The sequence below is a fragment of the Callithrix jacchus genome, chromosome 12 (assembly GCF_049354715.1).
Source record: "Callithrix jacchus isolate 240 chromosome 12, calJac240_pri, whole genome shotgun sequence".
Lineage (NCBI taxonomy): Eukaryota > Metazoa > Chordata > Mammalia > Primates > Cebidae > Callithrix > Callithrix jacchus.
In genome coordinates, this window is record NC_133513.1 from 12,805,788 (window position 1) to 13,328,682 (window position 522,895).

At 46.5% G+C, this 522,895-nt stretch overlaps 11 protein-coding genes, 1 long non-coding RNA gene, 3 other non-coding genes and 9 pseudogenes across 101 annotated transcripts; 15 read left to right on the plus strand and 9 right to left on the minus strand.

The window, feature by feature from the left end:
* Nucleotides 1-593: 593 nt before the first annotated feature.
* On the minus strand, nucleotides 594-69,561 carry TEKT5 (tektin 5). The gene is made up of 7 exons (XM_035266907.3): nucleotides 68,941-69,561; nucleotides 64,474-64,557; nucleotides 63,794-63,864; nucleotides 56,492-56,635; nucleotides 51,371-51,593; nucleotides 11,639-11,793; nucleotides 594-907 (listed from the first exon to the last, which is right to left on the minus strand). The coding sequence occupies exons 1-7, from the start codon at nucleotides 69,502-69,504 to the stop codon at nucleotides 691-693; spliced, it is 1,458 nt and encodes a 485-aa protein (XP_035122798.2). The 5' UTR covers nucleotides 69,505-69,561; the 3' UTR covers nucleotides 594-690.
* Nucleotides 923-11,620, minus strand: LOC128929236 (large ribosomal subunit protein uL13 pseudogene; annotated as a pseudogene).
* On the plus strand, nucleotides 58,911-59,052 carry LOC118146637 (U4 spliceosomal RNA). Its single transcript, XR_004732476.2, has one exon. It is a non-coding gene; the product is annotated as a U4 spliceosomal RNA (small nuclear RNA).
* An 84-nt stretch (nucleotides 69,562-69,645) lies between the features above and the next one.
* LOC118146187 (uncharacterized) lies at nucleotides 69,646-82,564 on the plus strand. The gene is made up of 4 exons (XR_008475334.2): nucleotides 69,646-70,172; nucleotides 71,853-72,000; nucleotides 73,239-73,361; nucleotides 82,092-82,564. It is a non-coding gene; the product is annotated as an uncharacterized LOC118146187 (long non-coding RNA).
* Nucleotides 82,565-86,825: 4,261 nt separating this feature from the next.
* Nucleotides 86,826-103,266, plus strand: LOC108594050 (uncharacterized). 11 transcript variants are annotated; one of them, XM_078344640.1, is made up of 8 exons: nucleotides 86,826-87,443; nucleotides 92,536-92,628; nucleotides 94,488-94,592; nucleotides 94,754-94,882; nucleotides 96,860-96,921; nucleotides 97,447-97,613; nucleotides 99,057-99,127; nucleotides 101,175-103,266. In XM_078344640.1, exons 1-8 carry the CDS (start codon nucleotides 87,414-87,416, stop codon nucleotides 102,096-102,098), a joined length of 1,581 nt encoding a protein of 526 aa, XP_078200766.1. In that variant the 5' UTR covers nucleotides 86,826-87,413; the 3' UTR covers nucleotides 102,099-103,266. The 11 variants fall into 11 exon arrangements, with proteins under 11 accessions (XP_078200766.1, XP_078200767.1, XP_035122800.2 ...); XM_078344641.1 differs by having other exon boundaries at nucleotides 101,178-103,266; XM_035266909.3 differs by having other exon boundaries at nucleotides 97,447-97,541; nucleotides 99,054-99,127.
* On the plus strand, nucleotides 101,641-110,687 carry LOC144578579 (uncharacterized). Its single transcript, XM_078344652.1, has 3 exons — nucleotides 101,641-104,152; nucleotides 108,431-108,642; nucleotides 110,514-110,687. The coding sequence occupies exons 2-3, from the start codon at nucleotides 108,460-108,462 to the stop codon at nucleotides 110,685-110,687; spliced, it is 357 nt and encodes a 118-aa protein (XP_078200778.1). The 5' UTR covers nucleotides 101,641-104,152; nucleotides 108,431-108,459.
* A 748-nt stretch (nucleotides 110,688-111,435) lies between these two features.
* LOC103796577 (uncharacterized) lies at nucleotides 111,436-307,598 on the plus strand. Of its 22 annotated transcripts, XR_013524591.1 has the most exons (12): nucleotides 187,771-188,355; nucleotides 193,861-193,953; nucleotides 195,812-195,916; nucleotides 196,078-196,206; nucleotides 198,183-198,244; nucleotides 198,770-198,936; nucleotides 200,380-200,450; nucleotides 202,515-202,734; nucleotides 209,899-210,110; nucleotides 212,007-212,195; nucleotides 212,373-213,199; nucleotides 214,240-214,521. XR_013524591.1 is itself a non-coding variant. In XM_078344622.1 (11 exons), the coding sequence occupies exons 1-11, from the start codon at nucleotides 188,326-188,328 to the stop codon at nucleotides 302,224-302,226; spliced, it is 1,767 nt and encodes a 588-aa protein (XP_078200748.1). In that variant the 5' UTR covers nucleotides 187,771-188,325; the 3' UTR covers nucleotides 302,227-307,596. The 22 variants fall into 22 exon arrangements, 18 of the variants coding, with proteins under 18 accessions (XP_078200764.1, XP_078200765.1, XP_078200748.1 ...); XM_078344622.1 differs by lacking the exons at nucleotides 198,183-198,244; nucleotides 198,770-198,936; nucleotides 200,380-200,450; ... (3 more) ...; nucleotides 212,373-213,199; nucleotides 214,240-214,521 and adding exons at nucleotides 293,126-293,218; nucleotides 295,070-295,174; nucleotides 295,336-295,464; ... (2 more) ...; nucleotides 299,630-299,700; nucleotides 301,444-307,596; XM_078344624.1 differs by lacking the exons at nucleotides 198,183-198,244; nucleotides 198,770-198,936; nucleotides 200,380-200,450; ... (3 more) ...; nucleotides 212,373-213,199; nucleotides 214,240-214,521 and adding exons at nucleotides 293,126-293,218; nucleotides 295,070-295,174; nucleotides 295,336-295,464; ... (2 more) ...; nucleotides 299,627-299,700; nucleotides 301,444-307,596.
* LOC144576513 (ATP-binding cassette sub-family C member 6-like) lies at nucleotides 147,708-281,975 on the plus strand (annotated as a pseudogene). The gene is made up of 11 exons (XR_013524602.1): nucleotides 147,708-147,807; nucleotides 149,672-151,200; nucleotides 153,253-153,347; nucleotides 160,971-161,313; nucleotides 262,775-263,117; nucleotides 268,854-268,946; nucleotides 272,644-274,643; nucleotides 276,982-280,006; nucleotides 280,110-280,592; nucleotides 280,806-280,923; nucleotides 281,602-281,975. The product of XR_013524602.1 is annotated as an ATP-binding cassette sub-family C member 6-like (transcript).
* Nucleotides 151,194-174,495, minus strand: LOC144578577 (putative UDP-sugar transporter protein SLC35A4). Its single transcript, XM_078344650.1, has 4 exons — nucleotides 174,261-174,495; nucleotides 169,111-169,232; nucleotides 163,270-163,403; nucleotides 151,194-161,653 (listed from the first exon to the last, which is right to left on the minus strand). The coding sequence occupies exon 4, from the start codon at nucleotides 153,154-153,156 to the stop codon at nucleotides 152,620-152,622; it is 537 nt and encodes a 178-aa protein (XP_078200776.1). The 5' UTR covers nucleotides 153,157-161,653; nucleotides 163,270-163,403; nucleotides 169,111-169,232; nucleotides 174,261-174,495; the 3' UTR covers nucleotides 151,194-152,619.
* LOC100410574 (nucleoside diphosphate kinase A pseudogene) lies at nucleotides 160,579-174,495 on the minus strand (annotated as a pseudogene). Its single transcript, XR_013524600.1, has 4 exons — nucleotides 174,261-174,495; nucleotides 169,111-169,232; nucleotides 163,270-165,517; nucleotides 160,579-161,653 (listed from the first exon to the last, which is right to left on the minus strand). The product of XR_013524600.1 is annotated as a nucleoside diphosphate kinase A pseudogene (transcript).
* LOC144578825 (U6 spliceosomal RNA) lies at nucleotides 165,486-165,592 on the plus strand. The gene has a single exon (XR_013525259.1). It is a non-coding gene; the product is annotated as a U6 spliceosomal RNA (small nuclear RNA).
* Nucleotides 214,514-240,169, plus strand: LOC103791191 (uncharacterized). 9 transcript variants are annotated; one of them, XR_013524595.1, is made up of 8 exons: nucleotides 214,514-214,599; nucleotides 220,547-220,684; nucleotides 220,779-220,895; nucleotides 222,069-222,161; nucleotides 226,399-226,616; nucleotides 231,258-231,451; nucleotides 238,522-238,830; nucleotides 239,930-240,169. XR_013524595.1 is itself a non-coding variant. In XM_078344645.1 (7 exons), the coding sequence occupies exons 1-6, from the start codon at nucleotides 214,528-214,530 to the stop codon at nucleotides 231,445-231,447; spliced, it is 828 nt and encodes a 275-aa protein (XP_078200771.1). In that variant the 5' UTR covers nucleotides 214,514-214,527; the 3' UTR covers nucleotides 231,448-231,451; nucleotides 238,522-240,169. The 9 variants fall into 9 exon arrangements, 4 of the variants coding, with proteins under 4 accessions (XP_078200771.1, XP_078200773.1, XP_078200772.1 ...); XR_013524598.1 differs by lacking the exons at nucleotides 238,522-238,830; nucleotides 239,930-240,169 and adding exons at nucleotides 228,021-228,101; nucleotides 228,346-228,392 and having other exon boundaries at nucleotides 231,258-231,390; XR_013524596.1 differs by lacking the exons at nucleotides 238,522-238,830; nucleotides 239,930-240,169 and adding an exon at nucleotides 228,021-228,101 and having other exon boundaries at nucleotides 228,346-231,400.
* LOC128929239 (ATP-binding cassette sub-family C member 6-like) lies at nucleotides 249,228-281,975 on the plus strand (annotated as a pseudogene). The gene is made up of 12 exons (XR_013524603.1): nucleotides 249,228-249,327; nucleotides 251,191-252,719; nucleotides 254,772-254,866; nucleotides 255,349-255,649; nucleotides 262,775-263,117; nucleotides 272,644-272,691; nucleotides 274,557-274,643; nucleotides 276,982-277,079; nucleotides 278,642-280,006; nucleotides 280,110-280,592; nucleotides 280,806-280,923; nucleotides 281,602-281,975. The product of XR_013524603.1 is annotated as an ATP-binding cassette sub-family C member 6-like (transcript).
* LOC144578578 (putative UDP-sugar transporter protein SLC35A4) lies at nucleotides 252,713-254,780 on the minus strand. Its single transcript, XM_078344651.1, has one exon. The coding sequence runs from the start codon at nucleotides 254,673-254,675 to the stop codon at nucleotides 254,139-254,141; it is 537 nt and encodes a 178-aa protein (XP_078200777.1). The 5' UTR covers nucleotides 254,676-254,780; the 3' UTR covers nucleotides 252,713-254,138.
* On the minus strand, nucleotides 261,615-276,321 carry LOC144578576 (nucleoside diphosphate kinase A pseudogene; annotated as a pseudogene). The gene is made up of 4 exons (XR_013524601.1): nucleotides 276,202-276,321; nucleotides 270,938-271,059; nucleotides 267,159-267,305; nucleotides 261,615-263,445 (listed from the first exon to the last, which is right to left on the minus strand). The product of XR_013524601.1 is annotated as a nucleoside diphosphate kinase A pseudogene (transcript).
* LOC144578824 (U6 spliceosomal RNA) lies at nucleotides 267,274-267,380 on the plus strand. The gene has a single exon (XR_013525258.1). It is a non-coding gene; the product is annotated as a U6 spliceosomal RNA (small nuclear RNA).
* A 1,730-nt stretch (nucleotides 307,599-309,328) lies between the features above and the next one.
* Nucleotides 309,329-310,473, minus strand: LOC118146188 (tubulin beta chain-like; annotated as a pseudogene).
* Nucleotides 310,474-314,703: 4,230 nt separating this feature from the next.
* On the plus strand, nucleotides 314,704-336,718 carry LOC144578580 (transmembrane protein 238-like pseudogene; annotated as a pseudogene). Its single transcript, XR_013524610.1, has 3 exons — nucleotides 314,704-316,160; nucleotides 318,552-318,607; nucleotides 336,491-336,718. The product of XR_013524610.1 is annotated as a transmembrane protein 238-like pseudogene (transcript).
* LOC103796551 (NADH dehydrogenase [ubiquinone] 1 alpha subcomplex subunit 7 pseudogene) lies at nucleotides 332,695-333,051 on the minus strand (annotated as a pseudogene).
* Nucleotides 336,719-347,606: 10,888 nt separating the features above from the next.
* RRN3 (RNA polymerase I transcription factor RRN3) lies at nucleotides 347,607-384,479 on the plus strand. The gene is made up of 18 exons (XM_078344674.1): nucleotides 347,607-347,720; nucleotides 349,556-349,661; nucleotides 350,295-350,351; nucleotides 355,203-355,292; nucleotides 355,399-355,528; nucleotides 356,242-356,301; nucleotides 357,293-357,356; nucleotides 358,538-358,607; nucleotides 361,549-361,647; nucleotides 363,723-363,815; nucleotides 365,394-365,532; nucleotides 370,369-370,499; nucleotides 372,064-372,194; nucleotides 373,068-373,252; nucleotides 375,021-375,129; nucleotides 378,085-378,237; nucleotides 379,782-379,869; nucleotides 382,091-384,479. The coding sequence occupies exons 1-18, from the start codon at nucleotides 347,632-347,634 to the stop codon at nucleotides 382,250-382,252; spliced, it is 1,956 nt and encodes a 651-aa protein (XP_078200800.1). The 5' UTR covers nucleotides 347,607-347,631; the 3' UTR covers nucleotides 382,253-384,479.
* Nucleotides 384,480-388,479: 4,000 nt separating this feature from the next.
* Nucleotides 388,480-432,140, plus strand: NTAN1 (N-terminal asparagine amidase). 11 transcript variants are annotated; one of them, XM_078344682.1, is made up of 11 exons: nucleotides 388,480-388,639; nucleotides 398,633-398,735; nucleotides 398,812-398,877; nucleotides 399,181-399,289; nucleotides 402,543-402,616; nucleotides 405,631-405,684; nucleotides 406,166-406,219; nucleotides 407,179-407,276; nucleotides 408,494-408,607; nucleotides 424,757-424,907; nucleotides 430,902-432,140. In XM_078344682.1, the coding sequence occupies exons 1-11, from the start codon at nucleotides 388,559-388,561 to the stop codon at nucleotides 430,931-430,933; spliced, it is 936 nt and encodes a 311-aa protein (XP_078200808.1). In that variant the 5' UTR covers nucleotides 388,480-388,558; the 3' UTR covers nucleotides 430,934-432,140. The 11 variants fall into 11 exon arrangements, with proteins under 11 accessions (XP_078200808.1, XP_078200809.1, XP_078200815.1 ...); XM_078344683.1 differs by lacking the exon at nucleotides 430,902-432,140 and adding an exon at nucleotides 425,590-425,636; XM_078344689.1 differs by lacking the exons at nucleotides 424,757-424,907; nucleotides 430,902-432,140 and adding exons at nucleotides 391,704-391,819; nucleotides 408,960-409,302.
* PDXDC1 (pyridoxal dependent decarboxylase domain containing 1) lies at nucleotides 406,195-503,894 on the minus strand. Of its 30 annotated transcripts, none has more exons than XM_054242585.2 (27): nucleotides 503,471-503,894; nucleotides 493,940-494,077; nucleotides 460,722-460,795; nucleotides 460,148-460,210; nucleotides 457,048-457,128; nucleotides 455,624-455,689; nucleotides 454,518-454,664; nucleotides 444,586-444,775; nucleotides 437,541-437,609; nucleotides 436,325-436,403; nucleotides 431,548-431,632; nucleotides 430,598-430,646; nucleotides 430,345-430,446; nucleotides 428,771-428,896; nucleotides 425,231-425,281; nucleotides 421,787-421,850; nucleotides 418,998-419,086; nucleotides 417,576-417,681; nucleotides 416,564-416,686; nucleotides 415,312-415,483; nucleotides 414,185-414,303; nucleotides 413,790-413,911; nucleotides 412,775-412,867; nucleotides 412,597-412,693; nucleotides 411,606-411,710; nucleotides 410,901-411,133; nucleotides 406,195-406,387 (listed from the first exon to the last, which is right to left on the minus strand). In XM_054242585.2, exons 3-27 carry the CDS (start codon nucleotides 460,769-460,771, stop codon nucleotides 406,274-406,276), a joined length of 2,595 nt encoding a protein of 864 aa, XP_054098560.2. In that variant the 5' UTR covers nucleotides 460,772-460,795; nucleotides 493,940-494,077; nucleotides 503,471-503,894; the 3' UTR covers nucleotides 406,195-406,273. The 30 variants fall into 30 exon arrangements, with proteins under 30 accessions (XP_054098560.2, XP_054098561.2, XP_054098557.2 ...); XM_054242583.2 differs by having other exon boundaries at nucleotides 406,198-406,387; nucleotides 460,148-460,213; XM_054242586.2 differs by lacking the exon at nucleotides 493,940-494,077 and having other exon boundaries at nucleotides 503,471-503,520.
* On the plus strand, nucleotides 445,880-446,562 carry LOC144578581 (dynein light chain roadblock-type 1 pseudogene; annotated as a pseudogene). Its single transcript, XR_013524611.1, has one exon. The product of XR_013524611.1 is annotated as a dynein light chain roadblock-type 1 pseudogene (transcript).
* MPV17L (MPV17 mitochondrial inner membrane protein like) lies at nucleotides 503,673-519,512 on the plus strand. 3 transcript variants are annotated; one of them, XM_035266944.3, is made up of 5 exons: nucleotides 503,673-504,071; nucleotides 508,743-508,813; nucleotides 513,581-513,675; nucleotides 515,952-515,981; nucleotides 516,061-519,512. In XM_035266944.3, exons 1-5 carry the CDS (start codon nucleotides 503,762-503,764, stop codon nucleotides 516,062-516,064), a joined length of 510 nt encoding a protein of 169 aa, XP_035122835.1. In that variant the 5' UTR covers nucleotides 503,673-503,761; the 3' UTR covers nucleotides 516,065-519,512. The 3 variants fall into 3 exon arrangements, with proteins under 3 accessions (XP_035122835.1, XP_035122834.1, XP_035122836.1); XM_035266943.3 differs by lacking the exon at nucleotides 513,581-513,675; XM_035266945.3 differs by lacking the exons at nucleotides 508,743-508,813; nucleotides 513,581-513,675.
* The last annotated feature ends 3,383 nt before the right edge of the window (nucleotides 519,513-522,895 follow it).

Consider the following 522,895-nt stretch of genomic DNA (forward strand, 5'->3'; position numbering starts at 1 on the left):
ATTTTTGTTTTTGTTTTTCTCTGCCCCACACTGCTGACAATCTCCTGCACCTAGGACTGCCCTCGTTCAATAGATGAGGACCACAGGTTATAAGCCTCTTCGAGGCCACACAGCTCCTAAGCGACAGAGCTGGGCTCTAGATCTTGAGCTGCCATGACTAATCTTAAAACACCCTCATCTACACTGTGCTCCTAAGATGACAAACAGGTAACAGAGAAAAAGAGAGGGAGAAAGAAAGAAAGAAATGCAGAAAGGGCCGGGCGTGGTGGCTCACGCCTATAATCCCAGCACTTTGGGAGGCTGAGGTGGGTGGATCACGAGGTCAAGAGATCGAGACCGTCCTGGCCAACAAGGTGAAACCCTGTCTCTACTAAAAATACAAAAATTAGCTGGGCATGGTGGTGCGCGCCTGTAGTCCCAGCTACTCAGGAGGCTGAGGCAGGAGAACTGCTTGAACCCAGGAGGCGGAGGTTGCGGTGAGCGGAGATCATGCCATTGCACTCCAGCCTGGGTAACAAGAGTGAAACTCCGTCTCAAAAAAAAACAAAAAACAAAGAAATTCAGAGAACAAACAGATAGAAAAAGAGAGAAAGTTTGCCCCTTCCAAACAAAATACCATTTTATTTTGTTTCTCCACCTTTTCCAATTTTATGCCAGCATGGAGTGAGGCGCCAAGGGCAGGGGTGGTGCTCAGGTGTGGCCCACCAGGCGTGGGGTGCAGGGGAAAGTCTTACGCATGCCCATGCACTTCTCCTTGTCAATGCAGAGGGTGTTGGCCTTGATGGCGAGCTCATGCTCCAGCCGGCACTTGGTCATGACCAGTAGCTGCAGTGTGTCCTGTGTCTCCCGCAGCCGCAGCTTGAGGGTCTGCAGGGTATCATCGATGGTGAACACCTCATTCACCAGCCTGCAGTGAGGGCAGAGGAGAAGCTATGGTTATTCGTTTATTTATTTTGTTTATTTATTTATTTTTTATACAGAGTCTAGCTCTGTTGCCAGGCTGGAGTATTGTGGTGCAATCTCAGCTCATTGCAACCTCCATCTCCCAGGTTCACAATTCTCCTGCCTCAGCCTCCTGAGTAGCTGGGATTACAGGCACACGCCACCACACCCAGCTAATTTTTGTATTTTTAGTACAGATGGGATTTCACCATGTTGCCCAAGATGGTCTTGATCTCCTGACCTCATGATCCACCCACCTCGGCCTCCCAAAGTGTAGGATTACAGGCATGAGCCACTCCGCCTGACCTTTTTTTTGTTTAAAAGTAATTGATTTGATTCTGATTATAAAATACAGGTCAGGAGCATGGGCAATGCCTGTAACCCCTTGGTTATGTATCTTTCCCGTCTATGCTTCTATAAATACCCTTTGTACAATAGCAAGCTCACACTGTCCCCAATGGCTTGCATATTCTAACAGCTGCAGAGTATAGTATATGACCAGGTGGAAAGTTAAACAGACTCACCACTCACAAGGAAGGGCCCCTCCAACTTGTCTTCCGGCTCCCTTTTGCTAATAGTAACTGGTTGCTCTTCCTACTGATCACAGATAAATTATACCTACAGAATTCTCCGAGTGCTTTCAAGTAACCTCAGAAAGCAGTGACGAAGACCCTTTCCTTGCTCCCAGCTTCCTATGTCCCAGGCTGCCTGTGGCACCTCAACGCTGCTGCCTGCCCCTGGGTCCCGCACGTTCCTGATGATGGAGGAAGGGCAGGTCAGGCCAAGCATGAGGAAGTAAGAGTCTTTACTGGGCTCAGACCAGAGTCGGTGGGTCTTGAGGACCTCTGTGTATTTGTCGGTTTTCTTCTCCACGTCCTTCTCGGCCTGTTTCCATAGCCTCATGAGCTGTTTTTTCTTCTGGTCGTGGATCTTGGCTTTCTCCTTCCTCTTCTCCTCCAGGGTGGCTGTCACTGCCTGGAACTTCCGGCCAATCTCCTGAGCCAGGCGTCCCAGATAGGCCAACTTCCTTGTAGGCTTCAGTCACACGACCATGAGGGCAGTGGGAACCGCCATCTGCTTTTTCTTGTCGTAGGGCGGTGGGACGCCGTCAAACACCCCGAGGTGGTCCAGGGTGGCCCAGCCTCGACGGGTCTTGTGGGGCAGCACGCCTTGCACCGTCCGCCGGAAGATGCGGCTGGGGACCTCAGGAAGAGTTGGTGTTCATCCGCTTGTGGAGGAAAGCCAGCACTTCAACTTGTTTTTATAGAAATTGCCAGAAATATTGAGGCCCTCACAGCATAAGACCACTGCCTTCCAGCCCAGGAGTGCCTGCTTAGCCACGATGTCTACAGGCGGCCCAGGAGACGGCCGCGGCCGTGGAGCACCAGGACCCGCACCTCTGTCATCTTCGGCAGTCACCTGGGAAAGCTGTTTATTATTGTTTGAGACAGTCTCGCTCTGTCACCCAGACTGGAATGCAGTGGCATGATCTCAGCTCACTTCAGCCTCTGCCTCAGCCTCCTGAGTAGCTAGTATTACAGGCACACACCACAATGTTCAACTAATTTTTGTATTTTTTTGTTTTTTTTTTTGAGACGGAGTTTCGCTCCTTACCCAGGCTGGAGTGCAATGGCGCGACCTCGGCTCACCACAACCTCCACCTCCTGGGTTCAAGCAATTCTCCTGCCTCAGCCTCCCGAGTAGCTGGGATTACAGACACACACCACCATGCCCAGCTAATTTTTTGTATTTTTAGTAGAGACGGGGTTTCACCATGTTGATCAGGATAGTCTCGATCTCTTGACCTCGTGATCCACCTGCCTCGGCCTCCCAAAGTGCTGGAATTACAGGCGTGAGCCACCATGCCCGGCTAATTTTTGTATTTTTTTAGTACAGGCGGGCTTTCACCAAATTGGTGAGGCTGGTCTTGAACTCCTGACCTCAAGGAGTTCACCTGCCTTGACCTCCCAAAATGCTGGGATTATAAGCCTGAGTCACTGTGCCCAACCTGACACAGGTTATTCAGCTGTTCAAGTTAGATGCACTCACTGTGTACTGGGAACTGTGCCTGGCACTGAGAGACAGGCAAGGCTTAGCCCTCCAGGAGAAGGTAGAGGCAGAACAGGTAGACAAGGAAATACATGAGACAGCTGTCAAGGATAATGTACACAAAGTAAGAAATAAGGATGATAGAACAGGACAGGAAACCAATCTGGAGATTCCTCCGTGAGTTTGACATAGACTTACTATCCAGTCCAGCAGTTCTGCTCCTGGGTGTACACCCAAAAGAATGAAAAACAGGTGTTCAAACCAAAATGTGTACATCAGTGTTCACAGCAGCCCCATTCACAATAGCCAAAAGGTGGCAGCAGCTCAAATGTCCATGGATGGATGAGTGGATAAGCACAATGTAATCAAGCCACAAAATGGAATATTATTCAGCTATAATAAAAAAGAATGAAATACTAATACCTATTAGTGACAACATGGATGAACCTTGAAAACCATTATGCCGGGCCAGGCACGGTGGCTCACGCCTGTAATCCCAGCACTTTGGGACGCTGAGGTAGATGGATCACGAGGTCAGGAGTTCGAGACCAGCCTGGCCAACATGGTGAAACCATGTCTCTACTAAAAATACAAAAATTAGCTGGGCATGGCAGCGGTTGCCTATAGTGCTTGCTACTTGGGAGGTTAAGGCAGGACAATCACTTGAACCCAGGAGATGGAGGTTGCAGTGAACCAAGACTATGCCATTGTGCTCCAGCCTGGGCAACAGAGCAAGACTCCATCTCAAAAACAAAACAACAAAAAAACATTATGCTAAACAAAGGAAGCCAGACACACACACAAAAAAAAAACAAAAATTGCATGATTATATTCACATGAAACATCCAGAATACAGGCGAGGCGAAGTGGCTCTTGCCTCTAATCCCAGCACTTTGGGAGGCTGAGGAGGGTATATCATCTGAGGTTGGGAGTTCGAGACCAGCCTGACAAACATGGAGAAACCCTGTCTCTACTAAAAATACAAAAAATTAGCCAGGTGTGGTGGTACATGCCTGTAATCCCAGCTACTTGGGAGGCTGAGGCAGGAGAATCGCTTGAACCCAGGAGGCAGAGGTTGCAGTGAGCCAAGGTCACACCATTGCACTCCAGCCTGGGCAACAAGAGCAAAACTCCATCTCCAAAAATATATATATATATATATTAAAAGAAACATCCAGAATAGGCAAAGTCATACAGATCAAAAGTTACTGGTGACTTCCATGGGTCAGGGGGTGCAGAGAATGTAGAAGATTGCTTAATGGATACGGGTTTCCTTTTGGGGGGAGACCCTTAATCCTCTTAGGGTTCTAAGAGCCCTTCCCCCTAGACTTCTACAGTGTATTTCAATGGAAGTAAAGGCTGGCAGACCAGGGCGCCACCCTTAATCGCACTCCTGCAGATCACGGGCATGGTGTGGAGGAATCTTTCTGGAAGGCATTGTTTTTATTTAAACACTATCACACCCCCACCTAAGTCACATACCCCACACCTGCTTCATGGATCAAGACCCTTTCACGTGTAATTTCTGGAGTTGTAAGCCTTTAAAAGGGCAGGGATTTTCTTTGTTAGGGGAGCTCTGCTGTTAGGCAACTATGCTGTGGTCGCTGTTCCTGGCCGAATAAATCACCCCTTCCTTCCCAGTTCGGTGTTCAAGAGGTTTGTTTTGCGGCCTTTCCTGCTACAATAGAACTAGAGAGTGGTGAGGGTTGCATAACAGCGTGAATGTCCTAAATGTCACTGACGGTAAATTTTGTGCTACTCCTACTTTATCACACTTTTTTTTTAATAGACACAATAACAGGGCTAGCTTTGTCTCCTTTACTGTCCAGGGCACTGTCCCCAGCTGCTGAGTCAGTTTTGGCTGCTAAAGGCCCACAGATCCGCACTTGTCCAGAGAATTACGTTGCTTCGCCAATCACAGCTACCTCACCTGGGAAGAGAGTCCCTGCCGGTGGCCACAGACAATGGCTGGCTGACTCAGGTACAAAGGGTCTCAGGTGCAGACATCTGCGTGATGCAATTCACGGTCTGGAGCCCCTTGGAGAGTCAGCTAAGCTGGGCTGCCCCGTACTACTTCCCCACACCTCTCCTTCTGAGGCTTTGCTTTTCTAGAACTTTCTGAGGACTTTTTTTCTTTTTTCTTTTTGAGACAGAGTCTCACTCTGTCTAGGCCAGAGTGCCGTGGTGCAGTCATAGCTCACTGCAGCCTCAACTTCCTCAGCTCAAGCGTTCCTCCAGCCTCAGCCTCCCAAGTAGCTGGGACTAGAGGTGGTCAAAACTGCACTCGGCTAAGTTTATTTTTTGTGTAGAGATGAGGTTTCACCATGTTTCCCAGGAGGCCTTGAACTCCTGGGTTCAAGCAATCTGCCTAAGCCAGCCTCCCAAAATGCTGAGATTACATGTGTGAGCCACTGCACCTGGCCGATTTTAATTTTTTTTTTTTTTTTTTTTAGACAAGGTCTCCCTCTGTCACCCAGGCTGGAGTGCAGTGGTGCCATCATAGCATACTGCAACCTCAAACCTCTGGGTTCAAGAGATCCTCCTGTCTCAGCCTCCTGCACAGCTGAGGCTACAAGCATGCACCACCACACCTGGCTATTCAAAAAAAAAAAATTTATAGGGATGGGGTTTCTTCTTTTTTGCCTCCAGGTTAGTCTCAAACTCTTGGACTCAAGTGACCCTCCTCCCTCAGCCTCCCAGGCGAGGACTTGGAGCAGAGAAGAAAGATCAGACTGAGCTGGACATGCGAAAACCAAGAGAGAAAGTACACTGCAGCAGTGCCATGGAGCAGAACTTTCTGTGAAGATGGAAATGGTCTATATCTGCACCATCCAATATGGTACCCACCAGCCCCATGAGGCTAATGAATACTTGAATGTGGCCATGCAATTGAGACGTTAAATTTTTAATTGTATTACTTTAAAATTTAAATTTTGGCTGGGTGAAAATTACTCACACTTGTAATCCCAGAACTTTGGGAGGCTGAGGTGGGTAAATCACTTGAGGTCAGGGGTTTCAGACCAGCCCAGCCGACATGGCAAATGCCGTCTCTACTAAAAATAAAAAAAGTTAGCCGAGTGTTGTGCACACCTGTAATCTCAGCTACTTGGGGGACTGAGGCACAAGAATCGCTTGAACCCATGAGGCAGAGGTTGCAGTGAGCCCAGATCATGCCTCTGCACTCCATCCTGGGTGACAGAGCAAGACTGTCTCAAAACAAATAAATGAATAAATAAGGCCGGGCACGATGGCTCACATCTATAATCCCAGCACTTTGGAAGGCTGAGGCGGGTGGATCACAAGGTCAAGAGATCGAGACCATCCTGGTCAACATGGTGAAACCCCGTCTCTACTAAAAATACAAAAATTAGCTGTGCATGGTGGTGTATGCCTGTAATCCCAGCTACTTGGGAGGGTGAGGCAGGAGATTTGCTTGAACCCAGAAGGCGGAAGTTGTGGTGAGCCGAGATCGTGCCATTGCACTCCAGTCTGGGTAACAACAGTAAAACTCCATCTCAAAAAAAAAAAATAGAACAAATAAATAAATCAGCCAGGAACAGTGGCTCATGCCTGTAATTGCAGCACTTTGGGAGGCTGAGGCAGGGGAATCACTTGAGGTCAGGAGTTCAAGACCAGCCTGGCCAACATGACAAAACCATGTCTCTACAAAATTTAGCCAGGCATGGTAGCACATGCATATAATCCCAGCTACTAGGGAGACTGACGCAGGAGAATGGCTTGAACCAGGGAGGTGCAGGGTGCAGTGAGCCAAGATTACGCCAGTGCACTCTAGCCTAGGTGACAGAGATTCTGTCTCAAAAATAAATAAAATAAATAAATACATTTAATGAATTTAGTTTTAGATTATTTAAATAGCCACACATGGCTACTGAGTTGGACACTGAGTGCATTTTTAAAGAGAAAAGTCACTGGCATGGTGGCTCATGCCTGTAATCCCAGCACTTTGGGAGGCTGAGGCAGAGAGATCACTTGAGGTCAGGAGTTCGAGACCAACCTAGCCAACATGGTGAAACCCCATCTCTACTAAAACAAAAAACACAAAATTAGCCAGAAGTGGTGGCAAGTGCCTGTAATCCCATCTACTCAGGAGGCTGAGGCATGAAAATTGCCTGAACCAGGGAGGCAGAGGTTGCAGTGGGCCAAGATTGCACCACTGCACTCCAGCCTGGGCAATAGAGAAAAATTCAGTCTCAAAAAAAAAAAAACAGAAAAGCACATGCAAAATTAAGGGGCTCAGGTTTGTTCTCAGAGCCATGGGAAGCAATGGGGTGGGGGTAGGGAGTTTGAAACAAGAGAATGACATGCTGATTCAAGTTTCGGGATAACCTCTAGGCTGCTGTGTAAGATGAGATTGGAGGGGGGCAAGAGTAGAGGCAGGAGAAAGGTTAGGAGGTTACTATGGTATGGCACGGAGCAGATTGGACGGTGTTCCCCCGGAAGATATGTTCAGGTCCTAACCCCTGGTGCCTGTGATGCCGGTAGGAAGTAAGGTCTTTGCAGGTGTAATAAAGTTAAGGATCTTCAAACAAGTTCATCCTGGAGTTAGGGTGACGCCTAAATGCAATGACTGATCTTAGAAGGAGAGGGAGGTTTGAGACAACGGAGACAGGCAGGGGCGAAAGCCATGTTTTGATGGAGGCAGAGATGGGAGCAATGTGGCTACAAGCTGAGGGATACCAAGGACTGTTGACAGCCCCCAGAGCTGGGAGAGGGACAAGGAACAGCCTCTCTCAGAGCCTCCGGGAAGAGCAACCTTGATTTGTGACTTCTAGCCTCCAAAGCTGTAAGGGAATAAACTTGTGTTGTCTGTACCCCCCCAGTTTAGAGTAATTTGTGATAGGAGCCCTAGAAAATGAAGGCAGTAGGTGGACTGTGACAGTGGCTGGGTTGTGGGACTGTGCTGCAGGTCCCACCTCTGGGGAGAAGAGACAATGAAATTGTGCTCAGGACTGGAGGACATGAAGCTGGGCAAACTTCCCCATGGTAAACCTGGGCTAGAGGGAAGCAAAGAGAAGTGACAGAAGCAGCGTGGAAACTTCTACCAGCACTGTCCGATAGAACTTTCTAGACCAAGGGAGATGTTCTGTGCTATGCTGTCTGATACGGTAGACCCTAGCCACATGTGGATACTGAGCACTTGAAATGTGGTCAGTGTGAATAAGGAATTGAGATTTTAACTGTATTTAATTTTGGTTAAAATTCAATTTTTTTTTTTTTTTGGCAAGGTGTTGCTCTGTTGCCCAGGCTGGAGTACAGTGGCACGATTATAGCTTGTTGCAGCCTCCAACTTCTATGCCTAAGCAATCCCCCTGCTTCAGCCTCCGGAGTAGCTTGGACTACAGACACATGCCTGGTCTATTTTTATATTTTTTGTAGAGATGGGGTCTTGCTATGTTTTCTAGGCTTGTCTCGAACTCCTGGCCTCATGCAATCCTCCACCTCAGCCTCCCAAAAGCTTGGGTTACAGGCATGAACTGCCCCACCCAGCCTTTAAAGTTCAATTTTAAATGGACTTTCTTTCTGGGGGATGGGTATGGATGGGACCCCAGTGATTGGAGTAGGTCAGAAGAAAAGAGACCACTTGTAGAGGAAAAGGAAAAAGATGGCCCAAAGGCAGGAATGGAGGGGATGGGGGCACGGACAATCATGCACAAATGGGACAATTTAGCCACGGGAGAAGAAAGACAGCCTGAGTCTTTTGATCTCAGTTCCCAAGATAGCCATGCACACAAACCAAAACACAACATGCACAGATGCAGACACACACACAGCCCAGCTCCTGAACCAAACATGCGCCGCCCCCTTGCCCTCTGTCTGTCCTCCTTAGTGGTATGACTGTCAAACAGAAAGGCAGAGAGCTTGCCCCAAAGCAGTAAGTCCTCCAGGACATCTGGCAACTCCCCCCAGAAGCCCCTATTTTGTAGAAGTCCCCCGGGGGACTGGGCACAGTGGCTCATGCCTGTAATCCCAGCACTTTGGGAGGCTGAGGCAGGTTGATCACTTAAGGTCAGGAGTTCAAGACCAGCCTGGCCAACATAGTGAAACCCTGTCTCTACTAAAAAATACAAAAATTAGCCATGCATGGTGGTGCGCGCCTGTAATCCCAGCTACCTGGGAGGCTGAGGCAGAATTGCTTGAACCCAGGAGGCATAGCTTAAGTGAGCCGAGATCACGCCATTGCACTCCAGCCTAGGCAACAGAGTGAGACTCCAAAAAAAAAAAAAAAAAAAGAAGAAGTCCCATGGGGGAGGCAAAGGGATCACCCCAGGAGGTGCTGGGGCTCAGCCTGAGCATCTAAGAAGTAGAGGCAGGTGGAAGACAGATCAGCAGAGACCAGCCCCCACTCTCCTGCACCCAGGACCTAGACCCATCCAGCCCACTTCCAGGGCTGAAGACCTTACAAGCCAGCAGCAGGTCTGTTGGGTGTTGCTGTTGCCCAGGGTGGAGTGCAATGGTGCAATCATAGCTCACTGCAGCCTCCAACTCCTGGGCTTAAGCAATCCTTCCACCTCTGCCTCCCACATAGCTGGGAGTATAGGCACATGCCACCATGCCTGGCTAATTTTGTATTTTTTGTAGAGATGGGATCTTGCTGTGTTGTCCAGGCTGGTCTCAAACTCCTGGCCTCAAGTGATTCTCCTGCCTCATCCTCCCAAAGTGGTGGGAAACCGCGGGTCCTCAAGTTCAAAGCCTCGGATCACTTTGCCTGCCCCTCCACCCCCACCCCAACACATACCCTGCTTTTTCCATTTCCTAAATGGTTATCTAGGTGGTAACTGAGGCTGTGCAAAACTCATCACTTGGGAATCACCCAGTACTTTTTCTTGATTATCTGTCTCCTTCTCCTGACTCCTATCTCTTTTCTTGACATCTCTCCACTTCTAGGAGTGAGGTCTACACACCAGGATGTAGGGAGCAGCGTCCATCGCTACACCAAGACCCGCACTCCCTGCCCAGTGAAGCCCTGGCTTTAATGCTGTGTGACTGGGACAGCTTTTTCACCGTCTCTGGACCTCAATTTATCTTCCCATTTGACAAAAGTAGGAATAATTGACTCCCCAACTCCCCTAGGAGTAAGGCTAAAGGGGAAAGAACTCAAAATAAGCTCAAGGGATTGCAGTTAGACATCAGGGTGAACTTCCCTTTCTATAAGCTAGTGCTTAAATAATGTGCCCAAGGAAGCCTGAGGATAATCCTTTCCATCTTCTTCTCTTGGGGGTATCAACTCAGTGTCTTGTTGAAAGAGAAGTACTGCTATGAAACCAGGTGAGCACAGCCCTGGGCACAGTGAATGCAGAATAAGGTTTATGGAGTAAATGAGCTGCTGAAATGGGGCCAAACTCACACTCCTCCCACTCCACCAGAAGCCCTGTTAGTGCCCATGGGAGGAAGTTCCAAGGATGACCCTCAATGATCCCCACCTCTTGGTAGCATACCCTTGAGTGTGGGCTGGACCTAGTGATGTGCTTCTAAAGAAAAGTATGCAGAAAGAGTGATGGGCTGTCACTTCCATGGTTAGGTTATGAAAGACTGTGACATCCTTGCTGCCAGTACCGTCATTGTCCTTCTGGCTTGCATGCTTTGTTGGAGCAAGCCGCCATGCTGGAGAGACCCACAGGGCAAGGAAGTGAGGCTGGCTGCCAGACAACAGCCCGCAAAGAACTGACTGCTGCCAACAACCATGAAAGTGAGCTTGGATGTGGAACCTTCCCCAGTCTAGCCTCGTGATAAGACCACAGCCCCAGCCAACACCTTGACTGCAACCTGTGGAAGACCCTAACACATGGAACCTAGCAAGGAACCTAGCCCAATTCCTAACCCACAGAAATTGAGGAAACAGATATGGTTCTTTCAAGTCACGACCTCTTGGGGTAATTTATTACACAGCAATAGACAACTAAGATAATGCTTCTAGCATGGGGGAACGGAATGGTCAAGTGGTTTTCCCCAAGCCAGACAGGACATTTATGGGAAATAATCCTCATGTCTAATGACTTGTTCCCTCTTGGCCTGGCCATCATCCTATTATTATCCATGCCCTTCTGCCCCCTACAAACCTCCTTTCTGGGCTGGCATGAGCTTTTCACCCCATTTCCTCTGAGAAAGCCCTTTGTCTATAGATGCCAGCCTTTTTAGCACAGCAGGATGGGTGGGATCCATCAGTGAGGAGCTCATGAGGCTCTTCCAGGGCTTCATGGTGAGAACTTTACAAAGAGGGAGATGGGAAATGAGTGAGGAATGAGCCATGTGCCTCTTTCATGGGAGCCTGGAGAGAGAAGGTGAAGCCACCGCCCAGGAGGCTACCATCTCTTTGGCTTTCAAGGGAAAACAGGAAGGTTTCTAGAGCACAACAGAGTTACAAAACCACCCCTCGTTTAGGCAGGTGAGAAAACCACAGCGCACAAGGTGGGGCTCCCAGTGAAGAGGAAGCCATGCCGTGGTTCAGCCCGAGCTGCATCTCAGAACTCTACCCACACCCTGCAGTCTGTTGAGTTGTGGCACTGGATGTCCTAATTGTCTGTGGGTCCATTTATCAGACCCAGTGCACCTCGGAGCTCCAGAGACCCCCCTCCCGCTTCCTGGATTCCCAGGGGTTCTCCTACCTCCTCTGGCCTCCCTCACTTACTTGAACTGCGGGGTGTCCCTGCACAGCTCCATGTTGGGGCGCCAGGTCCGACACTCCAGCCTTGTCTGGGCCACCTTCAGCGGGCCCTCTTTGGCCATGATGGACCTTTCCAGCAGCATGATGGTGTTCTCAGCCTGGAAGATCTCCTGCAGTGTCTGTGGGGAACACACAGCAGTCACCACCCACCAGGCCCTCCTGACCTCCTCTGGCTGGGGGCCTGGATGGGGCTCAAGTCAACTAGGTCAGCCTCCAGCTAGACACTTAAGATAGCCCTTCCCCGGCCTTGAGCACCTGTGGGGAAGGGAGCTCACCCTTCCTAAGAAACCCTGAGAAGCTGCTTCAGGCACGACTAGTCACCAGGGCACTGTGGATGTGGAAGATGGCCCAGTACCATGGTAGTTTTTGTTCTGAATCTCCAAAAGCCATTAGAGTTGCCAGTCAGTATTCAGTAGGAAGAAAGCAAAGGAAGGGAGTGACGAAGAGGGAGAGAAGGAAGAAGGCAGGCCTTTCAGATTAACAGAGACTGTTCACAACAGGAGCCAGTCTTTAAGCCAGCTTCACTTCATTTGTATATAAGAATACATACATATGTATTCAAACAGATCCAGAGTTTACCTTCTTAGTAAGTACCTTCTTGGTTTTTTTTTTTTGTTTTTTTTTTTGAGGAGTCTTGCTCTGTCGCCCAGGTGCCCAGACTGGAGTGCAGTGGCACGATCTCGACTCACTGCAACCTCTGCCTCCCAGGTTCAAGTGATTCTCCTGCCTCAGCCTCCCAAGTAGCTGGGATTACGGGCATGTGCCACCACACCCAGCTAATTTTTTGTATTTTTAGTAGAGACGTAGTTTCACCATGTTAGCCAGGATGGTCTCTATCTCCTGACCTTGTGTGATCCACCCACCTCGGCCTCCCAAAGTGCTGGGATTACAGGCATGAACCACCGTGCCCGGCCAATAATTACCTTCTTAATTACTAAGAAGGTAAATTCTGGATCTGTATGTATTTTCCATTATTCTTATTATTAAGTACTTTGACATGGAGTCTTTCTCTGTCACCCAGGCTGGAGTGCAGTGGCATGATCTTGGCTAACTGCAAACTCTGCCTCCCAGGTTCAAGTGATTCTCCTGCCTCAGCCTCCCAAGTAGGTGGAATTACAGGTACTTGGTACCTTGCCTGGCAGATTTTTGTATTTTTAGTAGAGATGGGGTTTCACCATGTTGGCCAGGTTGGTCTCAAACTCCTGACCTCAAGTAATCTACTTGCCTCAGCCTCCCAAAGTGCTGGAATTATAGGCGTGAGCCACTACACCCAGCCCATTTTCTTTTTTTTAAACAAATCCAGAGTTTACCCTCTTAGTGACTAGATCAGTGAATAAAGAAGAAAGAAGGTGGTGGGGTGCCTTCTAGCCACCTGTTGATGGACATGTAGGTTGTTTCCACTTTGGGGCTATTACAATTAAGAGCTGCTATGAGCATTTGTATTCAAGTCTTTGGGCAGGTATATACTTTCATTTCTTTTGGGTAAATGCCTAAGGGTGGAATAGCTGGATCAAAGGATGGTTGATGTTTCACATTTTAAGAAACTGTCAAAGTTTTGCTCCCAGTTTCCAGTTTTCATTCCCACCAGCAGTATTCAAGAGTGCCAGTTGCTCCACACCTTCATCAGCACTTAGTGTGGTCAGTCTTTTTAATTTCAGCCATTCTTGTGGATATGAAATGGTATACTGTGGTTTTAATTTGCATTGTGCTTATCTCTTTGAAAAGTAGGTCTTCAGAGAAGCATGTGGATTAGCCCAGGAGGTACAGGTGGGCAGAGAGGGGGTGGAAGCTGAGGGGTGAGAATCACAGATGATATTAACCAGAAGAGGCTCCTATCCCCACACTCCTCCTATGGTCTACAAGCACCAGCCACTGAGGTGTTAGAGCCAAGAGGGGCCTGGTATTTCCAAGAGAAAGGAAAATATCACTTCTGATATCTCCCAATACATTTAGGTGATTATCAGCAGGCCCTAGAAGCCCCCAAACTCCCCCAGACCCCACCATGTTTGGAGTTGGGCATTAATATAACATGGAGGCCTGGTGTGTAATTGCAGCACTTTGGGAGGCTGAGGTGGGAGGATCACTTGAGTTCAGGAGTTTGAGACCAGGCTAGGCAACAGAGTGAGACCCCATCTCTACAAAAAATAGACAAAATTAACCAGGCATGGTGATGCATGCTTGTAGTCCCAGCTACATGGGAGGCTGAGGCAGGGGGATCGCTTGAGCATGGGAGGTCGAAGCTGCAGGGAATCAAGATCACACCACTGTACCCCAGCCCAGGTGATACAGTGAGACACTGTCTCAAAAATAAATAAATAGACTGGGTGGAGTGGCTCATGCCTGTAATCCCAGCACTTTGAGAGGCCAAGGCAGGCAAATCATGAGGTGATGAGTTCGAGACCAGCCTGGCCAACATGGTGAAACCTTGTCTCTACTAAAATACAAAAATGAGCTAGCTGTGTGTGGTAGTGCCTGCCTGTAATCCCAGCTACTCAGGAGGCTGAGGCAGGAGGAGAATCGCTTGAACCTGGGAGGTAGAGGCTACAGTGAGCTGGTATCTTGCCATTGCACTCCAGCCTGGGCGACAGAGTGAGACTCCACCTCAAAATAAATAAATAAATAAATAATCACACGAAAGGAGCAGAAAGGGATCCTGTCCGTTGACTGTCTCAACTGGAATTAAGCAAAGCCTTCACAACTTCTAGCACAAGACTAGCTCCAGAGAATAGTCATGGATTACAAAAATAAGCCAACAACAGGAAAGAAACCCAAGATAAAAACCGAGTTTAAAAACCACAGTAACAAGGCTGTATATACGGTGCATTCTACTTTAAAAGACACAACCACACACATCATATGCTCGAAAAGTATTAGCATACCTACTGTGTGTTAAAACGCACACTCTGAATGAAGAGACCCCCAAACAGGCTTTGTGTGAGCAACACGGCTGTTTATTCACCTGGGTGCAGGTGGGCTAGGACCAAAAAGGGCGTCAGCCAAGGGTGGTGGCATAGGAGTTGGTTTTATAGGTTGAAGGCCATCCGGAGGTGCTGGTCACGGGGGTCGCCATGCCCTCCATGCACAGTCAGACCTTACACTATGTACTCAGAAAAGTTAAAAATAAAATTTGCAGTGATTAAAAAAAAAAAAAGCTCTAGAAAAGCTCAGTTCAGGCCATTCCCTGAAGTCTCTCTTCCTAGAAAAAGCTAAGGGGCTGGCCACAGGCTGGCAGGGCCGAGAAATGACAGAGCTACTGATGTTCACCCAAACCAATCTGGATTGCCATGCCCCTGGCCAAACCTCTAGCTGTAGGAGTGCATGACACTCATCTTTTGTGTTCTGGAGCTTTGATATCTGAGGCCTTGTTGACTCTAGAGGCACTGCCCCTCCCAGGGTTAGCCAGTTCCTAGAGGTAAGCAGACAACTAACTCTGGAGCACACTCTTCAAAAGCAAAGCAACCAACCCAGAGCTCACAGTCCAACCACCAATCCTTTACTGTGCACTCCCTGTCCACCAGGCCACAGTACACCTGCTCTAATCACCCCAAGGCCAGGTACTATTCAACTAGGGACAGTCCCTATGCCCTGGAGCCCACTGAAAGGATCCTCATTAGCCGTTCCTAAGCCTCTTACTCTGCCCCACCCAGCCCTTCCCACAGAAACCATAACAAAAGCTCCGGCTCACATTTCTCCCCCTCCCTCCCTCCTTCCTGAGCCACCCCAATGCTCCCCATGTGGACCCCTGTGGTGTGGAATCCCTCCCACCACGGGAACTATTTTTTCCATGGTGATCATCTGCTGATCTGCTGCCCTTAGTCTGGCTTCTTTTACTTAGCCTATTGTAAGAATCATTCATATTATTGTGTCACTGGTCTGTTTCACTTTACTGTTCAATATTCCACTGTAGAAATAAACCAGGGACAGAAAGTTAAACACCACATGCTCTCACGCATATGCAGGAGCTAAGGTGTTGATCACAGAGAAGTAAACAATAGAATGGAAAACACTAGAGGCTGAGAAGGGGAAGGGAAAGCGTGGGGGATAGAGAGTTATTAAAGACCACAAAATTGGGCCGGGTGCAGTGGCTCATGCCTGTAATCCCAGCACTTTGGGAGGCTGAGGCAGGCGGCTCACCTGAGGTCAGAGGTTTGAGACCAACCTGGCCAACATGGCAAAGCCCTGTCTCTACTAAAAATACAAAACTTAGCTGCCTTTAATCTCAGCTACTCAGGAGTCTGAGGCAGGAGAATTCCTTGAATCCAGGAGGCAGGGGTTGCAGTGAGCCAAGATGGTGCCACTGCACTCCAGCCTGGGTGACGGAGCAAGACTCTGTCAAAAAACTAAAAATAAAAAAGATCACAAAATTCCAGTGTTTTATACCACTGTAGGATAACTATAACATAAATTCCAAATAGCTATAAGTAAAGCAGGAAAGGCCGCAAAACAAACCTCGAACTCGGAACTGGGAAGGAAGTGGTGACTTATTTGGCTGGGAGCATAGATGCCTAACAGCTGAGCTCCCAGCAAAGAAAATCCTTGCGCTTTTAAAGGCTTGCAAGTCCAGAAATTACACGCGAAAGGGTCTTGATCCATGGAGTAGGCGTGGGGTACAGGACTTAGGTGGGGCTTGAAACAATGCCTTTCGGAGGAAAGATTCCTCCACACCACGCCTGCCTCTACGGGAATGCGATTAAGGGTGGTGTACGTGGTCTACCAGCCTTTACTTCTCCTATGAAATGCAACGTAGAAGTCTAGGGGGAAGGGCTCTTAGAAGCTTAAGAGGATTAAGGGTCTCCTTCCTCAGAACGAAGATAGTGAATGTTCCCAACACAAGAAGTGATAGTTGAGATGAAAGAAATGCAAATTAACCCTGATCACTATACATGGTATGCATTGAAACATATGCACAATTACTGTGTCAATTTAAAAAATAAAGGCTGGGCGTGGTGTGTCATGCCTGTAGTCCCAGCACTTTGGGATACCAAGGCAGGAGACTCACTTGAGGCCAGGAGTTTGAGACCAGCATGGGCAACATAGTGAGACCCCATCTCTACAAAAAAAAATTATCTGGGCCTGGTAGCTCATGTCTATAGTCTTAGCTATGCAGAAGGCTGAAGTGAGATTGCTTGAGCCCATGAGTATGAGGTTCCAGGGAGCTGTGACTGCACCATTGTGCCGCAGGTGACAGAGCAACACCCCATACCTAAAAATTTCCACTAACACACTATGTTTTAAAACAATGAGGCCAGCTCTTCACATAATATTCATGGTATGGTCTGTGCTGTCCAACACGAGGCTGCGGGTGACACACGACTGTTAAGTATTTGAATGTGGCTACTCCAAATTGAGATGAGCTGTAAGCACATGATACGCGCCAGATTTAGAAGACTTGACACAAGAAAAATGTTATAAAATAATCTCTGTAGTAGTTTTTATATTGAACACATATAAAAATAATACCTTGGATATATTACATTACATAAAACATATTAAAATCAATTTCATGCCTGGCATGGTGGCTCACTCCTGTAATTCCAATACTTTGGGAGGCCGAGGCAGGTTGATCACCTGAGGTCAGGAGTCTGAGACCAGCCTGGCCTACATGGTGAAACCCCATCTCTATAAAAAATACAAAAAATTAGCTGGGCACAGTGGTGGGTGCCTGTAATCCCAGCTACTCAGGAGTCTGAGGCAGGAGAATCACGTGAACCTGGGAGGCGGAGGTTGTAGTGAGCTGAAATCGTACCATTGCACTCCAGCCTGGGCAACAAAAGCAAAACTCTGTCTCAAAAAATAAAATCAATTTTGCCTTTTTTACTTTTCCAAGCAGCTACTAGACACTTTAAAATTACAAAAGGGGCGGCTGGGTGCACTGGCGCATGCCTGTAATCCCAGCACTTTGGGAGGCCAAGGCGGGTGGATCATCTGACCTCGGCAGTTGGAGACCAGCCCAACCAACATGGAGAAACCCCGTCTCTACAAAATTAGAGATACGAAAAATACAAAATTAGCCAGGCGTGGTGGCAAATGTCTGTAATCCCAGCTATTTGGGAGGCTGAGGCAGGAGAACTGCTTGAACCTGGGAGGTGGAGGTTGCAGTGAGCTGAGATCACACCACTGCAATCCAGACTGGGCAACAAGAGTGAAACTCCGTCTCAAAAAATAAATAAATAAAATAACACAAAGGGCTTGCACTGTGCTTCTACTGGATGGCACTCATTGAGACCCTGTTGAGCACTTTAGAACTGATAAAGTCCTTTCCCATCTTTTACATCATTTGATACCCACAACAACCCAGTGGGAAAGTGAGTCCATCACTACTATTCCCATTGCACATATGAAGTCAACTGGGGCCCAGAGAGGGGCTGTCAACAGCTAAGTGCATCCTCAGAGGTGGACGTGAGGCTTGAAACCCTAAAGTCATTTTTCTTAAAGTAGCATCCACAGACCCCTACATCTGATTCTTCCAGAAGGGCTTATTATCTATGCAGATCCTTGTGCCTTACACACTTACTGCATCCAAATCTCACCTCCCCAGGTCCTTGTTTAAATGTTTCCTCCAAAGAGCGAGGCTCCCTGACCACTCTGTTCAAAATGGACAGCCACCTCCATCACGCCACCCCTCGAATGGTTTCCCCCTTCCTTCCTGTGTCTGTTTGTCCACATGGATTGATTTGTCTCCAGCCCTTATAGGCACCAGGAAATTGCTTCCTCTCTAGAACATAAACTCTCAGAAATCAGGGGCTGTGTTTTGTTCATGCTGTTTTCCCAACGGCTACAGCAGTGTGTGGTGTAGCATTAGGGTTACCAGTGAAACTATAGGACTCTCAGTTACATTTGAATTTCATATAAAGAACAAAGCAGTTTCTCATCGATGTTCTATAACGGACTGCCTAAATGTTTGTGTTCCCAAAATTCCTACGTTGAATGCTTAATCTGTCCTGGTGTGTTGGAGGTGGGGCCTTTGAGAGATGATTAGGTGATGAAGTGGAGCTCTCATGAAGGAGATTAGTACTTTATAAGAAGGGGCCAGAGAGCTACTTTGCTCTCTTTCTGCCATGTGAAGAAAAAACAGGAAGTCGGCTGTCTACAATCCGAAGAGGGCCCTCACCAGAACCCAATCACGCTGGCACCTTGACCTTGGACTTTTAGCCTCCAGAACCATGAGAAATAAATTGCATTGCTTACAGGCCACCTAGCCTATGGTACTTGGTTATAGCAGCATGAATGCTCAGAGGCAAAACCCCTGTTATTGCATGAAACATACTAATGTTAAAACATGATTTGTAGGCCACATGTAGTGGCTCACACCTATAATCCTAACACTTGGGGAGGCCAAGGTGGGAGCATTGCTTGAACCCAGGAGTTTGAGACCAGCCTGGGCAACATGGTGAAAACCCATCTCTACAAAAAATACAAACATTAGTCAGGCATGGTGGTATGTACCTGTGTTCCTAGCTACTTAGGAGGCTGAGGTGGGAGGATTGCCTGAGCCCAGGAGGTCAAGGCTGCAGTGAACCGTGATGCACCACTGCACTCCAGCCTGGGCAGCAGAGCAAGATCCTGTCTCAAAAATAATAATAATAATTTGGCCGGACACAGTGGCTCATGCCTATAATCCCAGCACTTTGGGATGCCAAGGCAGATGGATCATCTGAGGTCAGGAGCTCAAAACCAGCCTGGCTAACATGGTGAAACCCCATTTCTACTAAAAATACAAAAATTAGCCAGGGGTGGTGGCGGGGGCCTGTAATTCCAGCTACTGGGAGGCTGAGACAGGAAAATCGCTTGAACCCGGGAGGTGGAGGTTGCAGGGAGCCAAGATCGCAGCACTGCTCTCCAGACTGGGTAACAAGAGTGAAACTCTGTCTCAAAAAATAAATAAAATAAAATATATAATAAAATAATTTGTTAGCCGGCCATGGTGTCTCAGTGCCTGTAATCCCAGCACTTTGGGAGACTAAGGTAGGGGGATCCCTTGAGCCCAGGACTTTGAGACTAGCCTGGGAAACATAGCGAGACCCACCTCTCTACGAAAGAAATGAAAAACTGGCCAAGCATGTATGCACATCGATAGTCCCAACTACTTGGGAGACTGAGGTAGGATTGCTTGAGCCCAGGTCGAGGTTGCACTGAGCTGTGATCACAACACTGAGCTGTGATCACAACACTACACCACACTCCAGCCTGAGCAACAGAGTGAGACTCTGTCTAAAAAAAAAAAAAAAAAATTGTTGATCTGACATTCACGTTTAAATGGACATCCTGTATTTGTCTTTGCCAAATCTGGAAACCCTTCTTATGGTAGTAGCTCAATAAACATCAATGAATAAATGAATCACAGGGAGATCTGGAAGTCTAGATTTTTTTTTTCTTTTTCTTTTTTTTTGAGACGGAGTTTCGCTCTTGTTACCCAGGCTGGAGTGCAATGGCATAATCTCGGCTCACCGCAACCTCCACCTCCTGGGTTCAAGCAATTCTCCTGCCTCAGCCTCCTGAGTAGCTGGGATTACAGGAATGTGCCACCATGCCCAGCTAATTTTTTGTATTTTTAATAGAGACGGGGTTTCACCATGTTGACCAGGATGGTCTCCATCACTTGACCTCGTGATCCACGCGCCTCGGCCTCCCAAAGTGCTGGGATTACAGGCTTGAGCCACTACGCCCGGCTGGAAGTCTAGATTTTTAACCAGCTTCCCCCCAGTGACTCTTGTGCACACTCAAATTTGGGAACAATCTGCCCTAAAAATAATAGAGTCCCACCCATCTCAGATTCAAAGATACAGGAAAACTGATTACACAGTCAATTGCTCCTGAAGGGACTGCAAGTATAACACTCAGTCCCTGCTTTCAAGGATTTTACAATCACTTTGTGTTTTTCATTTCTCATAAGCTGTAAAACATTCACAACATGCACAAATCTTAACATACAAGGAATCACTATCTTAGTGAGGTTGGGTCCACACCCATGGGCACCAAGAAATTGCTTAAAACAGAATTTTTTCAAAGAATTAGGTCCTGGCTTCTCTATTAGATTAAGAAAAAAACAAGGAAAGATAGACAGCAGTTTGCTCCTTTAATAGGACAAAAGGATGCCGGTTTCCTACTGGTGGAGTCAAGACGGGAAGCTGGGTTACGGGAGGGCAGGGAGGCCCAGCCTCCTCCAGAGCCCACCTAGGAGGGAAGCCAGCCCCCGATCTGGTCCTCCGTGAGCCACAGTAACTCAGCCCACATGCTGGTTAAACATTATCCCATAAGAATGTTCTGTGCCCAGCGTGTGAGTGGCACATAAACACTCAATGGGGGAACACCTCTTGGAAACCCTGGGGATTTTCTTCAGAAACCTCCCCTTTGTGGGGGCAGTGGGTGGGATGAACAACCCTCAGAATGTACTCACTTCAGCCCAGCGCAGAAGAAAATAGAGCCTTATATAGATGAAAAATGCTTCTTGGTGCCACTCTGCCCAGTGTTTGCTCTGTCATGGAAAACAGCCCCTACCATCTAGGCATCCCTACTTGAAGAGCCTATTGTTGGGGTGGATGAGGGGACATTACTGAGGGTTCAGTGGGTGATAAGTTGCCAGTGGGCTGGGGGCGTGGCTCACACCTGTGGTCCCAGCACTTTGGGAGGCAGAGGCAGGCAGATCGCTTGAGCCCAGGAGTTTGATCGCCCTGGGTAGCACAGCGAGACCCTGTTTCTGCAAAAATTAAAAAAATAAGTTGGACATGGTAGTACACACCTGTAGTCCTAGCTATTCAGGAGCTGAGGCAGGAGGATGGCTTAAACCTGGGATGTCAAGGTTGCAGTGAGCTGTCATCATGCCACCACACCCCAGCCTGGGTGGCAGAGTGGGACCCTGTCTCAAAAATAAGCAAATAAACAAAAAGCAGCAGCTGCCGTGGTACTCATTGGCCGTGCCCTACCCTGAGCCCATCCAGGGCAGCTCCCAGGATGCTCCTCTCTACCAGTAGGGGTGGTTGCTAGAGAAATCTAAAGATGTCTCAGACCAGTGACCTGAGCCACCTTGTCTCTCTCTGTTCACTTTTTCCACTCCCTGGTCACCACGCTCAGGGCTCAGCCAGCCTGCGATGGGGACCTGAAACTTTATAGAAGGTCTGTCTCCTGGGTCTGGGGAAGGAAGGGCTAACACTCATCCATGCACTCAATCATTTCTTCATTCATTCATTCATAGTCATTGATTCACGTGTCCACACAATAGTTCATTGAGCACCTACGCAGTGCCAAGCACCGTTCTAGGCAGTGGAACCAGCTTAAGCAGAACAGCTGGAAAACCCTGTCATCGTGGAGTTGACATTCTAGTGGACTTCATACTCTGTTGTTTGCTTCCTTCTACAATAAACATTTGTCGAGCACATATAAATGCTCACTACAAGCAAGACGAACACTCACTTTCATCGTCAGAGGAACGCAAGTCCCTTCCATCTCCTGTTAAAAACATTTATTAGATGCCTTTGATGTATAGCACATGAGTGGGGGACAGTCCATAAAAAAGGCACCATTTTAGGTCTCCTGAAATTCCTGTGTAAGCAGAGGAACAAGGACAAAGCCACACATGACTCTTTTCCAAGGCCAAGTCCTGTACCAAGACATATTAATCATCTCATTGTAGGATCAAACCTATCCTATGCAGAAGGTTCTAGCAACATTCCTGGCTTTTATTTTTATTTTATTTATTATTTATTTTTTGAGACAGAGTCTCGCTGTGTTGCCCAGGATGGAATGCAGTGGCATGGTCTTGGCTCATTGCAACCTCTGCCTCCCAGGTTCAAGTGATTCTCCTGCCTCATCCTCCCAAGTAGCTGGATACAGGCATGCACTACAAAATCTGGCTACCTTTTGTATTTTTTTTTTTTTTTTTTAGTAGAGATGGGGTTTCACCATGTTGGCCAGGCTGGTCTCAAACTCCCAGCTTCAAGTAATCCACTCCTCTTGGCCTCCCAAAGTGCTGGGATTACAAGGATGAGCCACCACACCCTGCCTGCATTCCCTGGTTTTTAGATGAGAGAAATGAGACAGTTACCTCCTTGTCAATTCTTTTTCAAACCTTGCTGGCCGTTTCCAGGCGTGAGGCCACACATCGTGCCAGCCTGTCTTTGTCTCTCTAGCCCTTGGAAATCTTGTGTGGTTCACAAAGAGCAGCTTCAGCATCAAGCAGTTTCTGCAGGCCACAGCCTCAGACTGCATTTGAATGGCTGGCTCTGCTTTCCTTGTATTTACTTTCTAGCTACTCTCTACTTACAGTAAGTGCTGATGATTTTCCATTTATTGAAGTGACCTGAAGTTTCCCTTTCATTTTCATTATTTATTTATTTATTATTTATTTATTTGAGATGGAGTTTCGCTCTTGTTACCCAGGCTGGAGTGCAATGGCGCAATCTCGGCTCACCGCAACCTCCACCTCCTGGGTTCAAGCAATTCTCCTGCCTCAGCCTCCCAAGTAGCTGGGATTACAGGCACGCACCACCATGCCCAGCCAATTTTTTGTATTTTTAGTAGAGACGGGGTTTCACCATGTTGACCAAGATGGTCTCAATCTCTTGACCTCGTGATCCACCCGCCTCGGCCTCCCAAAGTACTGGGATTACAGGGGTGAGCCACTGCGCCCGGCCATTTTCATTTTTATTTTTTAGAGACAAGGTCTCTCTCTCTGTTGCCCAGGCTGGAGTACAATGGTATGATCATGGCTCACTGCAACCTTAAACTCCCAGGCTCAAGTGATCCTCCTGCCTCAGCCTCCTGAGTAGCTGGTACTACAGGTGCATGCTACCGCACCTGGCTAATTTTTTATTTTTATTTTGTTTGTAGAAATTGGATCTTACTATGTTGCTCAGGTTGGAGTGCAGTGGCATTGTCTTATCTCACTGCAGCCTAGAACTCCTGGGCTCAAGTGATTTTCCCAACTCAGCTTCCTATGTAGCTGGCACTACAAGTGTGTGCTACCATGCCTGGCTAATTTTTTGTAGAGATAGGATCTTGCTATATTGCCCAGGCTGGTCTTGAACTCCTAGCCTCGAGCCATCCTCTTGCCTCAGACTCCCAAAGTTCTGGGATTATAGGCATGAGCCACTACACCTGGCTGTGTCTCTTTTAAATATATATATATTTTTTGAGATGGAGTTTTGCTTTTGTTGCCCAGGCTGGAATGCAGTGGTGCGATCTTGGCTCGCTGCAACCTCTGCCTCTTGGGTTCAAGAGATTCTTCTGCCACAGCCTCCCGAGTAACTGGGATTACAGGCATGTGCCACCACGGGTAATTTTGTATTTTTAGTAGAGACGGGGTTCCGCCATGTTGGTCAGGCTGGTCTTGAACTCCCAACCTCAGGTACTCCGCCCACCTCAGTCTCACAAAGTGCTGAGATTAAAGGCATGAGCCACCGTGCCCGGCAATAATTTTTTTTTCCTTTTTCTTTTTAACACAGCATCTCTCTCTGTCACCCAGGCTGGAGTGCAATGGTACAACTTCACCTCACTGCAGCCTCAAACTCCCAGGCCTCAAGTGATCCTCCCACCCTAGCCTCCTAGGACTACAGACATACACCACCATACTCAGCTAGTTTTCTGTAGAGACCAGGTCTTGCCATGTTGCCCAGGCTGGTTTAAACTCTGGGGCTCAAGCAATCCTTCCACACCGGCCTCCTAAAGTGCTGGGATTACAAGTATGAGCCACCACAGTTGGCCTAGTTTTTGAAATTTTTAGGCGACTCAATTTAAATAGAAATACAAAGTCAGTAACAGTCTAGGTGGCACATGAATATGGTAAAACTGGGAACATGGCATTCCTGCACTTGGTACATAGATAATGCAGGTGAGAGAGAATGGAAGCACAGCTAGGAGGAGGACACTGAAGGGCAGGGACCAGGACCACTGTGGAGTCGGTTCCCTCCCCATACCCCTCCCAGGTTCAGACTAGAACTGACAGCTGCCTGTTTCTCCACCACACCCCACCCCGTTCTACCTTTTTTCTCCCACTGTTGTCTCTTCCCCCTCCGCTGCCATTTCCTTTTTATTTTTATTTTTATATTTTTTTGAGATGAAGTCTCATCTTGTTGCCCAAGCTGGAGTGCAGTGGTGCAATCCCAGCTCACCGCAACCTCTGTCTCCCGGGTTCAAGCGATTCTCCTGCCTCCAACTCCCAAGTAGCTGGGATAATAAGCATGTGCTACCAGATGCAGATAATTTTTGTGTTTTTAGTGGATTTCACCATGTTGGCCAAGCTAGTCTCAAACTCCTGACCTCAAGTGATCCGCCTGCCTTGGCTTCCCAAAGTGCTGAGATCACAGGCATGAGCCACGGCGCCCAGTCCCCCCTCCCATTTCTTGATGGGGCTTGCTTGCCGGTTTTCCAAAATTGGCTTCCCTAGAACCTATTGGCGACTCACACCCAAGGCAAATCTGCCCAGGTGCTACGTATGCACTCTGCCAAAAAACATGCTCCCTAATCTCTAGTCTAGCCCGTCACTCAAGGTCAGGGTCATCTTTATTAGAAGGGAGGAAAAAAGCCCACCCCCAGCAAGTAGCTCATGCCTGTAATTCAGCACTTTGGGAGGCCAAGGTGGGTGGATCACCTGAGGTCAGGAGTTCGCAACCAGCCTGGCCAACATGGTGACACCCTGTTTCCACTAAAAATACAAAAATTAGCCAGGCATGGTGGCACTTGCCTATAATCCCAGCTACTCAGGAGGCTGAGGCACAAGAATCTCTTGGCCCTGGGAGGCAGAGGTTGCAGTGAGCTGAGATGGGGCCATTGTACTCCAGCCTGGGTGACAGAATGAGGCTCCATCTTAGAAAAAAAAAAAAAAAAAAAAGCACTGGGGGTGATGGCTCACATCTGTAATCCCAGAAGTCTGGGAGGCTGAGGCAGGCAGATCACAAGTTCAGGAGATCAAGAACATCTTGGCCAGTATGGTGAAACCCTGTCTCCAATAAAAATCTAAAAATTAGCCAGGCGTGGTGGCATGTGCCTGTAATCCCAGTTACACAGGAAGCTGAGGCAGGAGAATTGTTTGAACTCAGGAGGCAGAGGTTGCAGTGAGCAGAGATGGTGCCACTGCACTCCAGCCTGGGTGACAAGAGGGAGACTCCATCTCAAATAAATAATTAAATAAATAATTTTAAAAGCTATACCCACTCTGTCTGGGAGGCAGCCCCTGCTTCTGTACCTCCAGAAACCCTGGGGCACCATGACAGCCTCCAGAAGTTTGAGGAATGGGATTCCCAATGCTCAAGAGGCAGATAGCTGTATGGGCTGGCCAGGGGCTGGGGCTGGAGACAGAGCAGCCTGAATTTTCATGCCCAAGAGGAAGCCCACGGGACCTTCATCCTGAGCTGGAGAAAGTTTAGTGACACGGTCTTTCTGCAGGGCAATCCAACACAGCAAGATCAAACAGGGAGCTGCCCCTCCATCTGGGATGCACTTCCCCAGGTACCCAAGTGGCTCATTCTCTCACCTCCTTCATTCTATAGCTAAAAAGCCAAGGCGGCCTTCCCTAACCACCCCAGTTTAAATTGCAGACCTAAAGCAGTCATCGCCCCCAATTGTCTGCTTCCCCGCTTCATTTTATCTCTAGCCCTTACCCCTGACATACTGTATGTTTTACTCATGAAATTGATTGTTAATTCCCATAACCAGAAAGCAAGGTTTTCCTCTGGGGAGGGGTTTTGGTTTGCTCTGCTCACTTCTGAATTCCCAATGCCTACATGGGATCAGTGTCTGGAACCCAGTAAATAGCAATGATGATTAGCATACTGCTGTTGTGTGCCAGGCACTCTTCCAAAGGCTTTGCATATATTAATCAATTAGTAGATACTCAGCGAACACTGGCTCCCTGGATGGATAAATATACACTGTGGGGTGTTTGATTAAGACAAGAGTACGTGGCCAGGTGCAGTGGCTCACACCTGTAATCCCAGCACTTCGAGAGGCCAAGATGAGAGGATCACCTGAGGTGTGGTCAGGGGTTTTAGACCAGCCTGACCAACATGGCAAAACCCCATCTCTACTAAAAACACAAAAACTTAGCCAGCTGTGATGGCGGGCACCTGTAATCCCAGCTACTCGGGAGGCTGAGGCAGGAGAATCATGTGAATCCAGGAAGCAGAAGTTGCAGTGAGGCAATATAGCACCACTGCACTCCATCCTGAGCAACAGAGCAAGACTCCATCTAAAAAAAAAAAGACAACAGGACAGGCACTAGCACCAGACTGTCCAAATCCCAGCTCCAGCACAGCCAAGCTCGGTGGCCTTGGGCCAGTGTCCTACCCTCTCTGAGCTTTCCACTACAGCAGGGATCATAATCATCTCTAGATGCTGGGGCGGAGGTGAGGCTTAGTGAGACAATCCAATAATGTGATCAGCACAGGGCCTGGGGGAAGGAGCTCTTGAAAACCTTAGCAAGTATGGAAACCCTTCACCACCCCGGCACACAGAGCTGGCAGACACAGACACCTTTCTGGTCACAGAGCAAAGGTGGCATGCCCAGCTCTTCCCACAGTGCATGCTTTTCTCCCACACATTCTGAAAAATGCCAAAGGAAATTCCTGCTCCTCTCCCCTGCCGTCCCACCCTCTCCAGGCCAGGTAGAACAATCTCTTATAGACACAGGCAGAGACACACACAGACAAAGACAGAGTTGGCATCTCTCTGCCCAGCCTTCAAGCTCTGAGGGGCTTCCCCAGAGTCCCCACTGCCGGCACCCTCCCCAGGGATGTTAACCTTCCTGTTCCCATGAAGCCGGAGAAATCTGGGAAAAAGAGGCTTCTGGGCACAGCCTGGTATATCCTAGTGGCTGGGCAAGGCTGCTAGGGATTGGCCCAGGGGGGGTCACCCCATGGGAGGAGTCCTGGCACCCAGCCTCTGGCAGCCAGCCCCGACTTCCCTGCCCAGCCCTGCCTGGGAGCTGGATCTCTGGTGGGAAGAGGGTGGTGGAGTAGAGGGCTAACCTCACTCCCTTTCCCGCCCAAGCTCTGTGCTCTGCATACAGCAGCCTGCCTGCCAGTGGAGATGAGGTGAAGCTGGGGAGGAGGAGTCCTAAGCCTCCCACATGCTGTATACTTGGGGACAGGTTACTTCATCTCCCTGAGCCTCTCTACAGTTGCACAGATGTAGGTTCAAATTATACCTCCTGCTGTGTGACCTTGCATGAATCACAACCTCTCTGTGCCTCATGCTATCTGCACTCAACATCAATTGAGCCCTTTCTAGCTGCCAGACACTGTGCAGAACACTTGCTCTTTTGTCTGTAAAAACTGGCTTAATAACAATAACCTGCCCAGCCAGGCATGGTGGCTCACGCCTGTAATCCCAACACTTTGGGAGGCCAAGGAGAGCAGATCACCTAAGTTAGGAGTTCGAGACCAGCCTAGCCAATGTGCTGAAACCTCGTCTCTACTAAAAATATAAAAGTTAGCCAGGCATGGTGGTGGGCGCCTGAGGCAGGAGAGCTGCTTGAACCCAGTGGGCAGAAGTTGCAGTAAGCCGAGACCGAGCCATTGCACTCCAGCCTGGGCAACAAGAGCAAAATTCCATCTCAAAACAACAACAACAAACTTGCCCACAAGGTGATTGTGAGGACTAAATAAAATTGTGTGTGTGTGTGCACGTGTGGTGGCGACTATTACTTTATTTTTCTGAGATAGGTTCTCACTTGCTGCCCAAGCTGAAGTGCAGTGGCACGATTATGGCTAACTGCAGCCTCAACCTCCCAGGCTCAAGGGATCCTCCCATTTCTTCAGCCTCCAGAGTTGCTGGAACTACAGGCACATGCTACCACATTCAGCTAATTTTTGTGTTTTTGGTAGAGATGGGGTTTTGCTGTGTTGGCCAGGCTGGCATCAAACTCCTGGGCTCAAGCATTCCACCCGCCTTGGCCTACCAAAGTGCTGGGATTACAGATGTGAGCCATCGCACCCTAGTGGTTAATTTTACATGTCAATCTGACTGGCTTAACTGGGTTAATTATATCTAATATATATATATATATATATATATATTTTTTTTTTAGACAGAGTCTCATTGTGTTGCCCAGGCTGGAATGCAGTGGCATAATCTTGGCTCACTGCAACCTCCTGTCCTGAGTTCAAGTGATTCTCCTGCCTTAGCCTCCCAGGTAGCTGGGATTACAGGTGTCTACCACCACACTCAGCTAATTTTTTAATTTTTAGTAGAGATGGGGTTTCACCATCTTGGCCAGGCTGGTATCGAACTCCTGACCTTATGATCCACCCACCCCAGTCTCCCGACATGCTGAGATTACAGAGGTGAGCCACTGCATCTGGTCAAAAAAGAACTTCTAATACATAGAACATGGATGAACCTTACAGATATTCTGTTGAGTGGAAGCAACCAAACACAAGGAAAGAGCATACTGCATGATTCCATTCACATGAATTTCAATACCAGGCAAACCTAATGGATGGTGATAGAAGAAAGAATGATGGTTCCCTTTGGGGAGGGGTATAGGCTGGGAGGGAGCAAAAGAGGGGCTCCTGGAACTACAAATGCCCTAGGCTTTGATCTGCGACAGGGTTTTCTAACCTCGTCACCTATTGACATTTAGGACCAGATTATTTATTTATTTATTTATTTGTGATTTATTTGCTAGCATGTCTATCTCTCCCCAAAGCTCTGACCTTCTGGGGGCCAGGCCATGTCTTCCTTGTCTCTGCATCCCCCAATTAGGACCCTTTTTTTTTTTTTATGGTGGGGTTTCACCATTATGGCCAGGCTGGTCTTGAACTCCTGACCTCAGGTGATCCACCCACCTCGGCCTCCCAAAGTGCTGGGATTACAGGCATGAACCACCGCGCCCAGCTATTTATTTATTTTTGAGACAGGGTCTACCCCGTCTCACTGTCGCCTAGTCTAGAGTGCAGTATCGCCATCTCAGCTCACTCTAATCTCTGCCTCCCAGGTTCACGCAATTCTCATACCTCAGCCTTTTGAGTAGCTGAGATTATAGATGCAGGCCACCACACCCAGCTAATTTTTCTATTTTTAGTAGAGATGGGGTTTCACCCTGTTGGTCAGCCTGGTCTCGAACGCCTGGCCTCAAGTGATCCCCCCCATCTTGGTCTACCCAAGTGCTAGGATTACAGATGTGAGCCATTGAGCCTGGTCTGGGACCAGATAATTCTGTGTGTGGCATCTGTCCTGTGCATTGAAGGATGTTTAGCAGCATCCCTGGCCTCTATCCACTTAATGCCAGTAGCATCCAGCCCCCAACTTATGACAACCACATTGCTAAATGTCCCCTGAGGGGCATAATCACCCCTGACTGAGAGCCACTGAGCTAGGTACTGGTTTCACATGTGCACACACATGTAAAAATCAAATTCAAGTTGTACACAGATTAATGCAGTCAAATATCACATGTACCTGATAAATATGTACAACTATTATGTCTCCCTGATAACGAAACATTTTTAAAGATTCGAAGATTCATGCAGTTGTGTTCTTTGCTGAGTTATACCTCACTTTCAAAAATAAAAAGTTTTAGTAAGGCAACTGCAGAGAAAACAAATCAATGTATTTACATTCCAAAGAAGAAAACAATGAAAGGCCTGTATGCTCATTACCAGTGTATGGGAGCATAAAGGTGAAAGGCAAATGGGTGAAGTTTGGGGAGGAAAGATTTACATAGGTACAGGGTTTTCTTTTGGAGTGATGAAAATCGAACTGGATAGAGGTGGTAGTTACCTTTTATGAATACTAAAAGGTGGTGAATTGTTCACTTTAAAGTAATTTATGTTATGTGAATTCTACCTTAATAAAGAAATAAACTCACTGGGCACAGTGGCTCATGCCTGTAATCCCAGCACTTTGAGAGGCTGAGGTGGGTGGACCATGAGGTCAGGAGTTCGATACCAGCCTGGCCAATATGGTGAAACCCAGTCTCTACTAAAAGTATAAAAATTAGCTGGGTGTAGTGGCGCACCTGTAATTCCAACTACTTGGGAGGCTGAGGCAGGAGAATCGCTTGAACTCAGGGGACGGGGGTTGCAGTGAGCCGAGATCGCACCACTGACTCCAGCCTGGGAGACAGAGCGAGACTCCATCTAAAAAATAAATAAATAAGCCCGAACCCAGGAGGCGGAGGTTGCGGTGAGCCGAGATCGCGCCATTGCACTCCAGCCTGGGTAACAAGAGCGAAACTCTGTCTCAAAAAAAAAAAAAAAAAGACAGTGTGGTAAAAATAAATAAGTAAAACTAAGGAAAAATCTCATTTTAGTCTTCACCACCCCCAAGACCTATTACTATTTTAATCTAAAAGGAATCCACCTTCAGAAGCATTTAACTCAATTCCCTGGACATCACAGGCAACACTCCGAGACGTTAGGCAGTGTGAAGAGGTCACAGCTAGAGAGAGGAAGATCACCAGGCCTCCAGTATGGGCTCCAACTTAATACCCCCAACCCCAGCCCAGCCCCCATCAACCCACTTATTCTAGTGTAAAGGGTCAAGATCGGGTTGCCTGTGTGATGGAAAAGAGCTCTCAGTCTTTTGAATGTGGCTCAGAAAGAAAGCCAGCCCAAGGCAGGGGGCAGGTGGCTCTTTGGGCAGAACAAAGGTTTTCATGTTAAGTAACTCCTCCCACCTCACCCCTACCTGATGACAAAATTCTGTGCAGGTCATCCTGGAGGTAGAAACCCTAGGCTGGAAGTCAGGAGGCCTAGGTTCCCATCTCGGCCCTAACAGAAACTAACTGTGGAGTCCAGACCCACACTCAGAACCTCTGACTGCTCTGAGCTTCTACCTCCTCATCCAAGAAATAAAGACTGGCCAGGTAATGTCCTCTATTAATTCCACCCTCTAACTCCCACACATGCCCAGAGCCACTTCCTTCAAAAGCCAGTCTGAGAATGTTATGAGCAGGAGTGCATGGCTGTGTGTGTGTTGTTTTTAATTTGTTTGAAGACAGAGTTTCATTCTATTGCCCAGGCTGGAATGCAGTGGCAAGATCTTGGCTCACTATAACCTCCACCTCCTGGGTTCAATCGATTCTCCTGCCTCAGCCTCCAGAGTAGCTGGAACTATAGGCCCATGCCACCACACGTGGCTAATTTTTGTATTTTTAGTAGAGATGGGGTTTCGCCATGTTGGCCAGGCTGGTCTCAACCTCCCAACCTCAAGTGATCCACCCACTGTAGCCACCCAAAGTGCTGGGACTCCAGGTGTGAGCCATCATGCCCAGCCATGTTTTGTTTTTAATTCTTCAAGTCCATCCCCTTTAAATTGCTACAAGTCCCAATACACAGCCTTAGGATCTCTGTTAAAACTACTCAACTTGGCCACTGTAGCACAAAAGCAGCTGCAGAAAAAGTGAGTCTGTATTAGGTTGGCTGTGCTCCAATAAAACTATTTACAAACAATAGTTAGGGGGGTGGGGATTTGGCCCTTGGGGCTTCCAGTTTGCAACCCTTGCTATAAGCCATCCCGGGGGAAATCATGGTTGTCAAAGCTGCCCATCCCATGCAAATCTGCTGCTCCTCTGGGGTTTCTGTGTTTGGAGAACAATTTCTCCAGTGCCTAGGTACTCAAAGTGTGGTCCATGGACCAGCAGCTTTGGACTTGAAGAGCTTGCTGGAAACCCAGGCCCCACCCCAGATCTCAGAACAGAATCTACATTTTTACAAACTCCGAAGCCATTCATATGCACTTTAATAAGTGAGGAAGAAGATCCTTAATCCTCTTAAGTTTATAAGAGCCCTTCCCCCTAGACTTCCACAGTGCATTTCAATAGGAGAAGTAAAGGCTGGCAGACCAGGGCGGGCGCCATCCTTATCCTTAATGGTACTTCTGCAGATCGCAGGCATGGTGTGGAGGAATCTTTCTGGAAGGTACTGTGTTTGCTTAAACATGATCAAACCCCCACCTAAGTCACATACCCCACGCCTACTTCATGGATCAAGACCTTTTCACATGTAATTTCTAGAGCTGTCAGTCTTTAAAGGCAAGGAGAGCTTGGGTGATAGGCACGTATGCCGCCGCAGCTCCCGGCCAAATAAATCACTTCCTTCCCGCTTTGGTGTTAGAGAGGTTTGCTTGCAGCCTTTCCAGAGATACGCAGATATGTCTGGCTGCCATTTGGAGGATGGACAGAGGGGCCAATCTGGACAAGAAGAGAGACAGGAGGGCTCATACGCAGGCAGTGTCAACAACTGCAGAAGAAATGAGGTCACCAGGGAATCCAAAAGGTGAAGTAGGAAGGACTTCAGAACTTACAGAATGTGCAAAGTGAGGAGAGGCCAGGGGTATTTGTATTCTAGCGTGCCCACCACACTGCAGTTCAGAGGGACCTTCTAGCAGAGAGGCTGCGGAACCACTAGCCACTGCCAAGCATATGGCTCTGGCAAATCACCAAACCTCTTTGAGCCTCAGTTTCCCCATGTGTATGAAGGAGATGATAATAGCACCTATCCCAGAAGGTGACTTCTAGGATGGATTTAGGTTACCCGTGTAATGTGTTCAGCACTGTGGCTAGCGCGAAGCAAGCCCTCCAGAGCCCTGGGTCCCTCAGCCTCCACACTGTCTATCCTACCATCTGCCTAGCCATCTACCTAACTGCTATCTTTTTCCTTTCTCTCTTTTAAAATTAAACCTTAATGCTAGCAGATGAGTGTTTCTTAGCCTCAGCACTATTGACATTTGAGGCTGGGTGATTCTCCAACAGTGGGGACTGTCCTGTGCACTGTGGGATATTTGGCAGTATCCCTAGCCTCTGCTCACTGGATGCCAATCACCACTAGCATGCACCCCCGTTTGTGACAACTAAATGTCTCCACACATTGTCAAATGCCCCTGGGGGAAATGGGTGGCAAAATCACCTTGCTTTCGAACTCCTGCTGTAGACGTTGATAGTTATCAACACCTATTCTTGTTATCATTAGGCTGGGTGGAGAACTGTCCCTATTAACCTGAAGCCCAGAATCTAGAACAGGACTTGTGGAGTCCTAATAAGTTAGCAACAAGGAGGGAGTCCCAGGGTGGGGAGAAAAATTGTTCTGAGAGATGGTTAACACAAACAATTCACTTGCACAGCATTCTGTTCCCAAATACTTTGTTCTGCACACAGCCCCAGCAGCACGATCCTGTAAACTTCCTTCCAGCTCCTGCCTCTTTGCAGACAGCGCCTTCTGTGCTGTGCTGCCCATTGCTTTCTTGCAACGAATCCTTGTACTTTCTCCAATACATCTGCCTTTCTTTACCCATGACTGTCTTGGTAGATTATTTACCATCCACAACACTGGCCCCAGCCAATTATACCCATGACAAAACCACCTGGAGTCAAATCTCAGCTCTGCCATTTCCTAGGTGGAATGGTTAGTGGTGGGGACTTAAGGCAAATCACTTTTTGTCACCAGTCCTCGGTTTCCTCATCTGTAAAATAGGTCTAATATTAACCCCTTCTTCATAAGCGGGAAAGATAAGCTCACCTAAATAAAGCACTCAGTAAGGCTAATATGTCTTTTTTGTTATAGTAAGTTATTTTCTTCTTTCTCCTTCTGCCTGCAGCAGGATGGAAAACTCAATTATGATCACCCACTCTCAACCCCTGTAGAGGAGAAGCTGGAAGCAAATCTCCACTCCACCCACCCTCCCACCCACTCACCCTCAACTCTGCACCCAGGATGTGGAAAGGGTTGAGGTCAGCACTGGAAATGGTCTCTGGCCATGCATGGAGTGTGAAAGGCTATCAGGTCTGCCTCAGATAAAACCAACCTCAGCTCAGTGGAAGAGTGTGCTGATATTCCTGCCTGGACTAGAAATCTACCCAACAGCTCTGAAAGCAGAGCTATGTTTGGCAGGGTTGTTTGCCATGTAAAACTATCTGCCTGTGTCTTGTGACAGTGGAGAAAGCCTCTAAGGCCAAGGAATTATTTTTGATGTGGAAGGAAAAAAATGGATTTAGCAGTTCCAGCCGGCTTTAGGATTCTGGATGTTTTGTGCAGCCTTGCAAATTTATTGTTTTCCAAACTGCATGAAGCCAAGGAGTTTCCAAGGAGATGCTTGGCTCAGTGCAGATCCCCAGCTTAGGAAGCGGGAGGCAGCTTGGAATTCTTTTTAATTTTTAAAATTATTTATTTATTTATTTATTTATTTCCATGGAATCCTTTTCTGGTCAAATGGTGGAAGAATTTCAAGTTCAGCCAAATTCAGGAACAAGGAGAGAGAGAAGAGAGACGCACCTCGGAGGGACCCAGCCAGGGATTCGGAACATGAACCCCCCAGAGCTGGGACTCTCAACCATCAGCACTCCTGACATTTGGGCCCGGATATGTCTCAGCTGTGGGGTCTGTCCTGTGCATTGGGGCAGAGGACTCCTGTGCACTTAGCACAGCATCTCTGGTTTCCACTCACTAGATATGAGTAGCATTCTCCGCCACCAACAGTTGCACTAACCAAAAATGCCTCCAGATATTGGCAAATGCCAATGGGGTGCAAATTCACCCTGGTCGGGAACTGCTGCTCCAGGAGACAAATGAGCAGGCTCTGCTCACAGCTGTTTTGGTCAAGTGGTGGCCCAGTTGCTTGCAGAAAATGTAAGGCCAGCACATGCATCAGCTGTTGAGAGGCTGTCTTAGGTCAGGGGTCCTGAAAGTCCCAAATGGGGTTAGAAACAGGTAGAAGCTTCCTTGCCTGAGAGACCAATGTGCTCTTTAAAAAATTCATGGTAATTCACCATCTCAGGCCTTTGAGGGTCTCCTTCTTAACACTTATTACCATTTTAAATTAATTGTGTGTTTGCTTATTTATTTTTTTTTTACTCTATTTCTCCATCTAGAAAATAAGCCCCCTGAGGGCAGGGATCTTGTCTGTTGTTCACTGTTGTATTCCCAGTGCCTAACTCAGTCTAGCACATAGGATGGGCTAAGTATGTATCTGCTGCAGGGAGACAAGGAAGAGGGAGGGAGGGAACAACAGCCATTTGTTACAAGTCTACACCTGGAAGATATACTGTGGGAAGTAAAAAGCTTCCTTTTTAAAATTTCCTTTCTTGTTAAAGAGTAAGTGTGCTAATAACTTTGTTAAGCCCTATCCTATGTAGCTGTTAGACATGCCATGCTTACAGGCACGTAGTGCATTCCTTGTCCTTGTACTTTAACCAAGATATCTGTGCTAAACGTGCTCACAGCCATGTCTCAGCTCTCCATTGCTTTTACCTGTTTTTAAAAGTTTGAACTCGTTAGCCAATCAGGTTTTAATTTAAACTGTAAAGTCTGGCTCCAGCCAATGAAGATCAAACACAGCAGTAAGAACAACCCCAAATGCACAAGAAATCAATGTGTGTGTTTTCCTTTGTTCATTGTACTCTCATGGCAGAATGGCTAGCAAGGGTACCCTTCCTGCAGTGCAGAAAGTAAAAATTGCGTTGCTAAAAAATCATTTGTCTCAGTGCCAATTTTTCTTTGCAGCACCAAGCATCTGTTTCAAACACATAGCTAGAGGGCCTGTCAAAACTGAGATCGCTGAACCCCACTTGCAGATTTTCTGATTCAGTGGTTCCCGGACGGAGCCTGAGAACGTGCATTTCTAACAAATTCCCAGGTAATGCTGATGCTGATGGTCCAAGGCCCACTGGTCTGAAGACCTAACTTTTGGTGTTCAGTCCTGGGCTATGCCTTAGAGTCATCTGGGGAGCTTTAAAAAAGAGAGGCCACACCCTAGCCAATTAAGTCAGAATCCCTAAAGGTGAGACCCAGGCTCTGAGAGATTCCAGGGTGGCACAAAGGCTGATTGCTGATCACCAGCACCTTCTCATTTGTTCCTCTCAGCTGGTAGGATTGTTCCTTTTTTTAAAAAAAACTAAGGTTTCACCATGTTGGCCAGGCTGGTCTTGAACTCCTGACCTCGGGTGATCTGCCTGCCTCGGCCTCCCAAAGTGCTGAGATTACAGGCATGAGCCACCATGCCCGGAGGATTGTTCCTTTCTTATGGATTGAGAAACAGATTCAGAAGGTTTAGCTACTCCCCCAAGACCCCTTAGTCATACCAAAATTCAAACCAGGTGCTAGGTTCTTTTACTTTGTCGTCCCTCCCACTTCAGCAGGTCAGAAAGCAGACCATAGCTTTGTACTGTTTCCACAGCTAATGCTCCTTGATCACTTACAAAGAAATGGGCACAGCTGCTATTATTCCCACAACTGCTTCTCATTTAACAGAGGAAAAAAACTGAGGCACAAATAGTCAGGGCAACCTAACTTTGATCACCCAGCCAGGAAGTGCTTGAGCCAGAATTGAGCCCAGCCCTCTGCACTGCACTGTGGGGCTCACCTGTGGGGATGCAGAAGGTAGAGATGGCTGGACCGAGGAAGAGGCCAGCAGATGTGAAAGCTGGGCGCAAAGGGGAGGCTGGCCAGCAGCTCCACGCCAGCAAGCAGACGAGGACGCAAAGGTGGACGAGTCATGACGGAAAAAATTAGAGGACTGCTGTGGCATAACAGTACCTCAGAGATGCCGCTGCAACCCTCTGCCTTGACCGGGCTGCACCTTATATTCTTCTCATCTCACCAGGAACCAATCCCAGTGATTGCTCTGCCCAGGGCTTCTAGGCAAAGCATGATTGGCTGTCACCATTTGAAGCCAGCCACAGGAGGAAGTACTAACGTCCCTGAGTATAGGTGGTGTTCACAAAATGAGCTCAAAACAACCTCATTGGTCCTGCCCTCTCCTGTGCTCGCTCTCCATCTTCTGTCTGGTCCCTCCAACTTTCTGCATCTGTCAGTTACCTCTCTGGCTCTGGACCTTGACTCCATTTTCCCGATTCCAGCAGCTCCTCTCCCATTTGGCATGGTGTTTCCATGAACTGATAACCAGTGATGCAGTCCCCCGTTCTGGCACGGCTCTCAGAATTTCCCACTTGATGTACCCAAGTTTTACGTTTCTCAATAAAGTAAAAAAAATCTCCATAAAAAAAGGAGTCCCAGGGATCCCTCATGGTGACTCTGTCTAGGCACACACCACCCACCTACCATGATGAGACCTGAGCCCACGTAACACTGTAAAGAGCTTTTGATTTGTGCTGGTGCTAAGGTGGGCAACAGGTAGAAACCTAACTATGCATATGGCCCTGCGCCTTTTCCCGAAAGCTACAGCCTGAGACAGCTGGAAACCCACAGATAGCAGGGCCTCTCAAAGCCATATTCACAGATAGCCCGGGACCTACAGGAAAGTAGTCTTAAACAGATCAGGAGGCTGGGCATGGTGGCTCAGGCCTGTAATCCCAGCACCTTGGAGAGGCTGAGGCTGGTGGACCTCGGAGTTCAAGACCAGCCTGGCCAACATGGTGAAACCTCGTCTCTACTAAAAATACAAAAATTAGCAAGACGTGGTGGTATGCACCTGTAATCCCAGCTACTCCGGAGCCTGAGGCAGGAGAATCGCTTGAACTCTGGAGGCAGAGGTTTCAGTGAGCTAAGATCGTGCCACTGCATTCCAGCCTGTGCAACAGAGGGAGACTCTGTCTCAAAAACAAAAGAAAAACAGATCAGGGGATGGCATTTAGGGGTGTGGATACCCTGAAGAACCACTGTGTTCACCAAGCCACAGGGAGTAGGTACAGTCCTATAACTACTCAGTTTTTATACACCCAGATTCGTCCTCTCTTCTGGAAACTTGTAGTTTATAAAAGGACAATCGGCCTCTTTAGGCAGCAGTCCATGAGTTCAGGACTCATGCCGATCTGAAGAATTCTGGAGGTCTTCTACCTCCTAAAACCCTCCCTCTTTGTCCTCAGTGGTACCTGGAATTTCTCAGCTTCAGCACTGCTGACATTTGGGGCCAATCGTTCTTTGCTGTGGGGAGCTGTCCTATGCCATGCAGGATGTTTAGCAGTATCCCTGGCAGCCACCCAGGAGATGCCAGCAGCACCCCCTCAACCAGCTGTAGCAACCAAAAATGCCTCTGAACATTTCGAATGTCCTCTAGGGGACACAACTGTCTTCGGCTGACAACCACTGCATTGAAGAATTACTCAGGCCACAGCCTCTAAGAAAACGCAGACTGCAGAGAGAGGGGAACGCCTGCACAGGAATGAACAGAGCCATTGATTACTGAGTGTCTGCATGGGCGGGTCATGCAGCTTCCCTTATGAAGCCAGGGATGGGGTGTTGTTCTGAAGCCAACACAAGGCATGAAAATTGTGTGTGGTCAAAAGTGTCCTTGAAATCTGGTCATCCCTGCATCAGGACACATGACTGTTTCCTTAGTTGAATACTCACGTGGGTAAGTTTCGTGAGTATGTTTTCCTAGAACATGGCAGTCACTTTCACGTCACAGTTGCCCGTATGAACTGTCTACACTGAGCAGGGGTAACTATTCTGCCAGGGATTCCAATGAAATGAACTAAACTTCATTCAGCTTAACGCTGCTTCCCTACTTTTTTATTTTTTTTTGAGACAGAGTCTCACTCTGTCACACAGGCTGGAGTGCAGTGGCACAATCTCAGCTCACTGCAAACTCGGCCTCCTGGACTCAAGCGATCCTCCCACTTCAGCATCCCAAGTAGCTGGGACTACAGGCACATGCCACCACGCCCAGCTAATTTTTTTTTTAATTTTTATTTTTAAAGACAGTGTTTCACCATGTTGGTCAGGCTGGTCTTGAACTCCTGACCTCAGGTGATCTGCCCACCTTGGCCTCCAAAGTGCTTGGATTACACGCGTGAGCCACCACGCCCGGCTGAGCTAATTTTTATATTTTTTTGTAGAGATGAGATCTCACTATGTTGCCCAGGCTGGTCTCAAACTCCTGGGCTCAAGTGATCCTCCTACCTCACCCTCCCAAAGTGCTGGGATTACAGGTGTGAGCCACAATGCCTGGCCTCCTTCCCTACATATCTTAGAGGTCTCTCCCATACACAGCGAACTGTAACCTAATTGGATGTGTGAACAGCCTGGAACCGACTCCTGTACAATCACAGAATTTCAGCCAATCGCAGGTGACCAACTGTTCAAATCATGTTCAGACAAGGCAAACAAACACTGAGCAGTAACCAATCTGGCTCTTTCTGTACCTGACTTCCATCTTCTTCTGTGCGTCCATTTCCTTTTTCTGTCTGTAAATATTATCTGACCACGCGGCAGCCTCTGGGTTGCTCTGAACCTATTCTGGTTCAGGGGGTTGCCCAATTCATGAACCATTCTTTGCTCAATTAAATTCTGTTAAATTTAATCGGCCTTAAGTTTTTCTTCTAACGTTCTCAAATTTCAGGTACTGGACAGCATTGTTTTATTTCCCAGATCCACATACCATCTACATAATCAATATTTTCCTTCAAATCAGCCTGTTTCAGCCTTTAATATATGTATTTGAAATAAAATCTTTAAATTATATCCACAAGTGGAAAGCCAGTATCATTTTCCACTAACAGAGGATACCATAACAATAGGGAAAATGGAAAAAATAAGTTAATAATTCTTTTTTTTTTTTTTTTTTTTTTTTAGAATGGAGACTTGCTCTGTCAGCCAGGCTGGAGTGCAGTGGCACAATCTCAGCTCACTGCAACCTCTGCCTCCCAGGTTCAAGTGATTCTCCTGCCTCAGCCTCCCAAGTAGCTGGAACTACAGGCATGTACCACCATGCCCAGCTAATTTTTGTATTTTTATTAGAGACAGGGTTTCGCCATATTGGCCAGGCTGATCTCAAACTCCTGACCTCAGGTGAGCTGCCTGCCTCAGTTTCCCAAAGTGCTGGGATTACAGGTGTGAGCCACCATGCCAGGCTGGAAAAAGAAGTTACTAATTCTATCTAGGTTCTATTGCTTTCCAATGCTTCTAAGCCTGAGGCCTGATGCCTCTGTTAGAAAGGAAGATGGGCAAAGGAAGGAGACGTGTTAAAGAGAGGTCAGCATCATGTTAAGTCTTGCTCCGCAACACCATCGGAAAAGAGAGAGACGTTCTCTCCAGGATGCAGTGGTGTTTCATGAGAAGGGTAGCACAGGGCCAGCTGCCGGCTCCACTTCCCCAGAGCTGGGCCGGTTTTAGAAACTAGCCATCAGTAGCTTGGCTGCAGGCCCCGGAGCTGGAAGGAATCGGTTGCAAAGCACAAAAGCATTTCCCACTGCACAATGGGTTCCAGACCTCCTTGGACAAACAGAGGGGTTGGCAGCAGGCACGCAAGGCCTCAGATCACCAGCAGGGGCCCTCACCCCTCAGACGCCAGGCCTTCCTGAGAAGGAGTGGTTTTGCTGATGCTAATCATGGCTGATTGGGAGTCAAAACCCCAAAGAAACTTCAGAATGAAAGCAAAGCCCTTCGTTAAAATTCATAGCCCTTCTCTGTTCTGTTCAAGCTCTTCCTAAACCTGGCTGTTTTGTTTATCTGCCTCTGAATTTCCTGTGATACATATTTTACTGTGTAGTAAAAATACAAAGAAAAGTTAGCTGGGCATGGTGGTGCATGCCTGTAATCCCAGCTACTTGGGAGGCTGAGGCAGGAGAATCACTTGAACCCGGGAGGCGGAGCTTGTAGTGAGCCAAGATCGTGCCATTGCACTCCAGCCTGGGTGATAAGAGTGTAACTCTGTCTCGAAAAAAAAACCAAAACACAAAAAACAGGTGAAGGGATCAGTAAATAGTGATCTCTCCATACAGTGTGTGCAGTGTGGTATACTCATCCAATACATACTTCTCAGCAATAAGAAGAAATCAGCTATGCAACTCAAAATAATTACATGGAGGGGAAGAAGCCAAAGTTTTAAAAAGAGTACCTGCAAGTATGTCTCAATTTATTTATTTACTTATTTGAGATGGAGTTTCGCTCTTGTTACCCAGGCTGGAGTGCAATGGCGCGATCTTCGCTCACTGCAACCTCCGCCTCCTGGGATCAGGCAATTCTCCTGCCTCAGCCTCCAGAGTAACTGGGATTACAGACACACGCCACCATGCCCAGCTAGTTTTTTTTTATATTTTTAGTAGAGACGGGGTTTCACCATGTTGACCAGGATGGTCTCGATCTCTTGACCTCGTGATCCACCCACCTCGGCCTCCCAAAGTGCTGGGATTACAGGCTTGAGCCACCGTGCCTGGCCGTATGTCTCCATTTATATACAATTCCAGAAAAATGCAAACAAATCTATAGTGACAGAAGACAGATCAGGGCTTACGTGGGAATTGGGAGGAGGAGCAGGAGACAGATATGACACAGGGCCAAAGGAACTCGTGGGGCAATACTTACGGTCACTGCCTTGATTGAAATTATGGCTTTGGCTGGGTGTGGTGGCTCACACCTATAATCCCAGAACTTTGGGAGGCTGAGGTGGGCGGATCCCAAGTCAAGACATGGAGACCATACTGGCCAACATGGTGAAAACCCGTCTCTACTAAAAATACAAAATTTAGCTGGATGTGCCTGTAGTCCCAGCTACTGGAGAGGCTGAGGCAAGAGAATTTCTTGAACCTGGGAGGTGGAGGTTGCAGTGAGCCAAGACTGCAACACTGCACTCCAGCCTAGGTGGCAGAGGAAGAATCCATGTCAAAAATAAATAAATAAATAAAAAGAAAATAAAGAAATGATGACTTCATGACTTACAGATGTCAAAACTTCTCAAACTGTACACTCAAACTATGTGCAACTATTTATGCATTAAATATAAATAAAACTGTTAAAAGAAAAATGTGAAGGTCAAACAATATGTGGGCCAAGTTCAACATCCTCTGATTCAAACCACTCAATCTACATTTACCCAGAAGTCACAGTGCACCAGGAATCATGTGAGGGGCTGGGGTTGCAGAAGGGAGGGGTGCTGAGGAATTCCATGAGACCAGCAGGGCACATCCAGCTGGGTCACGGTGAGACGGTGACCCTCAGGTACTGACAGGCATTTCCCAAACGGAGCCTGTCACCTGCTCTCCATGGCTAACCTCTTAAGGTTTCCTTTTTTTTTTTTTTGAGACTGAGTTTCGCTTTTGTTACCCAGACTGGAGTGCAATGGCACGATCTCCACTCACTGCAACCTCTGCCTTCTGGGTTCAAGCAATTCTCCTGCCTCAGCCTCCCGAGTAGCTGGGACTACAGGTGCGCACCACCATGCCCAGCTAATTTTTGTATTTTTGTAGAGACGGGGTTTCACCTTGTTGACCAGGATGGTCTCGACTCTTGACCTCATGATCTGCCCGCCTCGGCCTCCCAAAGTGCTGGGATTATAGGCATGAGCCACCGCGCCTGGCCCCTCTTAAGGTTTTCTAAAGAAGTTGAAGTGGCTGGGCACGGTAGCTCATGCCTGTAATCCCAGCACTTTGGGAGGCCGAGGCGGGCGGATCACCAGGTTGAAAGATCGAGACCATCCTGCACACCATGGTGAAATCTCGTCTCTACTAAAAATACAGAAATTGGCTGAGCGTGGTGGCATGTACTCGTGGTCCCAGCTACTTGGGAGGCTGAGGCAGAAGAATCACTTGAACCTGGGAGGCAGAGGTTGCAGCGAGCCAAGATCGTGCCATTGTACTCCAGCCTGGTGACAGAGCAAGACTCTGTCTCAAAAAAAAAAAATCTAAAGCAATTGAACTTTTTCTCTCTGCAACTCTAGTTGGATTGAATGCCCTCTGAACTAGTTGCCAGTTACCAATTGACCCTAAAATTGGAAAATATCTGAGAAGGGGCCAGGCACGATGGCTCATGACTGTAATGCCAGCACTTTGGGAATGTGAGGCAGGTGAATTATTTGAGGTCAGGCCATTAGCCTGGCCAACATGATGAAAACCCATCTCCTCTACTAAAAATAAAAAATTAGCTGGGCATAGTGGCACTTGCCTGTAGTCCCAGCTACTGGGGAGGCTGAGGCAGGAGAATCACTTGAACCTGGGAGCAGAGGTTGCAGTTAGCCAAGATTGCCTCTCTGCACTCCAGCCTAGGCAACAGAGGGAGACTTCATCTCTAAACAAAACAAAATGCAGAACCCAGACTCACTCGGACTTGCTCAATCTGAATCAGCTAAAATGCAAACTATTCAGATAGTTCAGGCTTGACCACACACACAGTAGTATTTGAAACACACAAGCCTACACTGCCATTTCCACAAGCCTGACTTTCCCTTACCATCCTCACACCACTCATAACACAACTAGCTTAAGCTTTACTTTAAATCAATTTATGTAAAAACAGCAACAACAACAACAAAACAAAATACTTTAATGCAGATACGTTTAAAACAAAACTCTTTATCACTACAAGTGGAAAATCACCATTATTTGCCATAATGAAATAAAAAAAACAATAAAAATGCAGGAAACAAGATAAAAGTCAAACCACATTATTTACAGCTCTGGCTGGATACTGTTGCCCGCCCAAAGTTCTTAGCTTGAGGCAGGCTCCTTCTTGTTTAAAAGGGCAGGCCAGGCCCAGTGGCTCACTTCTGTAATCCCCACACTTTGGGAGGCTGAGGTGGGAGGATCTTAAAACAGCTCACTGTGTTAAGAGCTCCAGAGATTGATTCATAGAGATTGATTCATTCATTTCTTGAACTCACTGGTCCAGGAGTTCAAGACCAGCCTGGGCAACATAGTGAGACCCCATCTCTAAAAGTAATTTAAAAAAAAATTAGCCAGGCTTGGTGGTGAGCACCCGTGGTCCCAGCTACTCGAGAGGCTGAGATGGGAGGACTGCCTGAGCCTGAGAAGCTGAGGCTGCAGTGAGACGTGATTACACCACTGCACTCCAGCCTGGGCAATAGAGAGAGATCCTGTCTCCAAAAAAAAAAAAAAAAAAATTTATAAAAGTGAGACTGGCAGGTGTTAAAAGAGGTAAGGAAGGCATTTTAGCATCCTTGAGATTATCAGAAGCAATGAAGAAGGAATAACCTTCTCATTGTATGATTCAATGATATTAATGCTACATCCATGTAGCACATCTAATAATTCACCTTCCAGGGTCAGCTTCCCACGACTTCAGAATAAGCATTTTCTCCACAGAAGAATCCCTGTCCCCACACATCCTGCCTCCAAAAGCCATATTTGTGCATCTTTTCCCCCACACATTAAGAGATCCCCCACTCAAATGCACATTCATTTAGGTAATTGCATGTTAGTGAGGGGTTGTTTTTCTGGAAGTTCCCAGGAACTTTGGGTCTCAGAGGCATCAGCACTCAAAGGCAGCAACCCACTCTGTGGCCACCAACTTCCAGAGAAGTCACCAGCTCCTCTGCTAGCAGTGGTCAGTATGACACAGTGATTCCCGGAGCCTCAAAATGCAAGGACGAGGCCCCAGGGCAAGTTACAAGACTTGGGGTGTGACCAAGATGACAGAACTCTAGGATCCCAGTGAGCAGAGGAGGCTGTCTGCACAGCCCCAGACCAGTCGGCATGAGGAGCTGTGTAGACCTGACCTTACATGTACATTCCTATGACCACTTAGGAAATAACTGCCTTGCAGCACAAGTGAGGACAGGTACTTGGAAGTTTCCAGAAATGCCTTTGGCCAAGGAGACTCAGGCTGAGCTCAACTAATAACAGTTACATTTTTAAAGACAGCATTTCAGGCTGGGCACAGTGGCTCACACCTGTAATCCCAGCACTTTGAAAGGCCAAGGCAGGTGGATCACCTGAGGTCAGGGGTTCAAGACCAGCCTGGTCAACATGGTCTCTATAAAAAACACAAAAATTAGTCAGGCATGGTGGCAGGCAGCTGTAATCCCAGCTACTCAGGAAGCTGAGGTGGGAGAATCACTTGAACCTAGAAGGCCGAGGTTGCAGTGAACCAAGATCTCGTCGCTGCACTCCAGACTGAGCGACGACGAGACTGCCTCAAAAAAAGAAGAGAGCATTTCAAATTTTCTAGCCAAAGTAAAACTGCTGAAAGGTGAAATGGTTATTATATATTCATCTTCATTGCACCAACTTCCTTTATTATTTTAGAAAAAAGTGTGAAATTTACCAATCAGAAAACAAATCCTTGCTCAGGAAAATGTCAGTAGCGCAGGGTTGGAGTTGGTGCATTTCAGATGGGCGCTAGTCTATTTGCAGAACAGCCGGTGATTACCTTTTATGACTATTAATAAAAATCCAGGAGGTTGCAAAAACCCTCTGGTGTGCGGTGATAAAGTTGTATAATAATTCAAAACTTCCCTGGGGGAATTTTTATTTTTATTTATTTATTTCAACTTCTTTTAATTTTAATTTTTTAGAGACTAGGTCTTGCTCTGTCACCCAGGCTGGAGTGCAGTGCCATGATCATAGCTCACTGCAGCATCGAACTCCTGGGCTCAAGGGATCCTCACTGGAGGAATTTTGAAAGAGAAAAGGTTTTGCCCTCCCCACCTCCACTCAAAAGATCATTTCTTTCTCCATCACTAGTTATATTAATACTCACTGAATAAACACTTTCTGAATAAAGAAAATGTGGTATAGACAGACAGTGGAATATTATTCTGCCTCAAAAAGGAAGAAAATTCTGACACATGCTACAACATGGGTGAATCTCAAAGACATGATGTCAAGTGAAATTAACCAGTCACAGAAGGACAACTACTGTATGATTCCGCTTATAGGAGGTCCATAGAGTAGTCAAATTTTCAGAGACAGAAAGTAGAATGGTTCCCTTTTACTGAGTGTTTATCATCCGTCAAGCACTGTTTTAAGAGCTCCAGAGATTAATTCATTAACACAGTAATGTTTCCATGTAGAAATTCTTATCCCTGTTTCACAGATGAAAAACCAGGTACTAACAGCCAACTAAAGGAACCTTCCCAAGTCATCCCCAGACCACAAACTTCAGGCAATGAAACATGACAACGAACTACATTTGATCCACCATATGAGATACCTCATTAAAAGAAAATGCAGAAGAACCAAAAGATGGAAGCCACCAAGTGTCCATAAATTGAAGAATGAATAAAGAAAATGTGGTATAGACAGACAGTGGAATATTATTCTGCCTCAAAAAGGAAGAAAATTCTGACACATGCTACAACATGGGTGAATCTCAAAGACATAATGTCAAGTGAAATTAACCAGTCACAGAAGGACAACTACTGTATGATTCCGCTTATAGGAGGTCCATAGAGTAGTCAAATTTTCAGAGACAGAAAGTAGAATGGAGGTTACCTGTATTTGTCTGTTCTCAAACTGCTAATAAACACATACCCAGGACTGGGAAATTTATAAAGAAAAAGAAATTTAATGGACTCACAGTTCCACATGGCTAGGGAGGGCGTCACAATCATGGTGGAATGTGGAGGAGGAGCAAAGGCAGGTCTAACATGGCAGCAGGCAGAAGAGCATGCGCAGGGGAACTCAATTTTATAAAACCGTCAGGTCTCGTGAGACTTATTTACTATCACCAGAGCAGCTTGGGAAAAACCTGCCCACCGGGTCCCTCCCACAAGATTATGAGAGCTACAACTCAAGATGAGAGTTGGGTGGGGACACAGCCAAACCATATCACCATAAATGTAGGGGGAGATGGAAAAGGCAAGTGTTGAATGGGTGCAGAGTTTCAGTTTGGGAAGGTGGGAAAGTTCTGGAGACGGACGGTGGCGATGGATGCAGAATGTGTGAATGTGCTTAATGCTACAGAACTGTATGCTTCAGAGCAGTTAAAATGCTAACTTTTATGTGATGTGTATTTTACCATAATAAAAATGTATTTTTGCATGAAAAAAGAAAAAGAGCCCAGTGCGGTCCGCGGTGGCTCATGTGCAATAGGATTGCACATGGCCTGTAATCCTAGCACTTTGGGAGGCTGATGTGGGTGGATCACCTGAGGTCAGGAGTTCAAGACCAGCCTGGCCATCATAGTGAAACCCCAACTTAAAAAAAAAAATTAAAAAGAAAAAAGAAAAAGAGACAGGAAAAGCATTCATTCATGCATGCATCATTCTTTAAAAAGCATCAGTACAAAGCTCAACATGGTAGGCCGGGCATGGTGGCTCACACCTGTAATTCCAGCACTTTCAGAGGCTGAGGCAGTTAGATCACATGAGCCCAGGGAGCTTAAGCCCAGAAGTTCAAGACCAGCCTGGGCAATGCAGAAAAACCCCATCTCTACAAAAAATACAAAAATTAGCCAGGGCGTGGTGAGGGGGCACCTATAATTCCAACTACTCAGGAGGCAGAGGCAAGAGAATCACTTGAACCAGGGAAGCAGAGGTTGCAGTGAGCCGAGATGGTGCCACTGCACTCCAGCCTGGGCTACAGAGCAAGATCGTCTCAAGAAAACCACCTCAACACTGTAGATTCCTTCCATTCATTGCACAAAGCGGTAAGGAGTGCCAGGCAGTTACTGAGCAGCAGGGGGGCAAGGTTAAATCAGGAGCAGTGCTCTGAAGATGTGCAGGCAAGTAAACCAACAAGTACAGTAAGATCACAGCCACTAGCACAGACATGGTGCCTGCACTTGTTCAGGTGTTGGACCTGCATTACCTCAAATAATCCTCATGGCAGTCATTTTTGGTTTTTGTTTTTTTTTTTTAAGACAGGGTCTTGTTCTGTCATCCAGGCTGGATGGAGTGCAGTGGTGCAGTCATAACTCACTGCAGCCTCCACCTCGCAGGCTCAAGCGATCCTCCTTGCCTCAGCCTCCTGTGATAGTCATTCTTATCCTCATTCTACAGACAAGAAGACTGAGGCTCATAGAAGTGAAGAAAGTTGTCTGAGGTTATAGAGGATGCATCACACCCATGCAGTCCGGCTCAGGGTCAGTGCTTCTAGCCAAAGGTATGAGATGGAAGAAGCAAGGAAAAGCACAGTCTCAGAACGCAGCGGCCACCCAGAGATGGTGAGTGCAAATAAGCTGTGGCGTTTAGGAAGGATTCCTGGAGGAAGCAACTTTTGAGCTAAGTTCCAGAGCAGGAGTTGTCAAAACTACAACCTGTGGACCAAATCCGCCACTGCTTAGTTGTGTGAGGTTTTATTGGAACACAGCCAAGCTCATTTGTGTACATCGTTGTTTTTCTGGTACAGGGGCAGAAACCATATGGCCTGCAAAGCTGAAAACAGTTATCATCTAGCCCTTGACAGAAAAAGTTTGTCAACCCTGTCCTAGAGGATTAATAGGAAAACAGTTCATGAAAGATAATGGGAAGGTGCACAGGCCAACCCAATGCTGTCTTTGCCTTCTCCAGGTAGCTCACCCTTTTCCATTCCTTCTTCCACTTGATGTCACCTCCACAGCACAGGCAGCCTTCCCCCTCCCTGGGCCTCTTCCAGAGCCTCCTAACCGCTCCATCCACTCTTTTTTTTTTTTTGAGACAGAGTCTCTCTCTGTCTCCCAGGCTGGAATGCAGTGGTGAGATCTCGGCTCGCTGCAACCTCCGCCTCCCAGGTTCAAACCATTCTCCTGCCTTAGCCTCCTGAGTAGCTGGGATTACAGGTGCACGCTACTGCTCCCAGCTAATTTTCTGTATTTTTAGTAGACACAGGGGTTTCACTATGTTCGCCAGGCTGGTTTCAAACTCCTGACCTCAAGTTACCCTTCCACCTCTGCCTTCCAACGTGCTGGGATTACAGGCGCCCACAACCAGGTGCAGCTAAATTTTTTAATTTTTAATAGAGATGGGGTTTCACATGTTGGGGATGGGGTTTAATTTTTAGTGAAGATGGAATTTCACTGGTCTCAAACTCCTGACCTCAAGTGATCCTCCCGCCTCTGCCTTCCAAATTGCTGGGATTACATTCGTGAGCCACCGTGTCCACTCCCTGCATCTGCTCTTAACCTCTGTATCCCTGCCATCCAGGCAGAAAAGAAATCAACAGAAGGATGAGTTTGGATCCGAACACTGTCATGCTTAACATCTTCAAAGGCTCTCCATTGTTCCTAGGTGGGACTCCAAAGCATTCACTCAGACCAGAATGACCTGAGCCTAGCCTGCCCCTTCCTCCAGCTTCGTCCCAACGCATCCTCTGCCCTTGCTGCTCTCTCGGGAATCCTCTTCCCACCACCTTTGATGGCTCATATCCCTATTGATCTGTTCTTGGTGTCAATGTCCTCTGCTTCTCTGCTCCACCTAGTATGGGTCCCATGAGAGCCTCTGGCTCACCCATCCTTGTTTCCTCCATATAAAAATGCTGCAATGATTTCATGGAAACTCCTGTTTTGAGGCTGGGCAGGGTGGCTCGTGTCCATAATCCTGGCACTTTAGGAGGCCAAAGTAGGAGGATTGCCGGAGCTCAGGAGTTTGAGACCAACCAGCCTAAGCAACATAGCGAAACCCTGTCTCTACAAAAAAAACTAAAAAGATTAGCCAGGCGTAGTGGCACACACATGTAGTCTCAGCTACTTGGGAGGCTGAGGTGGGAGGATTGCTTGAACCCAGGAGTTCAAGGCTGTAGTGAGTTGTGATTGCGCCACTGCACTCCAGGCTGGGCAACAGAGCAAGACCCTGTCTCAAAAAAAAAAAAAAAAAAAAAAAAGGAGAGAGAAAGAGAGAGAAGAAAATATAATTAAACTTTTTTTTTGGGTATCTTTTGGAGGACCAGACCAAAGGGTAGCAATTGTAGGTGGGCTGAATCTACCACTGTAATTTCCATCAAACCCTGCCTGTAGCCTACTAAGCCCCTCAACATAGAGGCACAATAAAAAAGGAGCACGGTTCCCTTTTTTTCGTTTTTTTTTGAGATAGGGTCTCACTCTTTCACCCAGACTGGAATGCAGTGGTGTGATCTTGTTCATTGCAACCTCTGCCTCCCAGGTTCAAGCAATTCTCCCACCTCAGCCTCCCAAGTAGCTGGGACTACAGGCCCGCACCACCACACCTGGCTAATTATTTTTAGTAGAGATGGGGTTTCACCATATTAGCCATCTGGTCTCAAGCTCCTGTCCCCAAGTGATATGCCCCCCTCAGGCTCCCACAGTGCTGGAACTACAGGCATGAGCCACTGTGCCTGGCCTTAAAATGAGGTAAAAGAGGTACTGTTCTGCAAATACAAGTTCAAGGCAAGTTCCCTCCGACCTGACTGTCACCCAAATCTTTCTGGGTCCAAACTTCACAGCCACCACTGTTCTTCAAGGAGAATGTCAAGTCCTGAGAGACCAGGGCCTAAGTTTATACGGCTCCTCATTTTATTCCTAGTGCCTAGCACAGCATCTGGCACCAAGTGGGAATCTAAATTTATGTTGAGCAGGGAGTATAAATTCCACGCAAAGAGGACTCCAAGAGCTAACCCGGAGCTGTGAAACAGCATGATGCAGAATGCCTAAAGGGCACACTGGTGTGGGCATAGCAGACAGATGACAGAATCGGACAATGCTGCAGACTCCTCAGATCCAAAGAGCACCTCACCCCTCAGCAGGGAAGCTTTAGACTGTTAAGGTGCTGTTGAGACCTCTGGAAGTCAAAGGTTACACTTCCAAAGATGCTGCTGTGGACGGAGAAGAGGTGCTGGAGCAGCAGAGACAATGGCCTGCAGGGCTCCATTCTCTGCACCCGTTGCACTCAGCCATGTGGGTTTTAGATGGAGAATAAGGGGTCCTGGCAGTGTCACAGTCTCTTGGGGACAGCCAGAAAAAGCTCCAGGCTCCATCCTCCAGTGAGCAACAGAGGATGTAACCTGGATGCTTAACTGCTTAAATCCCCCAGAAATCTGAGGCCTTGACTTCTTTTAGAATTAACAAGATCACAGATCTTGGCAGAGAGAGTACTGATTTGGCACCAGGGGCAGAGCCAGCTTGACCCAGATACCCCTCAGGCTCACAGGAGGAGGGCGAGGGCTTGGCAGAGAAGATAGGAGTCCTGGGAGGATCTGCTCACCTTCGCCAGCTGCACCTGCAGCTTATTCTTCACGTCTGTCACCTCGGAGATTCGGGCATTGAAGGCCAGGTTGGTGTCAGTGAACTGCCTCCACATCTGATCCGACAGGGTTTCAAAGAGGTGCTCCGCCTCCTCCCGCAGCCGGATGGAGTTGGCCCGCATGTTCTGAGAGTGCTTGATGTTGTCGTTACTGAACTTGGCCCAGGTCTCGGGCACGGAGATCCTGCGAAGGCACAGGGGAGAGTTGTAGCAGGCCTGGGAGACCTCAGAATCTGGCATTTCTCCACCTTGGCAGTCTCGGCCTTTGGGTAAGGATTATTTTGCGTCCTGCACAGTGTGGGATGTTCAGCAGCATCCCTGGCCTCTACCCACTAGATGGCAGTAGCTCCCTCACCATCCTGTCGTGACAACCAAAATATGGCTTCAGACATTGCCAAATGTCCCTTGGGGGAGGGGACAGTCACCCCATTGAGAACCACTGTCCTGATCTAATACCCTCATTTTACAGGGGAGGCAAGAGAACCCTAAAGAGAACAGCTGCTTGGCAGAAGGGCATCCAGTGAGTAGGTCAGTGAGAGGGGCTCCCTCGGACAGCCCTTTTCCCACACACCCACACCACCACCACCAGAAACATAACTCGGACAAGCCAAGAAGCAGGCACTGGGCACAGAGGTGGTTCAGGGTCCCTCCAAGTCTGCGGTGAGAATGTGGCCATACTCCTTTCACTGCCATTCATCCATGGAGTATTCCTTCAACTTCTATCACACGCCAACCAGGCACTTAGGAGAGAGCCGTGAATACGAATGGCAACATCCATGTTCTTGTGGCGATTAATTGCCAGAGGAGGGAGACTGACAGTGAACGAGGAGATATTTACATGTTGTGTTATGTGCCGGGGATTTAGAAACTGGAGGTCCGAGCCCACCATGCCTCTAATCCCAGCACGCTGGGAGGCCGAGGCAGGCAGATCAGTTGAGCCCAGGAGTTCAAGACCAGCCTGGGAAACATGGTGAAACTCCTATCTCTATAAAAAATACCCCCAAAATTAACTGGGTGTGGTGGTGCATGCCTGTGGCCCCAGCTACTTGGGGGGCTGAGGTGGGAGGATTGCTTGAGCCCAGGAGTTCGGGGCTGCTGTGAGTCATGATCACATCACTGCACTCCAGCCTAACAAGACCCTGATAAAAGCAGCAGCAGCAGGAGGATGAAGGAGACGGATGGAGTGGTGTCATCATGTGTTGTTCAGGGTTGTAAAAGGGAACAGAGGAATACTCAGAAGGGCAATGAGATGGTCAGGGATTCGCAAATTCATGAAGTGCTAAATGTGATGGTTGATGCCTGTAATCCCAGCACTTTGGGAGCTCGAGGCGGGCAGATCACTTGAAGTCAGGAGATCGAGACCAGCCTGGCCAACATGGTGAAATCCTGTCTCTACTACAAATACAAAAATTAGCCAGGCATGGTGGCACGTGCCTGTAATCTGAGCTACTTGGAAGGCTGAAGCAGGAGAATCGCTTGAACTGGGAGTCAGAGGTTGCAGTGAGCTGAGATCATGCCATTGCACTCCAGCCTGGGCAACAGAGCAAGACTGTCTCAAAAAAAAAAAAAGAAAAGAAAAAGAAAAGAAAATTCATGAAGCTCTCACCATCCCAGCTGTACAGGGCAAGAGAAAAGGAAGCAATAGGTGTTACAAGAGCCCCAGAAGAGGAGGGACCACGGTGGACCATAGTGTCTGGGAGGGAGGGAGCAGGAGAGGAAATCACAGCCTCTCCCCTCCCACTCCCTGTCTTCTCCTGATGCCCCTCCTCCTGGCTGAACCCATCTGGAAACCGAAGGACAGAAAGCCTGGGAGAGGAGATGTGCAGAGGACAGTCTGCTCTGCATGGCAGCTGGCGAGTGCATCTGGGGAGATCAGTGGACAGGTACACAGGCTACATTAGCAAAGGCAAAGGCAGGGAAGGCTTCTCAGAGGTGGTGACACACAAGGAACTCCTCAGTTTAGACAACATAAATTCTTCCCAGCTGAGCATGTAAATCCCTGCTACAAACAACCAATGGACCATGTAGGGTTTTCTCATCTGGGAAGGCTTTAAGGAAGGGCATGCATTTCTCTGAGCTGACTTCAGGTCCTGTGTAAACCAGACTAGGTAACTTCTCAAGGTCTTTTCTGGTCCAGGAAGTTTCCAGTTCTTAAAGAAAGTGGATTTTTATACTCAGGCAGCAGGGGGAAAAAACTGATCTCAAATTTCTGAAATAGAACTCTCTTTTCAGACATTTTAAAGCACACTTAGGTTGCATGGTGAATATACATTTTAAAATATCATATAGTGTGTGGGTGATTGTTTTGCCTGGCTTTTTGCAGGAGTTAAAAATCAAGCAATAAACAGGCATCATGGGCTTCTGGAGACAGGAGTGATGGTATGTCAGGTTCAGAGCTTTCATCCAACCAAGACCTGAGGCTCAGAGAGTGAAGCATCACTCCATCCCAGGACACTGAGGAAAGAGGAGAGGATAAGGACAGCAGAGAGAAACCCACAGATTTACTTTGAGTGTCTCTGAATGGGACACTGTCAATGTCATGAACAGCAACCTCTAAGCCTTTGCCCTCCGATGCAACAGACAGCTGAGCTCCCCAGAGAAAATAACCCACTTAACACATTCTCCCTGGGAAGGAATTTGCCAAAGACAGCCTGCCTTCTCAGCAGGCAGTGCACCTCAGTAGGGGGAAATACTTTCTGGAGTCTGAGTCCTCTAAACATGGAGATGATAGCAGGCTTTGCTGGGGAGGCAGGAAGGCACCATTGGTAAAACACACAGGCTCAGTATTCAATGTAGATTCAGAATCACAGCTGTGCCATTTTCTGTGTGAGCTTGAGCCTGTCGATTCACCTCTCTGACCTTGAGTTTCCTCATTGTAAAATGGGGATAATGATACCAACCCTCAGGGTTGCTGAGGGTTTAAATGTGAAGCCCTTATCATGGCACTGAGCAGAGTATGCGCCCGAAAAATATTTATTATTCACGAGATGTTGCATATGAAGCTTTCAGCATGATGTCTAACACATAGCAAACAGCAGGTAAAAGGTGTCTACTTCCATCATAATCGTCATCATCATTAATCCATGGTAACAAGAACTACAGTGAATAGAGATACTGCAGTTCGCAGCCACCAAATGTCCTCTTTAATCCACCCAGATATAGCCCTGCTTTAAGAAAATCCCAAATATGGGCTGGGCACAGTGGCTCACGCCTGTAATCCCAGCACTTTGGGAGGCCAAGGTGAGTGGATCACAAGGTCAGGAGATCAAGACCATCCTGGAAACACGGTGAAACCCCATCTCAACTAAAAATACAAAAATTAGCTGGGTGTGGTGGTGCATGCCTGTAATCCCAGCTACTTGGAGGCTGAGGCAGAATAATGGCTTGAACCAGGGAGATGGAGATTGCAGTGAGCCGAGATCTTGTCACCGCACTCCAGCCTGGCTACTGAGCAAGACTCTATCAAAAAAAGAAAGAGAAGAGAAGAGAGGAGAGGACAGGGGAGGAGAGGAGAGGAGAGGAGGGGAGAGGAGGGGAGGGGAAGGGAGGGGAGGGGAGGGGAGGGGAGGGGAGGGGAGGGGAGCCCAAATACAGAGCCCGAAGCTAGCACATCTGGGCAGCAATCAGTCATCACAAACAGCAGCTCTCCCTTCCAGATGGAGTCTCTAGATGGGGTACTTTAAATAGCAGTCCTCTCCTGGGTATGGAAATTGGAGGCTCCAGGGCTGCCAGGTCTCTGGAGAGGAATCTATTTTGGAAGACAGACCCTCTGGATTCCCTGCGCAGATGAGGGGGGCCAAGCCCCCTAAGTCTTGCTCACTTTGCCAGGGCCATGGGGGAAGAGCACCTTGTCAGGAAGAGGAGGAAAGTTCCCAAGAGTTGTCATTACCAGAAGTCCCAAAGGGTCACCTCCGCACCTAGACATTTGTTAAGATCCAGAAAGTGAGGCCAGGATTGAGCCAAGGAGACTGCCGAGGAACACCCTCCTTCTCTCTCCCCTTCCTCCCTTCCTGTGCTGCTTCTTTCCCTGACTTTCTCTTTTCACTCATTCTTTCTTTCAACAAAAATGTATTGCAAACCAACATGTGCCAAGCACAATTGTAGGTGCTAGGGATTTTTTTTTTTAAACGGAAGAAAGAGAAACCAAGATAGACCTCAACCTCTTCCTCATCCTCAGCATCTCTCAGACCTCAGAATACCAACTAGGAAGCATGTTTGCGTTCTGCATAAAATCCCACAATGCTGTGACATGCCCACGATCGTGACAGGCTCACAGAAGGTACCGCCTCATAGCTGTTGTGATGAGAAAATGAGGACACACAGTAAGCACTTGATAAATGTTGGCTGTTATTATTCTATAGTAGGCTCTGCGCTTGAAACTTCACACACATACCCTTTTCATACTCACAGCAGCCCTGGGAAGTGGGTACTATTTTTCTTCCAGTGGTATAGATTCAGAAATGGTCCAAAGAAATGAAGTCGCTTGCTCAGTGTTAGTGTAGAGGCTGGGATTAGAAGTCAGGCAGCCTGGCTCCAGATCCCACTCCGTGTCTCTCTTTGGCTGGTCTGGACCTCCTGGAACTCCTGGCCTCAAGTGATCCTCCTGCCTCGGCCTCCCAAGGGGCAAGAATTCATTCTTAAACCACCACTGGCACCAGCTGGCCTCCCTGCTGAGCTCATTGCTTGTTTTGGAAATTTTTTTGGTGAAACTGCTGAGCAGCAGTGGCTGTGCAACTCTCACTAAGCCAATGGCATGCTCCTTCTTCCTGAAATTTGGATCTTGAACAGTGGGGCAAGGATGGAAAGATCAAGGCATCCAGACCACACAGCTCCCACTGCCAGAACCTTTCCCTCCAGCCTTCTCCTTGAGATGGTGGCTCCCTGAGAGCCCTCCGGTAAATTCCATGTTGTCTTTAGTTAACCCAACTTGGATTCTGCCGCCTGCACTAGAGGACCCCCGTTCAACCACACCACTTCTCACTTAACTGGTACATGATGCCCCTTCGCCATTCATTGGCATGAGCAGAAACCCTCACTCCAGTTGGACATGCATGGGATGGGGAGGAGGAGTCCGATACTTACGTGCCATCAATTTTCTCCATGCCGTGGAAGAAGCTGATGCTGTCTGATGTATTTCTCAGGTTAAAGCACTTCTCGTCGATGAACTGGGCTGAGCTTTTGTCCTCCAGGTCCCTCTCCAGGGCATGCTGAGCATCTCGGTTATCCCTGCAGGGAGGAAGAAGTCATCTGTGTACTGTGCACCTGCCCAGAGTTCCCAGCCTGGGCCACACAGCAGGTGTGTGTTGTAAGCCTAGACCCCCCAGGAAGCCACCCAGTAGCTTTTCAGTCCTCTTCCCACCTCGATACCCCACCACATACCCAGAGGCCCCCCACTCTCCCACCTCCCCCAACTCCAAACAGATTTGGCCTTTATTCTTTTTTTTTTTTTTTCCGAGTCTCAATCTGTCCCAGGTTGGAGTGCAGTGGGGCAGTCATGGCTCACTGCAGTCTTGACCTCTCAGGCTCAAGTACTCCTCCCACCTCAGCCTCCTGAGTAGCTGGGACTAAAGGCATGTGCCACCAAGCCTGACTAACTTTTTAAATATTTTGTAGAGATCGTCTTGCTGTGTTGTGCAGGCTGGTCTTAAACTCCTAGGCTCAAGTGATCCTCCCTGCCTCAGTTTCCCAAAGTGTTGGGATCACAGGTGTGAGCCACCACACCTGGCCCCTGTCGTCCTTCAGAACAGGGATAGGTAAGCATCTACCGTAAAGGTTTGCATGGTAAATATTTTAGGCTTTGTGGGTCATATGGTGTCTGTTGTAACTACTCAACTATCCGTGAACACAGTGACAGATATGTAAAAATGAATGTGGCTTAATCTCAATAAAACTTTATTCACAAGAAGAGACAGAGGGCCAGATTTGTCCCTCCAGCTGTAGCTTGCTGGCCTAATTTAGAAGATATTAATCGATACTTTGGACAAAGTCTGATTAAAATCAAATCACTTCTTAAATCAATCATTGTGTCTGACCCTATGCTGGGCACTGAGGGATAAGACACGAATAAGATGACCCAGTCACTGCCTTCAAGTTGCTCACAAATTTGTGTGAACAAATAAAAAAAAAAAAATACAGAACAGAATGGCAAAGGCAGCCTGCAGGTTTGCAAATACAAAATAACACAGAGGAGGAAACCACTAACTGAGGGTGAGAGGGTGGTCAGGGAAGGCTGCCCGAGGAGGTATCTGAGCTGGGTTTTCACAATAAATAGGAGTAGACATTATGGGGGAATTGCTGCCGGGGAAATGAGAATTCCAAGCCAAGAACATTACACACACCAACGCAGAGAAGCTAGAAACACCAGATGTGTAGGGACCTCGAGATCAGGAACGGGTGGAATTAGGGGCTAGATGAGGATAGGGATTGGGTGGGGTCAGCGACTGGGCGGGGTCAGGGCTACGTGAAGACAGGGGTTGGTTGGGGTCAGGGGTTAGGTGGAGTCAGAGACTAGGTGAAGACAGGGATTGGGTGAGGTCAAGGGCTGGGCCGGGACAGGGGCTTGGTGAGGACAGGGATTGGGTAGGGTCAGGAACGAGGTGAAGACAGGGATTGGTTAGGGTCGGCGCTAGGCGGTGTCAGAGACTGGGCGGAGGTAAAGAGAGGACAAGGGACCAGGGCCAAGGCTTAAGCCCTGAGGGCTGGTTGGTATCTTGACTAAGAAGCTTAGACTTAAAGGTGACTGCCAAATTCCAGACGTTTGAGGACCACTTCCATGATTCTCACCAAGTACCAAACTCTGCTATGTACTTATTTTTCTTTTCAAAATCACTTTTAATTAATTAATTAATTAATTTTTGGAGGACGGAGTTTTCCTCTTGTTGCCCAGGCTGGAGTGCAGTGGCAAGATCTCAGCTCATTGCAATCTCTGCCTCCTGAGTTCAAGGGATTCTCCTACCTCCGCCTCCCTAGTAGCTGGGATTACAGGCGCCCGCCACCACTCCAGGCTAATTTTGTTGTTTTTGTTTTGCTTTTTGTTTTTTTTGAGACGGAGTCTTGCGCTGCACTCCAGTTCTGTCGCTGGAGTTCAGTGGGGTGATCTCAGCTCACTGCAACCTTCCCCCTCCCGGGTTCAAGCAATTCTTCTGCCTCAGCGTCCTGAGTAGCTGGGACTACAGGTGCACGTTGCCGCACACGCCTGATTTGTCGCATTTTAGTAGAGACGGGTTTCACGTGTTGCCCAGGCTGGTCGCGAACTCTGGAGCTCAGGCAATCCTCCCCCTGCTTTGGCCTCCCAAAGTGCTGGGATTAAAGGCACGAGCCACCGTGCCTGGTCTAATTTTTGTATTTTTTTAGTAGAGACGGGGTTTCACCATGTTGGCCAGACTGGTCTTGAACTCCTGATCTCAGGTGATCCTCCCACCTTGGCCTCCCAAAGTTCTGGCATTACAGGCGTGAGCCACTGCACCCTGCCTAAAATCACTTTTAAAATATAAATAAATGAAGCTTTGTGCAGTGGCAGTATCGTAGCCAATTAGGTTTATCTGAGGCACCATTACTGCTAATTGAAAACATTTCCCCAATACCCCGCCATGATGACTTGAAATATAGTTGGCACTGGCAATTTTTGACAGTCTCTATGGAGACTGAGTTATTTTAAAGTAAAAGAAAAAAGAAGACAAAAAATATAAATAAATGTATGTTAAAAGGAAAATTTACATTCCTGTCTTTAAAGTCAGTTGCTTTCATCTATCTTGGTCTCTATTCAAGCTATCCAAGCATCTCTCTCTCTCTTTTAGATAGTCTTGCTCTGTGGCCCAGGTTAGAGTGCAGTGGTGCGATCTTGGCTCACTGCAACCTCTGCCTACCGGGTTCAAGTGATTCTCCTGCCTCAGCCTCCCAAGCAGCTGGGATTAGAAACGTGCACCACCACACCCAGCTAATTTTGTGTTTTCAGTAGAGACAGGGTTTCTCCATTTTGGCCAGGCTGGTCTTGAACTCCTGACCGCAAGTGATCCACCCACTTCAGCCTCCCAAAGTGCTGGGATTACTGGCCTGAGCCGCGGTGCCTGGCCTCTTTTCTTCTTTTTCCATATCTGTCTCTCTCCATCTCTTTGCCTTTCTCTGTCTCTGTCTCATCTCTTAATTTAGCTTTCTGGCATATCTGATTCTGTGTCTCTCTGTCCCTCTGTCTCCTGACTCCCCATCTCTGTCTCTGTTTATCTCTCTATATCTCTGTCTCTTTTGATGTCAGTGCTCATCTCTCTCTGAGTGTCTCTCAGACTCTGGGACTGTCTCCATCTGTCTCAGTCTTCCTGGTTCTCCCAGCTCCCCACTGCCCTCTGGTGGCATCTTCTGGGGTTGCATAAGCAGCCTCTCGACCCCAGTCTCAGGATTCCTCCTCTGAGGTCCAGCTCCCCACTTTAAGTCTGGAAATTGTTCACTCTGCCGGCTCAAACTATCCCATTTCAAAAACATCAGCCCTCCTCTTCCCTGCAGTGCCATGGTTTGTCACGTGCCATGACAGTTACAAATGGAAAACCATTCTCTCTTGCCATAAATAGAAGATCACAAAATAGGTGGAAGAAAGAACAGAATAAAGAGCCCAGAAATAAATCCAGGCATTCACAGTCAATTGATTTTCAGCAAAGATGCCAAGAATGTACAATGGAGAAAGGACAGCTTCTTCAATAAATGGTATTGATACAAGTGGAAATGTACATGCTGAAGAATGAATTAGACCCTTATCTCAAACCATACACAAAAATTAACTCAAAATAGATTAAAGTTAGCCAGGCATGGTGGCACACAATGTAACCCCAGCTACTCAGGAGGCCGAGGCAGAAGAATCACTTGAACCTGGGAGACGGAGGTTACAGTGAGCTGAGGTTGCACCATTGCCTGCCAGCCTGGGTGACAGACTGAGATGCCATCTAAGAGAGAAAAAGATTGAAGACTGAAATATAACATCTGAAACTGTAAAACTACTAGAAGAAAACATAGGGGAACAGTTCCATGACATTGGCCTGGACAATGACCCCAATAGCACAGGAAATAAAGCAAAAATAGACTAACGGGATTACATCAAACTAAAAAGCTTCTGCACAGCCTACAAAACAATCAAGAGAGTAAAGAGACAACCTAAAAAATGGGAGGAAATATTTGCAAAGTATGCATCTGATAAGGGGTTACTATCCAAAATATATAAGGAACTCAGACAACTCAATAACAAAAAAAAAGCCCAGTTTTAAAATGGACAAAGTTATTGCAAAACAATTTATGATAGCCAAGATATGAAGTCAACCCAAGTGTCTCATAGCAGACAAATAGATAAAGAAAATGTGGTATGTATACACAAAGGAATACTACTCAGCCTTAATAAAGAAGGAAATCCTGTCATTTGTGACAACATGAATGAGCCTACAGGACATCATGTAAAGTGAAGTAAGTCAGGCACAGAAAGACAAGTATCTCATGATCTCACACACCTGAGTCTAAAACAACCGAACTTATAAAAGTACAGAGTAGAGGCTGGAGTGGGGGATGGGGGAGATGTTGGCCAGAGGGCACAAAATTTCAGTTCGTCAAGAGGAGTAAGTTCCAGAGATCTCCTGTACAACATGGTGACCATAGTTAATAACAGTGCACTGTGTTCTTGAAAATCACTGAGATTTGAAGTGTTCTCACTACAAAGAATAAGTATGTGAGATAATGCATGTGTTAATTAGTTCCAATTAGTTCAATGTTTTAAAATATACATGTAATTTCAAAACATCATGTTTTACATGATACAGCATATACCATTTTTGTCAATTAAAAATAAATAAATAATTTAAAAAATAAGTGCAAGAAAAATGCAGTAAGGGCTGGGTGCGGTGGCTCATGCCTGTAATCCCAGGACTTTGGGAGGCTGAGGCAGGTGGATCACAAGGTCACGAGTTTGAGACCAGCCTGGCCAACATGGTGAAACCCTGTCTCTACTGAAAATACAAAAATTAGCCAGATTTGGTGGCAGGCACCTGTAGTCCCAGCTACTCAGGAGGCTGAGGTAGGAGAATCGCTTGAACTCAGGAGGCGGAGGTTGCAGTGAGCAGATATCGCACCACTGTCCTCCAGCCTGGGTGACAGTGCAAGACTCCGTCTTGGGAAAGAAAAGAAAAGAAAAATGCAATAAAACAAAGACACTAGCCTGTTTCCAATTCTCCCTTTGTTAAAATTTGCCTGTTTGAATACAAGTATTTCAGCTGGGCACAGTGGCTCACACCTACAATCTCAGTACTTTGGGAGGCCGATGTGGGCCAATCACCCGAGGTCAGGAGTTTGAGACCAGCCTGGTCAACATGGTAAATCTCCGTCTCTACTAAAAATACAAAAACTAGCTGGGTGTGGTGGCATGGGCCTGTAATCCCAGCTACTCAGGAGGCTTAGGCAGGAGAATCGCTGGAATCCAGGAGGTGCATGTTGCAGTGAGCTGAGACCACCCCACTGCACTCCAGCTTGAGAGGCAGAGTGGGACTCCATCTCAAAAAAAAAAAAAAACAAAATGTTTAAGAAATTTTATTTACCGACTTGATTTTTATTTATTTTGTTTTATTTTTTAAGTTTTTTACGGGCACATAGTAGGTGTATATATTTATGGGGTACATGAATTTACCAGTACATAGTAGATGTATATATTTATGGGGTACATGAATTTACCAGTACATAGTAGATGTATATATTTATAGAGTACATGAGATACTTTGACATAGGCATGCAATTTGTAACAATCACATCAGGGTAACTGGGGTATCCATCCCCTCCAGCATTTACCATTTCTTTGTGTTACAAACATTCCCATTTTTACTTTTTTTTTTTTTTTTTAAGACAGTGTCACTCTGATGCCCAGGCTGGAGTACAGTGACATGATCTTAGCTCACTGTGACCTCCACCTTTTTGGTTCAAACAATTCTCTGCCTCAGCCTCCCAAATAGCTGGGATTACAAGCATTTGCCACCACGCCTGGCTAATTTTTGTTTCTTTAATAGAGGCAGGGTTTCACCATCTTGGCCAGGCTGGTCTTGATCTCTTGACCTTGTGAGCCATCCATCTCAGCCTCCCAAAGTGCTGGGATTACAAGTGTGAGCCACTGCACCTGGCTCCCTATACTCTTTTAGTTATTTTTAAATGTGCAATAAATTACTGTTGACTGTAGTCACCATGTTGTGCTTAAGGTTTTTTTAAGCGAATTAATTTGTAGACAAACTGTAGGTACCATAGTCCCGGTGATAAGGGGAATTGTGAGAAATTAGTCCAGTGGCACACAAATTATTGAACTTCAACTCTGTGTTTGTCCTTTCAGCCTTCACTTCTCCTGCTGTATCCGCATCTTCTCTGCACACCTCCACCCCGATGTCCTCCTGGGGCTCTCCAATGTGTCTGGCCATGACCGAGCTCTTTGCTCTAAGGGTAGCTTGTCTGCAATGTCTTTCCCCCTAACATACAGCTCTAACCCCTTTGGAGGGTCCAAAGGCTCCTGGAGGAGGAGATGACTTCTGGGGCACAGCCAACCAAGACGTATGCTCCCAGAGCTGACTTGGAAGCTGCCTGGCCCCTCTGCCTCCACCCCCTGCTGCCCATGTGCACCAGGCAGCCGGAGGAACAAGTCACTGCCTGGTTGCCAGCCTGTCCCATGCTGTCTGTGTGTCTGTGTCAAGAGTGAATGAAGTGGGAAAACCAGCAGAGCAGCGTGCCCTGAAAGAGTTAAAGATGAGTGCCAGCTGCAGGCGGAGGTGAGGCGGCTGCTTCCACAGGGAACTGGTGCCAAGGGCTTAGCTATGGGCCCCAAGCCCCATAAAACTCAGGCCTCCCTTTAATTGTGAGAGGGGTCCCCGGGCTTGTTAAGATACTGGTTACATAATCTTGTAAGAACAAAAAGCTGGTTTCTTTTGGAGACTCCTGGCTCGGTGTCTCCACCAGCTCCCTTGTGGAGGTGCCCAGCCCCTGGACTTGCTACCTAATATCACCCACCGTCTGCCATCTCCCAAGGCTCAGAGAACTCAAATGGGGAAGCCACAGGCTAAGAGGGGCCTCAGGGAAGCCAGGTGTCTCTTGCCAGGACTCTGGTTGCAAAGAAGGCAGTGAGGCACAGGCTTGTGAGAGCCAATTGTGCACATCTCAGTAACTTCATATTCGCAGCTGAAAATCAGCCATTGTGGTAGCATTTACACCACAGAAACTGGCAGGCCTGAGAGATCAGGACCCCTTTTTCCTAGAAAGCTGGTTGTTAAACATTTACCAGCACACCACTGACCAAAAGTGGGCCCGTCTGGCTTGTCCCCCAGAAACCTGGGAGTCCCAAAACAAACCCCAAGGAGAGGGAAGAGAAGGAAAAAAAAAAGCCCTTACCGCATCTGCATGTCAATTCTTTGAGCTAATTTTCTCATCTGTTCTTGGCAGCATTTTAGTAAATCTACTTCCTGAAATGAAAAATGTCAGAAAGAGCGGTGCCTCTTAGAACCTGACAGCCTTGTCTTTCCGGCCAGAGCCCTTACCTCTCCCCTCCCCTCCCACCGACCACCCTTGACCCCAGGAGGTGAAATGTCAGTGTGGAGCTTCTGCCTCAATCCACATGACCCCAGGTCCAGGTAGGAAGGGTTGATTGTGGAGGCTCCATTTTTTTTTTTGCCCTATTTTTTTATAGACTCCTAGAATTAAAAAAAAAATAGCACCTTCTATGTGCCAAGCACTCACTTATAGATTATTTTATCATTACATTAAATAATGCATATGAAGTAGTACAGCCTCTGACATACCGTAGGTGCTCAAGAAACACTGGCTTTCATTGTTGTTATTGGTGTATTATTACCATGTTCATTTTGGGGGATGAAAAGACTGAGGGTCAAATAACTCCATTTCTCCCCGTTCCTAAACTGCAAACTAGGACTCCACCCATGCTTTCTGAGCCCTAACTTTGCACAGGGTGACACGTATGGCTTCTGCTCCTGACAGGTAGCTCAGTGATCTCTCTGACCTGCTGGCCTTCCCACCTCCTTCACGGCACTGGGCAGACCCAGGAGATGCCTTACCCGAATGAGGTTTTTCTCCACATTGTCATGGACCAAATCAATCCCAATCCTCTTCTCTCGATGGTACAGACACTCCAAGGCCACCTGTGGGGAGCAAGGGAAACAGTATATTCTCCCTGCAGCTTTTGTAGACCCTGAACAGAAAGAGACTAGCATCCACCCCTGTCACAATCTGTTCTTTCCTCCCGGAAACCTGGCTGCTTCATGTGACCTCTTTACTGGGCATTAGATGGGCTTCTGCTTTTCCTTCTCCCATGATGAGAGCTGTGAGTTGCCCTATGACCAATGCATCCAGAGATGCAAGGCCCATGTAGAGAAAGCAGCGTAAAGTAGCGTCCCAAGGACCAATTTTGATTCCCATAACTGCATCAGCAGCCCCAAGCCTTCCCAAAAGACAATAATACATACAGTAAAATTTCATAATAGTTTCAGAGAAGATGGTGTTGGCTGCCAGCCTCCATGTAGTTTTTCTTCTGATTTCAGTCAGGGCTTAGCCACTTCTTATTGCGTGCATTTAGGCAAATTGCTTAACCTCTCTGGCTGCGTCCTCCTCTGCAGATGGGTGCCATATTGGTGCCTGTCTCATAGGTTCATTGTGCAGGTGAAGGTGGCTTGACAGGTGTCAATCACTGAGCACACTGTCTACAATTACCTGTGAATACTTGTGAAAACTCCTGTTTGTTGTGGTTGTTCATTTTGGGTTTTTTTGAGATGGAGTTTTGCTCTAATTGCCCAGGCTGGAGTAGAGTCATGATCTCAGCTCACCGCAAACTCCACCTTCTGGCTTCAGGCAATTCTCCTGCCCCAGTCTCCAGAGTACCTGGGATTACAGGCATACGCCACCACTCCTGGCTAATTCTGTACATTTAGTGGAGATGGAGTTTCTTCATGTTGGTCAGGCTGGTCTTGAACTCCCGACCTCAGATGATCCACCTGCAGGTAGGCCAAGGCCTACCAAAGTGCTGGGATTACAGGTGTGAGCCACCATGCCCAGCTGAAAACTCCTCTCCCAGTGGAGGGACAGTTTGGGGAGGTGGTCAGGACAACCCTGCCACACAGTCCTGGGCCTTACAACTCTCATGCAGACCTGAGCAGAGCAGAAGAGAGGACAGGAGAAGGGGCTTTTCAGGGGCTCTCTATGATAGGAAGCTGAGAAACAACAGTGATTGGCAAACCAGCCCGCGATGTCACAAAGGGCCCAGAGCAGAAGGAAGCAGGATGTCAAGGTCTGAATGTCAGGATGCAAATGTATCTGAGAACTCAGAAACTCACTGACCCTGAGAACTCAGAAACTCACTGACCCATGCCACAAGGATTTCCAGAGCCTCTTCTCGGAGTCATGCTCTGTTAAGGTGCTGGGGATAGTGCAATGAACCAGGCTGACAGTCCCCTAGGAGAACACAGGCTTTCATGCAACCTGTGTTTTGCTAGAGGAGAGAACACCCATGAGAAACTCAATCAGACTTGGCACAGTGCCTCCCTCATGCCTGTGATCTCCACACTTTGGGAAGCCAAGCTGGGAGGATCACTTGAGCCCGGGAGTTGGAGACCAGTCTGGGAAGCATAGTGAGACCCCATCTCTACAAATATTTAAACTTAGCCAGGGGTGGTGGTGCGTGACTGTAGTCCCAACTTCTTGGGAGGCTAAGGTGGGAGGATCCCTTGACTCCAGGAGGTCAAGCAGTGAGCCAAGATCATGCCACTGCACTCTAACCTGGGCAACAGAGCAAGACCCTGTCTCAAACAATAACAACGAAAAACCAGAACCTCAATCATTTCCAACTATGTGAAGGGCCAGGATGAAAATATTCAGGGTCATGTGAGTGGGTGAGGAGTAACCAGTGGAGTGGTTAGGGAGGAATTCTCTAAGGAGGAGAAGGACTGAGTCATGAGAAGCAGAGATGCAGAGCCGGGTAGGAATGCACCAGAAGGGAAAATAGCAGGTGCAAAGGCCCTGAGGTCAGCAGAGGAACAGACAGGAAGCCATTGGCACTGGAGTAGAGGAAGCGAGCCTAGAGCAATAGCAGGGACAGGGGTTATGGGGAGGGGAAGGAATTCGAGAATGAAGATGTTAATTTCTGGGAGGCCATCAAGGGAAATAGCAGCTGCTGTGAGGACAATGGATTAGAAGAGAGCAGGAATTGGGAGACCAGGAAGGAGGCGGAGGACATTGCGCAGGGAGAGGCTGTCTGGACTGTGGCAGCAGCCTGTGAAATAGAACTGAGATGTTGATGGTCCCCCTGCCGCCACGTGGCTGATCAGAGAAAGCCACATGTGACCAGGCAGAACCGGACTTTCCAGACAGGATGGGGGCATCAGAAGAGAGTCGGAGGGAGAGCAGTAGGTTGGGGATGCTGCAGTGGGGTTCTGAGAAGCAGCCTTGCCCATCCTCCTTCCCAGGGAGAATCCGGGGGTGGGGATAGGGAGACAGAGGACCTCTCTTCCTGCTCCCTGCATCCATGGGTTTGGAAATCCCAGAGTGGTGGAAACCTATGCTGTGTCTCCCAAAGGGATCCGGAGGCAGGTCTGTCCTACAGAAGCACCGGTAGCTGCAGGAGTCTTCCAGGCAAGAGGTCCTCAGTTCCCCACACACTCCAGTGAGCAGCCGGTCATCATCCTGTGTGGCCAAGGTCAGCTCCCGTAGGTGCTGCTGATTCCTTACCCAGTGTCCACTCAACCCCTCCCATGATTCTCTCCTGGATGCAGTGAGAAACATTCATTTATCCAGACCCCTTTGCAGCCAGAGAGCCCATGCAAGTGCTGGCAAACAGGCCAAAAATGGAAACACACGGCGGACCTTCTGGAAAAGATGTCCCCTGATAAAAAGTGACAGTGCCCCTTGATGCATCTGCTCTTTGTTCTACCCTTGCCTTCCTGCCTTGAATGAGAATGTCAAGAGGCCCCTGGCATGCAGGGACTTGCAATATAAAATATGAAACCTCCTAGGAAACTGTAGGGCGATATGCTGTGGGTGGCAGAGCAGAAAGAGGAGCCTGGGTCCCTTCTGGCACCAAGTGGAGGCTGCAGCTGCCTGATCTGTCTCCCTCTGGAATTTTCCTTATGACAGAAAAATAAATTCCTGTTTGGCTAAGCCACCATTGTGGCATATCTGCTACATGCAGCCAAAAGCAATCCTAACTGAGCAGGGAGCTGACTGGAGGCTGGGAGACCAAGGAAGTGTCAGGAATGTCCACATTTCGTTTTTTTGTTTGTTTTTGAGATGGAGTCTTGCTTTGTGGCACAGGTTGGAGTACAGTGGTGTGATCTCAGCTCACTGCCACCTCCGCCTCCTGGGTTCAAGTGATTTTCCTGCTTCAGCCTCCCAAGCAGCTGGGATTACAGGCATGTGCCACCATGCCCAGCTAACTTTTGTATTTTTAGTAGAAACGGGGTTTCATCACGTTGGCCAGGCTGGTCTCCAACTCCTGAACTCAAGTGTTCCTCCTCCCAAAGTGCCGGGTGTACAGGCATGAGCCACCATGCCCAGTCCACATTTAGATATTCACTCATTTATGCAACATGTATTTATTGAATGCCTATTCTGCCCTTCGCCCTGTCCTGGGCTGGGAATACACTGAAAATGTTAGTATCAACAACATCAGTCAGCACCGACATTGGTCACCGTGGACCCACACAGACACATAGGTGCCCTGCACTGAATAGCAATCTTGAATACATCAGTGACAAAGCAAGCAAAAATCTCCACCTTGATGGAGACTATCCTATTTCTAGTATTCAATCAAGTGTAGAGCATGTTAGAGGATATTAAGTATTATGGGGAAAAATGAAGCAGTTATGGGCTGGGTGCAGCAGCTCACGCCTGTAATCCCAGCACTCTGGGAGGCTGAGGTGGGTGGATCACTTGAGGCCAGGAGTTTGAGACCAGCCTGACCAACATAGTGAAACCCTGCCTTTACTAAAAATACAAGAATTAGCTGGGCATGATGGTGGGTAGGCACCCACCTTGGGAGGTGGGTAATCCCAGCTCCTTGGGAGGCTGAGGCATGAGAGTCGCTTAAACCCAGGAGGCGGAGGTCACAGTGAGCCAGGATCACACCACTGTACTCCAGCCTGGATGACAAAGCGAGACTCTGTGGAAAACATAAATGAAGTAGTTATTTGAAGTATGTGCTCTCAGGACCAGAACACACACATGCTCTTGCATGCACATGCATGTACACGCATGCTGAGGCATGCATAAGTGTGCACACAATATCTCCATGAAACCCCTGCAACTTTGATGTAGCCTCAGGGAGACAAGGAAATTCTATTCAGTCCAAGAAACCCTGATTTGACTGGGATGATCCTGGACCAACTGAAATTGTATTACTGATCATATATACGATGATGCAGCTCAACGTGATCTGCAAGGGGCCTGCCACCTTGATCTTCCGTTAAGGGATGTGGAATGAGCACACAGTATCCCCATCACATGGCTACAGTCCCATCCCTGCCCCTGTAACTCACCTGCAACGGGGAGTTCACCTCATCTGCCGCGCACTCCAGCCGCCTCTTGACCATCTCCAAGTTCTGGTTCTCAGTTAGAAGCCTGTCCAGCTCGTAGCTCAGCTCTGACTTCCAGAAGCCAATGTCTGACAGCCTCTGGCCCAGGTTCCGGGAGGTGCCCTCCTGCATCTGGTGTGTCAGCTGGTCCTTGTCCTGCAAGAGCCTCATGGAGTCGTCAGTCAGCCGGCTGGCCCAGAGCCGGGAGGCCTCAGCCCCACGCACCTGCAGCTGGTTGGACTGGTCCCAGTCGTGGGGGCTATAGCGAGAGAAGAGTGAGGAGCGGAGTGCGGGCAGGATGGTGGGCGGCCGCAGGGTGCTGGAGGTCTCGTCTGGGCAGGTCTGGACATTGGAGATCTTGTAGAAGAGGCTAGGCCTCCAGGAATTGAGGTAGCGGTACCCAGGCAGGTAGTAGGGCTGGTAGCACTCCTGGATCACTGGAGCCTGTACAGCCGGCAGCGAGGTCAAGCCACAGCGTTTCTTAGGGCCACAGTAACTGGCGGTTTGAGTGGTCCCAAGAAACTCCATTCTTACCTTGAGCCCCACTTGGGCAAAACTGTTCAAGGGGCCTAAGGCATCACCAGGAAAGAAGAAAGTGCTTCTCTTAGGGACTGGCAGAACCTCTATGACTCAGCACCAGTGTCATAAAGGCTGGAGAGAGGGACCTTTAGTGGGGACTTTGCTCACTTACAGGCCAGCTGGGGCCATCTTGTCCAACACAGCAAGACAGAAACAGACCGGGCGCGGTGGCTCACGCCTTTGGGAGGCCGAGGCGGGTGGATCACAAGGTCAAGAGATCGAGACCATCCTGGTCAACATGGTGAAACCCCGTCTCTACCAAAAATACAAACAATTAGTGGGCCTGGTGGCGTGTGCCTGTAATCCCAGTTACTCAGAAGGCTGAGGCAGGAGAATTGCCTGAACCCAGGAGGCAGAGGTTGCGGTAAACCAAGATCGCACCATTGCACTCCAGCCTGGGTAACAAGAACGAAACTCTGTCTCAAAAAAAAAAAGACAGAAACAGTAATCACCAAAGTGAATGTGAGTTTCACAATCCACAGATTCAGATGCAAGAAGTGACATTTTATCTTCCTATTACAACTGAATTGTATTCCTAGACCTGACTCGGCCCCATGAAAGGAAAATTAATGTAGTTCAGCCAGTGAATTCAATCATCACAGGCCAATTTGGTCAAAGTGAGTTGTTTTCTTTCTTTCTTTCCTTCCTTCCTTCCTTCCTTCCTTCCTTCCTTCCTTCCTTCCTTCCTTCCTTCCTCTTTCTTTCCTCTCCCTCTTTCTTTCTTTCTTTCTTTCTTTCTTTCTTTCTTTCTTTCTTTCTTTCTTTCTTTCTTTCTTCTTCTTTTCTTTCTTTCTTTCTTTCTTTTTCTCGCCAACATGCCATCAAAAGGGTCTACCTGAGGTGAGACTTGGTAGCTCAGACCTGTAATCTCAGCACTTCAGATTGCTCAAGTACAGGAGTTTGAGACTAGCCTGGGCAACATATTGAGACCCAATGTGTACAAAATAATGTAAAATGAGCTGGGCACAGTGGCTTATGACCGTGGGTGGTCCCAACTACTCTGGAGGCTAAGGCAGGAAGATCACTTGAGTCCAGGAAGTGGAGGCTCCAGTGAACTGTGATCGCACCACTGCACTCCAGCCTGGGTGACAGAGCAAGACTCTGTCACCAAGAAAAAAGAAAATCCATTGGTACCACGGAATACCACTCAGCAATACAACTCAAAACAGCATGAATGAATCTCAAATGTTAAGCTATGTGGAAGCAGCTAAGCTGTGTGGAAGCAGCTAGGAAATTGTGTAATAGTCCATTTGTATGACATTCTGGAAAAAGCAAATCCATATGGACAGAGGACAGATCAGTGGTTGCCAGGGGTTAGAGGTTGGGGGAAAGTTGTTGACTCCAAAGAAGCCCAAGAAAATTGGGAGGGGCGAGACAGTACGTTCCAGATCTAAATTATACTGATTACACATTTACCAAAACCCATAGAAGTTTCCACTGAAAAGAGCAAATTTGATTGTACATCAGTTATACTTCAAGAAACCCGATTTTTAAAAATAGAGGGAGGGATCTTGAGCTTCAGGAGGCAGAGACCATGTCTATTTTGCTCACCATTAAATTCCTGGCATTCAGTACACTATGGAATGAGTAAATGAATGGGTATCTAAAATGAGAGCTTTCTTGTTCCAGAAAAGTTTTACAACTCTATATTCTATAACAATTTTTTGTTTTCAGAGAGGCAGTATTGCTCTGTCGCCCAGGCTGGAGTGCAGTGGCATGATCATAGCTTACTACAGCCTGAAAGCCTTGGCTCAAGTGATCCTCCTGCCTCAGCCTCCCAAGTAGCTGGGACTACAGATGCATGCCATCATGCCTGGCTATTTTTATTTTATTTTTGTAGAGATAGGGTGTCTCACTATGTTGCCCAGCCTGGTCTCGAACTCCTGGCCTCAAGTGATCCTCCGGTCTTGGCCTCCAAAAGTGCTGGGATTACAGGCATGAACCCCCCTCCCCCCACCCAGCCTATAATAATATTTTAATTACACCAAGAAACTTTCCTCTTTCTTTGGCTGGTGATACTAGCAACAAAATGACAAGGTATAGAACAAGGGGAGGGCTTGATTTGTGGGCTTCTTTCTGCTGCTGAAATGGGAAAGAGATGAATCTTAACTCTCAAATGGTCTTTGTTAGTAGAGTACGATGTTCAATGGCAATTTTCCCCAATCGCCTAAAATCAGAAGTGGCTATGAGAGGGCCAAGGCAGAGAAAGTGAAGATAAATAACATTTAGTAAGCACCTTCCATGTTCTTGTGCTTTACATATACTAATTTATTTCATTTCCACCGCAAACCTTTAAGGAAGGTTCCACATTCACACCCACACCTTCCAGAGTGGGAATCAGAAAAGTAAGTGGGCTCTGGTTCTCTCAATGTCCACAACGCTTACCTCTCAGGATCTTCTAAGATGGGCCGTCACATAGAGGAGGGGCCTGCATACAGAAAGCAGGTAAGAAACAGACAAAAAAGATTGGGGTAATTTTTTAAGCACTAAATGGTTATGGTCAAGTATTTTTTTGGAGGGAATTGTGGGGGGAGGTGAGGTGAAAAAAAGGTTTTTTGTGTAACAACAAGAAGTATAAAGTGAAATTTAAGGTTTCTTCTCAGGCTTGGCTTCTTGTAGCCTCCCCAGATATAATTAATGTTACCAGATTTTTCCAGAGATAATTCATACATATGTAGTATACATGTAGATAAGGTAACACAGTGTATTAATAAAATATTTAAAATAATATCAAGTGTTAACACAGTGTTACTACACTATGATGTTAATAAAATATCTATGATATTTTATATTTATATAATGTAATAAAATATCTATGATATTTTATATTTATATAATAAAATATATTTTATTATATTTATGTTTAGTGATAACATACAGTGTTAGCACACTATGATATTAATGAAACATCTATGATACTTACAGTATCTAGTGTTAAAACACTATGATATTAATAAAATGTCTATGACATTTATAACATAAATGTTACCGTGTTGACACAATGACAATAACATTTTCATGGTGTTTATAAAACTAGTGTTAACACTATGATTTTAATAAAATACCCAGTGTTAACACACTATGACATTAGCACAGACAGGGTGTAAAACCACTGTGAATTGGCAGTAATATAGCGAAGATATTACGCACAACATCATGGGGTGTACGCCCACTGTGGTATTAGCAGTAACATAGTGAGGATATTATACAACACATCGCAGAGTGTACACCCACTGTGATACTAGAAGAAATATCTCCCACTAAATACTACAAATAGTATCAAAAATATACACCCAGAGTGTACACTCACTGTGATACTAGAAGAAATATCTCCCACTAAATACTACAAATAGTATCAAAAATATATGCCCAGAGTGTACACTCACTGTGGTATTTGGAGAAATATCTCCCCTTAGATATTGTGAATAATATCAAGTGAATGTTCACAAGCGCAGTGTAAACCCACAGTCATATTAGAAATAATATCTGCCCTTAGATATTACAAATAATATCACAGGGCGTTTCTTCTCTTTCCTAGTTTTTCTTACCTTCTCTCTTCTCCTTCCTTTGCTTCTAATATTGATATTACCATTCCTGCGGACTCATACACAAAGCAACCTCTACCTCTGAATCTCTCCTGGGTTACCACGTATAATTTTTTTTTTTTTTTTTTTTTTTTTGAGACGGAGTTTCGCTGCTGTTACCCAGACTGGAGTGCAATGGCACAATCTCGGCTCACCGCAACCTCTGCCTCCTGGGTTCAAGCAATTCTCCTGCCCCAGCCTCCCAAGTAGCTGGGATTACAGGTGCGTGCCACCATGCCCAGCTAATTTTTGTATTTTTAGTAGAGACGAGGTTTCACCTTGTTGACCAGGATGGTCTCTATCTCTTGACCTCATGATCCACCCGCCTCAGCCCCGCAAAGTGCTGGGATTATAGGCGTGAGCCACTGCGCCCGGCCTTACCACGTATAATTTGTCACCACATGCCATGACTGTTTTCTTCATAAGGTCCCTCACTCTGCACTCTTGAGTTCAGGCTGTAACTAGTGTGAGGATCGCTGCAATCAGCCCCATTCCTGCCCTTGACTGCAGCCCCTTTCTTTGTAAATTCATTATGCGTAAAGCCACTGAGTTTTCTAAAGCACTGCTTTCAACCTGAGAATATGAGCAAGCGCTTTTAAAGAGAATCAACATTTCCGTGTAAGACCTTTTAATTTTAAGGTGTTTTGAGGTAATCTGGACAGTTTTAATGCATAAGCCGTACAAAATAGCGTCATTTCTGACAGAATTTTAGAGTCAGCCATTAACCCGTCTCCTACTCTCCCCTAACCTTCCCAGCTTTCACTTCCGCTTTTCACAACACAGCGTAAGCATTTGAGGCAAACTGGTTGCTATTTCCTGACCTCCGAACAGCGGCACGTGGCTTTCCTCCTGCCATGTCTTTGTGTGTTCCAGCCAGCAGGCCAAGGTCTCCTGTAGCTTCTCGATCGTGCGGTGGAATCCAGGACACTTGCAGGACAGCTGCTTTTACTATTTCTGTTTTCCCTGACTGGTCTTCCTCTTTGAGCTTTTGAGGTTCTCTCTTTGGAATATTTTGTCGGCCCATACCCTCTTGTCTGTTTAATCAATGTCCATGGCTCTGAGAACTACTTCTCTATGTCTGTCTGCCAAGTCTTTCTCCTAAGCTCTCTGACTGCATTTCCAGCTGCTGCAGTGTCTTGGCAATGCAAACGGAGCATGCCCAAAGCTGAACTCCCTCCACTTCCCAAGCCAAACCGGATCCCCAAATCTGGACTCTTCTAGTTTTGTTAATAATACTATGAAATCTCCCAGTTCATTCTTCACACAGAAAATATAGTGGTCTTTTAAAATCATCTTTCTGCTTAAAATGGCTTCCCATCAAAGTTAGGAATAAACCCCTAACTTTCAAATCTGATTGTGAAATCATTTATATTCAGCCACATTAAAATCAGATTTATTATTTTAAAAGATAGAGACAGAGTTTTCACTTTGTTGCTAGGCTAGTTTTGAACTCCTGGGCTCAAGTGATCCTCCCACCTCAGCCTCGCATGTGGCTGGGACTACGGACACATGCCACAGGTCCCAGCCCAGGACCATGTTTTATATCATCTTACCATCTGTATAAAGTGTAGTAAATGCCTGGTTGATATGAAAGTAGGAGGTTCTAACACTACGTTACTCTAAGTATTAGATGTTATCAACTTAAGGGCTGAACCTGAGTAGACTATGCTGCTAGAGATTACGGTGTTCCCAAGTGGAGGTAAAATGATAATGTACAAAATTCTCCAAAACTGACATACTGAGGGCAGGTGAAGAAAAACCCGAGAAAGAACTGGTCACGATGTCATCTGCAATCTGTTGTAATGCTAGCAATCCAGTTGGTTGTGGCCTTTCATCCTCTGTTCTTGAATAAGACATTCCAAGTCTTCCCGAAAGGCCTGTAATCCACACGAAGACTGAGCATGCGCATCTCACTTGCAGCAGAATGGCCCAAACGTAACTTGCTCCAACACAATCAGTCCTCCCCCATCCCTCTTCTGAATAGCTTTTACCTCTACTATTTAAAAACAAATATAAAACACAAAATAATAAAATCAAATCATTGGAAGAAGCAGCAAGAAGTTTGCTTTTATGGAGGGAACCATTAGGCATTCTTAATGTCAAAGAAAATGAGATATAATATCTACACCAGATAAGACTCCTCTTGTTAATAGGCAACTCAAGCACCAAGAAACTGCTGCATAAAAAGGTGACCCACTCCTTGCTTGGCGAGGACAGAGTCCCCATGTGAATGGGGCACAACTTTGAATGCAGAGTGACTCAATGGCAAAAGTTTTCACTAAGACACACTAAATTGTGGTTTCCATTTGATGATTTCCATGGCAATTCCTTAGCTTCATACTCTGAAAGCAAATTAATAAGAGTTGAGTTCTAATTACTCTTTTGCAACACTGTGATAAATGACAGTTTTTAAATGGGACTTTGGGTTCCATATTCTGGAGTTCTGCTGTATCTTTTTGGGGGTGCAGCGGTGTGAGGTGCTGGCAGAAACAGTGTTTCTATAGATCAAAACCCTGAACAGTAAGAGAACACATTCCAGTAACCTTCGAGTTACCAACATAGTTCATCATCTGAAACTTCTCCCAATCCTTCACATCATAAATAATTGATTCTGACTTTCCATCACATCCAACAACACTTATTTATTAAATTTGTCATTTGTTCTCTTGGTCATGCCTATTTCATTTTAACGATGAAGGCTCTTGCAATATAAATCACTTAAGCCTTGCTCTTCCATTTGATATTAGTTAAATATGTAGCAGGATGCCCTGGCAGAAATTAGTTCAATTTTTCCCCCTTTGCCTAAGAAAGAGAAGGCAGAAAATTATTTTGGAATCGCCACCTCTACGAAGGGTAGGTATGAATTCCTGGGAGACAGGGTGAATCTCTAGAGGCTCCATCTATGAACGGTAAGTATGAATTGCTGGGAGAAGGGTGAATCTCTAGAGGCCCCATCTAAGTTCCCAGAGGTCTAGGGAATTTTTTTTTTTTTTGAGATGGAGTCTCGCTCTGTTGTCCAAGCTGGAGTGCAGTGGCGCAATCTCACCTCACTGCAACTACCATCTCCTAGGTTCAAGTGATTCTCCTATCTCAGCCTCCCAGGTAGCTGGGATTATAGTCATATGCCACCATGCCTGGCTAATTTTTCTATTTTTAGTAGAGATGGGGTTTCACCATGTTGGTCAGGTTGGTCTCAAACTCCTGCATCTCAAGTGATCCACCTCCCTCGGCTACCCAAAGTGGGGGGATTACAGGCGTGAGCCACCATGCCTGGCCAGGAAGTTTAAAAAATAAAATAAAATAATGGCATAGGAGCTTATGATGGTAAGGGGAAATGTGGTTCTAAGGCTATGAGGTGGTAGACGTAGGACCAGTCCTGACTCACTGTTCGCGGTGACCTTAGAACAATAGTTCAGAGGTGTCCATGATGTGACCTGAAGGAGCTGGGTGCTAATAGCTGTAATCTTGGGTGCTCATCCATAGGCACCATGAACATCCTAACTGAGCTTAGCACAGGAAGATCCTTCCCTATGCACCGTGGTGGACTGCACAAACATCTGGGAAAACAGTGAGCCGGGAGCTCCCGTTGGACAGTTTAAGACTGGTTTTCAACACTCTAGCATGGGGCAGGGAAGTACAGGGGCAGTGGTGGCTGAACAGACTCTGGTGTGTCTCCCTCACATGCGCATATACAGATGCATGGATACACACCCCACACCCATCTTGGATATGGAAGCCACTCACGAACCCACTAAAGTGTTTGGAAGAATTCAGAGAAAAGCAGAAATTCCAATAGGAAGGTGGTGTACTTTCTGCTAACAAGGCAAGTGGATATTTCAGTGATTAAGTTTTAAAAATACTAATTGTGGCTGGGCGCGGTGGCTCAAGCCTGTAATCCCAGCACTTTGGGAGGCTGAGGCGGGTGGATCATGAGGTCAAGAGATCGAGACCATCCTGGTCAACAAGGTGAAACCCCGTCTCTACTAAAAATACAAAAAATTAGCTGGGCACGGTGGCGCGTGCCTGTAATCCCAGCTGCTCAGGAGGCTGAGGCAGGAGAATTGCCTGAACCCAGGAGGCAGAGGTTGCGGTGAGGCGAGATCGTGCCATTTCACTCCAGCCTGGGTAACATGAGCAAAACTCCATCTCAAAAAAAAATACTAATTGTGACCACGTTTAAATCCTAAGTTCATGGAACAGTTTACACCAGTTAAATATGGCTTTTACTTTTACAAATTCAAGGCTTGTTAAGTGTAAATCATTCACACAATAAACATTCAAAACATCTAGTTCTATTGACTATATCTAGTTCATTTAAATATGTGATTTAAATCAGAATAACTGTCCTGTAAATATCCTCTACAAACACATAATACATACACCAGAAAACTCCATTAGGGAGTTTTGTTGTTCACCCAAGACCCTGTGAAGATAAAATGGCTGAGAGCTGTATACGAGATAGATGGAGGCCTCCATACAGATAAGTAACACAAGTATTTTACCAGGCTGAAGGCTAAAAGGAAAAACATCTTCCAGATATCCTCATTTATCTTTTTTTTTTTTTTTTTTTTTTTGGGGGGGGGAGGAAGGCAGGAAGGAAGGGAAGAAGGACGGTAGGGAGGAAGGAAGGGATGAAGGAAGGAAGGAAGGGAGGAAGCGGGGAGGGAGGGAAGGAGGGAGGGAAGGGAAGAAAGGAAATCAAGCAATGAAAGAGACATTGCCGACCTGGATCTAGAGGTTTACAAGTTGATTTCTTTTTTTTTGAGAGAAGGAAAGAAAAAAAAAAAATAAGTAAAGGAGAGGAAGAAAGAGGAAGAGAAAGAGGGAGAGTCAATGGAAATATTGCTTTATTTTGAAAAAAATTGGGTATTAACAATGGCCAATCAATGTTTCATTTAAACTAATGGGTAGGTGTGATGTGGTATTGACAAGAATGTATATTTTGTGTATTTGAAGTGGAGAGCTCTATGAATATTTATTAAGTTTACTTGTTCTGGATCTGAGTTCGAGTCCTTGATATCCTTATTAATTTTCTGTCTCATTGAATCTAAGTCTCCTATCTGGGTGTTAGGATCGTTAGCTCTTGTTGTCGCATTGATCCTTTTACCACTATATCTTTGTTGCTTTAAAATCTATTTTATCCGATACAAGAATTGCAACTCCTGCTTTTTATTTATTTATTATTTATTTTTGCTCTCCATTTGGTTGGTAAATCTTTCTCCATCCCTTTGTTTTGAGTCTTTGTGTATCCTTGCATGTAAAACAGGTCTGGATGTAACATGCCATTGGGTTTTGGCTGTGTCTTTTGATTGGGAATTTAGTCAATTTAAATTTAGGGTTACTGCCATTTGATGTTGACTGGCTGTTTTATCCATGTGTTGGTGTAAATTCTTCTTTATGTTGGTGCTCTTTACTTTTTGGTGTATTTTTAGAAAGGCTAATACTGGTTGTTTCTTTCTGTGTGTAATGCTTCTTTCAGAAGCTCTTGTAAAGCAGGCCTGGTGGTAATAAAATCTCTGAGTTCTTGCTTGTTCATAAAAGATTTTATTTTTCCTTCAGTTGTGAAGCTTAGTTTGGCTGGATATGAAATTCTGGGCTGAAGGTTCTGTTCTTTGAGGATGTTGAATATTGGCCCCCACTCTCTTCTGGCCTGTAGAGTTTCTGCCGAGAGATCTGCTGTAAGTCTGATAGGCTTGCCTTTGTGGGTTATCCGACCTTTCTCTCTGGCTGCCCTTAGTATCCTCTCCTTCGTTTCAACCCTGGTGAATCTAACGATTATGTGCCTTGGGGTTGCTCTTCTTGAGGAATATCTTTGTGGTGTTCTCTGTATTACCTGGGGTTGAATGTTGACCTGCTTTGCTAGTTTAGGAAAATTTTCCTGAATAATATCCTGAAGGGTATTTTCCAGCTTGGATTCATTCTCTCCATTGCATTCAGGTACACCTATCAAACGTAAATTTGGTCTTTTCACATAGTCCCACATTTCTTGGAGACTTTGCTCATTCCTTTTTATCCTTTTTTCTCTAATCTTTTCTTCACGTTTTATTTCATTAAGTTGGACTTTGACCTCTGATATCCCTTCTTCTGCTTGAACAATTCGAGTGTTTAAACCTGTGCATACTTCTCGGAGTTCCTGTATTGTATTCTTCAGTTCCATTAATTCACTCATACTCCGCTCTAAGTTGTCTATTCTCAATAGGATTTCATCAAGCCTTTTGTCAAAGTTCCTAGTTTCTTTACGTTGGGCTACAACATGTTCTTTTAACTCACCGAAGTTTGTTATTATCCATTCCTTGAAGAGTGATTCTGTCATCAGGAGGCGCTCGTTCTCCATCAAGCCTTGTTCCATTGTTGATGTGGAACTGTGATCATCTTTAGAGGGAGAGGCGTTCTGACTTTGAGCATTCTCAGCTTTTTTACGCTGGTTTCTTCCCGTCATTGTAAATTTATCCTCCTCTCGTCTTTGAAATTACCAACTTTCAGATTAGGTCTCTTGAGTGGACGTCCAGGTTGTTAGTTCCCAGGGCCAGAGCAGCGGCGTTAAAACTGATGGTGCTTTTCTGCCCAGGATTCTCCTGTCGGGCTTCCTTCTTGTTTCCGTAGTAGGCGACTCTGCCTTCCCGGGGCTCCAAACCTCGGTCAGAAGGGGAAGCGGTCCCGTTTACTCTGCTCCGAGAGCTGCCGCGCCGAGGTGCCGGCGGAACCGCTGCACCGACCACGAGAGTCGCGCTGGCGACCCGTGTGTTTCCACCACTGGGGGATCTTCTGCTCCGTGAGCGACCAGACTTTGTCTGAAAGTGTGGCGTCCTCTAGTTCTCCGCGCCTTCCCTGAGAGCTGCAATCCCGGGATGTTAGCGATCGGCCATCTTGGATCGTTCTCCCTCATTTATCTTTATATAAAGTACAGAAGACTTCTGGACACATGGCAATGGGCCAGTCTGCTCTTCTGAAACTCTACGTTCCCTTCAAAATTAAACTATTTAAACTTTTCTCAGTTCAAAGTAGTTATAACCAATATTCTTTGATTCAATTTTAAAAAACCAAATGAATGATACCTACTATGTGTATCACTCATTACATATATTACAGTAGCTTTCAAAAGTGGGCATTATCTATTTTATTAAATGTCCTGCACCCATATCCTTCCAGGAAAAATTTAAGGCAGCTTTCATAGATTAATAGCCTATAAAAATAAATATAGATAAGAAAAATAAAGCTGAAGAGAAAATAGGAATAAAGAGGATAGACAGAGCCAGGAATGAGCTTTAGATACAAAGTGAATGCCATAAAATTGTACGCATTTGCTAGAGATGGGACAAATTCTAGCTCAACTTTAGCCAACATGAATTAAGACAGCCTGCTCAGTGTACTGCTTTACAATGGTTTTAAGATTAAAAATCAACCAGGTGCTCAAGATAATCACAACTATTTATTAAACTGGTGAGAAATTTCTGCTGGGTGCGATGAGAAAGTTAAAAAAGAAAGGTTGAAAGCTTGTTCACGACACACAGCTAGTAAATGCCAGAGGCAAGGATATAGGTCCAATGCCCTTTTTACATTAATAAAAATGCTTCCTTCATTTCCATATATCCCACAACATGTGAGTGCCATTCAAACCTTTGGGATATCTATGGTGTCACAGAGGGATGTATAAACCCTTCTGAAATCAAATTAAGAGGAAAAATAAGAATGTCTCCTTTAAAGCTGATGAACAGCTTTTATGCAGTAGAGGTAAAGAAAACAGTTTTCTTTCTTTCTTTCTTTCTTTCTTTTTTTTTTTTTGAGTCGGAGTTTCACTGTTGTTACCCAGACTGGAATGCAATGGCATGATCTCGCCTCACCGCAGCCTCCGCCTTCTGGGTTCAAGCAGTTCTCCTGCCTCAGCCTCCCGAGTAGCTGGGACTACAGGCACGCACCACCATGCCCAGCTAATTTTTGTATTTTAGTAGAGACGGGGTTTCACCTTGTTGACCAGGATGGTCTCGATCTCTTGACCTCGTGATCCACCCCCCTCAGCCTCCCAAAGTGCTGGGATTCCAGGCTTAAGACACCGTGCCTGGCCAGAAAACAGTTTTCAAAGTGTATGAAATCCCCCCAGCCTTTTTGACAATTGACAGTGCTTCAACTGATAAGAAATCCTTCCAGTGCAAAAAAGGTTTAATATTGTGTCATGAACATTTATAACTCATTTGAACATGTCTCAAATGTCTCTGAAATATTGTTCAGAAAATTACCTGTCATAAAACAGTAAGTGTAAAAATTACTAATATAAGATTAATATTAAAAATTTACTAATGTAATTACTAATGTCAGCTGATTTTTAAAATTTATTAGTAAATTTATTGAGCTTCCATTAAAATATTAGAATAAAATTTTTATTTATCTTTGAGATGGATAATCATATTTTTACTAAAGTTCAATGTTAACAATCCCTTATAGTTAATCCATTTGCGTCTCACCACCACGAAGTCCTGTGATAGGCAATGAATGACTTGCTCTAGGTTACAAAGCTAGTAAGATTTGTAAAGATTCAAATCTGGAACCGTCACTTGGGCACAGGATCTTTTCCTAATTTTAATCAGATTTGGATTATGTCTCTGAAACCAAATACAACTAATAAAGTAGCAGGCATGTTGTGATCTGAACTGTTGAATAAACCTCTTGGGCTAGATTAGAGCATTAGATTGCCATGGTAGATAAAGCAAAAAAAATAGATATAGCAGCTGATTATGGTGATCCTGGAATCCCAGGCTAAGTACTTGCCCTCTTGCAGCTAAGAATTCATCAAAACATAATGAGAAAATTTAGAAACAGGGTGGTGAGGCCACATACTGGGCTTCTTAAATCAGATCAGCCAACAGTTCCCTGGAGTCTCCACTAGAGAAGAGCTGGGTTAGAAGATCAAACAACATATACACAAAACCACGGCGTAAACGGTATCTTCTTTCGCAGGTACAGAAGAGCATAGAAGAGGAGGTAGTGGTAGCTGTTAAATTTTGTGAAGATGAATAAATCAGAACGCCATCAGAACGACAGATTCAAGACCTTCAAAAACCAAAATACAGTCTAAGGAATTAAAATCTAAGCATAATGTACTTCAAATTAGCAATAAATATATAATTTCCAAAAAATAGTTGCCTACTACGTGCTAGGTTTTGTACTGCATGCTCTTATTTGTCACAACTGTGTGAGGCATTTTCCCCATCTTACCCACAGGGAAACTGAAGCTCAAGTTATATGAGCTTCCTGATGTCACATCACTAGTAGGTGATAGGCAGAGCAAAATTTGAACCCAGATCCAAAGCAAACACTTTTATAAAAAAACGTGTAAACAAAATGGGTAATGATGAGAAAATGTACTGACTCCTAACTTATGACAAAACGGCTCAGTACTCCAAAATTTCCACAGTCTGCTATGTAATTTTTTCGCTTTATCTGCCATTACTACCACCTGGTGCTTTAGTCTAGCCAATGAGGTTCATGCAGCCTTCTCTGATCACAACTTGCACTTCTCTATCCACGCTCGATCTATTTCGTCTAATGGAAGTATTGACTTCCGTTGTTCTTCTTCCTAATGAATTCTTTTTTTTTTTTTTTTTTTAAATTTGAGATGGAGTTTCGCTGTTGTTACCCAGACTGGAGTGCAATGGCACGATCTCGGCTCACCGCAACCTCCACCTTCTGGGTTCAAGCAATTTTCCTGCCTCACCCTCCTGAGTAACTGGGATTACAGGCACGCACCACCATGCCCAGCTAATTTTTGTATTTTTAGTAGAGACGGGGTTTCACCTCGTTGACCAGGATGGTCTCGATCTCTTGACCTCGTGATCCACCTGCCTCAGCCTCCCAAAGTGCTAGGTTTACAGGCGTGAGCCACCGCGCCTGGCCTGAGAGGTTTTGTTTGTTTGTTTTGGCCAATGCTGTCGTTTATTTTGTAGAATGGGAGTGTGGGGGTTATGGGGGTTAGCGGGGCGTGGGGGCCACGGTGGGGACACTGCTGCCTCAGCTGGTCAGTCCATTCTTCATGGCGGTGGGATCCCAGCCTCACCTCCGGCCCACCTCTGGGTGCGGGTGCTGGAGGGAGCCAGGGTGCTGCTCCTCAGGTCACCACGGATGCACGTGGACTGGGGCTGACCCGGTTATTGCCTGAGCACGACGGGGGCAGCTGGGAGTCTGTGGGCCAAATATTGCACGTATAAAACAATCCTCATCGGACTGCAGGCCACCTAGAGGGCAGGGGCGGGCAGGGCTCAACAGCTGGCTCCTCTGGGCCACTGGGCCGCCCCGTCCCTGTTTTACAGTTAGGGGAACTGAGGCACCAAGGTGAAGGGAGCCCCTTGCACGTGAGGTCACAGCTGGGGACAGGGGCAATGGGGGTGGGTATAGGGCGATGAATGGGGACAGCCAGGGGCTCGAATGGGCTGTCCCGCTGCCCAGCCGTTCAGTCTGACTAAGGCTGGCATATGTCTGGTCTATGGCTTCTGGGTGGGCTGGCTGCCAGGGCAGTGCAATGTCAGGGCTTTGGTCTGGATGACAGCCTCACCCCTTCCAATCTGGCCCTACAGGGCTGTTGGCGAGGGTCACAAGTTGGACAAGAGGCACGAGCCCACAAAGTCCTGGGGGTCCAGGCTGCCACCACACGCTTGGTAAGGCCGAGTCCCTGCAGTTCTGGCTGGGCACGGAGACGCTGGCAGCGGGCATGGGCCCCAGGCCTGGCATGGAGCTTCTGGCTGGACTGGAGGAGGTCATGGGGCCGAGCATGTCATGGCTCTTGTTCATATGGAATTGTTTGGGATATTTGTTTTTAATTTTTTTTTTTTTTAAACCACTCTGTCACCCAGGCTGGATTCAGTGGCACAATCTCGGCTCACTGCAACCTTCACCTCCCAGGTTCAAGTGATTCTCCTACCTCAGCCTCCTTAGCAGCTAGGGATTACAGGCACTTGCCACCATCCCTGGCTAATGATTTGTACTTAAGTAGACACAGGGTTTCACTATGTTGGCCCATCTGGTCTAGAACTCCTGACCTCAAGTGATCTGCCCGCCTTGGCCTCCCAAAGTGCTGAGACTATAGGCACGAGCTCCTGCTCCTGGTTCACTCTGTTTCTATTTAATTTTAATGTTTTAAGATTTGTTTTCTGTGAGGAAGCTTTTTAGCTTGATGTAATACTATTTATCAATTTTTGCTTCGGTTGCCTGTACTTTTGATGTCTTACTCAAAAAATCTTTGCCTAGGCCAGTGTTCTAAAGCATTTCCCCAATGTTTTCTTCTAGTAGTTTCGTAGATTCCTTTTTTGTTTTTCTTTAAGACAGAGGCTCACTCTGTTGCCCAGGCTGGAGTGCAGTGGCACGATCTCACCTCACTGCAACCTCCACCCCTCCAGGTTCAAGCGATTCTTCTGTCTCAGCTCCCTGAGTAGTTGGAATTACAGGCATGCACCACCACGCCCATCACTTTTGTATTTTTAGTAGAGATGGGGTTCTCCGTGTTGGTCAGGCTGGTCTCAACTCCCAACCTCAGGGCATCTGCCGGCCTTGGCCTCCCAAGTGCTGGGATTACAGACGTGAGCCACTGCACCTGGCCTAATTTTTGTATTTTTAGTAGAGACCGGGTTTTATCATGTTGGCCAGGATGCCCTTGAACGCCTGATCTCAGGTCATCCATCTGCCTCAACCTGGGCTGGGATTACAGGTGTGAGCCACCACACCCAGCCTGTAGTTTCTTAAATGTAAGTTTCTAATTAATTTTGATATGATTTTTATATATGGTGAAGCATAGGGGGCTAGTTTTATTCTTCACATGTAGATATCTCTCATTTTCCCAGCACCACTTACTCAAGACACCGTCTGTTCCCAAGGTATGTTCTTGGCACCTTGGTGAAGAACAAATTGGATGTAAATTCACGGATTCATTTCTGGCTTCTCTATTGTGTTCCACTGGCCCATGAAATCCTTCCTTTTTGACATTATAAAGTCCCCATTTTCCCATTTCCATCCTGCCAACCTTGCTGTGTTTGGGCCAAACAGGGCCAGTAGAACCCAGAACTTGATGTGGACTGGTGAGGCCAGAACACTGTTAGGGAAACCACAGTGTGAAACAGCTTGAGAAATAGAATCTATGCCAGATCCAACATTTCCTCACACTCATGATTGCACGACTGGGACACCTGAGCAGGAGGAACCAGAAGAGCACCCTCCTCACCTGTGTGCCCAGGTCCCCTTTGGGTCACCTAGGGCATGAGGCTGGAAGCAGGGGTGTCTGGGATAGGTGCAGGCTATGGTCGGGGCAGTGGGGCTGGTGGGTGCTGGGCAGTGGTGATGGTGGTAGTGAAAGGTCTAGGGCAGGGCAGAGATCAGGAGGAACAGCACTCCAGCAGGGTTCAGAGACAGGTGGGTAGGTCGGCAGACACAGGAGCAGGTGGCCTGGGACTCAGAGGAGCAGCTGGAGTTGGAGCAGAAGGGTTCTGTTTTCCTCCTCTGGGCGCTGCAAATAAACTCACTCTCTGAATCTTTGAACCCCTTCCTTCAATCCCAGCATGCACCTTTTTTTTTATTTAATTGAGACAGAGTCTTACTCTTGTAGCTCAGGCCGGAGTGCACTGGCATGATGTCAGCTCGTTGCTGCTTCCACCTCCCAGGTTCAAGCAATTCTTCTGCCTCAGCCTCCTGAGTAGCTGGAATTAATGGCGCACACCACCACGCCTGGCTAATTTTTGTATTTTTAGTAGAGACAGGGTTTTGCCAAGTTGGCCGGGCTGGTCTGGAACTCCCGACCTCAGGTCATCTGCCCACCTCGGCCTCCCACCGTGCCCAGCTGCAGCACGCACCTTCTTAAGGACAGTTTCTTTCTGGATTCTTTTTAAGCTTCTGATTTCTAATCCTTCCTAACTCAGCTCACGCCCCCCACACCCTGTCCTCCATTCTGCCTCACTTTCTCCTTTCCTGATTCCCACCATTTCCCACAATCAGTCCTGGCCTCAGATTCCCGCCCTTCAGGTTCCAGTGTTCCTTGGGTCCTCCCTCTCCCCTGATCGTCTCTGATTAGGGGTGGGGGTGTGAGGTGCAATTAAAGCCAGCCTTGACTGGAGTCCTGGGGCTGGATTCTGCACTGTGCTCCGCTGTGTCATTGCACCTTCTCGTTTCTGCTCTTTCTGCTGCTTCATCCTCTTCATGCTCTAACCCCCCCAGCGGATGCTGACCCTGCCCGTGGAGCGCACTCCTTCCCCCCTGCTGCTCCTCCAGCTCCATCTCTCCACCTTCGGCTCCTGGCCTTTCCTGGCCCAGGGGCCCGAGCTCTGAGTTCCAGACCTTTTCCGGGGCACTGTCCTGTTCCTCCTTGTCACCTCAGGGCAGTGGCCGTGGGCTCCTCCTCCAGCTGCTGCGGGCCTGGGCGAGCCGGGTCAGTGTCGCGGCGCCGACAGTGCAGTTCCCGCCCCGGGGTGGCAGCAGCAGGTGCAGTGCCCGCGGCACCCCATGGAGGCTGGTGTGGGCGCCGCCCGGAGGCTGGTGTGGGCGCCGCCTGGAGGTTGCTGTGGCGCCGCCTGGAGGTTGCTGTGGCGCTTGTTGGTGCCCAGCGCCCAGACTGAGTCTTCCCGGCTGCGTCGCTGCTGCCCCCTACCGGGGTGGCGGGGCCAGGGTTCCACGCGGCTTCATCTTGATTTGCCTTCGCTCCTCCCGGAAGTCAGCGGTGCCGCCCTCGAGGCTGCTGCTGCCCAGGTCGCCATATTCCCCGCGGGACCGGCTGGGCTCTGGCCTCAGGCCGCCCACCCCGCTCCAGCCGCCGCCGCCTCTGCCTCGCAGCTGCGAGAAGAGGAGATGGAGCGACCTCCAGGCACCGGGAGGCCGCGGCTCCCACAGCAACCGGCGGGACTGAGGAGAAAGACGCCAGGAAGCGGAAGGTTCTCGCCGGCCCGAGGGTCGCTTTGGGCTGCACCCCTTGGTTCCTGCCTGCGAGCAGCTGCTGGGACCCTCCCTGCCAAGTTGCTCCCCGAAAAGCTCCGGGGCTCTCGGGTCTGCAGGGAGGGACACTTTCCCCCACACTGTGAGTCTGCAAACTCGGAGCCGGGCGGACCGCGAGGTCAGGAGATTGAGACCAGCCTGGCTGACGCGGTGAAACCCGCCTCTACTAAAAATGCAAAAACCAGCCAGGCGTGGTGGCACACACCGGTGGTCCCAGCTACTCAGAAGGCTGAGGCCGGAGAATCGCTTGAACCCGGGAAGTGAAGGTTGCAGTGAGCCGAGGTCGCACCACTAAACTTCAGCCTCGGCGACAGAATGAGACTCCGTCTCAAAAAAAAGACACAGGTAAGGATGTGCACTCATAAGACAGTCATCTGTATTCTGCCCTGTGGTTTATGAGCTGTCGTGGCTCTGGAATAGTCTCTGTTACATAGACTCTGCCCAAACCAATCCGACCTTTAAAAAAAAAAAATTGAGAGGCAGAGGTAGGGAAAAATTTTTTTACCCCCAAAGACGGGATCTCACTCAGTCGCCCAGGCTGGAGTGCCGTGGCGCTATTACAGCTCGCTGCAGCTTCAGACCTGTGGGATTCCACCTTGGACCTGTCTCTGCCCCCTCAGTGGCTAGGACTTTAGGCATGCCCCACCACACCCGGCTCATTTTTAAAAATTATTTTTTGTAGAGATGAGGATCTTACCATGTGCCCAGGCTGGTCTCCAACTCCTGGAGTCGACAGGTTCTCTTGCCTCGGCCTCCCAGAGTGTGGGGATTATAGGCGTGAGCCACTGAACCTGGCCCAGACCTTTTCTTGTTAGAAGTCTGGACTTTGCTCCCGATTAAAAGGGACATTCCCACTCCTGTAATTCCCAGTCTCCTTTAACGGGACAGATAAAAATGTGTTTTTCTGATAACAGAACTTGAAAATATATGAAGCAAAAATGTGCAGGAAAGGAGACATAGACAGATTCACCATCATATTTGGGGATTCTAACACCCTAAAAATGTATTAAGGATATAAAAAATCTAAACACTGTCAACCAGCTTTTGCTAATTGACATAAATAGAATACTACCTTCAGTGACTATTAAAAATGCTCTTGGCCAGGCGCGGTGGCTCACACCTGTGATCCCAGCGCCTTGGGAGGCGGAGGCGGACGGATTGCTCAGGAGCTGGAGACCAGTCTGGCCAGTGTGGTGAAACCCCGTCTCTACTAAAGATACAAACAAATTAAGCAGGCATGGTGGCGTGCAATTGTAATCCCATCTGCTTGGGAGGCTGAGGCAAAGGGAGGTGGAGGTTGCAGTGAGCCGAGATTGCACCAGCTGGGCAACAGAGCGAGACTCCATCTGAAAAAAACAAAGTTTTTTTTTTGACTGCACAAGGAGTATTTGCCAAGAGAGACCTTGTACTGCGTCCAAAAATAAGTCTCTTGGCCGAGCACGGTGGCTCACACCTGTAATCCCAGCACTTTGGGAGGCTGAGGCAGGCGGATCACAAGGTCAGGAGACTGAGACCATCCTGGCCAACATGATGAAACCCCGTCTTTACCAAAAATACAAAAAGAAATTGCTGGGCATGGTGGTACATGCCTGTAGTCCCAGCTACTCAGGAGGCTGAGGCAGGACAATTGCTTGAACCCAGGAGGCGGAGATTTGCCACTGCACTATAGCCTGGGCGACAGTGAAAGATTCTGTCTCAAAGAAAAAAAAAGAAGTCTCTTAATACCAGCTGATGGAAATGTTATGGAGTATTCTGTTCTCTGACAATGCTGTAATTAAATTAGTAATCAATAATAATAAGAGAACTAGAAAATCTCCAAGTGCTTGGGAATTAAATAGCACAATTCTTTATTATCCATGTGTCAAAGATTAAATCACAAGCAATCTTAGAAAACATTTGAAGTGAATGATAACAAAAACACTGAAATTCATGGAATACATCTAAAGCAGCTATGGGGAAAAATCTTCATATTAAAGGCTTACTGTAAGAAAGAAGACAGTTTTAAAATCAACCAATCATCTAAACCAGGAGTTAATAGACTTTTTCTGTAAAGGTCCAGGTAGCAAATATTTGAGGCTTTGAAAGTCATATAAGTCTGTCACATATTCCCCCCAACCCCAACCATTTAAAAATATAAAAACCAGACTGGGTGCAGTGGCTCACATCTGTAATTCCAGCACTTTAGGAGGTTAAGGTGGATGGATTACTTGAGATCAGGTGTTTGAGACCAGCCTGACCAACGTAGTGAAACCCCATCTCTACTAAAAATACAAAAATTAGCTGGGCATGGTGTTGCGCACCTGTAGTCCCAGCTACTGGGGAGACTGAGGCAGGAGAATTGCTTGAACCCAGAAGGTGGAGGTTGCAGTGAGCCGAGATCGTGCCATTGCACTCCAGTCTGGGTAACAACAGCAAAACTCCATCTCAAAAAAGCAGAATAAATCAAACGGAATGAAAGAGGTAAAGATAATAGTCAATTAAATAAAAAAGGGGCCAGGCACAGTGGTGCATACCTTAGAGGCCAAGCTGGCAGATCGCTTGAGCTCAGAAGTTTGAGACCAGCCTAGGCAACATGGTGAAACCTTATTTCTTTTTCTTTATTTTTTTGAGATGGAGTCTTGCTCTGCCACCCAGGCTGGAGTGCAGTGGTGCGATCTTGGCTCACTGCAACCTCTGTCTCCTGGGTTCAAGCTATTCTCCTGCCTCAGCCTCCTGAGTAGCTGGGATTACAGGCCGGTGCCACCATGCCTGGCTAATTTTTGTATTTTTTTTTAGTAGAGACAGGGTTTCACTAGTGAAACCTTATTTCTACAAAACAAAAGCCTGGCATTGTGGTGCATGCCTGTAGTCCCACCGACTTTGGGGGCTGAGGCAGGAGAATTGCTTGAGCCTGGGAATTTGAAGCTTCAGTGAGCCGTGTTAATGCCACTGTGGTGTGGTCGTTGCTCACTGCAGCTTCCAAGTCCTGGGCTCAAGGGAGTGTGAGCTAGGACTGTAAGCAGGCCCTACCATGCCCGGCTAATTTTTATCTTTCTTTTGTTGAGGTGGGAGTTCTCAATTTGTTGTCCAGACTGGTCTCAAACCGGTGGCCACAAGAGAGCCATCGTGACCTCTCAAAGTGCTGAGATTACAGGTGTGAGCCACCATGCCTGGTGCAAAAATGGTTCTTTGAAATTGATAATCTCTAGTTAGTCAAGAATAAAAGGAGAGAAGAGAATTTGCCACTATGAGGAATAAAGAGAGGACATTTCTACAGATCCTGCAGACATTAAAATGGCATTATATATAACTTTATGCTGATACATTTGGCAGCTTAGAGGAAATAGGCAAATTCCTTCAAAGACACAAACTATCAAATCTCACAGGTTACTCAGGAAGAAAGGTAATCTGAATAGCCCTACATCTGTTAAAGAGAGTGAATTTATAGTTTAAAAACCTTCCCACAAGGAAGCGTTATATCTAGATGTCTTTACTGGTGAATTTCGGCAAATATTTAGGGAACAAATAGAAACAATTCTGTGCAAACTTTTGCTGAAAAATAAGAACACACTCCAATTCATTTTATTAGGCTAGCGTTATAAAATGTAGTTTAGCAGCCAGGCGAGCTCACGCCTGTAATCCCAGCACTTTGGGAGGGTGAAGCAGGCAGACCATGAGCTCAGGAGACCGAGAGCATCCTGTCTAACATGGTGAAACCCTGCTCTACTAAAAGTACAAAGAGTTAGCCAGGTGTGGTAGCATGTGCCTGTAGTCCCAGCTACTCAGGAGGCTGAGGTGGGAGAATTGCTTAAACCTGGCAGGCAGAGGTTGCAGTGAGCCAAGAGCATGCCACTGCACTTCAACCTAGGTGACGGAGCAAGGCTCTGTCTCAAAAAAAATGTGGCATCTTTTTTAAAATTTAATTTTTTAAATTTTAATTTAGCAATTTATGCAAATTGTAAGATGTCATAATCAAGTGGGGTTTGTATCAGGAATGCAAAATTTAATAATCAAAAATACATCTAATTTACAGACTAAAAAAAGAAAAGCCATATGATTCTTTCACTAGTTGCACAAAAAGTGTATGATAGAATTAAACATCCTTTTATGATTTTGTTAAAATCCTCATCAAATTGGGAAAGAAGTAAACTTTTTCAACCTGGTAAAGAAAATCTATGAAAAACCCATAGCTAACGGCTAAGATGAGGATCAGGGCAAGGATGTCTGCTGTCACCACTTTTAGTCCACATTTTACTGGCGATCCTAGCAAGTGTAAGGGAAAGGATATACCAGACATGCAGACTGGAAAGGAAGAGATACAGATGTTACAGACAACACTGATTGCAGAAAATCTTAAGGAATCTATATTGAAAAGCTATCACAATTAATAGGTGGGTTTAGCTAGGTTATAGGCTACATGGACAATATACAAAAATCAGTTTTATTTGTACATACGCATAAACAATTGGAAAATGGGAAAAAATGCCATATATAACAGCATCAAAAAACAGGAACTACTTCAGGCTAAATTTAACACAGTATGTATAAGACCTAGACACTTAAAGTTCAGAACATTGCTAAGATAAATAAGATCCAGTTATTTGGGAGACAGTTCTCCAGCTGCACCACCACTCTTACACATTAGTGGGACTTGTCACACCGGTGGGCTTTTCTTGAAGCCACCGTGTGGTCACTGCCCTTTGGATTTATTTGCGTTTGATGGCAGCTTATATTTAGCCCATTGGAAACTCAGGGTTTCTATTCTTCCTTCTGGGCTTTTCGTCTTTTCCCTCCTGGCTGCTGAAGCGATTGTGCCGAACAAGGTGAAAAGTCCACCTTCACAGGCAGTAAGATATATAGATAAGTGACACCATCACCCTGTTTCAGATGTTACCATGTCTAGGTGTGTTAGGGGTGATTTGAGACCACACAACCTTGTGCCACAAAGTGGAATTCCTGGGCCGGGGGAGGCATTTGATTGCCACGTTATGACCTTCTCAATGAGTGTAAAGGCAGTCTCGTTTCATTTTGGATTCTTTCTTCTGTTGATATCTTATAAGGGGACTTTGAATTTCCAAGCATATAATAATTTTTGGTTAGCTTTTAATCATTGACTTCTAACACAATTCTGTGACCAGAAACCTGCTGTGTGATTGGATTTTTCTGAAATATATTGAGATTTGCTTGATAAACAAACTAAGTCGGGTTAATTTTTGTAAATGTACCTCACATGCTTAAAACTAGCGTAGCTCCAACATCTGTTCCTGAGATACAGGATGATGGACGATGGCTGCACGGATGTGATGGAGGTGCTTTACCATTGGGACCTTCCGAATCCTTCTGATGTTTTGTTGCTTAGAATATGAATGGCTGAGAGGGGGCTGTAGAGCCTCCCAATCTGCTTGTGTGTAAGGTTCTTCCTGCCATCCTGCCATCATTTGTTTCTTATATTTTGCAGCCAAGACTGACCATGAGAAACCCTGGAAGCTCAGGAAGGAAGGAGCCACCCAGGAGCAGGGACAGGGAGCTGGCGGGGAAGACCAGAAATCAGGTCTGTGAAGGTTCCAGAGAGGACCTGTCCTTGGGAGTCATGTTTGGGGCTGAGATGGGGGAGGGGCATTGGAGGGCACAGGTGCTTCGTGGAATCTCCACTGTGAGGTAGCATGTTCCAGGGCCAGGGATTGGTGGAGAGGGAGTATAAAGCAGGAGGGTTGCTTAGGCAGCGCCCAAACAGGAGAAGTTTTGGTGGAAACCAGAGCCCTGGTCTCCGTCTAATTGCTCCTGAGCCTCCGGCTTTCTTACTTGATAGACTTTCTCCCTGACTTGTAGTTGAACCTCCCACTCGCACTTGAAGACTTAGTTTCAACCCGATCCTTTCCTAGACTCCTTTCTCCTCCCCCTCCTCCAGGTGCCCAACATCCCCCATTCCCCTCCCTCCCCTTTTTTCCCATCCCCCTCCCCAAGTCAGATCCTGCCCCATCCCCATCCCCTTCCCTCCCTCAACCCTAAGCCACCCCCACCTCTGTCCTGGCCGCCTCAGGGCGCCCTGAGAGGACCAGGACATGCGGGTGCCGTGGCTGCTCTTTTGGCTCCTCCTGCTGGGGTTTCCCAGCCATCAATCCACCCCTGTGAGTAGACGCTGGGCCCTCGGGGTTTCTTCCTTGTTATTGGGCTGTGTCACATGGCATATTACACAGTGCAGTCCTGTAATTTAGCGCTTTGAGGAGTTAAGGTGGGCAGATCACCTGAGTCCAGGAGTTCAAGCCTGGGCATCATAGCCAAACCCCTTCTCTACAAAAGATTCCAAAAATGACTAGTCGGATGCCTACTGCACTCTTGTCTCAAACAAAACCAAAACAAAGTGAAATGTCATTTGAGTTTCGTGTCATCTGGTTTGATGACTTTTAGGAACTTCTGTGTCATTCGTGTTTTCTGCTCTTGGGGGCTGCCTCTAGGGAGTCTTTGTCCAGTCAGTGTGATGGGAGCTGAGAAGCCTATCAAATGGAGAGGAAAGGGCTGCACCTGATGGGAGGTTTGCAATGCGGGAGTCACTGGGAGTGATGTGACCAGGATGTGAGTGAGGACTGTCCTTGGTTTTGTGAAATGTGTTTGGTGCAGATCATTGATTGACCCAAAGGAGAAAGGCTCTTAAAGTCCTTATGTTATTTAAATATAAAGAAATGACAGGCCTGGTGTGGTGGGTCACACCTGTAACTGGGAGGCTGAGGCTGGCGGATCAGTTGAGGTCAGGAGTTTCAGACCAGCCTGACCAACATGGTGAAATGCTGTCTCTACTAAAAATATAACAAATCCGTCAGGTGTGGTGGCAGGTGCCTATAATACCAGCTACTCAGGAGGCTTAGGCAGGAGAATGGTTTGAACCCAGGTGACGGAGGTTGCAGTGAGCCGAGATTGCACCACTGCACTCTAGTCTGGGCGACTGAGTGGGACACTGTCTCAAAAAAAAAATTTTTTTTTCTTTTTGTAATTTTTGTTTTCGTTTTTGTTTTTGTTTTTTTTTTTTTTTTTTTTTTGAGACAAAGTCTCCCTCTCGTCTCCCAGGCTGGAGTGCAATAGTGCAATATTGGCTCACTGCAACCTCTGCCTCCCTGGTTTCAGTGATTCTTCTTCCTCAGCCTCCTGAGTAGCTGGGATTCCAGGCACCCACCACCATACCTGACTATTTTTGTATGTTTGGTAGAGATGAGGTTTCACCATTTTGGCCATGCTGGTCTGGAACTCCTGACCTCAGGTGATCCCCTCGCCTCACTCTCCGAGAGTGCTGGGATTACAGGCATGAGCCACTGCGCCTGGCCTTTTTGTGATATTTTTTAGACCATCAGCTATTGTTAGTGTTAGTGTATTTTATGTGTGGCCTAAGACAAGTTTCCTCCTTTTAATATTGCCCAGGAAGCAAAAAATTTGGATATCCCTGCTTTACGTCAAGAAAAACAAAGACACTGTATCTTTAGAATGCCTAAACACACTACCAGCCATGCAAATAACATGAGACAGGTAACTTTCAATCTTTTTTGAAGCAGTGGAATCCCCTGGTGATATCTGAGGGGTGTCGTTACCTCTTGGAGGAGGTTGATGGTTTCTAAAGATTATTGTTTTTTGCTGAAATATTGTGCATGTCACTGACCTTTTCATGATTTCAACTGTTATTATTCCAGGCCATCAGTTTTCCACCTGATTATCTGTATCCTTGGCATGGCTTTCTTGGCGTTCTGTGGATGCTTTTAACTATTGTGTTTCTGGGAGTTTCTACCGTTGGCCTTTTCCTCCGAAAAATTACCTTCTGTGTGAGTATACTAATTTCCTGTAGAGATATACTTGTAATCACACATAAGAAGAAATTATTTAAAACAATTCATGGTTCTGGACTTCATTATGAATATTGGGTTTTACCAAAAACATCAGGGAAATGATTTATTAGCATAAGAATTATAAAAATATCTGCCATTTACATGATGAAAATTAAATAGATTGATGTTTGTTGAATAGAATGTCAACAGAGCTTTGGGTCAAAACTAAGTTTTCCTTTTTTTAACCTTTGTGATCTTTATCAGAAATGGAGTATGAAGTTTTGGCACTTTAAATAGGAAATTCTGTCTAAACTTTTCGCTTCATAATTCTATCATATGGCTGGAAGGAAAGCTTTCACTCTCCTCTCTAAAGATTCACTGCAGAAACTAACAACAGACAGCTTAACAGGAGAAGCTGTTTATACAACAGGCAGAAACATGGGAGCCAGCCGAGAAATGAGACTGCAGGAAGGGTCAGATGGTTGGTGCTTAAAGGGCACCCTCTTTTCAGGGGAGATGGAGATGGGGGCAGTTTAGAGGGGGAGTAAGTGATTTTTAGGGGAAATGAAAGAGCCCAAGGAACAAAGTTGGCCTGAGACAAAGTTCCTCTGAGATCATGGGGAAGAGGCGACAAACGGCAGGACGGCGAAGGGCAGAGCTGCCTCTCATGATGCAGAGAAAGCCCCAGAGAGTCTGTTGGAACTGCCCTTCAGAGAATCAATGAAGAGTGTGTCTGGGCAGTGTCATTTCAAATGACATCTTCAAAGTGCATGTTCCCGGTTGCAGGTGGAGAGGGATCAGTATGTCCAAAGTCTGTACTTGGTAGGAATTTGGCTGCTAAGTTGTGTCATCATTTGAGCCTTTTTGTCCATTGGGTAGAGTGAGCGCTTTATTTTCTCTTGCCTTTCATGACAGTAAAAACGTGGTTGTCTGGGGGCTGACCCTCCTCCTGAACAATGATCCAAGAAAAAAGCACTAATCCCACAATGCTTTTTATATTAGAGGGAAGAGGAAGTATGTTTTATTTTTACAACCTAGATAATTACCTGCCATTCGGGACTGCCTTTCTTTCTTTTTTTTTTTTTTTTAAATGGAGTCTAACTCTCTGGCCCAGATTGGAGTTCAGTGACACAATCTCAGGTAGCCTCTGCTTCCTAGGTTCCAGTGAGTCTCCTGCCCCAGCCTCCCAAGTAGCTGGAACTACAGGATGTACCACCATGCCTGGCTAATTTTTGTATTTTTCGTAGAGACAGGATTTCCCCATTTTTGCCAGGCTGGTCTTGAGCTCTAAACTCAGGTGATCCACCTGCCTCAGCCTCCCAAAGTGCTGGGATTACAGTTGCCAGTGACCACGCCTTGCTGCATCTAACAGTCTCTACCCCACTTAGTCCTGAACAGAGAATTGTCAATGTAAGTTGGGGGAAGTTTTCTCTTGTTTTTTTTGTTTTTTTAACAATCTGGCTCTGTCACCCAGCCTGGAGTATAATGGTGTGATCTTGACTCACTGCAACCTCTACCTCATGGGTTTAAGTGATTCTCCTGCCTCAGCCCCCAACGAGCGGCTGGAATGATGGGTGGTCACCACCACATGCAGCTAATTGTTGTATTGTTAGTAGGAATGGGGTTTTACCATGTTTGCCAGGCTGGTCTCAAACTCCCAATCTCAAGTGATCCACCGACCTCAGCCTCTCAAAGTGCTGGGATTACAAGCGTGAGCCACCACGCCTGAAGAGGGGATGTTTTTCAATGTACCACTTCTAATTTTAACTTAATTACCTGTGAGTTAAAATCAGAAAAATCAAATTTTACAAAGAACTTGAAAGATGTTCTTTCAGGCTGGGCGTGGTGGCTTTTTCAGGTCACCTCTTCTGCAAGAAATGCTCTTGACAACCGGGTAAGTTTTCTTTGTTTGTTTCCCGTGCTTTGGGGCATAGTCTGCCAGATGAGGACGTGGATGTATTTTTCTCCCCACAGCGCTGTGCTCAAGCCTTGGACAGGGAGCTGGCAGAGAGCAAGGCTGCCTACAAGCGGCACAGGTAGGTCATTGTAATAGATTTTTTTTCTTTTTGAGACTGAGTCTCTGTTGCTCAGGCTGGAGTGCAGTGGCAAAATCTCAGCCCACTGCAACCTCTACCTCCCGGGTTCAAGCAATTCTCTGCGTTAGGCTTCCGAGTAGATGGAATTAAAAGCACGTGCCACTCCGCCTGACTTTTTTGTATTTTTAGTAGAGACAGTTTCTCCATGTTGGTCAGGCTGGTCTCAAACTCCCGACCTCAGGTGATCTGCCCACCTCAGCCTCCCAAAGTGCTGGGATTGCAGGCATGAGCCACTGCACTCAGTTGTTATGGTCATTTTTAAGGATTTTTTTTTTTTTTTTTTTCAAGATGAAGCTTTGACTGAGGCGGGTGGATTACCTGAGGTCAGCAGTTCAAGACCAGCCTGGCCAACATGGTGAAACCCCGTCTCAACAACAACAACAAAAAAAGATGAAGCTTTGAATGTCTAGTAAAGAACGTGGTGTTTTAATTCTTCTTCAAGTCAGTTCTTTCTCTGTCTTCTAGATGGAGAATGAGGAAAAAGAAGAGAGTGCCAGGGAGACACATGAGTGAGGAGCCAGCCCAGAAACGCCTGTGCCTGAAGAACGCTTTCTGGCGAGGTGGGAGCTCCCGTGAAGGCAGCCGCTTAGTTTCCGCTGCAGGACCCACATGCCCTGCTTCTCCTTTTGGGGGTGAGGGCTCAGGTGGGGTCATTGTCATGTTTCCTGGAAACACTTCCAAGCACTTGTGAAGAGAACAGTTGTCTCGCTGGGGGGCACGACCCCATTTTTCTCAGGTACCCTAGCTGAATGGCTCTTGGCTGGACCCGTGTGAATGGTGGAGCTCAGGCCCCTCCACTGACTGTGGACTTTGCCCCCCACTGACGTCTTGGTTACTTTTAACTGTGAAGATGAGCCTACAAGGCAAATGGGCCAGCTCCCCCTCCCACCTTGAGTCAGTGTGAAGGCTTTGTTTTTCTTTTATTTGAGAAAAGTAACAACAATAGGATTTTAGAATGGGAGCTGGAAGTGCTGAGGAGAGCAGATATTTTCGCGCAGTGTCTTCATGGCTCAATAAAGCAGTACCTGAGATCTGCTTTAAGAAAAGAAGCCTTTATTTGCACTTTTTGGAACTTCCTTCGTTCTTTTTGCTCATTTAAATTGTTTATTGTGAACTAGATAACTCCTTTAGTAAGCTAAATTTCTATGTAATCTTACTCCTCTAACATTTGAAGTGTGACCCTCAAACTTTCCGGTTGATTTCTTTCTTTCTTTTCTTTCCTTTTCTTTTTGAAAACCTCACTCTGTCACCCAGGCTGAAGTGCAGTGGTGCAGTTTTTGCTCACTGCAACCTCCGCCTCCTAAGTTCAAGCAATTCTCCTGCCTCGGCGTCCCAAGTGGCTGGGATTACATGTGCCTGCCACCATGCCTGACAAATGTTTCTTTTTGTGTTTTTAGTAGAGACAGAGTTTCACCATGTTGGTCAGGCTTGTCTGTAACTCTTGACCTCAAGTGATCTGCCCACCTCAGCCTTCCAAAGTTCCGGGATTAGAAGTGTGAGCCACCTCACCCGACCCCCATTTAATTCCTACAGCGCTTACCTTTTCTCATGACTGTTAGTCTCTTTATGTTCATTTCTGTTCATAAATATTGGCAATGCCTGGTGAGATGTGGAAGTTGGATTCACTATGAATCCACGGGATTTTAAATGCCCCGACAGCTGAAGAAAAGGAGCAGTGCCGCTCCTGTCCTGGGCCTGTAGCTGTTCTTCCCATCCACGGCTGTTTCTATTTGAATTTGGAGTCAGTGCTCACATGATGGGTGATTTCCTCTGATGTGTACTGGGAACCCCTGATTTAAAGCTCATTTCCAGCTGGTTAGAGCCCGACTTGTCCACAGCCTGTTGAGAGTTAAGCAAACCCCTGGACCAGGACTCTGCAGTATCTTCCTCAAGGCTCAGGCCCAGAGGGCACCAGGGTCCTCTGATGCATCTGATCAGTTAACCCTGTGCCTCTGGTAAGGGACCTGAGTGTGGCAAAGAGAGTGAGATGGCAGCAAAAGGCATGGAGGGTTTCTTATTCTGCACAGAACATGCAAGCCAGATTTAGCTCCATTTCCTTCTCTTGCCCTTAGCAGATTCAGGACCTCATTCGGTTCCCATGAGGAACAGCAGCTGCGTCCCAAGTGAAATCACAGAGAAGACAAAGGTAAATGCTGGCGTCATTTTCACTCTGCCTGTATCAGGACACTGTAGTCTTTTCCTCCATCGTCCTCTCCTCGCCTGGCCTCTGCTCTATAGGTTCTGCGATACCTTTTCTGTCTGGAATTTTTAGAGCAAAATCTTTCCCATAAGCTTTCTGGCTTCTTCAGTCCCAGCTAGTCATCTTGGGTGGCACCTCCAGAAGCCATAAATGCTTAGGGACTGAGGGCTGAAGGGCTTTTACTGTTCTGTTTTCTGAAATAGCATGAGGAATGCCACTGACCTCCACTCTCGTAGTTCTCATGGCCCAGTGAATGCTGACTGATCTCTGTTACTCAAGGTGTTGTGGGGTCTATTTCTGATTGAAGTGGGGTTTTCTTTTATTTTGTTTGTTTTTATCTATAAGGTAGGTGAGTAACATTTGAAATATCTGCTGTATTCTCAGAAGTGATGAAAGTGAAAACTCATTAATCCAGCATTAATATGTGCTTTGTGCAATTCTGAATGCTCTTCGTCAAGGTCAATTCTGTAGTTCATCACAGTCCCATTCCTGTTGGTAACGGTGTTGTACAAAATCACCTTCACCCCCATTTGGTGGTGCCCCGATCTAACATCTAAGTGTCAGAGTTTCTGTATTTGTAGTAAAAAATATGCCTCGATTGTGAGTTAGTGAAAGTGAATGTAACTTGTTACCCACAGCGACAATTCCCAACCAAGGCCTTCCATGATGCGCAGCTCTGCTGGTTCTCGTTTGGCTTCTGTACCTTCAACAGCTGCCGTGAGATGACACGTGATGGGGACTGTACACTAGAAATTAAACACGTTTCTAAAACTTGCTTTTTTGAGAATTTCCACCTCATTTTTCCCTGGACAAAAGTATTATTTCTGTCATAATGCACTTAAAATTTGTATTACCTGGGAGTTAAAAGAAATCTTCTGGCCATGCCTAACTGACTTGTGTATGTCGGATTGCTCTGACAGAAAACCCTCTCCCAGTTTTCCTGCTTCTCTTCAAGAATCCACATTTCCCCAGAGCCATCTGTGCTCATGGGGGGGACCCACATAGTGAAGAAGACCCTTTGTCGAGAAGGGAATCAGAGGGAAAATGAGAGGGTCCTGCAGGCAGAGCTGGAATAGACTTCCACTCTGCCTCCTGCAAGCTCTGTGACACTGGGCACGTGTTCTTCTTCCTCGGGGAGGCTCTATTTACTTAGATTTGGAGCAGGGTAGTCACGCTGACTTGCAGAGTTCTGAGAATCAGAGACAGAACATAAAAGGCCTGGAGAACATTCTCCTAAAAGAAGCTGTAACACATGTGTGGACAATGGGCTCTTCATGCCTCTCTTTTTTTTTTTTTTTGAGACGGAGTTTCGCTCTTGTTACCCAGGCTGGAGTGCAATGGCGCAATCTCGGCTCACCGCAACCTCCGCCCCCTGGGTTCAGGCAATTCTCCTGCCTCAGCCTCCTGAGTAGCTGGGATTACAGGCACGCGCCACCATGCCCAGCTAATTTTTTGTAATTTTTAGTAGAGACGGGGTTTCACCATGTTGACCAGGATGGTCTTGATCTCTTGACCTCGTGATCCACCCGCCTTGGCCTCCCAAAGTGCTGGGATTACAGGCTTGAGCCACCGCGCCTGGCCCTTCATGCCTCTCTTACTCGCTATTTATCTGATGCCAAGAACATGCTCTGGTGATGGCGGTGAGGGAGGAATGAGGATGGACAGAGACACTCCTGTGTCTGAAACATGCTTCTTCCTTACTGCGCCATGACTCTGTCTTCCCTGGGGCAGGCCCCTAGCCTGCCTACATTTGCAGAGAGATGCAGTGGCATGCGGAGAAAACAGTTTGCCCCAACGACTCTTCTTCACTTCCCAGCTGTCAGTGGTACTTAGTGGAAGGGTGACTTCATGACACTGATGCTGCTGTTTTGAAACCTGGAGGATGGAAAGGTGCAAAAAACTATCAGCAGCAACATAAGTTGCAGCCTGTGTTGTTGGTGGTGGTTCTGTCTGTCAAATTAATACATGTGAAAACACTTCCTCCTTCTGCCAGCAGGTTAACATGGCTGCAGCACAGCGTCATCACTGCTCAGCATTGCCCTGCTCACCCTACCTCATGGCTGACCCTTCAGGACCACTGATGGCTTGCCCGTCACCTCCTCCATCTGGGTGTCATCTGGGAGCTCCACCATTCCCATCAGCTAAAGGTGTTCTGGGACCTCTGATAACTCCTCAACTCCAGTGTCCACTAGGACCTCTGCCAGCTTCGTCAGATGGTGAGTTTTCGAGACCACAGACACCTACACCCGCATGTCTTCTGGCTGCTTTACCACCTTCTTCAGCCAATGATTTTCTGAGCTTATACACAATTCCACCTGAGTGTCTATGCACACCTCTGCCAGCTTCGTCAGATGATGAGTTCTCGAGACCACAGACACCTACACCTGAATGTCTTCTGGCAGCTTTACCACCTTCTTCAGCCAATGATTTCCTCGGCTTATACACAATTCCACCTGAGTGTCTATGCACGCCTCTGCCAGCTTCGTCAGATGATGAGTTCTCGAGACCACAGACACCTACACCTGAATGTCTTCTGGCAGCTTTACCACCTTCTTCAGCCAATGATTTCCTCGGCTTATACACAATTCCACCTGAGTGTCTATGCACGCCTCTGCCAGCTTCGTCAGATGATGAGTTCTCGAGACCACAGACACCTACACCTGAATGTCTTCTGGCAGCTTTACCACCTTCTTCAGCCAATGATTTCCTCGGCTTATACACAATTCCACCTGAGTGTCTATGCACGCCTCTGCCAGCTTCGTCAGATGATGAGTTCTCGAGACCACAGACACCTACTCCTGAGTGTCTTCTAGCTTCTTTACCACCTTCTTCAGCCAATGATTTTCTCGGCTTATACACAATTCCACCTGAGTGTCTATGCACGCCTCTGCCAGCTTCGTCCGATGATGAGTTTTAGAGACTGCAGACACCTACAACCAAATGTCTTCTGGCTGCTTTACCACCTTCTTCAGCCAATGATTTTCTCGGCTTATACACAGTTCCACCCGAGTGTCTATGCACACCACTGCCACTGTCTACAGATGATGATCTTTGAAAACCACAGACAGCACCACTCAAGTGTCTTCTGGCACCTGTTCCACCTCTCCAGATGATAATCTTTGGAGACCACAGACACCACCACTCAAGTGTCTTCTGGCACCTGTACCACCTTCTCCAGATGATAATCTTTGGAGACCACAGACACCACCACTCAAGTGTCTTCTGGCACCTGTTCCACCTCTCCAGATGATACTTCAAGAACACAGACACCACCACTTGAGTGCCTTCCGGCATCTATACCACCTTCTCCAGATGATAATCTTTGGAGACCACAGACACCACCACTCAAGTGTCTTCTGGCACGTGTTCCACCTCTCCAGATGATGATACTTCAAGAACACAGACACCACCACTTGAGTGCCTTCCAGCATCTATACCACCTTCCCCGGATGATCATCTTTGAAAACCACAGACGCCACCACTCAACTCAAGTGTCTTCTGGCAACTCTACCACCTTCTCCGAATGATCATCTTCGGAGACCACAGACACCACCATTCAAGTGTCTTCTGGCATCTCTACCACCTTCTCCAGATGATCATCTTTGGAGACCACAGACGCCACCACTCAAGTGTCTTCTGGCATCTCTACCACCTCCTCCGGTTGATAATCTTTGGAGACCACAGACACCACCACTCAAGTGTCTTCTGGCATCTCTGCCATCTTCTCCAGATGATCATCTTTGGAGACCACAGACACCACCACTCAAGTGTCTTCTGGCATCTCTGCCATCTTCTCCAGATGATCATCTTTGGATACCACAGACATCACCACTCAAGTGTCTTCTGGCATCTCTGCCACCTTCTCCCGATGATCATCTTTGGATACCACAGACACCACCACTCAAGTGTCTTCTGGCATCTCTACCACCTTCTCTAGATGATCATCTTTGAAAATTACAGACGCCACCACTCAAGTGCGTTTTGGCATCTCTACCACCTCCTCCGGTTGATAATCTTTGGAGACCACAGACACCACCACTCAAGTGTCTTCTGGCTTCTCTACCACCTTTTTTAGATGATCATCTTTGAAAACCACAGACGCCACCACTCGAGTATCTTCCGATACCTCTACCGTCATCTCCAGCTGATTATTTTCTGAGACGACACACAGCTTCCATCCATTGTCTTCTGGGACCTCAACCACTTTCTCCAACTGAAAATTTTTGAGATTACAAGTAGCTCCACCATTTGAGTGTCCCCTTGGACCTCAGCTACCTATTTCAATAGAGTGTCTTCTGGTATCTCTTCACCTTCTTGATGATCTTCTGAGACCACAGACACCTCCACCTGAGTGTACTCTAGTTCCTCTCCCACCATCTTCAGCTGAAGATTTCGTAAGAAAATCTTCACGTGCACACCTCAACCTGAGTGTCCTCTGGTATCTCTACCACTCTCCAGCTGAAGATGTTCTGAGGCCTCGCACACCACCACTTGAGTGTTCTCTGATACCTCTGCCACCATCTCAAGCTGAAGACTTTCTGAGCCCACACACTCCTCCACCTGAGTGGAATCTGTTACCTTTACCATCTTCTACAGCTAATGACTTTCTGGCAGACCATAGGCAGCTCCACCACTTGAGCATTTTCTGGAACCTCAACTTCCTATTTCAGTCACGTGTCCTCTGGGACTTCAACCACCTACTTCACTCGAATGTCCTGTGCCACCTCAACCATCTTCTCCAAGTGCAGATTCTCTGAGACCACAGTCACTCCTTCAGTCATGTGCTCTCTGGTGTCTCCACCATCTTCTCCAGCTGGTGATCTTCTGAAACCACAGACACCTCCAGCAATTGAGTGTCCTCTGAGACTTCCTTTATGTCTTCCAACTATTTGTTTTGTGGGACCTCTAGCACCTCCTCCAGCTGTACCTCCTATGGGACTTTATCTACCTCATCCAGGTGTCTGTCCTGAGGTACCTCAACCACCTCATCCATCTAGTCTGTCATGTGGGACCCCATCCACCTCATCCACCTGTCTATCCTGGAGGACCCCATCCACCTCATCCAGATGTCTGTCCTGGGGGACCCCATCCACCTCATCCACCTGTCTGTCCTGGAGAGCCCCATCCACCTCATCCAGATGTCTGTTTTGGAAGACCCCATCTACCTCGTCCAGGTGTCTGTCCTGGAGGACTTTATCCACCTCATCAATCTATCTGTCCTGGGGGACCCCATCCACCTTATCTACCTGTCTGTCCTTGAGGACCCCATTCACCTCATCCACCTGTCTGTCCTGGAGAGCCCCATCCACCTCATCAATCTATCTGTCCTGGGGGACCCCATCCACCTCATCCACCTGTCTGTCCTGGAGAGCCCCATCCACCTCATCCATCTGTCTGTCCTGGGGGACCCCATCCACCTCATCCATCTCTCTGTCCTGGGGGGCCCTATCCACCTCATCCAGCTCTCTTTCCTGGGGGACTTCATCTTCTTCCTCCAGCAGTGTGGCCTCTGGGACCTCAGCCTACTGTTCCATTTAGTGGCTACTGGCACCTCGGCCACCTTCTCTACCTTGGTGGCCTCCCTTAGCTATCACCTTCACATGAGTCTCCTCTAGGACCTAAAGAATCTCCTCATGACCTCTCAGCCCTCAGCCACCTCCTTCCTAGGTTTTCTCTCGTACTTCGACCACCTCCTTCACTTGGCTGACCTGCTGTCTCAACCGACACTCAACCTTCACCTGAGTGTCCCCTTGGACTTTACCCCCTCCTCTAGTCATGCGGCCTCTGAGACCTCGACCAACACCTCTAAATGCACCACTTGATGTGATGATTTTAACGGTATAAAGTAATTTGTAAAAAAATTCATCTCTTCTTTTTTGAGTGAATAGAAAGAAATGGCACAGATGGTCCTGCAGGGCTTTGCAGTACAAGGTGACACTGGCTGAGATCCTGGTCACTTTTCTCAAGTTTCTGAGAGTACACAGTCGGTTGTAGTATTTCCTCATCATGAGTTTGGCAGCAGGTATCTCTTGTAGATAAAGACACATTTTGTGTTTTTTGTGGGGACAGTCTCACTGTGTCACCCAGGCTGGAGTGCAGTGGTGCAATCCTGGCTCAGTGCAGCCTCCGTCTCCAGGGTTCAGGTGATCCTCCCACCTTAGCCTTCAGAGCAGCAGCTGGGACTACAGTCACGCACCACCAAATTTGGCTTCTTTTTATTTTTTAAATTTTGAGATGGAGTCTCACTCTGTTGCCAGGCTGCAGTGCAGTGGCACCATCTTGGCTGACTGCAACCTCTGCCTCTTAGGTTCAAGCAGTTCTCCCACCTCTGCCTCCCAAGTAGCTGGGGCCACAGGTGCATGTCCCCATGCCCAACTAATTTTTTGTATTTGTAGCAGTGACAGCGTTTCACTATGTTGGCCAGGACAGTCTTGATTTACTGATCTCTTGATCTGCTCGCCTTGCCCTTTGAAAGTGCTGGGATTACACACATGAGCCACAGTGCCCAGCCTTCCTTTTTTTTTTTTTCTTTTTATGGAGATGGAGTCTCGCTTTGCCACCAGGCTGGAGTGCAGTGGTGAGATCTCAGATCTCAGCTCACTGCAGTCTCTGCCTCCCGGCTTCAAGTGATTCTTCTGCCTCAGCCTCCTGAGTAGCTGAGACTACAGGTGCATACCATCACACCTGGCTAATTTTTGTATTTTTAGTAGAGACAGGGTCTCATCATATTGGCCAGGCTGGTGTTGAATTCCTGACCTCAGGTGATCCACCCATGTCGGCCTCAGAAAGTGCTGGGATTACAGGTGTGAGCCACCATGCCTTCTCTCTCTCTCTCTCTCTCTCTCTTTCTCTCTCTCTCTCTCTCTCTCTCTCTCTCTCTCTCTGTCTCTCTCTCTCTCTCTCCTCTCCTCTCTGTTTTTAAAACTTTGTGTAGAGACTGTGTTTCACCATGTTTCCCAGGCTGGTCTCAAACTTCTGGACTCATGCCATCTGCCAACTGAGGCCTTCCAAAGTGCTGAGATTACAGGCTTAAGCCACCAGCCCAGCCAGAGATTGTGTATAGAAGCCAGAAATAGCAGTTCTGCAGGTGTGCATCAAACCTGGGCCACATGGCCGACTCTGTGAGGGATGAGACCCGTCCCTGACTTGCAGGGCGTCCTGTCTCCTCCAGCAGAGAGATCCACACTAAAGGGCACAGAGCTTGTGACCACCCACCCACAATGGAAGCACAAGTGAAGGGACCCGGGGTGCAAAAGAAAGAGACCAAATCTCCTGAGAACAAGCAGGAGGCTGTGAAAGAGAAGACTGGAGCTGGTTGGTTTTCCCTTGGGGGTCTGTGTAACTCAGGTGGAGCTGGAAGGCTCCTGGCTGGGCAAGCAGTGTGAGCAGGAGCATGGAGGCTGCATGAGGGCCCCATAGAGCTGCCGCGGGAGAGCTCAGAGGCCTGGTGTGCACAAGGAATTATGCCCCCAGCACTTCCTCAGTGCTCTACTGCCCTTAGTCCATTATCTCTAGGAATGATGATTCTTTCCCTGGGTGTGTGACGTCTCTGGATCAGGGTGAATGAATGCCTAGAGCTCTGGGAAATTTCACTTGGTTCTGTCAGGGGCCCTATCTCCCCTACTGTTTATGGTGCCGGGAGACTAACAGTGAGAATGTGTCTGGTTTAGTGGAGCTGCACCTTGGTGTTCAGAATCAGGTTGACTCTGGCAGAAAACTCAAAGCCCCCCAGCCTCCCACAGCAGTGGCCATTCTTTTCTGATTCTGATCCAGATGTTGAACTTGGGAGACAGTTACAACCTGGATCCCAATTCTGTCTGAAAGCAACAGAATAACATAAGCTATACTACTAGTGGGTGACTCTTGGCCCAGCCCAGTGTAATGAGACATAAATGAATGACCATGACCTCAGAAGCAAAAACAAAACAAAAAACAGAGCAACCAGTAGATGTTCTGGAGGGCCTGAGTTCGCCAGGTCTCAACTGTGATCTGTAAAGTGAAATGAGATCATCATCACCATGCAGGAAACATGAATGAAATAGAAAACTAACTGGAGACTCTAAACGTGTTTGGAAAGAGGCGCTACGTGTAAGTGGGGGCATGTTCTGCCTGGTGGGCTTCCCTGTCAGTCAAGGAATTGGGTGGGGACCTGGCTCTCCAGGGATCCATGCCTGCCTCTGTTCTTCTGTGGAGCCGTCTTCCCATTTCCTGTGGTACGGGGGCAACTGGGCAGGGACCAGGGTGCCCACTCTTGAGCGTCTCCCTGTTCTCAACTCAGTGCCACTTGCCTCCCCTCACTGTGTCATTGTCCCTGCATCTGAACGGGGGTGGGTGGCCTGCCCCTTTGATCAGCTTCCTTTTGTCTTTCATTTAGGTATCAGTTAAATTGTCACTTCCTCTTAGAAGTGTTTGCTGACCTCCGCCATTTTTATCAAATTCCTTCTTTATTATTTTTCTTCACAGGCCTCAGCATTTCTACCTGTGTTTCCTTTCTTTCTTTCTTTTTTTATTTAGAGACAGGGTCTCCTTCTCTTGCCCAAGCTGGAATGCAGTGGCACCCTCACGGCCACTGCAGCCTCCATCTCAGCCTCCCAGGTAGCTGGGAATATAGGCCAGCACCACCATCCCTGGCTAATTGTTGTATTTTTTTTTTTATTGATATAGGGTCTCATTTTGTTGTCCAGGCTGGTCTCAAACTCCCAGACTCAAGTGATCCTCCTGCCTTGGCCTCCCAAAATGCTGGGATTGCAGGCACAAGCCACTGCTTTCAGCCTTCCAGTGTTTTATTAGGAAAATACTGCAAACCTTCGGAAGAGCTGGATAGATGGACAGTGATCACCAGCATCCTCTCATACTCGGTTCTGCTATTAACAGTTTACCCCACTTGACTCATCGCCCCTCTCTCCACCTATCCAGCCTTACTTTTTTCCATGCAGTTCAAAGTAAGTTGTAGTCATTGATATATTTCACTTTAAATGTTTCAGCATGTGTTTCATTAAGCAGAGTGAAATGCGTGTATCTCCACAGTATGATTGGATGAGTTTCGACAGATGGATTCACCTGTGTGATCCATACCGCTGTCATAAGTCGCAGCACTGCAATGTCCTAGAAAGTTTCCTCATGCCTAGTCATTTCCAGTTTTGAGATTTTCCCGTCGCTGCTGTGATGAGACTCTGGGGACCTCTTGCTGCCTGCTAGAAGCTTCCTCTCTGCCCGCATACCAGACTCTCCTTTCTCTGTCTCTTGCAGGAGCCTTGAACCTGGACAGTCCATGGCTGATGGTCTCTGTAGCTCACAAGTTGTACTGGCCACACAGAGCTGTGTTCCAAGCTGTCCTGGAGCTGACGCTGGGCAAGGCCTGGACCCTAAAGGACCTGGTGGTCAGTGTGGCCTGCAGCAGTCAGGGTCCCACCAGGGAAGGCAAGATCGAGATCTATATTCCAGCTACCACCTACCTCCAGGTGAGCAGTGTTAAGCCCCCCACACTGCCTGGTTTCTGGCCACTGAGATCTTTTTCTGGTGAAGAGGCAGATAAAAGCTGAGGCCTGTGGGCCTATAGCAGCTCACAGATGTGTGAAGTTTGGCCCTCCCAGTCTCTACAGCTATGAGAGTTAGTTTTATTTCTCTCTCTCTCTTTCTTTCTTTCTCTTTTTCTTTTCTTTTCCTCTTCTCTTCTCTTTCTTTTCTTTTCTTTTTTCTGTGATGAGTTTTGCTCTTGTTGCTCAGGCTGGAGTGCATTGGTGTGATCTCGGCTCACCACAACCTCCACTTCCCGGGTTCAAGTGATTCTCCTGCCTCAGTCTCCTGAGTAGCTGGGATTACAGGCTTGCAGCACCACGCCTGGCTAATTTTGTATTTTTAGTAGAGATGGAGTTTCTCCGTGTTTGTCAGGCTGCTCTCAAACTCCTGACCTCAGGTGATCCTCCCGCCTTGGCTTCCCAAAGTGCCGGGATTATAGGTGTGAGCCACGACGCCCGGCCTCAGAGTTAGTTCTTAGGTGATGTAGGAAAAGTAGACTGAAAAAAGAAAATCAGATTTCCCATATCACTGCTTAGCAGCTGACGGGGAGAGAAATGAAATAGGAAAGAAAGTCGAACCGTACTTTGGAAACAGGTGGACAGACATTTGGCTTTTGCCAAAAAAACCAGAGTGGAAAATTCTAGGACATAAGTCGGTTTTATGCTGACTACTGACTATCAGAAAGTTGCTTCACTGCAGGCCTTTGGTGCAGAAGAAAGAATAGGTTTGGGAGGAAACCCTTGAGTGTCATCCGTAGGGCTGAGGGAGCCTGGTGCATGGACAGTCCCCCTGTACTGGGTGATGCATGGAGGTGGGGAAGGTCCAGGCCTGACGGGGCTCATCCGAGGGCAGCAGAGGGCCCTCTGAGGCCGGGCTGGGTGGCATCAGGGTGGAGTCAAGGGTGGTGGTAATCTTAAGGACCATGAGGTGGCCTCTGTGTACTGGAGGGTGCCAAGACAGGAGCTCAAGGTGCAGGCAACCAGCCAACTCCCATCCTTCACCCAACTGGAGGTCATGGCAGCCCAGCCCACGGTGGTGGCAGTGGAGGTACCAGCAAGTGATCAAATCCTGGAAATGTCGGATTTGCTGATGGATTGGCAGTGAGGAGAGAGTAACGAAAAGGAAATAAATAGCTTGGAGGTTTTGGCATCTGGTGGGATGGAAGCGCCATTGAAGGAAATGGGGAAGTTGGCTGTGGGGAACCAAGGGTCAGTGACATGAGACAAGGTGGTGCGAAGTTCTGGTACTGAGTTGGAGGCTCAGCCATGCCCAAACCCTGTCTTGTCCCTGCCACTTCTCCCTATGAGTCCCCTGAGTTGTATGAATGAGGGATGGCAGCCAGGAGGGCACCAACTACCGTGCAGGACTTGTGCCAAGTGGTGGCTGCAAGTGGCCTACCTCCCCAGACCCGAAACGAGCCAGGTCACACCCGGCTCTTCCTAGGACTCCCGAAGGCCACAGTGATGGTGCTGGGAGAGAAGGCCATTTGTCAGTGTGTGCCCTTCAGGGTACAGGCATGCTGGCTACTAGTAATAGCAGCCCAGCGAGATCAGATTCCCAAACTGAAGAGGAGAGAAGGAAGGTATATCTGCTCAGGGTTGGGGCAACAAGAGAAGTTTTGTTTTTTTTTTTCTTAAGACCCTGTAGAGAAAACTAGCCTCCATGTACCAGTCAGGTTAGGCCTCACAGAAATGGCATGAAGGGGTTTTGAGGCATGAGTAGGAGTTCACCAAGTAGGAAAGAGATGGAAGGGTATCCCAGGGGAAGGAAATAGGGTAATCAAAGGCCTTGGTCCTCCTCCCCCTGATTGCAGGTTTCCATGGTGATGGTCTTGGCACAGAGCCTCTTCCACAGCTGGAGCAAACTCGAGTCAGCCTGGAACACAGCAGTGGAGGGTGAGATCCATGCTGAGAACAGCTGGGGCCGTAAGATCCTGCACTGCTGGTTGAAAGGCCCCCAGCGGGAGCTCAACCTTACAGCAGCCTAGAGGCGTCTGGAGCAGGTGAGAACCTGGGAGGCCCGTGTAGTCAAGACACCAACCAGTCTCTCACCTGGCTGTCCTGCGTCTCACCTTGCTTGGGATAGAAAAGGGCTTTGTGCCACTAGCTTGGCCTCTGACCTTGGGCTTCCCTGAGCCTCTCTTTCTCTCTCTCTTTCCTTTTCCTTCTTTTCCTTTTAGATATTTTTTGACGGTCTGGTTCTGTTACCCCGGCTGGATTGCAGCGATGAAGTCATAGCTCACTGTAGCCTCCAACTTCTGGGCTCAAAGGATCCTCCCACATCAGCCTCCCAAGTAGTCAGAACTATAGGCACATACCACCCATGCCACTATGGCATTGAAGGGGTTTTGAGGGATGAATAGGAGTCCACCAAGTAGGAAGGAGATGAAAGGATATCCAAGGGGGAGGAAATCTCTGACTTTTTTTTAAGCACACATGAGGTATTGCTGTGTTGCCCAGGCTGGTCTTAAAGCCCTGGGATCAAGTGATCCTCCCATCTCAGCCTCCCAAAGTGTTGGGATTACCGGGATGAGCCACTGTGCTCAGACAAGCCTTAGTTTCTTGGTCTGCAAAGTGGACCCTGGTCACATTAGCACAGATTCAAGAGCAAAGCTGGGCTTCCTTTAGCTGAGAAGTCCAACTTCTTCTTTCCCCCTGGGCACCTAGGGAGGTCCAGCTGTGGTGCGAGCTGGTGGGATCCCGTGGTCTGATCAGGCTGGAGGCTGCAGTCCAGTTTAGCAGCTGTGATAGTCATTTCTGGGGGCGATCAGCAGGCTGTAGGGGGCTACACCTTGCCTCCCTGCAAGGCAGGTCTGCGGCTTGGTCCTGTTGGCCCATCTCTCCCTTCAGCCTGGGTCTTGTTGCAGCCGCGGAAGACCCAGGTGTCACTGATGGCTCTGGGGACCGCTGCCCATGGCCAGCCTTGGGGCCTGCAGTTGGAAGGCGAGCTGGAGGAGCTGAGGCGAGACAGGACATTGTACCAGAAATGGGGAACCTTGCGCTTTAGGTGTGTGTGCCCCTTCTCCTAGGCTGACACCCCTGCAAGTTTCCCCTTTTCAAGTATGGAGGGTCCCCGGGGGGGACAGGATGGGTAGAGCTACCTGGAGAAACCCTGCTGACCTGCTGGGCCCCAATGAAACTCAGATCCCAGAGAAGAGCCCCCTCCCCTGAAAGCTGCCACATCCCTATCCCCTCCATTAGTTGCCGAGGCGGGAGCAGAAGTTAGAGTCTTATCATCCTAGCCTGGGGCTGCTTGGAGAGTCTTCTCATTTCCTAGAGACAGAGCTCATTAAAAAGGCAGTTGCCTGTGTGCTGGGAACAGCATGAGATTGGAATGAGCAAAGCTATCTTGGACACCAGACTATGCATTGAGCAGCTGTGTGGTGTTAGATAAGTCACCGGTCTAAACAGCAGCAGTAATGACAAGGAATAGCAACATCATTTGCAGATTTCATTTGTGTTTTTGCCCCATTTACATTCATTGAGCACCTGTTATGTACCAAGTGCTCTTCTGGGCACGTGGAAAATGACAGAGAACTAGAAGGGCAGAAACCCTTGCTCTTGGGGAGCTTACATTTATTTCATGTATGCTACCTCTCATCCCGATCACTGTGTCCAATGAGTGTTATTTTAGCTGCATTTTACATATGGGGAAACTGAGGCACGGAGGTCAAGTCCTTTGCACAAGGTCACCCAGCTAGTGAAAGACCATGCCTGGATTTCAGCCCCAGTCTGTGTGACACCAGATGATGTGTGCCATCTATCCCCTTGGGTCTTTGCTGTCAAATGGTGACAGGGACCCCAGCCATGCCCACTTGGATGGCACAGTGAGATGGTGAAGAGTTCTGAATGACAAATTGTGAAAGCACAGGGCTTCCCTATGTCCTGGTGTTCTCTTCTCTGAGAGAGACTCCAAACTTGGCATGCCAGGTCAGTTTTGACAGGCCCAGCTCATGACAGGCCCAGGCTGAGACCGTGGGGCCCCGTTGTCCCCGACACTGCCAGCTGCTTTAGTGGCTTTGGCCTGTTTTTCCCTCTGCACACCAGGCACCCCTTGCCGCTGCCCATCCCGCAGAGCCTCGTCCTGCAGGGGACCTTCACGGCTGAGAAGCGACACCAGCGCTATTCCCTGGAGACAAGGGTTGTCTTGAACAGCCGAAAGGAAACCCTGCAGACTGTCGTCCTGGGCTACCAGGCCAGACACCCCTATGTGAGTGGGTCCGGCACAGCCAGGAAGGTGCCTGAGAGCAGGAAGGAGGCCCCAGCTGCCTCGTGACCTACCTGCATGCGTGTATACATGTATGTCATTGTCCCTCCCAGGTCTGTGCAGGTCTGACGCATCCATATGATGGCACAGCCATCCCCAGGAACACAGAGGGGTGCCTGGTTACTTGGAATCAGCACAAGGTGAGTGGAGGCCCCAGAGACCTTTGCACACCAGCCAGCCCTGGCTCAAGTTGCTGTCATCTCTCAATAGGATTAGAAACATGTTCTCTGGGCTGAGTGCGGTGGCTCATACCTGTTGTCTCAGCCACTCTGGAAGCTCAGGCAGGAGGATCTCAAAAGACCAGGAGTTAGAGCCATCTGGGCAACATATGGAAACCCCATTTCTCCAAAAAAAAAAAAAAAAAAAAGTTTTTTAATTAGCAACAGTGGTGTGCACTTGTAGTCCTAGCTACTCCGGAGGCTGAGGCAGGAGGATCAGTTAAGCCCAGGAGGTTGAGGCTTTAGTAAACTGTAATCATACCACTGCATTTCAGCCTGGGTCACAGAGCAAGACTCAGATACCCACCTTCCCCGAGAAGAGTTATCCACACTGGGCATGGTGGCTCACACCTCTAATCCAGCAGTTTGGGAGGCCAAGGCAGGCAGATCCCCTGAGGTCAGGAGTTTGAGACCAGCCTGGCCAACATGGTGAAAGCCTGTCTCTACTAAAGATCCAAAAACTAGCCGGGCATGGTGGTGGGCACCTGTAGTCCCAGCTACTCGGGAAGCTGAGGCAGGAAAATTGCTTGAATCCAGGAGGTAGAGGTGGCAGTGAGCCAAGATTGCACTACTGCTCTCCAGGCCAGACTGCCTCAAAACAAACAAACAAACAAAAGAAGTTTCTCCTGCCTGGGTTCTCTGTTTCATTTGGTCCTCCCTATGTGACTGTCAGAGGGATATTTTGTTTCCTTTTTTTTTTCATATGGAGTCTCACTGTCACCAGGCTGGAGTGCAATGGATCTCAGCTCACTGCAACCTCCAATTCCCAGGTCCAGGTGATTCTCCTGCCTCAGCCTCCCGAGTAGCTGGAACTACAGGCGTGTGCCACTACACCCAGCTAATTTATGTAATTTTAGTAGAGACGGGGATTTCACCATGATGGACACAAGGGGGGACCTTGTGATCCGCCCCCCTCAGCCTCCCAAAGTGCTGGGTTTATAGGCGTGAGCCACCCCACCAAGCTCAGAGGGATATTTTCTAAAGGCCAGCATAACTCTGCCACTCCCTTGCTCTCAAACCGTGACAGCGTCTCTTGGGATAAAGCCCCAGTCCTGTGCCCTCAGCCCCACTTCGTGGCCTGCATTCCCCTCATCCAGCCTCTTCACATTCCCTCGCCTGGCTCTTTCCTGCCTCAGGGCCTCTGCGTGTCCTGTGCCTGAAGCTGTCACCCTCTCCTTCACCTCCCTTCTACTCATGAGCTCCAGCATCCTCTCACATGACCCCCAGACCACCTCACACACACCTGCCTCAGCCTCCCAAGTGGCTGGGATTACAGATGTGCATTCCCATGCCTGGCTAGATTTTGTATTTTTCGTAGAGACAGCCTTACGCCCTGTTGGCCAGGTTGTCTTGAACTTGTGACGTCAAGTGATCTCCCCGCCTCGGCCTCCCAGCCAAAGTGCTGAGATTACCGCTGTGCCCAGCTTGCCCTATATCTTTTGCTTCTAGCACCAATTATACATTCCAGTTTCTTTCTTTCTTTTTTTCTTTAGACAAAGTCTTACTCTGTCACCCAGGCTGGAGTGCAGTGGCACAATCTTGCTCACTGTAGCCTTGACATCCTAGGCTCAAGCAATCCTCCCACCTCAGCCTCCCAAGTAGCTGGGACCACAGGCACATGCCACTGCCACCACCACACCTGCCTTTTTTAATGTTTTATTTTTAGTAGAGAGAGTCTTGCTATGTTGCCCAGGCTGGTCTTGAACTCCTGGACTCTAAGTGATCCTCCCATCTTGGCCTCGAAAGTGCTGGGATTACAGGTGTTAGCCACCATACCTGGCCCCAGTTCTGTTTTTGTGTGATTCATCAGTCACTGGTTCCTTTGTTACTCTGGAAAACTCGTGATCTCCACCAGTACTTTATTTACCGCTGTAGCTACAGGACTTGGTACACAGTAGGTGCTCAATGAAGAGTTGCTGCCGTGGTGCTATTTAACACCCACTGCATGCCAGGACCCAGAGTAGAGGTCACCAGACTTTTCAGGAAAGAACCCAGTAGTAACTAGTTCAGGCTTCACGGGCACACGGTTCAGGCCTTGTTGACTCAACTCTGCCATTGCAGTTCGAGAGAAGCGTGGACGGTACGTAATGAACACGTAATGAATGGGCGTGGCTGTGTCCTAACAGGACTTCACTTACTAAAACACACCACATTTGGACCAGGGGCCTTAGTTGCTGACCCCTGAGTTAGAGGGTCTTTTTTGAGACGGTATTGCTCTGTCACCCAGGCTGGAGTTCAGGGGCTCGATCATGGCTCACTCACTGCAGCTTTGACCTCCTGGCCTCAAGTGATCCTCCCACCTCAGCCTCCTGAGTAGCTGAGACCACAGGTGTGCACCACCACGCCCAGCTCATTTTAAAAATGTTTTGTAGAGATGGAGATCTCTCTCTGTTTCCCAAGCTGGTCTTGAATTCTCAGATTCAAGGGATCCTCCTTCCTTACCTTTCAAAGTGCTGGGATTAGGCCAGGCATGGTGGCTCATGCCTGTAATCCCAGCAATTTTGGAGGTTAATGAGGGTGGATCATTTGAGGTCAGGAGTTCAAGACCAGTCTGGCCAAAATGGTGAAACCCATCTCTACTAAAAACCTACAAAAATTGGCTGGGCATGGTGGCAGGTGCCTATAATCCTAGCTACTTGGGAGGCGGAAGCATGAGAATCACTTGAACCTAGGAGGCGGAGGTTGCAGTGAGTGGAGATCACACCACTTCACTACAGTCTAGGGGACAGAGAGAGACTTGGTCTCAAGAAATAAAAAAAGTGCTGTGGTTACAGATAAGAGTCACTGGGCCTGGATGAGGGTCTTGACATTTTGGCTCTTTAGGGGTGAAACTTGTTTTTGCCTGTGTGTCCTTGGCATATTATTTCATGTCTCTGGACCTCAGTTTCCTTGTCTGTAGAATGGGGGCAGTAGTGCTCATCTCTTATGCAGGGGCTGTGAAGATTACAATGGAGTATTGTAAAATGCCAACTACACCCCCCGTCCAAGGCTTCTTCCTGACACCTCTAGGAGGCGTCGATACTCTGGGCGATCACCACATTTTTCAGCAAGCATTTATGGAGCATGTGCTGTGTGCTAGGCCCCCAAGGAAGACAGTCATTGTTTCTCTCTCTCTGTTTGTTTGTTTGTTTGTTTGTTTGAAACAGAGTCTCCCTCTGTTGCCCGGCTGGAGTCTGGAGTGCAGTGATTAAATCTCAGCTCACTGCAACCCTCCACCTCCCGGGTTCCTGTGCAGACGCCTCCTGTCCCTTTTTTTTTTTTTTTTTTTTTTTAAACCAAATCTCCCTCTGTTGCCCAGGCTGGAGTGCAGCTGCGTGATCTCAGCTCACTGTAACCTCTGCCTCCTGGGTTCAAGTGATTCTCTTGCCTCAGCCTCCCGAGTAGCTGGGATTACAGGCACCTACCACCACACCCAGCTGATTTTTGTACTTTTAGTAGAGATGGGGTTTTTCCATTTTCGTGTGGATGATCGCAAGCTCCTGACCTCAGGTGATCCACCCGCCTCAGCCTCCCACAGTGCTGGGATGACAGGCGTGAGCCGCCTCACCTGGCTGTTTGTCTCTTGCAAGATGCACCCCAGCCCCTGGGAAGGAGGGTGAACCAAGCACGTGTTGCGCATTGAGACCCACCCTTCTGGGCCTCCCTTCACCATTAGTCAGATGAGGCTGTGTGTGAGAGTGAGAGTGTGTGTGTGTGTGTGTGTGTGTGTGTGTGTGTGTGTGTGTCCGTGTTTCCAGGGATGACGTAGTACAGTTCTTGGAGCTTTTAGGGGAAAGCGAATGGCAGGATGACAGCCTCAGACACCTGCAAAGTGCCTCCCGATAGTGTTTGCTGTTTCTTATGCCGGAGATTGCAGAGCCGGCACCGTGGGCCAAATTTGACCTGCAGATGGGTTTTGTTTGGTCTGCTTAGCATTTAAATTTTTTGAGGAAATTAATTGCTACATTTGAAAATCAGAAGATTTTGAGTGAAATCCAGATTTCTGCTGTTTCTAAGAAAAAAAAAAGTCAGAAGATGTGACTATACCAGGCTTCAAATCCCAGCTGACACCAACAGACAGAGTAAATGGCAATCCTTTCATTTCGTATAATTTGGCTCTCTGCTCTTTTTTTTATTATTATTATTTTTTGAGACGCAGTCTAGCTCTGACCCAGGCTGGAGTGCAGTGGCACAATCTTGGCTCACTGCCATCTCTGCCTCCTGGTTCAAGTGATTCTTCTGCCTCATTTTTCTGAGTAACTGAGACTACAGGCGCACATCACCACATTCAGTTAATTTTTGTATTTTTTAGTAGAGACGGTGTTTCACACGTTGGTCAGGATGGTCTCGATCTCTTGACCTTGTGACCCTCCCGCCTCAGCCTCCCAAAGTGCTGGGATTACAGGTGTGAGCCACCGCACCAGGCCTCTCTGCTCTTTTTAAAACTATGTCTACGCTGGGCGTGGTGGCTCACACCTGTAATATCAGCACTCTGTGAAGCTGAGGCAGGGAGATTATTTGAGGTCAGGAGTTCGAGAGCAACTTGACCAACATGGTGAAAACCCATCTGAACTAATACAAAAAAAAAAGCTGGGTGTGGTAGTATGCACCTGTTATCCCAGCTACTCAGGAGTCTGAGGCAGGAGAATCACTTGAACTCGGGAGGTGGAGTTTGCAGTGAGCCAAGGTCATGCCACTGCACTCCAGCCTGGGCGACAGAGTGAGACTGTCTCAAAAAACAAAACAAAGCCGCCGTGTGTGTTTAATGACAAACATTTTTCTCATTTCGCATTTCTCTCAGTCCTCTCGGACCCTTATTTCTCTTCCTCCATCTTGGTTCTAACGTGAAGCTGAGCATCCCTTTAAAGGTGCACAGCAACAATAAAGCTTCTTAGCAGGCAGTTTTAACTTCTCAGTCAGCACAGGTAGGAAAGATGGCAACGTGCTACTGTGTACTTGGCCTGTGGCAGAATCTGAATGGTTGTTGAGTGAATAAATTCAGCAGTTGTGTATTAGTTTGCTATGTTTGCCGTAAGAAACTGCTACAATCTTAGTGGCTTAAAGCATCACAGATTTATTTTACAGTTTTGGAGCTCAGAAGTCCAGATTGGATCTCACGTGGCTAAAATCAAGGTGTTAGTAGGGCTGTGTTCTTTTTGGAAGCTCCAGGGGAGAACCCATTTTCTTTCCTTTTCCAGCTTCTACAAGCTGCCTGCATGCCTTGGCTCATGGCCCCTTCCACCTTCAAAGCCAACAGCATGGTGTGTGACTCTGACCCTCCTGCCTCCCTCTCATAGGACCCTTGTGATTAATTTAGGGCCACCTGGATAATCTCCCCATCTCAAGATTCTCAGTCCAATCACATCGCGAAGTCTCTTTTGCCATGAAAGGTCCCATATTTATAGGTTTCAGTGATGAGGACATGGATGTCATCGTGGAATGCATGTTCTTCTGCCAGCTCCACAAAGAATTGTGCATTCTTTCACTCTAGCACAGCTTTGACCTTGGGGTTTCAGGCTGTAACTAGGGATTCTGCATTTGCCCAAATATTTATTGAGCACCTACTACACGCCAGGACCTGTGCTAAGTGTTAGGACTAGGGCAGTGAACAAAACAGACTACTCCCAGGGCACTCTCTTTGAAGAAGACACAGGTATTCACATTTGTCCCATCATGCCCACCCTGCCAGTCTTACCTGTGGGCATTGGAATTCACCATTCCCATGTACCCGTCCCCACTTCCTGCCCTATAGATGGAACACTATAGACTGCTCCGTATCCCATCAATCTTTGGACCACTTTCTTCTGACCTCTGGGTTCCCGGGGTGGCTTCTGCAGGCACGTAGAGATGGGACAGGACCTCTCTCAGTGCCTCTGGTTCTCACTCACCTAGGCTAAGAAAAGGGAGGTTGAGGCCACTTTGAAAGTCAAGCGGAAAGTTGTACTGCACTTAAAGGGTTTGCATCACGACAGATCTCAGCACGGGGAAAGCCGGCACAGCCTAGCCCTGGACTTGGCCCATTCCTTCCAGGTACAGGTACCCAGCTTGGGCAGACACTGGTTTGTGACCTCCACACAGAGCTTGGCTGTTAGAGAAGTAAAGGGTGTTGTCTGTTTCTTCCCAGCTGAGCTTCCCCCAGGCCCTGAGCTTGGATGGGGGCATCATCTTTAGACAGAGTCCTCCAGGAACGTTCAATTTTGGCGTGGATACTCGAGCTGCCATCAACCACGTCACATCCCAGGTGAGGAGGCTGAGTTCTGCTCCCTTGCGTAGGGAGGCAATTTTTAATAACCTTTAGTGAAGGTGCCCTGTATGGAATGTCTCAGGAGGTGGCAGGAGACATGAACCTGGGAAGCCAACAGCACAGCCCTTATTTTGGCAGTGTGTGTGTGATTAGTCAGGAGGCATTGACTATTATAAACTAATGTTTGCCTCCTTGTGAAAGGCCAGTATTCATGTCTCAGCTCAGCGAGGCTCTGCTCCATGCAGTCTCTCAGGATCCAGGCCTCCCCACCTTGTGGCTCTGTCCTAGATGACAGATGAAGAGAGAGACAGTGGAGAATTAGGCAGGAGGTTTTTATGGGCCAGACCTGTAAGTCGAAAGGTTGGTCATTCCTGCCTGGGTTCTCATCACATGACCCCACCTAGCTGCAAGGGAGGCTGGGAAATGTAGTTTTCGCTGTATGTCCTGGAAGAAACAAAACGCAGTTTGGTAAAGATATAGCAGCCATTGCAGGTATATTTACTCATTCATGGCTGTTCATTTGTTCATCCATGTATGTCTTCATGTCCATTCATTCAGCATGGATGAGTTGTGTCTCTGCCGTGTGCCAGGCTCTGTGATGTGCATTGGGGGGTGCAAGGGTGACTCTGTCCCCATCTCTGTTTCCATCTTTGAGGAGCTTTAAGTCTAGTGGGCTTTTAGTGTTAGATAAGTTCAAGTTCATCTCCCAGTTTCACTGTTAATGAGCTATGTAAGCTTGAGATACTGGACACCACTGGGCCTCAGTTTTGCTATCTGGGAAATGGGATGGTAACACCAACCCAGCAAAGCAGGGTTGGGGATTAAATGAGATGGTCATTGTGAACCTGGTAGCACAGTGCCTGTGTCATGGTCAGGGTCAAGGAGAAGGTGGCGTGGCTGTGGGGGGTGTGAACAGGCACCATGGCAGGGAATAGGGGGTCCCAGAGTGGTCTTCCCAGCGCCCCCATCCAGGGCTTCACTTCCGAAGCATCCTTTCTCTGGAGTGCAGCCTGAGTAAGATTTAGGGCTGAGGAACATTGAGGGAGGACAGACGTTTCTGACTTGAGCTCTGGGCATATTCTGGGATGCATTTGCCCAGCAGCCATCACCCGGGGTTCTGCATCTCCGTCTCTGTTCCTTGTGACCCTTTTCCAACACTTCCCGAAACAGGTCTCGGTCCAGCTGAACAGATCTGACTCCAACTTTGCGTTTTTCTTCCAACTCAGACATCCCCACAGACCAGCATTTCCTCCAGACTTCCAGGTATGGATGTTGCTCCCTAGGGGATGACCTTGACTTGCCTGCCAAGGGTTGTGTGTGAGCAGCCGGCCTGCTGGGCGGTGGATGGAAGGAAGGCAGGTTGGGGGCCCGAGGGAGGGAGGCCGCACTTGCAGCGTCATTCTTAGCCAAACGGCCTCTGCAGAACCAAGAACAGATGGCAGAGAGGTTTCCAAATCCATCATTTGGAAGTGATTGTCCAGGCAAGAAGGGTTTTAGCCTCCCGGGGGTGGGGATGAAGGATCATATTTCACTCTTGAAAATGGACAGAAACAGAATTTTCCTCCTAACTGTGCCCTCTATTGGGCTTGGGAGAAGCCGTGTAATGTTTCAGGAGGGTTTATTGACCCAGGGTATTTTGCACAGTGTGGAAATAAAGAGGTGGAGAAAGATATCCAGGTGGAAGCCCCCAGGGCCGGGGCCCTAGAGAGCCCTGTCCCCAACGAAGTTTGCGGCTTCGTTGAGCAGGGTGTGCGTGGTGTTTGCACAGGAATTAGGTGGTGGCTAATTCAGGGACATGGAGGTGCACATAGGAAATCCTGACAGGGATGAGGCCCTCAGGAGGTGTGGGGCAGACCACTAATTTGATATCAATAAAAAAAATTAATTACAGGTGGGGTCTCACTATGTTGCCCAGGTTGGTTGTAAACTCTTGGCCTCAAGCTGTTTTCCTGCTTCAGCCTTCCAAAGTGCTGAGATCACAGGCATGAGCCACTTTACCTAGCCTGAGAAATTTCAAGATAAATTTCTTTTGAGCCAGGATCTCACTGTTTCCTGGGCTGGAGTGCAGTGGCGTAATCACGGCTCACTTCAGCCTTGACCGCATGGGGTCAAGCGATCCTTCCACCTCAGTTTCCTGAGTAGCTGGGACCACAGGCATGTGCCACGACACCTGGCTAGTTTTTGTATTTTTTCTTTTTTTTTTTGGCAGAGACAGGGTCTCACTGTGTTGCCCAGGCTGGTCTTGAACTCCTGGCTTCATGTGATCCTCCTCCCTCAGTCTCCCAAGGTACTGGGATTACAGTCATGAGCCACTGCATTCAGCCCTGACAGCATTTTTCAAACACCTGCTGTGCATTCCCTGTGTGTTGGGTTTTAGGAAATTGAATGGAGCTGAAGAATGGCTCTGAATGGAGGAATCTGCTTATTCTGAGAGGCACGAGCTTTCACAGGTTGATGTCCCCGAAGTCAGGATATATCTATACAAGGACACAGGTCACCGTTTCACTAGCAACCTTTTGCTTTTGTGGCATTCCCTAAGATCACGGCCCATCTGAGCACTGCTGGCATCTTAGATCCGAGGAACCACCATCATATGAACCATTCATTCTAGGAGCTGACGTCTGTGGAGTGATTGCATGGCAGGCCCTGTTCTAAACCCTCCTTGTGGATTATCTTGTGAACAGCTCTTGATGCTGTTGTGTGGGGTGTGGAGCACTGTGGTACCATTTTGGGTGTATGGTTCTGAGACTTAGGTGGCGTGACTTGCCCAAGATGATGGAGCTCACGAGAGGAAGATTTTGGATGGGAACCCAGGCGTCTGGCTTCAGAGCTCATGCGATTCCCTGAACTCACTGGGGAGTGGGGGTGGGTTCCCCTGGAAGCATGGATGCTGGATCATCTAATGGGTTCAAAGATTATTATTATTATTTTTGAGGCAGTCTCACTCTGTCGCACAGGCTGGAGTGCAGTGGCCCAATCTTGGCTCACTGCAACCTCAGCCTCCCAGGTTGAAGCGATTCTCGTGCCTCAGTCTCCCAAGTAACTGGGATTACAAGCATATGCTACCATGCCTGGCTAATTTTTTGTGTTTTTAGTAGAGATGGGATTTTACCACGTTGGCCAGGCTGATCTTGAGCTCCTGTTGACCTCAGGTGATCCACCTGCCTCGGCCCCCAAAGTGCTGGGATTACAGGCGTGAACCACTGCACCTGGCTCAAAGATTAATTTTAGTTGTTTTTGTTTTGTTTTGTTTTTTAGATGGAGTCTGGCTCTGTCGCCCAGGCTGGACTGTGGTGGCACGATCTTGGCTCACTGCAACCTCTGCCTCCCAAGTTCAAGAGATTCTCCTGCCTTAGCCTCAGGAGTAGCTGGGATTACAGGCGTCCGCCACCACAACTAGCTAATTTTTGTATTTTTAGTAGAGACAGAGTTTGCCGTGTTGGCCAGGCTGGTCTCAAACTCCTGACCTCAGGTGATCTGCCTGCCTCAGCCTCCTAAAGTGCTGGGATTATAGGCATGTGCTAATGTGCCTGGCCATTTTATGTTAATTTTTAAGACGGGGTCTTGCTCTGTCACCCAGGCTGGAGTGCAGTGGCATGATCATGGCTCACTGCAGCGTCCACCTCCCAGACTCCAGCCATCCTTTCACCACAGCCTTCTGAGTAGCTGGGACTACAGGTGCACGCCACCACGCTCAGCTAGGGTTTTCGATTCTTGTAGAGATAGGGGGTCTTGCTCTGTTGCTCAGGCTGGTCTCAAACTCCTGGCCTCCAGCAGTCCTCCTGCCTTGGTCCCCAAAGTGCTGGGATCACAGGTGTGAGTCATCGTGCCCTGCCAGTCTATGGGTTTGACAGATGCATATAGAGTCATGGATCTGCCATTACAGCGTCATTCAGAGAAGTTTCTCTGCCCTAAATAATCCTCCGGGCTCTACCTTTTCATCCCTCCTACACTCCACCCGCCGGCAACCACTGCTCTTTTTACTCGCTGTGGTTCTGCCTTTTCCAGAATGTCACGGAGCTGGAATACGGTGTGCAGCCTTTTCAAATGGGCTTCTTCACTTGGTAATATACATTTAAGTTTCCTCAATGTCTTTTTTTTTTTTTTTTTCAGACAGTTTTGCTCTTTTTGCCCAGGCTGGAGTGCAATGGCATGATCTTGGCTCACTATAGCCTCTGCCCCCTGGGTTCAAGAGATTCTCCTGCCTCAGCCTCCTGAGTAGCTGGGATTACAGGCATGCACCACCATGCCTGACTAATTTTTGTATTTTCAGTAGAGGCAGGGTTTCTCCATGTTGGTCAGGCTGGTCTCGAACTCCTGACCTCAGGTGATCCTTCTCCCTTGGCCTCCCAAAGTGCTGGGATTACAGGTGTGAGTCACCATGCTTGGCCTCCTCTATGTCACTTTCAGCTTAATCGCTCATTTCATATTAGCACTGGATAATAGTCCATTGTGTGGATGTATCATATTTTATTTATCAGTTCATCTATGGAGGCACCAGGCATTCTTTTAAAAGCTTTCCAGGCTGGGCATGGTGGCTCACCCCTGTAATCCCAGCACTTTGGGAGGCCGAGACGGGCAGATCACCTGAGGTCAGGAGTTTGAGACCAGCCTGGGCAATAAAATAAACCAGACTCTACTAAAAATACAAAAAAAATTAGCTGGGCATTGAGGCAGGTGTCTGTAATCCCAGCTATTCAGGAGGCTGAGGCAGGAGAATCACTTGAACTTAGGAGGTGAAGATTGCAGTGAGCCGAGATTGCACCACTATACTCCAGTCTGGGTGACACAGTGAGACTCCATCTCAGAAAATTAAAAAAAAAAAAAAAAAATTGCAAGGCACAGACTGGATTGAGAACCACAGGGCTAAACCCACTTTGCAGATGGCGAGACTGAGGCCCAGATCAGGAAAGGGAGGGACTCAGGTCCTGAGGAGCTGGTAGAGCCTTGGGCCTCTCTGCTCGCACCCGCCACTGTTCCCCTCAATACCCTTGTTGGGCCCAGCCACGTGTTCACCCCAGCCTGACCACTCGGGTACTCAGATGCCATCCCCTTTGAACCCCAGAAATTCTGGGTCCTTTGGTTCCTGGCAGGCACTCTATAGGGCCTCCTTTTCTGTGGAGGAGTTGCAAAGATGTCCTCTGCTTCCCCCACCAGCCTCTTCAGGCACCGGCACAAGTTTTAGAGCTAGGCAGACTCAGGTGGCCTATGTGACCCTCTCAGAGCCTCAGTTTCTCCATTTCACAGTAAGAACTCCCATTTCACGTGTGGTGGAAAGGTCAAGATGAGACTGTACTCCTGAGCTGGGAGCTGGGGCTGGGGTGGGCTAGCTCCCCGTCCTCCCTCTGTCTGTTTCTCTTCCTGCTTGTGTGCTGTCTACCATGGTTGGTGGGTACTCAAAGCTGGAGTGGCCCAGAAGGGCTTCCTGGAGGAGGAGGCAGCCCTCCCCCACACCCAGGATCCCACAGACCCTCCCTGTCCTTCCCCTGCCTCCCTGCAGGTGCAGGCAGCTGCCGGGCACTACAGAGTGCGCAGCCTCAATGGGTCCCTATCTGTGCGAATGTCCAGCCGGGAGCTGGTTCTGCTGGAGGTCGACGCCAGCCAGGACACTCGGAGGAGCGGCCAGGGCTGGGGCGTGAGTGTCCTTCTCCACCAGGCTGTCTTCAGCGCCCCCAGGGCTGTTCGGCTGCAGCTGTCTGGAAAGATCACCCCAGCAAGGTAACGGTCTCTAGGTGGCCTGCGACGAGGCGGGGAGACCATAGAGGGCAAAAGGCACGTGTCTTGGGACATGGGAAGTCCTCACTCAGAGGCCCCTCTCTGTCCCTCTGAAACCACACCCAAGTCAGCCCCATCGGTGCCACTGAGGGCGGGCATCAAAAGCAGGTGGCATTCAGTTTTCCACTTTGACCCTTTCTTTCTTTTTTGTATTGTTATGAGAGCGTTGATTGTAGATGGCTTAAAGGATGATGTGTAAGGGCAGGGCACCATGGGTCACACCCCAGGGCTTTGGGAGGCTAAGGCAGGAGGACTGCTTGAGTTCAGGAGTTCCAGGGCAGCTTATGCAATACCACGAGACCCCATCTCCACAAAAAATTAAAAAATATATTAGCCAGATGTGGGGTGCACCTGTAGTCCCAGCTCCTCATGAGGCTGAGGTGGGAAGATTGTTTGAGCTCAGGAGTTCAAGAGCAGCCTGGACAACATAGTGAGACCCCATCTGTACAAAATATTTTTAAAAGCCAGATGTGGTGGCATGCACCTGTAATCCCAGCTACTTGGGAGGCTGAGATGAGAGGATTGCTTGAGCTTCGGAGTTGGAGGCTGCAGTGAGCTATGGTTGCACCATTGCAGTCCAGCCTGGGCGGCAGAGTGAAATGAGCCTGTTGCTAAAATAGCAATAATAGTAATAATGTAAAAATGAATGAAACAAAATCACTAGTGACCCAAAGAACGTGTGTCTCCCTCTGGTCTCACATCTGAGTATATATTTGCATATAGATGTGTCCAGTATGGTGGGGTCCAGGGTTGGCCACTTGGGTTCAGGTCCTGGCTCTGCCACTGCTGCCTCTGGGACCACTCTCCCTTCTGTGCCTCAGTTTCTCCCCCTGCTTCTTAGGGTGGATGAACTGAGCGCTGCATGTGAGTTCCATGCCAGGGCCAGTGGGCATGCTCAGTGGGTACCCTCTTTGCTGCAGGTGTCAAACGAAATGCCAGACTTCCCTGCTACTGTCCTCTGGGTGCTCAGACATGACGCCTGTGTGACCAGGGGCGGGGGGTCTTTTTCCCAGCAAGCAATTCTCTGGTGGACACTAACTGGTTGTCCTACAAATTAACTGAGTTCTGACCCTGGAGGTGGCATCAGCCCCCTCAGGTAAAGTGTGCAAGACTGCCCACAAGCTTAGACACCATTCCCCTCAGCCTTGCTAGTAGCCGGATCTACAGGCTCGCCACCACACCTGGCTGCATTTTTGTACCATTTTTGTAGGAACAGGATCTTACTATATTGCCCAGGCTGGTCTTGAACTCCTGGCCTGAAGCAGTTTTTCTGACTTAGCCTCCCAATGTGCCGGGACTACAGGCATGAGCCACATTTTATACATCATTACACATTATTACTTGTAGATTATTATGATTCTTCATGTTATCTACCATGACTGCTCCCATCACAATGGAAGAACCTAGGTTCAGCTCCCACTGTGCTTGGTGAGTGCTCGAGAGCTGGAGGGGATCAGGAGGGCTTCCTGGAGGAGGGGGTCCTTCCCCACACTCAGGTTCCTGTGGACCCTTTCTGTCTACCCTCTGCTTCTGGGCTCTCCCCTGCCTCCTGACCAGCTGGTTATAACTCAGAGGTCCCTATGACCTCCTCCCATCTTGTGTCTGATCATTTGCGAAAATGGCTCACAGAATTCAGGGAAACCTTTTATTTATATTTACTCATTGCTTATAGAGGCTATGATTGGAGAATGGCCGGATGGAAGAGACGCATAGGGCAAGGTATGGGGGAAGGGGTTCTGGGCTTCCCTGCCCTCTCTGGGCTCAGCATCCTCTGTGTGTTCAGCCCAGAAGCTCTCTGTGAGCCCCATGGTTCAGGGATTTCTATGGTGGTTTCATCATGTAGGCGTGACTGCCGAATAACTCAGTCTCCAGCCATTCTCCCCTTCTCAGAGGATTCAAGTTCCAAGCTCTAATCATGGCTTGGTCTTTCTGCTGACCACTCCAATCCAGGAAGCCGCCAAGAGTCACCTCATTAGAACCAAAGGTGCTCCTATCAACAAAAGGCATGTCCTACTTCCAAGGGATTAGGATCTCTGTGTCAAGGATTAGGGGCAGAGACTAAGGATATATTTCCTATTACATCACTATATTCTGCTATTTTGAGTACTGCATATTCTGGTACAAACTAGGTCTCCATTAAATATTTCCTCTGTGATCCGGGCGTGGTGGCTCAGGCCTGTAATCCCAGCACTTCGAGAGGCTGAGGCAGGCTGGTCACCGGAGGTCAGGAGTTTGAGACCAGCCTGATCAACATGGAGAGGCCCAGTCTCTACTAAAAATACAAAATTAGTCAAGTGTGATGGCGTGTGCCTGTAATCCCTGCTGCTTAGGAGGCTGAGGCAGGGGAATTGCTTGAATCCGGGAGGCAGAGGTTATAGTGAGCCGAGATCGTGCCATTGCATTTAAGCCTGAGCAAAAAGGGCAAAATTCTGTCTCAAAAAAACAAAAAAGTGTCCTTTGCAGTCCCAGGTTTGTTCCAGCTTTAGGGCATGGATTTAAGGAGACCCTTGTCCGTGAACGTGGCCCCAGATAACCTTGTCCTCAGAATTGCCACCACAGCTGTCTGTCCACCCACATGTCCACCTGTCCGTCCTTATCTCCAGTCTGAAAAGGATTTGAGGCACATTATTAAAATGTACCTTGTTCTAGGTCAGGAGTTGGCAGACTTTCAGTAAAAGGCCAGATGGTAAATATTTTCTGCTTTGCGGACTGTGTGGTCGCTGTTGCAACTACGCAACCCTGCCATTGAGGCACAAGAGTGTCACAGACCATTCATAAATAATGTGCGTGACTGTGATCCAATAAAACTTTATTTATAAAAACCAGTGGTGGGCCAGTTGGGGCCCACAAGCTATAGTTTGCCAGCCCTTGTTCTAGATTTTAAAAAGATACACAAGGAAGCTGGCAGAAGGGAAAAGAAAAATAGGAAGATGCTCAAAGTAATATCAGCAAACAAAATGGATGCCATGTGTTCCTCTGTGTTTTTTTAGAGCTCAACTGAAGATTTGGCTCTGAGTTTCCTAGCAGCCAATGCAAAGAGAGAAACCAAAAAGTAGTAGTATTTGCAGTGGCCCTCAGAAAGTGCACACACACACTCCACAGCTGTGCACCATGAAATGCACGGCTCATCTTGTTCCTAGTGGTGAAGCTCAAGGGAAATCTCTCTCATGGTGTCACGTAAGCAATTCACTGTGTGATGATAGGAACTGCGTCCCCTGCCACAGTTTTCCAGCCAGTTTAACATCAAGCTTCACAAGTCTGTTCCTTTCCTCACATCTGTCAATCACTCATTATGACCCAGGAGCAGGCACCTTGTATTCCAGTTGATTTAATTGTAAACAGCCCTGTGTATTGGGCACTGATAGCTGCTTGAGCTTTGGATATGTGACTCTCTGTCTACCTGTTTCCTCATCTGTATATTGGCGATCATAATATTCTCAAAACTCACAGGGCTTTTGTAAGGAGTCAGTGCGTCTAAAGTGTGCGGTGCGTGGCAGAGAGCGTGTTGGTTAGATATTGCTGCATAGTGAGCTACCCCAAAGCTTAGAGATTAAAGAACAACCATTTTGTGTGCTCACAATTCTGTGGGTCAGAAGTTTCCTCAAGGCTTAGGCAGTTCTGCTCTATGTGGCATCAGCAGGGGTCATTCTCTGAGACTCTTGGCTGACATCAGCCTTCAGACGAGTCAGTTACCAGCCAGCTGTGTGCATGGGCTGAGGACGGAGTGGCGGCTTCCTTCCCATGTGTGGCACCTTGGTGCTCTTCCACATGCAACCCCCCTCTCTCTTTTCAAGTGGCTGCTTGGGCTTCCTCACATCATGGCAGTCTCAGGTTGGTCAGACTTCCTACCAGGTGTCTGGGTTCCAAGAGGAAGTGTTCCTGTGGAAGGTGAAAGTTGCAGATCTTAGGGTTCTACGTTGAAAGTTCTACAGTGTCACTTATGCCACATTCTATTGACCAAAACACAGGTCACAAGGCTAGCCCTGATTCAAAGGGAGAGGAAATAGATCTCACATCTTAATGCAGGAGTGGCAAAGTCACATTGCAGGAGAGTGTGTGGGAAGGGGTGGCCATAGGTGGAAACACCCTCTGTCACACCTGGGTGAGTACCTGTCAGAATCAATATCAATTTCAGTTCAGGGCCAGGCACAGTGGCTTATGCCTATAGTCCCAGCATTTTGGGATACTGAGGCAGGTGGATCAACTGAGGTCAGGAGATCAAGACCAACCTGGACAATATGCTGAAACCCCGTCTCTACTAAAAATACAAAAATTATCCAGGTGTGGTGGCGGGGGCCTATAATCCCAGCTACTTGGAAGACTGAGACAGGAGAATCATTTGAGCCTCAGAGGTAGAAGTTGCAGTGAGCCGAGATCGTGCCACTGCACTCCAGCCTGGGTGAGAGTCTTCCCCGCCCTCCAAAAAATGCTTAATATCAGTATGTCCACTTTATTCCCCACTTCACATAAGAAGAAGCGGATGCTCAGAGAGCTTATATCCTTGTCCCAGGTTATCCTGCTATTTGGAACCCAGCTTTGCCTGACTACAAAGCCTGATCTTAACCCCCTTACTTCACCGTCTAGGATTTGGCTGTTTTCCAAGGCACTACTGGACCAGAACATGGCACAGCTGCTCCTCAAGGCATCTGAGGAAAGGAGGGGAGGCCAGGTCCTGACCTTACAGAGCCAAACCCGGCACACGGTGGCTGGCTGGGCAGCGATGCCCCGCCTCCTGACACTCGCAGGAAGGCTGAAGCAGAAGGAGACACTTTGAGAGGGTGAGGGCCTGGGGAACACCATGGGGCAGGGGCAAGCACTTTCTATGGAACTGCGAAGTAGATTCAGTCCACCCAAGCCCACTGATGTTCCAATTCCAGCATCTCACTGGTGTATACACAGTTTTAGATAAAGGGGCCTAGAGGATTCCCCTTTGTGAGAAATGAATATGCATTCTGACAAAGAAAATCTGCTAACTAAAAACCAAATAGGGTTCCTTATGCAGGACTTGTCAAAGCCTTTAAAATGCTAACAGACATTGTGTATCTCCAGGAGGGAGAGGTGGGTGCAGGGTTTCCAGGCATATTTTTTTAGAAAACTTTTTATTTTGATGTAACACTAGACTTGTAGAAAAGTTGCAAGAATAGTACAAAGAATCCCACAGCTCCTTTGCCCAGATTAATCAATTGCTAACATTTTACATTTCGTTGATTATTCTCATATTCATATTCTCTCTATATGTACATGTATGTCTACTCTGTTTATGATTTCATTCCTGACTTGTGTTTTCTTAGGGTGCAGACATGATAATTCTTTCTTTTTTTTATTTTATGAGAGCATTTTGCTCTTACCCACGAGGCTGGAGTGCAGAGGAGCGATCTCAGCTCACAGCAGCCTCTGCCTCTCAGGTTCAAGTGATTCTGCTGCCTCAGCCTCCCAAGCAGCTGTGATTACAGGAGCACAGCATCACATCTGGCTAATTTTTTTGTATTTTTAGTAGAGAATGGGGTTTCACCACGTTGGCCAGGCTGGTCTCAACCTCCTGAGCTGAAGTTCTGCCTCAGCTCCCAAGGTGCTGGGATTACAGGTGTGAGCCACCACGCCTGGCCAATACTGACATTTTGCAGGGTGCGAGGCAGTCATGTTGTGAAACAGCCTCCGTCTGGGTTTGAGAGATGCTTCCTGATGCCTGCATTCCAGGAAGCCTGTTGGTAGGACACCGCAGAAGTGAGGCAGCCTCCTGTCAGGTGGCACCTGCTGTCCATTTGTACAGCGTTGGTGACATTAGCTTGGATCTCTTGATTAAGGTGGGGTCTGCTAGGTTTCTTGGCTGTAAAGCTCTCAATTGTTTCCTTTGTAATTAATGAGTAATTGTGGTGAGATACTTGTAAGTATTCTGTGGTCTCATCGAATTGTGAACCTCCTAGGTTTAGCGTCCACTGATGATGCTGGTCTGAGTCTGTTACTGCTATGATGATTGCCAAATGGGGATTTTTCTAATTAAAAAAAGGATTTATTGCTTAGAGGCCAGGTGTGGTGGCTCATGACTGTAATCCCAGCACTTGAGGAGGCTGAGGCAGGAGGATCACCTGAGGCTAGGAGTTAAAGACCAGCCTGGCCAACATGGTGAAACCCTGTTGCTACTGAAAATACAAAAATTTGCCAGGCGCGGTGTTGTATGCCTGTAGTCTCAGCTGCTCAAGAGGCTGAGGCATGAGAATCACTTGAACAGGAGGCGGAGGTTGGAGTGGGCCAGGATTGTGCTACTGCCCTCCAGCCTGGGAGATCGAGTGAGTCTCTGTATTGCTCAGGGTAGAATGCTTTCCCTGCTCACTCCCTCTGCCTTTCCCTTCCCTTCTGTCCTAATCTGTCCTCGAAATGCTATAACATACCTGAGACTGGGTCATTTATAAAGACATTGGCTCATAGTTCTTCAGGCTGTACTGGAAGCATGGTGCATTTGCTTCTTGAGGTGGGGAGCTGGGGGGTGGGCTGCCAGCACGTCACAGGCCAGAGCAGGATTAAGAGAAAGAGGGGTGTGCCACTACACACGTTTAAACAACCAGATCTCACTGTCACAAGGACAGTCCCAAGGGGATGCTGCTAAACTGTTTCTGAGAAATCTGCTCCCACTGATCCAGCCGCCTTCCACCAGGCCCCGCCTCCGACCCTGGGGATTCCAATTCAACATGGGGTTGTTGGGGACATAGGTCCCAACTATATCACTGTCCCCCTTTCCTCCCTTCCTTAACCTCAGTACGGACTCATGGATTCCTGTTTTATTCTGTAATCCATAATGATCATGATTTATTTTAGTGCCCAGTTTTCCTAGATTTACCCCATGGGAGTCCCTGAAGGATGGCTCCTCTCCCTCCCACTCCCCCTCAGCATAGAGAAAAGTCCAACCGTACAGCAAACACCCATGTGCCCCCCACCTAACTACTATAATTGTTTGCATTTGCGTTATTTTCTTTATCCCCTATGCACTATCCACCTGTCAGAGGTGTGTAAACCAGAGCAACTCCATCTTGAATGGGAGCTGGGTAAAAAGAGGCTGAGAACTACTGGGCTGCATGTTATGTATAAATTTTCAGTGCCATAGAAGAACTAGCACTCGAATATAAATTTTCTCACCAAGGCAATTTACTTCTATGGAAGATTTGGCTCACAGATGGAGCAATAATGAGCACACACACGTGGTCAAGGGAGGGTAAGGGGTTTTTATTCCTGACGGAGGTCGCCCCTACTGCTATATCATTCTCCTATTGGCTAGGGTTAGACAGCACAGTCTAAGCTAATTCCAATTGGCTATTTTAAAGGGAACAGGGGTAGCAGCTAGAGTGGTGGAGTGGATAGTTTGGTAGGAAGGACGGTTACTGGACCGGTTAGAGCAGGTGACCAGGGGTGACTCAGGTCAGAGCAGGTGACCAGGGGAACAGATGTGAACTACTGATTAGAACGGGCAGGAAAGTTGTTTACTGAAACTAGAGGCAAGGGGGCAAAGAGGACCAGGACGTTAAACTTTAAACTGGAGCTGAACATACTGACACACTGATTGTTTGAGGAGAAGCCTGGAGTTCACTATGTCTAACATGCATTCCCAGAAGTTAAGGCATTCTGAATCCCAGGATGAGATAGAAGGTCGGCACAAGATACATTTCATAATGACCTTGCTGCTAAAACAGGTTGCAGTAAAGAAGCCGGCTAAATCCCACCAAAAACCAAGATGGTGACAAGAGTGTCCTCTGGTCGTCCTCGTTACTACACTCCCGTCAGCACCATGACAGTTTACAGATGCCATGGCAACATCAGGAAGTTACCCTATGTGGTCTAAAAAAAGGAGAGGTATGGGCCAGGGGCGGTGGCTCATGCCTGTAATCTCAGCACTTTGGGAGGCTGAGGTGGGTGTATCACCTGAGGTCAGGAGTTCAAGACCAGCCTGGCCAATATGGAGAGACCCCATCTCTACTAAAAATACAAAAAAATTAGGTGGCCGTGGTGTGGTGCATGCCTGTAGTCCCAAATACTCGGAAGGCTGAGGGAGGAGAATTGCTTAAACCTGGGAGGTGGAGGTTGCAGTGAGCTGAGATCACGCCACTGCACTCCAGCCTGGGCAGCATTAGATACAGTGAACTCCAAGTTTCTCTTCAAAGAATCAGTGTGTCAGTATGTTCAGGCCTCTTATTCTTTAATTCTCTACTTTAAAGTTTAACTTCCTTGTAGTTTCAGTAAACAACCTTTTCCACCAGTTCTAATCAGTAGTTCACATCTGTTCCCCGCCCCCTTCTCCATCCTGAGGTCATCCAGGCCACCTGTTCTCGTCTCCTGTCCTTGTCACCTGCTCTGAACTGTTCCATAAGCGTCTTTCCTGCCAAACTACCCACCCCACCACTCCGGCTCATACCCCTGCTCTCTTTAAAATAGCCGATCACAGTTAGCTTAGACTGAGCAGTCTAACCCTAGCCAATAGGAATGACACAGCAGTAGGGACTACCTGTGTCAGGAATAAGAACTCCTTCCTCTCCCTTGTCCAGCTGTGCTTGCCATTGACTGGGCGTGGTAGCTCACGCCTGTAATTACAGCACTTTGGGAAGCCGAGGTGGGCAGATCACGAGGTCAGGAATTTGAGACCATCTTGGCCAACTTGGTGAAACCCTGTCTTCTACTAAAAATACAAAAATTAGCTGGGCGTGGTTGTGGACACCTGTTTACTGAGGAAATTAATATTCGAGTGCTACTTTTGTGGCACCAAAAATTTACGCATAACAGCAACAAGAGCGAAACAATCTCAAATAAAATAAATAAAAAATACAAAGCGGTGGGCATGAATAACCCACCTTTTTTAGTGTATATAATCAAATAACCGTAAAAACAGGCAGCCTGCAGTCCTGAGGGCTGCTCTGTCTTGAGTAGTTATTATTCCTTTCTTAATAAATTTGCTTTTGCTTTGCACCGTGGACTCGCCCTGAATTCTTTCTTGCACGAGATCCAGGAAGCCTGTTTTGGGGTCTGCATCCAGACCCCTGTCCTGTAAAACATCCATCTGTGTTCTTACTGATGCTTTCCAGAGTAAGTTGTAGACATCAGAACACCTTACCTCTAAATGGATTAGCGGGCACATCACGAACTAAAGCTCAGTATTTTCTTACAGTCCCCCCGTCTCTTAATCTCCCTCCCTTACTTCCTTCCTCTGGTCACGTAAATTTATGCAATGAAACCTGCCAATCTCAGCTGGGAGCAGTGACTCAAACCTGTAATCCCAGCACTTTGGGAGGCTGAGAAGGGTGGATTGTTTGAGGCTAGGAGTTTGAGAACAACCTGGACAACATAAGCAGACTCTTTGATACCACAAAAATTTGGGAAATTAGCGGGATGTGGTGGCGCATGCCTGTAGTCCCAGCTACGTGGAGACTGGGGTGGGAGGATCGCTTGAGCCTGGAAGGTGGAGGTTGCAGCAAGCCATGATTGCGTCACTGCATTCCAGCCCGGCCACAGAGTGAAACCCTGTCTCAAAGAAATAACCATTTAAATGTCTAGTGGTCTCTCTTTGTGGCATTAATTTGCATTTTTTTGTTGATGAATGATGTTGATCATATTTTCGTGTATGTTATTTGTTCACGTAGCTTCCTTTGAGACAGGTCAGATCAATTTTTTCCCCATTTTAAAAGTTGTCTTTTATTGAGCTGTAAATACTCTTTATGTATTCTGGAATAGAATGTTTTCTTCCATTTGGATTTTTATGCCTTTTTTTTTTTTTTTGAGATGGGGCCTCGTTTTGTCACCCAGACTGAGGTGTGGTGGCACGATCATGCCTCACTGTAGCCTCAAACTCCTGGGCTCAAGCAATCCGCCTGCCTTAGCCTCCCAAGTAGCTGGGACTACAGGTGCATGCCAGCATACCCAGATAATTGTTTTTTAGAGGCATGGTCTCCATTTGTTGCCCAGGCTGGTCTGGAACGCCTGAGTTTAAACAGTCCTCTTACCTCCACCTCCCACAGTGCTGGGATTATAGGCATGAGCCACCATGCCTGGTCTGATATTTTTATGCCACTAAAGTTTTTTTTTTTTTTTCTTACTACAGTGGGTAAGAACTACAGTATAATATTGAATAAAAATGCTAACAGCAAAAATTCTCACCTTGTTCTTAGTCTTACAAGGAAAATGTTCAAAATTTCCGCAAATAATTTTCATGTTTTCTATTGGTTTTGCATAGATGTTCTTTATCAGATTGCAGAGTTTTGTTTGTTTTTTAGAGACAGTCCTGCTCTTCTCCCAGGCTGGATGGTGCAATCTCAGCTCACTGTAACCTGCAACCTCCACCTCCTGAGTTCAAGTGATTCTCCTGCTTTAGCCTCCCAAGTAGCTGGAATTACAGGCACCCGCCACCACACCTGGCTAATTTTTGTAGTCTTACTAGAGACAGAATTTCACCATGTTGGCCAGGCTGGTCTCAAACTCCTGGCCTCAAGTGATCTGCCTGCCTCAGCCCCTCAAAGTGCTGGGATTATAGGCATGAGCCACCATGCCTGGCCAGTTTTTATTATTCTTAAGAATGGGTGTGGAATGTAGTCAGATGCCTTTTCTGAATCTAGTCCATATTCACATGGTTTTCCACTTTCATTTTGTTAGTAGAGTGAGTTAAATTGGTCTTCAGTGTGAAACCAACCTTGCTTTAGCGGGATTCCCTCCATTGTTTCATAAGCATTTTTCTTTCTATATGTAATTGAATTTGGTTTCCTAATACTTTGTTAAGAAAGTTGGTATTCGTGGGCTGGGCACTGCGGCTCACGCCTGTAATCCTAGCACTTGGGGGGTCCGAGGCAGGCGGATCTTGAGGTCAGGAGATTGAGACTGTCCTGGCCAACATGGTGAAACTTCATCTCTAGTAGAAATATGAAAATTAGCTGGGCGTGGTGGTGGGTGCCTATAGTCCCAGCTACTCCAGAGGCTGAGGCAAGAGAATCGCTTGAACCTGGGAGGCGGAGGTTGCAGTGAGCTGAGATCGCACCACTGCACTCCATCCTGGCAGCAGAGCGGGACTCCGTCTCAGAAAAGAAAAAAAAAAATTGGTATCTGTGTTCACAGCACTATTGCGTTGTAATTTTCCTTTTTTGCAAAGCTCTTGTCAGGTTTGGTATGAGGTTTATGCTGATTTCATAAACCAAGTTGATGATTCTGTTCTTTTTCTTTTCTGAAAGCGTTTGTATGAGATTGGTGGTGATGGTCCCTACATGTCTGATGGACTCTACCAGTGAAGACCTCTGGAGGTTCTCTGTGGGATTTGTTTGGAGAACATATAAATCCAGAGCTATTCGGGTTTTCTCTATTACTTTGCAGATTAGCATGCTTGATTTTCAGAGTATCCTGTGCGGGAGCTGCCATAATTTGATGGATTTCACAAATGTGCTGCCATTTCTTTTTCTTTTGAGTAGGAGTATCGCTCTTTCACCCAGTCTGGAGCGCAGTAGTGCGATCTCAGCTCACCGCAACCTTCACCTCCTGGGTCCAAGCGATTCTCCTGCCTCAGCCTCCTAAGTAGCTGGGACTACAAGTGTGCGCCACCACGCCCAGCTAATTTTTGTATTTTAATAGAGATGGGGTTTCACCGTGTTGGCCAAGCTAGTCTCATTTTCTTTACCTCATGATCCACCCACCTTGGCCTCCTGAAGTGTTGGGATTACAGGCATGAGCCACCACGCCCAGCCTACAAATGTGACATTTCTGACATGAGTTACAAGTGTGACATCATGAATCTAGCCTCTTCCTACCCTGAAATTCTTTTCCCTCCTCTCCAAAGCAGCTCGGTTCCCTGAGCCGCCCCCTGCTCTGTTCTCCTCTCCCATCCTCTGCAGGCACCCTCAGAGTCACTGCTGACTCAGCTGTGCTGGGTTTCCTCCTGCGGGACAAGCATGAGAAGGCAGGGAACGGCACTAGCGTGCGCAGCGTGACCTGTGTCCTCACCCAGAACAGCAGCCAGGCCTTGCCTGCAGAGCTCCAGCTGAAGGGCCAGCTGCAGGCCCAGAGGAGGAACCTGAGGGCCCAGGCCAGCATCTGGGTCCAGGCGGCCAGCCTGGCTCTAGGTGGAGCTTGCTCCTGGGGCCCTAGGCACAGCCAGCTTGGAGGTGGCCTGACGCAAAATATCAGCACGCTGAGTGATGCAGGTAGGATGAGTGGTCCAGGCAGAACAGCTTCTTCCTCCAAGACTCCCAAGTCCTGGGGCCAAGGGAGGGGGGATAAATGAGATTCCAGCACCCTAACTCACATTCCAGCTTCGTTTCTTTCCCCTACTGGCTTTCCCTGCACATCTGTCACTTCTTCCCCGGGCTATGATTCAGCCAGAACACGCAGGTTCAGGACACTCGATGTTACAGTATTGGCATGCTTCAGATGAGATGGTGATGGCAGGTGCCACCAAGCCCCTCCTCTCTCCCTCCTTCTCCTCTCCTTTCTCTCTCCCTCCCTCTCCTCCTCCTCCCTCTCCCCTGTCATCTCCCCTCTCCTTCCCCCCTCCTCTTTCCCTCCCCCTCCCCACTCCTTCCTTCCCTGTCTTCCCCCCTTCTCCCCTGCTCCTCTCTCTTTTCTCCCTTCCTCTCCCCTTCTCTTCCTCCCTGCCTCTCCTCCCTCCCTCTCCCCACCCTGTTCCACTCCCTCCCTCCCTCTCCACCTGCCTCTTCCTCCACCTGCCTCTTCCAGACTGCCTCCTCCCACCTGCCTCCCTCCGCCTGGCTTCCCCCTGCCTGCCTCCCCCAGTCTGGCCTCCTAACCCCAACCCGTTCCCTGGGAAAGCTGGTGCAGTGTAGATGCCTGGTCCAGGACCCCAATGATGCCCTCTGGGACAGCGGCTATGAAATAGTCCCAACAGCCCCTGCGTGGGCTTCTCAGAGATGTTCCCTCCAGGCCTGGAGGGGCCGGGTGCAGCAGTGAGGGGAGGACACACCATCTCTCTGAGATTTGGGCCCTGTCCTCAGGAGCTGGAAATCCTAAGGGGACACGGGTTCCACTGCTTGCTACGTTTGGTGACTGTGCTGTGAGGTTGGACTAGATGAAATCTCCACTTCTGTGAAATGTGGACAATTTCGTATGGTCTAACCTGGTGTATTGCGGGCAGTGAGACCTGGAGCTGGGGGGCTCAGGGGACCCTCCAGAGAGCAGCTGGGCTGGCCAGGCCCCCGTCATGTTCCCACCGGACTCAATGGGGTGGAGTGGGCTGAGTGGTCTCTGGGGCTCTGGCCATCCCTGCCCACTGGCCTCTTTCCCCAGGACTCCCCTCTAAGGCAGAGGAACTTTTTTTCTCACCCATGTGTCTTCCAACTGCTCAGCATGCCTGGCACTGTGGAATGCGAGGGGTCAGCTAGATGCTACCCTTGGCCTAGAGGGCCTGACCCCCGAGTCCCCGAGCTGCCAGCTCCATGCTAGCTTCCATCATATCCACAACGTGCCCACCCTAAAGCACTGGGGCCTGCCCTTCTCCATAGATGGCTACAGGTACTTCCAGGTGAGGAGGGGGCTGTGCCTGGGCCACAGAGGGGACAGTGGGTCCCAGGGACACCCAACAGCTTTGCTTCTGCCCAGAGTGTGGGACGCAATCTGGCAGCCGGGCTGATGGTGAACTTGGATGGTGAGAATCTCCACGCAGCCCTGGAGAGGAAGGCAGAGGGCAGCTGCCAGGGGCTGGTGCTGGGGCTGCACCATGGCCTCTCGGGGCTACAGGACACACTGCCCTCCCAGCTAGAGGTGAGTGGCTCTGTGCCGACATGTCTTCTGGCAGCTTTACCACCTTCTTCAGCCAATGATTTTCTGAGCCCATACACAATTCCACCTGAGTGTCTACGCACACCTCTGCCAGCTTCTTCAGATTATGAGTTTTTGAGACCACAGACACCTACACCCGAATGTCTTCTGGCACCTTTACCACCTTCTTCAGCCAATGATTTTCTGAGCCCATACACAACTCCACCTGAGTGTCTATTCACACCTCTGCCAGCTTCTACAGATGATGAGTTTTCAAGACCACAGACACCTACAGATGAGCATCTTTTATTACCTCTACCACCTTTAGCCAATGATTTTCTGAGTCTATACGCACCTCCAGTCGAATGTCTACAGACACCTCTACCACTGTCTACAGATGATGATCTTTGAAAACCACGACAGCACCACTCGAGTGTCTTCTGGCACCTGTTCCACCTCTCCAGATGATGATACTTCAAGAACACAGACACCACCACTTGAGTGCCTTCTGGCATCGGTACCACCTTCTCCGGATGATAATCTTTGAAAATCACAGACACCACCACTCAAGTGTCTTCTGGCATCTCTACCACCTTCTCCAGATGACAATCTTTGGAGACCACAGACACCACCACTCAAGTGTCTTCTGCCATCTCTACCACCTTCTCTAGATGATTATCTTTGAAAACCACAGATGCCACCACCCGAGTATCTTCTGATACCTCTACCATCGTCTCCAGCTGATGATTTTCTGAGACGACACACAGCTTCCATCCAGTGTCCTCTGGGACCTCAACCACTTTCTCCAACTGAAAATTTTTGAGATTACAGGTAGTTCCACCATTTGAGTGTCCCCTTGGACCTCAGCCACTTATTTCAATAGAGTGTCTTCTGGTATCTCTTGATGATCTTCTGAGACCACAGACACCTCCACCTGAGTGTACTCTAGTACCTCTCCCACCATCTTCAGCTGAAGATTTTATAAGAAGATCACCTGCACACCTCACCGTGAGTGTCCTCTGGTATCTCTACCACTCTCCAGCTGAAGATGTTCTGAGGCCTCGCACACCTCCACTTGAGTGTTCTCTGATACCTCTGCCACCATCTCAAGCTGAAGACTTTCTGAGCCCACACACTCCTCCACCCGAGTGGAATCTGTTACCTTTACCATCTTCTACAGCTAATGACTTTCTGGCAGACCACAGGCAGCTCCACCACTTGAGCATTTTCTGGAACCTCAACTTCCTATTTCAGTCACGTGTCCTCTGGGACTTCAACCACCTACTTCACTCGAATGTCCTGTGCCACCTCAACCATCTTCTCCAAGTGAAGATTCTCTGAGACCACAGTCACCTCCTTCAGTCAAGTGCTCTCTGGTATCTCCACCATCTTCTCCAGCTGGTGATCTTCTGAAACCACAGACACCTCCAGCAATTGAGTGTCCTCTGAGACTTCCTTTATGTCTTCCAACTATTTGTTTTGTGGGACCTCTAGCACCTCCTCCAGCTGCACCTCCTATGGGACTTTATCTACCTCATCCAGGTGTCTGTCCTGAGGTACCTCAACCACCTCATCCATCTAGTCTGTCATGTGGGACCCCATCCACCTCATCCACCTGTGTATCCTGGAGGACCCCATCCACCTCATCCAGATGTCTGTCCTTAGGTACCTCAACCACCTCATCCATCTAGTCTGTCATGTGGGACCCCATCCACCTCATCCACCTGTGTATCCTGGAGGACCCCATCCACCTCATCCAGATGTCTGTCCTGGGGGACCCCATCCACCTGTCTATCCTGGAGGACCCCATCCACCTCATCCAGATGTCTGTCCTGGGGGACCCCATCCACCTCATCAATCTGTCTGTCCTGGAGGACCCCATCCGCCTCATCCACCTGTCTGTCCTGGAGAGCCCCATCCACCTCATCCACCTGTCTGTCCTGGAGGTCCCCATCCACCTCATTCACCTGTCTGTCCTGGGGGACCCCATCCACCTCATCCATCTCTCTGTCCTGGGGGACCCCATCCACCTCATCCATCTCTCTGTCCTGGGGGACCCCATCCACCTCATCAATCTGTCTGTCTGGAGGACCCCATCCACCTCATCCACCTGTCTGTCCTGGAGAGCCCCATCCACCTCATCCACCTGTCTGTCCTGGAGGTCCCCATCCACCTCATTCACCTGTCTGTCCTGGGGGACCCCATCCACCTCATCCATCTCTCTGTCCTGGGGGACCCCATCCACCTCATCCACCTCTCTTTCCTGGGGGACTTCATCTTCTTCCTCCAGCAGTGTGGCCTTTGGGACCTCAGCCTACTGTTCCATTTTGTGGCCACTGGCACCTCGGCCACCTTCTCTACCTTGGTGGCCTCCCTTAGCTGTCACCTTCATGTGAGTCTCCTCTAGGACCTAAAGAATCTCCTCATGACCTCTCAGCCCTCAGCCACCTCCTTCCTAGGTTTTCTCTCGTACTTCGACCACCTCCTTCACTTGGCTGACCTGCTGTCTCAACCGACACTCAACCTTCACCTGACTGTCCCCTCGGAATTCACCCCCTCCTCTAGTCATGCGGCCTCTGAGACCTCAACCAACACCTCTAAATGCACCACTTGATGTGTTTATTTGAACGGTATAAAGTAATTTGTAAAAAATTCATCTCTTCTTTTTTGAGTGAATAGAAAGAAACGGCACAGATGGTCCTGCAGGGCTTTGCAGTACAAGGTGACACTGGCTGAGATCCTGGTCACTTTTCTCAGGTTTCTGAGAGTACACAGTCGGTTGCAGTATTTCCTCATTATGAGTTTGGCAGCAGGTATCTCTTGTAGATAAAGACAGATTTTGTATTTTTGTGGGGACAGTCTCACTGTGTCACCCAGGCTGGAGTGCAGTGGTGCAATCCTGGCTCAGTGTAACCTCCGTCTCCAGGGTTCAGGTGATCCTCCCACCATAGCCTTCAGAGCAGCAGCTGGGACTACAGTCACGCACCACCACCTTTGGCTTCTTTTTATTTTTTAAATTTTGAGATGAAGTCTCACTCTGTTGCCAGGCTGCAGTGCAGTGGCACCATCTTGGCTGACTGCAACCTCTGCCTCTTAGGTTCAAGCAGTTCTCCTGCCTCTGCCTCCCAAGTAGCTGGGGCCACAGGTGCATGTCCCCAATGTCCAACTAATTTTTTGTATTTGTAGCAGTGACAGTGTTTCACCATGTTGGCCAGGACAGTCTTGATCTACTGATCTCTTGATGTGCTCGCCTTTGCTCTGAAAGTGCTGGGATTACACACATGAGCCACAGTGCCCAGCCTTTCTTTTCTTTTCTTTTCTTTTTTTTTGAGATGGAGTCTCGCTTTGCCACCCAGGCTGGAGTGCAGTGGTGAGATCTCAGATCTCAGCTCACTGCAGTCTCTGCCTCCCGGATTCAAGTGATTCTTCTGCCTCAGCCTCCTGAGTAGCTGAGACTACAGGTGCATACCATCACACCTGGCTAATTTTTGTATTTTTAGTAGAGACAGGGTTTCACCATATTGGCCAGGCTGGTCTTGAATTCCTGACCTCAGGTGATCCACCCACCTTGGCCTCCCAAAGTGCTGGGGTTACAGGTATGAGCCACCATGCCTTCTCTCTCTCTCTCTCTCTCTCTCTCTCTCTCTCTCTCTCTCTCTCTCTCTCTCTCTCTCTCTCTCTCTCTTAACTTTCTGTAGAGACTGTGTTTCACCATGTTGCCCAGACTGGTCTCAAACTTCTGGACTCATGCCATCTGCCAACTGAGGCCTTCCAAAGTGCTGAGACTACAGGCTTGAGCCACCAGCCCAGCCAGAGATTGTGTATAGAAGCCAGAAATAGCAGTTCTGCGGGTGTGCATCAAACCTGGGCCACATGGCCGTCTCTGTTAGGGATGAGACCCGTCCCTGATTGCAGGGCGTCCTGTCTCCTCCAGCAGAGAGATCCACACTAAAGGGCACAGAGATTGTGACCACCCACCCACAGTGGAAGCATAAGTGAAGGGACCCAGGGTGCAAAAGAAGGAGACCGAATCTCCTGGGAACAAGCAGGAGGCTGTGAATGAGAAGGCTGGAGCTGGTTGATTTTCACTTAGGGGTCTGTGTAACTCAGGTGGAGCTGTAAGGGTCCTAGCTGGGCAAGCAGTATGAGCAGGAGCATGGAGGCTGCATGCGGGCCCCATAGAGCTGCCGCGGGAGAGCTCAGATGGCCAGGTGTGCACAGGGAATTATTCCCCCAGCACTTGCTCATTGCCCCACTGCCCTTAGTCCATTATCTGTAGGAATGATGAGTCTTTCCCTGGGTGTGTGAAGTCTCTGGATCAGGGTGAATGAATGACTAGAGCTCTGGGAAATTTCACTTGGTTCTGTCAGGGGCCCTGTCTGCCCTACTGTTTGTGGTGCCGGGAGACTAACAGTGAGGATGGGTCTGGTTTAGTGGAGCTGCGCCTTGGTCTTCGGAATCAGGTCGACTCTGGCAGGAAACTCAAAGCCAATCCTGAGCTGTTCTGGCGTCATCTTCTCCCCAGCAACCTCTCTCTCCCCCTGCGACTCCCAGCTTTGCCTCTCCCAACCTTGGCATGTAGAATCCTCCCCCTTTGCTGTGTTCCTGCTGCCTGAGCCCAGACACCAATTCTCAGTGGGGCTCAGAGCCCCAGCTTTCTCAGAAATGAGCTGGGACTGATGTGGTTATGAGGTCATGGTGAGGACAAGGAGACCAAGCCCACAAGGAAAGCATCTTGCAACATAGCTGCTAAAAGGGAGAAGCTCCTCCCTCCCACTGGTTACATGAGAACATTCCCACTCAAGATCAGCATGAGATGGTCATTGAAATTTATTGACGTTGGGGTGTAACAGCTCAGGCCCTGGGATTTCCAATCTCTGTTTCAAAAGATAAGGGATAGCCACTGTCTCAAAGATTAAAATTCAGATTCTTATGAGATGAAGAGATTATAGGAATGCAGTGAAACTCTGAGATCTGCATCTGTGATCTGTGGATAATTATTCTTCATGACATACAGACACATATGCAGCCACACACAGAAGTGTTCAGTAGGGGCACAGGTATTTTATAGAAGACAAAATGTATATTGGACAAAAAAGATCACATGGAAATCAAAACAATTTTTTTTTTACTATAAAAATGCCTTAATAACAGTGTGTGTACAGCATGGGACATGGACAGGGAAAACCAAGTGCACACACAGAGGCACAGGTCAGATGACAGACTGGAAGTGGTATGATCTTAGTTCACAGCAACGTGCATCTCCCAGCTTCAAGTGATTCTCCAGCCTCAGCCTCCTGAGTAGCTGGGGTAATAAACCACAAGGCCGGGCTATTTTTTGTGTTTTTAGTAGAGACAGGGGTTTTTCACTATGTTGACCAGACTGGTCTCCAACTCCCTACCTCAAGTGCTGGGATTGCAGGTGTGAGCCACCTTGCCCAGCCTCTCCTTCTTTTAAAGAAATTGATTGGATAATAACATAGTCCTTAGAAGGAATTCTCTCTTACATTTCATATTAATGTTTCTCCTCTCAAATTAGGCTGCTAGCTTAAGTGCCCAGGCTACAAAGCTTGTTTCATTCTCATGCACAAATAATATACACACAGTGCCCCAGTATTTTTCCATGCCCTGACCTCAAATGCCATGTACGTGAGCTTGACTGTGTTGCCATGTGCCCCCCAAAACCAGGGTGTGTACATTCTTTGTGATATTAGGAGTAATATCATCCTCTCACCTCGTGGATATTACAAACAATATCACAAGGCGGGTGTACTGCAATACTGGAAGTAATCATATCCTCTTTCCCCCTAAATATTATGACCCATATTACAGTGGAGTTTATACCCCCTGCCATATTGGAAGTTGTATCATCCTTTCCCACACTGGATAGGATGAAAAATATCAGAGGGGAGTGTGCACCCCTTCCATATGCAGAGTAACGTCATCCTGTCCTCTGCTGGATATGATGAACAATATCACAGGGGGTTGTACACACAGGGTGTTTACGATATTGGGAAAAATGTCCTGTCATCCCCTGCATATTACAATTTCCCAGGAGGGTGTATGCCCTCTGCAATGTGGCAAGTGATGCCATCCTCTTGCCCCGTGAATATTATGAACAATATCGCAGAGGTGTGAACACGATATGGGAAGTAACATGGTTTTCTCCCTCCTGGATATTATGAACAATATTGCAGGGGGTGTACACCATATCACAATATGGGTGTATATTCCCATATTGCAGGGGTGTACACCCCCTGTGATATGAAAAGTAACATCATTCCCCCCCAATATTATGAACAATATCGCAGAGGGGTGTACACGTTCTGTGATATGAGAAGTAACATTATTCTCTTTCCCCCACCGGATATTAAGAACAATATCGCAGGAGGGCATACACCCCTGCAGTGTGTGGGGAACATCATCCTCTTTCCCCCTGGATATTATGAACAATGTTGCAGGGAGCTGTCCACAATCTGCGCTATTCGGACTAACATTATCCTCTCCCCACCGAATGTTACAAACAGTATCACAGGTTTGTCCACCCCTGCCATATGGGGAGTAACATCATCCTCTCCCCTCCTGGATGTTATGAACAATACCGAAGGAGGGTGTACACCGCCCGTGATATGGGTAGTAAGGTGATCCTCTTTTCCCTGGATGTTGTGGACAGTATCACAGGGGTGTGTACCCCCTGCGATATGGGGGTAATAGCCTCTCCCCGCCCCGCCGGATGTTACAAACAATATTGTAGGGGGGTGTACACCCACTGTAATATGAAAAGCAATATCCTCTCCCACCATGGATATTATGAACAATATCACAAGGTTGTGTACATGCCCTGCGATATTGAGGAAAATGTCATAGTCTCTCTCCTTGGACATAAGGAACAATATCACAAGAAATTGTACACCCCTGCAATATTGGGAGGAACATCATCCTCTCCTTCCCTGGATATCATGAACAATATCACGGGGGGATGTACACTTTCTGTGATAGTAGAAGGAATATTATCCTCTCCCACCGATGTAATGAACAGTATCACAGGGAGATGTATGCCCAATGCGATATTGGAAAATGTATCCTCTCCTCCACTTAATGTTAAGAACAATATCACAGAGAATGTGGACATTATCTGCGATGTTAGGTGGGATATCATCCTCTCTCCCTGCCCCCGGATATTATGAACAATATCACAGAAGGGTGCACAGATTCTGTGATATGGGGAAGAATATCATCCTCTCCCCCCACCCCGATATCATGAATAATATCACAAGGAGGTGTACACCCCTTGCCATATTGGGAGGAATATCTCCTCCCCCTCTAAATATTACCAACAGTCTCACAGGGAAACGTGCGCTCCCTGCAATGCTGGGAGGAATATCATCCTCTCCTTCTTTGGATATTATGAACAATTTCACAGGGAAATGTGTATTCCTGAGATACTGAGAGGAGTATCATCATCTCCCCTCCTGGATATTATGAAGACTATCACAGGTGGGTGTACACCTTCTGCAATATTGGGAGTAGAATCATCCTCTCCCCTTGAATATTACAAAAATGTCACAGAGGGTGTACACACAAAGTGCTTACAATATTGGGAATAATACCCCTTCTTGATGGTAGGAGCAATGTCATAGGGGTGGACACTCTTAAGATTGACAGTCATGTTATCCTGTCCCTGCATGGATATCATGAACAATATCACAGGAGGGTGCCCATTTCCTGAAATATTGGAAGGAATATTACCCTCTCCCACCTGGATATTACGAACAATATCACAGGGCATTGTTCTCCCTCCCCCCCCCCGTGATATTGGGAAAAATGTTATCCTCTCCCCCCACTGGATATTATGAATATCGCTGGGGGTGTACATCTCCTGCAGTATTGGGAGGAATATCATCCTCTCCCTTCCTGGATATTATGAACAGGATCCAAGAAGGGTGTGCACTCCCTGCGATATTGGGAGGAATATCATCTCCTCCTCCCCTCAGTATTATGAACAATATCACTTGGGGGTGTACACTCCCTGTGACATTGGGAGGAATATTGTACTCTCCGTCCCTGAATACAACAAACAGTATCACAGTGGGGTGTACATGCCCTGCGATGTTGGGAGGAATAGCATCTTCCCTCCCGCTGGATATTATGAACAAGATCACAGACCTTTGAGTTCTCTCATCAGGAGAAACTGGAATTGCTGGGTCCAAAGTATTTGGGAAGTTTGGAGTGATTCTTGTTGCTGGGGGAAGAGGGAACTAAGGAAGTGTCACTGAACCTTCAGGGGTTCCGGGATCCCCCACCCAGGTGCCTGTACCAGCTCCCCAAGCGCGCCTCCCTCCTGCCCCTACCTGTTTTCTTTTTCTTTTTTTTCTTTTTTTTTGAGACGGAGTTTCGCTCTTGTTACCCAGGCTGGAGTGCAATGGCGCGATCTCGGCTCACTGCAACCTCCGCCTCCTGGGTTCAGGCAATTCTTCTGCCTCAGCCTCCTGAGTGGCTGGGATTACAGGCACGCGCCACCATGCCCAGCTAATTTTTTGTATTTTTAGTAGAGATGGGGTTTCACCATGTTGACCAGGATGGTCTCGATCTCTTGACCTCGTGATCCACCCGCCTCGGCCTCCCAAAGTGCTGGGATTACAGGCTTGAGCCACCGCGCCGGCCTCCCTACCTGTTTTCACCCCTTGTGGCTCCACCCTCGCCGGGCAGCTGGACCTTGCCCGGGGTCTTCTGATCTCCGAGCTCCAATTTCAGCCGGAACTGCCCCGCCCCGCCCCTTCCCTGGCAAGAGCACAGCGGAGAACTCTGCTGGGACACTGACCTACAGACCGACGCTGGGACCCAGGACAACTGAGGCGCCGATGGCCGCGCCTGGCGAGCCCTGTGTGGGGCAGGAGGTGAGTGCCCCCGCACATCGTGCCCCATTCTCCTTTTCCAGGCTTGGTTTGGGTGCAGATCTCTGGGGATGCGATACTGGGGAGAGGAGACACCCCCAAATTCCTGGACCCGGAAGCGAGGAGACTTACTCTAGCCCCCTAACTGCACGGGTTGGACCCCTTTCACCAAGCCGGCCCCCGATACTCCAGCTCTGTTTAAAGGGCCACCAGACCGCCCAGCTTCTAGGGGCTTTGAAACTTATTTACGTAAAGCTAGTTGGTCACCCATGCTCTTCTACCCCCAGAGAGCACTTACCCCGCTGGTTTATTTTCCCATTGCTCTTAGCAAAGGATTCCAGGGAGTGGAGTTCATGGGAGGGTGGGGGTGGGGGTTGCAAACTCCCAGCATTCTGAGGGCCATGGAGGTGAAGCAATAGGCTGGTATGAATTGAGGGATCCTCTGTGCCTAGCCTTGTGCCCAACATGGTGCCACACTGCTGTGAACTTTGCTGCTGCTAATTCATTTAATACAACTCATATACGTAGAGTCTCATCCCCCTTTTGCAGGGAAGGAAACTGAGGCACAGAGGTTAAAGTTTGCACAGCCAGTGGGTTGTGAAACCAGGGAGAATAAAAAGACAGCAGAGAGAGAAGTAAAGAGGCCACGTCCACTAAACTTCAAATGTCCTCTAAGGTTAGATAGGACCAGCAGAACTGCTGAGATAAAAACAACAGATGGCCAGACGCGGTGGCTCACGCCTGTAATCCCAGCACTTTGGGAGGCCGAGGCGCGTGGATCACGAGTCAAGAGATGGAGACCATCCTGGTCAACATGGTGAAACCCCGCCTCTACTAAAAATACAAAAAATTAGCTGGGCATGGTGGCACGTGCCTGTAATCCCAGCTACTCAGGAGGCTGAAGCAGGAGAATTAGCTGAACCCAGGAGGCGAAGGTTTCGGTGAGCCAAGATTGCACCATTGCACTTTAGCCTGGGTAACAAGGGCGAAACTTCGTCTCAAAAAAAAAAAAAAAAAACAGATGAAGCTGGGCATGGTGGCTCATTGCCTGTAATCCCAGCATCTAGGAGGCTGAGTCAGGAGGATTGCTTGAGGCCCAGAGTTCCAGACCAGTGTGGGCAACGTAGTTAGACTACTATCTCTACAAAACATTAAAAAAAAATTAGCCAGGCCAGGTGAAGGGGTTTATGCCTGTAATCCCAGCACTCTGGAGGCCAAGGTGGGGGGACTGATTGAGCCCAGGAGTTCAAAGCTTTAGTGAGCTTTGATTGTGCCACTGCAGCCTGGGCAGTGGAGTGAGACTTTGTCTCTAAAACATTAATTAAATTATAATAAAAATAAATCACATCAGGATCAGCAGTCGGACAAACTTTGGGGTCAGATAAGCCTGGGTCAGAGTCAGCTCTGCTACTTCCCATTCATGTGGCCCTGAGGGAGGCAGTTCCCCTCTTGGTGCCTCAGTCTGCTGGTCTCTGAAATGGGGACAGTATGGCCTATGTCCTAGAGTTGTTATAAGGATTAACTGACAGTCCATGGAATAATTAGGGACCCCAGGGCTCCTAGACCCCAGAGCCCAGCTCCCTGGGTTCAAATCCCAGCCCTTCCACTTCTCAGCTAGGTAAAGTCAGCCAAGCTACTCAACCACTCTGGTCCTCAGCTTCTTCATCTGCAAATCAGTATGATAACTGCATCTACCTAGGGTTGATGTCAGGATGAAAGGAGTTGAGAATTATTAGGTATTCCAAAGAGTGCTTGGTACATTTCTGTGTAAATGTTAGAGATTCGAAAAGTCACCAGGCCCCCTGGGCAGGTGAGCTGGGTACCCCTGCCCTCTACATTCTTAAGAGTCCTCCTGGTGTTCCCTCAGGTCTGGAACCAGACAGAGCCTGAACCTGCTGCCACCAGTGTGCTGAGCCTGTGCTTCCTGAGAACAGCAGGAGTGTGGGTGCCACTCATGTACCTCTGGATATTATGAACAATATCACAGGAGGGTGCACATTTCCTGAAATATTGGGTCCTCGGCCCCATCTACCTCCTCTTCATCCACCACCATGGCCGGGGCTACCTCCAGATGTCCCCACTCTTCAAAGCCAAGGTGGTACCTGCCTTCCCTTGGAGCCTGGAACCAGGCAATGGTGGGGGAAGCACGGGACAGGCTGGAACCTGGTGGAGTCCTAAAGTAGACTCTTCCTATCAGGCTGTAGGAGTGACTCTGTTAATCAAACAGAGCAATATTAGAGAGGCGTCAGAGGTCAGCTCGGTGGGACATAGTTCTCCCAAACAGATTTTATAATTCCAAAAATCCATGCTTGCACCAACACACACACACGTTCCCATGTTCCCAGTTGATAACTACCATAACCTGGCATTTTCCAAAACGTACCATGTAGACTCTCGGATCCACAAGGTAATTTTAGGACCACATTAGGATGAGCCTTTGAAAAGTCATGCATTGCTTTTTCTGTTTCCCCACTGGCTGTGTTATAGAACAGTTTTGTAAGTGATACGTATTTATTTCAGAGTGCTGTGTAAGCACTGGCATTCCAGGTGTGAGCCTTTCTGCTCATCCATCCTCTTCTCCTCCATTCTTATAGGCTCTGAAGAATGTTCTTCAGAGTTCATTCCTTCTTCTGCCATTGTGGTAATGTTTGCATCATCACCCACCACCAACCCAGGGTTGGCAAACGGAAGGAGCCGAGCATCGCATAGTACTTGAGGCTTTGCAGCCAGGCAGGCTTCCTTCCAAACTCAGCTCTGCCACTGCAGCGTGAGCGCAGCAGTCACAACCATAGACAACACTCATAACTGTGTTTCTTTCTTACTTTTTTTTTTTTTTTTTGAGATGGAGTTTCACTCTTGTCACCCAGACTGGAATACACTGTGTGATCTTGGCTCACTGCAACCTCTACCTCATGGGTTTAAGTGATTCTCCTGCCTCAGTCCCCACCCACCCCTCACCTACCCACACCACGAGCAGCTGGAACTACAGGTGGTCACCACCACACCCAGCTAATTTTTGTGTTTTTTGTACAAATGGGGTTTTACCATGTTTGCCAGGCTGGTCTCAAGTTCCCAATCTCAAGTGATCCACCCACCATGGCCTCCCAAAGAGTTGGGATTCCAAGTGTGAGCCACCAGGCCCAGGGAGGGGATGGTTTTTAATGTACCACTTTTTAAGTATTCCATTAGGGACAGTTCAGTTGACATCTTTGCGCCTTCTCATCTTGCTCCTTGTCATCTAGTCACCTATTCTATTATGTACATGTTTGTTTCTATTTTATTTGCAGAAATCAGAAAAAATCAAATTCTACAAAGAACTTGAAAGATGTTCTTTCAGGCTAGGCATGGTGGCTTTTTCAGGTCACCTCTTCTGCAAGAAAGGCTCTTGGCAACTGGGTAAGTTTTGTTTGTTTTTCTTGCTTTTGGGTATAGTCTAACAGGTGAGGAGTTGGATGTATTTTTCTCCCTACAGTTCTGTGCTTAAGCCTTGGCAGAGAGCAAGGCTGCCTACAAGCTACACAGGTAGGTCATTGTGTTGGATTATTTTTTCTTTCTGAGCCAGAGTCTCACTCTGTCACTCAGGCTGGAGTGCAGTGCTGTAGTCTCAGCTCACTGCAACCTCCACCTCCTGGGTTTAAGCAATCCTCCGCCTCAGGCTCCTGAGTAGCTGGGATTACAAGCATGTGAAGCTATGTCTGATTAATTATGTATTTTTAGTAGAGACAGACTTTCTCCATGTTGGTCAGGCTGGTCTCGAACTCCTGACCTTAGGTGATTCACCCACCTCAGCCTCCCAAAGTGCTGGAATTGCAGGCATGAGCCATGTGCCCTGTTGTGGTGATGGTCTTTTGTGTGTGTGTGTGTGTGGTTGTAGGAAGCACCCTACAGCCTAGAACACTTTAGTAAGACCTTATTGCTTATGCAGTTAAAAAGACACTGATTGAGCTACAGGTTTCCTGTACTCTGTCCCAGGTCACTCTGTGCAGGGCTTCCCCAGGTTCTTTGGAGCTGGGAGACTGCTAGGTAGCAGCAGGCCCCAGAGTGGGAAGTGTGGTACCTCCCAGGAGCCTCAGAGTGGGTAGCGGGCTTCAAGACGGCCCTCAGGGTGAGCAGAGAGGTCAGGAGTATAGGCTTAAGCCAGGGCCTAGGGGCTACATTCCCTAAGATGAATCAGGCCTAGCTCTCTCAGGAGTTTCCAGAACAAAGGCTAGGTGTGGGGAGTGCACTGTGGAGAGGACAGGAGGCATGTCTCTAGGCATTGCTGGAACTAGGGGAAGACTGTCAGAATGGTTGGGGTAATGTTTGTCTAATCTGTGGCAACTGGGCCTTTCTGCATGAAAGTGGGAGGCTGAGTGTCCTTTATGGAAGAGTCAGGCACCAAGGCTAGGCTGGAGTAGCCAGCTCCAGTGGCTCTACTGGGGTGACCAAAGTAGGCAAGGAAAGCCACATGTTGCCCACACCCCACTTTCATCAACTGTGTTCATGCAGAATGAGGCAGTGAGCTGCCCAACAGGGATGGGGTCATTTCTCAGGCCTAGGTATTGATGTTATCTTAATTCTTTAGTCTGGAAAAACTCAGTTGGGGATGGGAGATGGTAAGCATTTCCTTAACCAAACCCACTCTTTGAGTCTCCTGGTGGTATCCCTTCATCGACCGATCTCCAGGGAATAACCTGGCTGCTCACACTTCTCCAGATTTTCCCAAAGGCACTTGTTACAGGGCTGCTGAGGGGAGGGGGAGGGGTGCCTGGGAGCGGGGTCTGGTGGTGGTACCCAATCTACAGGGTCCAGAGTCAGGGTGGAAGTAGTCAGGGACTAGCGGCTGCCATAGTACAGGTGCACGGTCAGGCCAGTGAGCAATATGGCCAGGAAGAAGGTGGCTGTGAACTGCAGCCACAGCAGGACTGCTGAGAGCTCGGCGTTGACCACCAGTGAGCAGGCCACCACAAAGAGGCGCGCCATGCTGCTGCCGTGCATCATGACAGCAAACACGAGCAGTCCATTTAGCACCTGGCTCAGCACCACGAGTGCTGCCCATCCTAAGAAACCTTCCAGGAGGCCTGGGCCGGGGCCGCCACCAGCATGCAGACCTAGATTCAGGAGCACACCAAAAGTGTAGAGGAAGAGGTTCTGAAGTGCCAAGGGCAGCCGCTGTCGCTTCATGAGCAGCTCTGTGTACACTGAAGATGAGCTGGAGATGAGGCAGTACAGGATGAGAAGCAGCACGCCCAGTGGAGTGATATGCAGGGGCATGGGGCTGGCAGCAGCTGCTGGAGGGGGACTGGGAAGGGTCTTCCCAGAAACTTGAAGGCCCCCTGCTGCATAGCAGGCTCCCGCAGCCATGATAGTCATTTTTAAGGATGTTTTTGTGTTAACCTGAAACTTTGAGTGTCTAGTAAAGAACGTGGTGTTTTAATTCTTCAAGTCAGTTCTTTCTCTGTCTTCTAGATGGAAAATGAGGAAAAAGAAGAGAGTGCCAGGGAGACACATGAGTGAGGAGCCAGCCCAGAAACGCCTGTGCCTGAAGAACGCTTTCTGGTGAGGTAGGGGCTCCCGTGAAGGCAGCTGCTTAGTTTCTGCTGCACGATCCACATGCCCTGCTTCTCCTTTTGGGGGTGAGGGCTCAGGTGGGGTCATTGGAAACAGTTCCTGGAAACAGTTTTCCTGGAAACAGTTCCAAGCACTTGTGAAGAGAACAGTTGTCCCGCTGGGGGGCACGACCCCATTTTTCTCAGGTGCCCTAGCTGATGGCTCTTGGCTGGTCCCGTGTGAATGGTGGAGCTCAGGCCCCTCCACTGACTGTGGACTTTGCCACCCCGACGTCTTGGTTACTTTTAACTGCAAAGATGAGCCTACAAGGCAAATGGGCCAGCTCCCCCTCCCACCTTGAGTCAGTGGTGGCACCTCCACCGCCTTCTCCAGCTGGTGATCTGAAACCACAGACACCTCCACCAACTGAGTGTCCTCTGCGATCTCATACATATTCTCTATTAGAGTCATGTGGAGCCTCTTTTACCTCTTTCAGCTGTTCGGTTTGTGGAACCTGCATCACCTGCTTCAGCCACATCTCTCGTGTTACTTTATCAACCTCATCCAGCTCTCTGTGCTAAGGTACCTGAACCACCTCATCCTGCTGTTTGTCCAGGGGGACCCCATAAAACTTAATCAGGTGTCTGTCCTGTGGAACCCTGTCTACCCCATCCAGGTGTCTGTTGTGGGGGACTACAACCGACTCATCCTGCCATCTGTCCAGGGGGACCCCATACAACTTATTCAGATTATGTCCTGTGGAACCCCATCCAGCTCATCCAGCCATCTGTTCTGAGGTACCTCAACCACCTCATCGTGCTGTCTGGGGGAACCCAATACAACTTATTTAGGTGTCTGCCCTTTTCAGCCTCATCCACCTCATTCATGTGTCTGTCCTGAGGAACTTCAACCACCTCATCCTGCTGTCTGTCCAGGGAGACCCCATAAAACTCATTCAGCTGTCTATCCTGCAGAACCCCATGCACCTTGTTCAGGTGTCTCCCCTGGGGGTCCCATCTACCATGTCCCTGTATCTGTCCTGGGGCACTTCATCTTCTTTCTCTAGTTGTGAGGCCTCTGGGACCTCAGCCTTGTCAACTAAGTGGCCTATTGAACCTCAGCCTACTTCTCTATCTTAGTGGCTTCCATTCCCTTAGCTATCATCTTCACACGAGTGACTTCTGGAACCGCAGCCACCTTCTCTACCATAGTGGCCTCTGTTCCCTTAGCTATCATCTTCACATGAGTGGCTTCTGGAACCTCAGACACCTTCTCTACCATAGTGGCCTCTGATACCTTAGCTATCATCTTCATGAGTGGCTTCTGGAACCTCAGGCACATTTCCCAAGTTAGAGGCCTCTGTTCCCTTAGCTATCATATTCAATGAGTGGCTTTTGGAACCTCAGCCACCTTCTCTACCTAAGTGGCCTCTTTTCCCTTAGCTATCATCTTCACAAGTGGCTTCTGGAACCTCAGCCACCTTCTCTGCCTTAGTGGCCACTGTTACCTTAGCTGTCATCTTCACGAGTGGCCTCTGGATCCTCAGCCACCTTCTCTGCCATAGTGACCTCTGTTACCTTAGCTATCATCTTCATGAGTGGCTTCTGGATCACCAGTTACCTTCATCATCTGAGTGGCCTCTATTCCCCTTGCTGTCATCTTCACATGAGTGGCTTCTGGAACCTCAGCCACCTTCTATACCTTAGTGGCCTCTGTTCCCTTAGTTGTCATCTTCATGAGTGGCTTCTGGAACCACAGCCACCTTCTCTACCTTAGCGGCCTCTGTTCCCTTACCCATCATCTTCACACGAGTGGCTTCTGAAACCTCAACCACCTTCTGTACCTTAGTGGGCTCTGTTACCTTAGGTACCATCTTCACGAGTGGCTTCTGGAACCACAGCCACCTTTTCTACCATAGTGGCCTCTGATACCTTAGCTATCATCTTCAATGAGTGGCTTCTGGAATCTCAGGCACATTTCCCAAGTTAGTGGCCTCTGTTCCCTTAGCTATCATCTTCAATAAGTGGCTTCTGGAACCTCAAGCACATTTCCCAAGTTAGTGGCCTCTGTTCCCTTAGCTATCATCTTCACATGAGTGGCTTCAGGAACCTCAGACACCTTCTCTACCTAAGTGGCCTCTGTTCCCTAACCTATCATCTTCACAAGTGGCTTCAGGAACCTCAGCCACCTTCTCTGCCTTAGTGGCCACTGTTACCTTAGCTGTCATCTTCATGAGTGGCCTCTGTATCCTCAGCCACCTTCTCTGCCTTAGTGGAATCTATTACCTTAGCTATCATCTTCATGAGTGGCTTCTGGAACCTCAGTCACATTTCCCAAGTTAGTGGCCTCTGTTTCCTTAGCTATCATCTTCAATGAGTGGCTTTTGGAACCTCAGCCACCTTCTCTACCTAAGTGGCTTCTGTTCTCTTACCCATAATCTTCACACGAGTGGCTTCTGCAACCTCAGTCTCCTTCCTCAATTTAGTGGCCTTTATTCCCCTTGCTATCATCTTCATGAGTGGCTTCTGAAACCTCAGCCACCTTCTGTACCTTAGTGGCCTCTGTTCCCTTAGCTATCACCTTCACATGAGTGGCTGCTAATACCTCAACCACCTTCTGTACCTTAGTGGCCTCTGTTCCCTTAGCCATCACCTTCACATGAGTGGCATCTGGAACCTCAGCCACCATCTCCACCTTAGTGGCCTCTATTCCCTTAGCTATCATCTTCAATGAGTAGCTTTTGGAACCTCAGCCACCTTCTCTGCCTTAGTGGCATCTGTTGCCTTAACTATCATCTTCACGAGTGGCTTCTGGAACCTCAGCTACCTTCTCTGCCTTAGTGGCCACTGTTACCTTAGCTGTCATCTTCACGAGTGGCCTCTGGATCCTCAGCCACCTTCTCTGCCATAGTGACTTCTGTTACCTTAGCTATCATCTTCACATGAGTGGCTTCTGGAACCTCAGACACCTTCTCTACCATAGTGGCATCTGTTACCTTAGCTATCATCTTCATGAGTGGCTTCTGGATCTCCAGTTACCTTCATCATCTGAGTGGCCTCTATTCCCCTTGCTGTCATCTTCACATGAGTGGCTTCTGGAACCTCAGCCACCTTCTATACCTTAGTGGCCTCTGTTCCCTTAGCTATCATCTTCATGAGTGGCTTCTGGAACCTCAGTAACATTTCCCAAGTTAGTGGCCTCTGTTCCCTTAGCTATCATCTTCATGAGTGGCTTCTGGAACCTCAGTAACATTTCCCAAGTTAGTGGCCTCTGTTCCCTTAGCTATCATCTTCATGAGTGGCTTCTGGAACCTCAGTAACATTTCCCAAGTTAGTGGCCTCTGTTCCCTTAGCTGTCATCTTCATGAGTGGCTTCTGGAACCTCAGCCACCTTCTCTACCTTAGCGGCCTCTGTTTTGTTACCCATCATCTTCACACAAGTGGCTTCTGAAACCTCAACCACCTTCTGTACCTTAGTGGGCTCTGTTTCCTTAGCTATCATCTTCAATGAGTGGCTTCTGGAACCTCAGCCACCTTCTCTACCTAAGTGGCTTCTGTTCTCTTACCCATAATCTTCACACGAGTGGCTTCTGCAACTTCCGTCTCCTTCCTCAATTTAGTGGCCTTTATTCCCCTTGCTATCATCTTCATGAGTGGCTTCTGAACCCTCAGCCACCATCTCCACCTTAGTGGCCTCTGTTCCCTTAGCTATCATCTTCAATGAGTAGCTTTTGGAACCTCAGCCACCTTCTCTACCTAAGTGGCCTCTGTTCCCTTAGCTATCATCTTCACAAATGGCTTCTGGAACCACAGCCACCATCTCCACCTTAGTGGCCTCTGTTCCCTTAGCCATCACCTTCACATGAGTGGCGTCTGGAACCTCAGACACCTTCTCTACCTTAGTGGCCTCTGTTTTCTTACCCATCATCTTCACACGAGTAGCTTCTGAAACCTCAACCACCTTCTGTACCTTAGTGGCCTCTGTTCCCTTAGCCATCACCTTCACATAAGTGGCATCTGGAACCTCAGCCACCATCTCCACCTTAGTGGCCTCTGTTCCCTTAGCTATCATCTTCAATGAGTGGCTTTTGGAACCTCAGCCACCTTCTCTACCTAAGTGGCCTCTGTTCCCTACGCTATCATCTTCACAAGTGGCTTCTGGAACCTCAGCCACCTTCTCTACCTTAGTGGCCTCTGTTAACTTAGCTATCATCTTCACGAGTGGCTTCTAGAACCACGGCCACTTTTGCCACCTTAGTGACATTTGTTCCCTTAGTTATCACCTTCACATGAGTGGCTTCTGGAACCTCAGATACCTTCTCTACCTTAGTGGCATCTGTTCCCTTACCCATCATCTTCACATGAGTTGCTTCTGAAACCTCAACCACCTTCTGTACCTTAGTGGGCTCTGTTACCTTAGGTACCATCTTCACGAGTGGCTTCTGGAACCTCAGCCACCTTCTCTACCATAGTGGCCTCTGATACCTTAGCTATCATCTTCAATGAGTGGCTTCTAACACCTCAACCACCTTCTGTACCTTAGTGGGCTCTGTTATCTTAGCTATCATTTTCACGAGTGGTTTCTGGAACCTCAGCCACCTTCTCTACCTTAGTGGCCTCTGTTCCCTTAGCTATCATCTTCACAAGTGGCTTCTGGAACCTCAGCCACCATCTCCACCTTAGTGGCATCTGTTCCCTTAGCTATCATCTTCACAAGTGGCTTCTGGAATCTCAGCCACCTTCTCTACCTTAGTGGCCTCTGTCAACTTAGCTATCATCTTCATATGAGTGGCTTCTGGAACCTCAGACACCTTCTCTACCTTAGTGGCATCTGTAACCTTAGCTGTCATCTTCACGAGTGTCTTCTGGCACCTCAGCCACATTCTCTACCTCAGTTGCCAATGTTCCCTTAGCTATCATTTTCACATGAGTGGCTTCTGGAATCTCAGCCACCATCTCCACCTTAGTGGCATCTGTTCCCTTAGCTATCATCTTCACAAGTGGCTTCTGGAACCTCAGCCACCAACTCCACCTTAGTGGTCTCTGTTACCTTAGCTATCATCTTCACAAGTGGCTTCTGGAACCTCAGCCACCTTCTCTGCCTTAGTGGCCACTGTTCCCTTAACTATCATCTTCACGAATGGCCTCTGGATCCTCAGCCACCTTCTCTACCTTAGTGGCCTCTGTTAACTTAGCTATCATCTTCATGAGTGGCTTCTAGAACCTTGGCCACTTTTGCCACCTTAGTGGCATCTGTTCCCTTAGTTATCACCTTCACATGAGTGGCTTCTGGAACCTCAGATACCTTCTCTACCTTAGTGGCATCTGCTCCCTTACCCATCATCTTCACATGAGTTGCTTCTGAAACCTCAACCACCTTCTGTACCTTAGTGGGCTCTGTTACCTTAGGTACCATCTTCACGAGTGGCTTCTGGAACCTCAGCCACCTTCTCTACCATAGTGGCCTCTGATACCTTAGCTATCATCTTCAATGAGTGGCTTCTAACACCTCAACCACCTTCTGTACCATAGTGGGCTCTGTTACCTTAGCTGTCATCTTCACGAGTGGCTTCTGGAACCTCAGCCACCTTCTCTACCTTAGTGACCTCTGTTAACTTAGCTATCATCTTCACGAGTGGCTTCTGGAGCCTCAGCCACCTTCTCTACCTTAGTGGCCTCTGTTAACTTAGCTATCATCTTCAGATGAGTGGCTTCTGGAACCTCAGACACCTTCTCTGCCTTAGCGGCCTCTGTTCTTTTACCCATCATCTTCACACGAGTGGCTTCTGAAACCTCAACCACCTTCTGTACCTTAGTGCCCTCTGATACCTTAGCTATCATCTTCATGAGTGGCTTCTGGAACCTCAGCCACCTTCTCTGCCTTAGTGGCCACTGTTACCTTAGCTGTCATCTTCACAAGTGGCCTCTGGATCCTCAGCCACCATCTCCACCTTAGTGGCCTCTGTGCCCTAAGCTATCATCTTCACAAGTGGCTTCTGGAACCTCAGCCACCTTCTCTTCCTTAGTGGCCTCTGTTCCCTTATCTCTCATCTTCACATGTGTGGCTTCTGGAACCTCAGGCATTTTCTCTTCCTTAGTGGCCTCTCATCCCTTAACTCCTGTCTTCACATGTGTGGCTTCTGGAACCTCAGCCACCTTCTCTTCCTTAGTGGCCTCTGTTCCCTTATCTCTCATCTTCACGTGAGTGGCTTCTGGAACCTCAGCCACCTTCTCTACCTTAGTGGCCTCTCATCCCTTAACTCCCATCTTCACATGAGTGGCTTCTGGAACCTTAGCCACTGTTTCTAGTTTGGTGACCTCTGTTCCCATAGCTAGTATCTTGACATGAGTTTCTTCTGCTACTTAATCTCTACTCATGACCTCTCTTCCTTCAGCCACCTCCTCCACCTGGGTCTCTTCTTGTACATCAGCCACCTCCTTCACTTGGCTGACCTGCTATGTCAGCTGATGCCTGCACCTGAGTGTCCTCCGTGACTGCAGCCCCTCTCCTCTACTCACGTGGCCTCTGGGAGCTCAACCAAGTCCTCCAAATGCACCATTTGATGTGTTGGTTTGAACAGTATAAAGTGATTTGTAAATGGAATTCATCTCTTCTGATTTTGATTGCATAGAAGGAAATGTCACAGGAGGTACTTGCTGAGATCCTGGTCACTTTTCTCAAGTTTCTGAGAGTTCACAGTCGGTTGCATTATTTCCTCATCAACAGTTTGGCAGCAGGTATCTCTTGTAGATAAAGGAAGATTTTTTATTTTATGCAGGGATAGAGTCTCACTGTATCACCCAGGCTGGAGTGCAGTGGTGCAATCCTGGCTCAGTGCAACCTCCGTCTCCAGGGTTCAGGTGATCCTCCCACCTCAGCCTCCAGAGCAGCAGCTGGGACTACAGTCACGCACCACCACGTTTGGCTTCTTTTGTTTTTGTTTTTGTTTTTCAGATGAAGTCTCACTCTGCTACCAGGCTGGAGTTTAGTGGCATGATTTTAGCTCACTGCAGCCTTTGCCTCCCGGGTTCGAGTGGTTCTCCTGCCTCAGCTTCCCAAGTAGCTGAGACTATAGACTTTTTAACTTTTTGTAGAGACCATTTTTTACCATAATGCCCAATTAAAAAGGCCACCTTCGGTGGCTCATGCCTGAAATTCCAGCACTTCAGGAGGCTGAGGTGAATGGATTACCTGAGATTAGGAGTTTGAGACCAGCCTGGCCAACATGGCAAAACCCCATCTCTACTAAAAATAGAAAAAGTAGCTGGTGTGGTGGTGGGCACCCGTAGCCTTGGCTTCTTTCTTTCTTCTTTCCTTTTCTTTCTTTCCTTCTCTCCCCACCCCCCATGAATTCTCTGTTGGGAGGAAGCATTTCAATCTGAGGTAGGGGATGGTAACACTGTATAGGGAGCACTCACAGCTCCAAGAGTTTCCCTCCAAATTATGAAGAAACTCTTGTAAATAACTAGATTTTCCACAGCCTGGTCCTCTGCCCGTGGGAAGGAGGGGAAATGAATGTGAAAAGCATTGTGCTCTGCTGTCTGGTCCTTCATACATCCAGTTCTGAGCACAGCTCTTATAATCTACCAGTTCCTCAGGGTGAAACCACAAGCTGATCTCCTCCGCACTCTCCACAGAATCGCTGCCCTGTATAATGTTCCTGCCAACTTGCATGTGGAAGTCTCCACGGAGGGTCCCAGGCTTGGAGTCTGCAGGGTTGGTCTCCCCGAGCCTGACTCGGCCTGTCTTCACCACGTTCAGCCCCTCCCAGACCATGGCAACTACCAGCCCTGAGTGCATGTATTTCACCAGGCCGGCAAGAATGGATGGTCCTTCAGGTCGATGTAGTGTTCCTTGAGAAGGTCTTCAGAAGCTTGCATGAATTTCAGACCAACAAGGCAGAATCCCTTCTGCTCAAAACACTTGATAATCTCTCCCACAAGACCCCACTGGACCCCAGGTGAATTGACGGCAATGAAGGTATGCTCACAGTTGGCCATGGTCCCCTCCGGCTGCTTGGGCTTGAGCTCTCTTTCTGTCTGTCTGTCTTTTTTGTTTCTTATCTTTCTTTTGGTCTTTCTTCTTTCCTTGTTTCTCTTTCTTTCTTTCTTTCTTTCTTTCTTTCTTTCTTTCTTTCTTTCTTTCTTTCTTTCTTTTCTCTGTTTCCTTCCTTCCTTCCTTCTGTCCTTCCTTCCTTTTTTCCTTCTCTCTTCTCCTCAGGAGGCTGAGGCAGGAAAATTGCTGGAACCCAGGAGGCAGAGGTTGCAGTGCACCGAGATCTCACCACTGCACTCCAGCCTGGGCAATAGAGAGCTTCTGTCTAAAAAATAAATAAATAAATAATAAAAAATAAATTAAAAACAAGAATGACAATGACATCCTGACATCCATAACAGACTGAGACCCTGCCATGATTATAGAACCCTGTGAACCCTCCCAGCAAACCTAGCAGGTGAGAGGGTTGCAGGGGGCAACAGTGTCTTGTCCAAGGTCACTGGGGTCTGCACTGAAGCCCACGCCTCTTGATCCCAGCTTAGTGCATCTGTCGAGGGAGGCAGCTCCAGACATAAGCCTGCTGGGGCCTGCCCAGTGCAGTTCCAGGAGGCCCTCGGTCCACCACACTCTCTACATGTCCTCAGGGGTCCCTGCCCAGATGGTGTCAGGCGCCAGTGAGCAGGGGACCCAAAAGCTGCATGGTGGGCACAGAGGTAAAGACACAGAGACAAGGAGAGGGAAGGGGTTTTGCCCAGGGTCACCCAGCCTGTCAGTTTCCTGAGGTTGCAAGTAACAGGTTACAAACTCAGTGGCAATTGATTTCCTCACAGCTCTGGAAGCCAGAAGTCTGAAATCAAGGTGTCAGCAGGGTCCTGCTTCCTCTAGAGGATTTAAGGGAGCCCAGATCTCCCCCAGGGAGCCTCCCAGGGCAGGGTGTGCTCTAACTTTTGGTCATTTCTGTTCAGTAGTCTTAGGACTTATACCGTTTATTTATTTAATGAATTTATTTATTTATGAGATGGAGTCTTGCTCTGTCACCTAAGCTGGAGTACAGCAGTGTGATCTTGGCTCACTGCAACCTCCACCTCCCAGGTAATCAGTTCTCCTGCCTCAGCCTTTTGAGTAGCCAGGACTACATGTGCCACCACACGGGGCTAATTTTTGTATTTTTGGTAGAGACAAGGTTTCACCATGTTGTCCAGGCTGGTCTCAAAGTCCTGACCTCAGGTGATCTGCCCACCTTGGCCTTTCAAAGTGCTGGGATTATAGGTGTGAGCTGCTGTGCCCAGCTAGGACTTAAACAGTTTAGAGGTTTTATTTGGGCTGGAGTGGAAACAGAACACAGGTAAAACTTTAACATGTCAGCAAATTCAACAATGTGGGATTTCAGAATTCAGTGGGAGAGGAACAAGTTCACAGCTATTTCTGCTCAAAGATCCAACTGGCTAAACCCATTGCTGCTCCACAACTAAGGCAGACACAGCAGAAACCCCACTGATCACCTGACTTACTTACTTCCTTCCTTCCTTCCTTCCTTCCTTCCTTCCTTCCTTCCTTCCTTCCTTCCTTCCTTCCTTCCTTCCTTTGCTTCCCTCCCTCCCTCCCTTCCTTCCTTCCTTCCTTTCTTCCTTCCTTCCATTTTTCCCTTCCTTCCTTTTTGAGACAGGGTCTCACTCTGTTACCCAGAATGGAGTGCAATGGCACCATCTCAGCTCACGGCAACCTCCGCCTCCAATGTTCAAGTGATTCTTCTCCCTCAGCTCCTGAGTAGCTGGTATTAGAGGTACCCACAACCATGCCTAGCTAATTTTTGTATTTTTAGTAGAGTCTGGGTTTCACTATGTTGACCAGTCTGGTCTCGATCTTTTACCTGGTGATCCGCCTGCCTTGGCCTCCCAAAGTGCTGGGATTACAGGCATGAGCCACTGCCCCCATCCTCACCTGAGTTTCTGGGAGGCAGAGGCTGGCTGCTGTGGGCTCAGAGCTCCTGATCTTCTCTTCCTCAAGGCCTCAGGTCCTGTTTGCCTCTGATGGGCCTAGCCATTCTTTCTGAGACACCTCAACAGGTGCCAAGACTGGAAGATTGGAGGGAATGGTACAGAGAGAGTGAAGTGAGGTGGTCAACTTCTGTGCTTAAGCTTAGTAGCTTCAATAAAATTCCTAATTTTACCGGACGTGATGGCTCACGCCTGTAATCCCAGGACTTGGGAAGACTGAAGTGGGCAGATCACCTGAAATTGGGAGTTCAAGACCACCCTGACCAATATGGTGAAACCCCATGTCTACTAAAAATACAAAATTAGCTGGACGTGGTGGTGCATGCCTGTAATCCTAGGTGCTTAAGAGGGTAGGCAAGAGAATCACTGAAAGCCAGGAGGCAGAGGTTGTGGTAAGCCAAGATCACACCATTGCTCTCCAGCCTGGGCAACAAGATCGAAACTCTGTCTCAAAATAAAATTTCTAATTTCCAGATCCAGCCTTCCCACTCCTGCCTCCCAGCACTCACTGTGAAGCTGTGGCTCTCATCGGGGAAAGGCTGGTTGATCACCTCTTGGCCCTGGCAGCAAAGTTGAGCACAGAGACTGTATCTAGATAGAAATGTCTCTTGGGGAAATGTTGACAATGAAGATGCTGTGGGCTGAGACACCCAGGCAGTCCCGAGGTGGGGATCAGGCAGTGGGTGAGTCAGAAGCGCTGCCTGGCTGAACATGGTGGCTCACACTTGTAATCCCAGCAGTTTAGAAGGCAGAAGCAGGTGAATCACTTAAGCCTAGGAGTTCAAGACCAGCCTGGGCAACATGGTGAAACCCATCTCTACAAAAAATACAAAAGTTACCTGGATGTGGTGTGTACATCTGTAATCCCAGTTACTTGGGAGGATCACTTGACCCAGGGAGATCGAAGCCTTGGTGATCCATGATTTGCACCACTGCACTCCAACCTGGGTGGTAGAGCAACACCCTGCCTCAAAAGGAAGAGAAAAGGCCAGGCGCTGTGTCTCACACCTGTATCCAAGGATTTTGGGAGGCCTGAGCAGGCGAATCACTTGAGGTCAGGAATTCGAGATCAGCTTGGCCTATGTCATGAAACCCCATCTCTCCTAAAAATACCAAAAAAAAAAAAAAAAAAAAGCCAGGCATGGTGGTGGGTGCCTGTAATGCCAGGAGAATCCCTTGAATTTCACAGGGAGAGGTGGCAGTGAGCTGAGACTGCCACAGCACTCCAGGCTGGGTGACAGAGCAAGATTCAGTCTAAAATAAAATGATTAATTTTAAAAAGCTAAACTGACATAGCACATTTCTATAATCTGTCTCAAAGAAAAGTTGGCTGGGTGCAGTGGCTCACACCTATTATTTCAACACTTTGGGAGACCAAGGTGGGCAGATCACGAGGTTAGGAGATTGAGACCATCCTGCTAACATGGTGAAACCCTGTTTCTACTAAACATACAAAAAATTAGCCTGGCGTGGTGGCACACACCTGTAGTCCCTGCTACTCAGGAGGCTGAGGCAGGAGAATCACTTGAACCAGGGAGGTGGAGGTTGCAGTGAGCCAACATCGTGTTGCTGCTGCACTCTAGCCTGGGCAACAGAGCAAGACACCAGCTCAAAAAAAAGAAAAAAAAAGGTCCAGCCTGCCTGGGCGTGAACTGCTCTTCCCCACGCCCCACCCCAAGTAGGCTTCAGAGCATCCTTCTCCAGCAGCCAATTTGCCCTGACACGGGTGGGCTGACTTGCAACAGACAAGTGAGCTTGTTTTCCTGGGGAGACACAGTGGGAAGTCCCTGGCTCAGCACATCCACTGCCTTGCCCAGCACAAAGTGGGAGATGGAGGTGGCTCCACTGTCTTTAGCCCAAGGCCCTTGATGCCTATGTGTTGGCTTCCTCTGCATCAGCCTAGCCAGTCAGGTAGAGGTTTTCCTCCCACTGGCAAGATGGGGCCAGTCATTCCTGCTGGTCCACCTGGGAGTAAGAGCAAAGGTCTTGAGCTTGGCTCAGGCTCCAGGGCTCTCCCAGGTCCTCAACCCTGTCCATGGCCTCACCTTGACCTTGAGCACAGCATGACTGCAGGAGGGGTGCTGGTTGAGCTGGGTGCTTCCTCCAGTCCAATTTCCATTGTCTGACAGGAAGTGCTGCTCAAAATCAGCAAAGCTCACTGTGCTCCCTTTGGCAGCGCGTAAATGCTAAAACTGGCACAATACAGAGAAGATTAGCTTGCCCCTGTGCAAGTTGCCACAAAAATGTGTAAAGTGTCCTATATAAAAATAACAATAACAGGCCAGCACGTGGTGGCTCACAACTATAATCCCAGACTTTGGGAGACCAAGTTAGGCGGATCACTTGAAGTCGGAAGTTCGAGACCAGCCCGGGCAACATAGCAAAACCCTGTCTCTACTAAAAATACAAAATTAGCAAGCCGTAGTGGTGGGTGCCTGCAATCCTAGCTACTCAGGAGGCTGAGGCAGGAGGCTCACCTGAACTTGACCCTGAGACATAGAGGTTGTAGTGAGCCAAGATCATGCCACTGCACTCCAGCCTGGGTGACAGAGCAATACTCTGTCTCTAAATAAACAGACGATAGAACAACACAAAATAAAATAAACTATGGCTTGGCACGTTGCTACATTCACGTCCTATTGATGTGATAGCAATGAGCAGAGATTGCTGCCATGGCACTCCAGCCTGGGAGAAAGAGAGAGACTCTTGTCTCAGAAAAAAAAAATTATCATCATTTTCATCCTTATATAAAATCAGCAAAGCTAGCGATAGGCTTCTGCACGAGGCCAGGAATCAGGGTGATTTCCCTATAGTCTTCTGGGATCACCGGGTCTCCCTCTGCAGGGTCCAGGAGGTGGAACCCTGTGTAAGCAGTGAGGGGAAGGGCAGTTCTCCACACAGAGGCTGCTTGCTTTCTGGGGACCAGTTTCCTTTCTCTGCTCTGTTCTCAGAGTTGAACCATCTCCACCCCAGACTATGTCTTTCCAGGTCTCACCTTCCCTCCCTCCTGCCTGAGCAGAGCTCTGTTCTAGAACCAGGTCTGTCTTTGACCCTTTGTTGCTCCTCCTCCCACCAGCACAAGGCCTCATCCTTTCCTGGTGGAGCTCTACATAGAACAGTGACAGGGAGGGCCCAAGGCCGGCCCCGGGTGCTTCCTCCCTTGAGCCCAGGAGTCACCCCAGCCCAATGTCTGGGCTCCCAGCATTGTTGCGTCTTCCCTGGGGAGGGAGGAAGAAAGCTGTGAGGTTTTCCTGTCCGTTTCCCCAGCCCTTTCTGAGGCAGAGCTGATCCCTCTCTGGCTCCCTCACCTGCCCCTGTGGGCCTGTGTGCAGCAAGTGCCTTAGGATGAGCCCGCTGAACCTGCAGAGACGTCCTGCTGAGCACCTCCCCAGAGAAGGCAGGAAACCCATAGGCAGGAAGAAAGGACAGTTAGCACGTGTGTGTGTGTGTGTGTGTGTGTGTGTGCACGCTGAGGTCAGGGAGGCATACAGGGATGTTTTCATTCTCGCCCAGACCTTGAATTTTGTTTGTTTTTGAGACAGGGTCTCACCCTGTCACCCAAGCTGGAGGGCAGTGGCTCAATCATAGCTCAGTGCAGTCTCGAACTGCTGGACTCAAGTGATCCTCTGATCTCAGCCTCCTGAGTAGCTTGGACTATACCTAGGCACCACCATACCCAACTAATTTTTTATTTTATTTTTCGTAGAGATGGGTTCTTGCTTTGATGACCAGGCTAGTCTCAAAATTTTGGCCTCCAGCAATCCTCCTGCCTTGGCCTCTCAAAGTGCTGGGATTACAGGTGTGTACCATTACTATGGAGAGATTTCTATACAAAGGGAATAGTTATAACAGAGAAAGTGTAACGAAATTTTTTCTTATTTTTTTTCAATTTTTAATTTTTTTTAAATAAACACAGGGTTTCACCATTTTAGCCAGGCTGGTCTTGAACTCTTGACCTCAGGTGATCTGCCTGCCTCGGCCTCTCAAAGTGCTGCGATTACAGGCATGAGCCACCACGCCCGGCCATTTTTTTTTTTTTAATTGAGACGAAGTCTTGCTCTGTCACCCAGGCTGGAATGCAGTGGTGCCATATTGGCTCACTGCAACCTCCATCTCCAGGGTTCAAGCAATTCTCCTGCCTCAGCCTCCCAAGTAGCTGTAATTACAGGTGTGTGCCACCACACACGGCTAATATTTTGGTATTTTTAGTAGAGACTGGGTTTCGTCATGCCCACCAGGTTGGTCTCAAATTTCTGATCTCAGGTGATCCACCCACCTAGGCCTCCGAAAGTGCTGGAATTACAGGCATAAGCCACCAGGCCTGGCCAATTATTTTCTTAGAACAAGTGATTAATAAAGTATGACATGAGGCCGGGTGCAGTGGCTCAAGCCTGTAATCCCAGCACTTGGGGAGGCTGAGGCGGGTGGATCACTTGAGCAGAGGAATTCGAGGCCAGCCTGGCCAACATGGTGAAACCCCAGTGCTGCTATAACTAGAAAATTATCTGGGCATGGTTGTGCACACCTGCCCCGTTACTTGGCAGGCTGAGGCATGAGAATCGCTTGAGCCCAAGATGTAGAGGTTGTAGTGAGCTAAGATCATACCACTGCACTCCAGCTGGGTGACAGAGCAATACTCTGTCTCTAAATAAATAGACGATAGAACAACACAAAATAAAATCAACTATGACTTGACACATTCCTATAATCACATCCTATAAAGCAATTTAAACTGATAAGTCCATACTGTACCATGCTTAAGAATGGGTTCTACCAACCAGACTGGGTTTGAATTCAAACTCTGCCACTCACAGTGTGCATAACTGTGAACAATTTAATTTTCCTCCCTGTACACCTCAGTTTCCTCATCTATAAAACAGAGATACTAATGGTAGTCATTCATAGGGTTGTTGATGATTAAAAGAATTAATGCATGCAAAGCACTTAAGACAATGCTTGTCACGTGGCAAGTGTTCAATAGATGCTATTATGTAATGAGATGAGGAAATTCATCTTCTTTAAAAAAGCCCAAGTGCAGGAGCAGTTCTCTTAACTGAGACTAACCTAACCAACATTTACTTCCAATTCCCTTTAAAACATATGAATGGGCCAGGTGCGGTGGCTCACTCCTGTAATCTCAGCACTTTGGGAGGCTGAGGCGGACAGATCACGAGGTCAGGAGTTTGAAACCAGCCTGACCAACATGGTGAATCCTGTCTCAACTAAAATTACAAAAATTAGCCAGGTGTGTTGGCACATGCCTGTAATACCAGCTACTCAGAAGGCTGAGGCAGGAGAATTGCTTGAACCTGGGAGGCAGAGGTGTGGTGAGCTGAGATCTCGCTACTGTACTCTAGCCTGGGCAACAGAGTGAGACTCCATCTTAAATATATATATATATATATATGTATATGTATATCTATATCTATATCTATTTGTATATATGAGTGATTCTAACAGCCTATTGACTGCTATGTCCGGTGGATTATTAGTGGGAAGCCATTTGAATTAACCAACCAACTTCCAATTCCCTTAATACAAAGTTTTTAAAAATGGACTCTGCTATAGCAGGTAAAGATCCTATCTTTTTTTCATTAGAAATGTCTATATAGGCAATAAAAAAAATTCAGGGCCAGGCACAATGGCTCATGCCTGTAATCCCAGCACTTTGGGAGGCCGAGTCAGGCAAATCACCTGAAGTCAGGAGTTCAAGACCAGCTTGGCCAACATGGTGAAACCTGGTTTCTACTGAAATACAGAATTACCCAGGCATGATGGTGGGTACCTGTAATCCTAGCTCCTCAGGAAGCTGCGGTGAGAGAATCGCTTGAACCCGGCAGACAGTGGTTGCAGTGAGCCGAGATTGTGCCACTACATGCCAGCCTAGGTGGCTGAGTGAGAATCCATCTGAAAAAAGAAATTATGGGAGGATACTTATACCCAATAATACTTTTCAAAAGTATTAACTTGAAAAAATAAAATAAAATAAAAATCTTAAATTGGCCAGGCCTGGTGGCCCATGCTTGTAATCCCAGCACTTTGGGAGGTTGACACAGGAGGACTGCTTGAGGCCAGGAGTTCCAGACCAGCCTGGGTAACACAGGGACACCCCATCTCTACAATTTTTTTCTTTTAATTATCCAGGCATGGTGGTATATACACCACCTAGTGGTATATATAGTCCTAGCTATTCAGGAGGCTGAGGCAGGAGGATTGCTTGAGCTTAGGAGTTTGAGGCTACACTGAGACATGATTGCACCACTGCACTCTAGCCTGGGCAAAAGAGCAAGATCCTATCTCTCAAAACATCTTTAATGGAAAGATTGTAAGGTGTATGAATTATATCTCAACTTTTCAAAAGCCGTGAGAGCTGTTCACATGCTACTGTACCAGCAACTAGCATTGAAGTTCAACATGACGACCAAAGTAGCAGCAGGGGAAGGCTTCGGAGCTCCTGTGTGAAAAGCAGTGTTACCATAATACGGATTCACTTATGCCTGATATACGATGCCCAGAGAGTTACCCACTCTAGCATGAACTCTCGAAAGTATCTGCATTTTGGTGACGTTTTTATTTTTCCTTTGAGACAGGGTCTTGCTCTGTCGCCCAGGCTGGACTGCAGTGGTGCAATCACTGCCTGAATAGTGTTTGTACTTTTTTGTAGAGACAGGGTTTCACCGTGTTCCCAGGCTGGTCTCAAACTCTTGGCCTCAGGCAATCCTCCTACTTTGGCCTCCCAAAGTGCTGGGATTACAGGCATGAGCCATCGTGCCCGGCCAGAGAATTTTTAAAAATACCTATGCATGGGTTTCACTCCCAGCCATTCTCAATGAGTTGGTCTGGAATGGGGCCTGGCATCAGAGGTCTTTAAACTCCCCAGATGATTCTATTTTTAGTTTTATTTTTTAAAAGTCAGTCAAACTCAGCTGTGCAGATAATGCTGGTGGGACACCGAAGTTGACCTCTATTGCTGCAGCCAGATTCACACAACTTGGAGCCTCACTGATTTTTGTCGTTGTTTTGGATTTCAGGACCGAGACCCTGTCCCAAGAACAAAACAACGACAAAAATCAGGGTCTCGGTCTGCAGCCCAGCCTGAATTGCAATGGCGTGATCGAGGCTCACTGCAAACTCTGCCTCTCAGGTTAAAGTGATTCTCCTGTCTCAGCCTCCCGAGTCGCTGGGATTACAAGTGGGCACCACCATGCCTGGCTAATTTTTGTATTTTTAGTAGAGGTGATGTTTCACGATGTTGGCCAGGCTGGTCTTGAATTCCTGACCTCAGGCAATCCACCCCCTTTGGCCTCCCAAAATGCTGAGATTAGAGGTGTGAGCAACTGGGCACAGCCTATTGATTGAATTAAGAAAAAAAACGAATTTATGGTGTAAAAATGGTAACCTCGAGAATCTAGGCTACTGTCATTATCTAATGAAGTTGGTACCCATTGCCTTTTAAAGTTTCCTCAGAGAAGTGTGATTCTTTTCTTGTAGGTATCTAGCTGATTTCTTGAAGGTGGTTTTGTCCTAAGGTAATACCAGGTAAGTGAAAATGGAATTAAAAACGAAGTGTGGCCTGGCGTGGTGGCTCATCCTGTAATCCCAGCTACTTAGGGAGGCAGGAGGTGGGCAGGTCATGAGGTCAGGAGATCGGGACCATCCTGGCTAACATGGTGAAACCCCGTCTCTACTAAGAATAAAAGAAAATTAGCTGGGCGTGGTGACATGTGCCAGTAATTCCCAGCTACTCAGGAGGCTGAGTTAGGAGAATCTCTTGAACCCGGGGGCGGAGGTTGCAGTGAGCCGAGATCTCACCATTGCACCCCAGCCTGGGTAACAACAGCAACAAGAGTGAAACTCCATCTTAATAAATAAGTAAAAATAAAAATAAAATAGGCCAGGTGCGGTGGCTCATGCCTGTAATCTCAGCATTTTGGGAGGTTGATGTGGGCGGATCAGGAGGTCAGGAGTTCGAGACCAACCTGGCCAACATGGAGAAACCCTGTCTCTATCAAAAATACAAAAAATTAGCTGGGCGTGGTGGTGCATGCCTGTAATTTCAGGTACTTGGGAGGCTGAGGCAGGAGAATCGCTTGAACCCAAGAGGTGGAGATTGCGGTGAGCTGAGCCCAGCCTGGGCAACAAGAGCAAACTCCATCTCAAAAAAAAAAGAGAGAGAAAGAGAGAGGCTGGGTGAGGTGGCTCACACCTGTAATCCCAGTCCCAACACTTTAGGTCAGGAGTTGGAGACCAGTCTGGTCAACATGGTAAAACCCTTGGCTCTACTAAAATTACAAAATTAGCTGAGCCTGGTGGTGCACACCTGTAATTCCAGCTACTCGGGGGGCTGAGGCTGGAGAATTGCTTGAAGTGAGCCAAGATTGCACCACTACACTTCGGACTGGGTAACAGAGTGAGACCCTGTCTCAAAAAACAAACAAAAAAACCACATTCCTTTTTAGCTTTAAGTATTCTTGCTTACAAAAGTATGGTCTAAAGACCAGCAGCACTGGAATCACTAGGGAGCTTGTTAGAAATACTGAATCATGGCCAGGAGTGGTGGCTGGCACCTGTAATCCCAGCACTTTGGGAGGCCGAGGCAGGCAGATCACCTGTGGTCAGGAGTTCAAGACTATCCTGGCCAATATGGTGAAACCCTGTCTCTACTAGAAATAGAAAAAGTAGCTGGGCATGGTGGTAGGCCTCTGTAATGCCAGCTACTTAAGAGGCTGACACAGGAGAATCCCTTGAACCTGGGAGGGAGGTTGCAGTGAGCCAAGATCAAGCGAAACTCCATTAAAAAAAAAGAAATACTGAATCACAGACTGAATTAGAATCCACCGCATCTTAACAAGATTCCCCCAGGTGATTTTTTGTGAATGTGAAAGTTTGAGGAACACTGCTGGTCTAGCTGGCCTTTGAAACCTTATTTTATTCTTTTCCTTTTTGTTTGTTTGTTTGTTTTGTGAGACAGAGCCTCACTGTGTCACGCAGGTTAAAGTGCATCTTGGCTCACTGCAACCTCCACCTGCCAGGTTCAAGTGATTTTCCTGCCTCAGCCTCACAAGTAGCTGGGACCACAGGCACCTGCCACGAGGCATAGCTAAATTTTGTATTTTTAGTAGAGAAGGACTTTCACCATGTTGGCCAGACTGGTCTCAAACTTCTCATCTCAGGTGATCCACCCGCCTCAGTCTCCCAAAATGCTGGGATTATAGGCATGAGCCACCACACCCGGCCTGAGGCTTTATTTAGAACTCTCTTTTCCCTACCTATCTTCCTCACCCCACGCTGGCAACAGTGCACTATAGTTTCTTGGGATTTCAGGAAGAAAATTAAAAGAAGTCTGGGCATGGTGGCTCAGGCCTGTAATTCCCAACTAACTTTTTATTTTATTTTTTGTACAGACAGATTCTCCCTTTGTTTCCCAGACTAGTCTCAATTCCAGTGTAGTTCCAGCACTTTGGGAATCTGAAGTGAGCAGATCACCTGAGGTCAGTAGTTAGAGACCAGCCTGGCTAGCGTGGCAAAAAAAAATTCTATTAAAAATACCAAAAACTTAGCTGGGCATGGTGGCCCACACCTGTAATCCCAGCTACACAAGTGCTAAGACAGGAGGCTCTCTTGAACCCAGGAGGCAGAGGTTGCAGTGAGCCAAGATCACCATTGCACTCCAGCCTGGGCAACAAGAGTAAAACTCCCTCTTAAAAAAAAAAGGCAACAAAAAAACTTCTTGAGTGAGGCCCATAAACATATTTTTATGCTGCTAGAATCCTGAATCTTATTATTCTAGCAACTCTTACAACTCAGGAAATACCCTCTGTAGCCCTCGTTTCTAACAGCTGTTGTATTTTTGCAATGTGAATTCTTTTTTTAATGATTTTTTTTTTTTTTTTTTTTTTTTAATAAAGACGGGGTTTCACCATGTTGGTCAGGCTGGTCTTGAACTCCCGACCTCAGGTGATCCGCCCACCTTGGCCTCCAAAGTGCTTGGATTAAGGTGTGAGCCACCACGCCCAGTCTGCAATGTGAATTCAATGCAAAGATTACACTGCAGCAACAGAGAGAGAAATTGGACAGATTCTGTGATGATTAGTGAGGTTAAATGTTTGCATATACCTGTTGGCCATTTGTATGTCTTCCTTTGGAAATACCTATTGAGATCTTTTGCCCATTATTTGTGGGGGATGGGGGAGCAATGCTGTCCTTTATTGCACGGAATGGGGTGTGGGGGTTAGTGGGGCATGGGGGCCACGGTGGGGGCATTGCTGCCTTGATTGGTCAGTCCATTCAACAGGGCAGCGAGATCCCAGCCTCGCCCTGTGCAGCCAGATCAGCCCGCCCCTGGGTGCCAGTGCTGGAGGGAGCCAGGGTGCTGCTCCCGGAGGTCACCATGGGTCGGGCGTGGATGGGGGCTGGGCCGGTAATTGCGTGAGTGCGATGGGGACAGCTGGGAGCGGCGGGCCAAGTGTTGTTCCTAGAAAACCGTCCTCGGCCGGGCGCGGTGGCTCAAGCCTGTAATCCCAGCACTTTGGGAGGCCGAGGCGGGTAGATCACGAGGTCAAGAGATCGAGACCATCCTGGTCAACATGGCGAAACCCCGTCTCTACTAAAAATATAAAAAATTAGCTGGGCATGGTGGCGCGTGCCTGTAATCCCAGCTACTCAGGAGGCTGAGGTAGGAGAATTGCTTGAACCCAGGAGGCGGAGGTTGCGGTGAGCCGAGATTGTGCCATTGCACTCCAGCCTGGGTAACAAGAGCGAAACCCAGTCTCAAAAAAAAAAAAGAAAAGAAAACCGTCCTCGGACCTCCGGCCACCTAGAGGGCGGGGGTTAGACGCGGCTACACAGCCAGCTCCTCTCGGCCACTGGGCAGCCCAGTCTCTGTTTTACAGCCTGGGGAACTGAGGCACCGAGGCGAAGGGAGCCCCCTCTCACCTGAGGCCGCCTGTGGGCCAGGGGCGATGGGGATCAGCGCGATGAACGGGACGGCTGGGGCTCGGAGGGGGCTGCCCCGCTGGCCCAGCGGTTCAGTCGGACTATGGCTACCTACTTCTCGTCTATGGCTTCTGGGCGGGCTGGCGGCCTGGGCCGCAGGATGTCAAGGCTTTGGTCAGGATGACCGCCCCGCTCCCGGCCCCCCTGAGCCCGCAGGGCGGTTGGCGAGGGTCACGAGTTGGACGAGAGGCGCGAGCGCGAAGAACCCTGGGGGTCCAGGCCTCTGGTGACGCCCGGCGAGGCTGAGTCCAGGCGGCCCGGGCAGCAGGCATGGGTCTAGGCGCCCCGTGGCTTTTGCCCATTTTTAAATAGGATTATTTTGGATTTTTGTTTCTGAGTTTTTATTTTATTTTATTTTTATTTAATTTTTTTTTTTTTGAGACGGAGTTTCGCTCTTGTTACCCAGGCTGGGGTGCAATGGCGCGATCTTGGCTCACCGCTACCTCCGCCTCCTGGGTTCAGGTCATTCTCCTGCCTCGGCCTCCCGAGTAGCTGGGATTACAGGCACGCGCCACTATGCCCAGCTAATTTTTTTTGTATTTTTAGTAGAGACGGGGTTTCACCATGTTGACCAGGATGGTCTCGATCTCTTGACCTCGTGATTCACCCGCCTCGGCCTCCCAAAGTGCTGGGATTACAGGCATGAGCCACCGCGCCCGGCCCCCTGAGTTTTATTTTTGAGGCAGAATCTCACCCTGTCACCCAAGTTGGAGGACAGTAGCTTGATCACTGCTGCCTTGAACTGCTGGGCTCGTGATCCTCTGATGTCAGCCTCCTGAGTAGCTTGGATGTAGGTGGGCACCATCATACCCGACTCACTTTTTCTTTTTCGTAGAGACGAATTCTCCTTTTGTTGCCCAGGCTAGTCTGAAAAATCCTGGCCTCAAGCGATCCTCCTGCCTTGGCTGTAATCTCAAAGTGCTGAGATTAGAGGTGTGTACCATTACCTATAGAGAGATTTCTAAGGAAAGGGAATATTTCTAATCGAGAAAGCTTAACAAATTTATTTTTTATTTTTTTTGAGACAGAGTCTTGTTCTGTCGCCCGGGCTGGAGTGCAGTGTTGCGATATTGGCCCCTATACAAAATTCTAGTTTTAAAAGTCTTATGCAAATAACTACCCAACACGCATGTTTTAAAAACATTAGGTTCAAGACACAAATAGATGAAACGCTCTAGAATGGTGGCTTTCAAACTTTTTTTTTTTTTTTTTTTGAGACAGAGTTTTCACTCTTGTTGCCCAGGCTGGAGTACAGTAGCACGATCTCGGCTTACCGCAACCTCGGCCTTGCTATTTCAGGCGATTCTCCTGCCTCAGCCTCCCGAGTAGCTGGAGCTATGGGTGTGCGCCACCACGCCAAGCTAATTTTCAGACATTTTATATTGTATTCACAAACAAATATATAAGATCTATAACTGAAATAAATTAATGACATGACATTTCCCCTTACTATGTGGTACATTCTGGTATTTTCTATTTTAATCTATTTCATTTTAATAAATGCTGGTCAAATTGATTCATGATCCACTAAAGGTTTGTGACCCACAGTTTGAAAAACAATGCCCTAGAAACTCTAAGTTATGGTCAGGTAGTAAACAGAAAGGAAGAAGGGGTAGGATATGTTAATTGAGAATGAATATATGCAAGGGAAGGGTAAGAAATGATTCCTTGATTTTTTTGAAGAAATGTTTATTGCAGCTTATTACATATTTCTTTACATGTTAATATTTTAGAAATAGTACTCTTACAGTAAATCACATTTTTGCATTTTTTTTTTTAATAGAGAGTTTAGGCTGGGTGTGGTGGCTCATGCCTATAAGTGAAGCACTTTGGAAGCCTGAGGTTGGAGGACCACTTGAGCCTGGGAGTTCCAGACCAGCCTGGGCAACATAGTGAGACCCTGTCTCTACAAAAAAATTTTTTTAAATAGCCAGGTGTGTTGGCATGCACCTGCAGTCGTTACTACTCAGGAGGTGGAGATGGGAGGATTCCTTGAGCCCAGGAGGTTGAGGCTGCAGTGAGCCACGATCACACCACTGCATTCCAGTCTGAGTGATGGAATGAGGAAAAAGTTTCTGTATTTATAGAAAAATAGTTTACAATTTGCTTTGAGAATAATGGGTATCAAAAGAACTTTTAAGTAGCTAGTCACAGATAAAATGTTACAACTATCTGCTTAGTTTAGATAGAAGACTTTGCAGATACATCAGTGTCTACCCATTTAAAACGTGTGAGTGTCAGCATTCCAGAGAGATAAAACATTTTCAAACTCTCTGAGGATATTGTAAAGGGCTGCTTGTGATTCTATGAATTATACATCTGAAAGCACATTTTCGGCAGAGGATTTTTGAAAATAAGCACCTATAAGACAGATACTCTAAACACAGAGCCACTTAAAGATACTGCCAATGATGACATTTCTATTCATTCCCTCAGCCAGCCAACCCCTAGGATTATTATTCACAGATAAGAATAATCTTTCTGCAATGTTTCAGTATATTCAATCATTTGAAAGCAGAACTACAGCCGACCAGGTACCCCTGAATCAAATCAAGCAACTGCCTTAAACTGAGGATCATTCTACGAAACTCTTCAATAATGTCAAGGTCATGAAAAATAAAGACCAAGGAACTGTTCCAGATTAAAGAAGGCAAAGGAGACTAAGACGGGACAATTAGATGCAGCATGTAATCTTGAATCAGCTCCTAGACCAGGAAAAGGACACTAGTGAGACAACTGGTGACATTTAAATAGAATCTGTAAATGTAATAATAGTATTTGCATAAATGTTAATTTCCCCAAACTGATCATTGCAACGTGGTTATTCTTATTTAGGGAATCTGGTTGAAGGACAAACAGGAATTATTTCACTGTTTTTGCCAACTCTTTATTAAGTCTGAAATAATTTCAAAACAAAGCAAAAAAAAAATCCAAAATATGTACATAAACATTAATCCAGTATAAGACAAATCCAGTATCAACACAGTCAAAGGAAAATATTAATAGCACAGTTTTCAGGCACTCATGAATTTTACAGTATATCATGTTATTTCCTCACCAAAGAATTTTTTTTGAAGTTTTTTTTATTATTATGGAGAACTTGGTATAGTAGAAACCTATGTAAACATATAAGAATTATATATGCTTAAATCAGGACACATTTAGAACTGAAAAAAGGGTGATATTTTACAAAATTAAGAGAATAAAGGTATTACAATTTGTATTTGCATTTGTTTGTATTTCTACTTTGAAATTTTATCTTTTTTTTATAATTTATTTATTTTACTTTAGGTGCATACTACATCTGGCGTTTCTCCCCATGTTATCCCTCCCCACCCTCCCTTCCCTCCCCACCGCCCATTGTCTCTCCCTTACCCTCCAACCGTCCCCTCTGTGTGATGCTCCTCTCCCTGAGTCCACATGTTCTCATTGTTCAACACCCACCTATGAGTGAGAACATACAGTGCTTTCACCAAAGAATTTTTAAAGTTTGTTCACAGGTAAGACAGGATACAAAATACATTTATGAAAAGAAAACCCAACCCCACACACACACACAAAAAGCCTCAAGAATTATTCCATGCTTCCCTGCAATATAACCTTGCCACTCATTCCACTAAGAAGACGAGACTATTTTTCTATCCCTTGAATCTGGTTTGGGCTTGTGACTTGCTTTGACTAATAGAACGTAGCTGAAGTGACATTATACAGCCTCCAAGAGTAGGCCGTTGAGGGTCGTGGAGCTGCCACACCATAAGAAGCCCATCGTGAAAAATGAGGAGAAAGAGGCCCAGCTGTCCCCATGAGCCAGGCTCCCAGAAGACCCCACCAGCTAACTACAGTGACATGAATGAGTCCAGGTAAAAGCAGGTGAGGGGTGAGGTACTACTCAGCCAACATACAGAACCGTGAGAAAGAATAAGTTGTTAAAGACACTAAGCTTTGGCTTTTTGTTTTATGCAGCAGCAGATACCTACAGTGAAAACGGATGTTACTGGTGCTGCAATAGCAAAACTGGAAACGTGGCCTTAGCTGTGGGGCCCAGGTAGTGCGGACGCTGTTAGGTGGAGACTGACAAGGCAGTGAGGAGGAGACCTCTGCTGGGGGCTGGAGAAAGGGTGACGTCGCTTCATGAGAGAGAGCACAAACTAGCAAGCATGTGTTCACTTGAAAACTAGAAAACATGCTTAACAAATGTGGAGCTGGCTAAAATTTCCAGGCAAAATGCTGAGAGAGTCAGCAGAGTTTTGTTTTGTTTTCTTTCAAAAAAAAATTTTATGTAATTAGTTAAAGGAAATAATACAGACGTCCCTTATGCCCCTTTCCCCAGTTTCTTCCAATGGCAACACACTGCAAAACTACATGGCAGTATCACAGCCAGGACACTGAGTGACACATAGAGACGGAAATGGTCTCCATCACTGGAAGCACTCTTCATGCTGCCCGGTAATAGCAAGGCCCATTCCCACTCCCTCTTTAATCAGCAGCAACCACTAACCCATTGTCCATTTCTATAATTGTCCTTTAAAGAATACAAATGAAAATATGCAATATAGGAAACCCTTGGGGATTGGCTTTTTTCACTCAGCATCATTTACTGAAGATTTACAGAGACTGTTGTATCAATAATTTGTTTCTTTTTTTTTTTTTTTGAGACAGAGTTTTGCTCCATAGCCCAGGCTGGAGTACAGTGGTGCGATCTTGGCTCACTGCAACCTCCACTTTCCCAGTTCAAGTGATTCTCCTGCCTCCGCCTCCTGAGTAGCTGGGATTACAGGTGCATGTCGCAACGGCCTGGCTAATAATTGGTTCCTTTTTACTGTTGAGTGCTATTCTATGGTATGGCTGTATCATTATTTGTTTAATCATTTGCCCACTGAATGACACCTGGTTATTTCCAGTCTTTGTCTATTATATAATTACAGCATATTTTTTCATTAATAGCAAAAAGTAGAAACAACCCAAAAATCTATCAACTGATAAACACAAAATATGGTATTTTTGTCAACCCCAGGTAATACAGAGAACACCACAAAGATATTCCTCAAGAAGAGCAACCCCAAGGCACATAATCGTTAGATTCACCAGGATTGAAACGAAGGAGAAAATACTAAGGGCAGCCAGAGAGAAAGGTCAGGTTACCCACAAAGGGAAGCCTATTAGACTTATAGCAGATCTCTCAGCGGAAACCCTACAAGCCAGAAGAGAGTGGTTAAAAGAGAGTTCTTTTAACTCCCAGAAGTTTCCTATCATCCACCTTCTGAAGCCTACTTCAGATAATGGAACACAGTCCTTTTCCATCAGGGCTTGTTCCGTTGCTGATGAGGAACTGCAATCCCCTGTAGAGGGAGAGGGGTTCTGATTTTGGGTATGCTCAGCCTTCTTAGGCTGGTTTTTTCCCTTTATTATAAATTTATCCATCTGTCATCTTTACAATTACCGCCTTTCTAATTAGGTTTCTGAGTCGACGTCCAATTTATTGATTCCCAGTGCTGGGAACTGAGCAACCCACTGCGCCGGCCAAAATAGCAGTGATAAGACTGATGGTGCTCTTCTGCCCGGGAATCTCCGGTCTGGCTTCCTTCTTGAGTCCGCAACAAGCGGCTCTGCCTTCCTGGAGCTCCAAACACCGGTCAGTTGGGGAACCAGTCCCGTTTACTCTGCATGAAGAGCTGCCACGCCGAGGCGCCGGCAAAAGTGCTGTGCCAGCCACAAGAATCGTGCTGGCAACCCATGGGGCCCCTCCACTGGAAATCTGCTGGTATTTTTGTCATAGAGTATTCCAGAAAGTAGACTATTACATGGCAATAAAAGGAAATGGAGTACTGATGCATGCTACGACATGGATGAACTTGAAACATTGTAAGGGAAAGAAGCTAGTCACCAAGGGCCACATATTGTATGATTCCACTTACATGAAATGATTACAGGAGGAAAACCTATAGAGACAGAAAACACATTAGTGGCTGCCTAGCACCATGGGAAAATGATGAGCAGCTGCTAATGGGATTTCTTTTTGGAGGAATGAAAATGTTCTAAAGTTATTGTGGTGAAAGTTGTACAGCTCTGTGACTATATTGAAAACCACTGACTTGTCTACTTTATATGGGCAAATTGCCTGGTATGTGACTATATCTCCATAGAACTGTGATTTTAAAAATCCAACCTGAGAAGCTACTGACCACCTTGCAAGCTTGGGGCTGGGGATGACCTTGCAGTGCTCACAGTGGAACAGCGCTCCAGAAAAGGGGCCATTCAGTTACTTTACACTATCACAGCTCCTTCCAAATCAATCTGGTTTGCATTATTTCTAGGCTGGGAATAGTAAAGACAATCTTTTGAAAAGAAGTTGTTACTTAAATAAGTCTTTCCAAACTTAAAAATTCTTGGCAGTTTGAACAGCTTTCTCTATAAGCAAAGAGATGGCTGCACTTTTAAGTCCCAGGCCTATTGCTCCACACTTAAAAGAATAATCACAGACATGCCAGAAACTAAAAGCAGCACATCTGGCTAAAAAACAAAACAACAAATGCTATTTTAGTTTTTCTTAATGAAAGTTACTAAGAAATTTTAAAGTTCTTTGAAGTTCTGGAAAGCAGCTTAGACCCTACACAAACCAGACAATTGTTAGAGCAACTAGCGAAATTTTCTTCATTTTAAGTTCTAAAAGACATGACTTTTAACTGCTAGCCAGAACTTTATATACAATTGACATGGAAATCAACAGATCTGAAAACCTGAATCAGACATAGATAAAAATGAACAAAAATGGGAGAGAAAAAACCCAAATGAACCCGACATTGAGTAGCACTGGGTAGAACAGATGGCACTGAGTGCACAAATGGAGAATTTAATTATCCCACAAAGCACTAGGATCTTATTCCTATAGAGGCTATTTATTTCATGTGAGCTTCTCTTGAAATATTTGAGACTAGAGTCAAAGATCACTTTTCACACATGAGAGGAAACTGTACTCAGAGGTGTTGAGTGACTTTTGTAAAGTTGCATTGCTCAAATGTCGTATTATAAAATCATAATATGATGCTTATTAGGATTACCATATCATTCAGATTCCCCCATCATCATAATTGACTCCCTCAATTAAATATAAGGAAGAAACCAGGCCTATCACACCATGTTTATGTGTGTATTTTATAAATACCATCCACTGAGAGGAACAGGCTATTAAGAAGGGCTAACACTCTAGTGCTTGTAATAGACATAATGGTCCGTGTACCTACATGCACAGAAAAACAGATGTACAAGTGGGGTAGTTGTATAATGGTGGCTTGCTTGACCTAAATACCAAAGGACAAGTTTTAAGTAACTACGTCATTAAATATTAAAAAGTACCCACTAACGTTTTATCAATACAGTAGTTTCCCTCTTTAACTACAGTTTCAGTTACCTGTGGTTAACAACTGTTCAAAAATAGGTGAGTATAGTACAGTAAGACTTTGAGAGAGAGGGAAAGACCACATTCACATAACTTTATATTTTCATACACACACTCACACACACACACACTCACACACATCTTTACCATCAGTACTTACCAAAACATATAAATAAGATGCATAAAGACGAAGAGTATTAGGAGCTGGGCAGACCAAGAAGCTTAATGAGGTAGACAGATAAATGGTGCAATAAAATATCACAGAACATTCCACACACCTTTGAGCTCCAAACAGAAAGGGACTGCGTGCAAGGTAAGGACTGTTAAATTAGCTCACGTCCATTTGAAAAGGAGACTACGTTGGATATTGATCAGTACCTAGAAAGTCCTGACTCTACCTGACAGATGACTGCCATGTCTTAACTAGAAGCTATTAACAAAATGACATTGACTGTGCTCTGGGTAATAATAAATTATATCTAAGTTTCACTTTTGTTTCTAAAGCTAATTTAGCAGCATATTAAAAGAGTCCAGGGCTTTATTATGAAATAAACCTCAGAAAAAGATTACATTGAGACCAAAAGAGTTAAGACAAGTACAATACCCGACTGAAGGAGTGGTAATAGATATTGGTCTAAGACAGTTACTAAATAGAAACATGTCTAAACTACAAAATCAGTAATTTAATGAAACATTTTAAAGCAATCACAAAATTTCAAGTCCTATGCTCTAATGCAGATGATCTCATTTAATATCCTTCACAACTCTGGCTAGGTGTGGTGGCTCATGCCTGTAATCCCAGCACTTTGGGTGGCCGAGGTGGGGGGGATCACTTGAGGTCAGGAGTTGGAGACCAGCCTGGCCAATATGGTGAAACCCCCTCTCTGCTAAAAATGCAAAAATTAGCTGGGCATAGTGGCACGCATCTGTAACCCTAGCTACTTGGAGGCTGGGGCAGGAGAATCGCTTGAACCCAGGAGGCAGAAGTGGCGGTGAGCCAAGATCATGCCATTGCACACCAGCCTGGGCAACAAGAATGAAACTCCATCTCAAAAGAAAAAGAGAAAGAGAGAAAGAAAAGAAAAAAAAAGAGCCAGTGTCCAGCGTGCAAGAGGAAATTGCTAGAACACTAGTCAGAGAGCTGGTACAGGCCTCCACCTGGTGGACAATCTTGGCATGAATCTCCTACCAGGAAAATAATTGATGTTTTCTTCAGTCTTGTGTCAGATGGAAGAAAGCGTTTTCTTTTTTTCTTTTTTGGTTCTGTCACCAGGCTGGAGTGCAGTGGCGCATCTAGGCTCACTGCAGCCTCCAACTCCCTGGTTCAAGGAATTCTCCTGCCTCAGCCTCCTGAGTAGCTGGGATTAGTGGCACCCACCACCATGTCCAGCTGATTTTTGTATTTTTAGTAGAGACAGGGTTTCACCATATTGACCAGGATGGTCTCGATCTCCTGACCTCGTGATCTGTCTACCTCGGCCTCCCAAAGTCCTGGGATTTTAGGCTTGAGCCATCATGCCCGGCCTCTTATGTTTTTAAAAACACTTCATTGAAATAAAATTCATATAGCATACATCTTCCCCATTTAAGGCATATGATTCAATGGCTTTAATATATTCACAAATCCTTTCTTTTTGTGTGTAGATACCACAGTTTCTTTGTCTATTCACCTGTTGATGGATACTTAAGTTGATTTCGTCTTTTGGCTGTTGTGAATAGCGCTGCAATAACATGGGAGTGCAGATGTGTGTTTGACATACTGAGTTTCTTTCTCATGGGCATGTCCCAGCAGTGTCACTGCTGAATCACGTGGTAGTTCTATTTTCAGTTTCTTGAGGAACCTCCATGCCTTTTCCATAGCGGTTAGACTGTCTGACATTCCCACCAAGAGTGTCTGAGAGCTTCTGTTTCTCTGTGTCCTTGTCGGCATTTGCTGTTTTCTGACTTTTTGATAGTCGGCATGTTAATGGAGGTGAGATGATATTTTACTGTGGTTTTGATGTGGATTTATGTGATTAGTGAGGTTGAACTTGTTCGCATATACCTGTTGGCCATTTGTATGTCTTCTCTTAGGAAATATCTGAGATGTTTTTTTTTTTGGCCAATGCTGTCGTTTATTGCGTGGAATGGGAGTGTGGGGGTTAGCGGGGCGTGGGGGCCACGGTGGGGGTACTGCTACCTCGGCTGGTCAGTCCATTCTTCATGGTGGCGGGATCCCAGCCTCACCCCTGGCCCGCCTCTGGGTGCTGGTGCTGGAGGGAGCCAGGGTGCTGCTCCTCAGGTCACCAGGGATGCGCATGGACTGGGGCTGACCCGGTTATTGCCTGAGCGCGATGGGGGCAGCTGGGAGTCTGTGGGCCAAGTATTGCACTTATAAAACAATACTCATCGGACCACAGGCCACCTAGAGGGCAGGGGCGGACAGGGCTCAACAGCTGGCTCCTCTGGGCCACTGGGCAGCCCCGTCCCTGTTTTACAGTTAGGGGAACTGAGGCACCGAGGTGAAGGGAGCCCCTTGCATGTGAGGTCGCAGCCGGGGACAGGGGCAATGGGGGTGGGTAGAGGGCGATGAATGGGGACAGCCAGGGGCTCGAAGGGGCTGTCCCACTGCCCAGCTGTTCAGTCCAACTAAGGCTGGCATATGTCTGGTCTATGGCTTCTGGGTGGGCTGGCTGCCAGGGCAGTGCAGTGTCAGGGCTTTGGTCTGGATGACGAGCTGGATGACAGCCTCATCCCCGCCCACCTGGCCCTACAGGGCTGTTGGCGAGGGTCACAAGTTGGACAAGAGGCACGAGCCCACAAAGTCCTGGGGGTCCAGGCTGCTGCCACATGCCTGGTGAGACCGAGTCCCTTCAGTTCCTGCTGGGTGCAGAGGCCCAGGCAGCAAGCATGGGCCCTAGGCCTGGCATGGAGCTTCTGACTGGACTGGAGGAGGCCATGGGGCCAGGCATGCCATGGCTCTTGTCCATATGGAATTATTTGGGATTTTTGTTTTTGAGTTTTTTTTTTTTTTAAATCACTCTGTCACCTAGGCTGGAGTTCAGTGGCACAATCTCGGCTCACTGCAACCTTCACCTCCCAGGTTCAAGTGATTCTCTTGCCTCAGCCTCCCTAGTAGCTGGGGATTACAGGCACTTGCCACCATCCCTGGCTAATGATTTATATTTAAGTAGACACACGGTTTCACTATGTTGGTCGGTTTGGTCTAGAACTCCTGACCTCAAGTGAGCTGCTCGCCTTGGCCTCCCAAAGTGCTGAGACTATAGGCACGAGCTCCTGCTCCTAGTTCACTCTGTTTCTATTTAATTTTAATGTTTTAAGATTTGTTTTCTGTGAGGAAGCTTTTTAGCTTGATGTAATACTATTTATCACTTTTTGCTTTCGTTGCCTGTACTTTTGATGTCTTACTCAAAAAATCTTTGCCTAGGCCAGTGTTCTAAAGCATTTCCCCAGTGTTTTCTTCTAGTAGTTTCGTAGTTTCCTTTTCTGTTTTTCTTTAAGACAGAGGCTCACTCTGTTGCCCAGGCTGAAGTGCAGTGGCACGATCTCATCTCACTGCAACCTCCACCCCTCCAGGTTCAAGCGATTCTTCTGTCTCAGCTCCCTGAGTAGTTGGAATTACAGGCATGCGCCACCACGCCCGTCACTTTTGTATTTTTAGTAGAGATGGGGTTCTCCGTGTTGGTCACGCTGGTCTCAACTCCCAATCTCAGGGCATCTGCCAGCCTTGGCCTCCCAAGTGCTGGGATTACCGGTGTTAGCCACTGCACCTGGCCTAATTTTTGTATTTTTAGTAGAGACGGGGTTTTATCATGTTGGCCAGGATGGTCTCCAACGCCTGATCTCGGGCCATCCATCTGCCTCAACCTGGGCTGGGATTACAGGCGTGAGCCACCACACCCAGCCTGTAGTTTCTTAAATGTAAGTTTTTAATTAATTTTGATTTGATTTTTATATATGGTGAAGCATAGGGGGCTAGTTTTATTCTTCACATGTAGGTATCTCTCATTTTCCCAGCACCACTTACTCAAGACACCGTCTGTTCCCAAGGTATGTTCTTGGCACCTTGGTGAAGAACAAGTTGGATGTAAATTCATGGATTCATTTCTGGCTTCTCTATTGCGTTCCACTGGCCCATGAAATCCTTCCTTTTTGATATTATGAAGTCCCCATTTTCCCATTTCCATCCTGCCAACCTTGCTGTGTTTGGGCCAAACAGGGCCAGTAGAACCCAGAACTTGATGTGGACTGGTGAGGCCAGAGCCTCGTTAGGCAGCTCAAGAAATCTGCGCTCAGGTCCTTGGTCTGCAGGGAGGACCAAATATCCATCGATGACTCCTCAATACACTGCTAGGGAAACCACAGTGTGAAACAGCTTGAGAAATAGAATCTATGCCAGATCCAACATTTCCTCACACTCACGATTTCATGACTGGGACATTCAAGCAGGAGGGACCAGAAGAGCACCCTCTTCACCTGCATGCCCAGGTCCTCTTTGGGTCATCGAGGGCATGAGGCTGGAAGCAGGGGTGTCTGGGATAGGTGCAGGCTATGGTCAGGGGCAGTGGGGCTGGTGGGCCCTGGGCAGTGGTGATAATGGTAGTGAAAAGTCTAGGGCAGGGCAGAGATCAGGAGGAACAGCACTCCAGCAGGGTTCAGAGACAGGTCAGTAGGGCAGCAGACACAGGAGCAGATGGCCTGGGACTCAGAGGAGCAGCTGGAGTTGGAGGAGAAGGGCCCTGTTTTCCTCCAGTCTTGCTCTGGGCGCTGCAAATAGACTCACTCTCTGAATCTTTGAACCCCTTCCTTCAATCCCAGCATGCACCTTTTTTTTTTTTTTTTTTTTAAATTGAGACAGAGTTCAGAGTTGTCGCTCAGGCCGGAGTGCAATGGCATGATGTCAGCTCGTTGCAACTTCCACCTCCCAAGTTCAAGCAATTATTCTGCCTCAGCTTCCTGAGTAGCTGGGATTAGCGGTGCACACCACCACACCTGGCTAATTTTTGTATTTTTAGTAGAGACAGGGTTTTGCCATGTTGGCCAGGCTGGTCTGGAACTCCCGACCTCAGGTCATCCGCCCACCTCGGCCTCCCACCGTGCCCAGCTGCAGCACGCACCTTCTTAAGGACAGTTTCTTTCTGGATTCTTTTTAAGCTTCTGATTTCTAATCCTTCCTAACTCAGCTCACGCCCCCCACACCCTGCCCTCCATTCTGCCTCACTTTCTCCTTTCCTGATTCCCACCATTTCCCACAATCAGTCCTGGCCTCAGATTCCCGCCCTTCAGGTTCCAGTGTTCCTTGGGTCCTCCCTCTCCCCTGATCATCTCTGATTAGGGGTGGGGGTGTGAGGTGGAATTAAAGCCAGCCTTGATTGGAGTCCTGGGGCTGGATTCTGCACTGTGCTCCGCTGTGTCATTGCACCTTCTCGTTTCTGCTCTTTCTGCTGCTTCATCCTCTTCATGCTCTAACCCCCCCAGCGGATGCTGACCCTGCCCGTGGAGCGCACTCCTTCCCCCCTGCTGCTCCTCCAGCTCCATCTCTCCACCTTCGGCTCCTGGCCTTTCCTGGCCCAGGGGCCCGAGCTCTGAGTTCCAGACCTTTTCCGGGGCACTGTCCTGTTCCTCCTTGTCACCTCAGGGCAGTGGCCGTGGGCTCCTCCTCCAGCTGCTGCGGGCCTGGGCGAGCCGGGTCAGTGTCGCGGCGCCGACAGTGCAGTTCCCGCCCCGGGGTGGCAGCAGCAGGTGCAGTGCCCGCGGCACCCCATGTTGGCTGGTGTGGGCGCCGCCTGGAGGCTGGTGTGGGCGCCCCCGGGAGGTTGCTGTGGCACCGCCTGGAGGCTGGTGTGGGCGCTGCCTGGAGGTTGCTGTGGCGCCCCCTGGAGGTTACTGTGGCGCTCTTTGGTGCCCAGCGCCCAGACTGGGTCTTCCCGGCTGCGTCGCTGCTGCCCCCTACCGGGGTGGCGGGGCCAGGGTTCCACGCGGCTTCATCTTGATTTGCCTTCGCTCCTCCCGGAAGTCAGCGGTGCCGCCCCGGAGGCTGCTGCTGTCCAGGTCGCCATATTCCCCGCGGGACCGGCTGGGCTCTGGCCTCAGGCCGCCCACCCCGCTCCAGCCGCCGCCGCCTCTGCCTCGCAGCTGCGAGAAGAGGAGATGGAGCGACCTCCAGGCACCGGGAGGCCGCGGCTCCCACAGCAACCGGCGGGACTGAGGAGAAAGACGCCGGGAAGCGGAAGGTTCTCGCCGGCCCGAGGGTCGCTTTGGGCTGCACCCCTTGGTTCCTGCCTGCGAGCAGCTGCTGGGACCCTCCCTGCCAAGTTGCTCCCCGAAAAGCTCCGGGGCTCTCGGGTCTGCAGGGAGGGACACTTTCCCCCTCACTGTGAGTCTGCAAACTCGGAGCCGGGCGGACCGCGAGGTCAGGAGATTGAGACCAGCCTGGCTGACGCGGTGAAACCCGCCTCTACTAAAAATGCAAAAACCAGCCAGGCGTGGTGGCACACACCGGTGGTCCCAGCTACTCAGAAGGCTGAGGCCGGAGAATCGCTTGAACCCGGGAAGTGAAGGTTGCAGTGAGCCGAGGTCGCACCACTAAACTTCAGCCTCGGCGACAGAATGAGACTCCGTCTCAAAAAAAAGACACAGGTAAGGATGTGCACTCATAAGACAGTCATCTGTATTCTGCCCTGTGGTTTATGAGCTGTCGTGGCTCTGGAATAGTCTCTGTTACATAGACTCTGCCCAAACCAATCCGACCTTTAAAAAAAAAAAATTGAGAGGCAGAGGTAGGGAAAAATTTTTTTACCCCCAAAGACAGGATCTCACTCAGTCGCCCAGGCTGGAGTGCCGTGGCGCTATTACAGCTCGCTGCAGCTTCAGACCTGTGGGATTCCACCTTGGACCTGTCTCTGCCCCCTCAGTAGCTAGGACTTTAGGCATGCCCCACCACACCCGGCTCATTTTTAAAAATTATTTTTTGTAGAGATGAGGATCTTACCATGTGCCCAGGCTGGTCTCCAACTCCTGGAGTCGACAGGTTCTCTTGCCTCGGCCTCCCAGAGTGTGGGGATTATAGGCGTGAGCCACTGAACCTGGCCCAGACCTTTTCTTGTTAGAAGTCTGGACTTTGCTCCAGGTTAAAAGGGACATTCCCACTCCTGTAATTCCCAGTCTCTTTTAACGGGACAGATAAAAATGTGTTTTTCTGATAACAGAACTTCAAAATATATGAAGCAAAAATGTGCAGGAAAGGAGACATAGACAGATTCACCATCATATTTGGGGATTCTAACACCCTAAACAGGTATTAAGGATATAAAAAATCTAAACACTGTCAACCAGCTTTTGCTAATTGACATAAATAGAATACTACCTTCAGTGACTATTAAAAATGCTCTTGGCCAGGCGCGGTGGCTCACACCTGTGATCCCAGCGCCTTGGGAGGCGGAGGCGGACGGATTGCTCAGGAGCTGGAGACCAGTCTGGCCAGTGTGGTGAAACCCCGTCTCTACTAAAGATACAAACAAATTAAGCAGGCATGGTGGCGTGAACTTGTAATCCCATCTGCTGGGGAGGCTGAGGCAAAGGGAGGTGGAGGTTGCAGTGAGCCGAGATTGCACCAGCTGGGCAACAGAGCGAGACTCCATCTGAAAAAAACAAAGTTTTTTTTTGACTGCACAAGGAGTATTTGCCAAGAGAGACCTTGTACTGCGTCCAAAAATAAGTCTCTTGGCCGAGCACGGTGGCTCACACCTGTAATCCCAGCACTTTGGGAGGCTGAGGCAGGCGGATCACAAGGTCAGGAGACTGAGACCATCCTGGCCAACATGATGAAACCCCGTCTTTACCAAAAATACAAAAAGAAATTGCTGGGCATGGTGGTACATGCCTGTAGTCCCAGCTACTCAGGAGGCTGAGGCAGGACAATTGCTTGAACCCAGGAGGCTGAGATTTGCCACTGCAGTATAGCCTGGGTGACAGTGAAAGATTCTGTCTCAAAGAAAAAAAAAGAAGTCTCTTAATACCAGCTGATGGAAATGTTATGGAGTATTCTGTTCTCTGACAATGCTGTAATTAAATTAGTAATCAATAATAATAAGAGAACTAGAAAATCTCCAAGTGCTTGGGAATTAAATAGCACAATTCTTTATTATCCATGTGTCAAAGATTAAATCACAAGCAATCTTAGAAAACATTTGAAGTGAATGACAACAAAAACACTGAAATTCATGGAATACATCTAAAGCAGCTATGGGGAAAATCTTCATATTAAAGGCTTACTGTAAGAAAGAAGACAGTTTTAAAATCAACCAATCATCTAAACCAGGAGTTAATAGACTTTTTCTGTAAAGGTCCAGGTAGCAAATATTTGAGGCTTTGAAAGTCATATAAGTCTGTCACATATTCCCCCCAACCCCAACCATTTAAAAATATAAAAACCAGACTGGGTGCAGTGGCTCACATCTGTAATTCCAGCACTTTAGGAGGTTAAGGTGGATGGATTACTTGAGATCAGGAGTTTGAGACCAGCCTGACCAACGTAGTGAAACCCCATCTCTACTAAAAATGCAAAAGTAGCTAGCATGGTGGCGTGTGTCTCTAATCCCAGCTACTTGGGAGGCTGAGACAGGAGAGTTGCTTGAATCTGAAAGGCAGAGGTTGCAGTGAGCCAAGATTGCCCCACTGCACTCCAGCCTGGGTGACAGAGTGAGGATTCATCTCAAAAAAAAAAAGTAAAAAGGCATTCTTAGGTGGGAAGCAATACATAAAGATCATGGGCATGATTTAGTAGTTTGGCAAACCCTGATCTGTGCTTCCATCTTAAGATTCTAAAAAAGAAGAATAAATCAGGCTGGGTGCGGTGGCTCACGCCTATAATCCCATCACTTTGGGAGGCTGAGGCGGGTGGATCACGAGGTCAAGAGATCGAGACCATCATGGTCAACAAGGTGAAAGCCCATCTCTACTAAAAATACAAAAATTAGCTGGGCATGGTGTTGCGCACCTGTAGTCCCAGCTACTCGGGAGGCTGAGGCAGGAGAATTGCTTGAACCCAGAAGGTGGAGGTTGCAGTGAGCCGAGATCGTGCCATTGCACTCCAGTCTGGGTAACAACAGCAAAACTCCATCTCAAAAAAGCAGAATAAATCAAACGGAATGAAAGAGGTAAAGATAATAGTCAATTAAATAAAAAAGGGGCCAGGCACAGTGGTGCATACCTTAGAGGCCAAGCTGGCAGATCGCTTGAGCTCAGAAGTTTGAGACCAGCCTAGGCAACATGGTGAAACCTTATTTCTTTTTCTTTATTTTTTTGAGATGGAGTCTTGCTCTGCCACCCAGGCTGGAGTGCAGTGGTGCGATCTTGGCTCACTGCAACCTCTGTCTCCTGGGTTCAAGCTATTCTCCTGCCTCAGCCTCCTGAGTAGCTGGGATTACAGGCCGGTGCCACCATGCCTGGCTAATTTTTGTATTTTTTTTTAGTAGAGACAGGGTTTCACTAGTGAAACCTTATTTCTACAAAACAAAAGCCTGGCATTGTGGTGCATGCCTGTAGTCCCACCGACTTTGGGGGCTGAGGCAGGAGAATTGCTTGAGCCTGGGAATTTGAAGCTTCAGTGAGCCGTGTTAATGCCACTGTGGTGTGGTCGTTGCTCACTGCAGCTTCCAAGTCCTGGGCTCAAGGGAGTGTGAGCTAGGACTGTAAGCAGGCCCTACCATGCCCGGCTAATTTTTATCTTTCTTTTGTTGAGGTGGGAGTTCTCAATTTGTTGTCCAGACTGGTCTCAAACCGGTGGCCACAAGAGAGCCATCGTGACCTCTTCAAGTGCTGAGATTACAGGTGTGAGCCACCATGCCTGGTGCAAAAATGGTTCTTTGAAATTGATAATCTCTAGTTAGTCAAGAATAAAAGGAGAGAAGAGAATTTGCCACTATGAGGAATAAAGAGAGGACATTTCTACAGATCCTGCAGACATTAAAATGGCATTATATGTAACTTTATGCTGATACATTTGGCAGCTTAGAGGAAATAGGCAAATTCCTTCAAAGACACAAACTATCAAATCTCTCAGGTTACTCAGGAAGAAAGGTAATCTGAATAGCCCTACATCTGTTAAAGAGAGTGAATTTATAGTTTAAAAACCTTCCCACAAGGAAGCGTTATATCTAGATGTCTTTACTGGTGAATTTCGGCAAATATTTAGGGAACAAATAGAAACAATTCTGTGCAAACTTTTGCTGAAAAATAAGAACACACTCCAATTCATTTTATTAGGCTAGCGTTATAAAATGTAGTTTAGCAGCCAGGCGAGCTCACGCCTGTAATCCCAGCACTTTGGGAGGGTGAAGCAGGCAGACCATGAGCTCAGGAGACCGAGAGCATCCTGTCTAACATGGTGAAACCCTGCTCTACTAAAAGTACAAAGAATTAGCCAGGTGTGGTAGCATGTGCCTGTAGTCCCAGCTACTCAGGAGGCTGAGGTGGGAGAATTGCTTAAACCTGGCAGGCAGAGGTTGCAGTGAGCCAAGAGCATGCCACTGCACTTCAACCTAGGTGACGGAGCAAGGCTCTGTCTCAAAAAAAATGTGGCATCTTTTTTAAAATTTAATTTTTTTAATTTTAATTTAGCAATTTATGCAAATTGTAAGATGTCATAATCAAGTGGGGTTTGTATCAGGAATGCAAAATTTAATAATCAAAAATACATCTAATTTACAGACTAAAAAAAGAAAAGCCATATGATTCTTTCACTAGTTGCACAAAAAGTGTATGATAGAATCCTTTTATGATTTTGTTAAAAACCTCATCAAATTGGGAAAGAAGTAAACTTTTTCAACCTGGTAAAGAAAATCTATGAAAAACCCATAGCTAACAGCTAAGATGAGGAACAGGGCAAGGATGTCTGCTGTCACCACTTTTAGTCCACATTTTACTGGCGATCCTAGCAAGTGTAAGGGAAAGGATATACCTGGGAAAGGATATACCAGACATGCAGACTGGAAAGGAAGAGATACAGATGTTACAGACAACATTGATTGCAGAAAATCTTAAGGAATCTATATTGAAAAGCTATCAGAATTAATAAGTGGGTTTAGCTAGGTTATAGGCTACATGGACAATATACAAAAATCAGTTTTATTTGTACATACGCATAAACAATTGGAAATGAAAAAAAATGCCATATATAACAGCATCAAAAAACAGGGAATACTTCAGGATAAATTTAACACAGTATATATAAGACCTATACACTTAAAGTTCACAACATTGCTAAGATAAATAAGATCCAGTTATTTGGGAGACAGTTCTCCAGCTGCACCACCACTCTTACACATTAGTGGGACTTGTCACACCGGTGGGCTTTTCTTGAAGCCACCATGTGGTCACTGCCCTTTGGATTTGTTTGCGTTTGATGGAAGCTTATATTTAGCCCATTGGAAACTCAGGGTTTCTATTCTTCCTTCTGGGCTTTTCGTCTTTTCCTTCCTGGCTGCTGAAGCGATTGTGCCGAACAAGGTGAAAAGTCCACCTTCACAGGCAGTAAGATAATATAGATAAGTGACACCATCACCCTGTTTCAGATGTTAACATGTCTAGGTGTGTTAGGGGTGATTTGAGACCACACAACCTTGTGCCACAAAGTGGAATTCCTGGGCCGGGGGAGGCATTTGATTGCCACGTTATGACCTTCTCAATGAGTGTAAAGGCAGTCTCCTTTCATTTTGGATTCTTTCTTCTGTTGATATCTTATAAGGGGACTTTGAATTTCCAAGCATATAATAATTTTTGGTTAGCTTTTAATCATTGACTTCTAACACAATTCTGTGACCAGAAACCTGCGTGTGATTGGATTTTTCTGAAATATATTGAGATTTGCTTGATAAACAAACTAAGTCGGGTTAATTTTTGTAAATGTACCTCACATGCTTAAAACTAGCGTAGCTCCCAACATCCGTTCCTGAGATACAGGATGATGGACGATGGCTGCACGGATGTGATGGAGATGCTTTACCATTGGGACCTTCCGAATCCTTCTGATGTTTTGTTGCTTAGAATATGAACGGCTGAGAGGGAGCTGTAGAGCCTCCCAATCTGCTTGTGTGTAAGGTTCTTCCTGCCATCCTGCCATCATTTGTTTCTTATATTTTGCAGCCAAGACTGACCATGAGAAACCCTGGAAGCTCAGGAAGGAAGGAGCCACCCAGGAGCAGGGACAGGGAGCTGGCGGGGAAGACCAGAAATCAGGTCTGTGAAGGTTCCAGAGAGGACCTGTCCTTGGGAGTCATGTTTGGGGCTGAGATGGGGGAGGGGCATTGGAGGACACAGGTGCTCCGTGGAATCTCCACTGTGAGGTAGCACGTTCCGGGGCCAGGGATTGGTGGAGAGGGAGTATAAAGCACGAGGGTTGCTTAGGCAGCGCCCAAACAGGAGAAGTTTTGGTGGAAACCAGAGCCCTGGTCTCCGTCTAATTGCTCCTGAGCCTCCGGCTTTCTTACCTGATAGACTTTCTCCCTGACTTGTAGTTGAACCTCCCACTCGCACTTGAAGACTTAGTTTCAACCCGATCCTTTCCTAGACTCCTTTCTCCTCCCCCTCCTCCAGGTGCCCAACATCCCCCATTCCCCTCCCTCCCCTTTTTTCCCACCCCCCTCCCCAAGTCAGATCCTGCCCCATCCCCATCCCCTTCCCTCCCTCAACCCTAAGCCACCCCCACCTCTGTCCTGGCCGCCTCAGGGCGCCCTGAGAGGACCAGGACATGCGGGTGCCGTGGCTGCTCTTTTGGCTCCTCCTGCTGGGGTTTCCCAGCCATCAATCCACCCCTGTGAGTAGACGTTGGGCCCTCGGGGTTTCTTCCTTGTTATTGGGCTGTGTCACATGGCATATTACACAGTGCAGGCCTGTAATTTAGCGCTTTGAGGAGTTAAGGTGGGCAGATCACCTGAGTCCAGGAGTTCAAGCCTGGGCATCATAGCCAAACCCCTTCTCTACAAAAGATTCCAAAAATGACTAGTCGGATGCCTACTGCACTCTTGTCTCAAACAAAACCAAAACAAAGTGAAATGTCATTTGAGTTTCGTGTCATCTGGTTTGATGACGTTTAGGAACATCTGTGTCATTCGTGTTTTCTGCTCTTGGGGGCTGCCTCTAGGGAGTCTTTGTCCAGTCAGTGTGATGGGAGCTGAGAAGCCTATCAAATGGAGAGGAAAGGGCTGCACCTGATGGGAGGTTTGCAATGCGGGAGTCACTGGGAGTGATGTGACCAGGATGTGAGTGAGGACTGTCCTTGGTTTTGTGAAATGTGTTTGGTGCAGATCATTGATTGACCCAAAGGAGAAAGGCTCTTAAAGTCCTTATGTTATTTAAATATAAAGAAATGACAGGCCTGGTGTGGTGGGTCACACCTGTAACTGGGAGGCTGAGGCTGGCGGATCAGTTGAGGTCAGGAGTTTCAGACCAGCCTGACCAACATGGTGAAATGCTGTCTCTACTAAAAATATAACAAATCAGTCAGGTGTGGTGGCAGGTGCCTATAATACCAGCTACTCAGGAGGCTGAGGCAGGAGAATGGTTTGAACCCAGGTGACGGAGGTTGCAGTGAGCCGAGATTGCACCACTGCACTCTAGCCTGGGCGACTGAGTGGGACACTGTCTCAAAAAAAAAATTTTTTTTTCTTTTTGTAATTTTTGTTTTCGTTTTTGTTTTTTTTTTTTTTTTTTTTTTTTTTGAGACAAAGTCTCCCTCTCGTCTCCCAGGCTGGAGTGCAATAGTGCAATATTGGCTCACTGCAACCTCTGCCTCCCTGGTTTCAGTGATTCTTCTTCCTCAGCCTCCTGAGTAGCTGGGATTCCAGGCACCCACCACCATACCTGACTAATTTTTGTATGTTTGGTAGAGATGAGGTTTCACCATTTTGGCCATGCTGGTCTGGAACTCCTGACCTCAGGTGATCCCCTCGCCTCACTCTCCGAGAGTGCTGGGATTACAGGCATGAGCCACTGTGCCTGGCCTTTTTGTGATATTTTTTAGACCATCAGCTATTGTTAGGGTTAGTGTATTTTATGTGTGGCCTAAGACAAGTTTCCTCCTTTTAATATTGCCCAGGAAGCAAAAAATTTGGATATCCCTGCTTTACGTCAAGAAAAACAAAGACACTGTATCTTTAGAATGCCTAAACACACTACCAGCCATGCAAATAACATGAGACAGGTAACTTTCAATCTTTTTTGAAGCAGTGGAATCCCCTGGTGATATCTGAGGGGTGTGGTTACCTCTTGGAGGAGGTTGATGGTTTCTAAAGATTATTGTTTTTTGCTGAAATATTGTGCATGTCACTGACCTTTTCATGATTTCAAATGTTATTATTCCAGGCCATCAGTTTTCCACCTGATTATCTGTATCCTTGGCATGGCTTTCTTGGCGTTCTGTGGATGCTTTTAACTATTGTGTTTCTGGGAGTTTCTACCGTTGGCCTTTTCCTCCGAAAAATTACCTTCTGTGTGAGTATACTAATTTCCTGTAGAGATATACTTGTAATCACACATAAGAAGAAATTATTTAAAACAATTCATGGTTCTGGACTTCATTATGAATATTGGGTTTTACCAAAAACATCAGGGAAATGATTTATTAGCATAAGAATTATAAAAATATCTGCCATTTACATCATGAAAATTAAATAGATTGATGTTTGTTGAATAGAATGTCAACAGAGCTTTGGGTCAAAACTAAGTTTTCCTTTTTTTAACCTTTGTGATCTTTATCAGAAATGGAGTATGAAGTTTTGGCACTTTAAATAGGAAATTCTGTCTAAACTTTTCGCTTTATAATTCTATCATATGGCTGGAAGGAAAGCTTTCACTCTCCTCTCTAAAGATTCACTGCAGAAACTAACAACAGACAGCTTAACAGGAGAAGCTGTTTATACAACAGGCAGAAACATGGGAGCCAGTCGAGAAATGAGACTGCAGGAAGGGTCAGATGGTTGGTGCTTAAAGGGCACCCTCTTTTCAGGGGAGATGGAGATGGGGGCAGTTTAGAGGGGGAGTAAGTGATTTTTAGGGGAAATGAAAGAGCCCAAGGAACAAAGTTGGCCTGAGACAAAGTTCCTCTGAGATCATGGGGAAGAGGCGACAAACGGCAGGACGGCGAAGGGCAGAGCTGCCTCTCATGATGCAGAGAAAGCCCCAGAGAGTCTGTTGGAACTGCCCTTCAGAGAATCAATGAAGAGTGTGTCTGGGCAGTGTCATTTCAAATGACATCATCAAAGTGCATGTTCCCGGTTGCAGGTGGAGAGGGATCAGTATGTCCAAAGTCTGTACTTGGTAGGAATTTGGCTGCTAAGTTGTGTCATCGTTTGAGCCTTTTTGTCCATTGGGTAGAGTGAGCGCTTTATTTTCTCTTGCCTTTCATGACAGTAAAAACGTGGTTGTCTGGGGGCTGACCCTCCTCCTGAACAATGATCCAAGAAAAAAGCACTAATCCCACAATGCTTTTTATATTAGAGGGAAGAGGAAGTATGTTTTATTTTTACAACCTAGATAATTACCTGCCATTCGGGACTGCCTTTCTTTTTTTTTTTTTTTTAAATGGAGTCTCACTCTCTGGCCCAGATTGGAGTGCAGTGGCACAATCTCAGGTAGCCTCTGCTTCCTAGGTTCCAGTGAGTCTCCTGCCCCAGCCTCCCAAGTAGCTGGAACTACAGGATGTACCACAATGGTACATCCTGGCTAATTTTTGTATTTTTCGTAGAGACAGGATTTCCCCATTTTTTCCAGGCTGGTCTTGAGCTCTAAACTCAGGTGATCCACCTGCCTCAGCCTCCCAAAGTGCTGGGATTACAGTTGCCAGTGACCACGCCTTGCTGCATCTAACAGTCTCTACCCCACTTAGTCCTGAACAGAGAATTGTCAATGTAAGTTGGGGGAAGTTTTCTCTTGTTTTTTTTTGTTTTTTTAACAATCTGGCTCTGTCACCCAGCCTGGAGTATAATGGTGTGATCTTGACTCACTGCAACCTCTACCTCATGGGTTTAAGTGATTCTCCTGCCTCAGCCCCCAACGAGCGGCTGGAATGATGGGTGGTCACCACCACATGCAGCTAATTGTTGTATTGTTAGTAGGAATGGGGTTTTACCATGTTTGCCAGGCTGGTCTCAAACTCCCAATCTCAAGTGATCCACCGACCTCAGCCTCTCAAAGTGCTGGGATTACAAGCGTGAGCCACCACGCCTGAAGAGGGGATGTTTTTCAATGTACCACTTCTAATTTTAACTTAATTACCTGTGAGTTAAAATCAGAAAAATCAAATTTTACAAAGAACTTGAAAGATGTTCTTTCAGGCTGGGCGTGGTGGCTTTTTCAGGTCACCTCTTCTGCAAGAAATGCTCTTGACAACCGGGTAAGTTTTCTTTGTTTCCCGTGCTTTGGGGCATAGTCTGCCAGATGAGGACGTGGATGTATTTTTCTCCCCACAGCGCTGTGCTCAAGCCTTGGACAGGGAGATGGCAGAGAGCAAGGCTGCCTACAAGCGGCACAGGTAGGTCATTGTGATGGATTTTTTTTCTTTTTGAGACTGAGTCTCTGTTGCTCAGGCTGGAGTGCAGTGGCAAAATCTCAGCTCACTGCAACCTCTACCTCCCGGGTTCAAGCAATTCTCTGCGTTAGGCTCCCGAGTAGATGGAATTAAAAGCACGTGCCACTCCGCCTGACTTTTTTGTATTTTCAGTAGAGACAGTTTCTCCATGTTGGTCAGGCTGGTCTCAAACTCCCGACCTCAGGTGATCTGCCCACCTCAGCCTCCCAAAGTGCTGGGATTGCAGGCATGAGCCACTGCACTCAGTTGTTATGGTCATTTTTAAGGATTTTTTTTTTTTTTTTCAAGATGAAGCTTTGACTGAGGCGGGTGGATTACCTGAGGTCAGCAGTTCAAGACCAGCCTGGCCAACATGGTGAAACCCCGTGTCAACAACAACAAAAAAAAAAAAAGATGAAGCTTTGAATGTCTAGTAAAGAACGTGGTGTTTTAATTCTTCTTCAAGTCAGTTCTTTCTCTGTCTTCTAGATGGAGAATGAGGAAAAAGAAGAGAGTGCCAGGGAGACACATGAGTGAGGAGCCAGCCCAGAAACGCCTGTGTCTGAAGAACGCTTTCTGGCGAGGTGGGAGCTCCCGTGAAGGCAGCCGCTTAGTTTCCGCTGCAGGACCCACACGCCCTGCTTCTCCTTTTGGGGGTGAGGGCTCAGGTGGGGTCATTGTCATGTTTCCTGGAAACACTTCCAAGCACTTGTGAAGAGAACAGTTGTCTCGCTGGGGGGCACGACCCCATTTTTCTCAGGTACCCTAGCTGAATGGCTCTTGGCTGGACCCGTGTGAATGGTGGAGCTCAGGCCCCTCCACTGACTGTGGACTTTGCCCCCCACTGACGTCTTGGTTACTTTTAACTGTGAAGATGAGCCTACAAGGCAAATGGGCCAGCTCCCCCTCCCACCTTGAGTCAGTGTGAAGGCTTTGTTTTTCTTTCCTTAGAGAAAAGTAACAACAATAGGATTTTAGAATGGGAGCTGGAAGTGCTGAGGAGAGCAGATATTTTCGCGCAGTGTCTTCATGGCTCAATAAAGCAGTACCTGAGATCTGCTTTAAGAAAAGAAGCATTTATTTGCACTTTTTGGAACTTCCTTCGTTCTTTTTGCTCATTTAAATTGTTTATTGTGAACTAGATAACTCCTTTAGTAAGCTAAATTTCTATGTAATCTTACTCCTGTAACATTTGAAGTGTGACCCTCAAACTTTCCGGTTGATTTCTTTCTTTCTTTTCTTTCCTTTTCTTTTTGAAAACCTCACTCTGTCACCCAGGCTGAAGTGCAGTGGTGCAGTTTTTGCTCACTGCAACCTCCGCCTCCTAAGTTCAAGCAATGCTCCTGCCTCGGCGTCCCAAGTGGCTGGGATTACATGTGCCTGCCACCATGCCTGACAAATGTTTCTTTTTGTGTTTTTAGTAGAGACAGAGTTTCACCATGTTGGTCAGGCTTGTCTGTAACTCTTGACCTCAAGTGATCTGCCCACCTCAGCCTTCCAAAGTTCCGGGATTAGAAGTGTGAGCCACCTCACCCGACCCCCATTTAATTCCTACAGCGCTTACCTTTTCTCATGACTGTTAGTCTCTTTATGTTCATTTCTGTTCATAAATATTGGCAATGCCTGGTGAGATGTGGAGGTTGGATTCACTATGAATCCACGGGATTTTAAATGCCCCGACAGCTGAAGAAAAGGAGCAGCGCCGCTCCTGTCCTGGGCCTGTAGCTGTTCTTCCCATCCACGGCTGTTTCTATTTGAATTTGGAGTCTGTGCTCACATGATGGGTGATTTCCTCTGATGTGTACTGGGAACCCCTGATTTAAAGCTCATTTCCAGCTGGTTAGAGCCCGACTTGTCCACAGCCTGTTGAGAGTTAAGCAAACCCCTGGACCAGGACTCTGCAGTATCTTCCTCAAGGCTCAGGCCCAGAGGGCACCAGGGTCCTCTGATGCATCTGGTCAGTTAACCCTGTGCCTCTGGTAAGGGACCTGAGTGTGGCAAAGAGAGTGAGATGGCAGCAAAAGGCATGGAGGGTTTCTTATTCTGCACAGAACATGCAAGCCAGATTTAGCTCCATTTCCTTCTCTTGCCCTTAGCAGATTCAGGACCTCATTCGGTTCCCATGAGGAACAGCAGCTGCGTCCCAAGTGAAATCACAGAGAAGACAAAGGTAAATGCTGGCGTCATTTTCACTCTGCCTGTATCAGGACACTGTAGTCTTTTCCTCCATCGTCCTCTCCTCGCCTGGCCTCTGCTCTATAGGTTCTGCGATACCTTTTCTGTCTGGAATTTTTAGAGCAAAATCTTTCCCATAAGCTTTCTGGCTTCTTCAGTCCCAGCTAGTCATCTTGGGTGGCACCTCCAGAAGCCATAAATGCTTAGGGACTGAGGGCTGAAGGGCTTTTACTGTTCTGTTTTCTGAAATACCATGAGGAATGCCCCTGACCTCCACTCTCGTAGGTCTCATGGCCCAGTGAATGCTGACTGATCTCTGTTACTCAAGGTGTTGTGGGGTCTATTTCTGATTGAAGTGGGGTTTTCTTTTATTTTGTTTGTTTTTATCTATAAGGTAGGTGAGTAACATTTGAAATATCTGCTGTATTCTCAGAAGTGATGAAAGTGAAAACTCATTAATCCAGCATTAATATGTGCTTTGTGCAATTCTGAATGCTCTTCGTCAAGGTCAATTCTGTAGTTCATCACAGTCCCATTCCTGTTGGTAACGGTGTTGTACAAAATCACCTTCACCCCCATTTGGTGGTGCCCCGATCTAACATCTAAGTGTCAGAGTTTCTGTATTTGTAGTAAAAAATATGCCTCGATTGTGAGTTAGTGAAAGTGAATGTAACCTGTTACCCACAGCGACAATTCCCAACCAAGGCCTTCCATGATGCGCAGCTCTGCTGGTTCTCGTGTGGCTTCTGTACCTTCAACAGCTGCCGAGTCCTGAGATTACACGTGATGGGAACTGTACACTAGAAATTAAACACGTTTCTAAAACTTGCTTTTTTGAGAATTTCCACCTCATTTTTCCCTGGACAAAAGTATTATTTCTGTCATAATGCACTTAAAATTTGTATTACCTGGGAGTTAAAAGAAATCTTCTGGCCATGCCTAACTGACTTGTGTATGTCGGACTGCTCTGACAGAAAACCCTCTCCCAGTTTTCCTGCTTCTCTTCAAGAATCCACATTTCCCCAGAGCCATCTGTGCTCATGGGGGGGACCCACATAGTGAAGAAGACCCTATGTCGAGAAGGGAATCAGAGGGAAAATGAGAGGGTCCTGCAGGGAGAGCTGGAATAGACTTCCACTCTGCCTCCTGCAAGCTCTGTGACCCTGGGCACGTGTTCTTCTTCCTTGGGGAGGCTCTATTTACTTAGATTTGGAGCAGGGTAGTCACGCTGACTTGCAGAGTTCTGAGAATCAGAGACAGAACATAAAAGGCCTGGAGAACATTCTCCTAAAAGAAGCTGTAACACATGTGTGGACAATGGGCTCTTCATGCCTCTCTTTTTTTTTTTTTTTTTTTTTTTTGAGACGGAGTTTCGCTCTTGTTACCCAGGCTGGAGTGCAATGGCGCAATCTCGGCTCACCGCAACCTCCGCCCCCTGGGTTCAGGCAATTCTCCTGCCTCAGCCTCCTGAGTAGCTGGGATTACAGGCACGCGCCACCATGCCCAGCTAATTTTTTGTAATTTTTAGTAGAGACGGGGTTTCACCATGTTGACCAGGATGGTCTTGATCTCTTGACCTCGTGATCCACCCGCCTCGGCCTCCCAAAGTGCTGGGATTACAGGCTTGAGCCACCGCGCCTGGCCCTTCATGCCTCTCTTACTCGCTATTTATCTGATGCCAAGAACATGCTCTGGTGATGGCGGTGAGGGAGGAATGAGGATGGACAGAGACACTCCTGTGTCTGAAACATGCTTCTTCCTTACTGCGCCATGACTCTGTCTTCCCTGGGGCAGGCCCCTAGCCTGCCTACATTTGCAGAGAGATGCAGTGGCATGCGGAGAAAACAGTTTGCCCCAACGACTCTTCTTCACTTCCCAGCTGTCAGTGGTACTTAGTGGAAGGGTGACTTCATGACACTGATGCTGCTGTTTTGAAACCTGGAGGATGGAAAGGTGCAAAAAACTATCAGCAGCAACATAAGTTGCAGTCTGTGTTGTTGGTGGTGGTTCTGTCTGTCAAATTAATACATGTGAAAACACTTCCTCCTTCTGCCCGCAGGTTAACATGGCTGCAGCACAGCGTCATCACTGCTCAGCATTGCCCTGCTCACCCTACCTCATGGCTGAACCTTCAGGACCACTGATGGCTTGCCCGTCACCTCCTCCATCTGGGTGTCATCTGGGAGCTCCACCATTCCCATCAGCTAAAGGTGTTCTGGGACCTCTGATAACTCCTCAACTCCAGTGTCCACTAGGACCTCTGCCAGCTTCGTCAGATGGTGAGCTTTCAAGACCACAGACACCTACACCCGCATGTCTTCTGGCTGCTTTACCACCTTCTTCAGCCAATGATTTTCTGAGCTTATACACAATTTCACCTGAGTGTCTATGCACACCTCTGCCAGCTTCGTCAGATGATGAGTTCTCGAGACCACAGACACCTACACCTGAATGTCTTCTGGCTGCTTTACCACCTTCTTCAGCCAATGATTTTCTGAGCTTATACACAATTCCACCTGAGTGTCTATGCACGCCTCTGCCAGCTTCGTCAGATGATGAGTTCTCGAGACCACAGACACCTACACCTGAATGTCTTCTGGCAGCTTTACCACCTTCTTCAGCCAATGATTTCCTTGGCTTATACACAATTCCACCTGAGTGTCTATGCACGCCTCTGCCAGCTTCATCAGATGATGAGTTCTCGAGACCACAGACACCTACACCTGAATGTCTTCTGGCAGCTTTACCACCTTCTTCAGCCAATGATTTCCTCGGCTTATACACAATTCCACCTGAGTGTCTATGCACACCGCTGCCAGCTTCGTCCGATGATGAGTTTTAGAGACTGCAGACACCTACAACCAAATGTCTTCTGGCTGCTTTACCACCTTCCTCAGCCAATGATTTTCTCGGCTTATACACAGTTCCACCCGAGTGTCTATGCACACCACTGCCACTGTCTACAGATGATGATCTTTGAAAACCACAGACAGCACCACTCAAGTGTCTTCTGGCACCTGTTCCACCTCTCCAGATGATAATCTTTGGAGACCACAGACACCACCACTCAAGTGTCTTCTGGCACCTGTACCACCTTCTCCAGATGATAATCTTTGGAGACCACAGACACCACCACTCAAGTGTCTTCTGGCACCTGTTCCACCTCTCCAGATGATACTTCAAGAACACAGACACCACCACTTGAGTGCCTTCCGGCATCTATACCACCTTCTCCAGATGATAATCTTTGGAGACCACAGACACCACCACTCAAGTGTCTTCTGGCACGTGTTCCACCTCTCCAGATGATGATACTTCAAGAACACAGACACCACCACTTGAGTGCCTTCCGGCATCTATACCACCTTCTCCGGATGATCATCTTTGGAGACCACAGACGCCACCACTCAAGTGTCTTCTGGCAACTCTACCACCTTCTCCGAATGATCATCTTCGGAGACCACAGACACCACCATTCAAGTGTCTTCTGGCATCTCTACCACCTTCTCCAGATGATCATCTTTGGAGACCACAGACGCCACCACTCAAGTGTCTTCTGGCATCTCTACCACCTTCTCCAGATGATCATCTTTGAAAACCACAGACGCCACCACTCAAGTGTCTTCTGGCAACTCTACCACCTTCTCCGAATGATCATCTTCGGAGACCACAGACACCACCACTCAAGTGTCTTCTGGCATCTCTACCACCTTCTCCAGATGATAATTTTTGGAAACCACAGACGCCACCACTCAAGTGTCTTCTGGCATCTCTACCACCTCCTCTGGTTGATAATCTTTGGAGACCACAGACACCACCACTCAAGTGTCTTCTGGCATCTCTGCCATCTTCTCCAGATGATCATCTTTGGAGACCACAGACACCACCACTCAAGTGTCTTCTGGCATCTCTGCCATCTTCTCCAGATGATCATCTTTGGAGACCACAGACACCACCACTCAAGTGTCTTCTGGCATCTCTACCACCTTCTCCCGATGATCATCTTTGGAGACCACAGACACCACCACTCAAGTGTCTTCTGGCGTCTCTACCACCTTCTCTAGATGATCATCTTTGAAAATTACAGACGCCACCACTCAAGTGCGTTTTGGCATCTCTACCACCTCCTCCGGTTGATAATCTTTGGAGACCACAGACACCACCACTCAAGTGTCTTCTGGCATCTCTACCACCTCCTCCGGTTGATAATCTTTGGAGACCACAGACACCACCACTCAAGTGTCTTCTGGCTTCTCTACCACCTTTTTTAGATGATCATCTTTGAAAACCACAGACGCCACCACTCGAGTATCTTCTGATACCTCTACCGTCGTCTCCAGCTGATTATTTTCTGAGACGACACACAGCTTCCATCCATTGTCTTCTGGGACCTCAACCACTTTCTCCAACTGAAAATTTTTGAGATTACAAGTAGCTCCACCATTTGAGTGTCCCCTTGGACCTCAGCTACCTATTTCAATAGAGTGTCTTCTGGTATCTCTTCACCTTCTCGATGATCTTCTGAGACCACAGACACCTCCACCTGAGTGTACTCTAGTTCCTCTCCCACCATCTTCAGCTGAAGATTTCCTAAGAAAATCTTCACGCGCACACCTCAACCTGAGTGTCCTCTGGTATCTCTACCACTCTCCAGCTGAAGATGTTCTGAGGCCTCGCACACCACCACTTGAGTGTTCTCTGATACCTCTGCCACCATCTCAAGCTGAAGACTTTCTGAGCCCACACACTCCTCCACCCGAGTGGAATCTGTTACCTTTACCATCTTCTACAGCTAATGACTTTCTGGCAGACCACAGGCAGCTCCACCACTTGAGCATTTTCTGGAACCTCAACTTCCTATTTCAGTCACGTGTCCTCTGGGACTTCAACCACCTACTTCACTCGAATGTCCTGTGCCACCTCAACCATCTTCTCCAAGTGCAGATTCTCTGAGACCACAGTCACCTCCTTCAGTCATGTGCTCTCTGGTGTCTCCACCATCTTCTCCAGCTGGTGATCTTCTGAAACCACAGACACCTCCAGCAATTGAGTGTCCTCTGAGACTTCCTTTATGTCTTCCAACTATTTGTTTTGTGGGACCTCTAGCACCTCCTCCAGCTGCACCTCCTATGGGACCTTATCTACCTCATCCAGGTGTCTGTCCTGAGGTACCTCAACCACCTCATCCATCTAGTCTGTCATGTGGGACCCCATCCACCTCATCCACCTGTCTATCCTGGAGGACCCCATCCACCTCATCCAGATGTCTGTCCTGGGGGACCCCATCCACCTCATCCACCTGTCTGTCCTGGAGAGCCCCATCCACCTCATCCATCTGTCTGTTTTGGAAGACCCCATCTACCTCGTCCAGGTGTCTGTCCTGGAGGACTTTATCCACCTCATCAATCTATCTGTCCTGGGGGACCCCATCCACCTTATCCACCTGTCTGTCCTTGAGGACCCCATTCACCTCATCCACCTGTCTGTCCTGGAGAGCCCCATCCACCTCATCAATCTATCTGTCCTGGGGGACCCCATCCACCTCATCCACCTGTCTGTCCTGGAGAGCCCCATCCACCTCATCCATCTGTCTGTCCTGGGGGACCCCATCCACCTCATCCATCTCTCTGTCCTGGGGGGCCCTATCCACCTCATCCAGCTCTCTTTCCTGGGGGACTTCATCTTCTTCCTCCAGCAGTGTGGCCTCTGGGACCTCAGCCTACTGTTCCATTTAGTGGCTACTGGCACCTCGGCCACCTTCTCTACCTTGGTGGCCTCCCTTAGCTATCACCTTCACATGAGTCTCCTCTAGGACCTAAAGAATCTCCTCATGACCTCTCAGCCCTCAGCCACCTCCTTCCTAGGTTTTCTCTCGTACTTCGACCACCTCCTTCACTTGGCTGACCTGCTGTCTCAACCGACACTCAACCTTCACCTGACTGTCCCCTTGGACTTTACCCCCTCCTCTAGTCATGTGGCCTCTGAGACCTCGACCAACACCTCTAAATGCACCACTTGATGTGATGATTTTAACGGTATAAAGTAATTTGTAAAAAAATTCATCTCTTCTTTTTTGAGTGAATAGAAAGAAACGGCACAGATGGTCCTGCAGGGCTTTGCAGTACAAGGTGACACTGGCTGAGATCCTGGTCACTTTTCTCAAGTTTCTGAGAGTACACAGTCGGTTGTAGTATTTCCTCATCATGAGTTTGGCAGCAGGTATCTCTTGTAGATAAAGACAGATTTTGTGTTTTTTGTGGGGACAGTCTCACTGTGTCACCCAGGCTGGAGTGCAGTGGTGCAATCCTGGCTCAGTGCAGCCTCCGTCTCCAGGGTTCAGGTGATCCTCCCACCTTAGCCTTCAGAGCAGCAGCTGGGACTACAGTCACGCACCACCAAATTTGGCTTCTTTTTATTTTTTAAATTTTGAGATGGAGTCTCACTCTGTTGCCAGGCTGCAGTGCAGTGGCACCATCTTGGCTGACTGCAACCTCTGCCTCTTAGGTTCAGGCAGTTCTCCCGCCTCTGCCTCCCAAGTAGCTGGGGCCACAGGTGCATGTCCCCATGCCCAACTAATTTTTTGTATTTGTAGCAGTGACAGTGTTTCACTATGTTGGCCAGGAGAGTCTTGATTTACTGATCTCTTGATCTGCTCGCCTTGCCCTTTGAAAGTGCTGGGATTACACACAGTAGCCACGGTGCCCAGCCTTCCTTTTTTTTTTTTTTCTTTTTATGGAGATGGAGTCTCGCTTTGCCACCAGGCTGGAGTGCAGTGGTGAGATCTCAGATCTCAGCTCACTGCAGTCTCTGCCTCCCGGGTTCAAGTGATTCTTCTGCCTCAGCCTCCTGAGTAGCTGAGACTACAGGTGCATACCATCACACCTGGCTAATTTTTGTATTTTTAGTAGAGACAGGGTCTCATCATATTGGCCAGGCTGGTGTTGAATTCCTGACCTCAGGTGATCCACCCATGTCGGCCTCAGAAAGTGCTGGGATTACAGGTGTGAGCCACCATGCCTTCTCTCTCTCTCTCTCTCTCTCCTTCTCTCTCTCTCTCTCTCTCTCTCTCTCTCTCTCTCTCTCTCTGTCTCTCTCTCTCTCTCCTCTCTGTTTTTAAAACTTTGTGTAGAGACTGTGTTTCACCGTGTTTCCCAGGCTGGTCTCAAACTTCTGGACTCATGCCATCTGCCAACTGAGGCCTTCCAAAGTGCTGAGATTACAGGCTTAAGCCACCAGCCCAGCCAGAGATTGTGTATAGAAGCCAGAAATAGCAGTTCTGCAGGTGTGCATCAAACCTGGGCCACATGGCCGACTCTGTGAGGGATGAGACCCGTCCCTGACTTGCAGGGCGTCCTGTCTTTTCCAGCAGAGAGATCCACACTAAAGGGCACAGAGCTTGTGACCACCCACCCACAATGGAAGCACAAGTGAAGGGACCCGGGGTGCAAAAGAAAGAGACCGAATCTCCTGAGAACAAGCAGGAGGCTGTGAAAGAGAAGACTGGAGCTGGTTGGTTTTCACTTGGGGGGTCTGTGTAACTCAGGTGGAGCTGGGAGGCTCCTGGCTGGGCAAGCAGTGTGAGCAGGAGCATGGAGACTGCATGAGGGCCCCATAGAGCTGCCGCGGGAGAGCTCAGAGGCCTGGTGTGCACAAGGAATTATGCCCCCAGCACTTCCTCAGTGCTCTACTGCCCTTAGTCCATTATCTCTAGGAATGATGATTCTTTCCCTGGGTGTGTGACGTCTCTGGATCAGGGTGAATGAATGCCTAGAGCTCTGGGAAATTTCACTTGGTTCTGTCAGGGGCCCTATCTCCCCTACTGTTTATGGTGCCAGGAGACTAACAGTGAGAATGTGTCTGGTTTAGTGGAGCTGCACCTTGGTGTTCAGAATCAGGTTGACTGGCAGAAAACTCAAAGCCCCCCAGCCTCCCACAGCAGTGGCCATTCTTTTCTGATTCTGATCCAGATGTTGAACTTGGGAGACAGTTACAACCTGGATCCCAATTCTGTCTGAAAGCAACAGAATAACATAATCTATACACTAGTGGGTGACTCTTGGCCCAGCCCAGTGTAATGAGACATAAATGAATGACCATGACCTCAGAAGCAAAAACAAAACAAAAAACAGAGCAACCAGTAGATGTTCTGGAGGGCCTGAGTTTGCCAGGTATCAACTGTGATCTGTAAAGTGAAATGAGATCGTCATCACCATGCAGGAAACATGAATGGAATAGAAAACTAACTGGAGACTCTAAACGTGTTTGGAAAGAGGCGCTACGTGTAAGTGGGGGCATGTTCTGCCTGGTGGGCTTTCCTGTCAGTCAAGGAATTGGGTGGGGACCTGGCTCTCCAGGGATCCATGCCTGCCTTCTGTTCTTCTGTGGAGCCGTCTTCCCATTTCCTGTGGGACGGGGGCAGCTGGGCAGGGACCAGGGTGCCCACTCTTGAGCGTCTCCCTGTTCTCAACTCAGTGCCACTTCCCTCCCCTCACTGTGTCATTGTCCCTGCATCTGAACGGGGGTGGGTGGCCTGCCCCTTTGATCAGCTTCCTCTTGTCTTTCATTTAGGTATCAGGTAAATTGTCACTTCCTCTTAGAAGTGTTTGCTGACCTCCGCCATTTTTATCAAATTCCTTCTTTATTATTTTTCTTCACAGGCCTCAGCATTTCTACCTGTGTTTCCTTTCTTTCTTTCTTTTTTTATTTAGAGACAGGGTCTCCTTCTCTTGCCCAAGCTGGAATGCAGTGGCACCCTCACGGCCACTGCAGCCTCCATCTCAGCCTCCCAGGTAGCTGGGAATATAGGCCAGCACCACCATCCCTGGCTAATTGTTGTATTTTTTTTTTTATTGATATAGGGTCTCATTTTGTTGTCCAGGCTGGTCTCAAACTCCCAGACTCAAGTGATCCTCCTGCCTTGGCCTCCCAAAATGCTGGGATTGCAGGCACAAGCCACTGCTTTCAGCCTTCCAGTGTTTTATTAGGAAAATATCGCAAACCTTCGGAAGAGCTGGATGGATGGACAGTGATCACCAGCATCCTCTCATACTCGGTTCTGCTATTAACAGTTTACCCCACTTGACTCATCGCCCCTCTCTCCACCTATCCAGCCTTACTTTTTTCCATGCAGTTCAAAGTAAGTTGTAGTCATTGATATATTTCACTTTAAATGTTTCAGCATGTGTTTCATTAAGCAGAGTGAAATGCGTGTATCTCCACAGTATGATTGGATGAGTTTCGACAGATGGATTCACCTGTGTGATCCATACCGCTGTCATAAGTCACAGCACTGCAATGTCCTAGAAAGTTTCCTCATGCCTAGTCATTTCCAGTTTTGAGATTTTCCCGTCGCTGCTGTGATGAGACTCTGGGGACCTCTTGCTGCCTGCTAGAAGCTTCCTCTCTGCCCGCATACCAGACTCTCCTTTCTCTGTCTCTTGCAGGAGCCTTGAACCTGGACAGTCCATGGCTGATGGTCTCTGTAGCTCACAGGTTGTACTGGCCACACAGAGCTGTGTTCCAAGCTGTCCTGGAGCTGACGCTGGGCAAGGCCTGGACCCTAAAGGACCTGGTGGTCAGTGTGGCCTGCAGCAGTCAGCGTCCCACCAGGGAAGGCAAGATCGAGATCTATACTCCAGCTACCACCTACCTCCAGGTGAGCAGTGTTAAGCCCCCCGCACTGCCTGGTTTCTGGCCACTGAGATCTTTTTCTGGTGAAGAGGCAGATAAAAGCTGAGGCCTGTGGGCCTATAGCAGCTCACAGATGTGTGAAGTTTGGCCCTCCCAGTCTCTACAGCTATGAGAGTTAGTTTTATTTCTCTCTCTCTCTTTCTTTCTTTCTTTCTTTCTTTCTTTCTCTTTTTCTTTTCTTTTCCTCTTCTCTTCTCTTCTCTTTCTTTTCTTTTCTTTTCTTTTTTCTGTGATGAGTTTTGCTCTTGTTGCTCAGGCTGGAGTGCATTGGTGTGATCTCGGCTCACCACAACCTCCACTTCCCGGGTTCAAGTGATTCTCCTGCCTCAGTCTCCTGAGTAGCTGGGATTACAGGCTTGCAGCACCACGCCTGGCTAATTTTGTATTTTTAGTAGAGATGGAGTTTCTCCATGTTTGTCAGGCTGCTCTCAAACTCCTGACCTCAGGTGATCCTCCCGCCTTGGCTTCCCAAAGTGCCGGGATTATAGGTGTGAGCCACAACGCCCGGCCTCAGAGTTAGTTCTTAGGTGATGTAGGAAAGTAGACTGAAAAAAGAAAATCAGATTTCCCATATCACTGCTTAGCAGCTGACGGGGAGAGAAATGAAATAGGAAAGAAAGTCGAACCGTACTTTGGAAACAGGTGGACAGACATTCGGCTTTTGCCAAAAAAACCAGAGTGGAAAATTCTAGGACATAAGTCGGTTTTATGCTGACTACTGACTATCAGAAAGTTGCTTCACTGCAGGCCTTTGGTGCAGAAGAAAGAATAGGTTTGGGAGGAAACCCTTGAGTGTCATCCGTAGGGCTGAGGGAGCCTGGTGCATGGACAGTCCCCCTGTACTGGGTGATGCATGGAGGTGGGGAAGGTCCAGGCCTGACGGGGCTCATCCGAGGGCAGCAGAGGGCCCTCTGAGGCCGGGCTGGGTGGCATCAGGGTGGAGTCAAGGGTGGTGGTAATCTTAAGGACCATGAGGTGGCCTCTGTGTACTGGAGGGTGCCAAGACAGGAGCTCAAGGTGCAGGCAACCAGCCAACTCCCATCCTTCACCCAACTGGAGGTCATGGCAGCCCAGCCCACGGTGGTGGCAGTGGAGGTACCAGCAAGTGATCAAATCCTGGAAATGTCGGATTTGCTGATGGATTGGCAGTGAGGAGAGAGTAACGAAAAGGAAATAAATAGCTTGGAGGTTTTGGCATCTGGTGGGATGGAAGCGCCATTGAAGGAAATGGGGAAGTTGGCTGTGGGGAACCAAGGGTCAGTGACATGAGACAAGGTGGTGCGAAGTTCTGGTACTGAGTTGGAGGCTCAGCCATGCCCAAACCCTGTCTTGTCCCTGCCACTTCTCCCTATGAGTCCCCTGAGTTGTATGAATGAGGGATGGCAGCCAGGAGGGCACCAACTACCGTGCAGGACTTGTGCCAAGTGGTGGCTGCAAGTGGCCTACCTCCCCAGACCCGAAACGAGCCAGGTCACACCCGGCTCTTCCTAGGACTCCCGAAGGCCACAGTGATGGTGCTGGGAGAGAAGGCCATTTGTCAGTGTGTGCCCTTCAGGGTACAGGCATGCTGGCTACTAGTAATAGCAGCCCAGCGAGATCAGATTCCCAAACTGAAGAGGAGAGAAGGAAGGTATATCTGCTCAGGGTTGGGGCAACAAGAGAAGTTTTGTTTTTTTTTTTCTTAAGACCCTGTAGAGAAAACTAGCCTCCATGTACCAGTCAGGTTAGGCCTCACAGAAATGGCATGAAGGGGTTTTGAGGCATGAGTAGGAGTTCACCAAGTAGGAAAGAGATGGAAGGGTATCCCAGGGGAAGGAAATAGGGTGATCAAAGGCCTTGGTCCTCCTCCCCCTGATTGCAGGTTTCCATGGTGATGGTCTTGGCACAGAGCCTCTTCCACAGCTGGAGCAAACTCGAGTCAGCCTGGAACACAGCAGTGGAGGGTGAGATCCATGCTGAGAACAGCTGGGGCCGTAAGATCCTGCACTGCTGGTTGAAAGGCCCCCAGCGGGAGCTCAACCTTACAGCAGCCTAGAGGCGTCTGGAGCAGGTGAGAACCTGGGAGGCCCGTGTAGTCAAGACACCAACCAGTCTCTCACCTGGCTGTCCTGCGTCTCACCTTGCTTGGGATAGAAAAGGGCTTTGTGCCACTAGCTTGGCCTCTGACCTTGGGCTTCCCTGAGCCTCTCTTTCTCTCTCTCTTTCCTTTTCCTTCTTTTCCTTTTAGATATTTTTTGACGGTCTGGTTCTGTTACCCCGGCTGGATTGCAGCGATGAAGTCATAGCTCACTGTAGCCTCCAACTTCTGGGCTCAAAGGATCCTCCCACATCAGCCTCCCAAGTAGTCAGAACTATAGGCGCATACCACCCATGCCACTATGGCATTGAAGGGGTTTTGAGGGATGAATAGGAGTCCACCAAGTAGGAAGGAGATGAAAGGATATCCAAGGGGGAGGAAATCTCTGACTTTTTTTTAAGCACACATGCGGTATTGCTGTGTTGCCCAGGCTGGTCTTAAAGCCCTGGGATCAAGTGATCCTCCCATCTCAGCCTCCCAAAGTGTTGGGATTACCGGGATGAGCCACTGTGCTCAGACAAGCCTTAGTTTCTTGGTCTGCGAAGTGGACCCTGGTCACATTAGCACAGATTCAAGAGCAAAGCTGGGCTTCCTTTAGCTGAGAAGTCCAACTTCTTCTTTCCCCCTGGGCACCTAGGGAGGTCCAGCTGTGGTGCGAGCTGGTGGGATCCCGTGGTCTGATCAGGCTGGAGGCTGCAGTCCAGTTAAGCAGCTGTGATAGTCATTTCTGGGGGCGATCAGCAGGCTGTAGGGGGCTACACCTTGCCTCCCTGCAAGGCAGGTCTGCGGCTTGGTCCTGTTGGCCCATCCCTCCCTTCAGCCTGGGTCTTGTTGCAGCCGCGGAAGACCCAGGTGTCACTGATGGCTCTGGGGACCGCTGCCCATGGCCAGCCTTGGGGCCTGCAGTTGGAAGGCGAGCTGGAGGAGCTGAGGCGAGACAGGACATTGTACCAGAAATGGGGAACCTTGCGCTTTAGGTGTGTGTGCCCCTTCTCCTAGGCTGACACCCCTGCAAGTTTCCCCTTTTCAAGTATGGAGGGTCCCCGGGGGGGACAGGATGGGTAGAGCTACCTGGAGAAACCCTGCTGACCTGCTGGGCCCCAATGAAACTCAGATCCCAGAGAAGAGCCCCCTCCCCTGAAAGCTGCCACATCCCTATCCCCTCCATTAGTTGCCGAGGCGGGAGCAGAAGTTAGAGTCTTATCATCCTAGCCTGGGGCTGCTTGGAGAGTCTTCTCATTTCCTAGAGACAGAGCTCATTAAAAAGGCAGTTGCCTGTGTGCTGGGAACAGCATGAGATTGGAATGAGCAAAGCTATCTTGGACACCAGACTATGCATTGAGCAGCTGTGTGGTGTTAGATAAGTCACCGGTCTAAACAGCAGCAGTAATGACAAGGAATAGCAACATCATTTGCAGATTTCATTTGTGTTTTTGCCCCATTTACATTCATTGAGCACCTGTTATGTACCAAGTGCTCTTCTGGGCACGTGGAAAATGACAGAGAACTAGAAGGGCAGAAACCCTTGCTCTTGGGGAGCTTACATTTATTTCATGTATGCTACCTCTCATCCCGATCACTGTGTCCAATGAGTGTTATTTTAGCTGCATTTTACATATGGGGAAACTGAGGCACGGAGGTCAAGTCCTTTGCACAAGGTCACCCAGCTAGTGAAAGACCATGCCTGGATTTCAGCCCCAGTCTGTGTGACACCAGATGATGTGTGCCATCTATCCCCTTGGGTCTTTGCTGTCAAATGGTGACAGGGACCCCAGCCATGCCCACTTGGATGGCACAGTGAGATGGTGAAGAGTTCTGAATGACAAATTGTGAAAGCACAGGGCTTCCCTATGTCCTGGTGTTCTCTTCTCTGAGAGAGACTCCAAACTTGGCATGCCAGGTCAGTTTTGACAGGCCCAGCTCATGACAGGCCCAGGCTGAGACCGTGGGGCCCCGTTGTCCCCGACACTGCCAGCTGCTTTAGTGGCTTTGGCCTGTTTTTCCCTCTGCACACCAGGCACCCCTTGCCGCTGCCCATCCCGCAGAGCCTCGTCCTGCAGGGGACCTTCACGGCTGAGAAGCGACACCAGCGCTATTCCCTGGAGACAAGGGTTGTCTTGAACAGCCGAAAGGAAACCCTGCAGACTGTCGTCCTGGGCTACCAGGCCAGACACCCCTATGTGAGTGGGTCCGGCACAGCCAGGAAGGTGCCTGAGAGCAGGAAGGAGGCCCCAGCTGCCTCGTGACCTACCTGCATGCGTGTATACATGTATGTCATTGTCCCTCCCAGGTCTGTGCAGGTCTGATGCATCCATATGATGGCACAGCCATCCCCAGGAACACAGAGGGGTGCCTGGTTACTTGGAATCAGCACAAGGTGAGTGGAGGCCCCAGAGACCTTTGCACACCAGCCAGCCCTGGCTCAAGTTGCTGTCATCTCTCAATAGGATTAGAAACATGTTCTCTGGGCTGAGTGCAGTGGCTCATACCTGTTGTCTCAGCCACTCTGGAAGCTCAGGCAGGAGGATCTCAAAAGGCCAGGAGTTAGAGCCATCTGGGCAACATATGGAAACCCCATTTCTCCAAAAAAAAAAAAAAAAAAGTTTTTTAATTAGCAACAGTGGTGTGCACTTGTAGTCCCAGCTACTCCGGAGGCTGAGGCAGGAGGATCAGTTAAGCCCAGGAGGTTGAGGCTTTAGTAAACTGTAATCATACCACTGCATTTCAGCCTGGGTCACAGAGCAAGACTCAGATACCCACCTTCCCCGAGAAGAGTTATCCACACTGGGCATGGTGGCTCACACCTCTAATCCAGCACTTTGGGAGGCCAAGGCAGGCAGATCCCCTGAGGTCAGGAGTTTGAGACCAGCCTGGCCAACATGGTGAAAGCCTGTCTCTACTAAAGATCCAAAAACTAGCCGGGCATGGTGGTGGGCACCTGTAGTCCCAGCTACTCGGGAAGCTGAGGCAGGAAAATTGCTTGAATCCAGGAGGTAGAGGTGGCAGTGAGCCAAGATTGCACTACTGCTCTCCAGGCCAGACTGCCTCAAAACAAACAAACAAACAAAAGAAGTTTCTCCTGCCTGGGTTCTCTGTTTCATTTGGTCCTCCCTATGTGACTGTCAGAGGGATATTTTGTTTCCTTTTTTTTTTCATATGGAGTCTCACTGTCACCAGGCTGGAGTGCAATGGATCTCAGCTCACTGCAACCTCCAATTCCCAGGTCCAGGTGATTCTCCTGCCTCAGCCTCCCGAGTAGCTGGAACTACAGGCGTGTGCCACTACACCCAGCTAATTTATGTAATTTTAGTAGAGACGGGGATTTCACCATGATGGACACAAGGGGGGACCTTGTGATCCGCCCCCCTCAGCCTCCCATAGTGCTGGGTTTATAGGCGTGAGCCACCCCACCAAGCTCAGAGGGATATTTTCTAAAGGCCAGCATAACTCTGCCACTCCCTTGCTCTCAAACCGTGACAGCCTCTCTTGGGATAAAGCCCCAGTCCTGTGCCCTCAGCCCCACTTCGTGGCCTGCATTCCCCTCATCCAGCCTCTTCACATTCCCTCGCCTGGCTCTTTCCTGCCTCAGGGCCTCTGCGTGTCCTGTGCCTGAAGCTGTCACCCTCTCCTTCACCTCCCTTCTACTCATGAGCTCCAGCATCCTCTCACATGACCCCCAGACCACCTCACACACACCTGCCTCAGCCTCCCAAGTGGCTGGGATTACAGATGTGCATTCCCATGCCTGGCTAGATTTTGTATTTTTCTTAGAGACAGCCTTACGCCCTGTTGGCCAGGTTGTCTTGAACTTGTGACGTCAAGTGATCTCCCCGCCTCGGCCTCCCAGCCAAAGTGCTGAGATTACCGCTGTGCCCAGCTTGCCCTATATCTTTTGCTTCTAGCACCAATCATACATTCCAGTTTCTTTCTTTCTTTTTTTCTTTAGACAAAGTCTTACTCTGTCACCCAGGCTGGAGTGCAGTGGCACAATCTTGCTCACTGTAGCCTTGACATCCTAGGCTCAAGCAATCCTCCCACCTCAGCCTCCCAAGTAGCTGGGACCACAGGCACATGCCACTGCCACCACCACACCTGCCTTTTTTAATGTTTTATTTTTAGTAGAGAGAGTCTTGCTATGTTGCCCAGGCTGGTCTTGAACTCCTGGACTCTAAGTGATCCTCCCATCTTGGCCTCGAAAGTGCTGGGATTACAGGTGTGAGCCACCATACCTGGCCCCAGTTCTGTTTTTGTGTGATTCATCAGTCACTGGTTCCTTTGTTACTCTGGAAAACTCGTGATCTCCACCAGCACTTTATTTACCACTGTAGCTACAGGACTTGGTACACAGTAGGTGCTCAATGAAGAGTTGCTGCCGTGGTGCTATTTAACACCCACTGCATGCCAGGACCCAGAGTAGAGGTCACCAGACTTTTCAGGAAAGAACCCAGTAGTAACTAGTTCAGGCTTCACGGGCACACGGTTCAGGCCTTGTTGACTCAACTCTGCCATTGCAGTTCGAGAGAAGCGTGGACGGTACGTAATGAACACGTAATGAATGGGCGTGGCTGTGTCCTAACAGGACTTCACTTACTAAAACACACCACATTTGGACCAGGGGCCTTAGTTGCTGACCCCTGAGTTAGAGGGTCTTTTTTGAGACGGTATTGCTCTGTCACCCAGGCTGGAGTTCAGGGGCTCGATCATGGCTCACTCACTGCAGCTTTGACCTCCTGGCCTCAAGTGATCCTCCCACCTCAGCCTCCTGAGTAGCTGAGACCACAGGTGTGCACCACCACGCCCAGCTCATTTTAAAAATGTTTTGTAGAGATGGAGATCTCTCTCTGTTTCCCAAGCTGGTCTTGAATTCTCAGATTCAAGGGATCCTCCTTCCTTACCTTTCAAAGTGCTGGGATTAGGCCAGGCATGGTGGCTCATGCCTGTAATCCCAGCAATTTTGGAGGTTAATGAGGGTGGATCATTTGAGGTCAGGAGTTCAAGACCAGCCTGGCCAAAATGGTGAAACCCATCTCTACTAAAAACCTACAAAAATTGGCTGGGCATGGTGGCAGGTGCCTATAATCCTAGCTACTTGGGAGGCGGAAGCATGAGAATCACTTGAACCTAGGAGGCGGAGGTTGCAGTGAGTGGAGATCACACCACTTCACTACAGTCTAGGGGACAGAGAGAGACTTGGTCTCAAGAAATAAAAAAAGTGCTGTGGTTACAGATAAGAGTCACTGGGCCTGGATGAGGGTCTTGACATTTTGGCTCTTTAGGGGTGAAACTTGTTTTTGCCTGTGTGTCCTTGGCATATTATTTCATGTCTCTGGACCTCAGTTTCCTTGTCTGTAGAATGGGGGCAGTAGTGCTCATCTCTTATGCAGGGGCTGTGAAGATTACAATGGAGTATTGTAAAATGCCAACTACACCCCCCGTCCAAGGCTTCTTCCTGACACCTCTAGGAGGCGTCGATACTCTGGGCGATCACCACATTTTTCAGCAAGCATTTATGGAGCATGTGCTGTGTGCTAGGCCCCCAAGGAAGACAGTCATTGTTTCTCTCTCTCTGTTTGTTTGTTTGTTTGTTTGTTTGAAACAGAGTCTCCCTCTGTTGCCCGGCTGGAGTCTGGAGTGCAGTGATTAAATCTCAGCTCACTGCAACCCTCCACCTCCCGGGTTCCTGTGCAGACGCCTCCTATCCCTTTTTTTTTTTTTTTTTTTTTTTAAACCAAATCTCCCTCTGTTGCCCAGGCTGGAGTGCAGCTGCGTGATCTCAGCTCACTGTAACCTCTGCCTCCTGGGTTCAAGTGATTCTCTTGCCTCAGCCTCCCGAGTAGCTGGGATTACAGGCACCTACCACCACACCCAGCTGATTTTTGTACTTTTAGTAGAGATGGGGTTTTTCCATTTTCGTGTGGATGATCGCAAGCTCCTGACCTCAGGTGATCCACCCTCCTCAGCCTCCCACAGTGCTGGGATGACAGGCGTGAGCCGCCTCACCTGGCTGTTTGTCTCTTGCAAGATGCACCCCAGCCCCTGGGAAGGAGGGTGAACCAAGCACGTGTTGCGCATTGAGACCCACCCTTCTGGGCCTCCCTTCACCATTAGTCAGATGAGGCTGTGTGTGAGAGTGAGAGTGTGTGTGTGTGTGTGTGTGTGTGTGTGTGTGTGTGTGTGTCCGTGTTTCCAGGGATGACGTAGTACAGTTCTTGGAGCTTTTAGGGGAAAGCGAATGGCAGGATGACAGCCTCAGACACCTGCAAAGTGCCTCCCGATAGTGTTTGCTGTTTCTTATGCCGGAGATTGCAGAGCCGGCACCGTGGGCCAAATTTGACCTGCAGATGGGTTTTGTTTGGTCTGCTTAGCATTTAAATTTTTTGAGGAAATTAATTGCTACATTTGAAAATCAGAAGATTTTGAGTGAAATCCAGATTTCTGCTGTTTCTAAGAAAAAAAAAAGTCAGAAGATGTGACTATACCAGGCTTCAAATCCCAGCTGACACCAACAGACAGAGTAAATGGCAATCCTTTCATTTCGTATAATTTGGCTCTCTGCTCTTTTTTTTATTATTATTATTTTTTGAGACGCAGTCTAGCTCTGACCCAGGCTGGAGTGCAGTGGCACAATCTTGGCTCACTGCCATCTCTGCCTCCTGGTTCAAGTGATTCTTCTGCCTCATTTTTCTGAGTAACTGAGACTACAGGCGCACATCACCACATTCAGTTAATTTTTGTATTTTTTAGTAGAGACGGTGTTTCACACGTTGGTCAGGATGGTCTCGATCTCTTGACCTTGTGACCCTCCCGCCTCAGCCTCCCAAAGTGCTGGGATTACAGGTGTGAGCCACCGCACCAGGCCTCTCTGCTCTTTTTAAAACTATGTCTACGCTGGGCGTGGTGGCTCACACCTGTAATATCAGCACTCTGTGAAGCTGAGGCAGGGAGATTATTTGAGGTCAGGAGTTCGAGAGCAACTTGACCAACATGGTGAAAACCCATCTGAACTAATACAAAAAAAAAAGCTGGGTGTGGTAGTATGCACCTGTTATCCCAGCTACTCAGGAGTCTGAGGCAGGAGAATCACTTGAACTCGGGAGGTGGAGTTTGCAGTGAGCCAAGGTCATGCCACTGCACTCCAGCCTGGGCGACAGAGTGAGACTGTCTCAAAAAACAAAACAAAGCCGCCGTGTGTGTTTAATGACAAACATTTTTCTCATTTCGCATTTCTCTCAGTCCTCTCGGACCCTTATTTCTCTTCCTCCATCTTGGTTCTAACGTGAAGCTGAGCATCCCTTTAAAGGTGCACAGCAACAATAAAGCTTCTTAGCAGGCAGTTTTAACTTCTCAGTCAGCACAGGTAGGAAAGATGGCAACGTGCTACTGTGTACTTGGCCTGTGGCAGAATCTGAATGGTTGTTGAGTGAATAAATTCAGCAGTTGTGTATTAGTTTGCTATGTTTGCCGTAAGAAACTGCTACAATCTTAGTGGCTTAAAGCATCACAGATTTATTTTACAGTTTTGGAGCTCAGAAGTCCAGATTGGATCTCACGTGGCTAAAATCAAGGTGTTAGTAGGGCTGTGTTCTTTTTGGAAGCTCCAGGGGAGAACCCATTTTCTTTCCTTTTCCAGCTTCTACAAGCTGCCTGCATGCCTTGGCTCATGGCCCCTTCCACCTTCAAAGCCAACAGCATGGTGTGTGACTCTGACCCTCCTGCCTCCCTCTCATAGGACCCTTGTGATTAATTTAGGGCCACCTGGATAATCTCCCCATCTCAAGATTCTCAGTCCAATCACATCGCGAAGTCTCTTTTGCCATGAAAGGTCCCATATTTATAGGTTTCAGTGATGAGGACATGGATGTCATCGTGGAATGCATGTTCTTCTGCCAGCTCCACAAAGAATTGTGCATTCTTTCACTCTAGCACAGCTTTGACCTTGGGGTTTCAGGCTGTAACTAGGGATTCTGCATTTGCCCAAATATTTATTGAGCACCTACTACACGCCAGGACCTGTGCTAAGTGTTAGGACTAGGGCAGTGAACAAAACAGACTACTCCCAGGGCACTCTCTTTGAAGAAGACACAGGTATTCACATTTGTCCCATCATGCCCACCCTGCCAGTCTTACCTGTGGGCATTGGAATTCACCATTCCCATGTACCCGTCCCCACTTCCTGCCCTATAGATGGAACACTATAGACTGCTCCGTATCCCATCAATCTTTGGACCACTTTCTTCTGACCTCTGGGTTCCCGGGGTGGCTTCTGCAGGCACGTAGAGATGGGACAGGACCTCTCTCAGTGCCTCTGGTTCTCACTCACCTAGGCTAAGAAAAGGGAGGTTGAGGCCACTTTGAAAGTCAAGCGGAAAGTTGTACTGCACTTAAAGGGTTTGCATCACGACAGATCTCAGCACGGGGAAAGCCGGCACAGCCTAGCCCTGGACTTGGCCCATTCCTTCCAGGTACAGGTACCCAGCTTGGGCAGACACTGGTTTGTGACCTCCACACAGAGCTTGGCTGTTAGAGAAGTAAAGGGTGTTGTCTGTTTCTTCCCAGCTGAGCTTCCCCCAGGCCCTGAGCTTGGATGGGGGCATCATCTTTAGACAGAGTCCTCCAGGAACGTTCAATTTTGGCGTGGATACTCGAGCTGCCATCAACCACGTCACATCCCAGGTGAGGAGGCTGAGTTCTGCTCCCTTGCGTAGGGAGGCAATTTTTAATAACCTTTAGTGAAGGTGCCCTGTATGGAATGTCTCAGGAGGTGGCAGGAGACATGAACCTGGGAAGCCAACAGCACAGCCCTTATTTTGGCAGTGTGTGTGTGATTAGTCAGGAGGCATTGACTATTATAAACTAATGTTTGCCTCCTTGTGAAAGGCCAGTATTCATGTCTCAGCTCAGCGAGGCTCTGCTCCATGCAGTCTCTCAGGATCCAGGCCTCCCCACCTTGTGGCTCTGTCCTAGATGACAGATGAAGAGAGAGACAGTGGAGAATTAGGCAGGAGGTTTTTATGGGCCAGACCTGTAAGTCGAAAGGTTGGTCATTCCTGCCTGGGTTCTCATCACATGACCCCACCTAGCTGCAAGGGAGGCTGGGAAATGTAGTTTTCGCTGTATGTCCTGGAAGAAACAAAACGCAGTTTGGTAAAGATATAGCAGCCATTGCAGGTATATTTACTCATTCATGGCTGTTCATTTGTTCATCCATGTATGTCTTCATGTCCATTCATTCAGCATGGATGAGTTGTGTCTCTGCCGTGTGCCAGGCTCTGTGATGTGCATTGGGGGGTGCAAGGGTGACTCTGTCCCCATCTCTGTTTCCATCTTTGAGGAGCTTTAAGTCTAGTGGGCTTTTAGTGTTAGATAAGTTCAAGTTCATCTCCCAGTTTCACTGTTAATGAGCTATGTAAGCTTGAGATACTGGACACCACTGGGCCTCAGTTTTGCTATCTGGGAAATGGGATGGTAACACCAACCCAGCAAAGCAGGGTTGGGGATTAAATGAGATGGTCATTGTGAACCTGGTAGCACAGTGCCTGTGTCATGGTCAGGGTCAAGGAGAAGGTGGCGTGGCTGTGGGGGGTGTGAACAGGCACCATGGCAGGGAATAGGGGGTCCCAGAGTGGTCTTCCCAGCGCCCCCATCCAGGGCTTCACTTCCGAAGCATCCTTTCTCTGGAGTGCAGCCTGAGTAAGATTTAGGGCTGAGGAACATTGAGGGAGGACAGACGTTTCTGACTTGAGCTCTGGGCATATTCTGGGATGCATTTGCCCAGCAGCCATCACCCGGGGTTCTGCATCTCCGTCTCTGTTCCTTGTGACCCTTTTCCAACACTTCCCGAAACAGGTCTCGGTCCAGCTGAACAGATCTGACTCCAACTTTGCGTTTTTCTTCCAACTCAGACATCCCCACAGACCAGCATTTCCTCCAGACTTCCAGGTATGGATGTTGCTCCCTAGGGGATGACCTTGACTTGCCTGCCAAGGGTTGTGTGTGAGCAGCCGGCCTGCTGGGCGGTGGATGGAAGGAAGGCAGGTTGGGGGCCCGAGGGAGGGAGGCCGCACTTGCAGCGTCATTCTTAGCCAAACGGCCTCTGCAGAACCAAGAACAGATGGCAGAGAGGTTTCCAAATCCATCATTTGGAAGTGATTGTCCAGGCAAGAAGGGTTTTAGCCTCCCGGGGGTGGGGATGAAGGATCATATTTCACTCTTGAAAATGGACAGAAACAGAATTTTCCTCCTAACTGTGCCCTCTATTGGGCTTGGGAGAAGCCGTGTAATGTTTCAGGAGGGTTTATTGACCCAGGGTATTTTGCACAGTGTGGAAATAAAGAGGTGGAGAAAGATATCCAGGTGGAAGCCCCCAGGGCCGGGGCCCTAGAGAGCCCTGTCCCCAACGAAGTTTGCGGCTTCGTTGAGCAGGGTGTGCGTGGTGTTTGCACAGGAATTAGGTGGTGGCTAATTCAGGGACATGGAGGTGCACATAGGAAATCCTGACAGGGATGAGGCCCTCAGGAGGTGTGGGGCAGACCACTAATTTGATATCAATAAAAAAAATTAATTACAGGTGGGGTCTCACTATGTTGCCCAGGTTGGTTGTAAACTCTTGGCCTCAAGCTGTTTTCCTGCTTCAGCCTTCCAAAGTGCTGAGATCACAGGCATGAGCCACTTTACCTAGCCTGAGAAATTTCAAGATAAATTTCTTTTGAGCCAGGATCTCACTGTTTCCTGGGCTGGAGTGCAGTGGCGTAATCACGGCTCACTTCAGCCTTGACCGCATGGGGTCAAGCGATCCTTCCACCTCAGTTTCCTGAGTAGCTGGGACCACAGGCATGTGCCACGACACCTGGCTAGTTTTTGTATTTTTTCTTTTTTTTTTTGGCAGAGACAGGGTCTCACTGTGTTGCCCAGGCTGGTCTTGAACTCCTGGCTTCATGTGATCCTCCTCCCTCAGTCTCCCAAGGTACTGGGATTACAGTCATGAGCCACTGCATTCAGCCCTGACAGCATTTTTCAAACACCTGCTGTGCATTCCCTGTGTGTTGGGTTTTAGGAAATTGAATGGAGCTGAAGAATGGCTCTGAATGGAGGAATCTGCTTATTCTGAGAGGCACGAGCTTTCACAGGTTGATGTCCCCGAAGTCAGGATATATCTATACAAGGACACAGGTCACCGTTTCACTAGCAACCTTTTGCTTTTGTGGCATTCCCTAAGATCACGGCCCATCTGAGCACTGCTGGCATCTTAGATCCGAGGAACCACCATCATATGAACCATTCATTCTAGGAGCTGACGTCTGTGGAGTGATTGCATGGCAGGCCCTGTTCTAAACCCTCCTTGTGGATTATCTTGTGAACAGCTCTTGATGCTGTTGTGTGGGGTGTGGAGCACTGTGGTACCATTTTGGGTGTATGGTTCTGAGACTTAGGTGGCGTGACTTGCCCAAGATGATGGAGCTCACGAGAGGAAGATTTTGGATGGGAACCCAGGCGTCTGGCTTCAGAGCTCATGCGATTCCCTGAACTCACTGGGGAGTGGGGGTGGGTTCCCCTGGAAGCATGGATGCTGGATCATCTAATGGGTTCAAAGATTATTATTATTATTTTTGAGGCAGTCTCACTCTGTCGCACAGGCTGGAGTGCAGTGGCCCAATCTTGGCTCACTGCAACCTCAGCCTCCCAGGTTGAAGCGATTCTCGTGCCTCAGTCTCCCAAGTAACTGGGATTACAAGCATATGCTACCATGCCTGGCTAATTTTTTGTGTTTTTAGTAGAGATGGGATTTTACCACGTTGGCCAGGCTGATCTTGAGCTCCTGTTGACCTCAGGTGATCCACCTGCCTCGGCCCCCAAAGTGCTGGGATTACAGGCGTGAACCACTGCACCTGGCTCAAAGATTAATTTTAGTTGTTTTTGTTTTGTTTTGTTTTTTAGATGGAGTCTGGCTCTGTCGCCCAGGCTGGACTGTGGTGGCACGATCTTGGCTCACTGCAACCTCTGCCTCCCAAGTTCAAGAGATTCTCCTGCCTTAGCCTCAGGAGTAGCTGGGATTACAGGCGTCCGCCACCACAACTAGCTAATTTTTGTATTTTTAGTAGAGACAGAGTTTGCCGTGTTGGCCAGGCTGGTCTCAAACTCCTGACCTCAGGTGATCTGCCTGCCTCAGCCTCCTAAAGTGCTGGGATTATAGGCATGTGCTAATGTGCCTGGCCATTTTATGTTAATTTTTAAGACGGGGTCTTGCTCTGTCACCCAGGCTGGAGTGCAGTGGCATGATCATGGCTCACTGCAGCGTCCACCTCCCAGACTCCAGCCATCCTTTCACCACAGCCTTCTGAGTAGCTGGGACTACAGGTGCACGCCACCACGCTCAGCTAGGGTTTTCGATTCTTGTAGAGATAGGGGGTCTTGCTCTGTTGCTCAGGCTGGTCTCAAACTCCTGGCCTCCAGCAGTCCTCCTGCCTTGGTCCCCAAAGTGCTGGGATCACAGGTGTGAGTCATCGTGCCCTGCCAGTCTATGGGTTTGACAGATGCATATAGAGTCATGGATCTGCCATTACAGCGTCATTCAGAGAAGTTTCTCTGCCCTAAATAATCCTCCGGGCTCTACCTTTTCATCCCTCCTACACTCCACCCGCCGGCAACCACTGCTCTTTTTACTCGCTGTGGTTCTGCCTTTTCCAGAATGTCACGGAGCTGGAATACGGTGTGCAGCCTTTTCAAATGGGCTTCTTCACTTGGTAATATACATTTAAGTTTCCTCAATGTCTTTTTTTTTTTTTTTTTCAGACAGTTTTGCTCTTTTTGCCCAGGCTGGAGTGCAATGGCATGATCTTGGCTCACTATAGCCTCTGCCCCCTGGGTTCAAGAGATTCTCCTGCCTCAGCCTCCTGAGTAGCTGGGATTACAGGCATGCACCACCATGCCTGACTAATTTTTGTATTTTCAGTAGAGGCAGGGTTTCTCCATGTTGGTCAGGCTGGTCTCGAACTCCTGACCTCAGGTGATCCTTCTCCCTTGGCCTCCCAAAGTGCTGGGATTACAGGTGTGAGTCACCATGCTTGGCCTCCTCTATGTCACTTTCAGCTTAATCGCTCATTTCATATTAGCACTGGATAATAGTCCATTGTGTGGATGTATCATATTTTATTTATCAGTTCATCTATGGAGGCACCAGGCATTCTTTTAAAAGCTTTCCAGGCTGGGCATGGTGGCTCACCCCTGTAATCCCAGCACTTTGGGAGGCCGAGACGGGCAGATCACCTGAGGTCAGGAGTTTGAGACCAGCCTGGGCAATAAAATAAACCAGACTCTACTAAAAATACAAAAAAAATTAGCTGGGCATTGAGGCAGGTGTCTGTAATCCCAGCTATTCAGGAGGCTGAGGCAGGAGAATCACTTGAACTTAGGAGGTGAAGATTGCAGTGAGCCGAGATTGCACCACTATACTCCAGTCTGGGTGACACAGTGAGACTCCATCTCAGAAAATTAAAAAAAAAAAAAAAAAATTGCAAGGCACAGACTGGATTGAGAACCACAGGGCTAAACCCACTTTGCAGATGGCGAGACTGAGGCCCAGATCAGGAAAGGGAGGGACTCAGGTCCTGAGGAGCTGGTAGAGCCTTGGGCCTCTCTGCTCGCACCCGCCACTGTTCCCCTCAATACCCTTGTTGGGCCCAGCCACGTGTTCACCCCAGCCTGACCACTCGGGTACTCAGATGCCATCCCCTTTGAACCCCAGAAATTCTGGGTCCTTTGGTTCCTGGCAGGCACTCTATAGGGCCTCCTTTTCTGTGGAGGAGTTGCAAAGATGTCCTCTGCTTCCCCCACCAGCCTCTTCAGGCACCGGCACAAGTTTTAGAGCTAGGCAGACTCAGGTGGCCTATGTGACCCTCTCAGAGCCTCAGTTTCTCCATTTCACAGTAAGAACTCCCATTTCACGTGTGGTGGAAAGGTCAAGATGAGACTGTACTCCTGAGCTGGGAGCTGGGGCTGGGGTGGGCTAGCTCCCCGTCCTCCCTCTGTCTGTTTCTCTTCCTGCTTGTGTGCTGTCTACCATGGTTGGTGGGTACTCAAAGCTGGAGTGGCCCAGAAGGGCTTCCTGGAGGAGGAGGCAGCCCTCCCCCACACCCAGGATCCCACAGACCCTCCCTGTCCTTCCCCTGCCTCCCTGCAGGTGCAGGCAGCTGCCGGGCACTACAGAGTGCGCAGCCTCAATGGGTCCCTATCTGTGCGAATGTCCAGCCGGGAGCTGGTTCTGCTGGAGGTCGACGCCAGCCAGGACACTCGGAGGAGCGGCCAGGGCTGGGGCGTGAGTGTCCTTCTCCACCAGGCTGTCTTCAGCGCCCCCAGGGCTGTTCGGCTGCAGCTGTCTGGAAAGATCACCCCAGCAAGGTAACGGTCTCTAGGTGGCCTGCGACGAGGCGGGGAGACCATAGAGGGCAAAAGGCACGTGTCTTGGGACATGGGAAGTCCTCACTCAGAGGCCCCTCTCTGTCCCTCTGAAACCACACCCAAGTCAGCCCCATCGGTGCCACTGAGGGCGGGCATCAAAAGCAGGTGGCATTCAGTTTTCCACTTTGACCCTTTCTTTCTTTTTTGTATTGTTATGAGAGCGTTGATTGTAGATGGCTTAAAGGATGATGTGTAAGGGCAGGGCACCATGGGTCACACCCCAGGGCTTTGGGAGGCTAAGGCAGGAGGACTGCTTGAGTTCAGGAGTTCCAGGGCAGCTTATGCAATACCACGAGACCCCATCTCCACAAAAAATTAAAAAATATATTAGCCAGATGTGGGGTGCACCTGTAGTCCCAGCTCCTCATGAGGCTGAGGTGGGAAGATTGTTTGAGCTCAGGAGTTCAAGAGCAGCCTGGACAACATAGTGAGACCCCATCTGTACAAAATATTTTTAAAAGCCAGATGTGGTGGCATGCACCTGTAATCCCAGCTACTTGGGAGGCTGAGATGAGAGGATTGCTTGAGCTTCGGAGTTGGAGGCTGCAGTGAGCTATGGTTGCACCATTGCAGTCCAGCCTGGGCGGCAGAGTGAAATGAGCCTGTTGCTAAAATAGCAATAATAGTAATAATGTAAAAATGAATGAAACAAAATCACTAGTGACCCAAAGAACGTGTGTCTCCCTCTGGTCTCACATCTGAGTATATATTTGCATATAGATGTGTCCAGTATGGTGGGGTCCAGGGTTGGCCACTTGGGTTCAGGTCCTGGCTCTGCCACTGCTGCCTCTGGGACCACTCTCCCTTCTGTGCCTCAGTTTCTCCCCCTGCTTCTTAGGGTGGATGAACTGAGCGCTGCATGTGAGTTCCATGCCAGGGCCAGTGGGCATGCTCAGTGGGTACCCTCTTTGCTGCAGGTGTCAAACGAAATGCCAGACTTCCCTGCTACTGTCCTCTGGGTGCTCAGACATGACGCCTGTGTGACCAGGGGCGGGGGGTCTTTTTCCCAGCAAGCAATTCTCTGGTGGACACTAACTGGTTGTCCTACAAATTAACTGAGTTCTGACCCTGGAGGTGGCATCAGCCCCCTCAGGTAAAGTGTGCAAGACTGCCCACAAGCTTAGACACCATTCCCCTCAGCCTTGCTAGTAGCCGGATCTACAGGCTCGCCACCACACCTGGCTGCATTTTTGTACCATTTTTGTAGGAACAGGATCTTACTATATTGCCCAGGCTGGTCTTGAACTCCTGGCCTGAAGCAGTTTTTCTGACTTAGCCTCCCAATGTGCCGGGACTACAGGCATGAGCCACATTTTATACATCATTACACATTATTACTTGTAGATTATTATGATTCTTCATGTTATCTACCATGACTGCTCCCATCACAATGGAAGAACCTAGGTTCAGCTCCCACTGTGCTTGGTGAGTGCTCGAGAGCTGGAGGGGATCAGGAGGGCTTCCTGGAGGAGGGGGTCCTTCCCCACACTCAGGTTCCTGTGGACCCTTTCTGTCTACCCTCTGCTTCTGGGCTCTCCCCTGCCTCCTGACCAGCTGGTTATAACTCAGAGGTCCCTATGACCTCCTCCCATCTTGTGTCTGATCATTTGCGAAAATGGCTCACAGAATTCAGGGAAACCTTTTATTTATATTTACTCATTGCTTATAGAGGCTATGATTGGAGAATGGCCGGATGGAAGAGACGCATAGGGCAAGGTATGGGGGAAGGGGTTCTGGGCTTCCCTGCCCTCTCTGGGCTCAGCATCCTCTGTGTGTTCAGCCCAGAAGCTCTCTGTGAGCCCCATGGTTCAGGGATTTCTATGGTGGTTTCATCATGTAGGCGTGACTGCCGAATAACTCAGTCTCCAGCCATTCTCCCCTTCTCAGAGGATTCAAGTTCCAAGCTCTAATCATGGCTTGGTCTTTCTGCTGACCACTCCAATCCAGGAAGCCGCCAAGAGTCACCTCATTAGAACCAAAGGTGCTCCTATCAACAAAAGGCATGTCCTACTTCCAAGGGATTAGGATCTCTGTGTCAAGGATTAGGGGCAGAGACTAAGGATATATTTCCTATTACATCACTATATTCTGCTATTTTGAGTACTGCATATTCTGGTACAAACTAGGTCTCCATTAAATATTTCCTCTGTGATCCGGGCGTGGTGGCTCAGGCCTGTAATCCCAGCACTTCGAGAGGCTGAGGCAGGCTGGTCACCGGAGGTCAGGAGTTTGAGACCAGCCTGATCAACATGGAGAGGCCCAGTCTCTACTAAAAATACAAAATTAGTCAAGTGTGATGGCGTGTGCCTGTAATCCCTGCTGCTTAGGAGGCTGAGGCAGGGGAATTGCTTGAATCCGGGAGGCAGAGGTTATAGTGAGCCGAGATCGTGCCATTGCATTTAAGCCTGAGCAAAAAGGGCAAAATTCTGTCTCAAAAAAACAAAAAAGTGTCCTTTGCAGTCCCAGGTTTGTTCCAGCTTTAGGGCATGGATTTAAGGAGACCCTTGTCCGTGAACGTGGCCCCAGATAACCTTGTCCTCAGAATTGCCACCACAGCTGTCTGTCCACCCACATGTCCACCTGTCCGTCCTTATCTCCAGTCTGAAAAGGATTTGAGGCACATTATTAAAATGTACCTTGTTCTAGGTCAGGAGTTGGCAGACTTTCAGTAAAAGGCCAGATGGTAAATATTTTCTGCTTTGCGGACTGTGTGGTCGCTGTTGCAACTACGCAACCCTGCCATTGAGGCACAAGAGTGTCACAGACCATTCATAAATAATGTGCGTGACTGTGATCCAATAAAACTTTATTTATAAAAACCAGTGGTGGGCCAGTTGGGGCCCACAAGCTATAGTTTGCCAGCCCTTGTTCTAGATTTTAAAAAGATACACAAGGAAGCTGGCAGAAGGGAAAAGAAAAATAGGAAGATGCTCAAAGTAATATCAGCAAACAAAATGGATGCCATGTGTTCCTCTGTGTTTTTTTAGAGCTCAACTGAAGATTTGGCTCTGAGTTTCCTAGCAGCCAATGCAAAGAGAGAAACCAAAAAGTAGTAGTATTTGCAGTGGCCCTCAGAAAGTGCACACACACACTCCACAGCTGTGCACCATGAAATGCACGGCTCATCTTGTTCCTAGTGGTGAAGCTCAAGGGAAATCTCTCTCATGGTGTCACGTAAGCAATTCACTGTGTGATGATAGGAACTGCGTCCCCTGCCACAGTTTTCCAGCCAGTTTAACATCAAGCTTCACAAGTCTGTTCCTTTCCTCACATCTGTCAATCACTCATTATGACCCAGGAGCAGGCACCTTGTATTCCAGTTGATTTAATTGTAAACAGCCCTGTGTATTGGGCACTGATAGCTGCTTGAGCTTTGGATATGTGACTCTCTGTCTACCTGTTTCCTCATCTGTATATTGGCGATCATAATATTCTCAAAACTCACAGGGCTTTTGTAAGGAGTCAGTGCGTCTAAAGTGTGCGGTGCGTGGCAGAGAGCGTGTTGGTTAGATATTGCTGCATAGTGAGCTACCCCAAAGCTTAGAGATTAAAGAACAACCATTTTGTGTGCTCACAATTCTGTGGGTCAGAAGTTTCCTCAAGGCTTAGGCAGTTCTGCTCTATGTGGCATCAGCAGGGGTCATTCTCTGAGACTCTTGGCTGACATCAGCCTTCAGACGAGTCAGTTACCAGCCAGCTGTGTGCATGGGCTGAGGACGGAGTGGCGGCTTCCTTCCCATGTGTGGCACCTTGGTGCTCTTCCACATGCAACCCCCCTCTCTCTTTTCAAGTGGCTGCTTGGGCTTCCTCACATCATGGCAGTCTCAGGTTGGTCAGACTTCCTACCAGGTGTCTGGGTTCCAAGAGGAAGCGTTCCTGTGGAAGGTGAAAGTTGCAGATCTTAGGGTTCTACGTTGAAAGTTCTACAGTGTCACTTATGCCACATTCTATTGACCAAAACACAGGTCACAAGGCTAGCCCTGATTCAAAGGGAGAGGAAATAGATCTCACATCTTAATGCAGGAGTGGCAAAGTCACATTGCAGGAGAGTGTGTGGGAAGGGGTGGCCATAGGTGGAAACACCCTCTGTCACACCTGGGTGAGTACCTGTCAGAATCAATATCAATTTCAGTTCAGGGCCAGGCACAGTGGCTTATGCCTATAGTCCCAGCATTTTGGGATACTGAGGCAGGTGGATCAACTGAGGTCAGGAGATCAAGACCAGCCTGGACAATATGCTGAAACCCCGTCTCTACTAAAAATACAAAAATTATCCAGGTGTGGTGGCGGGGGCCTATAATCCCAGCTACTTGGAAGACTGAGACAGGAGAATCATTTGAGCCTCAGAGGTAGAAGTTGCAGTGAGCCGAGATCGTGCCACTGCACTCCAGCCTGGGTGAGAGTCTTCCCCGCCCTCCAAAAAATGCTTAATATCAGTATGTCCACTTTATTCCCCACTTCACATAAGAAGAAGCGGATGCTCAGAGAGCTTATATCCTTGTCCCAGGTTATCCTGCTATTTGGAACCCAGCTTTGCCTGACTACAAAGCCTGATCTTAACCCCCTTACTTCACCGTCTAGGATTTGGCTGTTTTCCAAGGCACTACTGGACCAGAACATGGCACAGCTGCTCCTCAAGGCATCTGAGGAAAGGAGGGGAGGCCAGGTCCTGACCTTACAGAGCCAAACCCGGCACACGGTGGCTGGCTGGGCAGCGATGCCCCGCCTCCTGACACTCGCAGGAAGGCTGAAGCAGAAGGAGACACTTTGAGAGGGTGAGGGCCTGGGGAACACCATGGGGCAGGGGCAAGCACTTTCTATGGAACTGCGAAGTAGATTCAGTCCACCCAAGCCCACTGATGTTCCAATTCCAGCATCTCACTGGTGTATACACAGTTTTAGATAAAGGGGCCTAGAGGATTCCCCTTTGTGAGAAATGAATATGCATTCTGACAAAGAAAATCTGCTAACTAAAAACCAAATAGGGTTCCTTATGCAGGACTTGTCAAAGCCTTTAAAATGCTAACAGACATTGTGTATCTCCAGGAGGGAGAGGTGGGTGCAGGGTTTCCAGGCATATTTTTTTAGAAAACTTTTTATTTTGATGTAACACTAGACTTGTAGAAAAGTTGCAAGAATAGTACAAAGAATCCCACAGCTCCTTTGCCCAGATTAATCAATTGCTAACATTTTACATTTCGTTGATTATTCTCATATTCATATTCTCTCTATATGTACATGTATGTCTACTCTGTTTATGATTTCATTCCTGACTTGTGTTTTCTTAGGGTGCAGACATGATAATTCTTTCTTTTTTTTATTTTATGAGAGCATTTTGCTCTTACCCACGAGGCTGGAGTGCAGAGGAGCGATCTCAGCTCACAGCAGCCTCTGCCTCTCAGGTTCAAGTGATTCTGCTGCCTCAGCCTCCCAAGCAGCTGTGATTACAGGAGCACAGCATCACATCTGGCTAATTTTTTTGTATTTTTAGTAGAGAATGGGGTTTCACCATGTTGGCCAGGCTGGTCTCAACCTCCTGAGCTGAAGTTCTGCCTCAGCTCCCAAGGTGCTGGGATTACAGGTGTGAGCCACCACGCCTGGCCAATACTGACATTTTGCAGGGTGCGAGGCAGTCATGTTGTGAAACAGCCTCCGTCTGGGTTTGAGAGATGCTTCCTGATGCCTGCATTCCAGGAAGCCTGTTGGTAGGACACCGCAGAAGTGAGGCAGCCTCCTGTCAGGTGGCACCTGCTGTCCATTTGTACAGCGTTGGTGACATTAGCTTGGATCTCTTGATTAAGGTGGGGTCTGCTAGGTTTCTTGGCTGTAAAGCTCTCAATTGTTTCCTTTGTAATTAATGAGTAATTGTGGTGAGATACTTGTAAGTATTCTGTGGTCTCATCGAATTGTGAACCTCCTAGGTTTAGCGTCCACTGATGATGCTGGTCTGAGTCTGTTACTGCTATGATGATTGCCAAATGGGGATTTTTCTAATTAAAAAAAGGATTTATTGCTTAGAGGCCAGGTGTGGTGGCTCATGACTGTAATCCCAGCACTTGAGGAGGCTGAGGCAGGAGGATCACCTGAGGCTAGGAGTTAAAGACCAGCCTGGCCAACATGGTGAAACCCTGTTGCTACTGAAAATACAAAAATTTGCCAGGCGCGGTGTTGTATGCCTGTAGTCTCAGCTGCTCAGGAGGCTGAGGCATGAGAATCACTTGAACAGGAGGCGGAGGTTGGAGTGGGCCAGGATTGTGCTACTGCCCTCCAGCCTGGGAGATAGAGTGAGTCTCTGTATTGCTCAGGGTAGAATGCTTTCCCTGCTCACTCCCTCTGCCTTTCCCTTCCCTTCTGTCCTAATCTGTCCTCGAAATGCTATAACATACCTGAGACTGGGTCATTTATAAAGACATTGGCTCATAGTTCTTCAGGCTGTACTGGAAGCATGGTGCATTTGCTTCTTGAGGTGGGGAGCTGGGGGGTGGGCTGCCAGCACGTCACAGGCCAGAGCAGGATTAAGAGAAAGAGGGGTGTGCCACTACACACGTTTAAACAACCAGATCTCACTGTCACAAGGACAGTCCCAAGGGGATGCTGCTAAACTGTTTCTGAGAAATCTGCTCCCACTGATCCAGCCGCCTTCCACCAGGCCCCGCCTCCGACCCTGGGGATTCCAATTCAACATGGGGTTGTTGGGGACATAGGTCCCAACTATATCACTGTCCCCCTTTCCTCCCTTCCTTAACCTCAGTACGGACTCATGGATTCCTGTTTTATTCTGTAATCCATAATGATCATGATTTATTTTAGTGCCCAGTTTTCCAAGATTTACCCCATGGGAGTCCCTGAAGGATGGCTCCTCTCCCTCCCACTCCCCCTCAGCATAGAGAAAAGTCCAACCGTACAGCAAACACCCATGTGCCTCCCACCTAACTACTATAATTGTTTGCATTTGCGTTATTTTCTTTATCCCCTATGCACTATCCACCTGTCAGAGGTGTGTAAACCAGAGCAACTCCATCTTGAATGGGAGCTGGGTAAAAAGAGGCTGAGAACTACTGGGCTGCATGTTATGTATAAATTTTCAGTGCCATAGAAGAACTAGCACTCGAATATAAATTTTCTCACCAAGGCAATTTACTTCTATGGAAGATTTGGCTCACAGATGGAGCAATAATGAGCACACACACGTGGTCAAGGGAGGGTAAGGGGTTTTTATTCCTGACGGAGGTCGCCCCTACTGCTATATCATTCTCCTATTGGCTAGGGTTAGACAGCACAGTCTAAGCTAATTCCAATTGGCTATTTTAAAGGGAACAGGGGTAGCAGCTAGAGTGGTGGAGTGGATAGTTTGGTAGGAAGGACGGTTACTGGACCGGTTAGAGCAGGTGACCAGGGGTGACTCAGGTCAGAGCAGGTGACCAGGGGAACAGATGTGAACTACTGATTAGAACGGGCAGGAAAGTTGTTTACTGAAACTAGAGGCAAGGGGGCAAAGAGGACCAGGACGTTAAACTTTAAACTGGAGCTGAACATACTGACACACTGATTGTTTGAGGAGAAGCCTGGAGTTCACTATGTCTAACATGCATTCCCAGAAGTTAAGGCATTCTGAATCCCAGGATGAGATAGAAGGTCGGCACAAGATACATTTCATAATGACCTTGCTGCTAAAACAGGTTGCAGTAAAGAAGCCGGCTAAATCCCACCAAAAACCAAGATGGTGACAAGAGTGTCCTCTGGTCGTCCTCGTTACTACACTCCCGTCAGCACCATGACAGTTTACAGATGCCATGGCAACATCAGGAAGTTACCCTATGTGGTCTAAAAAAAGGAGAGGTATGGGCCAGGGGCGGTGGCTCATGCCTGTAATCTCAGCACTTTGGGAGGCTGAGGTGGGTGTATCACCTGAGGTCAGGAGTTCAAGACCAGCCTGGCCAATATGGAGAGACCCCATCTCTACTAAAAATACAAAAAAATTAGGTGGCCGTGGTGTGGTGCATGCCTGTAGTCCCAAATACTCGGAAGGCTGAGGGAGGAGAATTGCTTAAACCTGGGAGGTGGAGGTTGCAGTGAGCTGAGATCACGCCACTGCACTCCAGCCTGGGCAGCATTAGATACAGTGAACTCCAAGTTTCTCTTCAAAGAATCAGTGTGTCAGTATGTTCAGGCCTCTTATTCTTTAATTCTCTACTTTAAAGTTTAACTTCCTTGTAGTTTCAGTAAACAACCTTTTCCACCAGTTCTAATCAGTAGTTCACATCTGTTCCCGCCCCCTTCTCCATCCTGAGGTCATCCAGGCCACCTGTTCTCGTCTCCTGTCCTTGTCACCTGCTCTGAACTGTTCCATAAGCGTCTTTCCTGCCAAACTACCCACCCCACCACTCCGGCTCATACCCCTGCTCTCTTTAAAATAGCCGATCACAGTTAGCTTAGACTGAGCAGTCTAACCCTAGCCAATAGGAATGACACAGCAGTAGGGACTACCTGTGTCAGGAATAAGAACTCCTTCCTCTCCCTTGTCCAGCTGTGCTTGCCATTGACTGGGCGTGGTAGCTCACGCCTGTAATTACAGCACTTTGGGAAGCCGAGGTGGGCAGATCACGAGGTCAGGAATTTGAGACCATCTTGGCCAACTTGGTGTAACCCTGTCTTCTACTAAAAATACAAAAATTAGCTGGGCGTGGTTGTGGACACCTGTTTACTGAGGAAATTAATATTCGAGTGCTACTTTTGTGGCACCAAAAATTTACGCATAACAGCAACAAGAGCGAAACAATCTCAAATAAAATAAATAAAAAATACAAAGCGGTGGGCATGAATAACCCACCTTTTTTAGTGTATATAATCAAATAACCGTAAAAACAGGCAGCCTGCAGTCCTGAGGGCTGCTCTGTCTTGAGTAGTTATTATTCCTTTCTTAATAAATTTGCTTTTGCTTTGCACCGTGGACTCGCCCTGAATTCTTTCTTGCACGAGATCCAGGAAGCCTGTTTTGGGGTCTGCATCCAGACCCCTGTCCTGTAAAACATCCATCTGTGTTCTTACTGATGCTTTCCAGAGTAAGTTGTAGACATCAGAACACCTTACCTCTAAATGGATTAGCGGGCACATCACGAACTAAAGCTCAGTATTTTCTTACAGTCCCCCCGTCTCTTAATCTCCCTCCCTTACTTCCTTCCTCTGGTCACGTAAATTTATGCAATGAAACCTGCCAATCTCAGCTGGGAGCAGTGGCTCAAACCTGTAATCCCAGCACTTTGGGAGGCTGAGAAGGGTGGATTGTTTGAGGCTAGGAGTTTGAGAACAACCTGGACAACATAAGCAGACTCTTTGATACCACAAAAATTTTGGAAATTAGCGGGATGTGGTGGCGCATGCCTGTAGTCCCAGCTACGTGGAGACTGGGGTGGGAGGATCGCTTGAGCCTGGAAGGTGGAGGTTGCAGCAAGCCATGATTGCGTCACTGCATTCCAGCCCGGCCACAGAGTGAAACCCTGTCTCAAAGAAATAACCATTTAAATGTCTAGTGGTCTCTCTTTGTGGCATTAATTTGCATTTTTTTGTTGATGAATGATGTTGATCATATTTTCGTGTATGTTATTTGTTCACGTAGCTTCCTTTGAGACAGGTCAGATCAATTTTTTCCCCATTTTAAAAGTTGTCTTTTATTGAGCTGTAAATACTCTTTATGTATTCTGGAATAGAATGTTTTCTTCCATTTGGATTTTTATGCCTTTTTTTTTTTTTTGAGATGGGGCCTCGTTTTGTCACCCAGACTGAGGTGTGGTGGCACGATCATGCCTCACTGTAGCCTCAAACTCCTGGGCTCAAGCAATCCGCCTGCCTTAGCCTCCCAAGTAGCTGGGACTACAGGTGCATGCCAGCATACCCAGATAATTGTTTTTTAGAGGCATGGTCTCCATTTGTTGCCCAGGCTGGTCTGGAACGCCTGAGTTTAAACAGTCCTCTTACCTCCACCTCCCAAAGTGCTGGGATTATAGGAATGAGCCACCATGCCTGGTCTGATATTTTTATGCCACTAAAGTTTTTTTTTTTTTTTCTTACTACAGTGGGTAAGAACTACAGTATAATATTGAATAAAAATGCTAACAGCAAAAATTCTCACCTTGTTCTTAGTCTTACAAGGAAAATGTTCAAAATTTCCGCAAATAATTTTCATGTTTTCTATTGGTTTTGCATAGATGTTCTTTATCAGATTGCAGAGTTTTGTTTGTTTTTTAGAGACAGTCCTGCTCTTCTCCCAGGCTGGATGGTGCAATCTCAGCTCACTGTAACCTGCAACCTCCACCTCCTGAGTTCAAGTGATTCTCCTGCTTTAGCCTCCCAAGTAGCTGGAATTACAGGCACCTGCCACCACACCTGGCTAATTTTTGTAGTCTTACTAGAGACAGAATTTCACCATGTTGGCCAGGCTGGTCTCAAACTCCTGGCCTCAAGTGATCTGCCTGCCTCAGCCCCTCAAAGTGCTGGGATTATAGGCATGAGCCACCATGCCTGGCCAGTTTTTATTATTCTTAAGAATGGGTGTGGAATGTAGTCAGATGCCTTTTCTGAATCTAGTCCATATTCACATGGTTTTCCACTTTCATTTTGTTAGTAGAGTGAGTTAAATTGGTCTTCAGTGTGAAACCAACCTTGCTTTAGCGGGATTCCCTCCATTGTTTCATAAGCATTTTTCTTTCTATATGTAATTGAATTTGGTTTCCTAATACTTTGTTAAGAAAGTTGGTATTCGTGGGCTGGGCACTGCGGCTCACGCCTGTAATCCTAGCACTTGGGGGGTCCGAGGCAGGCGGATCTTGAGGTCAGGAGATTGAGACTGTCCTGGCCAACATGGTGAAACTTCATCTCTAGTAGAAATATGAAAATTAGCTGGGCGTGGTGGTGGGTGCCTATAGTCCCAGCTACTCCAGAGGCTGAGGCAAGAGAATCGCTTGAACCTGGGAGGCGGAGGTTGCAGTGAGCTGAGATCGCACCACTGCACTCCATCCTGGCAGCAGAGCGGGACTCCGTCTCAGAAAAGAAAAAAAAAAAATTGGTATCTGTGTTCACAGCACTATTGCGTTGTAATTTTCCTTTTTTGCAAAGCTCTTGTCAGGTTTGGTATGAGGTTTATGCTGATTTCATAAACCAAGTTGATGATTCTGTTCTTTTTCTTTTCTGAAAGCGTTTGTATGAGATTGGTGGTGATGGTCCCTACATGTCTGATGGACTCTACCAGTGAAGACCTCTGGAGGTTCTCTGTGGGATTTGTTTGGAGAACATATAAATCCAGAGCTATTCGGGTTTTCTCTATTACTTTGCAGATTAGCATGCTTGATTTTCAGAGTATCCTGTGCGGGAGCTGCCATAATTTGATGGATTTCACAAATGTGCTGCCATTTCTTTTTCTTTTGAGTAGGAGTATCGCTCTTTCACCCAGTCTGGAGCGCAGTAGTGCGATCTCAGCTCACCGCAACCTTCACCTCCTGGGTCCAAGCGATTCTCCTGCCTCAGCCTCCTAAGTGGCTGGGACTACAAGTGTGCGCCACCACGCCCAGCTAATTTTTGTATTTTAATAGAGATGGGGTTTCACCGTGTTGGCCAAGCTAGTCTCATTTTCTTTACCTCATGATCCACCCACCTTGGCCTCCTGAAGTGTTGGGATTACAGGCATGAGCCACCACGCCCAGCCTACAAATGTGACATTTCTGACATGAGTTACAAGTGTGACATCATGAATCTAGCCTCTTCCTACCCTGAAATTCTTTTCCCTCCTCTCCAAAGCAGCTCGGTTCCCTGAGCCACCCCCTGCTCTGTTCTTCTCTCCCATCCTCTGCAGGCACCCTCAGAGTCACTGCTGACTCAGCTGTGCTGGGTTTCCTCCTGCGGGACAAGCATGAGAAGGCAGGGAACGGCACTAGCGTGCGCAGCGTGACCTGTGTCCTCACCCAGAACAGCAGCCAGGCCTTGCCTGCAGAGCTCCAGCTGAAGGGCCAGCTGCAGGCCCAGAGGAGGAACCTGAGGGCCCAGGCCAGCATCTGGGTCCAGGCGGCCAGCCTGGCTCTAGGTGGAGCTTGCTCCTGGGGCCCTAGGCACAGCCAGCTTGGAGGTGGCCTGACGCAAAATATCAGCACGCTGAGTGATGCAGGTAGGATGAGTGGTCCAGGCAGAACAGCTTCTTCCTCCAAGACTCCCAAGTCCTGGGGCCAAGGGAGGGGGGATAAATGAGATTCCAGCACCCTAACTCACATTCCAGCTTCGTTTCTTTCCCCTACTGGCTTTCCCTGCACATCTGTCACTTCTTCCCCGGGCTATGATTCAGCCAGAACACGCAGGTTCAGGACACTCGATGTTACAGTATTGGCATGCTTCAGATGAGATGGTGATGGCAGGTGCCACCAAGCCCCTCCTCTCTCCCTCCTTCTCCTCTCCTTTCTCTCTCCCTCCCTCTCCTCCTCCTCCCTCTCCCCTGTCATCTCCCCTCTCCTTCCCCCCTCCTCTTTCCCTCCCCCTCCCCACTCCTTCCTTCCCTGTCTTCCCCCCTTCTCCCCTGCTCCTCTCTCTTTTCTCCCTTCCTCTCCCCTTCTCTTCCTCCCTGCCTCTCCTCCCTCCCTCTCCCCACCCTGTTCCACTCCCTCCCTCCCTCTCCACCTGCCTCTTCCTCCACCTGCCTCTTCCAGACTGCCTCCTCCCACCTGCCTCCCTCCGCCTGGCTTCCCCCTGCCTGCCTCCCCCAGTCTGGCCTCCTAACCCCAACCCGTTCCCTGGGAAAGCTGGTGCAGTGTAGATGCCTGGTCCAGGACCCCAATGATGCCCTCTGGGACAGCGGCTATGAAATAGTCCCAACAGCCCCTGCGTGGGCTTCTCAGAGATGTTCCCTCCAGGCCTGGAGGGGCCGGGTGCAGCAGTGAGGGGAGGACACACCATCTCTCTGAGATTTGGGCCCTGTCCTCAGGAGCTGGAAATCCTAAGGGGACACGGGTTCCACTGCTTGCTACGTTTGGTGACTGTGCTGTGAGGTTGGACTAGATGAAATCTCCACTTCTGTGAAATGTGGACAATTTCGTATGGTCTAACCTGGTGTATTGCGGGCAGTGAGACCTGGAGCTGGGGGGCTCAGGGGACCCTCCAGAGAGCAGCTGGGCTGGCCAGGCCCCCGTCATGTTCCCACCGGACTCAATGGGGTGGAGTGGGCTGAGTGGTCTCTGGGGCTCTGGCCATCCCTGCCCACTGGCCTCTTTCCCCAGGACTCCCCTCTAAGGCAGAGGAACTTTTTTTCTCACCCATGTGTCTTCCAACTGCTCAGCATGCCTGGCACTGTGGAATGCGAGGGGTCAGCTAGATGCTACCCTTGGCCTAGAGGGCCTGACCCCCGAGTCCCCGAGCTGCCAGCTCCATGCTAGCTTCCATCATATCCACAACGTGCCCACCCTAAAGCACTGGGGCCTGCCCTTCTCCATAGATGGCTACAGGTACTTCCAGGTGAGGAGGGGGTTGTGCCTGGGCCACAGAGGGGACAGTGGGTCCCAGGGACACCCAACAGCTTTGCTTCTGCCCAGAGTGTGGGACGCAATCTGGCAGCCGGGCTGATGGTGAACTTGGATGGTGAGAATCTCCACGCAGCCCTGGAGAGGAAGGCAGAGGGCAGCTGCCAGGGGCTGGTGCTGGGGCTGCACCATGGCCTCTCGGGGCTACAGGACACACTGCCCTCCCAGCTAGAGGTGAGTGGCTCTGTGCCGACATGTCTTCTGGCAGCTTTACCACCTTCTTCAGCCAATGATTTTCTGAGCCCATACACAATTCCACCTGAGTGTCTACGCACACCTCTGCCAGCTTCTTCAGATTATGAGTTTTTGAGACCACAGACACCTACACCCGAATGTCTTCTGGCACCTTTACCACCTTCTTCAGCCAATGATTTTCTGAGCCCATACACAATTCCACCTGAGTGTCTACGCACACCTCTGCCAGCTTCTTCAGATTATGAGTTTTTGAGACCACAGACACCTACACCCGAATGTCTTCTGGCACCTTTACCACCTTCTTCAGCCAATGATTTTCTGAGCCCATACACAACTCCACCTTAGGTCTATTCACACCTCTGCCAGCTTCTACAGATGATGAGTTTTCAAGACCACAGACACCTACAGATGAGCATCTTTTATTACCTCTACCACCTTTAGCCAATGATTTTCTGAGTCTATACGCACCTCCAGTCGAATGTCTACAGACACCTCTACCACTGTCTACAGATGATGATCTTTGAAAACCACGACAGCACCACTCGAGTGTCTTCTGGCACCTGTTCCACCTCTCCAGATGATGATACTTCAAGAACACAGACACCACCACTTGAGTGCCTTCTGGCATCGGTACCACCTTCTCCGGATGATAATCTTTGAAAATCACAGACACCACCACTCAAGTGTCTTCTGGCATCTCTACCACCTTCTCCAGATGACAATCTTTGGAGACCACAGACACCACCACTCAAGTGTCTTCTGCCATCTCTACCACCTTCTCTAGATGATTATCTTTGAAAACCACAGATGCCACCACCCGAGTATCTTCTGATACCTCTACCATCGTCTCCAGCTGATGATTTTCTGAGACGACACACAGCTTCCATCCAGTGTCCTCTGGGACCTCAACCACTTTCTCCAACTGAAAATTTTTGAGATTACAGGTAGTTCCACCATTTGAGTGTCCCCTTGGACCTCAGCCACTTATTTCAATAGAGTGTCTTCTGGTATCTCTTGATGATCTTCTGAGACCACAGACACCTCCACCTGAGTGTACTCTAGTACCTCTCCCACCATCTTCAGCTGAAGATTTTATAAGAAGATCACCTGCACACCTCACCGTGAGTGTCCTCTGGTATCTCTACCACTCTCCAGCTGAAGATGTTCTGAGGCCTCGCACACCTCCACTTGAGTGTTCTCTGATACCTCTGCCACCATCTCAAGCTGAAGACTTTCTGAGCCCACACACTCCTCCACCCGAGTGGAATCTGTTACCTTTACCATCTTCTACAGCTAATGACTTTCTGGCAGACCACAGGCAGCTCCACCACTTGAGCATTTTCTGGAACCTCAACTTCCTATTTCAGTCACGTGTCCTCTGGGACTTCAACCACCTACTTCACTCGAATGTCCTGTGCCACCTCAACCATCTTCTCCAAGTGAAGATTCTCTGAGACCACAGTCACCTCCTTCAGTCAAGTGCTCTCTGGTATCTCCACCATCTTCTCCAGCTGGTGATCTTCTGAAACCACAGACACCTCCAGCAATTGAGTGTCCTCTGAGACTTCCTTTATGTCTTCCAACTATTTGTTTTGTGGGACCTCTAGCACCTCCTCCAGCTGCACCTCCTATGGGACTTTATCTACCTCATCCAGGTGTCTGTCCTGAGGTACCTCAACCACCTCATCCATCTAGTCTGTCATGTGGGACCCCATCCACCTCATCCACCTGTGTATCCTGGAGGACCCCATCCACCTCATCCAGATGTCTGTCCTGGGGGACCCCATCCACCTGTCTATCCTGGAGGACCCCATCCACCTCATCCAGATGTCTGTCCTGGGGGACCCCATCCACCTCATCAATCTGTCTGTCCTGGAGGACCCCATCCACCTCATCCACCTGTCTGTCCTGGAGAGCCCCATCCACCTCATCCACCTGTCTGTCCTGGAGGTCCCCATCCACCTCATTCACCTGTCTGTCCTGGGGGACCCCATCCACCTCATCCATCTCTCTGTCCTGGGGGACCCCATCCACCTCATCCATCTCTCTGTCCTGGGGGACCCCATCCACCTCATCAATCTGTCTGTCTGGAGGACCCCATCCACCTCATCCACCTGTCTGTCCTGGAGAGCCCCATCCACCTCATCCACCTGTCTGTCCTGGAGGTCCCCATCCACCTCATTCACCTGTCTGTCCTGGGGGACCCCATCCACCTCATCCATCTCTCTGTCCTGGGGGACCCCATCCACCTCATCCACCTCTCTTTCCTGGGGGACTTCATCTTCTTCCTCCAGCAGTGTGGCCTTTGGGACCTCAGCCTACTGTTCCATTTTGTGGCCACTGGCACCTCGGCCACCTTCTCTACCTTGGTGGCCTCCCTTAGCTGTCACCTTCATGTGAGTCTCCTCTAGGACCTAAAGAATCTCCTCATGACCTCTCAGCCCTCAGCCACCTCCTTCCTAGGTTTTCTCTCGTACTTCGACCACCTCCTTCACTTGGCTGACCTGCTGTCTCAACCGACACTCAACCTTCACCTGACTGTCCCCTCGGAATTCACCCCCTCCTCTAGTCATGCGGCCTCTGAGACCTCAACCAACACCTCTAAATGCACCACTTGATGTGTTTATTTGAACGGTATAAAGTAATTTGTAAAAAATTCATCTCTTCTTTTTTGAGTGAATAGAAAGAAACGGCACAGATGGTCCTGCAGGGCTTTGCAGTACAAGGTGACACTGGCTGAGATCCTGGTCACTTTTCTCAGGTTTCTGAGAGTACACAGTCGGTTGCAGTATTTCCTCATTATGAGTTTGGCAGCAGGTATCTCTTGTAGATAAAGACAGATTTTGTATTTTTGTGGGGACAGTCTCACTGTGTCACCCAGGCTGGAGTGCAGTGGTGCAATCCTGGCTCAGTGTAACCTCCGTCTCCAGGGTTCAGGTGATCCTCCCACCATAGCCTTCAGAGCAGCAGCTGGGACTACAGTCACGCACCACCACCTTTGGCTTCTTTTTATTTTTTAAATTTTGAGATGAAGTCTCACTCTGTTGCCAGGCTGCAGTGCAGTGGCACCATCTTGGCTGACTGCAACCTCTGCCTCTTAGGTTCAAGCAGTTCTCCTGCCTCTGCCTCCCAAGTAGCTGGGGCCACAGGTGCATGTCCCCAATGTCCAACTAATTTTTTGTATTTGTAGCAGTGACAGTGTTTCACCATGTTGGCCAGGACAGTCTTGATCTACTGATCTCTTGATGTGCTCGCCTTTGCTCTGAAAGTGCTGGGATTACACACATGAGCCACAGTGCCCAGCCTTTCTTTTCTTTTCTTTTCTTTTGAGATGGAGTCTCGCTTTGCCACCCAGGCTGGAGTGCAGTGGTGAGATCTCAGATCTCAGCTCACTGCAGTCTCTGCCTCCCGGGTTCAAGTGATTCTTCTGCCTCAGCCTCCTGAGTAGCTGAGACTACAGGTGCATACCATCACACCTGGCTAATTTTTGTATTTTTAGTAGAGACAGGGTTTCACCATATTGGCCAGGCTGGTCTTGAATTCCTGACCTCAGGTGATCCACCCACCTCGGCCTCCCAAAGTGCTGGGGTTACAGGTATGAGCCACCATGCCTTCTCTCTCTCTCTCTTTCTCTCTCTCTCTCTCTCTCTCTCTCTCTCTCTCTCTCTCTCTCTCTCTCTCTCTCTCTTTAACTTTCTGTAGAGACTGTGTTTCACCATGTTGCCCAGACTGGTCTCAAACTTCTGGACTCATGCCATCTGCCAACTGAGGCCTTCCAAAGTGCTGAGACTACAGGCTTGAGCCACCAGCCCAGCCAGAGATTGTGTATAGAAGCCAGAAATAGCAGTTCTGTGGGTGTGCATCAAACCTGGGCCACATGGCCGTCTCTGTTAGGGATGAGACCCGTCCCTGATTGCAGGGCGTCCTGTCTCCTCCAGCAGAGAGATCCACACTAAAGGGCACAGAGATTCTGACCACCCACCCACAGTGGAAGCATAAGTGAAGGGACCCAGGGTGCAAAAGAAGGAGACCGAATCTCCTGGGAACAAGCAGGAGGCTGTGAATGAGAAGGCTGGAGCTGGTTGATTTTCACTTAGGGGTCTGTGTAACTCAGGTGGAGCTGTAAGGGTCCTAGCTGGGCAAGCAGTATGAGCAGGAGCATGGAGGCTGCATGCGGGCCCCATAGAGCTGCCGCGGGAGAGCTCAGATGGCCAGGTGTGCACAGGGAATTATTCCCCCAGCACTTGCTCATTGCCCCACTGCCCTTAGTCCATTATCTGTAGGAATGATGAGTCTTTCCCTGGGTGTGTGAAGTCTCTGGATCAGGGTGAATGAATGACTAGAGCTCTGGGAAATTTCACTTGGTTCTGTCAGGGGCCCTGTCTGCCCTACTGTTTGTGGTGCCGGGAGACTAACAGTGAGGATGGGTCTGGTTTAGTGGAGCTGCGCCTTGGTCTTCGGAATCAGGTCGACTCTGGCAGGAAACTCAAAGCCAATCCTGAGCTGTTCTGGCGTCATCTTCTCCCCAGCAACCTCTCTCTCCCCCTGCGACTCCCAGCTTTGCCTCTCCCAACCTTGGCATGTAGAATCCTCCCCCTTTGCTGTGTTCCTGCTGCCTGAGCCCAGACACCAATTCTCAGTGGGGCTCAGAGCCCCAGCTTTCTCAGAAATGAGCTGGGACTGATGTGGTTATGAGGTCATGGTGAGGACAAGGAGACCAAGCCCACAAGGAAAGCATCTTGCAACATAGCTGCTAAAAGGGAGAAGCTCCTCCCTCCCACTGGTTACATGAGAACATTCCCACTCAAGATCAGCATGAGATGGTCATTGAAATTTATTGACGTTGGGGTGTAACAGCTCAGGCCCTGGGATTTCCAATCTCTGTTTCAAAAGATAAGGGATAGCCACTGTCTCAAAGATTAAAATTCAGATTCTTATGAGATGAAGAGATTATAGGAATGCAGTGAAACTCTGAGATCTGCATCTGTGATCTGTGGATAATTATTCTTCATGACATACAGACACATATGCAGCCACACACAGAAGTGTTCAGTAGGGGCACAGGTATTTTATAGAAGACAAAATGTATATTGGACAAAAAAGATCACATGGAAATCAAAACAATTTTTTTTTTACTATAAAAATGCCTTAATAACAGTGTGTGTACAGCATGGGACATGGACAGGGAAAACCAAGTGCACACACAGAGGCACAGGTCAGATGACAGACTGGAAGTGGTATGATCTTAGTTCACAGCAACGTGCATCTCCCAGCTTCAAGTGATTCTCCAGCCTCAGCCTCCTGAGTAGCTGGGGTAATAAACCACAAGGCCGGGCTATTTTTTGTGTTTTTAGTAGAGACAGGGGTTTTTCACTATGTTGACCAGACTGGTCTCCAACTCCCTACCTCAAGTGCTGGGATTGCAGGTGTGAGCCACCTTGCCCAGCCTCTCCTTCTTTTAAAGAAATTGATTGGATAATAACATAGTCCTTAGAAGGAATTCTCTCTTACATTTCATATTAATGTTTCTCCTCTCAAATTAGGCTGCTAGCTTAAGTGCCCAGGCTACAAAGCTTGTTTCATTCTCATGCACAAATAATATACACACAGTGCCCCAGTATTTTTCCATGCCCTGACCTCAAATGCCATGTACGTGAGCTTGACTGTGTTGCCATGTGCCCCCAAAACCAGGGTGTGTACATTCTTTGTGATATTAGGAGTAATATCATCCTCTCACCTCGTGGATATTACAAACAATATCACAAGGCAGGTGTACTGCAATACTGGAAGTAATCATATCCTCTTTCCCCCTAAATATTATGACCCATATTACAGTGGAGTTTATACCCCCTGCCATATTGGAAGTTGTATCATCCTTTCCCACACTGGATAGGATGAAAAATATCAGAGGGGAGTGTGCACCCCTTCCATATGCAGAGTAACGTCATCCTGTCCTCTGCTGGATATGGTGAACAATATCACAGGGGGTTGTACACACAGGGTGTTTACGATATTGGGAAAAATGTCCTGTCATCCCCTGCATATTACAATTTCCCAGGAGGGTGTATGCCCTCTGCAATGTGGCAAGTGATGCCATCCTCTTGCCCCGTGAATATTATGAACAATATCGCAGAGGTGTGAACACGATATGGGAAGTAACATGGTTTTCTCCCTCCTGGATATTATGAACAATATTGCAGGGGGTGTACACCATATCACAATATGGGTGTATATTCCCATATTGCAGGGGTGTACACCCCCTGTGATATGAAAAGTAACATCATTCCCCCCCCAATATTATGAACAATATCGCAGAGGGGTGTACACGTTCTGTGATATGAGAAGTAACATTATTCTCTTTCCCCCACCGGATATTAAGAACAATATCGCAGGAGGGCATACACCCCTGCAGTGTGTGGGGAACATCATCCTCTTTCCCCCTGGATATTATGAACAATGTTTCAGGGAGCTGTCCACAATCTGCGCTATTCGGACTAACATTATCCTCTCCCCACCGAATGTTACAAACAGTATCACAGGTTTGTCCACCCCTGCCATATGGGGAGTAACATCATCCTCTCCCCTCCTGGATGTTATGAACAATACCGAAGGAGGGTGTACACCGCCCGTGATATGGGTAGTAAGGTGATCCTCTTTTCCCTGGATGTTGTGGACAGTATCACAGGGGTGTGTACCCCCTGCGATATGGGGGTAATAGCCTCTCCCCGCCCCGCCGGATGTTACAAACAATATTGTAGGGGGGTGTACACCCACTGTAATATGAAAAGCAATATCCTCTCCCACCATGGATATTATGAACAATATCACAAGGTTGTGTACATGCCCTGCGATATTGAGGAAAATGTCATAGTCTCTCTCCTTGGACATAAGGAACAATATCACAAGAAATTGTACACCCCTGCAATATTGGGAGGAACATCATCCTCTCCTTCCCTGGATATCATGAACAATATCACGGGGGGATGTACACTTTCTGTGATAGTAAAAGGAATATTATCCTCTCCCACCGATGTAATGAACAGTATCACAGGGAGATGTATGCCCAATGAGATATTGGAAAATGTATCCTCTCCTCCACTTAATGTTAAGAACAATATCACAGAGAATGTGGACATTATCTGCGATGTTAGGTGGGATATCATCCTCTCTCCCTGCCCCCGGATATTATGAACAATATCACAGAAGGGTGCACAGATTCTGTGATATGGGGAAGAATATCATCCTCTCCCCCCACCCCGATATCATGAATAATATCACAAGGAGGTGTACACCCCTTGCCATATTGGGAGGAATATCTCCTCCCCCTCTAAATATTACCAACAGTCTCACAGGGAAACGTGCGCTCCCTGCAATGCTGGGAGGAATATCATCCTCTCCTTCTTTGGATATTATGAACAATTTCACAGGGAAATGTGTATTCCTGAGATACTGAGAGGAGTATCATCATCTCCCCTCCTGGATATTATGAAGACTATCACAGGTGGGTGTACACCTTCTGCAATATTGGGAGTAGAATCATCCTCTCCCCTTGAATATTACAAAAATGTCACAGAGGGTGTACACACAAAGTGCTTACAATATTGGGAATAATACCCCTTCTTGATGGTAGGAGCAATGTCATAGGGGTGGACACTCTTAAGATTGACAGTCATGTTATCCTGTCCCTGCATGGATATCATGAACAATATCACAGGAGGGTGCCCATTTCCTGAAATATTGGAAGGAATATTACCCTCTCCCACCTGGATATTACGAACAATATCACAGGGCATTGTTCTCCCTCCCCCCCCCCCGTGATATTGGGAAAAATGTTATCCTCTCCCCCCACTGGATATTATGAATATCGCTGGGGGTGTACATCTCCTGCAGTATTGGGAGGAATATCATCCTCTCCCTTCCTGGATATTATGAACAGGATCCAAGAAGGGTGTGCACTCCCTGCGATATTGGGAGGAATATCATCTCCTTCTCCCCTCAGTATTATGAACAATATCACTTGGGGGTGTACACTCCCTGTGACATTGGGAGGAATATTGTACTCTCCGTCCCTGAATACAACAAACAGTATCACAGTGGGGTGTACATGCCCTGCAATGTTGGGAGGAATAGCATCTTCCCTCCCGCTGGATATTATGAACAAGATCACAGACCTTTGAGTTCTCTCATCAGGAGAAACTGGAATTGCTGGGTCCAAAGTATTTGGGAAGTTTGGAGTGATTCTTGTTGCCGGGGGAAGAGGGAACTAAGGAAGTGTCACTGAACCTTCAGGGGTTCCGGGATCCCCCACCCAGGTGCCTGTACCAGCTCCCCAAGCGCGCCTCCCTCCTGCCCCTACCTGTTTTCTTTTTCTTTTTTTTTCTTTTTTTTTGAGACGGAGTTTCGCTCTTGTTACCCAGGCTGGAGTGCAATGGCGCGATCTCGGCTCACTGCAACCTCCGCCTCCTGGGTTCGGGCAATTCTTCTGCCTCAGCCTCCTGAGTGGCTGGGATTACAGGCACGCGCCACCATGCCCAGCTAATTTTTTGTATTTTTAGTAGAGATGGGGTTTCACCATGTTGACCAGGATGGTCTCGATCTCTTGACCTCGTGATCCACCCGCCTCGGCCTCCCAAAGTGCTGGGATTACAGGCTTGAGCCACCGCGCCGGCCTCCCTACCTGTTTTCACCCCTTGTGGCTCCACCCTCGCCGGGCAGCTGGACCTTGCCCGGGGTCTTCTGATCTCCGAGCTCCAATTTCAGCCGGAACTGCCCCGCCCCGCCCCTTCCCTGGCAAGAGCACAGCGGAGAACTCTGCTGGGACACTGACCTACAGACCGACGCTGGGACCCAGGACAACTGAGGCGCCGATGGCCGCGCCTGGCGAGCCCTGTGTGGGGCAGGAGGTGAGTGCCCCCGCACATCGTGCCCCATTCTCCTTTTCCAGGCTTGGTTTGGGTGCAGATCTCTGGGGATGCGATACTGGGGAGAGGAGACACCCCCAAATTCCTGGACCCGGAAGCGAGGAGACTTACTCTAGCCCCCTAACTGCACGGGTTGGACCCCTTTCACCAAGCCGGCCCCCGATACTCCAGCTCTGTTTAAAGGGCCACCAGACCGCCCAGCTTCTAGGGGCTTTGAAACTTATTTACGTAAAGCTAGTTGGTCACCCATGCTCTTCTACCCCCAGAGAGCACTTACCCCGCTGGTTTATTTTCCCATTGCTCTTAGCAAAGGATTCCAGGGAGTGGAGTTCATGGGAGGGTGGGGGTGGGGGTTGCAAACTCCCAGCATTCTGAGGGCCATGGAGGTGAAGCAATAGGCTGGTATGAATTGAGGGATCCTCTGTGCCTAGCCTTGTGCCCAACATGGTGCCACACTGCTGTGAACTTTGCTGCTGCTAATTCATTTAATACAACTCATATACGTAGAGTCTCATCCCCCTTTTGCAGGGAAGGAAACTGAGGCACAGAGGTTAAAGTTTGCACAGCCAGTGGGTTGTGAAACCAGGGAGAATAAAAAGACAGCAGAGAGAGAAGTAAAGAGGCCACGTCCACTAAACTTCAAATGTCCTCTAAGGTTAGATAGGACCAGCAGAACTGCTGAGATAAAAACAACAGATGGCCAGACGCGGTGGCTCACGCCTGTAATCCCAGCACTTTGGGAGGCCGAGGCGCGTGGATCACGAGTCAAGAGATGGAGACCATCCTGGTCAACATGGTGAAACCCCGCCTCTACTAAAAATACAAAAAATTAGCTGGGCATGGTGGCACGTGCCTGTAATCCCAGCTACTCAGGAGGCTGAAGCAGGAGAATTAGCTGAACCCAGGAGGCGAAGGTTTCGGTGAGCCAAGATTGCACCATTGCACTTTAGCCTGGGTAACAAGGGCGAAACTTCGTCTCAAAAAAAAAAAAAAAAACAGATGAAGCTGGGCATGGTGGCTCATTGCCTGTAATCCCAGCATCTAGGAGGCTGAGTCAGGAGGATTGCTTGAGGCCCAGAGTTCCAGACCAGTGTGGGCAACGTAGTTAGACTACTATCTCTACAAAACATTAAAAAAAAATTAGCCAGGCCAGGTGAAGGGGTTTATGCCTGTAATCCCAGCACTCTGGAGGCCAAGGTGGGGGGACTGATTGAGCCCAGGAGTTCAAAGCTTTAGTGAGCTTTGATTGTGCCACTGCAGCCTGGGCAGTGGAGTGAGACTTTGTCTCTAAAACATTAATTAAATTATAATAAAAATAAATCACATCAGGATCAGCAGTCGGACAAACTTTGGGGTCAGATAAGCCTGGGTCAGAGTCAGCTCTGCTACTTCCCATTCATGTGGCCCTGAGGGAGGCAGTTCCCCTCTTGGTGCCTCAGTCTGCTGGTCTCTGAAATGGGGACAGTATGGCCTATGTCCTAGAGTTGTTATAAGGATTAACTGACAGTCCATGGAATAATTAGGGACCCCAGGGCTCCTAGACCCCAGAGCCCAGCTCCCTGGGTTCAAATCCCAGCCCTTCCACTTCTCAGCTAGGTAAAGTCAGCCAAGCTACTCAACCACTCTGGTCCTCAGCTTCTTCATCTGCAAATCAGTATGATAACTGCATCTACCTAGGGTTGATGTCAGGATGAAAGGAGTTGAGAATTATTAGGTATTCCAAAGAGTGCTTGGTACATTTCTGTGTAAATGTTAGAGATTCGAAAAGTCACCAGGCCCCCTGGGCAGGCGAGCTGGGTACCCCTGCCCTCTACATTCTTAAGAGTCCTCCTGGTGTTCCCTCAGGTCTGGAACCAGACAGAGCCTGAACCTGCTGCCACCAGTGTGCTGAGCCTGTGCTTCCTGAGAACAGCAGGAGTGTGGGTGCCACTCATGTACCTCTGGATATTATGAACAATATCACAGGAGGGTGCACATTTCCTGAAATATTGGGTCCTCGGCCCCATCTACCTCCTCTTCATCCACCACCATGGCCGGGGCTACCTCCAGATGTCCCCACTCTTCAAAGCCAAGGTGGTACCTGCCTTCCCTTGGAGCCTGGAACCAGGCAATGGTGGGGGAAGCACGGGACAGGCTGGAACCTGGTGGAGTCCTAAAGTAGACTCTTCCTATCAGGCTGTAGGAGTGACTCTGTTAATCAAACAGAGCAATATTAGAGAGGCGTCAGAGGTCAGCTCGGTGGGACATAGTTCTCCCAAACAGATTTTATAATTCCAAAAATCCATGCTTGCACCAACATACACACACGTTCCCATGTTCCCAGTTGATAACTACCATAACCTGGCATTTTCCAAAACGTACCATGTAGACTTTCGGATCCACAAGGTAATTTTAGGACCACATTAGGATGAGCCTTTGAAAAGTCATGCATTGCTTTTTCTGTTTCCCCACTGGCTGTGTTATAGAACAGTTTTGTAAGTGATACGTATTTATTTCAGAGTGCTGTGTAAGCACTGGCATTCCAGGTGTGAGCCTTTCTGCTCATCCATCCTCTTCTCCTCCATTCTTATAGGCTCTGAAGAATGTTCTTCAGAGTTCATTCCTTCTTCTGCCATTGTGGTAATGTTTGCATCATCACCCACCACCAACCCAGGGGTTGGCAAACGGAAGGAGCCGAGCATCGCATAGTACTTGAGGCTTTGCAGCCAGGCAGGCTTCCTTCCAAACTCAGCTCTGCCACTGCAGCGTGAGCGCAGCAGTCACAACCATAGACAACACTCATAACTGTGTTTCTTTCTTACTTTTTTTTTTTTTTTTGAGATGGAGTTTCACTCTTGTCACCCAGACTGGAATACACTGTGTGATCTTGGCTCACTGCAACCTCTACCTCATGGGTTTAAGTGATTCTCCTGCCTCAGTCCCCACCCACCCCTCACCTACCCACACCACGAGCAGCTGGAACTACAGGTGGTCACCACCACACCCAGCTAATTTTTGTGTTTTTTGTACAAATGGGGTTTTACCATGTTTGCCAGGCTGGTCTCAAGTTCCCAATCTCAAGTGATCCACCCACCATGGCCTCCCAAAGAGTTGGGATTCCAAGTGTGAGCCACCAGGCCCAGGGAGGGGATGGTTTTTAATGTACCACTTTTTAAGTATTCCATTAGGGACAGTTCAGTTGACATCTTTGCGCCTTCTCATCTTGCTCCTTGTCATCTAGTCACCTATTCTATTATGTACATGTTTGTTTCTATTTTATTTGCAGAAATCAGAAAAAATCAAATTCTACAAAGAACTTGAAAGATGTTCTTTCAGGCTAGGCATGGTGGCTTTTTCAGGTCACCTCTTCTGCAAGAAAGGCTCTTGGCAACTGGGTAAGTTTTGTTTGTTTTTCTTGCTTTTGGGTATAGTCTAACAGGTGAGGAGTTGGATGTATTTTTCTCCCTACAGTTCTGTGCTTAAGCCTTGGCAGAGAGCAAGGCTGCCTACAAGCTACACAGGTAGGTCATTGTGTTGGATTATTTTTTCTTTCTGAGCCAGAGTCTCACTCTGTCACTCAGGCTGGAGTGCAGTGCTGTAGTCTCAGCTCACTGCAACCTCCACCTCCTGGGTTTAAGCAATCCTCCGCCTCAGGCTCCTGAGTAGCTGGGATTACAAGCATGTGAAGCTATGTCTGATTAATTATGTATTTTTAGTAGAGACAGACTTTCTCCATGTTGGTCAGGCTGGTCTCGAACTCCTGACCTTAGGTGATTCACCCACCTCAGCCTCCCAAAGTGCTGGAATTGCAGGCATGAGCCATGTGCCCTGTTGTGGTGATGGTCTTTTGTGTGTGTGTGTGTGTGGTTGTAGGAAGCACCCTACAGCCTAGAACACTTTAGTAAGACCTTATTGCTTATGCAGTTAAAAAGACACTGATTGAGCTACAGGTTTCCTGTACTCTGTCCCAGGTCACTCTGTGCAGGGCTTCCCCAGGTTCTTTGGAGCTGGGAGACTGCTAGGTAGCAGCAGGCCCCAGAGTGGGAAGTGTGGTACCTCCCAGGAGCCTCAGAGTGGGTAGCGGGCTTCAAGACGGCCCTCAGGGTGAGCAGAGAGGTCAGGAGTATAGGCTTAAGCCAGGGCCTAGGGGCTACATTCCCTAAGATGAATCAGGCCTAGCTCTCTCAGGAGTTTCCAGAACAAAGGCTAGGTGTGGGGAGCGCACTGTGGAGAGGACAGGAGGCATGTCTCTAGGCATTGCTGGAACTAGGGGAAGACTGTCAGAATGGTTGGGGTAATGTTTGTCTAATCTGTGGCAACTGGGCCTTTCTGCATGAAAGTGGGAGGCTGAGTGTCCTTTATGGAAGAGTCAGGCACCAAGGCTAGGCTGGAGTAGCCAGCTCCAGTGGCTCTACTGGGGTGACCAAAGTAGGCAAGGAAAGCCACATGTTGCCCACACCCCACTTTCATCAACTGTGTTCATGCAGAATGAGGCAGTGAGCTGCCCAACAGGGATGGGGTCATTTCTCAGGCCTAGGTATTGATGTTATCTTAATTCTTTAGTCTGGAAAAACTCAGTTGGGGATGGGAGATGGTAAGCATTTCCTTAACCAAACCCACTCTTTGAGTCTCCTGGTGGTATCCCTTCATCGACCGATCTCCAGGGAATAACCTGGCTGCTCACACTTCTCCAGATTTTCCCAAAGGCACTTGTTACAGGGCTGCTGAGGGGAGGGGGAGGGGTGCCTGGGAGCGGGGTCTGGTGGTGGTACCCAATCTACAGGGTCCAGAGTCAGGGTGGAAGTAGTCAGGGACTAGCGGCTGCCATAGTACAGGTGCACGGTCAGGCCAGTGAGCAATATGGCCAGGAAGAAGGTGGCTGTGAGCTGCAGCCACAGCAGGACTGCTGAGAGCTCGGCGTTGACCACCAGTGAGCAGGCCACCACAAAGAGGCGCGCCATGCTGCTGCCGTGCATCATGACAGCAAACACGAGCAGTCCATTTAGCACCTGGCTCAGCACCACGAGTGCTGCCCATCCTAAGAAACCTTCCAGGAGGCCTGGGCCGGGGCCGCCACCAGCATGCAGACCTATATTCAGGAGCACACCAAAAGTGTAGAGGAAGAGGTTCTGAAGTGCCAAGGGCAGCCGCTGTCGCTTCATGAGCAGCTCTGTGTACACTGAAGATGAGCTGGAGATGAGGCAGTACAGGATGAGAAGCAGCACGCCCAGTGGAGTGATATGCAGGGGCATGGGGCTGGCAGCAGCTGCTGGAGGGGGACTGGGAAGGGTCTTCCCAGAAACTTGAAGGCCCCCTGCTGCATAGCAGGCTCCCGCAGCCATGATAGTCATTTTTAAGGATGTTTTTGTTTTACCATGAAGCTTTGAGTGTCTAGTAAAGAACGTGGTGTTTTAATTCTTCAAGTCAGTTCTTTCTCTGTCTTCTAGATGGAAAATGAGGAAAAAGAAGAGAGTGCCAGGGAGACACATGAGTGAGGAGCCAGCCCAGAAACGCCTGTGCCTGAAGAACGCTTTCTGGTGAGGTAGGGGCTCCCGTGAAGGCAGCTGCTTAGTTTCTGCTGCACGATCCACATGCCCTGCTTCTCCTTTTGGGGGTGAGGGCTCAGGTGGGGTCATTGGAAACAGTTCCTGGAAACAGTTTTCCTGGAAACAGTTCCAAGCACTTGTGAAGAGAACAGTTGTCCCGCTGGGGGGCACGACCCCATTTTTCTCAGGTGCCCTAGCTGATGGTTCTTGGCTGGTCCCGTGTGAATGGTGGAGCTCAGGCCCCTCCACTGACTGTGGACTTTGCCACCCCGACGTCTTGGTTACTTTTAACTGCAAAGATGAGCCTACAAGGCAAATGGGCCAGCTCCCCCTCCCACCTTGAGTCAGTGGTGGCACCTCCACCGCCTTCTCCAGCTGGTGATCTGAAACCACAGACACCTCCACCAACTGAGTGTCCTCTGCGATCTCATACATATTCTCTATTAGAGTCATGTGGAGCCTCTTTTACCTCTTTCAGCTGTTCGGTTTGTGGAACCTGCATCACCTGCTTCAGCCACATCTCTCGTGTTACTTTATCAACCTCATCCAGCTCTCTGTGCTAAGGTACCTGAACCACCTCATCCTGCTGTTTGTCCAGGGGGACCCCATAAAACTTAATCAGGTGTCTGTCCTGTGGAACCCTGTCTACCCCATCCAGGTGTCTGTTGTGGGGGACTACAACCGACTCATCCTGCCATCTGTCCAGGGGGACCCCATACAACTTATTCAGATTATGTCCTGTGGAACCCCATCCAGCTCATCCAGCCATCTGTTCTGAGGTACCTCAACCACCTCATCGTGCTGTCTGGGGGAACCCAATACAACTTATTTAGGTGTCTGCCCTTTTCAGCCTCATCCACCTCATTCATGTGTCTGTCCTGAGGAACTTCAACCACCTCATCCTGCTGTCTGTCCAGGGAGACCCCATAAAACTCATTCAGCTGTCTATCCTGCAGAACCCCATGCACCTTGTTCAGGTGTCTCCCCTGGGGGTCCCATCTACCATGTCCCTGTATCTGTCCTGGGGCACTTCATCTTCTTTCTCTAGTTGTGAGGCCTCTGGGACCTCAGCCTTGTCAACTAAGTGGCCTATTGAACCTCAGCCTACTTCTCTATCTTAGTGGCTTCCATTCCCTTAGCTATCATCTTCACACGAGTGACTTCTGGAACCGCAGCCACCTTCTCTACCATAGTGGCCTCTGTTCCCTTAGCTATCATCTTCACATGAGTGGCTTCTGGAACCTCAGACACCTTCTCTACCATAGTGGCCTCTGATACCTTAGCTATCATCTTCATGAGTGGCTTCTGGAACCTCAGGCACATTTCCCAAGTTAGAGGCCTCTGTTCCCTTAGCTATCATATTCAATGAGTGGCTTTTGGAACCTCAGCCACCTTCTCTACCTAAGTGGCCTCTTTTCCCTTAGCTATCATCTTCACAAGTGGCTTCTGGAACCTCAGCCACCTTCTCTGCCTTAGTGGCCACTGTTACCTTAGCTGTCATCTTCACGAGTGGCCTCTGGATCCTCAGCCACCTTCTCTGCCATAGTGACCTCTGTTACCTTAGCTATCATCTTCATGAGTGGCTTCTGGATCACCAGTTACCTTCATCATCTGAGTGGCCTCTATTCCCCTTGCTGTCATCTTCACATGAGTGGCTTCTGGAACCTCAGCCACCTTCTATACCTTAGTGGCCTCTGTTCCCTTAGCTGTCATCTTCATGAGTGGCTTCTGGAACCACAGCCACCTTCTCTACCTTAGCGGCCTCTGTTCCCTTACCCATCATCTTCACACGAGTGGCTTCTGAAACCTCAACCACCTTCTGTACCTTAGTGGGCTCTGTTACCTTAGGTACCATCTTCACGAGTGGCTTCTGGAACCACAGCCACCTTTTCTACCATAGTGGCCTCTGATACCTTAGCTATCATCTTCAATGAGTGGCTTCTGGAATCTCAGGCACATTTCCCAAGTTAGTGGCCTCTGTTCCCTTAGCTATCATCTTCAATAAGTGGCTTCTGGAACCTCAAGCACATTTCCCAAGTTAGTGGCCTCTGTTCCCTTAGCTATCATCTTCACATGAGTGGCTTCAGGAACCTCAGACACCTTCTCTACCTAAGTGGCCTCTGTTCCCTAACCTATCATCTTCACAAGTGGCTTCAGGAACCTCAGCCACCTTCTCTGCCTTAGTGGCCACTGTTACCTTAGCTGTCATCTTCATGAGTGGCCTCTGTATCCTCAGCCACCTTCTCTGCCTTAGTGGAATCTATTACCTTAGCTATCATCTTCATGAGTGGCTTCTGGAACCTCAGTCACATTTCCCAAGTTAGTGGCCTCTGTTTCCTTAGCTATCATCTTCAATGAGTGGCTTTTGGAACCTCAGCCACCTTCTCTACCTAAGTGGCTTCTGTTCTCTTACCCATAATCTTCACACGAGTGGCTTCTGCAACCTCAGTCTCCTTCCTCAATTTAGTGGCCTTTATTCCCCTTGCTATCATCTTCATGAGTGGCTTCTGAAACCTCAGCCACCTTCTGTACCTTAGTGGCCTCTGTTCCCTTAGCTATCACCTTCACATGAGTGGCTGCTAATACCTCAACCACCTTCTGTACCTTAGTGGCCTCTGTTCCCTTAGCCATCACCTTCACATGAGTGGCATCTGGAACCTCAGCCACCATCTCCACCTTAGTGGCCTCTATTCCCTTAGCCATCATCTTCAATGAGTAGCTTTTGGAACCTCAGCCACCTTCTCTGCCTTAGTGGCATCTGTTGCCTTAACTATCATCTTCACGAGTGGCTTCTGGAACCTCAACCACCATCTCCACCTTAGTGGCCTCTGTTTCCTTAGCCATCACCTTCACATGAGTGGCTTCTGGAACCTCAGACACCTTCTCTACCATAGTGGCCTCTGATACCTTAGCTATCAACTTCATGAGTGGCTTCTGGAACCTCAGGCATATTTCCCAAGTTAGTGGCCTCTGTTCCCTTAGCTATCATATTCAATGAGTGGCTTTTGGAACCTCAGCCACCTTCCCTACCTTAGTGGCCTCTTTTTCCTTAGCTATCATCTTCATAAGTGGCTTCTGGAACCTCAGCTACCTTCTCTGCCTTAGTGGCCACTGTTACCTTAGCTGTCATCTTCACGAGTGGCCTCTGGATCCTCAGCCACCTTCTCTGCCATAGTGACTTCTGTTACCTTAGCTATCATCTTCACATGAGTGGCTTCTGGAACCTCAGACACCTTCTCTACCATAGTGGCATCTGTTACCTTAGCTATCATCTTCACATGAGTGGCTTCTGGAACCACAGCCACCTTCTCTACCATAGTGGCCTCTGATACCTTAGCTATCATCTTCATGAGTGGCTTCTGGATCTCCAGTTACCTTCATCATCTGAGTGGCCTCTATTCCCCTTGCTGTCATCTTCACATGAGTGGCTTCTGGAACCTCAGCCACCTTCTATACCTTAGTGGCCTCTGTTCCCTTAGCTATCATCTTCATGAGTGGCTTCTGGAACCTCAGTAACATTTCCCAAGTTAGTGGCCTCTGTTCCCTTAGCTATCATCTTCATGAGTGGCTTCTGGAACCTCAGTAACATTTCCCAAGTTAGTGGCCTCTGTTCCCTTAGCTGTCATCTTCATGAGTGGCTTCTGGAACCTCAGCCACCTTCTCTACCTTAGCGGCCTCTGTTTTGTTACCCATCATCTTCACACAAGTGGCTTCTGAAACCTCAACCACCTTCTGTACCTTAGTGGGCTCTGTTTCCTTAGCTATCATCTTCAATGAGTGGCTTCTGGAACCTCAGCCACCTTCTCTACCTAAGTGGCTTCTGTTCTCTTACCCATAATCTTCACACGAGTGGCTTCTGCAACTTCCGTCTCCTTCCTCAATTTAGTGGCCTTTATTCCCCTTGCTATCATCTTCATGAGTGGCTTCTGAACCCTCAGCCACCATCTCCACCTTAGTGGCCTCTGTTCCCTTAGCTATCATCTTCAATGAGTAGCTTTTGGAACCTCAGCCACCTTCTCTACCTAAGTGGCCTCTGTTCCCTTAGCTATCATCTTCACAAGTGGCTTCTGGAACCACAGCCACCATCTCCACCTTAGTGGCCTCTGTTCCCTTAGCCATCACCTTCACATGAGTGGCGTCTGGAACCTCAGACACCTTCTCTACCTTAGTGGCCTCTGTTTTCTTACCCATCATCTTCACACGAGTAGCTTCTGAAACCTCAACCACCTTCTGTACCTTAGTGGCCTCTGTTCCCTTAGCCATCACCTTCACATAAGTGGCATCTGGAACCTCAGCCACCATCTCCACCTTAGTGGCCTCTGTTCCCTTAGCTATCATCTTCAATGAGTGGCTTTTGGAACCTCAGCCACCTTCTCTACCTAAGTGGCCTCTGTTCCCTACGCTATCATCTTCACAAGTGGCTTCTGGAACCTCAGCCACCTTCTCTGCCTTAGTGGCCACTGTTACCTTAACTATCATCTTCACAAGTGGCTTCTGGAACCTCAGCCACCTTCTCTACCTTAGTGGCCTCTGTTAACTTAGCTATCATCTTCACGAGTGGCTTCTAGAACCGCGGCCACTTTTGCCACCTTAGTGACATTTGTTCCCTTAGTTATCACCTTCACATGAGTGGCTTCTGGAACCTCAGATACCTTCTCTACCTTAGTGGCATCTGTTCCCTTACCCATCATCTTCACATGAGTTGCTTCTGAAACCTCAACCACCTTCTGTACCTTAGTGGGCTCTGTTACCTTAGGTACCATCTTCACGAGTGGCTTCTGGAACCTCAGCCACCTTCTCTACCATAGTGGCCTCTGATACCTTAGCTATCATCTTCAATGAGTGGCTTCTAACACCTCAACCACCTTCTGTACCTTAGTGGGCTCTGTTATCTTAGCTATCATTTTCACGAGTGGTTTCTGGAACCTCAGCCACCTTCTCTACCTTAGTGGCCTCTGTTCCCTTAGCTATCATCTTCACAAGTGGCTTCTGGAACCTCAGCCACCATCTCCACCTTAGTGGCATCTGTTCCCTTAGCTATCATCTTCACAAGTGGCTTCTGGAATCTCAGCCACCTTCTCTACCTTAGTGGCCTCTGTCAACTTAGCTATCATCTTCATATGAGTGGCTTCTGGAACCTCAGACACCTTCTCTACCTTAGTGGCATCTGTAACCTTAGCTGTCATCTTCACGAGTGTCTTCTGGCACCTCAGCCACATTCTCTACCTCAGTTGCCAATGTTCCCTTAGCTATCATTTTCACATGAGTGGCTTCTGGAATCTCAGCCACCATCTCCACCTTAGTGGCATCTGTTCCCTTAGCTATCATCTTCACAAGTGGCTTCTGGAACCTCAGCCACCAACTCCACCTTAGTGGTCTCTGTTACCTTAGCTATCATCTTCACAAGTGGCTTCTGGAACCTCAGCCACCTTCTCTGCCTTAGTGGCCACTGTTCCCTTAACTATCATCTTCACGAATGGCCTCTGGATCCTCAGCCACCTTCTCTACCTTAGTGGCCTCTGTTAACTTAGCTATCATCTTCATGAGTGGCTTCTAGAACCTTGGCCACTTTTGCCACCTTAGTGGCATCTGTTCCCTTAGTTATCACCTTCACATGAGTGGCTTCTGGAACCTCAGATACCTTCTCTACCTTAGTGGCATCTGCTCCCTTACCCATCATCTTCACATGAGTTGCTTCTGAAACCTCAACCACCTTCTGTACCTTAGTGGGCTCTGTTACCTTAGGTACCATCTTCACGAGTGGCTTCTGGAACCTCAGCCACCTTCTCTACCATAGTGGCCTCTGATACCTTAGCTATCATCTTCAATGAGTGGCTTCTAACACCTCAACCACCTTCTGTACCATAGTGGGCTCTGTTACCTTAGCTGTCATCTTCACGAGTGGCTTCTGGAACCTCAGCCACCTTCTCTACCTTAGTGGCCTCTGTTAACTTAGCTATCATCTTCAGATGAGTGGCTTCTGGAACCTCAGACACCTTCTCTGCCTTAGCGGCCTCTGTTCTTTAACCCATCATCTTCACACGAGTGGCTTCTGAAACCTCAACCACCTTCTGTACCTTAGTGGCCTCTGATACCTTAGCTATCATCTTCATGAGTGGCTTCTGGAACCTCAGCCACCTTCTCTGCCTTAGTGGCCACTGTTACCTTAGCTGTCATCTTCACAAGTGGCCTCTGGATCCTCAGCCACCATCTCCACCTTAGTGGCCTCTGTGCCCTAAGCTATCATCTTCACAAGTGGCTTCTGGAACCTCAGCCACCTTCTCTTCCTTAGTGGCCTCTGTTCCCTTATCTCTCATCTTCACATGTGTGGCTTCTGGAACCTCAGGCATTTTCTCTTCCTTAGTGGCCTCTCATCCCTTAACTCCTGTCTTCACATGTGTGGCTTCTGGAACCTCAGCCACCTTCTCTTCCTTAGTGGCCTCTGTTCCCTTATCTCTCATCTTCACGTGAGTGGCTTCTGGAACCTCAGCCACCTTCTCTACCTTAGTGGCCTCTCATCCCTTAACTCCCATCTTCACATGAGTGGCTTCTGGAACCTTAGCCACTGTTTCTAGTTTGGTGACCTCTGTTCCCATAGCTAGTATCTTGACATGAGTTTCTTCTGCTACTTAATCTCTACTCATGACCTCTCTTCCTTCAGCCACCTCCTCCACCTGGGTCTCTTCTTGTACATCAGCCACCTCCTTCACTTGGCTGACCTGCTATGTCAGCTGATGTCTGCACCTGAGTGTCCTCCGTGACTGCAGCCCCTCTCCTCTACTCACGTGGCCTCTGGGAGCTCAACCAAGTCCTCCAAATGCACCATTTGATGTGTTGGTTTGAACAGTATAAAGTGATTTGTAAATGGAATTCATCTCTTCTGATTTTGATTGCATAGAAGGAAATGTCACAGGAGGTACTTGCTGAGATCCTGGTCACTTTTCTCAAGTTTCTGAGAGTTCACAGTCGGTTGCATTATTTCCTCATCAACAGTTTGGCAGCAGGTATCTCTTGTAGATAAAGGAAGATTTTTTATTTTATGCAGGGATAGAGTCTCACTGTATCACCCAGGCTGGAGTGCAGTGGTGCAATCCTGGCTCAGTGCAACCTCCGTCTCCAGGGTTCAGGTGATCCTCCCACCTCAGCCTCCAGAGCAGCAGCTGGGACTACAGTCACGCACCACCACGTTTGGCTTCTTTTGTTTTTGTTTTTGTTTTTCAGATGAAGTCTCACTCTGCTACCAGGCTGGAGTTTAGTGGCATGATTTTAGCTCACTGCAGCCTTTGCCTCCCGGGTTCAAGTGGTTCTCCTGCCTCAGCTTCCCAAGTAGCTGAGACTATAGACTTTTTAACTTTTTGTAGAGACCATTTTTTACCATAATGCCCAATTAAAAAGGCCACCTTCGGTGGCTCATGCCTGAAATTCCAGCACTTCAGGAGGCTGAGGTGAATGGATTACCTGAGATTAGGAGTTTGAGACCAGCCTGGCCAACATGGCAAAACCCCATCTCTACTAAAAATAGAAAAAGTAGCTGGTGTGGTGGTGGGCACCCGTAGCCTTGGCTTCTTTCTTTCTTCTTTCCTTTTCTTTCTTTCCTTCTCTCCCCACCCCCCATGAATTCTCTGTTGGGAGGAAGCATTTCAATCTGAGGTAGGGGATGGTAACACTGTATAGGGAGCACTCACAGCTCCAAGAGTTTCCCTCCAAATTATGAAGAAACTCTTGTAAATAACTAGATTTTCCACAGCCTGGTCCTCTGCCCGTGGGAAGGAGGGGAAATGAATGTGAAAAGCATTGTGCTCTGCTGTCTGGTCCTTCATACATCCAGTTCTGAGCACAGCTCTTATAATCTACCAGTTCCTCAGGGTGAAACCACAAGCTGATCTCCTCCGCACTCTCCACAGAATCGCTGCCCTGTATAATGTTCCTGCCAACTTGCATGTGGAAGTCTCCACGGAGGGTCCCAGGCTTGGAGTCTGCAGGGTTGGTCTCCCCGAGCCTGACTCGGCCTGTCTTCACCACGTTCAGCCCCTCCCAGACCATGGCAACTACCAGCCCTGAGTGCATGTATTTCACCAGGCCGGCAAGAATGGATGGTCCTTCAGGTCGATGTAGTGTTCCTTGAGAAGGTCTTCAGAAGCTTGCATGAATTTCAGACCAACAAGGCAGAATCCCTTCTGCTCAAAACACTTGATAATCTCTCCCACAAGACCCCACTGGACCCCAAGTGAATTGACGGCAATGAAGGTATGCTCACAGTTGGCCATGGTCCCCTCCGGCTGCTTGGGCTTGAGCTCTCTTTCTGTCTGTCTGTCTTTTTTGTTTCTTATCTTTCTTTTGGTCTTTCTTCTTTCCTTGTTTCTCTTTCTTTCTTTCTTTCTTTCTTTCTTTCTTTCTTTCTTTCTTTCTTTTCTCTGTTTCCTTCCTTCCTTCCTTCTGTCCTTCCTTCCTTTTTTCCTTCTCTCTTCTCCTCAGGAGGCTGAGGCAGGAAAATTGCTGGAACCCAGGAGGCAGAGGTTGCAGTGCACCGAGATCTCACCACTGCACTCCAGCCTGGGCAATAGAGAGCTTCTGTCTAAAAAATAAATAAATAAATAATAAAAAATAAATTAAAAACAAGAATGACAATGACATCCTGACATCCATAACAGACTGAGACCCTGCCATGATTATAGAACCCTGTGAACCCTCCCAGCAAACCTAGCAGGTGAGAGGGTTGCAGGGGGCAACAGTGTCTTGTCCAAGGTCACTGGGGTCTGCACTGAAGCCCACGCCTCTTGATCCCAGCTTAGTGCATCTGTCGAGGGAGGCAGCTCCAGACATAAGCCTGCTGGGGCCTGCCCAGTGCAGTTCCAGGAGGCCCTCGGTCCACCACACTCTCTACATGTCCTCAGGGGTCCCTGCCCAGATGGTGTCAGGCGCCAGTGAGCAGGGGACCCAAAAGCTGCATGGTGGGCACAGAGGTAAAGACACAGAGACAAGGAGAGGGAAGGGGTTTTGCCCAGGGTCACCCAGCCTGTCAGTTTCCTGAGGTTGCAAGTAACAGGTTACAAACTCAGTGGCAATTGATTTCCTCACAGCTCTGGAAGCCAGAAGTCTGAAATCAAGGTGTCAGCAGGGTCCTGCTTCCTCTAGAGGATTTAAGGGAGCCCAGATCTCCCCCAGGGAGCCTCCCAGGGCAGGGTGTGCTCTAACTTTTGGTCATTTCTGTTCAGTAGTCTTAGGACTTATACCGTTTATTTATTTAATGAATTTATTTATTTATGAGATGGAGTCTTGCTCTGTCACCTAAGCTGGAGTACAGCAGTGTGATCTTGGCTCACTGCAACCTCCACCTCCCAGGTAATCAGTTCTCCTGCCTCAGCCTTTTGAGTAGCCAGGACTACATGTGCCACCACACGGGGCTAATTTTTGTATTTTTGGTAGAGACAAGGTTTCACCATGTTGTCCAGGCTGGTCTCAAAGTCCTGACCTCAGGTGATCTGCCCACCTTGGCCTTTCAAAGTGCTGGGATTATAGGTGTGAGCTGCTGTGCCCAGCTAGGACTTAAACAGTTTAGAGGTTTTATTTGGGCTGGAGTGGAAACAGAACACAGGTAAAACTTTAACATGTCAGCAAATTCAACAATGTGGGATTTCAGAATTCAGTGGGAGAGGAACAAGTTCACAGCTATTTCTGCTCAAAGATCCAACTGGCTAAACCCATTGCTGCTCCACAACTAAGGCAGACACAGCAGAAACCCCACTGATCACCTGACTTACTTACTTCCTTCCTTCCTTCCTTCCTTCCTTCCTTCCTTCCTTCCTTCCTTCCTTCCTTCCTTCCTTTGCTTCCCTCCCTCCCTCCCTTCCTTCCTTCCTTCCTTTCTTCCTTCCTTCCATTTTTCCCTTCCTTCCTTTTTGAGACAGGGTCTCACTCTGTTACCCAGAATGGAGTGCAATGGCACCATCTCAGCTCACGGCAACCTCCGCCTCCAATGTTCAAGTGATTCTTCTCCCTCAGCTCCTGAGTAGCTGGTATTAGAGGTACCCACAACCATGCCTAGCTAATTTTTGTATTTTTAGTAGAGTCTGGGTTTCACTATGTTGACCAGTCTGGTCTCGATCTTTTACCTGGTGATCCGCCTGCCTTGGCCTCCCAAAGTGCTGGGATTACAGGCATGAGCCACTGCCCCCATCCTCACCTGAGTTTCTGGGAGGCAGAGGCTGGCTGCTGTGGGCTCAGAGCTCCTGATCTTCTCTTCCTCAAGGCCTCAGGTCCTGTTTGCCTCTGATGGGCCTAGCCATTCTTTCTGAGATAGCTCAACAGGTGCCAAGACTGGAAGATTGGAGGGAATGGTACAGAGAGAGTGAAGTGAGGTGGTCAGCTTCTGTGCTTAAGCTTAGTAGCTTCAGTAAAATTCCTAATTTTACCGGACGTGATGGCTCATGCCTGTAATCCCAGGACTTGGGAAGACTGAAGTGGGCAGATCACCTGAAATTGGGAGTTCAAGACCACCCTGACCAATATGGTGAAACCCCATGTCTACTAAAAATACAAAATTAGCTGGACGTGGTGGTGCATGCCTGTAATCCTAGGTGCTTAAGAGGGTAGGCAAGAGAATCACTGAAAGCCAGGAGGCAGAGGTTGTGGTAAGCCAAGATCACACCATTGCTCTCCAGCCTGGGCAACAAGATCGAAACTCTGTCTCAAAATAAAATTTCTAATTTCCAGATCCAGCCTTCCCACTCCTGCCTCCCAGCACTCACTGTGAAGCTGTGGCTCTCATCGGGGAAAGGCTGGTTGATCACCTCTTGGCCCTGGCAGCAAAGTTGAGCACAGAGACTGTATCTAGATAGAAATGTCTCTTGGGGAAATGTTGACAATGAAGATGCTGTGGGCTGAGACACCCAGGCAGTCCCGAGGTGGGGATCAGGCAGTGGGTGAGTCAGAAGCGCTGCCTGGCTGAACATGGTGGCTCACACTTGTAATCCCAGCAGTTTAGAAGGCGGAAGCAGGTGAATCACTTAAGCCTAGGAGTTCAAGACCAGCCTGGGCAACATGGTGAAACCCATCTCTACAAAAAATACAAAAGTTACCTGGATGTGGTGTGTACATCTGTAATCCCAGTTACTTGGGAGGATCACTTGACCCAGGGAGATCGAAGCCTTGGTGATCCATGATTTGCACCACTGCACTCCAACCTGGGTGGTAGAGCAACACCCTGCCTCAAAAGGAAGAGAAAAGGCCAGGCGCTGTGTCTCACACCTGTATCCCAGGATTTTGGGAGGCCTGAGCAGGCGAATCACTTGAGGTCAGGAATTCGAGATCAGCTTGGCCTATGTCATGAAACCCCATCTCTCCTAAAAATACCAAAAAAAAAAAAAAAAAAAAAAAAGCCAGGCATGGTGGTGGGTGCCTGTAATGCCAGGAGAATCCCTTGAATTTCACAGGGAGAGGTGGCAGTGAGCTGAGACTGCCACAGCACTCCAGGCTGGGTGACAGAGCAAGATTCAGTCTAAAATAAAATGATTAATTTTAAAAAGATAAACTGACATAGCACATTTCTATAATCTGTCTCAAAGAAAAGTTGGCTGGGTGCAGTGGCTCACACCTATTATTTCAACACTTTGGGAGACCAAGGTGGGCAGATCACGAGGTTAGGAGATTGAGACCATCCTGCTAACATGGTGAAACCCTGTCTCTACTAAACATACAAAAAATTAGCCTGGCGTGATGGCACACACCTGTAGTCCCTGCTACTCAGGAGGCTGAGGCAGGAGAATCACTTGAACCAGGGAGGTGGAGGTTGCAGTGAGCCAACATCGTGTTGCTGCTGCACTCTAGCCTGGGCAACAGAGCAAGACACCAGCTCAAAAAAAAGAAAAAAAAAGGTCCAGCCTGCCTGGGCGTGAACTGCTCTTCCCCACGCCCCACCCCAAGTAGGCTTCAGAGCATCCTTCTCCAGCAGCCAATTTGCCCTGACACGGGTGGGCTGACTTGCAACAGACAAGTGAGCTTGTTTTCCTGGGGAGACACAGTGGGAAGTCCCTGGCTCAGCACATCCACTGCCTTGCCCAGCACAAAGCGGGAGATGGAGGTGGCTCCACTGTCTTTAGCCCAAGGCCCTTGATGCCTATGTGTTGGCTTCCTCTGCATCAGCCTAGCCAGTCAGGTAGAGGTTTTCCTCCCACTGGCAAGATGGGGCCAGTCATTCCTGCTGGTCCACCTGGGAGTAAGAGCAAAGGTCTTGAGCTTGGCTCAGGCTCCAGGGCTCTCCCAGGTCCTCAACCCTGTCCATGGCCTCACCTTGACCTTGAGCACAGCATGACTGCAGGAGGGGTGCTGGTTGAGCTGGGTGCTTCCTCCAGTCCAATTTCCATTGTCTGACAGGAAGTGCTGCTCAAAATCAGCAAAGCTCACTGTGCTCCCTTTGGCAGCGCGTAAATGCTAAAACTGGCACAATACAGAGAAGATTAGCTTGCCCCTGTGCAAGTTGCCACAAAAATGTGTGAAGTGTCCTATATAAAAATAACAATAACAGGCCAGCACGTGGTGGCTCACAACTATAATCCCAGACTTTGGGAGACCAAGGTAGGCGGATCACTTGAAGTCGGAAGTTCGAGACCAGCCCGGGCAACATAGCAAAACCCTGTCTCTACTAAAAATACAAAATTAGCAAGCCGTAGTGGTGGGTGCCTGCAATCCTAGCTACTCAGGAGGCTGAGGCAGGAGGCTCACCTGAACTTGACCCTGAGACATAGAGGTTGTAGTGAGCCAAGATCATGCCACTGCACTCCAGCCTGGGTGACAGAGCAATACTCTGTCTCTAAATAAACAGACGATAGAACAACACAAAATAAAATAAACTATGGCTTGGCACGTTGTTACATTCACGTCCTATTGATGTGATAGCAATGAGCAGAGATTGCTGCCATGGCACTCCAGCCTGGGAGAAAGAGAGAGACTCTTGTCTCAGAAAAAAAAAATTATCATCATTTTCATCCTTATATAAAATCAGCAAAGCTAGCGATAGGCTTCTGCACGAGGCCAGGAATCAGGGTGATTTCCCTATAGTCTTCTGGGATCACCGGGTCTCCCTCTGCAGGGTCCAGGAGGTGGAACCCTGTGTAAGCAGTGAGGAGAAGGGCAGTTCTCCACACAGAGGCTGCTTGCTTTCTGGGGACCAGTTTCCTTTCTCTGCTCTGTTCTCAGAGTTGAACCATCTCCACCCCAGACTATGTCTTTCCAGGTCTCACCTTCCCTCCCTCCTGCCTGAGCAGAGCTCTGTTCTAGAACCAGGTCTGTCTTTGACCCTTTGTTGCTCCTCCTCCCACCAGCACAAGGCCTCATCCTTTCCTGGTGGAGCTCTACATAGAACAGTGACAGGGAGGGCCCAAGGCCGGCCCCGGGTGCTTCCTCCCTTGAGCCCAGGAGTCACCCCAGCCCAATGTCTGGGCTCCCAGCATTGTTGTGTCTTCCCTGGGGAGGGAGGAAGAAAGCTGTGAGGTTTTCCTGTCCGTTTCCCCAGCCCTTTCTGAGGCAGAGCTGATCCCTCTCTGGCTCCCTCACCTGCCCCTGTGGGCCTGTGTGCAGCAAGTGCCTTAGGATGAGCCCGCTGAACCTGCAGAGACGTCCTGCTGAGCACCTCCCCAGAGAAGGCAGGAAACCCATAGGCAGGAAGAAAGGACAGTTAGCACGTGTGTGTGTGTGTGTGTGTGTGTGTGTGTGTGTGTGTGCGCGCGCGCGCGCGTGTGCGCGCGCACGCTGAGGTCAGGGAGGCATACAGGGATGTTTTCATTCTCACCCAGACCTTGAATTTTGTTTGTTTTTGAGACAGGGTCTCACCCTGTCACCCAAGCTGGAGGGCAGTGGCTCAATCATAGCTCAGTGCAGTCTCGAACTGCTGGACTCAAGTGATCCTCTGATCTCAGCCTCCTGAATAGCTTGGACTATACCTAGGCACCACCATACCCAACTAATTTTTTATTTTATTTTTCGTAGAGATGGGTTCTTGCTTTGATGACCAGGCTAGTCTCAAAATTTTGGCCTCCAGCAATCCTCCTGCCTTGGCCTCTCAAAGTGCTGGGATTACAGGTGTGTACCATTACTATGGAGAGATTTCTATACAAAGGGAATAGTTATAACAGAGAAAGTGTAACGAAATTTTTTTCTTTTCTTATTTTTTTTTAATTTTTAATTTTTTTAAAATAAACACAGGGTTTCACCATTTTGGCCAGGCTGGTCTTGAACTCTTGACCTCAGGTGATCCGCCTGCCTCGGCCTCTCAAAGTGCTGCGATTACAGTCATGAGCCACCACGCCCGGCCATTTTTTTTTTTTAATTGAGACGAAGTCTTGCTCTGTCACCCAGGCTGGAATGCAGTGGTGCCATATTGGCTCACTGCAACCTCCATCTCCAGGGTTCAAGCAATTCTCCTGCCTCAGCCTCCCAAGTAGCTGTAATTACAGGTGTGTGCCACCACACCCGGCTAATTTTTTGGTATTTTTAGTAGAGACGGGGTTTCGTCATGCCCACCAGGTTGGTCTCAAATTTCTGATCTCAGGTGATCCACCCACCTAGGCCTCCGAAAGTGCTGGAATTACAGGCATAAGCCACCAGGCCTGGCCAATTATTTTCTTAGAACAAGTGATTAATAAAGTATGACATGAGGCCGGGTGCAGTGGCTCAAGCCTGTAATCCCAGCACTTGGGGAGGCTGAGGCGGGTGGATCACTTGAGCAGAGGAATTCGAGGCCAGCCTGGCCAACATGGTGAAACCCCAGTGCTGCTATAACTAGAAAATTATCTGGGCATGGTTGTGCACACCTGCCCCGTTACTTGGCAGGCTGAGGCATGAGAATCGCTTGAGCCCAAGATGTAGAGGTTGTAGTGAGCTAAGATCATGCCACTGCACTCCAGCTGGGTGACAGAGCAATACTCTGTCTCTAAATAAATAGACGATAGAACAACACAAAATAAAATCAACTATGACTTGACACATTCCTATAATCACATCCTATAAAGCAATTTAAACTGATAAGTCCATAGTGTACCATGCTTAAGAATGGGTTCTACCAACCAGACTGGGTTTGAATTCAAACTCTGCCACTCACAGTGTGCATAACTGTGAACAATTTAATTTTCCTCCCTGTACATCTCAGTTTCCTCATCTATAAAACAGAGATACTAATGGTAGTCATTCATAGGGTTGTTGATGATTAAAAGAATTAATGCATGCAAAGCACTTAAGACAATGCTTGTCACGTGGCAAGTGTTCAGTAGATGCTATTATGTAATGAGATGAGGAAATTCATCTTCTTTAAAAAAGCCCAAGTGCAGGAGCAGTTCTCTTAACTGAGACTAACCTAACCAACATTTACTTCCAATTCCCTTTAAAACATATGAATGGGCCAGGTGCGGTGGCTCACTCCTGTAATCTCAGCACTTTGGGAGGCTGAGGCGGACAGATCACGAGGTCAGGAGTTTGAAACCAGCCTGACCAACATGGTGAATCCTGTCTCAACTAAAATTACAAAAATTAGCCAGGTGTGTTGGCACATGCCTGTAATACCAGCTACTCAGAAGGCTGAGGCAGGAGAATTGCTTGAACCTGGGAGGCAGAGGTGTGGTGAGCTGAGATCTCGCTACTGTACTCTAGCCTGGGCAACAGAGTGAGACTCCATCTTAAATATATATATATATATATATGTATATGTATATCTATATCTATATCTATTTGTATATATGAGTGATTCTAACAGCCTATTGACTGCTATGTCCGGTGGATTATTAGTGGGAAGCCATTTGAATTAACCAACCAACTTCCAATTCCCTTAATACAAAGTTTTTAAAAATGGACTCTGCTATAGCAGGTAAAGATCCTATCTTTTTTTCATTAGAAATGTCTATATAGGCAATAAAAAAAATTCAGGGCCAGGCACAATGGCTCATGCCTGTAATCCCAGCACTTTGGGAGGCCGAGTCAGGCAAATCACCTGAAGTCAGGAGTTCAAGACCAGCTTGGCCAACATGGTGAAACCTGGTTTCTACTGAAATACAGAATTACCCAGGCATGATGGTGGGTACCTGTAATCCTAGCTCCTCAGGAAGCTGCGGTGAGAGAATCGCTTGAACCCGGCAGACAGTGGTTGCAGTGAGCCGAGATTGTGCCACTACATGCCAGCCTAGGTGGCTGAGTGAGAATCCATCTGAAAAAAGAAATTATGGGAGGATACTTATACCCAATAATACTTTTCAAAAGTATTAACTTGAAAAAATAAAATAAAATAAAAATCTTAAATTGGCCAGGCCTGGTGGCCCATGCTTGTAATCCCAGCACTTTGGGAGGTTGACACAGGAGGACTGCTTGAGGCCAGGAGTTCCAGACCAGCCTGGGTAACACAGGGACACCCCATCTCTACAATTTTTTTCTTTTAATTATCCAGGCATGGTGGTATATACACCACCTAGTGGTATATATAGTCCTAGCTATTCAGGAGGCTGAGGCAGGAGGATTGCTTGAGCTTAGGAGTTTGAGGCTACACTGAGACATGATTGCACCACTGCACTCTAGCCTGGGCAAAAGAGCAAGATCCTATCTCTCAAAACATCTTTAATGGAAAGATTGTAAGGTGTATGAATTATATCTCAACTTTTCAAAAGCCGTGAGAGCTGTTCACATGCTACTGTACCAGCAACTAGCATTGAAGTTCAACATGACGACCAAAGTAGCAGCAGGGGAAGGCTTCGGAGCTCCTGTGTGAAAAGCAGTGTTACCATAATACGGATTCACTTATGCCTGATATACGATGCCCAGAGAGTTACCCACTCTAGCATGAACTCTCGAAAGTATCTGCATTTTGGTGACGTTTTTATTTTTCCTTTGAGACAGGGTCTTGCTCTGTCGCCCAGGCTGGACTGCAGTGGTGCAATCACTGCCTGAATAGTGTTTGTACTTTTTTGTAGAGACAGGGTTTCACCGTGTTCCCAGGCTGGTCTCAAACTCTTGGCCTCAGGCAATCCTCCTACTTTGGCCTCCCAAAGTGCTGGGATTACAGGCATGAGCCATCGTGCCCGGCCAGAGAATTTTTAAAAATACCTATGCATGGGTTTCACTCCCAGCCATTCTCAATGAGTTGGTCTGGAATGGGGCCTGGCATCAGAGGTCTTTAAACTCCCCAGATGATTCTATTTTTAGTTTTATTTTTTAAAAGTCAGTCAAACTCAGCTGTGCAGATAATGCTGGTGGGACACCGAAGTTGACCTCTATTGCTGCAGCCAGATTCACACAACTTGGAGCCTCACTGATTTTTGTCGTTGTTTTGGATTTCAGGACCGAGACCCTGTCCCAAGAACAAAACAACGACAAAAATCAGGGTCTCGGTCTGCAGCCCAGCCTGAATTGCAATGGCGTGATCGAGGCTCACTGCAAACTCTGCCTCTCAGGTTAAAGTGATTCTCCTGTCTCAGCCTCCCGAGTCGCTGGGATTACAAGTGGGCACCACCATGCCTGGCTAATTTTTGTATTTTTAGTAGAGGTGATGTTTCACGATGTTGGCCAGGCTGGTCTTGAATTCCTGACCTCAGGCAATCCACCCCCTTTGGCCTCCCAAAATGCTGAGATTAGAGGTGTGAGCAACTGGGCACAGCCTATTGATTGAATTAAGAAAAAAAACGAATTTATGGTGTAAAAATGGTAACCTCGAGAATCTAGGCTACTGTCATTATCTAATGAAGTTGGTACCCATTGCCTTTTAAAGTTTCCTCAGAGAAGTGTGATTCTTTTCTTGTAGGTATCTAGCTGATTTCTTGAAGGTGGTTTTGTCCTAAGGTAATACCAGGTAAGTGAAAATGGAATTAAAAACGAAGTGTGGCCTGGCGTGGTGGCTCATCCTGTAATCCCAGCTACTTAGGGAGGCAGGAGGTGGGCAGGTCATGAGGTCAGGAGATCGGGACCATCCTGGCTAACATGGTGAAACCCCGTCTCTACTAAGAATAAAAGAAAATTAGCTGGGCGTGGTGACATGTGCCAGTAATTCCCAGCTACTCAGGAGGCTGAGTTAGGAGAATCTCTTGAACCCGGGGGCGGAGGTTGCAGTGAGCCGAGATCTCACCATTGCACCCCAGCCTGGGTAACAACAGCAACAAGAGTGAAACTCCATCTTAATAAATAAGTAAAAATAAAAATAAAATAGGCCAGGTGCGGTGGCTCATGCCTGTAATCTCAGCATTTTGGGAGGTTGATGTGGGCGGATCAGGAGGTCAGGAGTTCGAGACCAACCTGGCCAACATGGAGAAACCCTGTCTCTATCAAAAATACAAAAAATTAGCTGGGCGTGGTGGTGCATGCCTGTAATTTCAGGTACTTGGGAGGCTGAGGCAGGAGAATCGCTTGAACCCAAGAGGTGGAGATTGCGGTGAGCTGAGCCCAGCCTGGGCAACAAGAGCAAACTCCATCTCAAAAAAAAAAGAGAGAGAAAGAGAGAGGCTGGGTGAGGTGGCTCACACCTGTAATCCCAGTCCCAACACTTTAGGTCAGGAGTTGGAGACCAGTCTGGTCAACATGGTAAAACCCTTGGCTCTACTAAAATTACAAAATTAGCTGAGCCTGGTGGTGCACACCTGTAATTCCAGCTACTCGGGGGGCTGAGGCTGGAGAATTGCTTGAAGTGAGCCAAGATTGCACCACTACACTTCGGACTGGGTAACAGAGTGAGACCCTGTCTCAAAAAACAAACAAAAAAACCACATTCCTTTTTAGCTTTAAGTATTCTTGCTTACAAAAGTATGGTCTAAAGACCAGCAGCACTGGAATCACTAGGGAGCTTGTTAGAAATACTGAATCATGGCCAGGAGTGGTGGCTGGCACCTGTAATCCCAGCACTTTGGGAGGCCGAGGCAGGCAGATCACCTGTGGTCAGGAGTTCAAGACTATCCTGGCCAATATGGTGAAACCCTGTCTCTACTAGAAATAGAAAAAGTAGCTGGGCATGGTGGTAGGCCTCTGTAATGCCAGCTACTTAAGAGGCTGACACAGGAGAATCCCTTGAACCTGGGAGGGAGGTTGCAGTGAGCCAAGATCAAGCGAAACTCCATTAAAAAAAAAGAAATACTGAATCACAGACTGAATTAGAATCCACCGCATCTTAACAAGATTCCCCCAGGTGATTTTTTGTGAATGTGAAAGTTTGAGGAACACTGCTGGTCTAGCTGGCCTTTGAAACCTTATTTTATTCTTTTCCTTTTTGTTTGTTTGTTTGTTTTGTGAGACAGAGCCTCACTGTGTCACGCAGGTTAAAGTGCATCTTGGCTCACTGCAACCTCCACCTGCCAGGTTCAAGTGATTTTCCTGCCTCAGCCTCACAAGTAGCTGGGACCACAGGCACCTGCCACGAGGCATAGCTAAATTTTGTATTTTTAGTAGAGAAGGACTTTCACCATGTTGGCCAGACTGGTCTCAAACTTCTCATCTCAGGTGATCCACCCGCCTCAGTCTCCCAAAATGCTGGGATTATAGGCATGAGCCACCACACCCGGCCTGAGGCTTTATTTAGAACTCTCTTTTCCCTACCTATCTTCCTCACCCCACGCTGGCAACAGTGCACTATAGTTTCTTGGGATTTCAGGAAGAAAATTAAAAGAAGTCTGGGCATGGTGGCTCAGGCCTGTAATTCCCAACTAACTTTTTATTTTATTTTTTGTACAGACAGATTCTCCCTTTGTTTCCCAGACTAGTCTCAATTCCAGTGTAGTTCCAGCACTTTGGGAATCTGAAGTGAGCAGATCACCTGAGGTCAGTAGTTAGAGACCAGCCTGGCTAGCGTGGCAAAAAAAAATTCTATTAAAAATACCAAAAACTTAGCTGGGCATGGTGGCCCACACCTGTAATCCCAGCTACACAAGTGCTAAGACAGGAGGCTCTCTTGAACCCAGGAGGCAGAGGTTGCAGTGAGCCAAGATCACCATTGCACTCCAGCCTGGGCAACAAGAGTAAAACTCCCTCTTAAAAAAAAAAGGCAACAAAAAAACTTCTTGAGTGAGGCCCATAAACATATTTTTATGCTGCTAGAATCCTGAATCTTATTATTCTAGCAACTCTTACAACTCAGGAAATACCCTCTGTAGCCCTCGTTTCTAACAGCTGTTGTATTTTTGCAATGTGAATTCTTTTTTTAATGATTTTTTTTTTTTTTTTTTTTTTTAATAAAGACGGGGTTTCACCATGTTGGTCAGGCTGGTCTTGAACTCCCGACCTCAGGTGATCCGCCCACCTTGGCCTCCAAAGTGCTTGGATTAAGGTGTGAGCCACCACGCCCAGTCTGCAATGTGAATTCAATGCAAAGATTACACTGCAGCAACAGAGAGAGAAATTGGACAGATTCTGTGATGATTAGTGAGGTTAAATGTTTGCATATACCTGTTGGCCATTTGTATGTCTTCCTTTGGAAATACCTATTGAGATCTTTTGCCCATTATTTGTGGGGGATGGGGGAGCAATGCTGTCCTTTATTGCACGGAATGGGGTGTGGGGGTTAGTGGGGCATGGGGGCCACGGTGGGGGCATTGCTGCCTTGATTGGTCAGTCCATTCAACAGGGCAGCGAGATCCCAGCCTCGCCCTGTGCAGCCAGATCAGCCCGCCCCTGGGTGCCAGTGCTGGAGGGAGCCAGGGTGCTGCTCCCGGAGGTCACCATGGGTCGGGCGTGGATGGGGGCTGGGCCGGTAATTGCGTGAGTGCGATGGGGACAGCTGGGAGCGGCGGGCCAAGTGTTGTTCCTAGAAAACCGTCCTCGGCCGGGCGCGGTGGCTCAAGCCTGTAATCCCAGCACTTTGGGAGGCCGAGGCGGGTAGATCACGAGGTCAAGAGATCGAGACCATCCTGGTCAACATGGCGAAACCCCGTCTCTACTAAAAATATAAAAAATTAGCTGGGCATGGTGGCGCGTGCCTGTAATCCCAGCTACTCAGGAGGCTGAGGTAGGAGAATTGCTTGAACCCAGGAGGCGGAGGTTGCGGTGAGCCGAGATTGTGCCATTGCACTCCAGCCTGGGTAACAAGAGCGAAACCCAGTCTCAAAAAAAAAAAAGAAAAGAAAACCGTCCTCGGACCTCCGGCCACCTAGAGGGCGGGGGTTAGACGCGGCTACACAGCCAGCTCCTCTCGGCCACTGGGCAGCCCAGTCTCTGTTTTACAGCCTGGGGAACTGAGGCACCGAGGCGAAGGGAGCCCCCTCTCACCTGAGGCCGCCTGTGGGCCAGGGGCGATGGGGATCAGCGCGATGAACGGGACGGCTGGGGCTCGGAGGGGGCTGCCCCGCTGGCCCAGCGGTTCAGTCGGACTATGGCTACCTACTTCTCGTCTATGGCTTCTGGGCGGGCTGGCGGCCTGGGCCGCAGGATGTCAAGGCTTTGGTCAGGATGACCGCCCCGCTCCCGGCCCCCCTGAGCCCGCAGGGCGGTTGGCGAGGGTCACGAGTTGGACGAGAGGCGCGAGCGCGAAGAACCCTGGGGGTCCAGGCCTCTGGTGACGCCCGGCGAGGCTGAGTCCAGGCGGCCCGGGCAGCAGGCATGGGTCTAGGCGCCCCGTGGCTTTTGCCCATTTTTAAATAGGATTATTTTGGATTTTTGTTTCTGAGTTTTTATTTTATTTTATTTTTATTTAATTTTTTTTTTTTTGAGACGGAGTTTCGCTCTTGTTACCCAGGCTGGGGTGCAATGGCGCGATCTTGGCTCACCGCTACCTCCGCCTCCTGGGTTCAGGTCATTCTCCTGCCTCGGCCTCCCGAGTAGCTGGGATTACAGGCACGCGCCACTATGCCCAGCTAATTTTTTTTGTATTTTTAGTAGAGACGGGGTTTCACCATGTTGACCAGGATGGTCTCGATCTCTTGACCTCGTGATTCACCCGCCTCGGCCTCCCAAAGTGCTGGGATTACAGGCATGAGCCACCGCGCCCGGCCCCCTGAGTTTTATTTTTGAGGCAGAATCTCACCCTGTCACCCAAGTTGGAGGACAGTAGCTTGATCACTGCTGCCTTGAACTGCTGGGCTCGTGATCCTCTGATGTCAGCCTCCTGAGTAGCTTGGATGTAGGTGGGCACCATCATACCCGACTCACTTTTTCTTTTTCGTAGAGACGAATTCTCCTTTTGTTGCCCAGGCTAGTCTGAAAAATCCTGGCCTCAAGCGATCCTCCTGCCTTGGCTGTAATCTCAAAGTGCTGAGATTAGAGGTGTGTACCATTACCTATAGAGAGATTTCTAAGGAAAGGGAATATTTCTAATCGAGAAAGCTTAACAAATTTATTTTTTATTTTTTTTGAGACAGAGTCTTGTTCTGTCGCCCGGGCTGGAGTGCAGTGTTGCGATATTGGCCCCTATACAAAATTCTAGTTTTAAAAGTCTTATGCAAATAACTACCCAACACGCATGTTTTAAAAACATTAGGTTCAAGACACAAATAGATGAAACGCTCTAGAATGGTGGCTTTCAAACTTTTTTTTTTTTTTTTTTTGAGACAGAGTTTTCACTCTTGTTGCCCAGGCTGGAGTACAGTAGCACGATCTCGGCTTACCGCAACCTCGGCCTTGCTATTTCAGGCGATTCTCCTGCCTCAGCCTCCCGAGTAGCTGGAGCTATGGGTGTGCGCCACCACGCCAAGCTAATTTTCAGACATTTTATATTGTATTCACAAACAAATATATAAGATCTATAACTGAAATAAATTAATGACATGACATTTCCCCTTACTATGTGGTACATTCTGGTATTTTCTATTTTAATCTATTTCATTTTAATAAATGCTGGTCAAATTGATTCATGATCCACTAAAGGTTTGTGACCCACAGTTTGAAAAACAATGCCCTAGAAACTCTAAGTTATGGTCAGGTAGTAAACAGAAAGGAAGAAGGGGTAGGATATGTTAATTGAGAATGAATATATGCAAGGGAAGGGTAAGAAATGATTCCTTGATTTTTTTGAAGAAATGTTTATTGCAGCTTATTACATATTTCTTTACATGTTAATATTTTAGAAATAGTACTCTTACAGTAAATCACATTTTTGCATTTTTTTTTTTAATAGAGAGTTTAGGCTGGGTGTGGTGGCTCATGCCTATAAGTGAAGCACTTTGGAAGCCTGAGGTTGGAGGACCACTTGAGCCTGGGAGTTCCAGACCAGCCTGGGCAACATAGTGAGACCCTGTCTCTACAAAAAAATTTTTTTAAATAGCCAGGTGTGTTGGCATGCACCTGCAGTCGTTACTACTCAGGAGGTGGAGATGGGAGGATTCCTTGAGCCCAGGAGGTTGAGGCTGCAGTGAGCCACGATCACACCACTGCATTCCAGTCTGAGTGATGGAATGAGGAAAAAGTTTCTGTATTTATAGAAAAATAGTTTACAATTTGCTTTGAGAATAATGGGTATCAAAAGAACTTTTAAGTAGCTAGTCACAGATAAAATGTTACAACTATCTGCTTAGTTTAGATAGAAGACTTTGCAGATACACCAGTGTCTACCCATTTAAAACGTGTGAGTGTCAGCATTCCAGAGAGATAAAACATTTTCAAACTCTCTGAGGATATTGTAAAGGGCTGCTTGTGATTCTATGAATTATACATCTGAAAGCACATTTTCGGCGGAGGATTTTTGAAAATAAGCACCTATAAGACAGATACTCTAAACACAGAGCCACTTAAAGATACTGCCAATGATGACATTTCTATTCATTCCCTCAGCCAGCCAACCCCTAGGATTATTATTCACAGATAAGAATAATCTTTCTGCAATGTTTCAGTATATTCAATCATTTGAAAGCAGAACTACAGCCGACCAGGTACCCCTGAATCAAATCAAGCAACTGCCTTAAACTGAGGATCATTCTACGAAACTCTTCAATAATGTCAAGGTCATGAAAAATAAAGACCAAGGAACTGTTCCAGATTAAAGAAGGCAAAGGAGACTAAGACGGGACAATTAGATGCAGCATGTAATCTTGAATCAGCTCCTAGACCAGGAAAAGGACACTAGTGAGACAACTGGTGACATTTAAATAGAATCTGTAAATGTAATAATAGTATTTGCATAAATGTTAATTTCCCCAAACCGATCATTGCAACGTGGTTATTCTTATTTAGGGAATCTGGTTGAAGGACAAACAGGAATTATTTCACTGTTTTTGCCAACTCTTTATTAAGTCTGAAATAATTTCAAAACAAAGCAAAAAAAAAATCCAAAATATGTACATAAACATTAATCCAGTATAAGACAAATCCAGTATCAACACAGTCAAAGGAAAATATTAATAGCACAGTTTTCAGGCACTCATGAATTTTACAGTATATCATGTTATTTCCTCACCAAAGAATTTTTTTTGAAGTTTTTTTTATTATTATGGAGAACTTGGTATAGTAGAAACCTATGTAAACATATAAGAATTATATATGCTTAAATCAGGACACATTTAGAACTGAAAAAAGGGTGATATTTTACAAAATTAAGAGAATAAAGGTATTACAATTTGTATTTGCATTTGTTTGTATTTCTACTTTGAAATTTTATCTTTTTTTTATAATTTATTTATTTTACTTTAGGTGCATACTACATCTGGCGTTTCTCCCCATGTTATCCCTCCCCACCCTCCCTTCCCTCCCCACCGCCCATTGTCTCTCCCTTACCCTCCAACCGTCCCCTCTGTGTGATGCTCCTCTCCCTGAGTCCACATGTTCTCATTGTTCAACACCCACCTATGAGTGAGAACATACAGTGCTTTCACCAAAGAATTTTTAAAGTTTGTTCACAGGTAAGACAGGATACAAAATACATTTATGAAAAGAAAACCCAACCCCACACACACACACAAAAAGCCTCAAGAATTATTCCATGCTTCCCTGCAATATAACCTTGCCACTCATTCCACTAAGAAGACGAGACTATTTTTCTATCCCTTGAATCTGGTTTGGGCTTGTGACTTGCTTTGACTAATAGAACGTAGCTGAAGTGACATTATACAGCCTCCAAGAGTAGGCCGTTGAGGGTCGTGGAGCTGCCACACCATAAGAAGCCCATCGTGAAAAATGAGGAGAAAGAGGCCCAGCTGTCCCCATGAGCCAGGCTCCCAGAAGACCCCACCAGCTAACTACAGTGACATGAATGAGTCCAGGTAAAAGCAGGTGAGGGGTGAGGTACTACTCAGCCAACATACAGAACCGTGAGAAAGAATAAGTTGTTAAAGACACTAAGCTTTGGCTTTTTGTTTTATGCAGCAGCAGATACCTACAGTGAAAACGGATGTTACTGGTGCTGCAATAGCAAAACTGGAAACGTGGCCTTAGCTGTGGGGCCCAGGTAGTGCGGACGCTGTTAGGTGGAGACTGACAAGGCAGTGAGGAGGAGACCTCTGCTGGGGGCTGGAGAAAGGGTGACGTCGCTTCATGAGAGAGAGCACAAACTAGCAAGCATGTGTTCACTTGAAAACTAGAAAACATGCTTAACAAATGTGGAGCTGGCTAAAATTTCCAGGCAAAATGCTGAGAGAGTCAGCAGAGTTTTGTTTTGTTTTCTTTCAAAAAAAAATTTTATGTAATTAGTTAAAGGAAATAATACAGACGTCCCTTATGCCCCTTTCCCCAGTTTCTTCCAATGGCAACACACTGCAAAACTACATGGCAGTATCACAGCCAGGACACTGAGTGACACATAGAGACGGAAATGGTCTCCATCACTGGAAGCACTCTTCATGCTGCCCGGTAATAGCAAGGCCCATTCCCACTCCCTCTTTAATCAGCAGCAACCACTAACCCATTGTCCATTTCTATAATTGTCCTTTAAAGAATACAAATGAAAATATGCAATATAGGAAACCCTTGGGGATTGGCTTTTTTCACTCAGCATCATTTACTGAAGATTTACAGAGACTGTTGTATCAATAATTTGTTTCTTTTTTTTTTTTTTTGAGACAGAGTTTTGCTCCATAGCCCAGGCTGGAGTACAGTGGTGCGATCTTGGCTCACTGCAACCTCCACTTTCCCAGTTCAAGTGATTCTCCTGCCTCCGCCTCCTGAGTAGCTGGGATTACAGGTGCATGTCGCAACGGCCTGGCTAATAATTGGTTCCTTTTTACTGTTGAGTGCTATTCTATGGTATGGCTGTATCATTATTTGTTTAATCATTTGCCCACTGAATGACACCTGGTTATTTCCAGTCTTTGTCTATTATATAATTACAGCATATTTTTTCATTAATAGCAAAAAGTAGAAACAACCCAAAAATCTATCAACTGATAAACACAAAATATGGTATTTTTGTCAACCCCAGGTAATACAGAGAACACCACAAAGATATTCCTCAAGAAGAGCAACCCCAAGGCACATAATCGTTAGATTCACCAGGATTGAAACGAAGGAGAAAATACTAAGGGCAGCCAGAGAGAAAGGTCAGGTTACCCACAAAGGGAAGCCTATTAGACTTATAGCAGATCTCTCAGCGGAAACCCTACAAGCCAGAAGAGAGTGGTTAAAAGAGAGTTCTTTTAACTCCCAGAAGTTTCCTATCATCCACCTTCTGAAGCCTACTTCAGATAATGGAACACAGTCCTTTTCCATCAGGGCTTGTTCCGTTGCTGATGAGGAACTGCAATCCCCTGTAGAGGGAGAGGGGTTCTGATTTTGGGTATGCTCAGCCTTCTTAGGCTGGTTTTTTCCCTTTATTATAAATTTATCCATCTGTCATCTTTACAATTACCGCCTTTCTAATTAGGTTTCTGAGTCGACGTCCAATTTATTGATTCCCAGTGCTGGGAACTGAGCAACCCACTGCGCCGGCCAAAATAGCAGTGATAAGACTGATGGTGCTCTTCTGCCCGGGAATCTCCGGTCTGGCTTCCTTCTTGAGTCCGCAACAAGCGGCTCTGCCTTCCTGGAGCTCCAAACACCGGTCAGTTGGGGAACCAGTCCCGTTTACTCTGCATGAAGAGCTGCCACGCCGAGGCGCCGGCAAAAGTGCTGTGCCAGCCACAAGAATCGTGCTGGCAACCCATGGGGCCCCTCCACTGGAAATCTGCTGGTATTTTTGTCATAGAGTATTCCAGAAAGTAGACTATTACATGGCAATAAAAGGAAATGGAGTACTGATGCATGCTACGACATGGATGAACTTGAAACATTGTAAGGGAAAGAAGCTAGTCACCAAGGGCCACATATTGTATGATTCCACTTACATGAAATGATTACAGGAGGAAAACCTATAGAGACAGAAAACACATTAGTGGCTGCCTAGCACCATGGGAAAATGATGAGCAGCTGCTAATGGGATTTCTTTTTGGAGGAATGAAAATGTTCTAAAGTTATTGTGGTGAAAGTTGTACAGCTCTGTGACTATATTGAAAACCACTGACTTGTCTACTTTATATGGGCAAATTGCCTGGTATGTGACTATATCTCCATAGAACTGTGATTTTAAAAATCCAACCTGAGAAGCTACTGACCACCTTGCAAGCTTGGGGCTGGGGATGACCTTGCAGTGCTCACAGTGGAACAGCGCTCCAGAAAAGGGGCCATTCAGTTACTTTACACTATCACAGCTCCTTCCAAATCAATCTGGTTTGCATTATTTCTAGGCTGGGAATAGTAAAGACAATCTTTTGAAAAGAAGTTGTTACTTAAATAAGTCTTTCCAAACTTAAAAATTCTTGGCAGTTTGAACAGCTTTCTCTATAAGCAAAGAGATGGCTGCACTTTTAAGTCCCAGGCCTATTGCTCCACACTTAAAAGAATAATCACAGACATGCCAGAAACTCAAAGCAGCACATCTGGCTAAAAAACAAAACAACAAATGCTATTTTAGTTTTTCTTAATGAAAGTTACTAAGAAATTTTAAAGTTCTTTGAAGTTCTGGAAAGCAGCTTAGACCCTACACAAACCAGACAATTGTTAGAGCAACTAGCGAAATTTTCTTCATTTTAAGTTCTAAAAGACATGACTTTTAACTGCTAGCCAGAACTTTATATACAATTGACATGGAAATCAACAGATCTGAAAACCTGAATCAGACATAGATAAAAATGAACAAAAATGGGAGAGAAAAAACCCAAATGAACCCGACATTGAGTAGCACTGGGTAGAACAGATGGCACTGAGTGCACAAATGGAGAATTTAATTATCCCACAAAGCACTAGGATCTTATTCCTATAGAGGCTATTTATTTCATGTGAGCTTCTCTTGAAATATTTGAGACTAGAGTCAAAGATCACTTTTCACACATGAGAGGAAACTGTACTCAGAGGTGTTGAGTGACTTTTGTAAAGTTGCATTGCTCAAATGTCGTATTATAAAATCATAATATGATGCTTATTAGGATTACCATATCATTCAGATTCCCCCATCATCATAATTGACTCCCTCAATTAAATATAAGGAAGAAACCAGGCCTATCACACCATGTTTATGTGTGTATTTTATAAATACCATCCACTGAGAGGAACAGGCTATTAAGAAGGGCTAACACTCTAGTGCTTGTAATAGACATAATGGTCCGTGTACCTACATGCACAGAAAAACAGATGTACAAGTGGGGTAGTTGTATAATGGTGGCTTGCTTGACCTAAATACCAAAGGACAAGTTTTAAGTAACTACGTCATTAAATATTAAAAAGTACCCACTAACGTTTTATCAATACAGTAGTTTCCCTCTTTAACTACAGTTTCAGTTACCTGTGGTTAACAACTGTTCAAAAATAGGTGAGTATAGTACAGTAAGACTTTGAGAGAGAGGGAAAGACCACATTCACATAACTTTATATTTTCATACACACACTCACACACACACACACTCACACACATCTTTACCATCAGTACTTACCAAAACATATAAATAAGATGCATAAAGACGAAGAGTATTAGGAGCTGGGCAGACCAAGAAGCTTAATGAGGTAGACAGATAAATGGTGCAATAAAATATCACAGAACATTCCACACACCTTTGAGCTCCAAACAGAAAGGGACTGCGTGCAAGGTAAGGACTGTTAAATTAGCTCACGTCCATTTGAAAAGGAGACTACGTTGGATATTGATCAGTACCTAGAAAGTCCTGACTCTACCTGACAGATGACTGCCATGTCTTAACTAGAAGCTATTAACAAAATGACATTGACTGTGCTCTGGGTAATAATAAATTATATCTAAGTTTCACTTTTGTTTCTAAAGCTAATTTAGCAGCATATTAAAAGAGTCCAGGGCTTTATTATGAAATAAACCTCAGAAAAAGATTACATTGAGACCAAAAGAGTTAAGACAAGTACAATACCCGACTGAAGGAGTGGTAATAGATATTGGTCTAAGACAGTTACTAAATAGAAACATGTCTAAACTACAAAATCAGTAATTTAATGAAACATTTTAAAGCAATCACAAAATTTCAAGTCCTATGCTCTAATGCAGATGATCTCATTTAATATCCTTCACAACTCTGGCTAGGTGTGGTGGCTCATGCCTGTAATCCCAGCACTTTGGGTGGCCGAGGTGGGGGGGATCACTTGAGGTCAGGAGTTGGAGACCAGCCTGGCCAATATGGTGAAACCCCCTCTCTGCTAAAAATGCAAAAATTAGCTGGGCATAGTGGCACGCATCTGTAACCCTAGCTACTTGGAGGCTGGGGCAGGAGAATCGCTTGAACCCAGGAGGCAGAAGTGGCGGTGAGCCAAGATCATGCCATTGCACACCAGCCTGGGCAACAAGAATGAAACTCCATCTCAAAAGAAAAAGAGAAAGAGAGAAAGAAAAGAAAAAAAAAGAGCCAGTGTCCAGCGTGCAAGAGGAAATTGCTAGAACACTAGTCAGAGAGCTGGTACAGGCCTCCACCTGGTGGACAATCTTGGCATGAATCTCCTACCAGGAAAATAATTGATGTTTTCTTCAGTCTTGTGTCAGATGGAAGAAAGCGTTTTCTTTTTTTCTTTTTTGGTTCTGTCACCAGGCTGGAGTGCAGTGGCGCATCTAGGCTCACTGCAGCCTCCAACTCCCTGGTTCAAGGAATTCTCCTGCCTCAGCCTCCTGAGTAGCTGGGATTAGTGGCACCCACCACCATGTCCAGCTGATTTTTGTATTTTTAGTAGAGACAGGGTTTCACCATATTGACCAGGATGGTCTCGATCTCCTGACCTCGTGATCTGTCTACCTCGGCCTCCCAAAGTCCTGGGATTTTAGGCTTGAGCCATCATGCCCGGCCTCTTATGTTTTTAAAAACACTTCATTGAAATAAAATTCATATAGCATACATCTTCCCCATTTAAGGCATATGATTCAATGGCTTTAATATATTCACAAATCCTTTCTTTTTGTGTGTAGATACCACAGTTTCTTTGTCTATTCACCTGTTGATGGATACTTAAGTTGATTTCGTCTTTTGGCTGTTGTGAATAGCGCTGCAATAACATGGGAGTGCAGATGTGTGTTTGACATACTGAGTTTCTTTCTCATGGGCATGTCCCAGCAGTGTCACTGCTGAATCACGTGGTAGTTCTATTTTCAGTTTCTTGAGGAACCTCCATGCCTTTTCCATAGCGGTTAGACTGTCTGACATTCCCACCAAGAGTGTCTGAGAGCTTCTGTTTCTCTGTGTCCTTGTCGGCATTTGCTGTTTTCTGACTTTTTGATAGTCGGCATGTTAATGGAGGTGAGATGATATTTTACTGTGGTTTTGATGTGGATTTATGTGATTAGTGAGGTTGAACTTGTTCGCATATACCTGTTGGCCATTTGTATGTCTTCTCTTAGGAAATATCTGAGATGTTTTTTTTTTTGGCCAATGCTGTCGTTTATTGCGTGGAATGGGAGTGTGGGGGTTAGCGGGGCGTGGGGGCCACGGTGGGGGTACTGCTACCTCGGCTGGTCAGTCCATTCTTCATGGTGGCGGGATCCCAGCCTCACCCCTGGCCCGCCTCTGGGTGCTGGTGCTGGAGGGAGCCAGGGTGCTGCTCCTCAGGTCACCAGGGATGCGCATGGACTGGGGCTGACCCGGTTATTGCCTGAGCGCGATGGGGGCAGCTGGGAGTCTGTGGGCCAAGTATTGCACTTATAAAACAATACTCATCGGACCACAGGCCACCTAGAGGGCAGGGGCGGACAGGGCTCAACAGCTGGCTCCTCTGGGCCACTGGGCAGCCCCGTCCCTGTTTTACAGTTAGGGGAACTGAGGCACCGAGGTGAAGGGAGCCCCTTGCATGTGAGGTCGCAGCCGGGGACAGGGGCAATGGGGGTGGGTAGAGGGCGATGAATGGGGACAGCCAGGGGCTCGAAGGGGCTGTCCCACTGCCCAGCTGTTCAGTCCAACTAAGGCTGGCATATGTCTGGTCTATGGCTTCTGGGTGGGCTGGCTGCCAGGGCAGTGCAGTGTCAGGGCTTTGGTCTGGATGACGAGCTGGATGACAGCCTCATCCCCGCCCACCTGGCCCTACAGGGCTGTTGGCGAGGGTCACAAGTTGGACAAGAGGCACGAGCCCACAAAGTCCTGGGGGTCCAGGCTGCTGCCACATGCCTGGTGAGACCGAGTCCCTTCAGTTCCTGCTGGGTGCAGAGGCCCAGGCAGCAAGCATGGGCCCTAGGCCTGGCATGGAGCTTCTGACTGGACTGGAGGAGGCCATGGGGCCAGGCATGCCATGGCTCTTGTCCATATGGAATTATTTGGGATTTTTGTTTTTGAGTTTTTTTTTTTTTTAAATCACTCTGTCACCTAGGCTGGAGTTCAGTGGCACAATCTCGGCTCACTGCAACCTTCACCTCCCAGGTTCAAGTGATTCTCTTGCCTCAGCCTCCCTAGTAGCTGGGGATTACAGGCACTTGCCACCATCCCTGGCTAATGATTTATATTTAAGTAGACACACGGTTTCACTATGTTGGTCGGTTTGGTCTAGAACTCCTGACCTCAAGTGAGCTGCTCGCCTTGGCCTCCCAAAGTGCTGAGACTATAGGCACGAGCTCCTGCTCCTAGTTCACTCTGTTTCTATTTAATTTTAATGTTTTAAGATTTGTTTTCTGTGAGGAAGCTTTTTAGCTTGATGTAATACTATTTATCACTTTTTGCTTTCGTTGCCTGTACTTTTGATGTCTTACTCAAAAAATCTTTGCCTAGGCCAGTGTTCTAAAGCATTTCCCCAGTGTTTTCTTCTAGTAGTTTCGTAGTTTCCTTTTCTGTTTTTCTTTAAGACAGAGGCTCACTCTGTTGCCCAGGCTGAAGTGCAGTGGCACGATCTCATCTCACTGCAACCTCCACCCCTCCAGGTTCAAGCGATTCTTCTGTCTCAGCTCCCTGAGTAGTTGGAATTACAGGCATGCGCCACCACGCCCGTCACTTTTGTATTTTTAGTAGAGATGGGGTTCTCCGTGTTGGTCACGCTGGTCTCAACTCCCAATCTCAGGGCATCTGCCAGCCTTGGCCTCCCAAGTGCTGGGATTACCGGTGTTAGCCACTGCACCTGGCCTAATTTTTGTATTTTTAGTAGAGACGGGGTTTTATCATGTTGGCCAGGATGGTCTCCAACGCCTGATCTCGGGCCATCCATCTGCCTCAACCTGGGCTGGGATTACAGGCGTGAGCCACCACACCCAGCCTGTAGTTTCTTAAATGTAAGTTTTTAATTAATTTTGATTTGATTTTTATATATGGTGAAGCATAGGGGGCTAGTTTTATTCTTCACATGTAGGTATCTCTCATTTTCCCAGCACCACTTACTCAAGACACCGTCTGTTCCCAAGGTATGTTCTTGGCACCTTGGTGAAGAACAAGTTGGATGTAAATTCATGGATTCATTTCTGGCTTCTCTATTGCGTTCCACTGGCCCATGAAATCCTTCCTTTTTGATATTATGAAGTCCCCATTTTCCCATTTCCATCCTGCCAACCTTGCTGTGTTTGGGCCAAACAGGGCCAGTAGAACCCAGAACTTGATGTGGACTGGTGAGGCCAGAGCCTCGTTAGGCAGCTCAAGAAATCTGCGCTCAGGTCCTTGGTCTGCAGGGAGGACCAAATATCCATCGATGACTCCTCAATACACTGCTAGGGAAACCACAGTGTGAAACAGCTTGAGAAATAGAATCTATGCCAGATCCAACATTTCCTCACACTCACGATTTCATGACTGGGACATTCAAGCAGGAGGGACCAGAAGAGCACCCTCTTCACCTGCATGCCCAGGTCCTCTTTGGGTCATCGAGGGCATGAGGCTGGAAGCAGGGGTGTCTGGGATAGGTGCAGGCTATGGTCAGGGGCAGTGGGGCTGGTGGGCCCTGGGCAGTGGTGATAATGGTAGTGAAAAGTCTAGGGCAGGGCAGAGATCAGGAGGAACAGCACTCCAGCAGGGTTCAGAGACAGGTCAGTAGGGCAGCAGACACAGGAGCAGATGGCCTGGGACTCAGAGGAGCAGCTGGAGTTGGAGGAGAAGGGCCCTGTTTTCCTCCAGTCTTGCTCTGGGCGCTGCAAATAGACTCACTCTCTGAATCTTTGAACCCCTTCCTTCAATCCCAGCATGCACCTTTTTTTTTTTTTTTTTTTTAAATTGAGACAGAGTTCAGAGTTGTCGCTCAGGCCGGAGTGCAATGGCATGATGTCAGCTCGTTGCAACTTCCACCTCCCAAGTTCAAGCAATTATTCTGCCTCAGCTTCCTGAGTAGCTGGGATTAGCGGTGCACACCACCACACCTGGCTAATTTTTGTATTTTTAGTAGAGACAGGGTTTTGCCATGTTGGCCAGGCTGGTCTGGAACTCCCGACCTCAGGTCATCCGCCCACCTCGGCCTCCCACCGTGCCCAGCTGCAGCACGCACCTTCTTAAGGACAGTTTCTTTCTGGATTCTTTTTAAGCTTCTGATTTCTAATCCTTCCTAACTCAGCTCACGCCCCCCACACCCTGCCCTCCATTCTGCCTCACTTTCTCCTTTCCTGATTCCCACCATTTCCCACAATCAGTCCTGGCCTCAGATTCCCGCCCTTCAGGTTCCAGTGTTCCTTGGGTCCTCCCTCTCCCCTGATCATCTCTGATTAGGGGTGGGGGTGTGAGGTGGAATTAAAGCCAGCCTTGATTGGAGTCCTGGGGCTGGATTCTGCACTGTGCTCCGCTGTGTCATTGCACCTTCTCGTTTCTGCTCTTTCTGCTGCTTCATCCTCTTCATGCTCTAACCCCCCCAGCGGATGCTGACCCTGCCCGTGGAGCGCACTCCTTCCCCCCTGCTGCTCCTCCAGCTCCATCTCTCCACCTTCGGCTCCTGGCCTTTCCTGGCCCAGGGGCCCGAGCTCTGAGTTCCAGACCTTTTCCGGGGCACTGTCCTGTTCCTCCTTGTCACCTCAGGGCAGTGGCCGTGGGCTCCTCCTCCAGCTGCTGCGGGCCTGGGCGAGCCGGGTCAGTGTCGCGGCGCCGACAGTGCAGTTCCCGCCCCGGGGTGGCAGCAGCAGGTGCAGTGCCCGCGGCACCCCATGTTGGCTGGTGTGGGCGCCGCCTGGAGGCTGGTGTGGGCGCCCCCGGGAGGTTGCTGTGGCACCGCCTGGAGGCTGGTGTGGGCGCTGCCTGGAGGTTGCTGTGGCGCCCCCTGGAGGTTACTGTGGCGCTCTTTGGTGCCCAGCGCCCAGACTGGGTCTTCCCGGCTGCGTCGCTGCTGCCCCCTACCGGGGTGGCGGGGCCAGGGTTCCACGCGGCTTCATCTTGATTTGCCTTCGCTCCTCCCGGAAGTCAGCGGTGCCGCCCCGGAGGCTGCTGCTGTCCAGGTCGCCATATTCCCCGCGGGACCGGCTGGGCTCTGGCCTCAGGCCGCCCACCCCGCTCCAGCCGCCGCCGCCTCTGCCTCGCAGCTGCGAGAAGAGGAGATGGAGCGACCTCCAGGCACCGGGAGGCCGCGGCTCCCACAGCAACCGGCGGGACTGAGGAGAAAGACGCCGGGAAGCGGAAGGTTCTCGCCGGCCCGAGGGTCGCTTTGGGCTGCACCCCTTGGTTCCTGCCTGCGAGCAGCTGCTGGGACCCTCCCTGCCAAGTTGCTCCCCGAAAAGCTCCAGGGCTCTCGGGTCTGCAGGGAGGGACACTTTCCCCCTCACTGTGAGTCTGCAAACTCGGAGCCGGGCGGACCGCGAGGTCAGGAGATTGAGACCAGCCTGGCTGACGCGGTGAAACCCGCCTCTACTAAAAATGCAAAAACCAGCCAGGCGTGGTGGCACACACCGGTGGTCCCAGCTACTCAGAAGGCTGAGGCCGGAGAATCGCTTGAACCCGGGAAGTGAAGGTTGCAGTGAGCCGAGGTCGCACCACTAAACTTCAGCCTCGGCGACAGAATGAGACTCCGTCTCAAAAAAAAGACACAGGTAAGGATGTGCACTCATAAGACAGTCATCTGTATTCTGCCCTGTGGTTTATGAGCTGTCGTGGCTCTGGAATAGTCTCTATTACATAGACTCTGCCCAAACCAATCCGACCTTTAAAAAAAAAAAATTGAGAGGCAGAGGTAGGGAAAAATTTTTTTACCCCCAAAGACAGGATCTCACTCAGTCGCCCAGGCTGGAGTGCCGTGGCGCTATTACAGCTCGCTGCAGCTTCAGACCTGTGGGATTCCACCTTGGACCTGTCTCTGCCCCCTCAGTAGCTAGGACTTTAGGCATGCCCCACCACACCCGGCTCATTTTTAAAAATTATTTTAAAATTTATTCCATCTCAAAAAAGCAGAATAAATCAAACGGAATGAAAGAGGTAAAGATAATAGTCAATTAAATAAAAAAGGGGCCAGGCACAGTGGTGCATACCTTAGAGGCCAAGCTGGCAGATCGCTTGAGCTCAGAAGTTTGAGACCAGCCTAGGCAACATGGTGAAACCTTATTTCTTTTTCTTTATTTTTTTGAGATGGAGTCTTGCTCTGTCACCCAGGCTGGAGTGCAGTGGTGCGATCTTGGCTCACTGCAACCTCTGTCTCCTGGGTTCAAGCTATTCTCCTGCCTCAGCCTCCTGAGTAGCTGGGATTACAGGCGGGTACCACCATGCCTGGCTAATTTTTGTATTTTTTTTAGTAGAGACAGGGTTTCACTAGTGAAACCTTATTTCTACAAAACAAAAGCCTGGCATTTTGTTACATGTAACTTTATGCTAATACATTTGGCAGCCTAGAGGAAATAGACAAATTCCTTCAAAGACACAAACTATCAAATCTCTCAGGTTACTCAGGAAGAAAGGTAATCTGAATAGCCCTACATCTGTTAAAGAGAGTGAATTTATAGTTTAAAAACCTTCCCACAAGGAAGCGTTATATCTAGATGTCTTTACTGGTGAATTTCGGCAAATATTTAGGGAACAAATAGAAACAATTCTGTGCAAACATTTGCTGAAAAATAAGAACACACTCCAATTCATTTCATTAGGCTAGCGTTATAAAATGTAGTTTAGCAGCCAGGCGAGCTCACGCCTGTAATCCCAGCACTTTGGGAGGGTGAAGCAGGCAGACCATGAGCTCAGGAGATCGAGAGCATCCTGTCTAACATGGTGAAACCCTGCTCTACTAAAAGTACAAAGAATAAGCCAGGTGTGGCAGCATGTCCCTGTAGTCCCAGCTACTCAGGAGGCTGAGGTGGGAGAATTGCTTAAACCTGGCAGGCAGAGGTTGCAGTGAGCCAAGAGCATGCCACTGCACTTCAACCTAGGTGACGGAGCAAGGCTCTGTCTCAAAAAAAAAAAAAAAAAAAAAAAAAAAAATATATATATATATATATATATATATAAACTGTGGCATCTTTTTTAAAATTTAATTTAGCAATTTATGCAAATTGTAAGATGTCATAATCAAGTGAGGTTTGTATCAGGAATGCAAAATTTAATAATCAAAAATACATCTAATTTACAGACTAAAAAAAGAAAAGCCATGTGATTCTTTCCCGGTTGCAGAAAAAGTGTATGATAGAATTAAACATCGTTTTATGATTTTTTTAAAAACCTCATCAAATTGGGAAAGAAGTAAACTTTTTCAACCTGGTAAAGAAAATCTATGAAAAACCCATAGCTAACAGCTAAGATGAGGAACAGGGCAAGGATGCCTGCTGTCACCACTTTTAGTCCACATTTTACTGGCGATCCTAGCAAGTGTAAGGGAAAGGATATACCAGACATGCAGATTGGAAAGGAAGAGATACAGATGTTACAGACAACATTGATTGCAGAAAATCTTAAGGAATCTATATTGAAAAGCTATCAGAATTAATAAGTGGGTTTAGCTAGGTTATAGGCTACATGGACAATATACAAAAATCAGTTTTATTTGTACATACGCATAAACAATTGGAAAATGGGGAAAAATGCCATATATAACAGCATCAAAAAACAGGAACTACTTCAGGCTAAATTTAACACAGTATGTATAAGACCTAGACACTTAAAGTTCACAACATTGCTAAGATAAATAAGATCCAGTTATTTGGGAGACAGTTCTCCAGCTGCACCACCACTCTTACACATTAGTGGGACTTGTCACACCGGTGGGCTTTTCTTGAAGCCACCGCGTGGTCACTGCCCTTTGGATTTGTTTGCGTTTGATGGCAGCTTATATTTAGCCCATTGGAAACTCAGGGTTTCTATTCTTCCTTCTGGGCTTTTCATCTTTTCCCTCCTGGCTGCTGAAGCGATCGTGCCGAACAAGGTGAAAAGTCCACCTTCACAGGCAGTAAGATAATATAGATAAGTGACACCATCACCCTGTTTCAGATGCTAACATGTCTAGGTGTGTTAGGGGTGATTTGAGACCACACAACCTTGTGCCACAAAGTGGAATTCCTGGGCCGGGGGAGGCATTTGATTGCCACGTTATGATCTTCTCAATGAGTGTAAAGGCAGTCTCGTTTCATTTTGGATTCTTTCTTCTGTTGATATCTTATAAGGGGACTTTGAATTTCCAAGCATATAATAATTTTTGGTTAGCTTTTAATCATTGACTTCTAACACAATTCTGTGACCAGAAACCTGCTGTGTGATTAAATTTCTCTGGAATATATTGAGATTTGCTTGATAAACAAAATAAGTCGGGTTAATTTTTGTAAATGTACCTCACATAAAACTAGTGTAGCTCCAACATCCGTTCCTGAGATACAGGATGATGGACGATGGCTGCACGGATGTGATGGAGGTGCTTTACCATTGGGACCTTCCGAATCCTTCTGATGTTTTGTTGCTTAGAATATGAATGGCTGAGAGGGGGCTGTAGAGCCTCCCAATCTGCTTGTGTGTAAGGTTCTTCCTGCCATCCTGCCATCATTTGTTTCTTATATTTTGCAGCCAAGACTGACCATGAGAAACCCTGGAAGCTCAGGAAGGAAGGAGCCACCCAGGAGCAGGGACAGGGAGCTGGCGGGGAAGACCAGAAATCAGGTCTGTGAAGGTTCCAGAGAGGACCTGTCCTTGGGAGTCATGTTTGGGGCTGAGATGGGGGAGGGGCATTGGAGGACACAGGTGCTCCGTGGAATCTCCACTGTGAGGTAGCACGTTCCGGGGCCAGGGATTGGTGGAGAGGGAGTATAAAGCACGAGGGTTGCTTAGGCAGCGCCCAAACAGGAGAAGTTTTGGTGGAAACCAGAGCTCTGGTCTCCGTCTAATTGCTCCTGAGCCTCCGGCTTTCTTACCTGATAGACTTTCTCCCTGACTTGTAGTTGAACCTCCCACTCGCACTTGAAGACTTAGTTTCAACCCAATCCTTTCCTAGACTCCTTTCTCCTCCCCGTCCTCCAGGTGCCCAACATCCCCCATTCCCCTCCCTCCCCTTTCTTCCCACCCCCCTCCCCAAGTCAGATCCTGCCCCATCCCCATCCCCTTCCCTCCCTCAGCCCTAAGCCACCCCCACCTCTGTCCTGGCCGCCTCAGGGCGCCCTGAGAGGACCAGGACATGCGGGTGCCGTGGCTGCTCTTTTGGCTCCTCCTGCTGGGGTTTCCCAGCCATCAATCCACCCCTGTGAGTAGACGCTGGGCCCTCGGGGTTTCTTCCTTGTTATTGGGCTGTCACATGGCATATTACACAGTGCAGGCCTGTAATTTAGCGCTTTGAGGAGTTAAGGTGGGCAGATCACCTGAGTCCAGGAGTTCAAGCCTGGGCATCATAGCCAAACCCCTTCTCTACAAAAGATTCCAAAAATGACTAGTCGGATGCCTACTGCACTCTGGTCTCAAACAAAACCAAAACAAAGTGAAATGTCATTTGAGTTTCGTGTCATCTGGTTTGATGACTTTTAGGAACTTCTGTGTCATTCGTGTTTTCTGCTCTTGGGGGCTGCCTCTAGGGAGTCTGTGTCCAGTCAGTGTGATGGGAGCTGAGAAGCCCATCAAATGGAGAGGAAAGGGCTGCACCTGTGGGAGGTTTGCAATGCGGGAGTCACTGGGAGTGATGTGACCAGGATGTGAGTGAGGACTGTCCTTGGTTTTGTGAAATGTGTTTGGTGCAGATCATTGATTGACCCAAAGGAGAAAGGCTCTTAAAGTCCTTATGTTATTTAAATATAAAGAAATGACAGGCCTGGTGTGGTGGGTCACACCTGTAACTGGGAGGCTGAGGCTGGCGGATCAGTTGAGGTCAGGAGTTTCAGACCAGCCTGACCAACATGGTGAAATGCTGTCTCTACTAAAAATATAAGAATCAGTCAGGTGTGGTGGCAGGTGCCTATAATACCAGCTACTCAGGAGGCTGAGGCAGGAGAATGGTTTCAACCCAGGTGACGGAGGTTGCAGTGAGCCGAGATTGCACCACTGCACTCTAGCCTGGGCGACTGAGTGGGACACTATCTCAAAAAAAAAATTTTTTTTCTTTTTGTAATTTTTGTTTTCGTTTTTGTTTTGATTTTTTTTTTTTTTTTTTTGAGACAAAGTCTCCCTCTCGTCTCCCAGGCTGGAGTGCAATAGTGCAATATTGGCTCACTGCAACCTCTGCCTCCCTGGTTTCAGTGATTCTTCTTCCTCAGCCTCCTGAGTAGCTGGGATTCCAGGCACCCACCACCATACCTGACTATTTTTGTATGTTTGGTAGAGATGAGGTTTCACCATTTTGGCCATGCTGGTCTGGAACTCCTGACCTCAGGTGATCCCCTCGCCTCACTCTCCGAGAGTGCTGGGATTACAGGCATGAGCCACTGCACCTGGCCTTTTTGTGATATTTTTTAGACCATCAGCTATTGTTAGGGTTAGTGTATTTTATGTGTGGCCTAAGGCAAGTTTCCTCCTTTTAATATTGCCCAGGAAGCAAAAAATTTGGATATCCCTGCTTTACGTCAAGAAAAACAAAGACACTGTATCTTTAGAATGCCTAAACACACTACCAGCCATGCAAATAACATGAGACAGGTAACTTTCAATCTTTTTTGAAGCAGTGGAATCCCCTGGTGATATCTGAGGGGTGTCGTTACCTCTTGGAGGAGGTTGATGGTTTCTAAAGATTATTGTTTTTTGCTGAAATATTGTGCATGTCACTGACCTTTTCATGATTTCAACTGTTATTATTCCAGGCCATCAGTTTTCCACCTGATTATCTGTATCCTTGGCATGGCTTTCTTGGCGTTCTGTGGATGCTTTTAACTATTGTGTTTCTGGGAGTTTCTGCCGTTGGCCTTTTCCTCCGAAAAATTACCTTCTGTGTGAGTATACTAACTTCCTGTAGAGATATACTTGTAATCACACATAAGAAGAAATTATTTAAAACAATTCATGGTTCTGGACTTCATTATGAATATTGGGTTTTACCAAAAACATCAGGGAAATGATTTATTAGCATAAGAATTATAAAAATATCTGCCATTTACATCATGAAAATTAAATAGATTGATGTTTGTTGAATAGAATGTCAACAGAGCTTTGGGTCAAAACTAAGTTTTTCTTTTTTTAACCTTTGTGATCTTTATCAGAAATGGAGTATGAAGTTTTGGCACTTTAAATAGGAAATTCTGTCTAAACTTTTCGCTTCATAATTCTATCATATGGCTGGAAGGAAAGCTTTCACTCTCCTCTCTAAAGATTCACTGCAGAAACTGACAACAGACAGCTTAACAGGAGAAGCTGTTTATACAACAGGCAGAAACATGGGAGCCAGCCGAGAAATGAGACTGCAGGAAGGGTCAGATGGTTGGTGCTTAAAGGGCACCCTCTTTTCAGGGGAGATGGAGATGGGGGCAGTTTAGAGGGGGAGTAAGTGATTTTTAGGGGAAATGAAAGAGCCCAAGGAACAAAGTTGGCCTGAGACAAAGTTCCTCTGAGATCATGGGGAAGAGGCGACAAACGGCAGGACGGCGAAGGGCAGAGCTGCCTCTCATGATGCAGAGAAAGCCCCAGAGAGTCTGTTGGAACTGCCCTTCAGAGAATCAATGAAGAGTGTGTCTGGGCAGTGTCATTTCAAATGACATCATCAAAGTGCATGTTCCCGGTTGCAGGTGGAGAGGGATCAGTATGTCCAAAGTCTGTACTTGGTAGGAATTTGGCTGCTAAGTTGTGTCATCATTTGAGCCTTTTTGTCCATTGGGTAGAGTGAGCGCTTTATTTTCTCTTGCCTTTCATGACAGTAAAAACGTGGTTGTCTGGGGGCTGACCCTCCTCCTGAACAATGATCCAAGAAAAAAGCACTAATCCCACAATGCTTTTTATATTAGAGGGAAGAGGAAGTATGTTTTATTTTTACAACCTAGATAATTACCTGCCATTCCGGACTGCCTTTCTTTTTTTTTTTTTTTAAATGGAGTCTCACTCTCTGGCCCAGATTGGAGTGCAGTGACACAATCTCAGGTAGCCTCTGCTTCCTAGGTTCCAGTGAGTCTCCTGCCCCAGCCTCCCAAGTAGCTGGAACTACAGGATGTACCACCATGCCTGGCTAATTTTTGTATTCTTCGTAGAGACAGGATTTCCCCATTTTTTCCAGGCTGGTCTTGAGCTCTAAACTCAGGTGATCCACCTGCCTCAGCCTCCCAAAGTGCTGAGATTACAGTTGCCAGTGACCACGCCCTGCTGCATCTAACAGTCTCTACCCCACTTAGTCCTGAACAGAGAATTGTCAATGTAAGTTGGGGGAAGTTTTCTCTTGTTTTTTGTTTTTTTTTTTTTTAACAATCTGGCTCTGTCACCCAGCCTGGAGTATAATGGTGTGATCTTGACTCACTGCAACCTCTACCTCATGGGTTTAAGTGATTCTCCTGCCTCAGCCCCCAACGAGCGGCTGGAATGACGGGTGGTCACCACCACATGCAGCTAATTTTTGTATTGTTAGTAGGAATGGGGTTTTACCATGTTTGCCAGGCTGGTCTCAAACTCCCAATCTCAAGTGATCCACCGACCTCAGCCTCTAAAAGTGCTGGGATTACAAGCGTGAGCCAGCACGCCTGAAGAGGGGATGTTTTTCAATGTACCACTTCTAATTTTAACTAAATTACCTGTGAGTTAAAATCAGAAAAATCAAATTTTACAAAGAACTTGAAAGATGTTCTTTCAGGCTGGGCATGGTGGATTTTTCAGGTCACCTCTTCTGCAAGAAATGCTCTTGACAACCGGGTAAGTTTTCTTTGTTTGTTTCCTGTGCTTTGGGGCATAGTCGGCCAGATGAGGACGTGGATGTATTTTTCTCCCCACAGCGCTGTGCTCAAGCCTTGGAGAGGGAGACGGCAGAGAGCAAGGCTGCCTACAAGCGGCACAGGTAGGTCATTGTGATGGATTTTTTTTCTTTTTGAGACTGAGTCTCTGTTGCTCAGGCTGGAGTGCAGTGGCAAAATCTCAGCTCACTGCAACCTCTACCTCCCGGGTTCAAGCAATTCTCTGCGTTAGGCTCCCGAGTAGATGGAATTAAAAGCACGTGCCACTCCGCCTGACTTTTTTGTATTTTTAGTAGAGACAGTTTCTCCATGTTGGTCAGGCTGGTCTCAAACTCCCGACCTCAGGTGATCTGCCCACCTCAGCCTCCCAAAGTGCTGGGATTGCAGGCATGAGCCACTGCACTCAGTTGTTATGGTCATTTTTAAGGATTTTTTTTTTTTTTCAAGATGAAGCTTTGACTGAGGCGGGTGGATTACCTGAGGTCAGCAGTTCAAGACCAGCCTGGCCAACATGGTGAAACCCCGTCTCAACAACAACAACAAAAAAAGATAAAGCTTTGAATGTCTAGTAAAGAACGTGGCGTTTTAATTCTTCTTCAAGTCAGTTCTTTCTCTGTCTTCTAGATGGAGAATGAGGAAAAAGAAAAGAGTGCCAGGGAGACACATGAGTGAGGAGCCAGCCCAGAAACGCCTGTGCCTGAAGAACACTTTCTGGCGAGGTGGGAGCTCCCGTGAAGGCAGCCGCTTAGTTTCCGCTGCAGGACCCACACGCCCTGCTTCTCCTTTTGGGGGTGAGGGCTCAGGTGGGGTCATTGTCATGTTTCCTGGAAACAGTTCCAAGCACTTGTGAAGAGAACAGTTGTCCCGCTGGGGGGCACGACCCCATTTTTCTCAGGTACCCTAGCTGAATGGCTCTTGGCTGGACCCGTGTGAATGGTGGAGCTCAGGCCCCTCCACTGACTGTGGACTTTGCCCCCCACTGACGTCTTGGTTACTTTTAACTGTGAAGATGAGCCTACAAGGCAAATGGGCCAGCTCCCCATCCCACCTTGAGTCAGTGTGAAGGCTTTGTTTTTCTTTCCTTAGAGAAAAGTAACAACAATAGGATTTTAGAATGGGAGCTGGAAGTGCTGAGGAGAGCAGAGATTTTCGGGCAATGTCTTCATGGCTCAATAAAGCAGTACCTGAGATCTGCTTTAAGAAAAGAAGCCTTTATTTGCACTTTTTGGAACTTCCTTCGTTCTTTTTGCTCATTTAAATTGTTTATTGTGAACTAGATAACTCCTTTAGTAAGCTAAATTTCTATGTAATCTTACTCCTGTAACATTTGAAGTGTGACCCTCAAACTTTCCGGTTGATTTCTTTCTTTTCTTTCCTTTTCTTTTTGAAAACCTCACTCTGTCACCCAGGCTGAAGTGCAGTGGTGCAGTTTTTGCTCACTGCAACCTCCGCCTCCTAAGTTCAAGCAATTCTCCTGCCTCTGCGTCCCAAGTGGCTGGGATTACATGTGCCTGCCACCATGCCTGACAAATGTTTCTTTTTGTGTTTTTAGTAGAGACAGAGTTTCACCATGTTGGTCAGGCTTGTCTGTAACTCTTGACCTCAAGTGATCTGCCCACCTCAGCCTTCCAAAGTTCCGGGATTAGAAGTGTGAGCCACCTCACCCGACCCCCATTTAATTCCTACAGCACTTACCTTTTCTCATGACTGTTAGTCTCTTTATGTTCATTTCTGTTCATAAATATTGGCAATGCCTGGTGAGATGTGGAGGTTAAATTCACTATGAATCCACGGGATTTTAAATGCCCCGACAGCTGAAGAAAAGGAGCAGTGCCGCTCCTGTCCTGGGCCTGTAGCTGTTCTTCCCATCCACGGCTGTTTCTATTTGAATTTGGAGTCAGTGCTCACATGATGGGTGATTTCCTCTGATGTGTACTGGGAACCCCTGATTTAAAGCTCATTTCCAGCTGGTTAGAGTCCGACTTGTCCACAGCCTGTTGAGAGTTAAGCAAACCCCTGGACCAGGACTCTGCAGTATCTTCCTCAAGGTTCAGGCCCAGAGGGCACCAGGGTCCTCTGATGCATCTGGTCAGTTAACCCTGTGCCTCTGGTAAGGGACCTGAGTGTGGCAAAGAGAGTGAGATGGCAGCAAAAGGCATGGAGGGTTTCTTATTCTGCACAGAACATGCAAACCAGATTTAGCTCCATTTCCTTCTCTTGCCCTTAGCAGATTCAGGACCTCATTCGGTTCCCATGAGGAACAGCAGCTGCGTCCCAAGTGAAATCACAGAGAAGACAAAGGTAAATGCTGGGGTCATTTTCACTCTGCCTGTATCAGGACATTGTAGTCTTTTCCTCCATCGTCCTCTCCTCACCTGTCCTCTGCTCTGTAGGTTCTGCGATACCTTTTCTGTCTGGAATTTTTAGAGCAAAATCTTTCCCATAAGCTTTCTGGCTTCTTCAGTCCCAGCTAGTCATCTTGGGTGGCACCTCCAGAAGCCATAAATGCTTAGGGACTGAGGGCTGAAGGGCTTTTACTGTTCTGTTTTCTGAAATAGCATGAGGAATGCCACTGACCTCCACTCTCGTAGGTCTCATGGCCCAGTGAATGCTGACTGATCTCTGTTACTCAAGGTGTTGTGGGGTCTATTTCTGATTGAAGTGGGGTTTTCTTTTATTTTGTTTGTTTTTATCTATAAGGTAGGTGAGTAACATTTGAAATATCTGCTGTATTCTCAGAAGTGATGAAAGTGAAAACTCATTAATCCAGCATTAATATGTGCTTTGTGCAATTCTGAATGCTCTTCGTCAAGGTCAATTCTGTAGTTCATCACAGTCCCATTCCTGTTGGTAACGGTGTTGTACAAAATCACCTTCACCCCCATTTGGTGGTGCCCCGATCTAACATCTAAGTGTCAGAGTTCTGTATTTGTAGTAAAAAATATGCCTCGATTGTGAGTTAGTGAAAGTGAAAGTAACCTGTTACCCACAGTGACAATTCCCAACCAAGGCCTTCCATGATGCGCAGCTCTGCTGGTTCTCGTGTGGCTTCTGTACCTTCAACAGCTGCCGAGTCCTGAGATGACACGTGATGGGAACTGTACACTAGAAATTAAACACGTTTCTAAAACTTGCCTTTTTCAGAATTTCCACCTCATTTTTCCCTGGACAAAAGTATTATTTCTGTCATAATGCACTTAAAATTTGTATTACCTGGGAGTTAAAAGAAATCTTCTGGCCATGCCTAACTGACTTGTGTATGTGGGATTGCTCTGACAGAAAACCCTCTCCCAGTTTCCCTGCTTCTCTTCAAGAATCCACATTTCCCCAGAGCCATCTGTGCTCATGGGGGGCACCCCCATAGTGAAGAAGACCCTTTGTCGAGAAGGGAATCAGAGGGAAAATGAGAGGGTCCTGCAGGCAGAGCTGGAATAGACTTCCACTCTGCCTCCTGCAAGCTCTGTGACCCTGGGCACGTGTTCTTCTTCCTCGGGGAGGCTCTGTTTACTTAGATTTGGAGCAGGGTGGTCACGCTGACTTGCAGAGTTCTGAGAATCAGAGACAGAACATAAAAGGCCTGGAGAACATTCTCCTAAAAGAAGCTGTAACACATGTGTGGACAATGGGCTCTTCGTGCCTCTCTTACTCACTATTTATCTGATGCCAAGAACATGCTCTGGTGATGGCGGTGAGGGAGGAATGAGGATGGACAGAGACACTCCTGTGTCTGAAACATGCTTCTTCCTTACTGCGCCATGACTCTGTCTTCCTGGGGGCAGGCCCGGAGCCTGCCTACATTTGCAGAGAGATGCAGTGGCATGCGGAGAAAACAGTTTGTCCCAACGACTCTTCTTCACTCCCCAGCTGTCAGTGGTACTTAGTGGAAGGGTGACTTCATGACACTGATGCTGCTGTTTTGAAACCTGGAGGATGGAAAGGTGCAAAAAACTATCAGCAGCAACATAAGTTGCAGCCTGTGTTGTTGGTGGTGGTTCTGTCTGTCAAATTAATACATGTCAAAACACTTCCTCCTTCTGCCCGCAGGTTAACATGGCTGCAGCACAGCGTCATCACTGCTCAGCATTGCCCTGCTCACCCTACCTCATGGCTGACCCTTCAGGACCACTGATGGCTTGCCCGTCACCTCCTCCATTTGGGTGTCGCCTGGGAGCTCCACCATTCCCATCAGCTAAAGGTGTTCTGGGACCTCTGACAACTCCTCGACTCCAGTGTCCACTAGGACCTCTGCGAGCTTCGTCAGATGATGAGTTTTCGAGACCACAGACACCTACACCCGCATGTCTTCTGGCTGCTTTACCACCTTCTTCAGCCAATGATTTTCTGAGCTTATACACAATTCCACCTGAGTGTCTATGCACGCCTCTGCCACCTTCGTCAGATGATGAGTTTTCGAGACCACAGACACCTACACCCAAATGTCTTCTGGCAGCTTTTCCACCTTCTTCAGCCAATGATTTTCTGAGCCCATACACAATTCCACCTGAGTGTCTATGCACACCGCTGCCACCTTCGTCAGATGATGAGTTTTCGAGACCACATACACCTACACCCAAATGTCTTCTGGCAGCTTTTCCACCTTCTTCAGCCAATGATTTTCTGAGCCCATACACAATTCCACCTGAGTGTCTATGCACACAGCTGCCAGCTTCGTCAGATGATGAGTTCTCGAGACCACAGACACCTACACCTGAATGTCTTCTGGCAGCTTTACCACCTTCTTCAGCCAATGATTTTCTCGGCTTATACACAATTCCACCTGAGTGTCTATGCACACCGCTGCCACTGTCTACAGATGATGATCTTTGAAAACCACAGACAGCACCACTCAAGTGTCTTCTGGCACCTGTTCCACCTCTCCAGATGATAATCTTTGGAGACCACAGACACCACCACTCAAGTGTCTTCTGGCACCTGTACCACCTTCTCCAGATGATAATCTTTGGAGACCACAGACACCACCACTCAAGTGTCTTCTGGCACCTGTTCCACCTCTCCAGATGATATTTCAAGAACATAGACACCACCGCTTGAGTGCCTTCCGGTATCTATACCACCTTCTCCAGATGATCATCTTTGAAAACCACAGGCACCACCACTCAAGTGTCTCGGCCACCTGTACCACCTTCTCCAGATGATCATCTTTGGAGACCACAGACACCACCACTCAAGTGTCTTCTGCCACCTGTACCACCTTCTCCAGATGATAATCTTTGAAAACCACAGACACCACCACTCAAGTGTCTTCTGGCACCTCTTCCACCTCTCCAGATGATATTTCAAGAACACAGACACCACAACTTGAGTGCCTTCCGGCATCTATACCACCTTCTCCGGATGATAATCTTTGAAAACCACAGACACCACCACTCAAGTGTCTTCTGGCACCTGTTCCACCTTCTCCAGATTATAATCTTTGAAAACCACAGACACCATCACTCAAGTGTCTTCTGCCACCTATACCACCTCTCCAGATGATGATACTTCAAGAACACAGACACCACCACTTGAGTGCCTTCCAGCACCTATACCACCTTCTCCAGATGATCATCTTTGAAAACCACAGACACCACCACTCAAGTGTCTTCTGGCAACTCTACCACCTTCTCCAGATGATCATCTTTGGAGACCACAGACACCACCACTCAAGTGTCTTCTGGCATCTCTACCACCTTCTCCGAATGATCATCTTCGGAGACCACAGACACCACCACTCAAGTGTCTTCTGGCATCTCTACCACCTTCTCCAGATGATCATCTTTGAAAACCAGACACCACCACTCAAGTGTCTACTGGCAACTCTACCACCTTCTCCAGATGATCATCTTTGGAGACCACAGACACCACCACTCAAGTGTCTTCTGGCATCTCTACCACCTTCTCCGAATGATCATCTTCGGAGACCACAGACACCACCACTCAAGTGTCTTCTGGCATCTCTACCACCTTCTCCAGATGATCATCTTTGGAGACCACAGACGCACCACTCAAGTGTCTTCTGGCAACTCTACCACCTTCTCTGAATGATCATCTTTGGAGACCACAGACGCCACCACTCAAGTGTCTTCTGGCAACTCTACCACCTTCTCTGAATGATCATCTTTGGAGACCACAGACGCCACCACTCAAGTGTCTTCTGGCATCTCTACCACCTTCTCCAGATGATCATCTTTGGAGACCACAGACACCACCACTCAAGTGTCTTCTGGCATCTCTACCACCTTCTCCAGATGATCATCTTTGGAGACCACAGACACCACCACTCAAGTGTCTTCTGGCATCTCTACCACCTTCTCCAGATGATAATCTTTGGAGACCACAGACACCACCACTCAAGTGTCTTCTGGCATCTCTACCACCTTCTCCAGATGATAATTTTTGGAGACCACAGACGCCACCACTCAAGTGTCTTCTGGCATCTCTACCACCTTCTCCAGATGATAATTTTTGGAGACCACAGACGCCACCACTCAAGTGTCTTCTGGCATCTCTACCACCTTCTCCAGATGATAATTTTTGGAGACCACAGACGCCACCACTCAAGTGTCTTCTGGCATCTCTACCACCTCCTCCGGTTGATAATCTTTGGAGACCACAGACATCACCACTCAAGTGTCTTCTGGCATCTCTACCACCCTCTCCCGATGATCATCTTTGGAGACCACAGACGCCACCACTCAAGTGTCTTCTGGCATCTCTTCCACCTCCTCCGTTTGATAATCTTTGGATACCACAGACACCACCACTCAAGTGTCTTCTGGCATCTCTACCACCTTCTCCAGATGATAATTTTTGGAGACCACAGATGCCACCACTCAAGTGTCTTCTGGCATCTCTACCACCTTCTCCAGATGATAATTTTTGGAAACCACAGACGCCACCACTCAAGTGTCTTCTGGCATCTCTACCACCTCCTCCGGTTGATAATCTTTGGAGACCACAGACACCACCACTCAAGTGTCTTCTGGCATCTCTACCACCCTCTCCCGATGATCATCTTTGGAGACCACAGACGCCACCACTCAAGTGTCTTCTGGCATCTCTACCACCTCCTCCGGTTGATAATCTTTGGATACCACAGACACCACCACTCAAGTGTCTTCTGGCATCTCTACCACCTCCTCCGGTTGATAATCTTTGGATACCACAGACACCACCACTCAAGTGTCTTCTGGCAACTCTACCACCTTCTCTGAATGATCATCTTTGGAGACCACAGACACCACCACTCAAGTGTCTTCTGGCATTTCTACCACCTTCTCCAGATGATCATCTTTGGAGACCACAGAAACCACCACTCAAGTATCTTCTGGCATCTCTACCACCTTCTCCAGATAATCATCTTTGGAGACCACAGACACCACCACTCAAGTGTCTTCTGGCATCTCTACCACCTTCTCCAGATGATAATTTTTGGAGACCACAGACACCACCACTCAAGTGTCTTCTGGCATCTCTACCACCTTCTCCAGATGATAATTTTTGGAGACCACAGACGCCACCATTCAAGTGTCTTCTGGCATCTCTGCCATCTTCTCCAGATGATCATCTTTGGAGACCACAGACACCACCACTCAAGTGTCTTCTGGCATCTCTGCCACCTTCTCTAAATGATCATCTTTGAAAATTACAGACGCCACCACTCAAGTGCCTTCTGGCATCTCTACCACCTCCTCTGTTTGATAATCTTTGGAGACCACAGACACCACGACTCAAGTGTCTTCTGGCATCTCTACCACCTTTTTTAGATGATCATCTTTGAAAACCACAGACGCCACCACTCGAGTATCTTCTGATACCTCTACCATCATCTCCAGCTGATTATTTTCTGAGACGACACACAGCTTCCATCCATTGTCTTCTGGGACCTCAACCACTTTCTCCAACTGAAAATTTTTGAGATTACAAGTAGCTCCACCATTTGAGTGTCCCCTTGGACCTCAGCTACGTATTTCAATAGAGTGTCTTCTGGTATCTCTTCACCTTCTTGATGATCTTCTGAGACCACAGACACCTCCACCTGAGTGTACTCTAGTTCCTCTCCCACCATCTTCAGCTGAAGATTTCCTAAGAAAATCTTCACCCACACACCTCAACGTGAGTGTCCTCTGGTATCTCTACCACTCTCCAGCTGAAGATGTTCTGAGGCCTCACACACCACCACTTGAGTGTTCTCTGATACCTCTGCCATCATCTCAAGCTGAAGACTTTCTGAGCCCCACACTCCTCCACCCGAGTGGAATCTGTTACCTTTACCATCTTCTACAGCTAATGACTTTCTGGCAGACCACAGGCAGCTCCACCACTTGAGCATTTTCTGGAACCTCAACTTCCTATTTCAGTCATGTGTCCTCTGGGACTTCAACCACCTACTTCACTCGAATGTCCTGTGCCACCTCAACCATCTTCTCCAAGTGAAGGTTCTCTGAGACCACAGTCACCTCCTTCAGTCAAGTGCTCTCTGGTATCTCCACCATCTTCTCCAGCTGGTGATCTTCTGAAACCACAGACACCTCCAGCAATTGAGTGTCCTCTGAGACTTCCTTTATGTCTTCCAACTATTTGTTTTGTGGGACCTCTAGCACCTCCTCCAGCTGCACCTCCTATGGGACTTTATCTACCTCATCCAGGTGTCTGTCCTGAGGTACCTCAACCACCTCATCCATCTAGTCTGTCATGTGGGACCCCATCCACCTCATCCACCTGTGTATCCTGGAGGACCCCATGCACCTCATCCACCTGTCTATCCTGGGGGACCCCATCCACCCCATCCAGATGTCTGTCCTGGGGGAACCCATCCATCTCATCCACCTGTCTGTCCTGGAGGACCCCATCCACCTCATCCATCTGTCTGTCCTGGAGGACCCCATCCACTTCATCCAGGTGTCTTTCCTGGAGGGCTTCATCTACCTCATCAGTCTATCTGTCCTGGGGGACCCCATCCACCTCATCCATCTCTCTGTCCTGGGGGGCCCCATCCACCTCATCCAGCTCTCTTTCCTGGGGGACCCCATCCACCTCATCCGTCTCTCTGTCCTCGGGGACCCCATCCACCTCATCCATCTCTCTGTCCTGGGGGGCCCCATCCACCTCATCCAGCTCTCTTTCCTGGGGGACTTCATCTTCTTCCTCCAGCAGTGTGGCCTCTGGGACCTCAGCCTACTGTTCCATTTAGTGGCCACTGGTACCTCGGCCACCTTCTCTACCTTGGTGGCCTCCCTTAGCTATCACCTTCACGTGAGTCTCCTCTAGGACCTAAAGAATCTCCTCATGACCTCTCAGCCCTCAGACACCTCCTTCCTAGGTTTTCTCTCGTACTTCGACCACCTCCTTCACTTGGCTGACCTGCTGTCTCAACCGACACTCAACCTTCACCTGACTGTCCCCTCGGACTTCACCCCCTCCTCTAGTCATGCGGCCTCTGAGACCTCAACCAACACCTCTAAATGCACCACTTGATGTGTTGATTTGAATGGTATAAAGTAATTTGTAAAAAAATTCATCTCTTCTTTTTTGAGTGAATAGAAAGAAACGGCACAGATGGTCCTGCAGGGCTTTGCAGTACAAGGTGACACTGGCTGAGATCCTGGTCACTTTTCTCAGGTTTCTGAGAGTACACAGTCGGTTGCAGTATTTCCTCATCATGAGTTTAGTAGCAGGTATCTTTTGTAGATAAAGACACATTTTGTGTTTTTTGTGGGGACAGTCTCACTGTGTCACCCAGGCTGGAGTGCAGTGGTGCAATCCTGGCTCAGTGTAACCTCTGTCTCCAGGGTTCAGGTGATCCTCCCATCTTAGCCTTCAGAGCAGCAGCTGGGACTACAGTCACGCACCGCCACATTTGGCTTCTTTTTATTTTTTAAATTTTGAGATGAAGTCTCACTCTGTAGCCAGGCTGCAGTGCAGTGGCACCATCTTGGCTGACTGCAACCTCTGCCTCTTAGGTTCAAGCAGTTCTCCTGCCTCTGCCTCCCAAGTAGCTGGGGCCACAGGTGCATGTCCCCATGCCCAACTAATTTTTTGTTTTAATAGCGACAGCGTTTCACCATGTTGGCCAGGACATTCTTGATCTACTGATCTCTTGATGTGCTCGCCTTGCCCTCTGAAAGTGCTGGGATTACACACATGAGCCACAGTGCCCAGCCTTTCTTTTTTTTTTTTTTCTTTTTTTTGAGATGGAATCTTGCTTTGCCACCAGGCTGGAGTGCAATGGTGCGATCTCAGATCTCAGCTCACTGCAGTCTCTGCCTCCCGGGTTCAAGTGATTCTTCTGCCTCAGCCTCCTGAGTAGCTGAGACTACAGGTGCATACCATCACACCTGGCTAATTTTTGTATTTTTAGTAGAGACAGGGTTTCACCATATTGGCCAGGCTGGTCTTGAATTCCTGACCTCAGGTGATCCACCCACCTCGGCCTCCCAAAGTGCTGGGGTTACAGGTATGAGCCACCATGCCTTTCTCTCTCTCTCTCTCTCTCTCTTTTTTTTTTTTTTAACCTTTTATTAGAGACTGTGTTTCACCATGTTGCCCAGACTGGTCTCAAACTTCTGGACTCATGCCATCTGCCAACTGAGGCCTTCTAAGGTGCTGAGACTACAGGCTTGAGCTACCAGCCCAGCCAGAGATTGTGTATAGAAGCAAGAAATAGCAATTCTGCAGGTGTGCATCAAACCTGGGCCACATGGCTGACTCTGTGAGGGATGAGACCCGTCCCTGACTTGCAGGGCGTCCTGTCTCCTCCAGCAGAGAGATCCACACTAAAGGGCACAGAGATTGTGACCAGCCACCCACAGTGGAAGCACAAGTGAAGGGACCCAGGGTGCAAAAGAAAGAGACCGAATCTCCTAGGAACAAGCAGGAGGCTGTGAATGAGACAGATGGAGCTGGTTGATTTTCACTTGGGGGTCTGTGTAACTCAGGTGGAGCTGGAAGGCTCCTGGCTGGGTAAACAGTGTGAGTAGGAGCATGGAGGCTGCATGCGGGCCCCATAGAGCTGCCACGGGAGAGCTCAGATAGCCTGGTATGCACAGGGAATTATGCCCCCAGCACTTGCTCATTGCCCTACTGCCCTTAGTCCATTATCTCTAGGAATGATGATTCTTTCCCTGGGTGTGTGAAGTCTCTGGATCAGGGTGAATGAATGCCTAGAGCTCTGGGAAGTTTCACTTGGTTCTGTCAGGGGCCCTGTCTGCCCTACTGTTTGTGGTGCCGGGAGACTAACAGTGAGGATGGGTCTGGTTTAGTGGAGCTGCGCCTTGGTCTTGAGAATCAGGTCGACTCTGGCAGGAAACTCAAAGCCAGTCCTGAGCTGTTCTGGCGTCATCTTCTCCCCAGCAACCTCTCTCTCCCCCTGCGACTCCCAGCTTTGCCTCTCCCAACCTTGGCATGTAGAATCCTCCCCCTTTGCTGTGTTCCTGCTGCCTGAGCCCAGACACCAATTCTCAGTGGGGCTCAGAGCCCCAGCTTTCTCAGAAATGAGCTGGGACTGATGTGGTTATGAGGTCATGGTGAGGACAAGGAGACCAAGCCCACAAGGAAAGCATCTTGCAAAATAGCTGCTAAAAGGGAGGACCTCCTCCCTCCCACTGGTTACATGAGAACATTCCCACTCAGAAGATCAGTATGAGATGTTCATTGAAGTTTATTAATGTTAGGGTGTAACAGCTCAGGCCCTTGGATTTCCAATCTTTCAAAAGATAAGAGATAGCCTCTGTCTCCAAGATTAAAATTCAGGTTCTTACGAGTTGAAGAGATTATAGGAATGCATACACACTGAAACTCTGAGATCTGCATCTGTGATCTGTAGATAATTATTCTTCATGACATACAGACACATATGCAGCCACACACAGAAGTATTCAGTAGGGGCACAGGAATTTTACAGAAGACAAAATGTATATTGGGCAAAAAAAAAAAAGTCACATGAAGATAAACCAAAAAATTTTTTGGTCACTATGAAAATAGTTCAGTAATGGTGTGTGTACAGCATGGGACATGGATAGGGAAAACCAAGTGCACACACAGAGGCACAGGTCAGAGGACACACTGGAAGTGAATAAAGAGTTCACACCGCTTCCTGCTTTCCTCGGTGACTGGAGGCTTCAGGCCACCTCCTCTTCAAACTCGCCCTCCTCCTCGGCCATGGTGTCCTGGTACTGTGGGTATTTGAACACCAGGTAATTCATGTTGCCCTTGGCCTGGGTGAACTCCATCTCATCCAGGCTCTTGCTCATGTAGCAGTGCAGGAAGGTCTTGTGTGGAAACATGGCTGTGAACTGCTCCAAGATGCACTAGAACAGCTCCTGGATGGCCCTGCTGTTGCCAGTGAAGGTGTTGGACATTTTTAGCTCTCGGGGCAGGATGTCACAGACAGCTATTTTCTCATTGTTGGGGATCCACTCAGCAAAGTAGCCGCTGTTCTTGTTTTGGACATTAAGCATTTGCTTGTCCACCTCCTTCGTGGACATGTGGACCCTTATCACTGCAGCAAACATCAGGTAGTGGCCGTGGCAGGGGTCTCAGGCCACCATCATGTTGTTGGCATCCAACATCTGCTGGGTGAGCTCGGGCACTTTCAGAGTCCAGGACTGTTGGCTGCCCTGCTGGTCAGGGGGGCAAAGCTGGAAATGAGGCAGTGTTGGTGGGGGAACGGGACGATGTTCACAGCCAGCTTCCTGAAGTCAGCACTGAGCTGACCTGGGAAGCACAGACAGGTAGTGTCTCCATTCATGGTGGCAGACACCACCTGCTACGCAGGTGGGCGTAGCAGCTTTAGGGTTCTGAAGCAGATGTCATAGGGAGCCTCATTATCCATGCAGTAGGTCTCGTCTCTGTTTCCTACGAGCTGGTGGATGGAGAGGGTGGGATTGTAGAGCTCCACCACCATGTCTGACGCCTTGGGTGAGGGCACCACACTGAATGTGTTCATGATCCTGTTTGGGTACTCCTCCCGCATCTTATTGATGAGGAGGGAACCCATCCCAGACCCAGTCCCCCGACTCAGCGGGGCCTGGCCACTTTGCTGTTTCATTTTGTGTTTTTTAATGTACTTCTGGATTCAATATGGTGTTTCTTCATTTTATGTTCAGATACCTTTCTGTTACCTACTATACACCTAACAAATGTTTTCTTATATTTATTAACAATGTTTAGATTATTAGAGGGCTGGGTGCAGTGGCTCACACCTGTAATCCCAGCACTTTGGTAGGTCAGGAGTTTGAGACCAGCTTGACCAACTTGGTGAAACCGTATCTCTACTAAAATACAAAAATTAGCTGGGGGTGGTGGCGCTCACCTGTAATCTCAGCTACTCAGGAGGCTGAGACAGTAGAATCACTTGAACTGGGAGGTCGAAGGTTGCACTGACCCGAGATCATGCCCCTGCACTCCAGCCTGGAAAACAGAGTAAGACTCTGTCTCAAAAATAAATAAATAAGAAAGTAAATTAATAGAGATGGATCTCACTATGTTTTTCAGGCTGGTCTCAAACTCCTGGGCCCAAGTGATCCTCTCATCTTGGCTGCTTAAAATGTGGCGATTACAGGCATGAGCCACTGCACCCAGCCCAAATATTTTCTTTCTTTCTTTTTTTTTTTTCAGGAGACAGAGTCTTGATCTTGTCACCCAGGCTGGACTGCAATGGCGGGATCTCAGCTCACTGCAACTTCTGCCTTTTGAGTTCAAGCAATTCTGCCTCAGTCTCCCAAGTAGCTGGAATTACAGCTTTCCACCACCACGTCCAACTAATTTTTGTATTTTCACTAGAGATGGGGTTTCACCATGTTGGCCAGGCTGGTCTCGAACCCCTGACCTCAGGTGATCTGCCCACCTCGACCTCCCAAAGTGCTGGGATTACAGGAGTGAGCCACCACGCCCAGCCTTAAACTTCTATTCTTTATAAATCACCCAGTGTGTGTATTCTGTTATAGGAGCAAAAAACAAAAAAAGAGTTTAGATGTTTTACTCTTATTTAATCAAGACAACCTAAATCACATGTAGAAGACATTCTTCTTCTCAGGATTCTGCGACGGCCCTATAACCAGTAGAAAAAAGGAGACACCCATGATTTTTGTTTACACCTTTATTCAGGCTCCACTGAAGGACCTTCAGAGGTATTGGGGTCAAATATAAACACTCTGGCTCCTCCTATGCTCTGTTGGCCTAGCAAGTGGGTTAGGAAAGACTGTTTCAAGAGTGGGTATTTCAAGAAACAAAAGTGTGTCCTGGTTGGGCACAGTGGCTCAAGCCTGTAATTCCAGCACTCTGGGAGGCCAAGGTGGGTGGATCACCTGAGGTCAGGAGTTTGAGACTCCTGTGTTGCTCAGGCTGGAGTACAGTCATTCGATCTTGGCTCACTGCAACGTCTGCCTCTCAGGTCCAAGCGAGTCTCCTGCCTCAGCCTCCCAAGTAGATGGGATTACAGGTGGCCTGCCACTATGCCCAGCTAATTTGTGTATTTTCAGTAGAGGCAGGGTTTCACCATGTTGATCAAGCTGTCTCGAATTCTTGACCTCAAGCTATCCACCTGTCCGGCCTCCCAAAGTGCTGAGATTACAGACATGACCCACTGCACCTGGCTCATACTGCTTTTTCAGTGAACAGTGTTTCTTTTTTTTTTTTTAATCAACTTTGTCATCTTTTTCAGATTTTCTTTATGAAATTACTCATGTAAAGAAAAATGCAGGCCAGCCATGGTGGCTCACGCCTGTAATCCTAGTACTTTGAGAGGCCGAGATGGATGGATCATTAGAGGTCAGGAGTTTGAGACTAGCCTGACTAACATGGTGAAACCTTGTCTTTACTGAAAATACAAAAAATTAGCCAGGCATGGTGGTGCATGCCTGTAATCCCAGCTATGCCTGTAATCTTCCAGAGGCTGAGGCAGGAGAATCGCTTGAACTCGGGAGGTGGAGGTTGTAGTGACCTGAGATTGTGCCACTGCACACTCCAGCCTGGGCGACACGGTGAGACTCCATCTCAACAAAAAAGAAAAAAAGCAGTTAACCTAAAAATGGATGCATTCATCTTATGCTCTTATAAGTCAAAAATTTAAAACTACATGAGAAGGATTTAAATAGCATTACCATAGTTAGCAAATAAAAATAGCAAAAAAAAAAATTTAAGTGTGCCCACTTAAATTTAAATTTCAGATAAACTCTGAATTTTTAACGTATAAGCATATCTCAGACAGTATTTAGGTTCCAATTATACTAAAAAATAATTCAGTGTTTAGCTGAGTAGCCTGTATTTAACCTGACAGCCCTAAAGTACTGCAGTAGCTCAGTGGTTCTTAAACTCGAGCTTGTATTAAAGTGCTTATTAAAACTGGGCTGGCCAGGCGCAGTGGCTCATGCCTGTAATTCCAGCATTTTGGGAGGCCAAGGTGGGTGGATCGTTTGAGGTCATCAGGACTTCAAGACCAGCCTGACCAACATGGTGAAACCCCATCTCTACTAAACATACAAAAATTAGCTGGGCATGGTGGCGCGCACCGTAAACCCAGCTACTTGGGAGGCTGAGGCAGGAGAATTGCTTGAACCCAGAAGGCAGAAATTGCAGTGAGCCAAGATCGCACCAGTGAACTCCAGCCTGGGTGACAGAAGGAGACTCTGTCTCAAACTAAACCAAACGAAACAACAACAACAAAATCCAAGGGCTGACCCAGTCCTGAGTTTCTGATTCAGGCAGTCTGGGTGGCACTTTGTAATTTACATCTGTAACATGTTCCCAGGTGCTGCTGCTGCTGCTGCTGCTTTGGGACTGCACTTTGAGCTAATGCAATAGCTAAGAAATAGCATTCATTATAAGTGGCTCTTGTATCAAACTAGTATCACATGAAACCAAATGAGGAGATAATTATACTTTATTTATTTTTTGAGATGAAGTCTTGCTCTGTCATCCAGTCTGGAGTGCAGTGTCACAGTCTCCTCTCACTGAAACTTTCACCTCCTGAGTTCCAGTGATTCTCCTGCCTCAGTCTCTAGAGTAGCTAGGAGTATAGGCATGAACTACCATGCCTGGCTAATTTTTTTTTTTTAATGGAGTTGCACTTTGTCGCCCAGGCTGGAGTGTAATGGTGCAATCTCGGCTCACTGCAATCTCCGACTGCCGGGTTCAAGCAATTCTTCCACCTGAGCCACCCAAGTATCTGGGATTACAGGCACCCGCCATCATGCCCAGCTAATTTTTGTATTTTTGTAGAGAACAGGTTTCACCATGTTGGCCAGGCTGGTCTTGAACCCCTGACCTCGGGTGATCCGGCCGCTTCAGCCTCCCAAAAGTGCTGGAATTACTTGCGTGAGCCACCGTGCCCAGCCATGGCTGACTAACTTTTTTGTATTTTTAGTAGCGATGGGGTGTCACTATTTTGGCCAGGCTAGTCTCAAACTCCTGACCTCAAATGATCCACCTGCCCTGGCCTCTCAAAGTGCTGGCATTATAGGCGTGAGCCACCAGGCCAGGGCCAGGGAGATAACTATACTTTCTGATTGAAACAGAGGGTGGTTAAAAAAAAAAAAAAATCGAGCATTATTTTCTAATTATTTTATTTTTATTTCTTTTGAGACAGTCTCACTCTATCACCCTAGCTGGAGTGCAGTGGCACGATCTCGGCTCACTGCAATCTCCGCCGCCCTGCTTCAAGCGATTCTCCTGCTTTGGACTCCCAAGTAGCTGGAATTATAGGCGCTTGCCACCACACCCGGCTAACTTCTTTATTTTTAGTAAAGACAGGGTTTCACCATGTTGGCCGGGCTGGTCTTAAACTCCTTGCCTCAAACGATCCGCCCTCCTCCGCCTCCCAAAGTGCTGGGATTATGGGAATAAGCTACCGCGCCCAGCCAAAATGAGCTCATTTTTAAGCCATTTAATTTTCCGGTTCCACCCAGTTTTTCTATTTTTGACACATTTTTCCAATCTTCCGCGTTTGCGAGCAGTGGGAAAAGCAGCCCCCGCTTTCTAGTGTTCTGGATAAACAGATCAAAAGGAAAAAAAAAACTGTGAAACAACAAAAGGGAAGAAACTAAAGACAATTCAACTCTAGGTTAGCTATTAACTAGCAGAAGTATGTTAATAATCGTCACTAGGGCAAACACGCCTGGAATCAAGACCCAGAGCCTGAGAGTCCCAGGCTGCCCGTAGAAGCGGACTTGCCGGACAACACCGTAAAGATCGCTGAGCATGCGCAGAAAGCGGCCCCGCGGGCGACGGGGCTTACTGTGCATGCGCATACGACAGGAGGGCGAGAAGTGGCCTAATTTTCCCGCCCTCTGAGCGACGCGCCTCGACGGCGTTGCCATGGGGACCCAGCGGCTGCAGCCAGCCTGTGGCGGCGCCGTCCGCCTAGGGGGCTCTTTGGGCCTTGCGGCGGCGAGAGTGGAAGCGTTATGGAACTTCCAGTAAAGACGGTCAATACGGCCGGGAAGCAGTGGAGCTTGGGCCGCTGCCGGCATTTCTTCTGGCTGGGCGTCGTCTTCGACACGGTGGGCTTGGGGGTGCTGCTCACCGGCGTCTTCTTGGACCTGGCCTTCTACGACATGCTGGTCTACCTGGGCTCCATCATCATCTTCCTCATCCTCCTCTGGTGGGCCTCCTGGTACACCGGCAACATCGAGCTGCTCTCGGAAGAGACTTTGAAGAAGGACTCCTGCATGCCTCCGCCTCCGTGGTGGAGGCTCTGCGCCAGAGCGCCAGCCACTGCCTCTTTGTGAGCATCGGGAATATCTCCGCCAACTGGCTGATGCAGCGGCGGCGCCATCGGAGGACCTTTCAAAAAGAGGCGTTCCTGACCATGCCTGTCTCCATCCACATAGAAGAACAGCTGGGAAAAAAGAGCAGGGACAAAGATGGAGAGGAAGGGTCAAGGGGAGTGATGTTTCTCAAGACTTTGGCAAAGAAGATCTGGTGCCGAGCCTGAAGGTGACAAAAATTCAAAGACTATTGGCTCCCCGGGCTCGGATGCCCAGCCGCCGTCCATCTATCAACTACCCCCCACCCATCCGGAGCGGCCTGTGTTGCCTCTTCACCAGCCTGTACCTTCTGTACCTTCCATCCTCCAGCCCTCTAAGAGCCTGATTGTAGCCCCCTCCATCTCTGCTACACACCCTCTAGCCATTTGTACTTCTGAGAGCCAGCCTTTGGTTTTTTGGTCCTCTAACAGCCAACCTGCTGTCCCCATGGCCTCTCAGAGCCACCTCCAGGTCCCTGCGGTCTCCCTCAGCCAGCCCCTGGTGCTTGTGCCCTCACAGGACCCGCTGCAGAATCTTCCTAAGTCCTCTCAAACTCAGCCTCCACCACCTAGTTCGGTTTCTGTAACCTAGTCACTGGCTACCCGGGTCCATGTGGGGCAGTCTCTATCTGCCCAGCCTTTTCCTATTGCGGATCCACAGGCCTCTCAGGCTGTCGAGGACCTGCATGCCCTACTTCAAATGCAGCAGGCCATCCCCAGCACGTCTGTAGTGCAGGAGAGTTCCTTAAGTCAGTCTTCAAGTGTCCTGAAGGTTCCTGAGATGCCAGTTGCTCAGGCTATTGAGGCTCCACAGCTACTACCCAGCCAGAAACGACATCAGGAACCATCTGCCCTGGCCACTGCATCATCTGCCTCTGAGGCTTCAGCTTCAGCCACTGAGACCCAGCAGTCCGTCTCTGCTGTCAATGTTCCAGCCTCCGTGGCAGCGAATAAAAGTCACCCTCTCTAGTAGGGACCAGACCCCAGCCATTGGAGTGGCTGCTCAAACCTTTACCATGTAAGTCCCTTTGGAAGAACAGTCACCTATATTTGTCCTTAGTGGTTTCCCCATTTGTGTTCTGGTGGCTTCTTCAACTCCTCTTGTCCAAAAATATAAAGTTAATGGAAGCGAAGTGGCCCTGTCTTGGGGATTAGCCATTTTGGACATTGGTAGGTTTTTAAACCTAGTTCTCTGCATGGATGAATGTTATTAAGGTTTTGCCTACTCTACTAGATAATGAAATCTGTTCTTTTTTATTTAGACTTGAGAGAGAGAGACAAAGTGTTGATTATTTTCTTTTGGGAGCTATTAATATAAGGTCTGGGAGTGGGTGGGGGGTTTGGGTTCTGCAGGGTTTCTGAAGCAGTGATTTCAGATGGTACAGGGGCCAAGCATTAAATGCCATTGAGTCCTAGAGAGGGAAAGTTACTGGCTTTTCAAGTCTTTTTTTAGTGCTTTTTATCTTATCAGGAAGAATGTCTTTTGTTTGGAGTTAGTGAGGTTTTTTTTGTTTTTTTTTTTTTTTTAGTTGGAGTCTTGCTCTTGTCTCCCAGGCTGGAGTACAGTGGCATGATCTTGGCTCAGTGCAACCTCCACCTCCTGGGTTCAAGCAGTTCTTCTCCCTCAGCCTCCTGAGTAGTGGGGACTACAGGTACAATCCACCACACCCAGCTAATTTTTGTATTTTTCATAGAGACAGGGTTTCACCATATTCACCAGGCTGGTCTCAAACTCTTGACCTTGTGATCCGCTTGCCTTGGCCTCCCAAAGTGCTGGGATTACAGACATAAACCACCATGCCAGGCGGTAATTTTTTTTGTTGTTTGTGAGACAGTCTCACTCTGTCACCCAGGCTGAAGTGCTGTGGCGTGATAGCTCACTGCAGTTTCCGCCTACCCTGTTCTTGCTATTCTCCTGCCTCAGCCTCCTGAGTAGCTGGGATTACAGGCTCCTGCCACCACACCCTGCTAATTTTTATATTTTTGGTAGAGACAGGGGTTTCTCTGTGTTGGTCACACTGGTGCCTAACTCCTAACCTCAAGTGATTCACCCACCTCGGCCTCCCAAAGTGCTGGGATTACAGGCGTGAGCCACCATGCTGGCCGATTTTTTTTTTTTAATCTTTTTGGTGTCCTATTCCAGGCTTAGTGATCTTTAACACTTCCCTATGAAACCAGCAGATCTTAAGATAAAAAAAAGAAAAAACCCTTCGCTAATGTTACAGTAGGCAAAACAGCTGCACCCAGCTAGAATGTAATAACATCTGTATCTAAAAACTTATTTTAATGGATAACTTATACTTGTGCCAAGTGATCCTGGTTTTCTTTTTACAATAGTGATGGCTGCTTTTAAAAATACATTTGTTGGCTGCACGAGGTAGCTCATGCCTGTAATCTCAACACTTTAGGAGGCTGAGGTGGGTGGATTGCTTGAGCCCAGTTTTTTTGTATGTTTGTTTTTTGTTTTTTTGAGACAGAGTTTTGCTCTTCACTCAGGCTGGAGTGCAGTGGCATTGTCTTGGCTCACTGCAACTTCTGCCTCCCAGGTTCAAGTGATACTCCTGCCTCAGCCTCCTGAGTAGCTGGGATTATAGGTGCCCAGCACCACTTCCATCTAATTTTTTTGTATTTTTAGTAGAGACAGGGTTTTACCATGTTGGCCAGATTGGTCTCAAACTCCTGACCTCAGGTGATCTGCCCTCCTTGGCCTCCCAAGTGCTGGAATTACAGCATGAGCCACTGCACCTGGCCGAGCCCAGGAGTTTTTTGTTTTGTTTTATTTTGAGGAGTTTTGCTCTTGTTGTCCAGGCTGGAATGCGGTGAAACAATCTTGGCTCACTTCAACCTCTGCCTCCTGGATTCAAGTGATTTTCCAGTCTCAGCTTCCCAAGTAACTAGGATTACAGGCACTCACCATCATGCCTGGCTAATTTTTGTATTTTTAGTAGAGACGGAATTTGACGATGTTGGGCAGGCTGGTCTTGAACTCCTGACCTCACGTGACCCACCTGCCTTGGTCTCACAAAGTGCTGGGATTACAGTAGTGAGCCACCACACCCGGCCAAGCCCAGGAGCATGAGACCACCCTAGGCAACGTGGTGAAACCCCTGTCTCGACCAAAAAAAAATAAAAATTAGCCAGGCATGGTGGCACGTGCCCGTAGTCCCAGTCACTTGAGAGGGTGAGGTGGAGGATCACTTGAGTCTGGGAGATGGAGGTTGCAGTGAGCAGAGATGGTGCTATTGCACTCCAGCCTGGGCAACAGAGTAAGACCCTGTCTCAAATAAACAAATAAAAGAAATATATGTATTTATATTTTACATGAGTCAATATATAGGTAAAAATTGTACAAGTAAAACTTGGATGATTCTGAGGTTTGTGAAACATTTGGTTATTTATATTATTACAGGAGCTGTCTACTAAATGGCAAGACCCCTGGTGCCAACCTGCTTAATGAATTTATAGGTAAATCTCTTAAAAACGAGTTCCACTTAATTCCCCAACCTCTTGTCAATAAAAAAGGTAGAAAAGGTCATGTGAAGGGCAGAATTGGCGACCCTGCTTTACTGTGGGTTAAATGCATCATAATAGTGTACATTGCTGAGTATTAATTTCCTGGTCTTTCACCACTTCTGTTTCAAAAATTACCCACTGTAGGGAATGAGGCAGAGCAATATGCTATGTTCTGTATTGTTTAAACTCTACCGATTTTCTCCAAATCTCAGGATTGCTTGAGCCCAGGAGTTCAAGCCTGGGTAATACAGTAAGACCCCCATCTTTGTGCATTTGTTGTTGTTGATTTTCTTTTTGGCAGGGGGATGGAGTCCCATCTGTCACCCAGGCTGGTGTGCAGTGGTGTGATCTCAGCATACTGCCACCTCTGCCTCCCAGGTGTAAGGGTTCAAATGCGGCAACTGAGGCCAGTTATTGAAATAAAGAAATTTAAATGGCTCCTGGGCGAGGTTCCATGTCCTGGGGAAAGGGGCCAGAGAAGTTGCACTTGACTTCTCTCGGACGTGGGGGTTTATAGGGAGTGAAGGCATTTGACTGGCTGTGGAGAAACAGGACGTGGACGGGGCAAGCTGCTATTGGTAGGTAGGCAGGATTTCCGGTGAGCGGGCTGTGCTATTGGGCAGGTTTTGGTGGGGTCTTCCAAAGGCGGGCTAGGTGCCAAGTGCAGAGCTTGATGTCGAGCGTGGAGTGGTGACGTAGTTTTCAGGCACAGAGAGGGATGGGCATGTCCCAGCTCCCCGCGAGGCAACCAGCCTTACATTCCGACCGTTTTGATTATATAGGACACCGCTTATTTCTGGCTACTTCCTGCTGAATAGGGGCAGAGTGAGGGGGAGGGGTCAGTTGGCTGGTGCCTCAGTTGGGAGTCGAACATAGGGGTGAAGCAGCATCTGGTTTATGGCCACCCTGGAAATTTCCCTTATGCAGGCCTGTAAAAACCTGAGGAAAAAAGGGGCTAACAAAAATAGAATGCGAACAACAATGATGGGGGTGATAATAGGGTAAGCAAGGTAAGCAAGGGGGATTGCCACCAGTTGAGAGGCGAGACTGGTGCATTCTGTTTTTTTCGGAGGTCTTCTTGGAGGCAATAGAGAGCGTTGACGTTCTCTTCTACAAGGCCTGTTTCATTGCTATAGTAGCAGCACTGTTCCTGAAGAAACAGACAGGTACCTCCTTTTTCTGCCATTAGCAGGTCTAGGGCCCATCGGTTTTGGTGAGTTACCTGGGCCAGCGACGTGATTTGTCACTGGAGGGAGGCCAGAGAGGCAGCTGATGCCTCAATGGCCACATGGAGCTTGTCTTCTAGTTGGGTGGCTGAAGTGACACTGTAGCCCAGGGTACCACTCCCTATTCCAGCTGCTGCTGGAGAGGAAGCTAAGGAGAGGCCAACCACTATTGGGAGGAAGACTGCTCATTTGCTCCAGTGATTAGGGGTTGGTGCGATGAGGGATAGGAACTCAGTTTGCCCGTATACTTCTAGTGTGGTGTTGCACTTGAGGCTGGGGCTGCTGGTTGTCTTATAGAAGAGAGAGACATTTTGAGAATGTCTCCTCTCTCCTCTCTGTCTCCTCTCTCCTCTCTGTCTTCTCTCTCCTCTCTGTAGTAACTGGGAGGGTGCAGTCTGCATGCTCCCTGAGTAAGTGGCAGAGGAGGGAGAGATAGGGGAGGTAGGAGGCTAGGGGAGGTGGCTGTACCAGGAGATTATTGGAGACCAGGAAGGGCCGGTCATACAGCAATTCAAAGGGGCTGAGGCCCATAGGCCCCTGTGGGGTGGCCCGGACTTGGGCTAGAGCAAGAGGCAGGAGTGTGGGCTAGGAGAGTTTTACCTCGATGGTAAGTTTGGCCAAATGGTCTTTGAGGATGCCGTGAGCCTGTTCAACTTTACCCGACAACTGAGGGTGGTAGGGAATGTGTAGTTTCCAGGAGATGTTGAGAGACTTGTTGACCAGCTGGACCACCTGAGCTATAAATGCTGGACTGTTGTCTGACTGGATGTTTCCAGGTAAGCCGAAACAAGGGATGATTTCCTGAATTAAGAGGGAGGCCACCATGTCTGCAGTTTCCCTGGAGGTGGGAAAGGCTTCAATCCATCCAGAAAAGGTATTGGAGAAGGAGACTGGGTTGGAGGAAGCAGGAGCTAAGATCAGCTGCTAAGGCTTGTTCGAAAATATGGGGGCTGTCTCTAAATCCCTGGGGCAGGACTGTCCAGGTGAGCTGCTCTGACAGGTTGGTGTCAGGATCGGTCCAGGTGAAGGCAAAGAGGAAGTAAGACTCTGGGTGAAGGGGAATAGTAAAGAAGGCATCCTTGAGGTCAAGAACTGTAAAATGAGAAGTAGTGGAGGGAATGTTGGATAATAGAGTGTATGGGTTGGGGACAACCAGGTGGAGGGGTACCACTGCCTTGTTGATGAGGCGCAGGTCCTGAACTAGGCGGTAGTTACTGGTCGACTTTTGGACCGGTAAGATAGGAGTATTACAAGGAGAACCGGTGGGGATACGGAGTCCCTGGGCCAGAAGTCGGGTGATGATAGGCTTTAGGCCCTGGCAGTGGGTTTTTGAGATGGGAAACTGAGGATGTGAGGGAAAGTGGGTAGGGTTTTTTGAGAAGTATTTTAACTGGCATGTGATGTGGGGCCACCACAGGCTTGGAGGTATCCTATACCAAGGGATTAACTTCATTAGGAGGGATAGGGGATTGAGGCGAAGGGTCAAGACAGGGTGTAGTACCAGCTAGGAGTAGCAATAGGAGGTGGGTGGAGGATGGGCTTGAATGTGGGGGCCAGTGAATTGGAGGGTGGCCCCTACAGTCTGGAGACTATCTCATCCTAAAAGGGGGACTGGGAATGAGGGTATGATTAGAAAGGAGTGGGAGAAGGGGTGTCCCTCAAGGACACGGGCTAAGGGATGAGTTTGATTAGGACAGGAGGGCTTTCCATCAATCCCCATGACTGAAACCTGGGAAGGTATGCTAGGTCCTGAGTAGGAAGGCAGTACAGAATAGGTAGCCCCCATATCCACTAAAAAGGAAATGGACTTACCTGCTACCTGCAGCATTACCCTGGGCTCAGCAAGGGTGATGGGGGTCCTTGAGTCCAGGTTGTGTCAGTCGTCCAGAAGGCCGAGAAGTTCAAGCGAAGAAGCTGCTTCCTGCAGACCGGCCTGCTCTCCACATAGAGGTGTTGGGGGTGAGCCTGCAGCCCAGGACGGGCAGTCAACCTTCCAGTGTCCAGTCTGTTTGCAGCTTGGGCAGGGTCCAGGAGGTGGACGAGGACAGGGGCACTGCTGTGCCCAGTGTCCCTCCTGGCCACATTTGAAACAGGGCCCAGGTGGGACCTTTGAAGAATTTTGTGAGGGTTTTGATGGACCCCCTCCACTGGATGTTTGGTGGGCTGCCAGCCTCAGGGCTGCTACAAGAGCTCGGGTTTGGAGGCTTACCTTTTGCTGTAAATGGGCCTGGTGAGTGGCCTCAGCCTTTTCTTCTTGGCCATTGAAAACTTTTAAATACCATGTTCACCAGGTCCCATATGGGAGTTTGCGGGCCCTCCTTAGCTTTTTTAAGTTTCCTCCTTATATCAGCTGCTGACTGGGAGATGAAGTGGGTGGCTAGGACTGTAGCCCCTCCTAAGGAGGCCGGATCCAGCCAGGTATGGAGGATCATAGCATTAGTTAATCGGTCTAGGAAGGCAGCTGGGTTTTCATCAGGACCCTGAGTTATTTCCCTTTTTTTTTTTAGAAATAAAGAAAGAAAAAAAGAAAAAGGAATGAAGAAGGGGAAAAAAGAGGAAGAGGAGGAGGGAGAGAGAATGGGAGTGTTGCTTAATTGCCCAGGCTAGAATGCAGTCTAAAAATGGGTATTGAAAACCTCCCTTATGCCATCAATTGTGCTTAATAATGGCCAACCAATATTTCATTTAAACCTGTGAGTAGGTGTGATGTGGTACTGATAAGAGTGCATATCTTGTGTGTTTAAAGTGGAGAGTTCTGTAAATGTTTATTAAGTTTACTTGTTCTGGATCTGAGTTCAAGTCCTGGATATCCTCAATTTTCTGTCTTATTGATCTATCTAATATTGATGTTGAAATCTCCCACTACTACTGTGTGGGAGTCCAAGTCTCTTTACAAGTCCTATGTATCCTGTATTGGGTGCGTACACATCCAGGATCGTCAGCTCTTCTTGTTGCGTTGATCCTTTTACCATTATGTCCTCTTTTGATCTTTGTTGCTTTGAAATCCATTCCATCCGAGGCGAGAATTGCAACTTCTGCTTTTTATTTATTTATTTATTTTTGCTCTCCATTTGGTTGACAAATATTTCTCCATCCCTTTGTTTTGACTCTTTATGTATCTTTGCATATAAGATGGGTCTGGATGAAGCATACCGATGGGTTTTAGCTGTATCTTTTGATTGGGGGATTTAGTCAATTTAAATTTAAATTATTGCCATTGTTAGCTGGCTATTTTGCCCATTAGTTGATATAAATTCTTCATTATGTTGATACTCTTTACTTTTTGGTATGTTTTTAGAAAGGCTAATACTGGTTGTTCCTTTCTATGTGTAATGCTTCTTTCAGAAGCTCTTGTAAAGCAGGCCTGGTGGTAATGAAATCTGAGTACTTGTTTATTCACAAAAGATTTTATTTTTCCTTCGACTGTAAAGTTTAGTTTGGCTGGATGTGAAATTCTGGGTTGAAAGTTCTTTTCTTTAAGGATGTTAAATATTGGCCCCCACTCTCTTCTGGCTTGTAGGGTTTCTGCTGAGAGATCTGCTGTGAGTCTGATAGGCTTCCCTTTGTGGGTAACCTGACCTTACTCTCTGGCTGCCCTTAGTATTTTCTCCTTCATTTCAACCCTGATGAATCTAACAATTATGTGCCTTGCGGTTGCTCTTCTTGAGGAATATCTTTGTGGTGTTCTCTGTATTACCTGGAGTTGAATATTGTCCTGCCTTGCTAGGTTGGGAAAGTTTTCCTGAATAATATCCTGAATAGTATTTTCCAGCTTGGATTCATTCTCTTTGTCACATTCAGGTACACCTACTGAAAGTAGATTAGGTCTTTTCACATAGTCCCATATTTCTTGGAGACTTTGCTCATTCCTATTTATCCTTTTTACACTATTCTTGTCTTCTCATTTTATTTCATTAAGTTGATCTTCAACCTCTGATATCCTTTCTTCTGCTTGATCAATTCAGCTGTTAAAACTTGTGCATACTTCGCGAAGTTCTCATGTTGTATTTTTCAACTCCGTTAATTCATTTATATTCCTCTCTATATTATCTATTCTTGTTAGCATTTCATCAAACCTTTTTTCAGAGTTCTTAGTTTCTTTGCATTGGGTTAGAACAAGTTCCTTCAACTCCCAGAAGTTTCTTATCATCCACCGTCTGAAGCCTGCCTCTGTTAATGGAACACAGTCTTTCTCCATCAGGCCTTGTTCCGTTGCTGATGAGGAAGTGAAATCCTCTGTAGAGGGAGAGGCATTCAGATTTTGGGTATTCTTAGCCTTTTTAGGTTGGTTTCTTCCCTTCATTATAAATTTATTCATCTGTCGTGTTTGTAATTACTGCCTTTCTAATTAGGTTTCTGAGTGGACGTCCAATTTATTGATTCCCAGCTCCGGAATCTGAGCAACCCACTGCGCCAGCTAAACCAGCGGCATTAAGATTGATGGTGCTTTTCTGACTCTGCTGTGCCAAGGCGCCGGCAAAACTGCTGCACCGGCCACAAGAGTCATGGTGGCAACCCATGGGGCTCCTCCGCTGGGAATCTCCTGGTCCATGAGCAATAAAAATTCATCTAAATGCATGGTGTCCTCTCGTTTTCTGCGCTTTCACTGGAAGCCACAATCCTGAGCTGTTAACCATCAGCCATCTTGGATCTCTCTCTCTTTTTTTTTTCCCCCTTAACTTGTCATAATTAACTACTTTTTAAGCTGCGCTCTGCATACCCGCTAGGAGGCATTGTAGCATTTGGTCTCTGCGGCGGCGGCTATCTTGACCAGTTTGATAGTTTTAATTCGGGTTGGCCTCAGGGACTGCTGCTGCCCCCACCCACATTTGGTTGTTGGTTAGATGTACCTGATCAGTGTGTGCCTGGGCTGCTGTAAGGACTTGGTCCCGCTCGTCTGGGGTGAGGGTGGAGGATAGGATTACATATGTGTCATGCCAGGTTAGGTCATATGCCTGGGTAAGATAGTGGAACTCTTTGGTGTAGGCAGTCGGGTTAGTGGAGAAAGACCCTAGGCACTTCTTGACAGCTGATAGGTCAGAGAGAGAAAACGGAATGTGCACCCATACAACTCCTCCAACCCTGGCTACCTCATGCAAAGGGCAGAGGAGTGGGGGGTCGTGAGAGGGGGTATGAGCACTGGCAGGGAAAGTCATATTATGGCTTTGGGGAGAAGGAGAAGAGGGAGGAGGGAGTTGAGGCCCCACATAAGGAGGAGTGTTGTTAAAGCTGGCAGGGCAGGAGAGGTCTTCCAGGTTTTCGGAGAGTGCAGAGCCAGGCGGGGCTGGGGTTCCACATAGGGTGGAGGATTTGTAGTTAGGATTTAATTGGTGTAGGGTTGAGAGGCAGTATAGAAGGAGGATGGCTATGACGCAAGAGGACAGGAAGAGAAACAGGAAGGGAGGGAGAGAGGGAGAGAATAGGCAGGATTAGAAACAGGAAATGGCCGCCATCTTGAGAAAGAGAGAGAGAGAGTTAGAGGATAGGAGCAGAAACAGGAGCCGAGAATACAGCCGAATCTGGATTTGCTGCTTAGAATTCACTCACTCACTCGTGCCGAGGTTAGGAAGAGAAACTGAAAGTCAGTTACTCCATTAATGGGAGTTTGTATGCTAAAGGTCTAGTTTAGGATTGTTAAGCCAGGGGTTTGGTCCTGCTCCTGGGCAGGGCCCAGGTTTGCAGGCGGGGCTTCTGAGTACCCAAACCCCAGATGCTGCTGCGGAGATGATTGGAAGGTGTCCTGGACTGTACTACCAAACACCGAAGAGGGTTCAGGAAGATGGGGATGTCTCCCTCAGATTCCTGACCCCCGGAAAACCTCTTACGGGGAGAAGCCAAGAGTGTAGGGATGTCTCCTCTATACTCAGGTCCTTGGGACGAGGCCAGGGCCTGGCCCATGGTGAGATGGGAAGGAGTCCCTGACACGGCCGCGATTAGGAGCAGAGAGTCCATGAGGCAAGCAGCGGGAGAGGCTGTGGGCAACAGAAGTCTTACCTTGTGGCGGAGTGGTTCCCTGGTCTGGCTTCCGGTGGAGGAGTCAGTTTCCCCGAGGAGGGGTCTTACAACTCCTCCCAGATTTCAGCACCAAATGTAAGGGTTCAAATGAGGCAACTGAGGCCACTTATTGAAATAAAGAAATTTAATCGGCTCCTGGGTGAGGTTCCATGGTCCTGGGGAAAGGGGCCAGAGAAGTCGCGCTTGACTTCTCTCGGGCATGGGGGTTTTATAGGGAGTGAAGGCGTTTGATTGGCTGTGGAGAAACAGGACGTGGACGGGGTAAGCTGCTATTGGTAGGTAGGTGGGATTTCTGGTGAGCGGGCTGAGCTATTGGGCAGATTTTGGCAGGGTCTTCCAAAGGCGGGCTAGGTGCCAAGTGCAGAGCTTGATGTCGAGCACAGAGTGGTGGCGTAGTTTTCAGGCGCGGTGAGGGATGGGCGTGTTCGAGCTCCCAGCGAGGCAACCGGCCTTACACCAGGTTCAAGTGATTCTCTCACCTAAGCCTCCAAAGTAGCTTGGATTACAGGTGCCCACTACCGTTGCTGGCTAATTTTTGTATTTTTAATAGAGACTGGGTTTTACCATATTAGCCAGGCTTGTCTTGAACCGTTGACCTCAGGTGATTTGCCTGCCTTGGCCTCCCAAAGTGCTGTGATTACAGGTGTGAGCCACCATGCCCAGCAGAGACCCCATCTTTATTTAAAGCAAAAACAAAAACTAATGTTCTCCAAATCTCCTTTAAGAGAACGTGTAAACATTCTCTGTCTAGATGTGTCCATTCATGTATTCTATAGATAATCTGTAGGGGCAAAGCATTTTGGCTACTTTAGTTTTGTACAGTTTGAACACTTGGATTTGACATAAGATATATTCAATGATTTATAGTTATTTCTATTTTTCAAAAAGACAGAAAAGAGTAAAACACCAAAAAAAAATCACAATTGCAGAGGGAAATGACTTAGTGGAACTCCAAGAAATCAGTTTTTCCTCTTCATTTTATTCTCTCAAGTAGTATATATGATTGAAGTAATTCTCTAAGCAATTCTTGAAGACTTGAGCTAAGTGCCAGGAATAAGGTAAACATAAACAAAGATGAAAGGAATCAGACCTTGCCAGCAGAAAGTTTTGTAGTCTTTATTCTCTAAATCAAAGGAATAATGTTAAAGAGGAAAGAATTTGAGGCAGTGAAAGAGAAGGGGTAGGCTCCTTAGCAGTCCAGTGGAAGAATTATCTTTCTGACAGGAAGAGCCACACAGTACCCTTCAAATGCTTAATTAATTGACAAGTCAGTTACTGAATTTCTATGAAGTGCTAGGCATTACATTAGGTACTGGAGATTCATACCTAAATACAATGTCTGTGCCTTCCAAGCACTCACCATCTATTAATAGAGACAGATACAGACTGGGCACAGTGGCTCATACCTGTAATCCCAACAGTTTGAGAGGCCAAGGTGGGTCGATTGCTTAAGCCCAGGAATTTGAGACTGGCCTGGGCAATATGGCAAAACCCCATCTCTACAAAATATACACAAATAAGCCAGGGTGTGCTGGTGCACACCTATGGACCCAGCTACTTGGGAGGATCACTTGAGTCTGGGAGGCAGAGATTGCAGTGAGCTGAGATCATGCCATGCACTCAAGCCATGGCAATACAGTGAGACTCTGTCCCCCCCCAAAAAAAAGGTTGGACACAGTGGCTCACACCTGTAATCCCAGCATTTTCGGAGGCCAAGGCAGGTGGATCACAGGGTTAGGAGTTCAAGACCAGTCTGGCCAATGTGTTGAAACCCCATCTCCACTAAAGATAGAAAAAATTAGCCAGGTATGGTAGCACACACCTGTAATCCCAGCTACTCGGGAGGCTGAGGCAGGAGAATCGCTTGAACCCGGGAGGCAAAGGTTGCAGTGAGCTGAAATTGTACCATTGTACTCCAGCATGGGCAGCAGAGTGAGACTCTATCTCAAAAAAAAAAAAAAAAAAAAAAGAGAGAGAGAAATAGAGAGAGCGAAATACAGAAATTACTACCACAATGTAGTGTAACAGAAATCTACTCAAGTGTTTGGGATATAGGCATAGTCCGGGTGAAGGATGTTGAGTTGGATCCAAAAGTAGGTGTTACATCGGGAAAAGAAGATGGGAAGAACATTCTGTGCAAAGGGAAAAGCATCAACTAAAAAGTCCAGGGCCGGGCACAGTGGCTCATGCCTGTTGTAATCCCAGTACTTTGGGAGGCCAAAATGGGCAGATCACCTGAGATCAGGAGTTTGAGACCAGCCTGGCCAACATGATGAAACCCTGTTTTTACTTTAAAAAAGAAAAAAATTAGCTGGGCATGGTGGCACATGCCTGTAGTCTCAACTACTCAGGAAGCCGAGGCAGGAGAACAGCTTGAATCCAGGAGGCGGAGGTTGCAGTGAGCCAAGATTTCGCCACTGCCCTCCAGCCTGGGTAACAGAGCAAGACTCTGTCTCAATCAATCAGTCAATCAATAAAAGGTCCAGAGGTGTAACAGACTGTAGCTTGTTGGGGACACATTTGGGAAAGGGTAGCCTGATGCTATCAATAGTTAAGGGTGCTTCCCACTCAGAGGGCGAGAGAGAGAAATATGGAGTGTCCGAAGGTGAAGTAAGCAGGGTAAGATAGGCCTGGATAGTGAGTCTTTCCAGGGAATAAAAAACCCATTAATCCTTGCAAGCATTGGGATACCTATGAAGCCCTTTTAAGCAAGGTAGAGTTGTAATTCATGTTCCCATTTCTACCTGTGGCCACTGCTGTAAAGTAATGGCAGTAGGCCAATTATTAGTGATTAATTGCTAAGGTCTCATTTAGTTTAGTTTTGTTTTTTGTTTTTTGTTTTTAAGACAGGGTTTCACCCTGATGGCCAGGCTGGTCTTGAACTACTGACCTTAGGTGATCCACCCACCTCGGCCTCCCAAAGTGCTAGGATTACAGGCGTGAGCCACCTCGCCCGGCCTAGGTCTCATATAGTTTTAAGCTGAAAACTGTCCTCTTAGACATTGGCAACAGTTTCTAACCCAAGCTTAGGCTCCATGGGTATTTATGTTGGAAACATCTTTCAAGTGTTTATTTGCTTACTTATAGTTAACATTTTTTGCTACATAGATGATATCATGTGGAATAAACATCAAATGCCAGGACACCCAAATTCCTGGGTGATTGGTGGTTTAGGTAAGTACTTACCTAAAACAAGGGCCAGCTAGGTCCAGTGGCTCACACCTGTAGTCCCAGCACTTTGGGATTAAGGCCAGGAATTTGAGACCTGTCTGGCCAATATGGCAAAACCCTGTCTCTACTAAAAATACAAAAATTAGCTGGGTGTAGTGACATATGCCTGTAACTCTAGCTACTCAAGAGGCTGAGGCAGGAGAATCACTTGAAACCGGGAGGTGGAGGTTGCAGTGACCCCAGATCATGCCACTGGACTCCAGCCTGGGTGACAGAGGGACTCCATCTTAAAAAACTGTGGGTAACATCCCTTCTGGGCACCAAGGAAGGAGAGTTAGGCAGACCTCCGGCAAAATTAATGCCTGAAGAATAATTTACTGCTCATGAATTTATTTCTCTATATGTTCTTTATATATATAATCATATTTTAGTTTGTAGTCGGAGGAATGTCAAGAGCAGACAGGGTGCAGAGCATGTACTAGGGAAAAACAGCCATACCAGGACAACAATTTGTGGCCCAGGCAGTAGTGCCCCTGCTTGAAAGGGCATGCACTACATGGCAGGCTGGCCCAGGCGGCAGCGTTCAGTATGGTAAAGATACCCGCTGTATGGCAGGCTTGGAGCAAGAATTGCTCCTCCTATAAGGGAGTCGTAGTATCTTGCGTCCAGTTCTTGTGGAAAGCTGGCCTCTGGCAGGCAATCCCTCGACTGTCTGAGGGCTTAAAACCCCTCCAGTATAATTGCGTCTTGATGGCTATGAACCCTGTCAGCTCTGTTGCTATGTACTGACTCGAAGCGTTCTCCTATAGAAATCATTAGAAGCTGCTAGCAGGTAGCTGTATACCCTGTCAGCTCTTTAGCTACTGTGCTGACTCAAAGCATCCTCCTATAGAATTCCTTAGAAGTAGCTTGCCCCTAGGTAAGAGATGTTGCACAGTGCACCCTCTTCACTGCATACAGCCCACTTTGCCTGGATGACCTAATGGGGGTGGACCCCTTGCTGCACATGGCCCACCTTCTTGCCTTGGTAACCTAATGGAGGTGGACCCTTTGCTTATCGAATCTGTGATTGTCTTGACCCTGTCACTGTTCTTAAGATGACCTCACTCACCACCCTGCCCCCAACCTATATCCAGTAAGTACAGACGCTCCTGGGCATTTGGGGCCTCGCCTGTCTCCACTTAAGTGGCGTTGGCCCCCCGAGTCCAGCTGCGCTTTCTTTGTTTTTTTTTGTGTGCCTTATCTCTTTATTTCTTGGATCCAGCACCTTAGTACAGTGATGGGGACACCCTACGATCCTAGTAGGGGTGGACCCTACAAAAAATAATAAATAAATAAATAAATAAATACAAGGGTCAACAGATATTTTTCTTTTTTTCTTTTTCTTCAAAGTAGCTGGATTACAGGTGCCCGCCACCATGCTCAGATAATTTTTGTATTTTAGTAGAGATGGGGTTTCACCATGTTGGTCAGGCTGGTCTTCAACCGCTGACCTCAGGTGATCTGCCCACCTTGGCTTCCCAAAGTGCTGGGATTACAGGCATGAGCCACCATGCCTGGCCCAGATTTTTTTCTATAAAGGTCAAGATAGTAAATATTTAAGACCTTATGAGCCAAAGGCAAAATTGATAATATGTGGTTAATGTTACATGGGAGAAAACTCTTAGAAGGCTAAGTCAGGAGGATTACTTGAAGCCAGGAGTTCAAGAACCCTGGGAAATATACCAAGACTCCATGCGTTAAAAAAAAAAGAGAGAGAGAGGGAGTCTGGGCACGGTGGCTCACCCCTGTAATCCCAGCACTTTGGGAGGCCGAGGAGAATGATCACCTGAGGTCAGGAGTTTGACACCAGACTGACCAAAATGGAGAAACCCCATCTCTACTAAAAAAATACAAAATTAGCTGGGGTGGTGGTGCACACCTGTAATCCCAGCTACTCAGGAGGCTGAGGCAGGAGAATCACTTGAACCTGGGAGGTAGCAGTTGCAGTGAACCAAGATTGCACCATTGTACTCCAGCCTAGGCAACAAGAATCTAACTTTGTCTCAAAAAAAAAAAAAAAAAAAAGCAAAAACAAAAAAGAGAAAACTCCTGCTCTGTTTGCATGGAATAGGCCATACAGTTCATTTGATTTCAGTTTCATCAGCTGGAGTCATTGACCTGATCAAGAGCAACCGGTCAGAGGGAGAGGGGCCTAGCCAGCAGACCTGCAGCTAACTTAGTCTGTTTCACTCTGCCCCAGTGACACCCAGATCTTGGCCCAGTATTCTTCTCCCAGAATATCCAACCTTTGGCCAGGTACAGTGACTTCACGCCTGCAATGCCAGCATTTTGGGAGGCCGAGGCAGGTGGATCACCTGAGGTTAGGAGTTTGAGACCAGCCTGGCCAACATGGTGAAACCCTGTCTCTATTAAGAATACAAAAATTTTGTTTTTGTGCCCACAGGAATTAAAAAAAAATACAAATATTATCTGGGCATGGTGGCACATGTCTGTAATCCCAGCTACTCAGGAGGCTGAGGCAAGAGAATTGCATGAACCTGGGAGGCTGAGGTTGCAGTGAGCCGAAACTGTACCACTGCACTCCAGCCTGGTGACAGAGCGAGACTCCATTTCAAAAAAAAAAAAAGCTCAATCTTTGCAGTTTGCTTTGCTAAGTTTCCAACTTGCAAATTGAGAGTCTACCTTTTTGGTGCCTGACATTTGCCAGCAGTGGAGTTCCCATTGTATAGGTGATGATGCCCAGGTCCTGGGCAAACTGATGGCCAGAGAAGAAGCAGGCGCTGGGATTGTTATAAAGATCAGGAATAGAAACTCATATCCCAGCTTGGTCTTTGAGGCTGACATTGGAAGTCCACAGCAGTACAAAAATGCAGGGTGGGGAGGGATGCTTCTGGCATCTAATGGATAGAGGCCAGAGATACTGCTAAACATCCTACAATGCATAGGACAGCTCCCCACAGCACAGGATTATCTGACCCCCAGAAACCCTGATCTCTGTGACTCAGAGACACTTCCAAAAGAAAATAGAGAAACCCTGATCTGTAATAATAAAAAAAAATTGCTCCATAGTGAGATACTTTAACAGATTTTCTTTTGACCTTCAGGTGACTCATTCCCTCTTAGATAGTGATGATATCTCCACTGGACCACGAAAATCTTACTCACCTTTCCTTTATTCTTTGTATCCCCAGTTTGTATCATCTTTGAGTCAACACACACATGGTGCATTTATTAATAATAATAGCTAACAATTATTGGATGTTTATAAAATGCTGCATATGGTACTATATGATTTTCAGGCATTTGTGACAGTAATCAGAGTTGGATACCATTATTATCTCCACTTCAAGGATAGTAGATTTGATATTGAGTGGTAGTTTTTCCAGTGTCAGACAAATGGAGAGCTGGAATAGTCATATAGTTGAAGTGTAATATGTTACAAGGTATAATATATGTTTTTCTTTCTTTTTTCTTTTTTTGGTATATGTGTTGTTGTTTTTTTGAGACTCAATTTTTTAATTTTTTAAAGTAAAACAGGAAACGATACTGGAGTTCTACGTATTTGTCATAAATTAGGTCACTGTCTCGCTGGAGTGAATCCAAGGAGGCAAAGCAGTCAGGGTCCCTAAGGGTGCAGTGTCACAGGTAAGGCTGGTCGAGGACAGCTCCCACCTCTTTATGGGAGGCCCTGGAATCATCGCCTTCTCAGTGGCTGCTACAGCAGAGCTCTCTGCTGGCTTGCCTGACACCAGCGCCTTCTGCGAGGACATGATAATGGAAGGGGGCACAGATTCCCAGCGACCATCGCGAGTGCAATAGTAATTGTTGGAGAGCTTGTGGTTGGGATCCACAGGGAGCTTGGGAGGAGGCTGAGTTCTCTTGGAGATCTCCTGGTAGGGCAGCTGCAGCTTCGCCTGCAGGTCATGCCCGGACTCCCAGTTCTGCAGCCGCTGGACAATACGGGTGGCGGACGCCATCTTCTGTCCGCACTTCTCTGGTATATGTTTTAAGCTTTCCTTCCAAATTAAAGTTGTTAATGAGTCTTTTCTTAGGCCTGTTGATTGTTCCTATAGCTGTAATATACCAGATCAATCTATGGGCAACTTCTCTATTTAAAGCTTTACTGGCAGAAAGAGAATGAGAATCAGCAATTCTCCCATTTTCTTGTTTCACTCTAGATTATCATGTTTATAAATAGCATCTCAGAAATTGCCTCCCCTGCACCCTCCACAGAACTCACCAGTATTTGTTTCTATAGATTTAACTGCCAGCTTCATAAAAGCTGAAATCCTTATCTTCATCGTGCTTTGGGAACCTCCATGTGGAGTCCTGACCTCTCTCAGACCAGTGGTCTTAGTAAGACTGCTTCTGCCAAGTGTATCTGTTTCTGTGTTGGGACAGTGTTCCAGTTTCAAATGATAAAATTATTCATTGCCAGACTTTTAAGCCGTAATAAACTGTGCTATTCCAAATGAACCTTGTTTTAAAATAAGTTGGTTTTTTTTGTTTTTTGAGACGGAGTTTCACTGTTACCCAGGCTGGAGTGCAATGGCGCGATCTCGGCTCACCGCAACCTCCGCCTCCTGGGTTCAGGCAATTCTCCTGCCTCAGCCGCCTGAGTAGCTGGGATTACAGGCACGCGCCACCGTGCCCAGCTAATTTTTTGTATTTTTAGTAGAGACGGGGTTTCACCATGTTGACCAGGATGGTCTCGATCTCTCGACCTCGTGATCCACCCGCCTCCTCTTCCCAAAGTGCTGGGATTACAGGCTTGAGCCACCGCGCTTGGCCAGAATTCTGTTTTAAAAACCCACTTATTGCCGGGTGGATCACGAGGTCGAGAAATCGAGACCATCCTGGTCAACATGCCTCTACTAAAAATACAAAAAATTATCTGGGCATGGTGGCGCGTGCCTGTAATCCCAGCTACTCAGGAGGCTGAGGCAGGAGAATTGCCTGAACCCAGGAGGTGGAGGTTGCGGTGAGCCGAGATCGCGCCATTGCACTCCAGCCTGGGTAACAAGAGTGAAACTCCGTCTCAAAAAGAAAAAACAAAAACAACCAGAATTCTTTTGTGAAAGCATTCCAGCATTCCCATGGAAAATAATGTCTCACAGACTCTGGGCGGAGTGTACCGAAATAATATTCCCATAGAAATAGACACTGAAAAATGCAACTCCATGTATTTAAGGGTATTTTTTGAACTCATTATGAAACAGCTCTTAGAAACAGTTAACACAGTACATTCTAATCTGCTATAGTTGATATTTATATGCTCACAACTTTTGAGTTTCCATTTTATCAAATATTTAAAATCTGACTTGGTTGCATATCTTAATGATAATCTTATAAACTTCATTTGGGACTGCCCTCCACTTCTGATTTTCTTCACATCTGTGGATTGTTTGTGTAAGATTGCTCTAGAATAGTAGCTGGTAATGATGGCATACATCTCTGGTCCCAGCTACTTGGAAGGTTGAGGTGGTCAGTTTCCTCAGCTGGAGTCATTCTAGCTATGATGTGCTTCCAGTGTGAATTTACTTAACACCACTGAACTTTAAAAAGGTTAAGATGAGAGCCGGGAGCAGTGACTCATGCCTGTAATAGCAGCACTTTGGGAGACCGAGTTGGGTGGATTACTTGAGGTCAGGAGTTCAAGACCAGCCTGGCCAATATGGTGACACACTGTCTCTACTAAAAATACAGGCTGGGTGACAGAGCAAGACTCTGTCACCAAAAACAAAACAAATTGTTAAGATGTTAAATTTTATGTTATGTATATCTTACTACCAAAAAAAAAAGGGGGGGGGTTAAACTGGCAATTTATAAGCCATGTAACATTTATAAATGTCTTTTTTTTTTTTTGAGACTGAGTCTCTGTGTCACCCAGGCTGGAGTGCAGTGGCAGAATCTTGGCTCACTGTACCTCCACCTCCCACATTCAAGCTATTGTGCTGCTTCAGCCTCCTGAGTAGCTGGGATTACAGGCACCCGTTATCACGCCCAGCTAATTTTTATATTTTAGTAGATACAGGGTTTCACCATGTTGGTCAGACTGGTCTTGATCTCCTGACCCATTTTGGCCTCCTACAGTACTGGGATTACAGTTGTGAGCCACCATGCCCAGCCTTACACATTTCTTTCTAGGCTGGGCGCAGTGGCTCCCACCTGTAATCCCAGTGCTTTGGGAGATCGAGGCGGGTGGATCACAAGGTCAGGAGTTCAAGACCAGCCAGGCCAACATGGTGAAACGCCATCTCTACTAAAAATACAAAAAATTAGCTGAGCATGGTGGCACATACCTGTAATCCCAGCTACTCAGGGTTCTGAGGCAGGAGAATTGCTTGAACCTGAGAGATGGAGGTTGCAGTGAGCTGAGACCACACCACACAGGCCAGCCAGGGCAAAGGATTGAGACTCTGTCTCAAAAAATAAAAAAGTTTTTTTTTTTATAATTCCATGCAACAGTTGAGATTCTGTACATACAAAGTGTAACAGGTGAGCACAGTTGTTTTAATAACTCTAGAACTATGGTTATGAACTTAGAGAAAAATCAACTTTAATGCAGAATAGAACAGAGACATTGTAGAGGATGGTATGTTCATATTTGCAGAAGCAGTGTACAAAAAGCCTGTTATCATGTACTGGCTAATTGATACTAGTATAACTGGATTTTTTTTTTTTTTTGAGATGGCAGTCTGGAGTGCCATGGCACAATCTTGGCTCACTTTGACCTCCACCTCCTGGGTTCAAGCAATTTTCCTGCCTCTGCCTCCTGAGTAACTGGGACTACAGGCACATGCTAGCATGCCCAGCTGATTTTTGTATTTTTAGTAGAGATGGGGTTTCACCATGTTGGCAAGGATGGTCTCAATCTCTTGATCTCATGATCTGCCCAGCTCAGCCTCCCAAAGTGCTGGGATTACAAGCGTCAGCCACCATGCCTGGCCATATTACTGGATTTTATCTTGGGTGAGTAGAGGTCATTTTTAAGAACTGTGAGTGGGCCGGGCGCGGTGGCTCACGCCTGTAATCCCAGCACTTTGGGAGGCCGAGGTGGGTGGATCATGAGGTCAAGAGATCGAGACCATCCTGGTCAACAAGGTGAAACCCCATCTCTACTAAAAATACAAAAATTAGCTGGGCATGGTGGCACACACCTGTAGTCCCAGCTACTCAGGAGGCTGAGGCAGAATTGCCTGAACCCAGGAGGAGGAGGTTGCGGTGAGCCGAGATCATGCCATTGCACTCCAGCCTGGGTAACAAGAGTGAAACTTCGTCTCAAAGAAAAAAAAAAAAAGAAAAAAGAACTGTGATTAGTGAGTTTCAAATGGTTACTATGGTATGCCCAGAAGCAGAAAATGCTTACCTCGAGAGAAAAATACAAACTACTTTAATTTTCTTATTTTTTTCTTTGTAGATGTGGAGTTTTGCCATGTTATCCAGGCTGATCTGCAAATACTGGGTTCAAAAGACCCTCTCACCTCAGTCTCCTAAAGTGCCAGAATTACAGGCATGAGCCACCATGCCCAGCCAGTTTTCTTAATGAATTAGTTGGTTGTGTACTTGAAAAACAGTAGGGAGTCTCTCTGAGTCTGCTCTGGCTCAGGAGACTGCCTGATCAAAAAAATTAAAAAAAAAAAAAAAACACTTAAAATTTTCTGGCTTGTTCTTTCCATGTTTTAAAATATATGTTGTTTGTTCGTTTTGATACAAAGTCTTGCTCTTGTCGCCCAGACTGGAGTGCAATGGCGTGATCTCAGCTCACTGCAACGTCTGCCTCCCCGGGTAGCTGCCTCAGCCTCCTGAGTAGCTGGGAATAAAGGTGCATGCCATCATGCCTGGCTAATTTTTGTATTTTTAGTAGAGACGAGTTTTTACCATGTTGGCCAGTCTGGTCTCAAACTCCTGACCTCAGGTGATCTGCCCGCCTTAACCTTCCAAAGTGCTGGGATTACAGGAATGAGCTACCATACCCAGCCTAAAATACGTTTTTTAGGAGGAAGGATTTTTTTTTTCAGGTTCCAACCTGTGAGGGAGGAATTTTTAAATGTAATTCTTTGACCATATATTTCTATACTACAAAATTCAAAAAGAGCATAAAATTAAACAGTGAAATCTCCCTACTTATGTTCACTGTATGTATCATATCTATATGAAGAGTGTACGTTTCCAGTGTTTATTTACTGTGCAGTATGCAGCACCTTGCTTTTCTTTTGTTGTTGTTGTTGTTTAAGACGAAGTTTCACTCTGTCACCCTGGCTGGAGTGCAGTGGTGCAATCTTGGCTCACTGGACTCCGCCTCCCAGGTTCAAGTGATTCTCCTGCATCAGCCTCCCAAGTAACTGGGCTACAGGTTCACGCCATCATGCCCGGCTAATTTTTATATTTTAGTAAAGATGTGGTTTCTTTTCTTTTCTTTTCTTTTTTGAGACAGAGTTTTGCTCTTGTTGCCCAGTCTGGAGTGTAATGGCGCAATCTCGGCTCACCACAACCTCTGCCTCCCAGTTTCCAACAATTCTCCTGCCTTAGTCTTCTGAGTAGCTGGGGTTATAGGCATGTGCCATCATGCCCACCTAATTTTGTATTTTTAGTAGAGATAGGGTTTCTCCATGTTGGTCACGCTGGTTTCAAACTCCTGACCTCAGGTGATCCACCCTCCTTAGCCTCCCAAAGTGCTGGGATTACAGGCATGGGCCACCGTGCTCAGCCAGCACCTTGCTTTTCTCACTTAACATATATCTTGGAGAACTTTTCATTTTGGGACTTAGGGAGATTTTTTGGTTTGTTATTTATTTGTTTGTTTTGAGACAGGGTCTGCCTCTGTTGCCCAGGCTGCAGCTGGATCTCGGCTCGGTCCAACTTCCACCTCCCGGGCTCAAGCCGTTCTCCCACTTTGGCCTTCCGAGTAGCTGGGCCTACAGGCACATACCAACACATCCTGCAACTTTTTATATTTTTTGTAGAGACAGGATTTTATCATGTTGCCCAGGCTGGTCTTGAACTCCTCAGCTTAAGTGATCCACCTGCTTCAGCCTCCCAAAGTACTGGGATTAAAGGTATGAGCCACTGCACCCAGCCTATTATTTATGTAACAGTATATACTAAGTGCCAACTACTATAGGGGGCATAAAGATGATTCAGTCTCTGCAGAAGTAATTTCCCGTCTCTCTTTTTTCTGTTGTACAGCATATGATTAATGAAGTAAATAGTCCACTAGATAAACAAGTCCTAAGTAATCAGGTGCTTGCTGCAGTTTTGAAAAATATAAAAGCCTTATGAAACAAAGTATATTCCCAGTAGTAAGAGGTAAAATATGCAAAGTGTTACTACTGGGCAATTTATGGACTATTCTTTTCTACAGTATATCTACTGTTGTATGCATGTATCCCCAATATTCGTATGTTAAAACTTAGCCACAAGTCTGGTAGTATTAAGAGGTGGGACATGATTAAGTCATGAGGGCATGGGATTAGCAACCTCATAAAAAGGCTGACAGGAACAAGCTAGTCCTTTTCATTGTCTTTACATACCTCTGTCATGTGAGGACACAGCATCGGTCCCCCTGGGAGGACATAGCAGCAAGGTGCCATATTGGAAGTGGCCACCATGCCCTCATCAGATACCATCCTGCTGTTTTCTTAATCTTGGACTTCCCAGCCTCCAGAACTGTGAGAAAGAAATTTCTGGGGTATTTTTTTTGTTCGAGACAGCGTCTCTGTCACCCAGGCTGGAGTGCAGTGGCACAATTTCAGCTCACTGCAACCTCTACCTCCTGGTGTGCACCACCACATCCACACCCAGCTGTTTTTTGTCGTTGTTGTTTTGTAGGGACTAGGTTTTACCATGTTGCCCAGGCTGATCTCGAATTCCTGCGCTCACATAATCTGCCTGCCTTGGCCTCCCCAGTGCTGGGATTAAAGATGTGAGACGCTGTGCCTGGCCAAAAGTTCTGTTTTTTTTATAAGTAACCCAGTCTCATGTGCTTTCTTATAGTGGGCACTTTCTTATATCAGCCACTGTGCCTGGCCAAAAGTTCTGTTTTGTTTTTTTTAATAAATAACCCAGTCTCAGGTACTTTCTTATATCTGCAAGATAGAAGATAAACAGATAGACTGTACCTATCTGTCTATCTCCCTCATAGGTCAGTTTCTACCTGACTGTAACCACATCAAGTGTCCCATATATCTCATATTTACAGAAAAATAAATTGGCAAATACGGTTATTTACAGAGAACCTGCTCTGTGCTGTACAATGTGACATATTTTGTGGTTTGTGCTTATGTGTTCCAGTCCTTGCAATAGCTCTAAAATGATCTCAAAAAGTTATTCCCATTTTGTAAATAAGGAAATTGAAGTTCTGGGAACATAAGACAATTGCCCAAAGTAATAGAGTAAATGACAAAGCTGGGATTTCTTTCTTCCTTCCATTTATTTGTTAATTATTTGAGATAGGGTCCCATTGAAGGATGCAATGGTGAGATTGTAGCTCATTGCAGTCTCAACCTCCTGAGCTCAATTGATCCTCACGCTTCAGCCCCCGAGTAGCTGGAACTATAGGTGCACACCAACACTCAAAGCTGATTTTTGTATTTTTCTGTAGAGATCTACCTGTGTTGCCTAGACTGGTCTCAAATACCGGGGCTGAAGTGATTCTTCTGCCTCAACCTCCCAAATAGCTGGGACTGCAGGTGTGTGCCACCACTTCCAGTTGATTTGTTTATACCAGTGGTTCTTTTGGAAGAGTTTTGTCCCCCCAGGGACATTTGGCAACATCTGGAGATATTTTTGCATGGGGAGGAAGGGAGTGCTACTGTCATCTACAGGGTAGAGGCCAGGGATGCTGCTAAACATCCTACAGTGCACAGAACAGCCCCCTGCCCCAACAAAGAATTGTCTGGTTGGCCCCAAATCTCAATGATGCCAAGTCTAAGAAACTGCTTTGTATTTCTCTGAGAGATTGGGATAAGGAGGACTCTGAATTGTTGTCTTTGAGAAGAATATATATATACACACACACACACATATATGTGTATATAACTAAAGATATATAGTTAATGAATGTAGTTTTTATAAAGGTAATCAACTCATAACTGTTGACTCTTTGGAAAGGAAAATGGAACAAATGAGATATCTGCTATTCATTTTGTTATTTAGAATTTGTTCATCGGGATCCTCCCTACTATTCAGCCATTTGCAAAACATTACTTGAGCATAAATTAATCCCTTCTTGTTCACAGCAAAGATTCATGGAAAGCCATCTGATATACTGTCACCTCATCTCTCTACCAGGGTTGACTGGATTACCGAAGGGCACCTTATCCAAATTGTCCAATGAGAAATTCTTTTTTGGTACCTTACTATATCTTTGTATCTTTAGAACAAATTCTCCTTTTCTGCTTAAGCTGGCTTGACCTAGTTTCTGTCACTACACGCTAAGAGGCTTTAACCAACAGAGCTACTCTAGAAGTAGTTATAAAATTTATCTCTAGGGAAAGACTGCTCTTTTGGAAAAACAGTTTAATGGGTCTTCTGGGTATATGATGATAGTAAAGCATTTTCATTCTGGAATCAAGAAGCTCATTATATTGTTTGTTAGATTACAAGCAATACAATGAACAGTGAATTGAAAGGCCACCCTGGGGCAGGGTGGTGACTTTGCAGGTAGCACATTAATTCTTGCTTGCTTTTTGTTGTTTCTGTTTTTGGAGAGGGAGGGTCTTTATTTTCTTAGACGCCCCCGCCCCCACTTTATTTTCTCTGGGGAAAGGCAAAACTAGATAATGAGGCTTTTCCTGCCAAGATGAGTTGGCCCACAGGACAATTTGAATAGAGGCTCCACAAAGAATGGACGTGACCAAAGAACCCCAACAGGAAATTAGGCTATTTAGTTTCAGGTTTTTCCTTTTGTTTTTTTGTTGTTGTTGTTGTTTGTTTTTTTGAGACAGAGTTTTGCTCTGTTGCTGCACAGGCTGAAGTGCAGTATCACAGTCTCAGCTCACTGCAACTTTTGCCCCCCCAGTTCAAGTGATTCACCTGCCTCAGCATCCCAAGTAGCTGGGATTACAGGCCCCTGCTGCCACACCTGGCTAATTTTTTGTATTTTTTAGTAGAGATGAGGTTTCATTATGTTGGCCAGACTGGTCTTAAACTCCTGACCTCAAGTAATCCACCCACCTTGCCCTCCCAAAGTGCAGGGGTTACAGGCGTGAGCCACTGCACCCAGCCAGTATTTTTCTTGTATTATGCTCAGAGTTTCATTTAATCTTTTTAAAAACTTGGAACCCTTAGTCTTAGCTGCGCTTTTGGAAAATAAGGAGTTGTACTCAAGCTTAAGAAGATCTTGCTAGGGCTGGGCACAGTGGCTCACACCTGTAATCCCAGCACTTTTTGGGAGGCTGAGGTGGGTGGATCAGCTGAGGTCTGGAGTTCGAGACCAGAATGACTGGCCAACATGGTGAAACCTTGTCTCTAATAAACATACAAAAATTAGCCGGGTGTGGTGTCATTTGCCTGTAATCCCAGCTACTTGGGAGGATGAGACAGGAGAATCACTTAAGCCTGGGAGGCAAAGGTTGCAGTGTGCTGAGACCTTGCCACTGCACTCCAGCCTGGGCAATAGAGCAAGACTGTATCAAGAAAATGGAGAAGATATTGCTGGAAGTGTACATTGGCACAGCCTTTGGAAAGCTTCTTGGTACCCTCTTGCAACCCAATCAACACTGGCTAGAGAGATGAGGTCATATTGCACCAAATGGCTTCCAGTGACCTCTTTGCTGTGGATAAGGTCACTCTTTATTTATTTATTTTTTTTGAGACAGTTTCACTCTTGTTACCCAGGCTGGAGTGCAATGGCGCGATCTCGGCTCGCTGCAACCTTCGCCTCCCGGGTTCAAGAGATCCTCCTGCCTCAGCCTCTGGGGTAGCTGGGATTACAGGCGCATGCCACCATGCCCAGCTAATTTTGTATTTTTAATAGGACAGGATTTCTTCATGTTGGTCAGGCTGGTCTTGAACTCCTGACCTCAGGTGATCCGCCCACTTCGGCCTTCCAGAGTGCTAGGGTTACATGCATGAGCTACTGTACTCGGCCAAGAAAGTTGCTCTTTGTGCTCCACAAATGTATTGTAAATGGCTGAAGGGTAGGGAGGATCCAGATTAACAACTTCTAAATAGAAAACAGTAGATGGGCACGAGGGCTCACACCTGTAATCCCAGCATTTTAGAGGGTCAAGGTGGGCGGATCACCTGGGGTCAGGCATTTGAGACCAGCCTGGGCAACATGACAAAACTCCATCTCTACTAAAAATACAAAATTTATCTGGGCATGGTGGCGGGTGCCTGTAGTCCCAGCTACTTGGAAGGCTGAGACACAAGAATTGCTTGAACCCGGGAGGCAGAGGTTACAGTGAGCTGAGATGGAACCACTGTACTCCAGCCTGGGCAACAAAGCAAGACTCCGTCTCAAAAAACAAAAAAGAAAAGGAAAACCAGGCCGGGCACAGTGGCTCACGCCTATAATCCCAGCACTTTGGGAGGCCGAGGTGGGTGGATCACGAGGTCAGGAGATCGAGACCATCCTGGTCAACAAGATGAAACCCTGTCTCTACTAAAAATGCAAAAATTAGCTGGGCATGGTGGTGCACGCCTGTAGTCCCAGCTACTCGGGAGGCCGAGGCAGGAGAATTGCTTGAACCCAGGAGGCGGAGGTTGCAGTGAGCCGAGATCGTGCCATTGCACTCCAGTCTGGGTAACAACAGTGAAACTCCATCTCAAAAAAAAAAAAAAAATGAAAGAAAAGAAAAGGAAAACCAATCGTAGATATCCAATTTGTTCCCTTCTCCTTTCCCAAAAGCCTTTTGTGCCCCCTCCAACCCAGTGGTTCCACCCTAGAAAAATGCTGGTACACATGCGTCAGGAAACTATACAAGAATATTCAGGCCAGGCGCAGTGGCTCTTTCCTGTATTGTCAGCACTTTGAGAAGCTGAGGTGCGAGGATCGCTTGAGCCCAGGAGTTTGAGACCAGCCTGGGCAACATAGCAAGACCTTTTCTCTATTTAAAAAAAAAAAATGCTGGGCATGCTGGCTCACGTATGTCATCCCAGCACTTTGGGAGGCTGAGATCACTTGCGGTCAGGAGTTCTCGACCAACCTGGCCAGCGTATAATGAAACCCCATCTCTACTAAAAATACAAAAATGAACCAGGTGTGGTGGCAGGTGTCTGTATTACCAGCTACTTGGGAGGCAGGAGAATTATTTGAACCCGGGAGGCAGAGGTTGCAGTTGAGCTGAGACCTGGACATTGCACTCCAGCCTGAGCAACAAGAGCGAAACTCTGTCTCAAAAAAAAAAAAACTTTAAAAAAGACTATTCATAGTAGTGATTTACATAATGGAGGGAGAAAAGAAAGGAAACAATTTAAATGTTTGTGATAGGAAAATTGGTAATGAATGATGTATTCATATAATGAATGCTGTGTAGCAAAGAAAATAAACCACAACTATGTTCAACAGGGATTTCAAAGGCATAATGTTGGCTAAGCACAGTGGCTTACACCTGTAATCCCAGTACTTTGGGAGGCCGAGGCAGGCAGATCTCCTGAAGTCAGGAGTCTGAGATCATCCTGGCCAACTAAAAATACAAAAAATTAGCTGGGCATGGTGGTGGGCACCTGTAATCCCAGCTACTTGGGAGGCTGAGGCAGGAAAATTGCTTGAACCCAGAAGGCAGAGGTTGCAGTGAGCTGAGATCATGACACTGTACTCCAGCCTGGGCAACAGAGGGACGCTCCATCAAAAAAAAAAAAAAAAAAAAAAGCATCGTGTTGAAAACAAACAGCAGTATAATACAGCAGGGAAATAACTTTATAAAATGCAAAAAGAAATAAAAGTAAATATAGTGCATTGTTTAGGAGTATAAATATGGTAGCTACAGGAAGAAAAGCCAAAATGACTTTTAAAAATCATGATTGTGACTACTTTTGGGAGGAAAGCAGGTGGAAGGTGGGATCCCAGAGCAACACGTGGTAAGCTTCAATTGTCCTGGTTAATGTTCGGCTGCTTTAATTGGGTGGTACATTCACAGGTGTTATGTTTATTTTTTATTTTTTGTTTTTGATATGGTTCGTTATGTTTATTTTTTATATTTTGTTTTTGAGACGGAGTTTCGCTCTTGTTGCCCAGGCTGGAGTGCAATGGTGCGATATCAGCTCACCAAAACCTCCACCTCTCTGGTTCAAGCAATTCTCCTGCCTCAGCCTCCCAAGTAGCTGGGATTACAGGCATGCATGCCACCACGCCCAGCCTCATTATGTTTTTATAACTTACATTAATATATTCTTTTGTACATGTCACACTTTTTTTTCCTTTTTTTTTTTTTTTTTTAGAGATGAGATTTTGCTTTGTCACCCAGGCTGGAGAGTGTAGTGGCTCAGTCATAGCTCATCGCAGCCTCCAACTCCTGGGCTCAAGTGATTCTCCCAGCTCTGTCTCCCAAAAAACTGGGATTACAGGCATGTGCTGCCATGCTTGGGTAACTTTTTAAAAAGTATTATTTGTAGAGATGGAGTCTGGCTTTGTTGCCCTGCTGGTCTCATTCTGGCTTCCAGTTCTTCTTCTGCCTCAGCCTCCCCAAGCTCTGGCATTGCAGGCAGAAGCCACCATATCCAGACTCAGACTTTTTTTTTTTTTTTTGAGATGGAGTCTTGCTCTGTCTCTCAGGCTGAAGTGTAATCATGAATTCTTGGCTCACTGCAACCTCCGCCCAGGTTTAAGTGATTCTCCTGCCTAAGCCTCCCAAGTAGCTGGGATTACAGGCACCTGCTACTGTGCCTAGTTAATTTTTATTTATTTTTTAGTAGTGATGGGGTTTCGCCATGTTGGCCAGGCTGGCCTCAAACTCCTGACCTCAGGTGATCCACTCACCTTTGCCTTGTGAGCTGGGGTGCAATAATTTCTTCTATCCTTGAGACATATAGATGATTCCTGTCCAGCATTCCCAAGGAACTCAGTAAGGACCAAATGGAGACTCAAGACTGACACCTACTGATTTTACACTGTTACAAAACAGAACTATGGTTCTTGCTTAACAAATTGCTGGCTCAGCAAGGTGGTTCATGCCTGTAATCCCAGCATTTTGGGAGTCCAAAGTGGGCAAATCACTTGAGGTCAAGAGTTCAAGACCAGTCTAGCCTGGCCAACATGGTAAAACCCCATCTCTACTAAAAATACGAAAATTAGCTGGATGTGGTGACAAATGCCTGTAATCCTAGCTACTGGGGAAGCTGAGGCACAAGAATTGCTTGAACTCAGGAGATGGAGGTTGTAGTGAGCCGATATCATGACACTGCACTCCAGCCTGGGTGACAGAACAATACTTCATCTTAAAAAAAACCAAACCAAATCGCTGTGTTTTATTTTGTGAAATAGGGTATAGCTCTATCGCCCAGGCTGGAGTACAGTGGTGCAATCATAGCTCACTGTAGCCTTGAACTCCAGAGCTTAAGCAATCCCCCCGCCTCAGCTTCTGAGTAGCTCGGACTACAGGTATGTGCCACCCTATGTTGCCTAGGCTGGTCTTGAACTCCTGGAGATACACCACACACACACACACACACACACACAGTTTTTTTTTTGAGATGAAGTTTTGCTTTTCTCGCCCAAACAGGAGTACAGTGTCCTGATCTCGGCTCACTGCAACCTCTGCCTCCGAGGTTCAAGCAATCCTCCTGCCTCAGCTTCCCAGGTAGCTGGGATTACAGGTGCCGCCACCACGCCTGGCTAATTTTGTATTTTTAGTAGAGACAGGGTTTCATCATGTTGGCCAGGCTGGTCTCAAACTCCTGGCCTCAGGTGATCCACCTGTTTTGGCCTCTTAAAGTGCTGGGATAAGAGGCATGAGCCACTGGGCTTGGCCCACTCATATACATTTTTTTAAAAAATTGATTAATTAATTAAATTTATTTATTTCTAGATGGGGTCTTGCTCTGTTTCCCAGGTGGGAGTGCAGTGGTGCTATCTCTTGGGCTTAAGCAATCCTCAGCCTCCCAAGTAGCTGGGACCATAGGTGTGTGCCACCACACCCATATAATTTTTATTATTTTTCATTTTTAAAATTTTTTATAGAGATGAGCTTTCACTGTGTCATCCAGGCTGGGTATTTCTTTTCTTTTTTTTTTTTTGAGACGGAGTTTCGCTGTTGTTACCCAGACTGGAGTGCAATGGCACGATCTTGGCTCACTGCAACCTCTGCCTTCTGAGTTCGAGCAATTTTCCTGCCTCAGCCTCCAGAGTAGCTGGGACTACAGGCATGCACCACCATGCCCAGCTAATTTTTGTATTTTTAGTAGAGATGGGGTTTCACCTCGTTGACCAGGATGGTCTCATCTCTTGACCTCGTGATCCACCCGCCTCGGCCTCCCAAAGTGCTGGGATTACAGGCATGAGCCACCACGCCTGGCCGCAGGCTGGGTATTTTTGATAGGCCTGTACACTTTCCAAAGTTGCAAACTCTTCCCCTCCCAGAGGGTAGGGGCAGCCCCTGTTCTCCCTCTACATCCCCCACAGTCCCTAGGTCTTGGCCTCTGCTGTTTCCTCTGCTTAGAACATCCATTGCTATTTTGTTGGTGGGCCTAATTCGTGATTCTCTTTTAAAAGCTTAAGTTTGGCCTGGCACAGTGGCTCATGCTTGTAATCCCAGCACTTTGGGAGGCCGAGGCAGGTGGATCACCTGAGGTCAGGAATTTGAGACCGGCCTGAACAACATAGTGAAACCTGGTCTCTACTAAAAATACAAAAATTAGCCGGGTGTGGTGGCATGCGCCTGTAATGCCAGCTACCCAGGAGACTGAGGCACGAGAATTGCTTGAACCAGGAAGGCGGAGGCTGCAGTGAGCTGGATCACGCCACTGCACTCCAGTCTGGGCAACAGAGCAAGACTCGATCTGGAAAAGGAAAAAAAAAAAAAAAAAAAAAAAAAAAAAGGTCAAGGGGTGACATTTGGAAACTCCTGTTATTTCTCATTCCAGCATCATCACAGCCTTGAGGCTTTGGGGAAGGTCACTTCGTCGACCTCGTTTCCGTGAAGATAACGTTATCTTGAGTATCTGTGAGGATGCTGCATCGAGTAGAGAGCCCAGGCTCCTGGGTCAGCGGGGTTTGAATCCCGTTTCCTCCGTGAGGATCTGGGTTAATCACAGGGCTTCAGCTTCTTCGATTAGACTGACGGACGCTTTGACTCCAAAACATTAACAATCGCGTGTACTCGGCCACAGCTTAACACCTCCAGGGTGCTTTCACCCTTTCTTTGGAATCCTCAGGGCTGGATGGAGCCGGCAGTTCAAGTCTCTACACTCCCGCTTTCTCGTTGGGCGGTACAAGTCCTCCAAGTAGAATGAGGGGATGACTTTGGCGGCGCTCTAGCCCGCCGAGAGTATTCACTCTCCCCAAGCGGGGGCTCTGATTGGCTGAAGGTTGCGCTGGCTCGCGCGACTTCCGGGACAGAGGGCTGGAAGGCACCGCGCATCCGGCGGGAGGTGCTGAAGTCGCGTTGGTTCGGCCCAATGGCGGCGCCGCTGCTTCACACGCGGTTGCCGGGAGATACGGCCGCTTCGGCCTCTACGGTCAACACGCTGGGCACGTCGAGGACCGGGTAAGATCCAGGCCGCTTCCTTCTGCGCGTCCGGACCAAAGCTCAGGACACGGCGTTGGGGAGCAGATTGAAAGGGTCTGGGACAAAGCTAATGGTTAGGTAGGAGCAGGGGATCGAGGGCCATCTCACGTTCGCAGGAGTGAGCTCATTCCTCTAAGTGGGTAATAGACATAGGAGGGGGCTGGAAAAGTAAGTATATTCTCTGTTCTGGCCCCCTTTCCCTACTATATGTTTCTTGGTGGTTTCCCAGGCCTGGGTACTGCTTTCTGCGCCTTGACGCCTCTTCCTTCCCGCTTCTTGGAAGGGAATCTCTGGGCTGTTTGGTTTATCCGCTCAATGTTGTCAGTCATGGCTAATAAAATATTACAATTTTTTTGGTTTGAAATTTGTTTCGACACATAACTTGTTTAGCAGTCTTTATTTTGTTCCACTTTTAAAATCCCTAACCCACATAGCACAGTTGGCATTTAACTTTCAGAGTCATTAAGATGCTGTGTTTTTTCATTTATTTACTCTGTGCAAGTGAAGACCTTGTAAAACATTTAGCGTAATAAGATTCTTTCTTTTCTTTTTTTTTGAGATAGTTTCGCTCTTGTTACCCAGGCTGGAGTGCAGTGGTGCGATCTCGGCTCACCGCAACCTCTGCCTCCTGGGTTCAAGCAATTCTCCTGCCTCAGCCTCCCGAGTAGCTGGGACTACAGGCGCGCACCACCATGCCCAGCTAATTTTTGTATTTTTAGTAGAGACAGGGTTTCACCTTGACCAGGATGGTCTCGATCTCTTGATCTCTTGATCCACCCGCCTCGACCTCCCAAAGTGCTGGGATTACAGGCGTGAGCCACTGCGCCCGGCCTGATTCATAATATTTCTTGAGCTCCTGCTTACTGTATTAAATACTGGGGACGAGTAGTTTATCCAAAGACACGAATGTCCCTGCTTTCTACAGAGCTTACAGCCTGGGGCGGGGGGGAAGGCAGTACAGAGACCAGTAAACAAATGAACACGATGATTTCAGTTGTACAACAGGGTAATAGGGGAGGGAGAAGGGAGAAAATGAATATTTGATATTTCTCGTGGGGAAAACATCTGACATTTGAGCTTCAACTTGAATGAAGGCAAAAATCCAGGCCTGGTGTGGTGGCTTACTCCTGTAATCCAGCCACTTTGGGAGGCCAAGGTGCAGGTGGATCATCTGAGGTCAGGAGTTCAAGACCAGCCTGGCCAACATGGCAAAACTCCATATCTACTAAAAATACAAAAATCAGCCAGGCATGGTGGTGGGTGCCTGTAATCCCAGCTTTGTGGGAGGCTGAAGCAGGAGAAGTGCTTGAACCCAGGAGATGGAGGTTGCAGTAAGTGGAGATCACCGCACTGCACTCTAGCCTGGGTAACAGAGAAAGACTCCGTCTCAAAAGCAAAAAACAGACAAACAAAAATCCAGCCATATAGATTTGGGAAAAGAGTATTTCCAATAGAGTGAACAGTAAGTGAAATGAGAACCAGCTTGACATATTTGAAGAGCAGGAAAGACATTATGGCTGTAGTAAAACAAGTTATTGGGAGATAGATAGGGTCAGAGACGTAGGCAGGGGCCAGATTAATGTAGGACCTTAAAGACCACACTAAGAAATTTGGATTTTTAGTATAAGTGCAGTGGGAAGACAGTTTTTGGTTGCTGAGCAAAGGAGGGATTGTTGGAGAAAAGTGGAAGCAGGGAGAGCAGTAAAGAGCCCTTAAAAACAGCCTCATTGAATGATGTTGGCTCAATAAATGTTGGCTATTACAATTCTTATTATTTTCATGAACTTAATAGCTTGTTAATCTTGGTTCCACAGGATTTCAAGTATGCTTGCATTAGAAAACGATTTTTTCAATTCTCCCCCAAGAAAAACTGTTCGGTTTGGTGGAACCGTGACAGAAGTCTTGCTGAAGTACAAAAAGGTAAGAGGAGGTAATGTATGAAATTTGCTTTTGGTCAGGTCAGAATACAACTATTGCTGTTATACTGAAGACCAATAGAAATGTAAGATGAGTTTAGATACCAGTTGAAATCAAATATTTCATAATAGTTTGATGCTGGCAGTTCAAAATTAAAGTAGTAATGTCCTTTTTTTCCCCTCCACCGTGGCCCATTTCATAGGTGAGAGTAATAATGTGTTCTGAGGTTTCACCTTTTCACATGCTTTACTTACATAGCATCTTTTAACTTTAGCAAGTGCTAGAGTTAAAAACAATTACAGCATTTTATTTTTTTTGAGGAACTTAATACAACTTTGGGACGGTAAGCCAGTTCTCGGAATAGATATTTTTGTTTTTGTGGTAGGTTAGAAGCATTTCTGCTAAATCTCAGCAGTAGAGGGAAATGACTGGATGTGTATACGTAATATCCATTTGTATCCACATTTGAGTGCATACTTTCTTAGATCTTCCTGAATTAGATCATTATGGCTGATGTGTGAAAGTTAGTGTTCCTTTTATAATTTCATCTGATGTTAAACTATGGCTAAAAGTCCTGTTGATACTAAACAGGAAACAAAAGCAAACATAACTTAATTCTTTCCCCGTCTTGTTAAGGGTGAAACAAATGACTTTGAGTTGCTGAAGAACCAGCTGTTAGATCCGGACATAAAGGTAATTAATTTTGTGTTTAATCATTAACAAAATTATTGCCACTTTATATGGACATTAGTTTGCTCTTTGGGTCCCATTATGTCCTCCAGAACTTGCTCTTTCCGAGGTCCTCTCCTACTTTCATCTGGTGTTCTAAACCAGGGACAGTTTTACCCCCTAGGAATTTGGTGATGGTTGCAGATGTTTTTATTTGGGAGGAAGGGGTGCTACTGGCATCTAGCAGGTGAATGACGGAGATGCTGCTGAACATCTCACAGTGCACAGGGCAGACTCCCATAACCAAGACTGATCCAGCCCCAGCTGACACCCGTGTGGCAGCTGGGAAACCCTGCTCTAGTGCTTCCTTTCTCTTAGACTTCATGCTGCATGCAACTCTCTTGTCTCTTTAAAGCTAAAACAAAACAAAAACTACTGTTTCAAGTTCAAAATTTACCTGTCATGTAGTAAAAACTCAATACATTTTGTTTCACTGTTCTTCCTTTACTGCCAATTTTGAAAAGAATAGTTGATTACCATGGCAATGGTAGTTAGATTGCCTGGGATAAAATTTCAGTTTAATTGTTATCCAGCATGTGATCTTGAGCAAATTGTTTTAACCTCTCTGCCTCTATTTTCCACTGTGTAAACCAAGAAAACAATAGAGATTTTTAAAAATATGGAGTGTTTTGTTTTTTAAGAGATGGGGTCTTGCTGTGTTGCCCCGGCTTCTCACAGGTGGTATCATAGTACAGTACAGCCTTGAACTCCTGACCTCAAATGATCCTTTCTCCTGAGCCTCCTAAGTAGCTGAGACTGTAGGTACATGCCACTGTGGAATGCACCTACATGGAAATATTTAACAAAGATTCAATGAGCTTATATACAAGAAGCATTTAGAACATTCTCTGACTCAAAGTAAGGGCAGTGATTGTTAGCTGATATTTTTGTTCCTGCTCTCTGCACCTTATCATTTCTCACTCACATTTAAGCCCATTCTTCTTATCACTGTAGTAATTACCCTGACAGAGGTTACCTGTATGTATGTGTGTGTGTGTTTTTTTTTTTTACACACTGATTTCAGTGGACTTTAATTTTTTTGAGATAGAGCCTCGCTCTTGTCACCCAGACTGGAGTATAGTGGCATGATCTGGGCTGACTGCAAACTCTGCCTCCCAGGTTCAAGCCATCCTCCCACCTCAGCCTCCCGAGTATCTGTGCCACCTCACCCAGCTAATTTGTTGCATTTTTAGTAGATTTGGAGTTTTATCATTTTGGCCAGGCTGGTCTTGAACTCCTCACCTCAAGTGATCCACCCACCTCTGCCTCCCAAAGTGCTGGGATTACAGGTGTGAGCCGGCCTAGACTTGTTTCGTGTCTGTTAGGTGCATTTACTCAGAATCATTATGTGTATTCCAAACTTAGCACGTCTTAAAATAAACTCTTAATCTTTCTCTCACACCCACCCTTTCTGCAGACTTGTGTGCTTAACTGTTCATTGCTTACCACATTATTAGGGTAGGCACCTTGGGGTCTTCTTGAATTTTATTATCCCTCAGGTCCATTCACTGGATCAAGTCCTTCGGGAAAAAAATCTCTGAAGCCTTCCTGTTTCATTGGTTCTCTCTTGTCCGGATTCTTCCAATAACCTCTTTAGCAGTCTCTATGTTCCCAGTCCTCCTCTATCTCCTACCTCTGTGGCTCCCTCAACCCCCATGTATCCTCAACAGTGTAGCCTAAATTATCTCCAGAATGCACATGTCCAGGCATGTCATTCCCCTACTGAAAAACTTCATGCCTATGGAAAATGAAGATCAACGTGGCCTTCAACTTGTTTTATGTTTACTTTCTCTAGATACTTTATTCCTGGATTTTGCCACTTTTCATCTTTATGCCTTTGTATGTGCCTTTTTCTGGCTGAAGGAGGTCCCCTGTATGCACTTTATTTGCTGCCTGTATTAGCATGGGCTGTAGCTACATTGCCTCCTTACTAGCTGTGTGACCAGGGACAAGTTGCTCATTTCTGTTATAGTCTACTCATCTGTAAAGTGGGAATCGATAGAAGTATGTACCTCGTGGAGTAAGGATGACATGAGTTACTAAATGTTAAAGTCTTCATAAGTTGCTAAATGTTAAAGTCTTAGAACAGTTCCTAGCATACAGTAAGTGCGATATTAGTGTTCACTGTTATTATTATTATCATTATTACTATAGTTTTTTTCTTCTTCTTCCTTTTTAGGGGGTGACCTTCACCTGGACCATTATTACTATAGTTTTAAAAACTCTTACTCATTCTTTGAACTGAAAAGTCATCTTTAATGGAGCTTTCCCTGGTTCTCTCTAAGCAGATGGCTGTTCCTTCATTCAGTCCATTTCTCAAATTTCCAGATCTCTCTAATTATAGATCTGGTTTACAAGGCCCTCTGTGGTCTATTTGCTGCTGCTTTGTTCCCCAGATTTATTCTCTGTTGGCTTGCTCTCTTATACACGCCAGCCATACTAAACAACTTTCAGTTTTCTGAAAACAGACTTTTCCCTCTGTAAGAAGAACTTCCAGAAAAGACTCAACTCTGTTACTGTTTAAAGACAGCTGAAGCATCACTTTCTCTTTAAAGCTTTTCCTGACCCCTGCTTTTTTTCCCAGATACAAAGGGCCATTTTCTTTGTGTTTCACTATATTTTGTATCAGCAGTTCTCATTCTTGGTATTTTGACATATCAAGAAGTGCACTAGTTGTGTGTCTGTTAGTTCAGAGGAGTGTTGCACGTAGACCTTTTTTCTTTTTGAGACAGGGTCTTGCTTTGTCACCCAGGCTGGAGTGTAATGGGCCCGATCATGGCTCACTGCAGCCTCAACATCCCAGGCTCAAGCAATGCTCCCGCCTCAGTCTCCCCAGCACCTGGGATCACAGGTGTGTACTACCATGCCTGGCTAATTTTTCTAGAGATAAGGTCTCCGTACGTTGCCCATGCTCATCTCAAATTCCTGGGCTCAAGCAGTCTCCTCCTGGCTTGGCCTCACAAAAGTGCGGGGATTACAGGCATGAGCCACTGTTCCTGGCTACTAGTAGAAATAATAATAGTTCAGTACTAAAGCACCAAAGTCTGGGACTGATTGACTTTTAAAATGGAACAGTGTAGATGTTATCCTTGTAGTTTTGTTGCAGTCTTTTTAGTGGAAAAGGAGATAGGATAGATCTTTTTTATTTGCGCACTAACTTAGCTTGTTTTCTTTGTGCCTTTGGCTTTAGTGAGCTACCATGAATGTTATCCTTAACAGTTGTGAACATTATGAAATTACCATAGTACAAATGAGTTGTGGTTTATTTTACTGCCAGGCTTCTTGGGATTTCATCAGAAAATGGTTGATCTGTGGGAGTTTGTCACATAGATACGGCATACTAAGCACTCAGTAGCTGAATTAAAGTGGGGAGAAGGTGACAGCTCCTTCTTTGCATGGAGGGAAGTGTGTGGGAGAATGGACGGAGGATAGCCTTGACTGAGACAGACAGGTTTGGACCTGCTTCTTTACTGGCTTCTTGGTTGGGCAGATTGCTTATTAATCTCTCTTAGTCTCAGCTTCCTGAACAGCAAAATGGGAGTACTAAACATCTTGCAGAGTTTTTAGGATTAGAAAAAGATACATATGTAGTGTCAGACACCACACCTAGCATATAGTGTGTTCTCGCTAAATGATAACTCCCTATGAATATCCCTGTAGGTGTGGCTTTGTGTTGCTTTTATTTATATGTCTAACTCTTTCACAAATTAGGGGCTTTTTGTAATGGTTTTTTTTCTTGTGTAGTATATATGCATGAATATAATTAATATATTAATATTTTACATAATTGACACTGTAGTTTGTACATTGCTTTTCAAATTTAGCAGTTCTCATGTCACTACTATGAACAGTAACTTGATTGTCTGAAAAATATTTATTTATTTTTTTTTTTGAGATGGAGTTTCGCTCTTGTTACCCAGCTGGAGTGCAATGGCGCGATCTCAGCTCACCGCAATCTCCGCCTCCTGGGTTCAGGCAATTCTCCTGCCTCAGCCTCCCGAGCAGCTGGGATTACAGGCACGCACCACCATGCCCAGCTAATTTTTTGTAATTTTAGTAGAGACGGGGTTTCACCATGTTGACCAAGATGGTCTTGATCTGTTGACCTCGTGATCCACCCGCCTAAAATATTTATTTTTATTTTTACTTATTTATTTTTTATAAGGCGGGGTTTCACCATGTTGGTAAGGCTGGTCTTGAACTCCCAACCTCAGGTGATCCACCTGCCTTGACCTCCAGAGTGCTTGGATTATAGGCATGAACCACCACGCCCAGCCTGTCTGAAAAATACTTAATGGAGGAATGGAGCCATTCTTTATACAAAAAACATCATATATTTTAACTCATCCACAGTTTTGGTTTCGAAAATTATGTTTATTTATGACCGCAGTTGATCAGCCTAGACTGAGTTTTATCAGCATGCTTTCTGGTCAATGTGAATATAGAGGAAATAGAGGTAGCTATTGATCCTTTGTTATCTTTTCATATTTGAGTCTGCTAGAACTCTGTAGTTTTTAAAAGTCCCAGGTGTCAACATTTGAGGTGATTTTAAGGGCAAACAAAAGTGATCACACTGAAGTATTGCACTTAAGTCTTTTTCCTGTATATTAGAGTTACTAGATTACTTTTTAAAAACAGGTAAGTTTATTATAATATCTTTTTCTGTTTTGGTACCCAGTTTTGATTTCCTTTCAAGTTTGTGACCGTCCCCGCCCCATCTAAATATTCTTGATAAATGATTTATATAAGATAGCTGTAAGTTTCTGTTATCTTAGAGGATTTGTGGTTTTGAAAGTACTCTTTGTTTAACTTAAGGATGACCAGATCATCAACTGGCTGCTAGAATTTCGTTCTTCTATCACGTACTTGACAAAAGACTTTGAGCAGCTTATTGGTATTATATTGGTAAGTTCACCATTTATTTCACTGACTAGTATGTAATTGAGTACTTTGGTAATAGTATATATTATATTAATAACATGCCGCTTCTATCTTTCTTCCCCAACTCTAGAGATTGCCTTGGTTGAACAGAAGTCAGACAGTAGTGGAAGAGTATTTGGCTTTTCTTGGTAATCTTGTATCAGCACAGACTGTTTTCCTCAGACCATGTCTCAGCATGATTGCTTCCCATTTTGTGCCTCGTAAGTCACCACCCTTTGCTTGCTTGGAATCCATTCTCTCTCTCTCTCTCTCTCTCTTTTAAAATACTTACTAAAATACTGCTTTCCCCTTATACATGAGAGATACTGCTAACATGCGGCCAGGCGCGGTGGCTCACACCTGTAATCCCAGCACTTTGGGAGGCTGAGGCAGGTGGATCACAAGGTCAGGAGTTCGAGAGCAGCCTGGCCAACATGGTGAAATGCTGTCTCTACTAAAAATACAAAAATTAGCCGGGCGTGGTGGCAGGCGCCTGTAATCCCAGCTACTCGGGAGGCCGAGGCAGGAGAATCACTTGAACCTGGGAGGCAGAGGTTTCAGTGAGCCAAGATTGTGCCACTGCACTCTAGTATGGGCAACAGAGCGAGACTTTGTCTCAAAAAAAATGAAAAAGATTCCAGATGCATATTGGCACCAGGTTTGGTAGACATATGTTTCCCATAATAACCCCTGTGGCGGTGTCTCGATTCATTTGTTGCTGTGATTTTTATGAATTGTAATTTGCTTTTTTGAACTTCTGATGAAGTCTTAGAACTCATCTAGGAATTTTTAGCTGTTTAAAAACTTTTTTTCAGATGGTACATTTAATTAGTCATTGTGCTGATTGTGGATTATGGAAAAATAGCTTTTTTGTATAGCTGTTCATTGTCTAGGTCAATGACAGACTAACATATTTTTTTTTTTCCCTCAAAAGCCCGAGTGATCATTAAGGACGGCAACGTAGATGTTTCAGATTCTGATGATGAAGATGATAGTAAGTACACAAAGGTTTAAAGCCTGGGCACAGTGGCTTTCACCCACAATCCCAGCACCTTGGGAGACTAAGATGGGAGGATCACTTGAGGCCAAGAGTTTGAGACCCGCCTCAAGGCAACGTAGTAAGACCTCATCTCTACAAAAAAAATTTTTTTTCAATAATTTTTTTAAAAAGAGGCTTAAAGTAGAACTAGGCAGGATGGCGTGTGTCTGTAGTCACAGCTACCTAGGAGGCTTAGGTGGGTTTATTGCCTGAGTCCAGGAGTTCAAGTCCTGCCTTGGCAACATGGCAAAACCCTATCTCTCGAAGTAAAGCACAGAATACCTCCTGTGTCTTAGAGAATGCATGATGAATGAGAAAATACACTGGCACCTATTCTAATGAGTAGACTACAACAAATGACAAAACCTTTGATATAATCTTTTTGTTACATTTAGCATTCATATACAGTCATTTGTTGCATTATTTATATAATTAGTCCATTCAGTTTTCATTGATGGTTGTGGCAAAAAATCTTGAAATTATTATTTCTCCAATAAATAGTTCTATTTTGGTTAGCATATGTTTTTACCTTCAAGTATGTCATTTTTGTTTTGTTTTGTTTTGTTTTGTTTTGTTGAGACAGAGTCTTACTCTCTTGCCCAGGCTGGAGTACAATATGGCACAATCTTGGCTCACTGCAGCTTCCACCTCCCAGGTTCAAGTGATTTTCGTGGTTCAGCCTCCAGAGTAGATGGGACTACAGGCATGTGCCACCATGCCTGGCTAATTTTTGTATTTTTTTTTTTTTTTTAGTACAGACGAGGTTTCACCATGTTGGTCAGGCTGGTCCTGAACTCCTGACCTCAGGTGATCCCCAACCTCAGCCTCCCAAATGGCTGGAAATATAGGCATGAGCCACTGTGCCTGGCCAGCATATATTTTTAGCTTCATGTGTGTTACCTTTCTGTTTTATTTTGATCTTTATACTCAACTTTTCTCCTTGCAGATCTTCCTGCAAATTTTGACACATGTCACAGAGCCTTGCAAATAATAGCAAGATATGTACCATCGTGAGTATACTTCTGCTTATTTTGAATGCTCAATTCCCAATAAAATTGTAATCAATAAAATTATAAAATGTTAATAGCGTTAAAACTTGAGTCTTACATCACATGTTTTTTTTTTGGTATCCAGTTGAAGAAACATTACATTCAATAACAAGTGGCATTTCCATTTTCTATTCATTGTCTTTAATTATTTTTCAAAGTTTGTCTGCAGATTCTTCCCCAGTTTTGTATGGTGGTTGGAATTTTGCTTTTATCTTCAACAGATATGCTCTCCAAAATTTTCAGTGAGAAACCCCTGTGTGTATTTGTGTCATGCCATATGAATAAAAATTGCACTTCTAAGAAATACTTTTCAGGTTTGTAGATTTCTTTTGGAGGGATGGACTTAGTTCCCACTGCCCATTGATTATTTGTTATCTTAAAAAAATCCAACTTGATAATTTTTTCTTCTTTTAAAAATAATATACATGTGTAGTGGGAAATGTCAGCTGAATTGCTATTATGCTTCTGTAGGAGAGAAGCTCTCCCTTTGATTTGCTGTTGATATCAGAGTTAACAGGAACTTATTTTCCCTAAGTTATTGTAGATTTTCTCAGAAGCTATACATTTTTTTTTTTTTAAGAGACAGGGTTTCACCCTGTTAGCTGGGATGGTCTTGATCTCATGACCTCATTATCCTCCCTGCTCAGCCTCTCAGAGTGCTGGGATTACAGGTGTGAGCCACCGCACCCAGCCAAGAAGCTATACATTTTAAGTTCCAGTTCTGGCCAGGCATGGTGGCTCACACCTATAATCCCAGCACTTGGGGAGGCTGAGGCGGGCAGATCACCTGAGGTCAGGAGTTTGAGACCCGCCCGACCAACATGGCAAAACCTTGCCTCTCCTAAAAATAAAAAAATTGGCCTGGCGTGGTGGCCCATGCCTGTAGTCCCAGCTACTCAGGAGGCTGAGGCAGGAGAATTGCTTGAACCCAGGAGGCAGAGGTTTCATTGAGCCAAGATCATGCCACTGCGCTCTAGCCTGGGCAAAAGGAGCAAAACTCTGTCTCAAAAAAAAAAGTTTCAGTTCTTTGAGGTAGGGGTTCCTATTTGCCTCCTGTGTCTATCCATGTTTGCTTTTAGAATGGTAATATTACTTTTCTAGAAAGTAAAGTTAACATGGCTTGATTTAATTTTTTTAAATAGGACACCATGGTTTCTTATGCCGATACTGGTAGAAAAATTTCCATTTGTTCGAAAATCAGAGAGAACACTGGTAAGAAATCTTTTCATTGAGAAAATCATGGGAAAGTTGTTTGTGTGATTTCATTTTAGATGATGTTAGGTCTTTTTCTGAAAGGTTATTTTGTCTTCTAGACTTTAAACTGATGTCTAAGAATTTGACTCAGATTCCTTTCTTACCAAGTGGCTCTTGGGGCTTCCCAGTGCCTTTTTCTCTTATTACTATGTGCAAGTCAAGGTCTGAGTCGATTTCAGAAATATCTGTAGAGGCCTCATGCTCATACAGATAAGAATTACTAGACAATAATAATTCATGTATGACTAATTGTAAACATGCTTTATTTTAACCTGAAAGGAAAGCCTTCTATAGATGAAATCTGCTTAGTTTTTGTACAATGTTTAGACCATCTGGGTAGTTTTTAATAATAGTGGTCGGTTGCCTTACTAGAAAACTCAATCTTGCAGCATACGAAAAGAATTATGTGTCAAGACCAAGTGCGATTTATGCTAGGAATGCAAGACTTTTTTTTTTTTTTGTGGGGGACAGTCTTTCTCTATCACCCAGGCTGGAGTGCGGGAGTGAGTGCAGTGGTGCCATCTCAGCTCACTGCAACCTCTGCCTCCAGGGTTCAAGCGACTTTCCCACTTCAGCCTCCCGAGTAGGTGGGACTACAGGCATGGGGCAGAACACCTAGCTAATTTTTGTATTTTTGGTAGAGATGGGGTTTTGCCACATTGGCCAGGCTGGTCTTGAACTCCTGACCTCAAGTGATCCACTGGCCTCAACCTTGGAAAGTGTTGGGATTACAAGTTCAAACCACCATGACCAGCCGAGGTAGATTTAATACCTGAAAATCAATTAATATAATACTTTGTAGTAATAGAACAAAGGATAACAACCACATGATGATCTAGTAGATGCAGAAGTGTTTAACAAACAACTATACCCTTTTGTGACAAAAACTAAAGGAAATGTTCTCGACCTGATAAAGGGCATCTGAAAAACCCACAGATAACATCATATTCAATGGTGAGAGACCAAAAGTTTATCCCTAAGATAAAGAACAGAACAAGGATGTCCACCCTTGCTGCTTGTCTAGCCAATGTAGTTAGGCAAGAAAAAGAATGAAAGGCATCCAGTTGGAAAAGAAGGCGTAAACTCTTTTGTAAGATTATTTTATATGTCATCCTAAGGAGCCCACAAATAAACTGTAGAGATAATAAATGAGTTCAGCATGGTTATGGGACAGAAGACCAACATACCCCAGCTGTCCAAGACAATTGAATAAGGGACAAGAATAGTCTTTTCAACAAATGCCGGTGGCACAAATGGTTATGCACATGCAAAAAAATGAGGTATATGGATATCCATATACAAAAATGAACTCAAAATCAATAAAAGCCCTACATGAAGAGTAAAAGCAATAAAACTCTTAGAAGAAAATTGGTACATTTTCATGATGTTGGATTAGGCAATAATTTCCAGATTTGACGGCTGGAGCAGAAGCAACCAAAGAAAAACTACATCAGTTGTACTTCAAAATTAAAAGTGTTTGACTTTTAATTTTGAAGTACAAAATAGGACACCTTAAAGAAGAGGAAAACAATCCCCAAATAATGGGAGAAAATGTTTCTAAATTATATGTTTGGTAATGGACTTGTACATGTAAAGAACTTTTATAATTCAATAATAAATGGGCAAAGGATCTGAAAAGTCATTTCTGCAATAAAAGCACATGAAAAGAAGCCCAACACATTAGTCATCAGGGAAATGGGTTTCACTCATGCCCACAAGGATGACTATAATAAAGACGAGACAGTAACAAGTGTTGACAAGGATGTGGAGAAATGGGAACATGGGAAGTGCCATGTGTTGCCAGTGAGAATGTAAAATGGTACAGCTGTTTTGAAAAATAGCATGGCATTTCTTCAAGGTAGAATTACCATTTGACTCAGCAGTTCCACTGCTGGGTTTGGTTTTTGGTTTTTTATTTGTTGGGTCCTAAGCATCAGCAAACTGTTGCTTTTTTTTTTTTTTTTGAGACGGAGTTTCGCTCTTGTTACCCAGGCTGGAGTGCCATGGTGGGATCTTGGCTCACTGCATCCTCTGCCTCCTGAGTTCAGGCAATTCTCCTGCCTCAGCTTCCTGTGTAGCTGGGATTACAGGCGCGTGCCACCATGCCCAGCTAATTTTTTTGTATTTTTAGTAGAGACGGGGTTTCATCTTGTTGACCAGGATGGTCTTGATCACTTGACCTCGTGATCCACCCGCCTCGGCCTCCCAAAGTGCTGGGATTACAGGCGTGAGCCACCGCGCCTGGCCTACTAAACTGCTGCGTTTTTACAAGAGAAATGAAAATACATTTTCACAGAAAAACACGTGTACATGGATGTTCAAAGCAGCTCCATTCATAATAGCCTCATTTAGAAGCAACTCAGATGTCTGTCAACTGGTGAAGAGATGACAAAACATGTTAGCTAGGATGGTCTCAATCTCCTGACTTTGTGATCCATCTGCCTTGGCCTCCCAAAGTACTAGGACTACAGGCATGAGCCACTGCACCTGGCCCAAGACCCTGTCTCTTAAAGAAAAATAAATGTTCTGAAATTATGTTGATGGTCACATAACTGAATGTATGAAAAACTTGAATTGTATACTTTAAGTTGGTAATTGTGTGATACGAGTTGTTTTTTTCTTTTTACTGAAAATTACAAAAACCAGATATATGAGTTTTATTAATTCAGCTATTAAAAAAACTAGTTATGCAAATTAAAAATTTTATTTACTGGGGATGATTGAAATGATTATACCGAACATAATACATATGTAGAAACAGTACAGTTTTTGTATTGCTTGAGAGTCTGTTTTCTCTATTTAAATATTTGAAACTAAAGGTCCTGTAGTTGATGTTTTGCCTACATAATTATGAAAAATATTTATTCTCTGTTGAAATGTTTTATGTTTTCTGCTTTAGGAATGTTATGTTCATAACTTACTAAGGATTAGTGTTTATTTTCCAACCTTGAGGCATGAAATTCTGGAGCTTATTATTGAAAAGTTACTAAAGTTGGATGTAAGTATTGAGTAATCTATTTTTATTTTCATTTACTGACTTGAATTTGGTATAATCACAGTATGTGGAAACAATAGTCAGTGATAGAAAAGAATCTGCTTGCACCATTCTTTGCTTCCTTTCTTTGAATGTGTCTTGAGCTCCATCTGTGTATGTGCTGGGAGTTATAAACTGTTCTTTCTCATGATTGGGGAACAAGGCATTAAGTAGTCACCAAGATGTAAAAGTACAGTTGTGAAGAATGCTGTGTATGCAACATTTTGAGTTAAACAACTTGAGAGAATCACAGTTGGGTCAGGAAGGCATTCCAAAGGAAGTGATTTTTCCTGCTTGGCCTTTTTTAACAAGTGCAGATTTTAATTGTAAACAGCTAAAACTTTTTTTAAGGAGGCCCGCACTAAGGTGCAGTAGGAATGAAAGGAAGTGGTTCTAGTAACATTGTGAGGAAAAGTGACCTGGTGCTTGAGACTGGTTTGGAGGAGGAGAGGCAGACAGCAAGGGAAAGGAAACCTTCAAAGATGGCTCCCTGTGGAATAGACTCTTGGTGCTGCCATTAATGGCAGTTAGAAATCTCAACAGGAGGCTGTTGGGAGAGGAGTTCCATCTTGGCAGGTTGAGTTGCTGGTGGGCGGCCTACCAGAGAATACGCACAGGCAGTCGTGGCTGGAGGTGGGGACCTGAGCATAAACCTGTGGAAAGATACAGTAGGACAAGGGAGGAGAAGGGTGATCAGAGGTGTGAGGAAAATAAGAGTCTGGATGCTCAGGAAGGATCTGCAGGAAGGAGTTTGGTCAGCAGCATCAGATACCGCTGTCATTTTTTAGAAGGATGAAAAGAGCAACAGTCCTTGGATTTAGTGGTTAGAAGGTAATCTTTTTCCTTTCTAGAGGAGCAAGTCAGTGAAGAGGCAGAAGCTGCATTTCAGGAGAGGATGTGGATGGTGGGGAAGCAGAATTGGGACTGTTAGAGACCTTGGTGCAGGGTTGTGGTGGAAGGAGGGGTGGAACAGGGCTAGGGGCCTGCGTGGTTCAGGAGTCAGGAGACAGCATGTTTGTGGACTGAGTGGAGAGGAACTTTGGTGGAGGGAAGCATTGATTCTGTAGGGAAGCAGGAAGATGGAATGAGGTCTTAGAGGAGCTGGAGCTTGGGTCCACTGGTGCATTGCTCACTTGCAGTTGCCCCCCTCTGGCCAACTGTGTGTCTTTTCCTTGTAGTTTTTCTCTGGTATATAGTGAAACAACATTTTAGAATGTTTACAAAGAAGGTCAAGCATAGATAATTTAAAAAGGCGTGGTTTGAGTGGTATTAAGATATTTGAAGGATGATATACCAAAATAAAAATAATTCACATTCAGGTTGCGGTTCATCATTTTTCTGCTCCGTTGATAGACGATATGTTTATTTTGCACAATATGTCAGTGACTGTCTTGTGTGTACTTTATTAGCCCATTTTCATGCTGCTGATAAAGACATAACTGAACCTGGGAAGAAAAAGAGGTTTAATTGGATTTACAGTTTCACAAGGCTGGGGAGGTCTCAGAATCATGGTGTGATGAAAGGCACTTCTTACATGGTGGCAGCAAGAGAAAAATGAGGAAGATGTAAAAGCGGAAACCCCTTATAAAATCAACAGATGAGACTTATTCACTACCATGAGAACAGTATGGGGAAACTGACCCCATGATTCAAATTATCTCCCACCAAGTCCCTCCCACAACACATAGGAATTACAGGAGTACAATTCAAGATGAAATTTGGGTGGGGACACAGAGCCAGACCATATCAGAGATAGAATAAATGTTGAATTTGTTGAGGCTGCCTGGCATAGAGCATCCTGTGATAGTTGTTGATTTTATGTAAGTGTGTAGTAAAAGGGGCTTGGTTTATAAAATTTAAATTCCTTCATGACCTAGGTCAATTTACAGGCTTGCACCATAATTGTGTATTGTGTTGGAGTGCGATATAAGGTACTCATCTGGACACCTTGAATGTGTGTGTATCAGATGAATTTCCAGTCCCAAAATAACATAGTTGTATTTTTAAAATCCTTTTATTTTTTCCCCCCTCTTTTGTAGGTGAGTGCATCCCGGCAGGATATTGAAGATGCTGAGGAAACAGCAGCACAAACTTGTGGTGGGACAGATTCCACAGAAGGATTGTTTAATATGGTTAGCATTTTTTCAATGAAAGCAAACATACAGTTTATCATTTCAAAGCGTGGAAATCTCTAGTGCTGCTCATCTTTGTTACAGCTTTAGATTGAAGTAATTAAAAAGTTTAGCAAACTTGAAAACAAGTCCTTATATGAGTCATTTTCTGCCGTGTCATTTAGTACTTGGTGTAACTGGTTTATTTCCAGGGCTTTGAATTTGGGTTTGGTGAACTGTGTTTCACTTTCGTGCTTATAACTTTCAGTGTTTGTCTTTGTAAGCCAGATGCTGTTTGTGAGGCTGTCGTATATAGAAAAGCATACCTGTTTAATTTCTACATTTTACCACTTGTCCACTTTATAGCAGTACTTCTTTGGGTGGTGTCTCTGAGATAGGGATTCAGGTGCCCTTGGGACAGAGGATGTCAGGGAGCAGAAAAGGGCAGGGGAACTAAGCCAGGGCTGGGTCTCACTTGGGAGGTCGCTACAGCCTGATCCCTCTAGGCACTCTGGGGCATAGATTGCTCTACAGAGTTTGGTGTCAGTTTGAGACCAAGGAAATACCCTTTCTGACACCTTGCCAATCAGTCATTGGTTCTAGTGGGAGGGGCCGGAAAGAATGCAAGGGTGGTCCTGGCTCCTTTCTGCTCAGGGCAGCTCTGGGGAAGGTAGCTTTGAGCTGTTGGCTCTGGTACTCACAGCTACAGGGAGATGATATCCTGACCTGGAAAAGGGGGCCTGGCTCCAACAGCACCCTCCAGGAGCAGAGGTGGGGGGCACCTATAATGTTTGCATGGCTAGCTCTCATTGGGTCTTCTAAATGAGAATTGGAAGCTGGTGTTCTGAGTCTTGGCTTTTATTTTAAATTTCGCAGGTGGTTCTGATTCACATCCCTGAATGAGACCCTGGAAAGATGTCTACATTTCTTTCTTTCTTTTTATTTTAATTTGAGACACGGTGTTGCTCTGTTGCCCAGGCTGGAGAGCAGTGATGTGATCTTGGCTCACTACAGCTTCGACCTCCTGGACTCAAGTGATTGCCTACCTCAGCCTCTCAAGTAGCTGGGACTACAGTGCCACCACACCTGGCTACTTTTAAAATATTTTTTTAGAGATGGGCCTCACTATGTTGCTCAGGCTGGTCTCAAGCTCCTGAGCTCAAGTGATCTGTGTCCTTTCAGAGTGTTGGTAATTATAGACGGGAGCCACTACAGAATGTTACTCTGTCACCCAGGCTGGAGTCCAGTGGCATGAACTAGGCTCACTGCAGCCTGCTCCACCTCTGAGGTTCAAGCTATTTTCTTGCCTCTGCTTCTCAAGTAACTGGAATTACAGGTGTGTACCACCATGCCTGGGTAATTTTTGTATTTTTAGTAGAGACTGGGTTTTACCATGTTGGTCAGGCTGGTCTTGAACTCCTGACCTCAAGTGATCCTCCTGCCTCAGCCTCCCAAAGTGCCGGGATTATAGGTGTGAGCCGCTGCGCCCAGCCTCTTTGTTTTATCTTTTAGCAGAAATAATCACTTAGGACGATTTTTCTACTAAACCACTTTCACACTGAATTTTTTAATGTTAGCATTTACTTTTTTTCTTTCAAGGATGAAGATGAAGAAACTGAACACGAAACAAGGGCTGATCCCAAACGGCTTGACCAAATGGTGCATCCTGTAGCCGAGCGCCTGGACATCCTGATGTCTTTGCTTTTGTCCTACATGAAGGATGTCTGCTATGTAGACGGTAAATCACAGTAGTGACTGTTTATTGAATACCTGCAATTTACCTGAGTCTGTGCTGGGCATTTTCCATACAGTATCTCTAGTACTAATAAAAATCCTGTAAAAACCCCTCTTGAGTATGAGTTTAAGATAGTTTAAGGAAGTCAAGTTACTTGTCAGTCACATTGCTTGAAAATGGGACTGGGATTCTGGCTGAGTCATACTTGTCTTTGGTCTTTTCAGTGATTGTTGTGTTAAAAGATTATATATGGAATTTGGCCAGGTTTAGTCATATCAAATTATGCTCAGGTTGCTGAATACATTTAAGAACAGTGTAGAGGGCACTGGTATGTGGTGCTCTGTTATGTATTGAGTTTAGAGAGCCTTTGCTTGGCACCTTCAAGGAACTTTAATCTACTAAAACCTTTGCCAATGCAAAACAGAATTTCTTTCTTTTCACATTGCTAAGATTTAAGATGAGCTCAGTGAGTCAGAATAATAGAACTGGAATCTGAGTTGACTGCATTACCTTTTTTTTGAGGCGGAGTTTCGCTGTTGTTACCCAGGCTGCAGTGCCATGGCACAATCTCGGCTCACCGCAACCTCTGCCTCCTGGGTTCAGGCAATTCTCCTGCCTCAGCCTCCTGAGTAGCTGGGATTACAGGCACGCCCCACCATGCCCAGCTAATTTTTTGTATTTTTAGTAGAGACGGGGTTTCACCATATTGACCAGGATGGTCTCGATCTCTGGACCTCATGATCCACCCGCCTCAGCCTCCCAAAGTGCTGGGATTACAGGCTTGAGACACCGTGCCCGGCCCAACTGCATTACTATTTTTACGATCTGGCTGTTGTAGAAATAATACACGTTGATTAGAGAAAATTTGGAAACTACAGGAAAGGATAAAAACAATTTAAATGGCCACATTTCTGCTATTCAAAGAACTGTTAGGAGCATTTTGAAATTTGCCTTTTTTCTCTTTTTTGTTAGCATGTGTATATGTAGGAGTGTATTTTTTAGTGGATTCAGGGGGTCACACTAAACCTAAGTGTTTTATAATGTGCCCTTTACATGGATGGTGAAGGTGAACATTTTCTCATATCATTGCCTATTTTGAAATAAGTGTCATTGAATTCCAACACATAGGCTGCGGGGGAGGATCACCTGAGGCCAGGAGTTCAAGACCAGCCTGGGCAATATAACAAGACCCCATCTCTTCAAAAAAAACAACTGTAATAACAAATGTTATTGATCATATGGGTTTAACTGTCTCTTACTGTCTTCACCATTATAAGTAACAGTATAATGAACATTCTTGTGCCTATATATTCAGTTGTTTACTAGCAGTAGAGTTATTGGATCCGAGGTCTTTTGCTACACGAATTGCAGAATTGCCCTTCAGAAGGGTTTGTATTTCTGACTTTGCCACAGTGTGTGGGGTGAGGGTCTGCTTCCTTGCAGGGGTTAGGTTATTATACTCAGAGGAAAATGTGTGCAAACTAAAAAGTAGCATTTTGTTTTAATTGTATTTTAATGAGTGTCTTTATTGTTGTTGAGACACAGTCTCACTCTTTTGCCCAGGTTGGAGTACAATGGCATGGTCTTGGCTCACTGCAACCTCCTCCTCCTGGGTTTAAGCGATTCTCCTGCCTTAACCTCCTGAGTAGCTGGGATTACAGGCGCCCACCACCACACCCAGCTAATTTTTGTATTTTTAGTAGAGACAGGGTTTCTCCATGTTGGTCAGGCTGGTCTAAACACCTGACCTTGTGATCCACTCACCTTGGCCTCCCAAAGTGTTTTTTTTTGTTTGTTGTTTGTTTTGTAAATAGACACGGTCTTACTCTGTAGCTCAGGCTGGAATGCAGTGGCATGAACATGGCTTACTGCAGCCTTGACCTCCTGGGCTCAAGCTGTTCATCTGCCTCAGCCTTCCATGTAACTGGGATCACAGGTGTGCCACCATACCTGGCTAATTTTTTGATTTTTACTTGTAGAGACAGACCCTCACTATGTTGCCCGGGCTACCCTTGAACTCCTGAGCTCCCTCCCACTTTGGACTCCCAAAGTGCTGGGATTGCAGGCAGGAGCCACTGTGCATGGCTGGATAACGGTTTTGGTTTTGGTTTTGGTTTTGAGCTGGTGGTTTCACTCTTGTTGCTTAGGCTGGAATGCAATGGCGTGATCTCGGCTCACCACAACCTCTGCCTCCCAGGTTCAAGTGATTCTCCTGCCTCAGCTTCCCAAGTAGCTGGGATTACAGGCATGTGCCACCATGCCCAGCTAATTTTGTATTTTTAGTAGAGGCGGGGTTTCTCCCATGTTGGTCAGGCTGGTCTTGAATTCCTGATCTTAGGTGATCCACCTGCCTCGGCTTTCCGAAGTGTTGGGATTACAGGCATGAGAGTTCACCAAGCCTGGCTTAATAATGTTGTTTTTTTTTTTTTTTTTTTTTTTTTTTTTTTTGTGGGGGAGGAAGGCAGGAAGGAAGGGAATAAGGACGGTAGGGAGGAAGGAAGGGAGGAAGCGGGGAGGGAGGGAGGGAGGGAAGGGAAGAAAGGAAATCAAGCAATGAACGAGACATTGCCGACCTGGATCTAGGGGTTTACAAGTTGATTTCTTTTTTTTTTGAGAGAAGTAAAGAAAAAAAAAAATAAGTAAAGGAGAGGAAGAAAGAAGAAGAGAAAGAGGGAGAGTAAATGGAAATATTGCTTTATTTTGGAAAAAAATTGGGTATTAATAATGGCCAATGAATGTTTCATTTAAACTAATGGGTAGGTGTGATGTGGTATTGACAAGAATGTATATTTTGTGTATTTAAAGTGGAGAGCTCTATAAATATTTATTAAGTTTACTTGTTCTGGATCTGAGTTCGAGTCCTTGATATCCTTATTAATTTTCTGTCTCATTGAATATAAGTCTCCTATCTGGGTGTTAGGATCGTTAGCTCTTGTTGTTGCATTGATCCTTTTACCACTATATCTTTGTTGCTTTAAAATCTATTTTATCTGATACAAGAATTGCAACTCCTGCTTTTTATTTATTTATTATTTATTTTTGCTCTCCATTTGGTTGGTAAATCTTTCTCCATCCCTTTGTTTTGAGTCTTTGTGTATCCTTGCATGTGAAACAGGTCTGGATGTAACATGCCGTTGGGTTTTGGCTGTGTCTTTTGATTGGGAATTCAGTCAATTTAAATTTAGGGTTACTGCCATTTAATGTTGACTGGCTGTTTTATCCATTCGTTGGTGTAAATTCTTCTTTATGTTGGTGCTCTTTACTTTTTGGTGTATTTTTAGAAAGGCTAATACTGGTTGTTTCTTTCTGTGTGTAATGCTTCTTTCAGAAGCTCTTGTAAAGCAGGCCTGGTGGTAATAAAATCTCTGAGTTCTTGCTTGTTCATAAAAGATTTTATTTTTCCTTCAGTTGTGAAGCTTAGTTTGGCTGGATATGAAATTCTGGGCTGAAGGTTCTGTTCTTTGAGGATGTTGAATATTGGCCCCCACTCTCTTCTGGCCTGTAGAGTTTCTGCCGAGAGATCTGCTGTAAGTCTGATAGGCTTGCCTTTGTGGGTAATCTGACCTTTCTCTCTGGCTGCCCTTAGTATCCTCTCCTTCGTTTCAACCCTGGTGAATCTAACGATTATGTGCCTTGGGGTTGCTCTTCTTGAGGAATATCTTTGTGGTGTTCTCTGTATTACCTGGGGTTGAATGTTGACCTGCTTTGCTAGTTTAGGAAAATTTTCCTGAATAATATCCTGAAGGGTATTTTCCAGCTTGGATTCATTCTCTTTGTCGCATTCAGGTACACCTATCAAACGTAAATTTGGTCTTTTCACATAGTCGCACATTTCTTGGAGACTTTGCTCATTCCTTTTTATCCTTTTTTCTCTAATCTTTTCTTCACGTTTTATTTCATTAAGTTGGACTTTGACCTCTGATATCCCTTCTTCTGCTTGAACAATTCGAGTGTTTAAACCTGTGCATACTTCTCGGAGTTCCTGTATTGTATTCTTCAGTTCCATTAATTCACTCATACTCCTTTCTAAGTTGTCTATTCTCAATAGGATTTCATCAAACCTTTTTTCAAAGTTCCTAGTTTCTTTACGTTGGGCTACAACATGTTCTTTTAACTCACCGAAGTTTGTTATTATCCATTCCTTGAAGAGTGATTCTGTCATCAGGATGCGCTCGTTCTCCATCAAGCCTTGTTCCATTGCTGATGTGGAACTGTGATCATCTTTAGAGGGAGAGGCGTTCTGACTTTAAGTATTCTCAGCTTTTTTACGCTGGTTTCTTCCCACCATTGTAAATTTATCCTCCTGTCGTCTTTGAAATTACCAACTTTCAGATTAGGTCTCTTGAGTGGACGTCCAGGTTGTTAGTTCCCAGGGCCAGAGCAGCGGCGTTAAAACTGATGGTGCTTTTCTGCCCAGGATTCTCCTGTCGGGCTTCCTTCTTGTTTCTGTAGTAGGCGACTCTGCCTTCCCGGGGCTCCAAACCTCAGTCTGAAGGGGAACCGGTCCTGTTTACTCTGAGCCTAGCGCTGCCGCGCCGAGGTGCCGGCGGAACCGCTGCGCCGACCACGAGAGTCGCCCTGGCGACCCGTGTGTTTCCACCACTGGGGGATCTTCTGCTCCGTGAGCGACCAGACTTTGTCTGAAAGTGTGGCGTCCTCTAGTTCTCCGCGCCTTCCCTGAGAGCTGCAATCCCGGGATGTTAGCGATCGGCCATCTTGGATTGTTCTCATAATGTTTTTTTTTTTAATGGTGTGTGTTCTTTATAAAAAAAAAAATCCAGCAGATGAAACTTGAAAACATGTCTTTATAAAAACTAAAATGCGTTATTTTCTCCATAGGAAAGGTTGATAACGGCAAAACGAAGGATCTGTATCGCAACCTGATAAACATCTTTGACAAACTCCTGTTGCCCACCCATGCCTCCTGCCATGTACAGTTCTTAATGTTTTACCTCTGTAGCTTCAAATTGGTGAGTAAGAATGCCATTGACATTATCTTAGCTTATTTTGTTCTTGCCCGCAACTTTTCCCTAAAAACTGGGGTGGACAGAGACCATGAGGTAAGTATTTTCCTTGAGCTTACTTTGCTTGTCCCCTTAATAAAATCACATTCTCTTTTCTTTGTTTTTTTCTTTTTTGAGACACAGTCTTGCTCTGCTGCCCACTGCTGCAACCTCCGCCTCCTGGGCTCAAAACAATTCTCAGGCCTCACCCTCCCAAGTAGCTGGGACCACGGGTTACCACACCTGGCTAATTTTTGTATTTTTAATAGAGCCAGGGTTTCACTATGTTGGCTGGGCTGGTCTCGAGCTCCAGACTTCAGGTGATCCGCCCGTTCCCTGGCCCCCGAAGTGCTGGAATTACAGGCATGAACTGCTGCGCCTGGCCCACGTTCCCTTCTCTGTACACTTGGAGAGAAAACAATTGCTGCCTGCCTGCCTAGCTAGGTGCTGCGAAAATGTCATCCTGCCTTTTGGTCACTAGGTGGAGTTCTTCCCTTAAGCCTTTTGCTTAAAATCTCATATGGGGTAATTAATTGTATTTCCTTTGTTCTTTCCAAGGGTTGAGTTGTAACTACCCCAAACCAACTTTTTAATCTAGAGTTTTAAAACTTTAGGCATTTGCTCTTTTTTGTTGTTGTTGGGGAAGGCTCTTCTCTGCAACGATTTTGTGGCTTTGTAGAGGTTAGGAGGGTGCTTGTCATGGGAAAGAAGGTTGAACTTAGTCTGCCCACATGGACGTGCCTAGCTTCAGAAAAGCGCTGTTTGGGAGAAGTTGGAAGTTACACCCTTTACTAAGAAGCTGTGTCTCTTTTTTTCCATAATTGGCATAATTACTCAAATACCAGCTAAACTTTAGACCGTATTTCCGTTGATGGTTGATTCAGGGTGTGCAGAGACGGGAAGGGTGCTTCATGCTCACAGGAGTGCCCATGTGGAGCTCCATGGGGTATGAGTTATTGCTGGTCACAAGTTCTGGCTGACATTGGAATCACGTGAAGAGCTTTTATAATATGTGGATTCCAAAGCCCTGTCACAAACCTATTGAATTTGTACCTTCCCGGCTTTTTTTTTTTTTTAGACGGTGTCTCGCTCTGTTGCCCAGCCTAGAGTGCAGTGCTGTGATCTTGGCTCACTGCAGTCCTTGCCTCGGGTTCTAGCGATTCTCCTGCCTCGGCCACCCAAGTGGCTGGGATTACAGGCACCCGCCACCATGCCTGGCTAATATTTGTATTTGTAGTAGAGACAGGGTTTCACCGTGTTGGCCAGGCTGGTCTCAAACTCCTAATCTCAGGTGTGAGTCGCCGCACCGGCCACGGGTTGATTTGTTTGGGATCCATTGAATTATTTAACACATGAGATGCTTTTTGTTTTTAATAGTATTCTCTCAAAGTGTTTAAAAAATGAAGACCATGAAGTACTTGTGAGATGCTAGAACTTTTCGCCACATTGGTGAAGTAAAAATCTTAGGATTTTGATAGCCAGATTATCTTAGGCATTAAAAAAATGTGACACCGACACATTCTCTTTATAGGGGTTTGCAGAGGCATTTCTGGAACATCTCTGGAAAAAACTACAGGATCCAAGTAATCCTGCCATCATCAGGCAGGCTGCTGGAAATTATATCGGAAGCTTTTTGGCAAGAGCTAAATTTATTCCTCTTATGTAAGTAGCCTAATTTTTCAAGTACTTTTTAATATCATGCTTTAAAAAGAGTGTAGCATTGTCTTAAGTCAAAAATATCTGCCTTATTTTTTTGGTATGATTATTTAAGTGAATAAAATCCCCACTCTGTGCAAGATGTTTATATTTCTAAGCAGTGATTTTAGAATAAAGTGTCTTTTAAAATATATTTATGAAACCCCATATGAAAGGCTTTTGTCATCTGTTCTGTGTGGTTGCATTTGAAGATGCATTTATTTTTGTGGATAGAGCACAGTGTTGTATTCTGTTTTGATTCTTTTTGTAGGTTTGTCCTTTTTTCATTTACATTCCGAATCTATTGTATCTGATAAAGCTGAAGAAAAAACCTTTTAAAGGTAATAGAGCTATCTAAGAGGCCAGTTTCTTCCAGTGGTCCATGAAGGTATCTTTGGACAAGGATGCTGTTGAAATCCTTCCCCAATCACAAAATCATTGACCATAGGACTTCACTAGGCTCCATCAGGAAATACTAAAGTCCACCAGACTGTCTTTCTCTTAGGAGTTGGTGAACCTTTCCTGTCTGGCCAATCACCCTAAGAGGGCTGCTTTTGAGATGGTTAGGAGAACCTGCTTTCCATCCCTTGGGACGTTCTTAGGGGCTCACCTGTTCCTAGAAGGTCAGAGCTCCTCTGCCCTGTAACTGGAAGGTTGTCTTCCTACCAACCCATCCTTATCCTTCCTTCCTTTGCTTTTCCTTTGTGTCCATGGGTATTATTTAAAGAATCCTGTGAACTTACTTAGTGTGGTTTGTAATGAAAGGCAGTTGTGTGTTATGTTACTCTGTTTTTGTTTTTTATGAAGTATAAAGTTGACCTGAATTTTTCTTCTCTCTAGTACTGTAAAATCATGCCTAGATCTTATGGTTAACTGGCTGCACATATACCTTCATAACCAGGATTCAGGAACAAAGGCATTCTGCGACGTTGCTCTCCATGGACCGTTTTACTCAGCCTGCCAAGCTGTGTTCTACACCTTTGTTTTTAGACACAAGCAGCTTTTGAGTGGAAACCTGAAAGAAGGTCAGTGTTGTAGGAGTGCTGGACTGGATTTTCCTTGTTCTTATCGCTCTTTAGAATGGTGATTCTTTACTCTTTTGGAGATTTTAATAAAAACTATGGATTCAGAAAACTGCATGTACACTCATACTTTTAACAATAATTTCAAGCACCTCATACTTCCCCACAGACTCCTTAAGATGGATTTGAGCTTGAGAACCCTACAAATCCCTCAAGATGGATTTGAGGTTAAGAAAGAGGGTTTGAAATGTGAAGACGTCTCCAGAGGCGAGGCTGAGCCCTGGGCTGTGCCAGCATCCTGTACAAAGCTGCAGGTGGATACACCCTCTCTTTGTTGTCCTTGTAACAGCCCAGTAAATGGCACATATTCTCCTTTCACAGACAGCAAAGCAAAGGGCAGTCATTTTCCCAAGATCACATAATTACTGGCAAGATTAGAAACTGAAGCCAGGTTCGGCTGACTGGAAAGTTTGAGTTTATTCAGGTTCATCTCTGCCTGAAGCCTTGAGATTTCATTGAGCGGTATTTTTTTGCTAATTTCCGAGAGTTATTTATAATTCCTATCTATCAGTTGAAACTCGTTTATTAGATTAGTGTATTTTAGTTGAAGAGAGTCTCCGAGAACATAGTTTAGAAGTCACTGTAAATTGTTTTGTTGATGTTTATGAATAATTCACGTGGTTTCATGAGCCACTGTCTCTAAACCAGTGCTCAGCCTCACACAGTTGACGTTTGGGCTGCATCATCCTTCATTATTGGGGGCTATTGTCTGCCCTGTAGGATGTTGAACAGCCTCCACCTACCGGCTGCCAACTGCAGTCCTGACCACCCCCAGTCGGGACAACTAAAACTCTCTTCAGACACTGCCACGTGTTCTGCGGGGGTCTCAGTCCCCTTGGGTTAACAGCCAGAGCTCTGAACCGAAAGTTGTATGTGTTGCATTATATACATTTACCTACATCCTACACATCCTACATGCTTCTACAAAGACACTGTATGGACTAGTAGGACAAGGTTTTATCACAAGGTAAGTATCTCTGCTGGTCTTTGTATAAATTAATGCCAGGAATCTGAAGTAAAGATACTTTTTAAGCTGTGACATCCCATTTACGTAATTTTTATCAAAATATGCATCAGAGAAACTCCTAAGAACATATTCTTAAGTACAAGTTGGTCAGCTTGCCTCTTAAAATAAATGAAGTGTCTTTTTTTTACTCATGTAGGAGAGAATTGTATTCATTAATTCTGAGAAAGAGGTTTCTGTCTAAATTTGCCTTCCACAGAGGCAGAGGCAAATTTAGAGTTTCTTGTTTAGAAAAATACAAACTGCGAATAACTACTGTGCACCTGAAAACAGTGCTCAGCCTCACTAACAACTTAAGACACACAAGCTAGAATCAAATTGCTGTTCTGTTTGGTTGCCTGTCGTGATTCTTAGCTGAAATCAAATCACAAGGTCTTTTTCTCCTTCTGTATAAACTCAGCATACACTGAGCTTACAAACATGAACTTCACATTGTCATGTAGTGTTACAGCCTGCTATTTCCTAAGCATTCTTTAGCGAAGCCACCTTGGTGATCAGTGAATGTTTAGACTAGTCACACTCTCCTGGGCCATACACTATGTGACTGTGTCTGCATGGACCTTTATTTAAAGCATTTCTGCAAATAATTGTTTACGTTTTTTTCTTAATGTGTGTGAATTTATGGTTTTAAAGATGTCTTACACTTTTAAATTTGTACCTAAAAAAAAATTTTTTTTTAAATTAAAGGTTTGCAGTATCTTCAGAGTCTGAATTTTGAGCGGATAGTGATGAGCCAGCTAAATCCCCTGAAGATTTGCCTGCCGTCGGTGGTTAACTTTTTTGCTGCAATCACAAAGTAAGTTATTTAACACTTTCTTGATGGGAATTATTTAAAATATTTATGTTTATCTGGTATTGTAAGGTTCCATTAAATTTTTTGGAAATTAGTAACATTAAAAAAGGCCAGGCGTGGTGGCTGTTGCCTGTAATCTCAACATGTTGGGAGGCTGAGGTGGGAGGATTGCTTGAGGCCAGGAGTTCAAGACCAGCCTGAGCAACATCTTGAGACCCTGTCTCTACAAAAAAAATTTAAAAATTGGCTGGGGGGTGGTGTCATGTTCCTGTAGTCCCAACTGCTCAGGAGGCTGAGGTGGGAGGATCACTTGAGCCCAGGAGGTCAAGGAGGCTGTGAGCCCTGAATGTGCCACTGCACTCCAGTGTCAGCTCCAGAATGAGACCCTGTTTCTTAAACAAAAACAGCCAAGCCCTTGCAGGAAATACTGTAATACAGCTCTTGTTTAGTTTTTGAGACAGAGTCTCGCTCTGTCACCAGGCTGGAGTGCAGTGGCGCCATCTTGGCTCACTGTGACCTCCACCCCCCAGGTTCAGGCGATTTTCCAGCCTCCCAAGCAGCTGCGACTACAGGCTCCCATCACCACACCCGGCTATTTTTGTATTTTTAGTAGAGATGGCATTTCACCATGTTGGCCAGGATGGAGAAATTGCTACTTCTTATCCAAGGGCATAATTCAGCAGAAGCCTACGCACTTCAAAATAAGTAAGGCAACCAGTTAGCTGAGAAGGGGGAAGCCATAGATACTTACTGGAGTGACTCCTATCATAGTAACAGAAATCAGCTGGAAGTGAGGTAAGTGCTGACCAGTAGGATAGTGGTTTTGAGAGTATTGTTCGCTCAGGTCTGGTAGCTGTGGTAATACATAGCCTTTCCTCTGTGCCAGGCAGTTCTGAGCACTTTACATAGAGCTCATTTGATCCTCGAACAGCCCTCTAGGGTGAAACCCTGTTTATCCACAGAGAGGTGGATGTACAAAGAGGTAAAAGCACTTGCCTAAAGTCAGAGCCGGACTGGCAGCAGATGCAAATGGAGTCTGGCTCCTTTGTAAGATTTCACTAAGTTCTTCCGCTTTATGGAGAAAGCGCATTGGAGAATTGAGTATTTAATGAGGATATTCAGCCGTGCTGTAGCTTACAGTCTTCAACAAGTCAGAGCTGGAGGTTGCTGAGCTCCTTCACCCTCTTTATTTCTCCTTTGCTAGGCATCTGGGTCAAGGTATCCTCTCTTGTGAGATTTCAGCAGTGATAGTAAAGGATTAGGAAAAGGCTTGAAGAGACCAGCAAGCAACGGCGGTGAGTGGGTGGAGCCTTCAGCACATTGGTTAAGATGGTGAGCAGCTCGAAGAGTGAGGTCAGAAGAGGCAAAGGCAGCTGCCCCTAGTATATTCTCAGGGTGGGGACAAAGGGCTGCATTTGTGAGCTGGCTGGTCCGGGGGCTCTCGATTTGAGGTCAGCATGCGCATTGGAGGCACACCGCGATAGGAAACTAGGAGTGGGGGCTTGAAATAAAGGTCTGTGCATAGGTACAGATATGGCAAATAATGGTGTGTACCATTCTGTAGCTGTTGATTTTGTCTGCTTGTTGGTTTTGAGATTCAACCATATTGACACAAAGCTTAATTTTGATTATAACTGCTGTGTAATGTTCTGCGACTCTTTCTTATTGAGTCTTTGTTGGGATTTCAGCTGTTAGTTTTGTGTTTGAGACAAGGTCTTGTTCTGTCGCCCAGACTGGATTGCAGTGGTGTGATCTTGGCTCACTGCAACCTCTACCTCTTGGGTTCAAGTGATTTTCCTGTCTCAGCCCTGCTAGTAGCTGGGAATACAGGTGCCCACCAGCACGTCCAGCTAATTTTTTATTTTTAGTAGAGACAGGGTTTCACCATGTTGGCCAGGCTGGTCTCAAACTCCTGAGCTCAAGTGAACTGCCTGCCTCAGCCTCCCAAAGTGCTAGGATTTACAGGCATGAGCCACCTTGCTCAGCTGGCTGTGTTAAGTGTTTCAGTGTTCAGGAACATTGTTGTGTGAGTGTCCTGGTGTGTGGGCACATGCTTCCTTGTCACATACCCGGAAGCGTGGTCGGCTGTGGCACTGTAGGAGATGCAGATCTTCAACTTTACCCATTAGTGCAAACCACCCTCCAGTGTCCTGTTGCTGATGCGTCCTCCACTGGGAGGAGGGGTGAGGTGTTAAGTGCTTCAAGCCTCAGTAATGGGGCAGAAATCCAAGTATGTGGCTTGAAGTTGCCATAGTGACCTGAGAACCTGAGGTGGATAGTGACAGAAGTGAGATCTAAATCCTTGTCTTGGAGAAGCTGTTTAATTAATGATTTTTTAAGTTGCTAAATCATTTAGAGACAACTATCAGAAAAATTAACAACATAATTGCCTTTTTAAAAATTTTATCGTTTCTTCTATGCATTTAACTGTTCTCACTCACCATGCCTAGTCCTTTCTGTGCCTGTTTCTGAGGTCATGACTTAGTCAACCCCATGTCCCTCCTTCAGTAAAGGCCTAATTTCTTCTTGAGCAAGCCTCTTCAGCAACCGTTTTCTCCTGAGTAACTGAATGCCTCCAGAATCTTTTTTCCACCAACCCTCTAATTATTTTGCAATCAGTAAAAATAAAAACACCTATAGTTACATAAACTAAGAGTTTTGCCTTGCAAACATTCATTTTTAATGAATAATATCTATTACCCATTGAAACCTAAGCCCAGTTTCACATTCTGAGTGATAGCCACATTTTCTTTCTCCTTAGCAAACTTGTGAATAGAAGATCCAGAGAATGGTACCCTAAAAGTGTTATTTTTCTGCTTTATGTTGTAATTGTTATTAGCACTTGTTATGTTCAGCGATTTCTCTGTCCTAGGTACAGTTATCACCCACAGGTCACATCTGCAGGGAGTCATTCCAGCATGTTAATGTCTTTGTCTGTGTTGTTTTTTTGTTTCACAGTAAGTACCAGCTCGTCTTCTGCTACACCATAATTGAGAGGAACAATCGCCAGATGCTGCCAGTCATTAGAAGCACTGCTGGAGGGGACTCAGTGCAGACCTGCACAAACCCGCTGGACACTTTCTTCCCCTTTGATCCCTGTGTGCTTAAGAGGTAGGTACTTTTAAACATTGACAAGAGGTGGGTTGAAACGTGATAACATATTTGCTTTTCCCAAGATTGGGATTTAGGGCTCTTTGCTGGAAGTGGCCCTTCCTTGCTGTTGATGAGCGTCTCGTGGTCTCCCTGCATATATTCACAGACACAAAGTAGAGGATGCCTAGCAGGACCTGCTGAGTGGTGCAGGCACCCCAGAGTGGGTAGATCTTTGCCTTGGTAGGAGCCAGTTTGACACCACGGGTTTTTTTCTTTAAACTGTCGTTTAAATGTGTAAAGTTATGGGGATAACAGTGCCAGGATAGGGGAGAGTGCTGTCTTTGCTTGCTTCATCATTTTCTGCCAAGTGCCTTGTTCCTTCCTCTGGAGACCACGTCCCATTCTGTTGTACAGGATAAACAAACAAACAAACAAAAAACGATTGGCTGGGTGCAGTGGCACATGGCCTGTAATCCCAACATTTTGGGAGGCCAAGGCGGGTGGCTGAGGTAAGGAGTTTGAGACCAGCCTGGTCAAGATGGTAAAACCCTGTCTAAAGCCAGGCGTGGTGGTGGGCACCTATAATTGCAGCTACTCAGGAGGCTGAGGTGGGAGAATCACTTGAACCCAGGAGGTGGAGGTTGCAGTGAACCAAGACTGCACCACTGCACTCCAGCCTGGGCAACAGAGTGAGACTCTGTCTCAAAAAAAAGATTTATCTAGTTGAGTTCTGAACCAGCCTTAACTTGTAACTTGTATAAGGAAGCAGGATTTTTGCTCCTTATGGTTTCTATAATAACTGCATGACCATCTGGGATTGTCTGGTCCCTGAAGTCTTGATTGGCTGAAACCGGATTAGTTATTTTCCTAGACTTACTTCTCAGCAAATTAGTATAGAAATATAAAATAGAGAGTTCCAGAATATTATAGTTTCATTTTCATTTGGATATACTATATATAACTGACTTGTCAGTCTTTGTCAAGTGCAGAAACAATTTTACTTGAAAACGAAAACATGGAAAACAGTAGGTGCAGTACTCCATCCACATGAGTGAACGAAGTCTCACACAGCAAGAGCCGCTTAGTCACAGCGTAAATTTATAGAGAGAGTTTTTTGTGGTTTTTTTTTGAGACGGAGTTTCTTGCTATTGTTGCCCGGTTTGGAGTGCAATGGTGTGATCTTGGCTCACCGCAACCTCCGCCTCCTGGGTTCAAGCAGTTCTCCTGCCTCAGCCTCCCGAGTAGCTTAGGATTACAAGCATGTACCACCACACCCGGCTAACTTTGTATTTTCAGTAGAGATGGGGTTTCCCCATGTTGGTCAGGCTGGTCTTGAACTCCCAACCTCAAGTGATCCCTTCCACCATGGTGTCCCAAAGTGCTGGGATTACAGGCGTGAGCCACTGCACCCGGCCTACATAGAGGGTTTTTTGGTGTGATTATTTGAGCTATAGTTTTCACTTCTAGGTTTTGGGTAATAGGTCTTGTGAGAAAAGATCCAAACCAGTTTTGACTTGTGCTGAAGTATTTAACTTGACTTCGAAATGTGATTTTGTTGACAGGTCAAAGAAATTCATTGATCCTATTTATCAGATATGGGAAGACATGAGTGCTGAAGAACTGCAGGAGTTCAAGAAACCCATTAAAAAGGTAAGTTTGTGATTCAGCACACGTTCTTGGAACCCCCTCTCTGGTTTTGGGTCGCAATCAAATAGTAAGCTACAAGTTGCTCACGCATGTAGTCCCCGCACTTTAGAGGGTCAAGGGCAGAGGATTGCTTGAGCCCAGGAGTTTGAGACCAGCCTAGGCAACGTAGACTAATTTTAAAACAAAAAATTTTTAAATTAGCTGGGCTTAGTGGTGCACACCTGTAGTTTCAGCTTCTCTGGAGGCCGAGGTGGGAGGTCAAGGCTGCAGTGAGCTGTAAACGCAGCACAGCACTCCAGCCTGGGCAACAGAGCAAGACTGTCTTCTTTCAAAAAAGCACACCAAGGCCTGGCACTGTGGCTCAGGCCTGTAATTCCAGCACTTTGGGAGCTGAGATGGGTGGATCGCCTGAGGTCAGACGTTTCAAACTAGCCTGGCCAATGTAGTGAAACCCTGTCTCTACGAAAAATACAAAAAATTAGCTGGGCGTGGTGGTGGGCGCATAATCCCAGCTACTTGGGAAACTGAGGCAGGAGAATTGCTTGAACCCAGGAGGTGGAGGTTGCAGTGAGCTGAGATCTCGCCACTGCACTCCAGCCTGGGTGACAGAGTGAGACTGTGTCTCAAAAAGAAAAAAAAAAAAGGCAACACCACAACTCTGTCTTATTCCTTCTGCCTTTATAAAATTCCAAGCCCAAGTTTTGTTATTTAGAGAGTCTGTGGCTTTTTTTTTTTGTGATAAATTGCTTAAACCAGACACTTAACATACTAACATGTGAGAAGTGAAGGTTAATTACAAATTAGCTGAACAAATGATCTTTGCCACTTGAGCATTCTCACCAAGTAGCAATCTCCAGTTGACTCATGTTGAAATTGCCCCAGCAGTTTACATTAGTTTTATAGGTAGCATACCCTCCAGGTCACATGAGGTGGAGTTAAGACAGTTACTGCTGGAGAGAAAAGTTAGAATCCAGTAATAGAGAATTTTGCTGTTCTGGCATGGTGGCTAACACCTGTAATCCCTGAATTTTCAAAGGCTGAAGCTGGTAGATTGCAAGGTCAGGGGTTCAAGACCAGCTTGGCTAAGATGGTGAAACCCTATCTCTATCTACCAAAAATAGAAAAATTACCTGGGAGTGGTGGCAGGCGCCAGTAGTCCCAGCTACTTGGGAGCCTGAGGCAGAGAATTACTTGAACCTGGGAGGTGGAGGTTGCAGGGAGCCAACATCGCACCTAGGTGACAGAGCCAGACTCTGTCTCCAAAAAAAAAAAAAAAGAATTTTGCTGCTCTTTTACTTGGTAGCACATTTGTTTTCACATTAAAAACGGCTTCAAGATATCTATTTTTGTTGTTAATAAGTAGCCATTGGAAAGCTCATTTTATCTTTTTATGTTTTGCATTTGTTGAAGGGCTGTAATTCATTCACATTGTGTCAGGTACAAGAGCTGTAACACTGGGCAAGAATGAGTCATCATGTTTCCTGTCCCCATTCAGCTTCAAATCTGTTTGCAAGTCAGACTTTTAAAAAAATGATTACAGGCCGAGCACGGTGGCTCACGCCTGTAATCCCAGCACTTTGGGAGGCTGAGGCGGGTGGATCACAAGGTCAAGAGATCGAGACCATCCTGGTCAACATGGTGAAACCCGGTCTCTATTAAAAATACAAAAAATTAGCTGGGCATGGTGGCGCATGCCTGTAATCCCAGCTACTCAGGAGGCTGAGGCAGGAGAATTGCCTGAACCCAGGAGGCAGAGGCTGCAGTGAGCCAAGATGGCACCATTGTACTCCAGCCTGGGTAACAAGAGCGAAAAACTCCGTCTCAAAAAAAAAAAGATTACAATGTGTGATGAGCAAGCAGTTATGTGGGTGTGTTGGTAAGAAGGAAGTGCTTATCAGAAGGAGCTTTTCTGTTCTGTTTGTTTGTTTGTTTTTAAGAGACCTGGTCTCGCTGACATTTTGGGGCTGGATGAGGCAAAAAACAAAAGACATGGTCATACTATGTTGTCTAGGCTGGATTCGGAACTCTTGAGCCCAGGCAATCCTCCTGCCTCAGCCTCCCGAGTAGCTGGGACTACACTCATGTGTCACTACACTGGCTTTCTTTTGAAATTAAGATTGTCTTTTCCATCTTTACAGACGTAGCACCTTTCTTTGGAAAGAATTCTGGAAAACATTTCAGTCAGCACTGGTGATCTTACTAATGATTTCTGATGTTCATACAGGAGATAATGGAAGATGAAGACGATGATTTTCTGAAAGGCGAAGTGCCGCAGAGTGACGCCGTGATTGGGATCACACCGAGCTCCCTTGACGCACATTCCCGAAGTCCCTCAAGTAGCATGGGCTCCCCACCCATGTTGTACATGCAACCGAGTCCCCTCTGACCTCAAAGAGGTGTGACCGAGATGTGACATTCCGGATACCCCATCACTCATCACCCCCTCAGCACCCAGCTGGTGCCGTTGAGCATTGACTGCATTGAACTCGAGTGAGCACCTGCCTCAGCTGTGGCACTCCAGGTTAGACTCAGTCAAGCATCTGAAGGCTTTTTGTTGTTGTTCCCCTTACAGACAAAATGAAAAGACTGAATATCATGTGCAATATTTTACAGTGGAGTTGATGATAAATTTGGAAGGCTTTGCTTAATATGTACATTTTTTTAACAGCTTTTTGACATAATTACTGGGTAATTTCTAATATAGGCACAGACTGTTTTCATGATGGCTCTTTAAACATGGGTTTTTGTCAGATCCGTGGTCACAGGACTTTGCTGATCAGCTTTCAATGAAGAATCCTCTTGGATAAAACTTCTATTTAAAGACTTTGGATGGATGTGGTGGCTCACATGTATAATCCTAGCACTTTGGGAGGCTGAGGCGGGCAGCTTGTCTGAGCTCAGGAGTTTGAGACCAGCTTGGGCAACATGGTAAAACCCTGTCTCTTTAAAAAAAAAAAAAAAAGTAAAAGACTTTAACTAGGAAATTTATTTTGGCTATGTTGTTTACCTTCTGCTGTATTGATATTTGTGTGTTGGGATTTCAAGGGAGTGTAGAGAAGATAGGAGAGCATAGAGCTGGCCTGATGTGGTCTGCCACACAGAGTTGGAGCTGGCACTGAAGGAGATCTCCAGGGACTTCAGAAACCAATAAAAAAGAGAGGGGATTGGCTGGGCGTGGTGGCTGACACCTGTAATCCCAGCACTTTGGGAGGCCGAGCTGGGCAGATCACAAGGTCAAGAGATCGAGACCATCCTGGCCAACATGGCGAAACCCCCTCTCAACTAAAAATACAAAAATTAGCTGGGCATGGTGGCACGCGCCTGTGGTCCCAGCTACTCCTCTGGAGGCTGAGGCGGAAGAATCGCTTGAACCCAGGAGGTGGAGGTTGCAGTGAGCCGAGATTGCGCCACTGCACTCTCCAGCCTGGTGACAGAGCAAGACTCCATCTCACAAAAAAAAAAAAAAAAGACTTAGGAAAACAGAATCAGATGTGTAACATACTTGGCACAGCGTAAAAATGGACTTAAAAGACAAAGAAAAATGGAGGTCCAGGTAGTTGTAATTCACACAGACTGAAAGTGAGCTTGGGCTTGTGTGAAACACATGAGATCATATTTTACCCCTTGGCTCTCAAGCATCTAGTTAGATCTGCGTCAGTAGGTTATTGAAAATTTCGTTGTTCCAACAGGAAAAATTTGTTTAGATTGTTTGGTGGAATGGTTTTGCTCACAACAGTAGGTGAAGTTCCTAGTGCTGTCTTCGTCTGTGGCTGTGCATATCATAGATTCGGCTTGGTGGAATCCTTCTCCAAAGCCTCTTTTTGTATTTTTATAACTAAAAAGAGGTCTTCAGAAGACCTCACTTTATAACAAATTTGTGCAGACACTGCTAGAGTCATTCTGAAGCTCAAGCATTTCGCTTTGTTTCTTACATGTGTACCTTTTTGGTTTACTTGTTAAAATGGCCATCTTTTTTTTTTACCCTCTGCCCCTGAAAATGGCCATCTTTAAGCATATTTATTTTTCTGCCACTTATATTTATTTAAAGGCAAGCAATATTTTCTTGATCACAAATATTTTGGGTTTTTTTTTTTTCTCCTTTTTTGCCCAGTCTCATTGTTGAAGCTTGTTGAGAGATGACAAATGTTTGTAATGAAATACTTCCTCTTTCCCAGGGCTTTATATGATCTTGTATAATTACATTGATGGCAATGCATAGTTTGTGAATTTCAGTCTGTAAATACTTTTTTGGAAAAAAGAAATTTTTATTGATTTAAAGTTTTGGATATCGGTGGTTTTCTTTTGGTGGTTTGGTGGAAAGTCATTTGAGAACCTTAAGGTTCTCTTTTTTAACTGCTGACACAATGTGGATTTTTGTATATTAGATAAAATGAGTAATTTTATCTAATTACTAAATGAAATTTCCCAGAAGTTAATAGTAAGTGGGGTCTTTGTGGGTTGGGAAGTAGTTTTAATGTAGAAAGATATTTACAAATAAGTCTGTTTAAATTCAAAGGAGTTTGTGAAAAAAAGATCCATGGTGAAAATAAAACAATGACATGGTTAATTTTCTGGAACTTTCATTCTTATACCAATAAAAGGAGGTACCTCGATACATGTTCTTTATTTCTGTTTTTTGTTATTTTTTAATTTAATGTATTAAAGCATTTTGCAGTGGAAAACTCCTGAGGCATCGCTGTTGAAGAGGGAGGAATAGTGCTGGTGTGGTGGGGAGCTTGATAAAATTCATGGCATGCCAGGCTGAGGATGGCGTCCACGTGCACTGTGTCAAGTATCCATGACTCTCCCTAATCACACCCAGCTGAGAGTGAGTGAGGCTTGAACAGGTCCCAGGGAAGCAGACACTTCTTTCAAAAACTTACATGCTTTGAAGGACATCTGGGGAAAAATATTGTGAAGTCTCATAAATACATGCCAACAATGGGAATTTTCCCTTTCATTAAAAAGCAAGCTGTCAGTTTTAGGAGTCTCCAGGGTCCGTCCTTTTGTCTATGTGCTCTCGTTGGATCTTCCTTGATGAGAAGTGGCTGAATTTATACAAATGTGAAAGGACTAGCAACTACAGAGTGCCACAGGCTTCCTTTCCTAACCAGCTGTTTGGCCTTGAGCAAATTATATAACCTCTGAGCACGAATTAAACTGTAAAATGGGAATAATATACTAGTGTAAGGCGTTAAGGATTAGATGCATGTAAAAGTTAATGGGCCGTTGTTTTCTTGTGAGAAAGGAAGCACTTTCATGGGAAGCTTTTTTTCACTTAAAGATAACTTCGTTTCTTCCATAATACCTCGCTCCGTGGTACCAACTAAGATCTGAACTGGAGAGGAGGGACCAGTGTGTTTCCATTGTTGGGCAGTGCTTATGATGGTGGTTCTTAACCCTGGCTATGCCCTAGAATCCAATCCCTCAGGGGGCACTGAGAAGCTAAGGATGCCCAGGCTCACATCACACACTAATTCATCCTCTCTGATTGAACCAGTCTCCAGAGGAGGAGTTTGGACATTGATGGGTTTTTTTTCCTTTTTTGAGATGGAGTTTCTTTTACTTAGGCTGGAGTGCAGTGGCACGATCTCTGCTCACTGCAACCTCCGCCTTCCAGTTTCAAGAGATTCTCCTGCCTCAGCCTCCCAAGTAGCTGGGATTACAGGCGCTCACCACCATGTGTGGCTAATTTTTGTATGTTTAGTAGAGACAGTGTTTCACCATGTTGGCCAAGCTGGTCTCAAACTCCTGACCTCGTGATCTGCCCACCTCAACCTCCCAAAGTGCTGGGATTACAGGTGTGAGCTACTGGGCTCAGCTACATTGATGTTTTTTAAAGCCCCCTGGTGATTCACAGGTGCGGGCTGCATTGAGAACTGTTCATTGGTTTGCAACTGCATACTTTTTTAAATTGTCAACTAATTGAACATCCAAAGCTCCACCATACTTTCTTCCATTAAATGCTTTCCTTTTGTGTATTTCATTCTGACTTGTGGATCATTGAGTAGCATTTATAATGTATATAATAATTTGGGGCCTGGGTCTCCTAGCACTTTGGGAGGTTGAGGTGGGCAGATCATGAGGTCAGGAGTTGGAGACAGCTGAGGGGGAAATTTATGAAAGCAGATGAATACAGATGATAAAATACAGATCATAGCTCATGCCTGTAAAATGAGCACTAGGGGAGGCCAGCAGGAGGATCTCCTGAGGCCAGGAGTTTGAGATCAGCCAGGGCAACATAGTGAGACACCCATCTCTACATTAAAACATTTGAAAAACAAATTTTTTAAAAGACCGAATCTCTTATCACCCAGGCAGGGGTGCCCTTTTGATCCTCCTGAGTAGCTGACACTACAGGCCCGCTACCATTTCCAGGTAATTTTTGTTATTTGTTGGAAAGGCGGGGTTCCCTGTGTTGTCCAGGCTGGTCTCAAACTTCTGGGCTCAAGTGAGTCCTCCCTTGGCCTTTCAAATTGCTAGGGTTTCAGGCAGGAGCCACAGTGCTGGCCACACAGCTGCTCTTGCTTCCTTATTGGCTGTAGACCAAAATTGGTGGGGATGAGATGGGAAAAGAAGTAGGGGACGGGCTTTCTGCTTGTTGTGGCTCGCTTAGTTCTTTAACACGGGATTCAGCCTAGGAGATTGATAATCTGAGATTACTTGAAAAAATATCACCCAATAGTGAAAAACCAGTTTAAGGCAAACTGCACTAGCCCCAGGCAGAACCCACAGAACCTTGTTCTTCACCTTTGCCCTTCCCAAATGCCCCACTTTTATTGACTATTCTTTGCTCTGCAATTCCAATAATAGCTATCTTTAGAGGATTTACTATGTACCAGATGAAACAAACTGAGGCTATGACCATTCTTCTACATGTGAGAAAACCAGCTCAGGGAAGTTAAGTAACTTGCTCCAGGCCAGCCTGCTGGTCATTGATCACCCTGGATTCAAGCCCTGTTTTTAGCCACGGGCTTCCTAATTGGGACTTAACTTAATTTCACCTGCATTACAATGAGTTGTTTACAGTCTAGGAGCATCTTATAGTGATGGAGAGCACTGCCTTTGGAATCACACAAAGCTGGGCTCAGTCTTTCTTCTACGATGTATTTCTACCACTTTGAGCAAGTTACTCCGTGATAACGGAGGTGTTGGTACTGGCTCCTACATTTGTGAGGAGCAAGTGAGAAATGTAGGTGTAATAATACAGAGAAATAATTTCTTAGTAGCTAGAAATAGAGCTATTTTGGGTGAGAAGTTGGGTAAGCTGGCGATGGGGACACCATCTTCCACAGTCACTTCTTTACTGTAGTAAATTTCGTGATATTTTTGTTGAATGGGATGTGTAAGCTGAGGAAGAGATTTATGACAGAAGACGAATACAGATAACATTCTAATAAAGTTTTGGCTCTATCATGTGGCTCTTCTTAAACTCACCACTATATCTTTTGTAAAATTACTTTTTGTTAATGTGCTGCAGAGTCGGATGTATTTGAGCAATGTCTCCAACTTTTAGAAGAGAGCTCCACGGTGAGACGCCTCTTACCTTGGAGACCTGTCTTCAGAGTAGGGTGGGTACAGTCAGTATCTGCAGATCCTTCCCCCATGGTTCCCAGCCCATCTGGGAGTGGCCTGTTGGATTCCAATCACGAAGTGTTATCGATGATCTCTTAATAGGTGAGGCTAGCACAGTTCAGGATATAGTTTCCCAATTTAAGACTGTTGATGTTAGGCCGGGCATGGTGGCTCACGCCTGTAATCCCAGCACTTTGGGAGGCCGAGGTGGGCGGCTCACCTGAGGTCAGGAGTTTGAGACCAGTCTGGCCAACATGGTGAAGAAACCCTGTCTCTTAAAAAAAACACAACAAACTGTTGACGTTTGTTTTTATTATTTTTAGAGGCAGGGTCTCCCTCTGCAGTGTGCAAACATAGCTCAGTGCAGCCTCCGACTCCTGGGGTCAAGGGATCCTCCTGCCTCGGCCTCCAGAGTGGCTGGGATTACAGGTGCATGCCACCATGCTGAGTTTTTAAACTTTTTGCAGAGACGAGGGTATGAAGGAGGGTTGGTTTCGCTGTGTTGCCCAGGCTGGTCTCGAACTTCTGGCCTCAAGCGATCCTGCCGCCTCGGCCTCCCAAAGTGCTAGGATTACAGGCGTGAGCCAGCGTGTCCTCCTGATTAGATTTACTACTCATTGAATACAATCCTACGGAGCAGCACAGCAGGGTCCCAAACTCAAGCTTGAGGAAGGTCACACACCTGAGAAGCGTGATGGAAGAATAACCTAAAGCGCAGAAGCCTGAGCCAGACCGCGTCCGGGGAACTTGCCCTGAGGCTCTCTTGGCTTGCGCAGCTGCTCCCTGGCCTCTCCCCTTTCCCCAACCTCTCCCTAGCTCCCTCCCACGCTTTTGGGACTACATTTCCCAGCGCCCCTTGCAGAGGAGGCGGGCCGCGGGCTGCTTCCGGGGCTGCTTCCTGGTTTGGACTACATTTCCCATGAGGCATTGCCGCCCCCGTCCTGGATTTCTTCAGTCTCCGGCTAACGCAGTCTCCGCCTGGACTCCACTTCCCGGCAGCGCCCGCGTCGAGGCGGGACGGGGCGGGACGCGCGGCCCGAGGGGCGGGGGCGGCGGGTGGCCCGGGGCTGGAGCGGGACGCCGCCTCCCTGGGCCTGCCGGGGCTGCCGCCTCCGCTATGCCGCTGCTAGTCGAGGGGCGGCGAGTGCGGCTGCCACAGTCCGCCGGGGACCTCGTCCGAGCCCACCCGCCTCTGGAGGTAAGCGGGACGCTGCGCGGGGCTTCGGGGCGGGCCCGAGGGGAAGCTGCCGGGCGGACGAGCGCCCTCCTCACCCCGCCGTTGCCCGCCTCACGCGACACAGACTTGAAACTTGGCGCTGTCGGCGCATCCGGAGCCCCAGCAGTCGGCTCGAGTCTTCTTGAGGGGTCCGGGAGCTTTTGCCTTTAGACTTCAGCGGGCTGCCGCGGAGGCCCCTCTCTGACAGGGGAGGGGACCGGGGCCCAGAGAGGTTAGGTGACTTGCCCAAGGTCTCACAGCACCGCGACTCGGGGACACGCCGGGAACCCCCATTCCCAGACTGGACGGCTGCACCCGCCAACCCAGGCTCGGTCCGTTTAGGCAAATCCGGGCGCTTGCCTTCGGGGACCCGCAGCCTCTAGTGAGCATTGCCTCCTCCTTGGGTCCCCATGAAGCAGAGGGTTATTCCAGGGTGGGCTTCGGAGAACTTATGGGCCGGGGGGTCTTGGCGAGGACCCCCAGTCCTTTCTCCTCTCCCTACCCTACCCACGGGGCGTAGGGCGCCGGGTTATTTTTAGCCGGGAGAGAGCCCTGGTTTCCCCAGCTGGGCCATGGGACCACGCCCTGATGCACGGGTTTTGTTTTTTCTGCTTTTGTGCTCAAATAGATCTCCGCTCCGAACTCTTGTCCACGGCTTCTGCAGGGACTGTTGGCAAGGGAGTTCTTAGTGTTTAAAAAAGAGGCGGGGGGGGGGGCGGCAAACGTCCTACTTGCCATAGATCCTGTTAGAGAGTTTGTTGATTTGAGAGTTCCTAGTATCTGTTGGGTCCCGTACTGATCCCTGTCCCTGCCTTCAGAGTGTTTACAGTCTAGAAAGGAGAATGGATTCTGATGGAAGAAGGCTTAGATCCTATCAACGGTTAGATCCTATCAACGGTAAAGTGCCATAAAGAAAAAGCGTTCCCTTCGCTCTGAGACGCGAAGCACAGGAACCTGACCGAGTGTGTGGGGTTGAGGAAGGCGTTTAGAGGTTTCATCTGTCATAGCTGGACCGTTCGTGTTTATCTTGTTTGCTTGTTTTGTTCTGCATTTGATCTGTCCTCAGAATGTAAGCTTCCTGAAGACAGAAAAGAGGGTCTTCGCTGTTGTATCCTCAGAGCTTAGGACGGTCCCTGGCATAGAATTGGCGCTCAGTAAAGATGTGTTGCGTAAATGAGGGCACAGAATGACCCCTGAACGTGATCTGAAGGATGACAAGGACACTGACAGGGAGAAGAAGGCAGACAGATCCATATGATTCTCAGTTTGCATTTCAGGACAACCAACATCCTGTTGGCCAACATGCACTGAGCTAGGCGTGGTGCTGTGTCACTTTATTCTTGCACTGTGTCACTGCCCTACTGTTAACTAGCGAAGTCAGGCGTGGGACTCACCAAGGAAAAAAAAAGTCAGCTGCCTGAAGAATTTCGGGGACGCTCTACCTTTACGTCTGTTTGAGAATGTCCGTAATAGAAAGCGAGATGAGTGTCCTGGGACGCACACTAAGCGTGGAGGGGAGGAATGTGGTGACCTACTGCGGCGGCTCCTCTCGAAGTAAGGTTTTGGCCTATTTAAGAGGACATGTCCTAGAAAGGCTGTGTGTTGGGGACCAATTTGTGTTACAGGAACATTGGAAGGGGGATGATCACTTTGATTTGCGGCAGTGTAAGTGAAGAAGGATGCAGGCACGAGAGAGATTTGAAAAGGAGAAGAAGGGTTAGGGCATCGCAGCTGGGCGGGCAGGCCGCCCGGGGCGGCAGGCAGGAGGGGAAGGCACCAGTGGGCGGGTGGCCTGGCCAGTTTCCCGGGAGCAGCCAGGGTGAGGAGGGGAAGCATGAAAAGTAAACCTGCAGAGGTGGGTTGTACCCAAGATGACCAAAGGGCTTAGATGGACCTTTCACCTGCTTAGCAACACGGAGAAATTAAAGGTTGGATTTTTTTATTTTTATTTTAGAGACTGAATTTCACTCTATGGCCCAGGCTGGAGTGCGGTGGTGTGATCTCAACTCACTGCAACCTCCGCCTCCCGGGTTCAGGCAGTTCTCCTGCCTCAGCCTCTCGAGTAGCTGGGAGATTATAGGTGCACACCACCAAACCCAGCCAAGTTTTTTGTTAGTAGAGATGGGTTTCACCATGTTGGCCAGGCTGGTCTCAAACTCCTGACCTCAAGTGATCTGCCAGTCTTGGCCTCACAAATAATCCAGGTCGGGTGCAGTGGCTCACACCTGTAATCCCAGCACTTTGGCCTGGATTATTTTTATATAATAAAGGAGGGTGTCCTCTTTGTAGGAAAGCAAAATATAAACGTTAGAGAGAAGAAAAATAATGTGTGACCACAACTATTTTTAAATTTGTTGAAAGTACTAATGGAGGTTTTTCTTTGTATATGATTTACTTTTTAAATGATGGCTTACTATATATTGTTTTATATTGTTTTTTTTTCATGTAATGAAGTGTTGAGTATGGAGTACCAACAGTTGGAAGCCTATGCATAGCTGACTAGCAAATAACGGCAATAACAGTAATACAGTGGAAGCCGCCAGGCATCACAGCAAGAGTTACTGCTATTCCCATTTTACAGATGAGGGCTGTCAGGTAGAGAGAGGCTGGGAAACTGGCCCCAGCTTCCACGTCCTGGGAGTGGCAAAGCCAGGATGGGAACCCGGCAGTCTGCCCTTGACTCTGGAGCTGCGCTATTTGGACAGTAGCCACCAGCCATGTGGTTACTTTCATTTTGATTACAATTAAATAAAATTAGATAAAATAAAAAACTCCGTTTCCTCGGTTGCACTAGCCACATTTCAAGTGCTGAGGAGACACTGTGGCTACTAAGGGGACAGTGAATATAGACGGGGGCCATCCCTGCATAAAGTTCCTTTGGATAGAGCTATTTAGAGCCCTCCCTTAGTCACTCTTAACCAGTCACTGGGCACTCAGTAACCAGTCCTGCAATGTCTTGGGTAACATGGTTCCATGGAGTCTACAAGATGCTGGCAACATAGTTTACTTTCTGCTTTTATTTATTTATTTATTTGTTTATTTACAGCCTTGCTCTGTCGCCAAGGCTGGAGGTCAGTGGCTTGATCTCGGCTCACTGTAACATCCACCTCCTGGGTTCAAGCGATTCTCCTGCCTCAGCCTCCTGAGTATCTGGGATTACAGGTGTGCACCACCACATCCGGCTAATTTTTGTATTTTAAGTAGAGACAGTGTTTCACCATGCTGGTTAGGCTGGTCTTGAATTCCTTACCTGAGGTGATCTGACCTCAGGTGATCCTGACCTCGGCCTCCCAAAGTGCTGGAATTACATCGTGAGCCATTGCACCTGGCCCTGCATTGATTGATTGATTGATTGATAGAGTCTTGCTTTGTGGCCCAGGCTGGAGTGCAGTGGTGTGATCTTGGCTCACTGCAACCTCTGCCCCCAGATTCATGCCATTCTCCTGCCTCAGCTTCCCAAGTAGCTGGGACTACAGGCGTGTACCACTATGACCAGCTGTTTTTGTATTTTTTAATAGAGACGGGGTTTCACTGTATGTTGGCCAGGCTGGTTTCGAATGCTGACCTCAGGTGATTCTCCTGCCTCTGCCTCCCAAACTGTTGGGATTACAGGTGTGAGCCACCGCGTCCAGCCAGTTACTGCTTTTAAACATGAAAGATATTTATGCTGTTTCACCAGTATGCACATTCTTTACCCCCACCCCCTTTTTTAATGTTAGGGTCTCAGTCTGCACCAAGCTGGGGTGCAGTGGTGCAGTCATAGCTCATTGCAGCCTCAGACTCCTACACTCAAGCAGTTGTCCCCCTCAGTCTCTGGAGTAGCTGGGACTATTTTTAAACTATTTTTTGTAGAGATGGGGTCTGTCTTTGTTGCCCAGACTGGTCTCGAACTCCTGGCCTCAAACAGCTTGCTCACCTCACCCTCCTAAGGTGTTGGCATGACAGGTATGAGCCACTACACCCAGGCTGATATGCATATTCTAAGGGCTCTTTATAAACCCCCGTAATTATTCATACAAGTGAAATTGCTGGACTCAGGTTTTTGGTTTTTTTTGAGAGGGAGTCTCGCTCTGTTGTCCAGGCTGGAGTGCAGTGGCATGGTCTCAGCTCACTGCAGCCTCCACCGCCCAGGTTCAAGCATTTCTCTCCCTCAGCCTTCCGAGTAGCTGGGAATTATGGGCACCCACCACCACGCCCATCTCATTTTTGTATTTTTAGTAGACACAGGGTTTCACCATGTTGGTCAGGCTGCTCTTGAACTCCTGACCTCATGATCCACCCGCCTTGGCCTCCCAAAGTGCTGGGATTACAGGCGTGAGCCACAGCGCCCGGCCTGGACTCAAGTTTTTTTTAGCAGAAAAATGATGTAACTAAATCAGTGTTTTGAAGTAATGATGCTGCCTGTCATCAGGTAGGAAAAGACTGGTCAAGGGAGACAGGGAAGCAGAGATGGGAATGGTGACAGCCCCCTTCAGTGAGCCCTCATCTGGGACCAGGCGCAGTGTATGCCCTCTACACAGTGTCCTCTCAATTAATTCTCAACCAGTCCACAGAGGTGGGCATCACCATGCCCATGCATTTGCCAGAGGAGGAACCAGAAGCACAGAGGCCTAGCAGCATGTGCCCAACCTGAGGAATGTCTTGCTCTATATTGTATTGTATTATGTTGCAGTAATTTATTATTTTTGAGACAGAATCTCGCCCTGTCGCCCAGGCTGGAGTGCATTGGTGCAATCTTTGCTCACTGCAACCTCTGCTTCCCAGGTTTAAGCGATTCTCCTGCCTCAGCCTCCCAAGAAGCTGGAACTACAGGCATGCGCCACCATGCCCAACTAATTTTCGTATTTTTAGTAGAGATGGGGTTTTGCTGTTGTCCAGGCTGGTCTCCAACTCCTGACCTCAAGTGATCCTCCTGCCTCAGCCTCCCAAAGTGCTGGGATTACAGACATGAGCCACTGCTCCTGGCCATATTGCAGTAATTTAGATGTAAGACAAGGAAGGACTGAAGTATAGTATGGGAGGGGATTTTTTTTTAATTGTTTGGGAAATAAGGCTTAGTTTTGAGAGCTATACCTATTTGTAATTTTTTTTTTTTGTTTTTGAGACAGCATCTCTATATCACCCAGGCTAGAGCGTAGCAGTGCAGTCATAGCTTACTGCAGCCTCCAACTGCTAGGCTTAAGTGATCATTTTGCCTCAGCCTCCTGAGTAATTTGTAAATTTTTTGTAGAGATGGAGTCTCGCTATATTCCCCAATCTGGTCTTGAGCTCCTGGATTTAAGCTCTCCTCCTGCCTCTGTCTCCCAAAGTGCTGGGATTATAGGCGCGAGCCACTGCATTGGGCCTCATAATTTTTTTTTGAGACGGAATTTCACTCTTGTTGCCTAGGCTGGAGTTCAATGGCAGGATCTCAGTTCAGGTGACCTCAGGTGAGCCGCCTGCCTCGGCCTCTCAAAATGCTGATATTACAGATGGGAGCCACCACCACCATGCCCAGCTGGGCCCCATAATTTCTTGTATACTATTATGCTTTACAGTTCACAAATCACTTTTATGCCACTCTCCTGTTTATAAAGGAAGAACTGACAGGACAGCAGGGGTGAGGGTCACATGATCATCCCCTAGGCCACAGGTAGGTGACTGGCTAAGACACAGGTCAGCAAGCCACAGCTCATAGGCCAGACCCTGTTTATGTATAGTCTGTAGGCCAAGATTGGTCTTTATGTTTCTCGAAGGTTGAAAACAAAAGAATAATATTGTGTAACATGTGAAATTGTATTGAAATTAACTCTTCAGTGTCACCTATAAAGTTTTTTTTGGAATGCACCCACATTTATATTGTCTGTGGCTGCTTTCACTCCATAACAGCAGAGTTGGGCAATTGCAACAGAGACTGCAGCCTTGTAGAACCCCAAATATTTACTGTCTGGTTTTTTCAGAAAATCTGCTGACCCCTGGGTTAAGAGAATACTGCCATTGAATAGGAATTGGGAAGTAAGGATGAGGGAGTGAGGGAAAAGTTGTGTTTTTCTGTTTGTTTTTTAAGCAAATATTAGTGTCTAGAGAATATTAGAAGAAAACTGGGGCTGCTTTTATTTCTGAAAGTTTGAATTTATAAAGTAGGACTGTGTGTTTTCCCAAAGAACAGTCGTTTGGTTAAACTCGTTTCATAACTTAAAGCAAAAATTAGCCAAGTCTGGGGGCATGCACCTGTGGTCCCAGCTACTCCAAAGGAGGCTGAGGTGGGAGGATTGCTTGAGCCCAGCAGTTTGAGGTTGCAGTGAGCTAAGATCTGGCCACAGCACTTCAGCCTGGGCAACAGAGTGAAACCTTGTCTCTAAAATATAAAAAATAAAGTAGAGGCTGGGCACAGTGGCTTATGCCTCTAATGCAAGCACTTTGGGAGGCTGAAGCAGGAGGATCACCTGAGGCCAGGAAGGAGTTCAAGACCAGCCTGGGCAACACAGGGAGACCCCATCTCTACAATATGTATGTATGTGTATATATAAATTAGCCAGGTGGGTGGCTCACGCCCGTAGTCCCAGCTCCGTGGAAGGCTGAGGTGGGAGGGACTGCTTGAGGCCAGAGGCTACAGTGAGCTGTGATCTCGCCGCTGCACTCCAGCTTGGGAGACAGAGTGAGACCCTGTCTCAAAAAAGAAATTAAAAAATAAAAGAATAAAGCAGCATACTGTTTTAGTTTTCTGGCATTATTTCTGATAATTTTTGCTTTTATTTCTTTGGGAAATCGTAGGAGCTGTGTTGAAGAGAGACATGAGTTTTGGTCTTTGTGAAAGCAGTAATTGATTTCTCACAAATAGCTTTTGCTTTTGAGTGGTGACCCAATTGTGAAAATGAGTGTTAAAAAATCGCCTTTGCGCTCTCCCTTCCCTTCCCTCAAAGAACAAAGCAGAAGGTAAGTATTTTAGGAGTAATGAAGAGGGGATTGTGAATTCTCCCCTATGTAATTCTGAATTAAGGTGAGGTGAGAAGTGGAATGAAAATGAGAGGCTTTCACCGATAGAGGGGTTCTGAGTTTTATAACAGGCAGTAACACCTATTTCTTACTGACTTCTGGAGCAAGCAAGGCTGTCTGGCCAATCTAATTTTACACTGCAGTTCATTTCATGTTTAGTTTGTTTCTTAAATTGAGGGGCTTGTCTCATTCTCATTGGCATCTTGCTTCCAGTTAATGGAAGTTTATCAGCAGAAGAAAATGCCGTCTCAGTGATCAAGCTGATCGTTATTATGTTTATAACATCTCTTCTTTTAGCTTAATTATATATATATATATATTGAGGCAGGATCTTGGTCTGTCACCCAGGCAGGAGTGCAGTGTTATAATCATGGCTCACTGCAGCCTCCACCTCCTGGCTGCAAGTGATTCTCCCACCTGAGCCTCCAGAGTAGCTGAGACTACAGGCAAGCACCACCACACCCAGCTAGTTTCTATATTTTTTGTAGAGACGGAGTCTCCCTTGTTGCCCAGGCTGGTTTCGAACTCACAGGCTCAAGCAGTCCTCCTTCCTTAGCCTCCCCAAGTGTTGGGATGACCTTTGAGCTCCATCACACCCAGCTGCTCTTATGTTTTATTAAGTGAGCACTAACCTAAATTAGCTCCAGTCATGCGCAATGGCAGGAAGCCGATAGACTAAGATACAGACCGTTCTCCAGTGTAGGCGATACATGCATACATCTCTAGACATTTGAGCAAGAGTTTGTTTATCAAGGAGTTTATTTGTTGCAAGTAATAAGAAAATTAAGATACATTGTAGTGTTCTATCAATGTAATGCTTTTGACAAAGTTGTTTTCATTAAAAAAAACCACCTGAGGTCTTGTAAAATTTTTTTTTTACAGGCTTGAGTTTGTACAAATATTCAATTAGATTATTGACACTTCGTATTAACACATCTTTCATAAATTTGTCTTACCCATTTTGTTTTTGTATTCTGATAATAACTATAGGATAGAACATTTAGAGAAGAGAGAAAAGACAACAGCACCAGTAAATATTAACTCGTGTTTGCTCTGGCACAGCCCTGGTTGTATTGGTGAAATTTGCTTCCAGTATTTTTCTCTGTGGTGGGTATAAGAATTTAATCGTTGTTGTATTAACAGCACATTATAGCTATTTAAAACATTTTTTATACTTTCGTATCTTGCTCTTCAGTTAGCATTTCAAAACTATTTTTTCTATAGTTTTCATTTCTCATGACTCTGCAGTTAGTGGCTGTGACTTGGTTCTGTGCATATCTACTTACCTTTTCCATTCCTGCTCCCAGCTTTTTGCCATTACAAATGACACAGGGGGCCAGGCACCATGGCTCATGCTACAGTCCTAGCACCTTAGGAGGCCAAGGCAGATGGATCACTTGAGGCTGCGAGTTTGAGACCAGCCTGGCCAACATGGTGAAACCTGGTTTCTACTTTAAAAAGCTGGGCATGGCGGTGCATGCCTGTAATCCCAACTACTGGAGAGGCTAAGGCATGAGAATTGCTTGAACCTGGGAGGTGGAGGCTATCGGGAGCCAAGATCACACCACTGCACTGCAGCCTGGGCGACAGAGCGACAGAGAGAGACTCTGTCTCAAAAAATAAAACAAAACGAATTACACAGGGATGAACACATCTTGAATTATTTCCTTAGGACAGATTTCCAGAAGTGAAATAACTAGGTTAGGGAATAAGAAAGTTTTTAACTCCTCTTGGTCTTTAAAGAAGGTAAAGAGGAGGCTGGTCACGGTGTCTCACGCCTGTAATCCCAGCACTGTGGGAGGCTGAGACAGGTGGATCACTTGAGTCCAGGAGTTTGAGACCAGCCTGGGCAGCATAGGGAGGTCCCATCTCTACAAAAAGTATAAAAATCAGCTGGATGTGGTGGTGTGCGCCTGTATTCCCAGCACTTTGGGAGGCCGGGGCAGGTGGATCGCTTGAGCCCAGGAGTTTTAGACCATCCTGAGCAGCACAGGGAGACCCTGTCGCTAAAAAAAGTATAAAAATCAGCTAGGTGTGGTGGTGCATGCCTGTGGTCCCAGCTACTTGGGAGGCTGAGGTGGGGGGATTGCTTGAGCCTGGGAGGTGGAGGCTGCAGTGAGTTGAAGTTGCATCACTACACCCCAGCTTGGATGACAGACTGTCTCAAAAAATAGTGGATGTGGTTTCAGAGTCACCCACCCTCTATCTCTATTCCTAGGTAATCTCATTCTCTTTACAACTGTAAAATTATTTTTTGTTTGTTTGTTTGTTTTTTGAGATGGAGTCTTGCTCTGTTGCCAGGCTGGAGTGCAGTGGTGTAATCTCAGCTCAATGCAACCTCCACCTCCTGGGTTCAAGCAATTCTTCCGCCTCAGCCTCCTGAGTAGCTGGGACCACATGCGCGTGCCAGCACGCCCGGCTAATTTTTGTATTTTTAGTAGAGATGGGATTTCACCATGTTGGCCAGGATAGTCTCAATCTCTTGACCTCGTGATCCACCCACCTCAGCCTCCCAAAGTGCTGGGATTACAGGCATGAGCCACTGCGCCCGGCCAACTGTCAAATTGTTAAGAGTCTCACACTCTTTAGTAAAGAACTGTGATAGCCCATGTGGTGGCTCACGCCTGTCATTCCAGCACTTGGTGAGGCCAAGGCAGGAGGATTGCTTGAGCCCATGAGTCCAAGACCAGCCTGGGCAACATGTCTCTTTAAAAAAAAAAAAAAAAAGTAATAAAGGATTTTTGCATCTCATTTAATAGGTTACTATAACATCTGATTTCATAGGTTACAAAACCACCGCCCAGAACCTCATCATTTTCTCCGCATTGTTCCCAATGACTGTGGCTGCTGCGTTTTTCTTTGAGCCTCTCTGTCACTAACACACTCCCAGCACACTAGTGTGCCGCCCACGCAGAGCCCGCTTCGGCTCTCTCCACATCTTCAGTTTTTCCATCCTCACTAATTTACATCACTATTTTATTTTTTTTTTTAATTAAACAGGAAAGAGCCAGACTTCTCAGAGGTCAGTCTGTTCAACAAGTGGGACCCCAGGGCCTTCTGTATGTTCAGCAAAGAGAGCTTGCAGTGACCTCCCCAAAGGATGGTAGGTTAGGAAGCAGTGAATTGGGCGTTATCCCAAAAGGCAATTGGATATTTTATTTTATTTCTTTTTTAAACAGGCTCCATCTCCATTCTGGGTTCTGATGATGCCACTACTTGTCACATTGTGGTCCTGAGGCACACAGGTATGATGAGAGAGGTGAAGGAAACCGTTACTTAAAGTGGCCCAACCTTTGGGACCATTGAATTTCTCGAGTTGAGTTTCCTGGTGTCTTGTTGGAAACGGACTCTGCTTACGTTTTTTCTGGTCTGCATGGTGTCTCCCTGGTGTCCTGGTCAGAATGGGTTGGCTGGGCAGCACAGCCCTTTCTGTTTTTCCCTACAGGATGTTCAGAGACGAGGCGGTCCGAAGGGACAGGAGTAGAGTCTCGGCCTGCTACTGCGCTCGCACCGGGAATAACTTGAGTCCTTTCACCCTTGTTCTTCAGGTAATGGGGCCACCTGCTTGACACATTGTGATGGAACCGACACCAAAGCTGAGGTCCCCTTGATCATGAACTCCATAAAATCCTTTTCTGACCACGCTCAATGTGGAAGGTGAGATCGATGCTGCTCTAATAGGTGAATTGGGGTATCTGAACCCTTAAATAGAGGATGTAGTCACGGAAGCTGTTACGGCAACACAGGATGCCATCACTGCGGTGTCTGTCTCTTTCCGCTGGAGCAGAACTTAGCATGGCATGGGTGCTGTGTCAGCAGTGGTTGAGTGGATGAGTGGATGCCGGGCACAGGCAAGGAGTCCGTGCTGGATTTGAGATGGAAGGCTGGACTTTGAACTTGACGTCCTTTTGGGAATGTTGAGTTTGAGGTTTTCACCGCGGGTGTGGTAGCTCTTCATGCAGTTGTTCCCCCAGTATTTACTTGTTAATTGCTTCCTCTCACCTACACCTTGTAGTTTCCAGGGACATAGCCGTGAACAGAGTAGACACAAAGCCTGCCCCAAGGTGTTCGGATTCTTAAGCTGAGAGACAGTACACAAGACAGGGTGTTCAGGGGTGAGGCAGGCTGTGGAGAAAACAAGGCCAGGGAGATGTGGGGACCGCTAGGGGGTAAGGCATGTGTTTTGTTATTCTCTTTTTTGTTGTTGTTGAGATAGGGTCTCAGTCACCCTGACTGGAACGCAGTTGTGCGATCTCAGCTCACTGCTGCCTTGACTTCCCAGGCTCCGGTGATTGTCCCACCTCAGCCTCCCAACTAGCTGAGACCACAGGTGTGTGCCACCATGCCCGGCTAGTGTTTTGTATTTTTTATAGAGACAGGGTTTTGCCATTTTGCCCAGTCTGGTCTCAAACTCTTGGGCTCAAGTGATCCTTCCAGCTGAGGGGGGTGTTTTAAAATTCCAGCAAGTTGGTAGTTTCCCCATCGATGGCTGGTTAAGAAGCAGCCGTCAGCCTGGCTGTCCCACAGCACCTCATCCTCTCTTCTCACAGTAAAGTATCTGCTGCCTCCATTTGACAGAGGCAGGCGCTGAGGCTTAGCATGCTGGAGCATGCAGCTAGCTAAGTGGAGGCCGAGGACACAGGCCCGCTGTCCAGACTCATGTTCACACACCTGTCCCCTCTGTTTTCTCTGTCATTGTGTAGACGTGGCAAGCGTTGCTCTCATTTTATTTGAAGTCTCAACCAGCCATTGAGTGAGCTATGCCCATCATATACAAGAGCTTAGAATCCCAAGAGTCAAAAAAGGAAAAAGAGTTCTCTGGGAGAGTTTTGCTAGTGCAATACTGATCGATTCTTAAATGCCACTTCTGCAGTCCATGCCACAGCTGGGCTTGCTTCATGGCCATGTGACCCATGCAGGCCCAAAATGGCCTTTTCATTTTCCTATCATCTTGGCCCCCATAGCGGGACATAATCAATGCCATTATGTTGTCACACACTCCACTCCTTGGTTCTAAAGAACATGCTTGTCACTTTTTCCTGGTCTGCTGTCGAACAGCTTTGCTAGCTTCAGGAGTCAGAGGCAAACCTGGTGACCCTGTTGCTAGCAGAGCATGATGGTCCAGCTCTCTTTACTACTTGGGAGTTTATCATGAGGCCACTTGAGGCTGTAACCTATATTGGGTACATGCATGGTCCTGGTTCATCCCTTAGGAAGATTTTTTTGTCCCAGAAGGCAGTGTGAAGTCTGGCAGCACTTTGCCAAGCATGAATTCCCCCGGTTGACAGGGGCTGTGGAAAGGGGGTTAGTAGATGATGAGAGTGGGAAACACTGGGCTCCACAGACATAGTTGGAGTGTTTTCAATCACGGGACGTATCAGAACTTCACTGTGCTAATGGCAGTGGGACTCTTCTAAGGAGGACTACCAACAGGCAAGATGGCCCCGTCTTGTTTTTTTTTTTCCGAATTTTTTTCTCAGAGCCACCCCAACCTTTTTTTTTTGGGTGGGGGGAGACAGAGTGTTGGCTCTGTTGCCCAGGCTGGAGTGCAGTGATGCATTCTTGACTCACTGCAACCTCTGTGGTGCAAGTGATTCTTCTGCCTTAGCTTCCCAAGTAGCTGGGATTACAGGTACCCATCACCTGTCCAGCTAATTCCTCCTCCCCCGGAAGGAGTCTTGCTCTGTGGCCCAGAGCTGAAGTGCAATGGCACAATATTGGCCTACTGCAACCTCCCACCTCCCGGGTTCAATTAATTCTCCTGCCTCAGCCACCCGAGTAGCTAGGATTACAGGTATGCACCACCATGTCTGGCTAATTTTTGTATTTTTAGTAGAGATGGGGTTTGGCCAGGGTGGTGTCAAACTCCTGACCTTGTGATCCACCTGTCTCAGCCTCCCAAACTGCTGAGGTTACAGGCGTGAGCTACTGCACCAACCCTACTTTTTGTAGTTTTAGTAGGGATGAGGTTTTACCATGTTGGCCTGGCTGGTCTCAAACTCCTGACTTTAAGTGATCCGCCTGCCTTGGCCTCCTAAAATGCTAGGATTATAGGCATGAGCCACCATACCTGGCCCCAAACTTTTGTTTTAACTTCATCCCCATCTCATGAGGCTAGTGGGAAATACAATTTAGGAAAATCAGGTGTAGTGGTTGGTAAACATGTATCTCTGTAAAATGGAGCTGATAATCCCTCTCTCACTAAGATATGGTGGATGTTAGAGGAGACGGCACCTGAAATGTCTACTTAACAGCAGGCCCCTCCCATTGTCTTACCGTACTTGCTCCTGGGCAGGACACTGAGAGGTAGGTTTTGACAGTGTCCTGCTTTGGGCAGGTGAGTGACGTGGCCAGCCTCTTCTTTCTTTTTTGAGACAGAATCTCTGTCGCCCAGGCAGTAGTGAGTGCAGTGGTGAGATCTCAGCTCACTGCAACCTCTACCTCCCAGGTCCAAGTGATTCTTCTGAGTATCTGGGATTATAGGCACATGCCGCCTGAATTTTTTTTGTAGTTTTAGTAGCGTCAGGGTTTCACCACATTGGCCAGGCTAGTTTCAAACTCTTACCCCAAGTGATCCGCCCACATCAGCCTCCGAAAGTGCTAAATTAAAGGTGTGAGCCACCACACCTGTCCTGTGCTCGTACTCTTCTAGAGCGGAGCTCCTCATTGCTGCATGGAGGTGGCATCACGTTTGTGTTTAGATATGGATCCCTTCAGTCATCGGGGCCTCGGCAGGGTCCCCGGAAACTTCCTATTGGCCTTGGTAGCATGCTGCAGATACCTTCTCTTGCGGTGGCACGCAGACAGCCTGGAAGCCCTGCTGTAGAACAAGGGCTCACAGAAGCTGAGAGTGAAAGTTCAAAGTGAGACCACCCCACGCGCTCTGACCCCTGTCCCATCTCTTTGCCAGGCTGGAAGTGCACCTCGTGGGAGGCTTCAACGACGACAGGCAGTTGTCACAAAAACTGACTCATCAGCTTCTTAGTAAGTTCAGTTTTTTTCCCTCCAATATTGGACACAAATTTGTACCTGTTTTTGCTTGGGTTCAAAATCCCAACTGGTTCTAAACCTTAGAGGACACACCCATTTGGAGCAGCACAGAGAAACAGACTGGCCCAGCTTGGAATTTCACAGATGGAATAGCATGGTGCTCATTTGTTGGGGGTAAAGGGACAAGATTTTCTACTAAAATAGCAGTGGACACATTCCAAAATCATAAGTGCTCTGAACTGTTTGGAAACAGAACCACCCTCCCTTCTAGCAAAAATGTCCATTTTAATCTGCAGAAAATTAAAATACTGATACCATTTTTCCCTATTAGCAATTTTTTTTGAGACAGAGTCTTGATCTGTCGCCCACACTGGAGTGCAGTGACGTGATCTCGGCTCACTGTAACCTCCGCCTCCCAAGTTCAAGCAGTTCTCCTGCCTCAGCCTCCCAAGTAGGTGGGATTACTGGCGCTCACCATGCCTGGCTAACTTTTATATATATATATATATTTTTTTTTTTTTTTTTGAGACAAAGTCTCGCTCTGTTGCCCAGGCTGGAGTACAGTGGCACGATCTCAGCTCACAGCAACCTCCACCTCTTGGGTTCAAGCGATTTTCCTGCCTCAGCCTTTCGAGTAGCTGGGACTACAGGCACGTGCCACTATGCCTGATGAATTTTCTTGTACTTTTAGTAGAGAAGACAGGGTTTCACTGTTAGCCAGGATACTCTCGATCACCTGACCTTGTGATCTGCCTGCCTCAGCCTCCCAAAGTGCTGGGATTACAGGTTTGTGCCACTGTGCCCGGCCTATTTTTGTATTTTTAGTAGAGACGGGGTTTCACCATCTTGGCCAGGCTGGTCTTGAACTCCTGACCTCAGGTGATCCTCCTGCCTCAGGTCCCAAAGTACTGGGATTACAGGCATGAGTCACTGCACCCTGCCTAAATTAGCAAATATTTTCAAAAAAATAAAGTTGATATTGTTTTGTGTTGACTAACCACCAGACCATGAGGTAGGCTTACTCATACAGTGGAACAGCCTGTCCAGAAAGCAATTTGGAATCATGACTTAACTCTCTCCTCCCCACCCCACCCCCCTGCCCGAGACAGAGTCGCACTCTGTCACTCAGGCTAGAGTACAGTGGCTCAGTCTCAGTTCACTGTAACCTCCGCCTCCCAGGTTAAAGCAGTTCTTCTGCCTCAGCCTCCTGAGTGGCTGGGATTATAAGCACAGGCCACCACACCTAATTTTTTTTTATATACAGTAGAGATAGGGTTTCACTATGTTGGCCAGGCAGGTTTTGAACTTCTGACCTTAGGTGATCCACCTGCCTTGGCCTCCCAAAGTGCTGGGATTACAGGCATGAGCAACCACAACTGGCTGACTTAACTCTTAAAAAAGGTTTATACCTGGCTGGGTGCAGTGGCCATAATCCCAGCACTTTGGGAGGCCAAGGCAGGTGAATCACCTAACGTCAGGAGTTCAAGACCAGCCTGGCCAACATAGTGAAACCCTCTCTCTACTGAAAATACAAAAATTAACTGGGTGTGAATACAAAAATTAGCTGGGTGTGGTGGTGCATGCCTGTAATCCCAGCTACTCGGGAGGCTGAGGCAGGAGAATCGCTTGAACCCAGGAAGCAGAGGTTGCAGTGAGCCGAGATGGCACCACTGCACTCCAGCCTGGATGACAGAGGCGAGACTCCATCTTAAAAAAATAAAAAGTTCATATACTTTCACTCAGTAATTCCCCTTGTGGAAATATATGCTAATAATCTGCATAGAGATTTATGTCTGAAGATGAGCAGAACATTATTTACAACAGGAAATCTGATGTTATCAGAACAGTAATTATGTAGTCACTAAAAAATAACACAGATGAAGGTGTGAATTACATGGGAAAATACCTATGCACAAGAAATCAGGATGTAAAATTGTCAGCTGGGCTTGGTGGCTCACTCCTGTAATCCCAGCACTTTGGGAGGCAAAAGTGGGTGGATCACTGTAGGCCATGAGTTTGAGACCAGCCTGGCCAACATGATGAAACCCTGTCTCTACTAAAAATAGAAAAGTTAGTCAGGCATGGTGGCACACGCCTGTAATCCCAATTACTTGGAAGGCTGAGGCAGGAGAATCGCTTGAACCCGTGAGGCAGAGATTGCGGTGAGCTGAGATGGGGCCACTGCACTCCAGCCTGGGCAAAAGAGTGAGAATCCATGTTTTTTTTTTAAAAAAAGGGGGCCGGGCGCGGTGGCTCACGCCTATAATCCCAGCACTTTGGGAAGCTGAGGCGGGTGGATCACGAGGTTAAGAGATCGAGACCATCTTGGTCAACAAGGTGAAACCTCTCTACTAAAAAAAATACAAAAATTAGCTGGGTGTGGTGGTGTGTGCCTGTAGTCCCAGCTCCTCGGGAGGCTGAGGCAGGAGAATTGCTTGCCATTGCACTCCAGTCTGAGTAACAACAGCGAAACTCCATCTCAAACAAAACAAAACAAAAGGATATAACATTGTCTCTGTGGTCAGCTCTGCTGAGCACAAAAAAATATGGAAGAAAATTAAGTATTAACAGTACTATGATTATAGATGTTGAAAACTGACTTACTTATGTTCTCCTGTACTTTTCAAATCTGTTACAGAGGCCAGATTTTTGTTTACAACTCCAATAATCATGAAAACAGGCTACTTAGGCGAAAAGTAAAAATCTTATGAATTGATGGGTCCCTGCAAAACTCTCAGAACGATGAGAAAAATGGGAAGGCTTAGCCCCAGCTCCTTGGAGCCTGAGGCTGAATGTGGCCGTCTTGTGGTGGTCAGGGTTCTGCAACGTCAGCTCCCTCGGGTCCGGCCCCAGAGGCTGGGCTGTGGCTGTTTGGGCGTGGGCACGGGGGTGTGAGGCAGAGCGCACTCAGCTGGCTGCTGTCCCTCCCTGTCCTTGGCTTGTTCAGCTTTTTGTTCTGGTAACTAGAGGAACTTTTCTGATATCCAGTCTTAAAATTTTCATCATAGGTGAATTTGACAGGCAAGAAGATGACATTCACTTAGTGACATTATGTGTGACAGGTAAGTTCTGCTATTTGTCCCAAAGCGAAGCTGTGCATTTCAGGACCATTTTGCCCCCAGCCTTGCAGCGGGACCAAGCATAGGCACACACTGCTGTCACTGCTTGGCTGGCGTCTGTTCCAGCTCTTGCTGTGGTGGGAAGGCTGTCGCCATGCTGTGCAGTGTCAGTTCCAATGCAGCCCCCTCATGTACTTCGTCTCCCAGGGAGGGCACTGGATCTCACAGCTGCCACCTGTGTGGCAGAGGGTGTGCACGGAGGTGGAGTGGGATTAGGGACCTATTCTGTATTTGCCAGTTTGTTCAATATAAACCCACCCGCCTTGGGGCAGGACAGGGAAACAGGGTCACAGTCCCTTTCATTTTCTGGGATTTTCCTCCCTTTCTGCAGTAAGGGGTTTCTCCTTGGCCTTTATCATACAAAATAAAAATAATTGTTTGGTATTTGTTTAAAAAGTGTTTCTTAAACATTTTTATTTTGTAGAATTAAATGACCGGGAAGAAAACGAAAACCACTTTCCAATAATATATGGCATTGGTAAGTAGTGTGCAGCTTTGTGGGTTGGAGGCTTGGTCATATGTTCGGTTAAATCTAATTCAGCAAACCACTGCTGACAGGATGGGACAGGCTTGGGTTCAGATCCCAGCTCCTCTGAACATCTGCTGTGAGACCTTGGGCAAGTAGCTTAACTTCTGTAAGCTTTACCTACAAAACGGAGATAATGTTCATGTCTTAAGACTTTGAAGAAGCAGCGTGGGAGCAAATAGCATAGGCCAGGCCCATCCTTCCCAGGAGCTGGGGAGCACCTGGCCTCTGTTTCCTCCTCTCCCCAGCACGTCAGGCAGGTATGCTTGTCTGCTGCCAGTGCTCTGGGGGAGGCAGGCAGGCTCTGGAATCTTTTTATACATCCGGAACCAAGGAAAGTTTTGCTCGAGAACAGAAGTTGTCCAAAGTGTGAAACTTATCAGGCTGAAGAAAACCTAGAACCATCCTCCCTGCTTGACAGCCCTAGGACTCCTGTGGAAAAGGCATGAGATTGGCTATATTTCAGAGGCCTTCTGCTGTATCGGTGATATTTATTTAGCAGGTGGTAGGTACACAGGTATTCACTGTCTTATTCTCTTTAACTTCATGTATACGAAATTGCGAAGATTCCAATAGAACGATAACAGTTCACCCACCTACCCCTGGCCATACACCAGTAGGGCTGACCAGAGAGGTTTTGCTACTTGTCCAACTTCAGGAATGGCTGCTTCCCATGTGGAAAGCCACTCTTAGTTTAGAACAGAATCTCACCGAGTACAGCTCAGGCCTCACTGAAATGTGTGCGGTAAGGGAAGCATTTTCCCTCTAAAGGGAGGAGCAGCTCCAGACACTTTGAAGCCATTCTGTTCACTTTCCTATCTTTCTCTTAGGAGTGGTGGGAGAAATGTAAGATTGTGCAGGCTTTCCGATTTGGTCTTTTGTCAATTCAGTCATCCTGTTGTCCCTCACAGCTGTCAACATTAAGACTGCAGAGATTTACAGAGCCTCCTTTCAAGATCGAGGTCCAGAGGAGCAGCTGCGTGCCGCGCGAGCTTTAGCAGGAGGACCAGTGAGTTTGAAATCATCTTTATGTTAGGAATCTTAAAAAGGTATCAAATGCCAAGGCCTTAAGTTTTATCAATCTTAGAAAAGTTTATGTTGTATGTCAGCTTCTTTATAGCTGTAAATTATCGAGGACCAGCACACATATACACCCCCTCCCCACACTCTCTCAGTAATGAGTCTTCAGGTCATGAGCTCCAGACTCCAGTTCTCTGCCTAAAAGGTGCGGGAGGTATGTGTGAATCCAAGCATCCAGATTCAAAGAGAACAAACTTCTGTGACTTAGTAAGAGCTTTCCTGTAAAGTTCCTGCAAATAGAGGAGACCTGGGAAGCGGGAGAGTGGTTTTTTTTGGATCAGGTCACTCAAGAGCAGTTTGCTGGAACAATTTAATTAACTCAACACAATGATCAAATTAATTAAATTACATTGCAATTTTAAGTTTGAAAACCCAAGGTTTATAATGGGTGAAAGAATTGTTTAAAAATGCTCAAAGTGTGAAAAAACCAGAAATCTCCTTCAGTCTACCCCAAAGAAATCTGCTCATTTATGAAATGCTGACATTTTCACTGGAAAATGTGTTGGGATCCAGAGCGATTTGTTTTGCCAATGCTTCTAACATTTTTAGGATTTCTCAAGGAGCATAATGGCCCTAGTTTCATTGATATTCAAAGCTGAATATTGCTGGGTAAGGTAAGACTACCACTGGCAAATTTGGGAATTCAGGGAATGGATCATTTGGCAAATTAGCGTCTTTATTTTTTTGGGGCACCGGGCACTGTATGCTTTTAAATTGCAAAGCGATCAGTTGCTTGGGGTATAAATAATGAGGCAGTGTTTTCTGTGGCAATGAGGAACACAGACTTTAGTCAGATGCACCTGGCTTTGAGGTCCAGCTCTGAGGCTTACCAGACGGGCAACCTGGGAAATGGGCCCCGTTTCTCTGAGTCTCAAGTTTTCACCCCAAATGGGGAAAAAATACCCTTGTCTTGCAGGACTGTTGTCAGCACTAAACAGCCATGTATGTGACCCACAGCCTGCAGTAGCAGATACACTAGATGTGTTTAGTAGGTGGCAGCTTTTGGTATTAGAGACCATTTTTAAGAAGCTTATTGGGAAGATAAATGCCTGAAAGTGCTAGACTACACTGGAACTTGTGTTGCTGGGAGGGTTTGAAAAGTGGGTGACATTCCTGAAATTCTATCCTTGACACGTTCTTTTCTAGATGATTAGCATTTACGATGCAGAGACAGAACAAATTCGTATAGGACCGTACTCCTGGACGCCATTTCCACATGTGGATTTCTGGTTGCAGCAAGATGACAAGCAGATACTAGAGGTGAGACTTTACAGGCTAAGTTTTAAATCTCTGGACCCTGGTTTTCCCATCTGTAAGACAAAAGGGTTTAGACCAGGTCATAGCTGCTTTCCGTTCGGCATATAGTAGTTACTTTTTGGATGCCACTGACAGACCCCATTTAACTTGTGTATCAACTGGGCATATGTCAAGTCCTGGATGGAAATTTGTGTGGGTAAAGCAGTAAGCAACGTTTTTCTTCCTAACTGACGCCACTCCATTTCTTACGTATATTACTGTACATATTTATGTGTCCAGGAACAAAGATACTCTGACATCTTTATCAAAGCAGGGCCGAGCAAGGTGACTTACACCCACCATCTTGTGTTTTCAGAATCTTTCCACTTCGCCTCTGGCCGAGCCACCCCACTTTGTTGAACATATTAGATCTACCTTGATGTTTTTAAAAAAATACCCATCTCCAACTAATACACTGTTTCCTGGAAATAAAGCCCTACTCTACAAAAAAAATGAAGATGGCTTGTGGGAAAAGATCTCTTCAGGAAACTAAAAAATAGGAATTACCAAAGAAAGCACCTTCTTGGCCTGACAGAGACCATGGGTGGAGCTAGCAAGAATCTGAATTTGGAACCTACATCCATTGGGTCTTAGGTCTCCTTCCTTTCTCAGTGTCTTTCAAATGACTTTCAAAATAAAACCTTATTTTGGCAAAGGCATTTGTTGAGACTTTGCTTTACTAAAAAGTTGATCTCTAACTAGCTTTTTTTGGTCAGCAGAGAAGAATCTATCTTCCACTGGTAACAATTTCAAGAACCTTTATTGAAACCAACATTCAAATAGTATCTCAAGGGTGAAATGTCTCAGCAAAACCAATTTAACAATTCCAAATATATATAAAAACATTTAATCTTGTTAAAGGTGATAATTTACCCACCCCCATTTTATCTGCTATACTTCATTGCACCAAATAAACAGGGAAGACTTTGTTTAATAATCTGCACCAAAAAAGAAAAACTGCATTTGGACAAGTGCCAAATGTCAAAAATCCCATCAAATCAGAGTGTGATTATAGGCTGAATGTGGTATAACTAAGGCTTCCAGTACTACTGTCCACAAACCCAGTGTGAATTCCCCATTTTCAGGTCTCCCAAAAGTTTGACTGCTGGACTAAGAAGGCACAGGGGCCAGTACTTACGACAAAGCGATGCAGTACTTCGGAAGAGTAGTAACGGGCAGTAAGAGTGAGCTTCTACTGACTTAAGCAGGGAGCCTGGCTGGATCAGCATGAGACAGTGCCCTGCTGGCTTGTGTCTGAGTTGGGCCCAGGTGGGCTGCCAGGGCAGTAGAAGCTTCAGGAGGGGATGGTCAAAGGGGTACTTGCTTTCAGATCTTAACCGAGGTGGGTGCTTCACAGCACCTGGAATAGCAGGCTCTAAGGGTAGCATCTATCAGGTTTTTAGATACTAAACATAAAAATGAGAAAGTCTGTACTTGTGTGCCAATTTAAAAGCTTTACCAGTATTTAAAAATACACGTATACGGTCAGGAGGAGACTTTACAGTTTCTCTGAACAGATCAGTCCTTAAATTTGTTTACAAACAGTATACAAAGGTAAAAGTGGGTTTGTGGCAGGGGACAGTCTCCGATAGAAGCCCTGCCACAGCTCAAGTGGACACAGTCCTTACTAAGTCTCCAGGAAAAGCAGCAGCGGGGGATGGTTGGAGAGGGCTTCTGATGCTCTAATTTACAATCCCGAGAGCACCCATGCTCCTTCAAGCCTTGCAGTCTAGTTGCATATTATAACTTCATCACACTAGAGACCGACTAACATAGACAACAAAGGATGCGGCCAGTCTCACCTCTCTGAAGTGTCGCAGAGAACCTGGAGAGTGCTAACGAAAAGCTGTTTACCAAAAAGTTGCCATGTGCAACCTCATAACTTCTGCTTACGTTTAGAAAGAGCAAAGGTTCAAGTGGCAGACACTTGAAATTCTAAGTGTTTTCTGTGAATAAAAAGTGTTTACGGTAACTTAGGAAAAAGTGGTATGACTACAGCTGAATAGGACAGAATACGGTTCCTGGTGATTCTACACACACAAGAAGTTAGACAAGTTGACTGTCCTCCTAGAAAGCCTACTTTTCAGGCACATATTTGTGCAAAAATCCCAGTGAAGCACAAATAACAGTAATTTCTATTGTATTAGTATGTGGCACAGTTCACATTTCCAGTATCACTTCCTCTTCCCTGAAACAGTACTCAGTACAATCTCAAACCGCACACTGAATCTTATCTTAAGCTCTCCAGTCCTTCTACCTGTGGATGGTCAACTTCTGGGCGCAGGGCCCCCTTCTTGACGGCCTCGGTCTGGTCAGTGTGCCGAGGGCTGGGAGCCCCTGAGTGTCCCTCAGTGCTGCTGGCCTCGAGGGTCATCTGCTCCAGCCCGCCAGACAGGTGCTCCACCTTTTCTAAGTCTTCAATGTGACTGACTGAGCTGGTCTCACTCAAAGCATCTGAACCTCGCGTGGACCTTTTAAAAGGCTTCTGGCCTAGAGAAAGGGCAGAGGGATGGTGCTGAAAGCTCGGTGAGTATGATTCTGCCACACAGGCTGTCTGTGCAACAAATAATTGCCTTATTTTACAACACAGCTTCAGTGGAAATCCTGTAGCTACTGGCTCTGAAGTGTTTGAAGAGAAAACCGGGAGCTCCTAGCATGACACCGATACGTGCCCCAGGCCAGGCATCTCTGCAGCCATCTTCACTAGGAAATGCCCAGGAGGGAAACACCACAGTGACAATGTCATCTTTCAAGACTCCAACTTCCCCCTTGGGGTGCTACCAAGGCATTTTTCCAAGGCTGAACTTGTTGGCTACTGAAATGGTTAAAAAGATGGTAGTAGTAGTTCTTAAGTGAAGATAAACAGACCTCTGGAGTTAAAGAATCCAGAAAACAAAGGAATGCAAGTAACAGCCAACAGGGGAAACCTGTTACCTGAACTCTGCGTGGAGGTGTCACATACCTGGAAGCCTCTGCTTGGTATGAGTGCCCAAGGGGGTCAGAGGCGGCGTGACTCCTGCGCCTTGTGCTTTGTAGACATATATGGGTTCTGTGGACTCCAGAGAGCCTACAGGAGAGGAGAGAGCTGGGGTGGAAGCTGCAGGCACAGGCTACCTTGGAAGACGCCACCTGCCCTCACACAGCCTTGCTCCCCAATAACCTTTCAGCCACTGAGCCTGCCACAGACTGGTGTAGACGCAGGCACCTACAAATATGCCCAGAGAAGTCCAGCTCCCAGGGCCAGTACTGCAAACACGGGCCGGCAGGGCGGCGTAAGTGCACTGGGGGAGCCAGGCCCGACAGAAATGCACTGGAGCCACAAGAAGTGGGTGCCTTTTTGCTGAAAGCTAAGGCTTAGCAGATGAGAAATCAGATTATCTTTTGCTTTCATGACAATGTAGTTGTCGTTTCCTGGGGAAGAAGGGCGGGCGGGCCTTGGGTGGAAGAAATTACTTCCGTGTTAGAAGAGGAGAGGAGGGGTCCTGGACTATAACATCCTCCCTACTCCAGCAGCTGCAAAGCCTGCTAGCTGCCCAGGTCAGAATAAACCATGCCAGTGCTCCACGCTTCAGTCTCTGCACTGCTGCTTTCAAAAGCAGGCCTGCTGGGGCAAAACATATATGAGGACAAGTATGAGCCCCGAACTAAAATGCCCAAGACAGCACCCTCAGAATCTGCACAGCTGAGTGGGCGTGTCCTCATGGCCTCGTGGTGGTGGCAGCTGTGGTGAATGGGTAGCTGCTTCCCTACTGGTTCAGCCACCAGGATGTGCGGGGAGGAGAACGGGGCACAGGGCCAGCCAGACCGTGTCTCCTCAGACGCCCAGCCTGTACCCAGCGATGAAGAACAGGAACCAGGCCAGGCTTCTCAGCGGGAGGAATGTTGGAACCCAAGGGCATTCGGTGAAACCTCCCAAGGTCAACAAGACCTGGGCGGAGGCTACGCTGTCCTACCTGCTGTCAAGTTAAAAGTTCTTCCCTTCTGCAAAGCCTGGACTGGAGAAAACCAATTCAGCACGGAGCCCACGACGGGGATCTGCCGCAATACCCCCTGCAAGAAAGACATGACCGGGGCTCTGGGCTGCCTGGCCTTGCAGCGGCACCCCTAGCCTGCTGCCACCGGCAGCCTCACCTCTTCCAGAAGCCGTTCCTCATTTGCCTTCTGCAGCTCGACCTGTGCTTCCTGAATGCCTTTCCTAACCACTTCTGTCATGTTTTCCAGAAGCTGTGGTAAGACCAAGAAAGACATTACTTTAAGCTTCTTGCCTGGGGCCCAGAAGAGCTACTAACGAGGCACGGGGGGAATTTTGAAAAGCAGGTCAGTGAAATCCCGCACTGAAACGCCAGTGTAAAAAGAAAATAGAAAACAGACAAGCAGATGACATGCTCAGAGGCCCAGGCAGACAGCTTGGTGACCAGCCTCATTTGCTGGGAACAGAGAAGAAATAACTGTTTATCACCCAAATGGCATATCGGGTTAAAAAACAACAGAAAACAAGCACTGTACAATATTCTTCAAAACAGAGATGTCAGAGTCAGGCTGGGAAGAAACCTTGAGCCCACCCAAGAATGAACAAAGCTGGCTCTCAGCCACATTTCCAATGGCATGCATCTCTCCTGTTTGAACAGTCTTACCTTGTTCCCTTCTTATCGCCTTTCGATGTTTTTTTAGCGAAGTAATCGTTTGTTTGGAGGACACCCTGCCAACCTTGTTGCCTAGCCCTCCACCCTAAGGGACCCACAGAAGCAGGTCTATCCCAGGTGGGGAGGGGTGTGGGGGAAACCACACACAAAGCAGCACCTGTTTCATTCACCCTCAGGACCCAGCTCCAGAGGAGAAGTCCTCCCTGACCTTGGCAGGCAGGGGTGAATGTGCCTGTGTGTCTAGCCACCCGCCCTCTTCTCCGAGGCACGGTTACTACCCAGAGTGGCTATGTAGATCTTTCCCCTGAGCTTGTGTGTTTACTGGGGCACGGGCTGGGTCAAACCCACTTGGCATCACTGATGCCTGGCCCAAGGCCCAGCTTACAGTAAACACTTGACAGAGAACGAGCAGACATCCTGAAAGCAGCTCCTTTCCTCAAGACCCCTGCTGTTTGCTGGGGCAAAACCTAGAAAAGGAATGAACACTGAAGGGAACCACAGACCCTCGAGTTCTCCTCTATCTCCCGGGCTGTGGCCACAATGGTCTCCACCAGCTCCGCAACATCAGTGTCGTCACTCGCCATGCCCACGTACAGGCAGCTCTTCATGCTCTTATACTCAGGGCCTGCAGAGGAAACGAAACAGACTTGGTTCCCAAGTCCTCTGTCATGGGTGAGATGTGGGCCTGCTCTCCTGTTGAGTGGCCTGACCACGCACAAAGGGGTCTCCTCCATGGAGATTCTGATGATGGAGGGAAAGGTGCAGCAAGGCTGCAGAAGAGGAGGGAGGTCTCAGAGCCGGAGACTCTAACCCTCCAAGAGATGAGCCACCTTCCTTAAAGCCAGTTAGCAAATGTCCTTCCAAAGGTCACAGTTGACTTATACAAGTAAATAATTACCTATTTTAAATGTTAGGTCAGATTCCAGTTCATTTAACTTTTTCAGGAGTCCAGCATGGATTTTTTCCCCTTCAGGATCTGATTTCAAAGTGCTCTTATCATCATTAGCATGTTCATACCTAAAACAACATCAAATGACAGCATTTCAGCCTAAAAGATCAAATGTCTCTTCAGACACAGGATTAGAGGTGGTGTAGAAACCTCTAGATAGTAATTAGCAAGACAGTAGAGCAGAACCAATGGGCAGAGAGCTACTGTGTCTCCAGACCACAACCTTTCAAGAATGCCACAGGTTTACAGCTTGCTAGGAGTAAAGAAGAGTCTTTTTTTTTTTTTTTTTTTTTTTTTTTTTTGAGGCAGGGTCTCACTCTGTGGCATAGGCTAGGGTGCAGTGGAATGATCTTGGATCACTGCAACCTCCATCTCCTGGGCACAGCTGATCCTCCCATCTTAGCCTCCCGAGTAGCTGGGGCTGCAGGTGTGTACCACCACCCCTGGCTAATTTTTATATTTTTGTAGAGATGCGGTGTTGCCATATTGTCCAGGCTGGTCTCAAGCTCCCGGCCTCAAATAATGCATCCTCCTGTCAGCCTCCCAAACTGCTGGCATTACAGGTGTGAGCCACCATGCCCAGCTGAAAGCCAAAGTCTTTAGGTCCATGTAGATAGGGAAGACAAGGTCTGAAAGTCTCACGTGGAACACAAAAAAACTTGCCTCGCCACAGAAAGCAGCAACAGGACTGTACCCACAGAACAAGAAAGGACAGGGGAGTTCTGTCTCCCGGAGAGCTGGTCCTTTTTCTTACTGATTTGCAGTTCTCATTATGCCTGGGTGAGTAACCACTGTCAGTGATACATACCCGTCCGCACCTTCTCCTAGGTAGTCGAGAGTCAGCTCTTACAGACAGAACATTCAGCAACTCCCCCTCCCTGAGTGCCATGGTGGGCCGAATTGCCTGCTTGCACTATGCTTTTGTAAATGCCCAGAAAATCAAGCTGCAGTTTCATTAAACAAGCATATTGTGACTACACATTCATCTTGGATTTCTAAGCTGGTTGAGAAAATGACCCACCCGTGTTCTTTACACAGCAAAGTCTCTAACATCAAGTGGCAGGCCAAGACTTTACCTGACAACCCCTATTCCAGGCCAGTTAGGGTCATCAACATATAGGAGACCTGCCGTTCCTTCCACCTCCTGCTTGAACTCTTCGCGCAACTGGAGCGTGCAGCTCAGCACTGGCAGCTTGCTTTGTATGCAGGCTACAAGCTGATCCACATCCTCTCCCCGAGTTCCTAAAACTGAAGATGTTCACAAAATGTCAGAGAAACGCTCGAGATGGTCGACGATAAGAGGGCAGGGCTACCTCTTCCACTACTGCAAAGGTCAAAAGCTCAAGGTACTCCAGTTACCCAGAGCTGTGGAGACTTTTTAAAAAGCCATTCAACCCCGACATGTAAGAACTAGGGTTAGAAACTGACACCGCTGGCTGTACCAGATGTGGACTGTTTTTTTCACAGATGTGGCCCACAATGACACACTCCAGTGTTAGAAATCACTCTTCCCGTAGAAAGCCCACTTCTGGCAGGCTGCAAACATCACACCACAGGTTCTCTGTATACATTACTATGATTGAGAGAAGGGAAGTACTGTGGTGGGTTGGTGTCCCCACACAGGAAGCACAGGGAGATGGTGACAACACCGGGCCTCGGGCTCACTGGCTTGCTTCTGCAGTGTGAGAGACTAAGCCTCTAGAGCTGTGGCCAGTGCTTTGGGAAGCTAAGGCAGGAGGATCACTTAAGGCCAGGAGTTCAAGAGCAGCCTGGATGACATAGAGAACCCATTTCTATGAAAACCAAAAAAATTAGTCCAGGCGCGGTGGCTCACACCTGTAATGCTAGCACTCTGGGAGGCTGAGTGGGGCAGATCATGAGGTCAGGAGTTCAAGATCAGCCTGACCAACATGGCAAAACCCTGTCTCTACTAAAAATATAAAAATTAGCCAAACGTGGTGGCAGGTGCCTGTAATCCCAGCCACTTGGGAGGCTGAGGCAGAAAACTGCTTGAACCCAGGAGGCAGAGACTGCAGTGAGCAGAGGTTGCAGTGAGCCGACACTGCACCACTGCACTCCAGCCTGAGTGACAGAGCGACACTCCATCTCAAAAAAAAAAAAAATTAAGCAGGCGTGGTAGTGTGCGCCTGCAATGCCAGCTATTCAGGAGGCTGAGGCAGAAGAATCACTTGAACATAAGAGGTAGAGGTTGCAGTGAACTGAGATAGCACCACTGCACTCCAGACTGGGTGACAGAACAAGACTCAGTCCCCCAAAAAGTAAATAAAATAAAAAATGAAAAAATTAGCCAAATGTGGTGGCACTTGCCTGTAGTCCCAGCTCCTTGGGAAGCTGAGGTAGGAGGATTGTTTGGGCCCCAGAGGTCAAGGTTGCAATGAGCTATGGTCAAGACACTGAATTCCAGCCTGGGTGACAAGTGAGACCCTGTTTCTAAAAAAAAAAAAAAGTAATAATAACCAAAACACAGATACCCAGGCTCCATTCTACAATCTCTGGAGATGGGCAGCCGTTGGTTGTGTCTAAAGCTCCCCAGGTAACTGTGATGTACCGCTAGGAGGAGGAGCCCTTGCAGTGGAAAACCAAGGGTCATAAGACATCAAAATACAGTCATTCCGCTTGGGCAACATGGCGAAACTCCATTTCTATAAAAAATGCAAAAGTTAGGTGGGTGTGGTGGCTCATGCCTGTGGTCCCAACTACTCAGGGGCTGAGGTAGGAAGATCACTTGAGTTCAGGAGGTCCAGGCTGCAGTGGGCCGTGACCCCACCTCTGCACTCCAGCCTGGGCAAAAGCAAGACCCTGTCTCAACACAAAAAAAGGGAATTCAGGTGATTACCTTTTTTTTTTTTTTGAGATGGAGTCTCCTCCGTTGCCTAGACTGAAGTGCAGTGGAGCAGTCTCGGCTCACTGCAGCCTACGCCTCCCAGGTTCAAGTGATTCTCCTGCCTCAGCCTCCCAAGTAGCTGGGACTACTGGCATGCACCACCACGCCTGGCTAATTTTTTATTTTTTGTAGAGACAGAGTTTCGCCATGTTGGCCAGGCTGGTCTCGAACTCCTTACCTCAGATGATCCACCTGCCTCGGCCTCCCAAAGTGTTGGGATTACAGGCATGAGCCACCGCATCTAGCCAATTCAGTTGACTTCTTAAGTCTCATTTTGATTTTGAGAAGTTACATGGGAACTCTAATCTACCTAAATTTAGCCCAAAAGAGAAAAAGCCCTTCCAAAAAGAGATGCTGGTAACTCTAGGAGAACGGAATACCCTAAGGGCAAGCAGCCCCACAGCAAAGCAAAGGGCATCTACTGAGCCTGCTCACCTGCTGCTGTCATCAAAGGGCTGAACCGCAGACATGTGCCGTCAGCTTCTAGATCCATGACTGTGAGGCCGCTCGCAGGCACCAGCTGCTTCAGCTGTTCTCCTAGCTGTGGGGAGGACGACAGAATCAACACCTATAACGAGGGACTCAGACTTCAGGACCCACCCTCATCCAGTCAGCCCAGACCAAAGAGGCTCCCAGAGAGCTGGCTCCTCATCTTTTGACTGTCTCTGAATACTTAGAGCAGCTTTTTAAAAACAGTAAATTTTACTTTTTTTTCTGATTAATAAATACAAGTTCATTGTAGAAAAACCTAGGAAATACAGGTAAATCAAAAGGAGAAAGTAACAATGGCCTACAATACATTGCTAAGCGACACCCACTGTTGCCATGTTGTCTACCCCCAGTGTATTTTCTCTGTGCGAGTGGCGGGAGGGGCTGTATTTTTTGTTGTCATAAAACACACTACTTGACACTGCTTAGTAACCTGCATGGTTTCATGTCTTTTTTTTTTTTTTTTTTTTGAGACAGAGTATCACTCTCGTTACCCAGGCTGGAGTGCAATGGTGCGATCTCGGCTCACCGCAACCTCCGCCTCCTGGGTTCAGGCAATTCTCCTGCCTCAGCCTCCTGAGTAGCTGGGATTACAGGCACGCGCCACCGTGCCCAGCTAATTTTTTGTATTTTTAGTAGAGACGGGGTTTCACCATGTTGACCAGGATGGTCTCGATCTCTTGACCTCGTGATTCACTCGCCTCGGCCTCCCAAAGTGCTGGGATTACAGGCGTGAGCCACCGCGCCCGGCCGGTTTCATGTCTTTAATGGTGACCAGTTCCCTTCTGCCTGACATGTTCAGCTCTGTGGTCTCTCACGGCTGGGCTCAGCTCCAGCATGGATGTGCCATGACTTATCTGCCAATCCCATTAGGCGGGGTGTGTCCAGCGTTGGCTAGGACTGCTGCTGTTGCTGCTGCTGCCGCCACCCCTCACTGTTCACAGCACGCTTCAGACTCAAATCCTACAGCTGCTATTCAGGGCCCAAAAAGCTGCCAAAGCACAGGGCCTGGCTCCATACTGCCAGCTGCAGATGCTCAGCAGACTCCGCCTGGGGGTCCTGGCTGTGCTGCCCGGCTCACCAGACCCATGGCAGCTGCCCTGCAGTCCACGTTTGGCATGCTGTCTCACAGCCTTATACGGCAGCAAGGAAACTGAGGGGACGATGCTGGAAGGACTGGCCAGAGATGACCCAGCTCATGAAGCGGTGACGGAACTGGGAACAGAACCCCAGAGCAGGCCCAGCACCGCTGGGTGGCTCCTCCTGTAGGCCTCAGATCCCATACATGAGCATGTGTCACCCTCACCAGCAGGTCAGACAGGGATGCCTTGGGACCTGAAAGGAAAGGCAGGCGGCTACACTTCTCACCCAGCGATTCAGCGCATCACACGAATGCCTCTCCCGGCCAACTGCTGAAGGTGTCATGTTGGGCACTGGGACAGCTTTAAACACCGGATCTGACACCAAAACACAGAAAGGGAGTCACTTCCAGAAATGTGGCCGACCGAAACAAACACCATCCCAACCCCACATCATTCCCATCCCAATATTAACCCAAGGGAACAGACTTGTGTTACTCAATTCAAATGTAGTATCTGACAGAAGGGTTACATTTCCTTTCTTTTTTCCTCATGACCTACGTAACATTTGAATACATTCACATAAAACAGAATTATTAAGTTCATTTTTAAAGGTTTGCTTTCAAGGGATTGCAAGAGAAAACAGCCATTTTTGCTGTAAGTTACTAGCTAGTCTACCGAGCACTGTGCAAGGTCTGTGAGAGCGCCAGGATCATCCAACTCGGCTCTGGCGTGGGTGCCACCCATGCCAGGCACATGGGATGGAGGGCAGATAAGGTTTCTGTCATCTTGGAGCTTATATTAGTTGACGAAACAGACCATAAAGAAAGAAAACCACTCTAGTGCCACTAGAGACGGTGGGGGCTCTGACAGAGTATGATGCAGTCCCCTCAGGCAGGACAGGATCTGAGGAAGTTGACACTTAGTGGAGGAGACTCAAATGGTGAGGAAGAGCCGACACCAAGAGAAATGTGTGTGAGGCAAAGGGAACGCGAAGTTTGAAGACCTTGCAGTAGAAAACGGCAGAGTGTTCCTGGAGCACAAAGAAGACTGGTCTGACTGAGGCACATGAACAAGAGGGAGAATGGCAGAGGGGAAGTCGGGGCAGGGTGCCAGGCCTCACGGGGCATGGTGAAGAGCCTGGCCTTTGTTTGACTGAAACAATAAGATACCCATGGGCTCTGGCCAGGGAAGTGACACTGATACGGGAGTACTGGGAAGGGAAGAGCGTGGTCCTTTTAAATGACACTAAAGTGGGGAAGTGCTGGGGAGAGAAAGGTCAGTCCCTGGCTAGGGCTCTACCCCCATGGACCTAGGTGACATACAGGCACTCCTGCTTTTCCCCAAATGTTGCATTTCCCAAGACCACGCTGGCCTGCCACACCCCCATCCTGGGCCTATAAAAACCTGAGACCCTAGCGGCCAGATAGAAGCGGCTGGACGATGAGAGGAACACATTGGTAGACAAAGACCAAGAGGCTGGTCATGCAGAGCAGGCCCGCAGAAGAGCACCCTAACAGACGCCGGCAGGCCAAGCCATCGACCAGCGAAACGAGGTGGAGTTTGGCCAGGGCCACCAAGCACCCAAACTCAAGGGGAAAACCAGCTCCCTTCTGACCTCCTCATCAGCAGAGAGCCACTTCCACTCAATAAAACCTGGCACTCATTCTCCAAGCCCAAGTGTGATCCGCTTCTTCTGGTACACCAAGGCAAGAACCTGCGATACATGAATCCCTCTGTCCTTGTGATAAGGAAGGGGTTCTAATTGAGCCAACTAAAACGAGCCACCTAAAGATGGCTAAATTAAAAGAGCACCCTGTAACATGCCCATGGGGGCCTCAGGAACTGTAAACATTCGACCCTACATGCTATGTGGGGTCGGAGCCCCACAGCCTGCCTGTCTCTATGCTCTCCTAGAGGTCTGAGCAGCAGCGGGGCAGTGAAGAAGCCACACCCCCATGGCATGCCCTGTGAGGGGGACAAGGGAACCTTTCCTGCTTCAACACTGTGTCACTTCTGCTTACAACCCTCACTCTGCCAGGTGGAAGATGGTCTGGAATGGGCTGTGCAGAATGTAGGAGAGTCTGAGAGGGGACAGTGGCCATCCAGGTAAAAAAGAGTGGTGTCCTGGACTACGTTGGTGGCACCTGGAACTTTTTTTTCTGTGTGTGAGATGGCTGGAGTGCAGTGGTGTGATCTTGCCTCACTGCAACCTCCACCTCCCAGTTCAAGCAATTCTGCCTTTGCCTCCTGAGTAACTGGGATTACAGATGTGCACTATGATCCCCGGCTAATTTTTGTATTTTTAGTAGAGACTGGGTTTCATCATATTGGCCAGGCTGGTCTCAAACTCCTGACCTCAGGCGAGCAGCCCACCTCAGCCTCCCAAAGTGCTGGGATTACAGACATGAGCTATCGCGCCCAGCTAAGACCCAAAAGCTAAGAGTCCATTCCAGGACTGTCCAGGGACTGGCATTTGGGAACCCCAAACTATTTGCTGATTGTTTAATCACCGCAAACCGCAAACTATCGGCAAAGTGCTAAGGCATTTCGAGCTGGTTTTCATAAAAATTGTTACATTTTTCTGAAATGATGACTGAAGATTTTAGGAATAAAAATATTTTCAACTATCTATTTAACTTGAAATGGTATCAAATTCAAAGCCTTTAACACAGATATGAAAATAGCCCTCTTGGCTGAGTGCAGTGGCTCATGCTTGTAATCCCAGCACCTTGGGAGGCTGAGGTGGGAGGCTCATGAGGTCAGGAGATCGAGACCATCCTAGCCAATGTGGTGAAACCCTGTCTCTACTAAAAATACAAAAATTAGTTGGGTGTGGTGGCATGTGCCTGTAATCGCAGCTACTCAGGAGGCTGAGGCACAAGAATTGCCTGAACCCAGGAGGCAGAGGTTGCAGTGAGCTGAGATCACACCACTGTACTCCAGTCTGGTGACAGCGTGAGACTCCATCTAAAAAAAAAAAGAAAGAAAGAGGAAAGAAAGAAAGGAAGGAAAGGAAAGGAAAAGAAAGGAAAGGAAGAAAGAAAGAAAATAACCCTCTTTTAAAAAATCACCTACCTGAGGCTGGTAATTCCTGGAAAAATCTGAATACCACCACTGGGGAGCTGAGCTCATCTTCTACCTGGAAGAATGGAAGTCTCATATTAAACTCCAGACACCTTCAAAACAAAATGCTGGGTTCGAAAAATAGGTTAGAGATGCTCTATTTGTAAATAAACACATTAAAAAGTTCATATATTTCAGTTGCTAGAGAAACAAAAATCAAATTTTTGAAAATAACCATGAAGCAGCCCTGAGTCTACTGTGAATTATAAGCTTTGTGACACAGGTACACTGAAATTAAAGCAGGAGGAAATTTTAGTAAGGGACAAACACAGGTCTAACATTAAAGATTATAACTAGTAAGAAGCAGCGACATGAGACTCAGTGTTGAGAGAGCCCAGGCTTTCAAGAATCCCAGAAATTACGCAGGATTTATTGAAACTTAAATTTTTTTTTTGAGATGGGGTCTTGCTATGTTGTCCAGGCTGGTCTTGAACTCTTGGCCTCAATTAATCCTTTTACTTTGGCCTTCCAAGTGTTGGGATTATAGGCATGAGACACCAGGCCTGACCAACTAGAATTTTTTATATTTATAGAAAAAAGGGGGAGAACAAGTACTTTATTCGCCTTTGTAAAACTTTCGGAACAAGATGCAAATCCTGCTGGCAATGTAGACAAGCACAGCTGAGAAGTGGATCTATGTATTTTCTAATATATGTGCTTATTAAGACAGGCCACAGATGACTAACTTCATTAGTGAGTTTCCTAACAGACGAAAATCTTCACTGCATTATGATAACCCGGCACCAAGTTCCTGTTCTGCATCAAGCAGAACCCTGATCATGGGGTCAGGGTACCGTGAGCAGCCATGTCCTTGGCAGGCTCTGTGGTGCTATAGGGGCGTGTGGGTAGCCCTGGAGGAGAAGATCTCTAAGCATCCAACAATCCCAGTACTATAACTCTAGTCATAAAGCTTCTGTTCCAAGGCTCTGAGTGTGATGACTCACTAGCAGGGCCACAACAGGAAACGCTAACTTGGAAAGACAGGAAGTGGTGGCCCAGGATATTTTCTCCTAACTTTTCAAAGGACCATGTGTACAGGATTCAGATCAAGCAGGATGCGTATTCTAATGTCTCAGTTATTTACGGAGCCAGTTCCTGTGCTAAGTGCCTTCACATCTATCATCTTTAACTTTCACAGAGACAAATAAAACGTGATACTTTAAAAAGTATGGGCCAGGGCTTAATATTTAAATAGGGGAGCAAGACCAATAAGCAAGTAGGAATAAAAAGGCACCAAAATAAACCACCCATTCTCCCGTCCTTAGTTAGGAGAAGGCAGAATGAATTCAGTGCCAAGACTTTGATGAATACCATGATCATCTTTTCTTTCTTTAAACTCAGTAGTCTAAAATGTCGACATGTGTAAGAAATATTACACAGGGCTAGAGGCACTTCCAGTTCTAGCAATATGGTAGACTGAGCCAATACTGAAATTTTCAATTCTGAATATCCAAAATATTGGATTAAATATAACCAAGAACCCAAAAAAAGGCTAGCATTGCTGGGCTCACACAAAAAAGGGTGAATCCACCAAGAAGGAACAGAAAGACTGTAAGCTGAACAGCAGGGGGTGGGGAGCATGTCTGGGGCTTGGCGCTAGGCTTTCAGGGCAAGGGTCTTGAGTAAGGCCTTGACAAAGGTTCTATAGGAAAAAACAAACATTTGATTTCAGATAGTAAAAAGTGGATGAAGAAGACCCAGGGGATGGAGTGATGTCTGACAGTGGGAAGTTATCTCAGGGGGTCAGGAAAGGCCTTTCTAAAGAGATGAGATTTGAATCAGGATCTGAAAGATAAGAAACCAGTCATTAGAAGAATTGGTGTACCCCATGTACAAAGGAGACGACTGTTGGGAGGGTTGAATGAAATATGCATGTGGTACCACGTACACGTTTCACAAGTAGCAGCTAGGATGGTGGTGATGCTGCTGCTGATGACAAGCCACAGTGCTTCATAGTGTTTGCCAATTACTGTATGCTCTACTGAAAAAATAGCCACTGAAAGCAGGGACAGAGCAGGCCTTCTGCCTGGGCCAGTGTGGTCTACAGAGATGCACCAAAATGGCTGGTGATTAAATAGCACCACTGGCTCCCCCGACATGAGAACGAGGGAGCAGCGAGGACTGAGGAAGAGCCGAGTGGGCTCAGCACAGCAGGGGCGGGAAAGCTGACAGGCCCTGCACTGCCTGCATTCCTAACAGCTTGCTAAATCTAGGCCATAATTTGCGTTTCTGTTTGCAATCAGAGGAGACCAACCAACATCTTTGACAGCGGAGCTCGTAGGCCCAGAAAGAAAATGACTCAAAATGTCACAGGGCCAACCTGTGGCAGTGCTAGAAGCAGAGCCCAAGCCTCCTACATTCATTCCTTGTTTCTCCAGCATTCCACTTCCTCATCCAAGGCTAGAACCCCAAACCCAGCTACAACTCGGGTCAACTGGCTCAAGACTCTCTAACTCAGAAGGCAGTGCAGAGTAGCCACCCCCTTAAATCAAACCATTTTTAAAATTTTTCTTCCTTGAGACAGGGTCTCTGTCACCCAAGCTGGAGTGCAGTGGCACAATCTCTGCTCACTGCAACCTCCACCTCCTGGGTTCAAGCGATTCTTTCACCTCAGTCTCCCCAGTAGCTTAGACTACAGGCATGTGCCACCATGTCCAGCTACTTTTTGTATTTAAACCAAACCACGTTCTAAAAGAAAAAGAAACTCTACTAACTTGAACCCCAAATACACTCAAATACTCGTAAACTTAACCATACGTTGTAGAATTGTCAAAGAAACACTGAGTGAACCTATCTAAATCAGAATTTGACATTATTTCCTGAAGTCCTAAAATACAATTAAGCAAAACACGGAAACATTCAAACCTGAACTGATCCTCACTCTCGTGGTTACCTCTCCTAAATCCTTATTTCCTTGTCTAGTTATGCCTAGGGAGCAATCTCTGCTGGATTCACTTCGGGAAGATACAGCAGAAGACAAGGGCAGGACCACGTGCTTTTCTCTTTCTCTTGCTTCGTGCAAAGGAAAACTCTGATGGCAGAAGGTTTCAGAAACAGAAGCCCAGAGCACAAAGTGAGTTTTCATTTCGGGAAGATGGGTGTGCCAAAGGCCTGGGGCATCTGAAGTCAGTGGTATTTATCTCTGTGCAATTCTAAACTTTAACACAATAAATGAAGTATATGAAAATGACTGTACGAATTAAACACTGGTACAAATTTCTTCACTTCAGGTTCACTGTATAATTAGGTCATAAATAGAGGCACAATTTTTGTTTTTTTTACTGGAGCTACCACAAATGCACTGAAATGTATCAAATGTGGAGAAAATCATTCTAAGTTACTGAAGTTTAAAAAAGGTTGTTTGTTTTGAAAACAGATGAAATGATAATAGTATACCAAGATCTTGATGTAGTTCACTTTCTTCAAACTTTCCTGCAACCGTTGACTCTGCAAATGACAAAAAATAGTAATTTCCTTAGATGGACACAGCACACGAAGCAGCAGTTTTTACGAGGGGCTGTGGAGGTCTGCAAATGCGGATCTCAGACAAAAAAGTCAAATGCGACTTGCTGGTTTCTAAGTTCAGTCACCCGTTTTTGTATTTCAACATCTATAAATATTCCCCAATTTTTCATTTAAAAGTTACATGTAGTAATTCAAGAAAAGTAGCTTCTAGTAAGACACAGGAATCTGTTGTATTTGCAATGTAAGTCTGTCTTTCATTCAAAAGTATAATGAGTATAAACATGTGCAAGGCACAGTACTGAACACTGGGGGAGACCAATGAAAAATGAGAGGCCACAGCACGCTCAAGAGCTGGCAATAAGATCACAGGCTGCCACTTACCACCTGCAGGACCACAGGTAAGTCACTCCATCTGCCAGTCACCAGCTATTTAACCTGTCTGCTTCAGTTCCCTCAATTATAAAATGGGGAGAATGGTATTAATGGGGAGAATGGTATCTACCTCATGTGGCTGTAGGGATGAAATGAGCTGATATACAATAATATACAATACAGTAAGTGCTTAGAAACAGGGTCTAGAATGTAGTATCACTAGACTAATGTTTCAATCCCAGTCCCTCATCACTAATCGTATCTAACTTATGGGATTGGAGTACATTAATTCAGCAGATATTGACTACTGGACAGTAGAAAGTCACTCAAAAAAATTCCTTTTTTCTCTTTTTCCTTTTTTCTTTTTCTTGAAAAAAACTAATTCTGGCCAGGCGCTGTGGCTCATGTCTGTAATCCCAGCACTTTGGGAGGCCAAGGTGGGTGGATCACAAGGTCAGGAGTTCAAGATCAACCCGATCAACAAAAATACCCCGTCTCTACCAAAAATACAAAAATTAGCTGGGTGTGGTGGCACGTGCCTGTAGTCCCAGCTACTCAGGAGGCTGAGACAGGAGAATCACTTTAACCTGGGAGGCGGAGGTTGCAGTGAGCCAAGATTGTGCCACTGTACTCCAGCCTGGGCAACAGAGCAAGACTCCGTCTCAAAAAAAAGAAAAAAAGAAAAGAAAAAAGAAAACTAATTCTAAATATACTGTCATCAGTGGACATTACCTTCTAGTGAATTTGCAGGGATCAAATGAGATGCTGCATGAAAGTACTTCATGGTGCCTGACACTGAGGAAAATGTTCAATAACTACTACAGAAGAGAAAGGAGGAGAGAGAGGGAGAAGAACAGGAAGGAGGAGGATGAGGAGAGAATGCTGATTTCTGCTCTCAGAGAATGTATGCCCTACTGTGGACTATAAGGCATAGCTATATACAGATCACCATGTCTGGTAAATGTCCATGCACTTTAACATGCATTTAGCCTGTGAGTCAACAGCAGGGCAGATTTCGAATCCTCGTGAGTATACAGTTCTGCCTAAAGGAAGATGCCAGAGCTGTGGTGACCTCAAGTGTTCGGTAATTAATGGCATTATTATTCTCCTGCACTCCACAGCCAAGGGGAATTGAAAAAATCTCCCCTGAGCGCCTAAACCATCTCTAAACTAAAGTACTATGGCAATAAAGGCTTCTCTTTCCTAATAGCCACATCTCAAGACCTGAGCTAATAGCACAGTGAGACAGTTTTCAAAAAATGCAGTGCTTTTGTGAACATGAGCATCAGTCTTTTTTTCTTTTGAGACAAGGTCTTACTCTGTCGTCCAGGTTGGAATGGAATAGTGCAGTAGTGCTATTTGGGCTCACTGCAACCTTGACCTCCTGGGCTCAAGTGATCTTCCCACCTCAGCCTCCTCAGTAGCTGGGATCACAGGTGTGCGCCACTATGCCTGGCTAATTTTTGTATTTTTTTGTAGAGACAGGGTTTTGCCACATTGCCCAGGCTGGTCTTGAACTCCCATGCTTACGCGATCCACCTGCCTTGCCCTTCCAAAATGCTGGGATTACAGGCACGAGCCATCCTGCCTGGACCGGTGCATAAATCTTAAAACTGTTAAACTATCCTAACTTATCATGAACCAAGGGACTACAGCTAGAATAGTATGAAATTACTTATTCTTGTGGGTTTTCTTTTTGAGACAGAGTCTCACTCTGTAGCCCAGGCTAGAGTGCAGTGGCGTGATCTTGGCCCACTGCAACCTCTGCCCCCTGGGTTTGAGCAATTCTCCCTATCTCAGCCTCCTGAGTAGCTGGGACTACAGGTGCCCACCACCATGCCGAGCTAATTTAACAGAGACAGAGGTCTCACCATGTCAGCCAGGCTGGTCTCGAACTCCTGATTCAGGTGATCTGACCTCGGCCTCCCAAAGTGCTGGAATTATAGGCGTGAGCCACTGTACCTGGCCTATTCTTCTTAAATAAAGAAATAATACTTGAAGAAGTGCCAACTCACCAAGAATATATTTAAAACAAAGATTTCAACCCTTATGCATAACTTACTATATGAACACACGCTACTGCAAAAGCTCCCCCTGTATTTGCTCTTTGAGCCCTCCTAGCAATCCTGTGTCACATGATTTCTACTTCACAGGTAAGAAAATGGAGGTGACACACTTCTGAGCTTAGGCAAGGCTCAGCTCTAACCCTGAGTACACATGACCTTGTTCTTTTGTTTTCTAAATGCTATAGTCTGAATGTTTATGTCCCCACAAAATTCCTGTGTTGAAACCTAATCCCATTCCCAAATGAGTTGTGGCCACTGGGAGGTAATTAGGGCATGAGGATGGAGCCCTCATGAATAGGATTAGTGACCTTCTAAAAGAGGCTCAAGAGAGTGCATTCATCCCCTCTGCCACATAAGGCCACATGGAAGGTGCTGTCTATGAGGAACAAGCCCTCACCAGATACGGAATCTCCTGGCACCTTCATCTGAGACTTCTTGCCTCCAGAACTGTAAGCAATAAATTTCTGTTGTTTATAAATTACCCAGTCTAAAGTATTTTGTTATGGAAGCCCGAATGGTCTAAGACACTGAACTATAGCATAATTATGGATTTTTCACAGTTAGAACACACCTAAAATGGAGAGAGAATTAGAATTGTTCCCAAGAGCCCTGCAATTTGGGAACCCGAGCCAGCTGGTTTTCAAAAAATCCATGCCTTCCATAACTACCCTCTAACCTTCCTATTCCCTCACACAGAGACTCGGTCCATCAAGGGGAATGTTCATTCCCCACCCCCCACCTTTCGCACCCTTCTCCACTCCCTGGAAATCATCTGAGGCTTCTCTTCTGATCCCATGCTGACAATGCTGTTCCTTTTCATCTTAGTTCATCTGCACACAAATGCTGGGACAACCCAGCAGTTTCTCCCAGAACTTTGAAAAAAAAAAAAAAAAGATATACATGCACGGTGATTAGTCACTGCCTCACCAGACAGTGAGGCTCTGGATGGAAGGTACAGAATGAGATGTTTTTCTGTCTCTGCTTTGGCCAAGGAGTCTTTCTAACTCTTTTAAAAGTCAGGCTTCTAACTCACCAGTTGACAGGCATGCTTGATCCTCTCCACAATCCCATCAAGTCCCAAGTATTGTAAAGACAACCACAGAGGCAGGGCACGGAGTTTGTCTGCGGGCTTATTTGATGTAAGACCAGCAACTAAAGTCTAAAAAAGCCAAAAGAGGTTAAAGCCATTGCAATCTCAAAATAGAACCAGACAGCTACCACTTGCTACAGACTTAGTATGAGCTAGATCCCATACTAGTGACTTGGCTTGCATTACCCATTCGATCTTCCAGTAACTCTGAGTTAAGTATTCTATGTAACTTCACTCAGAGACCTTGGTTTGTCCAAGGATTCACAGCTCGGGAGTGGCAAAGCCAGGGTAAAACTCCGGATGGGTCACATCCCAGAACCTAGCCATTCAAGAGACTCCCCACTTCGATGGTACCTCTGCACATCCTCAAATAGCTGGCCATTATTGGCTGAGCAACATGGCAGAAATCACTTAAACCTGATTTTCACACTGACCTATTATCAAGAACCATGCTATGAGTTTGTTTGTTTGTTTTGTGACAGGGTTTCATTTCCGTTTGGTCACCCAGGCTGGAGTGCAGTGGTGCAATCACAGCTCACTATAGCCTTGCTCTCCAGGGCTCAGTCAGTCCTCCCACTTTAGCCTCCTGAGTAGCTGGGACTACAGGCTCACACCACCATGCCTGGCTAATTCTATTGTATTTTTTTGTAGAGATGGGGTTTCACCATGTTGCCCAGGCTGGTCTCAATCTCTTGGGCTCAAGTGATCTGCCAGCCTCATCCCTGCAAAGTGCTGGGATTACAGGCAAGGGCCACCACACACAGCCCACAACTATGATTAAAAAAAAAAAAAAAAAACATGTGGCCAGGCGCAGTGGCTCAGGATGGAAGGTACAGAATGAGATGTTTTTCTGTCTCTGCTTTGGCCACTCCCTGGAAATCATCCGAGGAAATCCCAACACTTTGGGAGGACAAGGTGGGCAGATCAGGAGGTCGGGAGTTTGAGACCAACCAAACCAACATGGTGAAACCTTGGCTCTACTAAAAATACAAGATTAGCCAGGTGTGGTGGCACATGCCTGTAATCCCAGTTGCTTGGGAGGCTGAGGCGGAAGAATTGCTTGAACCCAGAAGGCAGAGGTTGCAGTGAACCAAGATCATCTCACCACTGCACTGCAGCTTGACCGACAGAGCGAGACTCCATATCCAAAAAAAACCTATTGGACAATGTGGATCAGGAGGCTTAAAATTCCCCCACTCAGTAATTCCATATCTGGGAACCTATTCTAAGGAAATACTCAGAAACACAGAAAGATGTTCACTGCCTCATTATTTCAATAACAAAAATCTGAAAACATCCTAAAATTTCATAAATGGAAAATAAATTGTGACAGAATATTATACAATCATAAAATGTCACTAAAAAGTTTCACACTACAAATTTCTTTTTTAAAAATGAAACAGAAGTGAAACTAAGAATATTTTTCACTTTTTCCTGCATTTTTCTGTATTTGGCCCCCACAGCCAATTATATGTACTTAGCCACGTGTGCTCCCTCCCCAGTGAGGGGAAGCGTACCAAGGCGGGGTCATCGTGTTTATACAGTGTCACCGCAGGAACAGCTGGCAAACCCAGCCACGGACCTGGAGTCATCGTCATGCTATCACATTTGGTTGCAGCCTACCAAAACAAGAATAACTCTTTGTTAGATTATCAGAACACATAAACCCAACACCCTCCTCCATTCATAAAAACTGTGAAGAGCCACCATGGATTGAGTGATTTTAAATTCCTTCTTACAAACACCAGTATTCAGTAATCAACAACATACCAGCACGGACGAGGAGACATAACCTAGAGCCAGTGTTGCCAGATTCACGCTGGAAGAAAAACACAAGTCTAAGAACTAATTATTTACTGTTGCTTATTCACTATGTACTTAAAAAAATAAAGGCTGTGCTGTTGCAAGGTGACATTTAAGTATATTTTAAATGTGTTATTAGCTTTTATAACAGCAACAGAAGATGTGGTTTATACAAATTCAAGAAAATCTTGAAAATGCACTTTAATGAAAATGTGTTTCAGGAATTACCCCTGCTCATTTAGTATAAGGGGACTATTATTCTCTTTCACAGATCCTATTTTCCAGTCATCATTCTTTATTTAGGGATAAAAAACAAACCTCCCTGTGTGATGTGGTGGATATGGCCTACTCTGGCTGCCTCACTTCCGTTCCCCCTGCTTCTCTTAATGGCCCTCCAACAGCTTTCTGCGGCACCACCCCCATTTCCTCTAGCGGAACATGAGCTTTGTGGGGAGGAGACAGCGCTACCTGCTCCAGAGGAGGGCAAAGAACCTGAACTATCAGAGGATTCTTTCTCCCTGGCCACAGTGGCCAGTTCAGCATGAGCCTTCAGTTGGGACTTCCAGCTGATCATGAAGCTAGAAAGAAGACTGGAGTTTCTGCACCTATTTTGCACTGTAACAGGAAGGTCTGTCCACAGACAGAGGAAACAGTGCCTGTGACTGGGGGAGCAGAGGTGGGAGGAAGACACTGAATCCTGGCTGACATCATGCCTGAGGCCAGCCCTAACACTGGTCTTCGTAGTCATGTGAGCCAATAAAATCTCTTTGTGCTTAAGCCAATTTGGGTTATTTTGTAATCTGTGGCCCAAAGAGCCCTTTGTGACAAACATCACCACAAAGTGAGAGCCTCGCTGTCCAGTCCTCACGAGGACTCTGCAGGCCCGCCTGGAGCCACCACCCTCACCGCCGGCTTACCCCTCCACGTGAAGCCATATGCCATACTGCTCACAGAGTTCCTTCAATCGCCCGATCTTGTCTGTGTGTCCTACTGCTGCAGTTCCTAGGATAAAACAAATAAAAGGAACGAACGTTTTCTAAGGTTTTATACCTTAAGCACTTTTATACATATTACCTACCTAGGAGGGAAGTGACTTATTATATCCCTATTTTACTGAGCTTTTCTTTGTGGAAGGACTTAAAATAAATGTTTGCAAGCTGATTTATTACAAGTTTTGAAGAGCATGTAAACTCTATTACATGTATCTAATTGTGTTATTGTAATCTTTTATATACTTTTCTATCTACTTGATCTGCTGACCCATGAGAAATATATTCTAATCTTCCACCAAGACTGTGAGTTTGTCAATCTATACTTGTATTCCACCAGACTTTGCCTTTAGCTTTCCTTTATATATTTCAAAGTTATGTTCACCAGCATTCTTAACTGTTATTTCTTTTAGGAGATTACATCTTTCATCAATATGAAGTCTATTTTATCCCACACTAATATTGCTATGGTACTTTCATTTTGTCAGCATTTGTTCAAGATAAACTTTTCTACCATTCTATTTTATTGTCACTTCCTGGATTATTTTGATTTAGATATGCCCTTTATAAAAACATACAGGTAAATTTGTTTTACTTCACCCAGGATTTCTGTAATACAGAACATGCAATTGTCTGAAGCCAGCTGACGCATATTAAGCCCTTTAAGCCACTCCCTTGGTAATTGACTGCACTGAAGATTTTGCTGGGGAGATCCCTTTACAGAGAAAGCTTAGGTGAAACGTGGAGTCATACATTTCCCCAACCGTCCTCAATTTTCAGTTAGCAGCAAGCCAACTAATAAAGATTTCAAACCCTCACCAACAACCTCAACAAACACAGGTAAACAAAGTGGTTCTTTTGTAAGGTCTATAACAGGAAAAGGGCTAAAACCTTTTCCCCCTCACACCTAAATCTACCTCAAATTAAAAAAAAAAAACCTTAACAGACGCATTTGGTTTAGGTGAAACAAGATCGAACGCCAATGCATGGGTTGTGCCCAAAGGCCCTTCCAGCAAAATAAAAGCGTGTACTGCTGTGCGTTACTGCCTCGACTGCATTCAGAGTCTCTTTTCATATTTCTGGGCAATGTCTGCTGACTAACCCTTGAGATGTGTCTTCTGGCACCTGCAGCATAATCATACTGGCAAGTCACTCGGTCACATGCCAACTGCAGCCCTCCAGTTTATCATGTTGACTGAATATGAGTGAATTTGTGTTTTTAAACAGTAGTAAGTCAGGCAGGAAGTGATGGTTTCCTGCTGGCAATAAACTGAATATCTACGTGGCTTTTTTTTTTTTTTGGAGACAGTCTCGCTCTATCGCCCAGGCTGGAATGCAGTGGCATGATTTCTGCTCACTACAATCTCCACCTCCTGGGTTCAACCTATTTTCCTGCCTCAGCCTCCTAAGTAGCTGGTATTATAGGCACCTGCCACCACACTGGCTAAATAAATACACACACACACACACACACACACACACACACACACGCATTTTTTGTTTGTTTTTTTTTTTTGAGATGGAGTCTCGCTCTGTCGCCAGGCTGGGGTGCAGTGGCACAATCTCAGCTCACTGCAACCTCTGCCTCCTGGGTTTGAGCAATTCTCCTGCCTCAGCCTCCCCAGTAGCTGGGATTACAGGCGCAGGCCACCATGCCCAGCTAATTGTTGTATTTTTTAGTAGAGACAAAGTTTCACCATGTTGGTCAGATGGTCTCGATCTCTTGACCTTGTGATCCGCCCATCTCAGTCTCCCAAAGTGCTGGGATTACAGGTGTGAGCCACCATGCCTGGACTAATTTTTAAATTTTTAGCAGAGACAGGATTTCACCATTTTGAACGGGCTTGTCTCGAACTCCTGACCTCAAGTGATCCTTCCGCCTTGGCCTCTCAAAGTGCTGGGATTACAGGCATGAGCAACCAGGGCCAGACTAAATAAGCAGTTTTACTGTAGTGATTTACATGCAATAAAACTCACTTAAGTGTACAGTCCAATGAGTTTTGACAAATATATCAAGCATGTAACCACCAACATAATCAAGATTCAGAATACTGCCATCACCTCTCAAATACTTCCATCAACCCCCAAATCCCTCATCCCCACTCCAATTACCCTTTTCCTGACGCCTCACTGGCCCCAGAAAATCCTGATGTGCTTGTCACTGTAGTTTTGCCTTTTCTAGAATTTCTTATCACTGGAATCATATATTACGTAACTTTTTGTCTGGCTTTTTGTTTTTAAAATTCATCGATGCTAATCTGTGTATCAGTAGTTCTATTTACTGCCTGGCTAATGTTTAGTATTTTTTTGTAAGACTTCCTAAGGGTTTTGCCACATTGCCCAGGCCAGTCTCGAACACCTGAAAGCAAGTGATCTTGCCGTCTCAATCTCCCAAAGTATTGGGATGACAGGAATGAGTCACCTTTAATTTCTCCATTCTAACAGGCATGTAGTAGTACCTCACTTCGATCTTGATTTGCATTTCTCTAATGGCTAGCAATGTTAAGCATCTTTTCAAGTGCTTACACATTTTCATCTTCTTTAGTGAAGTATCTGCTCAAATCTTCTGTTCATTTAAAAAACCGTAAAGTGTGCCAGGCACAGTGGCTTGTGCCTGTAATCCTGGCATTTTGGGAGGATGAGGTGGATGGATACCTGAGATCATGAGTTCAAGACCAGCCTGGCCAACATGGTGAAACCTCATCTCTACTAAAAATACAAAAAAACTAGCTAGGTGTGGTGGTGCATGCCTGTAATCCCAGTTACTTGGGAGGCTAATGCAGGAGAATCGCTTGAACTTGGGAGGCAGAAGTTGCAGTGAGCCGAAACTGGGCTACTGCACTCCAGTCTGGGCAACAGAATGAGACTCAATCTCAAAAAAAAAAAAAATTTGTATTGCTAGTCTCCTTATTGAGTTATTAACAGTTCTTTATGTATTTTAGATACAAGTTGTCAAAAAATGTTTTGTAGCTTCTCAGGGAAAGACTGAAAATGAAATTTAAAACAGGCCTGGCACAGTGGCTGGCTGGGTGTGGTGGTGTGGTAGCTCACCCCTGTAATCCCATCACTTTGGGAGGTCAAGGCAGGTGAATCAGCTGAGGTCAGAAGTTCGAGACCAGTCTGACCAACATGGTGAAACCCCATCTCTACCAAAAATATAAATATTAGCCAGGCATGGCCTGTAATCCCAGCTACTCAGGAGGGTGAGGCAGGTGAATTGCTTGATTCTGGGAGGTGGAGGCTGCAGTGAGCCAAGGTTACCCAACTGTGCTCCATCCTGGAAGAGCAAGACTCCATCTCAAAAAATAAAAGTAAAAAATAAAAATTTAAAAAGAAAAAAAAAAAAAAAACAAGAAAAAATGTTTTGCAAATATTTCTCCCAGTCTTTAACTTGCCTTTCATTTTCTTAATAGGGGCTTTCAAACAGCAAATGCTTTTAATTTTTGATAAAGTACAATTTATGGTTCACAGGTTTTGTGTCCTAAGAAATGTAACCTAAGGTCACAAACATCTCCTGTATTTTCTTTGAGACATTTTATTGTCTTAGGTCTATGCTTAGGTTGAGGAACCATTTATACTTAATTTTTATATATACAAAGAATGAGATAAGGGTTAAGATTCAGTTTTTTCCCATATGAATATCAAATTGCTGTAAGACCGCTGATGGAAAAAGACTGTCCTTTCTCCCTTGAATTACCTTGGTATCTGTAAAAAACTGAAGTGACCATAGATGTCATATGAGTCTAATTCCGAATTCTCTATTTTCTTTGATTACTCACAGAGTCTTACTTGTAGCTTTATAAAAAGTCTTGAAGTATGACAGGATAAGTCTTCCAATTTTGTTCTTTTTCAAAATTCTTTGAGCTATTCCTAGATCCCTTGTATTTCTATAAAGCTTTAGAATTAGCTCATCAATTTCTACAATAAATTGTAGCCTGCGGCCGGGCGCAGTGGCTCAAGCCTGTAATCCCAGCACTTTGGGAGGCCAGGCGGGTGGATCACAAGGTCAAGAAATCAAGACCATCCTGGTCAACATGGTGAAACCCCGTCTCTACTAAAAACACAAAAAATTAGCTAGGCATGGTGGCACGTGCCTGTAATCCCAGCTACTCAGGAGGCTGAGGCAGGAGAATTGCCTGAACCCAGGAGGCGGAGGTTGCGGCGAGCCGCGATTGCACCATTGCACTCCAGCCTGGGTAACAAGAGTGAAACTCCGTCTCAAAAAAAAAAAAAAGAAAATCTAATGGGCCAACTTTACTATTATAGTTTTTACTGCAATGTAGATACAGACTATCTTAAACATGTGGCACACAAACATACCTTAAGACTTTTTGTTTTCTGGTTAAGAAGTCTTGTTCTATTGCCAAGCTGAAATACAGTGGCACAATCTCAGCTCAATGCAACCTCCACCACCCAGGTTCAAGGGATTCCCCTCCCTCAGCCTCCCAAGTAGCTGGGATTACAGGTGAACGACACCATGCCTGGCTAATTTTTTTGTTTGTTTTAGAAGAGACAGGGTTTCACCATGTTGGCCAAGATGGTCTTGATCTCCTGACCTCGTGATCTTCCTGCTTCAACCTCCCAAAGTGCTGGGATTACAGGTGTGAGCCACCCCCGCCCGGCTAAGACTTTATCTTTTATTGGCTAAGGACATAGCCTCACTCCTATATATTCAAAATGGTAGATTCAGCATCATGCTACCTACCCGCATTTGCAACAAGCAACAGGGGCAGTCTTCCTCGTTCTACATCATCTTTAATCAGTTTCTCCAGGAAGGCAACATCCTGGAACCAAAACGAACCATTAAAAAATGAGGTGCCCAGTATAAAAGCTATAAAATGAAAAACTATGACTTACAAAAGAAGCAGATAACTCTCAAAAGTAATCAGTCAAATCAATTCTTACTCTTGACAATTTTTCTGTTTTCTGTCATCATAGATGTGAAAATCAATTTTCCTTGAAGACTAGAAAAATCAGTTAAACAAGATTAAATGTAAAAACCGTACAGATGCAGGAACATTTCTTTGTTTTTTTGTTTTTTGAGATGGAGTTTCACTTGTTACCCAGACTGGAGTGCAATGGCACGATCTCAGCTCACCACAACCTCCGCCTTCTGGGTTCAGGCAATTCTCCTGCCTCAGCCTCCCAAATAGCTGGGACTACAGACACGCACCACCATGCCCAGCTAATTTTTGTATTTTTAGTAGAGACGGGGTTTCACCTTGTTGACCAGGATGGTTTTGATCTCTGGACCTCGTGATCCACCCGCCTCGGCCTCCCAAAGTGCTGGGATTATAGGCGTGAGCCACCGCGCCCGGCCCATATCTTTGGTTTTAAACAGTGACATTTAAATGAAATGTTCTCTCAACTCCCCTAAAACAGCCAAGAATATATCTCTACTATTACTCACTGATGCACCTCAACTAGAAAATATAACGACCTTGACAAAAGAAATATAAAACTCTAAAATCCATCTCTTCCTTTTCCTTCTACAATTACTACAGAGAGATTTATCATCTACATGTCAAATATAAGCAGAAGTCAATCTCATGATTACAATGAAGAACCTCATTTTCAAAATCTGCCCATTCATAAATCCAGGCAACAGTGCTAACTCATTAAAAGTACGAGGTTTAGAAGAAACTTCTGGTGCTTAATTGAGTTGCCATGTTTCTACTTAAAGCAGGTGATACAGTAATTACAAGACTCCTTAAAAGCCAGGTGCTCCTGACCTATATACCAGCCAACCTTCATGGACATTCACGTATTAATAGCAGCATATATTACACACTGGAAAGACCCCAGCAATAAATGAATAAGCTACTAATTATCTGGAGGCCAGCAAACAGAACTTCATTTGAAAAAAAGGTAGTTTCAAAACACAATCCCACATTATTTTACAAACCAAAAGCAGAACTCACCATCTGATGCTGGGATCCAAACATAGTGTTACAGGGTACACGGCACAGGCAGGGGAAGGGCAAGCCGAGCTGCAAGAAGAAACACGCGACCTGACAAGAAAGTTCTCTGCACCATTCACTTCGGATTGCAAAAAGCTGTGGCTCTAAGACAGCCATGATTATTCTTCTCAAAAATCTCTCTCCTTAGGAACTCTTAATATTATAAATAGATCTTAAAATACATTTAGAAAGCCAAGCCAAAAAAGAAAGGGTGAATTTCCAAGTGCCTCATAAGAGGATATAACGTAAAATTTTCTAAATGAGACAAGTAACTATCTTTGGTATATTCTAGAATATAACAGAAACACTTTTGCAAACAGAGAAACAACTGAGTTGTATTTCAGCGGGGGTAGTTTTGGATTCTTTCTCCACGCATTACTGGTAAATAACACCAGCTAAAGGCATTCAAAGAACAGTATCTTATTTGTGGGTCCACCCACCCCTAAAAAGTAATAAATATGCATTAGCAGATGTACATTTCTCAAGAGAAGTGAAGTCAGTGTTATGCACGGAGACAATGACAGTCAACTTAATTTCATATTCTTCATTTTTAGCTTCCAAGTCCTTGAGGAGTTTCTAGATTTAGAAATGGTAAACAGTTGCAGCATATTGTGCAGTGTGACTAAGACTTGGTATCATTCAAAGACCAAAAATTTAACAAGCACATTTTGCTCCTTAAAGAATTTTTAAAAAATTATGAACGTGACATCCAAGTAAAACAAATTATAAAAAAAATACAGGTATTAAAAGTGAAAATGCCTAGCCTCCTACCCTATAAACCACCAATCCACCCCTGTTAACAGTTTAATACACAACCTTTCTGGTATTTTCTAGGTATAAATGTATATATTTTTCTAGGTACAAAAACAGGTATAAAGGGTATACACACTTTAAGAAACATGAACATAACCATCTTACATATGCTGCTCTGCCGGCTGCCTTTCTCAACACAACACTCTCACACATCTTTTGAAGGTTAGACTGTTCTCCCCAAACAGCCTTGGGTCCACGAGAGCCTGGCTTGCAGTAGACACTAAGTGATTTATTTCATGTTTCATAGGATTATTATTAAACTCCCCATTTTGTACACTCTCAAGAAGACATGATTTCTTGCCACCAGTGATCACAGCTCGGAATCAATTTAAAAGTCACCAAGTGTCTCCCATACATCCCACTGGGACTCCTACAGCTTACAAAAGAGGAACCCTCCAACCCTATGGGTTTTGCTTTCGAATGTTCTAGGTAAAGAGGGTTAACAATGTCTTATCTCAATGTAGTCCCCGCACTTGGTCTAGAAGCACCATGAACTTTAAAAATGGTCATGCTCTTTGATCCAGCAATTCTAGATTGACTCTGAAAATCCATCTGAGGACCATAACTCTAAATAAAATATGGAAGAGGAAGATCCAAGATGGTTCTTTAGGAGCAGCTCAGGATTGCAGCTCCCAGTGAAAGTGCAGAGGGTGAGTGAACACCACATTTCCAGATGGATCTTTATTGCCCAGAGACCAGGAGATTCCCAGGCGGAGGGTCGCCAGCACAGCTGTTTTGGCCAGTGCAGCTGTTTCAGCCAGCGTGGCTGTTTTGCTGGTGCCCTGGCACGGCGGTTCTCTGTACAAAATACACTGGTCTGGTTGCCCTTTTAAGCTGGCAATTGGAGCTCCAAGAAGGCAGATTCACCCATTCATCTGATTAAACAGGGGTCTGAAACAGGGAGCCAGGCCAGGAGATTCCCGAGCAGCGCAGTTGTTTCAGCCGGCACAGTGGGTTGCCGCACGGGAAATCACACAGATCCCAGCGCCCTTTCAGCAAGCGACTGGAACACTTGGGAGAGAGTCAACCGTTCAACTTAAAAAAAAAAAAGGCTCTGAGGCAGGGAGCCAGGTGATCAGGCTCGGCAGGTCTCACCCCCACAAAAACAAACAAAAAAAACGAGCAATTGGAAACGCTCGGTGTTGAGAGTTTCACAGCAAGCACAACTGAACCGGGAACCACCCAGCTCGGTGGGGGAGGGACGTCCACCATTACCGAGGCACTCCACCCCTACGGAGGTAGTCTGCCATTGCTGAGGCAGCCTGCTGTTGCCGAGGCAACCCACCATAACAGAGAGTCCAACATTACAGAGGCGGAGCCACCATTTGCCGAGGCAGTTCTAACCACACTCATATAAACAGGACTACTGGGAAGTTCACACGGCAGCAGGGCGGACTTAAAGAAAAAAAATTTCATCCTTAAAGAAAAGAAATTTCAACCCAGAATTTCATATCCAGCCAAACTAAGCTTCGTAAGTGAAGGAAAAATAAAATCCTTTGCAAACAAGCAAGTACTCAGATATTTTGTCACCACCAGGCCTGCCTTACAAGAGCTCCTGAAAGAGGCACTACACATAGAGGAACAAGTACCAGCCACTCCAAAAACATACCAAATGATAAAGAGCATCAACAAAATGAAGAATCTGCATCAACTAACAGGCAAAACAGCCAGCTAGCATCAAAATGGCAGTATCAAATTCACACATAACAATATTAACCCTAAATGTAAATGGGCTAAACGCACCAATCAAAAGACACAGACTGGCAAATTGGATAAAAAACCAAAACCCATCAGTGTGCTGTATCCAGGAAACCCATCTCACATGCAAGGATACACAAAGGCTCAAAATAAAGGGATGGAGGAAGATTTACCAAGCAAATGGAGAGCAAAAAAAAGCAGGAGTTGCAATTCTCATCTCTGATAAAATAGACTTTAAAGCAACAAAGATCAAAAGAGACACGAAGGGCATTACATAATGGTAAAAGGATTGATACAGCAAGAAGAGCTAATGATCCTAAATATATACAGACCCAATACAGGAGCACCCAGATACATAAGGCAAGTTCTTAATGACTTACAAAGAGACTTAGACTCCCACACAATAATAGTGGGAGACTAACACTCCACTGTCAATATTAGATAGATCAACCAGACAGAAAATCAACAAGGATATCCAGGACTTGAACTCAGAACTGGAACAAGCAAACCTGACAGACATTTACAGAACTCTCCACCCCAAATCCACAGAATATACATTCTTCTCAGCACCACATCACACCTACTCTAAAACTGACCACATAATTGGAAGTAAATCAAAATCAGCAAATGCAAAAGAACAGAAATCATAACAGTCTCTCAGACCACAGTGCAATCAAGTTAGAAATCAGAATTTAGAAACTGACTCAGAACCGCACAGCTTCATGGAAACTGAACAACTGGCTCTTGAATGTTGACTGGATAGACAATGAAATGAAGGCAGAAATTAAGTTCTTCGAAACCAATGAGAACAAAGACACAACATACCAGAATCTCTGGGACACATTTAAAGCAGTCTCTAGAGGAAAATATATAGCAATAAGTGCCCACATGCGAAGAAAGGAGAGATCCAAAATTGACACCCTGTCATCAAAATTGAAAGAGCTAGAGGAGCAAGATCAAAAAAACTCAAAACCTAGCAGAAGACAACAAATAACTAAGATCAGAGCAGAACTGAAGGAGATAGAGACATGAAAAACCCTTCAAAAAAATCAATAAATCCAGGAGCTGGTTTTTCAAAAAGATCAACAAAATAGACCACTAGCCAGATTAATAAAAAAGAAAAGAGAGAATAACCAAATCGATGCAATAAAAAATGATAAATCACCACAGATCCCACAGAAACTCAAACCATCATCAGAGAATATTACAAACAACTCTATGCACATAAACTAGTAAACCTGGAATAAATGGATAAGTTCCTGGACACCTGTGTCCTCCCAAGCCTAAACCAGGAAGAAGTCGAAACCATGAATAGACCAATAACAAGATCTGAAGTTGAGGCAGCAATTAAGAGCCTACCACACAAAAAAAGCCCAGGTCCAGATGGGTTCACAGCCGAATTCTACCAGACACACAAAGAGGAACTGTTACCATTCCTTCTGAAACTATTCCAAATAATCCAAAAAGAGGGAATCCTTCCCAAATCATTTTATGAGACCAACATCATCCTGATACCAAAACCCGGCAGAGACTCAACAAGAAAAGAAAACTTCAGGCCAATATCCATGATGAACATAGATGCAAAAATCTTCAATAAAATACTGGCTAGCCGATTGCAACAGCACATCAAAAAGCTTATCCATCATGATCAAGTAGGATTCATCCTGGGGATGCAAGGCTGGTTCAACATATACAAGTCTATAAACGTAATTCACCACATAAACAGAACCAAAAACAAAAACCACATGATTATCTCAATTGATGCAGAGAAGGCCTTTGACAAAATTCAACAGCCCTTTATGCTAAAAACCCTCAATAAGCTCGGTATTGATGGAACGTATCTCAAAATAATAAAAGCTATTTACAACAAACCAACAGCCAATATCATACTGAATGGGCAAAAACTGGAAGCATTCCCTTTGAAATCCGGCACTAGACAAGGATGCCCTGTCTCACCACTCCTATTCAATATAGTACTGGAAGTTCTAGCCAGAGCAATCAGGCAAGAAAAAGAAATAAAGGGTATTCAAATAGGGAAGGAGGAAGTCAAATTGTCTCTATTTGCAGATGACATGATAGTATATCTAAAAGACCCCATCATCTCAGCCCAAAATGTCCTGAAACTGATAAGCAACTTCAGCAAAGTCTCAGGATACAAAATCAATGTGCAAAAATCACAAGCATTCCTATACATCAATAACAGACTTAAAGAGAGCCAAATCAAGAACGAACTGCCATTCACAATTGCTACAAAGAGAATAAAATACCTAGGAATACAACTAACAAGGAATATAAATGACCTCTTCAAGGAGAACTACAAACCACTGCTCAACGAAATAAGAGAGGACACAAACAGATGGAGAAACATTCCACGTTCATGGTTAGGAAGAATCAATATCGTGAAAATGGCCATACTGCCCAAAGTAATTTACAGATTCAACGCTATCCCCCCCCATCAAGCTACCAATGACCTTCTTCACAGAACTGGAAAAATCCACCTTAAACTTCATATGGAACCAAAAGAGGGCCCGCATAGCCAAGTCAATTCTAAGTAAAAAGAACACAGCGGGAGGTATCACACTACCAGACTTCAAACTATACTACAAGGCTACAGCAATCAAAACACCATGGTACTGGTACCAAAACAGAGATACAGACCAATGGAACAGAACAGAGGCCTCGGAGGCATCACAACATATCTACAACCATACAATCTTTGATAAACCTGACAAAAACAAGCAGTGGGGAAAGGATTCCCTGTTTAATAAATGGTGTTGGGAAAACTGGCTAGCTATGTGCAGAAGGCAGAAACTGTACCCCTTCCTGACACCTTACACTAAAATTAACTCCAAATGGATTAAAGACTTAAACACAAGACCTAACACCATAAAAACCATAGAAGAAAATCTAGGCAAAACCATTCAGGACATAGGAGTAGGCAAGGACTTCATGACCAAAACACCAAAAGCATTGGCAACAAAAGCCAAAATAGACAAATGGGACCCAATCAAACTCCACGGCTTTTGCACGGCAAAAGAAACAGTCATTAGATTGAATCGGCAGCCAACAGAATGGGAAAAAATTTTTGCAGTTTACCCATCTGACAAAGGGCTGATACCCAGAATTTACAAAGAACTAAAACAGATTTACAGGAAAAAAACAAGCCCATTCAAAAATGGGCAAAGGATATGAACAGATACTTTACAAAAGAAGACATACATGAGGCCAACAACCATATGAAAAAAATGCCCATCATCACTGGTCATTAGATAAATGCAAATCAAAACTGCATTGAGATACCATCTCACGCCAGTTAGAATGGCGATCATTAAAAAGTCTGGAGACAACAGATGCTGGAGAGGATGTGGAGAAATAGGAACACTTTTACACTGCTGGTGGGAGTGTAAATTAGTTCAACCATTGTGGAAGACAGTGTGGCTATTCCTCAAGGATCTAGAAATAGAAATTCCATTTGATCCAGCAATCCATTACTGGGTATATATCCAAAGGACTATAAATCGTTCTACTATAAGGACACATGTACACGAATGTTCACTGCAGCACTGTTTATGATAGCAAAGACCTGGAATCAACCCAAATGCCCATTGATAATAGACTGGATTGGGAAAATGTGGCACATATACACCATGGAATATTATGCAGCCCTCAAAAACGATGAGTTCGTGTCCTTTGCAGGGACATGGATGAACCTGGAGAACATCATTCTCAGCAAACTGACACAAGAACAGAAAATGAAATACTGCATGTTCTCACTCATAGGCAGGTGTTGAACAATGAGAACACATGGACACAGGGAGGGGAGCACTACATACTGGGATCTGTTGGGGGGAATAGGGGAGGGATAGCAGGGGGAGAAATGCCAGATATAGGTGAAGGGGAGGAAGGCAGCAAATCACACTGCCACATGTGTACCTATGCAACTATCTTGCATGTTCTTCACATGTACCCCCAAACCTAAAATGCAATAAAACTAAAATATGGAAAGAGCTTTATGCACAGAGAAGTCCGTAACAGCACTACACAAAGAGCTATTTTGTGACCTGAAAATGGTCACAAAAAGCAAAAGAATGCAAACACTCTTAATTATCCAAAAGGGAAACAGTTAAATTACTATATATTCACTTGAAGAAATACCATGAAAGCGTTAAAAATAAACGATACTCTGAATAATTATTAAAATATGATATATTCCTGTTTTAGTGTCAGTGAAAAGAGCCAAATACAACCATATAAACACAAACGCTTTGATTAAAGTCTGGGAAAAAAGAAAGAAAATGTTGGCCGTGGTTGCCCTTGGGTAATCTATCACATATTCTTTATTTCTAAATTCAGTAATTTTTAAAAATATGACAAAAGCATGTAAGACCATCTTTCACTCAAAAAGAACAGCAACTAGAGAAACAGGTCAACTTTAAAATTTTCAGGATAAAACAAGACATTATGTCTTTAAAATAGCCACCTTATACCACATTACCTGATTACAAAGGTATTGGCCCAGGCCAGGTCTAGCAGCAGCACTAAGATATATGACAGGCTTTTTGTTATATAACACATTGAACCCATCCACTACGAAGTCTTCATATCGAGAATGAATGGCAAGCCTGCATATCTTTGCAAGTCCTTCTCTTTCCTCTTCGTGGAAATAAGCACAGCCATTTTCATATCTGTTAAGAGAGACACACATATTAATATGTTCTTATTTCTAGTTAAGAATTGTATAAGTCAATCTTAGAATCAAGGAAACAATTCTTTTCTCAAGCTAGGAATTGTCACCTAGATCAGGCAAAGAGGACAGGAATGTGAGACATCCTCATCATAGATGACTGACAACTCATTACACCTGGGGTTACCAAGCAGCGAGACAATAACTCTCCACCCATACCCAATTCCATAAAGAGCAGAAACTAGGAAAACAAGTAGAGACCAGGAGTTCCCACATACAAAAAGCCTGAAGATCATGGTTCTGGGCTTATTACGAACTAAGGCCAGCACTGGGTATGGGTAACACAGGTCCGGTTCGTAGCAGAGTTTCAGCCCTAAAACATCCAAAGTAAATAAAACTGTCAAAAATGCTAGTTAGAGGCCGGGTGTGGTGGCTCAGCACTTTGGGAGGCCAAGGCCAGGGTATCACCTGAGGTCAGGAGTTCGAGACCAGCCTGGCCAACATGGTGAAACCCTGTCTCTTTTTGTAATTTTGCAAAAATATAAAAATTTGTTGGTTGTGATGGTGGGCACTTGTATTCCCAGCTCAGAAAACTGAGGCAGGAGAACCGCTTGAACTTGGGAGTAGAGGCTGCAGTGAGCCAAGATCATGCCAACGTACTCCAGCATGACCAAGACTCTGTCACCAAAAAAAAAAAAAAAAAGCTAGTCAGGCTAACTTTTTGCTTTTACTATAATCTGCTGAGGCTTAATCTTCTAGAAGAACGGAGACAATTTCAATCACAAGCGTTAGATTTTCACTAGAACAACAGAACATTGCTCCCTTAATAAAGTTAGGCAAACATACTTCTGCTCAGGGGACAATTTCAATCACAAGCGTTAGATTTTCACTAGAACAACAGAACATTGCTCCCTTAATAAAGTTAGGCAAACATACTCCTGCTCAGCCGAGTTCTTTCCCAACACTGAAAGTGAAGGTCTCTCAAATGATTCAAGTTAGGCAAAGAATCCTTCTCCATAAAGTCACAGCATAAACCCAATACCACTGGTCCTATGTCTCCTACTGAATCCTTAATCTGCTCTAATTCCTTAATATTGCCAGGATTGGGGCTGAGTGTTGGCTACGCGGGGCTACCGGATCCGTCGGAAATGGCAGAGGTAGAGGAGACACTGAAGCGACTTCAGAGCCAGAAGGGAGTGCAGGGAATCATCGTGGTGAACACAGAAGGCATTTCCATTAAGAGCACCATGGACAACCCCACCACCACCCAGTATGCCAGCCTCATGCACAGCTTCATCCTGAAGGCACGGAGCACCATGCGTGAAATCGACCCCCAGAACGATCTCACCTTCCTTCGAATTCGCTCCAAGAAAAATGAGATTATGGTTGCACCAGATAAAGACTATTTCCTGATTGTGATTCAGAATCCAACCGAATAGGCCACTCTCCTGACTCCCTGTGTCATTCCTTAATTTAATGCCCCCCAAGAATGTCAATGTCGATCATGTTAGCAGACTGGCACGTGACAGTCACCTTGGAGCCCACTCAGACCAATCCAGTGACCACGTGTGGGCTGGTGGCTCTTCCTCCCCAACCAAAGGAACCCCTGTGCTGTGCCAACCTTCCCCAGAGCTCCGGGAGGGCCCTCTTGCCTCACTTCCAGGTTTTGGAGCAAGAACTTGTGAGAAGCCCGTACCCAGCTTCCTTCTGACCTTCAGTTCATTTTGTTGCCCTTGGAGAAGGCTGTTTTTCTTTAAAAATAACCAAAATGCTTAAAAAAAAAAAAAATTGCCAGGATTATCACAGAATAAAACAGATTCCAATTTCATAACACATATTCATCTTATGACAGAAATTCCTTTCTAATAAAACACAAGCTAATATTTTCTGTTTTTCTTTTTTCTTTTGAGACTGAGGCTCACCCTGTTGCTGGAGTGCAATGGTGCAATCTTGGCTCACTGCAACCTCCACCTCCTGTGTTCAAGAGATTCTCGCGTCTTACCCTCCCGAGTAGCTGGGATTACAGGCACATGCCACCACGCCCGGCTCATTTTTTGTATGTTTAGTAGAGAAGGATTTCACCATGTTGGCCAGGCTGGTCTGAAATTCCTGACCCTGTGATTCTCCTGCCTTGGCCTCTCAAAGTGCTGGGATTACAGGCGTGAGCCACTGCGCCCAGCCACAAGCTATTGTTTTTGAAGCACAGCTGGCCCTCCGAACCTGTGGGTTCTGCATCTGTGGATTCAACCAATCACAAGTAAAAAAATCTTCAGAAATTTAAAAAGATGGCTGCATCTGTACTGAACATCTACAGATTTTCTTGTCATTATTCCCTAAACAATAAAGTGTAACAACTATTTACACAGCATTTATATTGTATTAGGTATTATATATAACCAGAAAATTTAAAGTATATGGGAAGATGTGCCTAAGTTATATGCAAATACTGTGCCATTTTATATAGGGGATTTGAGCAACAATGATTTTTTTTAACCATGGGGTGAGGGTGGGAGGTCCAGAACCAATCCCCCAAGGACACCCAATTATAAGGGACAAATGTACTTGAATCCAGATCATTGCTCTATCTTCTACTGACATGTACCAATTAGCTCAAAAATAAATAGCTGCTGACACTATCAAACATGTATGTGCTTATTTTCTCCACCTTTAACATGTACTAGTCCATTAGCTCCTTTAATCCTCACAACATTTCTATGAAATAGATATTAGGGTTTCCGCCAAGATGGCCGAATAGGAACAGCTCTGGGGTGTAGTTCCCAGTGAGAGCGACGCAGAAGGTGGATCTGATCTCCACATTTCCCCTGAAGTACCTGGTTCATCTCATTGGGCCTGGTTACACAGTGGGTGCAGCCTAAGGAGGAAGAGCCAAAGTAGGGTGGGGTGTTGCTTCACCCGGGAAGCACAAGGGGCCAGAGAACTCCCTCTCCTAGCCGAGGGAAGCCAGTAGGGACTTTTCCTATCACTCTGGCTCAGATACTGCACTTTTCCCATGGTCTACACAACCCAAAGACCAGGAGATTCCCTCCAGTGCCTACAACACCAGAGCCCCAGGTTTCCAGCACAAAACTGGGCAGCCGGACGGGCGTGGTGGCTCACGCTTGTAATTCAAGCACTTTAGAGGCCAAGGCAGGCAGATCACCTGAGGTCAAGAGTTCAAGACCAGCCTGATCAACATGGTGAAACCCCTTTTTAAAAAAAAACAAAACTGGGCAGCCATTTTAGCCACAGCAGTTTTTTCCCCCCTCATACCCCAGTGGTTCCTGACAGACAGAACTGTTCATTCCCCTGGAAAAAGGGGCTGAAGCCAGGGACCCAAGTGATCTGGCTTGTGGGATCCCACCCCCAGGAAGACCAGCAAGCTAAGATCCACTGGCTTGAAATTCTCTCAGCCAGCACACACAGCAGTCTCAGCTCCACCTGGAATGTTTGAGCTCAGGGCAGGGAGGGGCATCTGCCATTGCTCAGGCTTGGGCAGGTGGTTTTAACCCCGCCTGTGTAAACAAAGTCACTGGGAAGTTTACACAGCAACTGGGCAGAGGTGACAGCAGCTCAGCAAGGCCTCTGCAGGTAGACTTTGTCACTGGACTCCCTTCTTGCTGGGCAGGGCATCTCTGAAAAAAGGCAGCAGCCCATCAGGGACTTAAATATAGAGGCCCCACCTTCCTGGGACAGAGCACCTGGGAAAAGGAGCGGTTATGGGTTCAGCTTCAGCAGACTTAAACCTCCCGGCCCAGCAGCTCTGAAGGGAGCCACAATCTCCTGCCACAGCTCTTGAGCTCTGATAAGGGACACACTGCCTCCTCAAGGGGCTCCCTGACCCCTGTGTATCCAGACTGAGAGATAACTCCCAGTAGAGGTTGACAGACACCTCATACAGGAGAGCTCTGGCTGGCATGTGGTGGGTACCCCTCTGAGATAAAGCTACCAGAGGAAGGAACAGGCAGCATCTTTGATATTCTGCAGCCCTGGCTAGTGATTCCCAGGCAAGCAGGGTCTGGAGTGGATGTCCAGCAAACTCCAGCAGACCTGCAGCAGAAGGGCCTGTTAGAAAGAAAACTAAAAGAAAGAAATGGTTTCAACAACAACAGAAAGGACGTCCACTCAGAGACCCAATCCAAAGTTACCAACTTCAAAGACCAAAGGTAGATAAATCCATAAAGATGGGAAGAAGCCAGCACAAAAAGGCTGATATGTGCAAAAACCAGAATGCCTCTCCTCCTCCAAGGGATCACAACTGCTCACTAGCAAGGGAACAAAACTGGACGGAGAATGAGTTTGACAAATTGACAGAAGCAGGCTTCAGAAGGTAGGTAATAACAAATTTCTCTGAACTAAAGGAGCATGTTCTAACCCAATGCAAGGATGCTAAGAACTGTGAAAAAAGGTTAGATGAAATGCTAACTAGAATAACCAGCGCAGAGACAAACAAACGACTTGATGGAGCTGAATAACACAGCACAAGAACTTCATGAAGCATATGCAAGTTTCAACAGCTGAATTGATCAAGCAGAAGAAAGGATATCAGAGATCGCAGATCACTCAATGAAATAAAGCAAGAAGGCAAGATTAGAGAAAAAATAGTGAAATGAACAAAGCCTCCAAGAAATATGGGATTATGTGAAAAAACCTAATCTATGTTTGATTGGTGCACCTGAAAGTGACTGGGAGAATGAAACCAAGTTGGAAAACACTCTTCAGGGTATTATCCAGGAGAACTTCCCCAACCTAGCAAGGCAGGCCAACATTCAAATTCAGAAAATACAAAAACCACCACAAAGATATTCCTCGAGAAAAGCAACCTCAAGACACATAATCCTCAGATTCACTAGGATTAAAATGAAGGAAAAATTGCTAAGGGCAGCCAGAGAGAAAGGTCGGGTTACCCACAAAGGGAAGCCCATCAGACTCACAGCAGATTTCTCAGCAGAAACCCTACAAGCCAGAACAGAGTACAGGCCAATATTCAACATCCTTAAAGAAAAGAATTTTCAAGCCAGAATTTCATATCCAGCCAAACTAAGCTTTATAAGCGAATGAGAAATAAAATCCTTTACCAACAAACAAATGCTGAGAGATTTTATCACCATCAGGACTGCCTTACAAGAGCTCCTAAAGGAAGCACTGAACATGGAAAGGAACAACCAGCACCAGCCTCTGCAAAAACATACCAAACTATAAAGACCATTGACACTATGAAGAAACTGCATTAACTAACAGGCAGAACAACCAGCTAGCATCAACATAGCAGGATCAAATTCACACATATTACCGTAAATATAAATAGGCTTAATGCCCCAATCAAAAGACACAGACTGGCAAATTGGATAAAGAGTCAAGATCCATCAGTGTGTTGTATTCAGGAGACCCGCCTCATGTACAAAGACACATGTCAAGCTCAAAATAAAGGGATGGAGGAAGATTTACCAAGGAAATGGAGAGCAAAAAAAGCAGGGGTTGCAATCCCAGTCCTGATAAAACGGACTTTAAACCAACAAAGATCAAAAGAGATAAAGAAAGGCATTACATAATGGTAAAGGGATCAATGCAACAAGAAGAGCTAACTACCCTAAATATACACACAGCCAATACAGGAGCACCCAGTACATAAAGCAAGCTCTTAATGACCTACAAAGAGACTCAGACTCCCACACAATAATAGTGGGAGACTTTAACACCCCATTGTCAATATTAGACAGATCAGCAAGACAGAAAATTAAAAAGGAAATCTAGAACTTGAACTTAGATCTGGACCAAGCAGACCTAATAGACATCTACAGAACTTCCCACCCCAAATCCCCAGAATATGCATTCTTCTCAGCACCACATCCCACTTATTCTAAAATGGACCATATAACTGGAAGTAAAACACACCTCAGCAAATGTTAAAAAATGGAAATCATAATGGTCTCTCAGACCACAGTGCAATCAAATTAGAACTCGGGATTAAGAAACTCACTCAAAACTACACAATTACATGGAAACTGAACAACCTGCTCCTGAATGAGTACTGGATAAATAATAAAATGAAGGCAGAAATAAACATGTTCTTTGAAACCAATAAGAACAAAGACACAACATACCAGAATCTCTGGGACACATCTAAAGCAGTGTCTAGAGGGAAATTTATAACACTAAAGACCCAAAAGAGAAATGAGGAAAAATCTAAAATCAACACCCTAACGTCATGATTAAAAGAACTAGAGGAGTAAGATCAAACAAATTCATGCTAGCAGAAGACAGGAAATAACTAAGATCAGAGCAGAACTGAAGGAGACAGACACACAAAAAAAACCCTTCAAAAAAAAACAAAATCAGTGAATCCAAGAGCTGGTTTTTCAAAACATCAAAAAAAAAAAAATAGATGAACTGCTAGCCAGAGACTAATAGAGAAGAAAAGAGAGATGAATCAAATAGATGCAATAAAAAACAATAAAGGGGTTATCACTATTGATCCCACAGAAATACAAACTACCATCAGAGAATACTACAAACACCTCTATGCACATAAACCAGTAAATCTAGAGGAAACTGATAAATTCCTGGACACTTACACCCTACCAAGACTAAACCAGAAAGAAGTTGAATCCCTGAATAGACCAATAACAAGGTCTGAAATTGAGGCAGCAGTTAATAGCCTACCAACCAAAAAAAGTCCAGGACCAGACAGGTTCACAGCCAAATTCTACCAGAGGTACAAAGAGGAGCTACTATCACTCCTTCTGAAACTATTCCAAACAATACAAAAAGGGAATCCTCCATAACTCATTTTATGAGGCCAACATCATCCTGATACCAAAACCTGGCAGAGACACACACACACAAAAAAAAACTACAGGCCAATATCCATGATGAACTGATGTGAAAATCCTCAATAAAATACAGGCAAACCGAATCCAACAGCACATCAAAAAGCTTATCCACCACGACCAAGCTGGCTTCATCCCTCAGATGCTAGGTTAGTTCAACATATGCAAATCTGTAAATGTAATCCATCACATAAACAGAACCCAAGACAAAAACCACGATTATCTCAATAGATACAGACAAGGCCTTTGACAAAATTCAACAGCCCTTTATGCTAAAAACTCTCAATAAACTAGGTATCAGTGGAACATATCTCAGAATAATAAGAGCTATTTATGACAAACCCACAGCCAATATCATACTGAACAGGCAAAACTAGAAGCATTCCCTTAGAAAACTGGCACAAGACAAGGGTGCCCTCTCTTACCACTCCTATTCAACATAGTATTTGAAGTTCTGGCCAGGGCAATCAGGCCAGAAAAAGAAATAAAGGATATTCAATTAGGAAAAGAGAAAGTCAAATTGTCTCTATTTGCAGATGACATGACTGTATATTTAGAAGACCCCATCATCTCAGCCCAAAATCTCCTTAAGCTGATAAGCAACTTCAGCAAAGTCTCAGAATACAAAATCAATGTACAAAAATCACAAGCATTCCTATACACCAGTAACAGAGAGTCAAATCATGAGTGAATTGCCATTCACAATTGCTACAAAGAGAAAAAATACCTAAGAATACAACTAACAAGGGATGTGAAGGACCTCTTCAAGAACTACAAACCACTGCTCAATGAAATACAAGAAGACACAAACAGATGGAAAAACATTCCATGCTCATGTTTAGGAAGAATCAATATCATGAAGATGGCCATACTGCCCAAAGTAATGTATAGATTCAATGCTACCATTGACTTTCTTAACAGAATTGGAAAAAAAAACACCTTAAACTTCATATGCAACCAAAAAGAGGCCCGCACAGTCAAGACAATCCTAAGCAAAAAAAACAAAGCTGGAGGCATCATGCCACCTGACTTCAAACTATACTACAAGGCTACAGTAATCAAAACAGCATGGTACTGGTATCAAAACAGAGATACAGACCAATCGAATAGAACAAAGGCCTCAGAAATAACACCACACATCTACAACCATCTAATCTTTGACAAATCTGACAAAAGCAAGCAATGGGGAAAGGATTTCCTATGTAATAAATGATGTTGGGAAAACTGGCTAGCCATAAGCAGAAAGTTGAAACTGGATCCCTTCCTAACTCCAAATGAATTAAAGATTTAAACATAAGACCTAATACCATAAAAACCCCACAAGGAAACCTAGGCAATACCATTCAGGACATAGGCATGGGTAAGGACTTCCTGACTAAAACACCAAAAGCATGCCAATGAAAGCCAAAATACACAAATGGGATCTAATTAAACTAAAGAGCTTCTGCACAGTGAAAGAAACTATCCTTAGAGTGAACCAGCAACCAACAGAACGAAAAAAATTTTTTGCAATGTACCTATCTGACAAAGAGCTAATATCCAGAATCTATAAAGAACCTGAACAAATTTACAAGAAAAAAACAGCCCCATCAAAAAGCAGATGAAGAATATGAACAGACACTTCTTAAAAGAAGGCATTGGCTGGGTGCGGTGGCTCATGCCTGTAATCCCAGCACTTTGGGAGGCCGAGGCGGGTGGATCATGAGGTCAAGAGATCGAGACCATCTTGGTCAACATGGTGAGACTCCGTCTCTACTAAAGATACAAAAAATTAGCTGGGCATGGTGGCACGTGCCTGTAATCCCAGCTACTCGGGAGGCTGAGGCAGGAAAATTGCCTGAACCCAGGAGGCGGAGGTTGCGGTGAGCCGAGATTGCGCCATTGCACTCCAGCCTGGGTCACAAGAGCGAAACTCCGTCTCAAGAAAAAAAAAGAAGGCATCTATGCAGGAAATAAACATGTGAAAAAAAGCTCATCATTACTGGTCATTAAGAGAAATGCAAATCAAAACCACATTGAGATACCATCTCACTTCATTTAGAATGGCAATCACTAAAACAATCAGGAGACAACAGATGCTGGAGAGGATGTAGAGAAACAAAAGCTTTTACACTGTTGGTGGGAGTGTAAATTAGTTCGACCACTGTGGAAGACACTGTGGCAATTCCTCAAGGATCTAGAAACAGAAATACCATTTGACCCAACAATCCCAATACTGGGTACATACCCAAAGGATTATAAGTCATTCTATAGACACATGCACACCTATGTTTATTGCAGCACCGTTCACAATAGCAAAGACTTGGAACCAACCCAAATGCCCATCAATGATAGACTGGATAAAGAAAACATGGCACATATACACCATGGAATACTATGCAGCCATAAAAAGGAATGAGATCATGTTCTTTGCAGGGACATGGATAAAGCTGGAAATCATCATTCTCAGTAAGCTGACACAACAACAGAAAACCAAACACCACATGTTCTCACTCATAAGTGGGTGTTGAACAATGAGAACACATGGACACAGGGAGAGGAACATCACACACTGGGGCCTGTCAGCAGGTGGGGGATAGGGGAGGGATAGCATTAGGAGAAATACCTAATGTAGATGACGGAGTGATGGACGCAGCAAACCACCATGGCATGTGTATACCTATGGAACAAACCTGCTTGTTCTGCACCTGTACTCCAGAACTTAAAGCATTAAAAAAAAAAAAAAAAAAGAAAGAAATTGAAATTAATACTATCCCCATCTAACAGACAGTGAAACAGGCATGGAGAGGTTAAGCACCTCTTCCAAGAAGGAGGATATCTGAACCCAAGTAGTACAGCTCCAGAAAAAAGATCTTTCAGCCTATACCCAACTCATACTAGTCTTCACTGGAAACTAAAAACTCTTCATGTCTTTACCTGAAAATTCTGCATAGCCATAAGGTGGTATCTGAAAGTATCCTAGTTGTAAGTTTTCTCAGCTTCTCCTTGTCCAGAGTTGAAATATAAGCTCCCAGACTATGTCCCAACAAAGCCATATGACCTTGTTCTCCAATATTTTGGATTCTGTTAAGCAAAATTAGTTTAAAGAAAGAATTAGAGTCAAACCATAAAAAAGTACACAGAACATAGAGACGGTATTCCACAGAAATTTCTGTCAGACTTGAAATCTACTTAATGGCCCAGAAGGCAGAAATTCAGATACATTTAGAAAATTCAAAGCATATACGGTATAGATAGTTTGGTGAAAATTTTGAGACAGATATATATATATATATATTTTTTTTTTTTTTTAGGATGGAGCTCACTCTTGCCCAGGCTGGAATGCAATGGTGTGATCTTGGCTGACTGCAACCTCCACGTCCTGGGTTCAAGTGATTCTTCTGCCTCAGCCCCCCCAAGTAGCTGGAATTACAGGTGGCTGCCACCAAACACAGCCAATCTTTTGTACTTTTAGTAGAGACGGAGTTTCACCATGTTGGTTAGGCAGCTCTCAAACTCCTCACCTCAGGTGACCCACCCACCTCGGCCTCCCAAAGTGCTGGGATCACAGACATGAGCCACTACGCCCGGCCAGAAAAATATTTTCATAATTTAGGTTCCAGGAAGTAAATATCCCTTCTTAAATTGAGTACCTACAAACTGTTTTAAAATAATTTCCTATTAAAATTTTTTTTTCAGGCTAGGCGCGGTGGCTCACGCCTGTAATCCCAGCACTTTGGGAGGCCATGGTGGGCGGATCACGAGGTCAACAGATCGAGACCATCCTGACCAACATGGTGAAACCCCGTCTCTACTAAAAAATACAAAAATTAGCTGGGCAAGGTGGCGAGCACCTGTAGTCCTAGCTACTTGGGAGGCTGAGGCAGGAGAATTGCCTCCCTGGTCCCAGTTCAAGCAATTCTATCTCAGCGTCCCAACTAGTTGGGATTACAGGCACGAGCCACCATGCCCAGCCGATTTTTGTATTTTTTAGTAGCGACAGGGTTTCACCATGTTGGCCAGTCTAGTCTTGAACTCCTCACCTTGTGATCCGCCCACCTTGGCCTTCCAAAGTGCTGGGATTATAGGCGTGAGCCACAGCACCAGCCCTGTTAAAATATTTTTAAGATTAAATACCAGCCTCAAGAATTACGGAGGGTAGGCTAAGGTAAAATGAACCAAAAACATTTTTTAAAGAATTAAATCCCAAGTCTCTGCATTAAATAAAAATTAATTGTTTACTGCAATAATACAGCAAATTCAAGGGGGACTAGGTATTGATTCATATAGAATTAAAATTGATTTCATAAAATGTTTTGTATATAATTGAAACTAATTTCCCTTATAAAGAAAAACTGTAAATAAGGAGGAAAAAGTTTACAATTGTTAACTGTAAGTAATAAGGAAAAAAACAGACTAATAGGATCACAGGCAACAGCCAGTTCCTAGAAAGGGAAATATAAATGGGTCTTAAAACATATAAAAAGACACTTCACTTGGTTCATAATAAAAACTTATCAAATTTCTCATGAGAATATCACTTATCAAAGATCATTTAGTCTGACAACGCCTTTGCAGGCGAAGGTATGGGAATAAAGTCCTCTCATACATTGCTGGTGGGACTGCTGAATGCCGTAACTCCACGGAGGGAAATTTGGCAGGATGACCCAAATTACAGAAGTACACACTGTCTGAGACAGCAATCCCACTTCAGGACTTTGTCCTCGAAACACACTTGCTTCTGTGAGAAGGAACACATGTCAAAAGTGACAGTGAAACATGGCAGGGACCAATAAAATAAAATATGGCTCATCAGTTCCAAGTAAAATACACAGCTCTAACAAAGGAGAAAGCTCCTGTGCATGAATATGCAATGAGCTCCAAGACTTCAGTGAAAAAATGCAAGGTGCAGAACATGTGCGTAGTAATTACGTCTTAGAGAGGGTGGGCATGGACACTTTCCTTGTGTATAATATATATAAAATCTCCCGGGAAGAATACACAAGAAACTGGTAATGTCTTCCTCTAGAGAAGAAAACCAGGTAGGGACAAACGGTAGAAAGGAAAATTCCCTTTGTATATTGGTTTTTATTGTCAGAATTTTGAACCAAGAGAACATTTTACTTATTTCAAAACATTAAAATTAAAATAATTAAAGAGAAAACTAATACAGGTGCAGCAATTCCTAGGAAGCAGAAGCACAGCAGCAGAACAGTGCTTACTCTTTAGTCCTTCTGCCAGCCCCTCTCTAAGACACGAGACCATAAAAACTATGGGTTCTAATTTCAGTAAATGCCTTCAATTCACAAAATATATCTTATACATAAATGTCTTTATGAAAAAAAATTTTAGTATCATATGAAACTCAATGAAATATAGCTTCTTATTTGAGCCACTTGTCAGAGTGCAATCACTACTGAAATCAAGAACACATACACTCGAAAAGAAAAGCTGCCAGGTTCATTACCTGGGGCTCTGGGGTTCCTCATCTTCATCTCCATGCATCAGATTCTGAACCAGCTGGAGGATGCTCACCATATCTTGTCCACTGCAGAATAAAAGGAGTTGATAGGCCGGTGGGAACCACACAAATACCCCACCACTCTCCTGTTACTGCTCTCATCTAACTAGACTTGCTAAAAAGTTTTTTTTTCCTTAATTAAATAACTATAAGAGAAAGAAGGTGGTACATATTTTATGCTTTTTAAGAAACAAAGCTCAAATTATAAACTAAATTCTGATATTAACTTACTTGTGGCTAAATAAGTCTTCTACCTAAATATGAGTTTCATTTTAACAAATGTAACCAGTCTTTTTATTTATTTTTTTGAGATAGGGTCTCACTCTGTCACCCAGGCTTGAGTGCAGTGACACGATCTTGGCTCACTGCAACCTCTGCCTCCCGGGTTCAAGCAATTCTCCTGCCTCAGCCTCCTGAGTAGCTGGGATTTACACACATGCACCACAGCACCTGGCTAATTTTTATATTTTTAGTAGAGATGGGGTTTCACCATGTTGCCCAGGCTGGTCTTGAATTCTGGCCTCAAGTGATTCACCCACCTCAGCCTCCCAAAGTGCTGGGTTTACAGGTATCAGCCACCGTACTCGGCCTTTTTGTAGTTTTGGCAGACCATGTTGCTCAGGCTGGTCTCAAACCACTAAGCTCAAGCGATCCTCCTGCCTCAGCTTCCCAAAGTGCTCAGATTATAGGCATGAGCCACTTTGCTCAGCCACCCAGTCTTGCTCTACATTTCTACACATTTCATTTGAATCTTGGAGTATAAGACAGAGAGTATTTAATAAGCATGTAAGAAGACCCAGAAGTCCTTATAATATGTACCTATAATATATAATAAGCGTACTCCTTATTATATTATAATGCCAGTCAGACTATTCCAATGACACTGGCATATCTAATTTCCTCCACTTATGGATCTTGTCTGTTTGGACTAACAGCCTTTAACAATGTAAGCTTCATTCATTACCAGCTCTTCCCCAAGCTGGAAAACTTGAGATCTGATTAAAGTGTAAAAATATTTTACTTCTATCCAAGATACGTTGCTATGAAATGCTCATTACACGAGGAGGTGGAAAGTTATGAAAAGAATTAAAATGGCTGAAGTAGCAACCAATGGCAAGGCAACTTGCAACAGGAATAACATAAAGCTATCTCTCCATTAACAAGAACAGACTAATAAAATGCGTCCTCTTTCAACAAAGGAAGCACCATCAAAACGATGTCCCCAAACCAACTGTCCCCAAGGTGCTGCCCTTCAAGTGAGAGGAGCTCTGGGCCCTGGACACTGTAGAGAGTAGGGCAGGCAGAGGCCCTCGGCTACCCGCCACATGACCCTGAACATGCTATTCCAACTCGTCAAGCTGGACGTTATGGACTTGAGAGGCTTCACACAGTGAAAGTGTGGTACTCAGTCGTGCCTGGCAGGTTACCAGTCTTGAATGCATTCCTAAGTGTGATTCCTCCTAGTGAGTAGCTTAACGTGCTGTCATTTTGAGAATTACAGATGCTGTTGGGAGTATCTCTCCTGGGGAAACGTCAGTGGAATCAGGAGACTAAAACATTAAAGCCTTTTGTTTCCATCCGTAGGCCTGGAGGGAGATTTTATAGGCCCTGCTTCCTGTTCTGACCTGAGAAAGCATTTCCTGCCTCGCTTCACGCTGCATTATTTATGCTATGAATAGGAGTGACTGTTTTAAATAAAGTATTAGTAGTCTCTCAGTGTGTTAGATGTGACATTTACTGGCACACTGTGATCCTTCCTCCATACTTTTCTTTTGCAACCTAGTTCAATTTATATTCAGGTCAAAGGATATTTAAGGGAGTTGTACTGTTTACTTATGTGCAGTTTCCTGGTTATAAAAAGGAAAAAAAAAATAAGTTGTATCAGGGAAGGTGGGCTGGGTCATCAATCCCAGATTAACTGCTAATATCTTTGGAACATTTTAGTCAGCTACTTACTTTTTTGCTATTTTTCCTGCTAGCTCAAACGAGGAAGACATGACAGATTTGCTTCAATTGCCAAACAATAAGTGATTAAATTTGACATTTTCCTTTTCTTTACTGTATTATGAAAACGATAAATCTTATCAAATTAAAATACCTCTTACACTAAAACTCAGTCTACCAAATAGATTACAGGTTTTGAGAATGAACTAAGTATGATATACCAGTCATAATGATGAATTTTTATATCACTTTTATTTTATTTCAGGGATAGGGTCTCATGATGTCATCAGGGTAGCCTCAAATTCGACTCAAGCGATCCTCCTGCCTCAGCCTCCCAGGCAGCTGGGAATACAGGTGTGCACCACTGTGCCTGGCTCCATGTATCATTTCTGAGTCATGAGGTTGCATGAAATTGTTGGTTTAAAAAAAAATTCTTTTTTAAGAGTATCTCTATCACTCAGGCTGGAGTGCAGTGGCACAATGACAGATCACTGTAACACTGAACTCCTGGGCTCAAGTGATCCTCCTCTCTTGGCCTCCCAAAGTGGTGGGATTACAGGTATTACCCACTGTACCCAGCCTGTATTGAATTCCAAATGGGACAGGGAGAAAAGCCAGCAGGTGCAGCAATATCACCAACCAGCCAATGGTACTTCACTTTTCTAATGTTACACTGCACAGAAGTCTATTTAAATTTGTTACGTGTTCATTAAAACTGAAACCGTAAATCAATGATGGTAAGATATTGGTTTAAGTAGGCCAGGTGTGGTGGCTCACACCTGTAATCCCAGCACTTTGGGAGGCCGAGGCGGGTGGATCACCTGCAGTCAAGGTCAGGAGTTAGAAACCAGCCTGGCCAACATGGCGAAATCCCGTCTCTACTGAGAATACAAAAATTAGCCAGGTGTGGCAGCACACGCCTGTAATCCCAGCTACTCAGGAGGCTGAGGCATGAGAACCGCTTGAACAGGGGAGGCAGAGGTTGCAGTGAGCCCACATCGTGCCGCCGCACTCCAGCCTGGACAACAGAGCAAGACTTCATCTTAAAAACAAACAAAAATTTACACCTTAACTAAAGGTATGGATCCTCATTGTCACCTACCTGCCCTGGAGTGGCCCCGGAATATCCCCTGACACAAGCTTCTTTCCATTTTCCTCTTCTGTTCTTCTAATTTAAAGAAAAGAAAAAGCTATTCATTTGTTTCATCATATCAAATTTCTAACTCCTAAACATGCAAATGTGACTATGTTGCCTATAATCTCTTAGTGATTGAGGCAGGATTTGAAACACATTTATCATATCTCCCTGCCTCTAGTTATAGGTACAGTTTGAGTTTTTGGAAAAGATGAGAATACGCAACAAAAAGTTCCACCCACTTCTTATTTACTTGGTGCTTTGCATGACCTGAATATATAACAAGTAATTATAGAGTCAAATCGATATATTAAGTAAATGAAACTCTTAACAGATTTAAACATTTTAAGTCCTTCCTCTCAATTTCAAAATCCTTTAATTACAAGGCACCTTTTACTCAAGACAAATGCCAATTTTCAAGTCAGTTAGAAGCTATGTGTGACACTGTGAAGACAAGATGTATCTTTAACAGGAGGAAACCAGAGCCAACAACTTCACAGCAGGCTGAACTCGATGAACAGGTCACTTCTGTAGTGCTCACCTCTGACTGTCCTCCAACATCTTCATTGCCTCCTTCAAGTTTTTTCCCATTTCAGCTAGCGTGGGGTCTGCTATCTGGGAAACAAAGAGAAAGGAGAAATGTAAATAATTCTCTATTGCCTCTACAACACAATTCACCCAGAAAAATTAAGTGCATAATTTCTTGTGGGTTTACTGTAAAATACATGCATGATCTTAAAACTTCCATCAGTACTAAAGTGTAACAGAAAAAGTAAACGTCCTTCAGAGCCCCACTTGCTGCCATTTTTTTTTTTAATTTTTATTTTTTGAGATGGAGTCTCACTCTGTCACTCAGGCTGGGTGCAGTGGCACAATCTCAGCTCACTGCAACCTCTGCCTCCCAGGTACAAGCAATTCTCCTGCCTGAGCCTCCTGAGTAGCAGGAATTACAGACACATGCAACCATGCCTGGCTAATTTTTGTATTTTTAGTAGAGACAGGGTTTCACCATGTTGGCCAGGCTGGTCTTGAACTCCTGACCTCAAGTGATCCGCCCACCTCGGCCTCCTAAAGTGCTGGGATTGCAGGTGTGAGCCACCACACCCAGTCTCCATTTGTTACTTTTGAATTTTACCATGCATACACCTATCTCCCATCCAAAAAGTAAACAAAATTAAGAATTTAAAGTTTTTCCCAGAATTATTTTTTCACCATTCATTCTGGAAAGAACCAGGTGAAGCCAAAAAGGAGATAAGTTCCTTCCCCCTTGATAAGTTATTAGTCTCATGGGGGTAACCACAAGATCCCCTCAGCCTGGCTTTTGTACACAGCTCCAAGGTACTGGCAACACATGACCCACAGTCCAAGGCAGCTGGACAGCTTGGGCTTTGATGAGATCACACTTCTGATAATAAAGTGAGTCAGTTTCACCTCATACAAGCAATGTGGCAGTTATACAAAGACATGCTATTCTAACAAATATTATTATTTTTGAGACAGTCACTCTGTTACATAGGCTAGGGGTACAGTGGTGTGATCGGGGCTCACTGCAGCCTTGACCTCCAGAAATAAAGTGATCTCCCGACCTCAGCCTCCTGAGTACCTGGGAGTACATGCGCTCATCACCATGCCTGGCTAATTTAAAAATCTTTTTTGTAGATACAAGGACTCATTATGCTGCCCAGGCTGGTCTTGAACTCCTGAGCTCAAGTTATCCTTCTGTCTGGCCCTTCCAAAGTGCTGGAATTACAGGCCTAAGCCAGCGCACCCGCCTTTTTGCAAAATTAAAACACTTATATTCGTTTCCCTTTCTCTCTTCATAATCTCTGTAATTATTTTTAGGGAATAAATTCTTGTTGACTTCAATCTCTGTGTACTATGAGTTGTGTTACGAAAGTTATAGCTCTTTTGTTCCCCTCTTACTCTTCTTCCAAGAATGCTGCTTAAAGCAAGAGCTGTGTTTATCTTTTCCTGTTCCTCACTGTATCTAGCAGATCACTGCCTCCTCAAAATTGTTTTTCAGAAATTCCACTCTGCTTATCAATATAAGATTCACAAAATATTAAATTCTAGACAGGACCTAAGGGATCTAGTCCAGGGATTTTCCCCACTGTGTTCTCCTGAGCCTAAGGCCCCTGGGAGAACTGAAAAGGAAGAGTTAGGTAAGCAGCTGGGGCTTCTAGCTCCCTACCCTCCACTGGGCAGATCAGCTCTGTTTTATATAACAGGGTTTTTTTTTTTTGGGGGGGTTTGTCTGTTTTGTTTCGTTTTTTAGATGGAGTATCATTCTGTTGCCCAGGCTGGAATGCAGCAGCACAATCTCAGCTCACTACAACCTCCGCCTCCTGGGTTCAAGCAATTCTCCTACCTCAGTCTCCTGAGTAGCTGGAAGTACAGGCATGCGCCACTATGGCCACCTAAGTTTTGTATTTTTAGTAGAGATGGGGTTTTGCCATGTTGGCCAGGATGGTCTCAATCTATTGACCTCCTGATCTGCCTGACTCGGCCTCCCAAAGGGCTGGGATCACAGGCGTGACCCACTGCCTCGGGCCCATAACAAGGTTTTGAGTAAAGTTTCATTTATAAAAAATTTCATTGAAAAAAAAAAAATGCTTTGGGAGGCCATGGCAGAAGAATCACTTGAGGCCAGGAATTCCAGATCAGCCTGGGCAACACAGTGAGATTCCATTTTTACAAAAAAAAAAAAAAAGCTGGGTGTGGTACAGTATGCCTATAGTCCTAGCTACTTAGAAGGCAGAGGTAGGAGGATCACATGAGCCTGGGAATTTGAGGCTGCAGTAAGCTATGATCACACCACTGCATTCCAGCCTGGAACAGAGTAAAACCCTGTCTCAAAAAAACAAAAAACAAACAAGAAAAAAGAAAAAAAAAAGGATAGCATAAAAACGTCTGATTCAGGTCTAACATTTTGGAGGTGATGCAGAGGTTACGCAACTTGCCTACAGTCATGGAGCTAACAAATGACAGCGAGGTGCCAGAACCTGGGGTCCCTGACTCCCGTTTCTGGCCTCTATTACATCACGCTGGCTCCCACAAGGGCTTACAAGGTAATCATTTAGCCACAACCACTCCAATTTTTAGATAAAAAAACACAAATTTTAAAACAGATATTTTCAATAAAATTCATCATTTTAACCATAAGAAAACACTGGAAAAAGGCCTCAGGGCTGACAGTGAAGAGAATGAGGAATAGATGATGGTCAAGAGAATTTATCATTATCCCTGAGTCAGCTGGTGATGCTCCTGATGATCCTCACTCCTGTGACACTCCCGTAAGTCCCCTACCATCTGGCCAGAGGAAAAGAGATAAACAGTTTGGCTTGATCATTCACACCTTCATCCTCCCAACAACCACCTGTCTGAAACACCCTTGTGCTTTTTATCTCTCGCCACCTATTCAATTACAAGTCAATAATTCCAGGAAACCTTTGGGACAAAGCCATCTTTGCTCTTTTACATACCCTCTAATGATACTGATGCCTTTTTTCCTAAACCAAAAATCTAGACTTGTTGCCTGACAACGTTGGTTGTATTTGTGGGGACAACAGGACAGAATGCCTGCAGTTGAGGCCGTTATGATGTGCAACTACCATTTAGCCTCATGATTCCTTACATTCTTCACTGTGAACAGTTTTATAGATGTGCTTTCCAGTATAAATGTGCTCTCCAATTAGATTATAAGCTTCCTGAAGGAAGGGATTCAGATTCCTACTAATTTTGACTTCTCTTTAGACCAAGGGTCTAAAGTTGGCTCAATTCTCTGATTGTCATATTACTCTGAAAATCCCTTAGGAAGGCATGCCAGACTGGATATAAGCATACTGTTTCCTCTGTAAGTACAACACAGCTATTTCTTTCTACAGAATTATAATGAATATTTCAGTTAAGAATAGATACAATACACCAGGCGTGGTGGCTCATGCCTGTAATCCCAGCACTTTGGGAAGTCAAGGCAAGAGGATCACTTGAGTCCAGGAGTTCGAGAGCAGCCCAGGCAACATGGCAAAACCCCATTTCTACAAAAAATACAAAAAAAAAGTTAGTCAGGCATGGCAGCGCATGCCTGTGGTCTCAGCTACTCAGGAGGCTGAGGTGGGAGGATTGTTTGAGCCCAGAAGGTCAAGTGAGCCAAGATCGCGCCACTGCACTCCAGCCTGGGCGACACAGCAAGAACCCGCATTGATTAAAAAAAAAGAAAAAAAAATAGACAGACAAAATATAGCCTAGGCAATACGGCAAAACCTCATGTCTGCAAAAAGTACAAAAACCAGCCTGGCATGGTGATGCGTGCATATAGTATCCGGCTACTTGCGAGGTTTATGTGGGAGGATCACATAATCCCGGGAGGCTGAGGCTTTGGTGAGCCGTAATCACACTACTGCACTGCAGCCTGGACGAGAGTGAGAACCTGTCTCGACAACAACAACACACACACACACACACACACAAATGGTTGGTTCAGAAGCCATATTGTGTGAATACTCATTTAAAAACACTAAAATCCCAGGTAATGACAAGATGCTTAAACTGTGAAAGGCAGGAAGGAAATGCAGATTCATAATCCCCATGTGAATCTCTGACTCTGGAGTATATATGCACTGCATGGACTGGCTTACATTTAAATTGTTCTTGCTGGTTGCGTGTGGTGGCTCACACCTGTAATCCCAAGCACTCTGGGAGGCCAAGGTGGGCGGATCACCTAGGGCCAAGGAGTTTGAGACCAGCCTGACCAAGATGGCAAAATCCCTTCTCTACTAAAAATTAAAAAATTAGCCAGGTACTCAGGAGGCTGAAGCAGGAAAAACTGATTGCACCGCTGCACTCCAGCCTGGGTGCCAGAGCAAGACTGTCTCAAAAAATAAAATTAAAATTAAAAAACAAATAAATAAATTGTTACTGCTCTTCAGGGGTAAGCCCAGTAGGAGAGGGTGGGTAGGAAAAGCAGCAGGGATAGTTAAGTTTGGGTGAGTAAATGTGAACGTGCTTTGTTTCCAATGCTGTAGACCCATGTTTGTTGCATTAATTGGATAATCAAAAATATAAAGTATTATCCAGTTTCAGGATATTAGATCTAAACCAAGGAATGCGCTATGAAAAGTTGCAGATTTATTAACTGATCCCTTAAAACTAAAAACAATGCCTTCATAAGCTTCTACTGAGGGCAGCTACCACTTTCTTCACCACATTTCTTATCTTCAATAGCTGTGGGCAATGCCAAAGTAGTTGTATGATCAATATTTATAAACAGCAGAGCAACAGCCAGACACAAACCTAAATGAAGAATTAAATTCTATAAAGATGTCTATTATTCAGTACATAGAAGGAGACTGTTTGATAATGTTGACCAAAAAAAAAAAAAAAAAAAACCCAGCAGGCCAGGTGCAGTGGCTCACGCCTGTAATCCCAGCACTTTGGAAGGCTGAAGCAGGCAGAACACTTGAGGTCAGGTCCTTGAGACCAGCCTGGCCAACATGGCAAAACCCTGTCTCTACTGAAAACACAAAAATTAGCCAGGTGTGCTGACAGGAATCTGTAATCCCAGCTACTCTGGAGGTTGAGGCAGAAGAAACGCTTGAACCTGGAAGGCGGGGACTGCAGTGAGCTGAGATGGTGCCACTGTACTCCAGCCTGGGTGACAGCGAGATTCCATCCAAAACAAAAACAAGTAAACAAAAAACAGTATTCTATGTCAGGTTCCTGGGAAAAAAACATTAAATGATTGCTGTATCCCTTCTGCAGGGTCAGACACTGAGTAAGTATTCAATCGGATTTGTGATCCCTTATAATTACTAACTGGCATGCTTACTATATTCCAGGCATTGTGCTAATAATTAACCCCTCTATACACATTACCTCCTCACAAGCCCTAAATCATAGTACGCTTTACAGCCAGAATTTAAAACTAAGTATAATTCTAGAACCAGTGCTCTTAACCACTGCACAATACTCCTCAATTTTATCAGTAAGTAAATGAAGCAACTCAACACTTAAAAAAGGCTCGTACTCGAAAATTATATTTAGAACTAAGCTTTAATTTTAAAGATTATTCTTGCTTGATTAATGTTTTCACCTAGGAAGAACTCTCTCTACAGAGAAAATTTCTATTTTACAACAGTCTCAACTGATGACCATAAACTCATCATCCAGACCAGGGCATTTGTTTTTCCTTTTCCACCAACCTTAAACCGAACATTTTTAAGAGTGAAAGTGGGGCTGGGCATGGTGGCTCACACCTGTAACACCAACACTTTGGGAGGCCAAGGTGGGCAGATCACCTGAGGTCAGAAGTTTGAGACTAGCCTGGCCAAAATAGTGAAACCCTGTCTCTACTAAATATACAAAAATTAGCTGGGCATGGCAGCATGCACCTGTAATCCCAGCTACTCGGGAAGCTGAGGCACAAGAATCATTTGAACCTGGGAGATGAAGGTTGCAGTGAGCCAAGATCACACCACTGCACTCCAGCCTGGGCGACAGATCAAGACTGTTTCAAACAAAACCCCAAAACCAAAAAAAGTGCAACAGAGCATTTACAGAGGGAGTATATCTACATGCACATTTTCTGATAGATGCTAATTGCTGAGAATTTAGAAACAGTTATACCTCTCTGCAAATTTATAAACTGTATTTCAAGTACTGTTGACTGTTGTGTAATGAAGTGAGTTCAGTATTTTTGCTACAATTATATCTAACACAGATGCATAGTAAGTATGACTGTATTCTCCTTTGCTAAGGAGAACCATTCAAGTGTATGGTCATGGCCACAAAACTGAGACTCTTGTTGCTGTTTTTGAGATAGTTTCACTGTCTCTCAGGCTGGAGCACAGGAGCACTAGCAGGATCTCTGCAACCTCCACCTCCTGGGCTCAAGTGGTTCTCCCTCCTCAGCCTCCTGAGTAGCTGGGATTACAGGCACCTGCCATCACATCCAGCTAATTGTTTGTATTTTTAGTAGAGACAGGTTCTCATCAGGTTGCACTCCCAACCTCAGGTGATCTGCTCTCCTCTGCCTCCCAAAGTGCTGGGATTACAGGCGTGAGCCACTGTGCCCAGCCAGAACTGAGACATTAAACAGTAGCTCATTTTATAAAACAAGACCTACTATTGATACCTTCATGAGCACTTTTTTTAATCATCTTTTTTTTTTTTTGAGACACAATCTTGCTCTATCACCCAGGCTATAGTACAGTGGCGTGATCATAGCTGGCTGGAGCCTTGAATTCCTGGGCTCAAGCGATCCTCTACCCTCAGCTATCTGAGCAGTCAGGACTACAGGCACATGCCACCATGCTTAATTTTTAAAAAATTTTTGGAGAGACAAGGTCTTGCTATGCTTCCCAGGATGATCTCAAACTCTTAGCCTTATAAGCAATCCTTGGCCCCCTAAAGTGCTAAGATTAGAAATTTGGGCCACAGTGCCTAGTCAAGAATCATTTTTATGCTAGGTGATTTTTATCACTTTTATGCTAGGTGATTTTCATCACTTTCGGACAGTATGGGATATTAAAATACTCCACCACTATCAGAAGAAATATTACACATGTAATGTTAAAATTGCTTCAAAGTTCTGACAATTTAAATATTAGGGGAAAAGTCAAGAATCAAATGCAAGGTAAAATAACATAGGAGGTCAGGGAGCAATTCTCAGTTTTTTAAAAAAGCTAATACAATATTATAAATTTATGTGGAATAAGGCTGCATAGATTAATGAAAAAAAAAACACTTACTTTTGCTTTTGGCTAGAATTATATCAACCTAGTATGAGGTATGATTCCTACCTCTCTCATCTGGAATATATTCTATTTTCTATTTTGTTCTTTTTGTTAATCGATACACAATCATTGCACATATTTCTGGGGTATAAGTCATCTTTTTTGGTTTTTAAAAAACTGCTGCTAAACTGATTAGACATTCCATATATAGGATGTATCCTGGAGTTTGAAAAAAATCACCATTTGATGGATGTTTACAGTTACCAGTAATGAGATAAACAATTTTTTTCTTTTTTCTTTTTTTGAGACAGAGTCTTGCTCTGTTGCCCAGGCTGGAGTGCAGTGGTGCTCCACAGGCTCACTTCAACCTCCACCTCCCAGATTCACGCGATTCTCCTGCCTCAGCCTCCCAAGTAGCAAGGATTACAAGTGCGCACCACCATGCCTGGCTAATTTTTGTTGTATTTGCAGTAGAGACAGGGTTTTGCCATGCTGGCCTCAAATTCCTGGCCACAAATGATTCACCCGCCTCAGCCTCCCAAAGTGCTGGGATTACAGGTGTGAACCACTATGCCTGGGCAACGATCTTTCATTAATAAAGTTTCTTTACTAAGATGTTGTTTATCAGATCTTCCAAAAGTGGAAACTACAGTAGATATAAAAGGAGTTTTTCGAGCCTAAGATTTGGGAATTAACACCCTAGCCACTTTAAAATTTTTCTCAGCTTTGGAAAGTACACTAATCAACACTTTCCTCTATTAAACCAGTTCACCAAAGTGTAAATTTAAAAAATTATACATGTGGCTGGGCACGGTGGGTCATGGCTGTAATCCAGCACTTTGGGAAGCTGAAGCAGCCGGATCACAACATCAGGAGTTCGAGACCAGCCTGGCCAACATGGTGAAACCCCATCTCTACTAAAGATACAAAAAATTAGCTGGGTGTGGTGGTGCAAACCTGTAATCCCAGCTGCTCAGGAGGCTAAGGCAGGAGAATCGCTAGAACCCAGGAGGTGGAGGTTGCAGTGAGCCAAGATCATGCTATTTTACACTCATATATATATTTATTTTTACATGATTGTGGAAAAAAATACCTCAAATCTAAGAATTTACAGACCTTACAGTTCAGCACAAACCTAAGTTAAAAGGGGGGGGCAGGGATGGGATGGGAGGGGGAGGGTGGTAAGGGCTAGAGTGACAGAAAGCAGGGATCTACAGTAAAGGGACACAGGGACATTTTCAGGAGATGGAAATACTCTGTACCTTTTTTGGGTGGGTGGGTAGGGGATTTATTTTTTAAGACAGGGTCTCACTCTGTCCCCCAGGCCGAGTGCGGCAACACCATCGTGGCTCACTGCAGCCTCACCCTCCTGGGCTCAAGCAATACTCTCACCTCAGCCTCTCAAGTAGTTGGGACTACAGGTGCATGCCAACAAGCCTGGTTATGTTTTTATTTTTTATAGAGATGAGGGTCTCACTATGTTGCCCTGGTTGCCCTGAAACTCCTAGGCTCAAGTGATCCTCCTGTCTTGGCCTCCTCAAGTGTTGGAATTACAGGTGTGAGCCACTGCTCCAGGTCAGTGCTTTTTATCTTGATCATGTGATAATGTGACTACAACTTCCAAAACACAAACTGTGTAATTAAAATGGGTATTTTTATTGTATGTAAATTGTCCCTCAATAAAGGAAAGTGAATCCATTTAAAGTAGATTTAAAAGACAATATTAAGCAAATAATAGTATAGGTGGTACATCAATGTGGCCAAATTCACAAATGGTACATGAATAACTGCTTTTGGAAGATACAGAGCTAAGCCCTTAAAGAGAAGGCTTTTAAGAGAAGCAGGCTCTATAAAAAAAAGAAAGAAAAAGTCTAAAATGTATTTTGAAAAGTACATTAAGAATAACATTAATCAGTAATAGAAATATGTAATACTTTAATTTCAACAAGGTTTTTTTCAGGAGAGGAATGTTCTTATTTGGGGGACTCTTAGGGCTTATTTGGGGGGCTCCTAGGGCTAACTAAAGAGAAAACAGCTGCTCATATTAGAAGACTGTGGTGTTATCAAATGCTAATGTACACTGTATGCATTAGACATAAAAAATTATCGTTCTTCAGCTAAGATGAAAAGCAAGAGGTAAAGCTCCAAACAGCTTCCTAACTAACCAACTACTCTTGCCTCCTACAGCTTTCTAAACAAGGCAAATCCGGAAGAGGGATAATCATTCAACCTTCATCTCTGCAAAAATCATTTCTTTTCCTCCCAGGAGAAAAGCAAACAGTGTCTGCTACCTAGCACTAAACAAGTTCCCCAAACACCAGACGTCTACTATAATACATACCTCTGAGAAGCCACAGCAGGAACACAATGTTCCTTATGGCAAGGATGAGAGAAGAGGACAGGAATCCTCTGAGTTGATACAGTGACTTGTAAACCTGGTTTATCTTGTTGGAGTCTCAGTTTTTTACATCTGTAGGTATTTTTGCCTGATTCAACAGTACAATAATTAAGAACTAGAACTTTTGTTTCTCCCATCTTTTTTTTTTTTTTGAGATGGAGTCTCACTCTGCTGCCCGCACTGGAGTGTAGTGGTGCGATCTCCTGAGTAGCTGAGACTACAGGCATGCGCCACCACACCAGTCTAATTTTTGTATTTTTAGTCGAGACAGGGTTTCACCATGTTGGCCAGGCTAGTCCCCAACTCCTGACCTCAGATGATCCACCCACCGCGGCCTCCCAAAGTTCTGGGAGTACAGGTGTGCGCCACCACGCCCAGCTGACTCCTCTCATCTTCTAAGTACTGGATACTCTCTGAAAGTCTTATTTTTGGCCGGGCGCAGTGGCTCAAGCCTGTAATCCCAGCACTTTGGGAGGCCGAGGAGGGTGGATCACGAGGTCAAAAGATCGAGACCATCCTGGTCAACATGGTGAAACCCCGTCTCTACTAAAAATACAAAAAATTAGCTGGGCATGGTAGCACGTGCCTGTAATCCCAGCTACTCAGGTGGCTGAGGCAGGAGAATTGCCTGAACCCAGGAGGAGGAGGTTGCGGTGAGCCGAGATCGCGCCATTGCACTCCAGCCTGGGTAACAAGAGCAAAACTCCCGTCTCAAAAAAAAAAAAAAGTCAGTCTTATTTTTAACCATCATGGTCTCTACAGTTGAGTGTGTCTCTTAAGAACATGAAGACATGCTGTAATTACTGGCTCATTAAGCATCAGAATCTTTCTAGTTGCAAAGGGTTAGCCAAGTACTGTATGAGTATTTAACCCTATAAACTGCTCAAGAAGAGAGGCGAAAAATAGGAACGAAAAGGGCAAAAACAGGAGGACGGGGCAGTAGCTCACGTCTATAATCCTTGCACTTTGGGAAGGCCAAGGCAGGTGGATCACCTGAGGTCAGGAGTTCAAGACCAGCCTGGCCAACATGCTGAAACCCTGTCTCTACTAAAAATACAAAAAATTAGCTGGGTGTGGTGGTGGGTACCTGTAATCCCAGCTATGCAGAAGGACGAGGCAGCAGAATCGCTTGAACCCAGGAGGCAGAGGTTACAGTGAGCCGAAATTGTGCCACTGCACTCCAGCCTGGGCAACAAAAGCAAAACTCCATCTCCAAAAAAAAAGAGAAAAGGGCAAAAATACCCAACAGTGGAAAGCAGGCAGTAAGTTAACAGCACAGATCACATCTCAGTCACAGAGCGCAGTACCTGAAGGAGGGAAAAGGTCTCCAATCAACTGACTCAGACACATGTTGGAGATGCTAGAGATCCAGTCTGTGTTCCAAAAAACTGTCCCAAAGACCATTATTGCAGAGTCGATTCATATAGACCTTACGACATGAGAAACGCTTCCAGATAACCACACCGATGGACAAATACCATACAACAGAAAGCTCTATTTCTAAACACTTAACTATTTATCTGGAATCACACCCTTATTTTGGAACAAAAAGAAAATTGCTAAAGAGAAGCATGCTATAGTCACTTGATACTGTTACAGTGCTTTAAGTTAGGCTTTTTTATAGGCAGTGTTTCCTAGGGCTTGTTAGCGAGCGATCAAATGAGAAAGGTAAAGATGAAATGGCTTTCCTGTCTCTTGATTTTGATCTACCAGCAATATAAGGCACACTCATAAAGAACTGCATCACATTTACAATTAAACTCTTGAAAAGCATCATTCTGAGCTATAGATTCTGCCTAAAGAATGTCTTCCACACAATCTTTTCTGGTCACTTCTCCATGCACTCACAACTTGTTTCTTAATTCCTATGCTTTTTATCCCTCCTACTATACAAGGATTTGTCCAAAAAAAGTATGCCCCTTACATAGCCTCCTTCAGGGGTCATATCTTATTTACCTTGTGTCTCTATCAGCATTCAACACTGGGCTTTGACCACAGATGACCTTTTATGAATTGAAGGTGACCTTCAATTCATAAAAATTATAAATCAGGTTTGGGTGTGGTGGCTCACACCTGTAATCTCAGCACTTTGGGAGGCCGATGCAGGCAGATCACTTGAGATCAGGAGTTTGAGACCAGCCTGGCAAACATAGTGAGACCCCATTTCTACTACAAATACAAAAATTGGCTAGAAATGGTACAAAAATAATCCCAGCTGCTCAAGAGGCTAAGGCAGGAGAACTGCTTGAACCCAGGAGCCAGAGGCTATAGTGAGCTGAGATCACGCCACAGCATTCTAGCCTGGGCAACAGAGCAAGACTGCATCTCAAAAAATATATATATAAATCAGGTTCTGCTTTAGGTGAAAACAGATGACATTAAGCTCAAGCAACTTCTTATAACTCATAATCCTAGATATCGTGGAGCAAAGACAGAAATAGGAACCATCAATAGCTCTGCCACTGACCACCCATGCAATCCTGAATAAATCAAATATGACCAAAGCCATGAATTTCTAGGATCAGAAACTCTGTACTATGGCTGAGTCCCATCAGTTTTCCCTAACACCCAGTATTAGATAATCATTTACAGCCTCAGCTGCCATGCACCTGTATGCAAACCCTCACATTATGATAATGTTGGAATTGGTTTTACATGAAAGCTACAATTACAGCCTATCATCTCCTCCTTTCTATATAAACCTACAAAGATCTACAAAGCCATAAACCAAAACTGGTCATTCAACCTTGCCAAACAGGGGTTCTTTTCTCATGCTTTTAAACAAAGGAGAACTCGAAATTCTGGGAGTCCTTATCAGTAAATAAGGATCAGGAATGTTCCACTGATGGTACTATAAACCTCTAGCATAACAATAAGGTGACAAAGAATTTTCTAAAATCAGGCCCAAAGAGTAGGAAAGCAGCACTTAGCTCAGGATGAGTACAAGAACCAAAAATAGGCTGAGTTGCGATTTAGGTCAGAAACAGGGTCAAAGTTGTCTCTTTCAGAGATGAGGATTAAATATAACAAGTAATTACCTGGGCAAGGTGGCTCACACCATAATCCCAGCACTTTGGGAGTCCAAGGGGGTTAGATCACTTGAGGTCAGGAGTTGGAGACCAGCCTGGCCAAAATGGTGAAATCCCATCTCTACCAAAAATATAAAAGTTAGCCAGGCATGGTGGTGGGCACCTGTAATCCCAGCTACTTGGGAGGCTAAAGCAGGAGAATCACTTGAACCCGGGAACTCCAGCATAGGCAATAGAACAAGACTTCATTTCCTCCAACCCCTCCCCTGCCAAAAAAAAAACCTGCCAGCTCTTAGCACTGTCGGGTGGAAACTTCTTTGGAGACGGAAATGTTCTATGTCTGTGCTGCCCAGGGTAGCAAACATCAGCCACATGTGGCTGTTGAGCACTTGCAATGTGGCTAGCATGACTGAGGAAAGGAATTTTAAATGGAGTTTAATTTTAATCTAAATGTAAACTGCCAAATATAGCTAGTAACTACCAAACTGAACACTGTAGTTCTAGATGCCCTAAGTTAGGGACTTTCAACCAGAGGCAATTCCCCCCACCCTTCGGGGGACAATTACCTCCATCTGGAGACATTCTTATTGTCACAACTGGGGGTAGGGGGTGCAACTATCATCTACTGAGTGGAGGTCAGGGACACTGCTAAGCATGCTGCCGTACACAGGTCAGCCCCCACAACAGAGAATTATCTGACCCAAAATATCAGTAGTGCCGATGCTGAGAAACTGCTCCAAGTTTGCACAAGGATGGAATTAAAGTAAATGCAAAGCAAATGCAGTTCACTTTGTCTAAACATAATACTCAGGAAGAATGAGACTTTTTAACCAACAGAAAAATGTCTGGGCTATTCTACAGGTTTCAAGTAGCAGGTTTTGGCCTGGCATGGTGGCTCACGCTTGTAATCCCAGCAGTTTGGGAGCTAACACATGAGGATGGCTTGAATCTAGGAGTTTGGAACCAGCCTGGGCAATACAGTGAGATCTTGTCTCCACAAAAAAAAAAAAAAAAAAAAAAAAATTTAATTAGCTGGGTGTGGGGGTGAGTGCCTGTAGTCCCAGCACTCAGGACGCTGAGACTCTAGAATCACCTGGGTCTTGGAGACAGGTTGCAGTGAGCCAAGACTGCACCACAGCTCTCCAGCCTGGGTGACAGACTGAGATCCTGTCTCAAAAATAGTAATTTAACAGGTTTTAACTGAGAGCTGTGTTTAATAACTTATTAAGATCTTCAGCATTATAGTGATTACTTCCTGTTGCATTTTTCTTCCTCGAATATTAACATAAGTAAACACTGTAATGCTGGGCATGGTGGCTCACGCCTGTAATCCCAGCACTTTGGGAGGCCGAGGCGGGTGGATCACAAGGTCAAGAGATGGAGACCATCCTGGTCAACATGGTGAAACCCCGTCTCTACTAAAAATACAAAAAATTAGCTGGGCATGGTGGCGTGTGCCTGTAATCCCAGCTACTCAGGAAACTGAGGCAGGACAATTGCCTGAACCCAGGAGGCAGAGGTTGCAGCGAGCCGAGATTGCACCATTGCACTCCAGCCTGGGTAACAAGAGCAGAAACTCCATCTCAATGGGAAAAAAAAAAAAAACACGGTAAGACTCTGCTACAGGGCCTTGTTCCTTACACCTTGGACACAGTGTGGGGCTCCGGCAAAGCCCCCACTCCTCTCTCAGTTTGAATTCCCTGCTTCCTCAATTAACCTATCTGATTTATTGGGACATCAGTAATCTCAGCTGTAAGAAAACTGATACTGTTGTGAAAGAAAAGCAAATCATGACAAGAAAATGGCTCTGTGACCACAGGTCTGCACATTTACCTATCATCTACAGAAAAAGCAAGGGACAGAAATATATTTGGACCAAAGGAAAGGTACTAAGAGATCCTACTAAATGATGATGGCATACTACATTTTGTTTAATTTTTGTGTTTTTTGTCACATATTGCATTTTAAAGTGAGAGATATTATTTGAAATTTTAGAGGGTATCAAATAACAATGTGGTTTCTGTAATCAGTATAAATTATGCAAGGATCAGTTTAAATGGGATCATTCCGAACTGCTCAAATAGCTCCCAAATTGATACTAACCATGTAGAATTTAAGGCAGCATAGTCTATTCCTCAGAGAAACAGGAATAATGAACACAACTAAATGTTTCACTTCGATTCAAACTATTTTTCAGCACACAAAGTCATCAACACTCATAGCAATGCTTTTTCCTTCCTGCCCACTTAGCACCAACAGAAATTGTTCATTCCATCTAAGGCCCTCTATTACTTCACGGAATATAAACGTTTAAGTCCCAGTCATAGTTCTGAAAAACTTACATTCAGAATTTTCACACTGACCTAAGGCAGAAACTTCCAGCCCACATGTTCTGAATTCCTAAAAGATAACTGCAATTTTTGTGAAGACGCCAGTATTAGACATACTGGAATTTCAGTCCCTCTTGAGATCTTTACTGAAGAGTTTAAGATCTTTTATCGGCCGGGCGCGGTGGCTCACGCCTGTAATTCCAGCACTTTGGGAGGCCGAGGCGGGTGAATCACGAGGTCAAGAGATCGAGACCATCCTGGTCAACATGGTGAAACCCAGTCTCCACTAAAAATACAAAAAAATTAGCTGGGCACGGTGGCGCGTGCATGTAATCCCAGCTACTCAGGAGGCTGAGGCAGGAGAATTGCCTGAACCCAGGAGGCGGAGGTAGCGGTGAGCCAAGATCGCGCCATTGCACTCCAGCCTGAGTAACAAGAGCGAAACTCCGTCTCAAAAAAATATATATATATGTATTTTATCATCAATTAATACTTACAGCAACCACCTTGATCTACTGATCGAATGCCAGAAAAAGTCATATTTAAAGCAGAATTCTGACCCACTCTGCAGATTTTCCAATAAAGGCTAACTATTCCTGAAGGAAAGATCACCCTAAGTGCTTTAGGATTCCAATCACAACCACATGAAGTCCATCCATCTTCGTATGAAATTGAAAACACTTTGCATCATTTTGTATTCAACTGCTCGTGTTGTAAACATGATCTACACCAGGATTTCTCAGCCTCAACACTGCTGACGTTTTGGGCCAGAGAATTCTCCAGCGTGGGGAGGTGTCCTGTGCAATGTAAGGTGTTTAGAGGCGTCCCTGGCCTCTACCAGCAGCACCTTCCTGCCCCCATTGTGACAAGCAAAAATATGTCCAACGATAGCCAAATGTCCCCTGGGGAAATAAACTGCCCCCTGCTTTAAGAACCACTCATCTGGACAAGACTTTATTTCCAGCCAGGAAAACACAAAACATTCACCCCAGAGATGGCACGAGAAAACCCTATTTTTCTTGTCTTCCACCCCAGTTTACGCTAAGCAACCGAGTAGTAGGCTATACCAATGAGAACATGAAGCCATCTGGCCCAACTTTTACAATTATTGCCTTCAATTCTCCAGTGACAAGTGAACAAATCCACAACAGCTGTTGCCTTGAAAAAAGACAAAATGTATTATTCCTACCAGCTCAAAATTAAAATGTAGCAGTCTTAAAACACTAGCATTGCTCCTGAATGCCACATGCATGAAAAACCAGAGTTTGCATGCGACTGGACAAGCAGACTCCCAAGGTGGAAGAGAAAGAAGGGCTTTGAGGGAGGGCAGAATCTCGGGTACTGAAAGCAAGAATCCGTGAAGAACCCCACGCACCGATTCCCCTTTACAATCCCTACAGTCGGGACAAGCAGAAGCCGTTTCCCATGGTTGAGCAGTCACACAGGTACATCACGCTGCTGTTCCCCCAAGGAGAAACCAGAGGAAGCCGCTGTTACCAGTGGATTTCGGGTTAACATGGGGATCCCTCCTCGCCACTGGAAAAGGGAGAGCCAATAAGTTGTGGAGCAGCTGACTCAATTTGCAATTTACGCTATACCCACCCCTTTCTGGACCTCAGAGGTTCTCGGCAGGTGTTCGCACGCTCAGCATTGGAATCACCTGCGTGGGGCAGAGTGGTGGGGGGCGGTGGCGGTTAAACACGTAGATCCCGGTCCCGCCCCCAGAGGTTCTGACCCCGGGACTGAACATCCACATTTTACAAAAGGCCCCAGATGATTCCCACGCAGGCTGAAGTTGGAAAAACACTAATTTAGCAATTTTCGTTCCTAACTCGGAGACCAAGGAAAACCTACAGGTTTGCAGTTGGCTCCGAAAAAACTGCGGCTTCTTTCCGGGAGCACCTGGGGCCGCTCCTCGTCCTCCTAAAAGGGCCAGCCGCGCTCAGGCCAGCCCCTCACGGAACCTTGGCAGGGCCCAAGGTCGGCCCCACGATCCCAGTCCTGGGCTCCCGGCCCCTGGCGGCCCCCAAGGAACCCGGCCAGCCTCTTCCGCCCGTCGGGGACCCGACAAACACCTGGCCCCGCGACGCGCTCCAGCCCCAATCGCCCTCCCAGCCAGGCCTCCTCAGGCGGGGCCCGTTAGCCAGCGTCCCCCTGCCCAGGTCACAACGGCAGCTAGAGACTGGGAAACAGTCGCCTCGGAGGCGGGGGCCAGGGGTCACAGTGCCGTCCCTATCGCCCCCTCTCGGTACGGACCTTCTCCAGGGACGCGTCCATGGCTGAGGCGGCCGGTGATGGCCCGACAGTCCCGGGCGCTACTTCCTCCTCCCGCGCCCCGCCGCTGTTTCCACGCTGGCAGCGCTGACGTCCCCCGCGCCCGCGGCCGGCGGGGCGGAAAGGAGAAGGAGGAGCCCGGCGACGCCGCCGGCTGGTCAACCTACGGGTTGAGAGGCGGAGGGGCGGGGCCCCGTGGCGGTGGGCGGAACCCTCTGGGCTTCCGTACCTGGCCGTCACGCCGGCCCTCCCTAACGTGCGCAGGTGAAGGGGTAGGATACATGGTAAATTGTTCACCAAACTCACACTCCTCAGCAGCCTGTCGCAATCAAGGTATAAGTATAATAATCACAAATTGTTATTCATGAAGCGAAAGGCTGGAAAAACTAGTGACGCACCTGCACTTCCAGACCCAGTCTTCCAAGTCTCCCGCCTCCCCCCATGTCGGCAACCCTCAGGAATGGAACAGGCTATTCGCTAAGTCGGGGGCGAGCTAGCCAGCATCCTTGCGCATGCGCAGGACCCACCGCATTCTTGGCGCCCAGGGACTTGGGGGTTTGGGGTTTGGGGGCTCCTCGGTGACCGCTGCTCAGAGAAAGTGCTGATCTGAGCTGAAGTGTTTGTCTCAGACCTTGCAGCCGAATTCTAGACGGAAAAGATTGTTAAGACAACTGGTCCAGCCTCCTCCTTCATGTCACAATTATGACTTGTCAGGTAATGGGTAATAATAATGGTGATAATATTAATATATCACCTGCTGCTCTTCCATTTTCCTATTTCAACAGCCCTAGGAGATCATTATTATGCCCATTTCACGGTGCCGATCTACATAGGATTCAGAACCAAGCCCCGTGATTCCACATACTGCTTCCACTCCTACTTTACTTTAAATATTTTTAAAAGTTAATTTTTAATTATTTTTTTTATCTTGTTACCGATGAACTGAAAGGAAAAAGATAACAATTTCATTTTAATAGAGAAGGGGTGTGTGTTTCACTATGTTGCCCAGGCTGGCATCAAACTCCTGGCCTCAGGCGATCCTCCAGTCTCAGCCTCCCAAAGTGCTGGGATTACAGGGTGAGCTGGCACGCCTGGCCTCTCCTGCTATTTTACTGCATTGTGTTTCTAACGAATGGGGAGGGCGTACATTGGCTTAGTAGATTCCTCAGACCTTAATGAAGGAAACTGAAATAGACTACCATCGTTGCACTCAATGGAACACTTCACCTCTACAGTGACGCTACAGCCACAAATCTGACTCCTTTTCTCTCCTGTTTTATACTCTTCCTCCCGAAATCTGTGTATGTAACAGGGTCACATTTTCAGCGCAGTAACTCCATGTTTTGAGTTATCTATCTAAATTGTATTCAGTCAATTGCCTGGTTGTGTTAATAAAATTATTTCCTATCAAAACCTTGTGTGGTGATTTAAAGTGTACTGTGGGAATTATTCTGACTCCCTAAAGCGCTTTGCAAACAGAAGGAATGATAGATTTATATCTAAAACTGAAGATTGAATGTAACCCTGCTTGAGTAAAACAAGTCACTTTTCCAACGGGTTATGAAATTTTTCAAACACGTAGAAAAGTTGAAACAATTGTGCAGTGAACAACTGTGTACCCGCTGCCTGTATTCTACAATTAATTTTCCCTATATTTGCTTTCTCATATATGCATCCATATATCCATCCATTGATAATGCGTTACATTTCACCTCTGAGCACCTCAGCATGGGTATCATTGAAACTAGTAAATTTTAAAGTGACCTCCAAGTTTCTCTGGATTGCATTACAAAGTATAATAGATTCCACAAAAAAAATACTGGAGAAAGAAAAGTTAACTTTACTGTTTGAAAAGTCAACTTTGAAAACCCAACATGAAAAAGTGAAAATAACTGGATTCTTTATTATATTTATCTAAACATTTATTGACTACCATCTTGGACAGTTGTGCTGGCAATAGTATGTAAAAGAGTAAGAGGCTGGGCGTGGTGACACACGCCTGTAATCCCAGCAGTTTGGGAGGCTGAGGCGTAATGGGTAATAATCATGATGAATACATCAGCTGATGCTCTTCCATTTTCTTGAATTCTTTTTTTTTTTTTTTTTTTTCCTGGAGAACACATTTTCTTGAGTTCTTGACTATCACCTGAGGAGTTCAAGACCAGCCTGGCCAACAAGGTGAACCCGTCTCTACTAAAAATACAAAAATTAGCCAGGCATGGTGTGTGCCAGTAATCCCAGCTATTCGGGAGGCTGAGGCAGCAGAATCACTTGAACCTGGGAGGAAGAGGTTGCAGTGAACTGAGATTGTGCTACTGCACTCCAGCCTGGATGACAAGAGCGAGACTCTATCTCCAAAAAAATAAAAATTAAAAAAAAGACAATGTCTCTGCCCTAAAAGAAAATACTGTCTTAGGCAGAGGTTTTTACTCTGAGGTGCAGATGGAGGTCTGTGAAACTCCTGAAACTACTCAAAATTTTGAGTGTTTTGAGCCTGGGAGGTTTTTCTGGGGAAAACATCCATCATTTTCATTGTATACTCAAGTGTGTGACCGCCCCCCCCAGCCCCCCCGCAATCCCCAGGGGGGGGGGAAAACATTGAAACCATTTGGCTTCTGGATATACAGATAGGAAAGCTGCTAAATTATTATGCAACATTCTAAGGACTAGTGAATACAGATAAGCAGAATATGATTTGGAGCATAAAGCTATCAATTGTGGGGAAGTTTAATCTCTACTGACATACGGCTTTATGTGCTGCTAACAGACCTTTCTCTCTCTTTATGTTTTTTTCAGATGAGTCTCACTCTGTTGCCCAGGCTGAAGTACAGCAGCGCAATCTCCGTTCACTGTAACCTCCACCTCCAGGGTTCAATCAATTATCCTGCCTCAGCCTCCCCAAGTAGCCGCAACTATAGGCGTGCACCACCACACCTAGCTAATTTTTGTATATTTAGTAGAGATGGGGTTTTACCATGTTGGCCACGATGGCCTCAAAATCCTGAACTCAAGTGACCCTTCTGCCTCTGTCTCCCAAACTGCTGGGATTACAGGCATGAGGCGCCATGCCTAGCCTCAAGCACTTCTAAATCCTTTAGGGACACCTCCCAAACACAATCCCCAGTTCCTCCCAAGAAAGAATAACTATTTTCTACTTTTTTTGGGGGGTGGGGACAGAGTTTCACTCTTGTTCCCCAGGCTGGAGAGCAATGGCCTAATCTCATCTCAGCACAACCTCCACCTCCCAGGTTCAAGTGATTCTCCTGCCTCAGCCTCCCGAGTAGCTGAGATTACAGGCATGCGCCACCATGCCTGGATAATTTGTTTGTATTTATAGTAGAGACGGGGTTTCTCAGTGTTGTTCAGGCTGGTCTCAAACTCCCGACCTCAGGGAGGGATCCCAAAGTGCTGGGATTACAGGCATGAGCAACCGTGCCTGGCCTCTACTTTCTTTTATACTAATCATTCCTTTTATTTTCTTTGTAGTTTTATCAGCCAAACGTGCATCCCCAAATACTATAGCTTAGTTTTATCTTTTTTAAAAAAAAATTATTTCTTTTAATCTTTACAATTGATTGCTTGAAGACTCCAGATTATTATTCCAGAATTTCTTTTTTTTGTTTGTTTGTTTGTTTTTTTTTTGAGACAGAGTTTCGCTCTTGTTACCCAGGCTGGAGTGCAATGGTGCGATCTCGGCTCACCGCAATCTCCGCCTCCTGGGTTCAGGCAATTCTCCCGCCTCAGCCTCCTGAGTAGCTGGGATTACAGGCACGTGCCACCATGCCCAGCTAATTTTTTGTATTTTCAGTAGAGACGGGGTTTCACCATGTTGACCAGGATGGTCTCGATCTCTTGACCTCGTGATCCACCCGCCTCGGCCTCCCAAAGTGCTGGGATTACAGGCTTAAGCCACCGCGCCTGGCCCAGAATTTCTTTTAGTCTGGATTTTTCTCTGTTCTCTGTATTTCCTGCAAGCTGATAGTTGGATCTAGGCTTAAGTCAATTCAGATATGAAGTTTTGGAGGCATATTCATAGATAATGTGTTCTTCATCAAGAGGCACAGAAACTAATCTTTAAGTTACGTTCATTCTGACTTCAATGACAAGAGTTGTGAATTCCCTTATACAATAGAATTTTTTTTTTTTTTTTTTTTGAAACAGTCTTGCTCTGTTTCCCAGGCTAGAGTGCCAGTGGCATGATTATGGCTCACTGCAGTCTTAACCTTCCAGGCTCAATTGATTTTCCCACCTCAGCCTCCCAAGTAGCTGGGACTACAGGTGCACACCACCACACCTAGCTAAGTCATAGACATTTTTTTGTAATACCTGAGGAAAGTTTTCAAGATATGATTTCGTATCACCCTACTTTCATTTTTATTTTTCATTCATTTTTATTTTGACATATTTTCAGACTTGTAAAGTTGCAAGAATACAAAAAATTTTCTTAAACTCAAGATTCCCCAAATGTTAACATTATATTTTTCCACACTGTTTTAGTGTTCTCTCTCTCTCTTCCCCACACTTTTTTTTTTAGATCGAGTCTCACTCTGCCACCAGGTTGGAGTGCAGTGGTACAATCTCGGTTTACTGTAACCTTCGCCTCCTGGGTTCAAGCAATTCTCCTGCCTCAGCCCCCTGAGTAGCTGGGACTACAGGCTCCCGCCACCACACCCAGCTAATTTTTGTATTTTTAGTAGAGATGGTTTTTCACCATGTCAGCCAGGATAGTCTCGATCTCTTGACCTCATGATCTGCCTGCCTCAACCTCCCAAAGTGCTGGGATTACAAGCATGAGCCACCATGCCTGGCCACATTTTTTATATCATTTTATAGTCGGTTGCAGACATGATGCCCTTTTATCCCTAAATAATGTGTATTTCCAAAAAGACAGGACATTTTCCTTCACAAGGCGGAACAGTACAATAAAGAAATGTGAAAATTAACATTGATATAATACTATTTTCTTTTCCTTTTTTTTTTTTTTAAATAGAGATGAGGGTCTCAGTATGTTGCCTAGGCTAGTCTCATACTCCTGGGCTCAAGGGATCCTCCCACCTCAGCCTCCCAAAGTGCTGGGATTACAGTGTCAGCCACTGCCTGGCCAGATACAGTATTGTTTTCTAATCAATAGACTATTCAGACTTTGACAATTGTCCCAAAAGTCCTTTAAAGCAAAAGAAATTCTGAAACAGTATGTTCTGGAAAGGTTCCTCTGTCTTTGTGTTTTGGAACAGATTTGAAGAGTCCAAGCCAGGTCTGAGATAAAGTCTCACTCCATCACCCAGGTTGGAGCACAGTGGCACAGTCTCGGCTCACTGCAACCTCTGTCTCCCTGGTTCAAGCAATTCTTGTGCCTCAGTCTCCCAAGTAGCTGGGATTACAGGCACACGCCACCACATCCAGCTAATTTTGTACTTTATTTATTTATTTTTTTTCTTTGAAACAGTTTCCTTCTTGTCCCCCAGGCTGGAGTGCAATGGCGCAATCTTGGCTCACTGCAACCTTCGCCTCCCAGGTTCATGCAATTCTCCTGCCTCAGCGTCCCAAATAGCTGATATTACAGGCAGGAGCCACCATGCTCAGCTACATTTTTGTGTTTTTAGTAGAGATGGGGTTTCACCATGTTGGCCAGGCTGGTCTCAAACTCCTAACCTGAAGTGATCCACACACCTCTGCCTCCCAAAGTGCTAGGATTACAGGTGTGAGCCACCACACCTGGCCTTAACTTTTTTGAGATGGATTTTCACTCTGTCACCCAGGCTGTAGTACAGTGGTGCAATCATAACTCACTGCAGCCTCTAGCTCCTGGATTCAAGTGATTCTCCTGCCTCAGCCTCCTGAGTGAGTAATTGGGATTACAGGCGGCCCACGCCACTATCCTGGCTAATTTTTTACTTTTAGTAGAAACATAGGGTTTCACTATGTTGGACAGGCTGATCTTGAACTCCTGACCTCAAGTGATTTGTCCACCTTAGCCTCCCAAAGTGCTGAGATTACAGGTGTGAGGCACCGCACCTGGCCTGCAGGTACAAAAATTGGGTACCTTTTATGCGTGGGTCAGCTTTTTTCCTTGCTCATAGTACAGCCCATGGGTTAGAGCTCAGATTGTAGCTACAAGTATAACTGGACTCTATATTTATTTATTTTTTTAATGGAGTCTCATTCTGTCACCAGACTGGAGTGCAGTGGTGCAATCTGGGCCCACTGCAACCTCCACTTCCCGGGTTCAAGTGATTCTCCTGCCTTAGCCTCCCGAGTGGCTGGGACTACAGGCGCGCACCACCACGCTCAGCTAATTTTTGGATTTTTTAGTAGAGACATGGTTTCACGATACTGGCCAGGATGGTCTCAATCTCTTGACCTCGTGATCTGCCCACCTCAGCCTCCCAAAGTGCTGGGATTACACGGGTGAGCCACCCACCCGGCCTGGACTCTTTTATTTTTTAAGCTGTTTAAGTGAAAGCTCCTTGGGCAAGTTACTTAAGCTCTTCGTATATTAGTTTCCTCATCTGCAAAATTCTGGTTATACTTGCCTGTTAGTGTTTGTTAAGCATTCTTATGATTCTTACATCAAAAAACAAGCCAATAAAAACATATCTTCATCCACATGCCGTCTGGTCACACCTAATGGTCTCAGTTTTCTCATCACATACCTACCACCAACTCATTTCCATCCACCTTCAGCTTTGTTCCATCCACCCAAACAAGTCTCACTAAAACCATCTCAGTCCATCATTCTCAGTTCATCACACCTGCTCTCAGCAGCCCTAGAACCAGATGATCACTTTCTTTTTGAAACCGACTTTCCATGCTTCCCACAATATCAAATCCTTCGGACCTTCCCTTTCCACCTGTTCCTTCTCAATGTCTTCTGCAGTTTCTTCCTCCTCCACCCAATGTTTAATTGTTGGATTTCCTCAGCACTCAGCTGGCAAGACCTTTTAAGACAGACTCTTGTTCTGTTGCCCAGGCTGGAATGCAATGGCACGATCTCCTTGCCTCCCTGCAACCGGTGCCTCCTAGGTTCAGGGGATTCCCCTGCCTCAGACTCCCAAGTAGCTGGGATTACAGGCACGTGCCACCCTACCTGGCTAATTTTTGTATTTTTAGTAGAGATGGGGTTTCACCATATTGGCCAGGTTGGTCTTGAACTCCTGACCTTAGGTGATCCACCTGCCTCAGCCTCTCAAAGTGCTGGGATTACAGGCGTGAGCCACCATGCCCGGCCTGGAAAGCCCTTTTGATTTCTTCGACACACTTTGATCCTCCATTATTTCAGTTAACACCTACATCAAACTGAGAGTACTTCATCAATGGGTTGTGAAATCAACCATTGGGTCATGAGCAGCAATTTTTTTAATAAAAATGGAAATATAATGCAAAACATCAGAGCACATCACATGGATTAAGGATAATTAGGCAGTAACTGAAATGTCCATGAACAGACAGACAAACAAACTGGGGCCTATCCCTGCGATGGAATGGAATACCATACTGCAATAAAAAAGAGTCAATTACCAATCCACGGGACACCACAGATTAGGAGTTGGCAGACTTTTCCTGTGAAGGGCCCGGTTGTAAATACTTCAGGCTTTGTAAGCCATAGCTTAGGTTCTTGCAATCTCGGTCCCAACTATTTGATTCTGTAGCATGGAAACAGCCATAGACAGTATGTAAACAAATGAGTGTTGCTGTGTTCCAATAAAACTTTAATCACGGACACTGGATTCTGGGTTTCATTTAATTTACCTGTGTCACATAATACTCTTTGACTTTTATTCAGTCACTTAAAAATATCAAGTTATGCTGAGCTCTTGGGCCTTTGCATAATCGGGTACTGGGCCACATTTGGCCCACGGCCCTCGTTTGCTGATCCCTGTCACAGATGAATCTTAAAAACATTATGCTGAGTGAAAGAAGCCAGATACATGGCCCAGAGCCTGTAATCCCAACACTTTGGGAGGCCGAGATAGGAGGTTCACTTCAGCCCAGGAATTTGAGGTCAGCCTAGGCAACATAGAGAGACCCAGTCTATACCAAAAAAAAATTAGCTGGCAGTGGAAGACTGCTCCAGCCTGGGAGGTTGAGGCTGCAGTGACCTGTGATTGCACCCCTGCAGTCTAGCCTGGGTGACAAGGCAAGACCCTGTCTCCAAGGAAATTTTTTAAAAAGCTAGATACAAGCAAATACATATATTGTATGTAGACTGTAGATATGCTCTATAGTCTTAATTTATATGGAATTCTAGAAAATGCAAACTATAATGACAGAAAGCCTGGGGCTGAGGTGGAGGGGGAATTGACTGCCAAGGGGTGCTGGGGAATTTCTGAAGGTGACAGAAGAGCTCTGTATTTTAATCATGGTGGTGGTTACACAGGTATATACATTTGTCAAAACCTGTTGAACTGTACATGTAATATGGCTGAATTTTATTAAATTATATTATGTAAAACATACTTCAACAAGTTGATTTAAATATACCAGAGTATTGGTTGGTTATTTACTACTGGGTAAAAGATTTTTTTTTTTTTTTTGAGATAGAGTCTTACTCTGTTGGCCAGGCTGGAGTGCAGTAGTGAGATATGGGCTTACTGCAACCTTCACCTCCCAGGTTCAAACAATTCTTGCACCTCAGCCTCCTGAGTAGATGAGACTATGGGCATGAGCCACCATGCCCAACTAATTTTTCTATTTTTAGTAGAGATGGGGTTTCACCATGTTGCCCAGGCTGGTCTCGAGCTTCTGCTCTCAAATGATCCATCAGACTCAGCATCCGACAGTGCTGGGATCACAGGCGTGAGACACCGTGCTCAGCCAAAAAATTCTTAAAATAAAAATAATAATAATAAATTTAAAAAAAAAAAAAATATATATATATATATATATATATAAGATCAGAGCACCTGTTATGGTGATAAGAGTACTCATTCCTTCTGAAACTTCTGTTTCCGTGATTCACATTTATGGCTGTGCCCTGATCACACTGAACTCTTCCACCCTAAGCCAGGGACTCTCACAGTCCTGATCCCATAAAAGCTCCCCATCCTCCACATAGCTGTTCACACCCGGAATCTGGGATTCTTGCTCTCTCCCACACTTTCCCTTCTCCAACCCCTTCCAATCAGTGTTGCCACTTCTACCTCCTAAATATCTCTCAAAGCTGTCTGCATCTCTATTTCCGTTGCTACCACCTTGACTACTGCCATATCTAAGCAGTCTCTGTAGCCAAACCATTCTTAATACAGAAACCAGAGTCATCTGTTAAATGTAGAAATCAGATCATCTGCTCACAAGTCTTCAGCTGTTCATGAAATAAAGCATGCATCCTTAACTTGGCCCAAGAGTATTATATGGTCCCTGCCTACCTCTTTGGTCTTTGGCTGTCATTATCCCCTTGGTTTTTTGTTTTTGTTTTTTGTTTTTTGTTTTTTTTTGAGACAAGGTCTCACTCTATCACCCAGGCTGGAGTGCAATGGCGTGAACTCAGCTCACTGCAACCTCCACTTCCTAGGCTAAAGTGGTCCTCCCACCTCAGCCTCCCAAGTAGCTGGGATCACAGAAGCACATCATTATGCCTGGCCAGTTTTTCTGTATTATTGTAGAGATGGGGTTTTACCATGTTGCCTAGGCTGGTCTCCAACCCCTGAGCACAAGCAATCCACTTGCCTCGACTTCCCAAAGTGCTGGGATTACAGGCGTGAGTCATGGTTCCCAGCTTGGTCTTTTTTCTTTTTATTTATTTTTTTGAGACAAAGTCTCACTCTGTTGCCCAGGCTGGAGTGCAGTGGCGTGATCTCAGTGAACCCTCCGCCTCCTGGGTTCAAGTGATTCTCCTGCCTCAGCCTCCTGAGTAGCTGGGATTACAGGCACCCACCACCACGCCTGGCTAATTTTTGTAGTTGTAGTGGAGATGAGGTTTGACCATGTTGGCCAGGCTGGTCTCGAACTGCTGACCTCAGGTGATCCACCCTCCTCAGCCTCCGTAAGCACTGAGATTACACGTATGAGCCACTGTACCCAGCCGAGCATCATATTTTAGAGACACTTCAGCCGGCACAGTGGCTCACGCCTGTAATCCCAGCACTTTGGGAGGCCGAGGCAGGCAGATCACAAGGTCAGGAAATCGAGACCATCCTTGCTAACACAGTGAAACCCATTTCTACTAAAAATACAAAAAAATTAGCTGGGCTTAGTGGCATAGGCCTGTAGTCCCAGCTACTCAGGAGCCTGAGGCAGGAGAATCGCTTGAATCCGGGAGGCAGAGATTGCAGTGAGCCGAGATCCAGTCACTGCACTCCAGCCTGGGGGACAGAGCAAGACTCTGTCTCAAAGGAAAAAGAAAAAGACACTTCATGGACCCAGGGGCAATTTACCTCCCAAGTCTAGCTAGTCCAATGTCTAGGATGCAGTCGGCATTCAATAAATAATTACTGAATGTATGGATTCAACAAATACTTTCCGAAGGTACATTATATACCACACAGTATTTTAAAAATTGGGGCTACAACAATAATTAAAAGAGATTAAGACCTTGCCTTCTGTGGATTTTTTAAGCTGAGATAGATCTCACTTTGCCCCCCAGGCTGGAATGCAGTGGCATGATCCTGGCTCACTGCAGCTTCAACCTCCTGGGCTCAAGTGATCCTTCTACCTCAGCCTCCCAAACTGCAGGGACTACAGGCATGCACTAACACACTCAGCTCATTTTTTCATTTTTGTAGAGATGAGGTCTCCCTATGTTGCTCTGGCTAGTCTTGGAGCTCCTGGGTTCAAGTGATCCTCTCGCCTTGGCTTTCCAAAGTACTGGGATTACAGGCTTGAGTCACTGTGCCTGACTATTTTTGTGGATTTTTTTTTTAGTTGGAGTTTCACTCTTGTTGCCTAGGCTGAAGTGCAATGGCACGATCTCAGCTCAGTGCAACCTCCACTTCCCAGGTTCAAGTGATTCTCCTGCCTCAGCCTCCAGAGTGGCTGAGATTACAGGCCACCACCACCACACCCAGCTAATTTTATATTTTTAGTAGAGGCTGGGTTTCTCCATGTTAGTCAGGCTGGTCTTGAACTCCCGACTTCAGGGTGATCCACCCGCCTTGGCCTCCCACAGTTCCGGGATTACAGGTGTGAGCCACTGCACCCGGCCTGTGGATCTTATATCCTACTGTAATAGAGAGATAATTAATTAGCTATATAATGTATATTAATTACTTGTAAATACCATAAGGAAAATAAAGCCAGATTAAAAAAATAGAGAGTAAATTATGAATGAATCTGTCCCTTGGCTATCGATTTGAAATCTCTGTTCTGAAACACTGGAAATGTTTTAGAAAATGTTCGTTCAGTGGTAATTAGCTAGAAATAGTTGAAAGCAAAGCCAGCCACTACCATCAATGATTTGTTGACTTATTATTAATTTTCAAGACCTTGAGGAAAACATTCCCAATGATAATTTTTCTGGTACTCAAAGAACCTTTGTTTTTTTGTTTTTGTTTTTGAGATAGGCTTTTACTCCTGTCTCCCAGGCTGGAGTGCAGTGGCATGATCTCAGCTAACTGCAACCTCTGTCTCCTGGGCTCAAGCCATCTTTCCACCTCAGCCTTCACAGTAGCTAGGACACCACCACTCCTGGCTAATTTTTGTGTTTTTGGTAGAGATAGGGTTTTACCATGTTGCCCAGGCTGGTCTCAAACTCCTGAACTCAAGCGTCTGCCCACCTTGGCCTCCCAAAGTGCTGGGATTACAGGCTTAAGCCACCACACCTGGCTGAAAATAAGAATTTTTATTGGCATTTTAAACTATAATTTATGTGTAATTTGTTTCAGATTTATTTACATTTCATGAAAGTGCCCAGGCTTCTCTAAAACTGTGTGCCCAGAAGACAAATGAGCAAAGGCATTTACAGACAATATAAAAAGGAAAAACGTGCAAATACTCAACATGACAAAAAGTTCAACATTACTAGTAACCAAAGAAATGCAGAAATGGATGAGATAGCATTTTTGCCTATAATTAGCAAAGTTTTTTTTTTTTTAATTTATAACATTCGGCCAGGCATGGCGGTTCACGCCTGTAATCCCAGCACTTTGGGAGGTCAGGGCAGGCAGATCACCTGAGGTCAGGAGGTCAAGACCAGTCTGGCCAACATCCTGAAACCCTGTCTCTACTAAAAATACAAAAATTAGCTGGGTGTAGTGGCACACGCCTGTAGTCCCAGCTACTTGGGAGGCTGAAGCAGGAGAATTGCTTGAACCCAGGAGGCAGAGGTTGCAGTGAGTGGAGATAGCGACAATGCACTGCAGCCTGGGTGACAGAGTGAGACGCTGTCTATAAATAAATAAATAAAATTACACCCAGTGTTAGTGTAGAGGAAAGAAGTATTCTCACGGATTACTGGTAGATTTTCAGATTGTTAAAAAACGTTTGACATATTTCAATTGTGTTGAACTGGATGGATGGATGGAATTGGGCATTCAGTAACAAAAACATTTAAAATATACCTATGTTTTGTACTTAAAATTCTACTCCCAAAGTGTAAACTAAAGACATAACTATGTTAAAGATTTAAGTATAAGACTGCCTGCACTAGCTTATAATGAAACAAAATTGAAAACAAACTGTATATCCAACAAAATAACAGAGAATTGGCTCAATAGTGGTACTTCCATAAAACTGGTTAAGATACCAGCTTAAAAAAAAAGTGGCAGGTGTAATGGCTCTCACCTATAATCCTAGCACTTTGGGAGGCCAGTGTGGGAAGATCACTTGAGGTCAGGAGTTCCAGGCCAGCCTGGCTGACATGGTGAAACCCCCTCTTTACTAAAAGTACAGAAATATTAGCCAGGCATGGTGGTGGACACCTGTAATCACAGCTACTTGGGAGGCTTAGGGAGGAGAATCACTTGAACCTGGGAGGCAGAGGTTGCAGTGAGCTGAGATCACGCCACTGCACTCCAGCCTGGGCAACAGAGAGACTCCTTCACAAAAAAAAAAAAAAAGTGATGCAGGTACACACTTATTAACATGGGAAGATGACATTGCCAACGCAGAAGGGCTGCTGAGAACACAGCATGTATAACATGAACCTAATTTTATTTTATAATGAAAAACTACATACATGGAAAAGATTATAAAAATTCACAAAAAGTGAAAAGAGTGGTTAACTCTAGAGATGTTCATTTTCTTTGTTTTTTGGAGACCGAGTCTAGCTCTGTTGTCCAGGTTGTCGTAGTGGCACAATCTCAGCTCAGTGCAGCCTCCCGCCTCTCGGGCTCAAGGGATTCTTCTCCCTCAGCCTCCCAAGTAGCTGAAATTACAGGCACTCACCATCACACCTGGCTAATTTTGTATTTTTAGTATAGACAGGGTTTGCCATGTTGGCCAGGTTGGTCTAGAACTCCCGGCCCCAAGTGATCTGCCTTGGCCTCCCAAAGTGCTGAGATTACAGGTGGGAGCCACCACACCTGGCCAAAATGTTAACTTTCTTAATTACACTTTTTTGTTTTTCATACTTGTAGAATTATTTTTTAAAAACCATTAAACAGCCAGGCCCAATGCCAGGAGCCCAGAGTACCAGCTACTTAGGAGGCTGAGGTGGGATGATAACTTGAACCCAGGAATTTGAGGCCAGCCTGGGAAACACAGAAAGACCCCATCTCTACAAAAAAAAAAAAAAAAAAGAAAGAACATCAAACAGTACTATGCCAGTTTTTAATCTATTCCCTTCCAGCTCCAAATCCATCCTTTTTGCCTTCTGGGTAAAATTGGATCTGAGACTTTGAAATAGTTTTCCTTTGCCAGGAGGTACAATGTTATTTTAAGTTTTGTAGGTAGAGGGCGCTGGAGAGACACTGCAGGAGGAAAGGGTTTCGCCTATTGGTTCCTGCTGATGGCTTCTCTAGGGCCCAGCTCCTGCACCACACATTGGCAGGCAGCTTCCCCTGGCACTGCCCTCTGGCAGTTTTGCAGCAGAGTACTTTCAGTGAAACATCTTGCCACGAAAAGTTTACCCCGAGGGCAGATTTCCAGAAAGTTCCTCCAGCCAGCAGGGCATCACAGCAACTGCCTTTGCTATTCAGTGACCCTGGGCTGTACCCTCTCCACATGGTCAGGATTTCAGCCCTCCAGGGGTCATTGTTTCCTTGAGTGTAATATCTCAGTCCTATGGGTAGTGGCTGTTCCTTATATCTACTATTTGTATACTTTTTTTTTTTTTTGAGGCAGGGTCTCACTGTGTTGCCCAGGCTACAGTGTAATGGTGCAATCTCAGCTGACTGCAACCTCTGCCTCCTGGGCTCAAGCAATCCTCCCACCTTAGCCTCCCAAGTAGCTGGGACTACAGACACGTGCCATCATGCCTAACTAATTTTTTTTTTTTTTTTTTTTTTTTTTAGAAATGGAGTTTTGCTGTGTTGCCCAGGCTGATTTCCAGCTCCTGAGTTCTAGCTAATCACCTGCCTCAGCCTCCCAAAGCACTGGGATTACAGATGTGAGCCCCCGCACCTGCCTGTATGCTCTTTAGAGTTCCCGTCTTACTACCTAAACCCTCGTTATTCCAATCTCCTATGAACAATTCTTCATACAGTGCATCCTTGTTATTCACGGGTTCCATGTTTATAAATCCATCTACTTTGCTAAAATGCATTTGGACACCCCCAGTCAATACTTCTGGTGCTTTTCCCACTATCTGAAGACATGTACCTGCACAGAGCAGCAAAAAATTTAAGTCACATGATGCACTCGTTGCCAGCTGAGGTCCAACAAGGTGACACTCTGCCTTCTTTTTAATTTTTTTGACACAGAGTCTTGCTCTGTCACCCAGGCTGGAGTGCAGTGGTGCAATCTCGGCTCACTGCAACCTCTGCCTCCAGGGTTCAAGCAATTCTCTCACCTAAGCTTCCTGAGTAGCTGGGACCACACACATGTGCCACCGTGCCTGGCTAGTTTCTGATTTTTATTAGAGACAGAGTTTCACCATGTCGACCAGGCTGGTCTCAAACTCCTGACCTCAAGTGATCCTCCCACCTCAGTCTCCCAAAATGCTAGGATTACAAGTGTGAGCTACCGTGCCCGGACATACTCTGCCTTCTTGTCTCAGCTTTCAGATTGCAAACAAGTGTCTTTTCTGCAGTTTACTTAGTATCACATCTTTCACAGTTCTGTGCTTTTTGTTAGTGATTTTGCTGCTTAAAATGGCCCCCAGCCAGCCGCAGTCGCTCATGTCTGTAATCCCAGCACTTCGGGAGGCCGAAGCAGGTCATCACTTGAGGTCGGGAGTTTGAGACTCCTGATGGGTGAAACCCCATCTCTACTAAAAAATACAAAAATTAGCTGGGTGTGATGGCAGGTGCCTGTAATCCCAGCTGCTCTGGAAGCTGAAGCAGGAGAGTTGAATGAATCTGGGAGGTGGAGGTTGCAGTGAGCCAAGATCACACCAATGCACTCCAGCGTGGGGAACAGAGCGAGACTCTGTCTCAAAAAAAGAAAAAAGAAGGCCCCCAAGTGTCCTCCTGAAGTGCTATCCAGTGTCTCTGAGTGCAAGAAGGCTGTGAAGTGCCTTGTGGAGAAAGTACATTTGTTAGATGAGCTTTGTTCAGGCATGAGTTACAATGCTGTTGGTTGTGAGTTTGATGTCAATGAATCAAGAGTATGTATTAGATAAGGCATTCTTCAACACACTCACATAAAACCAGGTTATGCAATGACTGCTTTATAAAAATGTTGTGACCAGAGGCTTAGGGAAACCCAATTCTGCATTTCCTTTAGAGCAATGATTCCATATTCGCCAATTCAGTGTCCTTGGTGACTTTATAGAACAGAACTATCTTGGATAATGAGAATCAACTATATTAAACTTTCCCCATTGTAGCTGGGCGCAGTGACTCTTGCCTGTAATCCCAGCACTTTAGGAGGCTGAAGAGGGCGGACTGCTTGAGTGCAGGAGTTTAAGACCAGTCTGGGCAACATGGTGAAGCCCTGTCTACAGAAAATACAAAAATTACCTGGGCATGGTGGCAATCCTCTGTAGTCCCAGCTACTTTGGAGGCTGAGGCGGGAGGATCACTTGAGCCTGGGAGGCAGAGGTTGCAATGAGCCGAGATCGTGCCACTCCACTCCAGCCTGTGCAACAGAGTGAGACTCTGTCTCAAAAAAGAAAAGAAAAATAAAAATGGTATAGAAAATTTGCGGAAAGCATAGCTATTTTTTATTAGTCTGTAGCCACATTTTGAGCCAAAATCATCACCCAAAAAAGAGTCAAACTCTGTAAAGTATTTGAAGAGATTTATTCTGAGCCAAATATGGGTGACCATGGCCCATGATACAGCCCTCAGGAGATTCTGAGAACATGTACCTAGAGTGGTCTGGGCGCAGCTTGATTTGATACATTTTAGGGAGGCATGAAACATCAATCAAATACATTTCAGATTTACATTGGTTTGGTCCAGGTTACAGGTAGATTTAAAAATGTTCTGATGGGCAACACTGGTTGAAAGAGTCATTGTTAGGAAAGGATTATCTAGGTTACAGTAAGAGGTGGAAGAGATTTAAGTTTTCTCTCTCAGATGAAGCCTGTAAGTAGCAGGCTTCAGAGTGAATAGATTGTACATTTCAGAGTAAATAAATTGTAAATGTTTCTTTTCTTTTTTTTTTGAGATGTAGTTTCACTCTGGAGTACAGTGTTGGGATCTTGGCTCATTGCAATCTCTGCCTCCCAGGCTCAAGCAATTCTTATGCATCAGCTTCCCGCGTAGCTGGGATTACAGTCATGTGCCACCTCGGCTAATTTTTTTGTATTTTTAGCACATATGAGGTTTCACCATATTGGCCAGGCTGATCTCAAACTCCCAGCCTCAACTGATCTGCCCACGTCAGCCTCCCAAAGTGCTGGGATTGCACCGCTGCACTCCAGACTGGGTGACAGAGCAAGACTTTGACTCGAAATAAATAAATAAAAATAAAAAGGAAAGAAAAGAAAATCAGGAAAAAGAGAGGAGTACATATCGTTTCCTTGCCAGCCTCTCTCCAGTCTCATTTCAGGTAACAAAGAGGAAGGCAGTTGCTTCAGTTTCCCGCTCTGAGTCTACACATATGAACAAGTCTCAGAGTCAGATGTTGAAGGAACCTCAGTGCTACATTTTTTGAGGGGTTGGCCTTACTTCACCTGCTCCATTGGAAAACAATCCTTTTGGTTTTAAAAACGTTGCACATTGCCTGGGCATGGTGGCTCACGCCCGTAATCCCAGCATTTTGAGAGGCCGAGGCGAGCAGATCACCTGGGGTCAGGAGTTCGAGACCAGTCTGGCCAACATGGCGAAACCCCATTTCTATCAAAAATACAAAAACATTAGCCAGGTGTGGTAGTGCACGCCTGTAATCTCAGCTACTCAGGAGGCTGAGGCAAGACAATCGCTTGAACCTGTGTGGTGGAGCCAAGATAGATCGTGCCACTGCACTCCAGCCTGGGTGACAGAGTGGGACTCCGTCTAAAAAAAAAAAAAAAAATTGCACCTTGTAGTCTTTTGTTTGTCAGCAGAAATTTCAGAATTTGCAAGAGAAGTTAGATTTTAGACATGGCAGCCCCCTTGGTGGTTCTTATTAAACTGGGATTCATTTAAATGAAACAGTAATAGCTACAATAAGCTTCATTGTCATCATCTTAATATATTTTTAATGTGATCCTTAGTTGTAAATTGAAGCTCAGTTCTACTTCCCACATCAGTACTTATTGCCTGCTGAAAGAGCGCTGAACAAAACTCCTCTTTTTCATTCGTACACAGCCCTATGTTCTCCATTCATCTCCCACTGTTTGGGGATATTAACGGCACATGAATGTTCGGCTTCATTATTGCTGGAGGGCTCTGAGTCACAGCTTCCACAGATGATGAAGCATCAACGTAATGAATTAATTTATCTTAGAGCTTCTCCTCTTGTTTGAAGACCATGGGAGTCCTTTAGCATTTGCTTGAGTAATAGATTGTCTTTAGCATCTGATTATTATTTTTTCTATTGCTTCTAAGAAGAGACAAGTGGATAGTAATGCACTGGAAATCATCAGAGCCTTCTAGTCTTCATTTTTCCTTCTTTCAGTTCCCATTAAGTAAATCTGTTGAGCTGGTCCATAAAGAATGCCATGGATATTAGAGGATATTTTCCTCTAATTGCTACCAGTCCTTCACCTCTCTGGGTTCTGGGAGAAGTGACGTGTGCAGAAGGCATCTAGTAAATGACAGTTTCATCCCTTTGGTATTGCCAGATTTAGCAGAATATTTTTTTCCCTTTATGGTCTTTTAATTTTTTTTTTTTTTTCGGGGACAGTTTAGCTCCTGTTGCCCAAGCTGGAGTGCAATGGTGTGATCTCGGCTCACTACAACCTCTGCTTCCCAGGTTCAAGCAATTCTCCTGCCTCAGTCTCCCAAGTAGCTGGGACTACAGGCATGTACTACCTCGCCCGGCTAATTTTGTATTTTTAGCAGAGACGAGGTTTCAGCATGTTGGCCAGGCTGGTCTCAAACTCCTAACCTCAGGTGATCCACCCGCCTTGGCCTCCCAACAGGCATGAGCCGCCATGCCTGTCCTAAGTTTTAAAATTTTTTACTTGTTTTCAATTGGTGTCAGAATTTTTTTTTCTTTTGAGACAGGGTCTCACTCTGTCACCCAGACTCACCTCAAACATAAGAAATATGTCTGACAAAGAGTTACTTTGATAGAGTAAATTATACAGGTTAAAATCCTCTTACTTCTAAAATCACAGGAATTGAACCTACCCCTGAGAACCCAAAATTCTTGGCTGCAGTGGCACAAACATAGCTCATTGCAGCCTCAAACTTCTGACCTCTGGGCCGAAGTCATCCTCCCACTCAGGTCCCCGAGTAGCTGGGTCTACAGGTGAGTGCCACCACACCAGCTAATTTGTGTGTGTGTGTGTGTGTGTGTGTGTATTTTTGGTAGAGATGGAGTCTCACCATGTTGCCCAGGCTGGTCTGAAACTCCTGGGCTCAAAGCAATTCTCCCAACCTTGGCCTCCCAAAGTGTCGGGATTACAGGTGTCAGCCACCGTGGCTGGCCAGCAAAATAGATTTTTAAAATACAGGGTACTCAGTTAACTTTGAATTTCAGGCAAACAATGAACAAGTTTTTAATATAAGTATGTCCCCAATTATTGCATGGGGCAAACTTACACTAACAACGTATTCATCATTTATCTGAAATTCCAAGGTAACTTAGCATCCTAGTCCCTCCCCTACTCCACTTTGCAGCTCCCAGTCTCCTCTGTGAAAACCCAATGTTGCTCTATTTTATTTCTAACAAATTTAGTTAAAGGAATTGTGTAGAAATAATTTGGGAAATTTGGGGTTTTCTTTGTAGACCATAAGAATTTTTTCCTAGAAACCCAATTTTGCTCTAGTTTTCTAACAAATTTATTTAAGGTAATTGTGTATGACTGATTAGGGAAATTTTCCTTTTTTTTCATAGACCGTAGGTGCTTTCTTTATTTTAGACAGGGTTTAGATTTTTTTTTTTTTCAGATGGAGTCTCACTCTGTTGCCCAGGCTGAAGTGCAGTGGCATGATCTCGGCTCACTTTAACCTCCGCCTCCCGGGTTCAAGCAATTCTCCCTGCCTCAGCCTTCCGAGTAGCTAGGATTACAGGCACCCACCACCACACCCAGCTAATTTTTGTATTTTTTAGCAGAAATGGGGTTTTGCCATGTTGGCCAGACTGGTCTTAAACCCCTGACCTCAGGTGATCCACCTGCCTCAGCCTACTGAAGTGCTGGGATTTCAGGCGTGAGCCACTGCATGTGGCCTTAGATTTCTTTTTTTTTTTTTTTTTTTTTTAAGAGATGGACTCTCATTCCGTAGCCCAGGCTGGAGTGCATGGCATAATCTTGGCTCACTACAACCTCCACCTCCCAGGTCCCAGTTCAAGCAATTCTCCTACCTCAGCCTCCCAAGTAACTGGGATTGCAGGCATGAGCCACCATGCTCAGGTAAGAATTTTTTTTTTAAGCATTGCAAATACAAAGTCTTTCCATAGCAGATAATTCAGTGCCTGGCACATAATGCTTCTCAATGAATAGTTAACAATTGAATGAATGAGTGAATAAATGCTGGGACAAAGTCCTGGGGCTGTGTGCATTGAGAAAGAGATAGTGTGATTTCAGCTAAGATGATCAATTGCTGTTAGGTGAGACCAGAAGGACTATGGAGAAGGAAGATGTGCTAAAGAGGGGGACAGCAGGCTGAATAATGGTCCCCCAAAGATGCCCACACCTGAATCTCTTGGGAATATATTATTTTACATGGCAAAATGAACTTTGTAAATATAATTAACATAAAGATTATTATTATTATCATTTAGTTAGCAGCTTACTCTGTTGCCCAAGCTGGAGTGTAGTGATGTGATCATAGCTCACTGCAGCCTCAAACTCCCAGGTTCAAATGATCCTCCTGCCTTGGCCTCTAGAATAGCAAGGATTACAGGTATGCACCACCAGGCCCAGGTAATTCAAACAATTTTTTATTTTATAGAGATGAAGGCTGTATTAGTCCATTCTTGTATTGCTATAGAGAACTACCTGAGACTGGATAATTTATAAACAAAAGAGGTTTAATTGACTTACAGTTCCACAGGTTGTACAGGAGGCATGGCTGGGAGGCCTCAGGAAATTTACAATCATGGCAGAAGGTTAAAGGGAAGCAGGCACATCTTACATGGCCGGAGCAGGAGGAAGGGAGAGAAGGGGGAGGTGCTATACACTTTTAAACCAACCAGATCTCATGAGAACACACTCACTATCACAAGAACAGCAAGGGGAAACTCTGCCCCCATGTTTCAATCACCTCCCAGCAGGTCTCTCCTCCAAAACTGGGGATTAGTTTGGTATGAGATTTGGGCAGGGACACAAATCCAAACCATAGCTGGAGTCTCACTATTTTGCCCAGACTGGTCTTGAACTCCTGGCCTGACAACCCATCCTCCAGCCTCAGCTTCCCAAAGTGCTGTGGTTATAGGTGTGAGCCACCAAACCCAGCCAACATATGGATTGTGAAATGTGGAGCCATGCCTGGATCATCCAGGTGCACCTAACGTAATCACAGGGGTCCTTCTAAGAGGGAGTCTCAACAAGGTCCGAAAAGGCTATGTGGCTGGGCGAAATGGCTGACACCTGTAATCTCAGCACTGTGGGGAGGCTAAGGTGGGAGGATCGCTTGAGGCCAAGAATTCAAGACAGCCCTGGTGACACTGCAAGACCCTGTCTCTACAAAAAATTTAAAATTACCCAGGCATGGTGGTGCCTGCCTGTGGTCATGCTACTCTCGAGGCTGAGGCGAGAGGATCACTTGAGCCTGGGGATTTGAGGCTGCAGTGAGCTATAACTGTACTACAGTGTGTTCCTGCCTGGGTGACAGAGTGAAAACTTGTCTAAAAAAAGAGAGAAAGAGAGAGGGGAAGATTCTATGCTGCTGACTTTGAAGATGTAGGATGGGGAGGCAAGAAGTGCAGAGAACATCTAGAAGCTTGGAAGAGGCAAGGAAATTGACTCTCCTTGGATATCCAAGAGGAATGCGGCCCTGCCATCTATTTTAGACTCAAAACCCCCAAACTCTAAGACAAGAAATTTGTGATCTTTTAAGCCATTAAATTTGTGGTAACTTGTTACCTTAACAATGGAAAAATGATACAAAGGGAATACAAGGAGATGTTCTGGTGAGCTGGAAGCTTGCCCAGCTGGGAGAAATCTAACAGAAATTTACTTGGGACCAGTAACAAGACTAGGGAAAGGAAAAGGCTAGAAATCAACAAATGGGCAGATAAAAAGGGTCAGAGAATATAGAAATGGGAAGATTCCCAAGAACTGAAGAGAATGGATATATTAGTTTGCTGGGGCTGCCATAACAAAATAGCACACACAAGGGTGGCTTAGATGATGGAAATTTATTTGCTCCGTCAGACACGGTGGCTCATGCCTGTAATCCCAGCACTTTGGCCAAGTGGGTGGATCACCCGAGGTCAGGAGTTCGAGACCAGCCTGGCCAACATGGCAAAACTCCATCTCTATTAAAAAAACAAAAATTAGCAGGAAGTAGTGGCACACACCTGTAATGTTAGCTACTCGGGAGGCTGAGGCAGGAGAATTGATTGAACCTGGGAGGCGTAGGTTGCAGTGAGTTGAGATCCCACCATTATACCCTAGCTTCAGTGACAGAGCAAGACTCCCCATCTCAAAAAAAAAAAAAAAAAGAAAGAAAAAAAATTTATTTGTCACAGTTCTGGAGGCAAGAAGTCTAATAGCTGGGTGACTGCTGGATTGCTTTCACACATCTGCCTTCTTGCTGTGTCTTCACATGGTCTTTCCTCGGTGTGAAAACATCCCTGGTGCCTCATTTTTTCCTTTATATTTTAAATTAAAAAAAGAAGAGAGAGACAAGGGCTCGCTATATTGCCCAGGCTGGTTTTGAGCTCCTGAGCTCAAGTGATCCTCCTGCCTTGACCTTCCAAAGGGCTGGGATTACAGGTGTGAGGCAACATGCCTGGCCCCTGGTACCTCTTTGTGTGTCCAAATTTCCTTTTTTTTTTTGAGATGAAATCTTGTTCTGTCACCCAGGCTATAGTGCAGTGGCACGATCTTGGCTCACTGCAACCTTCCCCTCCTGGGTTCAAGCGATTCTCCTGACTCAGCCTCCCGAGTAGCTGAGGTTACAGGCCACCACACCAGACTAATTCTTGTATTTTTAGTCGAGATGGGATTTCATCATGTTGGACAGGCTGGTCTTGAACTCGTGACCTTAAGTGATCTTCCCACTTCTGCCTCCTAAAGTGCTGGGATTACGGGTGTATCTTCAAACGCAATCACATTCTGAGGTACCGGAAATTAGGGCTTCAACATATGAATTTTGGAGGGCATCATTAAACTGGGTTGATAAATTGAGGGACAGCCTACAAAATAACTGGTCTTGCTTGAAGACTAAGGCCATTTGATAGTTCAACACAATGTGAAGAGATCTGGGATTGGAGGCCAGACTGGGAAAGGAATTTAGGGTGACGAACAGCGATCATTTGAATAAGATCTGTAGATTAGGTAAGCACATAATCTCCATGCTTGTTTCCTTGTTTTGATCATTGTACTATGGTCAGGTGCAGGTGCACGTCAATATTTTGGGAAGCTTGGGTGAAGAGTATGTGATAACTCTTTGTACTATTTTTGCACCTTCTTTCAAAGTCTGCAGTTATTTCAAGCAAAATTAGAAGTTAAAAATCAAGGCCATGCATGGTGGCTTATGCCTGTAATCACCAAGGCCAGCAGATCATCTGGGGACAGGAGTTCGAGACCAGCCTGGCCAACATGGTAAAACCCTGTCCCTACTAAAAGTACCAAAATTAGCCGGGCACGGTGGCTTCAACATATGAATTTTGGAGGGCATCATTAAACTGGGTTGTAGTCCCAGCTACTTGGGAGGCTGAGGCCAGAGAATTGCTTGAACTTGGGAGGTGGAGGTTGCAGTGAGCCAAGATCTTGCCACTGCACTATAGCCTGAGCAACAGAGCAAGAGTCTGTCTCAAAAAAAAAAAAAAAAAAGAAAAGAAAAGAAAAGAAAGAAGGAAGGAAGGAAGGAAGGAAGGAAGGAAGGAAGGAAGGAAGGAAAATGTTAAAAATCAGAGCTTGATTTGGTGGCATGTGCCTGTAGCCCGGCTACTAGGGAGGCTGAGGTGGGAGTATCGCTTGAGCACTGGAGTTCAAGACCAACCTGGGCAACATAGCAAGACCCTTCTCTCAAAAATAAATAAAGGCAATCGTTAAAAGTAAAAAAATTAAAAATTAAATAAATGTAGGGTAAATAGAGAAGAGGAAGTGAGGGAGAGAGAACGGGTTTGGATGTGATTGTGAAAGAGGAGAAAAAAAGGCAGGAAAAGCCGGACGTGGTGACTCATGCCTAGAATCCCAGCACTTAGGGAATCCAAGGCAGGAGGATGGCTGGAAGCCAGGGATTCACACCAGCCTGGGGAACATAGCAGGACCCTGTCTATACAAAAAAACTACAAAATTAGCCAGGCATGGTGGCAGGTGACTGTAGTCCCGGTTACTCAGGAGGCTGAGGCAGGAAGATTGCTTGAGCCCAGGAGTTTAAGGTTGCAGTGAGCTATGATTGCACCACTGCACTTCAGCTTGGGCAACAGGGTAAGACCCTATATCAAAAAAAAAGAAAAGAAAAGAAAGAAGAAAGAAAGAAAAGAAAGAAAAAAAGAAAGAAAGAAAGAAAGAAAGAAAGAAAGAAAGAAAGAAAGAAAGAGAAAGAAAGAAGACAAAAATGAATTCTGTAAGGTGAAAGACTCCCCCGTGTCTGTTGCTTGGGACAGTGCCTGGAAGCTGTGAGCTCAGCATATGTTTTGGGGAGTGACAATCATTGAGGCACAGACTGAAGAAGAGAAGGCAGACTGGACCTCATCTCACATTCATAGAATCCCTCAAATTGTAACTTTTGACATTTTCTCTAGAGGAAAGTCACACAATCAATTCAGTGTATTCTGTGTGTTGCAAATGTGAATTCTTGGTCTGCCAACATTTTTTTTTTTTTTTTTTTTTTTTTTTTTTGAGACAGAGTTTTGCTCTTGTTGCCTAGGCTGGAGTGCAATGACTAAATCTCTGCTCACCGCAACCTCCGCCTCCCAGGTTCGAGCGATTCTTCTGCCTCAGCCTCCCGAGTAGCTGGGATTACAGGCGCTTGCCACCATGTTCAGCTAATTTTTGTATTTTTAGAGACAGGGTTTCACCATGTTGACCAGGCTGGTCTAGAACTCCTAACCTCAGCTGATCCGCAGGCCTCAACCTCCCAAAATGCCGGGATTACAGGCACAAGTCAACTTTTGCTATCCCTTCATTTCTCTCTCTCTCTCTCTCTTTTTTCTAGGCTGGAGTGCAGCGGCCCTATTGTGGCTCACTGCAGCCTTGAACTCCTGGGCTCAAGTGATCCTCCCACCTCAGCCTCAGCTATCAGCGCACACCACCAAGCCTGACAAATTACAATTTTTTTTGTATGTTTGTTTTGTTTGTAGAGACGGGGTCTTTCTGTGTTGCCCAGGCTGATCAGGAACTCCTGGCTTCAAGGGATCCTCCTGTGTAATCTTATCAAAGTGCTGAGATTACAGGCATGTGCCACCGCGCCCGCCCAAATGCACCCTTTTTTAGTGTACAATTCCATGGTTTCTAATATATTCGCAAAGCCATGCAACCATCACACCTATCTAATTTCAAAATGTTTTCATCACTCCAAAAAATAATCCCGTATGGGAGGCCGAGGCGGGCGGATCACTCGAGACCAGCCTGGCCAGCATGTTGAAACCCGGTCTCGGCTAAAAATACAAAAATTAGCCGGGCGTGATGGCGCACGCGCAGTCCCGGGTACGCTGGAGGCTGAGGCATGAGAATAGCTTGAACCTGGGAGGCGGAGGTTGCAGTGAGCCGAGATCACATCACGAGATTCCGACTCAAAATAATTAATTAAAACAACAATAAATAAATAACCCCATACCTTCTGCCTCGGTGGCTTTGCCTGTTCTGGGTATTTCGCGTGAATGACCTAAGCCACGGGTGGGCTGGGCCCCTTTCAAAAGCTCAGCCTCCACGTCGGCCCGTGGCCTCCGGATTGGACGGCGCGGCGGGGTACGTGCGCGGCGCCCAATCGCCCCGGAGCACCTGGAGGAGGCAGGTGCAGGCGCGGCCGGCGGCGCCGCAGAGGCTGCTGCAGGCGCGGGAGGCCCGGACGCGGTACGGAAGCCGCCTACTCCGCCGGCTCCTGATCGCGGGTGCCCACGGCGCGGACATGGCGGGCTGGTGGCCGGCGTTGTCGCGCGCGGCCCGGCGCCACCCGTGGCCCACCAATGTGCTGCTCTACGCCGCGCTCTTCTCGTCCGGGGATGCGCTGCAGCAGCGGCTGCGCGGCGCCCAGAACGACTGGCGCCAGACGCGGCGCGTGGCCACCGTGGTGGTGACCTTCCACGCCAACTTCAACTACGTGTGGCTGAGCCTGCTGGAGCGCGCGCTCCCGGGCCGCGCGCCACGAATCGTGCTGGCCAAAGTACTGTGCGACCAGGTGGTTGCCGCGCCCATAGCTGTCTCGGCCTTCTACGCCGGTGAGGGGCCGGGAGGGGGTCTGGGAGGTGGGACCCAGTTTTGGGGGACTGGAGGCAGGGACTCGGGGATCAAGCGGTTGGAGGGAGGTAAGGCGCTGCAGGGGCCTGGGGACGCGGACTGCTTCAGCGGCCTGGGAGAGCCGGGTCAAGAGGTGGAGGCTGGCGTGTTTGGTGAGGAGAAGTTGGGGTGGGGGGCACTGGCTGGGGAGCCCGGAAATTGGGAGCCAGAGGTCCACTGGGTCAGGAATTGAGGGGACTAGGGTCAGGGCTGACTCTGGGGTTGGGTGTAGGCGAAGGCTGGAGGTAGGCAGGACTGGGGAGGGTTTTTCCCGCGAAAAAGGCCCACGGGAAAATCAAGGAGATCCCAGCTCAACGCCATAGCAGCTGTAAAGACCGTGAACCAGTCGTGGGGAAGGGAAGGGACCCACCTGCTGTTCAGAAAATCCACACCTGGGTGGCTCACGCCTATAATCCCAGCACTTTGGGAGGCCAAGACAGGTGGATCATGCGGTCAAGAGATCGAGACCATCCTGGTCAACATGGTTGGTGAAACCCCGTCTCTACTAAAAATACAAAAATTAGCTGGGCATGGTGGCACACGCCTGTAGACCCAGCTACTCGGGAGGCTGAGGCAGGAGAATTGCTTGAACCCAGGAGGCGGAGGTTGCGGTAAGCCGAGATCGCGCCATTGCACTCCAGCCTGGATAACAAGAGCGAAACTCCATCTCAAAAAAAAGAAAATCCACTCCTGGGGCTCCGGGGCCAACACAGGAATAAAATGCAAGGGGACCCATGGAGGTGGAATGTGAGATTATGCCTGAATCCTCAGAAAATTCATGCCCAAGGTCCTAGTCCTGCTTTGGTAACAAGATTTTCCCCTGGGGTCCCACGGATAACAGGGGACCTTGTATTCCTGCCGTGGAGGACTATATACCTGTGAGGGTTCAGGGAACCCTCTCTTTAGAATATCTGACCCGGGCCTGGGGTGTAGTAGACAAGGGATTGACCGTGGAAACCTTCACTGCCTAAAATAATAACAATGGAAATGTTACCTGAAAAATACAAGGATTTATTCCCCTAAGGAGGCAGGTTTTGATCAATGGGAGTTTTATTACTTGGCACGAGTAAGGAAGACGCTGGGCATATTCTCCAAAGCACTGTGTCCCCTAGAGAAAGAGACAGGAGGGTTTTATGGGATGATGGAGAGGGGAGAAGGGTGAGGGTACATAATTGCATGTAGAGTAGGGGTTCCAGTGGCGCAGATGCAGAGTCAGCATGTTAGTACATAGGTTGTGTGTTATAGTCATGAAGCTATAGCTTCTCCTGGGATGAAGGCTTTAGCATGGTAATGAGGAGAGTTAACTTGGGTTCATCTGTAAGTAACCTGGGTTCAGTTAGGAGCTGGGGTTTTTTTATTATTTATTTATTTTATTTTATTTTTATTTGGGGGGCGGGGATAGAGTCTTGGTCTGTTGCCCAGGCTTGAGTGCAGTGGTGTGATCATGGCTCACTGCAGCCTTCACTTCCCGGGTTCAAGCGATTCTCCTGCCTCTGCCTCTACCTCCCAGGTTCCAGTGATTCTTGTGGCAGGCCTGGCTAATTTATTTTTGTATTTTTAGTAGAGATGAGGTTTGACCGTGTTGCCCAGGCTGGTCTCGAAGTCCTGAGCTCAGGAAATCCACCCGCCTCGGCCTCCCAAGCTGCTGGGATTGGAGGCGTGAGCCACCTCACCCACTGGAGCTAAACAAGTGTCCTCATTCCACCCAGGGTTGGGGAAGGACAGGTTGAGGGCAGGAGGCTGTAAAACAGGATGACTGTTCAAGTTGGTTAAATTCCAGTAATCTTTGGAGATCCTCCCTGTCTGCTTACAGAAAGAGCCCTATGGCCTCTATAATCATCGCAATTTCTATAGCCTTGACGGGATTGCGGTGGGTAACTGGGGAGAAAAGCTCTATGGGTCTTCAGCCTGACCTTGGGATTGGGGATCACAAATTTCCCCCCAAATGGGAGAGGACTTTTCCTAAGGGCTGTTGATGCTTTCTAATACCAGGTTGAGGTCAGGCAAGCCACTGCCTTGAAGAAACCTACTCTGTCCCCTGAGCCTTATTTTTAAGAGTCAGATTCATTTCCTTTCCCAACAGATCCCACCAGAAATACAAATGACCTGATTACCTATTGCCATTGCAGCCAGCTACATGGCTGATGGGGTCAGTCGGTCAGAACAGACAGCCTGAGGGCTAGGGCCTCCTGTTTTATCAGAAGGTCTGTGCCAGGTTCCTCAAAGACCAGTGAAATTGTTCTCTCTTTTTCTTTTTTCTGTGTGTGTGTTTTTTTTTTTTTAACAGACTCTTGCTTTATTACCCAGGCTGGAGTATACAGTGGCGTGATCTCAGCTCACTGCTACCTCTGAGTTCAAGCAGTTCTTCTGCCTCAGCCTACCAAGTAGCTGGGATTACAGACACACACTACCATGGCCGGCTAATTTTTGTATTTTTAATGGAGGTGGGGTTTCAACATGTTGGCCAGGCTGGTCTCGAACTCCTGACCTCAAGTGATCTGCCCACCTTGGGCTCCCAAAGTGTTGGGATTATAGATGTGAGCCACCACACCTGAGACCGTTCTTATTATTCTCATGTTACAAATGAGGAAACTGAGTCTCAGAAGGGTTATGTGACTCACCCAAAGAGAACACGATCCAGGCACTTGATGCTCTCATGGTGAAAAGGTTGACAGTGTGCCTGGACTGATAGGTGCTGAGTAACTAACAAGACTTGAACCTATGTCCAGGCCAAGGTCTCTGATACAGTTTCCTAGCCAGATTGCTACTTTATTTGGTTTTCAGTTTTTTCTGGTTCAGTTTTCCTCATCTTGTATTACAATGAAGGGGGAAGTGGAAAGGGATGGATTGGAGGTTTGTGTAAGGCTCTACTTGGAAATTGCATTAATCAGATGATCTTTGTGCTGGGGCCATCTTGGGGAATCTGAGTCGTAACAGATTAAGAGCTCTGCTTGGGAATCGGACACCTGGGTTAAACTCTGTCTGCTATTAACCTCTCTAAGCTCTTTTCCTCCTTTGTAACTCTACCTACCTTAGCAAGTTGTAAGGAGAGGAACATGAAATGAGGCGCATAAAGTACTTAGCATTTAATTAATGCTGGCTAAGAGGAACACAGTATTACCAGTATTTTGCTGGGTCATGTAAGAATCTTCTGCAATTAACTAATAAAGCTCTTATTTCCCCTCCTTTGTAATCAGGGATTGGAAAGAATTTTTAAAGTGCTGTCAGTTTTACAACCCTTCCTAAAATACAAGAGCTTTGCCTTGCTACCTGAATTTTTTTCTTTTTTCCTTTTCTCTTTTTGAGACAGGGTCTTGCTCTATTCCCCAGGTTGGAGTGCAGTGATGTGATCACAGCTCATTGCAGGCTCGACTTCCTGGGTTCAAGCGATCCTCCCACCTCTGCCTCTGGAGTAGCTGGGACTACAGGCGTGCACTACCATACCTGGCTGGTTCTTAAACTGTTTTGTAGAGACAAGGTCTTGATGTATTACCGAGGCTGTGACTTTCTCTTCAGGGATGTTGAAGATCAAAGTTTTCAAAGGGTTTTTAGGAAGGCTGAATTGATGTTCCACTTTCAGATTTTGATTAGGGTAATACTGATGGGAACTTTGAAAATATTTGGGTCCACTAAATAAAAAAAAATACTTATTTTTATTTTTTTGAGATGGAATCTCGCTCTGTCACCCAGTCAGGAGTGCAGTGATGTGATCCTGGTTCACTGTAACTTCCGTCTCCTGGGTTCAAGCGATCCTCCTGCCTCAGCCTACCAAGTAGCTGGTATTACAGGCATGCACCACCATGCCTGGCTAATTTTGTATTTTTAGTCAAGACAGGGTTTCTCCATGTTGATCAGGCTGGTCTTGAACTCCCAACCTCAGGTGACCTGCCCATGTTGGCCTCCCAAAGTGCTGGGATGAGCCACTGCACCTGGCCCACTGGCTTTTTGTTAAAGATAGAAATTAAAATTTCAAAATGTTCAACATTTCACAAAATGTTTGGAAGGCAGAGAAAAGTCACCAGTAGACCCACTATTGTATTTGTTTGTTTTTGTGAATTGTTACAGTTTTTGAAAAAATAATTGTTCTCCTGTAACTTTTATACTCTGCTATTCTCGATTCATATTTATCATTCCTTTAAAATTTACCTAGTTTTAGAATGGAGATTATGTTCTTCTTTTTGTTTTGAGACAGGCTCTTGCTGTGTTGCCAAGGCTGGAGTACAGTGACATTATCACAGGTCACTGTAGCCTCCACCTCCCAGGCTCAAGCAATCCTCCCACCTTGGCCTCCTGAGTAGCTATGACTACAGGTGCGCCACCACACCTGGCTAAGTTTGGAATTTTTTGTAGAGATGGGGTTTCGCCGTGTTGCCCGGGCTGGTCTCTTAACTCCTGGACTCAAGCGATCTCCCTGCTTCAACCTCCCAAAGTGCTAGGATTACAGGCATAAGGCACCACGCCTGGCTATGTTCTTTTCACCGTAGGGTCAGAAAGGTCATTGATGGATGTTAGTGATGGTTACTTTGCATATTGGAATGGGAAACTTCAACATGAACTGTTATACAGTACTCTTATGAATCTCTTAAAATTCTTTCGGTGTTTTTTGCAAATAGGTATGAGCATTCTCCAGGGAAAGGATGACATATTTTTGGACCTGAAACAGAAATTCTGGAATACCTATATGGTAAGACAGGCTTTTGAAAGTATAATCAGTACCTTTTTGGGTATATATGTATATATTTATAAGGATTTAAAAATTTTTTAATTGACACATACATGCAGATAATTCAGTACACACGTGATTACTCAGTACGCATGTCTAATCATATCTCTGCGCACACACGCTTATGTGTGTGTGTGTGTTTGTACTTTTTTTAATTAAACAAATTTTTTTTGAGACAGGGTCTCGTTCTGTTACCCAGGCTGGAATGCAGTGGTGTGATCATGGCTCACTGCAGCCTCAACCTCCTGAGCTCAAGCAATTCTTCCACCTCAGCCTCCTGAGCAGCTGAGAGTACAGGCATGGGCCACCACACCCAGCTAATTCTTTCTAAATTTTTTTGTAAAGACAGAGTCTCACTATGTAGCCCAGGCTGGCCTCAAACTCCTGTGCTTCAGCAATCCTCCCATCTCAACATTAAGTACATTTTAATAAAACTGATTATTAAATTAGAGCTCCAGTTTGGCTGGCAGAAGGGTCCCATATTTTGACAGAGAAATCTTAGTTATTTTGATAGATGAATGAGGAGAGGCTTTAAGAGTATCTATACTTCTCATGAATTGGAAAGAAATAATATCTCTAGGCTGGGCAGAGTGGCTCATGCCTGTAATCCCAGCACCTTCAGAGGCTGAGGCAGGTGGATCACTTGAGGTCAGGGGTTTGAGACCAGCCTGGCCAACATGGTGAGACCCCATCCTATTAAAAATACAAAAATTAGCTGGGCATGGTGGTGCACATTTGTAATCCCAGCTACTCGGGAGGCTGAGGCAGGAGAATCACTTGAACCTGGAGACAGAGGTTGTAGTGAGCCGAGATCACATCACTGCACTCCAGCTTGGGCAATAGAGCGAGACTTCATCTCAAAAAAGAAATAATATCTATGCATTTTAGTCCATGTTCTCAATGATTTCTGACTTTATTATATGAACTCTTATTAATAATCACAATTTATTTTGTAAATTTTGCAGCCAAAGGAAGAATTTATTTTGTAAATTTGGGGTCCTATTTGCAAAATAGGGATTGTAGACTGTAAGTGGCTTAATGGAATCCTTCCCACATTCAGAGTCAATGTTTTCAGGTGAGCATTCTGCGGGCTCTTGCTGAAAAGAACTTTATTATCAAAAAGGTACTGATAGCAAAGGAGAATGTTTTCCACCCAGGGTTATTCCAAGGTTTCAGGCAAATCAGCTGTTTTACTGTTTGCTCAGCACAAACATAAACAGTCCAGTCTAATACATATTTATTCATTTATTCAGTTAAGATTTATTGAACAGTGTCATAAGGCCTTGCAAAATCGGGGATGATTTTCATCTCTGCCCTAGAGCATGTTCGATTGCATTCATCACAAGGAGATGAATCTTTGGGATTCCAGAATGTACACAGACGCCTAGGCCTTCACATGTTCTTCATTCCCTATCAAAAATAGTGTTGAGCCACAACTACCTATTACCTGTACAGCTTCTAGCATCATCTGTTGGATGGTACCGAGCCCCTGAGCAAGCATCACTTGATGGCTAGAGGCAGAGGATGGAGAGGTTTGAAGCCAGAGGCTTCCCCTGAGTCTTTATTCTTAGGAACAGTAACTACAAAGAATGTGTTCAGAACTCTTGTGATTTCTCTTAGGGCAGAAATTGAGAGCCCCATGCTGACAACCAGATGTGATTTTCATCTGTTTTTGTTTGTTTGGTTGTTTTTTTTTTTTGAAGACAGAGTCTTACTCTGTCTCCTAGGTTGTAGTACAGTGGCACCATCTCCGCTCTTTGCAACAACCTCTGCCTCCCGGTTCAAGCAATTCTCCTGCCTCAGCTTCCTGAGTAGCTGGCATTACAGACTTGCACAACCATGTCCAGCTAATTTTTTAATTTTTCAGTAGAGATGGGGTTTCACCATGTTGGCCAGACTGGTCTTGAACTCTGACCTCAGGTGATCCGCCTGCCTCAGCCTCCCAAAGTTCTGGGATTAAAGGTGTGAACCGCCACACCCAGCCACTTCTCTGTTTTAATTTGGAAAAAGGAACAAGCTTTTCCATTATGTTGTAAAGTCTATAGAGATATGTACAGCTAACATTTTTTTTTTAAGAGCAAGAAGTAGGGAGCTCACACCTGTAATCCCAGCACTTTGGGAGGCTGAGGCAGGAGGATCACTAGAGTCCGGGAGTTTGAGACCAGCCTGCACAACATAGTGAGACCCCATCTCTACCACAATAAAGTAAAATAGCTGGGTATAGTGGCATGCATCTCTGGTCCCAGATGCTTGGGAGGCTGAGATGGGAGGATCCCAAGCCTGGGAGACTGAGGCTGCAGTGAGCCATGATTGCGCCACTGGGCTCCAGCCTGAGTGACAGAGTGAGACCCTGTTTCAAAAAAAAAAAAAAAAAAAGAGAGAAGGAAGTAGAATTGGGAAAGAAGAAGCTTCAGGCCAGCACTTTTGGAGGCCGAGGTAGGCAGATCACGATGTCAGGAGATCGAGACCATCCTGGCCAACTTCGTGAAACCTTGTCTCTACGAAAATACAAAAAAATTAGCTGGGCGTGGTGGCACACGCCTGTAGTCCCAGCTACTCAAAGAGGCTGAAGCAGGAGAATTGCTTGAACCCAGGAGGCAGAGGTTGCAGTTGCCAAGATTGCACCACTGCACTCCAGCCTAGCGACAGACCAAGACTTTGTCTCAAAAAAAAAAAAAAAAAGAAAGAAGCTTCAGGCAAGGATTTGTAAATGATGAACAGAACCATGGGAACATTTGCATACTGTTTTAAAAAAATAGTGGTTACAATGAGTGAGTCTCATCTACCCTCATGAAAAGAAAGAGGGTATACCTGCAGTCTGAAGCCCAGCCCCTTTGGAGATTTTTGGGCAAGATTTGCTGTAATAAGAAACTGTCTTCCAGGTGCTGTACTAGGTGTTTGTGGAAGATACCCAAAAAAACCATATAAAACACAGATTCTGTCCTAAAGGGACTTAGATTCTAGTGGGATAAATAGATAAATAGACAAGTCATTAACTAGAATTCCACGAGAAATGCTCTCAGAACCCATGGGTACTTAGCACAACGAGGAGGTGTCGGGGTGGGGATCCAGGAGGTCTTGCTGGGGCCAGGCACCAGTGGCTCATGCCTGTAATCCCATCATTTTGGAAGGCCAAGGTGGGTGGATCTTGAGTTGGGGAGTTTGAGACCAGCCCGGGCAAAATGACAACAAAACCTCATCTCTACAAACACAAAAATGAGCTGGGCATAGTGGCTCACACCATGCTACTCAGGAGTCCCAGCTACTCAGGAGGCCGAGGTGGGAGAATCTCCTGAGCCCAGGAGGCTGAGGCTGTAGTGACCTATGATTGTGCCACTGCACTCCAGCCTGGGCAACAGAGTAAGACCTTGTCTCAAAAAAAAAAAGCAGCCGGGCGCAGTGGCTCACGCCTATAATCCCAGCACTTTGGGAGGCTGAGGCAGGTGGATCACACGAGGTCAAGAGATCGAGACCATCCTGGACAACAAGGTGAAACACTGTCTCTACTAAAAATACAAAAATTAGCTGGGCATGGTGGCACGTGCCTGTAGTCCCAGCTACTCGGGAGGCTGAGGCGGGAGAATTGCTTGAACCCAGGAAGCAGAGGTTGCAGTGAGCCGAGATTGCGCCATTGCACTCCAGCCTAGATAACAAGAGCGAAACTCTGTCTCAAAAAAAAAAAAAAAAAAAAGCTATAATTATACACATACTGGAGGACAGGGCATCCCAGGGACAGAAGGAGCTGAGTAGAGTTGACAATATGTAAAGCACCGTGGTATGCCTGGAGGGGAGAAACCACAGGCAGTTTGGTGTTCACAGAACATTTGCTGAGCAACTTGGAATGAGTTTGGATCCTGGAGACTGTTGAATGCCCCGAGCTGAGGATCTTGAACTTCACCCTCAGATAATGGCAGCAAAGGAAACCAAAGTTAATTTCTTATGTAACCAAGCTCACATAAGAAATAAGGAAGCACGCTGTGTGCCGTAGCTCACACCTGTAATCCTAGCATTTTGGGAGGCTGAACCAGAAGGATCCCTTGAGGTTATGAGTTCGAGAACAGCTTAGGCAACATAGCAAGACCCTGTCTATATTTATTTTAAAAAAATAAAACTGGCTGGGTGTGGTGGCTCACACCTGTAATCCCAGCACTTTGGGAGGCCATGGCAAGTGGATCACTTGAGGTTAGGAGTTTGAGACCAGTGTGGCCAACATGGTGAAACCCTGTCTCCACCAAAAGTACAAAAGTTAGCCAGGTGTGGTGGTGCACACCTGTAGTCCCAGCTACTTGGGAGGCTGAGGCACGAGAATCACTTGAACCCGGGAGGTGGAGGTTGCAGTGAATCTAGATCACACAACTACACTCCACCTGGGCAACAGGGAGAAACTCAAAAAAAATTAAACAACAACAACAACTATATATATGAAACGAGAAAGCAGTGGGCATAGGGAAGATTTGAGGGATATTTAAGAAGGTAGAATGAGTAGGTCTGAATGATTGATTGGAAGTAGGGGTAATGGAATCAGGACACCTCTAGGAAGCCCACAGTTCTAGTTTAAGCAACTACATGGGTACTGGTTCATCACTTGATTTAGGACATAGAGAAAACGGAGCCAAAAAAAATGAGATGAGTTCAGTTTGGGAAATGCTGAATGCCAGATGTCTTTGGGCTATTCAGAGATTGCTGAAGCACAAGGAAGAGTTCACGGCAGTGTTTCATTATTTTTAGTGCTCACACGCCCCAGATTTGGCCAGTGGGAGTCCCTCCAAGCTCGTTCCTGTGTCCTATGACGTCACCCAGCTTCTTTCTCCATTTCTTCTTTTGTAAGCCATTTCCTTTCTGGCATGTTAATATGTTCCTGGACTGTCTTATACCTTGTATCTTGTACCTGCCCTGCTCGGCCCTGGCCCTGGCATCAGCCAGTTCTCCGATGAGTCCTGATTCCTTTTTATGGGAGAATGGTGTAAGAACAAAACTACTTGTACTACTACATGATACTACATTCTGATGAGAAAAAAAAAAAGAAAAACACAGTCATAAGAAATAAAGCCATGGTCAGGCACAGTGGCTCATGCCCTCATGAGGCGGAGGCAGGAGGATTGCTTGGGGCCAAGAGTTCAAGACCAACCTGGCCAACATAGTGAGGCCCCCATCTCTATAAAATAAAAAGAAAGAAAATTGGAAAGCTATGTTTGGATGAGTTTAGTCTTCTGATTATTTTTGCTAAAGTTAAATTTTTTTTTATTTTTTATTTTGAGACAGAGTCTCATTCTGTCACCCAGGCTAGAGTGCAATGGCATGATCTTGGCTCACTGCAACCTCCACCTTTTGCATTCAAGCAATTCTCCTGCCTCAGCCTTCTAAGTACCTGGGATTGCAGGTTCTCAACACCACACCCTGCTAATTTTTGTTTTTTTTACTAGAGATGGGTTTTCGCCATCTTGGCCAGGCTAGCCCCAAACTCCTGACCTCAAGTGATCCACTCACCTCAGCCTCCCCCAAAGTTCTGGGATTACAGGCATGAGACACCATGCCCAGCCTTAAATTTTTAAATATACTTTAAATATAAAATATATATTATATGTACTATCTACTTTAAAATATAAACATAAATATTATAAAGCTTTTGTTTTAACTGTTCATTTTAGAAACCTCAGAAAATACAAATTAGGAAAAAGAAGAAAATAAATCTCTAATATCACTTTTAAGGACTATTTTAAAAACCTCTAGCTTTTTTTTTTGAGATATAATTTACATATGAAGCCTTTTTAAAAAAATTCATAATGGTGGCTTTTTCATCGGAATGCATAGAATAAAGCTTGTTAAAATGTCTAAGATATTTTGTAACATTTAAAAATTTCAGCTAAACTTGTCCTATAGCATCACATGGTTTGAATATATTAATAGAAAATCATTCATAAACCACGGTTTGGCATATAGTTTTAAGAATTTGAAACTGGGCTCAGTGGCTCACGGCTGAAATTCTAGCATTTTGGGAGGCCGAGGCAGGTGGATCAGGAGGCAGGCTGAGGTCAGGAGTTCAAGATCAGCCTGGCCAACATGGTGAAACCTGAAACCCTATCTCCACTAAAAATACAAAACTTAGCCAGGCATGGTGGCGGATGCTTGTAATCCCAGCTACTCAGGAGGCTGTGGTAGGAGAATTACTTGAAACCAGGAGGCAGAGGTTGCAGTGAGCCGAGATCGCACCACTGCACTCTAGCCTGGGCAACAGAGTGAGACACCATCTTAAAACAAAAAACAGAATTTGGCCAGTAAGGTGGCTCATGACTGTAATTCCAGCACTTTGGGAGGCTGCCATGGGACTATTGCTTTTGCCTGGGAATTGGAGAGCAGCCTGGGCAACATAGACACCATGTCTCAAAAAAAAATTAAGAAGAAAGAATTCATTGATGATTCTGTATTGACAAATATATTCCTGCATCATTTGTTCATGGTAACCAGGAAATTATAATACATAAATATATGCTATTATCATCAAAGCATTTGATGCATTAATTCTATTAGACTTTTCATTCTGGAGCTAAATATAAATCAATACAAATGTCTTGTACCTGATAGCTTTTTTTTTCCACAACTCCCCAACCCTCTTCACTCTAGAGGCCTTAAGTAGTCTCATTTAATCAGCTTAGTCTGAAATATAATACTACCTCAGCATCTTGTTGGCCTATTATTGCTTACTTTTTTTATGAAATGAACTCTGCAATTGTTTTGTGTGATGCAAAGGCATTCTAGGCCAGGTGTGGTGGCTCAGGCCTGTAATCCCAGCACTTTGGGAGGCCAAGGTGGGCAGATCATCTGAAGTCGGGAATTTGAGACCAGCCTGGCTAACATGGTGAAAACCCTGTCTCTACTAAAAATACAAAAATTAGCCAGGTGGGGTGGTGTGTGCCTGTAATCCCAGCTAGTCAGGAGGCAGAGGCATGAGAATTGCTTGAACCCAGGAGGCAGAGGTTGTAGTGAGCTGAGATCGTGCCACTGTACTCCAGTCTGGGAGACAGATTGAGATTCTATCTCAAAAAATAAAATAAAAGACATTCTAATAAAGTTTGCTTTTTTTTTTTTTTTCCAATTCCAGAGCGGACTGCTGTACTGGCCCTTCGTACAGGTGAGTTCTGCCTACTCAGGAATATTAACTCAGGGCTTTGGTTTCCATGTGGCCCTAACGGACCCTCTCTCTGTTCCAGCTGACCAACTTCAGCCTCGTTCCTGTTCAGTGGAGAACGGCTTACTCGGGGCTCTGTTCTTTTCTCTGGGCCATCTTCCTCTGTTTTTCCCAGCAGAGTGGTGACGGCACATTCAAGTCAGCTCTTCCCTTTTTTCATACCAAGGGGAGCAGTGCTATCAAAGGGTCCCCGGAGAAATGAGAATTCAAGGACTCTCTTAAAGGGACCACATTGTTGACCTAAAATACACAGGATTGCTTGCAGACTGAATACTTGATTCGCCAATTATGTACTTCATTTGGAGGGATTACTACCATTTGTTTTTTAAATTATCCATGATTATTTGTGAATTGTATTCATTTTTTTCTGTTCTAGTCCAAAAGCTTTACTTCTCTAATATTTTGGTTAATATGAATAATAGTGGCAAAATGGCATTTTAGAATTATTAATATTTCTAATATTTTAATGCGAGTTTTAGGAAACTTGGTTTTGATTCTTGACATTTCTATTCTAAAATCTCAGGTTATCTCCTGAACATTTTTGAGTCAGATGAACTTTTCTACCAAAAAATAGTCCTTATACTGAATTTTAATTTACATACAACTCAATCAAAATGAAGATTTAATAACCAGATTTCTTTCCCCAAAACATACATAATTTGTTGCTATTTTGATACTAAAATGTAGTAAGTACCCTCCCTCCCTCCCTCCCTTCCTTCCTTCCTTCCTTCCTTCCTTCCTTCCCTCCTTCCTTCCCTCCCTTCCTCCCTCCCTTTCTTCCTTCCTTCCTTCCTTCTTTCTTCCTTCCTTCTTCCTTTCTTTCTTTTGAGATGGAGTCTGACTCTTTTGCCCAGGCTGGAGTGCGGTGGCACAATCTCGGCTCCCTGCAGCCTCCCGGGTTCAAGCTATTCTCCTGTCTCAGCCTCTGGAGTAGCTGTGGGATTATAGGCATGTGCCACCACACCTGGCTAATTTTTGTATTTTTAGTAGAGACAGGGTTTCACCATTTTGGCCAGGATGATCTTGATCTCCGCCTCCGCCTCCCTCCTAAAGTGCTGGGATCACAGGCGTGAGCCACCTTGCCTGGCCTTTTTTTTCTTTTTTGAGACAGAGACTTGCTCTGTCGCCCAGACTGGAGTACAGTGGCATGATCTCAGCTCACTGCAAGCTCTGCATCCTGGGTTCAAACAATTTTTCTGCCTCATCCTTCAGAGTAGCTGGGGTTACAGGTGCCCACCACCATGCCCTGCTCATTTTTGTATTTTTAGTAGAGATGGTATTTTGCCATGTTGGCCAGGCTGATCTCAAACTCTGGCCTCAACTGATCTGCCTGCCTTGGCCTCCCAAAGTGCTGGGGTTACAGGTGTGAGCCACTGCGCCCAGCCCAGTAAGTACATTTTTTGTTACCAAAAAAAGAGTAGAGTATGACTAGTGTATTCTGTATAGAATGTATTCTATTGATGTCTTATATTTTTATAATTTCTGAGTTAAGTACTTTTTAATTATTGCTTTTTAGTTTTGAGAAGATTCAGTTGACTAAAGCACCTCATTTCCCAGATACATGAAATAAAATATTTGGCTTCTTAAGGAAATACAGTGAATTCCAGAGGAAGGAAGAATTCTAATCATAAGGTGGCAGGGAAAATAAATACCTCAAATTTCACATTGATGTTATTTTGTGAAAATCAGTGCTTTAAATTACATCTTTATACTGTAAAGTAAACATGAGAAACTTGATCTAATTAATATTTAGTATTTATTCAGTTTGTCTAACCTCTACACCAGCAAATTTTAAAATTATGTAACTATCTCAAGAAGTTTCACTTGGATGTGATGGCTCATACCTGTAATCCCAGCATTTTGGAAGGCTGAGGTGGGAGGATCACTTAAGGCCAGGAGTTCAAGACTAGCCTGGGCATTATAGTAACATCCCATCTCTATTTAAAAAATAAAAAGTTTCAGCAAATTTCACCTACAAATTGCACCACAATTTTGTTGTTTCCAATGTCTTGTTCCATGGATTTCAAGTCGTAAAGCCCTGAACTGTTAATTTATCTTGAGAATTTATATTTAAGCTTAATTTAAGTATACCTAAAAATTGAACATATAATTTGTATAATTTATTTATATGTTTCTATAAGTCATAAGTATATAGTTTACAAGTATATAATTTATCTGAATGTAATAGACAATGATATATTTTACATTATTGGGACAAGAGTAAAGAAATTTCTAAATGCTTTGTAAAATAAATATTGTTTTTTGCATTTTGTAAAAGTAGTTAATACAATGGAAAAACTGTTTCATAATAATAAGATGCATTTGAACATCAAAAAATGTACCCAAGGTAATTATAAATACTATCTGATAAAACTTTACATAAGCTGTTTTATCACTTTTGTGATGGAAGAACAGTGTTTGCATTTTGTATAAAAGTAATTGGGGCTGGGTGTGGTGGCTTATATCTATAATCCCAGTGCTTTGGGAGGCCAAGGCAGGTAGATCGCTTGAGCCCAGGAGTTTGAGACCAACCTAGGCAACATGACAAGAGCCTGTTTCTCCAAATCACAAAAATTAGCCAAGCCTGGTGGTGTTAGCCTGTAGTTCCAGCTACTTGGGAGGCTGAGGTAGGAGAGGATCTCTCAAGCCTAGGAGGCCAAAGTTGCATAAATAAATGGATGCAACTGAATGACATGAGATTTCTCTTGAAAGAGCAAAAGAGATTTTAATAATAATAATAAGCCTGGGTGTGGTGGCTCACGCTCGTAATCCCAGCACTTTGGAAGGCCAAGGCAGGTGGATCCCTTGAGGTTAGGAGTTCAAAACCAGCATGGACAACGTGGTGAAACCCTAGCTAATACAAAAATTAGCCAGATATAGTGGCGTGTGCCTTTGGTCTCTGCTACTCAGGTGGTTGAGGCAGGAGAATCGCTTCAACCTGGGAGGCAAAGGTTGTACTGAGCTGATAAATATAAAAAATATTTAAGTACTAACAGAGGAAAATTTCCACTGACCACCCTTTAGCTTTAAATAATATGCCCAGTTTACTTGTAATTAAAAATCATGCATCATTCACAATTTGTCTTTTTTGTTTGTGCAAAAACTATCTTTTATCTGTATTGTGATTGATTTGGTGAGAGGGAATTAGGCCACTCAAGAGTTTGTGCATGTTTAAAATTTTCTGGCCAGGTGGAGTGGCTCACACCTGTAATCCCAGCACTTTGGGAAGCCAAGATGGGCAGATCACTTGTGCTCAGGAGTTTGAGACCAACCTGGGCAACATGGTAAAAACCTATCTCTACCAAAAATACAAAAATTAGCTGGGTGTGGTAGCTTGCACCTGTCCTCCCAGCTGAGGCAGAAGGATCACTTGAGCCTAGGAGGCGGAGGTTGCAGTGAGCCTTGATTTTGCCACTGCACTCCAGCTAGGGTGACAGAGCAAGACGCAGTCTCAACAAAAAAGAAAAAAAGAAAGAATTAACTTTGGTATTTCAGGTTGTATTTAAATAGGGACTTAATATCAATTATGTTCACTACAATTGACCAAATTAAGTGTAAATAGTCTCTTTAATAGATGATCTGGAATTGCAGTTTCTAACTCATACATCGTTGCTATAAACCTTATTTGTTTACTGCTTCTCTTCCAAGGACTATCAGTCATCCTTTAAGATTCACCTGAAGCTATGAAAAGATATTTTTTTTACACGGGCAACTTACTTTGAGTTCAGTAAAATGTTATGTGAATTTCTACAGAACGTTTGCCAAAATGAATTATATCTAGAATATGCTTAACAATATATTCTGGAGGCAGCTTTCATTTGAAATTAGGTTCATCTTCTGAGAGTATTAAAAAGTTAATGGGTTTTTGTGGCTGAAGATTTTGACATTGCATTTGGCTACATTTAATTCAGTTTCACCCATAAGGTTTAGCATCTAAAGGAATTAAATCACTGCTAATGTAATTAAAATGATTGAAAATGTTTCTTTTAATACTTTCCACAGCTGATACATGAAAAGGGAAATCTGGGGTTTAAAGATAAAGTGTGTGCTGGAGTTGAAAGGTTAGGAACTGTGAAGATCTGTGAACTGTAGCCAACTGAGCGCATAGAAGGCAGTAATTACTAACTGAGGCATGTTTTTGGTATATATCAAGTGAAAACGTCTTTTCCTTGTTCTCTTCTGCTTTGTGTGTCCTTCTCTTAACTGCGTCTTTATTCATCCATGTCTTCATTCCTCTTTCTTTGTCCACAACCCAACAAACCCACTGCTCTCTGCTCTCACTCCCTGTCTGTGCCATGACCACTCAAACATTCCCGGAGGGCAGAATAATTGTAATGAGGGTAAGGGCCAGGGCACTTAAGGACTCAACAGCCTTGCTTTAGAGAGGATGGTAGCAGAGGATCCTCTCTGGTGTCTGGGAGAAGAACAGGAGGAATGACCATCCCAGGATGAATTTATTTGTATTTTTGAGATGGAGTCTCACTCTGTCGCCCAGGCTGCAGTGCAATGGGATGATCTTGGCTCACTGCAACCTCTGCCTCCTGAGTTCCAGCAATTCTCCTGCCTCAGCCTCCCAAGTAGCTGGGACTACAAATGTGCGCCACCATACCCAGCTAATTTTTGTATTTGTAGTAGAGATGGGATTTCACCATGTTGCCCAGGCTGGTCTCGAATGCCTGACCCCTAGTGATCTGTCCATCTCAGCCTCCCAAAGGGCTAGGATTACAAGCATGAGCCATCATGCCCAGCCTAGGAAGAATTTTGAACTGAGTAAATATCAGGTGCCTCTTTCTTTTCTGAGACCCTATATCTTCCAAATTAGTTCTTACTTTCTTCCCCTCACCCTTCAAAACTTCAGTTTTTTCATCTGGCTGATTTTAGCTATGTGCTAGAAAAGTAGGTTTGGGCACAATGGCTCACACCTATAATCCTAGCACTTTGGGAGGCTGAGGTGTGAGGATCACTTGAGGCCAGGCACTGAAGACCAGCCTGGGAAACACAGTGAGACCCTATCTCTACTACAACAACAACAAATTAGCTGGGTGTGATGTCATGCACAAATATTCCTGAGTACTCGGGAGGCTGAGGCGGGAAGATCACTTGAGGCTGGGAAGCTGCATTGAGCTGTGATTTTGCCATTTGGGTGACAGAGCAAGACCCTGTCTCAAAAAAGTAGGTTCAGTAAGCTAATTTACTGAGATGCAGAAAACAGCTTTTTTGAGTTTTTATTTTATATTTTATCTATTTTTATTGCTTTTTGAGACAGAGTCTCGCTCTGTCACCCAGGCCGGAGTGCAGTGATGTGATATCGGCTCACTGCCATCACCACCTCCCAGGTTTAAGCAGTTCTCCCTGCCTCAGTCTCCAGAATAGCTGGGATTACAGGTGCCAGCTCCCACGCCCGGCTAATTTTTGTATTTTTAGTAGATACGGGATTTCATCATGTTGGCCAGGCTGGTTTCAAACTCCTGACCTCAGGTAATCCACCCACCTCAGCCCTCCCAAAGTCCTGGGATTAGAGGCGTGAGCCATGGAGCCTGGCCTTGATCTGTTATTTTCTAATCTTCATATTTACATCGGTGCCCTGTTTCTCTGAGCCACAGGCCACAATGTCCTTTTCATATTCTAGGTAGAAAGTATTGTAAAAGCAATACCAACGATTGCATCTTTAAGTTTAAATTTCATGTAGACATATATTAAAATTTTGATGTCATATGATTTTGTGTGTATGAAAATAAATGAATCTTAGTTAAATACAACAAATGACTGGCTACTTTGTGTTTTTGGTGATCTGATTATTCTGGGAAATATTTAAAGGTAATTAGATTTATACTCTGTAATCTTTCCTTTATTGCCAATATCAGATTAACACATTTACTCTGGCTGGAGATACAAGTTGTTCTTGTCTATTCATATATGTTCTTTACATCACTTATTGAAGTCTTCCAAATGTTAACCTATTTTTTAATTTTTTTCTATTAAAAAAGTTTTTTTGGCTGGGCACAGTTCATGTCTGTAATCCCAGCTTTTTGGAAGGCCAAAGTGGGTGGATCACATGAGGCCAGGATTTCAAGACCAGCCTGGCCAACATGGTGAAATCCCGTCTCTACTAAAAATATAAAAATTAGCCGGGCGTGGTGGCAGGCACCTGTACTCCCAACTACTCCAGAGGCTGAGTCAGGAGAATCACTTGAACCTGAGAGGCAGAGGTTGCAGTGAGCCAGAATTATGACACTGCACTCCAGCCTGGGTGACAGAATGAGACCCTGTCTCAAAACAAACCAATACCATACAAAAACAAAACAAATTTTTTTTTTTAACTGGCTCCCAATTGGCTATGGAAAAATGTCAGCCTATTTTACAGATATGTATGTACTGTCATAGAGGTGAAAATCTAGAGTTGAATTCATTCCCAGGGGACTTCCTAGAAAACCATTCTTCTTGTAGCATAAGTAGAAAAAAAACGCAGTGTTAAGATTTCTGTTGGTCTGGTACGGAGGCCCAAGCCTGTAATCAGTACTTCGGGAGGCTGAGGTGGGTGGATCACCTGAGGTCAGGAGTTCGAGACCAGCCTGACCAGCATGGTGAAACCCCATCTCTAGTAAAAATACAAAAAAATTAGCCAGGCGTGTGGCCGGAGACTATAATCCCAGCTACTTGGGAGGCTGAGGCAGAAGACTTACTTGAATCCAGGAGGTGGAGGTTGCAGTGAGCCAAGATCGCACCACTGCACTCCAGCCTGGGCAACAGAGCAAGACTGTCTCAAAAAAGAAAGAAGTGAACATATAGCTACTGCACAGAGTAGGACGTTCTTGAAAGTAAGAGGAGGAATGAATCAACCCTAGGTATGATACTCA

Excerpts from the sequence above, each read along its gene's own strand:
- TEKT5 (XM_035266907.3), bottom strand. The coding sequence starts at position 69,504 with ATGGAGTTTCTTGGGACCACTCAAACCGCCAGTTACTGTGGCCCTAAG. Across the intron at positions 51,594-56,491 it reads ATGGAGAAAATTGATGGCAC|GATCTCCGTGCCCGAGACCT; the intron begins GTAAGTATCGGA and ends GTGCCTTCGCAG. Across the intron at positions 908-11,638 it reads AGGGACACCCCGCAGTTCAA|GCTGGTGAATGAGGTGTTCA; the intron begins GTAAGTGAGGGA and ends CCCTCACTGCAG.
- LOC108594050 (XM_078344640.1), top strand. The coding sequence starts at position 87,414 with ATGAGACTCCGTCTCAAAAAAAAGACACAG. Across the intron at positions 94,593-94,753 it reads ATGCAAATAACATGAGACAG|GCCATCAGTTTTCCACCTGA; the intron begins GTAACTTTCAAT and ends TTATTATTCCAG. Across the intron at positions 94,883-96,859 it reads TCCGAAAAATTACCTTCTGT|CGCTGTGCTCAAGCCTTGGA; the intron begins GTGAGTATACTA and ends TTCTCCCCACAG.
- LOC144578579 (XM_078344652.1), top strand. The coding sequence starts at position 108,460 with ATGGTCTCTGTAGCTCACAAGTTGTACTGGCCACACAGAGCTGTGTTC. Across the intron at positions 108,643-110,513 it reads CAGCTACCACCTACCTCCAG|GTTTCCATGGTGATGGTCTT; the intron begins GTGAGCAGTGTT and ends CCCTGATTGCAG.
- LOC144578577 (XM_078344650.1), bottom strand. The coding sequence starts at position 153,156 with ATGACTATCATGGCTGCGGGAGCCTGCTATGCAGCAGGGGGCCTTCAA.
- LOC103796577 (XM_078344622.1), top strand. The coding sequence starts at position 188,326 with ATGAGACTCCGTCTCAAAAAAAAGACACAG. Across the intron at positions 295,465-297,441 it reads TCCGAAAAATTACCTTCTGT|CGCTGTGCTCAAGCCTTGGA; the intron begins GTGAGTATACTA and ends TTCTCCCCACAG. Across the intron at positions 298,191-299,629 it reads CCCTGCTTCTCCTTTTGGGG|ATTCAGGACCTCATTCGGTT; the intron begins GTGAGGGCTCAG and ends TGCCCTTAGCAG.
- LOC103791191 (XM_078344645.1), top strand. The coding sequence starts at position 214,528 with ATGCATCCATATGATGGCACAGCCATCCCCAGGAACACAGAGGGGTGC. Across the intron at positions 214,600-220,546 it reads TTACTTGGAATCAGCACAAG|GCTAAGAAAAGGGAGGTTGA; the intron begins GTGAGTGGAGGC and ends TCACTCACCTAG. Across the intron at positions 226,617-231,257 it reads GGAAAGATCACCCCAGCAAG|GATTTGGCTGTTTTCCAAGG; the intron begins GTAACGGTCTCT and ends TTCACCGTCTAG.
- LOC144578578 (XM_078344651.1), bottom strand. The coding sequence starts at position 254,675 with ATGACTATCATGGCTGCGGGAGCCTGCTATGCAGCAGGGGGCCTTCAA.
- RRN3 (XM_078344674.1), top strand. The coding sequence starts at position 347,632 with ATGGCGGCGCCGCTGCTTCACACGCGGTTGCCGGGAGATACGGCCGCT. Across the intron at positions 355,293-355,398 it reads AGCTTATTGGTATTATATTG|AGATTGCCTTGGTTGAACAG; the intron begins GTAAGTTCACCA and ends CCCCAACTCTAG. Across the intron at positions 379,870-382,090 it reads TCAAGAAACCCATTAAAAAG|GAGATAATGGAAGATGAAGA; the intron begins GTAAGTTTGTGA and ends ATGTTCATACAG.
- NTAN1 (XM_035266930.3), top strand. The coding sequence starts at position 388,559 with ATGCCGCTGCTAGTCGAGGGGCGGCGAGTGCGGCTGCCACAGTCCGCC. Across the intron at positions 406,220-407,178 it reads TCCAATAATATATGGCATTG|CTGTCAACATTAAGACTGCA; the intron begins GTAAGTAGTGTG and ends TGTCCCTCACAG. Across the intron at positions 408,608-424,756 it reads ATGACAAGCAGATACTAGAG|TTATGCCTAGGGAGCAATCT; the intron begins GTGAGACTTTAC and ends TTCCTTGTCTAG.
- PDXDC1 (XM_054242581.2), bottom strand. The coding sequence starts at position 477,947 with ATGGACGCGTCCCTGGAGAAG. Across the intron at positions 460,214-460,721 it reads ATGTTGGAGGACAGTCAGAG|AAGAACAGAAGAGGAAAATG; the intron begins GTGAGCACTACA and ends TCTTTAAATTAG. Across the intron at positions 431,633-436,324 it reads GTTGCTTGTTGCAAATGCGG|GAACTGCAGCAGTAGGACAC; the intron begins GTAGGTAGCATG and ends GTTTTATCCTAG.
- MPV17L (XM_035266943.3), top strand. The coding sequence starts at position 503,762 with ATGGCGGGCTGGTGGCCGGCGTTGTCGCGCGCGGCCCGGCGCCACCCG. Across the intron at positions 508,814-515,951 it reads AATTCTGGAATACCTATATG|AGCGGACTGCTGTACTGGCC; the intron begins GTAAGACAGGCT and ends TTCCAATTCCAG. Across the intron at positions 515,982-516,060 it reads TGTACTGGCCCTTCGTACAG|CTGACCAACTTCAGCCTCGT; the intron begins GTGAGTTCTGCC and ends TCTCTGTTCCAG.